This window comes from Chiroxiphia lanceolata, chromosome 12, assembly GCF_009829145.1.
Source record: "Chiroxiphia lanceolata isolate bChiLan1 chromosome 12, bChiLan1.pri, whole genome shotgun sequence".
Classification (NCBI taxonomy): Eukaryota; Metazoa; Chordata; class Aves; order Passeriformes; family Pipridae; genus Chiroxiphia; species Chiroxiphia lanceolata.
In genome coordinates, this window is record NC_045648.1 from 14,449,534 (window position 1) to 14,940,116 (window position 490,583).

Sequence of the window (490,583 nt, forward strand, 5' to 3'; positions counted from 1 at the left end):
AGGTGATAAAATCTCTGTTTTCACAATTAAGTATTTCAGATGCTTTCTTTTCTGATACAATTGGAATGTACAGATCATGCCTAATTGCAAATCATATTCTTTCCCGGTTGGAATTCTCATTGGAAGGAGTTGCCAAAATCCAACCTTTTTTCACAAACCAGTCATTATCAGATCATCTTCAAATACTTGCACCCTCATTTTTATGACTGTTGAAATGTTTACTCTGTGATTAATTAGGACCTCCATACTGACAATCATGGTACGTTGGGTAGCATTTTATTCTATAAAGGATGCATTGTTGAGAAATCATGACTCACAAGTGAAAACAAATATTTTTCACATTCTGTTACTAATTTCTAAGGGTATTGCTCTCATATGTTCTACCAGCACCCTTTGCCTTTTCTTAAATATGGAAGTCAGAACACAGGGTGGGTTGCCAAAAATTCCCCTTACCTTTTCCCTCTTGTAAAGCTGTCAGAACTCTGACTGTTATGGAGGCATTAGCTGTTTTGTTCCCAGAACTGCTACTGCCTATCGGACTGCGGCTTCTCATGGAAAAGTTACTTTTGTTCTTTCTGCTCTCTTTGTTGTCTCTCTCGGACCAAAAGTACAGAGCTGTTATTTGTATTTCCCTAAACAGAAGAGTGCCTGAACTGAAGGAAAGGGGCATTCACTAACAAGAAGAAAAGGATTTGAGGAGACAGCCAGAGTCACAAGGCCAACAGACCTCATCATATGCAGTTTCACAACACTTGTTTCTCTTACCTGTTGCTTCTCTCGAGATTTTTCTTCAAATAACCCACAAATGAACTTCCATCTGTTCACCTCTCCTAGAAGGGGTTGTGTTAAAGGGTTGCTAAGACCTGCTGTTGTCTAGATCTGTTCTCTTCTGTTTAGTTTTGATGGCGGGACAACAGCCTTCAATTGGATCTCTGATGTGAGTGGTTTTTGCAGCCCTTGCTCTGCCACAGGCTGCTGGCTAAATTAATTCTTCAGACAGGCTTATGGCAATTTAATGACATATGAGAGCATGGAAAGGTCAAAATTTGGCTCCCAAACTCTACAGTAATAATTAATTCTTACATGGTGCACTGTAGCTATATAAGTACTTTACAGTATTACTGTTCCTGTGTGACAGACAGCAAATCAGATGGAGCATGACCATGGCCAAGCCAGGAAGAGAACCCAGAGCTCAGGCTGAGTGCTCTCTCTATGCTGCATTTTAGTATTAGTTAAGGCAGCAGTTAAAGCAAAACACTGCCCAGCAAATTACTGGTGTAGAAGTATTTATAGACCACAATTCAGTGTAAGCCAGTGCATTGCCACTGACTTTATTAGAGTTCACTTGCCTATACCACAGGCACTGTGAGCCCTCAATTCCTGGAAAACAGGGTCCATACTTCAGCAGCGCTTGGGTGCAACACAGCAAACAGCACAAGGCAGGAAGAAGAGGTGACTCTGAGAGCCAGACAATCCTGTCTTTTTAAGAGAGGAAAACAGCCTGCAACCCTACATACAGCCACAACTGGCTGGGTACAATGGGCTCCAGTCAGATCTTGTCAGACATTGCTGTGGCTGAGGGGGAGCACAAAACTGCCCCATGATGGCACTGCTACCATGAACAGTTGCCTCCTGCCAGTCTCATGGAATTTCCTTTACACTTCCAAACAGTTCAGAGCTATGAAAGGACACATGTTAGAGACAAAACTCTTCTAGGGATCAGTGAAACACATTCAGCACATTCTATAGTTAGGGGGAGTTTTAACTTCATTAATTGGTGACTCAGGTGTAGGACTACTGTCTGAGAGGAAGTGGCAAAATTCCACTACCCCCAAAGCCTTCACCTCTCTGCTTCAGAAGTCTGATAGTGCTAATTGTGCCATTTAGTTGGAGACACTGTTTTTTGTTATATGACCGCCCATCTCCTATGACCGGGTCTGAAACCACCAACTCATTTCACAAAAGCCACCCAACAGCAACCAGGAGGCATAAACCCTGAGGCTGAAACAGGGTAAGAAACCAGGATTTAGATCATAGTAAGGCTGGCTCTTAGAGCACAGGGGTTAAGAACCAGTGTTTTATTCAAACAACAGATTCTAATCAGCACTGTGAGATTTTATCCCAGAACAGTAGGATTTGTTAAAACATCCTGAATTAAGCACCCAAATAAGGTCCAAATTATAATATGATTGGCCTCACACTACTCCAAAACCCCAAGTGTAATTTTTTTGTGCTTCTAGCAGAGTTTTTATGCTGGAACTAAGACCACATGAGGGCAGTGTAGGGGGGGGAGTAAAATCCAGGGATACAAACTAAACTATAAACCTGATTTCCCTGCCTCTTCATGAAATCTGGAGAGGTAGAGCTGTGTCTACTGACTGCATTGGCCTGCAATCATCCCACAAACTACAGATGAAAGTTTAACACTTCTGTTCAGCCTCTTCTTATCTCTTGTCTTTTCTCCCTCCTTTATTTCCTTCATACTTGATGTGAATGTTCTCTTAACTAGAGTTGTAGCTCTAAAGTGTCTCAGAGATTGAGATTTCCATGTACTTCGCTCTGCAAGCATACAATGATTGTGCTCCTGACAGAAGGGAAACTGTAAGAGAGCTGGAAAGTGATATGTCAGGCCTGCAGTTGGGTGAGGTGAACATTTTGCACTGGAGTAGAGTCTCCAAAACTTGAGTAAACACCCATGGATTCCCTCATCTAACCCAAAAGGCAAATGCCCCTGGGAAAGCAAACAAGACCAATGTCCTTGTCTTTTGCCAAGTATAATTTTCATATTATTTTGCTAGGCAATATATTCTTCAGAAACTCTTAGCTAAGCCCCTCTTCCCCTCAAACCCTCTGCAAAGTTCAGTTCTCTAACTCACTGGGACAGCTGTTCAAGTGGTTTTTTTCAAGATGAAAGTAGCCAGAATTCTTAAAATCCTCTAACTCAGTTTTACTGTGAATATGCTCTTAACACATGAAATATATACTTATGTAAACTTGATTCTATTGTCTGCATTGTACTTCACTGATCACTGAGCTCCTCTAGAATCTTAAATAGATAAGTCTTCTAGGACGTAGTTGTATTATTCTGCAATTTCTTTACCTTCAGTTTTGGTTTCATAAGCAATTGATTATTTGAAAATTTATATTCCATTATTTTAAAATTAATATTGCAATCCCGTGTAGTTAGATACAGTGATAAACAAGAGCTCTCTCTCTCAGATCCTTAAGGAAACAAACCATTTTTTAATAATCACAGTCAGTATCCTGTGCCAAGGTGGATTTTTATCCATTAAGTGGAATTGCTGTGCAATTCTCACTAAAGCATAGTATCATCATCTTCTGTTTGCCCAGGCACTACATCACACCCCCTGTGTCACCCGCACCAGCCCCAGCTGTGACACTGGGTCCTTGAAGAAAGCAAGGAAATTAATGAGGTAGAACCTTTCTGTTTGAAACCCAGGTTTATTGCCTTCCAGAAAATCCTGCTTTTCAGGATATTCCTCCATGAAATCCTGCAAAATAAACTTACAATATTCTCAGTCACAACTAATGGTAAGAAAACAAGCCCACTGCCTGCTTCTGGATATCACATAAACCTTTGTCTTGAACAGTGGTTTTGTATTTTTCCCTGTATCGGATCAATTAAATCCCATGTTAGGGCTTCATTTTGACTTCTATTTCCTTCAAAATTCATATTTTATTGCAAGGACCTGTTTTCTAGCATGAGATCCAGCATGCAGAAAACCGCTGTGCACATTTTTATTTACATACCAGCTTATGCATCTTTGGTCATAACAGGAAATCTGATCTCCCTCATACACAGTTCCTGGCCATAAAGCCACCTCAAAGTAACTGGTCATTATAGGCAAAATACTGGTCTCTTTTAGGGAATGACAGATCAGTCTTTGATTTAAAATGCCCAGGATCTAGGCCTAAATCTTCTCTGTTTTTCTCTTCTGTCTCTAGTTTGCTATAATTTCAGAGGCCTTTCTGCTGGGTTTGGGTGAATAAATGTTATAGTTGTCTGGCAGAGAGAATAGCATTTAGCCCGTAATAGAGGCTTGCTATTTACAGTTTAAAAAAGCCTATTCTGAGGTCCTGTCCTGGATGCCTAAATGCATATGTGGCTTATATAGTGCATTTTGTGTATTTTGGCACAAGAATGGGGTACACAATGATCTTATTTAGCAATATTTTGAAGAACATGCCAATTTTGAAAAAACAGCCATTCAAATATGTGACAGAGCTGTACCTTCTGTGGAAGAGGATATAAAATTGAGAATTGTTGGCTTACCTACCCACTGTTTCTAAGGAAGGAATCTTCATTAACATCTTTTTTCAATTTTGATTTTATAAAACAGTTCATGCCAAACTGGAACATATCATCAAGTAAGGCCAAGTTGGGTAAGCACATGTTTTTTGTATACGATGAGAAGTACATTGTGGTCTGAATTCTGTTCAGACTGAAGTCTTACTAAGCTGCTTTTGTACAGAGAAGTTAGAATGAAGGCTTAAAATTACCTTAAGATCTCTTGTTGCTTATGAATATTAGTAAAAAGACTAATTAATTTGTATGAGAAGTTTAGAAATCTACTGTTATTCTTAATATCCAGTGATGGTCCTTCAAGTCAAAAAGAACTGACTCATCTTGGGACTCAAACATTGCAGTTCTGAGTCTCCATTATTTATCACATCAAAATGAGAATTACTGACACGTAAACTTTACTTGGGTTTTAATAGGTTTTCCAATATAATTTAACATCAGTGAATTGAACTATTATTGCAGGGCAGGAAAAAGCTGTGGATTGTTTCTGTTTCAATTACAAAAATACTGATTTTCCTAAGTGCTCTAGATGTCTATATTCTACTGAAATCCAAACCAGAATCTATAATTCTGCTGAAACTGTTAATGATGTCCTCACTGTGTTTCCCTTTCTCTTTTATTAACAGATTTCTGTGTTTTTTCTTAAAGTCCTGTAAATAATAGACAAAGTTCCAAAATCCAAAATAAGACAACTAAATGATGTTCAGGCACCATCCTAAAGCCGTTTTGTAATTTTGAATATTTAACATCATATTATAACATCAGTGAATAGATACTTGGCAAGATAGACTAAAACAGATGTAGAAAGAGGAAACTAGTAACCATTTAACTGTGAAAAGGGCTCTAACACAATTCAGAGCCTGTGAGAAATGCGATATGAGTGGTTAATGTTGTGTCTGCCAATTAAATAAAGCTCATCAAATTATTCATAGCAAATAAAGGCTGTTGAAAAATTAACCAATTTTACTCATAGCAGACTGTTCAAAGATGCTTCAGCTTCTCTAAAAGCACTTTTTCTGTCTGGGAGGGGTTAGGAGACCATCCACAATGGTCAGCAGTCCTGGTGATGTGCATGATATGTTTTTGTTGTTGTTATTCTTTTCCTTGATGACAAACATTGACATTTTTGGAGGGAATTGACACTTTCCTATCTGTAAAGACACTGTACTTTCAGTACAGTTTATAAGAGAGAAAATAAAAAAGAAAGCACTAATACATCCTAACAGCACTAAGAATAGATCCTAGCAATGTATAGAAGCATGACCACAATAATTTCAGATAACTAATGAACTGAAAACTTCTAAAAATGCTTCACTGTTAGGAAAGAATAAGTGTAGGGATTTAGACTTCTGGTACCAGTCACACAACAACTAACAGATACTGAATAGTCATATCTAAGTTTACCATGAACCCCTAAATATAGCACACAAAATATAGCACCTTTATTCCAAAGCAAACAACACTTTAAAATCCATGTATACTTGTGTTGTTTTCTCAATGCTGCACTTCCCTGCAGGTTTGTGCTGTGCTTTACAAACCCGCAGCCAAAAGGGCAGTGCTCAGACTATTGGCTCCAGTTTGGAGATGGCAGCTGCATTCACTGGGATAGAAAAAAGCTGGGGAGCTCAAACCACCACAGTATTAGTGCTGACAAACCTCTGTACCCCGTCTCTCACCCAGGTCCTGAACAAAGCAGAGGTAATGCTCAGCACAGCCGTGAGCAGCCACTGGCTCAGAGATGGTGGGGAGCTGGGCAGCAGCTTGGGCTCTGTGCCACTGCACCCATTACTGGGTCAAGAGCTCGCCAGCTCTCTGTGGAAGGTTATGTCTCCTCTGTTTTGCTAAGTACTGCTCTGAATTCTAAGATAGTGAAAATATGTTTTAGTAATAGCTTTGGTGCTGGAAATAAGTTTGTGATTTTTCCTGACTACAAATCTGCCAAGCAGTGAAAGAGCAGGAAGCTGCTTGTACTTGGGAGAATGGGAGCACAGTTCTGCTTTGTACTTTCTAAACTCATCTACAGAGAGAAAATTGCCCAGCTCTACAGCATAGTCCACTTTCAGGCTACAAGAAAGGATCAGACAGTGCTTCTGCTCACAACGCAGAGACAAAGGTTAATGAAAGCCAAGACCTTTGGGTTGAAATCTGTTCCTGCCACCGTAACCGCTCTGTGGATTAGAGTGCTTTCCTGCCAAGTGGCTCTCCCACAACTGGAACAGTTTCACACAAACAACATTTTCAGTTAGCTGTTTGTGTTTAGACTACTCTAGGTCTTTTTAGGAACAGCTGTGCAGTTAAGCATCTAAGTTTAAAAACACTCTAGGCAAGTAATTCAGGTGCTAAACAAGGACAAGAGCACTGGAACACAAGGATGATGCTGTAGTGAAGCAGCCCAGTAGAAAGATAAAGACTATAAAAGCCTCTTGCTCACATCTTACAGTATTTCAGGCTTACCCTCACCTTTCAGGCAAGTATGGACCTTTTTAAAAGAAGATATAACATAATAAGAACATTAACAACGTTAAGAAACCATGCATAGAATTTCTGGAATATTTTATCAGACTTCTCAATAATTTGATCTCTTCTCCTCACTCGCCCTTTGCTTCACATTTTGCTCTGTAATTTTGCAATGCTTCTCAGTGAAACTACCTTTTTCATGATAATCAGTAGCCACAAACTTTCCACCCCAAGAGCAAACACCCTCTGTCCCCAGATAGTCTCTTCCTTTCATCCAGCTACACCACGGAATGCCAACAGTTTCCCATGTTCGATGAACACACTTGGACACCTGCAAGTTCTAGGCCTAAAATTATGTCTATGGTGGTATTTATACATACAGCACCTTTTGTCCCTAAGCTTTTCAAATGAACTAAAGATATACATGTTTTGTTCAGAGGTCATTTAATCTACCATGGAAATGCAGCCAGCCTTGGTTGGAAATGCAGCAACAGTTAATAGTGCATAGCAATATAAGAGCAGTTTAGGTCAGCAAACTATGAATGCATTTGTTCCTAATGAAGCTGCTGCTGTCATTTAGGAAAGGAGTAAGCACAATAATTATTCAATTTGGAGTTTGGCCAGGAGACCAAAATTAACAGCATTCAGGCTTCAGTAAAAATGTTCAAGTGTTCAAAATGAGCACAAATAATGTGGATCTAAGTTTTAAACTTCATTTGAAAGACGGATGAGCAGGTCATTTTGCTGCCAATGGGTCCCTGATTGGTTTGCCGCAGAAATTTTCTTTGATCAATACTTTCTACTTTTTTGTGTAACAAAGATTCTGTATTCATCATCTCTCACTCCTTCTACATTCAATGCCTTGCAACCCCTTAGTTACAAATGCCTTGCTTTAGTAAGGCAAAAGCGAAGAAACTGGAGTGACTTTATTACAGTGTGCATACTAAAAAGCCTTAATTTTTTAAAACTAATAGTTTTGTCTCATATCTATGAGGAAAATCAAGAACTTTCCATCCAATGGTTTTAGAACAAATTAGGTTTCTGCTAGAAGCTGAGTTTTCTGCTTTTTTTGCTTCCTCACCAAAATAAAGATTGGAAAGAAAAGTGTCCTTTGTAATTTTAACTGGATGGCTGACTAGGAATTTGGATAATTTGCAATTGTCCCAGGTGAATATTGTTCCTATCCCTGTCCCATGTCACACAGAAGATTTTACGGTTGCCCAATCCCTTCACCAGGGCACAGGGCAAGGGTTTGTCTTAGCCCTCTTAGTTCATTTGCTGAAGGCCAGGCTTCTGTGAACACAAATCAGAGCTGTGAATACTCCAGATATGAACATGGACAAAACTGACACGTGACTATTTGCATTAACAAAAGCTGTAGTGCAGAGAGACAGTTATATGCACTAAATTATTTTTCAAGGGAGCATCTTTAACTCACAGCAATCTGGAATATGCTGCATCCACACCAGTAACATGCTCTTTGCTAGGGTTGCACATCAAGATTGCTATACCAGCAAAGCTGTAGCACTGCAGACTTAGCCAGGCCTATAATCTACTTTTGATCTTGGCAGTAACTTCCCACTGACATAATTGATAGGTCTGGTTTCAGTCATGGAGTTCACAAAGCCTAACATTTACACTCTGACCCATAATCATATTTAGAATATACACACACCTCTTCCCGCACAGAGAATAAAAAGCTGCACAGTACATCTTTACAGGAAGACTGTAAAGATTCCACTCATCCATCCCTAAAGACAGAAGTCCTTTTCAAGGTTTTTCATCATGCTGTGCAATAGCTGTTAATGATGTCAATCTCCTGTAGGTATCATGCAAAGAAGACCAGGGAAATAACTAGGATACAATTTCGTTATCCACATAAAAAATGTCCTTTCTTACAGCAATCCAGTTATTGAGGAAGTACTGCATGTTATGAGATATGACCAAGATATTTCTTTCATCAAACATAATGAAGCTGGAACAAACAATGTGAGACTTAACATACCTGTGACTTTTTACCTCAGGAGACCAACACAAAGCAGAAGGTTTTATCAAGTTATTTCATTATAAAAGTGACTGATATGCATGTTAAAACACACACTGAGGGAATGAGAGGCTGCAAAATATTAAAGTAACCCTAGACCACATTAGCATAGCCTTGATCTGCAAGAACAGTACTGGCAATAAACTTTAGCTCAGTACTGATTTTTTTGAACTTCACCACAGTTTCTTGTAATATCCTTTGTTATGTCAAATCTTAACTTCAAATGCAGTGAGCAAATTGCCCCATGTGTTTAAGTCTGGTCCTGATTTGTACAAAAGGCACATTCTGTTTCTTCAAAGGTTGACTGAACAAAGTCCAACAACTGCAAACAAAGGATGCTGGTTTTGTTTCAAGTTTGCAGCTAAAGCTAAAAGATGTGATGCTTATGTTGCCTTTACTTAAAATTGTTATACCATAGTAATCTATAAAGTGCACCATAAAAATTCCCTGGTAGATCTGCAATAAAAATATTACTTAAGAATATTTTTAAAGGGCTGTCACCAAAGCTGGGGGATCAGTATTCTTTCAGGTGACCAGAGTGCCTGTCCAGGGAAAATGTTCCATTTTCTATAGATCTGAGCTTCTATCACTCAAAACAGTACAACAAATCTTGAAAGAAATGGAAAAATGAAACCTATTTCCCAGAAGGCACCATACCAACCACTGCAGTTTTTAATAGATTTATGGCTCATATGTATTGTAATTCCCCTTTTGGCATCCCATATTTTTAGGGAGTTTTATTCACTTTCTTCTGGAACGGAAAGTTTTTCTTCTCATAAACCAGTCTGTTCCAGAAAACAATCATAATGGCATTTTGCTGCTGCTTGGAAAGAAGGTGAACAGAGCTCTGCAGTGCTGAGGTGCAGTCAGGGACCAGCTGTGCCATGAGCTGCCTCCCCAGGGCCTGTCCAGGGCACTGCTGCACCTATTCCCCAGACACATATTGGGTACATTCCTTGGGATACAAGGTCAACTATTTTTAAAAGTCAGGTTTTCAGGGGGCTTCCTTCCCTGAACCCACTAGTCTCTGTGCACCAGATTTGCCTGGACAAAATCCCAAAGCAACTTCCTTAACAGAAGAGTATCACTCCTATTCAAAAGCCACAGTGAAAATAGACAGCCTTGTAGGGAAGCACTTCCTTTCAGAAATTATGGTACATATGGATATTTTACACATTAGGATACTGCCAACATTCTACAATGTCAGCTGTTACCACACCTGTAGTAACTGGGCCATGCAGTTCTAGCAGCTATCACTGCAAAGCCAAGTGTTCAACACAACATTGCTTCCATGGCTTTGATTTACCAAATCACATGCACTAAATGAATGAGGAAATATTGTCTAAATCCTCATTTCAAAGTTATTATCTAAATTATTTGTTTTCCTATTCTGTTGCATTCGTTTTGATAAGCATTTAATTTCACATCAAGTGATTTTTTTCTTCTAAGTAATGAGATCATCTTCTGCCAAAAGCTTTTCTTTTTGCTCGCTTTTTTTGTTTTGTTTCATAAAATGAAATCATTGCCATGTAATCCAGACTAATAGTTTCCCTGACAATCTATCAGCAAAATACAGGGATACATGGCTCAAAATACAATACAAGCAAAATATAATAAGTCCACCTGCCTTCTTTAGGCTGTCATAACTCCTGATGAACACTGGCTATATGTGATACGCTCCACATCAACACTAATGGCTCTCCAAGGACTATGTCTGTAATGATTTGCCAGTGATACAGCCTGGATATCCTTTGCTATGAAACCTAAAATACGATACACACATCCTGTAATTCCAATTAAGAACTTGATTTCGTTATGTATTTCATTCTTCTCAGAGGGAACAGGTATGAATTAAACAGGCAATGCATGAAACAAAGCCTTGAAAAAGGGGGAAAGAATATCAAAGATCTATAGCTAAATCAAAAATAATCTGGAAAATACACTGGTTCTTTAATTTAGATCAACTCTGCCTAAGTAAAACTTAGGAAAAGTAAAACTGGAGGGAAGGGATGTCATCCCGAGGGACCCTGACAACTGGGAGAGGTGAGCTGGTGCAAACCTCACAAAGGTCAGCAAGGCCAAGTGCAAGGTCCTGCACCTGAGCCAGGGCAATCCCAAGAACAAATACAGGCTGAATGGAGAACGGAGTGAGAGCAGTCCTGGGGAGAAGGACCTGAGGGGTGTTGGTGGATGAGAGGCTGGATATGAGCCAATTGCAGTGTGTTTGCAGCCCAGAAAGTCAATTGTGTACTGGGCTGTGTCACAAGAAGTGTGACCAGTGGGTCGAGGGAGGGGTTCTACCCCTCCACCCCACTCTTGTGAGAGACCTGCAGTGCTGTGCCCAGCTCAGGGACCCCCAGCATAACAAGGGCAGGGACCTGCTGGAGTGAGAGCAGAGGATGGTCACAAATATGATCAGAGGCTGGAGCACCTCTCCTGTGACAACAGGCTGAGAGAGCCAGGGCTGTTCTATCTGGAGAAGAAAAGGCTCCAAGGAGAACTTAGAGCACCTTCCAGTATCCAAAGAGGGCTACAAAGAGAGGTGGAGAGGAACTTTGCATGGACAAGGGCATGGAGTGATGGTAAAATGGAGAATGGCTTTAAACTGAGAGAGGGAAGATTTAAATTAGACATTAGGGAGAAATTCTTGGCTGTGAGGGGGGTGAGGCCCTGGCACAGGGTGGCTGCCCCATCCCTGGAAGTGTTCAAGGCCAGGCTGGAGGGGGCTCTGAGCAACCTGGGCTAGTGGAGGTGCCACTCCCATGGCAGGGCAGTGGAACAAGATGGTCTTTAAGGGCCCTTCCAACTCACACCATTCCGTGATTTTATGGTATTTGTTTATGCACGACCTTAAACCCTCTCTTAGTAAGTGATTCTTGTAAAAACTACCTATTGCAAAACCTCCACTTATTTTGAAATAGATTATTTTCAGAGGAGAGGAATTAGAAAACAAAATCAGGAATATACAGTTTCTTCGAAAGTTGGACCTTAGGTTATGCTAGTTGAAATACCTCAGAACTGTTCCTAAAGTTGCATTATTTCTTTAAATGTTCGTGATTTTTGCTACTGTAAAATTTTCTAAGATTAATTTATAACAAAAATTATCACCACCTCACTGGGATCCCTAGGGACAGCTGTAAAAGCTTTCATGCAGGCTTTTTTTTTTCACTAAAAAGAATTATGGCAAACTTCTTCACACATTTCAAAATTTACATTATACATGACCTATAAAAATATAATCACATTCTTATTTCTTTATTTGAATTTCTTATTTCTGAAGCAAAAATGAATGGAAAATGTGACATTAAATGTTCTACTCAGCCTTTAAGTATGAGTAAATCACTTATTTGAAATTTTTGTGTTAACTTATCACCTGCCAAATACTATACAGAATGGACAGGCAGGGGTAACATTTTGAGGAATTTGTTTGGTACCATTTGGAGACTGTCATTTCAGAGCAAATGGAATTCAGTTTTATCTCTTTCGCATTAACAAAAACCTGATGTATTTAAATTGTAATAACTTTTGTAGAATTTCACATAGTAATTTCACTAATCTGGAACAAAGAGACTGGAACACATATTTTTTCAATACAGAATGTGGTTGTCAGAAACACAATAACTTTTTCTAAAATAATTAAGAGGATTAAAATGGCGCTGTAGTTATATAAAGAAAAAAAAACCAAATTTTAATTAGAAGTTGCTCTCCAAATATGCTTCTGACCTAAGATTCAAGGTCCTGAGCAAAGGTGCATCTTTATTAGACCTTCTGTATCAAAGTGAAATTACTGCATTTATAATAAATTGTGCCTTTCTGTAATTTGGCAGTAACACAAAGAACCCCACAACATATTTTGCATTCTTATTCTGTTTTTCATTATGAGATTCCCAGAGCCCATTACAAGAACCATTTACATGTAATTCAGTAAGATTTTAGAAATAGTATATTGGACAAAATGGTTTAATCAGATAGAGTGCAGAATTAGACCTAACAAATATATAGTATAAAGCACTTATTCGATCCTTTGCCAAAGTTCTGAAAATGTATTTTTTTAGCGCAACATGTTTTGACTTACCTCTCTTTTTTTTTTTTTCTAGAGGAGGTGAAAGTCCATGAGTAATAAATTCAGACCTACCATGAATGGGCTTGATTTTCTCAGTCACCTTTAGGAAATTGCCCTAAGCCAGGGGTGTAAGTTGGAAAACACCATCAGTGTACTGCAACCACGCAAACATTTCTAGCTACATCCAGATTTTAGAGAGTTATCTTCCACAATATACCTTGTAGCTGACAAACACTATAATTGACATTTTTAAGGAGGGCAGGGACCGAATTCTTCAATTTTAGGGTACAAACAAAGTCGAGGTGCTTACCTGAGGCTGATTCCAGAGCCTGCATGTTTAGATGTGTGTTCCTGCACTGCCAGATGAACCGGCTGTCAGGCACGGACCGCAGAGCAGATTGGACCAGCTGTGAGGGAACATGACAAGAAAGGTTTCTACCCCATAGTCTGAATTCTTCCTCTGCAGGAAATTCCAGTACAAGATGCCAAATGGAATTTGGAAATTAAGAACAAATAATAATTTTGAAGTTATAATTAGAACACAGAAGAGCAAGGAGTACACAGCAGGAGACTGAGCTATTAAATCTCCAGGGAAAAGGCAGCTGCTGCTTTTGTGCTGTTCCTAAGGGTGGTGGGAAGGCACTACAAGCCAGCAGTGGCTGCCCTGGGTTTCATGGTTTTGTGCCTCAGCACAGAGTGAAGAAACACATGCAGATAAAGAACAGGTCCATGGTGCCACAGCAAGTATGGACTTAGAAAGGTTTGCATCCCACGGATGAGGCTTTCGCAGTGGTGATGCTCTTCTCCATAGTAAATGTGGTTTAGTCTGCTGACCTATTCTCCAACCACCACAAACCTCTTAGTCACCTTGAAAATTCACAAGACTGACACCTGTGCTTTGCCCTGCAAGTTATTCAACAAATAAGACATCACATGATAAGGTTTTGGAAAAGACAAGAATCACGTTCCCAAGTCAGAAGTCCTGTTTGCTTCCCTGCTCTTAAAATCTGCCCTGTATGGCCTAAACATAATATATTTGAGTTAAAGTCTTGATATGGGAACATAACCCTGTGTGTGAAAATGTATTCTGTTAACATTTATGTTCATCGAAGAGGTATTCATTTCAAAATTACTTCTGAGACATAAAAATAGCAGAAATATGCAAGGGGGGGAAAAATGTTCAACATTTTTCTTAAGCTTTGCTCCCATCTGTTAGATTGAAGGATTCAATTAGATACAACATTATTACTTTGACTTACGTAACACCATCAGAAAATACAGTGTCATTTACAGAGCCTCACCACACTCTGGAAAAATAAGTACTATTCAGCTGCCTTTATCTAATGGGACACCTGAACCAGCAGAAAGCAGAGTGACTTACTTATGAGTTAACAACAGGAAATTAGAGCCATAGAAAGAAACTAGATCCAAACACCTGGTTCCTAAACTCACATTTTAAACACTAGATATGATGTTACTGCTTACAGGCTGATTGATTGTGGAATTGCGTGAAGTCGTTTCTTAACAGGCACCAAAACTGTTCAGAAAAAACAGCTTGAGAAAAAAAAAGGCTACTTCTCTCTGCTTTGTTTGCTTTCCAATCTGTAAACTACACTAATGCTGCCATTAAATACACCTGCCTTGGGGGGGGGGTGTTTACAAAAAACCCCTGACGTTCCACAATATGTGTACATTGTTTTCTAAGGGAACTTCTTTAAACAGTAAACAGTACTGCAGTAAGCAGGAGACACATACAGTTTGCTTGAAAGCCCCACGGTCAGGTGAGTCCAACCATGGCTTACCAGTGTCAGGGAGGAAGTAAAGAATAAGGGAGGGAATTATCAACTGATAAAGATGCAAAAAGAAACACAGAATTGAATCCCAGCAGCACCCTTGCTGAGGCTGCACTTGATCTCACTGTCTATGTAATTCATAACGATATCCTGGGATTCCCTTCATCGTAAAAATGTGCAATTGTAGCATCAAAAATATACTTCTTATCTTGGTACTTGTAATTCTTGACCAGGGCTTTAAAAATCTTTTAAATAACTAAGTAGGCCAAGCTTTTAAATATCTCTCTTACATTCAAGAAGGTTCCTGAGCACTCAAGTCACTTTATAGGACACTGTACCCCTTTAATATTGTACTGGATAGTGTTGCTCTGTCTCAAAAGGCATTATGGACTTTTCTGGTGAAAATTTACAGTGAAATACAGAAGAAAACAGAACAAAAGTGAAAATGTGAGTAATCCCCAAATTGCAGGTCTTTGATGTCATAAATCTGACACCTGTACGTATGTGACTGAGAAATGAAGGCTGGCATTCAACCCTGAACAAACATGCATGAAAGAAACTTGAGAAGTAGGTTCACACAGTAAATTTTGTATGTGTTTGCAAAGTGTGTTATGGTCAGAGACACTGCTCTGCTTGTTTCCTTCTCCTCCTTTATATCCCAAGCAAATTACTAAAAGAGGAGTTTTGCCATCATTTTGTTTGAGTTGTGTCTGTGGCAGCTCTCTTGGTTATTGACCTTGTTACTCCCACAGTGCTCATCCAGTCCCTCAGCACCGCTGGCTTTCAGCCCTTTGCTCAGCTTCCTCTTCAAAGTAAAGGCACTTCTCAAGCACTTTGGTGAACCACAGCTACTTAAAAGCCACAAGCACAAACTGGTCATTTGGCAAAGAATATATTATTCTTACTCAACTGACGTAATCAGACTTTCTCAATTAGCACTTATGGATGCAGCATATGCTCAAGGGCTTGTTTGCAGTGCACTTGTCTGCAGTAAGTGTGACTCCCAGATGGAGAACTAGCTTTGTCTTACCCATGTTGCCACCCATAAAATGTTTCCACACACAAATGAAGGAACACAGGAAAAAAAAAAGAAAGTGGAGCTAGAGAAAACACCCTGATGGGGTTTCTTTTTAATTATATGCCTGCTTTTTTGGCCTATTCCACAATGCTGAAAATGAATACCACAGATGGAGGGTGGGTGTTAAAAGCCCATTGAATACTGAAATTTTACTAATCTGTTATAACAGGAAACATCTGTGCTAAATGCAGTATTTAAAAGCTCTTCCCATTTCAGTTGTGGAACATCAGTATTTACAGGACAATACCAAGAAATTGTTTGAATTCGTGGTCATGGTCACTTCAAATCTAATACTGACTGATTTCTTTCTGTGAATCATTTCAACAACTATGGAATACCAATGTACATAATCAATTATTCTATGGTTTATCCAGACATCAAAGATTTGCAGTTCTAGAACTAACAGAGACACAGGCATTTAAATTCTTTCTAGTAGGCTACATTCATTTCTATTTGTGTGAACAAAGTCAACAATATTTTCACCAATTTGGAACATTTTTCAGGCAGTTTTTCAGACCAGATTTTCAGAAAGTTCAGAGAAGATTTTAAATGCATGTTTATCCTAACTGATGCTTAAAGTATTAAGGCTTCTTCATTCCTTAAGTAAGCTAATTTTCTATCCTATAATCTTGTCTAATCTTGTAGAAATGTAGGAACTGCCACAATATATCAGATCCAAGAGTCTACCCAATCCAATATCCAAGTTGTGCTAGGATGAGCAAGAGCTGTGTCAGGCCCTAGAACAAGCAAAATGTTTGGAGTCGAGAATTAAGCACCTGAAACACTCTGCTCTTCCCAAATCTACTGTGTACACATTAATCCTATTCTTCCTCTTTCAGCTTCCTTGTCTGTTTGTTCTTCCTTTTTCATAAAGGCTCAATTTCAGTGACAGCAGCTCCACAGGGATGCAGGGTTTGCTCCTGTGAGCATGCTAAGCTTTAAGAGTCATCATCAATCAGCTCTTGAATATTTATTGTCTTTCAAGTTCCTTTACTCGGCACAATTCTCTGCCTTTGTTTAAGTGCTTTCGTGTGTATCCTCTTCAAATATGTTACCTGTAAGAAGCCCTACTTGTCTTGTCCTTGCTGCCTTCTTTATCAAGAACCATCAATCAATATCTGAAACAAGTCTGCTTTCTAGTTGTTGTTACAAATTCTCTCTCTTAAATACAGAGGCTAGAAAGGGAAGGGAGAGAACACTGTTGGTTTTACTATGGATTCACCTGTTTCAGATATGCTTCTCTTTGATGTGAGGGAGGTGAGCAAGCAAGGCAGCTTCAAAAAGCATTGCTCTTGTGTTGGTTTTGCTTAAAACCATCAAGCTCAGTCCTCAGCGGGGAGGGAGGAGGTTGGGCTGGGTCTCAGTCTGCCAATGAGCTTTATTGCAGGTGTGGAGCTGTTTCTTACACAGACCAATGAGGGAAAAGTCCTCAGCAGGCAGGCTGGGCTTTCCGAAAGCACATCTGTTCTTCACAATTACATCTATTGACAGCACAGTGCTGATTGATGGAAGCTTTCCTACATGCCACAGCTCTATGAGAAAGCTGCTTTAACAATGATCAATTCAATGCAAAATTTTACAGGCTGTATAGTCATCCCTGAAACAGGGCACTGACAACAGCAAAAATCCAAAACAGAACTAAGAAAACAGGTGGATAAAAAGTCTGCAGCTGCACTACTCTTTCTGGTAGTGCATAACCATGCAGAAGTTCAGCCCTGTCTGCTGAAGAATAGAACTAGTTGTAATGAAAGGCAGGGAGTAGGCCAGCTCCTCACCTATTTCAAGGCTGGGGTAACAGCAAGCACACAATATTCTACACATAACTGGAGAGCATGGCCAGTCCAGATGTGTTGGGATTTGTTCTCCCCTTTTATTTGGTTCATCTAATCTGTCCTTTTCTGATTTGTCAAGCTTTCAGAGACATACCCCAAGAGAACACAGTGTACCCATGAGAAAGACAACAACACAAGCCAAGAAGCAGCATTCCTCTAAGGCAACTAAACAAGTAATGCATTGTTGCAAAAAGCACTCAGCTAACATTGAAGTAAACAAACTAGAAAACGCCTTTTTTTAAAGTTGGAAGCAGGAGCAGATGACCCACTTATTGTACAACTATATTTATGCTTGGCAGTTGTATTTGGGTTCTCTCCTTTGTTTACAGCTGTTTATAATAGGAACTACTCAGTGTAGCATATTTCAAAAATTATTAGAAGGTACAAATATACAAAATGTGCTAAACTTGAAACAAAACATAAAATTGCAAGAATGCATTGGCTAGTCCCAAATGTGCATCCAAGAAAAGTGAGCTAATATTCTGGGTGATGAGTCATGGAAGAAGACTACCTTAATCAGGAGCTATGGAGCATGAAATGCATCTTGCAGGAGAAACTCCTATTTCACAAAACTATACTCATGCAAATGAGTGGTTTTCTTTCATATCAGAAAACAAAGTCTGCTGATCAATTATTTACTTGTGAATTTAATACTGAAAAGTCTGATGGCTCAATAGCTGTCGCTGTAAAGGAAGTTTCAGACTCACGTGCAGCTGCTGTATGTTTGACATAGGCCATGAATCCACACACAAAACTCCATCTAAAACTGTCTCTTCGGAGTTATTTGATATTTAAAAATCCTAGGAAAGAGAAAACGGGCAGAATAAATTCTGGATTTAAAAACTGCATTAAAAATTCAACCACATAAAAATTTTCTTGCTCTATAACCTCAGATGTATTAGCATCACCATCACATGAATCTTTTTTCAGATGCTAGGGGCTTATTATAGGAACACAGGGTGGATCCTCAGCTGGTGAAAATCATTAGAGCTGCACAGAAGCCAATTTATGCTAGCTGAAGTTCTGGCCCATAAAGTATCTTCTAAACCTGAAAGAACATCTTGTACTACAGTATTATTGGTCTTCAGGTGATTGAAAACCATCTTGATGAACGGTGTGGTCTCAGGGAAAAAGCAGGACTGTACGCCTGACAAATTTCTGCCCTGTGTTCCTTTATTTAACTTGATTAGAAAGAAACATTTAAGCAAAAACTTGCATGGTACAATGCATCATTAGTCACATGCTGCTTCTCAATAGTGAAACCATCAATTTTATTTCAGATGTGAATATGTGCAAGAGGTCTAACTATAATTGGAACATTAGCCAAGAAGCAGATGGGGATTGTGATTGAGGGTTTACCTCCTGGGTATATATTGTACAAGCAGCATCTCAGCAGAAGAGAGAAGGTTATCAAGCTCTCTTACAGGACATGCAAACTAGATATAAACACACCAGCATAAGCTAGAAATCGGCCTTAGGATGCTGTGTGTTTAAGAAAAGATAGCATTTCATGTAAAGCAGGCAAAGCATTGGCCTCCATGCAATACTAAACAGGCATTTTATCTGTTTCACAGAAGAGCAGTTTGGATTCTGTATTTCTAAATTTAGAATGCAGATCACTACAGTTGGTATGAGTGATTTCAATGCGGGCAATGAAGTAATGTGCAAATGCTGGTTGTTCTGGGAAAGAGAGTTCGTATCTACAGAATAGCTCCTTTTTTTAAATGGATCCTTTACATTTTAAGGCTAACTTATTTAACCATAACCATAACCATATTAAACTTTACATTTAAGAATTTGATTTCAGATATTTTTTTAAGAATCAAGGTTTTTGCAAATACCAAATTATCCACTTGCCTTATCCAGAGCATGAGTAACAAACATATTCAATTCTAAAGAATAAACCTTACACTCACTCTTGACAGTAACATCAGGACACAGTGTAGCTTGCATATTCCAGGTGTCATTTTCCTCCATCAACCACACAGCTTTCTTTATAGTCCCTGAGATTTCTGTTCCCTGATTTTCTAGTGCCTGTGTTTATTCAGCTGCTGTAAATTTTGTCACTGCCAGTGACTGCAGCAGAGCAGTCTTACAGTTCATATGGCCCCAGCAGACCAGCAGACAACTATTAGTGTCTCAGATACTTCCAGTTTCACTCAGCATCCTCCGTGATTGACTAATAAGAAGACCCAGAGCAATCTCTTCTTTCCAGAGGGTTCTCTCTTTTCTGCAGTGATTTCCGCCCAGAATACTGCGGCTCCCATTCACTGCACCTCATGCAGATCCAAATGTGGCTGGAAAAAAGCCATTTGGGTATGTGATGCAACGTGCTGCCAGTAACTCTGAGTAGCTACTGCACAGTCCCTTCTGATAAATACCTGTCTCCGCTCTTTCTATTCTCATAATGTACCAAAGCCCCTTTCTTGTTATACTTTTTACATCAAGAACTAATTCCTAAAACAATTTAGGTTATATATTCGTAGAATTTTATATATGCAATAACAATACAAACAGCAATTAACCCATCTGAGAGAACAGATCAAGCAAAGTAGTTGTCAAGTGACCAGATAAACAAGTTGAAAACAGCAAAGGTTCTAATTTCAATATTTGGATTCACAGGAAAATTATTTGTCGGGAGTTTCCTACCTCTAATGTTCATTACATTGCAGGAGACCCATTCTTTTCTTTATGAGTAGATAATAAAGGCAATTGGATTTACTCATGTAAATCAAATGGAGAAGAAAAGAAAACCCAACCCCACATTCCAAAAACACATTGTGTGACAATGCTGTAGAGGCCATTGGGAGCAGCTCCTTCCTCTGGAACACCATCACATCTGCTCTCTGCGGACTAATGTGCCATAACATGCAATTTTGTGCTACATAAACTCATCCTGAATATGCTCTGTGAAACCTCTCGTTCAAATGCTGTACAATTATTCCCACAACACTGCTTAGGGCCGTCACCATTATCGGAGATACTCTGTGAACACTGAAAAGACAAATAAATATTGGCAATGGCTGATGCAGAATTGCCAAATGAAGTGAAAACCTGCCAAAAGAAGGCAGGTTCCTCCTCCTTCTTTTCCCAGTTTTCCACTTACCACTTTAAGCAATCCTTCATAAGATGCTTGTAATGTCATTCTGGTTTCCTACACAGGTGGAAAGTAAATCCAAAGACTGATTCCTACAGTCTTTATTTTCAGGCACTTTCTTCACAAAGATCCAACAGCCTGTTCTGTCCCTAACAGATCTACCACCTGGTTTCAGAACAATTCCTGTCTGCAGAAAATAGAGCTTGCAATCTTTCTCCCCCAAATAATCTTGATTACTGTGGCTATATCACCACTCAACCTGTCACTCAGATCTGTCATCTTCACATCATCTTCAGCTAGCATTTTTCTAAGTTCACTGCAAGGCTGTGCTAAATCACACCAGTAATTTCCACTAGTGTTAACTTTGCTAAAATACAGCATTTCCTGTCCATCATCACAGCCTAAATTCTTGTCTTGTTCTTTCTTCTTGTCCAAGTTCTATCTGCTGTCTTCTTTTCTCACTCACTGAAAATGCTGCTGCAAAGAGTATTTATCATTTATCAAGAGTAATTTTGATCCTATCACCTCATTTTCTGTATTTCTTCTTTTTTTAATGTACTTTCAGACACATACACTGATCAATCAGTCTCAACAATGCTTCAGGTGTTTGTGTGCCAAGAACACTGCCAGCTCTGGTGACTGGTGTGACCTTAGAGATTGTTTGTAGGGTTTTGTAGCTGTCTGCTGAATCCTAGACTCAAAGCTCCTTGGAGTGAGCAAGGAAAGGGAGTGATCTGCACTCTTCTCCCTTATTCATAATTAGTAGAAATGCAGGTTGATTTGCAGCCTATCCTAAGGCCTGTGCTGCCATGGCTACATCATAATTGGCACTTCATTCCTTTAAAATGTGCTAAAGTATGTCTCAAAAACTGATGGGGGAAAACTAGGATGCTTCAGACTGATGCTAAGGTGACCCAGAGGACACCACTGTGTCCTGCTCATGTGTGAGACCCAACTTAGAGTAATAGTTGCTGCCTATTCAAGAGTAATTTTGGTCCTCTCACACTTTGCACTACACCTCTATTCCTCATGTCATATACATACAATGCTGCAATTAAAATTCTGCTTTGATTTCCAGTACAAACCACACCGTATTAGTGGACACCTTTTCTCTGAACTGACTCCTACATTCACTACATGCCTTTTCTTATGATTCTTTTAGTGGAAGTGGAGAGAGACATTGGTTAATTGTGCTTTATTAGTAAATTTTGTATGTGTTAAAGTATGTTCACTTAATTTGAAACACTGTTGAGTGTTAATTGACAATTATCAATTATCAAAATAACAATTAACAATTTTGGATAATTAACAATTATCCAAAATCTGATACCAATTTTACTAATGAAATAAGAAAAGTGTTTCATGTATATAAAATTTTGATGCTTCCCTTGCTGGGATTTGTCTATGTTAATGAAATATTTAGATTAACCTTCAGCTCTTACCCTTATTTTACAATCTGTTCAGACTGAGCTGTTGACCAACTGAATTTGAGCTGGCTACCCATGGCCTTTACCAGTAGTTCACAGAACTCACGCCCTCAAGTCCCCTGTACTCAGAGCTGAGCGAGGCAGGAGGATCCAGTTCCAAATTCTTTCTGCCACAGGTGGCATAACATGAAAATGAAGAGACTGAAAACAGGCAAATTCCATTTTCACTTCCATAAAAGGAAAATCCGGGGGAGGGGACAGGAGAGTTCAGGGTTAATGATTAATGGGCAAAGAATTTCTTGCAAAGCACTGCTAATTTTTTCCTTTTCCCATCTCTTGGCAGAATTTGGCAGAACTCTCATTCAGAGAAAGAAAAAATGAAAAGTTTGCAACTTCTTTCATTTTTGTTGCTTTCTTGTGTCATCGTCTCAGGAAATACATATGGAGGAAAGAAAAAAGGTAATATACTATCAAATATAAATAATGATCATGAACCTCTTTTTAAATGTTTATGCTATAAAAATGTAGTAGTATTGACTGACTGATCATCAGCATGCTGTGTTTGGGTGCTATGTTCCCTTAAACTATGGCATTTATAACTGTCTGTGTTTATTGGAAAATGCAGTTGTTTGTAATTACAACAAACATTTCTCAGTAGAAATCCATACATTTGAGACTATAGACTTATGGTACTGTGACCCTTAACAAGCTTCTGATGAAGCTAATTTTAAAATGTATTAGTTTGAAAATATACACTGGAGTGATATTGTCATAATCCTCTTGGGCTGGAAGTATTCTCTACAACAGATTCAGTCTCCTACTATGAATCAACATTTCTAGCTATCTGAGAGTGTTTAAGCTTTTATTTTCTGAGTCGCCTTTCATCTCAAGTGGGAGGAACATCTTGGAGTGAAAGAGGTACATCTGCAGTATGTTCTGTAGAGCAGCACTGGGAAGGATCTTTGTCACTGGTTGTACACCCATTTCCTATGCATTTGTGTTACTGCACATTGTGGCAGTATCTGGGGACTGTTGAGAAAGTGCATCACAAAACTGCATTTCTTAAAACCTCTCAGATGTGATTGACAAAGACAATTCCATGTTTGGCTTCATCATTGAGCCATACAGAGTAAGAATGAGCTTTCCTTCTTATTTAACTACATTTCTAATAGTCTAAGTCTGAAGGGGATAAATGTAGTTTTCTCTTTAGCTGGAAATAAAGCAAGATATGCACATTCACAGAAGTATGGCCTCTTTCAGTAGCTGTGTTTTGTATTTATGTTAATTTGTATTAACAGTTTTAGAAACCATTTGCTATAAAAATGCTTTATATGCAATAAGCACAGTGATTTCAATCTACAGGAGGCAGGACCACCTTTCTTTGATTCTGCACATTAAAATTCCCCTTGGGTTTCATTTTGAACAATATAAAATCCTTGAATTAAAACACTATGAGAACTTAAACTGCAATTAATGCCATAACTTGGCCTGGTTTACCAGACAGCAAGATCTGCATATCCTTAACAGTTGCTGAACCTTAGAAAGCTGTTAGAAACCATGATCAAATTCTGTATTTTTGAGAGAACCAAAAATTAGAGCACTAACTTTAATTTGAGGCACCTCACATAATCTTTGCCCAGATCTATCCAGATTCCACTGTGTGGTTAAAGTTTAGTTCACCATAAATACAAACACCAGGCAGAGAGAGGAAATCATTGCACCCCTGTTCTTTTACAACCACAGGTCTTGCCTTATGCAGCTCCATTCCCCTACCCCACTATCTGAGGCACTGTTTATAGCAAGACCAGTTGCTTCACTCTCTCCATCTCCCTTTCCCCTCATGACCTAGGACTCCTATATTGATGGACTTCACTTGTTTGCTTATTGCTTCTGCAGTTTAAAACCTCACTTGTGACAAAACACAAGTGACATGTCATACTGACACTAGCAGATACGCCCAGTTCATAGTATGCTGAGGCAAGAGACTGATTTCAGAAGTAGGACAGGTTCTCTTCTAAAAATGCAAGAAAACTCGACTGTATTTTCTTCTAGAGGCTATTCACAGCCCAACTAGATACGCTACAGAGGGTAGTCACAAGGTTAAATGACCTGGTTTTCTATTATGCTGAACCTGGACCCTCATCTATCAATTTTAAATCGGTCCAGCTCTAATTCCAACTATCCATTTGCATTAATGTATATTTCTGCAGCTTTCACTCCCTTCTTATCCTTCTCCAATCCAACCTCAGCCACACCAACCCTGTCCAGAAGATAATGGAACTCCCAGTTCTCAAACTTGCCTTATTTCTATGGCCATTTGATTTGCCAGCACAGCTCTGCTGGTACTGTCTGTCCTCAGTCAGCTCTGGTGTTTTGGCCACACTTGGTAACCTCAGGGAGTCTTTTTCTTCATTTCAATTCCCAAGGAGGCAAATTTTCTTCCCACAATGGCTTATGCAAATGACAATAAGGCATTATCTCTCACTATGGAAGGGTAGCAAAGATTTTAGTTCTACATAAGAGCCCTTTAAATGCTGTCAAGTGGAAACAACTTTCAATGAGCATTGGATTTATTTTACCTGGATACCCTCACACCTTGGAGCTCCCTTGTTCTTGCTCTAGCAGGAACTGCAGCAATGAACAGCATAACTAAAAGGATCTGCAAGGTCTTCTCAAAGATGAATGTCTGGTATCTCATTCTATCACAAACAATTGCCTGTAAGGGAACCATCCTCTAAAAGAACAATTACTGTGTAAGTAAAAGTCCTACTCATTCATTTGTACCCAGAAAACAAATGAATCTATCATTTTATCCACCTGCACGGTAAAAGAAATTACATTACAAAATCAGAATTTATAGGAATTAGACTGCAGGGGGTAAATCAATTTAGATAGATGTATGTAAATAATTTTTATCAAGTTATATAAAGTATACATACTATAGGTTCTTATTTTATACTTAATTATGTAGAACAAGATTTACATTACCAAGCAAAAACAACATCCCATTTAAAACACACACAGAGTTATTCTTAAAAAACACAGATTGTTTCTGAAATATCATGGTTTTCTTGTACAATTATATAGCAGGAAATAAGTTTGTAATTTTTGGCAAATGTTCATTATCTAAAAGCAGCATCCCGGAACCAGAAATAAACACCTAAAAATAACATCCCTGAAGTTAAGCCAAGATGATTCTTTCTAAAAACATGCGAAAAATGCTTCAACATAAGCTCCTATTTATTTTGATTCTTCTTCTGTAAACATAAAACTAGGTGGGAATATATTCCATTATTCCACTTGGTTGTGCAGAGCAGAGGTCTGCAGTGCTGACATGAGAACTCCTGCTGTTGAGCCAGCACTTCTTACTTGACAGTCTCACAGCTGGCAGCTGAGCTGGACTTTTTTTTGCTCAAAAGAGAAAGGTAACATCTTAATTGTCATCCAGGTCTGCTATGTTTTAAGTATTACAGTGCTAACATCTTAGTAATATAGCATAGACCACAGGAATGGATTATAGAGAAACCTGAATTGCTGTTACATTTTCTTTATTCCCTAAGAGTATTACAGAGACATAAAAGGTGTGTTTGGTATATCAAATCCTCCAAAGCCTAGATAAAACTCTTTAATAAAATGCAGTGTATGGAGTATACACTATCAGATCTGAAAAGCAACCAAAATAACAATTTGTACATGATGCTGAAAAACTCTGAGAAAGGCAATAAACACAGAAGATTCAAATGCCATTTAAACTGCAGAGAAAGAGAGCTAAAGTCTGCTGAGATGATGACATAGTTACCTTTGACATGGAAGGTGAACATCACTTTTACTGTCTAACAGTTCTTTAAATCTATCCTAAATGTAAAAATGTAGAGAAGACTTTCCTTTCAATTCCTTGAAGCATATTCAGTGTAATAATAATCTGTGCCTTAAGTTTTCATTAATTCTGTGTGGTTCAGGTTTCTATTAAATGACAGAAGAACACAGACTAAAGCCAACAAGGCCACAGGATATTAGCAATCCCAGCCCACTTCCAGTTTGAGAGAAAGTGCTATGAAATTAAATTGGCTCCAAAAATTACTGAAAAAAAATATTCTTTTTTCTCTCCCTCTTCTTCATATGCAGAAATATACCATGATTACAACACACAGAAACAAGACTAAAACCAGTTAATATTTCTCATTTACTGTACTGGAGTTTGCCCATCACCTCTGAAGCTGAAATTCATGTCACTTCTAGTTAGGTCATTTAAACAGGGATTCAGGAGCTAAATTTTGTGATGTACCAAAATATTGGTCCAAGAAGTCTTGGAATTTGGAAGTTCAGGGTACTAACCAGTTACACTAATGATCTAGGTTATGATATTAATAGAAGTTCTACAAAAGTATTTGCTGCCATTTTCTGAGTGGCTGTGTTTCAGATTCACTGTATCCATACACAGCTTTTGCAATGCTCTCAGGAGTCGTAGAATTCTACCAAAATTTCTATCATCTAAACCAATTATTGTTCCTTTTGGCACCTGGAAAATTCTACAAATATAATTTCAGCCATCGATTTTCATTACAGAGTCCAAAATACAACTGTAGTCTAACTAACAGAAGGCCCTTTGCTTTTCCCATGGCAAGAGACAATAAGGGAATTTGATTGACAAAGGAACTATCCATGCACGAAACAAGTTTCAATCTTTCTACTAATGCAAGTGACTGAACATCTTAATGAGGACCTTAAATTCACCAGAGGATTGTAATTCATATGACTTAAGCATTACACTCTTCTGACCACTGCTGTATGAACAGTGGTTGAACTCATGTGACACTTGAAAAACTTGCCCGTACAGAACAGTTCTCGATAAGGTGGCACTGCAGTCTAAGTGCTTAACTTATTTTCTTCCCTTTTCTCTCAAACTAGAGAGGGTTATAGTTAATTTTAAACATATATATATATATATAGTTCTAATGGAAAATAAGTATCAATAAAAACATTCATTATTAAAGAGAACATTTTTCTTTTCTGCCTATTTTGTGTTTCACTCTAGGTCCATATTACACATCTCATTTTGGAAAACACAGTTAAGCCCAATCCATGTGGAGCTGCAGGGTTATTAATAGAGTTGCATCGACAGCAGTACAATAGTGATGTGTAGCTCATAACACCATATGGTCCCCTTGGGTGGCCTTAGCACAGTGACCTTTTTTCCTATATGTTATCTAGAGCTTAGAGACTCTTTGCTGAAGATAAGTCAGAGTCCTTATACAGTGGAATAGCTTGGCAGCAGGTGGATGGGCCAGCAGCCACTTCCAAGCAGCATGATTAATATTTCCTGGCAACATAAGCAATAACTGGCAAAAGAGACAGAAGGGGCCATCTATCTGCACATGCCAGGACTGGGTGATGAAGTTCACTGCTTTGGCAACAGGCCAAATGTGAAATATAATTCTTGCAAAAAAAATTGTTTCATGTCTATATTCCAAGCTAAAAAAAATTACCAATTTCACACTTTGTCGTCTTTCTTCTAGAAAAATATGCTGGTTTTAAAGTTATATTACTATATTACTTGCTTGTTCCTTTTAAATTTAAAAAAAAATTGTTAGAGCTGCTAATATCCTCAGAAAGCATTAACTGCCCAGGATTGCACACCCTTACACATAACCAGTGTGATCAGCCAACGAAAGCCTTTGCTGGTGCTGAAATGCTTCTAACACAAGATGGTTGTAGAAAGAGGAGCTGTTACCTAAAGCTACAGAAATTCTCCTTTTTGCTTAGCCAGTCCAGTAAAATCTATCTGAATCTTTTACCAATAATATTTGATTATTAATAACAATACCAATAATACTTGGTTTATATTTGGGCTTCTACTTTGCCTCCAGACTTGGTGGTGTTGCTCCAGCTGCAATAAATGACAAAAAAGAAATCTAGAATATTGGATATGAGTAGACAAGGTGTTTGAACACATACTGCTCTCTGGAATGAAACCAGCATGTCCAATCTGAAAAACCAATTTTTAGGAGAGAAATCCTCAAAACTTCTTGCTATTTTGAAATATTTGATCCAAAAAGCATTTTCTGATTTTGCATAGTGCTTTACTCAGTAAGGGAAACTGATGGAGACTACTGCCAGAGGAAGGCACTGAACCAGGGAGGAGATGATGACAGAGCGGGTCCAAGGACAAAAATAAAAACATACACATAGGTTTGGTTTGTGTCTGGAGCTGACAAATGCCCCTAAAACTCTGCTACACTGGCATGTTCTCCCAGATCTTAATGCTAACTTTGACAACAATTATATAGAAACACTGCTGAGATTAAATTTTTCATTCTAAAATCCTCTGATGTTAAATCACTTCTGGTTCTACTTTATGCTTCTCAGGCTGAAAATAATCTGTAGTGTCAGACTGAAGGATTTTATCTACTCTTTCAAGCACCATCCTTCTCCCTTTCAGCAGCAGTGGGCCATAAGGGATAATGGAGGACATCAATTAAGGTTTATCTCCATGTTTGCCAATCTGCATTTCCAAAAGCCCTTCAAATTAGAGATTCTGTCAAATTGGGGTGGAAGTGGTATATATGGCTGTTCCTTAGTTGTGCTAATAAAAGATACATATACTGAAAAGCTACCAAATTACATTCTGATTTATTTACCAGGCAAATAATTGTCTAATAAATATACTGTCCAGGTAGTTGTCATGACTTCAGACTAAAACTTGTCCAGAACTTATCTTTGATTAGAATTCTACAAGTTGTTATAAAAATACAAATAATTAAATTTTATGGACTTTCAGACAAAAAATATGTTAAGAAATTATATTTATGATTTAAGAGGGTAATATTTTGATTTGTTATATTCCCATTTGATTTTTTTTTTGTGTTGTGGTGAAATAGAACTGCTAGTTTTCATATTTATGTTGCTTGTACTTTTAACTGAAGCTGACAGTGCCAATGCCCTCAAGGTTTCCTTTTTAGGGGCTGACAAGAGGAAGGGAAGGGACATGGGAGATATTTATCTTCTTTTTTAAGGCAGAAATCTTTGGGCAACTTTTATTCACGAAAACAAAATATTTTGAATGGTATTATTCAGGCCATGCTTTCACCTGAGAGCTTACAATCTTCCAAGAATTTTTTTAAAAAATTTAATCATTTGTAAGAATAATGAATACTATCTAAACCCCTTATTTTTTTCAGAAAGCTACTGCATTTCTGAAACTGATTATTATTACTGTAACAGAATATTACTTTTAGGGCCTGAACTGTGAGGAAGAAATAATATTAATTAGCAGTGCTTTTAGGACACGTGGAAAAGGTTTAACCTCCAGTTTATTATGCCAAATAGATGGTCTGTAAACTCTTCATCCCCAAAACCTTCAAAAGCTATTGAATCAAGTCCTTAACTTGACTTAAACACTTTTTTCAATGTCTCAAGCAGTGCCTATTAATGCTGCCATATCACTCTTCAGTGATTCACTAGAGTCAGCACCTTCCAGACCTTTCAAACACCTGAACAATTTCATAACTGATCTTGACTAAAATAGCTTGTCTATGACAACATATAAATTGCCACCTACACAACAGTGCCTGGCTAAACTACAAGGAAAGCTGACAGCCCTAATTGCATTTAATGTCTTTATGCAAATGAGGGTAAGCTGGATGAAGCACATCCCAGAGCAGAGGTTTACCAGCAGGAACAAGACTTTCACAGATTGTATCTGTGTGGGATTCCCCAAATCTGCTTTTCAGGTTAAGGACCAACTGCAACCAGGAGACAAACAGAATCTTCTCTGATGTTTGAAAGTAACCCCAAAGCAGTTTTTGCATAGTTTTCAAGAAATATGGAGGTGTTACATGGAGGATGCATTCCTCCCTCCAGAGTACAGTGTAAATGGAGGGAACTGTGAATAGATTACAGTTGATTCTCTGGCCTGTTCTGCCAGTGTAGAAATGAGCAGAGCATACTGAAGAAGTAGCCTAGACCTAAACAAAAGAAAGAAGGGAACTTAGAATATTCAAAGATAAAGAACTCAGCTACCAGTGTAAAGCATTAGTACTGGATCTCTGCAGCACTAGAGACTGCACAGAAAGCCAGCTGGCACATCATCTGAAAATCCACTGTGCTCTCTATCCATCATGCTTGCCTTCTGCTTACCTGGGAATAGAAATCAAAGCTTGTTCTTTTAATTGGGAACAGTTTTTTTGTAAGGAACATCATAAATCATTCTTTACCTAGTAGATGAAATCAGAGAATCATGAAATCTAAGATACTAATGAGCTGGTTTTATCAGTCATCTTTGTCTATAGCTTACCCAATAAAGCTCTAAAGAAGTTTCCAACACAAAGCATTCCAATGTGCAGTGCTGAAGTTACTCTTCTGTTTTCCATTGACCACTATGATGCAATTCAGCCACCTCTACTCAAACTGGGCAGTGGGTACTTTGTGATCCCCAGGCTTGCTGGGCTCTGCAGTCCTCTGCAGTGAGAGTAACTGGGCACTGCCTTACCCAGAAAGTATTGCATCTGACCTGCTGACCTGCACTTATTGCTCTCTAGGGCACACCAAGGTCAGGACAGAAAAAAGGAACACTGAAACCTTTCTTGCAGCCACTAAGCTGACAGCATTTCAAATACCACCAAACATACACAGAGTGTGTGCTAAGCATGAGATTTTGCTTACTACAAATGAATTGGTGACCTTCAGCCTGCGTTCCACACCAGTACAAGCTGTGTGTCCCACAGAGCTTTGGGATTTTCACATTTCTCTTAGGGCACAGATACCTTTAGGATTTGCTGTTTTCAAAAGCTTCATGTGCCTTTCCTCTCTGCCAGAATGTTCCTCCATCCCAACAGCAATATCTGCGCTGTTTCCTGGGCAGAGGAGTTCAGCAGGATCCTGATGGATTCCATTTCACAGTCTTAGTCTCTTCTCACATACTCTGTGACCATAATGTGATCTTTAATAAGTTAACTTAAAGGAACTGTAACTTTTCCAAGAAACTTCAGCCAAGGAACACTTCTCTTGGCACACTCTGGTTTGGTAGTGCCAGTGTCACCTCAAAGAAATGCAATGGAGATTCAGATCTGACAAAATGGACAAAACTCAGAGTCTTTGATCCAGCACACAGAACAGACAGTTGTGCTGCTTACTATTTTAATCTCCCTAAATCACAGCTCACAGTAAATGGCAATGGGAAGGGCTGCTGAATACATTGTGTTCTTCTAGTTGGAATTTTAAGCAGCAGGAATTAACACAATTATCACAGAGATCCTTAGAAAATAGAAACAGAAGCAGGAGTATGACATACTATTCCAAGAGGAATCTTTGCATCCCCCTTCTTCCAAACCCATTTCTGGAATTTCAGTTCCTGAGTAAGCTTAATTGATCATAATAAGGCAATCAAATGTGAATATTTTTTGCTCTTTGATTTCTACAATGCCATTTAACAGTATAACCAAAATGAGACTAAAGACATGAGTTATGCCAAAGTAGAAATCTATCAGAAAATCAAACATTAATATTAATGAAAGAGAAGGGGTGACATTCTGCATCTGCCCAGCTCAGGGGAAAAACAAGGCCTCAAATACTTGATTTTTTGTGCTTTGTATTTAGCCAGTGCCCAGTGATGGCAGACATTTTAAAGTCCAAGGAAAGGCTGTGGTTCATTACCCACTTGGTGACACCAACAACTTCAGCAGCCCTTGCCTCAGGCCACTGGTGCAGGTACTTCCTGAGCCTCTCCACTGTGCCAGGACAGCTGCTGAGTCAGAGAATGATTCTACAACTTTTCTTGCAGCCAATCAGCCTGGAAACTGGTCCAGTCGAAAAATAATCCTATTTCTTTCTTGTGATCCTACTTTTTAGCTGGATAAGCTCCCTGATCCTGTACACTCTGCAACTAAGTGACCAGCTGTGCTGGGACAACGACGGGGACTACAGGAGGTCAGGAGTGAGGGGGTGGAAGCAGGACAGGGAAGAATTCTGCTTAGAGTTGCTTGGGCAGCACTGAAACCAAATGTCCAGTTAGGAACTAAGCACCCTAACCATTGAGTAATATTTTTTAAAATTTTTTTTAAGTTTTTAATCTCAATTTTAAAAAATAAATAAATCTCCCTTACCAGGCTTTCTATCATCAAATTTAGGCTCTATTAGAAGTTTAAAGATCCTTTCCTCTCTTCTAATTTGATTGCTTTTCAAAAATCACTTTAGCAAAAGAAAGGGAACTCAGAAAAAACCCTAATTTATCATTCCAGCTCATAAAACAATGTAACTCGTTGTTCTGGCTGGTGTTAATAATATTTATATTGGAAAGGTCTAGGGCAATATCCTTGAAAACAATTGTTTTCTGCACCATCAGCAACCTATTAGCCAGAAAAAATAAAAATTTTGTACTTTGGAGCTTTTTAGGTACTTGCTTAAATCAAAGCTTTCATTTCCCTCATACCCTCCATACATTTTTCAGCAAATTAACCATGGAAAAAGTTTCAAAATTAGAGAGACAAGGTTTAATTTTTAACAATCCAATTCCTAATCTAATGTTTTCCTATTATTACTTCTGGATTTAACAAGGCTATTTAGCCTACAGGAGAAATCCTTTTAATAATGGAATTCTGGTGTAGTATTTTTGGGAAATCTCTGCCTTTTTTCCTCTTGATTCTCCAACACCACCCACTTCTTTTTCCTCCACACACATGCACCCACTTAGTTAATTGTGTGTGATCACTAAACACAGACACATGTGGGCATGAGAGTCCCTAATCAGACAGGCACAGAAACAAAATCTCTATCCTTCAAGGACAGGGTAATTTCTGTCAGGCATTTTAAAGCCAAGGCAGGTCATTGAAGTTATTATTAGCACTAATTAGCACTCCCACAAGCTGTTGAATTCTTTACCTGCAGCCAAAGGCCACTCAATATGGTGCAAAATTTGCTCACATCTTCGAGAGAATCAGAGAATTGGCTCCTCTTTAGAAACAGGGGGTTGGTCCATTGCATATGAATAGGCTTTTGGTAAAAATATGTCTGATCCATGCACCAAAGGATCTACAGAAGCAGAGATATGATGAAACTGTTCCAAAACAAAGGAATTCTACAAATGTCTAAACAGATTTTGTGAGAAAAAGAAGACATCTGGCCTTCCTTATTATAATGGTGCTGTATTTTAAACTTTCTAGCAGGTTTCAGACAATTCATACCCCATCTCAGCTACACTGCTGTTCTTTTAAGTTAGTGTTTTATGTGGGAATTTGAAGACAAGTCTGTATGAAAATTGATTTTTTTTCCTTGTGAGCAGCCTTCCCTCGAGAATGAGAGAGATCTGAACTGAATCACTGAGCTCCAAATAAAACACTGATCCTAATTCTGACAGTGGCTAAGAACTGATGAAAGCCCAGTGAGCCACCTCTTTTGTATCTTAAGCACATTTCTAACAAAGTGCCATAACAGGGAAGCCTGGCAATAGCTCTCATTAGTAAAAAGCACTGCTACAGGGCAGTACAAGGATTTATTTGAAATAAGGGAGAAAGAAATGTGTTATAATCAGCTATTTTGGGTCTAAGATGATCCACACTATGACCTTTAGTCTAGAGATGAATTTTCTACAAAAGTAAGCAAAATTGTACCAGGAGTCAAAAAGTAACATATTATCAAAAATAAAATTAGCAAATATTTACTGTAGAACCTGCTATGCAGGAGCCTGGCACCTAAAGGATTCTCCTCCAAGAACAAGTCACTATCCTGTGTGGTAAGAAGTTGGAAACAATGGGGAGTCTTGAAAGGTAACAGGCAAGATGTCTCTCCAACTATCATTCCTTGCAAAAGTGAAAAGCAGAGTGAGAAACACAGAATAAACACTGCTTTAAAAAAATCCAGGCCCAGCTCAGTGCAGATTGACAAGCTGCAGCTCTTCATTAGCTGGACATGCAACCCAGCATCCAAATGCCATCCAAACTGGGGGCTTCCTATGTCACTCTGAGCTGTATTTGAGTTTGTGTCTGTCACAGAGGCTGCAGCTTCACTACAAGCTCCACTTGGCCATGCACTGTCACACTGAACACATTTTCATCCAGCCAAAAGTCAAATCACAGAGCTGGAAACAAGGCCCTCAGGATCTTCATCGGTCCCTTCCACAGGACACAACACATCACACTTTGTGGTTGCAGAGGTCAGCCAGCCCCTTTTGACTTTATGCCATCCTTAAGGCACCACTCAATATTTTAAAGAACTCTGCAGGTCTGAAGCACCAGTAATATTAATGGTCACAATTTTAGCATGATCAGTATTATTACCTCTGCTTTAAATTAGGCACCGAAAAACACTGAGCTTCCAGTTACTATGAGACAGCATTCAATGCCAGGACTGGAATCCTTATTTTTAGCCTCCTGGTCCCATTCTTGAAGCATTTGCTTTGTCACACTGCAGCCAGGAATGCATTTCCTCTAAAACTAATATACAAACAGCATCAAAATTCTGGCCTTCACTCCCTGAGTGATAGTACCATTCTGAAGATCAATCAAGGTCACTGCTTTTTTATTTGTGTTATCCATTTTTTGAAAAGGAAGCCCCACAAACCGAGATGTGACACTGGCTGCTGATGGAATCTCTGTCATTTTCTGCAATTTGCAACAATTTGTAGCATTTTTATTATTTAGAGACTTGATTTCCTGACACCAGGGCACAGCTACAAGGTAAATTTCTGGGAACACACAAATGACATAATCTATTTCCTTTAGGATGATGCCAGCAGCTGAAGGGTGAAATAATTGCCTGGAAGTGCATTGAGTTGCTTCATTCTGCTAAACCAATTAGGATAATGGGAATTCTGGAACTAAATCCCTAGACACCTAACTAAAATTAAGCCTTTTAAACACTGTGACAGAAATTAATGTCAAATGCTTCAGGAACACTTTCCCTCATGGAGACAAACCTCTCTACAAAAACCAGCATTGCTAACTCATAATTAACTCTCAGAAAGGAAAAGAGCAAAATTTTCTCACTGTGATGATTCTCACACAGTTGGTTCATTGACAAGCCTTTTCTAAGGTTACAAAGTTAAGTAAAGGTTGCCAAGCACTGGTAGTATAATAGGACCATGGGATGCCTTGGATGTGCATTTAGAGGTTCCATTTACCAAATAAACGGGAGGTGGACAGATCCAAAGAATGAGGATGGTGCTTATTTTAGGAGACATTACAGATGGTTTCCAGTTTGTGTTTCAACAAAAAAATTGTGCAAAATTAGAGAACTGAAAACAAAAATCTCTCTTTTTGTTATCATGATGTGAGGGATCATGATTCTGGTGTTTCAGGGCTAGAAGGCATGTATACTACCCTGGCCAGTGAACAACTTTAAAATGAAAATAAGCAAACATTAAATGCATATTTATAAGCAAACAAAACTCAGAAGAGTGTGAGCATTAAAAAGTGTTTCACTCACAATTTCACTTAGTAAGGATTATTCACATTATCTCTAAATCACTTTCACTAAATTAAGAGTCACGTGTTGCTGTTGTATCTTTGAACTTTAGCCTGGATCAATTCAAATGTTTAAGGCATTAAATATACTTTGAACAACAGCTGTTAGCTCAGAGGAGGAATCTGACCCTATAAGAAACTGTTTTGTCATACTCTGGTATTCACCTGACATTTCCAGGCAGCCAGTACATCTGTGGGTGAATTCAGAGGGTCAGCACAGTAAAGGCAACAGGAAAAACCAGGGGATTGTTAAATACACAGAAAACAAACAACTAAAGAATTTCAGACTTTGTTTATCACACCTAATCTCCAGTGTCAAGCTATCTAACCAGCTTGTCTTCTGTATCACCTATGCAAAATTGAGGAAAGCAATGCTGAGATAGCTGTGCTTTAAAGAGTGCTTTAAATTCTCTGTCTTTACCAAAATTATTCTGTTTCAGAAGAACATAATCTTTACTGCTCTAAGTGAATTTTTCTGTCAGGAAAATAACTTTTCCCTTTTCATCAGTGTTGACACATCCTGTAATCTACCCTGCATCAGTTCCATATGAGCCACCACACAAAGAGGTTACACTGACCATTATCCACTCATCATGGAATAAGATGATAAGCAGGATTCTAAAGGGCAAGACTTGTTTGTAGTTTCCACTATGACCAAACCTGAATGTTCCAATCCTTTGCTTTTCAAACAAAAATGATGGTTCTCTCTGTTCACTTTCATTTTACCTATTAGGGGTCATAGAAACATGATCAAATATGATGATCTTTTCTTAACAAGGTATCTTTCCATAGTCAGAAGGAAAGTGTTCAAGAGCAGCAGATGAAATGTTACATGAAAGCCTAAATTCATCATTCTTATGTGACCACTCTGGTTTCCTGAACCTGCTTAAGCCCAGGGATTTTTGTCAGTTTGCTCCATTACATAAAAATCCAAACTTAGGCGACTTCACCATTTCTATCTAGCTTGCTCCTGGAAAAGAAATAATCCAATCAGAGGAAGGAGATAAAAAGAGATCTGATCAACAGGTTTAGAGTTCTTTATAATACAGGGCATCTCCCACAGTCTCCAGTCCTGACCACTAAGTCAGAAAACAGAGAGACAATTCCTGAACACAGTAGTACATGAAGATTAAGCTCCTGGAATTGGGCTATGCTCTTGACACCCTGACCAAGTTCTTAAATAACAGAAATGATACAACCCTCTGAGAAGTTTCTTGCATTGTGAAGTAGTCAGATAAAATATTCATGTTCTTAAATAGAACTGCTAATAAAAAAATAAGTAAAGGCTGGCTGTCAGCGCTGCTTGCAATATGGCAGTGAAATGGGAACGAAAGCAATAGAAAATAGCACGCCAACAAGGGAATTTGAAAGCAGTAAAGCAAATTTATATTTGTTTTATATTTTGCTTTATTCTTCCCTGGTTTTAAAACTAATTTTTATTAACTATATCACCTGAGACTGAGAATACATACCTCAAATACGATAAGCAAGAAAAAGGCCCCAACATTCAATTAATAAAAAGACATTTTCTTTCTGCTTTGGTTTTAGTTTTGGGTACACACTCCAATGCAATATTGTGACTGAATATAAAAACAGAACAAGGAATTTCGTACTTAATCCATAGCCTCCCTCAGCTTCCACAAGAGTATGAATTTATATACTAAAAGGATACGGTGTATAAGAAAGGCATTACAAGTGCATTTTATTTAATCTATTATTTCTCCTTTGAAAATATATTTTATTTGCTCTAAATGCTGTTTCTTCTCCATTACCAGCTAGTCATTTTGTTATAGGGTCTCATAACTACATCATTCATCAAATTAAGATTATGTTTACTGCAAGAGGCCCCACAGTGCAATAACAGCATATTTGAGCAGTGAGACATTGGGTGTAAAAGACCAAAGTGAGCCCACTCCAGGCCCCTGTGGGAGGGGAGAGCTTGGGAATAACTCTGGACTGGTTCTAGTCTGGTTCTGGGGATGAGCACCCATCAGAAGCTGGAGCACATCAGGTACACTCCCAGGGCACAGGGTTTGGGGTGGATTACTCTGCAAGGAGTCTGCTTTGAGTGCTCCCAGCTCACTCCTCAATGCAAACACAAGCATGGAAAGATGGGCAGATTTGTTGTAAAAGTGATCTCCTGTGGGAGAACCACAAATCCAGCCAATGGATTCCCGTGACCCATCCCCACTTAAGTCTGCACTTTTTCTAGGAAGGCTACTTTTGACACTCCTGATTTTGAAAAAGACAACACCATCAATGAAACAACAATGACAAAAATAAGGAGATGGGGGGAGACAAAATGTCAGATGAATTAGACCACTTGATTGCTGCTGGCAGACTTTCTATGCTTGCTTTCTACCACACATATTTTTTCATATCATTCCCTTTCATTGTGGGGCTGGAGAATACCCAGTACCACAGAAAGAGTGAGACAAAGCCTCCACAGTGAGGATTTAGGCTCATTTAAAATAGCTTTGAAACATGGTCATATCCCTAAAAATCCATTTTTTGTTTATTTTATAATGGGCTCAATACTTCCTAAACCTATTTATAAATTCCTTCATCTTACGCACGCTGTATCTTGCTAACAACATCTTATTTTTAGAAAATTCCCTTGCCTGACAATTTTGCAGACTCGACTCAACCAGTCTCCTGATAAATTCAAATTAAAAACTTGATAATTAAATACGGAGAAGTATTTCATCCTGTCATAATCTTTGGCTGTCTGAAACATCAGAAGCTGTTATAAGGAAACTGATTTGTCTCCATAGAAAAAACAAAAAACAAAAACCACAAAAAAATCTAGAAGCTTGTCTGCTTTAATTAATCTGTTGCAAGACAGCTTTTAGAGGAAGGCCCAGCCACTCAGGCAAATTTTAGGTAATCTCCATAAGGCTTGAAGAGATGTTTATTCTCTCATTTTGGCACTGCCACTGGCTCAGATTCCAACTCTCTTGCTCCTTTGGCCAGGGTGCTGTTTTCCCCTCCACTGCAGAGATGATGGGCCTCAGCTACCAGTTCCTGTGGTGCATGTCAAATTGCCGTGTGTACTAATATGTTTTATTCACAATTTTTAGAGTTTGAAGTTAGATTAAATGACAAACAGAATAATACAGATAGTGAATCACCAAAGGAACTCCTTATTTGCTGAGCTATACTTTTATCAGAGACCCTGCAAGTTACCTGAAGCTTGTCCGTGTCTCCGCTCTTCATATTTCTTCCTCCAAGATACTCTGCCTTCCCTTTCAGTAAATACAGTCTGCACAGTCCTACTGAAAGTTAACTTTCTATTCAAGTTGGCAAACAGGCCAGCTATTGTATCCTCTCTGAATACTGCTTTTATCTGACAGGTCTGTGAGTCAGCAACATCTCCCTTAAATACCCACTCCCAGTATCACATGCACAGCCACCACAGCATCGTGTTCAAGCGAATGATGCTCAGCGAATATGCCCTGGGCACGTCTAGTCCCAGACTAGTACAGCACCAACAGGATCTAAACTCGTGAAGGCTCATGCATATCTCAGAGCTACAGACTTAATTTATGCCTCCAGATGGAGTTATCTTTCCAAGCAAAGCACAACACCAGTTAAGTCACAAGCCTTGTAGGTGTGGGAAGAAAGGAGGCAGCCCAGGAGTGCTGCTGTAATGGAATACTGTGTTTTCACACCTACACCACCTATATTGGATAAGCAGCTGTGCAGGATTGTCCGGGCATGTTCCCTGCACGCTGGCCAAGCTCTTTATTTGCTGACACATTCACGTCCTACAGAGCCAAGGACAGGATTAAGAAAGCTGACTCAACTGTGCTTTGCTGCCTGTGAGGTTTAGGGCGCTTCAGTGCCACTGAGCAGCTCTGGACCCCGGGCTGAAATGCTACAGTAAACTTCTTTAAATGTTTTACTGCCCAGCTACATTGAAGAGAACAGAACAGCTATCTCACTGGAGGAATAAAGGGAACAGTAGAAGCTCTTTTGGGCTGTGGCTGCTGCTGCCCCACACCAAGCCCTGGGCAATCTCTGCCCTTTGGGATCACTTTGTACTGCAGAAACACTATGGAACATGATTTGTGTCCAAAGGAATATATGGTCCAAACACAACTACTGCAAGATTATGAATGAGTTTTTTACTAATAACTTATTGGAGAAAAAGAATGGGGAACTTATGAAAATTTTTTTCATTGTTTTCCCCATTTTACTTCCATTCCAGACCCAACAGACTGGCCTGGCTGCTCTTCTTCATTACAGTAGATAATAATATCCCTTTAAATGGTTATGAACCAACTATGGACTACACTGGTTCCATCTGGACTTCAGGATAGCAGAAACACCAGTGGGTTGTGAGCCCACAGCTGAGAACTTCTTACCTCAGTTCTTTCAGCTCCATGTCAGGGACAAAAGAGACAAACAAATGTGGACTAAAATTTCATTTTCTAATGGCATGTTTATTGTCCTTATAGTCTCCACTTCTCCTCTAATAAGAGAGAATATTTCATTCTATCTAGAATTTGGAGAGAAATATTTAAATTATATTTTTTCCTCACAAATATTTCAGGCACATATTTCAGATAAATAACATTTCATTATTTGAATTTGTCATTGAAAGCTGAGCTCAGAGAACCCTATTAGGGACATAGGAATTATTCTCCATAAATGAAGGAAACATGTCAGTTCCATCAAGCCCATCCAGCCGACCACAGAATAGAATCTAACAGATAAAAAGCAATTAAAATTTAATTTATTTCCACTCGATTCTAGTTGGAACTGCAAACATACTGATGCACTGTGAGAAATGCTGCCCTGTCCTTGTGATCTCTCTTGGGATTTCTGGGATGCTTCCAGTGTGTTCTGAAGTTCTCAGTCTGATATACCAGGAAATACACACAACAACACGTTGATGTGAAAATTCCGTGTCAGTTAAATGTGGCAGACTAGGAAAGGTTTTGGCAAGGGTGGGTGAGCATCTCCCAGGACAGTTTTATAAAATGAACCATTATGACAGAGGTTGTATAAACAACTGCAAACCTCTTATGTCAACCAATTATTCCACGTGTCCTGAAAAGGTCTGTCCGGCTACGGTGGCAGCTACAAAATGCCTGTGGAGCAGAGCCTGCCCATGTAAATAAACTCATACTTGTGTAAGACTAAGGGCATTAGGTTTGTCAATAAAAACCAAAATAATCCCTACCTCCATTCCCAAAAAGCCTTTGTTTAGGATTAAATAAATTGCAAAGCTGCTAATAAAAGAAGCAATAAAGCTGGAAGACTGAGAAAGAATTATGCTTATGACAAAATGAACATTCATTTTAAGGAATAATTATCCCTATATTTCAACAAATGCACACCAAAAGTTGGCCACAGCACAGCTACTATGTCAGGTCTAAGCAGCACCAGAGAAACAAGAATAAAATTCAGAATACTTAGAATATCAACACTATAATTACACAGCAGCATAATTACAGCTAATTACCTTAAAGGTTAGGAATGAACCTGTGTAAAATAAAGGAAATTCTTCTTTTAGTTAATGGAAGGTTTGGCTTATAGATTTGTCAGGCCCAGGTAGGAGAAAATGTATTTCTCTTTTAAAAACTAACATGCCCTTTATGTGAATCTATAGCAGAAAATTATGGGAGTTATTAAACTCACTTTAGAGGGGTAATAGATGGTTCTAATTCAAAATAAACTGAGTAGAGTGTGACTTTTGCTGCTTGCAGTGGCAGTTGTTTAGCTGAGGCAGTCTCCCATAAATCTGAACAAAATCCATGATGCTGCTGCAAAACAAAATGAAAAACAAAGGCAACAAATAGCTTCACTTCCATTTATAACAACTGACCCAGGCCCCATGGAAAACATGTGTTATATCTCCAGCTGAGAGCTACAGGGGCCTGGGAAGCGATTATATACACCAGCACTCAGCACAGTTGCACATGGACTGTCTATTATCAGATGTAAACTTAAAAATAAAAATAAAGAAGAGCATCACCAAACAAAACAAAACCCCCCATGACAAACAGCCAAGCCTGAAATGTCAATTTAATCATTAAATGCAATCACAACAATGTACCATCAGCAATATTAGACACTGTACAGAAAATGGATCAATAGGAAAAGCCTGTAAAGTGCAGAGCAGAGGGAGTTGCCCATCGCTGTCAGTGACAGCAGCCAATGTGTTCCCCACAATCAATTGGATTATAAATTCTCAGATTGTCTGTGTTGTCCAGATTGCACCAGGAACACTCAAAGTAGGCAGGACAACAATCACAGCACTGAACTAAAACTGGAGTGGGAGGGGATGTTTTAGGGTTTTTTTTCTTTAAAGTTCTCTTTGGATTTTGTTTCTTCAATTAGCTCAGTATAAGTTGGGTTTTGGGGTTTTTTACTGTAATTAAATTATCATAAGCCCTCTTCTGCCACTTTCCACTGGCTTATCACACTCTCGATGGTTGATGGAAGTTGTGTATTTTTCTTTCTTTCCTTAGGTTAAGTCACTTAAATTATTAAGACTTTACAGAATAAATAATTAAAGAAATAACTAATTTAGTACCTCCCTAACATTTTGGCAGAAATACAGCAGCATTTCCATTCACAGGAAAATACATATAATTTCTCAATTCCTTTTGAGAAATACTTACATTAACGCTCCTAGAAAACCAATAATTCTAAAACCAGAAGAAAATAATGGAACCTCTACAATGACTTCACTCACTGCATACTTTCTCTTAAAATTTACATTTCTTAAACATGCCAGGTCAAATCAATTCATAGCTTTTTATTAGCCTGACCTTCTTGCTGAGAAGTAACAGCTCTCAATACCAAATGTCATCACCAACAGCGAGAGTTATTATCTACATGTCTGCCTAGCTGCTTGTGTGTCTGCACTTTTACCTCGTTTTCTCCTCTTATTTATTCTATCAAAATCAATATGGTCATGAGTAACCAATGACACTCAGCTTCTGCTAATGCTCACTGGAGTTGTAGCTATCAGAATACTTTAGTACCACAAAGTTGTTTGGTTTTTTGTTTGGGTTTTTTTTTTCCAAAACAGAGGCAAGTTAGTACTTGGAAAAGAGAACACAGCAGTAACCTGCACAAGTAAGATCTCATGTCTGCTGTGAACCACGGCCAAACTCACCTGCTCATTTATTACAAAATGACTCATTAACCAAGATTTCCCCCTAGGATCCCCCAAATCTATTGCCCTGTAGTTTCAGTCTAGTAACAACTAATTCTGTGTTGAATTAGGTTCAAATATATCCTCTATTTTTTCTGCTAGAAATAAATTTTTCAAGTGTCTGGTCACACAGTAAAAAAGTTATTGCTAGCAACATTCTTTTTTTTTTTATGATTTTATCATTCTTGAACAACATTTTTTTTCTTTTTAATTAAAGCTGCTATGTTAGTTTTTAAAGAAAACGAAACAACACCCACAATTCCCTGGCTAAAAATCATCCTGTGTTCATTTCTTCTGTCATTAAAGAATAGAAAGAAAATAGTTCTTACAATCAAAATCCATGATGTGCACTATAGAGAGGAAAAAAATTCCAGCAGCACAGACAAGAGTCTGATGAGCTGGTCTAGGGAATGTGGATGCTTAGACTTTTGCTCCTCTGTCACTACACCATTAATTCCCACATTGTCCTAGATATCAGTATGAACGCACTTTGTATTTATTTCTCTCCTCATGGCAATCTGAGGAGCACTAGAACAGTGAATCAGTGACACAGAATGTTTCTGCTGTCATTATTCTCTGTCAGTGAAGGGCAGAATGCTGTCATTGCACACTTCCTTAACCAAAAATTCTGTGTCCAACTGTCCGTGCTGGTTCCATTACACTGATGAGCCTTTGATAAACCCAAGAAAACTGTTGCCTCAATGGAGTAAACTGGGCTTTTCCTATAGATCTTTTTCTGTGTTTCTCAATACAGGTCTCCAAGGAGAACCTGAGAACTGGATGGTGTGACTGTGGTCTCAGTATGTGCCCCCTTGTCACAGGGCTGTGGGGTTCCTTCAGCAGAATTCACTGGGCTACCAGCAGCTAGGAGGAAATTTGGGGTTCATTAGTATGCTGGTGATGCTGAGCTCATTTCTCATTTTTTACCAGATCAGAAATGCCATTCTACAGCCAAGATGTACACGTGAATGAGAACAAACTTGGCTGAAGCTGACTCTGCAGTCAACAAAGGCACTGCTGGCAGCTGGCATTGAAATATTCCCATTATTCCAGCCTAAAAAGCGGTCTCCACTCTGAGACAATTTCTTTTATCATGCAGAATTATACTGACCAATTAGCAGAGGTGATGGTGAATTTGGTTTGGTTTTTGACTGTCAAAACATGAAGAGATTCAGAGAGACTGGAGAGTCCTCAGCTCTAGAACTTGCTCTGAGGACAGGATGAATGTTCCATGTGCAGCACTACAAACAGCATCTTTTTTGAGAAGCCACACGTCACTGTGCTATATTTGGTTGCTCTGCTGTATGACAGGGAAGATTTGAATTGCATATGGGCATGTGGATTTACTCAGGCCACATAAAACAGCACAATGCAACAAGAGGCTATATTTCCTAAAGCAAATATTAAACACAATGTGGGGGTTTTTTTAAATGAGGATCTGATATGAATGTTTACTGGATAATATCATAGCTCAGAAGAGAGGGACCAGAGAGAAAAGGAAATTATGCAATGAATTAGAAAGAGGAGACAGGGAAAACAAAATGGTCTGGTAGTGTGTAAGACATTATCACCTTCTGTGACTTAGCCACATAAACTGTGGTTACTATAACTTTTTATGTAAAAACTTAGCTCTAAGAATTCTAGGCTGAACTCAAATGTAGTGCCAAATAACAAAGCTGATAAATTCACCTACTTGGTGTTCCAGGCATGACACACAGAGGTAAATAATTCTGTTTATCTTTTGACTGTGCCCAGGTTGGTCACTAAAGATGAACCAAATGATGGCTTAGAGATAAAAGGCAGCCTTGGGATCATTATAGAGTTTTCTGTAGTTTAATAAAAGGGAACAATTAGATATTATTTCTGGCCACAGATATTTGATTAATTGATATTACTGCTCGCTGTAAGATGACAATAAAACGCGCAGGTTCTGTCTATTTATAGCTAATTTCTGTACATTTGTGCTACAGTGAAAAGATGATAATGTCCAGAGTAGAACTGAACATTGCACACAAGCCAGTACACCTGACCTCCATTTTAAAAGTGAAAGGAATTAAGAGTTAAAATCAGTAAGGTGAATCTCCAGGAGTTACTGAATCCTTACATTGGACGTGTCTCAGGCCATGAACAAACACCCTGCTCGGTCAAGGAGCACTGCCTGTAGCACTCTTCCCACTTCCATCATTTCCTGACACTTTTTACTTACCCCTTTTATCCAACTCATGCAGTAAGTCAGTTCACATAAGCATGCTCTAATTTCTTTCAAGTAATATAAATTAGAATAGTTTAAACAGTTAAAATAGGTGATGTGAGGTAACCTAGCTGTTTTTCCTTGCAGCAATCAGGCAATGGTCCAACCTTGGAGCACTGGCAAGAGAACAGTAAGGGTGGTGATTTCTGACTGGTGGGAGGTGACAAAAAGGTGGAGGTGGTAACCTCTTTGGTGGTACAGATGGATGCAGACAAGGATGCCAGTCCACTGCTGTAATATGCACTGAATATACTCAGAGGTACATTCAGGTTCTTACATAAAAAGGAAACTCTGCATCCAAATAATTTTGTTTCTATTGTTACAGAAGTTTATTTAAAAAAAAAAAAAGAAAAAAGAAAAAAGTGGGTTTTAACCTGCAAAGTGAATTTAAATATAGTGAAAAGAAAGATGCCTTCTGGAATAACCTTTAACTACTGTTCTGTACAAGATTTCCTCCCATTTTGTGTCTTTAATTCTTTGCATATGAATAGCAGTTCCACTTTCTTTGCCCTACAAAATATGACAGATTCTAGACAAAACATGCCAACTAAAGTCAGAACCATGAGTTGTAGTGTTATGTGCACCACCTATGCACAATATGGTAAAGCAGCTTTTGACCATCTTGAGTAGTGAAGAGGATAATGCAGGAAGGTAATCTCCACATTTACACACTCAGGTTTCCGTTTCTCCAGTTCCTGCTGTGTCCCCACATTCCAGAGAACTGTAGTTAGGAGATTTTGATCTGCAGTGGCAGCCAGCTGTTGCTGTATCCCATGGAGTGCCCCTGCCCAGAATATTACAGGACTGAGCCCACAGTTCAGCCTTGCCCCCTTCTGTGCCCTCACACAGCTACTTGATGCCTTTCTGTGTCACATCTCCACTTTGCACAGAAGGGCTGGGACAATCTGCCACTCTGACGTGGTTCTAGTGCTTTTTGTAGGCTTGCCATGTTCAGCAAGGGCAGCTGTTCACCAAGAAGCAGAACTGGCTCTCTGGCTGTTCAGCTGAGCCACTGATCTCTTTTCTGGGTTGGTGAATGTGAGATGGCCATTTCTGGATTGATAACAAGCTGTTCCTTCCCCCCACACTGCATTCATGAAACTTTTTGGCTGTGCTGTGCTCTCAAGCATCAGAGAGGAATGTACTTCCAGCTGTCTTTCAAGAATCTCATTAGGTTTTCCCAGTCAATTCTATGAAGTTTCACATTGGTGCCCAAATACAATTGGTTTGTAACTATTTGGAGAATTTTTAACTTCTGAGCCTACATAACTCTGTGCTAGTCAAATGAACACAGAGATTATAAAATCAGTTTTCCAGGCACTTTCAAAGATGCTTTTTCTTATGCTAATAGAAAAATAAGAAAAGGTTTAAGTGGGCTGTGTTATTTTTCACAGAACAATCTTGAGCAAATTAAAATGTAAATTTTTATACAATCACTGCTTTTGGGTGACAAATCTTTTGCTTAAGTCTTTAGATGCATCCTGCCTCTGTTTGATTTTCACATTTGAAGGCTTCAGAAGAACTTGCCTGATCAGTTCTGTGATCTCTTTTCATATTTCTTATGCTGACTTATCCAATTTCTGCAAGAGTTTTTAGCTTGCTAAGCCAACAGTGAACTGATCCAGTAGAAAGAAAAAATAATTCTCACATGTTGGGTGAGTGAACTGAATCAAAGGAGGGCAAAAGCCATGGCTGGACTGCTCAGGGATGGGGAATTAGGTCCTCTGAATTCTCCATTATCACCTCCAGGGATGCACAGCTCTCAGGACCAGGCCTGGGCCCTGCTTTGGGAGCAGGGGTTCCACCCTCACCAACACTGCCCACACCTCAGTAAAACCTTCATAACCTCAGGGGGACACATACCTAAAGACCCCAGAAGTGAGGCCTAAGGACATGGAAAGGACAAAATATGGAAAACAACCTCAACTCTTCAGTTTGCTTCATGTCACTCTACAACTGCTAAACAAAAACCATGTAAATAAAAAATAAACCAACTGAAAGTGAATGTTAAAATTTTCTTCAATCTGACATACTGTTCTCAGAATTCAAACACCCACGACTACAGGAACTGAAACAACACATCTGACCAGAGACACTCTAAATATCTGGTCAGAGATACATCAATACTGAGTAACCTAGAAAAAAAATTAACATTCATCCAGGAAATTAGTGGTTGACTTACGTCCTGGAGCATTTTGAAGGTTATCCAAACTACTGCAGCTGTTCTGTTAGCATGTCCTTCATCTGCATTAAGAACCATGCTCTGGACCTGGAAAAAGTGTTCAGCAATGCATGGATGCACAGCAAAGATTTAAAATTGGATCTTTTATGTATATTGTCTCTGAATATTAAACACTTGAACCTTCTAAGACAAATGCCCAAAGTAACATTTCATTCATATTAAATGCTGTAATAATGAGGGAAATGTCATATGATTTATCAAGTACATAAAGCATTGTAGTATTTATAAATAGTATTTAACAACGATGAATAGATTTTTTTATAAATATATAGATGTTTCTCTGTGTGTATGCACTTTAGACAACACTATGTAAGATAATTATATAAATTACATAGCTATAATGGACAATTAGGAACCCAATTATACTCCAACATATCATTATACTATTATATAGTACTAATTTACTGCCCTCTAATACATATGTACTGCTACTGGTTTCCAGACTTTTGGTCTTGGAATACCTTAAAAATCTGCAATTTTTTAAGTTACCAGGAAAAAACCCAAGTATTTCTTTCTCTCCCCGACCCAAATTTGGAATTTTGCACCCAAACCTCAAATACTGCCAGAGGCCCAGAAACTAAATTCTCACTGTCACTGCAGTAACAGGTTAAAATTGCAGCACTGTGTGCCCTTGCAGGGCTGCCAAGAAGCAGCTTTGTCTCGCTTGAAATTGAGATTTAAGGCTTTGAGTGAGACACAAATCACCTGCCCAGCCATCTAACTCACTGGACCTCAGCATCATGACTTTTAAAATGCAGCTTTGATCATTTTATACATATTTTCTCTAGGATTGGAATCACAGTGTGCAAAGGTGTCTGGTCTTACCAGTTAAAAGGATAAAACTCCTGAAAAAAGTTTTCTATGCTGTTAATATTTCTAATACCATTTTGCATTGTTTCATCCATAAAATATTAAGTATTCCAGAAAACATCTTCCAAAATAGTTGTCTCAGGACTCCTGGAAAAGCCTGAAGAGCTCAGCAACATCTTAGACAATTTTGATAATGGTTCACCCCAAACTTAGACTATCAAATCTCTGTAGGACACCATTGCATGGCCCTTTTTACTAAAAGAGAGTGTTGTACTGGAGTATTAGACAAATGTGCTGAAAAATGTTTTGTGAACTATGGCTCAAGTGATGGTAGCTGCTATAATCTGCACTCAGTTCACCTCTACAAGGAAAATTACAACAAAAATTGCATGACAGCATTAATAAAAATTCCAAGATTGGTTCTATATGCAGAATCTACCTTAAAATATGTCCACAGTGAATGTTCCTTCCTCTTATAGTCTAATATGAGGATCAAATTCCTTCAATGTTCAATGAGAAGTCCAATTTCTAGACAGAGTTGCATGGAAATAACTTCTGTAAACAGTGGGCACTGCAAAGGTTTTAGAAGAAATACCTACAGGCATCCACTATGAAAGATGAGTTTGGAGAAATTCAGGATACACGTAAAATGATCAAAGCCTTTTAATACCATATCAGTGAAACCATCAAACTCTTGCTTAGATGAACACACCTAGTGATTGTCAAAGCAAAAAGTCCTTATGTGCCACAAAAACAGGATTTCCCCTCAGTTATTTTGGCTTAACTAAGGCTTTCAGATAAAAACAGTAAAAGAAAACAATTCTATAATTTAAAAAAAAAAAAAAATCAAAGGACACAATGGAAAAAACCAGCAACATTTTGGAGAGGCAAGAGAAAAGGAAACAAGAAGAATGAGAGGAGAGGGTGATTAAAGCAAAATATAGCTCCCAAGAACATATGCTTAAAAATTCTCCCAATATTTCCTCTAAAATGCAGGTTCCTTGGAGGTACAAAAATTTTAAGGGACCAGATGCTGATTCACTACTCAGACTGAGAACTCTGGATGCTTAGTCCTATTCCCTGAATTGAACAAAAGCAATTTGGGTAGGCTGAGATTTAATTATTCCCAGGGTAGGCAGATTCCCCCGCTTCTCAAGGGCCTGCCTGGTGCTGGAGAGCTGTCTCATCTCACTGTAATTGTTACTACAGCCCTAAAGCTCAAACTCATCCACATTCCTTTTTTTCTTTTCCCACTGCAACACTCAATCATCTCACATGTCCTATTCACCCCTGCCTTCCAGGAAATAGAGCAGCAGTCTGGCCTGGAGGGCTGTCCCATGGCCCAACCAGTGAGTTCAACTCAGCAACACCTCCCTGTGTAATATTCTAAAGGTTCTGATGTTTTTATCTTCTCATTCTTGTAATTTTTTGTTATTTTTTTTCCTGAGCTTCAAACACACATTCTTGCTGCATATATTTCTGCTCATATTACAGAATGCTGTGATCCAGAAGTCACGCTGAATTTCTGACACAGCAAGTTGGCACCAGACAAGTGATTTCACTGCAGGATCACTCAGCAAAAAAAGCAAGGCCACAGGAATAAAATGAACTCCCACTTCCAGTATAACTACCCTAAAATATGAATCCAAAAATGTCTTACATTTTGCAAGACTGTATATTTTTTAATCAAAATTTACACCTGTCATGATGATATCAGCATATGTGAAATGGTTCCAAGGGACGTGCACATAAGTAATAGAGATTTTCTCCTGGTCCCTTTGAAATAAAATTGAGAAAAACAGTGCTCTGAATCACGATGTTATAAGCAAGTACATGCAGAATTTTGAATCCTTTGATCTAGGTTTCCTGTTTAGCTCTTGTCCACCTCTCCCAGGGTAAGAGCTGACTCAACTTTTTAAGAGCTGAACAGGAAAATATTTTCATATACCAAGAACATTTTCTAGCCCAAACTAGGTAAAAAGTCCAAACTTCAGCAGCAACAAAATTGCAAACTAAAGCTTCAAAGATTTCAACATAAACTAGCCTAAATATGTTGTCGATCAATTCTGATTTCAGTATTACTTTTTTAGTTACTAAAAATTAAAAAATATTTCCAGGCAATTAATAATTCTGAACAACAGCAAATACTAACACCGATAATTTGGATGTAAATAGGGAATGAAAAATTTTCAACTGAAATATTTTCCAAAAGCTGTTATTTTTCACAGGTTGTTTCTGTTTTAAAAAACAGCCGAAATCTAAGTCAAAGGTAATGCCGGGGAGCTCCACATCAAATGAGAGTGGCTGTAGTGGATGAACCCAAGGCCCTTCTAGTTCAACCCCCAGCAGTGGTGGCCAAAAGCAGGGGCATGTTCAGCATAAAGCATTTCTTCCCCCACGTCATCAACCATTTGCAGTTCACAGATCTCCTGAGCAAGCAGTGCTGTCTCTGTGTTCACTGATCCTCACTGGATTCCTCTCAGACACTTCCATTTTCCAACTAACCTGATATAAAAATGCTTCGTTCCCACAACACACCCAGTGAGGAATTCCACAGGTTAGCTACATGTCTTGAGGAGAACCATTTAATTATCTTTTCTTATCAACATATTTTGTTATCAAATAATAATCCTTATATGTTTCTCCCAGTACCAGATGTGGTACTCCCCTCGCGCCCTGTTTTCTCCACACCATTCATGATTTTAGACCTCTACACCATATCACTCTTAGTTGTCTTGTCTCCTGGCTGAAGTAAACTAATCTTCTTAGCTTCACCTTTGTAATTATTCATTTGCCCCTTCCTCTTTGTGATAACATCATACAAACAAATGTATTTCACCCAGGCAGTTTGTGACTATTTCTTCTTTTTGCTTTTTATATTACGGAAATGGAAACGTAGGCTCCAGATTAAGCATCTGAATACCTCGGCAGAAACCCTGGCCAAAAAAATTTAGTCATGCATTTATTTGAAAGGAAGCATTTTCATGGAGGGTGAAAGTATCGTTTCCAAGATTTACCTAGTTTTAAATTTTACTTGAAACTACGAAAATTTTTGTTAGGTAACAGATGAAGGAGAGATAATTATTTGTTAACATTAATTTATAGTAACAATTTAGCATCTATGTTATTCTACTTCAAAGCCTTCCTGGAAAGACACGTTGTAATTATTTTTCCAGCATTTTGCTAAAAAAAAAATTCAGATTAGGTCAGATTAAACCACCGGGGCACTAATTTCAATTTAGCGGCTCTACATTACACAAATGGGATTTAAACAATCATATTTAGAAGGATTTTACTTTAGATGAGAGAATTAAGAGGCTGGTATATGTTACCCACAAACAACATGAGCTGTTCCTCAGTTGTGTGGCTCCTCCTGCACGCCAAGATGGCGAAGGGCTCTGAGGGGAAGCCGAGTGAGGGGCGGCTGAGGGCGCTTGGTGTGTTCAGTTGGTGAAGAGGAGACTGAGGGGAGACCTCACTGCGGTTACAACTTCCTCGGGAGGGGAAGAGCAGGGGCAGGCACTGATCTCTGCTCTGTGGGGACCAGGGGCAGGACCCCAGGGAATGGCCTGAAGTTGTGTCAGGGCAGGTTTAGGTTGGATCTCAGGAAAAGGTTCTTCCCCCAGAGGGTGGTCGGGCACTGAACAGGCTCCCCAGGGCCGTGGGCACAGCACCAAGGCTGAGAGAGCTCAAGGAGCATTGGGATGATCCTGTGGGGCACAGGGTGTGACTCTTGGAGATGGTCCTGTGCAGGGCTGAGGGTTGGACTCCATAATCCTTGTGGGTCCCTTCCAACTCAGCATATCCCGTGGTTCTGTAGTCAGACAACAAAATAGCAAGTTTTGAGAATCAGCATTCTTCCAGTTTTCACCTGATATAAAAAGACAAAAGGAACAGTCAACAGTTTGGAGGGTGGGTGTTATTTCTTTGCCTTCTGTTCTAACCATCACTCCAATACTTGGTTCTAAATAAAGGAGATGAGAAAAAGAAGTTTTGAAATTTCACATTGTAAAGGAGGGTTTTATGTGGAATAGAAAGATTAAAAGAGTATGGCATAAGAATAAAAAAAGGTGATTCTTCTGAGAATTTTGAAGCAACGCAGTGTTCAAAATCAATGACAGTAAAACAAACTTAGGAAGAGAAGGAATAAAAATACATACTCCAATACATATAAATAATAAATACATAAATCAGAGGAAAGCAAAAGGATAACCTACTATTTTTTCTCTTAAAGAACACATTACACTACCTTTTACTTCTCCTTCTTTTGAAGCCACTAAATAGAAATCCCTTATTTGATTCATAAGTTACTTGAGATATATCTCTGAATATTTGAGACACACAACAGCAAGTAGAAACCAAAACATGGTATTTAATCTGTTTTACCACCTTTTTCAAGGTTTTCTAGCAAGAGTTACTGAAACAGTTTTGATGTCTCCATCACCTGACCAAGTGCATTCAAGAGAGGAAATTTCAAATAAACAGCAGCACAAGATACATAAGTAGAGAACTCAAAATTAGTTGACATCTTCTATCAAATTCTTTGATATAAGCAACTTCTGAGAGTAGGGTGCACGCCTTTATGCTTTACACCACCAAGCAAATTGTACCAAACAATGATCTGTATCAAATCCTTTGAATATATTTTACAGGTCTTGCATATGCTACGAATTCAATACTGGTTTGTTTTTTTTTTCAAATGACTTTGGGAAGCATTCTAATTTTATAAAGGAGAGGGAGAAATATCAGCTAGGTCTAAACCCCTTATTAACATGTTAACAACTCTTTTTAAATCATGATTCTGCTATTATTGAACAAGACAGCACATTCTCGTTCTCCAATTTCCTGCACCCAGAAATTAATTCTGAATAGTAGTAACCAGAAAATGATAGGGATCTGGGTCTCTGCTGACAGTACTAACAAGGTAGCTGATAATCACATCTGCAAACAAATTTCCCCATTCCTCAATCCTTCCACAAATAGCCAAGGTAAACAAAGAACACAGATCTGGAATAGCAGAGCAAACAATCTTCCCCTTATTCAGCTGTGGGATTAGTTTTTACAGATTTTCTCAGATCACTGTGCATCAAAACATGAGAGCAGTGCCTGATTTTAAGGAATTCATGAAAGATCAGCAGCACTCAGACACCAGAAAACAGAGATTTACCAGTATTAATCATGTTTCAATAAAGAATTAGATATTTGACTTTTGGTAGACATTGAATGGGTCTGATTTTCAAAGAAAACAAAAAAGTATCCTCTGCACTTTAATGGTAAAGAACCACAGGCAGACAGAATGACCCCTGATAACTGTAGAGCTGATTTTTGACCAGGCACACACACACACACACACCCTTTCCACTGACCATCTCACTGCCTCCCTGATGAAACCAGGGCACCAGCCCCAGTGAATTCTTAAATTGGCCTCTTTCTAAACACATGTCTCTTCCCATTTCAAGACTCACTAATGCCACCTGTTAGTAGATTATCTGGATGGTTTGAAAGCCATGCAACACACAGAGAAGTCAGTCAGTATGAGTGGTGTAATTTTATATGCTCTCCTCTTGGATTTTTCAGCAGACTGGAAGTATGTTATCAGAGGGCCTAACAATGGTTGGGTAATCACCCTTTGTGGATGTTTGGGTACAAACTACATTTGTGGTGAGTTTGTTGACTTACCTTTGGCATGTCTGCATGCATATTTGACAAGAGAAACAAGAAATGACAACTCAGAAAACTATGATACTTTTCAGACAGAGAATCTAACGCTGAGAAAAATAGCACCTACTCAATGTTCATTTAAGCTTAAACCAAAAGGGAAGCTATTTTTCAAAATGTCTCTTTCTGAACAGACCTAATAATGTTTAATCCAATTGTCAGTTTTTTCTTGCTTGCTATCTTTTAATTCATTCTTTGGGAGTGATCCCTACTTTTCAATGGCAAGGTGAGCAAGTTAAGGTGAGCAAGTTAAGGAAAATACAAAGAAACTTTTAGAAGTAGGATGGGCACTGCCTAAAGAAATAAACACTAATAATGTGAACAATAACGAAATGCTAATAGTGAGAAACAATAACTGAACTATCTTACACCCTTCAATGTACATTGAATTCCAATGGCTACTAGACCTACTACCAGGTATGTAGGTGTGTCTCCTTATTTTATTTATTGTTTTTAAATCCCAAATAAAAATATTTTTATTTTGTTCAACTGGGAATCTCTCTTCTTTTTCCTTTTCAGTAAGGAAACATGATTATGTCAGGTCAAATCTAAAAGTGCTTTGGTTTGTCTGCCAAAACTAACCCTAAAACATTTTTGGAAGAAACTGCTCTATGGCAGTGAAGTGGTTTTACAAACCCAGCCGTCAGTCTTTACTGCACCTCACAGAAGCATCCTCAACATGAAGTAAGGAAAGGTAAAGGGCTGAATCTCCTCCAGGGTGTCAAGAATTCACAATAACATTTCTTGCTCGTGGTTACTGTGCTGCTCTGGGTGAAGGTAATTTATGGGAGCATGTGGATCAGTGTGGCCACATTGCACTGCCTTTGCTGAAAGAATTCATCAAAGGAGGATCTTCAGAGAAAAAGGAAATTAAGTAAGCCCTGGGTAAGGGCTAATTTTCCAAAGAGAAACTCTTTGGAGTTTCAGATAGATTTCAGCACACTTTGCTGCAATTACCATGAAAAAATTCTTTGGCAGTTTAATTTTTGTAGACTGACCTATGAAACTTTGCAGTTTTCTTCGGTCGGGTCACTGAGTCACTGGTATGACATTTTCAGCAAGAGTCTGTTGTAAAGCCAAGCTTTTCCAACGCTGTTTTCTTCTTCATGTCATTACAATCCTTAACGGACTGAAGCCGTTCCTTGTCAATTGACACGACAGGTTCTGTTGGAACTTTTGACAGCCAGGAAGTAGTTTGAGCAGTATTTTTGATACCCTCTCTCAGATTCACCAGCAAGCCCACAGCTCAGCCATTAAAGCACTTTCCCAGTCAGTGTATAAAGAAAACAGCTGTTTATTAGACTTGCTTTCTGTAGTGTGTACAAACAGTACGGAGAGCAACAAAGCGCCTTTGCAGTGCACAAACACTGAGAGAGCAAAAAGAAAACGAACACAAGGCATTAAACAAAGAAAGGATGTGTACAATGGAACAGGCATAAGCTATGTATTTTTTGTTTGTTTTTCTTTTTATGTTAAAAATAGAACACAATGCTTATCTTTGTGTAGAGACTACTCACCAAAGCCTGAATAAACCGGAGGTCAAGAATATCAACATCATTAAAACTCTTTCCAATTTTCAATTCTTTATCTAGATTCACTTTTTCCTGATATTACTTACTTCAGAAACTAAGCCCTCTCCCAAGGAAAAGAAAAAAAAAATCCATCAGAAATTCTCTTAAGTGGACATTTTAAGAGAGAAATGATCAGACTTAGTCCTGGCCATCTATCACAGTTAAAAGTGTCCTGAAAGAAAAATGTGAGACACTGAAGCTAAGAATTTGGTCAATAACTTTGAAGCTTTTTAAATTCCAGCTCTTGTAAAAGGCTGAACAAATTTCTACAGTAATGTTTCCTAGCTATGAAACATCACATTGTCTGGAGTTACTTGGAAGGCACAACAATTAGCAACAAATAGAAAATAGTGCACATCCAGTGCAGGTCAGTTCAGGAGTTTTCTTTCTAGAACTGCCATTCACTTCAACAAATTAAATGTGCTGTTCTATCATGCCTTATCATTACACTGAAATTAAACCTTGAACGAAGTTTGTAACAAGACTGACACGTGGTAAAAATAATCTGACCTTAACCCAGCGTGGTTTCACATTAGGGTTCTTTGTGCTGCGCATCACAAGATGCTACTACTGCAAAAATATGAACAGGGGAGTTTTCCATCATGAAATATGTTTGCAGGGTAAAGGCTCCTCTGTGAATGTATCACAAGTTCTTTGTGAATTACCAAAATCTTATCAAGACAACATATTATAGAACTTCAGGATAGATTTGCAGATACAACAAAGAAATGAGTGTGCTAACCTAAGGCTTTAGGTATGTTCTAAAAACATCTATAGACTAAGAGTTGTGATGTACCAAAAAAATAGGAACTGTGCTGACTTAGAAGACAAAATACAATATTTCTAACATTACTGTTATATTGAAGAACTTTTATTCAAGAAAAATAGGAACTAAAATTTAACTAATTTGAGTTCTGTCCCAGCCCAGATAATTTTAACTTCTCTGTGAATAAAATATTTCATTTTTACCCCCAAGAATATTTTGTTGGGCCTAATTACAACAAAAGCCTCCTGCCTTACCATTTTAGTGGTGCTGGTGAGCAGCTGTTGCCTCTGGAATTGGTGGCACCTGAACTTGGCAGTACCTGAACTTGGTAACAAGAGCTCTGTTCACTGTTCTGGATGGGATTAGCAATTGCCTTCACTAACTAGCACTGACATCCTCTCTTCCAATCAAAACCATCTCCTTTAATGCACACTGGAATTATATTTTTCAAGTCCCAGTGACTCATGGTCAGTTTTGTTATTGATTACTACAGCCAAGTTGTTTTACCCTTGTGTCACTTCCAATTTATGAGCCCCATTTAAAGAGAAATTCCAATCAACTGTATGACCTTGTATTTCATAGGAGATTTCTACCTGTTTCCCTTGCTGTATTTTCAAGGTGTCATCCAGCTCCTCATGTTTAATGGTTTGGTCTCCTCGGCATCAGTACTATGACCATGTTTTGTCAATCTTGTACCTTTCCTGTCTGCTTCTTTAATGAAAATATTACAGGAATATTAGCCAAAATACTCTCCCCAAGGAACCCCATTAGTAAATTCTCTTCAATCCGAGTGTTTCCTTTCCAACACTAGGAACTGTAACCTCTCTTTTATCTAGATCATCACACCTTACCTTCTCTTCTACTAATCCCCATTTTTTCTAGCTTTAGTAATAATTTATTATATGGATTTTTTTTCAGCTAAATCAATAATCTGAATTCTCATTAGAAAGGTTTGTATGTCACAAGGTGTTTTCTGTAAGTTTCTGCTTAATTTTACTCAATTTTTCAGCAATTGCTCTATATTCATGTTTTTCCATCTAAGCTCACAAGGTTCATAAGAACACAGTTCACCCTGCCCCCACTTTCTTACTTGATAGACATTTCTGAAAATGCCACCCTATATGTACCAAGCTACTTTACCTAGAAACAAACCCAAAAAATAAGTATAACTACAACAAGAACACTTCATCTTGCCTTTTCAGAGAAAAAGAATGATTTATGATGTGATCTAACAGTTTTAAACAGTCACCTAAGTCTCTAAGCAGAGTTATAACCCCGAATTAAATGGTTATTTTAGTGTAATGATGCTTGCTCAGCAATTAGTAGCAAATGCAGATTAGTAGAAATGCTCTGCAGAGCATTAAGAGCCCATGGATGTGCTTGTCTGTGCACACACTGACATGGTGAAGCCTCAGGTTTTACAATCCTTATCCATTCTATAAAGGTCTGTAGCAATCAGATCAATATTTCCTGTGTAATTGCTATTGTTCAAATAGAGGGGCTCATAGGCACATATAGGCACATAGGCACCTATAGATCTCTCAAAAAAGAGATCACTTTTTTGACCCAAAATGTACAGTTTAGTCTACCTGGAGCAGGCAACAAGTATACACAGTTAGAGTTCTAATCTTATACACAGCTAGAGTTCTAATCTTACTACTTTACTCTGTCTTACAAACTGTGTTGTACTGGTAACTTCTTCAGGTTTTAGATACCTTCCTATTATGACTGTTGTTACAAATTTCATTTCAGAGGCACTGGAATCACAGAGTGAAGACACCAGAACGAAGAAACATCAGAAAAACTCAGAAACCAGATTTCGACTCTACACTGATACAACTGAACGCGACTGTCAGATTTTTTTAAATCAGCTGGAGACTCTTGAGAAATGCAGTTTCAATTCCTCTCTTCCTCTGGTGATGATAGTCCACGGCTGGTCGGTATGAACTCACATTTTGATTTAATTCAAACTACATTTGATTTGATACACTTTCCTTCTCATTACACTACTGCCAAAAGTATCTTCAGGTATCCTGTTGGGATGACAAAGATGGTAGATTTCCCTGGTAGCAATCATGGCTAGAAATAATACATCCCCCACAGATTCTGAAGGAACAGCCTACAAGCAATTTTTCCCACAGGACTCCCATGTCAAGGATTAGACTCAGCCCCAGTTTAAAGCCAGCAGAGCTTGAACAAGTACCTGAATTAATGTGCTGTGCTCCTGGAAGACTGAATACCAGTTTCATTTCCCTGATATGTTCACTGCCAGATATTTACAGACTTCTTGAAAAGTGCACACCATCTCCCCACATCTTTCTCACAGATACACCCTCAAAAAGAACTTCTCGTAGCCCCTTAAGCTAAAAGCAAAGCCTTCAACATCAGTGAATTATAACTGAACTGCTTCCAGTTAAACTGTAAAAAAGCAACCAACCAGGAAAAACCTTTCTCAAAACCACAGCAATATCAAGAGTGACTTTTCATCAGCTTCTCAGTTGAAAAAGAAACAAAAGGCAGGATAAGAAATTACATCATTTTAACTGGTCTTTGATTCTCACAGAGCCACTGTCCTTACCTAAGGTGGCAAAATGGATCTCCCTTGCACATCTTCAAATACTCAGAGAAACTCTGAACACCTCCCTTGATGCAGATAACTCTCTTAACAAATAAGGGCAGGGCTGACTTTGGATGAAATATTGCCTTAGACTACTTTAGCCAAGCCTCACAAACAAGAATCTGTTCAAAAACTACACCCTCCTCAAAGACAAACCACAGGCCTGAAGTTCATAATTCATATTAACTTCATTTGCAGAGGTGTTGGGGGTCTTGGAGGAATATGCATGGAAACCCAGACCTGAGACTCCCAAATTCTGTTACACTAGAAGAGATAAGGGTATTTTATCAGTTAAGGAAATACATGCAACTAGAACAATTTAACCTGATAGATTAAATAATAATTCTAGTCCATCAGATCAGAAAAGCACTTTGATACAGAAAATTGTAATCAGGTGTTTAAAAAAAGAATTACTCAAAAAAAGCAGCTCTCAAAATGGAACAGCTATAGAAGATAGATGGTTGCTGGTCTGCAACCCTCCAGTTTCCCCTCCCTCTCCAACTCTTAGCTCACAGGAACAGCTGCTCTTGAATGAAACCAGAAATTTTCTGGGCATTTCTGTCTTTCCTTTTAATGAGTAATAGCACTTATCACCACATGAGTTCAAATATTTTGGGACATCATTTTCATTGATAAGAGTTCATATTACAAAACATACATTATTATACAGCTCTTATATTGGTTTTTAATTTTTTTGTCTACCAAACTCCAAAGATTCTCAGCATTAATCAGGCTGAAGCCCCTAAAATCCAGTTATCAGCATTAAATCCCTCCTTGTTCATACTAAGGTTTTTGTTTCTTTGAGCTTTTCACAAGAAATATTTGCCAGACACTATTTGGCATTGTTTTCCAATAACAATGGTCTTTTTATTGTTTTGTTGTGTGTTTGTTTTGTTTTTTGTGGTTTTTTTTTTAATATAACAGGTGGATGGGATATTAGAAGGTTGGATTTGGAAAATGGCAGCAGCTCTGAAGGCTCATCATAAACCACTGAATGTGATCATTGCAGACTGGCTCACACTGGCTCGCCAGCACTACCCCATTGCTGTACAGAACACACGCCATGTGGGACAGGAGATAGCAGAGTTCCTGGAATGGTTGGAGGTAAGAGCCTCCAGATCTGGAAAATGTTTCTCTGGAAAAGATTCATTTCCTTGTTCTTATGCTTCTACAATCATTCTGAAGTACTGTGCTGGCTAATGCTGTTCATTTCAGTCACTCACATTTCTTTATTAAAGTCCAAATTTTTCTTCCATATAAACTTTGATAGGACTTCATAAACTTTCACTATGCAATAGAAAAAAGCAAGTGGTCTTGGTTATTAAAATATTTTATGTATCTTTAGAGGTAAGATAATTTCCTGCTCCTTTAGCTTTTCCACTGGCACGTGTGTAGACAGCTACCACAGTCCCACCCTTTGAAAGCAGGCAGACATCATTTGCAAGCTGTTAGTTCAGCAAAATGGGTTTATGTTACCTGTGCTTAACTCCTGCTTTTAATTCAGGATTCAATCATGTCTGATTTTTGCCACAGTTTCCCAAAGATTATGCTAAAATAATGTAAAAGGAGACCTTTCCAGAGGACAGACATGCTTCACAAAGCAGATGACATGGAGGCAGCAGTGAGTGCAGAGACACACTAATACAGTGACTACTTATCAAAACTCCTGCTACTTGGGGAGCAGTGGCCATGGCTGGATTGAAAAGGCAGAAAGCAAACACCAGAATGAGAATCACTCGTACCAATCAGGAAGCCTAAGCAACTCATATTGCATCAACCTCTAATACTAATTTAAGCTACCTAATTTGAAATGAAATTATACTTCTGTACTTGACAGTGAATTTTTGAATATATTAATTTAAATAAGGTGAGGCCTAAGGTGGAAGCTGAAAGATCTGTAGCAAATACCATCGAAGGTCTAAGCTGCTTCCAACTGGAATGGCAGAGCAAGAAGCTGTCAGATACCATGCCCAGTTAGGGACAAGAGGCACAAAAGAATGGCAAAAGAGCCAGAGTCACTATTTTTCATTGAGACATTACAAGCATCTTTAGCTCTTGGTCAAATGCAGTTTAAGTTGGTGGGGCCTAAAGTGATTTTTTGAAGCTGTTAATTATTGAATGAATCAAATGGTGGACTTTGTTCATTTGCCAGGACACACCACATTGTCAACAGTAAAGACTGTCTGTGATTTCTCTAGTGTCAACAAACAAATCCAGGCTTCAACAAATGACTCCTCGCCCCAGCACTGTAGGTAGCTTCTCTTGTACCATGATATGTTCCAGAATTTAAATATACCACAAATTTTCACACCATTAAATAGCTTGTGTTCAACCAGAAAACGTTAAACTCAGAAGGGGAGCTCAGGTTAAAAACCCCTTCATTCCAACTCCCCTAACTATCTCTTTGCTCTGCTTACAGGCAGTCAATTATTTGAAATATTCTCAATAGATATAATAAAAGCTGCAGTGCTGCCCAACATTTTAATTAAGAACAAACAATAAGTAAATATTAGTGCTCTTAGTCCAAGAATTAATAGGGCATGATCAGTAACAATCTCAATAGCATCCATCTCAACACCACCAGAGAAGAAAACTGGTCAGATTCTGTGATTCTTAAGAGCTGCCTCTCTCAAAAGAAACTTGCCAAGTTTCACCTCATCTTCAGAAGAGATGGGTATCGGGACTGTACAACTCCACTGGGACAGGTAATATCCACAAAGAAATTAAAAAGAGAGGTTTGCCTTTCCTGCAAGAAAAATATGCCATGTTCTTCTTTACAAGTCAGAAAAACTTTGAGCCTTGCAGCTCAGGTGAAATGCTTAAGATGTACATCTTAATTTCTTAAATTAAAGGTAGAAAGAAGGGCCCGAGGCCAGTTCTGCTTCAATAGGTTTGTTTCAGATCAGATACTCAGCTTTGTACAAATCAGTCCAAGAAATATCACTGCCATATCACATAACATGTCTGATCAATCTTTCAATACCTTGTCTTCCCATTTAGCTTGTGCTTGTATCTCAGGCCAAAAAAGCAAGGCACTTCCTATAGAGGATTGTTTTACCCTGAAGTTAAAGGACAGATAATCATTTTACAGTCACAGGAAAGTCAGATGCTGCAGACAAAAGGCAATGCACGTTTGCATCACTTGCTACAAACAACAGCAAAAATCTTACTATCTGTGTTGGTGGTTTTCCTGTAGTTAGGAGGAGGTTTTCTAAGTAGCAGTGCCTAAATATGTGGCATTTTCCTGCTGCGTGAAAAGGAAGCAAAGGATAATACTCAGCCAGTGAAGAAATTTAGTGAATGATTCACACACTTCACTTGACCACCACCATCAACATACAAACTTCTTGTGTTATAATTCATGGTATTTCTAGCTTGTAATAAGTATTTCATTCTTTTCACATTTCCTGCATCTAAATCAAGTTGCCACTATCTTCCAGGAATCCATTCAATTTTCCAGAAGCAATGCTCATCTAATTGGGTACAGCCTAGGAGCTCATGTTTCAGGATTTGCTGGAAGTTTTATCAGTGGTACAAAAAAGATTGGAAGAATTACAGGTAAAAGACTTATAACTTTAAGAAATATAATAGTCAACTGAATTAAATTATGCAGACATTTGACATATCAATGTCATATTGACAATTAGCTGTTGAATAAGCAATATTCACCACAGTTCAGAAGTTTCATCCCATTGGTTTGGAAATTAGATTTAGAAAATTTAATGAAAACATTTTTCAAAATTAAGTCTCATAGTGTTTCTATCTTTGATCTCTCTTACCTCAGTCCAAACTATGACATACAGAATATACAAACATGAGAACTACAAACCCAAAGACTCAAGCTGCATGTTGCTTGAATTTATCTTGTATCTGTTCCCAGTGATTGGTTAAACTAAACGTCAGCCACTGACCTTGGATCTTTGGTCACTGTCTCGACCCAAAGTCATTCAAATACACTGTTCATTGTTAGCAAGTCATTTAAAAAAATACATTAAGGAAATTGTCTAACTGTGCTTGAGCTTTTAATTATGGTACAGTGCTCACACAGTGAATTCAAGCCAGTTCTCCTGTGGCAAAAATGATAGTTCTGGATTACATTTTACAAGAGGCATACCATTAGAATATCCCTGATAGATCCTCAAAATAAACAAAGTTAACCCCTAACACTTGACTATTTTGACTAGTGGCATTCTGAACTTTCTGTAAAGTTTTGTAACTGTACTAATTATGAGTGTAATGAAAAGACATTTATAATGTCATTGGTACACTGCACACAGTACCTGAACTAATGCCCAGTGACAGCCTAAAAAAGGCAAAACCAAAACCAAAACAGAAGTGCATTTTACACAAGGCCCACATCAGCTACATTTAATCCATCAGAGAAAAGATTTTACTTTAATCAGCTTTAGAAGTGAGGCAAATATACATGATACATGTATATATATATGAATATACATGAATATACTTTGAAGTCACAACTCTAATCTTGGATTCATTGCCACATACCACAGTCTCTTACACAATCAGCTCTTGTGGCACTGCCTGCATGACAAGAAGCTGATTTTACAAAATGCATCATGATACTACACCTCTGCATACACTGAAGGACTTCAGGTCCCCAGCACTGCTTGTTCAAACCTTATTAGTACATAAAACCTTGAAAATGGATAAGTAAAAAATATAAGGACACGTTATTTTTTGTAACGGCTTATGCATTCTTCAGCAGAAGTTGTTCAGACTTGTAACAATAAGCTCCAAAACTTGACAGTGATAAAAACTAAAAGGAAATGTATGCCTTCAAGGTGACTTCCCTACTTGTAGCCTATGTTATTAGTCTTGTCTGGTTACATCTGTGCTATGTTATTCCATAGTACCAACTGAAGAATATCAAATTTAGAAGCTTCTCCTCAAAACTGAATGCAGCTTTCAACTAAGCAGAAAATTCTCTTCCATAAATCAGTTCCAAACCAAGAAGAGCACCATACAAAAAGATCTAGCAAACAAAAATCAGCGAGACTTGCTAAGTGGAATATTATTTTTCTGAATACTGTAATGATCTGCCTTGAAGACTTTTCAAGTTGAAAAATCATTATAAAGAAAATCTACCATACAGCCCTTTCCAGCAATAAGTGAAGCTTTATAAAGCTTCAGGTCCCAAATGTGGGCTAAAAGTCAACCTTGTTGTGGGACTGGTGTCTCCAAAAGGGCCTCTGAAACACTCGACCTCTAGAGTTTAAAAGAATAAAATTATGTAAACATCCCTGCAGTGACAGGGCAGCAGTGAGTGGGTTTGTCCATGACAAACACATCTATCTCTGGGCCTGTGGCCTTGTGCAGGCAGCACTTACTGTTTGCTACAGCACCTGTGTTTGCTTTACTTTCTGCTGTAACCACGTACCCTCTGCAGGACAAGTGTTCTTAGCATTGTTTCCATCAGAGAAAGACCTTGGAAAGTAGCAGTGCTGCCTGCTTTTAAATAGTTATCATAGACTTTTCTTACAGCAGTAGAAAAGTCCTTCTGCACTAAATGACAAAGGGATGATTTGCTTTTCTGGCAGGCCTTGACCCCGCCGGCCCCCTGTTTGAAGGAATGTCACCAACAGACCGTTTATCTCCAGATGATGCAGATTTTGTAGATGCAATCCATACCTTCACTAAACAGCACATGGGTCTCAGCGTGGGCATCAAGCAGCCTGTGGCTCATTTTGACTTCTATCCCAACGGAGGCACCTTCCAGCCTGGCTGTCACATCCTGCACGTGTACAACCACATCGCACAGTTCGGGATCACCGGTAAGAACCGAGGGCACAAAGCACTGGCAGGACCTCTGGGAAACTACATAGCTCTGTGACCTCAAACAGCTTCTAATGGGAGTGTTATCACCCCTTATATGCAAGGAAATTCCTTGTCTAGAAATCAGCTATCTGATTTTTACATGTATTGAGTTCAAACTGGTTTTCCCGGCTCCAGTGAGGAACTGGGCTGTCCTGAAAATGAAAACATCCTGCAGCGACAGGGCAGCAGTGAGTGGGTTTGTCCATGACAAACACATCTATCTGTCAAGCACCTCTGAGTAATTTCAAAGGTATGTTTTAGCAGTAGGGGAAATGAGAAAACTTATTCTAATTAAGCCAGATTCATCTAGTGTGCCATTAATTATTTCAAATCAAATAAAACACAGGTCTGTACTACTCACCTCCTTAGTTCACCTTTTCCTAACTCCCTGTCCTTCAGCTGTGTAGATGATGCTCCCTCTAGGACCTGGCTGACAGTGTTCCAGGATGGGTTTTATTTATAGAAGCTTATTTCCAATGTACCTAAACACAAACGAACAGAGAAACTGATGCAACATACTGAAAAAAGATAAGGTACTGATGCACGGTGACAACCAGAACTGCTCACTGAAAAACCCCAAAAGAGCGCTGCTCACCCAGGGCATGACATTGTGAAAGTATTTCTCAACTATCATCACATGCTGCCTAAACATAGGCCTGACTTTTAGCAGATAAAACACGACAAACGAGCAACCAAGCACAAGCTCAAAAGCTTATCAATGGACATATATAAAAACAGTTCACCCAATTGCACAAAATAAATTTTGTAATTTGATGGCTATTAAGGAACAAAAAGATACTTACTTCTCATAAAAGCATCTCTATGTATATAATAATTTTTTAATCTGTTTAATACATTTTTTGCTCCTTTTTCCCCAGGAGTGGTTTGCAAGCAAAATTCAACATGAACATTTTTTCACTCTAATAGGGACAAAATATTATATTACTGCATAAGCATCCAAAAGACAACCACTCAGAATGAAACTGCTGTCTTTAATCTGGCATGATCTGAAAGACTGCACATCATCTCATAATGTATTTTGTATTGACCAAAACAGCCAGGATAATGTAATTAAGGTTCATATTTACAGTCTGATACAGTCAGGCTAGAGAAGTTTAAGCAGCAAATTATTCAATTTTATTAGCTATTTTTGAATTATCCTAAAAGTTAAATTGCTACAATGCATAATTTCTGAGGCAAAATCATGATGTAAAGGGTAGTAAGGGGATGGGGGGAAAAATAGTAACATATTTGTAGTTGGTTACAGTACTCCTCTGCAGCTGAAATGGTAAAAAGGAGGAATGGCATGTAAAATTTTGTTTGCATTTTTTCAGGCATCACTCAAGCTGTGAAATGTTCCCATGAGAGGTCAGTTCATCTGTTCATTGACTCTCTTCTGCACAAGAACAAGCAAATCACAGCTTACTGGTGCAACGACATCAACACTTTCAACAAAGGATTGTGCCTCAGCTGTAGGAAGAACCGGTGCAACACCCTGGGCTACAACATCAGGGAGGAAAGGCTCCCAAAAAGCAGACAACTCTTTCTGAAAACAAGAGCACATATGCCCTTCAAAGGTTTGTGGGAATACTTGTTACAGTACCCAGATTATCACAAAGCGAGAGAATGAGCCTAAGTTTTGTGATCCTATTTACTTATTCATTAAAGCTTATAAAATCTGTGGGAATAATCAATTTGCTAAGACAACTGAGAATCTCACCTTGATGCCTTTTCATCAAGATCCTGGTTCTTAATATTTCTGTGGGAAAAACCCTGCTGCACACTTGCCCCAGGCTAACCATGGATCCAAGGCCCCGGAGATGCTTGGGGTCCTGAGCTGCAGGATTTTCCTACAGCTGGCCTGTGCGGGTTGGTTGTAAAAGATGCAGGCATAGAGCCAAGCTGAAAAAAAGCAGCATAATTGCTCTAGAAGGCCTGTAAAACACCCTGTTCCAAGTTTGCCCAAATTTTATCTGCAATTAGTCTATGAGATGACATACAAATTACTACTTTTCAAACAATGGACAGACAACAGAATAGTGTGGACTTCTACAGGGCTGAACTGCAGCACAAAAATAAAGACTGGCACTGTAGCTTCAGTTCTACTAAATTACTTTATCAAGAGCGCAAACTAACAATTTTCTAAGCTCAGGGAGACAGTCAGCATGGTTTCTTGGCCATACAACCAGACAGAGAGGACACAGCCTGACGGGAGCAAGGCCTTTCTGCCAGTCTCCAATACATACGCTCGGCTGCCAGAGCCCACAAGATGGCTGTTGTTGAGCAGACATTCCCTTGCCAGTGGCAAGGCTTTCAGGGCAGGGACTCCTGGCACACAGCATTCCTCCTCACCACCTCCTTCCCCAGCACACGAGGCATGTGGGGAGCAGCAGTGTGGGGCAGCCTGGGCAGGGCTCCCGCCCAGAGCCACAGGTCACACACATGGAGGAAACATTCCCCTCGGGCTGAGGTGCTGCTCCCCGGGCCCCCAGCACAGCCCTGGCACAGCCCTGGTCACAGGGGTCCCACAGCCCCTCTCCTGCTGCCAGGGCTGTGCCAGGCCAGAGCCTCCCTTCTGATGGAGGGCTCAGCCCTCTTGCCCCTCTCCCTGGACTCTGCAGTTGGGAGGCACTTTGGATGTCCACAGTGCACCCCTGGCATGGACAGTGAAGGGCCTTGCAGTCCTGAGGAGAAATGCCTTAAAATGCTGCTTGTATTATACAGCTTGCTTCTCCACAGAGTCCACTTGCTCAACTGCAATATCACAGATACAAATTTTAAAACATACAAAAAACTAATGTACTTGTAAAACAATTTTTTAAGTCTTTCACTAGCACAGCTATGAAATATTCAGTGATGATTCCAGAGGGGTCTGCTCAGCCCTGATTGCTACTCAGAGCAGCTGAATCTCCTGAATTGCTTCTTAATACTGTTTAAAAGGGTTCAGGAAGCTAATTGAGGTAGATTTAAAAATTCCAGAGGCTGCTGCAGTACAGTCAGGTCCTTGTCAGATCAGGGAAGTGACTGGTTCTGGGGCCACAGCATCCACTGTCACCACACCTGGGCACAACAATGCAACCCCTGTGTTGCATTCTTCTCTGGACATGGAGCTGGTTTCAGCTTGTGGTAAAATATCTGCTTCCTTTTGGCTTTGATTTCAATTTAAACACATTGCATTTTTATGCTTGGAACTGGTTTTGCATCAAAAAAACATCCTTGGCACATATGCAGATAACAGTGCCCCAGACAATGGTCTCCTTTCACAAAAGTTCCCGAACAAAGCGGCAACTGTGGGAGGGTGCTCACAAAGTCATCTTTGTAATGCTTTAAAAAAAATGTTTGAAGATCATGTGAGAAGCCCAAACAGAAGAAATTTGAGAAACTCAGCATTACACTTCAGAATCCTCTGCGCCTTCGTAAAATCTGACATTTCATTTTCAAGTTAATGGCATTATATTCTGGAGAGTACAATAATCCAGTTCAAACAAAAACCCCGTTGTTACAAACAAGTTAACACTTATAACAAGGCTGTGATGGGACCCCAAGTTGGAGATTTTACATGAACATGCTTACCTTTTTCCTTAAAGTGAGCCCCACAACCACAGCAAAAGCTTAGGCTGTACCTGAACAGACACTGAACAATCAATTTTTACATGGAGAGAAAATTCAAAGACAGATTATTAATAAAAGTGATCTGAAGACAAGCCTCTCTGCCTTCATCTTCATCAGGTTTGCAGCAAAGGATCAGCCATTTTGTCTGATCTACTGAATGACACGTTTTCAGAAAAAAATACATTGTTCACTAACATATAACAACTATAAAACAACAAGAAGATAACAGCTTTTCTAGCAAGTACCTTCCATTGTGAACACCCTGAGCTGCAAAAAAAAAAAAAAAAAAAAAATCTGTCTGTGCATACACAGAAAAACATAATTCCCTTGGCAGTACGGTGGAGCCATTCTCAGATGTAATGAGGACTGAAGTGGGTGAAGAGACTCTACTCAAAAACTAGTGTGCAGTAATGTTCCTTCACACCTAAATCTATCAGTTTTGTCTAGAAGGTGGCAGGTAGAATGACCAGATGGAAGAGTTTTGGACCTTCAAACTGTGTGCACAAGCTCTAACTGTATGTTGTTGGTTTGGGGGTTTTTTCATAATTCACAAAATATCAAACTACTCACAATCAGAACAGTGATGACTTCTTAGGCATTCTTCCTTCTGGCAATGTTCAGTTCAGACTTTCCTAAACACTGTTCTTCTAGAAACCCACCAAATGTTGAAGCATTAATGACATCTTTCCCACAGTAATGTGCTTGAACAAAGCCATATTGTTAACAGAGGCACGTGAAGCACAATGTATCATTATGCAGGCAAGGAAAGTTTGTGAGCCATCTGTTTTGCAGGGCAATTTTCTAATTGATCAGAGAAAGAGCCTGACCACACTGCATAAGGTCTTCGATCCACATCATACATCTCTGGTCATGCCCAGTCACAAGGATTCATCTGGTCACTAGATAGAGGGCTTGCCAGAAATTCTAACTTTTAAACTTTAGAAAAACTGCAATATTTCCCATGGAAGAATGTTTTATCCTAATGGGAAGCTCACCCCAGATTACCTTTTTTCTCTGTCCTTTTAAATAGAGCAACAGGGTCACAAACCCTAAAGGATTACACAGCACAGCCCAGAAAAAAATGATTAAGTTTTAATTTCAGCAAATTAATTTGAAAAATAACATGGGAAAAAAAAAATCAAGCTTCTGCTTTGAAAGGCAAACTTTTTTTACCTAAGAAATCTATTTCTTCTTTGACCATTAATTTTGTCACTTTGCAAATTCTTCCCTTCTCCAGTGTACCATTATCAGTTCAGGATCCACATCATCAATGAAATCCAAGGCAAGCCAATAGACCCAGCTTTTACCATGTCTCTGATAGGGACTAAGGAGGATGCTAAAAACCTGCACATCCCACTGTGAGTATTGGTATCCCCTGTCATTGTGCATGTGAGAAAAGGTGCCAGTCAGCAATACTATTAATTGATAGTCATGCTGTGAGTGAAATGGTTCGGTACAGATAAGTGAAGATGAACTGGAAATTGCCCTTTTTCAACATTCATACAGATTTTGCAGAAAAAATATCTATAAAACAAACAGCAGATTTGGAAGTTTCCTGTCCACTTATGTTTTGTCCATCCCATGGCTATGACAGGGAGATTTAATCAATTAAAACACAAATAAAAAATCAGCTGTAATTAAGATAAAGAATTTTGGACATTTATCAGGATGGACACCGTTTGTATTAACAAAAGCAAAGGTAACAGCATGGGTCAGCATTTGTTGTAGCAGACAAAAGATGTAACATAGATGCTATTATAGAACACCTTTTACTGTCAGAAAACACTCCTGCTTCACCAGCTGTTCAAGCTTCTCCCACTTCTGCTTCTTTCCTACCATATTTCACCACTTTATGCATCAGAAGGAAGAGTATTCTAGAGACTGTAATGTTTTGTCCTAGAGAAGAAGGAGGAAACATAGTTTTTTCTTTGGTCTTAGAGAGAAAAAAACCTTTTTTTTTTTTTTTTTTACTTTATTCCATAATAATTAAGACAGCATTATTCTGGTTTTATTTTCTGTAGAGTTGAAGGTATTACTGGGAACAAAACCTACTCTTTTCTCATCACCCTGGATACTGATATTGGTGACATAATAATGATCAAGTTCAAATGGGAAGGAACTCCAGTTTGGGAAAACATCTGGGACACAGTGCAAACCATAATACCATGGACAAAAGGCACCCGACGACCAGGACTTATAGTGAAGGCAGTAAGAGTGAAAGCAGGGGAAACACAGCAAAAGTAAGTGTAATGAAAACAATAATAACACCGCAGATGTTTGGCACACAGGTTATCCCAGACAAAATACAAGCATATGAATCCCCAGCAGTCACACCAATAGTGAATTTATCCGTGTTCAACTTCTGGCTTCCCCTCCCCTGTCCCTCAGATCAGACTACATGATTTTTAGGTGATTTCAAGAATTTCTTCGTTCTCAGATCAGAAATGAGTAATGGGAAATGCTCTGGCTCACCAGTGCCACCAATGTGAGTGTAAGGCACACAGGTCCTGGGTGCCAGTTTTGTTGATACTTGGGAATAAGGAATAGAGAAACCAGCACACACATCTAAGCAAGAATTTTAACAAGTTTTGCAAAGCAATGACTCTATACAATTAATTACAATTTCTGACATTTTTAGAATGGGATCACCTCACTCCATAAGTACCACATGAAATGTCAATGAAACAAGATGCTCTGTAAGATAAATGTTGATTCCAACATTAAGGTCATGAAGTATTTAGATTCCTACGTACAAAAATATTAATTGACCTTCAATACCTACTTCATAGAGAAACTCAGCATCACTATTTTTGAAAATATTCATTAGAAGGATCCCATGCAGAACTAGAGAGTCCTGTGATTCCTTCTGGTGCTTTTTCTCCTGCTTGTTGCTTTGAAACTGGATCACCAAGTCTAAGGGGCCTTGTTTTCTATGTACAGCAACGTGCACAACACTTTTGAAACTGCTTATTCATACAGAGACATTTCAGCCAGAAGAGAGAACTTGTAATGATTCCCACTGCTTTAATCTTTTGAGAAATTTTAACTGAGCAGTTTAATTAAGGTTAATGAGAAAAGCACACCTTACCTTGTAATTGTGGCTCAGTCTTAGAAGGCAATTCTTCCTTGGTACATTCTCTTTCTTACCACCACCAGTTATAAGTAGTGTAGACTTCCTGTGGAACAATATTTATTGGCAGAGCTGCATCTCCTCACAAAAGACAAATCAGACAACTTAAAGAGACATTTCATAAGATGATTTGTGTGTGCTGGAGGGCAGAGGAGCGGTCATATTTTCTTAGGTTTAGCCCTCCTGAAAATGTATTTTGAAAGTATTTTCCTAACCTGGCACTTGGCACATGCTCCTACCGTTAAGAAAAAAAAAGTTTCTATAACATCTCCTGCTGTTTTAAAAGCCATGATCCCAAATCAGTACTGGCCTAGCTGCCAAAGCAAATTAAAGTGTAGCATACACCACAAATTAGAGAGCTCCGTTTAAATGCAGATTTTTGTACCTTGAGAAAATAAGAATGAAGCTGTGAAAGGCTCAGGTCAGGTACAGTCGTTTTGCTAACCAGAAAGCTCCTGTCCAATGCACCTGTGTCAATAACCTGGCACAAGACAATTACTACTGATGTGCTTCTTAAGAAATCCTAGGAAATGGGTAACTGAGGTGGGTACTTATACTAATAAAAAGTTAAGCTGGTATCTTCAGGTACCTAACACTCTTCAGAAGTTTTTTTGTTGCAAATAGAAGTGAGAGTTTGTGTCAAGCTTTAGTGGATACTGATCATGTGCTGGGTTTTGTTCTGTGCAATCTGGGCAGTGACACATTACTGCTGAAATTACTGCACTGATGCTTGGGGGGGAGGAAAGATTATTATGTGATTCTAAAAGGAGGAACAAAGGACACTCAAGGACAAGTATTGTCTTCAAAGAAAAGAGGTGTGCAGATTCCTGTCTTCCTCAACAGACCAAACACTGTGTATCACAGAATTAGCAATCTTGGAAATTCAGTATTTAAAAAAAGATGGTAAGCACATGATGTGTTTTGAGTTGTCCTGTGCTTTCTCAGATTTGAACAAGTTAACAATATTTTATCTCCATGTACCTTTACCTCTCAGTATTTGTGATCTTTATATACATGATGAATTTTCCTTTGTTAGACTATCTAATGACAAACACTTAAGATACAACAACATACATTTAAAAAGCAGGTAAAAGACCGTTATGAGGAATAAAATACCAGATTCTAACGTTTGGTTTCAAATATTTCTACAGCACATTTAGTTGCTGATGTTGTTAGCATCCTACATAGCTGATATTTAGCAAACTCCCAGCTAAATACCAGTATTCCAGCTATTACTGGTATCCCAGCAGCCCAAATAGGGCAATCCTGGTGGTAATAATAGGAGCTGAAACAATGACAATGCCCTGCTGACAACACAAAGCCCAAATCACAGTGAGGGTGTGCTGTGGAGAGCAGCACGTGGGGTACAACACACTCAGTACAGGGGAGCTGCCTCCTCCTTTATTCTCTGTACCTACGGTCTGGCAGTCAGATAAATCCATTTCCTCACAAGCCTATAAAAACAATACCTTCCTGTAAAAGACAGGATAAAGAACATGAGCTTCTAACTAACATTGTGCTTACAGGCTGTGTTTCCTTTCTAGAATGACATTTTGTTCCCAAAGCATCGACAACGTTCACCTTCATCCATCCCAAGAGAAGACATTTGTGAGGTGTGAAGATCGTTATCAGAGAGAAAACTGAGGCTGAGCAGGAACACAAAGAGAAAACTACTCACCAAAATATTCAAAGTGCTGTACACGTGGCAAAATGATTTTAAAACACACAGTTACATTAAATATCCTGGGAGGTTCAGAGTAGCGAAGAAAATACATTAAAATATTTAGATTTTGTGATGTAACTGTGCTTTGTTCATCTGCGAGCCTACTCTGGAAATGATTGAGCAACTTCATCAAGGCAACAGTTAATTTTAAACTGTTTAAAGTCTGAAAAAAACATCTGCTCATCAGAAACAAAAGTATTCCTACTTGAAAGAATCATTGCCATAAGCCTTTGAGAAATTTCATTTTGTTGGATTTAAGGGGGAAAAAAGAGTCTCAAAAGGAGCATTTCCCATTAAATACTTTGAAACATTAATAGAGTTACTATCAGTTAAAACTTTCCCAAATTATTTCCTAATGCAGGAGGAGTTAATTAGTTCATAAAAGAAAATACTCCCAAATAGGTAACAAAATGCATCTCAACCTACAGAATGCTTGAGCTGCCATAACTGTATGACAAGCCCAATAACTGTATCACCTAAAAATTCTATACTAAACTCTGCTCTATTTGAAAGTGCTTTGCTGTTTAACTATTTTAATTAAAGAACTGATTTAAATTACTGTAATAATTTCAACGATGCTTACTATACTACACACAATTCTAGCACAGCTAATTTCAGTTAATTTCTGCATTTAAATCAAACTCACCTGTTCAGGTAAGGCCTGAGATTTTTAGATTCTAAATCACTGTATACCAGATTTTAGCATAACTTGAAACTACCACAATAAATGAAAATGCTAAAATCCTCAAACAGCTTCAGAGCATATAAACAAACTTTACAAACACATACAATTCCCTCATTTCCTATGTCAGAATACAAACTACAAAAAGAAACATTATTGCCTCAGATTGGTTTTATTCCCAGGTTAGTACAAACTGAAATAGAAATCAATATGTATGTATTTCATTTGTCCCTTTGTAATGCTAAGCACAAGATTCATTAAAATGATGTTTCTACAACTCTGCATTTTGAATGCAATTTGTGTTAAATGTTCTCTAAATGGTAAAAAAAAAAAATGCAAGAAACTGCTGAGCCATGGAGCAAAGCTTATTTTTCGTACCGAGATATTGCAGGGAATTTTGAACCAAAATATACCAAGATGTTATCAGGAGGAAAGCGAGATTTATTTAGAAAGCATGACAAATGAACAAGTTTTAGAGAAAGCATGACAAAAACAAGTTGAGCAGAGTGAGCAATCCTGCAAGCAGTGAACACTGATCAAATGTTGAATGCAGGCATCTCTGCCAACCATTCACAGTGTTAACTTCTAACTTTTACAAGCTGCTGTCCCTTCCTGAGGTGTAAATTTCAGAAGCTGTTTCAATATTTAAAATGGCCACTGGGAGTTGCATCTTGATTAGGATAAATATTTAAAGATTTAGATACAAATTCCATACTAAAGAATCTTTAGATCCTCGCTGAAAACAAATGTTTGTGCTTTGAAAGATTTTGTTCAATGAAGTAAACTGTTTTTTTAAACACAAAAGCATTTAAACACAAAAGCATTTCCACATCTATGTCAAAAATTACAATTTGAGTGATTAATTCCATGCTTCAGGTTGCTATCCCAAATATTTAAATTTTGTAACAATTATTTTATTAAAGCTCTCTAGTATGTAATCTAGCCTATGACTGTGTAAAAATCACTTGTTTAAACACAATAGCAAAGTCAAATTAGGAGCATACACAGAAGAAGGAAATTTCAGCCATAAGTATTTCAGGTGGAAAAAGGGTCAGGTTGTCTATAGTGTTCTGAAGCTCAAGTAACAGGGATACTGCAGGTTTTTTGGGAAAAACCATTCTCCAGTTCAACTGAGACAAGCTGGTATATCCTCAGATAAGATAATTTGAAAACTTTTAAAAAGCCAAATAGGAAAATTAAAATAACATTCAGTATTTGAACTCTTGCATATAAGAAAACAATTATTCTGGAGCCTTTTTTCACAAACAACTGTCTAAATTAAAAACTCTGTCCATTTGTAATGACAAATTAGGCATTACACTAATTTCTGATCTAAAAATAAAATAAAGCACAATTTGCAACATACTCAGTTTCACACAATGCCTGAATGTAACACTGAAATCATCCCTAGAATTTCAAGTGCCTTACTTTGTGCTCATTGGAATCATCCCTGACTCACTCCAAACAACTGACTGGAGACCATGGAAGCCACCAGGTGCCTCCTCCTGCAGCTCAGAATGACAGAATGACTGCTGGCCTTTTAATCACCTCTCTGTGATAATGAACCTCCAATATTCAGAAGTAAAAACCTCTTCCCTTTTGTGTTCTTCCTAAAAGAAATATTGGAACGTTAATCGAAAGGCAATTAAAATAAATCAATGATTTATAGTCTGTATGGTATAAATAAAGTTTCACAGTTTAAGAGGAATTTGATGCTCTTCTCACACTCACACCATTCTCACTATGCTGTATATGCTTCTACACCCGAGGTGAATGCATACATTTAATGACTAAAACATTAAGAAATGCAAGATGAATAAATTAATAGGTACAATTAAGGATTATTAGAAAAATTACAGCTGGCTATGTATTAATTTGTTTCACTTATACTTTAAAATACATTTAAAATACATATGAAATTTGTATTTTAGATGCTTAGGCATTATTTCCACCTTTCTGGTTTCTATTCCTAGGGAGATTTAAACACAACCACCACCAAATCTATGCACCTATGATATGGATTTGCAGAAGGGCTCTGTTATTAAGTGATTTTCTTTTAATGCCTTTTGCAAAGCTATTTAGCTACAAGAGAAGTACTTTTATTAAAAAAAAAAAAAACCAACAGTCATGTGGGGTGGTGGTAGGGAAGCACTGTGAGGAAGGAACTCTGAATATGCTTTGATAACATCAAAGTGTGCACTGCTCAGTCAGGGAAACAGATGTCTTAGCAGGTCACTCTCAACAAACAGCCCAAAGAATGAAAGCCTCACTGGCAGGACCTGGCTGTTCAAAGCAGTCTTATCACTTAAAATCAACCAAGCAACACACACAAAAGCACAGAGACCCAGCTTAGCAGTTTTAAAACACCTTGCAAAAGCATATTTGCTCCTTCTGTAAGTCTTATCCATCGGTTGTACATTCAGAGCACTGCCTGGGAATTCCAGTATTCCTCTCCAAATACAGATTTATTTCCAAAGGTATCATTCAGGAGCTGTGCTGCCAGGCCTGAATACCCCACCAGCAATTAAGTTTCATTTTGAAGGTAAGAACAGAGAAAGTTTTATGCCTGTGATCATTTAAGTAATTTAAAGTTAACTTTAGGGTTTTTCCTTAAACAGGTTAACACAAACACATCTCCTCTTATCATGTAGTTACATGTGCTAAAATTGAGAGGGGCACTTTGATAGAGCAGAGATAGTACAAGTACTTTTTGGCATGACAGCCCCTTTCCAGCAAAAGCCAAAAATTAAGTAGAAGCAGAATCTGTGTATCCTTTTTGCTTTCAGGGCTCAACAAGTAAATGGATCTTCAGAAGATGATTTCATCAAGTCTATTTATTAATGCATTTCAAGTTTCAAAAAACCTTACATATCTTTGCACAATACTTTATTTTTTGCATTTTTTAGTAAAAATTTCCAAAGTGAACAAAAAAAGATACTGTATAAAACACAGTGGACATGAATTGACAGTAGTATTTCCTTTTCATTGTCTTGAACTTGCTTTCAGTTTTACCACATCTTGACTTGCAGTGGAGAGTTCAGTGCACATTTCTGTTTTCAGAAAACATTTAACTTAGACTCAAAATAAAATAGGGCAGCATTTGTCTGCCAAAATCCTACCACAGGATAACATTACAGGCAAAAAATTTACATGTTCCAAAGTCTACCACACTCAAGAAGTTACTAAGAACTCTTGCTGAATAAAAGTCACCATTTTAGAAATGCAAACCCACTTCCAATCTTTGCACAGTCTTAAAACAAATGTATTTAAAATGACTTAAAAGCAACTACATACACTTCTAACTAGTTAAGATCATTTAGAATTATTTATATAGTCTATTGGACTTGGGGTTTCATGTACAAAATTTGTCTCTAAACCATGTACAAAAAGCTGTATTTTGAAAAAGTTACCACATACTGTACAAGTTTACAAGGAAGAGATTCCATTATATTCTGTAACATTTTTGGCCTTGCTGGCTTGCGTCACATTATGAGAATGATTGTGTAAACCTTATACTCTTAAAAAACAAAACCAAAACAAAAAAACCCCAAAATAAAACGACAACAACAAAAAAAAAAAACCAAACAAAGGAAGCCTGTCCAACCCTTAGTAAATTTTCTCCTAAGCAAAGCCAGGAAAATTATAGCCATTTGCATCTCTAATTAGCTTGGTGCTTTTGGAAAACAAGCAATAAATACATCACAAGCTTAAACGTTTTGTAATGCCCCCTTTCATCTCCTGCATAGCAGTAAGCACCTTAAGACATCTTTTGTTTCATCTTCAAAAATGCCAATTATTTACATTCGTAAGAAAAACTCTGGAATGGGACATTGTGCTGTTGAACTTCACAACTGGTATAAAATGTGGGAAAATTGGTAGTCCTAACTACAATTTTAACTCTGCCACAGTAGCCAGGCAAATCACTCTATTTTAGTGGTTATGAATCAACAGTATCATGCTGAAAAGTTATCCAAATACCTGATAAATTAAAAAAGAAAATAAAAAAAAAATACAGCTTTTCTTTCTTTCCACATCCCTTAGAACATAATTACCATACTGTAAGAATATCTGAACAGCCCAAATAAACTGGTTGCAATTTTTAAAACAAGTTGAATAACAGGCAGAATTTTCTAATGAAGCATGGAAATATTTCATCTAACTATTCATCATTTAACTGAATAATCAGACAAATTAAAAATATTTATGCTGAGCTACACGAAAGACACTTACATATAACATTTTTGAAACATTCTGACACTTGCAAAGTTTGCAGAACACCTGTTATATCTCTACAAGACCATCCAATCTTGTTTGCTGTGTCTTAGCAGCTGTTGGATAAAGACGAAATGAGCTTGAAACAACTTTGACAATGATAAAAAAAAAAAGTGTGATTGGATTCAAAACTGCTGTGTAAAGCATCACAGGATCCTTGACCACTACACACCATCATCCTCTGTTATCCTGAGTATGTCAATTAAACAGTAATTTCTTCATTAATAGCGGAAAAGTTTTATAATACAAAGAAACATCCATATTGCAATTCTCTTGTTTACAATTGCACACAAGTACGGGTGTACGTTAGAAATACATGTCTGCATATAACAATGTATATACATTGACAAGTAATGTCTCCAATGCTGAGGTGGTCTAGCTTCCTAGCCTTGTCTGGCAGTTGAAAAATAGATATTTTCCTCAATTCTTGAGTAAAAGTTTTACTACAGCCATATTTGCCTGCAAGTGAAGAAAAAATGCAGCACTGAAGAGCATAGAAGGGGGAAAGAACCATGATATGCTAGGCCTTTGTGCCACTGAACCAAAAATACGCAAGAAAAAAACCCCACTTTTCTTCTTTGTGAGCTGGAAGATTCGCTCATCAAAAATTAACCACTTCCACTTGTTTTGAGGGCATATCATGCTTTTTTTTTTTTTCCTCTTCGATTTTTGAGAGTTAAGACTGGGGACAATGACTTATTAGGTTTTCTTTGGAGCGAGTTTTCCCATTGTAGGCACTAGGAAGATCCAAGGCAAAAAGCTGCAGTCAACGTCTCATATGTCCCATCTGATAACTCTCTCGGGGCCTTTGCCGCTGTGGGGGCTGAGTGGTTTGGGGTGGTCTCCTCCTTTTTAAAGTGCCTGTTGCAAAGAAAGGCACCCATTATTAAAAATTAGTTTAAAAAAACAAACAAACAAACAAACCCAAGTTATTTTCCAGAAGAGTTGCCCAGGTCATGTGAATCAGACATAACTATTTTTTTCTGGAAGGCTTCAGATTCAGACCAGCGAAGTTTTAAACAGATGATTAACTGCAAGGAGTACTTACAGAATACATTTCAGTGTCTCAACAGTAGTTCCTTAAACAGGCCAATTCTTACAGAATGTAGCATGGAATAGGAAATAAAAGGAACTCTGACTCAGAAAAAGTCTTCAAAGCTTTCTTTTGATATGCATATTATGTTATAGGAAAATGAGGTAAGAATTAGATTTTTATGAATTGTTTCACTGGTATCAATTCCATTTGTAGTTTCACAGCTCCAGACTAAGAACTGTAGGTTGGGACACCTACAATTTTCCTTTAGAACAAAATAGCTGAGGATAAAACATTTCTCTATAAATTTAATTATCTGGTATACTCACCTGGAAGTGGTTTATGAGGAGGCAACTTTGGATTACTGCTCGGAGTATGAACACTGCATATCTTAATGAAACCAGCCATTAACATGATCAATGCAATTCCCATAAGCAACACTGCCCACCAATAAGCCTAAAAAAAAAAAAACAACAAAAAGAAAAGACTTTGTGGGCTGGCACACATGCACAAGAGACAGAAGACATTGCATGTGGCTTTCTTCTGTGTTCTAAAAATCATCAAAAAGCTTTTCTGAAACATCACCAAGAACATGTGACCACAACACTTGAAAGAAATATGCCCCCAGAGTTCTCACAAAGAAGCCCAAACGTTTCAGATCCATTCTAATATCAGAAGAGTATTTCACAGAAGATACACTACAACAGCCTAAAACAACCAACAGCTTGCACAAAATCGACTATGCAGCTCTACAGTGGTGTCTCGTTGTAGCTTTCCTTCCAGTTTATTATTAGGATAGTGTCATCCAGCACAATGAAAATAATGAATGCTAAAGATCAAAATAATTAGTTACTTAAAAGAAATCACAGCTTTCAAATATTGTTAAAACAAGAAAAACCGGTAAATTAAAAATGTGAACATTAACACACCAAAACAGACACTGGAATGAATAGAGGTATTAAAACAAAATATTTACTTGATTATTTGTTTGTTTCCATTTCCTTCAATCTGTCAAAATTATTTGCTGCACTGAGGGTGCTTACAGCAAAACTAGTCAAACAAGGACTAATTATACTTTGAAGAATGCTGAAGCACTGTATATATACAGCAACACTTATCAGCTGTGATTCTTGAGTAACAAGAACATTTTGCATTAGACTTGTAATATAAAAAAGAAAAAAATATACTTACCACAATCCACTCTGCAATATTTTCATATAGTTCTGGATTAAAAATTGCTTTCTTTAATCTTGCTAGAGGGCCATCAGCATCTACCAGCCGACACCTCATAAACACATCACAGTAGCCTTTGAAATCATTACAGGGAGATCCAGGTTGCAAAGTAATAGTTTCAAGATGAAAGTAATTCTCCCACTGGCTGGAGCCTGTGCTTGCACACGTAGCTGGGTCCACTGAAAAGTGAATACAACTTAATCAAACCATTATTGTGTTAAGACATCGGTGCGTGAACCACCATTTGTTCAAAATGCTTTTCTATTTACCTGTAAAAATGCAAAATATATTGTGTATTTCCTACCAAAGACAATGCAATCTCTATCTAAAATCAAGCATGAACGAGATCAGTGTGCTCTCAAGTTAACAAAAACTCAGTCCCCGAGAAGCTTCCTCAGACACCCAGTGCATTATTTGAGTTTACAGTTCAGACAAATCTTACTTTTCCTCATGCAGCAGACATGACACAGTTCTCTGTCATCCTTGCCATCTGAACTAGCACATGTACATTCCTCCAAGCCATGCTTCTCACAGATAGAGCCAGCACATTGCTGTGGGAGACAAAAGCACAAGAACACCAAAATCAATATCACTTTTAAGCACACTGACATTAGAAAAGGTATTAATTTTTAATATCTGAAAGCCTTACTGTAGGTCTAAGGATGCTTATCAATAAAACCAATTGCTTGAGTTTCAATGTTTTGGCATATTTAATAACTTATTAAAAGGTGATTTACCCTATTTTATTTTTTAACACAGTATCTTTTTTTATGGCCATAGAGTACCCTGAAAAACACTCACAATTCACACTGAAACATGACCACTCGAAACCATGGTTGGAAAAATAAACCAAACACGTCTTCACAAATATTTGCTCCCAGAAAATAATAAAAATTAATGGCAGAAAAGACTGTGTATTTAATTTCCCTGTGGGAGGATCCTCCAAACTCAAATAAAAACCTCAGTGTATTTATAATCTTGTTTCAAAATCAGTAACTATATAAAGACAATTCCTCTATCCTTAATGACTATACATTAGCTGAAAAAATATTACAAGCAGCATTTGATTAAAAACCTGGACTGTGGAAAACAGACTTACAGCAACACAAGTTACAGCTCTTTTAGAGGATGATTTTTGCTTGTTTCTGCTTCCAAATAAACACAAATTAACTCAATAAGAGAATTCCCATCAATATTTCATAGTAACTGCCATGGTCTCTCTAACCCAGGAAACTAATGGCAGTTCAGAATAATTCTATATGTTTGCACACCAGTGCTACATGTACATGTCTGGAGCAACTGTGTATTTTCAATAAAACAAATTCAAGCTGTATTGACAGCATATCTAATTTTCTGAGGCACCAAAATTACTTGACCAAGACCAAAGAAAAATGAAAGGGTGGAACTAGAAAATAAAACACTTCCATAATCCTGATTTTTACAAAAAACTTTAAATGGAACTTTTCAAATAGTACAGCTACATTGCTACTAGTTACCTATGTCCTAATAATTGGTGTACTTTCAAAGTTATTTTGCCTGAAATAAATAAATCAAACATTTATACTGAAAAACAGACTGAGCTCGCACTGTTCTCCAGCAAGCACTGAAATCATACCTATTCAAAACAAACAACATGAGCAGTAAAAACCATACCCCATTTATGCAAACTTGGGTGTTCCTGTTGCACTCTGTGAAGTTTTTTTTGGGGTCAGATGCTGGACAGAGAGCACTGAAACCATTACACATTCCTTCTTTTGCACAGTCAGAATCGTTCCGACACTTTTCCGTCCTGTCTTTGAAACGACACTGGGGAGTGCAACAGGGGCCTTGGCTGGGGCTGCAAACAGAGAATGTGCATGTCAAGAAAAAAACATGAACAACTGCAAAAGAACCCTGAAACCTACTCAAACACTCAACATATTTCTGATTTGTGCAAATCAAACTGCGAATTGAAAATTATTTTTCTCATGGCATAATTATGCTTGGGGACTTCTCACTCGTTGTATAAGGCATTTGAAACAAAGTCATTACTTTTAGAAAAAAAGCAGGTAAACGGATTCAGATTCTGAAATACCAGTTAAAGTTCCTGATAAATGCCCAAAATTAAAGTGTACTGTAACACACATGCACAATACCTGCACATTTTGCCTGGTTTTAACTTGCATTTTTTATCTTCTGCTTGGTTTGCATCAAAACAGCAATCATCTTTACACTGGTCACTGTATCCACAATCACACTGTTCTCCTTGTTCAACCAGTCCATTACCACAGATGGGCTGCCCAGACTCTGAAAAATGCCAGTATATTTATGTACAAAGCACTACAAAGAACATGCAAACAGACTTATAAACCTTAACAAGCATCCAGCCAATCACGACTGAAAAAGCCTGGTCAAGATGGACTTCAGACCAGGGCTCAAGTCAACTTGCAGTACTGCTGCCACCCAGCTTAGTCATTCCTACAGTTCACAGAACTTTAAGCTCTGAGTGAAAGGTTTTGGTTGGTAACAGTGGGAGTGCTAAGAACGAGCTTTCTGCTGAGTCTCCAAGGGAGCCACGTCCTTTCCTGCACTCCTTTAACAGTCAGAGCACCTTAAGGCAAAGGCTGATGTCACTGGGGTGAACTACTATTACTCCAAAATCCAAACCTACTCACTGCACAATCTCTCAAAATTTGTGGGAGCTCACACATCACAGAAAGAAAAAATCCTGCAAAACCTTGGGGTTTTTTTATGTCTAAATAGGACTCCCTGAAGTTTAATATGTGCTCCTTCCCTTCTAGTCCTTTCACTGGGCATGACTGAGAACACTCTGGCCCTGTTCTGTTTACTCCCTCTCACTAGGCATTTATAAAGATTAAGAAGAGCCTCCCTCAGTCTTCTCTGCTCCAGACTTAACAGGCTCTCTTGGCCTCTCCTCATATGTCAGATGCTCCAACCCCTTAATAATCCCTGTGGCCCTTTGCTGGACTCACTCCAGTATATGCCTTTTCTGTACTGGGCAGCTCAGAACTTGAAACAGTACTTGAGATCTCAGAGTTAATTCTTTACTAACAGAATCTTTCAGTAAATGAAACCAAAATTAATGATTAAGATAAAAAAGTAAAATAAAAATTAATAAAATAAATGTATAAATAAGCATAATAGTAATAGCTCAACCATTCTGCTTTCAGGGTGATTAAATACATACCAACAAAACAATTATTTCTCTTTTTCTCAAGAACTTGGCTGATATTTCGAATGCTACAGATAGAGAACTTGTTGTTGTTAAGTTTGTCCCCAGATGTAGCTCTTGCATACATGATATAATTGCCATTCTCTTTCTGTCCCAAGTTCTTGGACTCTCCTGGAGTGCACTCCATTCCAGAATCGTGCTGCAAAACAAACATTTTACAACTATCTCTATCACAACAGGTGCAAAAGTAACTTGGATTTGGTGGTGCTAACACAGTGAGAATAAAAAGAATAAAAATAAAGCACTATCCTACACTCTAAGATTTCTTGCAATACAAGAAGTATATATATGTAAAACTAAGGTTTGCTTTTGTGTTCTGTTTATTTTGTTAATTTTTTTCCCAAGACAACAGCAGCAAGTATCTAACTTCTTAAGTTTTAGCTTATTTGCATTCTTGGCAATGTACACCCCCAATAGCATGTCCCAGAACGAACAGTGACTCAGCAGAGGTGCCAGTGGCTTTATGATCTCAAGAGGGTAATAAGTATTCTGTTGAATAAAAGCAGGAGGAGTTAAGAGAACCTGCAATCCATTCTTTCTGTTTGTTTTCAGGGAGGTACAAAGAGAACTCCAAAACAGAGCAGGAGTCTGTCTCTGTTGGCTGTGACTGCATCTCTACAACCCCCAGTGTGAGGGATGAAAGGCATCCCAGGCTGGCAGATTGTCCAACCATCAGCAGACTGACGACACACTCAGTTGTTCAGTGCTAGAGGAACTCCAATGCTGTTCTGATGCATCCAACTTCCCAGAAATACAACCTACATCTCCAAAAGAAATACCTAGGTTTTAAAATTTTCAACATGAACTACGTAATTTATTGTAACTCGGTAGAACCAAACATGTGTTCCTGTATTTGCCAGGATCAAATGCAACTCAAAGAGTATAATTAGTGGACCCATCTTTCAGGCTGATCCAAGATGTTTCACTCAGTGGGACTGGTTTTTCAGCTTCATGTGCCCATATTTTCAATTCTACTTGGAAGGCTTGTCCTAATCAGAGCAGTGGTACTAGGGATTTTTCAAGGCATATTAAGAAAGCATTCATATGTGAGTAACCGTTTTGGAAAAACAGTAAATTCCTGTCATATCTGGATTTCATTTTACTTCCAAGAGTAGAAAGTCTTAAAAGTTTAAAAATAAATTTAAAAAGCCCCAAACCAGAAGACTTTATTCTCATTTTCAACAAAACTAAAAGCCTCATGCTTTCATCTTGTCACAAAAAAAAAGATCACATCCCTAAATGATGGTGAAGCAATTCTACTCTAAAACATTCTCCTTGGTATCTTAATTCTCTCTACAATTTTCTTAGCTAAACTTGTAAGTATGAAATAATTGAACATAGAAGTAAGTCAGTTCTATCTTCATTTGTTGAATAGATTATCATCTTAATTTTTCATTGATTCTTCTCCTCTCCAGGATAAACTGAAATAGATTTAGAAGATGTGCATGACCCTAGTCTTCATAAAAAACAAGGAAGTTTATAGGGAATAATAACAAAGTCTCTTTGTAAGGAATTGAACTAAAATAAATAAACACTTCTCAAAATCCACTGTTGCACCAGTGTTGTCAAATATTCACAAAAGAGCACAGTTTGGCCATCCATTTGTGTTTGTATACATTGTGTGTGCACAAATGCACACAGGAGTCAGGATTCTACTTTCCTTGTTTATAATAAGTAAAAACTCCATTTGTAACTCATGCCCTTTGAAATGGTTGAAAGGGAGTTAACAGATCAACAGTAATACTCACAGGTGAACCAAAGTTATGCCCAACCTCGTGAGCAAAAGTAATGTGAGAAACCTTGGGAGGGACATGAGAGCCATAATTCTGGACAGTGATGATTCCAGTGTTCAGAGACTTCTTCTTCCCATCAGAATACAATTTGCTTTTCTCACATATTCCTCCAGAGCTCCCTGCATTTACACAAAAGTACACCAGTTAGGGATTTAAGGAAAGAAGTACTGTGTTACTTTTCTGGTGACATCCAGAGCAACAAACAGTCTTTCTCCTCAGTGGAGGTTTACAGACTAACAGTTCTGCTGTATAATTAATAATAGCACAACCCTGAAAGTAGATTAGATTTATTCACACTAATGCTCTCAACACTGACTGGATACACTTACACAAGAAGTTAGCTGGTTTAGAATAGCTATTAAGAGCTATTTTGGGCTTTCACTGCATGGACAAGCCCTTATTTCATCATACCTGTAGTACAAGACTAGCAGGGTGCAAGGGCCAATACAGGCTCACCACAATCTACATCCCATTTGGATTTCACTGAATAAAAAAATCCACAGTAGATTTGCTGGAGATCCTCTCTCATAGAAAGAGTATTTACAAAAAGTGCCTCCTAAGATTATCTATGTATCATTGTCAGAAAAAGTGACTCATTTTTTCACTCCAAACTAAAGCTGAAAATGCTTTTGATGTGCCACTTAATGAGACTCATGTTTAAAAGGTCAACAGTCAAGTGCACTGCACTTACTATTTGGAAAACTCTAAACATTTTTACCTTAATTTCACCAAATTTTGCCACAACTTGGGTTTGTACTGAAGCATTATCAATGTTCTAAAATTCAGCTATTTTATTGCTAATGTAAATGGTGTCTAAAAATGGTGTCTAAAAAAAGGTTTCCCTTCTGAAATAGTTTCATTTTAGCGACACATCCCACTTGACCTATGTCAGTGTGTGTGTTAAGGATGAAAATCTCTCAAAGCAACTTAATTTTTCTCAATTAAATTTAGTTATGGAAGCAGTGTTTATGGAATGCACAATCCAATTCATCCTGTGCCTGCTCAGTCTGTACATTAGGCTGGTCAACACAGACTCAGTTTCTCATTTCCACAGGCCACCTGTGCATTATTTTTCCTATGGTTCTTCCACAGTCACTAAGGTTAGTCCACACAGGTCCCTCTAACATACTTACTTCAATCATGGGTCCACTGATCTCTTTTCTCTCTGAATACCCTAATAGTAATTATTTGAGCTTTTTAGTCTTCTAAAATAAAAGTCTGAGACTGTCATCCCACAACAGTTTTCTATATAGCTCCAGTACTCTACAAAGAGCAAAGTACAGCTGTAAACAAAGTGAGGTTATAATGTATAGCTACATCTCATGAATGGTTTCATGTTTCTTCCACAATTACTCAAATTCTGTTAAAGCTCTTGATAATTTTCTCATGAAAGTATCCAGTCTCTTGCAAAATCCCACAAATTGCTCTCTTTAGCCTAATTTGTTATTATATATAAATCACTTAAGGGAAGAAACAAGGAAAGATTGTTCCTTCTCAATTTCTGATTTTGATTTATGTGAAAGCTTCTACAATTTGGAACCTGTGATGAGCTATAATGAATGAATTTGTATTTATTCGAATTTAAAGCATAACAACTTTCAAATATATCATTTATAAAACTAATATACCTTATAAAACCAATACACAGAGGACAAATATCTTGAGATGCTGCACACAGGAAAACCATTATTTGATCTTTTTACATCAAGGGACATACTTTAGACCAAAAATACACAGCTAGACTGAAACTAATGAGAATCAGTTCAAAAAGTCACACAATATTTATTCTGTTATCTCCCAGAACAAGACCTCAAAGATTTAAAAAAAAAAAAGTAAATACTTTCAGTACTACCTAGAAAACCTAAGGGTTCTGCAGTGTAGTTCTACTATAAAACTCAAACTGCATAGTTCTAAGTTCTGCTTATATAGAGCAGAAATACTTGTTTCATCTGTCACTTTACTGATCACTAATACTTATCATAAATAAAAAGCAATCCAAGTAATATCACCTTTACATAAAAAAATTATTTTCCTTTATTGTTCACATCTTGCTCATCAGAAATACAGAAATATCAGCTGAAGTGACACAGGATAGATTGAAAAAAAAAAAATAAACAAGCCATACTTAATCAAAATGGGAAAAGTTGGTCAGGAGATTTTTTGTGTATTTGCTGTCAATTTAAAGGACATGGTTTCTACCTTTCTTCTAGTACCTACCTACCTTATTTCATAGCACTGAAGGTTTGTAAACAATTACCTGAAGGGGCTCCAACCCAAGCCAGACCAAGGACTCCATCATCAAAGTCCCGGTCTGTAAACACATAGGCCAAGCAATAATCATCATGGTTCTGCTCCGAGTTCAGCTCCAGAAACTTTTCCACACCAATGTTCGGAAATCTAAAGGGATTGGAAGAGTCCTTCTCATCTACAGTTGTGTTAATCTGAAAGTAAATTGAAACAAACTGTAAGACATGATTCATTTTCACTTGCACGTGCCAGCTAAGAGGATTACTGCTGTCAATACCTTGGTATGTTACATAGTTTAAGATGTTGCTTAAGATTTGTAAGCCTGGACAAATTACCACCCCAATATTTGGAAAACAAAGTTCTTCAATAAATGAAGAATTGCATTTGTGTAGTAAATCCCCACTCTCTTACTTCCTTCTTCTTCTTTTCCCCATCAGTACCTAAAAGTTTATATTTGTCCTCTTAAATCATCACTTTTTACAAGGAACTTTCAACTTGGATAGTCATTATGTGTTTTAACGTTCTTGGGGAGTAGCAATACAGTCCATTCACCACACAACAACACTGCTGAAACACAAGCAAATTGATTCCTAGGAAAAAAACTGACTACAGCTTAATAAAGAAGCAGTGGGCTTTTGACAACAAACACTAAAATAAAACCAAATAAATGGTTTAGGGCACCTTTACTACAGAGACCCTTGTGTTAAAGAACTATTATAAAACAATAAATAAGTACAAGTGAACAGGACATTTGAAAAATACAGCCCCTAAGGATTATCAGGGAAGCTGAAAGGATTTCCAGTACAACTTACTCTTATTCGTTTCACCATGAAGCTGATGTTACGGATTCCTGAAAAATCTGTGGACTGGTAAATGGTGTCAATGGCTTTCACGTGGCTGGATATCTGTCAAAACCAAAAATATCCACAGTTCAAAGATCCATGCATTACACTATAGCTTATCTTGAACAGCCACAGCTGCAAGGCCTAGACTTCTACAATAAGGTCCAGTGCTGTAGGAACTCTAACAGGCCTTTTTAATCAAATGCAGATGGCAAATAATGAAAATAAATCACTACATAACCAGGAGTTACTACTACAGTACCTGCATTCCCACCATGCCAGATAACACCAAAGGATTTTGCCATTTCTCTTTTTACTTTTTAAACACAATTCTATCAACTATTCTGATACCTCTTTGTGACACTCCTTCATTCATTGCTATGGCAAGACAGTACTGTAGTTGAAATTGTATTCAAAGCACTGCATTTCTTTTTTGGAGAAAAAAACCTTACTTGTTACAGCATTATTCTCTCATTTCTGGTAGAACACAAATGTGAAAAAACTAATCGTTTATCTTTTCTAAGAGCACATAGAAATGCTACCTCATTAAAAACCTGACTTTGAAGGCAACTTCAGAGCTTTGAAAAATGTTACTTGATTTGTGTATGTACAGTCTAATGAATAAATAGTAGAAGTCAGATTTGCAAGTGGCAGTGAAACTTTAGACTTCAAGAAGTATGTTAACATGCTAGTTACATTTTCAGCAAATTATCAGCAAAAACATCAAATCAAACCAACCCTTTTTCCAGTTAATAGTGTATTGACAAATGAAAAGCATCTGCTTTTAGCTGCCACTGTTTTTTTAACCATTCACTACATCAGATGCTGCAGGAACAGATCTCAGCACCATCAGTTTACAGTGGTTTGAGCTAAAGTTTCAAAGGGAAGGCTGTGCAAGTGTTAAAACAGAGGTCTGGTAGGCTGTCAAACAGAACAGAACTCTTCAGGAAGTATTATTTTCCTGAGTATGAATTGAGAATAGTCAGGCTGCAAGTGCTGCTCAGAGGTGCTAAACACCACAGCTGCCACTAAAAACCAAAGGAAGCACAAGTGCCCAGGACTTTTGTCACAGAAACAGCATCTTTTTAGTGAAATAAAAAAGCCACTTCAATAACGTCAAGATCACTTTAACAAATGAAATAAGACATCTGAAGTAAATAAGCAAAAATACACACAAATAAGTTACATGACCTTCATCAGAACTAAACAAAGGAAAAGCAGATAATTTAAACCAAAGGGACTGGAAATACCTGTGAGATTACAGCTTCCCTGGTTCCATAATGTTTGTAGAACAAATGATCAGTCTGAATATACAGCTGACATGTATTTTTTTCAGCCTGAGTGGCACGTTTTTTCCTTAAAAGCTGTGGCCCATCGTTCTTAGGCTCTTCAAAAGGCTTCTACACATACACAGGAAAGGAACACATGAATTTGGTAAATCTACATGCTGCACTAGATCACCTAAAAACAGCAATGGATTTTGCTAAACATCCTCTGCTAATACAAAGGGACTTCCATTCTTTTTCTTGAACTTGGAAAGTTGCATGAATCTTGAATTAAGTACATTTTCAAGTATTTGTACTGAAATCTTAGCTAAACACTTCTGTGCATTTCATTTTATATTACAAAAGGCAGTCAACGTTAAACAGATTTTTTTTTTCATTCGTGTGATCTTTGGAACTTTTCTTTTTCCTAATCTTTTTCTAAGATATACAAACTGTGTTAGATTAGTAAAAAACCAGCACTGGTGGGATTTAAAATGCACCTTCCCTAACACCAGTTATTTCAAATTGTAATTACCTTAGTTGGCTACCTCAGCAAACAGAAATGTTTAAGCACTTCAGCACGGAACAAATGGGACACTAAACATGAAGTTAAGGGGATGCTGGCTAGTCAGAGTGGTACCTGGTAACACAAGGGCCTTGCAGCACTAACTGCTTGATGGCCCACTCTCTCCATGAAGTCTAACAAGTAAATTTTTGTGAAAGCATGTTATTGTTACCAGTGTTGAACTGTGTATTAATATTGATAATATCTGGAGTTACAGCTTAAATAAACTTTAAGTTGCTGATGCTGTTTAACAATCCACATCGCATAGTTTTGTTGGTATGTATTTAACTGACACCACAAAATTATGCTAAAACTTGGAACAGTTCAGAAGATAACTGACTCTAAGAGAATTTCAGTAACTTACTGTTGGAAATTGTTGGGAAAAAAAATATTTCATGACATGTGGTGCAAACCTGAAGGTAAAACCACTGCGGGACTCTTAATAGGTACACAAGTTCCTCCCACAGGACACTCACCTCTCACAGCAGGTAATCTGCAGCTGTAACCCCTTCACTCTTAGAATATTGTTACTAAGACCCTCCCACTCATATCACTTAATTTTCCACTGAAAGCACTCAGATATCCCAAGTGTGTTACATTAACATAACTTGAAAATCTAAGAGTTACTACTCTTTAGAACGAATATATTTCTTGGAGATCAATCTTCCTTCTCAACTGCAATAAAGTATATTCCTCATCTTAAGCTTGATTTCCACAGCCATCCAAAAATCCTAACTGTTGAAAAATTTGAGATCATGTAGGATTCATTAAGGCTATAAGCTGACACATCTTTGCTACAGAAGCAATGAGAAAAAGAATTTACAAAAATTATGTTAATAAGAAACCTCCAGCAATAATTTAAGTATCTCACAACGTGGAAGGATGATGACTGACCAAAAGTAAAAGAGACAACATACAAGAAATAGGAAGTTATCACACTAACTACTAATCAACATAATCCATTAGCCTGTATTGTACCTCTGTTGTTGGTTCTTCTATACCAGTCATCTGGTACTTCTGCATTCTTTCAAATACTGAATGATCTGCACAACCTCCTTGTGGTCCATATTTATGTGGATATTCTAAAAAGAGGAAGGCCAGGTTGAGTTGTCAAATTCCAAGCAGAAGTCCAAAATATGGCTGTATCACTGCAGTTTATTCAGTTTGTGTCCACTATTGTACATGTGGATTGAGGGAAGCATTCTTAGATTCAAGCTTTATGGAGCTTTTTTTCATTAAACATTTCTAATAAGATACATTCTTACTTTTACAAACAAAACAAAATTCCAATTGCTTTTTAACATTGTTTTCTTACAGACACAAGAAAATATGATGAGCAGTGTCTTAACATAGGAACAAGAACCATCACTTACACATCTGTACCCATGAGCTTGAACTAACAGCAGCCTTCAAAAAATGAAATCACAATGGAAAATTATCAGAGATCAAGTATGCTAAAGACTGCTTGGATAGAGAAAGGGGTTTTTCTTTTACTCAGTAAACAAACTAAGAAACCTTGTTAACATTCTTAGAGGGTTTTACTATTTTATTCATCTTCCACAGAATTGTTGACAATTTTTTTACATAATGCCACTTAACTACCAACACATGAGAACCAAAATGCTAGTGATCCTTGGTTTTCAACTCAAATCTACAATTCAGAATTATTAGTTTGCTAGCAATGTTCTTGACAAGGTGAAATGCATGATTTCCATTCTGGAACGTAAACAGTGCAATTAAGGATGAGATCAGTGTGTGCATGTACATATGCATGTGTGCAGATTTGAAATTCAGAGTTACACATTACAAAATTACGGGTAGATTTGAAAATTTCACCTGCAAAGTAAAAAAGGACTGAAAAGAAATATTTTCAACTCCCCCTTCCTGCAGCCAACTGTTTAAATTTCAAAAACAAAGCTGCCATACTATGTGGGTACACATCAGTTAAACATGGTGGAGATCCAAACTAGCTGAGGGAGAATATCATACAAATGCCTCTTTAACAAGGGCAATTCTTTCAACGCTTGCCAGTGAGGATCTTATTGCACAAGTGAATGTGCTTCAGACACACAGAGTTAGGTTTTGGTTAGGTTGGGATCTATTAGAGATTTGTAAGCAACCTGTACTTGCAGAAGCTTCCTCTGGAGATGAGAAACACTGAGGAGGTCTTGTCCCTTCAGAGTCTTTGCATGTTGGATCCCATTATAAACTGGTGCCCAAGTAAGAGAGAATGGAATATAGATTATGGGAGCCACAGATTTAAACAATTAATAATTCCATTTCTGTAGGGCAAACCACAGTTTTAGCATCATCTCAACAGAGTGGAGGTTTTGTCAGAAATGTGTACACTTTACTGAGGTTTGTTTTCAGGAATTGTTAGCAGGTTCATTTTTTATTTTTCTTTGGTGTTTTTTGTTTGCTTTTAAAAAAGAGTGGAGATCCAGATTCAGAGAGTAAACAGAAGACTCATAAGAATGGATTTATAAAGCTTAAGACCTGTCACCAAGGACCTGCTGTCCACCTAATAAGCATTTCATGTGATTTTACACCCTGGACTTCCTCTGGTTCTGTGGAGATGCCCCCTTGGAGTATGGACTCTGATATGGTGTCATCTGACAGCTGCCTTTAATTATCTTTAATTCTCATTCCTGCTCCCTGCAATCATATTGTATGATGCTGCTAAACTATTTCAATATACAACTTACCTTGTAATTTTATTTAATTACTTTCTGCATATTAGTTTCAACTTTTCCCACCACACAAATGCCATTTTTGAACTGCTGTCTCATCACATTCCTCCAGGCACAGTTAGACACAGCACAGTGCCAGGAGAGTGAAGAGAGAAAAAGAGAAAAAAAATGCTCTTACTGTAAGTCACCTCGACCAATTTGCTCAAGCAAGGTAGTGGGACACTGACTTGGCTACAACCAATATGAAACAAAAAGCACCATGCTCTCTTGAGGTCACTTTGTAATTTTGGGGATCCTGTTTAATATCAACAGATTGGAGTTACAAGCAACGGATTACAAATATGATCTTTCCCTTCTCCATCTCCACCACTCTTTTTTCCACCCACAACAGTATTAAAAAAAAAAAATCTACTGTTTTTATTCTAATGAAAATACTCATTACCTACTTCCCAGTTTCACACCCCTGACTATTTATCTCTGCAGCAAGAGCAGGTTATCCAGAGGTAGGAGCAATGGACAGTCCTGCCTTTTCACCAGCACATTTCACCTACAGAAAACCATCCTACCTTTAAAGCAACTCCTGCAGGAACCCCACCCTGTAGCATTATGACAATTGTCAGAACAGTACTAGAAATAAATACTCTCAATGCATTACACAAAATAATCTGTGTTTTCTGTCTTTTTCCCAAAGAGGTTAGGAAATCCCTTAACTACCTTTTTATTGTTGACTGCCTGCAATTCAAATAAATATTTCTCCCTTCAAAAGCAATAATCTACTAAGAAACACTTCAAAGGTATGACAGTAAAAACTATAAAACATTACATTGAACATGAAACAGTCTGCAACAGCAACTGCCAAGGTTTTGCATGTGCTGGAAAACCCCACATGGACACATTTGAAACCACCTTGCTAAACACAGGAGGCAGGAAATGGGATAGTTCACTTTGGACCATGTCTGACTCACAGGGAAAGTTGCACACCAAGTTTTCTTTTGCTAAATGCTGCATTACCCCCACACTGTGAAGGCACCATTCCCTCTTCATCTTTTGAGAATTCCTATTTCCATCATCCCCTGCAGCAGCTCCATTTTTAAATTTCTGAAGCTAAGCAAGAACTACATGCTGTCAGATGACTTGGACAGTTTTGACTCACATGACAGAAGTCTGATCCATGCTCTTGTGAAGCTTTTAAATGCTCTGAGATGTTCCAGCTCTTTGGGATCAAGAGTTTCATAGCCTATTTTCTACCACAACCCCGTGAAGTGAGAAGGGGAAAACACCTGCCTTCACCATGAAATGACTGCTTACAGTGAATGCAGAGCTGAGAAAAAACAAGAAGACTATTTTCCAACAGAGCTACAGCAGAAAGAGTTAATAACAGATTTGATTTTCTAACTAGAGAAAATCATTAGGCAAAACAAATACCTTATTTTTATTTTCCAGTACTGTCCACTTTCAACTTTTGTACATCCTGACAGAATGTCAAAAAGAGTAAAACGTAGAACATAACAATAAATCTAAAACCCACCCCCAAAATCTTGTCATTTCATACTTTCTGACAAAGATGTCTTATTCTAATTAGATGGCAGGTAATTATTGATTTTTACAACTCCAGATGCTCAAAATAACATTTTTTTTTTCCTTTTAGGAAAATGTGCTACCTTCCACTAAGACATTCCTGAACATATGAATTTTTTCTTCTGTACGATCTGTTAAGCTTTTATGTTAACTACTTAATGATTACTGGATTTAGGCATCTGGGACAAGGATATGCCATCAAACTTTCATCAAAAATGATGAAAACTCAATTCTTCAACAGCCACAGATTTGCCCAATACTAGCAAAAGCAAGAGTGTCAGAACAAAATTTTAATGTAAGTAGAAACAAAAAAAAAAAATCCTTATTACAGATTTCATTCAAAGCAGTCTCTGACACTCTGCTCCCATGAAAACTGTCAAGTAGACCTTCATTATTAAATTGACAACCACAATGTGATGAAAAAGAAACCAAGTTCTCATTAATAAAATGCAGTTTGCAATGGTCTGTACATCCAGCAGATAGGGTTTTGCAAAATTAAGAAACACTTCACTTTTAGTTCTCAGTTATATGGTTCTTTCATGTTAATTTTCCTGAAGGTCTGAACAGGATCTTCCTGTGTATTGTTGATCTGAGAAAATACAGATTTTGTATTTCACAGCATGAACTCAGGGGTACACTTGAAGCAAACAGTATTTAAATAAAGTAAATATAGTTCAAATGAACTTAAAGAAATGCTTCCAGAATGTTTTAATGCAAACAGCAATCTGCATCTTTCTAGCCCTAAATTATAAAACAGTTTGATCAAAGAGTGGTTTAGAAACTAAAATCATTCAACTTGTGTTTCAAGTCGTGAATAGAAGGCTGGCTTCCCCTGGTCACCAGATCCACTGTAACACACAAAAGCTGCCTTATAAAGTTGACAATATAATCCCCATTTACAAAACAACTTTTGTTTAACTACTGAATAAGAACTCATTGAGATGCTAATCATATGTTGCATTGTGATTTCTGAAAAGCACTAAAAAGCATATTGTTTCAAAAGACTGAAACATGGGTGACCAAAAAATACCCAAATTAAAGCAAAGATGACTTTTTACCTCAGTCTCTCCCTAGTTAGAAATGTGAACTTTTTTATTGCTGTTGTCCTATGTAACAAACCAGTGGTTTGACTCTATTTCACCAGAGTTAGCTTTAGATTAAAAACAACAAATTAGCACACTTGCTCTGATTTTTAAAGCTGCTGTAAAGCTTTGCTTTTTGGAGTTGTTGGGAGTTTTTCTGGAGCTGCAGTTCAATGCAAAAATAGCTCTCACGAAAGGCAAAAATAATTTAGCTTCAAAAGCACTGTTCAGAGAGAGACAGAAGTAGTTGTACACTTGAGATATTTCAGACCACAGAAATCCTGGAGGCATCTAGATACCATGGAAAAAAGTGAACCCATACAATCAGAACACAGGCACATCAGACTGCACTGGCAGCAACCCACAGGAGTGGAGTGTTTTTAAATAGTGCTGCTTAGACTTCTCTCCAGGAGGGGCTATTTTCAACCACGCTGAGCAAGCAGCAGCGCTCACTCACTTGGTGACTTGGAAGCCACGCTGTACTGTTGCTTTTATGTGGGATAGATTTAGACAATCCCCTCTGATAATCTGATTTTGTTTCTAACTGATGGTTTTGATGCATTAGATTCAGGAGGAAAAACAGTGAAGGCCAAAGCACCAGCACCTGAATAATTAAAAACACCCCAACATATCCTGCTCCCGTTCACTTTACTAAGACATTACTAAGAACCAATTTCATCATTAGCTTTCTCCACTTCCCAAGTGATCCATTTACTCCTTCAACGGAGATCACTTCTACAAAACAGCAATAGTAACTTTCATAAAATCAATTTATCCGCTTCTTTAAGGTACAGTTCTATTTCTGTCAGCAGTTGATAACAGTGAAGAGTATTTTTAGTCACTCACTATTTACAGCATAAGGAACTGGGACATGAGACAATCTTCTTGCTTGTCTCACCCTTTGAAAGCTGGGCACATCACTGCCTTATGTCTCTTACTTTCCTCCTCCCCCTCTTTTCAACAACAGGGTTAATAAAACCCTTTATAAACCTGATGGTGATTTATTTACACAAAGTCCTATATAAGTGGTAGTCCACCATTCCCACTATCAAGCAGTGAACTGAACTGTTCAGTGAGACCTATAAGACATAAAAAACTTACAAGTACGTACAAATCATTCACAGAAACGTTAGGAAAAATGTATCTTATGGTTTCACAATAGGTTCTTGTAGTTTTTTTAATTACTTTTCCTCACTACTCTCCTGTTACAGCAGCAATCCCAGTAATATCCAATTGCACCCAGCAAGGCAAGCTGCCTCCTCACTTTCTGATTTTCACCAGCAAGGCTTTGCAGCATGTGCTGCAGCTTCTCTTTGAGAATCAAAAGTATGGAATGCTACCCTGTAAAGTTTATTGTCAAGTATGGGTCTTGTAAGCACAAGGAAAACATACACTGAGTCACTTAGAAAACAAGTACAGCCCACAATGTACACAAAACTCAGTAACTGCACTCGTTCACAAGCTCTTTAAAATGATGGAAATTCTATTTGATTTGGGGTTAGAAATCATGTTTACAGAATGAGACAACAGGAAGGACTCACAGCAATTTTAACATACTCAGAGACAGCACACATACTGCCACTGAATGTGAAATACAAAAAAGTCCACCCAAACTTGCTAAATTTTTAGCAGAGAAAGATCATTTCTCTTCACTGCATTTATACAAGAGAAGCAATCAAGGAGAGCAATATGCAATAACCCTGTGCTTCTCACTGGCTTACAGCACAGAGAAAATGATAATACATAAAGCCAAATCACAATCAGAAATTTTCCTCATCCAGCTTCCTACTCTTTGACATTTCTTTTCTCAACGCAGTCTCATTATGATGTACTTTGAAGATGATTTATTAAGTATATCATCATCAGAATTGTTCAAGTGACTTCTAATGATCTAACACAAGTCTCCTCATCCAATTCCAAATGAGATTTCAAACTCAAACCTTCTAGAGTTTGTGCAATGGCCCAATAGGATACATTTTTAAACAAAGTTGTGGTTTAAATTGATTTTTAAGCAAGACTGGAGTCATACATAAAGTTAGCTTGCAAGACAGTTTGTTAGCTTCAATAACCTAAAGATAATCTTAAACTGACTCTCTGCCAACACCTACTTGGAAGGATTCAAACTTGGAATCCACAACTTTATTGCAGTATTTTTGAGGTTCAGCATGAAGTTACTTAAGCATCAAATAAAACTGATTTGTTTTATACCTGGAGACTGATCACACACAAACAGGCAGGGGGAGTGCAGAACTCTGATGCAGCAGTTCTGAAGATGTAGGAGCATTTCATGGTAGTTTTTCATCCTTCTGGGCATTTACAACTAAAGTTAGATTTCTGGGTCTATACTCATCAAATTTAAGCACTGTGCACTTCCATCAGCTGCTGTGTAAAATGGGACATACTGGGTGCCACCACCTCTGCAAACGAGCCCTCTGAAGACATGTGACCAATGCACATGGGGGAAGCTTTTATTTCACACAAGTGCCACCTTCACAAGATACAGGTAATTATTCAGTGGCTTAAACCTTTATTATCTTTTATTTTTCAGACCACAGGGAAGAACAATCAGTATAGATCATTTTAAAAATGCATTTTTCAAAAGAAACATGTACCCACTGGGTACAAAATGTACTGCTTACACATTTAACCCTGACTGCTCAGGACTTCTTAAAATGGCAGAATAAAGAAGACTCACTTTGGTTTGCCAGAAATCTCTCTCACCATAATTGCACATGAATCACTTCAGGACAGCACAATTCACAGTGTCATACACAAGAAAAAGTCTCATTTGATGCTTACAAATGGCTTACAGGTTTTGACATCTAATAAAAAAAATATTTCATGTGTAGTACAAAATGGAAGTACTCACTGATATCATCCTCATGATAAATGACAGAGTGGAACGGGAGGTTTCTGTCCTTTATGTATCTCTCTGCTGGCTCAATATAAAAGGTCCCACTGTGAGTTTGGATGAATCCTTCAAATTTTCCATCAATAACAGACCCATGAGTAAAACTTCCCTGCTCACCTGTTAAGGGACAAAGTGCATTAGTTTTTATTATACTTTTAAAAGCTTTCAGTCCTGTGCAAACTTCAAGCATCACACTACCCAGGGTGTTCAGCAGAGTGCTAACACATGACACATGCACAATTATCCTGATCCTGCACCAGTTCCCAACTGCTAAAAACCTGCATGAATTCCAGGGTAATAAGATTCTGGACAACAGCAGAAAGACATTCTGGCAGAAAGTTTGTGTCTGATTTTTTAAGACTGAGATTATTCAGCAGTAAGACACACAGTTATAGCAAAATCATAGTCACTAAGCTCAACACCTTCCTAATCAGGTACATAAATGACATGTTTTAAAAGCATATAATGAAGAATTCAATTATATATTTTAAAGTTGTTACATATACAGCATATAATCCTGCAGCCAAATCCTGTCCTTATACATCCCTTCATACAATTATAAATTTTAAAAAAAAAAAATCATAGAATCAGAGCACACACTGAACTTTGAAAGCTTTCAAAGAAAGATGTACCTGTATTCAAGACATCAATTTTTCTCTGCAAGCATAAGCCTCTTAAAACTGTAGCTAGGTTTAAATGTGGCACAGAGTGAATCTGTATTTGAAACACTCATAATCTGGAAAAATGCAACTGTCAAAGTTTAATCACTGACAGCTACAACATGCAGCATCTCAACAAGCCTTTTCCATACAAAGGATGAAAAATTACTCAAAGGCTGTTTACAGATTCCTCAATTAAAGAAAGTTCAGAATCACACTATCAAATTATCAGAACTTTACTCATCATTAACCAGTATTAATTCCTAATTAACAATTACCAAGAATTATATAAAGCTTATACACCATACTGAAATTTGGAAAAATGTCTTGAAGATGTGTCAAACAACTCTGGAGAGAACACCAAAAAGTAAAAGTAGGCTTTGTAGAACATTCATTTTCGGATATTTGTAAGTGATCTGCAAGTGATCACAAATTTGCTTCAGACTATGTTCTAGTAGAATGTACATTAATAGAATAAACTTATAAGCCACAGATCTTTGGAAATTTCAGAGTACTTGGAAAGAAATCTCTTGATCTGAATGGAAATCAAGAATCAAGTGCAAAACAGGTTATTTACTGAACTCTAACTTTGTTCATGATCTTTATTACAAGTATCAAGTTAGTTTGAATAACATAATAAAGAGGATTAAAAGAAAATGTAGAGTAAGCCCAGGGAGTAGGTTCATGTGGATCCTTTAATCTGATCCATTAGCAATAAGGAAAGCACCCAAAAGCTTCCCTGAAATAATTTCACAAAATAAGAAAAAAAGGCAACAAAAGTCCCCACACACCCTAAAAGCCCTGTGACCTACTCAGAACACCTGGACTGGTCTGCTAGATGCATAAGAAGCCCTAAGTGTATATACAACTTTTCACAGTCAAAACTGCAGGACATCACTAAGAAAGATCTCCAGCAAAACCAAACAGACAGAAGACCAGAGTAAGTCTTAATCCATCTCTTCTTTTCATCTGCTTTTAATTCCTTAATTCTTCCTTTTTAACCAATTTTATCTTTGCTATTTACTGAAATCAGGTATATTCCCCTTAATGATGGTAGCTCTATATTCCTTCTATTCCTTTAAACTAAGAATGTACCTGATTTTTTTTCTTTAATGCATACAGCTTTTTCCTCTTTTTTTTAGATGCATCAGGCATCTGTGAAGAGTATGCTCCTAAGCAGAGTTAAACTTCAAGTTTTATGGATATGAAAATCATTAGATAAAATACTCACTTGTTACATGTGAACTCTTACATGAGGATAAAAGCAGATGGAGTTCAAATGCACTAGATACATTAATAAAGTTTAACAATAATTTAATCATACAGATACTCATTTTCTGCATGTATTATTAAAAAAACCCTCCTGTTTAAAATTACTGCACTTTCATGCATTTTAAAGTGTTGTACTACTTACCATAAATGTGTCCAGTGTAAATATGGGAGGTATCATAATCAATCACTTGGTTTGATATTTCTACTTTAAAGTCATCACTAAAAAGAGATGTATCTCTCTTCATTCGAAGGTTGAATTGTCTAAAGTGAATAAAACAAGATGGTAAATTGGCTTTGAGCTTCAATTACAAAAGCACTAAACAAAGCACTTCTAACCAACATTTTTGTGCAAACAATTTGCAGACTCTGTAAAATTTATCTGTAGAAAATGTTTATACTGCACAAGATTTAGACTGGAAGGATTTCCTTAAGCAAGATTATTTAGATGCTTTTGATACAGGCAGCTAAATTTACAAGATTTAAGCCAGAAAACTGGGTTAAACACATACATCTAAAATGCTGACATGGACTATATGCCTGCTCCCATTCCTTCAGAAGACACACATGTAGCTTAAGGAAAAAAGCAACTATTTTACTTCACAGTACTTTGAAGCAGAAGAAATAAGAACAAGTATCACTTATTTTACTTTCACTGCTGACATTTAAGTAATGTAAATGAACTGTAGGTGAGCTAATTAGTGTTTCAACTGAAACTCAAAAAAATAAGGTGGGCAACAGCATCTAATAAAAAATACCCAAACTGGTAGAGTTACATGCACAACTATGTAAACAGCTCTACTCACTGAATGATCTTGTTCAAATTATAGCACCACATTCTTTGATGCAAATCCTACTGCTGATCTTTATATGAAACATAATACATTTTGTTTGTATGAAAACAGAAGTTTCATTCATTGAGGTCGAGCAACATAACTGCAGTGTTTTAAAATGCCTGACATTATATGAGTTCATACCTTGACAACTGTTAGCTTGCTTCAGAATTTCATTTGGTATTCTCTTAAATTTTGTATAAACATATTGTGCAAGTACAGATCAGTGAAGCTGTTGAAACTTCAGCCCATTCCAATTTTAGTGTTGATTTTCTTCCCATATTTTTCTCTTTCTGCACAACCATGAAACTGAAGGAATATTATAGCTATGTCACCAATTTGTGACAGAAAAAGTAAGTTGACTACATCTGTGTCAGTCTTCATCTAAAAAAATGTGAGCAGTATACCAATCATAGAGCTGACCTTCACACTGAAAGCTAGTATCCATCTGTGCTAACAGCAAAATAGCCCAGACAAATAAGCACCACAGTGTAAAGTTGATTAAATCTAATTACTTTTTAGCAATTAGCTGAAGCATACACAAAATATAGGTTCAGTCTTCACTTGTATGCTAAATATGACACCACAGTTATAAGTGTTTTGAAACAACTGTACATTACAATGCAAACTTCAAGATCAAAAAAAAAAGCCATGACTACACTCAGATTCTGGGAGGGGTTGTAGTGACTCATGTTGACTACTCTAACACAAACAGCATTTCACAATCACACCGTATTTATTATTGCTGCTGCAGCACCAACAAAGCTTCAAAGCAAGTACTCTCCTCTGGCAATGTGTGTTAGAGGTATCTACTACAAGGTTATGAAATGCTGAGATGTGGCTGGTGGATGGGGAAGGTTAAACCTCAGCAATTCCCTGGCACTTGGGCTTTGTGCCAAGCCAAGCAGTGCTCCTATCACAGTTTCAGTATAGATGTATTTTCCTGTTACAAAGGAAGAAACAGTTCACTACAGATGCACCTGAGTACTGGAGTCACTGAGACACAACAAGAAACAAGAATTCCTCTTCTTCAAGTCGCCTTTTTACTACCTGTGCCACAACAGCCTTTGGTAACATAGAGGTTCAGGAGGAAGAGGAGATAACATGAACAAGCAACCTAGAGAAACATCCTAGGACAGAATGCTACAAGATTGCACAGCACATAGTTTGAGAGGGGGGTGGTGTGCAGACTTGAAGCCCCTTTACATGGCTCTCATGGGGCAGAAGTTAAAAACAAACAGGTAGAAAGAATTAAGACCAGCACTGATACAAAATCCGAAGAACTTCATTCAAGTACTTCCAAAAGCTGTACTCACTTTGGATGTAATACACTGCTCAGGTCAGGGTGTTATACAGATTTGAACTCCACTTTAGTTTGATGTTTCCCTGTGACTGAGTTCTCCAGAGTTACTCCAGGATGGATCAGACTCTAACTGCATCTGAACTCAGGTTAAATGGCAAGAGGTCCCGGACCCTCTAGAATCTCTCCTCCCGTCTATACTATTTGATAGAAGACTTCTTACCCTAAGAAGTCTGTAATTCTGTCTGTGATGAACTGAAATATCTACTAATCCCAGCAAGAGCCCCTTTTATGGCTAAAACTATTTTTTTCCTATGAAAGAAAGGAGGTATTCTGAAAAAACCTCAGTCTATATAGCACTTTTCTTTCAGAAGTGCAAAAAACATTTCTTCAAAATTAGATTTTTCTGGTTGTATTCATGTTAGTTTTAAATAAAACAGAGGAGCAGTTGTTTCTAACACTCAACTGCATCAGCAATTTTCTATGGCTTCTTTGAAGTGCACTGTGTAAGAGAATGCAGGGCTTCTCATGTACTTACTCCTGCCTGTGCCAGCAGGGTGGGGGAAAAAGCCAGGACTCAGAATCAAAGGTAGGGATAGACCAAATTTAGCTTAATATAACACCAAGTACAGAGATGAGGGAGCTCCAGGTCTCAGCTGAGAAGCCATCCAGCGTATCCTCAATTTCCAAGTCATCTCTGTCCTCATCCTCACAGCTGAGCAGGACATTCAGCACATGGTGCTGCTGGGCTGCCACCAGTGACTCTCATCTAACCACGCCTTAGGGTCAGTCTTGAGCTTTGCCTACATGGTCAACACTGCAGGACGTGCTCTGGGGGAGCAAGGGAAGCTCAGTGGAGCCTACTGAAGTTGGGAATGGTTCTTCGTTCTGTGTGGGATACCCTTCCATCAAAATTACCCTGTCACTTCAAAATGTTAGAAGATTGGTGTATCAAATCAAAAGTTTCACTAGTTTAAAGATTAGGAAGTCTCCATTTTTTCTCCTTTAATTTTCAGCCTCTTCCTACTTTCCACATTGGTACGTAAACACTACAAATTCTAACCCATGTTGCTAATTATCTACTTATTAATAAAATTGGCTCTATTTGCAGGATTAGAGAACTACTTAGAGAACTGTTTCAAATACAAAACAACTCAGCTGTGCTTCACACTAACAATTCTCTATTTGATTTCTTAACTTAGTTAAACTATTAGATAACCTGATCATCTTACAGTTATTTTTAGACAGGTCTTTTCTCAGTCATTCAACATACTTGATAGGAACAGGATTATCTGTCTGGACTGTTCACCTTCTTAATAATGAAAAATTGACAAATACTCCTTTAGTTCTCCCACACTAAAAGAGGGAGTGGGAAACAGAGACAACTTGGGGCTGCAGGGGGGGAAAAGAGTGGGAGGTGGAGGAGGAAACAAGCATCTATTCATCTCTACTTCAAATAATTAACAACTTTTTATGACTATGCAGAGACATCTTAATGTACTACTGAGAAGTGCCAATGAAATAAATTGCACTGAAAAGATGCCACTTTACAGGTGGGGAGACTCCAAACTGTAATAATTGATTCAAACAAATGGATAATTGGCAGGAACCCCTAAAAAAATCCAGTTTAACACCCTAATTTCTCAGTAAGAAACTTCCAAAGACACTACAAAATCCATTTCAGCATCTCACCCAATATAGAGGTCTTCCTAACATTCACTCTAAACTTGTTCAAAGTTAGTATTTCTTCCTCTTTTTTGTAAGGAACATAAGCTAATCCCAATCCTTTTCAAAATGATGCAAAAGAAATGCACCTCAGTTTTCTTTCCTGGCTTAAATCCAGTAACTTCATGAATTCTTCCAAGGACAGGAGACTCCAGAGAAGTTAGACAAATTTGTCTATATCATTCCTGAAAATGGTTTCTAAAGTAGCCACAGTGGAAGAAATAAAAAGCTTCAAATAAGCCTTTTAGTAATTACTATTTCTACAGCGCGTACTGAGTTCTCAGTGTAAACTAAGCAATTCCCTGGCCTGGCTACACACCAGGCAGGAGATTAACTAATTTCAGAAAAATAATGCCTCTTTTATTTACACACTTACTCCCTTGCAGATCACATTTCCCAGCAGCAGTGATTCTATACAACAGAATTAAATCAATTCAGACAAAGTTTTGACCTTGCTTATTTGTTATTGCTTTTATCTTACAGGTATCTGAAACTGATACAGTAACAAGCTGTTACTTAGTTACTAAATGGTTGCTCATTTGGTTGAGGATAGAATTTTGTTAAAACTGTTATATATAGAGTTATATAATCTGCTTTGATAATAAACTACATCTTATTCATTAATGACAGTACCCTGAAGACTATCAAGAGGTGGATTTTTATTTCTTTCTAGCTTACCTCAGGGAGACTATCTCAGACTTAAAAAGTATGTAACATACCAACTCAAGTCATAATTAAAGAAAAAATTTAGTTGAGAGTACCACACTGAGCTAAACCCCTGTGCTTGAGTTATGACAATCCTACGCTCTAATCAGAAAAAGCATTTTAAAAGAAAAAAAAAAAAAGCTGTTTACATACTGACAGCATTTGGTAAAACACACATTAAGGTTTAACGTGCCTAATCTACTATTCCATTTCTTTTTAGTGAGAGTTACCTTCTAAGATTAGTGATTTCACCACAATGGAATGTCGAACTGATAACAAGTCTGCAGACCTTCCCAAAACTGGCAGAAAAAGCCACTATCAGTGATGCACAAAAGGGCACTTGGTGTTTGCCTTTTCTTGGTCAAATTGCTGTAACCAGTGTCAGGCTGAGAGGCAGAATCACTCAGCGACCAGAGGAGGTTGTGGAAAAAAGAAAAAGGAAAAAAAAAGAAAAAAGCAAAGAAGGAGATGGAGGAGTTACTCCACAGCTGGAAGAAGGGGCTGGGAAAAGGAAACAGAAGGTGATGATGGTGTGGCAGCAGCATGGTATGGGACTGGGGTACAAGGAGAGTCCATTTAGGTTCACACTCTATTCTTCTCAGTAGGAATCAGAAAAATCCTTGCAGCTGTGCTTCCACGAGCCTCCTCACAGGTCAGGATCTAGAAGATACTGTTCTGCTTGAGGTGCAAGTCTTTTATCCTTACTTTTTTGTGTAAGAACTCAAAAGACTCTCTTCTCTGAAAAATGGGAGGGGGTCTATAAATGGAAGGGGATAATAACTTGAGCTGCTCTTTCTAACTGCTTCCACATCAGGCATCCCACAATCTAAACTCAGTTCCCACAAGACTCTCAGACTCATTCCAACTCTGAATTATATTAAGTAGAAAGCAGCTTAACAACCTAATAATGGGTTTATACTACCCACAAGTCTACAGAATCATCACACATGGATATTTTTTTACACTGTTTTAACCTACTATTAAACCCACACAACATACTCCATCACTTAACTGATAATTCCCATGGTCCTGCTACCTACAGTAAAGACCTATCTCTGAAACAGCACATGATAGGGTCTCCAGGTGTATCATTCTTTCTTTTACCTGCCTAGATGCAGGTAAAATGTAGAATCATCCTCTAGTAAGTCTTTATCTAAAACCCAACCTCTGCAGCATTTTAACACTCAGCAATCCCAGCTGGAACACTGGCAGCTTACGTTTTTTTACCACTGACACCTCTAGGATGACACTTGTGGTTATTCAGAGATTTCTTTCCTGACCTTCAGAAGTCAGACTTGCTAAGCTTGGTATTCCAGAACACTACAACTGAAGTTACAGCCTTCATCCCAAGCCATTTGCCACTCATTATTCTTGATATACACAGCTGCAAACACATCAGCTAGCTGAGATAACACAAACCACCCAAGGAGGATCACAAGTAGCTACACGTTGGCTAATTTACACCCTGACAAAGTCAGTCAAGTATCTCTCTGTCCTGAAGAGGATGTTGTACAGATTTTAAAGGCAGAATAGTCTTTAGTCAAGGTTAAGGGTTTTTTTCCCCTTTCAGTAAAACTTCTTTGGGAAGTTCAGTGCAGATTCTATCACTCGGTTTCCTGTTTACTGAAGAGAATCTTTGCATTTGTATTTACATAAAGTTGACCGTTTACATGCAGTGCCATGTTCTAACAAAAACAAGAAATCAAAAAAATAAACAGGTAAAGATGTACTAGAATAAAAGCACAAGCGAAGTTACCACATGAATTTAAACTACAAAAGTAGTTTAGAAAGAAGCTTTCTTAGTGAAACAAGAAAAGACATCGAAGAGAAACTTGCTAGCTGATAATACACCACACTCCATTTTAAGAATATGGCTTTTTGAGAGTAAGGCTACGTCTACTAAAGTTTGCTGGCCAAGGAGTAAAGCTGTAAACCATTAATACCAATTTTGGCAGTACAGCTGGAAACCCTGCACCTCAGCTGGGCTGTCTCACCAGTCCAACACCACCATACCAGGTGTTTCCTACACATACCCAGGTAAAACACCAAACACCTTTTCTCCTGAGGGCTACACATAATCCAGCTGACTGTATTTCAACTCATAAAACGCAAAACATCTCACCTACAGATCCAGCCTCTAAAATTTTTTAGCTTCATTTCGTTTAAAAAACATGTAGAGAACTCAGATCCCTGTTTCCCAGTTCTCTGCAAGATAAAACTACTTTACCTACAAGCACCAACATAGGGTGGGTTTAGTTTTGGTGAGATTTTGTTTGGGTTTGTTTTTTTTTTTTTGACAAAACAAGTGTAGAAAGTGAGACCTAATTCACAGGTCTCTTGCCTGGCAAGTTATTTGTCAAGGTATATAACTTAAGAGGTACAATAAATACGTAACAATTGAAGAATTGTCACAGAGCAGTTAATAACTCTGAAAACACTATAGCAAGAACTAAAGAGATCTATTTTTCTCTTTTTAAATTCAGGACAGCCTAAAATGAATTGCAGTAAGTGAACCCTGCAAAAAATCCACTAGGTAAAATTCATGAAAATAAATCTCCTAAGTTCACAAAAGCCAACCAGTCAGTCTTATTTGATGACCACTAAACCAACCTATTTAAGGAGTTAGTCTGTTTAGGAGTGTGTTAAAGTGCACATGGAACTGGAAGAGACACAACACATACTTTCAGATTAGTCCAGTAATACTGAATTTGCTTTATGTTCAGACAGGCTCATGGAACATAGAAGACAGAGCCAGTTTAGGAATTGAGCACTATGCTGTATGCACAATTTTAAAAGTACTTTAATTAAATACCATCAAAAGAGCAACTAGTGTTTAACAAAACCTTAAACTTGACAATATAAAGTCCTCTTCAACCCAAGAGTAACCAGCTCAGTTACTTCAGTCCATCTGAGCATGGCAGCATGCTCAGAACGTCACCTTTAAAATCCAACTTATGAAATACTATTTCTGTGCCAGTATCTTCCTTTGCTTTCATAACCTACTCAAACACAGCCTACAACTATCTTATTTAAACACAAACATTTAACATCTCTGAATTATGAAGGCAATAGAAGCATTACAGATTACTACAGAACCGAGAATAAACAAAACCCCTCAGACTCAATTAAAAACTCTGAAATTTAGTGGTCCACAGTTTTCCTATTATATATGGATCACGTATAGATCATATATTCCCACACACATGTCTGAACTTAACAATGTACAGTATTTTTTAAAAAATAAAATTTTAGGTAAAATAGGACGGAAAAATGCAGCTAAACTGCAAGATATCTGAAAGAAGTTCTCAGTATATCTTTAATTTAGTAATAAGCAGTGTTATCATGTGTTCAAGTACCACTTGAAAATTCAACTGTGTACTCAAGTTGTGTGGGCAACTTTCCCAAGCAAGAGTCATCAACTAATCCACAAGGAGCACAAGTGGGTGTGGATGGACAATTAACAGGGCAAATCAGGCAAAAAATTAGAAAGCATAAGCTATTAGGAATGCCTTAAATAAAAAGCTGACTGAAAATAGAGTTAAACACTGCATAGATACACTTTTTTCCCCTGTTTCTGAATGCATCAGGGTCTCAGGAATTCACCATTTCGTCATTAGGTAAAAAAATAAAGTTAGAACATCAGATGTCATCCAAGTTTTTCAAGCCCTGCCCTCAGAACGAAATCACTGAAGTATTTGGCATTTTTCTGACTTACTACAGTTCAGAAGAATACAGTTTAAGACATTCTACAATTAATATATTGCAAATGCTTATTGTAGCTTCTCTGCCTGGGAAGGGTCATCTCCAGTAAGTGACCAAGTCCAAGCACACATTTTGCGATTAGGTCATAAATGAGAATAAAATACAAGGTCAGTTTTAGTGATGTCCCAACTTCCTTTTCGAAACACTGACATTACCCTGACATGCAAAAGGGAGTTACTCCGTATTAAATTGCTTCACTGTATCTCAAGCTGGTGCCAAAGGCATTGCTCTTCTATGAATCAACACATGTATTTTTGGGGGGGTGTCTGTGCTGTGTTTTGCTTTTGGGGTAGTTGTTTTTTGGGTTTTTTATGGGGTGTGTGAGGTGGGTTCAAAAACTACTTTATATTAATCGAGTTCCTGGTATTAGCACTGTGCATTCATTAACTTTGTGTGAGCCTCCCCTGGACTCAAAGGGCACCTTAAATTAACTCACACTAAAACACTCAGTATAAACTGGCAGGTGGAAGAGCTATGACACACAACCAGGATGGTTTTAAATTTTCATATTCCTTTCATTTTAGAAATGAGCACATTTTACACCACTGGTGAAACAGTAATGCCAACTAATCTAAACTACATGGTTTATTATTCAAAAGAACTGTAAGTATCTACAGCTTAGTTTCAGCACAGGACATTGGTGTTTTAGCATTGAATAGTGTGGCTGGTTCAGTGTAGTCCATTACATCTGCATAACAAGTTGCATTTTATATTACCAAACAACAACAATTTTGAAAAATATCTGTTCTTAGCAGTAAATTGTGTGACACCTGACTTTTAGATGAAGGTTAAATAAAGCAGCGTTTCTTAGTGATGACAAATTATACATCCATTTGTAGAATTACCAGGTCTAGTGTGAAAAAAAGGTAGCTTTGAGTTTAATTCCATCATTTCAGAATCTATTTCATTATTACACTATAATGATTAAATGGTCACTTTAACTTGGTATAAATATATAATATTTTAAATTGTGATCTATTTCTTCCTTTTTCAACAAAAAGGGCACTATGAGATAGAGTTCTTAAATCTAAACAGTCTACTGCAAAGGACAGATGCTACTTACACAATCCTAAAACACTTGTAGCTGCCAGCCTTTTCCTGGACAATGAAGCTAAGTTTGATGGATGCTAATCTGGATATGCCAGCACTGCCACTGAAAAGGCTGGTGTTGCATCCTCCCTCTCACCTCTGCTGCTTAGTTCTGCCCTCTTTCTTCTTACAGCACGTTTGCCTATATACTGAATGGAAGGATGAATTCATCTGGCTGAAAAATAAGCAGTCAAATCACTTTCCCACCTTGACTGGCCCCATGACCAGCCAGTGCATCCTCTGGCACATATGGAAAGATTAAGTTTTGAGGGTTCCAACTGGTCCCAGAGACACAGTGTAAGATCTGCTGCAGCCCAGCCAGCTCCACGTGCTGCTGGCAGGAAATATTGGGACAGCTTCTCCATTGCCCTCCTGGCTACAAAAGGCAGCCATTTCATCAGAACCCAAATCAAAACACAAGACTATAATTTCAGTACCTGTAAGTAGCAGCTGCTTAGCACCTTTATTAAGTTAAGGAGATGAAAGTTGGACAGCTGGGTGCCAGTAAACCAGCTTAAAGTTTTGGTGTAAGGCCATTCAAAAAAAATCAGGTGTAAGTTTTCAGAATCTCAAACCTCATGTTGACAGTGCCTTCAAGTTTCATCACCTGTATTTAAATAACACAGTACAGAGTCCATGGCCTGTACCTAAATGGTTAAAATATTTTGCAAAAGCTTTATTTCCTACCTTCACACAAAGTAATTAGAGTACTTGATAGCAAGGTTTTAATTTTGCCACAAGTGATGACATAAATCAGTTATTCACAATAAACTAGCTGCAACTGCAGAAAGCCAACCCTATTTATACACTGCTACACACCTTCAAAGCTAACAAACAGGCTCTATGAAGTAAAACACAATTCACTTGATCCTTCCTAATTCATATTTAAAGCAAAACGAAAATATTTTGTAAGAAGACACCCAAACTGATTAACAGGGACTTTTGGACTAAATTTACAGCCTGCCCTACCCTCTCTTTGGCAGAAAACATTAGATGTGTCGCAGGAAACTACCAAAATCCTAAATTATGGAGTTAATGATGGATTTGTGCCTCAGAGTACAGGGATTTAGAATCAATTCCACATAAATATCAACGCTTCATGAGTAATAGTAGCTGTTACCAAAATATAAACCTGATTGTCTAAGCTCTGGTGTCACTGAGATCTGTGAAGGAAGAGGGGAAATTTTTTAGACCTCATTATCATGGGTGCAGCACCATTTTTATGTAATAAGGATTTTCACCCCACCTTAACACCACAGATAGAACACAGTGGTTAAACTAAGAGCTCTGTTTTACAGAAGATTATCATGGGATCTTTACCAATGACAAGATGAACCCTCTCAAGTGGACTGAAATGTGGACTGCTCCCAGAAAGAATGGCCTCATCCTCCTTGTATCACCCTTTCAAGTCATACTGATTTTTTTTTTTTTCCAAATAATTTTCAACTGGATTAGTTCTCAGTCCCTGTTCCTTGCATGGCTTTAAGACTACAGTGCTAGCACAAGGCTGATGCTGGGAATGCAGTCAGGCCTGTTCCTCTCTGCAGTAGTGCACACTTTGGTAAGCCTGAATTAACCACCTGCCTGCAGCTTAAAAGTGGCAGCATTAGACTGAAACTTAACTTCACTGTCTTGCAACCTTGCTGGAGATCTAAAAGTGGAGAGGTTTACACTGTGAGGAGCCTCTGAAGCATTTTCACTCTGCAGTCTTGTTTATTAGAACAATTTAATAGGGTAGAGTACAGACTGTGAAGTTACAGCAGAGACAGCAGCAATATGACTCTTCTTTATACAATAAAATTCTCTGGACTAAAAATCACACACAAAAACATGGTTTTAAGGACAGGGCTTCAAATTTATGATTTGGGTTGCAGTCTTACAGCAGCTAGAAATACCACCCTAATGCCAACCTTCTGGGAGGAGGTACTGAAATTCAGTCATTACATCATAAACCTCCAGTAACAACACTTCATTCCCTGAAGAAATTACAAGCTGGCACAGAAGCAAAACACTTAATCATAAAACAATATTCCAAGCACATTCAGGAGACCTGGTTTTACATTTGCTCTGTCAAACTGCCTATGTTTCTACATATGGCTAACAACTATTTATGAAGTTCTAAATACTTAAATTGTAACTGAAATAACTAGAAAACCAAGGGCATTGCACAGTCCTAAAATATATTAAGACAGTGGTGCTGCAAAGGAGGGAGTCAATGAAACGAAGATACAGACAAAAATACTTTAACATTCTTCCTATTTCTCCTCAGTTATACAAAAAGCAGGCAATTCTAAATTACAAAGGGATCTTCCTAAGTGAAACCTACAAAATATACACAATTGGTCACACTGAATATCTGACTTTTGTACTGGATCTTATATGTTTAATTGAAGGCAAAGAAAGTCTTCTAACAACAACTGTCTTTCCCCATGTCAAATAATCACTAAAGTCAACAATAGCACAAAAAAAGTCAGATAACACCAGTACACATAGAACAGGGGTTTTGGCCTATTTTGTAGTTTCAAATACAATTTGAAGTTCTACTTTTTCTCAATTAAATCTCCTCAGGCTGTTTGGTATAATTTTTGAAAAAAAAAAATAAAATAAAAATACCAAAGCTGCATTATAAACTCAGAATTAACTACCATTCTGTTCCCAGTATGATTCCATTGTTTAGGCTTCAAAGTGCTTTAACAGTTACCATCAGAAGTCCAAATGAGCAATTATAAACAATTTCATACTTATACTGGACACGAGAGCAAATACTCCATAGAAACTGTACACTGCAATTCAGTGTATTCTAGCTAATGTTACTTTAATGACTATTTCACCCTTTACATTTCACTATAATTAAAACACATATGAATAAAATATTTAAAACAAACAGCTTTTGAAATCTCACTAACCTTCCATGAGCATGAAAATCCAGGCGCAAGAACTGCTCTTCGTGGGTTACTGCTCTTTTGGCACGCTGGTGTTTTTGGTGTAACAAATCCACATCATAGGACAAGCCTTCATAATGTCTAATGTACTTATTTAGAGGATTTCCATACTGGCCTGAAAGAGAGACACAAGTAAGGTTGAGCATATCTGAAAAATTACTAAGGTTATAACCACACTACTGTGGCAACACAGTGGGTGATGAGGACCCAAGTTCCACGTTATATCCATTTTAGCTTTTTTTCTCCTTTGTACACTTCAGATTCATTCTACTCCAGTCCTACAGACTGGATGCACATCTGCAGTTACAAGTACATCAGGTGGACCTTGGAAGGCATCTTCCACTTGAATTTCAATCAAAACAAGTGTAGTTCATTTACTCCAAAACTACCCCACAATGCAAACTACATCACTCTAGACCGGAATGCTTGAGAAATGTTACAGAAATAAACTCCTGATTCAAAATGAGAAGTAAAACAGCTGAATATCTTTCTTCTGGTCCCCCAGAATTCTGCTTACTTCACTCTACAGTCATGACACCACAATATCTGCTCAGAATGTTTATATTCTCCATTTGAAATATCCAGGAAAATTAAGAGCAAGCCATGCCACGTAGCAATACATTTTCTATCACATGGAATGTTCTGCCACACAGAAAAGTCTTATTAAAATGTATCTGCAGAGATGTAGATTCACTTCAGTATGTTTTGGACATTTCCTTCTAGGATAATATTTAAAACTCACATTAAGAGTTCATAACAGGAAACGGGGAAGATTTTGACCCATCTATCCTGATGGAGGAAGAGACATGCAGAACTGTCCAGAGGCACTGACTAACCCTCAAAAACCCAAAATACAACTTGTGGAGAAAACCACAAGAACTCTGAATTCTCCAAGAAAAAAAAGGCTATATCATAATCAGTTTAACCTCAGACCACCCTATATGTGAAAGTTCTCAGAGACTATACGCGATATTTTTCTTCAGATATTTAAAAAACAACTAAGTAAATTAATACTTCTAAATGCAATGCTTGCATTTAGCAGCAATGTGCACAAGATGATACTGCCATATCTTTTTAAAATTCAAGTAATGCTATACTGCAGATAAATCACACTCAAATTTCCCCACAGTACCGCAGGCTTCTGCAAATGTTGACTCTTCATCGTTAACTGCAAATACAGTCCACCAACAAAACTTAATCCTAATTTTCTCTCACTCTTAGTCTCAAAATACAAGTCCATTCTCATCCAGCTTTCCAGAAAAGAAAGTGTGTCTTAGGTGTCTTAAACATCTAAAATGTGTTATTCAAGCAAGTTATATGAATTCTAACCCAAATAAGACACAGGACCATCGCAAAGTCTCAATAACCAGAAGGAGCTTTGAGGATGCAAGACATTGTCCCCGCCTGATGGTTCTCTAATTACTTCCAACATAATTCCACAAAATGAAGCATAAACACCTCCTGTAGCCCAAGAACTTCTATAAACCAAACCAGATAAGCCTGAGACCATGCACAAGATATGTGAGCCTGACTACAGATACATGCTTTCCAATTCCAGATGTACGACCCGAAAGTGTCAACATTAAAGCAAACAAGCTTCAAAATTAACTGGTATAAGCTAAGACTCAAATTTTTAACTGTTAAATGAACCTAAATCTAGAATACAACATTATTAACTTGTTTGAAGAACTTGATCAAATCTAAGGAGTTAGTATGCTGCAGAACATGTAAACTTCTGTGCTCCAGAATTAACTTTTAACTTTCTGTGCTCCAGAATTAAATTTTAACTTTTCTGTGGTAGGAAGCTCTTAATAATGCACTCCTTAAACTGTTACAGACCATTTTTCTTCTCAGTATTGCAAGATACACTTTAAACAACTTTAGGCACCTAAAAAAAAGTTTTGAAGCGTGACAACTTACTGAAAATCCAATAACACTTGGGACCTGATCCAAGTCTCATGACCATGTGGAAAGATGAGAGACTGCATTTAACTGAGGCACAAAGAATAGTTTTTAAGTGCTAACTACTGTGACAGGACAGCAAAAGACTACTGACATTAGAAAGTCTTATAACTGTTCTCTCTGTCAAGCAAAAGCAGAGATGGTTTTAAGCAAAACCCTTTATTTCCTTAACAAAAAATGTATACGCTTTCTGTGATCACACAGGGAAACAATGCTACTTCTTTTCCCTTTCTCCAAAATTTAAAGAACTCCTCATGTTTTAAGTACTCTCCTAGCAAACACTTAACACAAACACTCTTGCTGCTCTCTTCTTGCTTCACCAGAACAGGCTCTTAACACCTACAGTATCGTGGCTTTTCCAAAAAGGGACTTCAGACAGGATTGGAATCAAGGCTTCAACTTATTCCACTTCCAGAAGTAGCTATAACATTAACGTTGATACAGTGTTCAAAGTCTGCAACTGATACATAATCTCCTTTTAATAAAGCCAGCTACTTATCAAAAAGGATTATCTTCCTCACAAAGGAAGCTTAATAAGTAGCTCAACCTCGGTAACACAGGAGTCTACAGAATCCTGTGGTAAAAGTTTATTACACTGCAAAGAAGACTTCACTGAGCTGCACGAGGTAGGTACAACTCTTGCTCCAGTTCCTGTGATTAGAAGATTCTGTATGAAAAAGTCTTCTAAAGAGTTGCTAAACTAGATGTGGCATTTCCTATGACAAATTCCCTTCAGGAATGAAGCTTTATTCTCATGGGCTGAGAACTAAACACGAGGAATGACTCTAAACAGAATCAGACAGAGCATTTGGGCAAACATCTCAATGTGACAGTCCCTGCGAAAGACTTTTGTGTATGAGGATATACAACTCCTCAGTATCCCTAGAGAGCTGTGAAGAAAGGTATCTACAGTTGTTGTTCTGAACAAACACAAATCCCACTGGACAGGCAGAGTCTGAGGCACATTCTAACCTTCTGACTGAGTTTATGCAGAGGGTCAAATCTGTCATCCATGTCATTTTAGCTATAAGCTTCCTGGCACACCCTGAGCACCTACATGCAACAGTTGTTTTGAAATGTTATTGTGATGGAGGGGAGTTCCTGATAACCAGAAGACAAATGTCATCCTCATCTTCAAGGGGGAGCGCCTGGAGATCTACAGGTCAGAATAATCTCAGTATCTGGGAAGATTATGGAGGAAATCCTCATAGAAGCCAATCCATGCCCCAAAAGATGACTATTAATAAACAGTACTGAAAGCTTACCACTGTAAACATAAATATCTAATAATTTTATATATATATGTATGTGTGTGTGTAAAAGATTACAACATTTAACTTCTCATATAAGGATAAATTGAGCATACACTTCTAAAAGGTGAAGTTTACATTAAATCACTCAGATTTAGACTCGTATGACAAATGCAAGCAGTTCAAACACAACTCAAGTTTCTTAGTGGGGGAAAAAAGCACAGAATATGGCTTGATAGAGTATCAGACATTGTTCAGCAGCCAACTCACCAGACAAGTCTTTTAACTGCAAGCATCATCACTGATTTGCAGATTTGAAATGCCAGCATATGATAAATATCTTGTAGAGAATTATTATTATAATTTTAATTAAGATAATCAAAGCAAGATTTACATCAAGTTGTTTTCAATGTAGAGGTTACGTATCTTAAAAAATACTTCCTTTACATGGGACATTAAAGAGTGCACAATGCATTCAGACTTAGCACTCCTGTGCTTAAGTGTACAGCAAGCCAGAAATCCAACCATAAACCTCCTGACTTGAACTTCATTGAAGAATTTCTCCAGACTGTAGTTCCATAACTGCAGTAGAAGGGCAAGGCCCGCTGCCCTTTCACCTCTACGCCGTTTCTATTCTTCCCTTGCATTGGCACTAAAACTGATTCAGCTGAAAAATGTTCTCTCTCTTCTGGTCAAGTTAATTTTTGGTGAAAGAAAAACATGTAACCAAGAAGTCAAGCCAGGATCATTTCCCTTCTCTGAAAGCTCACACTTAGGGCATGGTTTGACAGTACAGCACCAGCAGTGTAAGCAGACGTCCGCTGCTTTTTTTACCTTCTTCCTCTCCACCCTGTTCAAGTCCCAGCTCTTCTTCCCCACCAGGCTGGGCCTGCACAATAAACCAGCAGAAGTCTCACATCTGGTGGAAAACGATAATTTCTTGTCTTTGAATTGGCTCCTCATGCCAGGAGGAGAGGTGGGAAAGCACGGCCAGGGCAGGACCACCAGCCAGCAGTAACTCAGTACAGTGGCTCTGCCACACTGCACGACTGAACCTTTGGATCTTTTAAAAGTATAAATGAACTGCAGCCTGAGGCTCTTGGGCAACAGTATTTCGAAGTTACTATCTAAACACCTGATTTTATTTACTTTTAATTACCAGAGGCATTTCTGAAACAACCATCTGACAGCTGTCTTTCCTAGACACTGTCTCCCCCAGACATATAAAATTCATAATGTTTTTATTTTAAACTCCAAATAAATGCTGGAGGCTGAGTGCTGCCATGTTAATGAAGCCTTGTGTTCTTCTCAATTTATAGTAAGGATGCAAACTACATCACTCAGATGCTGATAGCTCATAAATGCCTTCCCACAACTCCCCCATGTGTCCAGAATAAAACAGAATTTCTCTCGTCCTCACTGGGAAATACATAGTTCAATATCCAGCAGCATCAGACACTAAGACACAACTCAGAAGTCCTAGTAACACAGATGAGTGTGTTGTACCAGTGAAAACAAGCTATTTATCATAAATTTGCAATGATGGGTTTTTTTTAGCTCTCAGTAGTTCCCTTTTGTGTTTTCTATTTCCCTTTCCCTTTTTTTAATGACCCTCGGGTAGAAGGAGAGGTTTTATTAGTTATTTCCATTCTTTTAAGAACATAATTATATATGGATAATTAAGTAATGGTTAATAAACCTGCATGCATCTCCATCACATGCAACAAAGCATGCTACTGAAAGTTGCCAATAACGTTGCCCAAATTAAGTACCACTTTATACACATCAAAATTATTAAAAGATCCCTTAAGCCAAGCAATTCCAAGGATATTGGGGAAAACACTCATATTCAACTTTTACAAAACAATTCTTAAAATTCAAGGTACATATATCTTATCTCGAGTAGACACCATATACTAGAAGCTAAATTCTACCTTTCCCCTATTACTAACAAAACCAAAGCAAAGTAAATGCTGGGGCTTTTCCTTCTTATACTGTTCAACTGCATTCAAACTGACCTACTGGACCACTGGTTTTATAAAGGTAATTTTTATGCAGTGGAAGCAAAGAAAAAGACTTCTAAGAGAGCCCTAAAAATGATCTAATGCCAAACCCGGGTTAATCGTGTTTCTGGGCCCATTAGGCCAAGTTTCTGACAACTTCTCTGTTTTAACCATACATACATAACATTCAAAAAGCTACAAAGCAGCCTAAGACAGACATTGCAGCACATTTCATTTGTGATTGCTTTTAATTACATTCCCTTCACATAATTTTAAGAACAAAATAAACTACAACAGAAAATAGTTTTCAAACAAAACCAAGAGATTTCGCTAACCTTTCTCCCCAAATAAACTATCCAAGTTATGCTGCACCTTATTTTAAATGTTGATTTTGTGATTCATACCTAACTGTATGAATCACTGAAGCTGAAGTTACAGCTGGTTCTGTTAATCTATACCTTTATATCTAAAGACTATTACAATAAAGTATGTACTGTGCCTGCATGGTATACAGGCACAAAGCCTTTTGTAATTCTGAAAGAGTTCAAACTCAGGTATCCCGTAAAAATACTCCAATCTTAGACTCGACACACTAAAAAGCAATTTTTTAAAGAGTGCAGACTAATGCAATTTTCAAAATTAGTACTGTTTAATACCTATGTGGTTTAAAATTAGACAACTTTAAAGACAAGCATAACTTAGCTTCAAGATGCACCACACACAAACAAAACAGGTAAATTGTTGAGGTTTTTTCAATTCTTTCCAGTTTGTGCTGCTCTCACAGTAATTTGGTTACGAATCGTGAACTTGCCCTTTCTAAACAGATATTAATGCCTGCCTAGAAGAAAGGTATGCAAATGAAGAACTTTATTTTCCAGTGAGTAAAAACATTTACAGTATTAAGAAACTCTGGAAATGTGAACACAGATAAAATAGACCATTCTAATCTTAAAAAGCCATTTTAATTTAATATAGAATTATGTTAAACCTTTCAAAATTACGTTCAGACTTTTACCAAAAAAGTTCCCTATGACATTTTGGAGATGTGTATTGGCCATTATGTCTAGATTTCTACCCAGCATTATTAATCTTTCTTTAAAGATTTACCTGCATTACTAACACCAGAAGGCATGTACTTCTGTTACCTGCTAGTGAAGTGTGCTTCCTAACACCCAGAAATGTTGAAGGTGCCCATTCTTCCCTCAGAGAAAAAAATTAACAGGAATTTCTAAAGTAAAATACCCCTCATGAACTTTCTTCTATATATCCAGAAGACTGTACTTTACATGTTAACTATGATTTTAAGGTATAACTGCCTGCCTAGAATTGAACAGCAGAAACAACCCTCACAACTGGTTAATGAATCATTTCAAATCAATTCTGTGCCAGCACCGTTTAGTTCAGAAAACAAAGAGGCCTTGAAAGCATGCCAATAATTAAGACTGAAATATTTCAATAGTTTACAAGAATTTATGAAGGAAAACTCAGCCTTTTGTGTAACCACCCCTAATACAAATAACGGGATGGCTTCTGACCATGTACATCTCCTTGCTTTTTATCCCACACCTTAGCCACAAGTACAACTTACTAGAGTTTCCTTTTACTTTAATGCTACTTTTTGAGAACTTGGAAAAGACCAGGATGCAGGGTTAGTTTCTTTGTTAAGCGTACTCTCGATGTGCACAGATGCAGAGCCCAGATAAACCGGAGAGGTGCCAAACGAAACAGAGGAAGTCGATCTTTACCAGCTGTTCCACCCATACTTCTCTAGAAACACCCTCGCAAGTCCACCCTTTCCAATGTCTGTTCTTTGTACAAAACCGAAACTATTTCCCTGCCATGACTGGACCAATTAAACATTACCAGGCGCGGTGGAGAAACCACCCTCGCGGCTCCCTAAAGCTGGAAAACAACTCACAACGGGATAACGGGATAACGAGACAGTTACACGTCCCCCACAAACACAGCCGTGCTTCCCTCCGGCCTGGGAGAGGGGGAGCCCTCGCCGAAGGCATGACCACACTTAAGGAAATAAAAGACGAGTCGGGGTTTTTCCCGAAGGCGAACTTTCCTCCCGCCCGAGCTTCCTGGTGTCGGGGACAGGGAAGCGGCCGCCGGGAAGGGACCGGGTAGCGGCCACCGGGACCGTGAGGAGAGTCCCGGGGGAGGGAAGCACAGCCGGGCAGGGAAAGCACCGCCGAGGGCCGTAGGGAGAAGGGCCCGGGGGAGAGAGGAGAAGAGAGCAGAGAGGAAAGGGAGCGGTGCCCCGGTGCCCGGCGGGGAAGGTCCCGGGGCAGGGCCGGGGGGCGCCGGGCGGGCCCCGCGGCGCGGCCCGGGCGGGATGAGCGGCGGGCGGAGCGGGGACAGCCCGGCCCAGCCGCGGCCCTGCCGCCGGGACGCCCCGGACAGCGGGGCCCGCCGCCCCCAGCCCCGGAGAGCGGGGCGAGGAAGGGAGCGAAGGAATAAAGGAGGGAGGGAGGAAGGGAGACGGCCCCGAGCCAGGGCCCCGCGAGGCCGGGCGGTTCCTCACCTCCGGCGCCCGCCGCGCAGGAGCACAGCAGGATTATCGTCCCCGCCAGATCCATCTCCGCCGGCCGCAGGCCCCGCCGCCGCCGCCTACCCACGGCACATCCGCCCCAGCCGGCGCCGGGATGGGGAGGGGCGAGCCGGGCACCTCCCTCCGCTTTGTCCCCCGCCGCTCCGGAGGACTGTTCCCGCCCACGGGTCGGCCGCGGGTCGGCCGGGCTGGGCTGTGCTGTGCTGGGCCGGGCCGGGCCGGGCCGGGCTGCGCTGGGCGGCTCTCCCCGGCTCTCCCGGCGGCGCTGTCCCCGCTCGTTCCGCTCCGCTCCCCGCGCTCCCGCCCCGCTCCCTCCGCCCGCGCGCGCTCCCGACGCGGCCGGCGGGGCGGGGCCGCGGGACACGCCCAGAGCGCGCGGCTCGCCCCGCCCCCCGCGCGCGCAGGGAGGGGCCGGGGCCCGGAAAGGGGCGGGGCTACGGGGACACGCCCATCCCGTCCGAAAGGACACGCCTCTTGGAGGGGCGGGGCCTCCACGGCCGCTTCCGCCGCGCCCCGGGCCGGGAATTTGGGTCCTTTTAAAGTGTAAACACATCGCACGGGTCGGTTTGCTTTATCCCCCTGACCACGTTCACGTGGGTTTCCTTGCAGAAACCAATTTGATTTTAGCGTTTTATTTTGGTTTCCTTTACGCCCTTACCACATACACGTTTTTTCTTGCAGAAATTAATTTAGCGTTTTATTCTGGTTTCCTTAACCTGCTTACCAGGTACACTTTTTTCCCTCGCAGAAACTATTTTACTTACTTTTAGAGTTTTATTTTAGCTCCCTGACTTCTCTCGATGTGATGTCAGGTGTTGCAGTGTCCCCACTGAACAAGGACTTGTCATTTTGAGACTGTCCTGAACAGTCTTCATGAACTCAGCTGTGCAGGAGAACCCTCCCATGGAAATACAGATGTGACCCATCCGGACAAAATGTTTCATCTCTTGTTTGTCCACGTGATAATTCTTACATCAACTGTGCCATCTCAAAATTTTATTTTTTACATTAGGGTTTGTGACAAGTTTCTTAGTTTACTGTCAGCCCCTTCTGTTTGTGCTTTTCCACACCTATTGCCACATCAGAATAAAAAAACTTTCCCCTCTAACGCTGTTAGAGTGAGAAAAGCTGTTATATAAACGTACATAGAAAATAAAATTACAGTGAATGCACTTCAGGTAAGGCTGCAGAAGTGTTTACAAAGCCCAAATTAGAACATAAAAAAAAGGGAAGATAAATCCTTATCATCCCAAGGCTGTATTTAGAATTTGTGATTAAAAGCTGAAGGTTTCTACACAGGGAGAGGAGTCATAGAATCATTAAATGCCAAGGAGTTGGAATGGACCTTAAAGATCATCCAGCCCCAAGCCCCTGCCATGGGAAGGGACACCTCCCACCGGACCAGGCTGCTCAAGGCCTTATCCCACCCGGCTGTGAGCACTGCCAGGGACGGGGCAGCCACAACTTCTCCGGGCAACCAGTGCCAGGGCCTCACCACCCTCACAGGAAAAAAACCTCTTCCTAATACGTACCCTAATCTTCCCCCCTTTCAAGCCGTCTGTTCAATCTCCCAACTTACCTATCACACTCACCACAACCGTATTTTTTACGGTACAGCGGGAAGCCCCGAACACCCCCGGCAGGGCCGCACTCACCTGCTCCCCGCCCTGCCCTCCGCGTTCCCCGCGCGGGCCCCGCCGTGACCCGCGGCCGCTCCCCCCGTCCCTCCCTCACGTCCCGGCGGGGCGGGGCCGGCGCTGCCGCTGTGATGGCGTCGCGGGCGCTGCGCGCGGAGGCGCAGCCGCTGCGGTGCCGATAGAGAGCGGAGCGGCCGGGCCGGGCATGGAGAGCCTGGCGCAGCCCCCGCCGCCCCCGGGCTCGCTGCAGACGGGCGGCGGGGGCGCTGCCGGCCGGCTCCGCCTGGGAGAGGCGGCGGCGGGCGGCGAGGGCGGCTGCGGGGAGGCCGAGGAGGGCGGCGGGCGGCGCAGCCCTTCCCCTCCGCCGGCCCCCGCTCCCGCCGCGGCCGCTCACACCGCGTCCCCCGCCCGGGCCGCGGAGGGCGGCGCGGGGCTGGCGGTGCCCGAGAGCCCCGGGACTGCGCCCGGCTCGGAGAGCGGTCCCGCGGGAGCCGGCTCCGGGAGCAGCGGCGCTCCCAGCCCGCCGGGGGAGGAGTCCCGCAGCCTGGACTCGCTGGAGTCCTTCTCCAACCTGCACTCCTGCTGCCCGAGCAGCTCCGAGCTCAACAGCGACGCCGACGAGGCGGTGGTGGCCGGGGCCTCCTCGGGGGGCCCGGCGGCGGAGCCCGAAGGGGACAGGCCGGCGGCGGGCTCGCAGCTCCTGTCCGCCTCCAAGGAGCGCTTCCCGGGGCAGTCGGTCTATCACATCAAGTGGGTGCGCTGGAAGGAGGAGAACACGCCCGTCATCACCCAGAATGAGAACGGCCCCTGCCCGTTGCTGGCCATCATGAACGTGCTGCTCCTGGCCTGGAAGGTACCGGCGGGCGGGCGGGTGCCGTGGCGGGGCCGGGCCGGGCGGGAGCGCTCGGGGCAGCGGAGCCAGCGCGGCGGGAGCGCTCCCGGGACACTTGGTGTTGTTTGGGACAACGACGTCATCGAGAAGGCTGGAGAGGGACTTCTGGCAAGGGCGTGTGGCGATAGGACAAGGGGGAATGGCTTCAGACTGAAGTAGGGCAGCGTTAGAATAAATGTTAAGAAGAAATTGTTTACTGTGAGGGTGGTGAGGCCCTGGCACAGGTTGCCCAGAGAAGCTGTGGCTGCCCCATCCCTGGAAGTGTTCAAGGCCGTGTTGGACGGGGCTCTGAGCAACCTGGTCTGGTGGAGGCTGTCCCTGTCCATGACTACAGGTGTTGGAACTAGGTGATCTTTAGGGTCTCTTCCAACCCAAACCATCCCATGATTCTTTCAAGAACATGCAGCTTTATTTTGGCTGTTAAGTACGTGTCTCACATGTAGAACTTGGAAAATAAATACTAGCTTGCAGTCTATTGCTTTTACTACTTAGATGCTGCTGTCATATATAGACTTACTTTGTTGCTGTCTTAAAACAGAAATAAAAATTCAGATGATGCTTCCTAAACTGAGCAGTATATGGTTTGCAGATATGTGCAGGTTCCTAGTAAGTACACGTTACTATTTAGAGCTCTGAAAACATAGGTGATATTTTTAGAAAATAGGTTAGTTTCATATAATGAAGCGTATGCAGAGTTGTACGAAATGCAGAATTGCACCAAAGACAGATTTGTACAAGTAACTGCCTGAATAAAAGGGATACATTTGTACGGTTGTGCAGCATAGATTGTATTTAAATTAATGAGTAAATCAGGTAGTGATCAAGTACAGCTTTGAGACTTGGAAGTTTTTGTGGTCAGTAGCCATTGTGGATGTGGACTTCCTGTAGTCTTAAGGTAATTTTTTTTTATCTTTTAAGCCATTAAAATGTAAGATATAGTGTAGTTAGTAACATGTAGATGTGAAAAGAATATCTGTTGGAGAAGAGCTATGAGGTTGTGTGCCCTGCAAAACCAGGATGAGGGGCGGTTTTCAGGAAATGCTGGCAATTCAGCCTGAGGAGACTGGGGGGCTGATGAAGTGGAGTCACAGAATAGGAAAGCTTTATGGGAATAGCTATTAGGTTGTAGTAGCCAGGGGAAGAAATTTGGTATTGGAGGAGTAGAAGGTTGTTCACCTGTATAACAGGTGTCTTAGGAAAAGGTCAAAACGGAAATAACCTTACAAGGAGAAATGTGTTTAGAGGCAGGTAACTTTCCAAAAGATTAATGCTCTTGATTGAGTTACTTTCTGCACATTTTCCTGAGCAGAATAGCTCATACAGCAGGAGGAAAACTGGGGGTACAGTGACATTAATATTTAAGCATCAGTAAGGGCACTACAGGGAAGTTGTGTGTGACTTTCTGTAGGTTCTGCCATCCTCAGGAGGGTGTGAAGGTTGTCGTGACTTCGGTATTGAACACTCAACTTTCTATGCTCCCTCTTTAATTTCTAGGGGTGACTGGAGGGCCTTGAAGAACTTACCATTTCTTACCATTTTGTGTGGTGGCATTGTGAGAGCAACTGCTTGTTACGGGATTTTCCTTTTTATTCTTTGATTTAATTAAAGCGTGTAAATGGGACAGCACTGGTCCTGTTGCTTGAATTTAAGTTTTTGGAGGTTTTGTTCCTTAGCATTCTTCCTTTGCCTCCTTGAATGCTCCTTCTGCTGCCCTCCATCCAGTATTTTAACTCACATCCTGCTTTGATCAAATACTACCTTAGCGAGAATTAAGGCAATATCCAGTTTTATAAATAAGTGAAAAACAAAATGCCTCTTGGGAGTGCCCTACTGCTTCTTATTGGTAGGATTACAGGAAAGGTTTTCTATAGTTCTGTCTGTTTGTGTAAAACCTCAGCAGAATTTACATGAGTCGCAGACAGGCAGCTAAACTGGTGAAACTGTCATCACGTGACTTATTATTTATAGGCTTGAGGGGTTTCCTGATAGTTGGTCATGTATTGTCCTTGCTCCTAATCGATTTTTCCTAGTCAGTACCTCTCGAAATTAGCCTTTTTTGCCCCATTTATAGTCAAGAACCCTGTTGACAGGATGTCAGGCTTATTGGCAGCTCATCTGTAGTCACTGACAGTAGCTCACTCCATACAAAGGCTGAGGATGGGCATCCACCTTCTTCTTGCTCCTCCTGAACCAAAATGAACACTAGATCGGGTCAAGTAATTATAATTTGGGAACAAGGAAGCAGACAAAAGATGGAAGTAGGCAAAAGCAGAGTGAGAATATCACAGGATAGGTTAGGTGAAAAGAAGCTATGTGTAAGGGGAGAAAATGCAATAAGGAAGAGATGAGGAGGGGAAATGGAATCACAACAGGGAGTAACAAGTTAAACAGTTATGCTTTGGGCTCTCTTCCCTATATCAGCCATCATCTTTCCTTCTCAGAACTCTGTCCTGACAAGGTTGAGAGTTCTGGTCATCCTGTGGGTAGGTGTGGTCTCAGATAATATCAGTGTAGTACTGGTTTGGCAGTGGGGTTTTTGGAAATTCTGAAATAGCAGCACCCACTGGGACTGTTCAAATTCCTTTTTGATAACACCAGGTTTTGGAACTAAACTTGTGATAAAACTGCTACCTCTCTTTTATCCACTGCTTTCAAAGGGTACATAAAACTTGGAGGTGGCAGATTGCAGAAGCTATACTTTTAAATATTAAAATTGTGAAATTGCTTTTCTTTTGAAGTGTTTTTGTAACCTGCCTGTGTAAGTGTAACTTGTTCAGCCTGTAGGAGATAGAAGGACATTTCTGTAACACTTCCGTAGCAGAACTCCTCTGCTCTAAGTAAGAAGAAAACAAAAGCAGTATGATACCAACTTAGCAGAGTAGGTGTTGTGCAAAACAGTGTGGTAACCTTTTAGACTGGTGTGATGGAAATGAAAGCAGAAGTAGAGTATTGAAACAAACATTTTAAAATGTATATACAAGCATGAGTTGTCTCCTCTGATGCAGAGGAGCGTAGCACGCTGGTTTTTAGCTGATTTAAATATGAAGACTGCTCAGTTTTTGCTCAGGCCTGTGGTGTGCTATGTAGTTGGGCTTAGCAATGCAAAGCCTGCTTTTCTAAGTGCTTTTTGTGATCTTTGTTTGGTGTAGTTCATGCAACACTTCCTGGTAACTTCTGGCACTGCTTTAAGCTGTAAGTTTGTGTGGGGGTAGCCCTACTCAGGATGTACTCCATGGCAATCATCAGATGCTAAAAGCTTAATAAGGGTGCTGTGTGATTCCGCTCCGTGCTTCGTAAGTAGAATGTGATGTCACGTAGCTGAGGAGCTCTGTGAAACTTAACACGTTGCACAGGAATTACATCTCTGAAATGTCTGGGGAAGAGAGAAGCAAATCATTTTGAAACATAAAATAAGCCAAAGGGAAAACGCAATGCAATTCAAATATAAATAATGTTAATACTGTCTTGAGAAGTGAGTGCATATGGACTGTCTTGTCCTTATGTAGGAGAATAACACCAGTAGCATATTTGACAGTGTGTTTGAACGTTTTTTCCTATCACAGTCCTCTAAACAAATGGGAGGAGCTGTGCTCCCTACATGCCAAGTTCTACTACAATTTTGGTAACTTTTAGAACTGTATGAATTACGTATTTAGGCGAGTGTAACAATTATGTAAGTAAATGTTATATAACATTTACTCGCGCTTCAGTGTATCCAAACCGGGGTGCAGTAAAAAATTCTGGTTGGAAATCTGTAGTTTCAGGTTCTCATAAAAATGGCCTCTTTTCAGAGGAGCTGAGTACAGCGTGCTCCTGCTGACATCCACTTCATGTGTCGGAGCCTGGAGTGGTGGTGCCTGCTCTGAGGTCTGGCACCGGCCCTTCACACGTGATCTGCTCTCTCTGGTTCCTGGGCTGCAGCTCCGGATGGCCTCAGTTTGCACAGATTGCTCGCACGGGCTGGCCCAGGCTCCGGAGGAGCTGCCGGTGAGCTGCTGATGGATGCTCAGAAGGGGCCTTGGCAGCCTCCTCCCGGCATCTGTGGGATGAGCTGAGCCCACAAATCAGTAGGACTGGAGCTGTGCCTTCTCCAGAACAGGAAACCTGCTCTGAGGGGCTGGAGGAAACCTGGCGGAGTGGAGTGTTCAGGATGTCAGCCGCAGCACACGCTGTCAGGCTGTGTGTGACAAGTTTATGAAGCTGTTCCTGCAAGGCAGGGGGTGCATATTTGCAGAGAGAATTAATTGGTTTTTTTGCCAAGGCTGCTTGAAGCCACCCCTACCTCTCCTGGAACACTGAATTCAGAGGAGTTGCATGTTTTAGATAAACGTGTTTTGAGACTATAATATAAGTCTCATATAAGGCTTATTATATAAGCTGTTAGAAGTTTGCTTGGTCCCTTTCTACATCCGTAGTATTTTTGGAAGTGTTATCTTCTGTGCAGGAACATATCACTTAAATTTTTTTTTAAGCCCTTCTGAAATTTGGGAGAATATAGTGGAAAATCAGTATTACATAGATTTTGGGTTTGTAGTCTAGTTCCTAGAAACTGTACAAGTTGTATTAGACAATCTGTTCCAAATGAAAATTTGTTTACCAGTCTTGTCTTTTGATTAAAAAGGTGTCTCAGCTGTATGTCACATGGTAGGTGGGTGAGGGGGATTAAGATTCCCACTCCTGAGTGTAGGAAGTGAAGAATAACTAGAGTTAGGAAGAGACATCAGGGCAAAAGACCAGGAAATTGCAGCAGAGGGGTACAGGAAATGGGTGGGAATTGAGGAAATGCATTTTTCCTACAATGTGAAATTAATGTAAAGTCTAGCATTTGTAAAGTCTATTTGTAAAGTCTAACATTGAAACCCACTGAGAAAATGTGCCCCTCAAAATAATAGATTATGGACAACAGCAGCTTTCACTACTGTTGCTTACATTGTTTTTTTTCTGTTGTCTGGAGAATTATTGTGGTTCTCTATGATTTTTCACTCTCTCTTGAGTTTTAAGGTGTTTTTCTTTCCCATTTCCTCTTCACCGTACACTTCCTGTAGTCTAAGTGCTCCCAATGAAGCTCTGAACAGTTGGGAAATGTCATGTTCTCTCTATATCCTTAAGTCAGCTCTGTTCAGAAGTACTTACAACTGTGTGGAAACCCCATTAACCCACTTTAAAGGTGTGATCAAGGTCCCATGACACATGCCAGCCCTAAAATTATGCCATGAAATAAGCAATTAACTTTGTTTAGCATTTAATCAAGCAGTTAATTTTGAGACTGGCTTGTTAAAATATCCAACTTCGAGAGAGGTCCTGCAGATACGAGTGAAACCACTTCACTTTGCTTCTGCAGGAAAAAAATTAATTCTTAGCATGACAGTTGTGAGGCAGCATTCCAATCGTTAGCCAGTTTTCCTTCCTGCTCATTTTCCTTCCTGTTATCCTGGCACATCTGTGCTGTTTGTGGTCCCAGCACCACTGCAGGCACGGCTGGTGTGGGTGATGCTGTTCTGTGCTGTGACAGGGCTGTGCCTTCGGAGCTGAACTGAGCCAGGCCCAGCTCAGGGCTGTGCCCAGCTTAGTGTTTGCTAAGAATGCTGCCAATCCAAACTGGAAGTTTAAGAAGCAGCTTTTTAAACCTACTATAGTCCTGTTGTTTACATGGCTCAATAGATTATATTTATGTGAATACTCAGTGTGAATATTATGAACAGGATCAAAGATCATGAAAATCTTTTGCCTATTGAGTATTAGTTTTGGGAAGAGGTTAAGAAGTTTTGTAAATTACAATCAGTTGTCACTCATTTAATACATGTTTTTTAAAAAAACACGTGCCTATGTATGCATGACTGATTTTTCTGCTTGTTTAACTCATGTAATTTTAAAATTGGGGGGTTTTTATAGGTAGAACTAATTAAACCTTCTTATGAATTTATGCTTCACTGTTTTTCTGCTTTACAAATAATTACTTTCTTTCCCTTCCTTTCCCATATCTCAATACTATCAGCTTCTTTCTGTGCTCACGATGTATGGGTTGATCAATGTGTGGCTTATGCTATTCTGCCCCAAGTATGGACATATTTCTTAGCCAGAGTATAAGTAACAAGGCTATATTAACTTGGGTCTCTTTCTTCCTCCAAATTTAATGAAACTTCATCTGTTTAACACATTTGCCTTTTGTCAAATATGATTAAAATTGGTAAGACAGATTTAGCCCAATCAGACCTCATTTTCCCTCTCAAGTTATTAAAATAGCTTAGTTTTCAGACTGAAAACCCTCTTCATCACAGCATGGACAGTGCAGTGTGTTGCTGTACTGTATTTCTGAGTTTGGGATGCTGCATCAAAGGCTTTATGTGTATTGGTCTTCCATCTCATGGTTCTCTACTTCCTCTCCACAACCAACAAAGTAGTTGGAGCCTATTAAATCTTAAACATCAGTTAACAGTCTCACCTCATGTCTTTCTATTTCAAGATGTCATGTATTTCTATGTGTCAAGGTGAGTGGTGACCAGTGTTGAGGAACTTAATAAAAAATTCCCAATAAAATAAATACTAGACTTCCTAGACTTTCAGTGGTAAGATGTTGGAGAGTGATAGGATGAGAAGGTTAAAAATGGAAGAGAGAGATTAAAAATTAACCCCCACAAAAAACCAACCCCAAACCTTAGAAAAATAAAATTAATATTTATGCAGATAAAAATTGAGTGCACTGTGGTTAAAGACAATATCCTTCCTTCAGGTTGCCAGAAATATGTCTTTGTATGTGTTGGTGCTTTGGCTGTTACTGCAGTGAGATCTGTAAATGGAAGTGTGCAACCAAAACATGTACCCAGAGTGATGGGTGGAGGAGTTTTAAGAACCTTTTAGCTTTAGCTCTGCTGCCAGGGTGTTTGGTTTTAGGTGATGATGGTGGGAATAGGTGAGGCAAGGGGGGAATGGAAGCTTCACCACCAAGTTCATGTGTCTGCTGTGCTCTGTGTGGAGTTAAACCAAACCCTGGAAATGTGAGCGCAGGATGAGGGGCTGGGAGGTCATTTCCTTGTACCTGAACGAGTCTTTGGGTTCCGTGGCTCAGCAGCTCCTGCCACCAGATCCTTTACAAACTTTGTGTGCAGGAAGCTTTTGAGTTAGTACTCAGTTAAGAATTATAATGCAGGAGAGAGTCAAAGACTTTCCTGAGGAAAGTGAAATTTTCTTAACTACGTGTGGCCACAGTTCCCGGTCTGTTAATTCTGGGTGCTTGCAGTTAAACCACTGCAGTGAGTGGTGTGAGCTCCTGGGAAGTGGAGGGGGAGGCTGGAGAAATGTTTTGGTGGGAGCACGGAGCGCTGTGCAGAGAGCTGTAGGTGGGACAAAGTGCTGTGTGCATGTGGTTTTTCTGAAAACCAAAGTGCCTTTTTTTAATCTGTTCTCGTAGCTGTTATTTAGTAGAGGTCTTGGGAATGTTCTCAGTCCCAGTACACTGATGGCCTTATAAATTGGTGAGGCAAATGTAATCACAACTCTTCCATCTAGAAATGCCATGTTGATGCTTTCTAAATTGCAGTGTTTTGGCATTTTAAAGAAAATATACTTTTACTTTCACAGATTAAGCTGCCACCAATGATGGAAATCATAACGGCTGAACAGCTGATGGAATACTTAGGTTAGTAATTACAATAAATTGTATTCACTTGTATATTATACTTTATAGTGAGTAAAAATGTAGAAATGTTTTATTTACTGTTTCATTCAGCTTTGCTTGAACTCCTGATCCAAGAAAACTACTTAGAGTAACCACAGTTATTCCAGAAAACTTCTGGAATAACTGAATATTGCAAGTGGTTACTCTAGTGATGCAGTTGCTATGGCTTAGTACACCAACACATTGGTAGATTTAAACTTACTTATGTCTCTTATATTGTTGTTTTGTTATAGTTGACAGAATGTAGTTAGTCAACTGTGTCTTTAATTGTCTGCAGTAACTCTAATCCTTGGAAATGTGACCCAATTAAAATAACAGGGGAAATTAATGTGGTCAATGATTGGGGTCTCATTTGCAGGCACTACTCTGTTATCACAGTCAGTGTTCAGCAAAATTGCAGCTCTTTCTATCTGACAGGGCTGTAACTTCAATACTCCCCATGACCCAGCTGTTAAAAGTGCAGCTGTGATAGTACTTAAGCTGTAGGTACCTCAGTTCTTTCCCTTTGTAGCCTAAAAAATATAAAATGTTTGAACTTAATAGACTAGGTTTGATTTTTTTTTTTTAAGCGTGAGAAAAAACCTTACTATATTTTCCTTTTTTTCCTTTTGTTTGTAAAGAATGTAGCTTGTTCTTTTCAGAAGTAAATCACTGAAACTTCTGGTGGAAGAAAAAAGTTAACTACATAATTAAAAAAAAAATCCTAAGAAATCTTTTGGCCTGTGTCTAAACATTTCTTGTAATTGTGTTGATAGAATAGCACTGTCTGAAGTCATTGCATAATTCCAGTGTGTATTCTTTCTTGAAGGCATATATTAGCTTCTGGAATTATCTTATTAAATTGAATAACAAAATTATGTGCTCAAATTACTTAGGTTCCTATTCAGTCAACAGGATTAGCAGTTGCCTCACGGTTCTTCTTCAGCTGAAAAAAAAAAAAGCAAACCAAACAAAACAGACTTCAACCACTTTTAACTTAAAAGATTATAAATTAGGAAACCTATAATGATATTTGTCTTTGAGTAGAAACATTTTTTTAGTAGTGGAGCAACAGAGTAAATACTAAAAACACTGTAATAAAATCTGGAAGATGTGGTAAATCTTGAAGCCCAGCGTGTTGATTCTCATTTGTGTTGTAGACAAAGATGGAAGGCGGGTGTTCTGGTTCAGCCCCGGGCAGCAGCCAGGCCCCAGCAGCCACTCACCCACTCCCCCACCAGCAGGATCAGGGAGAGAACTGGAAGCCAGACAACTTGTGGGTTGAGATGAAGTTTAATAGGGAAAGCAAAGCAAAAGCAGGAATTAATTCACTGCTTCCCGTGGGCAGGTGTTCAGCCTCTCCAGGAGAACAGGGCCCCCTCACGTGTAACGGTGACTTGGGAACACAAACACCATCACCCCAAATGTCCTCCCCCTGCCTCCTTCTTCCCCCCCTTTATATACTGAGTGTGATTCCATATGCTCTGGAATATCCCTTTGGTCAGTTGGGGTCACCTGTCCCAGCTGTGTCTCCTCCCAACCTCCCATGAATCCCCAATTTCCTTGCCAGTGTGGCAGGAGAAAAAGCAGCAAAGCCCTTGGCTCTGTGTAAGCCCTGCTCAGCAATAACAGAAACATCTCTATTATCATCCCTGTGTTCAGCACAAATCCAAAACAGCCCCATTCCAGCCACTGGGAAGACAGTTAATTCTACACCAGGCAAAACCAGCACAACAAGTTTTGTAGAATTATTGGTGTCTGAAACATATGCCAAAACATTGCTAGTATCACTCAGCAGAAGTGGTTGCCTTTTTAAATTGTGTTATGGAATTACATGTTTTACCATGAACAGTTTGACCTTTTTGTGTTTTTAAGTTAAGATACAGAGGGAGGTAAATTTCTGAACAATTAAGGGATTATGAAATGCTACTTTGGTAACCATGTTGGCCATTTGAATTAATTTCTTGATATGGTTTTAATATGGTTTTTATACTGATATTTTACTCCATAATTATGATTCAGATTATGAAACAATGCTATCTCATTACATTGGTTGGAAATTTCAGTGATGGTGGTTGTTATCAGTCAGCTTCATTCAGAAGTGTTCATAGAACTGTTGAAGCTTTGAGTATGGAATAAATTTAATTTTTTTTTTTTTTCTTTAGGAGACTATATTCTTGACGCAAAACCTAAAGAGATATCTGAAATTCAGAGACTTAACTATGAGCAGGTAAGGAACTGCTCCTAAAATACACTTGCTTATGTCTGAGGAAACTAAAACTTTTTCTCACCTAGGGTTTATCACCTTGTTAAAAACCAGAAGCATATAAACCATTGTTTGTAGTTTCTTGTTTTATATATATTTTATTTATATATACTTCTATTAGTGCTTAGTATCTGTTAACACAAGAAATTATTTTTTTTTTTGCCTGTTATGAATGTAAGAATTTGGAGTTTATTGAGGAACTGTAACACAGAGGTACAAATAAAAGTATATAACAGGGTGGTTGCTTTTTGAAGTCTTCTCTTACAAGTCTTCAGTGTGATCTGCTCTGTGGTGCCTGCTAGAGTTTCTCTGAGGGTGTAAACTGAGCAAGAGAAAGGTCTTGTTCTTAATAGTGATAGACAAAAAGAGATTAATTCCACGTTATGAAAGGCAATATTATTTGAACTGACCACTGTTTATCATCAGAGAAGTCTTTCTATGCTAAAGATAATGCTGTTAGTTTAAAAAAATATTGATGCTGGGCATACTATCTTGGAGCAAGTTTTTGAAGCTCTGTCTGTAGTCATGGCTGGTTTTTTGGTTACTCATGGAAAAGTGATTTGAGTTTTTTATAGGTTTCAAGCTAGTTCTGTTTACTATTCGGTCCTTTTCTTCTTACTCTTATTCAGGGTTGAAAAACCAAATCAAGTAACTTGGGATTGATTTGTGTCAAATTATAGGAATCACTTTTGTAATAACAAAATTGGCTGGTTTTTTGCACACAGTTCTGGGCTGTAGAAGGTTTATAGCTATAATCAACCTACAGGAGGGTGATGAAAACTATATGCCTGGTGAAAGTACAACCCCTATAGCTTTCTTATGCTCAAAGATATGGGTTTACTACATATATGTCACATACCTTAAATATTTCATTGTAATTTTAAAGAAGCCTTCTGTTCTGGGAATCTTCTAAGTTGTTTTGAAGGTACAGAAATAGCTGAAGTAGAAATGATACTGTTTAAAATGTAGGGAGAAACTTCTGTGGTTTTCTGGTCAGTTTGATGTAATCCTGCTTCATTTGCAAAGTAAACATTACAGAATAAATGCAACTATTGTCTGTAGATGTATGATCTGAATTTGTGATGACTAGTGCTGACTTACTATAGACTTCCTATTCTTTTAGCAGAGTAAGAGTGTAAAAAAATTTCTTTCAAAATCCCTCTGATGGTTGGTTTTTTTCATGCTTGATATCTGGTCCCTACTAATGACATGCACTTGTTCAGTTGGTTTGCTTTGCTATTATAATGATAAAAACTTTTTTTAAGAAAGTCTGAGCTAGTCTTGAGAATTACTTATAAATCTTGCTAAATTCTAAATCTTGTGACAGCAAAATTGTCAGTAGGATGAAGCAACATGTATTGAAGTACAGGGAGCTTTTACCTTCCTGGTAACAGAAGGTTGACAGAACAATGCAGTTAAAGGGTTGCAAGCATTAAAACTCTCTCATTCATTGTAACCATGCTCAAGTGCAGGTACTGGATCAGAAGACAACAGAGGCAACTGTCTCTAACCATCTTAATGGTTATTAGAGACCAATTAACTTGGTCTGTGAATCTTTTGTGTCTCCATCTCCTGTCCAAACTGTATTTCTGGGTTTTGTCGTGGTTTTTGTTCTCATTGTTGCAAGCCTGAATTCCTCTTAAGCAACAGAATGTTGCAAAACCCAACAAAACCCCAAACAAACAACAAACAAAAAGTGCCTCAGTTTCCCTGCATTTTTTGCACATATTTTCTAATCATACTCTTTGTGGAATCTTCTCAATTGGTGGAAAATTCTTTTTCCTGCATGTCAGGAAATTTTCTTGTCTGTTGGTTCAATAGAACTGTCTCACAAAGCACTTTTTCTTTGGCTCATCTTTGCTTTGTGTAATTGGCTCTTCATAACTTGATAATTCTCCTTAGGATTCCATTGGGATCAATGCTACAATAAGTGCTACTTTCATGACTTGTTTCCACAGTAGAATCTGCAGGCCATTTAAAGGTCTGCCCAAAATAAGATAGCAGACTTTTCTTATGAAACAGAAAAAAATCAGTCTTAATTGTTCATCACTTTAAGTACTGAACCCTGAAATTAGAATTGGCAGGTAGATCTGTGTAGGTCTTTGTTTTGTTCATTTATTATGTAGTGGCAAGTACTTCAGCTTGACTTACAAGGCAGGACTTAAAGGAGAGAGGAAACCTCAAGAAAAGTCCCTTGGAGCTTCCCTTGTAATTCAGTTTTCTTGCCAACATCTGGCTTGTGCCCATGGGAAATAGAACTAAAAGCAATAGGAGCTGCCTAAAAGCAGCTTATGGGTGTAGAAGAAACAGTCAGATACAGTTGATTGGGGGGGAGAATTCTTATTTTTCAGATATCTTCCGGCACAATGAGAATGAATTATGTAAATAAGCATTGAAACAACTGTTTAGGTGATTTCCCCATCTGTACAATTTTTTTGAAGCGTTGAATCGATGAATACTACGTGATTACGAGTTGCAAGAGTAACCATCAAGTGTCCAAAGCTCTGTTTGGTCATCTGTTTTTTCTCTTTCTGCTGTCAGAACATGAGTGATGCCATGGCAATTCTCCATAAGCTGCAGACGGGTCTGGATGTCAATGTGAAGTTTACAGGTGTTCGAGTGTTCGAATACACACCTGAATGCATCGTGTTTGATCTTCTTGATATCCCCTTGTACCACGGGTGGTTAGTGGATCCTCAGGTAACTCCTTTTTTTCTTTTTTTTAAATAACTCAGAGTATAAGTTATTGGGAGCGTTACTCGTGGGAGGGGAACGTTTTAGATTTTTAACAAGTCAATAATGATTATGGTAATGGATTTTTTAAATCTTGTGAGAAAAACTGAGGAGGGAATACAGACTGTGTGTGTTTTTTAGTGCAGGAACTTTGCAGAGCCCAGGTCTACAGTCAAAACTACTTGAAAAGCCTTCTGTGACTGTAAATGAGAATTGTTTTTCTGAGGTAGATAAGTCACCAGACACAGCATCCCAGTCGTAGTTTTTGGAGGCTTATTAGAGAACACTTGGGAGGAATGCAAGGTCACTTTCCTCCTTCTTTAATTCTGATTTACTAGGCACTGCTTTTGAGAAATGAGGATGGTGGAATTGATTGGAGAGAACTGCATGTTTAACAAACATATAATTTATTTTTAATTATATTATTTAATAAACAGGGCAGTGGTACCGTTTAATTAGGGGAATACTGGTGAGTTTGGCTGGAATAATCTGCCTCAGATTTTTTTTCATGCCTTGTTGGTGAGAGTTGCTGTTCTCTTACCCCTTGGAGTCCCCCTTGGCCCCACTGATCCAAATGATGCCCTATTCTCTCCTCCATCTGCTTTAGCAACAGCTTTGATCCTAAGGGTTAACTTAAAGATTTAAAATGGGATCTGAGACAGCAAAATATGTAACACTCTGGGCTAAAACTTTTTTGTCTAGACCAAAGGGGGATAACATCCTCTCTTTGAACTCTTATTTTCTTATGAGTAATTGCCATAGGCTTGCAGTTGTACTCTGTCCTTCACAGAGGTAAGTTCTCTGTTCTGTTCCTTCTTCCTGCTCCAGGTTGCTGACATAGTAAAAGCAGTTGGTAACTGCAGTTACAATCAGCTGGTGGAGAAGATCATTTCTTGTAAACAGTCAGACAACAGTGAACTGGTTAGTGAAGGTGGGTAACATTTTTTATGCTTTATTAAAGTAGCCTAACAAATCCAAGTTACATATTTTTCATGTGGGTCTTGCTATGTAGAGATACAAGTGTGAAGAGCTGCATTCTGCCTGCTGAGCTTCTTTCCCTGGGCTGGCAGACAGCACTGTGCTTGTCCTCTAAACTTCTCTGATGCAGTTTCTGAAACAGGAATCAGCTGCATTCCCTTGATCTATTCAGTGTACTTCTTCAAAAGTGTGAGAGAACTTCCCTTTATGAAAAGGTGGTATGGGCAGCATTCAGGTTGCAGCTCAGCTCTGCATTATCTCCTATAGTTAGAATATGAATTATATAGTATGTGACAACAGGTAAAAAAATCAGTAGTATTAGAAGTGGATACAGCACTTCTGAACATGAGAGGATTCTCTACAATGCTCTGGTTTTAGAACTTTCAACTTGTTTTCTCCTCCCTGAACGTGTTCACTTAGATTTGTGGCAATATTGGGGGCATCTTAGTGGTGGGGGGGAGATAGGAAAAATACTACTGTTGTAACCAGCTTTTATATTAGCAAGTGTGGAACAGGCACACGTAACATTGTGTATTGCTTTTGTAGGGTTTGTTGCTGAGCAATTCCTAAATAACACAGCTACACAACTGACATACCATGGACTGTGTGAGTTGACTTCAGCTGTCCAGGAGGGAGAGCTTTGTGTGTTCTTCAGGAACAACCATTTTAGCACCATGACCAAATACAAGGTATATTCAACATTCTTGTCTTTACTGTTGTGTTTTGTGTTCTTGTTTCAAAGCAAATCTTGATTTTTCCCCTGTCCTGAGGTAGAAATAAATTCCAGTTTGTTACATGTAAATATGGGTTATGGTGAATGTAAGGTCTGTGGCAAACGTTATTTGTGAATTATTGATTACAGTGTTTTAGGTATCAGGATCCATTATTGCTTTAAATCTTCTTGTAGCTCTTCCCTTTATGTTCAGTTTGCTGCCTGTGTTAACTCTTTGTGCTTATGTGTAATGACATACACTTCTTCCATGGCTTAAATTTACTTACAGTTTGTGATTGGCAATGATAAGGTTAATTTACTGAATTTCTTGTTTCTGAGGATCTAAAACCTTGCTTTACATTTGGGCCAGTAGATGAATAGTTCCATCACAGTGTTCAAAATACCAGATGTTTGGAGAAGTTGAGATGAACTACAGTATCTGTTCCCTTTGTTAGGGAAGAGATTATTTTTTAATCAGAATCTGGAGAAGTAAAATGGTGGGAACTGTGAAAGGAGTATTCCTGGATACAAAAAGCAGGTTTCAACTTGGTTAGTGCTTCAGGAACTCCTTCTTCCATGGAATGGATGCCACTGGCTTGGCAAGTTTACAGTTCTCTACTGAGCATCTTTGTTCTAAAACAACTTTATCTTTACTAAGATCATAGTATATGAATTTTTACCTTTGTATAGAATTCTTGAAATTATATTTTGATTATGTTATTAAATAAGAATTTAATTTCATGTATGCTTGTATTTGTGAAAAAAGAGACGTATGTGACATGCAAAAAGGTAAAGGGCCCACTGGTTTTGCCATCTGTTGTGTGTAATGTCATGTATCTCATGTGAATGGCACTTGTTCTTTTGTCACTACTGGTCCTTTTTTCTCCCTCTGTTGATCTTGACTGTCAATGCTTATCTTTGGCATTTTGAATAACTCCTTACAAGCTGAGTTAAAGGTCTGAATAGTCCTGATAAATAATGATTAACTCTACAGGCAGGTAACAAATCTGGTTCTCTGGTTGCTTCTTAGAGCACATCTGAGATCTGTTTTAAATCTTTGTACAATGCCACTCTCCTAAAGCAGCAGGGCAGGTAAAAGGAGCTTTCTCCTCCCTTCCTCCATTTAAAAACCAAAAAGCTATGAAATGTGTCTGTTTATGGTCAAACATTATACTTCCTGAGGCAGCTCATTTAAGTCACAATTTTAAGTATAGTTTTGCTTCTCTCTATTCTTCTAAATTTAGTTCTTGCAGTAACTGGTAGTAGCTTGTGAATCAAGCCTGTACATTCTTTTATGCTTGCTTTTGTGATGGGGGATGAGGGCAGGGGGAACAACCCCAACCTCAAAGCCGTTTGGTTTTAGAAAGGAAAATACTAAATCAAAGTACAGCTGTACTTTCTGGATACAAATGGTACCTAGAGGTGCAGGATACCCCCTTTACTTCATCTAAAGGATATTCCAGGTAAAATATTAAAGGAAATCGTGCCTTTTTGTGCTATTATTAAAACTTCTAAAATACTTATATTAAGTACAGTCAGTGAGTATCACTTTGACCTTGTGGATTATAAATAGAGACTGTTTTTGTAAGATGTAGACTGTTTGTAGTCTTCTGCAGCTCAGTATTTAGATTAAAGGCCCAAAACTGGTGTGTTTGTCTGTGCTTTATCAGCTGCATAGTTGTAAGCACGTACTTCTCAGTTGAGGTCCTTTTTCCTTTAAGAAATAAAATGCAACACTTCAATGAGTTAATATCAATAATATAGAACAGGTTAAAGCAGTGAGTAAAAATCTGTGTCTGAATTTTACCTGTAAGAACTAAATCCAAATCCTAAGAAATACTGAGTTAAAATATTTGAAGAACAGTATTATTTGTTTGTGTATTTAAGGTTTACTGCTGCTAAGTCACAAGGATTTTAATCTTGTCCTTTTTGAGAAGTCTTAGAATTCTGAAATGCTAAGTTTTGAAATATAGGCCATTATTCTTGGGTTTTGTGGTCAGTATAGTGACCTCACTTGCAGCTAGTATTTAATTTCTGTGTTATCTTCAGGCTTCTAGTTCCTGAGGTTGTTGCTTTTAAACAGTGTCCATTTTGCTTTGGGTTTCTGGTGAGTAGTACATTACAGAATTTGAGGTATCAAGAAACTCTTTCTTTTAATGAACACAACATAATTTTTAGTTTATATTTAAAGGCCAGCAGCAACTCTTCTGGCTGCTTCTAACCTGCCCAGCTGTTTGCAGTAGCTGTGACTAGGTGGTCTTTCACATCAAGAAAGTCAGAAATAGCCAAGATCAGCTCTCCAGAAATTGTGGAGCTCCAGCATACTCATGTGAGTGCCAAATGCATTGTTGCCACAGAGTTGAGGTTTTTCAACTGCTTTATTCTTTCCATTTACTGGTTTTAATGCTCATTCTGCAGATGGAGTTTGAGCACTAGTCAGCAGTAGCTGGACTATGAAGACGTCCGGAAGTCCATCAGTTAGGAAAAATGAAGACACAACCTATATCAGAGAAAATGAAATGTAGAACTTTTAGGACAAGAACTATGCCATTATTTTGTCTTTCTCTAATACTGCTTTTCCCTCTTCTCCCTTCAAACCAATATATGGAAAAGTATAAACAAAGCAGTTACCAAGTTAATGAAAAGGGAATTATACATTTAATAAATTATGTTCATGTAATAAAATTCATGTATTTTTAGAAATACACTTTGAGTAATTAGCAATTATTATTCTAATGAAACTAATGCTTCAACTTTGGGCAGCTTTCATGTACAGCTGAGACAGTGACTTGTACACTGGGGAATTTTTTTTAAGTTCAGTGTGGGGTTTTTTAAGGCTGATTTTTAGTGAAAGGACTTGGATTTTGATATGTTGTCCATTTGCCCAAGTATTTATTTTTCTGCTTCCTGTCCCTTTAATTGCATATTAATAGTCTTGGCTCATGTGATTATGCAGTAATAATTTTCAGCAGTTAAAAATGTGATTTTATTTTTTTGCCTTTGCTTTTCATTATGCAGATAATAAATACATCAAATGGTAATTCCCTAGATCAAGGAAAAACAGGACTGTAAAGAGGGGATCAGTTTGGTAAGAAGATCTTAGTTCAGTTGGAATGTTTTTCCCACTGACTTGTTTGTACTAGAGCCTGTTTTCTTTACTGAAAAAATATCGAGACACCTGTTTGGATTTTTAAGTATGTGTGTTTTCTAGTTTATAAATGTTGGGTTTCTGCCTCAGAACTCAGCAGAGACTTTTTTTCCAATACAAAGTATATTTCATAGCAATAATTGTACTTTTTTGTTGGGCATTTAAGATTGGCACAGTAGAGGCAGTGGATATAACTGCTTAGAAATATGGTTAAAATATTTTTTCGTTTCTTAGTAAGTGTAGAGTTTTTATTTTGAGGGTTATTCTGTTGAATCAAATGGAGTATGCTTTTAAAAAAGCCTTAATTTTCTCTACCAGTTAAAGCATTCATATAGACTAATATTAGAAAACCAGGACTCATTCATGTCAACTTAAAACACCTTCACAAAAACCAAGGGATCTGACCCAGAAGTCCAAGAGAATATTTACATAGAATTTAAGAGATAAGGCTTAAATTATTTCTCTTTACTGTATGAAACTACTGGAGAGGTGTTTGGTTTTCTTTTTCAGTTTTCTAAACTGCTGGTAACTTGGTAATTGGCATTAGAACAAGTAGTTTAAAAGCATTAGTTTTAATGATTTAATCTGGTCATGAAATTAGCCCAGGAGACAATTGACCAGGAGACAATTGCTCAGCAGAATAATCTTGCTTTTATCCTTAGCTTTATTTCAAGGTTTTTATATGTGAAACTATAAAAGCTGGGCATTGGTCTACAATATCTAAACATTGATTCTTAGGATAAATAATTATTCATAACTTTGTTGTAGGTACAGTTTATTGTAATAGTTATGCACTTGAGACTTTGTTTTACTCCCTAATGACAACAGTTAGTAGTAGATATTATTGCTGTATATTATGTGCTAATATTTGGGGGGGGGGGCAGTGTTAACCCATGAGACTGGATATTTATTAAAAACCCACACATTCAAAAATAAATCTAAAAGATAAGCTGGTAATAAGTTTAGAAACGGTCAGTTAAGATTTTATGAGGGTAGAAGCATTTTGTCAAATATGGTACTGTCCCTGGCAAGGTGTATTTGAAAAACATATCTCTGTACATTGTTTACCTTCATTGCATGACCTTAGTGTGCTGATCATCCTGTTTGAGCTTTGACTCGGGCTAGAAAGCAGATGTAGAATCAGAACAATGATCTGTTAAGTAGTAAACATGTTCTGTTCTTTACAGTTTTTAAAGCCTCCTTCCTAGGTTTTTAGTTCAGTGTAAATAAGTGTTTCTACACTCAATAATTCTCCCTGATTCTGGCACTGTGTGCCCTCTTTCCCTTTTTCTTCTCGTGTGTGGCCCTGAGTGGAGCTGGATGCAGGAGCTCTGGTAGGGTACAGGTGTGGTGTGCGACTGCTGGACCCGTGGAGCTGGGAATACTGTGGGTGTAGGTGGTGTGTCCCTGTCTCCCAGCAGCCAGGCTGATCCCATGATCTGGCAAGTGCTGGGGAAAGGGTGGTTGGTTCCTGGCACCAGGCAGGTCTTTATTTAGTGCAGCTCAAATTTAGAGGCAGCGTGAAGGTCATATGATAAAAGGTTTTTCTCGAATCACAGGATCCCCTCAGTGGAATTTGGCTGTGCCAGTGGAGGTAGCCTGGGAGCCTTTGGGAAGAGAACATGCATGGCATGAACAGTGTGCCTGCAAAACCAGCCTGTGGATGTGGCCTCTGTTTTCTTGTTGCAACTAGAAGGAATAAAACCATGGAAGTTCCTGGAAGATTGATGTCTGTACAGATGAGTAGCTACAATATACCTTAGAGAAAAAGAGCTGACTCCTCTTCCTTTGTGTATGAAAGTTGTCCAGTTATTGCGAAAAGTTACACGACTGTTACAATATTGTGAGGGTCCCGTTTGGTATTTTGAGAAATTCATTTGAATTATACTGAGACGAAGTAGAGATCAGAGCACTTGATAAAAAACAAGGGGAGGATGACTTTGGATCTCTGACCTGTGCTTTCCCATTGTTCTTTCATTCCAATAACTGAACAGGAACTCTGTCTCTTGCCAAGGACTGGGGAGCCTGTGTTTGTTGGTTTGCTGGGTTTTGTTCAAGGGAAGCAGCACATTTTAAACTGAGCTATTGGTGTTGGAAATAGAGCGGTGGTGTGTAGGTGTTGGGGGTAGTAATGCAGTTTATTGCCTTTCATTAGGGAGCTGTATTAAATTTACTATTTAATGTGACATTTTTTCAATCAGTGTTCGGGTACAGTTCAACTGAGGAAGCCTTAAAAGCAAAGGAAGAATATTAATTTTATTTGATTGAAATAGTTCTCTATGTCAAACAATTGTTAGCTTTAAACTGTCTTTGGATGACAGATACTAGATTCTAATCCCATCAAGGCAATGATACACCTTAATATTTGTGTTTAGAAAACCTCATTTTTTAATAGTTTGGAGATTGTGAAAGCAGTAACATTTTCCTATTTCAGTATTAGTACTAAACTACACAGCTTATGGGCTGTTTACGAAGTAATTAAAAATATGTGGCATAATAGAGGAAAACTTGACACTCACCCCCTTTTTTAGGTTTTGTTTGAATCAATATATTGGTCAAAATAAAATTTAAAAGGTCCAAATACACTTACCTTAAACACTCTGGGATTTTATTATATTTTCTTTTACAACTTTTTAAAGTCATCTTATGTATGAGATGCTGTGAAATAGGTATTCTGTGCAAACTGGAAATGTTCTGAAATTACTTCCTTTTATTTTCTTGGGTGATTTTTAAGCATCAGGAGTCACAATCAGTTTTTAAGCAGGTTTCCAAGGGAAAGATGATTCCTTAGGTCATGTTATATGGTCAGACTTGTTGCTGACAATTGTAGTTATGTCTGTAAGGGTAACTTCCATTCCAAAGCTTGAACATGTAGTAGTGTTGTCTGTGTTTGGTTATGTTTGGAGTTATTTATCTGTTCTATTTGGCTCTTTGTACAAGTGCATCTTATGATATTAGGTAATATTAGAATAACAGCTGCATGTGAGTCTTCAAATATTATTTTTTATGTTATGACCTCCCAGTGGCAGGAGGGATGGCTGTGAACATGGTGGGATTGGAGAGATCTGATGGTAATTTCAGCATCTCTTTTGGACAGTCGTTTAATGGCTTAAGAGAAATCAGTGAGCTCATCCTATATGTGTTGAATATGGATGATGTTTCCATTTCTGGCCTGTTAAATCTGTGAAATCATTAGGACAGGATCTGCCTCTTGCTGTGGTACATCTTTAGCCCAGTGATCTTTGAGAACCCTTTTGTGTGCTGCTGTAATACAAATAGTAAGTTTTTGTGGATGTCACAATAAACTGCTTTGATTTTTTACAGCTAAACCACTGCAACAAGTGTTTGCATTGTCTCCTTCACTCCCAGACCAGCCCAGTTTATAATTTCAGAGTTGGAAATCAAGAAATTTGGCCTTATGGAACTGTAAAACCATTAAAATTACAACAAAAGCAGTTTTTGGTGACAAGTCATAGCAGGAATCTTAAATTTACATTTTTCAGTTGAAATAGACCTCAAATTCTATCAAAAGCCATTCTAACCCATGAAGTCTGAGATGTGGTCATTTTGAGGTAATGCCTCTTGGATTATGTGGAAAGATCACCTTTGTCTCCCTGTCTTACCCTTGGAATTTAATGTGATTTGTCCTGGGACTGAAAGTTTTCATTGCCAGGTGTGTTTCCAAGGAGCTATCAAGGTATATAGCTTGATATGGATCAGTATATTCATTCTTATATATATTCACGTTTATATTAATTTCTAGTCAATATGAACTTTCATTAAGAAGGAAAAATTACAAGATGGAATACAGAAATTGTGTGGCTGTTAATTTAGCAATGCATACTAGTATCTGGTGGTTTAATCAGCTTAATCAGTTAATTTTTAAACTTGCTCAAAACTCTCAATGAACGTTTTATTGGGATGCAACATTTGTGTTACCTGATCATTTCTCCTACTTAGATTGTAAAAGGTAATTTTTTTTTAGTTTTACACATTTTCCTTCTTGTTCTGCACAGGGTCAGCTTTACCTGCTGGTGACAGACCAGGGCTTTCTTACAGAAGAGAAGGTTGTCTGGGAGAGCTTACACAACGTGGATGGGGACGGGAATTTCTGTGACTCCGAATTCCACCTACGGCCTCCATCAGACCCTGAGACAGTCTACAGAGGGCAGCAGGATCAAATAGATCAGGTACTGCCTTTCTGTTGTATTTTTCTGTTTGCTTGTGGCTATATATAACATTTAGTACTTATTTTTAGTTGTGTGTGTGTAATTACACAGGTGGGTACTCATGCATGTATGGGACTATAAAAAAATCCTTTAGATAATAAGGTTGGGGTTCTCCAAAGTGCTGCTTTTTGAAAGTATTAATATGCTTTTGAGGGAGGAAAAGTGAGACCAACTGAATAGTTTGGAAAACGATTTTAATCTCTTGGAATCCACTTGTGCAAAAAACTTGGAAATGTCACATCTGCCTTGTATATGGGAACAGAACCAGGCTGTGGAACTTGTCCTCCATGACAAACACATTTCAGCTCATTAATATTCTCATAACTGAACTTTGCCTATGTTGCCCACTGGCTGAATGTAGGACAAAACCCTCAGCAGACTGTGTGTCGTGGTGGGTGTTTGTTACTCTTCATGAGATCCAGAGCTGACAGAAGTTGTGTCCAGGGTGGGGCTGAGTTGTACCAGTTAATGCACAAGTGCATGGCAAGACCAAACTCCTTGGGATTCTTACATTCTGAACAAGCATCAGTTTATAATTATCAGCATTAATGTTTTTTAAATACTGGGGGGAATATTAATAAGATGCTTATTAATAAATTCAAGCGCTGCATCTCTCTTGCAGAATAAAAATCTGGGAGAGATAACAGGGCTGGTAATATTTTGAGTTGCTGTTTGGTTCTATGCAAAACTACACTTGATTTTCTCATCTGCTGAGGAGTTGGTGTTCCTAATGTATTCCCAGCATTGTTCAGTGGAGTGGGGACAGATACTCCATCAAGCATAATCAGAGTCTTAATTAGAGAAAATTACAAAGTGACAGCTTCAAAATGTTCTTCCTAGAACTGGTATGAGCTGACACACTGTCTTCTACTGCTGTTCAGGTAATGGAATATAAACCTGAAAGCACAGTTTTTTAATTAGCTTTTGTGTTTTGTGTGATGGGATGTAGGCACTGTGAGAGGAGATACTAAAGCAGCTGTTCTGCAGTTGAGGTTATGGACAGGTTCTGAAACAAATTCCTGTTTTCCATTTGAAGATAAGGCTGGCAGAAGAGGGAGGGATGGATGGTGCTGTGTAGCAGCACATGCTGAAAATTTCACTTGATGTGACTTGACTCTTTTCTGTGTGAAAGAGCATTAATAACCAAGTTTCCTGTTTAGGATTATCTGATGGCATTGTCTCTACAACAAGAGCAGCAAAGTCAAGAGATTAACTGGGAACAGATCCCAGAAGGAATCAGTGACCTAGAGCTAGCCAAGAAGCTCCAGGAAGAGGAGGACAGGAGAGCTTCTCAGTACTATCAGGAGCAAGAACAAGCAGCTGCTCAGGTCCAGGTAAGAAAGCAGCATTACAGAATATGATCATGAATTTTAGAGAGTATTACCTTAATTGCACAGGCACAACCTGTGTGTGTCCATGTTTCAGCCTGGTGAGACTGTTTACATCCTGTACAGCAAATGCCAAGGGGAATACAGGAGTCTTTAGGAATGTGCTGGTTGTTGCAGTGTGCCTGGAGATGTAGCAGCTGCTGACACTTCAGTACTTTAAAGCTGGCCTGACCTTCTAAACTGGGGTTTCATTTGTTTCATTCAAATTGGAACGATGGGATGAGTTCATATGTAAGGTTACAGAGGTGGTGTTAGCTGGTATTTTAAATTACTTGCAAAAGAGCATTCAAATAAGAATTTGTTGATAGCAGTTGAAGCTTTGTCTTGCAGAAGTTTGTTGCTGTACATTTTTAGGTGATTCTGTCTATGATATCGTGTGAATCTATTCAGTCATTTCAAATTGGACAGGTAACAGTTTCTCCCAGTGCACCTTTCTGTCCCATACCCACCATAAGCAGCTGATTCAAAATGCTTTGAAAATGGGATTCATGCACATGTATCTACAAAAATGCAATTTAACTGAATCTTCTGTGCAAGAGGCAATGTTTAAGTTGGTGTTCTGGATTCAGGGAGTTCTTAACAACTGAAGGCTTTTAGAACTGCTTATATTTAGAAATATGTAAGAAATTATGTGTGTGAAGGCTGAATCTTCGGCCTGGAGCAATTCCGAACCATTATCTGATGTTTGATAAGCATGAAACAAGAAGTTTGACAGTTAAAAGTTGTGTTATTTCCACTGCTTGTTGCTTTAATAGAACCACAAGTAGCTGCTTCTAAGACACAGATTCACCCCTGCTGGCTGAAAAAAGGTAGAAAGAACTGAAGAACCTGCTTAACAGGTTGCTGCTCATTTGCAGCTATGAACAAGCTGCAAATAGATGGAATAGATGATGAATTAACAAAACTTATGTTGCCTTTGTATGCAAACCCCCTTGCCAAGTTCTTAATGAGTTCCTAGTCACAAAAAGCTGCTGTTTTGCCATATCTCACTGTCAAAGCCACCACTTTGACTCTGTAAATTCTGAAATGTGGATTATGTTCTTATAAAAGAAATCAGGAAAAAATTCCAGTACAGTAACACAGAAGTGCCAGAAAATGCTTGAAGCTATATTTTATTATTGAAACAACATCTGAATACGTGGACACAACAGAAGGGACACACAGGCCTTGAAATGTGTTTCCAGCTGACTTAATTTTTTAGAAATCAGCAGGTTTTGTGGAGGTTCTGGAGTATTTATACAAAAAGCCCTTACCTGAATTCTGCTGGTTTGCCTAACATTTAAACTTCTGTTTGTGAACTTGGACACACAGTAACACTTCAGGTTGCATCTACAATAATGGGTTTATTCACAGTTTTATTTTTCTCCACAGCAGCAGGTGCAAGGTGCTGCTTCTCCAGCCAGCGCGAGACAATCCGGGAGTAACGAACGCAAACGGAAAGAGCCTCGGGAGAAGGAGAAGGAAAAAGAGAAGAATAGCTGTGTTCTCTTGTAACAGAACATGGATTCACTCTGGAGCCAAGTGCATGTCCTCAGAAGCAAAAACAAGGAGTACAAAGGAAGACAAACCTGTTACACGCCGCCTGTGCCTGATTACCCCATGGATTTTGTTCCTGTTCCAAGAGGATGGATGACTTTGTTACAATCACACAGACTTCCTTCAAAGTCAGAGTGCGAGCTGCCCACGAGGGAATTCCAAACCACAGTTGGACGCGGCTGTGCTTTGAGTTAGTCACAAAAATACTGCACCTTGTAGCTGAACACACAAATCATGGCAAGTCCTGTGTCCCAGTGACATCCATTACCTGTCCATCAGTCAGTAAGCTATCTTCTCTTCTACTCTAAACAAGGGAGGTCATTCATTTTGGGCAAGGCTTTTCCCTGAAGTCTGTACCCGAGCACAACAGAGTTCTGTGTTACTTACCTGCTATGAAGCTATATCTTAGGCTGGGTATAGTCTTCATGACACAAGAGCCCAAGTGACAGCTGGGCACTGCCTTCTCAGTGTGTCCAGATTTCTTTGCTTCTGGATCTGGTATGTTCTTTTTCTGAACCCAGATTTATACTGTGTTACTGCTCTCACTGCATCTCCTGGCCAGCTTTCTTGCCCCGAGAGTATGTGACTTGATAGGCATCACACAAAAATTGTCATACAAAAATGGGGCATTTAGTAATAAGCAAGATGAATATTGTTTGCTTTTCTTGCAATTACAAACTGGGTATGGCAACTCAGATGTTATCAGGGTTAAACAAGTAATTTTATAGGTAACTTCTTTTTCTTATTATTTTTTCTCTTGTAGGTAAACTGGACCAGATAAGCTTTTATTTATTGACCTCTCCGTATGATAGATGAATGATGAGAGGAAACTAAGGTCTATAATAATCCTTATATTCTATATAAGAATGCAGAGTTAAAATAACTAACTATCTGCCTTTTTTCCAGAAGTACCTTGAACTTTAACATGACGTTAACGTGTCCACTTGTGTATTTAAGCAAGTGTACTGTAGTTAAAAACACACTTTATTTGTTTGTTTTATAAATCGTGTATTCTTAAAATAAGCACACTTCTGAAGGGTGAGAGAGCAGTGAAGCTGCTCTCTAAGATGGGTTGGAAGCTGGTCAGGTGTAATATTTTGTTTTTTAAATCACTAATTTAGAATTTTTGGAAACCAGATTTTTTCTAATTTATGGGAACCAAATAAACATGTTGTGTCTTGTAGTATTTATAGAATGCAGAAACCGAACACTTGATGAATTTTGAGGGAACCACAAATCTTCCTCCACTTCCATGAAATCAGTAACAATTACCTTCTTGCTGAACCTTTTGATAAAAATTTCTATTTAGCAATATGTAGATACTTTTGAAAAAGGCTGCTTCTCCTGGGCTCTCAGCCTTAGCACTCATACACAGTAACCTGGGACAGCTAAGGCAGCCAGGTGGAATGTGACATTCCTGGTTTCAGGAGTTTGGAGGGTGTCTGTTGGAAGAGGGTGTCTAATGCAAGTCCATCAGTAAAAAGCTGTTTTAAATTATTTCGAGCAGACTTTGCTGCAGTGATGGCAACCAGTCATCACACAAATCTGTCATCTACCTAGAATGAAAATTAGATAAAGGAAGAATGTCTTACTAACTAAAGGGCCAATTTTTATCACTTTTCTTCCATGCCTTTTCCTCTTTTGTTTGTTTTGGGGGTTTTTTTCACTTTTGTTACAATTTCCCTTTTATAATGATGAAGTAATGAACAGTAGGAGGTCTCTAATGCAAACTGTACATTTTAAAATGTCTCTTCTCTAGAAAAGTCACACCCAGAAAAGTAATTTTAATACTTAATGTGTGCAGTTCAGACCATTTTCTATGTCAAAGCAAAGGTGGATGTCTTTTTTCCTTTGCAGCAGCCTAACTTCTTCAAACAAATTAATGTGATGGAGGATCACCAACATAATGACTTAGCTATTTTAAGCAGTTCAGAAACTATTCCAATAGTGTCAATAACAGAGACTTTAAAGCCAGAATGTTGTTTAAAAACATTCTGTTACTAAGATTTTTCCCAATTTGTGTATTTACATTTATTTATTGACCTTGAGAAATAAATATGTCAAGCTAAGTGTTTGTTATTATTTTCAGTGACAGTATTGCCAGGTTAAACTCCTTTTGGAACAAATCTAGCTGTTGTGGTTATGGAATATATCTCTTTGCCTAAGATACTTGCTCATATTAGAAGAATTCATGTAACATTTCCACTCTCAGACAGATGTGCCTGAAACCCAATATACTGCAGTTACAGGAATTATTGCCATTTGGTCACAGAGGAGGAACAGTTAAATGCAATGCTCATCATGAAGCTGGGACTCCCAGATAATTCAATTTCTCTTTCAATAAAGGAGAAAAGGGTTTCAGGGTATCTGAGATGGCAGGCATGCTATGGAAACAGTCCTCTGTTAATATCCTTTTCCTTTACAGGTCTTGAAGCTTTGGAAAAAAAGAATTCCTGAAATCTAGGGCATTGTTCTGCACAAGTTGAACATTTTAGTAGCAAAACTTACAAGCAGATGAGCTTCCTAATATCCAAAATGAAAGACAGCTGGAAGCTTAATTTATGCCCTGCTGAGACTAACCATTCCAAAAGCAAATGTCACACAGTATCTGAGGATCAACAAAACTGAACAGAATTGCTTTTACTTGTATAACAGTGAGCTTGGAAAACAATATTGCACAATAATAGTCATGGAGTACCAGAAAAACAGTATCTACTTCTGACTGTTTACTTAATTTGCCTTTTTTTTCAAGCTCATGTTCTGGCAAAAGGGTACAGATTTAGACCTTAAATCTGTCTATACACTTTAGCATGCACATGCTCCAAATACCTACATAATATATATGGAAGTGTCCAGAAAAGTAGAGTAGAACTTGTTTTCCACTAGGTAGCAGTTAGCACAGAAAACAGAATCACAGAATTTTTGTTTGTTGCATTATAGTTGTGACATATTAAAAAAAAGCTACATACAAGTATTCTTAAAATTAGCAAAAACCTGAGCACTGCCGTAGCGATAAATGTTTTTTCTAAGGCACTTTGTAAATGCTCCACCACAACCACTTTTCTTGTGACACTCATGGAATTGGCCACCCAACAAAGCAGGTCCAAGGGAAGGTTGTAACACCAGAGGATGAAATCAGCATTCCTGGAAATTCACTTAAACACAGTGCAAAAGCTGTGTTCTGGAGCTGTCCATGAATGTAACAACTGATGTGCTCAGAGTGTCTCTGCAGAGCTGCCCCGGTGGGTCCCAGGCAGGGGAGCTCCCAGGGGAGCCCAGGCTCTGTGTGAGCAGGGGTTGCCAGGCAGTCTCTTACTCAGCTGGTATTTCACATTATTGTCGTGTTCCTTCAAACTTGTACACACAAGCTCTTGAAAAAAATCTTTCCAGTACGTAATAAAAGGCAGTTTGAGTTCTTGAAATGCCATTTTTCTGTGCACTCAGCAGGAAATACTCGACTAAAAGGTGGAGCTGACGTACTTTTAACTGAACCTTTCTTCTTTCCTGCTGTGCTAGTTCTGTAACCCAAAGTTAGCTCATTGCTTGGATCAGCTCTTGGCATTAGGATGCTTATTAGAGAATCTATACAAACTACATCCTTAAATACAGCATACTTAATTAAGACCTTCTTTATTTTATATAAAAGTAGACTTCTTAAAAAAAGTCATAACCTTAAACAGCAGGTGCCTCAGGAAATGCTCGTTAATAAGTGCAGTATCCTCATTAGAAAGCATATTAGGGAAGAGCAAAATGAACAAGCTGTAGTTTGGCTGCAGTATAGTGCTCACATTCCTTCCATCTGTTCTGTGACGAACAAGACCTCGGTCACAAGAAAAATCCAGCACTGAAAAGTCCAGCACTATCCTGTAGTCCAGTGATAGCAAATGTCCAGTGCAAGGGCTGACAGTGGCAGTTCATGTTGTGAGGAGTTCAGGTCCTTCTGGTATTAAGCATGACTGCAATAGACTGTTAGTGCTGAGTGGGAACATTGAGTGAGTGACACTTTCTCACACAAAATCATGTGCACAGAACTCTGTCTGGTGTTCACTCCAGAGTGTTTCCATGTAGCTCCTTGTTCACAGCTCGTTCTTATCGTTGTGCAGTGGAAGAGCAATGGATTTAATCTCAGCTGTCACCTGCTTTGATGGGGAAGTGCCACAGGGAAATGCTGAGCAGAAAAGAGAGGCTGGAACATAAAAATCTCTATGCTACCTCTTGAGACTGTTGAGGGATTTGTCCTTAATTTTGCTGTTATTTTGGACACAAATAGCTGTGGCACAGCTTGCAGGGCCAGATTTTCTCACCTAGGTAATGCCCAGCACGCTCATTTCCGAGGGGGTTGGCACTGTGTGCACTGCTCTTCACTCTATCACACTTCACAGTCAAGATGAGCTGTTCTGACCCTCGGATAACTCAAAATATTTTTATTAAATGTCAGTTGCCTACTGTTCAGTGTCGGTCAGTGTCAGCTCCTCTCACTCTGAGCTCTCTTTTCTTGGCTCTAGAGAACTTGCCTTCATCATTCCTTCTCTGGTTTGTAGGATTACTTGTGTTCATGGAGAAGCTTCATGTGCTGAAAGGGGCAATTCCTTGTTTTTCAGGGTTAAAACCTTTAATTCTCTAGTTAATTATCATTAGAAACTCAAGATCCCATGCTTGCCTCTTGTATGCACAGCATACAAAAATTTCCAGCAGACTAGTGCTAGGTTTGGGAAGGCTGTAGGGAATGATTCACATGAAGTTCCAGCACTCAAAAGTAACTGAAAAGTTTGCCAGCTTAGTATGAACAGCACACTTCCAAATAATGTATTGCAACAACATGCTAAAAACAAAGGCAGCTGCTGCTCTCGGTGTGATCTGCTGATGAAACACGAGCTCAGGCACTGCAAATGCTCCCCTCACAGCCCAGCTGTGCATTCAGGGGAGCAGGGGCTGCTGGTGTGTCTGGAGTTTGCTGGGGCCAAAAGTGAAGGAAATGGGATTGTTTGAAATAGTCAAACACTAAGCCAAATGTACATAGATCTTGGGGGGTGGGCAGGGACACAAACTCAGCCAAGTTTTATTATTTTTTTTAATTGCTCCTTTGAACTGTCCTTCAGTGCTGACCCAAGTTCAGTTTAGGTCCCATCCAGCATAAGTGAAACAAACAGGGGGAGTGATCCACCAGTGTCTCACGAGCCCAAGCTTTTAGCTCAGATAAACTGAGGTTCTCCATCACAGAGCTGGATGGAATAATGTGACGCTTAGTTTCTCTCAAAGTTCATGCTCTCCTTTCTCGTTGAAGCCATTAGTAAAACCTGCACAGGCTTTTTGAGTTAAAACTGCAGCTGTAGCTTTTCAAAGGTAATAATATTATGCCAAGCAGTTTGGAAAATTTCACCTCACTTAGTTTAGCATTTTTTTATTTCTCCTACATGTGTTTCCAAAAGAGCTGGGACAACTGGGGTTTTTTGTCAGAAACGTTGTTTTTTTGTTCTGGCTCACTGGAAATGCCAAGGAAAGGGTCAAAACTGCAATTATAAGAAACACCAGTGTCAGTAAACTAAACTCATCTGAGTAACGGGCACACCCTTGGGTTTGGTCATCTCTTGTTTTGGGGAACTCCAAAATAACAATATAGAACAAAAAGAAGCCAATTTTCTCTCTAGTATTTTGGTGTCAGGGCATCAATGAGTCTCTTAATTTTAGGGGGTTTGTTATTGCAGATTATCCAGAGCCAGAAGGAGCTGGTTTATATTAATTACTGTTTTGTTTACAATTTTTAGTGAATTCCTTCACACTGAAAGTTTGAAAACTCTGTGAGTAAGTAACAGTATGGGGGGGGAGGGTTGGCCAATTGCAGCCCTGATAGACATTAAAACTGGGTTGTATTTACTGTAGGAAAAGAGATTGCTGTGGAAATAAAATCCTTCTTCTGTTAGGAAAAGTATAGTAGGTGGTGCCCTCAAGACACTGAAGATGGATACAGTGACCCAATGAACCTGCTTGTGGATTTTTAAACGACTTATAATTTGGCTTTTGCATTTTTTTATCATGAATAGTTGCAATAATCACACGTTTGCATTCCATACACTCAGGTTACAGCAGTGTGTTTGTATTTCTGGATTTCTTACAAGCCTTCTCTTAGGGGCTGGCAAGCAAAAATAACTTTGGAGAACCCATTAAAAAAGTGACCACAGGTACAAGGATTACAAATCTGTTGTAGCAAGGCTTTCTGTACCTGTATGTTAACTCTTGAGATCTCCAGTGCTGTTACATTATGTTAAGAAGTGCAACTGGTCAGGGAATTACAGAACAGACATTCATGAAATGAGCAGGATTCTGGTTTGGAGACAGTTTGTACTTGCCAAAAAAATTAAGAAAAAAAGCCCAGTTAATACAGGTTGCTGTCAGCTTGTAGTGGACAGATTGTGTCACTCTGAATGTCTTCTCCCTGTGTTTCTGCAATGTATTATCAGTGTTTGCAGGTCAAGCCTCACAAATTTGACAAGTGGTACTTTGAACTATAGGAAGTATCAAGTACTTGTCCTATCCCACAGGATTATATTCTAAATCTGTTGCTACTTGCTCAGTATTAGTTCTTACCTAAAACATCACAGAATATTAATACCTTACAGTAATTTATCAGGGAGTGAGAAATACTGGCAGCAATTTCCCCACAATAACCCAATACAGCTTTAATGTTAAATGACAGTTTGAGTTTATCTTTCATATTAAAGCTTTCAGCAAAAGAAGTTCTTATCAAAGTTTTCCTAAATAATTTTTGATTATCCTTTTATCTGCTCAACAGATGCATAGCTATTATTTGTACAACTTCTGATTATCACTTTTTACACATACACGTGAGCTTCCTAAAGAAGCCACTGGTGGAACACACAAAAATGAATCCTACAGAAGCTGCCCCAAGTTCTGCAGTGTTAAGTCAAGTATTTGTTGTCTTAACTGCCTTCACTGGGTCTTTTTACAATGAAATGTTTAAAAACAACCCCACACACGCCAAACCCCGATGTATTTTAGGAACGTTCCAAAGACTTCCAGATTGGTAATGTCTTCAAGATGCCACCAGAATTGTGCAATTCCTGTGTTAAATTTAGTTTAGTTGTGAGCCTGTTAGTCACCCAATGTTTACCTGGTCTCCAAATCTAGTTTGAAAAGGAAATGCAAAATAAAGCTAATGCAAGTCACTGTGGATTTACCAAGAGAGGGGAGAAGTTACATTTTTAAAGATGGTATTTTAGGGGTACATGACGTGATTAAATCTGGTCATGCAGCATCATTTGTACCAATGTATGTGATTAAAATCCTTTTCATCATGTTACACATTATCCAGCACTGTAATGGCATCAAGTTCAACTACTGAATGTTTTGCATTTTAAAAGCCTTAATTGTTTATATTGTATTAATGTGTTTTTAAAAACTATAAGGAAACAACATTTTCCTTGTAAATTGTTAAAATAATTTTGAACACAAATAATTTTCAGAGAAATCCAGTTCTGTATCTTAATACCCCTTTTTGTTTGTGTACCACAAAGCTGTTAAATTCTGTTACCTTTTAGAAATGTCTCTCGTTATCAGCCTCTCTATAGTTCAAGGTCTTTACCCAACTGAGATTTATTTTGGTTAACAGTCTTCTGAAACTCATTGTATGTAAATAAAGTGAGCAAACTTAAATAAATATTTCATTTAGATATTTAAGTTATTTCCTAATAATAAGAGGTTGGATGATATGCTAAAAAGCCACCAAACAACCCAACAAAAACTCACTCTGGAAAAGGACAGACTTCTGGTGCTCTTCTGTATTTTATAAATTCAGTTCTTGGCAATTTGTTTTCAATTATTTTCCCCCCCATCATCTTACTTTAATATTATAAGTGAAATATCTACATATACACAATCACATTTTTCATTTAATTAAGCTTTAACTGTGGGAATGCACATCTAGATGTGTAATGGAAGAAACAAAGTCACATCTCGAGTTCTGGTTTTGTACCTCTCTAGAGCTTTGCCTTTTAAGATTATAAACTTCCATATTTCCCATTTGATCCATTAGCCACAAGAAACTCATCTTGGAGCAAATCCTGTTTTTGCATGTGTTGTCACACCTGGTGAAGCACAGCCAAATCCATGCACTTTTTAAAATGCACTGTGAACTTGGGACTTTCTCTTGCAAACTCCTGCAACAAAACTCAGTAAATTGAACTTCTCACATTTCCCTTCTAAGAACTGGACAACAGAGATGTATTAAATATATGTAAGTAAGTGATGTGCTTGCTGAGACAGAGCATTTCTTTTGTTTAAACCTAAGTATTTGTCAGCTGTGAATATTCACGGATTAATTACAGACTGTGCTGTTAGATCAGGTCTCTCTCCTCCCATCATTCCTGAAAGGCTACTTACTCAAAACCAGTTTAGTTTAACTCATTTCCTGCTACTTAATTCCTCTGTGGGTCCTCAGCAGTTCTTCCACACAGTGAACACACTGTGACAGGGGGACAAAGGTACTTGTGCAAAATCAGCATCTTCCTCCTGTCTCAGGCCTCAAAATATGGAGCTTAAAACCTTCTTTAAAAGGCAATCTGGAGCAGGAAGCACTTGCAGCTCTTTTTCAAGGACTACTTTATAAGCTCTCATGTTCTGCTAGCCAGGTCCCCTGGTCACTGGGGTAACCCCCCTCCCCCAGCTCTACCAAACTGGATTAGGTTTGGAGCTGTCCCCTCACCCTGGGAGGTCAGTGAGTCCTGGCCTGTCTGCCTGACACTTCTGCCTGGGGCTGGGCCACAAAGGTTTGACACCAGTCAAACCAGTCCATGTTACACAAACTAAAAGTTTAACCAGATGCATCCCTTTTGCCTCAGGCCACATCAGTGAGCAGGGGTGGGTGTCCCTGAACAAGGCTACACCTACAGGATTCCAAAGTTTGGGGTAGTCTGGTGAAAAAACCAGCTGTATCAAAGTTCCACAAGACCTTTGCTAAACACAAAGAGCAAATTAAAATTATTTCTTTAGGCCTCCCCTGAACATTCCACTATTTTTTTTAACTGATCTGTCTTCTGTGAATAAATGTGCTTCCAAGTTTTCAACTCAGTAATAGTGAAGGAGGCAAGTTTTAGAGTTAAAAACTAAGGGCACCCATGTTTTGATTTGCTGTACCAACACATCCATTTGATTCTGCCATACTTCCCAAAGACTCTTTCAAAGACTTACCAGAAGCTATACAGAATATGAAGGTTTATTTCAAAAGAATACATTTGCAAGAATACACATAAATGCACTCAATGTAACAGTACCTTCTGCAAAAATAGGTTACATAATACCCAGTAATGAAAGAACAATCTTATTTCTCTACAAATTAGAAAGCAGAGATAATAGCCTGGACAACCTTCAAAATGGAGGTCATAGTTGTGTATGTTGTGAGAAGTAGCTAACTTTAAAGCATGACACCACAGAGCTAATGTTGGCAAATCAAACTACTAGCACACAGCTGCAAACTATTCTTTTATACAGGATTAACAAATATTTTGGTTCCAATTCTTTTTTTATACAGCTCTAGTGCCTCAGGGAAAATGCTTATCAAAGATACACAAAAACTATCCAAAATTACAACGTAACTATTAAAATGCCTCCAAAATTGAGAGGAAAATAATCATGTTAAATTAAAAAAATTTAACCAGGACTTCCAGACAAGATTTCCTGTTTTTAATCAGAGAAAGTTTACAAGAGATTTCAATAAGTTATCTTGAAACCAAGCAGCTGTAGGTCTTAGAATCTTCGTGGAGGTCCACCTTTAAATGGCTTAAATCCTGAGCCACTTCCCCTCTGCATGGAATTGCCTGTGATCTGTACAACTCTATTAATTGGTGATGAGTTACTGGAAACAAAGGTTTTAAAAAAATGTTAAGTTATGGTAAGTATCTAAACTCTTGCTGTACAGGTAATAACATTCTTACATCTCATATCGCTCAAGTGTTAAACTGTTAAGTCTCACAGGAAAAGAGACTTTGCAGAAGTCACTCATTCCTGTGCTGCCACCAGCAACCCTGGGGAGCCCTGTGCTGGCAGGGAAGGTGGGTTTGGATGTTGGGCAGCAGCCACAGCAAGTCACGCTGCTGGCACTGGCACTACTGCACTTCCTAAGGAAACCAAAGCTTGGAGAGCTCAGTAGGGAATTGAGAGGGAGGAGCAGTTTCTGTACCTTGTATGTGGGGACATCATGCCCCCTCCTCCACGGCCATCTCCCATTCTCCTCGTGTCATGGTACCCACTGCCCTGGGAACCAGGGCCGTGCCACTCTTTCCTTGGTCCAGTTTCACGACTGTGGCGTTCGACAACGTGTCTGTCCTCGTAGTGCTGGTAAGAGAGCCACAGTCAGCCACTCCCAGAAGGAAAGGGGTGCTTTATCCACAGGAAACAAGCTTTTCAAGATAGCTAATCCTACAGCCTCCATAATGCACATCAGTCCAGCACCTTTTAAGAGTTCAGTCCATAGGCAGCTAACACAGGTTTACAACATTCCTGTGAAAAATAATTCTAGGTAACAGGAACTTAGTTCCAATGACAAGTGTGTGGGTATGCAGGGGGTGAAGCTCCGTGAACTCATACTTTACTCCAAATTCTGCCCTGACCTCCTTATCACTAACAGAAAACTAACACTTTTTTAATACTTCAGGACCTACTAGCAGGAAAATTTAGTCTGTAGTCTTTAAAGACAAGCCATGCAGAAGGTTTTTCTCTCTGTAGCATGTTACAGATCACAATGACAAACTGCACTGGAAGTAGCAGGCAGTGTGAGGTTAAGACCCTGAAAACAGGATGACAATGAAATCTTAAAAGCTTTATCATCCACTCACTCAGGCACTGTATTATTGCATTGTTCTGATCTACCATAAAGATTCTAAACATAAAAAGAATTGGGTGTAAGTTTTCTGCAATTTCTTGGGTTATTAAAAAACCTGACAAAAAAGAGCCTTTAACATAAAGCCAACTAAGCTGAGAACAGCCTTAACAGTTGCTAATCATTTTATGATGCCGTATGGTCACTTTTCCAGCGTGAATTTGCATTTTCCAGCCTCTCACTCATGCAGACAAACACACAAGATGACTCACTTGTCCTCCACCTCTTTCTCCCATCACGCCTCGTTCTCCTTCCCTGCCTCCGTACCCGGAGGCGCTGCTGCGGCTCCCGGGAGGGGCCCCTCTCACGTGGCCGGACACTTCCCTTCCCGACCGGTCCGGCCGATCGCTTCTGTAAAAATTGCTTCCATCAAAATTTGGGTTTCAGTGTGATTGAATTGGTACCAAATCGCAGCACATGCAGACAGCAAAGATTCCTTTGGTTTGCAGGTTCCTACCGACTGGCAGCTGACTTCTTAGAAATGTTCCTTCAGGTCTGTGTGGCTCTCTAATAACTAAAGCTCACGTGGTACTTGTTTGCATCTGTATTCTGCACAACAGCCTCCTTACTCTGTGTTGCTACACACAATTAACAGACTGCTGGGAGTCAGCACCCAGTTCACAGATGAGATATAGCACTTGACAACCTACACAATATTTTTTCCAATGCTTTTTGGAAAGCAACTTTGCCATTCCTCAGGCAGAGCGGGGTCTATTCTTTCTTTGTTCATCAGTTCTTGAGGAACTGCTACTGTGGATAAATTCTACAAGAATCAGTACTTTCACTGGTTAACCAGCAAACTTACCTGCCATCCCGTTTGTCTGTGCTTATGCTTCCCTCACTCTTCCAATTTGTTTGCCTAGGTGGGTTGGAACCAGTCTCTCTGGGATGTCTCCCGTGTGGAATTTCGGGTCTGTCGTGAATTATCACTGTTCTCCTTTCATCTCTGTCTCCCCGCACTTCCCGTCTGTCCGTGTCCCGAAGTTCACTTCGTGGCTGAGGGGGTTCATTTCTTCTGGACTCACTGAAGCTCTTGGGATACCTCTCAAACCCTGGCTCTTCTCTTCGTGCTGTTGGGCGAGTCTTTTTTGCCTCCCCTTGATTTACAAAACGATCTCTCCTAAGTTGTTGAAGCAGGAAAGAGTCATTTGCTTGTCTCCCATTTCCCTGCACATGCAGGCTCATGCATGACTATATAAAATATCACCCATCTTTATATTCCATGTCTATTACTACATATGTGGTATAGATCTCAAAGATCCTTCCTACCCCAAATTATATTATTTCTACAGTTCTAATTTTGAGCCCGAGTTCTAACAGCCAGTTTAACATTTCTTTATGCATTTATTTGTTCCCAAATTGGTCAGTGTAATTTAAGCAGCTACAGGGCCTCCTTTTTGGCTGGTATGAAACAGAGGGAATGCTGGATTTCCTGAGTCAGCCAGAAAATATAATTCTAGTTCACTGCAGCGTAAAAGTAGAAGTCCAGAAGCTACAATTATGTGGTCTTAGCTTTTTAAGTGGTTATTGGAGATTTTTAATGGAACCCTGAAGTTGGATCTGGAACCAGCATTTACTCCACAATTACACAGATTCTGATGAATGCTCTCAACTCTCCTTAAATCAGCTGCTTTTAGCCTTGCTTCTTAAGGAGGTGATTTACCAAGTAGGGCACACCTAATCCACTGGAACCTACTTATGAATAGATGTGAAATAATTGCAAAAATTCTTTCAAAATGCCTAACTAAAAAGACCACCAGGCAGCTAATTTAAAGTCCTCAGAGAAAAGCAGATTAGATTCCATGATATAAATGGCCAGTCCTGAAGACACAAGAAATGTCAGGACACTACTGAAATTCTACTGAGTAAGAACTGTACAAAGGCCTTAGCAACATTTTCAATTCTGAACAGTTAAGAGTGAAAGCCACAGAGATGCTGGCAGGCAAATACCTGCCCTATTATCTCAACCTACCTATCAAAAGAAGATGATGGAACGGAAGAACCTTCTGGATATCGTCCTCGTTCTCTGTGATCAAAGTCATTAAACCTGTTCTGCTGCCGACTGTAATCTGAGCCATGGCCAAAACGTGCATCTGTATCCAGAGCCATCTTCTTACTCTCAGTCCAGTAAGGATCATCTCTCCTTTAAGTAAAACAAAGGAACACTCCCCAGTTACATGTAGCAAAATCAAGGCCTAATATGCAGAAAACTGAGTCAGTTGTTTGGTTTCAAAGATGCTCGTCTGACCTTTGGAAAGCTGCTAACAAAGGTAGACTCTTTAAATAGCAGTGAACAAAATAATTTAAGGAAATCCCCAAAACTGACCGCCCCCTTTTGAAGTGCAAATTGAAGAGACAAAATCTCAGTAGAATATGTAATAAAATCTAAGCAATTGCATATCGTGGCCAGCAGTTTTAAAACAAAAAAAATAAACTGGCAAAAACATCACTGTAGCAAAATTTTTCCTTGAAAATAGCCTTCTAGAAAAAAAGTGCCCTCTAAGAAACAAGCAAACCAACCCACCCAAACAAACCCACACCCATAAGTCTGAACAGCTTTCTCAAGAAGAACAGCGTAGGAGACAACACAGCCTTGCTTCCTAAAAACATTTGGGTACAGAGTCCCTAAGCTCAGAATGTGAGACTAAGTGTATAATCAGCAGCCTTAAAAAAATGAAGCCATTTTTATTCCTCTGGTGAAGAAATACTGGTGTTCTGTCCTACTGTTTCTACCATGATGACTTACATTTACTTTCCATATGGCAATTTTATGGCTAAGGTCTCTCTCCTGTTCTTATAATCAAATAAAGATCAAAGTCAGTTCAATTCATGTGGCTCCAACAGTAAATGATAGATGTCATCAGCTTCAGTAAAAATTAAAAGCCTAAATTCCTGTTTAGCATCTGTTTAGCAGAAATATGAATTCTTAACAAAGTAGAAGCTAGAAGCTTTAACCATTAAGGCAGAACAGCTTTTCTCAGCAAATGCACTGAATTGTGTTATGCTTTTTTTCATACAATCAGAATTAATTCATGCAATGCTCCTCTAATTTCAGAACTCCTTCCTACGGACAAGGCGTGTTTCATCTTTGGCATAAATGGATGTCAAAACCAAACAAACGCCAGAAACCCGGTTCTTCTGTGAATTTTGTTTCAGGCACAAATGCATTTTCAAGTCTGACACAAGGCTGGGAGCTGTTTCTTTTTACTGAGCACTGCAAGAAAACGGTTTGAGAATTACCTGTGATCTACATCACGTGGCCTTTTCAAAGAATTCCTCTTTTCCTGCTCGTAGCGGAGCTGCTGCTGCTGCCGCCGCAGCTCCTCCCTCTCGCGGGCAATCCGTTCTGCTTCCTTCCGGCGTTCCTGCCGTGAGAGCAACAACAAACCAACCACTTCTTTATTGGAGATACCTACAGAACAGCTACAGGTATACCAAGTTAACCCTTGACAGCTTTCTGCTAAAGGCTCTCTGCTGTAATTCATCCTTAGGGAGCATTAAGATTAAAGAGCACTGGGAACGCTTCTCTAAAAAGGCGGACAACAGGTCTGGGGATGCTATTGACTGTTAGATAGAAATATCTCCGGGTCATTTCTTGTATTACTACTGTATTTATTGCCCAGAAACACATTACCTGTGTTTGGCTGGTTCTTTTATGAAAGAAAAAGGGCTGGGTGGAAGGGTGAAGAGAAAAATTCACCACCAGTGCAAACCGGGCAGTATTCCAAAATGACACGGCACCAAATCCAGAATACAAACATGCCCACCTGTTCAATCCGAACACGCTCCCTTTCCAAGCGCTCCCGTTCCATCCTCTCCCTCTCCAGTTTTTGCCTCTCAATTTCCAGCCGTTCCCTCTCCCTCTGCAAGCATTCCTCTCGCTCGTGCATGATCCGGATCCGCTCCCGCTCCCGACGCTCGCGCTCCGCGATTTCTCTTCGCCTAAAGAAAAAAAAAAGTTAGAAGAAATTAATCTGACGAATTTTCTCATCCAAAACTAACACCCCCTTAGGCACAGACATAACAAAAAAAAACTATTTCAGAGTAAGCTCTTCACTTAAGTCCTTGCACCACAAGTCTACTCCTTTTAGCCCCAAGTAGCCAAACTGGTTTTAGCTTATCTACAGAACCATTAGCAGACAACAGATGGGAAAAGTTACTTCAAGAATCATCATTCTTGATGTATTTTATGCTGCATTCAGATTTCTCAGTTGTCATCTAGCACACAGTAACAACTTAGCAAAGAATATGACTTGGATGTAAAATCTTGCCCTCTGCAAGCTAACAAAAAATTTACTTATTGTTTTCTGTTCAAAAGTAAGAGAGAGAAACAGGACCACTCCGACTTACACAGGTTAGCAGACTCATGAACAGCTCTATTTTGCTTTTTAATTCCTACCTCCCATGGTACAGATTAGAAGAAGCACAAAAGGCATTCTCTCCTTTAAACTTTATGCTTGCTGAGAACTGCTCTGTTTAGCAATTGTTTCCCTTTGTTTAGGGAAATCCAGCTAACAACACTACTCATTTAAATGTCCTTTGCCAACTTTTGGCCACATGAAAACAGCAGAACAGAACAATTTGGTCCTTTTATTTAAGATTGTATTACATTTGATTTGTCATTTAGATACACAACATTCTCTCTTTCAAAACAAATACTAAATGCTATTTTTGGCCCCATCTCCTAGCCTAGTTCTCACCTTTTCAAAAACAACCCTGGCATGCGGTAACACTTATGAGATCCCCCCCAAAACAAACTCTAAGCTCTGTGTGTACATATATGGCTACTAGAAGATTACCCGAAAACTTTGGAGTTTGTTAATTCACATAAAGATACCGTTAGGTAGAGCCCCAGACTTTAACATCTGAGTAGAAGGCTTGACAGAATGCATTCTGATTAGATTTCTAAGTATAGTATCTGATCAATTAATGTATAAAATAGCCTTTAGCAAAAAGTTGAATTACTACCTTCGGAGTTCAACAGCTCGTCGTATTCTTTCCAATCGAACCATGTGTTCTCGCAATCTCTGTTCCTTCATCTTTTCAAAAGGCAAGATATCCTTTCTACCCCTGTATTCCCTGAATTTCACTTTATCTTGAATAATACGCTCTTTGTTCCTCAATATCTGTGGCTATAGATAGAGATTACAAGGGTTATTTCAGAAGTCTCATTCATTTAGGGAGATTTCTGGTTGCTATGTTTAAGTTATCATTAATGACTTAGCTATCCCAAAGCATACAAAACTTCTAACTAAGCTTAACAGTTTGTGAGAGTTTATTGACTCTTCAGTGAAAAAATCAACTGCCAGGTAGTATCAAATCAGGTAAGGATTGCATCAAAGCTATAGATACTTACTTTATCAAACCTTCCCCTTCTAACTGTCCTAGTGTGGCCTTGGTCTCCTTTTGCTTGGTCTAAAACTACAACTTGACCTGGGCTTTTACCACCTAGTGAAGAGGTAGAAAAAAAAAAACAAACAAAAGAAGAAAGGTTTAAAAACACACACATATATCACTATTTGTCTATTACAAATTTTCCTTAGTGAAATTTCTACATCTCTAAATTGGACTGGTACTGGTAGGAGAAGCATACCAGCACATCTGGAATTAGGTATTATTATAAAATATAAAGTTATACATGTGTTACTGAAGCCTATAAAAGAACAGATGCCTGGTTTCCAGTAAGAGTAAGAACATGCCCCCAAGACAAGTCAGACACACAAATTCAACAGGAAGAAACATAGCTAGATGGCATACTTATTCTTTTCTTTTCTTCAGTTTTTTTAGTGGATTCTTGATTAGGGCCACTTGTTCCATTATCACTCTTCTCATCTTTACCTTCTGTTTTCTTGGCTTCTTTACTTTCTTTTTTTTCGGATTTCTCTGATTTCTTCTCTTCTTTTTTGGTTGATGGAGTTCTTATTAGGAAAAAGAGCACACAAATCCAATGAGAGGAAAATTCACCTTAGAGGATTCTCACAACCTCTGAAGACATGTGAAATTTCTTACTTGCTGGCTTTATCACTTGACACTGTCTTCTTATCTCCCGTGCTCCTCCCCGAACTGGACTTCTCATCGCTTTCTTTCTTCAGCTCCTTTTTGGAGGGATCACCTTTCACCTACAATTTTATTTTTTTTTTTTTTTTTTTTTTTTTTTTGCAAAACCAAACAGGTTAATACGGATTCTGGTAAAAGTTGGGAGTCTATTTTGGAGGGGAAAAAAAAAAAAAAAAGTCTTCATCTTATCAAACCTACTTTCTCCACAGAGATCTGCTGGCCGTGCAGCTCTGTTCGGTGCAGGTGTGCGATACATCGCGCCACTTCTGTGCTAGAGGACATTGTTACTATGCCGTAGCATTTTGCCCCCGGGCTTCGTGCGTTTGTGACCACCTTTGCACCAAGTACCTAAATAAACAGGCAAAATTTAGGTTTTGAGGGAGGCATTTCTAGTAAGGAAATGACTCTAATAGTATTTTTACCCTAGTATATAAAAAAAACCAAAAAAATTCACCCCAACAGCAACGTAACCCCCACCCCACTAGAAGGGCTGACACTCCAAGTTTTCAAAAGCATGTAATTCCACAGGAAGCTGCAGCTTTAGGAACTTTGTCCCAACTTTCATATCAAGGCATATTAATGCTAGCATCCTATTTTGACCAGTCACCACCTCATGCCCGTTAGCTAAATGCTTCTTTTCACAGCTACTGCCAAAATTCAGTCACAGAAGCACCACTGACCTGAATTTGATGGTTCATCTCCAACAGATGAACCCCCACAAAAAAGTCAGCAGCTGCCAACTAATGGCAGCAGTATTATGTATTAACTGTAAGCAGTATTATGTATTAACTCAAAAAGGGAGCCAATTCTTCAAGGTCATCTAGCAAATGTGTCAATTAAGCAATTTTAACAATCAGCTCTGACATCTGGTTCTTGAGAAAGCATTAAGCTTTGTGATCCTACTCCTTGCTGGAATTTCCATAGCTACTGGAGCTGGTCCTCTTCACACAGTCATGCTCTAAGGCAACAACTCTATCTTTCTAGCAGCCTGTAATGGGACAGTCATTTAGACATTAAATATTTCCCAATTTATTCAAAACTGGGAAGCTAAGGAAAGATAGGAACCAACCACCTTTACACCGAAAACAGCCGAAGAACTGGAAGTTTCAACAAAATATACTGTCAGGTTTCCACACCTGTGAATGCATTAAATACAATCACCTACTAAATTCACTAAATTATATGCAATAATCAATGCACATACTTGATATTCACAGTGCTCAGGTTCTAACTAGTTCCCAAGATGCAACAATGCCATAACTGCACAGACTTACACAAACACTACAAATTCACATATTTATTAGCAACTCCTGTGGGAAAATGAGAACAACTGAAAAAAACCCCTGTTTTTGAAAGACTGCTTAGCTTATAAGGATTCTGCATTGTTCTACAGAATTTGTATGTTAAATTAACCAATATCAGGAAAACAGACTTAGTTTAAGCAGCCTGTAAAAAGAAAAAAAATCTTTAAGTCATTAACAGAGTCCCTAAAGGATCAGACATTAACTGTCACATCTTTTCACCTATTTTTCCCATTCATAAGCCCTCAAAAAACATTTTAAAAACAGTCTCCCAAAGCAAAATGTTCTATAAAGACTGTTTATGTTATAATTTTATCAGTTAGCACATTAGCTTGCACTCATGGTTAAATACAGTTGCTACAAAGGAACACAGGCATCATTATTTCAAAAGCCAGTCCTGACCAGAACATTCAAATATTTGTGAAATTTCTTTTGCACTTATCTTACCTCAACAGAAAGAAAAATCTCTTATAAAATGAACATCTAGTTCTTCCTGTGTGCATGCACTTACTGCTCCAAAAAGTAGGGGTTTTAGATTGAGATTAAATGTTTAACCAGCGCAAATTTTATTTAAAACAAGTATTATTCAACTTCCGTAACTGAAAAGAGGAGGAGGAAGAGACACACACACCACACACATGGTTTAATGCCCCATAAAATACCTTTCCATATTTGCCAAAGAGATTTTTCAAGTCAGCAGCTTTTGTGTTGGAAGACAGTCCACTGACCCACAGGTTTCTAGTTGAACTTCCACTGCTACCACTAACACTGCTCGCGCTTCCTGAAACAAGTTTTACAAGACAGCCAAAACATTAAGGAGACAAAGGTACCATGAGTATTCAACTAAACTGTTGCTGAAAAGAGAAACTTAGCCTGTTACCTCTAAGTAACTGTTTATCTGGTTACCTTTCTTGAAAAGACTTCTATAGAAAAAGAAAATATATATCATAAGATTTCATTCATTTAACCATGCATGGAGACTTGGCTAACTTGTACCCAACTGGAAGAGCTAGAAAAAGAATACAATTCTGTGTTAAAGGCATGTACATTTAGTTTCAACACCTGGTTCTTATCAATAATTTCCATTTAAGAAAATGGTTCTTTTTTTGCACCCAACATTTGCTCTTCACCAGGATGACTGTAGGCTGCTCTCTTTACCAGAGACAGCATAAAGGTAAATAGAGGAGACCCAGATAATCTCAGCCTCCAGAATCATGTGGTCAGGTTTCACAACTTCCTTGAAATATCTGACCTCCACCCAGAGCAGCTTTTTAAAAATACTACTGGATGTAGAACTGGATACAACCCATCCAAATGATTTCCACATACTAAGGAAAATACTATATAAAAGCTGGAAAAACACTATGTGGTTAAACACTCCCCCTGCCCCATATATTAGCTATTTTTGTAACATAGCACTAAGAACTCAGGAGATTCATGTAATCTTATTCTCATCATCTCTTAGTCTTATATTATTTAGTTCATCTTGTTGTTTGCTGCTAAATGTACGAGCCACTTTTGGGTATGTTAAAACGTAGCCAGTCACACAGGCAAGACCAGAATGGGATCTCCAGCTCAACAGCTGGAAAATCTGGTGATATGCATAGTTTTAAAAGGTGATTTAACCACCTCGAGGAAAAAAAAAGGGTAGTTTTAGTTTCTTCAATGCATCAAACTAAGAACAAAAGGCAACAAATCCCAGTTATGGTCATACTGGAGTTATTAGATCAGATATATAAGGAAGAAATTCTTCCCTGTGAGGGTGATGAGGCCCTGGCACAGGTTGCCCAGAGAAGCTGTGGCTGCCCCATCCCTGGAAGTGTTCAAGGCCAGGTTGGACAAGGCTTGGAGCAACCTGGTCTAAGGCAAGGTGTCCCTGCCCATGGCAGGGGTTGGAATGAGATGGTCTTTAAGGTCCCTTCCAACCCATAACATCCTACCAGTTCTGTGATCTTGATAAACAGTGATACACCTAGAGTATCATTAAATATCATTAAACAGCTTTGGCTGTGTATTTTAAGAACACCTTACAATAATTATTATTAGTTATCATAAATGCTACATAAACGGAGATACAGCAAACCTGCTTCCACAGTTTCATTGTAAGCATGTAACTATTCATGAAAAAACACATCTACAAATGACCAAATTATGTCTGTCACAAAAATTTCCTCTCAGAAACTCATTTATCAGGTAAAGTTTCATTTGTCTGTTAGTGTTATGCCAGAGATTCTGTTACAAAGGTTTTGACAGAGGTAGCAGGTAAAATAAGGAGACACACGAGCTTATACAAGTGCATTTGTTCAACTACGAAGCGTCAGTGCAACTGGTGATGTTAATGTGCTCTTGAGCTCCATAATACAGGGGTTTATGGAAACAGAGACTCCAAGGCAGACAAATAGGTCCAAATTTAATGCACTAAACAGCCACAAGTGCAATTTTGCGAGCCTGCATCTCAACTATGTTGAGAGTTCAGTTCCTTTAAAAATGAGTCAGAATTACAAGCAAGATGAAAAATTTCCCTGGCATTTTGTTTAAATACTTGCAATTATTTTTTGCTTGTTCTGCTGTAAGTTACAGCAGGCTTATCTGAAAATTACAGCTTTTCATCAAAACAAAGACTTGGGAAATGTTAAGTGGAATTTGCTCCCAGAAGTATTTTGAAGCAGGGGAATATATTTCTATTGAGTCTTCAGAATAAGTATTTTTGATTTCATGAGTAATCTGGCATAAGGAGAAACAAAATATACGGACACATACATACAGCTAATGATTACTGTACCTCCAGCATCATTTACTACAGATGGCTGAGTACAATCACATAAGCCAATTTATTTTGAGGAAAGCAATTTCTCAATCAGGAAGGTGTTCAGTTCAAGACAATACCACCCTAATTTGTAATAGTTACCTTTATCATCCTTTGTTGTTGTCTTGCTTTCTTTAGATTCCTTAGTAGAGCTAGAGAAGCAAATTAAAAAAATCAGAAGACAGTTGAAACTACAGAATTTGGTAAGTGTTGCATTTTATACTACTAATACTAACAGACAAGTTAACATTTCAAAAAATAAAAATGAAAAAGGGCCAGACTGTATATTTGAACAAATGATTCCCTTATGGATTCTTGCACTGATTTTCCCCAAGATGCCTGAAGATCTAGATTTTCTGACAACTCTATTCAGTGGATATATGGCAATCTTCTCCAGATTTCAGGACGGGGACTTGACTTCATTTTGTGTTCTTAGAACTGACAGCTGTTCATTACCATCATCACAAGGACATTTAAAAAAATCGTCAATTGGAAAAAAATAAATAAATGCTGACAATTCGCCAATGCAATCAGTAGGACATAGTGTCTATACGAAGATCTTGAATTTTAAAAAGTAACTTATGGCGGTCAAAAAACCCATAGGCAGGAGCATAGGACACTAATTACAAGATTCTTGCTGCTACCCCCTTAATGTAGAGTGATCTTATTGAATGCTGGTACTCAGTATCGTAAAGAACTGACATAGAAAAACAAACCTCTTTGCTTGACCAGAGGCCCCAGTAGACGAGGGACCTTTCTTCAAAGTATCCTTTTCTTTGTCTCCAGATTCTGCTTTCTTTGAACCTTCTCTGGCTTCCTCCTTGACGGGATCACCCTTCACGCAGTCTTCCTTCTTACCATCTTTATGGTTCTCAGTCATCTCATAGTCCTTGCTTTCCTTCTCCAGGCTCTGTGAAATGGTATCCTGCACATCCTTTGGCTTACTTGCTTCAGAATCTGTAATTTTCACATTTTTACCTGTTTCTAGGAGGTCATCACCATCAAAATCCAGAGTGATGGCATCTTCGGCCTGGATTGTAACCGATATGTTATCATCCTCAGCTTCTTTCACAGAGGTGTTAGCTTCCATCTCTTCGTGAGCCGTGTGATCAGCCTCAGCTAGGCTTTCTTCTGAAGGAAGAGGTTTAGATACTTCTTGTGTACCATCACCAGAACCTGCTTTATCTAAGAGGATTTAACAGGAATAAATATGGCAAAACAAGAAGTTTAAACAATTTCATATGCATAAGCTAGAATAGGACCTAGAAAATACAAAGCCAGTTATTAGCACTGATGGAAGGTTAGAGAAAAACACAAGGTGTATTAACACAAATATAAATCCTTTACCCAGGATCACTTATTCTTCATGGCAAAACACATTTTTCTAGAGACAAATACCAAAACATTAGGAGGGAGAACACGGTTCCATCCTGGAGATACCCGTTCTTCAGGAGAAGTATCCATTTTCCAGTTTAGGATTTAGCGTTCCAGAAGAAAATAGTTGCCTTGGACGTTCACAGTTTGATTTAATCTGTCTTTGAATCTTCCCCGTTCCAGGACTTCCAAGCTTCCCAAATCCGACAGAATTACAGTCTTGGAGAATTTCAGCCAGTCTTCCATGTAGGTGTCCTCCTTCCTTTTCCTTCCAAGTAGTAGTTTGGCAGTCAAGTGAGCTGTACAAGGCTGCTGCAGAACGTGGAGGGGTGAGCTTTAATCCAGAGTTCGTAGACAAATGCTCCTCAGTCTTCATCCACTGGGCAGATTTTCCATCTCAGTCCCACAGAGGCATCTCCAACCGTATTCTTTAATTTGTGCAGATGAGACACTTCAGCCATAGGGTCCCTCGTAAATATGGAGTCTGTAGGTTTATCCCGTAACTTCAGTAATGTGTTTATTCCATCCTGTGCAAAGTGATGGTGGTTCCATGTCCTTTCCAGTCCGCAATATGTAGAATCCTTAAGACTTCTGTCCGGGAAGTCTGTTTGCCCAAATGCGTTACATTCCTTCCACAGTTTCACTAATGAGCACAGCTTAAAAAATGGTGGCCACTCCACAGGTTTCCAAACACTTGTTTTACCATCCCATATACAACTGGCATTTCTAAGTGACAGGAAGCCAAGCACACGATAGTCCATACGTTTGTTGGGTGCTCGGCTTCAGTGGGAGAGTGATCACTTCACTCAACTAAACATCAGTTACTGCAGTGCAAGTTGGAAGCTTTGGCACCAAGACTTACCGTGTACTAAAATCAGAGCCCTTGAATACTATGTTTTTTCATTAAGAATCATAGTATTTCAACTCTATGATACATCCACCACAGTAACTGATAAGTACTGTAATCAACTCTTAAGAGTAAAGTAACTCTTAGGAGTGAAATAAACTGACTGCAATGATTCCAGGTGCTGAGCTTAATGAGGAGACATCTGATACTTAGTGCTGGAGACAAGCCTAGTATTAGTAGAGATTGAATGTTACAAGAGAAAGTTGCCTGCTCTACCAGACTAAGACCTCTGAACTCTATTAAACTTTAAACATACCTTTCTCATTTTCTTCATCTTCACCATCCTGCAAGAAAAGGAAGTCAAGACTAAATGTCTTCTATTTTGAAACTTTAAGCAGAACAGTTCATATTTTCCACAGAACTTCTATTGTACGAAGGCAAATAAAAACTGTTTCTAATAAAAAGATTATCTAGAAACCAAACCTGTGCAACTCCCTTATCAAATCACTGAAAAATTTTTTTTAAATCTTCACTGGCATCCATCTGCAACACTTGCAGTTTGCAGTTGGTTGGAACATGCAGATATTGTCTTCCCCCCTTTAACTCAACAGGACATTTCTAAAGTGTTCCATGTCTTGCTAAAGCCTTCAGACTGGATGTCACACTGCTGGTTGCTACTTTCAGAGAAATGCAAGCAATCCATCAGTAGCTTTAAAAGCTTAAGACAGGAGTCAGAAGCTAGGTAGCCTCCCTCCAGCAAATACTCAAAAGTAAAACTGATTTTTAATAGGTATTTATTTCTCAATAGTCTCTCTGAGCGAGAGATCTATATATGTCCCTTTTCAGACATCTTGAGTTCCATGTAACTCAGAACAAATTTCTGAACTTAGAGATGTTACAGATGTTGGTATTAACAACAAAAAACCAGCCTCAACCAACCATACCCAGTTCTGTCCTCCCCCCATTCTCTAAAAACAAACTTCTAAACTCTTGTATAGGCTGTATATACTACAACAGCATTTGAAATAAACCTTTGATATAATTTTAAGGGAGTCTGAAACATATTCTTTGCTAAGTCTATGCACTGAATACTCCCAATTTGCAGACAGGAATTTGCATTTAAATAGGACGAGTTATTTGAAATCACAATTATCTGCATTATTAAACATTTGAATGAAAGCTTCCCATACTGTTTACCTTTACTGTATTACATCATCTGACTCTAAGATGCATGCTGGAACAAAAAAGCCAGTCCAAAGTGATCTTTTCCAACTAAACAGACACAAAAATCAGCTTAACAGAACAGATTCAGAACTCACATGGACAGTAGGAAAAGTGTAATCTTCTACGTCTTGACCTTCATTTTCCTACAGGAAGGTAAAAGGGATTTGCTTAGCAAACTTTTCTAAGACACTCAAACATTCAGAGGGTTAAGAGATTTAGGTAAACCAGAAAACATTTCAGTGAAGTGGATACACATTCAGTAAGGTGAACACCAACGAGCCATCCTCATGATTACACAACCTGAATGCTGAACTGAGAGACATGTCACTACTTAGTACAGGGGAAATGGAACCACCTCTGTGTGGACTCTGGTAGAATTTTATCAATCAATGCCACATTTGTTTCAGGACTATTCAAACACAAATCAAGGCAAACAGAGAGAAAATAATACCTTTTAGAGTTAAAAAAAAAAAAAGGCATCTTTTAGAGATAAACAAGACAAACTGAAAAACTAGTTCTGACTTCCTAGTAACAAACACTACAAAAAACGTACATTCATGTAAGATATAACAAAGTACCTGACTTTCAGAATCCTTTTCTGCATCTTCTGCTGGCTCCAGGTTATGGTATCTTTTCTTTTCTGCAGATGGTTGTTCTTTAGAATTCAAGTTCTCATCTTCAACAGGTTCTTTGAAGTCCTTCAATTCGTCATTTCCATCTTGATCACTTGTATCTTGAGTCTCCAGCTCACTTTCCTTTTGGTGTAAACCCAAATATTTGGCATAAGTAATGGTATCAGCTTTACTCCGAAAAATCCACTGCTAGGATCAATATTTCCCCGGTAGATCAGTGTCTCACATCCATAATTAAATTCAGAGCATGTTTTAAAAACCCCACACCTTCACCCCCCTTAGGCATCCCACTGTGAACACAGTGAAAACAATGCCCCAAATTTTCACAAAATGGAAAGGAAAAAAAGAAAATGGAAGCTCTGTCATTAACTAAAGTCCAACATTAAACTTAATAACAAAATGAGAAAAAAATCTTACATACTTTTATTACCTTGACAAAGGAATCCTCTTCAACTGAAGCATCACCAGTTAATTCATCAGCTTCCTGCTTTTTACCTGAAATGATGGGATATGCTGTGACTAGAGCTGCTGTGCAGAGCAGACTTTCAATACTGGTTATGTGTTTGGCCTTAGTTTATTATTCTCTGTATGCTCTAGTCTAGCTGAATTGTTCACTATAATATAACCCTCCCAAAACTGAGGAATTTCTAAGGTAAGGAGATCAAATGTCAGCTGAGTGAGCATAAACAATCAATGCTGTTGGATAAACAAGCAGTTACATCCAAATCTGTGATTTTAATACCAATCCTTTCATTTTGAGTGATAATAGAATTCAGGAGAACACTGAATTAGAAACTAAACATTTCTAGAGTTACTGAAGTTAACTACACATTATAACTTGAGGCTTTGGAAAGGCCTTGCTTTAAAGGATAATTAACATCACTGAGAAACTGGGTTAGAAGGGACCTCTGAAGGTCACCTAGTCCACCCAACCTCCTGCTGAAAACCAGTTAAGTCCCAAGGATGATGGGAAGGCTTGGAGTTTTATCTGGCTGCATCTTTGAGGATCCACAAACAAGGCAACTGCAAGCTTCTCCTTTTTCAGTGCTTTTCATCACCAGAGGGAACAATCAGCAGAAGAACTGAGTAAGGTGAAGCATGCCTGCTTTCTACACATGCTTTACTGTACTAAGGCCCTGCTCCATTGAGGAATTCTGTTCTTTCAGCACAGGCACACTCTTCTCTAATAAAGATGCCTCTGTGGGGATGATGACTAGACACGGTTCCCTTTGGAACCCACTGCATTTCCTTAATCTTCTGCAAAAAGAAGACCAAAGAACACCAGACAGAAGTACCTCCACACAAACACATCCTTTGAAGAGCGTTCTGTCTCTTTGATTCAGTCTATCAAAGATCAGCCTATGTAACAGTTCTCAGTAGCAGGAGGTACAAAAGCAGTTCTGTTAGGAAGTGGCTTTACTGTATCTCCTACTAAAACTCAGCGCCAGTTCAAATGCAAATGAGATGGTAGTCATAATCAGCACTTAATGCTTTATTTTTTGACATTGCATCTTCCCTCATGCCTTCATCCTCTAATAAATGGCCAAATCAATTCTACAGATATTCAAAAGGAATGTAAAAGAAAAACATAAGCCAAAGTTTGACACAGTGTGGACATCTCTGCTGGCTGGAATAGTCAATTTTTGCCAGCCATTAATTTCTATGGTCTTTCATACACATTTCAAAGTTGGAAAACACTCAACTACAGGGCAAAAAGAGAGACTACTGTTTTGGTTCTTGTATTCCAGTTAATTTTACTCATTTCCCTGAAAGGCAGCACTCTGACTGTACTCCTGGAAAAAGCACTTTGTTGTTGTCAGTGCAGACACACACAAGTCTCCAGGAAAAGACACATGGCAGAAGCTATTTCTATGACTGCAAAACAGGAGATTTTAACATTCAGATCTAAAATCATTGACTTCATCTGAAACAAAAAACCAACCAACCAAACAACCAAAAATTCCTGTTTTATACTTGTAATGCAATAGATTTGTGAGATTTTGGTGCAAAAAGTCAACTGCACAGGTATACTAAGGGAAGGCAGGTCTCCTCAACAAGAGGAGTGCACAAACACTGGAAAGACAGTTTTTGATGTGCATCACAGCTGATGCCTGAAACCAAGGCTAACCTAAATTCTGTGCAACCATTTTAACATGCTGTGATAGAATCTATAGCCTCAGGTGTCTTCAACATAATAAAAAGCATTGAGAAACAGGAAGGATTTCTGCACACATTCAGCTGTTTTCTGCTTTACCCTCTCACATCTCAGTTCGTTTCTTAAACCTGAAAGACCAAGTTTTTCCTGCATCCCACATCCAGCTAAATATTCACAGAGACAGGCAAGCACACACAGCAGATGCCAGACATATTTAGCAACTATCTAGCATATACTATCATGAAAGCTATTTAAATTCACTCATTTTGCCTGAGGAAATATGGCAGGTGAACTAGAACAGAGACTCCATAGGGAATTGAAAAAAAAAAAAAAAAAAAAAGACAAACCTACCTCAAGTTAGTCCCATCATTCTGCAATACCAGCTAGAAAACTGTATTTTACTGACAGGTCCTCATCAAGAGGAAGTTACAGCATTCACTAATGAAGCTGTTAGGAGCTTTTGTTTGCTGCTACTTAAAGTCAGACAGGAATATATGATTTCATTAGTCCTTCTTTATTCTGCCTGTCTTTGCAGTAAGTCTCATTTACTCTTGAGTACCAAAGGTATTCCAAGGCATAACCAGAGCAATGACCTTCATTTTTCAGCTTCAAACCAGAAAGTGGCAGAAGTTTGCTCTCCCTCTCAGTTCTGTGTTTCAGGTTACTTTGCTCTGGTAAGAGTCACTTTGCTCAGAGAAGTGGTTCTTCACGGTTCTGATACAGATCATTTGCAGGTGTTGGCACAGTAAACTGCCAAAAATGTCCACAAAAGTTCAACATTTGTCCACACTGATACTCATCCACAATGGGCTACTAAAAGACACACTTGGCTTTAACTTCACATAACTAAAATCAGATTGCAACAAACACCTTGCAGAAACCAACTGTTTCTGTGAACTCACTCCAGACCGCTGTCGACCGGAGTAAAGGGTATGTTAAAAATCACAGCCAGAACAGCTGGACCTTCTGCAAACAGGCACAGTTGGCCTCAAGTCACACAAGATGTCAACACATGATAAAATTTCTGTGCAGGTTTACCCAAGCAGTGGCTGTTGAAAATGTCAGTGGTGTACACAGCACTCCCCACAGATCTGGGTGCCTCACAACACACTCATTTACCCTGCAATGATGGCAACTCCTTCATGAGCCACGCTCAGTCCCTGTTCTGGCAATGGCAATTGCTACACACCATAAAATTGCAACAGACTATTTCCACAGAGAATGAATATATTCCTTATAAGTAGAAAAATTAGAACATCTTTAAAATGCTGGTTTAACATTACACACTTGTAGTTTTCATCTCATTTACAAATCTTACTACAGTAGCATAAGCTTATTCTACCTATTCATGGTCCTCTACATGAGAATTTCAGGCTACCTGAGTGTTTGGAGCATTATAGAAGAGTGTATTTTGGACAACTCTTGAACTAGACATCTGCATTTCAGGCAGAAGTAGTGACACCCTCATCGTAAAATTCTGGAAGAATTATTGTTTGTTTTCCTTCTGGCATTCCTACTGAAACCCCCAAGGGGGTTCTGTCACACCCAATGCTAAAGATTCACCAAAAACATGGGACAGGAGGTAAAAAGGAGGAAGGGGGAAGAAAATCTCTACAATGCTCTTTACAGCACTAAGAGATCTGCTGCAATCTGAACAGTATCATTTGCCACAAAATTAACAAAAGCACATTATCCTGTTCTATTTCTGTATTCTGAAATGGTACCATAGGGAACAAGAATATTTAAGCCTTTTACACTGTCTGCAGGATACTGTTCCTAGTCATTCACAGTTTTTAGAAAGAAAGGCCTTTGAAGACCAACAGTGTACAACTTAGTTTAGCTTGGTTTGTTGTGTTTGGGGTTTTGTGGGGTTTTTAAAGTAACTAAACAGTTTTAATAAAGAAGTCAGAACCATCTGGGCAATAGTGTAAGCCAGCCCCTGTCAGTTGTCTGTGTTTGATCTAAGAAACAGTATTGTCAAATTGGAAATTCAGTTAGAAACCGGAGTGGTACTTAAATCACAAACTAGTGGGTGTCTAACTGGCCTTTGAAACTTGTAGAGCAACAAAGAAACATCTTTGCTCACATTAATCCTCTGAGGTTAACAATGATTAGCCTAAAATCAGTTCAACCACACTAATTCCAAAACTTGCCAGGAAAGTAACTTTTCACCAAATTATAATACACCAGTATTCAACAACATTTTTGACTGCAGGTCCTCCAAATGAATATTTACATAAGAAACGTTTAAAAATATTTCACATCAGTAGTACTGGAAGCTAAATAAAAAACAGTTGAAAAATATTTCACATTCTAAGCAACAGAATAGGCAGCAGAATGTTCAGGCTTGAAAAGGGATGCTTTTTCCAAAAACTGACATCTTTTTGTAAAAAGAGAAATTTGGCCATAGCTGCTAAATTCTAGGGTGGAGAAGCACAGCTGGGACACAAAGATTCAGCACTTGGCATTTGTTCCATCTTAAAACTGGCAAACTTTAACTGGCAAAACCAACTGATCTTACCTGAAAGCTCTTCTGATGAGCTGTTGTGCAGTTCTTTACCCCAAATATTTAAAGTAGCTTCCCAAAAAAGCGTTTAGATCTTGACTAACTTTGCATATAGGATTGATCAAGGATTCTTGCTGGATTACAGAATCCTTCTGCAAGTATTTTTTTAACTTGTATGAAATCCCACTCTTACTCTTGTTCCTATTTCTCTCCCTTTTTGTACACATACACACCAAAAAAAAGCAATGAGAGAGAAAAATGTATCACTCCCCACACACACACCCCATTCCCACTCTAATTCAGCCTGGATCAATATTCCAGATCAGGTTTTTCTAACAGACAGTGCAAGGGAATCAGACATCACACATTTTCCACAGACCTTAAGAGCTGCAGTAAAACTGGCTACAGAAGACATTCAGTTCTAAGCCCTACAGCCATCTGACACACTTTGTGACTTCTCAGAAGGAAAGCCCCTTCCTCCCTCCCACTGGCCTCTCTCTCTGGCTGCTATGAGGAGATTTATCCATCACTTCAACTCCCTGGCCTTTTCTGAAGATGTATTTTCTTCGTAAATCAATATCTAACATTCCTACCCCCCTTTGTACAGCAGTAATAGCATGGGAAAAAAATACTATAAAACTAGTAAGGTTGTTAATTCTACTACTGTCCAGCAGTAAAATAATTATAGAGGAATCAGTATTAGTCTGAAGCTGTGGGTGGAAACAAGCATTACCAAAAGGCCTGGAGCAATCTGTCAGCAAAACCAGTAAGGAGGCAACACGTCTCCCAGTGAAAAGCATGTACAAGCACAAGGAGAGTGAAGATGGTTAATTTTAAATGAAAATTTGGTCCTTCAGAATTCAGTTGACGTGCACGCATCTCCCTTTGAAAGTTCCCTAGTGACACATGAGGGAATGGACTGTTGAAGTGTTAAATTTCCAAGTTTTGAGGAATACTTCCTGGTTGCTAGTAACATATTTCAGCTGAAGGCACCAGAGAGGGAGATAAATAACATTTGAATCAGCAGGTTAACACATACAAGGAACAGTAAAAAATCGAACAATACATTACTTCACAAAGTTAGAAATAACCCAATAAAAAAGATTTTCCATGGACTAATCAGTGAATTTTTCTTGTCCACACTTGACGATTAATACAGCACAAACCTCTGTAAATTTGGCACAAAATTTGCTCGTAAGACTTTCGTAATCTAAAAAGTAATGAGGTGATACTCCTGAGCTTGCAAAGTGAGCTGATAAGGACTTCACAAACTCTGTATTTTACTTTGAAGTTCACCAAGAAGGCACATGTCAAATGCATCATGATTCAGTTCCACAGCAGAGGTGGCAGGGAACAGCTACTGAGGCCCTGCCCCAGGCAGCAGCAGCACTACTTGGCAAACTACCTTTGCAGAAGCAGAACAGTGTAACTACACAAGAAGCCAGTTCAAGAACATTATGCATATCATGAAATTAGTCTGAAGAACAGGAGGAGAAGTAGCAGCAGATAAGAGAAGTGTTTGTCACGGCAGAACATGGAGCCATTCAGATCTCTACGTGAAAAATTGTGGAAAAGTTTTTCTTATTTAGCTTCCAAGTAGTTTTCTTAAGCATTAGTTACCTTGTCAAAGCAGAGAATAAAGTAATGCCACAGAAGAAAAGGAAACCACATGATGAAAGTTTGTTTCCTTTCACTTCTGTAATGTCAAAAGTACAGATAAGTTATTCAAATTTTCTAAGCAGACTGATTTTCTTATTACTTCACCCTTCACAGCACCAGACAAAAACATGAATAACCATTTCCACTGTAAAATTCGGCCTAAGACAAGTGACAGTGGTGTAAGATTGCTCATTTCCAAAACAGGCCCCTATAGCATATGGAGGAATATTCTCAGTGTAAATGTTCAATGATGAACGCTGTGCATAAAACAGACATGTCCTTTCCCAGAATTACTTGATTATGGATGCTCCCAGAAAAACTGAAAACAAAAACCCAAACAAAAATCCCCTAGAGCCCCAACTCACAAAACAACACTTAAATTCTCAGGCAAAAGAAAACAGACACAACAAAATCACTGCTAAACAGACCGGTATAGAACCTAAGGAATTATTTTTCACAGCAGAGAAACTGAAATCTCTTAATTAGACATTTCACAGCGAGCCTTCAGCTCCCATTCAGGAAATTCATGTTTTTAATTCTGTCTTCAGTAAAAAGCATGGTAATAAATCCACACAACACAGTCCTCTTTAGGGAGGGCTCCTCTACCACGTACTACTGCACACCCGTCACCAGCCTCGGCCCAGCACTTTCTCATGGCTGAACAACCCCTCGGCTCTCCCTCTGCTGTTACACAGATCCTTTCAGACACTACACACACTCATCCCCAGCACCAGAGCCCCGCAGCAGCTCCTGTACCCACCCTGCACCTGTAACACCCCACACTCAGGATCTCTGTTAACACAGCACACTCCAAAACCCTCACAGCTCATCTACTCATCTCCGGGATCTGCAGGCAGTACAGCCACTACTCACACCTCACATCTCCTAACCCACTCATTTTCCATGTGTATATATATCTCCAGCATCCCTCTACACAGCCTATATACAGTGACTGAAAACAGATGAGTGAGGCAAAAAACGTCTTGCATGATGTAAGTCATAAACAGTAAAATCTCAGCTGTATCCAAACTACAGACCACAGTCCCATGGGCCTTCTTTAAGGTGATACACGCAAGAAAAACTACCTAAGAATATAAGGTATATGAAGAGATCCTAACCTTTGCCTTTAGTTGGTTTCTTGGTGGGTGTGTCAGCCGAAACACTTATTTCAATATTATCTGGATCACCTCCTTCCTCTTCAATAGCCTAAATGAGACAAAAAATACAATTTTTAATGGCTTTCAGGGGGAAGAAGTACAGCTTGACTTCAGCAGAAGTCTGTGGGGGCAAACTATCCTTGCTGCATCTCAAAAATATTTTACAAAACATTCTGAATTACGCTTTTAGCTGAAAGCTCGAGGAGAGGAAGGGAACGCTAATAGCAATAGCCGGGGGTTTCAGCTGTTAAAATGACACTTGGGAAGCAAAGCTTATCAAGGACCCGCACGTTTCCCTGTGGAAAGGTAACACTTGAAGGCCACAACGACATCCGTGATGACACTGACGGCAGCGTGAAAACAGGAGGACGGGGAGCACAGACACCCCGGAGCAACAACCTGCCGCGGGGCTCTCCCGGCGGGAGGGGCCGCAGGGCCGGGGACAGCGAGCGAGCCCCGCCGGCCGGGACAGCGCGTCCGGCCCGGCCCTCAGGGGCCGCAGACAGCGGGGGGTGGGCACGGCGGACCCTCGCCCGGGCCACGGCGGCACCACGGGGGCACGTCCCGCCCCCCACCCCGGGGCAGCGGCGGGGCCCCGCCCCCGGAGCCGAACGGCGGCGGCGGCCGGGGCGGGCCGGGCAGGGCCTTGCGCCCGCCGCTCACCTGCTTGAGCCGGGCGATGAGCACCGTCTTCACGCCGGTGATGTCCAGGTTGCGCCGCTTCAGCTCCGATTTGAGGTCGATGACCCGCAGGTCGCTGATCCTCTTGCTCTCGGCAGGCGGCGCGGCGGGAGCCGCGGGACCTCCCGCGGCGGCGGAGGCGGCGGCGGGAGCGGAGGCGGCGGCGGCCATTTTAGAGCGGGCGGGCGAGCGCGGCGGCCGCGCGCACAATGAGCGCGGTGCCCGGATGGAGCGCGGCCGGCCCGCGTCGCTGCGCACGCGCCGAGCGGCGCACCTGGCCCCGCGCGCCCGCCCCGCCCCAGGGCGGAGGGAGAGGCCGAGCCGGGGGGGATCGTGAGGGGGAGCGGGGCCCGCGCGGGGTTCCGGGCAGCCCCTGAGGAGGGGACGTTCCCCTGCTGCTTCTGCGGCCCCTGCGGGACAGATCCCGAGTCCTGGGAAGGGCAGCGGAGCTGGTGCAGGTGTGGAGCGCAAGTCCTTTTGGGGAGCGGCTGAGGGGGCTGGGGGTGTTTAGTGGGGAAAGGAGGCTCAGGGGTGACCTTCTCGCTCTCAGCGAGTCCCTCACAGGAGGGTGTAGCCAGCTGGGGTCGGGCTCTGCTCCCAGGCAGCCAGAGACAGGGCGAGAGGAGAATCTCCAGCTCCACCAGGGGAGGTTCAGGTTGGACGTCGAGGGGAATTCTTCACAGGAAGGGTGATTAGCCACTGGAATGGGCTGCCCAGGGAGGTGGTGGAGTCACCGTCCCTGGAGGTGTTTAAAGAACGACTGGACGAGGCACTGAGTGCCATGGTCTCGTTGACACGGCGGTGTCGGTCACGGGTTGGACTCGATGATTTCAGAGGTGTTTTCCAGCCTAAATTGATTGTGCGATTCTTGCGTGCTCTTGCTAACGACTTGGGAGTTTAGGAAATGCCCTTAAACAGTTGATCTGTTTGCATAACAGTCTTTTACTGTAAGTATTCAAGAAGTACACTATTAATGTTTTAAATAGTTAGCAAAGTACCTGTTCGTATGATTTATTAGGCTGTATTTGTACCAGGTAATGGAAGGTGTTACCTCTTAGTTACCATTTCATTCGTTTTCTGCAGGGAACACTTCAGTGTCAATAGTAGATCTACAGCTGCTATTAAATCTTGAAATGGGGCAAAATCTGTGAATTAAAGTACATGTAAACCAGTTTAAGTCACAACAGTCCTCTTGTCCGGTCTTTTCATTCAGAAATTACATACAGATAAAAATAAAGAAATGAACGAGGGTTCATTTTATTTAAGAAATCTTTGTTAAACAGCCTTTTGTGCAAATTAAGTCCTGAATCCTAAAAGATGTTACATTATCGTTTTTTTCATTTCAAAATGCATTTGAAGTATTTAAGTAATACTTTTGACTAGCTAGTTATCAGTTAACAAAGAGTAAAATCTATGTATTTAAAAGTTAAACATGCACAGAAGTCTTAAACCAGACTTTGGTCTGGTAATTGCATGTATGTTTTAGCTATATAATGCTGCTGTTGCACTTGGTACCAAGATTTTTATAAGGAAAGAACAGCCTTACATAAGAAATTAATATATATTCTTCATTATGCTATTGTCTGAAAAATTTGTATTAACTTCAAATACAGGAGAATTGACTTTGAGGCTAATAAATGAACTCTTTAGCTTAACTTTATAGAAACGTTTTTGTGAGTGTATAACATCTAAACAGTGCATGAAAAAGACCTGAATGTACTTTATTTTCCTGTTATTTTAAAATCAGCAGTGCAGGAAAGCTTTGACTGGGTCTGTCAGCTTTACTATGGCAAACTGTTGTACGAATACACACAAAACCCTCTGGTTGAGTTGCACTATTAGTGAAGGCAAGTTTACTGTGTCTGGTTTCTGGAAAGAGGATAAGAGGATAATACAGCACTTGCGCTGGTTTTTAGGGGCTGCTCGACAGAGCTAAACCTCAGTGCTTGTTGGTTGCTAAGATGTTGTCACGGGAGAGTGGGAGGCTTAGACAAAGTTATTAAAAAGCAAAGGTTTGTCGGTGAGTCCCGAGGCACAGAAAGGACACCCTTTCTAAACCCCTTCTCACAGAAGGGTTTGGGTGCAGCTGAATCCTTTCTGAGCCTCAGACTGTGTTAATGGTTTAAATTTAAAGGAATTATAGAGGTGTGATTAAACCACTTTGTCCCGCAGGTTTTAATGATTGGCAAAATGAGAATAGTTATATCAAATGAATAACTTATTTTATACAAATGATCAGACAAAATATCTTAATCAGAATTATTTACTACACAATGTAACCACTAAAAATCTACTAGTAGAGTATAATATAGCAAAAAGTAGTATCGTGCACTGCAACAAAGCAATTATTGAAGCAGTTATATTAAAACTAACAAAAAGAAATAATTATTAAGTAGAGATCTGATGTAGAGACCAATGCTCGTGGGGAGATCTCTTTCTCTCAGCCTCAAGGAGTGACCTTAGTGGGCATCCCCAGCCAAGGGGGGAATGTCCACACATACACCCCAGAAAGGGTTATGTCAGAAGAACCTGACTGCACGAGAGGGGACTGGACTTTTTCCAGTATAAAGTGTGTCACACCTTTACAGGCCAGCTATCAGCTCATCTGTTAAATCAGACTCCAAAAAGCAGGGTGTGTATTCAAATTCTGGTGGACCAGGAATGGTTTGAGCATAATTAACACCAAGACAACATCCCGGCTCCAGCACTTGGTCTTGCATGATAGCTTGATTGGATTTTAGGTCTTATCAGGGTGGATCTGTCCTGCCACACAGTAGATGTCAAAGCTTTATAGCTGACACTTCCCCCCCAAATACAAAGCAACCAACAGAGCCAAAAGTGACTTACCATGGATTCTCAGTCATCCTCCTGCCTCGAGGCACAGTAAACTATTATGAAAATACCTCGATGGATGTTTGCTTAACCTGTTCTTAAAGCGTTGAACGCAGATTCCACTCATTCCTCAGGCAGTCTGGTCTAGTCCTTTTTTGAGTGTCTGGATTAAATACCTTTTGCTGCAGTTTAGCCCATTTATTCCAAGTGAATGTGGACACTGTTCCCTTTCTTTTTGCAGAAAAGCATGGATTATTTTTTTAACCAGTTCTGAAACACATGATCTTTTGTTGTTGCACACCTGTAGCTCCCATCCAGTCTTTTCACAGCTCCCCAAAGTTCCCCTGGTGACAACTCTTCTGATCTCAGTAGGATGTGTTCCTTTTTCAGCCTCATAAACTTGTTGACAGGTTCTGCTTGTGATCTGCTCTGCCTGTTGGTTTCTCTTCTGCAAGTTTATTAAAACAATTACTCTTTTCTCTGCAGCTGATTTCTTTGTCGTGGTGTTTATAGAAGCGTCATCCCCCCCTTGCAATGATTTCACACTCTAGTCCTGACTTCCACTCTTTGCAGTCCCTCCCTGGCATCAGCTGCAGGTTAGTGAGCACAGTCTCTAAGCCTTTACTCAAAACTACTTCAATTTAGAAGTGTATGAGGAATTTTGTTTGATGTAAACATGCAGTTTGATAGTCAATTGCTAATAGTGATCCTGTAAATACAACCACTTTGCACCAGATTTATGGAGTTTCTGATCAGAAAAATTTCCATGTCTTTCTTATGAAAATGTGAATGAAATAGAGAAGCTTCTCTGAAGATCTGCAGTTTATTTTTTTCTGTGCAACCATAAATGGAAATAAGTTTGGTTTGATAGACTGTTATGAACAAATTATGTCATGAACAAATCATGTTATTTGTCACTTTGTTATTTTCCAGGTATCTACAAATATTTCTAATTTGTCCAGGAATTTTAAACAAGTTGACTGGTTTCTAATTTTCTGTTTCTTTGATTGTTGTGTTTTGTCTGTTTTTAAGGAAAAAGGCTCAATCCTTTAGTAGTTTCTTGAAACATCTACTAGTTTTTAAAATAAAGATTGTTTTATACCATAACGTTCTGAAATTTGTGAAAGAGTTTGATAAGGAAAAGGTAGTAGACTTTCAAAGAGAATAAATGTTTGGCCCAGATATTAATATTTCATCAAGTACAAACCTGTGCTCCTGTAAATTCTTTTTTGCTTGTCTTGTATGTGAAACACCTAAAAATTGTGAAATAAGGTTTTTCATGTTTTTCATTAGTTTTTTCATGTTTTTCCCTGGGCTGTGTACCTGTGTGGGTTTGGGGGATTTTTTTCTGTGTAGAAGATTATCCCAGTTTCAGCTTTGCTGACCAGTCTGTTCCCGGCCTCACTTTGAAGCACAGTGGACCAAACACTACTTTTTTATCTTTTTAGTGGCTTCATGCAGTTGGTACCTGCATTTTTAATTAATTAAAACCGCAGCTTTAACGTGTTTGGGCTCTGTAAAAATGCAGAGATGTTCAGTAGCAGAAGAAATAATTCTTGCCTCTTGTTTTGTAAGGAAGCCTGGCTAGAGCATTCAGCTGGAATCAACAGGCTGTCCCAGTTTTCTCCTCTTCAAACAGCCACCCATTTATCCATATCCCCTCCTAAAAAAAAGAGATGTTGGTTTAAGGAAAGGGGAAGGGTTGGTGCTGCAAGGTCACCTCTGAATAACGTCCCTACAAATAAACAGGATCCTGTCTCACTTGAGACATGTTGCTCTGCCCTGTCTTTTTATCAGCAAATCTCTCTGTAGTTCTCAGCTTCACATACTGTTAGTTTAAAATCTGACTTTTGCAGTCTGTGTTTTCACTCTTAACTTTAGTTAACAACTCCAACAAACTTTTGTTTGCTTCTGAAATTCAAGTTTCTAGTACAGCATTTTGGATTCTACTTTGGGCACTGAGTCCATGAAAGCTTGTTATTACAGCAGTAGATGAGCCAATGACTCAGTTCCTTATTGAATCTGACCCTTTTTTAAAAAGAGTGAGGCTGGGCACATGCTGGATTAACTGAAATAGCAGGAAGAGTCCCTTTTACTTTGAAAGACACTGAGTCTTGTCCCAGTTCTCATGTTTCATTGCCTGCTTACTATGACTTTGCTTTTATTAGTTCTTGATATCAATTTGACTGCATTCAAACCTCTGACCATACTTACATTTAAAAATTATTACCTGGTATGTTTGCTGCACTATTTCTCTCCTCTGCAGTCAAAGCAAGAGTAAAAACCATTTGGGATGTTTTCAGTGAATACCTGACAATAGATACACTTTAAGTCACTGGTAATCCAATACACATCACTGCTATAAAAAAAGCTTTTTCCACTCTGAGTGTGTAGCTTTCTTTTTGATGTATTATTGATATACTGCATGATGAGCAGTCAGAAGAAGGTTGTAGAAATTAATTTCTGATCTCTAAATAGCTCTTGTTACAATTCTTCTACAGAACAGCAAGGAAAAGAACATAAATCTCATGGTAAATCAAACACAGATATTTTCCTTTATTTTACCACTGAAAGTATATATACATGCTAGGAAATGGCTATTGAATGTCTTAGTGTAAAATCAGATCATTAAATGCAGGATGCTTTTGTTTGTTTCAAACCTAATTGCTCTAAAAATAGCTGCTGATGCATCATTAAAACACAAAAATGTATTTGGCCTCTTTGTTGTACAAGCACTGAAAGAATAAAAAAGGAATATCTCGTGATCTTTCTGTTATGCGGTTGGTGGGGTATTTGGTTTTTTGTTAGAAAAAGACCCATTAAAAATACTGTCAACAAAGTAGTTATTTCCAAGTAATTACACACCACACCTCCTTAATTATATGGCAACTTAAATACTCAAGGAGTCAGATAATCTCAGATATTTTGAGACCTTAGTAAGATGATTTCTGCAGTGGTGTGTTGTGAAAGTGCTGTTTCCAACCATACAAAGCCTTATCAGGCTGCACAGCATGAAATCAAATGAGTGACTGCTGGGTCATTCCTGCATCTTTGTTATACTGTGATGTAGGGTATTTTGTTCTTCCATATATCTTAAAAATATTAGTTACCTGAGTGCTGCATGTTATTTTCCAGAGCTTTTGAAAGCTCTTAGATCAATTCCATTAGAAAATGTCCTGTATTTATCATTATGGAATGTGTAGCACTGTCCAGTTTGATTTTTGACTCTGTAAATGCATCAGTGTTTTGTTGTTTCCTACTAGCAGTTTTTCATAATACCAATCTTCCAGCATTTTTTCCTCTCTTCCCTGTTTCTCCCATTTTCACTGGCAACATCTTCATCTGGGCTGACTGGAGCTGTGACTGTTTATGATCTGAGTATCAATCCCACAGTTTTTGTGTTCTGTTTTTCTGTAGTATCCTCAAGTCATACCGCCATGAGAGGGTTTGCAGTTTATTAATGTCACTAGTAATTGTAAAGTGACTTAACACCTGCAAACGTTGAAATATCTGCTGCAGTGTGGTCCATTTTCAGTCTACACAACTCCAGATGATGGAAACATTAACGATGGCCTGGTGAAGAAATACCCTGGTGCCAGTGACTGAGCTCCTGCAGCATCCTGTGGGACAGGAGATCCACACTCCTGCAGGAGTTTGGAGGTGTGTACTTCCCATATTGTCCTGGGCACTGCCAGGCTTGCACTGAGCAGAACTCAGAGCAGAGACACCTCTTTGTCAATGCACAGTTTGCACCTTGGACCCGTGCCCAGTGGGACTGTGTTCCAGAAGCTGGTGTTTGCATCTGGAAAAAGCTGTGCCTGGCTTTCCTTGGTGACAAGCAAAGGGATCCAGCCCTCTGGCACAGAGCTGTGCCCCTGGAGATACCCTGGGATGAGGGCTTGCTTTGATTTTTGTCTTTGTGCCAAAAATGTGAAGTGCAATCTCCTGCCGGCTGGGGTGTTTTGATCTTAGATAAGATAGTTTCTTCTCATGTCTTTAGTTCTGCCAGGCCCTGGGGTGCACACATAAATGGTTTTGTTCAGTTCCAGTTAGAAGTAATTGAAGAGTTCAGTGTGAACTGATGGTACCGTGGCCTGAAAGCCATTCTGAGATTTGCATTCCTGATTTAGGATGATTCCATTTAACCTTTTGGTTTTCTGTAGCTAAGGAGTGAGAGAAGGAGAATCTTTTTTTTTCCAAAGAATCGATAAAATATTTTCTGTCTGTCACTGCCAGATACTAAAATAATGACAGAAATAACTTTATATCAAAGGGCATAGATAGAAGTTGCGGGTTTTTTCCTAATTATGAATAATTCTGGTCATTGAAGTGTTTTTTACATCACTTTTCTTTAAAAATTTTGTTAATAACCAGTCAATAAGGGACAAACTAATTTTTATCAAGTGTTAATTTAGGGGTGAGCTTAGGGGTGAGCTGGCCCACAGGTTACTACATACCTGTTAGCTGGTAGCCCATGGTGAAATAGGAAATGGCCCATAGGAAATCTTAACTAATAAAGATATTAGGAATTCTGCCTTTATTTGATTTTTACCCAGTGAGAAAAGGTCTACAAAATCATACACAATTAGAACATTGACAGGTCATCTGGCCAGGCCACTCTGGGAGAAAATCAGGACTATCTATACTTACCCTGCTTTGCTTTTTAATTTGTGAACTGAAAATTCAAACCACTCTGTAGCCCCTTGTTTTTTGTTTTTGAAACAGTCTTTTGTGTGCCTTTCCGTTGGTGAGCACAGAGTGACTCTCTACATTTTCTCTGCCAAGAACCACCTTTCTGTCACCTTTGGCACAAGTGTTCAAACCAATTATTACGTCAGGAGGTAAATGCATGACTAGTTGGTGTGGGGTTTTATTGGAATTAGTCTCTGATCAGCTTATTTCTGAAATAAGTCAGTCAGTCAGAAATTATCAGTCTCATTTCTGAAAGTAACCCAGCCAAATTTCATTAGCTTCCCCTCATATTATCTATGCTGTTTTCCTAAATGTCCTATTAAGATTAGAGTTCACCTTCCCTGGATATGTTCTCAAAAAAAGTAGTTTTTAGGCTGCATCAAGAATGTTTTTTACAACAGCATTGAAACCTTTCTCTCTGAAAATTATTAGACTAAAATACTGTACAGACATGTTTGTTTCTTCATGTCTTCATCATGTTGTTGGTCATTTACTTAATTACATAGCTTATTAAAGTTCTCATCCTATTGCCTTTTACCTGACAAATAACCCCAAATTTTTAGTTATTAATATTCAACTGCACATTCCTTATATTTTACTTTACATTTTTTCACTTTGCTCCCATTACTTCTCAGGGTCAACCAGTTCTCCCCATATATTGTCTTGATTTTTTTTTCCCCCAGCTGATTTTTATTAAAGTATTTCAACTTTGGTTCCAGTGCTTAATAGGAAGTATTAAAATTGCTTACACAATCAAGCCACTAGTGACCTCCATTGAATATGATATAACCTTTTTCCCACTGTTGCTATCTCCTCATTCTCTCCAGAAACAACCAGTTTCATTGGTTATTTCACCCGTGGCCCAGTGTCAGTGTTTACTGAAACTGGCTGGATGTGACACGACTTAAAAATAAATAAATAAACTAAATCTACCAAACATACAAAAAATATGTAGAAAAGAGTAGCAGGTTAATGCTGGATAACCTGTGGTTTTGTCTTTATTGCAAACTGAAAGGAAACCACATAAAATCACCTGTGATCCTTTATTCCCCCTTTGTTGTGTGTGGGTCTCGCTTTTTCCTGTGTTCTTACTTCACACGTAAAGCTGAGTTTGTCTTTATTTTCATGTCATTTATGTGGTGTAGCACCTTTTGTGCTTTGTACCCTCTTGGACATATTTGGAAATGCCTTCGCTTAGTAATATGTTTTCCTGCCTCTAGAAATACATCTTTCGAGGGTGGCATTTACTGGAATCTTTCCTTAGAGCCTTTTTTTCCTTGTTTGAGAAATAATTTCCACATTGTTTTATCCACTTTTGCTTTAAGGAAATTCCATTCAGAAACTCCTTCAATTAATAGTCTCACCGTGCATTTTTTGCCAATGACCATTTCTTTTGTAATGATGCGTAAAGGTTGTTTAGCTCCTCCAGAAACACGTAAGAACTCCTGTGTGCTGATGACTCTCTGGTGGCAGTGCAGCTCAGGAAGATCTTTACTGGTAGATCAGGCTCGACTTTTCTGCTCCAGTGTCATGTGTTTTTGTAGCTGTTTTTCACTGAGAACACACAACCCTTGTCTGTCCAGTGTTTTGAGCTGGAAGTGTTCCGGGTGTATACACTGACATTGATGAAAGGTCATCTCTGGCAGGGAGGTATCGTGGCCTTTGGCAGCTGCAAAGTCAGCGAACACAGGGTTTGTGCTGAATGAGAGCCTTCCCAAAGCCGTGCTGCTTCCTGTGCTGCCGGGACGTGTGACACCAGGGCACTGTGAGGAGCAGCTCCTTAAAGTGTGTGTGGACATGGATGGAGGCACATGGGAGGGGCAGGCTCACCCACGTCTGGGTCGGTGAGGGCATTGCTGCATTAAGGGCAAATTAAATTCCTGTTTCTGAAGAGCAGAGATGCCACTTGTCGGCATTTCCTGCAGCTGCCGCTGGCTCGGGACAGGCAGCGGGACACCGTGAGACACCGCGGGCCGAGGGAGAGACAGCGCTGGGTGAGAAAACAACGCTTTTGGACAAGGGGAGAGCACGGTCACAGAATGGGTCAGGCTGGGAGGGACCACAGTGGGTCGTCTGGTCTCACCTCCCTGCTCAGGCAGGGTCATCCCTGCACGTGGCACAGGATTGTGTCCACACGGCTCTGGAATATCTCTAGTGAGGGAGACTCCACAGCCTCTCTGGTCTCTGTTCCAGTGCTCGGTCACTGCACAGGAAAGAAGTTCTTCCTCATGTTCAGGTGGAATTTCAGCTCCTGCCCGTTCCCTCTTGTCCCATTGCTGGGCACCCCCGAGCAGAGCCTGCTCCGTCCTACACCCCCGTTTGGATATTTATACAGAGTAGCACAGATGCAGCAGCGGGGCTGGAGCAGGGCTGCTGGCCGCTGATCCCGTCCCGATCCGATGCCGTCCCGTCCCAGATCCCATCCCATCCGATCCCGTCCCGTATCCCGTCCCTGTCCCCTCCCTCCCTCTCCCCGCTCCGTCCCCTCCGCCCGGCAGGGGGCGCTTTGCGGGGGGCGTGGCTCGCGCGGCGCGGCTGCGCTTTGCGTGCGGCTGTAAAGCAGCGCCGGGTGTCGCGCGGGGCCGCGCTGCGCTGGGAGCGGCGGGGGCTGCGCCAGCACCGCGCGGGGCCCGCCCGGGGCAACGCCGGACCGGGAGCGCGCCGGGCTCCGCGGGGACACCGCGGGGGCGCGGGGCAGCGCCGGGCAGCGCCGCGGGGGCCGCTCCACCCGCTCGGCCCTGCGCAGCGCGCCGGCGGCACCCGCCCCTTCCCCCGCGGCCTCGCTGTCTCAGGTACGGGGGGCGGCGGGGCCGGGCGGGCGGAGGTCCCTGATCCCCCCTGATTCTCTCGGCCGCTCCCTGAGGGCGGCGGGGCCCTGCGGAGGGGGGCACTGCGCGCAGAACGTGTTTTTCCCTTTTTTTGCAGCGCCTCGCTGACGCACAAAGCGGTGCCTTCACCGCGGGCGGCCGCGGCTCTCGGGGGGTTGTCACGGAGCTGTCACGGATTTTCCCCGCGCGGAAATGGGTTTTTATTGCTGTGCGGAGCAGGGGTGGTTATGACGTCATTTGTTTTGTTGGCGAAGTTGATGTTCCTTTAACCCGTGTTAAAAAATCCCTCGTCGTCAGGTGTTTAGTGCCTGGCGAACAAGGGAGCCGCGTCCATTCGGAGGTGTGGGCCGGAATTCCAGAGGTACGTGGGCTGGGAACTGCTGGAATGGGCTGGGGACTTCTTTAAGTGTCAGTGGTTTGGTGGTTAGGGCTGAACATTCGTGGATTTTCATGCTGTTTGAGCTCTTCCATGGCTTGAAATGGTTTTAAATCATAAGCAAGGCCCGGTTGCTTTAGCTGATTAAAGGAGATCCTCAATTCCTGAGAGCCAAGTGCTCTTCCAAAAGAGGACATAATGCAGAAGGGAAGAATTTGCTGTAATAGCCCGATTTCATTTGATTCTAATGCAGTTACTTCAGAAACAAATATTTGACCAGAAAGATGAGAATTGACTGCTCATGGTGGAGACCTGGATAGCAAATGACATTTGTCATTTTGGAATATCTCTCAGTTATAAACTCTTAAAGGGAAACTAGATTTTCAGGTGCAGAGTAAGACCTTACATTGTATTTGTTGTAACCAGTAAAAATTTCCAAAGATAAATTAATTTTGGATACTTAGTAGAAACATTTTGGAGGAAAATTGATATTTAAATAATTAGAATGCTTTGTCACTATTACAAACAAAAGTTAAAGCTTTTTATAGGTGACATATCTGTAGCCTTTGCTATCAAAGGGATTTCCCAACAATTTAAATGTTTCTGTTCTTACCTTTGTTGGATAAGGGGGGTGGGGGGACACAGAAAAACCCTGTTAGCCAAGATTCTTGCAGATGTGTAGGGATTGATAAGGAAAGATGTGATGTTGGTTCATTTGATAAAGTGAACATCTGCTTGTCTCATGCAGTATGGAATCACCTCTGGAATTCATCAGATGGGAAAGGCTGGGAGTATACCTTTTGCATTTCACCTTAGTTAAATAAAAGTGTGTAAGACACCAAGCTTCCTGTTTTAAAACTCTTGAAGTCCTGTATATTTACAAAGCTGTTTATTTTTGTTGGTGGTTGAAGCCCTGGCAGCTCCAGCTGTGGTTGTGTGTGGTACTGGGAGCCTGGGGGTGAACAACAGCTCATAGTGTTCATGCATATTTTGCATGTCCTTTTAGAGTCTGGATGGGAACATTCTGACCTTTCAGAACTGTGCCTTTTATGAAGCAGTGGATTTTGTACAAGTGTATTAAGAGTGTGTCTTAACATGTCTGTGACTCGCACTTTATCTTTAAATTAATAACTTTGCTGACCTACATAACCAGATCAGTCAGAGCAGTTGACTTTCAGTGGAGGTGGTTGTACTGCAGTAACATTGAGCTGGCAGCAGTTACTGCCTTTTTTTTTCAAGATGGAGAATCTTTCGTTTCAGTTGCTTGTATTTCCTGTAATGGTGAGAACATTCTTTTGAGAAAATATGGGTGACAGTGTCCTCCTCCCTGGCTGGTGAACTATGGAGGCTTGGATGTTAAGCAGTTGAAAAAATGGGGAAAGAATGAAGGGGGAGTGAGGATAGGATGAGGAACAGAAAGACTTAATTCACATATAAACAATGGGGATTACAGAGAGATGGATTTGCCGTGGGCAGGTGTTGTATAAAGATGTCCCCACAGCTTTACTTGTGTGCAGCCTCCTTTCAGTGAGTTTTATCACTAGATCTGTAGTGGTTTGATTGTTTGCATGTCAGTAAGGTTGGGAACCGATTTATGGATGTGTATATGTAGTAATATTGTATGGGATACATGTACGTCATAGGCCCAGGAGAATTGCTCCCAGCCAGTCTCCCAAGTTTTGTCAGTGTAGGTGACAGTAATCAGCTGCTTCCAAAGTCTGTAGTGCTCTTACAGAAAACACAAACTGTATCTGCAGCTGAAGTCTTTGACTTCCTTCAGGCTTAAGGATTAATTAGTGTTTTTCTTGGTGGGCTCCTGTCAGGCCTAACAGAGAACCCTGATAGAGCAGAGAGGAAAGAAGAAAGGAAAACGCTTCTTTCACTAACCCGTAATTTTGCTGACAAGATTATTTTGCTGTTTTATGTAGTTCATGCTATTTGGAAAAGTAATTGCTATAAATTAAAAAGATGTCTTCCTTATTAAGTGTTTACCACGTGAAATCTGAGAGGGCTGGTTGGTGACTTTGCTAGCAAGAGGCAGTAAAGGCTGTTTGCTTCTGTAATTTATTTTTTGTCAATAAAGTGCAGTCCTAATAGTTGACTGCTGTTGGGTAAAATGTTTACTTTTACGCTCTGCCTCTTGGCTCCACTGGTGAAGAGTGGAGAAGTTTGCTGCACTGTCCTTCCCTCAGAAACTGCTAGATCTACTTAGTTTAGTATCAAAAAAAATCCCTTCCTTGTCACAGGTTTCCTCACAAATAGCATAAAACTGTCCTAATGGTTCCTTTCGTAATTCTCACTTGAAAGGTTCTTGTTAACAGTTGTGGCAAAGGTTATCTTTTACTTTGCTCCTCAAAGCTTTATCAAGAAGTGTTTGCAAAATGACACTGCATCAAGAACGGTTATACACACCTCAAAGGTCAAAAAGCCAGGGGGAATAAGAAATATTTTTTAAAATAATTTTTGGTGGCCATGTAACTTCCCTAGCTGTCTCTGGAAGCAGAAATCCTAGTTAAGATCTTAACCTCCAATAAAAAATTGCATTTTGTCATTCTCTTATAAAGCTACAACTTTTTGTTCCCAAGTTCATTGCTGTTATGTTTGTCTTGGAGTTCATTGAAGCCAAAACATTCCTGATTGCCAAATCATAATACTTGTGTCTTAGGTAGTGTTAATGTAGGTAACTGAGTCTGAGCCTGGGACAGAGCAGAGAAGTGTCGAGGCTGAAGAATGTCCTTGTGAACACCGTGTTTGTCCAATGCACCTGCTTGTGTCCATCGAGCAAAGCCAGAGTCCCTGCCCAGGTGGGATGTGCTGATGCTGGAGCAGTGCTGGGATTTCTGTGGGTGCTTTATGGCCTTGGGATGACTCAGTTACTGTGGGACAGTCACCTGCTGCTCTTGGCCCCCCAGCTCATGTACCTGAGGCACTTCCAGCTGCACACACTCTGTGCATTCTCTCTTTTCCAACTGGAGCCAGGCCATAGATCCTGTCCTGTGGAAGAGCTCTTCTGTTTGTAGCTGTCCTAGGCTGGATTCTGTTAAAACAAGTGAGAGAGACACTTTCAATAGTCTCTCCACAAGAATACAGTGGTGGGAGATCTCGGAGCTGAATGGCAGTGTGGCATAACAGGGGTATTCTGTAGCTGTCCTATAGGTGGCCTGACATTTCTAGTGCAAGGTGTGAATTGACTTATGCATGAGAAAACAAACCTTGAAGGTCTGAGGAGTTTTTTTCAGGGATAAAATTAAGGAGACTTTGCTGGTGCAGAGGATGGATATCGCTCGTTACAGTCCTTGACAGCACAGTTGCTGTGGGCTGACTTCGAGGTGGCTTTGCAGAGGTTAGTAAGAGTAGTACTGTACTTGAAATAATATTGTTTCACTTCAAGAGTAGACTTTCCAAGCAGTGATGGTTCCTAGAATTGGCTGCAAGGAGTGGATAAGCCTCCCTGCACTGCTGTGGCTCATGTAGTGGTAGCAGCTCCCTGCAGAGCACAGTCAAACCCTTCTGTCTGGGTGGATGTGATGGACTGTCTTTGGGAGTCTGTAAAAAAGAACCTGTTTCCAGAATATTATCATACAGTTAGTAATTAATACTGTGCATGTTGTTCTGCAATACTGCACATTTCTGTAGGGCAAAAGAGAAGGATTCTGCTTGGAGAATTGTCAAGTAATTCTGTCATCCAAAAATCGGGGTCATCACTGTGGCTGCATTAAAGCATAGAAAGGAAATTGAGAATGGTCTGCAATGGTATTTCATACTGTCCTGTGAATAAAGATGTGTTTGCTACATAATATCAAAGCAAACATAATGGAGTTTCTGATTGTTTTATATGTTTATATGGTGCTATTTTATAAAATGCATAGATTTTTAACTTATCCATTGCTTTATTTTCTGGCAAAGATTAGAAGACCAGTATATAGTATGCTAAAATTAAGTTGTTAAAACAAGCTTTAAAAGAGCACTGTTTGTCTCATGAAGAGGTAAAAATGAAGAACAACCAAAATGCAATGCAGTAAAAGTTTCAAAATCTGATTGCAGTTCTTTTCCTGACAGTGGAACTGAATATTGGATATTTTTCTTCTTGCTACTTACCCTGCATTGTGCAGGTTGTCCCTGCTTGATAGAAATGGAATGAATAGGGCATGACTGGCTCTTTTAGGCTAATGAGTGTTGTGTCTGTGAACTGCTCAGTGAGTTCTTTATTTTTGTTGGAGCAGGGCATGACAGCACTGAGATTGGATCTCCACTGGATTGAGTTGGGGGTGCAGCTCCTGAAATGGCTCCCAAATCCTGTGTCAGGGCTGGACACAAATGGGTCTTGTCTGGCTCCCTGCTGTGAAGAAGGGGAAGAAGCAGTACTTGGGTTGTCTCACTTTTGCTGAAGGCCTTGTATGAATTTTATAAGCTTTTTCATTTTCCTGTTTCTCGATGTATCTAATGGAAAAGCCTTGCTGAAAGCATAAGAATACATGTTTTTAATGGGAGGAAAGAAATAACTGTTGGTGTTCTAAAACAATCTAAAACAAGGCTTGTGTGATGCTTTTGTTGCTGGTCCTTTCTTTGAAGGCCATGTTTGCAGGTTAAAAAAAGTCCTGTGGTAGGAAGAGGATACACAGTGTAATTTCTGTGCATACCAGACCTTAGCAGTGAGATTTGTCATGAATTTAACAGCACCAGTATTGCCTTGTCAGAGTCAAAATCATGTGAAAAGTAAAATCTGATCCAAACCAGATATTAGGGAAGGGAATTAATTTTAAAAGTTATTTGTGAGTTCAGTGACCATATGCAAAGAAAACAAGAATTAGGACTGAATAAAGGAACTACAAATGCAAGGACATTGCTTCTTGATGGTGGAGTTGACTATGTTTTAAAATGTAGCTGAAGATACATTTTCAGAGTAATTCTATGTTAGATCACATGTATTCACCAAGTCTATGCCAAAAAATTTAGTTATATGTTGTATAATTAAGCATTTCACTGTTTTATAGTGCTTTAATGCTGCATACATTTTGATTGCTAATAAAGGAATTAATTATTAATGACAAAGTACTTTGCTCCATCTTATAACTCAAATGTGTTTTGCTTTAACATGGGATCATAAACTTGCCTACTGTAAAGATCTCAAACTTTGAGCTTGCTTTTTGACTTACAATTTCAAGGGACTTCCCCATTTGCATCAGTTTTCTTGCATTGCTGTGTTTTGGCCTGATTAATAACAATGGCTTTAATTTGTGACATGAGTGGATAAGTCATATGCACTTCATGATTCTAAATAGTCATATACCTTAGAGGGGAACTTAAAATAACTATTTATAGCTTCCACATACCTCTCTTAACAGCTCTTCATTGAGTTGTTATGGCTTAAAAGAAGATACTTCCCCATTTTTCCTCTCAAAGTTTTGATTCACTAATTCCATAGGTAAATGTGTTCATTAGGAAGGAGGAGCACTAATGCTGACTGAGTTTACTGCATCTTGCTGCTTTTTGCAAAAGTTTCTGAGGACTACTTTTAATTAGAGGTAGATATTGTAGGATCTTCTAAAGGTCTAACAGCAGATGACCTCATTCTAATGACTATTTGCATAGTATTTTTGTAAATCCCTTTTAAACTTTGTCTTCTGTGTAAAAGAACATACTGTGGGTATTTCATATGTATAACCACTGAAGATACTTAAAATGCATTGAAATCTAGTTAAATGGTGAGCTCTTCTTCCAGCTTTTGTCTCCTTTGGTCAAATTTTTTGTTTGAAAGTTTGTAATAGCATTTCTGAGTAGTGAAGGAATGGATTATTTGTCGTTGTTGATTGCTGTCATTCACTTGCAGAATGTATTCCTGTTTAAGCTGTTGTGTAGTGTTGTAGTTGGGAGTCAGCAGCTCTCCCCTGAGCAAGCAGTGCTTCAGGCTCTGTGCTGGTTAGCAAAAATGGAGAGTTCTTCATTACTTAGTTGAGTTACTGCAGACTTTTCCATGGTTGTAAGAGTGAAAATATACAAAATGCTTGAATCTGTGTTAACTAGTGTATCTAGGCTGCCTGTTGGAATAAAACTAAGCCAGTAAATAGTGGTTTAGATGCACTACTTTTCACTGTGTGGTAATTTCATTTTTTTTTTTTGTCATCTTACAGTAGTTTGAGGTTTCTCAAAGTGTAAATGTCGTTGCTTTAATTTTTTGGCTGTAACTTACATAACTATATCTGTATTTCAAGCCAGTGCCCTCTGTGCTACAGTAAACAGAGCTTATACCAAGTTAATCACATTCAGAATGCAGAATTTTCATACTGATGGAGATTTCTCCAGTAGAGTTTAAAAATAAAGTGGGGGGGAACACTCCAATGAGTAGAACAGAGTCCTTTGTAAACCAGCCCCTGATTGTGGGAAAACGTTCAGATTTTTGTTGCTTAAAAAAACTTCAGAATCAAATAGCATTTTCCCCTTAATTTATCCTGTTAAAAGGACAGGAAACTGTGTGTAAAGCTGGACATGGAATACAACATGGCAAGTTATGGCTGTGTTCAAAGACAGTAAGCTTCCTGAATAAATTAATATTTTTGCCCCAAATTGAAATATTTTGTGGATTTTCTGAAAAAACCACTTGTGATGAAATACAGGGTTACTGTGGGAGAGTCTGGTTTGCTTTTGGGCTGTTGTGAAGGTTGACTAGACTGGGTGTTACATTTCTGTAAAACAGTGGTGCATAAATAACAGCAAAAATCCTGCCTTAAAGGTGACCTTGTGAGGATGAGAGAAAGGACTGTGTACTGCTTGTTCTCTGTGTGCTTGTGACAGGTTTGAATGCAGAATTCCTGTCCTTGTTAGAAATTTTATAAAATGGATGTCTTGATCTTAATTTTTGCAGAGAAAGATGGTCCATGTGTGAGGGTACAGGCAAGCACAGGGCGTGTGAGAGCTGGTGTTTCCTTCAGGAGCTGTCAGGAGCAGAGAAGGGTAGACAGCAGAATTCTACAGCTCTAATAGTCATCTTTGTTTGCTGTGTAGACTTCTTACACTCTTTAATGTTTATTCAAAGGTTTTTTCCAATTTTTGAACCTCTTTTTTTAGTCCTAAGAAGGAAGGCAGCCTTATATACTGCATTCCACAACAACTTATTGCTGAAAAAAACCCCGTTGTGCTTTAATGAATTGAAATTAAGACCCTGTCCTGTTGTCTAGACTGACAAGAAGTTTAGTCCAGCTTACATACAGTTAGCTTTTGACTTTGATGGAAGATATACCTACCTGCTGTAATTCCAAAGAGAACAGCAACACTTTCCTACTTATCACAGGATATAGACCTCGCATTTAACAATTGTTAGAGATGCTTGTAGGACCTCCAGTGAGAACATTCAAATGAGTCTTTTCAGCTGGGGTTCTAGGATCCAAAAGATTCTTGATCTCCAGAAAGATTCTGTGATCTTATGGCTTCTTTAGATTATAGTACTGCAGCATATATGCCTTTTGCAAAATTTTTATTTCAAATTACATCCCGTGAAGTAGTAGATTAGTTGCTTATGGCTGTGAAGAGAACGCAGGCTGCCTGGGATGATGCATCAGCTTACACCCCTTGCAAACTGAAATAAGTAATTCTTTGGGGTCTGTTAGGAACAGCCAGCTCACAGCTGCTCCTGGAAGCATCAGTTAGTGGAACAGTGTAGAAAACTTTGATTCGAATCTGTTCTGTAATCTCAATCTTGTAGTGATTTGTTCTGTGATAAAGTAAATGAGAGCTATAAATATTAGCACTGGATGTAAGAATGCATTGGCATTTTGAAGAATTTGGAGATTCAGGCAGAAGATCATGGACCTGAATTAGGCAGTGCTACTTAACCTGCCGTAGATCAGAGAATCATCATGGGATGGTTTGGGTTGGAAGGAACCTTAAAGGGCACCTAGTTCCAACCCCCTTGCCATGGGCAGGGACACCTTCCACTAGATCAGGTGCTAAAGCTCCGTTCAGCTTGGCTTTGAACACTTCCAGGGGCAGCCACAGCTTCTCTGAGCAACCTCTGCCAGGGCCTCCCCACCCTCACAGGGAAGAATTTCTTCCCTTTAACTAATCTAAACCTACCTTCTTTTGGTTTGAAGCCATTCCCCCTTGCCTGCCACTCCATGCTCATGTCCAAAGTCCCTCTCCAGCTCTCTTGGCCCCTTTGTAGGCACTGGAAGGTGCTGTAAGGTCTTTCTAGAGTCTTTTCTCCAGGCTGAACAACCCCAGCTCTCTCAGCCTGTCTCTGTATCAGAGATGCTCCAGCCCTCAGAGCATCTTCATGGCCTTCCTCTGGACTCACTGCAGCAGCTCCACATCCTTCTTGTGCCGGGGCCCCAGAGCTGGACACAGCACTCCAGGTGTGGCAGAGAGGGAGAATCCCCTCCCCTGACGTGCTGGCTGTGCTTCTTGTGATGGTGCTCAGGACACAGTTGACTTTCTGGGCTGCAGACACATATTGCCAAGTCATGCTGTGTTTCTCATCCACCAACACCCCCTCAAGTTCTTTTCCCTAGGTCTGCTCTCGCTCAGTTCTCTGCCCAGCCTGGATTTGTGCTTGGGATTGCCCTGGCCCGGCTGCAGGACCTTGCACTTGAACTTGGTGAACTTGGTCAGGTTTGCACAGACTCACCTGTCAGGGTCCCTCTGAGTGGCTGTTCTTGCTGATATCTCAGACTTTTGACTCAATGCAGATTCCTGCTGTGCTGCTCAAGGAGCCCCATTTTCCCTTAGGGTATAACTGCACCTTTTCTTAAGCAGCCTTTTGGTAGTTCAGCACAACTTGCTGTGAGCTGGGTGTAGCTGTTGGTGTGCTTATGTGATGAACTGAATTGCTGTCTGATCTGGTTGGAAAACTTATTTTTCAGATTGGTGAGCTCTTCATTCTGGTTCAGTGAATAAACATTCCTTCTAGAAGAGCACAGGAGGTGTTTCTTCAAACAAGTGGTGAGGGGGGGAGAAAAGAGGGAGCAATTAACTGCTTAATTAGTACAGCTGTCAAATATCTGCTATAGCCTTATTCAGTTGAGGCATAAAAAACTGATATTAGCTACAGTAACAAATATTTCAGTGGTTATCACAGTGGGAACCAAATGCTTTCATTTTACTTCCTTTTGGGAATTTAAACAGAAGGCAGAGATGCCAGATTAAGCAGGTTGAAGGTGGATATATTACTGGGGTTACTGTTGTCTGTATCTCAGTAGCTTTCTAATGCAAAAGTTGTTCTTTTAAACAGTCTTTGAGGGTAATGTTGTATTGTTGTATGTTGGCAGGTTTATATTTTGGCAGGGAGGGAAACCTACCTGGTGCTGACTCTTAAGGGAACATGATAGGATATACTCAGTTTGTGTCACAGGGTGGAGTGAAAAGCACATGGACTGAAAATAGCTTGGTACACTGTACTTCTAATGTCTGGTGTTCCTTAAAGACACTCTAGGTAATAAATGGGTTTCTGTTACTTTGCCCCAAAATAATAAAGATTCAAAATCTCTACTGTTTCCTTCATATCAGAAAAGAGCCATGAATTATGAGTAACTGATTTTTATAGCTCAGTTGTCACCATACAACACCATGTATTGTGTTGAAGTATTTGCTGTCTGTATGTACTGCTGTAGGGGAAGATGTAGGCCTTATTTAAGCCTGCAGTTTAGTTGATGGCTGTTGGAGCTATTTAGCCAAAGCTTAGGTCACTTCTGTAAGCAGTGGCCTGTAAAGCACCCATGCTTAAGCATTGGGAAAGCAGATACCATACATTTTGCAGGAGACATACGTCAACATTTTCACTGACTATAAGAACTTCCCTTCAATGCAAGTTCTAAGAATTTTGTCTTCATGAAAAATGACCATGTCAAGCAGTATTCTTAATATTTTGAAACAGTTGTATTTTGGTTACTGCTGTTTTGCTATTCCCACTGGGGGGGTTGTCTTAGCAGTAAATGGGTTTTCTCTGATTTCAGTTTTGCTCTTGAAAAATCTCATGCTTGTTTTCTTGATGCTTATCTGTTTTATTTTCTAGGCCTTCCTTAAATCTTTCCATGTCTGAATGGACTCCTGAATGTAATATAGTTTATACTCCAGAAGCGGATATGAAGAGTGAAGTTCCTTCTGATGCACCAAAGAGACAGGAGAGTCTGAAGGGGATCCTCTTGAACCCTGAGCCTATTGGGGCGGCCAAAAGCTTCACTGCAGAAGTTGAGATGATTGCCAGTAAAGTAGGGAATGAGTTCTCCCACTTATGTGGTGACTCTCAAAAGCAGAAGGACATGAATGGCAACCACACAGACCAAGAAAAAAGTATCGTGGTGCGAAAAAAACGCAAGAGCCAGCAGGCTGGTCCTTCGTACACTCAGAACTGTCCTGATAAGGAAAACAAAGGAATCTTGGGATTGAGACAGCATCTAGAAACACAGAGTGAGGACAATGACTCTTCTTTCAGTGACTGTATCTCTTCACCTTCCTCTAGCTTACACTTTGGAGACTCTGACACGGTAACATCTGATGAAGAGAAGGATGCTCCTGTCAGACACCCTCAGGCAGTGCTGAATCCTGCGAGCAGAACTCACAGTGCCAGGTCGCACAAGTGGCCTCGCACTGAGGCAGACTCTGTACCCGGGTTGCTAATGAAAAGGCCCTGCTTTCACAACAGCTCTTTAAGAAGGCTCCCATATAGGAAAAGAGTTGTGAAAACAGGTTCGTCCCAGCGGACACAGAACCAAAAAGAGCGGATTTTAATGCAGAGGAAGAAGCGGGAGGTGCTGGCTCGCAGGAAGTACGCGCTGCTGCCCAGCTCCAGCAGCTCCAGCGAGAACGATCTCAGCAGTGAATCTTCCTCCAGTTCATCTACTGAAGGGGAGGAAGACTTATTTGTGTCACCTGGTGAAAACCACCAGAACAGTACAGCTGTTCCTTCAGGTAAAGCTAAACCCTGAGTTATTTTTTATTAATTTTTCTTTCGTCATGCACAATAGTCTTTTATAAGTTATTTGGAGCTGTATTTGTGTTTTTGTAGAAGTTAGTGCTACAAATTACTGCAAGTAATGTGAACAGTACAAAATAAATTCTTGATGGGAAAAGTACATGCAGAGCTTACAGTAGAATTACAACAAATCCAAAATCTTTAATGTAAAAGCTAATGGTTTCTGAACAATGTACTGGAAGGTTGCTCAGTCTGATTAGTCACGTACTGCTGAGTTCATCCGTTTTTATTTTTTTTTAGCTGCTGAACTGTATTAAAAATTTTAGCTGTTACAGCTTTGGTAACTGACTGTGGTAATAACAATTCTATAGAACTATCTGCTAGTACTTAACTGCATTTGAAAATGTAGAAAACTATGAAGAGAACAAAAGTTGATTGTGATAAGAACTTGAAATAGGAGGCAGTTGAAGGAGCTTTAGGGATAATAAGAGAAAAGTATTATATATATATAAAATGTTTTACCTAGATAAACTCAGTGCAATGAACTTGCAGTTGGTTTACATGATTGCTTCTCTAGTATATCTTGACAAGGTATCTGAATGTTTGGAGGAGGACTTTTGGGTGGATGTTTTTGTTTGGTTTGGTTTTGTTTTCTGGGTTTATTTTTGTGTTTGATTTTGTTTGTTTTTTTGTTCATTGATGTGTTTTCTTGGCCTTCCTTTCATCTTAAATTTGCCAAGTGAAAGTAGTTGTGCATTTTGTTCATTAGTTTAGCTTTTTATAGAGCATAGGGAAGTAGATAGAACACAGCATGGTGTTAATTTGTGCAACCATGTGTTTTATATAGTGACAAATATGTTTTAAAAAATGAAACCGTTTCTCAGACTGTGCTGATCATTCCTCTGAGAAAAAATGACTGAAAGGACAAGGACAGGCTTAAAAAAAGGTGTGAATGTTCATGTTAATGCAGGATTTGTTCTTGAACAGAACCAGAGTCCTAAATATAGATTATTGCTTGTTATTCATTGTAGCAAGAAATAACTTGTGTGTTGGTCTTTAATGTGCTGTTTAAATATAAGAAGTAAAATCTGTAATGTCAAATTCTTACTTATGCAGTACTAGGCCTGCATATAGAACTCTGAAGCAGAAGAATTATTGCACAGCCTTAATTACCTTGATGCATATTTGTGGGGATAGAAATTAATTTTTTAAGCCTAAAAAAGTTACATTTGACTTGCATGTTTAAACACATTAAAGTATATGATTTGTAAATAATAAATGTGTGGGGATATGCATACATTTATATTAAAAAACAATTTGGGAAACTCATGGTAACACCTCTGTTTCCAAGTTAATAGTTTTTTATCATTTTCAGAGAGGGTGGAGTTTCATGTAGCTGTAAAATGATGTTAGGACATTAACAACTCTTTCCACACAGAAGTGGAAAAGTCCAGTGGCTTTTTCTACTACTTTAAAAGCACACTGAATATATTAAATTGTTTCTTTTCCTGTAATGAATTAATTTTAGATTAAAATACTGACATCAGTTGTAACTGAAAGAAGATATGCTTTAAAAAATGTGTTCTGTGGTGACTGTACTTCAGCACTAACGCTTGCAGTGAGCTGAAAAGCAGTTCTGGCTTAGAGTGTGTGAATACTGTGGGTTTTTTCCTAGTGGAAATATGTATTGATGGAAAGTTTTGAGCATTTTATTTACATTGCAGATAGAATGGGAAGTTGAGCAGACATCCTGTGTGAAAGTGCCCTATTTTTAGCAAGATAAAAATGTGATTAACATTTTCTGTAGCTTTTCTGCTGTTACATAAGGCATTTCTAGTTATTGAGTTAATTAGGACAGAAATGGGGCCAGCTGGAAAAATAGCTGTGCAGCCTCTCTGTATAGTGAGCAAGCAGGATGGGGTTTCTATAAGAGGAAAGAGTTGTACTGATAGTAGTGCTACACTGGCTTGTTAATGATAGGGAAAATATTTTTGCTCTGCATTGGCACATATGCATCTGCTGAAATGACAGAATATACTGAAGGACAAATAACTTCTACTGAGAATATGAGGCCTGTGGCATATATGTAAAAGTACTAGAGGACAGGCTTAGGAAAGGAGGAGAGTGATAATAATAATCAGAAAAAATGCAATTAAAAAAGGTGCAGTAATAACTGAATTTTTAATGAGCAGGCATCAAAATGATGTGATTTCTCTTGTAGCCAACTGAATGGCAATTTTTATTGAGAATATGTCAGAAAATATTTCTTAGCTTTGTATGGTGGTGTTTGTCTAAAGATACGGTGCATTTAAAGAACAAGTAAATTTAATTAGTGATATTGTTTTGGAAAACATTGCTGATTGTTGCAAGAAATTAAAGTAACAGATCTTTTTAATTAAGGAAGTATTTAGTAGGTTGGTTCTTGTTAATAAAACTAGCTTGTCTGATTTCAGAAAATCATATGGGTGGAGCTGTGAAGGGGGAGGATTGTTTGTTTATCAAAACCTTTACCAAAAAAACCTCCAAACAGCACTATGTAGGATTTTTCCTCCTTTTCCATCAGGGTTTTAGCTATTCTTCTGGTACAACTTTGTGCTTTGGCAGTGTGAGAGTATTGAACCAGTATGTCCTGACACCTGGGAATGGGTTATATTGTTTTACCAACTGTTTGCCACAAAAGGCAGTGCCCTCATTAAATCTGGGATGAGCAGCTGAAGCTCCTTCAGGAAGCAGAGGGGAGTTGGGGGCAAAAGGACAATGTAAAACCCCTTGTGTGTCATTTAATGATGCAGCTGAAGGTGCAGGTGCTTTGAGGGGTGTATATTCTAACTGGAATGTTAATCAGTGGATTTTAATTGCAATACTGAGCTCACAGTTAAAATGACAGCAAGCAGCAGGATTTTTGCTGTAAAACAAATTTGGGTTCTGTGTTTTGTTTAGGTAGGGCAGAAGCTTTTCTCTAACCCTGTGTACACACCTATAGGATAATCCTCTTTTGACTTTGCTTATGAAAGATGGCAAAATTTCAGCTTTTAGTGTAGTTGGATCTCTGTAATGTTGTAATGCTTCTGCCAGTATTTGATTTTCATCTTGGATCTGAAGGGTTGGGGGTGCTATTTGGGGACAGTCTGCAGGGAAATCTAGCAGAAGCTAAAATTGGAACAAGTTTTTAGCCTCTACTCTGATTTGTCAATAAAGCAAAACTCTGGAAAATGGGAAGGTGGTGTTGAAAAATCTGGGTAGCATTTTGCACTTTGCACTGTCATAAATTGTTCACCTAATAGCACTTATAATTCCTTCAGGGTCTGACATGTTGTTTTATATTTTTGAGCAACTAGTGCTAGACAGGCTTTCCTCTTCCCTTAGAATGTAATGCTGATGAGAAGCTGCTCCAGATTTTGTTCAAAGCTGCTTAGAATGATAAGACTGAGTTTATTCACAACTGTCCTCTTGATCCTCTAATGTATTTGTTGTCTGTCTCCCCAGAAATGTTGAATATAGACATTTGATATTTCACAAGCCAGAGGCTGGTGAAAATGTTAAGCACATACCACTTTATGTTCAGATTACTTTAACAGGTTTAAGATAAACAGGTATTAAGTGGAAACGAGCTTCCTGTTGTTAGAGTTGATTATTTTTCAGTTCCTTAATCCCTCCTAAAAACTACAGCATGCAGTCCTTTTCTCACAGTAACTGATGCAGCTCATAATTCCAAGCTGTTATCCCAATAGCATTAGTGGGTAAGGAGAGGAATAAGTATCCTGTTTACTGTGCCACTTAACTGGAGAAGGGTCAGGGAAGAGCTGGGAAGTGATGAGGGAATAAGCACCTGGCTCTGTGAGCAGTGGACATCAATCAGTGCTGCTCCTTCCATCTGCTGTGAGTTGGAGCTTTAAATAGCTCCAGTAATAAACGTTAGTGTGGAATTCACTTCAGCACTTCCCCCTTGCTGCTGCAGCTCTCTGTGCTGAGAAGATGCTGCTCCTGGAACTGGGTTGCTGTGGCATTGCCCTCTGGACTGAGGTTTATGTGCTTGGTTAAGAACGGTCGGTAGAGGTCTGAATTAGCACAGCTCAGAGTTGGACAGAATCCCCAGAATTCTGGTTGCTCACGGTCTCTTCCACCAGGGTGCAGCCTCCTAAGCAATTTGTGTGTCTTGGAAAATTTCTCCCATCATGCACAGCTATTGGAAAGTATATTCCAAGTAAGTCTGAGGTACAGAAAAACTGTCATCATCCAACACTAAGGGAAAGGCAGGTTCTAGGAATCCTTGGCAGAATGTTGGCAGAACTAAATTGTAATAACAATTAAAGCTTTGCTTTCTTAGCAGGATATTATGATTTTATGAGAAGAATGGCACAGGATTTCTACAAGCAGAATTCAGTTGTGCAGTCTGTAAACAGCACAACACAAACTTTATACTACCGCTACAGTTATAATTTCCAATCACCTGGACTCTCTGCAGATCAGGTCAAATCTTAATGTGCAGTTTGCTTTATCAGTACACCAATCATAATCTAGACTCAAACGATATAAAAGAAGACAAATCACTCACTCAGTCCTCAGAGGAAGCAGATGATGATGATGGAGGTGTCCCTTGCCACCAGTGAGGGGTGAGGGTCACAGTTCTGTTCCAGGTTCCCACTTAGAACTTGGAGCTGCTTGATTTTCCAGCCAGTGCTCCGTGTTACTCCGTGTAAGCTTCCCTGGGGCGGGAAACCAACAACACCTGCTTGGCCTTGGAGGTCCCAGGCACTCAGCCAGCAGGCAAGGGAGGAATCTTCTGGTGCCCAGGAATCTTGAGGATAATAGAGAGGGGAGGTACAAATCTGTTTGGTTTGTCTACTTGGGTCACAGGACCTTCAGTGCCTGAGAACGAGGGAAAGCGAACAAATAATGTGACTGGCTCAGGCAGAGTGTGGCACTCGTAAAATGGTGCCATTTATGCTAAATGTGCTAACAGGGTTGAGGGCAGGGAGTACCAGTCATACCTAGTTCAAGAAGTCTGAGAGTTAAATGGGGTACTCATTAACACTGGTAGGATATTATTATTTTATCCATTTCACGCTGAAATGTTATCCAGGTAATTATCTTTAATTCACGAGCAAGAGGGGCTGCAGAGGCACATGGTGCCAGCAAGTTCAAAAAGGGATTCCACACACTTAGTGACAGCTGTCCATGAGCATTGACTGGACAACAAAGTGCACTCTGACATTGTTGTGGGTGCTGTGTGGTTTGATGGATTTTAGTTAAAATTTGTACCCTGAATTTCCTGCTCTGACTGCAGAGTTTTGCAGCTGGCAGAGAATGTGGGCCTGAGCAGACTCTTGGTCTGATCCAGGGAAAGCCTGGAACTCAAAATAAGCCATCCCTGTCACTGGAACTTGACTGCTTATTTTAAAGCTCTTCTAGTTTCACTTGTGGCATGATCGGACTGTCTAACTTGAAATTATGTATTGTAAAACACTTTCATTATCTTACATGTAATATTTAAACTGGTAAAACTCAATGTTAATTGCAAAACAGATATAAAAATGCCTTCCATGAGCGACAACAATCAGTCAAACATAAATTTGGGTATTACACTGGTGGTGTTTATGTCCTTGGTGGGGTCTTTGTGTTGATGATCATTGATTAATCTCAAGAGTTAAGTAATAATAGAATAATATATATTATACATGTTATACTGTCCAAAGCTCAGTCTCTTGCTTACAACTTCTGGGTTACTAAGGTGTTTGATTCTAAACTTGGCTTCCCAGCAAGTTGGTCTGTCAGTGGCACCTGGCAGCTGCTGTTCTGAAGTAATCTTACAACTTTCTGGGGAAAAATATACTCATTTACTGATCTAAATGTTGGACTACAGAGTATTATATTATTATAAAAGTTATATTCTACTTAATAAAGTACTTTAATCTTTCAGATTTACTGTCTTTGTGATGGGAGGCCTGGAGGAGGGTGTGTTTTTATTTTTAAGGGAGGATTATAATTTGGCATATGTTCAGATTTGGATTCAAGCATGTGTAGTTTAACCCTTATCCCAGCCTAGCTGAGCACTAGGTTTTCCATCTTTTAAAAGAGAGGGAAAAAGCTTCTGTAAAGAAGTTACTGATTATTTCTGATTAATAGTCACATACAAAACTTAGTTACCAACTGCTGTTCAAAGGTCCAAATTCTTGGGATATGCAAAACTTGCAAATTGAAATATGGTGGTTTGCATGCACTATAAAATGTTATTTGTGGATGTGAGCAGGGGAAAAACACCCCAAATTCTATGGAAACTGAAAAAAATCCTAGCTGTAATTTTCAGGAGAAGTTTTGTTTTTAACTAGCTCATTTAAAATGTAGAATGAGTCTGTCAGTGGTAGCCCAAAGGCTAATTTAGTCACAAACAACCAGGGTATAATTTGCTTGCTATGATTTGTGATTCAGAAGATGACAGAGAGAAGTAGTGTGTACCTGCGGGAGGATAATTTTCTGTTTGTTTTATAGCCATGGGTATTATTCTGAAAGTAGTACAAAATACCTCACATCTGCATAACTGTTCTGCTGTCAACAATCCAGTGACTCTTCTCCTTGAAGGGAGATTACCTTCAAGGACTTTAGGATTAGTGTAGTTAACACTCATTATACAGATTTAACTGCTCTCTTATGGGTTCAGTCATTTAGATGATACACTGACGAGTAAGGTATTCATACTTTAAGATCAGTTTTCCTTGAAGTTCTTTACAGACAGAAGATGGCTGGTCAGTGGCTGGATTGTGCTAAAAGCAGAAAGTGAGTCCACCTTGTCATGATGGACTATGGAAAACAATTGAACAAATATTTGCCTAGTTTAGAGTTTTTTCTGTTTAATTTTGCAGAAAGTTCCTTGTATAGGAAAGTACTCCATGGGATGAAAACCTCATCAGTTTGTGCTTTTGACTTGGGAAGGTGTTACTAGAAGCATGAACAGTAGGAAACAGCATATGCTTGAACTATGTCTATGCTGTATCCTACTTGGAGAGACTTTGACTGTTTCCCTAAAGATTTCCTTTGTTATTTTGGAAATCATAAAACCTGTTCATTCAGTACCAGTCCTGGTGGTTTCTACAGTCTGACTCGTGTAGTCTATAAAATCACATCTTGACTAAAGATTTGCTTAAAAAAAAAGATGAGGTAAAATGAACTTTCAAACCTTGACAAAGGTGAGTATCTAAACTGTGTAGATGCTCAGCTTAGAACTCTGGTTTTTGTGAGCTAAGCTTGTGTAGGAATTTCAGCAGAGCTGCACACTGGGTGAATTTTCCTATAGGTGCACAAGGCATATGATTTTGTCCTCAAGGAGGACTTGTTTATTTTCTGAAGTGACAAAATCATATTTAAGCCTAAATCTTCCCACTTTTGCACCTGTCATAAATTTCAATAAATATTGAGCCTGAGGACATGTGGACTCTGAGGAGTGCTCTCAAACCTGCCGTAATTCAGAGAGGTGGATGTTTGGAAGGTGGGAGAAGGACAGTTATGTTTTTCTAACTGCCTTTCCCAGCTGCTGGGCTGGCTGGTTTTGTCTGAGGAGCTTCTGAGATAGTTTTGTGTAAGGAAGCCGTTGCTTATTTGCCTGTGATAACAGTGATATTTACATTCTTCTGAATGGGATGGTGACTTGAGCTGCTGCCTTTAACTTTTGAGTAATTGACCTTTCAATATTTTCAGTTTTGGAATGTGACTTTGTTATTTTAGACATTGCATATTTTCAGTTTTCCCCAAAATTTTCATACGAGTTCCGAGAATTAAATTTTATTACATACAACTGCAAAAGTTTGAGTACCAGTATTTAGAAGCATCACTCTTTCCATCTTCAGCCACCAGTCTTTCTGGGGTAAGTGTGACCAGAAACAAAAGCCATTGGAAAATAAGTAATGCAGTTTGGTTTTTTCCAAAATATAAAAATGTTGATATGAGGGAAAATGGATAATCTGCCCCACCTTGTCACTGGGTAGAGCAGCTGAGAACAGTCAGCCCATACAGGATGTTAGTGTTGACTTGAATGAGACCAAATTCTTCAAACACTTTTCTTGAAGCAATTTGCAAATAACAGAATTCATGATTTCTAAGGTATATAGCTCATCTGTTTAGGAAGTTCTTTTGTGCTCAGTGAACTATCCATAGTTCAATTTGAGTATCCTAGATAGCTCAAACTTGTCACTGTCAGTGTTATAGCAGCAGAAAAGTGTTTCATATGTCTGCATGTTAGGCTGGAACTTTGATAACTATAAAAACATGTTAAAAAAAGCTATTAGTGATAACAAACCACTTTATTCTGTTTTTATATTAAAAAAGTGAATTTTGTTGGTAATAAAATCCACTAATTTATTTCAATACAATGTAATTCAACTTTGCATACCTACCCCACACCCAGTCCTCTGTCTCCTGCCTTTTTTTACTTCAATGTTTACAGCAGAATTGCTCCCTTTCATAATTAGGTCACATATTTGACAGTTGCATCTAAAGCTTTGACATGGATTTCTCTGTCTACATGTATTTTTAGTCTAGGAAAAACAGTCTCTTATAATGACAGCTCCTGAGATAGATAAAGTGTGCAAACTTTCTCCTTCCTTCTTCCTCCTTAGGAAGTATTGATGAAGATGTTGTGGTGATTGAAGCATCCTCCACTCCCCAGGTCACTGCTAACGAAGAAATAAATGTTACCTCAACAGACAGTGAAGTGGAGATTGTCACAGTTGGTGAAAACTACAGGTGAGATTTGCATCTCTCTGTATTAATAGTTTTGCTTGTCTGCAGGTCTGTCACAATACTCTCTGTGGCTTAACATCACTGAAATTCTGACCAGGATGCATAGTAAGCATTTTTTGTTAAAAAAATACAAACCAAGCCCAACAAAACAAGTCCCAAATAACAACAAAAACCCCCCATGAACAAAAAAAACCAAAGCACAGCTTTGCCAAAGCTTGACAATTCCAACTACTCTGAAGTTGCTGAGGTGGTTGTAGTTGGTGTGACTGATGGGCAGAATTTTGGCAAAGCAAAGCACAGTGAGATCCTGGAGAGAACAAGTGTAGGCTTTGACTGTCTAGGGATTACCCAGGCATTTCTCAGGTAATCTCATTTCTCATCCTGCTTTTTTGAAGCACCTGCTGTGTATGCTCTCCTGTTTCTTCCATGCCTGTCTGGAAGTTTAGTTCCACATTTGTCAGGTTTTACAGAATCTATTAAAGTGGAGTTCCTTGAAGAAGAAAACTTCAAACCTGACTGAAGCCAGATAAGATACATTAAAAAATAGCTTTGTATCTTCCCCAGCATCAATAAGAAATGTTTTCTGTGGTAGCCTTAAAGGACTTGAAAAAATTAGTTCTTTCTTCCCTTATCTTCTGCAACACTACAGCCAAAACAGTGGTAGCTCCATGGTGATTTGTGCAATGGAGTTTGTTTGTTTTTAGTGAAGTCATTCCTTTTTCTTCACATTTTCCTTTTCTGAAATCTGAGTACATTGTTTTTCCAAATTGGAAACTAAGAGCCACTTGATTTATGTAAATACTGAAGAGTCAAAGTTTTTTGAGAGTGAAGTGGTAAATACAATACTGTAAAAATATTGTTCCCTTAATCAAAGACTGTATGCTGCAAGGAGGATACAGACTCATTGTTTTGAGTGTTTGGGTTTCTATGGCTAAATTAAACAGGCTGGGTGCTGAGTGTTATAAGAGAGAGATAAAACCATCCCTTTCCTTAGGTATGGTTACAGGCTTATGATTTCCTCTTCTCAAGCCACATTTCATTTTAGTTTAAGTATTACACAGAGCTATATTTGTTCTTCAAGAAGGGGGAACAAAATAATATTAGAGAGAGAAGTCCAGAGATTTTGCACTTCTTGGGCTTTTTTGAAATTTGAAGTATAGAAATTGTCCTCTGAAAACACAATCTGTCACAAGTTAACAGGCAAAAGTACTTTAGGTTCACAAATTGTTATTGTCTGCAGCTTTGTTGTCGTTTATAGACCTGCTGTTCCAGACTGCATAGGAACAGTGTAGGATTTGGAGAGTCTTCATCTACTGATAAAGTTAAAACAACATCAGATGTAATTGCTGCCTGACCATGTTTGTAGGGTTTCACAGTGAATTTTTTGCAAGTTACCTGTATGTACATGGAACAAGGTATAAAGACCTTTAAACTCTGTGTTGGGTATTTGCTGTTCTGTTATGTGGCAAAGGCTGAAGCAGTGCTTGTGAGGACTCGTCGAGTGAATGTGGAGTCGGGGACTATTTCGATGTGACAGTGCTTTTCTGATGACAGGAAAAAAAAATACTGGCAAAATGTAGGTCAATACTTAAAGTGTTAACCTTTTCAAAGGTCTCGTTCTGCACTTGGACACACAAGATCCCACTGGGGACAGAGCTCTGGCTCTCACGCTCCACGAGCTCCGGAGCAGCGGAACCGCAGCAGGATCTCCACGGTCATCCAGCCCCTGAGGCAGAACGCGGCCGAGGTCGTGGACCTCACGGTGGATGAGGATGGTAAGTGATGTGGTCAGGAAATCCTCCTGTGGCCTTCCTTTTAAAATTTAAAATTTAGCCATTTCCAGTCTGTCTGTTACATCTAATTTTTCTTCCAAAGCTGCCTTGGGTGTGTGTCTGAGGGCTGACTCACCAGGCAGAAATTACAGAGCAGGTTGGAACTACTTCTTGAAAAATATGCACTTACTTCAATACAACACTATAAAAGGAAAACATGTCTTTGCCCATGCTTTGCAATAGTTGCTGTTCTTTCTGGCCTTGGAGTAAAAATTAAAAAAAAAAAAAAAAAAACCAAACACAACAAAAAAAACCCCCAACCTGAAACTAGTAAAGTGTGTTATGTTTCTGAAGCTGTAACCTTCTGTTGTTCCCTAACATTAAAACCTGCTGGCACTACTAAGTCTATTCCTGCTGAAAATCATAAGAGCAACTTCCAGGTATATTCAGAAAGTTGAGAGAAGGAAAAACTAAAGCTCGTGTAGATTTTTGCATGTTTATTTTTTTGTGGATGGTGGTGGGTTTGGAGATTTCTTGGGTGCTTATTACTTTTAATGTTTTAACAGCAGTTTTGTCCTGTTGTGGTTCTGTCCCTGAGTTCATCACAAGAGCTAGTATTTTGCAGTGTCTTATTCTTCAAGTTGACTTGATTTTTGGGGTGGGTTGGAGAGTTGGAAAGGCTTGGGAATAGTTTTGATTGGTTGATGGTTTTCAAGGGAGAGGCTGAGTTGGTTTACAGATTCTTTATGGATTTACTGTGAAATATGCCAGCTAAAAGGGCGTAGGCTTCTATTGCTTTACTCCTAAAACTCAAATTATAGAATTTAGTCTTAAATTCAGAAACCAAATTATTTTGAAAAATATTCTTTCTGAATGAACTTTTACTTTTGCAGTGATATATTTAAGACTAGCTGTTTCTCCCGCCTCCTGGAGGAAATTACTTTCTACGATGAGTCTTCCAGGATTTCAGGAATATTATTTTTGGGTTTAGGTGTCAAACTTCACACATGAACTAGTGTAAAATGATAGAACTTCTGCATTAACACTGTTATAAGGAAGCTGTGCAGTTTATCACAACTTTGCTGTCTTCTTCAAAGGTACAGGACTTAAAACTTTGCTTTCATGAGCATAAGGGTCGTATCCCCATCTGTCTTCCTGGATTAACGTCTGTGAAGTGTGTTAAGAAATTGTTTCTCTTAGCTAATAGTTTGAGGTTGACCAAGCCCCCTGTTTTTTACTGGTTTTGTGGGGGAGAAGCAGAACTGTCTATGTGGCTGATGGTGAGCCAGGCCCAGGCTGGCAGGGTGGCTGAGGCTGGTGGGAGCTGGGCTTGGCTGACTGCAGGAGGGCACTCAGCAGCTGTTGGCATTCAGACCAGAGCACTGTGTGATCACTGCTCCTTGGGGGCTATACATAGCCTATGTACTTGCTGATTTTTTTTTTCTGATTTTAAACATCAATACATTTCTCCACAAATGTTCTCCTGTAAATAAAATTAGTATGTTGAAATGCCACATTAAAAACCAAAGGAATTTAGATGTAGGTATCAGGTCATGGTTTTTTAATGTGATGAGTTGGAAGACTTGCAAGAGTGAAGATATATTTATTCTTTGCTCACTGAGTTGCTGATACTCCTACTAGATATAGATAGAAATCTTTAAAAGTAGTTATATTTTATTTTGAGACTTGGTGTAAGAAAAGTATTTGAAGTTTTTTGATGCTTTTTTTCCTCTGATATCCATGCAGACATTTTTACTAAAAAAACCTGAGCTGTTTCTGATAATCTTCCCTTTCATGTTATCTTGTATTCCTAGTCATGTCATTGCCTTGTCATGAACTGGAGAGAAATTTCAAACTTACAGACAAAGATTTTTTTCAGAACTAAATTAGAATTATGCCACCAAGTATAATTTTAAATTTTAACCTGGTTACAATTACCTAGTAAAGGACAAGATTTATCAAGGCCAGAATTGAGAATTTCTTGTAAAATAATTCAAAAGCAGCAACAACAGTGAAAAAAACCCAGTAGCTTTTACAGGTTAAGGAACATGAAAGGTTTTTTTATTTCACTAGAGCCGACAGTTGTGCCAACCACATCAGCTCGAGTGGAGCCGCAGGTCGTGAGTTCTGCTTCCAGTACCAGTACCAGTACCTCTACCTCAGAGCAGGCCTCCGATGCAGCTCCCACCATCTCCACCAGCCAGCCCTCTGCAGCTCCAGAGACGACTCCCAGTCTTCCCAGTGGCAGCACTGCTGGTACTTCAGCTGGAGGTACGGAAAAAGAGCTTTCTGAGCTGTTGTGTTGCTTCCGAGTGCAAAGGAGGTAGAGGAAGTTCATGAAATCCTCTGGGTCAAATGGCATTACTGCAACATGACAGTAGTAGGTTGAGAGGACAGGAATCTGAAGAAGATCATTGGTTTCTCTGCAAAGATAAAGGAAATTGTGCTGGAGCTTTCTGCTTTTGCCTGTTGGAACGATTTGGTTATACATAATGAATCACCTCCTTCCTTTCTGAGGAGATGGAATGTAGTTCACTGGGAATTCTCCCACTGCACTGTGTTACAGAGATGGGAGGTTTTTAATGTGTTGTAAGGAAGTAAAGGATTCCTTGAACCTCCTGCTGTAGATCACTTCCTTGGGAACACATTTATACAGACCTGTACTAGAGCTGGACATACAGGTAGCACTCAGGGCAGCCTTGTTCCAGTGCTGTCATATCTGCAGGTGAGGGACAGAAAACCTGGGCAGACCTCAGGAATTTGAGGTCTCTGCACACTAACTACAGGGAAAATCTTTTCTCCTTTCCCTGTTGATAACATGCCTTAAATTAGTAGAATAAGGCAAGTGTCAGTTCACATCCTCCAGTGGTTCCCATGAGTACATTCCCTGAACCATTCAGTTTTGGTTCATTTGTCAGGCATAGCTACATGTTATTTTTTTGTATCCAGTGTGTTTTGTTTTAGTCTAGATCTATTTTTCAGTTGGTTAATTATTTAATCGTGAAGTACAGAGGGTTTTTTTCTATATTAAGGCACTGCTTTACAGTGACCAGCTTTACTAATTTCTTTCACTTGAATATGAATTTTCTTTGTCTTCAAGATGACATAAGAAGAACTGCATCTAATACAACACTGGAAACCGGCCCTCCGGCCATGCCGAGGTTACCATCCTGCTGCCCTCAGCATTCTCCTTGTGGAGGACCTTCACAGACTCACCATGCCTTGGGGCACCCACATACAAGCTGCTTTCAGCAGCATGGCCACCACTTCCAGCATCACCACCACCACCACCACAACCCCCACCCAGCTGTCCCGCTCTCTCCTTCCTTCAGTGACTCCAGCTGCCCTGTGGAAAGGCCTCCCCCCGTGCCTGCCCCGTGTGGAGCAAGCAGCAGTTCTGGCACCACGTACCATGACCAGGCACGTTTCATTCTTGTGGCTCTCTCACAGTCACACCTTGTGACTTGGGGTTTCAAGCTGTTACAGATGTGAGAGGATAGAATAGGCTGCTGAATTATAAATTATTCTCTTGCTCTGCATTGGGCGTTATAGAAGGGAACCTAAAAGGAGGATTTGAGGTATAATATAGGAATGCAAAAACCTGAAATTTTATAGAAAGTTACAATCTGACAAGTAATCGTTGACAGTAGACCTCTTGATGACTATGATAGTGACTATTTAAGCAAACCAAACATAAGTACTTTGAAATGACTCTGCCCATCACAGCAGTTTTGCAATGCAAATAATTGAGCTGCTTTGAGAGAAGAAAAACATGAAGTCTAATGTTCTGTATATAAAAGGTATAAAAGAGTTGTGTCTCTAAAAGCATTGTTTTTTAAGGCTTTTTCAGTAACTAAATCACAGCTTTAAAACAATACAGTTATAAGAAAGAACAGAACTCTGCAATCTTAGTTTACAACATGCAGAACTATCAGTCTGGTTACTGTTTTGAGTGTAATACGGTACATTAGGCACAACTGAAATGCTAAAAGCGGGTTTTGCATCCAAATATTTCAATGCACGTAGCTCCCATATACTTACTGATTTATCCATCAGGGGTTTGGTTGGTGTTTTAATGGTTTTGGTTGGGTTGGTTTGGTTGGTTGGTTTTTGTGAGGTTTTTTGTGGGTTTTTTGTTTGGTTGGTTTTTTTTACAGAATCTACTGTAATGAATTTAGTCTCTCACCAGATGCAAGAACTTAGGAATAAGAAATGTTAACCACATTTAAGGAGTGTTCCAGAGTCGAGCCTTAAAACTTAAAACAGTTGCTTGTGATAGTAGTAATTTTTATTTTTTATAACGTCACGTTTGAACGTGGCTTTGTTTTCAATGTCTGAAGAATTGCTTGAAAAAAGCTGGTTTGTTTGCGCAGCAGGCACTGCCAGTGGACTTAAGCAGCAGTGGTATAAGAAGTCATGGGAGTGGTGCTTTCCATGGAACGTCTGCTTTTGATCCCTGCTGTCCTGGTTCTTCATCCCGAACGACAATCTACGGGCACCAGGCTGGGGCTGGGCCGAGCCAGTCCCTGACCATAGACGGATATGGATCGAGCATCGTTGCTCAGCCACAGCCCCAACCTCCTCCTCAGGCATCGCTCTCCTCCTGTCGCCATTACATGCACTCTCCTTGTAAGTACTGATGGAACAGCTGCCCTGACAACGTGGGAAAACCTCCTGCTGTCTGCTTGCACTCCCCTTAGAACTGGCCTAGCAAAACTCATATTAAGAAATGTATTTGTGTAGGGGATTTGAGCAGGATCAAGGGTAAAGTTAAAATATCTTCTTCTGAGCGACCATAATAACACTGAGAATTTAAAACTGTCTCTACTGTGAAAATATTTTTCATCTCCTTTGTATTCTAACAGTGGCTTTTTATTTAATTTTCCTTAGTTGGTCCCTTGTCCCATAGCCCCAGTGAGTTTTGCTTTAACAAGCTCAGAGCGAAAACTCACTTGTTTGTGATTTGGTTTTTTGGGTTTTGTCTCTACAGAATAGTGAACTTGGAAAGGGGCAGGGATTGAATTTTAAAGTTAAACAACAAACATGAAGTAAAATTGGGAGGGGATTCTCCCCATTTACTCTATTCTCATGAGACCCCACTTGGAGAACTGCATCCAGGTTTGGGCTCCTCAGCACAAGGACACAGACCTGTTGGAGCAAGTCTGGAGGAGGGCCATGAGGTTGCTCAGAGGTCTGGAGCACCTCTGCTATGAGGACAGGCTGAGAGAGTTGGAGTTTTTCAGCCTGGAGAAGAGAAGGCTCCAGGCTGATCTTATTGCAGCCTTCCAGTGCCTAAAGGGGCTCCAAGAGAGCTGGAGATGGACTTTTGACAAGGGCATGTAGTGGCAGGACAAGGGGGAATGGCTTCCAACTGAAAGAGTAGCATTATATTGAATGTAAGGAAGAAATTGTTCCCTGGGAGAGTGGTGAGGCCCTGGCACAGGTTGCCCAGAGAAGCTGTGGTCGCCCCATCCCTGGCAGTGTCCAAAGACAAATTGGATGTGGCTTTGACCAGCCTTGTCTAGTGGAAGGTGTTCCTGCCCATGGGATGTAAGTTGGAACGAGATGATCTTTAAGGTCCCTTCCAACCCAAACCATTCTATGTACGTTTATCAGTGTGTATCACACTTTTTTTTTTTTTTTTGCCAACACTGGTAAACAGAATACTTTTGGCTGCAGAAAATGTAGGGGGTTTTGTAGGGTATATTGCTAGAATCACTTTATTTAAAAATTACATAAACACATGTTGCCACTGTTTACACTAGTGTAATAATACTGAAGCACCTGTGTGAAGATACTTTTTAAAATAAATTTACGTCAAAACCTGCTACTGACCAAATAAAAAGCACCTGATGTTTTCATTGCAGATGCTTCCTTGACCAGACCTCTTCACCATCAAGCTTCTGCATGTCCTCACTCTCATGGAAATCCTCCTCCACAGCCACAACCTCCACCTCAAGTAGATTATGTTATCCCTCATCCAGTGCATCCCTTCCATCCTTCAATCTCCTCTCATGCATCTTCTCATCCTGTTCCACCTCCACCACCAACTCATCCTTTAGCCAATGCAGCTGCTCCAATCCCACAGCATCTCCCTGCAACACACCAGCCTATATCCCATCACATCCCTGCAACAGCACCTCCAGCACAGAGGCTACATCCTCACGAAGTGATCCAGAGGATGGAGGTCCAGAGAAGAAGGATGATGCAACACCCAACGTATGTCACAAATGTACTCAGAACAGTATCTAAACATATAATTCATTCCCCTCAGGTTTGTAAAATGTTGCATGTGACTCTCAGACTGTTAATTGCATGGTTAGGAACTGTTAGTGTTAGACCATGGTGAGGAGTGTCTTTACGTGCCGTCACAGTCACATGAGCGTTAGGAGTGAACCTGCTCCGTTGCATCTCCCAGTAGCGTCTCCAGGTAAGGCACCAGTGGGGCATGGAAGACAAGGGGACCTTGTGTTTCTTTTGCCTACTGCTCATCCTCTGAATAACAGGCAGGAATTCCTTTTCAAACTTAACAGCCTAAAAGTACATCATAAGCTCTGTTCAAACGTGTTCCTTGACAGCGTGTTTTGCCTTGAGATTCTTTTTATCTAACTAATGCTTTAAAATTAAATGAACAATTTATCAAAGGGACTGTTTAACAAGTTTAATTCAGATTAGATACCTGCATGTCTTTCCTATGGCTTTATGTGTTTAGAAGAGGAGGAGGAGATTGATCACATTCACATACAGATATTACACAATGCTGAGATGTAGCTTTGGTGATATTAAGACATGCTCCTGTTGTTGCTTAACTAGAGTCATTACACTAGTGTCAACACATACCAGGTCAGTAGTAGCTTACTATTCAATCACATAGTAACTGAAGTTACTTTGATTCTGGAGATAACATGTTTAAATATCCAAGGGATTTTCAGGAATGAGCTCTCTAGTTGTTGCTCCTAATTTTGTTATACAAATTTGCTCATAAGCAACTTAAAACGCATTTAATGCTTGAAGAGAATTTTGCTTTAACTGCAACTTTTGAGGCAGTTTCCAAGTTATTTATAAAAATATCTATAGGCAGTAACTGCTCACAAATGGCACATGACAGACTAGGCAGTGACTGTGAGACAGCAGGATATTTAAGGAAAAATAATAGCAGTAGCTATCTTGTCAGATCTGGAAATTTCCCAGTTTGAGGATTGGAATTGTGGTTATTGATATTTCTTAGCATTTCTATGTACAGAAATCGTAGTCAAATGTTGATAGTTTTTTTCTTGACATTCTCTCTGAAGTCACCAGTCCTGGGTCAGACGGTGCTGGTTTGCTCAGTGACATTTCTTCTCTGTAGTTCTGATTTGTAATCGGGTGGAATTGTTTTGCCCTTGGTCTTTCTATTCCCCTCTAATCCTCATACAAATTCCATGCAAAAATCAGTCTTGTAGGTGTCTTGGCCCAACCTCATATAAATCAGATTGTACCCTGACAACCAGAAACTTGTGCCTATTTGCTCTGTTATTGAGTACAGACTTAAGACTGCCAGCAGGCTTGTGCTTCCTTCAGTTCCATGGCCTGGAATTTCAAAGTGTTCTTAACCTGTTCTTTCACCCTTAGTTTCTACAAATAACATAAGGGATAGTTTAGCTGGTATTCCTTCTGTCTGACAATGTAGGAGCTTTTCAGGATTGGAGGTAGAGAATGGTTTGAATCCCCTTCTCAGTCATGGATCAAGTGTGGATACAACAGCTGGAACTTCTTAGGGTCTTGGAATCGGCCATAAAATGTGCAGGAGGCAGTGGATCAGGGTGCACTGCATTTGTCTGACATATGGGCTTTCTGTTTACTTTAAATCTGGTTACCTGCTTAATATAAAGACTGGGGGATGAACAACCAAAGAGTGTTACATTTACAAGTTATTTCTATAATTCAGATATGGGGTTTTTTATTAAAATGTGTTCTTCCAGATTTTCCCTCCATAGTTACTTGATAAACTGAAGGGAGGTGAGACTAGAAGTAGGTTCTGCTGATAGTCCTGTTGCCATGTCGATCTGTGCCATTGCAGAAAATGAACACTTCTCACATAATTTACACAGATTTCTCTGGAGAAGTGTCTCTCTGCAGTGATTACAATAGTGTGCTGTTAAGGGAATTTTTACCTCTCTAGACAGGTAAATTTACAAAATGTCTGGTCTGCTTTGATGGGTAGTTTAAGGTGGTACCAAACCTCAAGAACATGCACTGCTTTTGGCAAAATCCAAGTTTCTAGGCTGAATAAAAACCCATCCTTTTCGCACAGAAAGCAGTCTAAAGAAAATTAATAATCCATTTGTTCCTGTGACTGAGAAGTGATAAAGTAACAAAAATCAGCCAGCAGGGTTTTTTTGAAGGGGTTTTTTTTTTTTTCCCCAAATCTATAGTTGTTCTGTACCAGCTGGCATGGAAGAAAGCTGTGTGCTCTTATTACCTGAGCTATGACATGTTTGAAGGAAAATGTCCTCTTATTAGTGTATTAAGTTTCCCCTAATTACTTTTGCTGGTATAGTTTTACTAGAAATAAACTGCAGCAGAGCTGTAAATGACTCTAAATCTGAATGTGGCTGTCATGTGGCCTTCTCTTTCCTACCTGCTGTTTGAGGTCAGGATTAAGCACTTTGTCAGCCTTTCTGTGGTTGTGTCTGCTGAGTGAAGGACAGATCACTGCAACTGAAGCTGGCTTTGGTTTTGAATATAAAATCTATGTTATAATTAGTTTCTAACTTATACCTAAAGCTGAAATTAAAATACTGCATGGGGAGTTTCTTATTTTAAAGGCATTGCAGTATCTCAGTGTGTAACATTTTGGTTATAGATGTTGCTTTCTTGATATTAACGAATATGTGAAAATAACTGGTGCTGGTTTCTGTTGTTTAGACGTGCTCATGAGCGGCCTCCTCCACATCCTCACAGAATGCATCCCAATTATGGGCATGGGCATCACATTCATGTGCCTCAGACTATGTCTTCCCATCCTCGACAAGCTCCAGAGAGATCTGCCTGGTTAGTAATCAGACACTATTTGAGCTCTTTGGGACTGGGGACAGAAGGGCAGGATGTGCTGATCAGCACTGATAATGCTGGCTGGGATTTTAACACGTGCTGCATGCACCCGTAGCTTAAAATTTGTAGATGCTGATATGGCTTTGAAATACTGCTTTGAGTACTCAGTGTCTTAAATATATCTTTCTGGTGTTTTTAGAGGCTTGGATTTGAGGTATGAACTAGTGTATTCTCTCTCCTCTTTGTTTGAACTTACTCAAAATTGCATCAGGCTCACTTATGAAGCATGTACTTAACTTCCACAGTATATTTATTATTTAAAAAAAAATATTTTGGACCGTTAGGGAAGAACTGCATGCTTAGCAGCTGCTGTTCCCACAGCATGTGCTGCAGAGAAGGCTCCACAAGGATGATATTCCTGGGCACTACAAATGTGGAGTCATCTCAACTGATTTCTCATAATAAATCTTCACAACTGTTTTAAAAAGAACTTTCACTTAGGGTAGGATGTCTTTAGTGACGTTTAAACAAGGTTAGAAAAAAAAGATTCGTATGTAAACCTGTTATTGTAGCTGTACTGGGTTGTAGGTTTTCCAAAGCAGTGGAATTGTACCTAGGAGGCAAGATGTACCTTTCCTGTAATGCCACTTTCATTCATGTGACAGGGAACTAGGAATTGAAGCTGGTGTGACTGCAGCTACTTACCCTCCAGGGCCTTTGCATCCTCACTTGGCCCACTACCACGCACCTCCTCGACTGCATCACTTGCAAATAGGGGCACTCCCTCTAATGGTAAGGACGTAGCTTATGAAAAATTATGGTCATTGCTCATTGTAATTTTGTGTGTCAGGAAAACTGGACATGTATACATAGTATACATAGCTGCAAAGTGCTTCAGCTGAAGAAAAGAATACCTCACTGTGTCTGTCTGTGTGTTACTCCCAGCTAGGGAGCTTGAACAGGCTCATTGTGTGATAAAACAGTACAGGACATTAATATTTCTAACTTCAGCTCCTGTAAAATGAAACATACTTGAATTAAATTGTCACTTGCATTGCAATGCATTGACCCTCTGCATCTGATTTTTAAAGTTTAGGTTCCTCTTTATTGAGTTTTGGATTGTTAAGGGTACCAACTTTCCAACCAGTGCATGAGAATTAGTCTGATGGGTTTTTTTTAAGCACAATTAGAATTCCATCTAGAGATTTGATTGTTTTCAAATAATATTTGTTATTCATCAACCTAATTCTTTGTGATAAAGAATATAATTTTGTAGCATTAAGTGTTACTGAGCTGGTTTAAAAGTAAACTGGTGGGAGAAATGAACCCAACTCAAGAGAGGTTATAATTTACTAAAAAGATTACAGTAAATACATTGATACAGAGAAAACTGGTTTTAACCTCCAAAGACAGATGTATAATCCATCACCCTGGGACAAGAACAGAACAGTGTTTGTTGGCCTCTGTGCTGAGCACCACATGGCCCCCTGGGTGCAAAATAAAAAGAAAAGAAACCTGTTGGTCTGGATGATGGTCACAGTCCTGTTGAGGTGACAATCACAGTCCTGTCCAGAGTGGCAGTCGCAGTCCTGTTGGAGTTCTGGTCCTCCTCTGGATCCAGCGAGTGGTACCAGAAGTCCCAGGGCTAATAAGTCAACTATGGGATTTACTTCCATTATTGCTGTGAAGTTTCTAGAAACTTCAGAGTTCAGAGGATTCTTATATTACAGTATGATGAGAAACTAGTTGTATTTTAACTTCAATTGGGGTATTCCTACAACTAAAATGTTACATGAGCAAGTAGTTGGGACCCCACTGTTGATTGTCGTCTTAGTAGTAGAACAGGAGAAAGCTCTGATAGGAAACTTCTGAACTTTGTGTGATGAAATATTTTAGGGACTCCTGCCTTTCTGCTCAGTAACTGCTGTTTCTAATTGGTAAAAGAGGCAGATGAAATAAGGTTCTTTAACTCTACGGAAATTTGTGCATATGTTTGTGTAGGGATATTCTAATACTTATAATGGTAATTCCTGAGTGTCTGAGTGGAGCTGAAGCTGTTGGTATCTTGAGGCCTTGTACACACTGTACTGACAGCATGTTTTATCATGAATAGACTGCTGTAAGCAGCACTTCCTCGAGTGTTTGGGATCTGGCTTGAACCTTGCTGAGATCAGATCGAGTGTTAGGACTTTGAAGTTGTGTTGAACCTGTGACTAATTTTAGGTGTATTCAGATTACATGCACTAGGTGAAGACAAAGGCAGGTTAGAGCACTGCTAGAAGTTATATGTGCAGTGAGTTCAAAGCATTACAAATGCCTTTTGATGATTCTCCCTCTTCTATGGCAAATAAAAGTCAGTTTTCATTTGCATGTACGTGAGAGTACAGTGGATATGTCAGCAAAATTGATTTTTAACAGAGAGCAAGTAGTCAGTGGAGTTTTTCATCTAACAAACTTAAAAGTTCAACAGAAGTGCCATAAAAGGCAACAGATGAAGTGCAGCTGCCACCTTTTTGGTTTTTTCTGTGTAACTTCAGGAATAGGGACAGGGGAGGAGAGGCTGAACTGTGGGTAGAGTCCCTCTGCTAAGTGGTTAATGTTCTGAGGAGGGCTTTCTTCTCTCTGTAAGTACAGAGAGTACTAAGTAGAAATTTCCAATTTCCAGTCATTAGTGATGTTTTTGATGCAGATGTCATAAACTGCTGCTGTTCTTTTAGTTCATTTGTTTGTTTTGAGAGGGGGTTGTCTTTTAAAGTAATTGATGCAGTCACTCAAAAATTTGCTTAGTGTTGAGTCCACTTTCTGAAATGCCATGCAGCCCTGTTGGCAGTGTGCATTTCTCCTGTGGAGTACTAAAACCCCTTCAAACTACTGCCAGACTGTAAAGGGCATAATGGATTATTTGGGCTTTAATGACATTAGGATCCTGATATATCAGTTTCTGATTTTAGTTGGATGCAGATAACCTGATCTTCATCTAGTCAGTGCTGGAATGTAGACTGCAGTTGTAATCCTCAGGGGGACAAAGTGATAAAGATATGTGGGGGAAGATAATCAGTATTCAGCAGCTTTGACAGACCAAATAGAGGGTCAGGGAAACAAAATCTCCTTTCCTACTAGCTTGGGTGAAGAAACTTTTACCTGTTTAAGTGTTGCTTCTGGAGGAGTCCTAGATTAAAAGCAGTTAGGAAGAGCTTGCTTCATATCTATGTAGACAAGGGCCAGGCTGTTCCCTTCCTGGATTTAACACAATTACTTTGAGTGTGTGACCCTGGCTTAGAGTAGTTTGTGTTCCACTTGTTACTGTTTTAATGTTGTGTGTGTGCTGAGGAAAGATCTGTCAGATGAATTCCATTGTGGGCAAATATCCCTTCTGCTAAACTGATCACTTTTAGGAAGACTCAAGTGAGGATCAGTGCATGGCATAACTAATGAAACATCAGAGTAGAAGGACACAGGAGACCAAAGCTTTTTATCTGTTCCCTCTGTTCTTCCCTGATTCCAGTGTTTGTTGTTAGAAGCCACTTCAATGTCTGTTTAGTCTGAATGCCTTCAGCTGCTTTTTTGGCACTGTTGATGAAAGACTTTTTGCCCTGCACCACTGGGGGGACAGGATGGCAGTTTCTGTAATTTAATAAGCTGACATAGGTGTTAGTGTTAGAAGGAACATGACTTTTTCATAGTGAACTACATACCAGCCTTAATTCTGATTACCACAGATACAATCTACAATTTTCAGATCATATTATGGTTAGTAGTGGGAGGTGGTGATGGGTGGCGTTTTGTGGGTTTTTTTTAGTTTTGTTTCTATTTTATTAAATATATCTTAAATATGGAAGCTATCTACATGATTCTGAAATTGTTTCAACTACCTGTTAAGCAAAGAATTAGCATACAGGGTATGCTGTTCCAGCCTCTTGATTCCAGCTTCTTCTGCCTTTTTGAATAGTATTCTGTTGAATGGGAATTTTAGAGGTGGGGAGTGTGGAAGGGGAATTATTTGGACTTTGTAGTTTGCTAGTATGGTGTAATAAATCTCTCTAGAACCTGGTGCAAGCCTTGAGAAGACTCCTTAATTTATCTGTGAACCCCGACTACAGCTTGTCGGTCAGAGGGAGTTTGAATCATAATTTAAAAAACAAACAAACAAAAAAACAAAACAACAACAAAAAAAACCCAAACAAACAAACAAACAAAAAAACACAAAACTCCCCTCCTCCCCAAAAACTGAATGAAAACAAAAAAAAAAACCCAAATAAAAAAACAACAAAACCTCCCCCCCCAACAAACCTAAAATTTAACCTCTCTCAGGTGTTACACATCCAGCTTTCAATATGCTGTGCCCCTTTTTTCTTCTGTTGCAGAGCCTGACTGTTCTGTTCCTTTACCTGCTGAATGATTCAGAGTGGTTGAGGCCATGATGAACTTTAGATTAGCCTTGATTAGCTGCATCAAATACAATTGCATTTTTTGAGAAAATGTACTTTGGTCATGCAGCTTCTATTTCTTTTCTTAATATAAACATGAATTCCTGTTCTTTGGAGTTTTTTTAGAATATAGGCTTTTGAAGAGGCTCATTTTATGTTCCCCTCAGACATGGGTACAGCTGGGTTTTATCTATGCAACAGGTGTTACTTGTTCCTTCATACAGTGTCTCTCTATGAAAACTGCAGCTTTTCCTTGTTCAAATTTGACTTAAGACATTAATTGATTGGCTTTACTTCTTTTTGAGTGTTGATAGTAGCTGAGCAGTGAACTGAATAAGCTCACTGTTGGAAGTTGTTTTAATATATCTGAAGATGACACTTAATATGAACCACGGAATAGAAGGTTGGGATGGACGAGATAAATAGTACCAGACAGTGGAAGAATCTCTCCACTGTGTGTGGCAAGTGAAAAGCAGAAAGATCCTGCAAAGATAGAGGGTAGCAGGGAAGAAAACCTCCCCTGCAGTTTAGCTGTTTCAAACTACCTCAGAATGTTTGCATCGTAAACGGCTCAGACTTGGCCTTGGATTTTTTTTAGTTGCTGCAGATTTTTGCGATCATGGGAAGTGTCAGTAGAAAGTGCAAAACCAGAAACAGATGATACTTGTTCTACAGGAAAAAACTCGTGCTGAAATTTGTAGGTCCAGAGTACATTGCTTTAAAATACATATATATTATTTTGACTGTATCCAGAAGAGTATATATAAGCACTTTATGCAGACTGGCATTGCCTTTAACTACTTACATTCTTCCTTAGCTTTAAACTTTTCCTTTTTTCTTATGTTCAATACGAAAACTTACTGAAAATAAACTTAATTTGTGTGTGAAATTGTTTCAAGAGAGCTGAAATATTTTTGCATTTGAAGCTTGATGGTAATTGTGAAAAAGACTTCAGTAAGTCTGTTCTTAGTTGGGCATTATTGATAGTTCTCTCTTGCCCATCTCTTCTCCATCGTGTATCACAAATGTACTCAGTTAAAATCTCGCTGTATTAGCAGAGTGCTTATTCTGCAGGTGTAAAAGAGCTGGGCTTTTTCTTACAGAGATGTTTTTTCAAAGTAGTGTTTTACTTGGCCAGAAGTACAACCTGTACTCTCAGGATATTTTATAAAAAAGCCTGTACACAATGTATGTTCAGATTATTTTGCAGAGTTGTTATGCCATCCCCATCAGCATGAAAATACATCATCCCACATGATGTTTCTGTTGTCTGAGTTCAGTAGTTTGTTGTGGTATGTGCTCAGAGAAATTCCTGGGTTTGTAGTGTTAAAATTAAATTTAGTAGGTTTCTTAAGTAGTCTCTGGTAGCAGAATTTGTTCCAAATAGGAGACCTGTCCAGGTGCATGTCACTGCAGTTGGCAAACTGTGACTGGTGAGGCAATTGGAACTGTAATTACTGTAATTGGAACAGAATTACACAATACACCCAGGACTTTGCAGCTCCTGTAATGGTGCAGTATCTGCACTCTCACATGCATTGCTTTCCAAAGGATTGTTTTCAAATCCTGGTCAATACAAAAAGCAGGCAGTGAAAATCACTTCTGAGACTTGGGTTAATTTTTGTCAGGACCTTCCCTTCCTCTGAGTGGTGGCAATCGATTCACAATGTAATAACAGGCAATAGAAACTTCTAAATGATGCCAGACAGGTCTATGCCCAGCAGAAACCTGGGACAGTAAATATGTTCATAGTGTGAATGAGTGACCCAGTTATTTAAATGTGTTTTCTGTAATTGGAAGCCGAAGTAGAATTACACACTTAAATACAGCATGAATCGTAAATCACTGATTATCTGAGACAGATTTCTCACAGTGTAGTTTTTACAAATTAGAATATTTTTCATTCACTACCCCAGACTTCCTTTGTTACAGCCACAGTTTGTACTGTCAAACAGTAAGATCTATGACACCAACAGATACTACTTACAGGAAATGTTTAGATATGTGCACAAATATGCATCCTCAGTTTCTGTACCTCTGATTTGTTGTAACTTAATACTGGTGTTGTGGCTCTCTATTTGTAGCTCATGATTGGCACTATGAGGTGGTCATTTAACAAGCACCATGTAAACTGCTTTAAAATAATCAGATTCTATGTTTCTTTTGTGGAAAAAAATATTTAGGGCAGAGAAATCTTTTCTATCCCTGTTGGCTTTTAGTTGCAGTACTGGATTTGAAAACTGCAGAAAGGTAGCTTACTGGTCTGTTCTGTGCTGTGAGTAGCTTTGTGTAGGCCTGTGCTTTTTCATGATGCATTCATTCAGTTTTACACCTTCATATATGTTAAGCTTCAGAGTGTCTGCTGGAAAGAAGAAAAACCACATGTGAATACCAGACTTCATGAATAATATCTGGGATATCTGACTTGCTGGCAGCCTCATAAGATGAATTTTGAGCTGTCATAAACAGCAGCAGAGACATTATCAGCTGATAGCACAGAAAGGAAGATAGTTCTCAAGTACTTCATGTTATTTCCACATGAAGTGCTGCTTACTGTGCTCACAGTGCTCATATTGATGTGCTCTGTGGGATTAAGTAAGGTGAATCTGCTGATCATTTGGGTTTGGGGTTTTTTTCAGCTGTTGATTAAAAATTGCTACTGGTATGTTTCTGGCAAAAAGTCAATCCCATTATTCACTCATCCTGCTGGGGTGCAAATGGAGTGCAGAAGCCCTGCTGTGAAGGGGTCCCTGATATATTAACTACCTTTCAGGTTTCCTGTATGAAAGTGCTGGTGGGATATAGCACTGGACACTGGTATTGTGTTCACTGCTTATATCTCTGAATATGCAAGGAAGTCAGTGGATGCTTGAATGTGGAGTGTATTCAGAGTTACCTATGACTTTAGATGAGAGTTTTGAGTGTTAATTATCTGCCTCTAATTTTGAAGTGTGTCTGAAGATGTTCTGTTGTTTTGGGTAAGATAAGAATTTTGGCTGTTTTTTTCAGTCTCAGTATTAGCCTTGTTTCTTCTGTGGTACTAAAAACTTAAATTTGTGAATCTGTAGCAAGTCCTTTTCATAACTTCATGTGTAGCTGCTAGGTGTTCTGTTTACAGAAACAGGTAGATATTTTTGGTGGTTTATACAATGTAGTTTGAGGTTTTGAGACTTGGGAATTGAGTCCAAGCAATATGTAATGCAGATGGGGAGAGATGATAATAGAGGATCTGGTCTCACTTCTGTTTTGTTCCTGGTTATGTTTAGAGGGCTCAGAGTGGTGTTTGTGTTGTGCTTTCAGTTGGAATTGTTTGCTCAGGCTGAGGAGTATCAATAATAAGCAAGTGAATGAAAGCAAAAGGAACTTAAATTTTGTGAAGTGAACAGTAAAATACTGAGGCTGTTCTGAATAGGTTTAACTGAACATCTGCTGTTTGAATAGGTACCAGACATGGCGGGCTACCCTCACATCCGTTACATTTCATCGGGATTGGATGGAACATCATTCAGAGGCCCTTTCAGGGGCAATTTTGAGGTTTGTAATAGAAAAAACTAGATAAATGTCAAAATGTGTCATGAGGGAATATGGGGAGGGTGTATGGTAGAGCTAGTTCTATATATAGATATAAAAGAATCCTAAAGAAAATACCCTTTATTTCGGGAATGCCCTCACCACAGTGAACTGGAACAAAAGCACCTTGAACAGTGGGTCAGTCAGAGGAGCCCTGGACAATGCAGGGTTAGGTGGTTATTAACTGACAGGGCATCTTGCTCTGCCCTCCACCCAGTAGCAGGATGGAGAATTCACATGATATACTGGTAGAAGGTAGTGCTGTCTCTGAACAACTGTGCCAGGATCCTCCTAGCAGGGCTGAAACTTGGCCACTGTAACAGTGCTGTCCTGTTATGTAGTGCAGGAGCTGAAACGGAGTGAAGAAAATAAAACAGGAGAAAACAAAAGGTATCAGATGCAGAGAGTTAATGACCTAGTCCACTGAAAACCTCTTCAGTGACATCTCATGCTTCCAATAAACTCATTGCTGGAGAAAAATAAATCAGTCATTATATTTCAACTTAAGCAACTTTTTTTATTCTTCTAAGCCTTAATGACTGTTAGTAACTAAATATTTACATAGTGTATTTTAATTGCATTTTCCTCATTAGACACAAAAGTACACGTGAACATACTGATAACCATTCCTAGCTGACAAAAAAAATTCTGATTTTTTAGTAGTAAAATAGCGTTTCCCTATAACTTGAAATACCAGGCAGTGTTGTGGGGGTTTTTCTACAGAAGCCCATCACTTTTCCCACACAACATGCTTTTTTTGGCTTTGCCTGTATTTGAGTAAGTTGGGAAATAAGAGTTTGTCATTCTAAAATTGGAAATGGGTTAAAATAAAATTTAGTATTTACTCAAGGTAGTTGAAATAGTAGTTTTTACACTGTTTATTCCTTCATGATTTTTAGGAGCTGATTCACTTGGAGGAACGATTAGGCAACGTTAATCGTGGAGCAACACAGGGAACTATAGAAAGATGCACATATCCACATAAATACAAAAAGGTGAGGATTTCTCAAACTGTGGCCTGTCTCTAATAGTTCTTTGAGCATGTAATAATGGTTATGGTTAGCTTAAACCTACAGAAGTGTCAGCTTCAGGGAGTGCATGCTTTTCTCTATCTTAAAGTTTCAAGGATTGTAAGCAAAGCTTGCAATGCCACTTCTTTCCCAAGGAAAATTTAAAATTTGTTCCTTAGATAAAGAGCTGCTGTAATGTGATAAACAAAAGTGGTTTGATATGATTAACTTGTCCAGCAGTTATGAGAACCCTTGTGAGCAACGAAATAACTACTGGTAATAGCAAAATTGTCAACAGACTTCAATGAGAACACATAAAATACGTTAAGACTTTATTTTTTGCAATAAATTGTTCCTGTACCTGCTTGGTATGTATCAATTTAACCCTTGCTCTGATTACATTACTGGGACAGTGGGAAGGTTTGAATCTGGTACACAATTTTGAGAACTGAGATTGTCTCTCAATTGGAGTTTAGTATATGATAATATAGAATCCCATTCACATTGACATAGGTCTTTCACACTTGATAAAATAGTGACTTAAGATACTGGGCTTGAAAGGATTTTGTTTTTCTCTACATGAATGAAATTAAGATATTTATACATAGACAGTAAATAAAAGAACTGGTTGCAGCCATATGAAATGAATATATTCACAGTCCTGCAGACTTCTATAATTAACAATAGTTAAGTCTAAAATGTCTAAGTTTTGCTCCAAATGCTGGTTCTTGATTCATTTTGGTTCAAATACATGTGAATAAATATTTCAAAATGTTTTCAAAGAAAAATGTGTTGAATATGTATCAAAAACAGATTTTACTCAGTTTGTCAATAATGTCATCTCTACTAATAAGGTAACAACTGATTGGTTCTCACAGAGGAAACTGCACTGCAAACAAGATGCAGAGGAAGGAACAGAAGAAGACACAGAGGAAAAGTGTACCATCTGTTTGTCTATATTGGAGGAAGGTGAAGATGTCAGGTAAATAACACTGAATATCAGAATGTGATGTTAAATGTTCTGGCTTTGACACCACAGTCAAATATGGCACACTTGCAGGACTGCCTGGGTGAACAGTTACCATTAAATAATGTCTGTTGTTGAACTAATGAAATAAAACAAGTTGCAACTGAAAACACACATTATTAAGTCTGCCTTGTCTTTAGGTAGAATGTAGGTTATTTTATTACAGTCTTTCATAAGTTGACTGCCTGTGTTATGAGCCCAAGCTGATACCCTGAATTAATCACAGCTGTCACTTCTAGTTTTTCTGGAGTTATGCTACTTAAGCTGTAACAGATTTCAATCAGTCTAATACAGTGGAATCCAGTTGATGCTTGACTTCATTGCCCATATCCATTTCTTCTTGGAACTAGACAGAGTGAAGGTTCAACTGGAAAGGCTGTGAAACTTTTGGGAAAGCATGGACCTGCAGAAAGAACAGCCCTGGGTAGCAAAAGCCAGGTTGTGTTTTTCCCGTGTGTGTGGATGTGGAAATGCTGCACTAACACCATGTTTCTCTGTTCTGCTGACAGGCGCCTTCCGTGTATGCACCTTTTCCACCAAGTCTGTGTAGATCAGTGGTTGATTACTAACAAGAAGTGCCCCATTTGCAGAGTGGACATTGAGGCTCAGCTGCCTAGTGAAAGTTGACACTGCTTTCCAGAACTCTTGTCCTCCCGCTCGCTCCCTCTCGTCCCTCCTGGTACTGCAGTCAACCAAAGATGGCATGACTTACCTGCAGATTTGGAACATTGAACCCTAGAGTGCTGGCTCTGCTACATGGTACAACTAATGCTAGACCTACAGTTTATCCTAGAAGACAGTTGAGTTTCAGTGTATTTATAATTTTTTTTAAATTTATTATTTTTTTTTTTTTTAGGTTTTACATTTTTTTTTTCTTTCAATTCATTACTGTATTTTTGCATGGTTCCTTGTATTGCATTTGTTTGCACATATTATGGGCTTTGTGACCCCAAACTTGCAGGCAAGATTAGCTGCTTTAGTAAGTAGAATTGTGTGGTCTCTTTCTTTTGGTTTGTTTTATGTAGTATCAAGCTTTGAAAGTATGATTTCACTCATTACTAACCTCGAATTCCTTAATTTAATCAATCATATATTTTAGTTTAAATGTATAAAGATCATCTAGAAAAGGATAATATTATGTATTGAGACATTCCTTAATTAGGAAAAAATGGCTGCTGTATATTTACAATATCAGTTCTGAGTCAAATAACATCCTTAATACTGGGAACAGAATATGGACTATATTCAGTTTGACTGATACATATAGCATACTCATCACCAGAGTTTTTGTCTGATCAGATTTTTGTGTTTGTTTTTAAAATTTCAGCACAATGCAGATATATTTGAATGTCAATATTAAACATTTAGACTGCTGTTCAGATTGTATTTATCATTTTCTTCTATGTCTAGAAATTTGAATCCCTAACTTAAATATATGCTGCTGTGAAACAGCTCTAGTGAACACTAAATGTTGATTTCAGTTAGCTGGATTGTAGATACTTGCAGATTGAAAGACTTATTAGGGAAATGGAAAAGGAGCTTAGAATCTGTTTGGTCTTCTGCTAACTTAAGTTGAAGTATCTGCGCACATTGAGGGTTTTTTTTTTTTCCTTTTGTTTTGGTTTTTTTCCCATTTTTTTTTTTGTGGGTTTTTGGGTTTTGTTGTTGGTTTGTGGTTTGTTTTTTTTTTTTTAATATAAAACCATTCAGTAAGGACTTAAAGCTGCAGGGTTTTTGTTTGGGTTTATATACACGCATTCATAGAATTTCTAAGGATTCCAGGCGTGTCTTGGGATTTTTATTAGATTTAAAGTTAATAAAGTTAGCTAAATCCACTTGTCTCTTGTTTTTATTTTTCATTAGTAAATTGAAAGCCTGTAAATTTCTGTAGAAACTGAGACACAAATTATGTGGTTACCTAGTTTTTGCCTTGATCATAGATTCCCTCTTTATAAATTACCAACAGTCCATCACTGATTGAAGTATTTTCTATAGTTAAGATTTGCTGCATAATATAGTATATAGAATTAAGTTATAATGTACTAACGTTTTGCCTTTGGAGGAGGTTTTAATCCACTTCGGGATCCAAGTTGCTTATCAACATTCTTTCACATATAATAGATTATAGTTTATTTAAATGTGCTCGACATTGCAAAATGCAAATGTGCAAAAACATTGGGACAGTATTACTGTCACTTTGGAAAAGATGTTCCTCGGGGATCATAGATAAACATGTCAATTAGCTTGCATTAAGCCACCTGCTTTGTAAGTGGATTGAATAATAAATACCTTCAGTTTCTCTTGTCTTTGTCTTTCATAATCAGCTGATGTGTACAATGGTTTACAGTAAATCTAGAAGACGAACTGTTATGTTTACACTAAAAAACATTTATAAATATTACCGTATCTAATTTGATGCCTGTTTCTGTGTGGTTCAAGCAGCTTCCTTTTTTTTTTATTTTTTTTTTTTATTTTTTTTTTTTTTTGGCTGGCAACAAACTTAACACCTCTGGCACTGAGGCTTTAAGTGTGTGATAAATGGACCTTCTCAAGCTTCATTGTGTTGCTAGAACTGAACTTAAAACCACTTTGCGCTTGTAAATGGGGGATGAGGGAGAGAGGCAGCCCAGGATCTGACTGCTGCAAACCCTCCCGTGGGTTTCTGCTACAGCTTTTGAACATGGTGGCTGTAGGAAATTCAGAGTGACTGGAGTTGGAGCTGCCTTGCTAAATATGAATAAAAGTAGCTGGAAGGACTGAACAGACACTTTTCTGTTTTCCAGTGACTGAAAAGAAGGGAAGTTAGTTGACCACTAATGTTTGAAGACTGATGATATTTACTTCTAAAAGTTTCCAAGAAGGTACTTGAGAGACATTGGACAAAAAACCCAGGGCCTCTAAAATAATAGACGCCGGGTATCTGATAGAATCTATTTTGGCTTTGTTACAGGACAAAGAAGCACAGGTTTGGGGGATTTTTTTCTTTTTTTCATTTTCTTTATTTTTTTTTTTTTAGGAAATATTTTATGGATCTGATTTGAGTACCTGGTACTAGAGGTATTTTAGTGGTCCATGATTTGATTTGTTTTATAACAGCTACTGATACTGTCTTGCTTTTAAATGTATGCATAACATTGTAATGTGATGTTGAACACTTTTGTCAGGAATCACAGTATTCTGATCTTAATGCTATTGCAGGGGCTAAAAAGCTGCAGCTTACTTCTGTTCCAGAAGGTTGTGACTTAACCGTAATTTAAGAGAAGGAGAAAGATTAGGCTTTTCATTTTGAAAATTTCCACCACTTACTGTGCTTTATATGCTTAGATGCATTGCCTTAAGTTTTCTGCAGCATCTTTGACTTTGAAGATAAGATTCTCAACAGTATGCATCAAATTACTTTTCATATAAAACTCCATTGTCAAAAGAAATCCTTTTGTATGCAATAAATAAAATGTTAGACTGGTATCATTCAAAATCTGTTTCTTATGCAAGTTTTTTTTTCCTTTGTCTCCTCTTGGTCCATAAACATTCCTTTGGGTACATGTATTAAGTGTTATGGGTACTAACTGAGGAAGAAGTTACCTCAGTGAAGGATCGACGTTTAGCTGCAATTAATTATGTGGATAAGCAGTCATCTGGAACTTTGGAATTCAAAGCCAATTTGGGGGGATTGCCAAAGAATTGTAATTAGACTTTTCAGTCAGTTTAAGCAACTGTTGTAGTGTTCAAGTCTCTGAATCTCGGGACTCGTTATTAAATTAACTTAGTGAAATTTAAAGTAAAAACTGTAACATGCAGCTGTTTGGATTGGTTTCCTGCAGGGCATTGTGTGAAGCTGCTCCTTTGAACGAGGTCGGTCTGCTCTGGGTGGTCCCGCTGGTCCTGCAGTGCTGCCACCCATAATAACCTCGATGCGAAGCGCAGGTGCCTCCATTGCTTCGGGGGCCTCTCCCCAGCTGTACACGGCTGTTACCAGGCCGTTCCCCGCAGTGCCGCTGCTTTTGGGGTTAAAACGTCCTGTTTTGGGACCGTGGGCTGGGCCGATCCCCGAGGGCGGGGCCGCCCTCCCCTTCAGGGCCTGGAACCGGAAACGGCTCGGACCGTTTCCTGCTGGGGCGGAGCCTGGGCAGGCGGGCCAATGGTATGCGTGCATTGTACGAAGTTAGCCAATGGGAGAGCGGGCCTGGGTTTAAAGGGAGTCGCGGGAGCGTGCGGCTCCGGCTACCGTTTGTGCTGCGGAGCGGAGCGGGTCCCTCACGCTACTGCCCGTGACCATGGCGCTGCCCGCGGCGCGACGCGTCCCCGTAAGTACCGCGGCGAGGGGCCGCCGATCCGCCCGTGGGCCTCTTTACCCTCAGGCGGCGCGGGGGCCGCGGGCTGGGAGGGCGGGGGCTCTACCCTGCGAGAGTGGGGGGTAGCTCTGGGCGCTGTGTCCGGCCGGGACCCTACGGTGCTGGGGCGGATGCGGCAGCGGTCGGGCCGGGCCGTGGCGAGGGGCTGTGGGAGGTGTGAGGGGCCCTGGCCGGGCTGTGTGAGGGGTGTGAGCGGCCTGCCCCGTGCCCCTCAGAGCGGGCCCTGCCCCCGGATCGCTCCCGGCCTTGGCCGCCCGCGCCTCCCCCGCGGAACGGGAGCGATAAAACTAAAGCTATGGAATGGGGGAGGTGTGGGAAGGGACTACAGAACCTTTCTCTGGTGATCGTCTAAAGGTTTAAATTGAACTCCACGAGAAGCTTGAACCCTGGTGGTTTCTTCGCTGTGCATAACAAAGGGTATCGATTTTTGCGTATATAGCCTGGTTTTTAATTTATATGGTATATATCTAACAAAGAACTTGCTTTTTGCGTCTTCTTGGGAGTGCCGTTATAGTTACAAAATGTGTAAATATAATAAAGGGTGAAATAGGAGATGAGCACTCTTAACCTTACCAAGAATGAGATCGGGTGCATTGCTCTAATTTTACAGCTCAGTTCAGAGAGTACAGTGCTCTGAAACCTGTACAGAGGAGACTTTCCTCTGAATGAATGTAGGGAATAGAAGCTGGTTGAGCAATGGATAGCAGGCACAGGGGCACACGGGTACAGTGGTGGTAAGTGTGTAATGGAGTTGGGCACTGGCAAATCGTTAGTCTCTGACTTTTGGAATTTACCGTTTTAGGTCACTAGAGGGATGGAGAATGCTGTGTCTGACCTTAGAAGTAAAGCAAAAACTCACCTTCCTGGCAGAAGGGCTGCCTTGGAAGAAATCGGAAATAAAGTTGCAACAAGAGGAACACGCCTAGCTAAGGTAAAGGAACATTTGAAATCTCTGTCTAGGGAAGAGTTGGCCCCACTGTACTAATAATAGTTGTTTCCACTACAGAGAACAGAATGCCCCAAAGCATCCATAAAACCTGTGAAAGGACCTAGCAAGACCACAAATGGAACTGTACTGCGTAAAGCTCCAGCTGCTGTGAATCAAGTAATTAAGGAAACTGATGTTCCAAAGGTAGGAAGTGATGATTTCTGTTTTGATTTTTAATTTTGATTTGCAGCTTGGAGCTCTGACTTCAGAATAGTTTGTCTGCTGAAAAAGCAAAGCCTCTGTACTGAGGTTTTGGTTTAATGCATGTTGTACTTACAGGCTGATGTTCCAAGTGGCAGAACAAGCTGTTGAAGTACTGGATGAAGTTTCTGCTTTAGCTGGCAGTTACTAGAAGGTCTTTGGATTCTGTTCGTGTGACATCTCAGTGAAAACTTGCTGCACTACAGTGCAAGCTTGGTTTCAACCTATGTCTAAAGGAATTACAGTAGTAATGGGAGAAACATGGAAACAAAGGAACAGTGAAACTTAAGCAGTAGAGACATAAGATGTGTTAACAGGTATGGTGTGTTCCCTAGGCTTTGTCTCCTGTCCCTATGGATGTATCCATGCAAGAGGAGGATTTGTGCCAAGCCTTCTCTGACGTGTTGCTCAACAATGTGGAAGACATTGATGCTGAGGACTCAGAGAATCCCCAGCTGTGCAGTGACTATGTCAAGGACATCTACCTGTATCTGAGAGAGCTTGAGGTACGATGTGTCACATCTGCACCGCTGCCTGCAGCGTGGGGTGACCTCCCTGCTCACGCAGCTCTCTCCCCCCCACAGCTGCAGCAGTCTGTCCGCCCCCAGTACCTGGACGGGAGGACCATCAACGGGCGCATGAGAGCAATCCTGGTGGACTGGCTGGTCCAGGTCCACTCGAGGTTCCACCTCCTGCAGGAGACGCTGTACATGTGTGTTGCGCTCATAGATCGCTTCTTACAAGTAAGATACCTTTCAGATTGGAAGACTTATTCAGTTGCTGTGTTTTTAAATGAGTTTGGGATTTATCCTTTCTTTATAAATCTAAGAACCTGCAAAATCTGCTCTCTGTGTAAGAGCTATTGTAGTGTAGCATCTTAACTCTGAGGCTGCCACCCTTTTTGAACCTGTCAGTACAGACACTTCTGACTCAGAGTTTATGTTATAAGAATGAGCACTGCCATACTGTTGTAGTAAACTGATAAATTTGAATCTGTTTATTTAGAGTTTGACATTTTGGGTCCTGCTTTTTAAATCCCTGTGTTGCAGAGTCATCCAGTACCTCGCAAGAGGCTTCAGCTGGTGGGTGTAACAGCGATGCTTGTAGCTTCAAAATACGAAGAGATATTGTGTCCTGATGTAGCAGACTTTGTTTACATTACTGACAATGCCTACACCAGCAGTGAAATAAGAGAAATGGAGATGATTATTCTTAAAGAATTGAACTTTGATTTGGGACGACCTCTTCCAATCCACTTCTTAAGAAGAGCATCAAAAGCTGGGGAGGTGGGTGCTTGTCCTTGTTATTTGGCACTTTCCTATATTTATAAAGTCTGTCAGGATTGCTCCTGGCATTTTCATCATGTGATCTTACTTACCTTCTGCTTAAATGCTGGATCAGGAAATACTCAGCTCTGAAACTCCACCGTGTGGAGTAACACGGCAGTGTCACTGTGGCAGCCAGTAGCAGTTCACGTTTGTATTTACTCTGGGGCCTGTGTTCAGTCTTAGTGGCACTAAACATTAAACTAAACATACCTTAGAGCAGAACCCTCGCTTTTAATCTTTTTAATCCTGTTGATCAGGGTATTTACTCCTAAAACACTAGCAGTGTTGCAGTTATTTGTAACTTCTGTTTGCAAATACTGTTATTTAAGAATCAAAACATAAGCTTTCTCATTGATCCAACCCTTTTTTCCCCACCTCAGTAGTTACTCAGGTGAACTGTCCACACTTGAAGTGGGCTTCCAGTTACCTCAACACACCACTGGGTAACTCGATGTAATAGGTTCTCCTTAAGTCATTTTACCCTTCCCCTGCCTTGGTGTGTGTTACAGAGGAGCACATGTATCCCCAGTTGGGCACTGCAGTACCTGATGCTGCAGTTTTCTGTTAAAATCCCTCACTTGGCTTCGTGTGTAAATTCCAAATGGCTGCTAGTCTAGACTGACTGGGACCCTGGTCTGGATGTGGAGATCAATGCCTGTTAGAGAGGATGGCCCCTAGACTGCAGTGAAGATTTTGCTGACTATTTTTGTTTTGTTATTGAATACAATAATCAATTCTGAATGATTTTGATCAAGTGAAGTGAAACCTTGTGTATTAACAAGCTCTCAATCTGGTAGGCTGATGCTAAGCAACACACTCTGGCAAAATACCTGATGGAGCTGACACTGATAGACTATGACATGGTCCACCATCGTCCTTCAGAGGTTGCAGCTGCTGCATTATGCTTGTCACAAAAGATCCTGGGACATGACAAATGGGTAAGTATTTTAATCAAACTTGTTGGGAGGAGTTTTTTCTTCAGTCGATGGAAATGAACCACTAAAACAAGTACTTCAGAAAATTGTGTTGAAGTTGGTAATGATGGTAATAAATGCTGGTGCTCAAATGACAGTGAGATTGTAGTGGTATATTTCTTTTTCTACCTGCCACTATACATTAGGCTGTTCAGCTGTCTTTTTCAATATGAACACTGTGGTATGAAAGGATTTTTCTCTTGAAAGCACAGAAGGTCACACTGTAAATAAAGGTAGATGTTCATAATTCTTGCAATATATGTAGCATAATGAAATCCTGGACCATGCATAGTGAATTGTAATTCAGCTAGTGGTTACTCTTGCAAAGGTGCTGCTTTTAAAATCCTCTGCAGTGCAGAAATACGGTCCTTGAAACTGATACGTCCACACTTCTGCACATCAGAAGTTACTCTGGATCTGTCATTTAAACTGACAGCTACAGTTTCCAGCTTGAGGCTTAGCTTCAAGCTAAGGGTGTTTGCTGCCTGAAGTGCCTGTGCCTTGAGCAGCACTTCCCCCTTCACCAATCTTGAGTTTCCTACTGTTCTGCTGCAGGGCACAAAGCAACAATACTACACTGGGTATGCAGAAGACAGTCTTCTGATGACTATGAAACATATGGCCAAGAACGTGGTCAAAGTAAATGAGAAGTTAACAAAATACACTGTGAGTATAATGACTTAAGTCTTCTCTTTAATGTTTTTAAAATGTCTTTGCTGCATATTGTGGCTCCTTAAGTAAATATTCTGTATGTTATCTGAAAGCATATGCTGGTCTGACAAGCCTGTGAGAGGCTGTTGCATTAGTTTTAACACCAAAACATTTCAGACTAACTGTGCTCTAGCTACTTTGGACTGGTTCACTTCCAGTTTTGTTTGCTTGTTTTCCAGGCAGTCAGGCTAATTGACCCAAAATCATCTGCCTGAACATAGGTATTGTATGTGCAATACCTATGTATTTTGTAACTGTCCCTCTGCCTCTGCAGGCTGTAAAGAACAAGTATGCAAGCAGCAAACTCATGATGATCAGCACCATCCCTCAGCTGAGCAGTGAGATAATCAAGGACCTGGCTGCATCACTCCTATGAAAACCCTGGGCAGAGCCAAGGCCTGATGGGGTGTGTGTGCACTTTGTCTTGTCTGCTGAGGCAAAACCACTGCTCTTTGTACATAGAATTCTCCAGCCCTCCCACAGACTCTGCAGACTCGCCCGGAAGGTGACGTTTTAAACTTGCTCTGTAACACAACTTTCTACCTACCAATAAAGCTCCTCTCTTTTCAACACTGAGTCTGACTCTGTAAGGTACTCCCTAGGCATGTCTGCAGTCTGCTGGCCAAGCAGGACATTTGACTAAAGAGGTGATTGATATAACTTGCAGGTAAATGGGGATGACTATTCTCCACAGTTGTTTCCAGTGAGAATCTCCAGGCTTTATATAATGCATTATATTTATTAACTTACTTTCACTCTTCAGGTTAGAATGAGCAGGCAGACAGTTCATCTTTTTTTGGTGTACCTTAAAGAATACTAAATATGTTTTATATTTCAGTGCCTTGTCCCAAGGAAGTATACAGGAATTGATTTTTTTGTAGGTGGTGGTTGTTTGGGTTTTTTGTTTGGGTTTTTTTTTGGTGGTTTGTTGCCTTCAAGTTAGGGGAAAGAAGTAGGCTGGCTTTAACAGGTATTAACCTTGTAAATCTTTGTGTTTAGGTCAGCATAAGGCAATGTGTTCTCTGTGTGCCTAAACAAAGGGAGCTTAAGTAGGAAAATTCTGCATCTCCTGTGATGCTAAGGACTGTGCAGGGGATGTAGGTGTGGAACTGTAGGGATGAGGCCTTTTGAAACCAGCTCAGCTCTTAAAACCCCACCCTACTTCTTGAAAAGAACAACCTCCTTAGCTTTTCATACCTGTTCACTTGCCCACCCTCACTTCTTTTCTCTTCCAGCCCCCACTTCTCTAGTAAATCTCTGTGCCTGGGATAAGAGTCAACCTCCCCATAAATTGATTCTTCCTTGTCTTTGAACATTTTACTTTTCCTTTGTTTCTAATCTAAATGTATCTGTATGCTCACAAGGAATACAAGCATTTAAGTACTGCCACTTTTCTACCTCAATACCTTATTTATTTGTTAAATTAGTAACAGTAAATTACAGAGCTTTTGATATTCTCCAAGTTACACTAAACTCAGTGCCTCCCTTCCAGCCCCAACCATTCTATGGTTCTTCCAGCTTCTCTTCATGAGTCTGCTGGCTCTGATGAAGAAGGCAAGAACCCAGTGCTGCAGCAATTACCTAAACCTCAGTGCTTCCCTGTGGGAAGGATGTTGAAGCTACTGGTTTTTATCTTCTCAAGCAGGAGACTTCTCTCCCATAGGATAAGTAAGCCTAGCATTTACTGCACATGCTCTTTTGAAAGCTTGATCCCCTGTGTGTATATAATTCCCCCCTGGGCTGAAGTCCTAGTTTCTGTCTCTCAGAAACAGCTTCTATAGTCAGTCATCTCCTAAAGAAGATGGAGTCTGTGTGCCTAAATTAGATTTAGGCAATGGTTTAGGAGGGACAGCATTCAAGACTTTTAGCTGTATCTTAAAGCTCATACAACTCATAATTACCAACATACACAGGGTTTTTTTTTTTAACTGCTCTTAACAAGAACAAAATGCAATGCACAGCACTGCAGGAAAATGATTTGGTTTGGAGTGAAGGAAGGGTGCTTTGTCTTTAGAACTCAGTGCAGTAAAATCCGAAAGCCACTGTTGTCAAGGGCTCATTTTGTACATGGAACTGAGAACAAAGTGCACAGAGAACAGACCTGTTGAGCAAACTGCTTCCTGTGTTTTATTTCATGGAGGTTCAGAAGGCAAAGCATGAATTCTGGTAATTGCAGGGCAAGCAACAGCCACTCTGCTGTGGGAGGCAATCAGACTTAAGCATAACACTTGTGCTTTTACCATTTAAAAGGAGTAGTGCAGATCTGTAAGTACCTGGCATAAAAATTCTAGCAGTACTACTAAGAACAGTGGACTACTACATAATACATTCATACATGTTTCTGTTATACTCAGTTTTTATATACAGAATACAATTTCTTTCTATGCAGAACTGTACATTTATAGACACACTTCTTTTAACAGGTAAAACAATAAACATAAAACCAACATGGGCCAGCCATATTATAATATAAATCTTGAAGAAGGCAACATTGTATAGCATACAGTACTATGTGGTTTTCTTTTTTAACTTCTTACAGTGCCTGTTGGAGTCCCTAAACACATCAGCAAACACAAACCAGTTCCATTACATCTCTGTACAGAATTACTTAAATAGACCATCACAGTAGTTTTTTAGATGGTGGTAATATCCCAAATGAGCCTAAATCTTTTTGACGTAGCAGCATACTTAACATGTTCCCCAGAATGATCTGCATTAGAGGAAATGTGCATTTAACATTATCTTCAGTAGATATTTAAAAAGGTTACTGATATTCAGCTGAAGGCACTTATTAAATACACCCCTTTCTCAGTCCCTGGTCCCAGGCTGTAAAGCACCTGTTTCAGGAAGATGGTTGGTAGGTTTGAGTATTCTTCACTTATCAGGTGTTTAAACCAGGTTTTAAATATAATAAATAATTGATCAGTATGTCCATTGCTGTATGCTTCTGAGACAAAAGATCACAGTCTGTGCTGTGGGTAACTCTTCCTGCTCATGTACAACTTTACTGGGGAAAACACTGCTGAGAACAGCAAATCTTGGAAGAACAATGTCCTGAAGGCAAGGGAAAAGGCCTTCAACCACTGGTAACTTCATGCCAATTTTTCTCTGACAGTCTTTTATATCTTGGTGACATAATTGTTGGGAAACAGACCTTGTTTCCCTCGTAGTCTTCCCGTCCACCAGCCAGAAGGATCTGTAACAAAGACAGCAAGGTAAGTAGTCAGGTTCTTTAAGGCTTTCTGTTACATTTCTTGGTGCAGCCTTGCAAAGCTGTGCCACAGTGAGAGGTTTCTTGGGGAGGAATGGGGGGACATGGTTTGCAGAACCTGAGCTTGCTCATCTTTTGGCCACATGACTTTGCCTTAGGATGTTGCTTTTGAGACCCAGAGCTGGAACTGCTTGATTACTTTTTAGTTCTTGTTCTACAGCTGTGGCTTAGGTTGATTTTAATCTAGATGGGAGTCATCTGTGGTAGAATTACTCTCTGACTAAACTTACAGCTCTGCAGTACCCTGTGATTCATGTCACGGATCTGTCTCGGACACGCTGTGGAGTGAACTGGTTTGATTGGTGTGGGTCTGGAGGCTCCTCTGCTCCCTGAGCTATCAGAGAAACTTGCAGGGTAACTGTGAGGTGGCCTGGAAAGACCTGTCCTTCCTTCAAGGCCGTGTGCCTTCAAGTGCTGAAGTAACAAACCCTTTCTCCCCCGTACCTTCTTTGATGATCTCAATCACGTCGTTGGCGTTGAAGCTGAGCTCGTCCGTGTCCTGAGCATCGTATGCATACAGTGCCCTGCACTGAGGTACCTGAGGCTTAGGCTTGGGCTGGGGTTTAGGCCTTCCTCCAGCTGGGGGGGGGCGGTTTGTGGTCTGCCTGCGAACACTGAGGGGAGAAAAAATGTTAATGTGTTTCAAAGCCTAGGACCCGAACCTAAGCTTTATCAAACCCCTCTGTCTTACTGAATTCATTTTAAAGAATTTCACAGAACAAGAGAAAAAGGGTTTTCTTATGTCACAACAATTAAAAACACCAGTATGAGACTTCCCTGTGACAGGAAAAGAGTTGCCATTTGTTTCCTACAGAAATAGATGGTAAGTACTTCCAAACAGCAGTTCAAATGCAGAGAAGTTTTTAGTGCTCAGGCTGAAATGGAAGCAACTGTGCACATGCAGTTCATGCAGATCTTGGTATTTACACAGCTTAGGCTGTCTCTCCCCTTGCCCCAACATCACCAAGGATTTAGTTTTCAGTATTAAAAACAAAGTTCTAGCTCACAGGCTTGCTACTTTACCATTCTTGTGACTAAGCTGTAACAAAGATTGCATCTCTTTTAAGTTGCCTCAGACTCCAGGGCCATCTATGGACTTGTTCTGTTACAGCCAACTCTGAAGCAGCAGGGGAGATGCTGCACAAACTGTCACAGCTCTGACCACTCCAAAGATTAGGAAGGGGAAAGAGGGAAGAAATGCATTTTGCCAGCTCATCAGCTAATAAAGGCTGGAAGAGAGAACAGGTATTAGACTCAATATGTCAGTTTAAAATTAATAATAGATGTGCTGAAGGACTGAAAATGGTGTAATGATGTGGAGGAGAATGAACTATGATCATGTCATGTAAATGCCATGATAACATTACACAGCTTTTGCAGAAAAGGTTTGTTGTTACACAAAGTCCTAGGCCCAACTTTTGTCAATACACCTCTGTCTAGTTAGTTCTTTGTGTTGTGAACTGCAACAGAAAATAATCTTTAAAGTACAGGTTATAAATTGAGAACTGAAATGCTCCTATCTAATGTGGTGGAGATCTCCTGCTCTGTAGCACTGTATTGACTTTTCCTGAAATAGAGTATGTTGTGAAACCTGGACCTATGTATGGAAAATAAGGAATTCAGCACAAGTCTTGGGAAAGTACCTCAGCTTCTGTTCAACCACAGTAGAACAAGAACACCTTAACTGAGCTGTTCTGCTGGTGGGAACATGCTGGTTTTAACCTTGGTGTTGGACTGGGTTGTTGGTACCAGTGCCTCCTTCTTGGCAGCTTTGCTAAAAATAAACCGAATTCTAACTCTCAAACACCATATCTGCTTATAGATGGCTGTGGTTTTGAAATACTAAATTCACATGATCTGCTACCTTGGCTGGATTACTGGTTGGGATTAGGGACCCAAGTGGCCAAGGGTGACAACAGTCTGCAGGAAGTGAGAAGTAGGAAATGCAGTTCAGTGCATTCAGTACCCAACAGGCAGCAACTCCTCTGTTGGAATGTTAAGGTCTAAGACATGACTCTGCCAGGCCCTTTTTAGATGTTCCTTTACCTGACACAGTAACATCCATGCTGGTTGCCTACAGCTGTGGCTCACTTTGAAAGAAAAAACCCACAACAAAACTGAAAGAACAAAACAAAGAACCCTCACTCCCCAACTTCCTCTTCCCTCCTTCCTCAGAATTGTAAAGTATTACTAAGAGCTCTTTTATCTTACTTATCACTTCCTCTAGAGAAGCTTGGCTTCCATGAAATCCAGTGGGAGGGGGAGCAATGGGTGCCTGTTCCCTACTTGTTCTGGTTGCAGTTACTGCTGTGGCTCTTTGCTGGGGGGTTTTCTACCACTCTGAGTATACACAGTTACTGGTGAAAACTGGGGCAGACAGTCAGGATGTTCTAACACTGTGGTTTATTGTTGGCTGTTTTCCTTCCCTTGGACTACACTGACCAAAGTTGAAGTGTTAATGCAGTGACAGAAGCTTTAATGCTTCCTAATCATCCTTGTTAACTCCTGAGACTGAAGGAGGGGGTCGTTGGTGCACACCCACAGCATCAGGGACCGTGGTATGTGATGTAAATGATCTTTTGACTCCAACCTGATGGTTCCTATCATCATGTACTTGGTGGCTGCTGCGTTTTACAGCAATGCATGTGTCAGTCACAGCTGCTGACAGAAATCACAAGGGCTTTATCCTACAGCTTATGAGTTTTTCTGTAGTCTCCAGACAAGGTAGAGTCTATTATTAGTAAAACAGCTTTAACAAAAAAAGGTGACATGCACTGAGAAAATTTCACCACTTAAAGGCATGGAAGTTATTGCAAGATGGAGGTGTCTGAAGGTGTTAGCATGTGCTGACAGTTTGGAAATTGTTAAAATAACTAGCAGTGGCCACTTGTTTCTGATTTCTTTCTTATTTGAAGATTGATCTTAAACAGAAAAATGCTCTAAATATGCTTGAATGGCTAACACTTGATGCACAGTGGGGGGAAATGACTGCCATGAGTACAACTGAAAAGGCCTCTTTATGTGCCTAATTCTGCTCAAGGGCTCTTTGTGTTTAGGAACTAGAAAGACTCTACTTAGGAACCCTGTGCACTTTTGATACTCCAAATATATCAATTGTGCACACTTATGTATTATTTGATTTCTGTGAGGTGTCCAATGCTCACTAGAAGCAACACTGTAAGTAATATGCTAAATCAGCCAGCTGGATCACACAGGAAAAATGCTTAGGCCAACAGGAGAATTTAGTGCAAGGAGCTTTTCTGTTGCCTGACAGCTGAGAGGGGTCTGTTTGTACAAGAAGTTGCTCTTGATATCATTAAAAATAAGTTGGATTTTTTTTTTTTCTACCTCTTAAGAACCTCCATTTAAGTGGATCACTGGAGAAGGGGACTGAGCTGTTCCACATAATCTCAAGAGTATTTCAGGGCTGAGAGCAAAAGTGTTAAAGGGCTGCAGAAAGTCAGGTGGAAGCCTGGTGAAAGTTTGACTGAACCTTGATTTCTCCCAGATTACCCAGGTGCTAGCTCTTGCACATTTAGCAAAATGATTTGCTGTTAGGCCTGGGAGTTTGGGTCCCAACTGACAGCTCTGAGGAGAAGTACCATGACTGCTAAAGTGTCAGTAAGGAGCAAGAAACATCCTGGGACGAGGCATGTCACTGCTGTGTTCCTGCAGTTCACAATGTATAGGAGGGGAAGAGAATGTGTGTCAGGATGGGATTCGTGGGAGGCTTTTAAATCCTTGGGCAGTTCCTCAGGCAAAATTCATACTACAGCAGTGTCTCAGGTTTTACTTCAAACTTCTCCAGCACCTCCAGGGGGTACCTGGTGCTCCAGCTGTAAGCTGTAAGCAAGGACTGCCCTGAGTCAGTCAGGGCAGTGGTGCCAGGTAAAGCCAACTGCTGCCAGGAGTGTCTGCCTGGAGGGGCTCTCACTGCAGCAGGGAAAGAGCTGCTGGAAGGGAGGGAAAGAGAGGGACTGTTTGGAGGAAGAGAAGCTGAGGAGGACACTGAACTCTAATTTACAAGCAGAGTTCTTCACAGGAAAAAATCTAAATTCCCTTTGGTTTTTCCCCTCAATGTTATTTGGACAAAGATGAAAGAATGATGGCTTGTTCAACACACATGGGGTTTTCCTACATAACAAGGAGATATTTATCAGGTGTTTACTTGAAGAGATGTGGAGTATAGACTTGTGTCTGCATGAACCATTACTCTGCAAAGTTACTACATTACACCTTATCACAATGGATTTTTATTCTTATCTGCTAATGTAACTTCCCTTGATTTAATATACCCGGGGACAACCAGCTGTTACTAACTGTAATTTATCTGAGACTTGGTTATATCAGAATTAAATCACACAAATAGGAAGTCATCAGCAAACTGCTTCCTCTAAACCACCTTCTTTTTTCTTTTTTTTTATGGAACTGCTGAATAGGCAGCAGTCTTGGACAAGTAAGTGACCCTCAGATTCCCACTGTAGTCAAGCTCCACTGATGTTCATTGGAGACTGGAATAAGGGCTGAGTTAAAGGAGAAACAGGTAGGTCACTGAAAAACTCGAAGGCCTTAAAAATTTTAACATTCAATTTTAAGATATCAAACTAGAGCTGCTTCACCTTTATGATGGAATATGTGTTTGGAATCCCATGGAAGATGATGATACCTTTGAGTACAGCTCAACAGCACAGTCTAGTCACCCATGTACACAGTGTCATCAGTCACCAACAATTTGTGTGTGAAGCAATTAATAAAAAATTGACATCTTTTTATCAGATTTGATGTAAAATCTTACCCAGCTGCTCCTTGGTCAGGTACTTTCAAGAAATCCAAGCTTTCTGGCTGCTGTGAGATCCTGCCTGACCCTCCTGACGTTTGCCGTGGCAAAGCCGGTCGTGTCATACTCGTGTACAGGTTTTTCTGAGCAGCCCATTGATTTCCTGGGACATGAGGATGGGCCGTGGACTGTGGGGGATTTATTACTCCATTTTGCTGCTGACCTGGAAGTAAATAAAGTGTGAACACATCCAGTCCCAACTCCAGTTCAATAAAGGTAACGTTTCCCTCGTGTTGATGGCTCAGCCCTCAGGTTCAACTGTCAGAGCCTCACCTACCAAGGAGCCTGAAAACAAATTCATGTCCAAATGGTGATGTACACCCAGTTTCTGGTCTGCTGACGACCTGTTTTGGGTTCACAACTTCATGGGTTTGTGCTCAAGTTTAAGACATGGGCTTTGAATGTTACAAGCAAACAAGAGGATTGGCTCTCAGCCAAATTCAGCTGTTAGTGAATGTGGTGCCGCTCTTTAAAACACTGCATAACTTTTTATCCAGATAAGGGTTAATCCCCAACTAGCCAGAATGCTGGGAGTCTTTTCTTCTTTTTCTTGTGAAGTTCAAACTCAGTCTACCCCATATTCAGGGAATTTGACTGTTTTTATTAAGTTGCTATAACTACTTGTCTATTTTAATAAGCCAAGAGGGGGAATTTGGGATTTTTAAATTAGCTTTGTTTAAAAAACCCACCTTGCTGCTACTTTGATAGTTGAAAAGGAGTTTGAATTTTCTAGGTGATGACATGGGTAAATGCTTTTAAATAACTAATTATGCCTCTAAATTGAATTTAAAGCAAACCTACCCATGTCTCAGCTACTTGCAGGATCAGGGCCTAAGAAGCTCCTCTCCGTGCTTTACATTCCTAAAGCCTCTTCTGAATAAAATGGGAGCTAGGCTTATATTCAAAATCAGTTTGTTTAGTGATGTGGGTGGACCTGTCCTTTTTCCATTTTGATTATGCCTGTTAAAAATCAGCAGAATGAACATCTGTGCAGAGAGGAGAATTCATAATCATGACACTGGGAAAAACTTTACTGCCCTCAACAGCTGCTATCTGCTTCTGATTTTCTCTTGATACTGCAGCAGAGCTTAAGTAGCCACAAATAAACCTCACTTTGCAATGTATGGCACTGACATTATGGTTACATAAATAAAGGTTTGGGTTCTTCTGAACACAGACATAACAGTCTGTTCAGCTACTGGATCACTGATTTCAAAACAGGTCTGAAACAGCAGAATCCATTTCAAATGCTCAGGGACAATGGCCCACAGTGTTACTGTTCACTGTCTCTTTTTGCTGACAGGTCAGCTCTTTCCAGTAATTTCCCACTTCAAGCAGTTCTTGCAGATCACACAGTCCTTAGTTTGACTCACACAGCTGTGAGGATTTGGAATTTTCTAGTTAATCTGGTGACCAAGACTGGTCACACCCCCAAACTTCCACCACTAGCATTGTTCTCCATAAACAGCAACTGACTGAAAGAGAACCCTTTGTTAAAAAAAAGTACTCTGGCAGTGTAAGTAAAAAAAAAAAACAACCTCTTGGGAAACGTTGGGTCAATGGAATATTGTTCTGCCCTCTGAGTTCACAGGCAAAATTAATCGTATCTCCCGAGGGCAGAAGTGAAACACCCTAAAATGACATCAGTGCCATGCAGAAAAAGCCAGGCTGTTTACTGGCACAGCTGATCTGCCCCAGCACACACCAGAGCTGGTTACATGTTTAACAGGGCAGGACAATGAGACATAAATTGCATTCTGTGGTTTATTGGCACTGAAAGCAGTTTCACTGCAAAGCATTGTCTGTGGCTTGACAAGCACACAGCTTTTACCCTTGACAGTGAAGAAGGCTACAGGGTTAGTGTTAGTGGCTGAACAAGTCAGCATCCACAACAACAAGGACACCTCTGGGGGAATACCAGTTCAATTGTCTGCAGACTCCAACAGTACACTTCATAAAATGCCTACAAATATATGTTTTCCAGTCAGGATCTTTTAAATAGCAATTTAAACCTTTACTGTAATTTTTTTTTAATGGGTAAAAATTATCAGATGACAAGAGTAAAGCAAAAGTTTCAATCTCGAATTTTGCTTTGCCTGAGGCTAAGAGGACTTACCAGGGGGAGGTGGTGCAGCTCTCATAGGATAAGTCTGACCTTGAGACCTGTTGGAATACCCTCTACTTTGGGTAAGGTTCCGTCTAGTAGGACCTAAAAGAAACCAGCAATATTCTGTTATCCTTTCAGTTCCATTAATTAAGTCCTTGTGGCTGCCAGAGCCCCTACTCTGTGATTCAACAGAGCTGATCTTCAGGAATAAGGAATCTGATTGTTGGCCAGGCTGTTCCAAAGCCTTAGGTGCAACAAGGATGACTTTGGCATCTTCTCCCTTTTGTGATCCAGTTCAACCACAGGATATAAAGCAAAGCTGTCTCACAACTACAGTAAAGAAGGCCCAGAACACCTGAGCTTTATGAACTTGTTCATAACCATGGATAACTGGCAGAGCAGTACTTCTGACTATGCTGCTTCTCAACAGCAATTAGCATGAGAGAAAGGCAAAATTCAAGAGGCTGATATATTTGCAGCTCGATCTTTGGTGATGTACAGACATTACATTTCTTCATGTCACCACCTGTCCTGATGCAGACCTTTCATCAGCAGGTGTGTAGGAACTGCAGAAGCTCAGAGCAGGGTGAAACTCTGCCCCAAAATGCTTGGCTAACTGTGCCTTTTGTACTACTCACATGGTTAAATGCCCTCATTTCTTCTGCTGCAGGGGAAAGAATTTCAGGCATTTCAGAAACCATTGGTACATAGTGAAAGGAACAAAATTCCAGCACAACTGTAAAGCAGCAAGGAATTTTGCTCTATCATTAGGGTCATCTTTTAAGTGTTACAGAGAAATAATTAAGAACATGGTGAGGCTAAAGAGTAACCATTTTGTATTCTCGAGGAAATTCCTACTTACGGGAATTCTTTGGCAGCCCTGGCCCGATGCTGATCTGCAGCACTTTGTTACTTGGCTTGAGAAGGGCCACGTCTCCCTGGCCCTGCATGAACTGCACTTGTCGAGAGCCACCACTGCTCCAGGGCCCCCAGCTCTCCTTCTTCAGCTTCACTTCAAGTCTAACAGAAGCAGGTGAACACATGAATTAAACCCAGCATTTCAGTGTCAAATCAAGACAATATCACTTGGCAGCAGATAAGAGAATTATAAAAATGCGAAGCTTAGACTGAGAACCTGCATTCCCTGAGTGCCATAAACCACCTAATTAAATCTTATATTCATGCCCTTTTTTTTAAAATGTTCTGCTTAATTGATGTTTTAACTTTCCCGGTAGAGCTACTGAAAGGAGGTTTAAGATGCCCAAGAGAGGACAGAGACCTTTGAAGAAAAATGTGCCAAGGTCCGAGTAAGAGCTGTGTCTGCCCTCAGACATCACTGCCTCTGCAGCAGACTCTGCTGGAGCAACTGGAATGCTCCACTTCTGAACATTCTTCTGCATATACTTAGATGTAGATATACATCAGATGTAGAGATGGATATACTTTGGGGCAGGCCTTGTGCATGTTCTGGGACTGAATGTTTTGGATACATACACTTCAATCTTTTCAATTTACATTTTTTTCCATGTAAGCGCGCACACACACACACTATATATTACATATATATGTATTCTTTCCACACTATCCATCTCCTCTAAACTGTACTCAAGATATGAGATAAAAAAAAGTCATGTTTTGGTTTTGGGCAAGACCCCAGAAGTACAATACATGACATCTTACACGAATAAAAAAGTGCGCTCCTGGTCCTGGCTTTGGATTCCCAGTGTACAGCAGTGTATGCTACAATAATGCTCCACACTTCAATTGTCCCTCTACACCCTTTCCAAATGAAAATAATGATCTCCAGTAGCCTTGTATTTCTTCCAGTTTTTTGAAGGCAATAAAATAAACACACAAATCCAAGGCCTGCTGCTGCTCATCTGTTTAATGGGTAGAAGTATCAACAAAAGCACATGTTTGCTGGGATAGTTTCCAGGATGTCCTTACAGCTCAAATACACATCAGACACTCTGTAGTTTTCCAAGCTTGTTTCTAAAAAAACTGTTCCCAATATCATTTAATTAATGGAGTTTTTTTAAGAATTATTCTTTCACCCTGCAATGCTTTGCACCCACAACCAACTTCAGAATTTCAGATTGTTATAATCCTAACCTGTTCCTCTGACAAGGCAACCACAAAGTCTGGTCTCCCTGCACATACATATTTTTACACTGTGCTACCTCCTATTATTTTAAAATAAAGCATGGTGTCAGGGGCTCCACAACTAGCACTCATTTGCCTTGGCAGCAAGAACAAAGAATCTTTATCCTTAATAAAGGCCCATTGAAAAAAGCCGTAACTCACGTATTGCTAAATTTCAGAGGTAGTTTTCTTTGTGTTTTCTCTTCATATCGTTTTGATAAGAGGCTTAAAAACTCAGTTTTGAAGACTGATTCGAGCAAACTGTCATATTCCTGTTCATGTAGAATGAAAATGTCATCCTGCATGGTGCTGCAAGGAAATCAGAGCATATACCAGTCAGTTCAAAATTTCATCAGCAAATACAGACAGCACTATAACGACATTCACAGAGCACTCATGGGTTATTTTTAAAAACATAACAAAGTCCAAGCAGCATTAATTATGGAGCCTTGCTTTCTGAGAACAGGGGTTTTTTTCAGGAATCGATAATGGAATATCTGAAACGATCTCTTTTGAGAGACAGGAATACTACTTAGTTATTTTACAATAATTGCTGCTAGCAAAAAACAATGTGCTCTTAAAGCTGCATCCCTGCTCAGCCACATCAATACTGATTTAAGAGATCCCTTGAGCAAGACCCATTTTTACCTCAGGCCATAGAGGGAAAAGCCCTTTTGCCTCCATAGGTTCTTTAAGGTTTGGGTTTGGAGGAACCTGGGCAGTTTGATATATATATATACAAACATATATATACAAACATCAATGTTTTTTACAACAAAGTAAAATCTAGAAGCTAAATCCAAAACATTATTAGACATTAAGGAACATACATTATTTCCTCTGAACTGAAGCACATCTGGTTCTGCTTCAGGAGGTTCTGTGGAGCTGTTATTTACATGTGAGAAGAGTGTAACAGCTTTCACCAGCTTGGCCAGCAGCTCTGCTCTGCCTGCCTCGGTGTGACACTGCCTTTGGAATGTCACAGGCCAGGCACAGCACACAGTCCAAACCTGGAGCACTGCAGACAGGTTCCACTCCCATCTTTCACTTAGATCTACCAGAGTTATTTTACTGCAACCAGCATTAAAAATCTGTATGTTAAACAAACTACAGATTTTGAAAGTGGTACCGTGAGCAGACGTATCTTGCAGACCTTTCCCTAATCTTGCAATATCTGTGAAGAGTTCTGCAAAAATGTGAAATCTGCTGGTTTTGAGTACTGGAAAATGCCTGTGAGAAGGTTTCTCTGCCCATATATTTAAGGTACTGACCTTAAAGAAACAGAGAGGATTCTTTCCATTTCCATCCTTCGCTTTAGGACTTCCTTCACTTGGCCTTTCTCTGGGCCCTGCTTTACCTTCTCCCGCCCGATCAGGTAAATGCACTTGGGGGTGAGGACAAGGTCCCTCTTCACACTCTGAAACACAACATAGTTTGAAAATGCACAGCTGTGCAGAGATCACTGCACTGATGTGATGCTGTTCCACAGATATATGAAGTGCTATGATTTGGGGCAACACTGTTAGTCTTTGGTTCAAGTGAAAAAAGTACTGCTGGGGTTAATCACATCAGATTGCACAGGACAGGAAAGTTAGCTTTGTTCCCCCTTTCCTAAGTAGTGCAGCTTTTCTGCCCAGCAAGTCCCATAAAGCCTTCATCCTGGGACAACAGGCTTGGTAACAGCAGAGTTCTGATCACAGGGCTGTAACTGCTTCCCGATGAGTCTTTAAATCAAAGACACTTTATTCAAGCTGGTGGCCTGGATGGTGTGACACCAACCTGGTGGAGTTTCTGTTACAGGATGGAGAAGACAACTCTAAATCCCAGTATCACTAGTGGATGCGGCTCTTAAACCCACCTTAAACCTTCTGTCATACTTAGTCACAGTGTCTGCAAAATCGATCTTCTCCCGTTTGCCCACGAACTGGCGCAGCTCTGGGTGGTCCTCCATGCCTATGTAATCTCCCACAAAATTCCTGTTAAGGCTGTTCCGTCTTCTCTCCTTCTTGTTCAGCAACAGATCTGATGCTTAAATACCAAAAATAAACACTGATTAATAGCATTTACTAAATTTCCTGAACTCATGATCTGAAAGAGCTGTTTCACACAGAACTTCTTGGCAAGAAGCGATAAACAAATTGTTTATAATATGGAAAAAACAGTGAAGCACTGCTACTAATCCTTATGTAAGGATGTATGCAATCATTACATTCATTCCTAATGAAATACACTGCTGGCAAGCTCAGCAGTTCTGGTGAATCGGGAGCACTTCTGGAACTAAGGAATTCCTCACTCATTTCTGGAAATTTAAGATTAACTCTTCCAAACCCAGAATGTTCCTTCACACAACCCAGGTCACACACTCAACTAAGCAGTGGAGTCCTTGCACTGGACTGTATCATCTACAGAACATCCAGGTCCTGCATAACTGTGGGAAGGATTTTCTTTTTCGATTCCCCTGGAGCATCTCTGATGTCTGTCCTACTCAGCCTGGCTTTGATTTGAGAGCAAAACACTGGTCAGCCCAAGCAATCCATGTGTGCAGAGCAGTCAACCTCACCAGTGCGACCTCAGGCATCCAACAGCTTGCAGTCATTCCCAGACAGTCACCTGCACTGCACTGTTTGCCTATAGAGAGGGACAGATCTCCTTCATCCCTTGTGGGCCTCTCCCTGTTCCTGGAGCCACGTGTGCAATACCTGCCAGCAGCAGTTCTGACCCACCTTCTTCTCTCATCTGGACGTATCTTTTCCTGGCCGCGTATTTCCTCCAGGCCTTCTGGATGGCCCTGGCATACCCATCGTACTTCCTCTCCCTCATCTCTTCTAGCAAAAATAGCTGTACAGAGAGACAGAAAAGTGTGTCAAACATTTTACATGCAAAGTTCAAGCACAGCTCCCCAGTGCTTTTCCCTCTGGATCCAAGCTGGTGCCTCTACCACGGCTGTGGGAGCTGAGTTTGGAATGTTAACGTTGCCTTTTCCAGAAGAAATCTCTGATGCTTGAGTGGTTGTGGCTCCTACCAGTCTACCCATTAAGCTCCAAACCCCATGAGGAAGGAAGAGGAGCATGGATTCTCCCTGGCCATTCATCCAGCCTCCATCTCCACATTCTCCAAAATTTCCACTTCCCTTGTCAGAATGTCACCATGTCTGTGGGGATCTGTGCAATGTGTAACACAATACACTGTGTTCACAGCCAACTTTCTTCCCTGACTGAATTTCACACTCTCGTGTCCATTGGCTCCATCCTCTCTCACCAGTGAAGTTTGTCAGATGGCTGCAGGATTTACAACTACGACCTTATATTTCAGAAGCATGACATAGTAAGATTTTTAGATCTAAAATGTCAGAAATCAAGAGACCATACTGTTGTATCAAAACAGAAATGGAAGGCGCATCCCCTTTTCTGAGAATTTCCCAGGTTCTACTAAAATATATGTAAATTTAATGCATTAGAACAACTTCAAAATTATTGCAGGATATAGCATATTTCACTATAGCCTTTTACATGCTTAAATTTTTTTTTTGTCTCACCAGAAGCACAAGCATTTGGCTAAATTACAGCACTCAATCAGTCCACTGACATGACTGTTGCTAATTATTTCTCTCCATTGTGTGTTAAACATCTATAAGAATTTTCCTTCTGTCTTTCAAAAGAGATAAAATTAGTAAAAACAGGTATAAGAAGCAGCAAACCTGGGCTTTACAATTCTTTTTTCTTTTGCTACTCTAAACCCTGCAAATCTAGAAAAATACTGTTCTTCATATTGATCTTAAAAAGGAAACTTGATCTAGTGCAAACCATTTCCTCAGAACTCGCTTGCTCTGTACAGAGTTATTTATTCAGGTGTGTGATGGAAATGTAAATAATGAAGCCTCCTTTCTGCCACCCATAAAACCTTATTTCACCGTTGGCAATTCTCCATCTACAGCAAAGTTATTAAAAAGAAGAAATCTCCTCAGGAGCACAAGCACTGGGTAGGGTTTCACACACAGTCAGGAGTGCTCCTGAGGCAAAAACACCCTCAGCCTCAGCAGGGCTGTAACCAACCCTCGTGTAATTCAGGTTACAGGAACAATATTGATGTTGTCTCTCATGAACACTCACCATTTCCTTCTCTACCAACAATGCTAATTGTAAAATCTCAGCACAAAATAATCTATCACCTGCAGCTGAAGGTCACCGTTAAGGAAGTTCCACTCAATCACTGAGCTAAAATCCAGTTCTTAAGCTATAAAAATGAAAATACTACACAAACTCTTCCCTAAAATACGTATTATAAAGCCTCCTCTTGCACTCCTGAGAAAATCAAGTATTTTTCATCTGATTAACCACAACAGGTGCTCTTTTTGGTGGTAGAAAGAAAAAATTTCATTTACCATCTAAAAGATTATTTTTCTCAAGAGCAATATAACCCTAGCCAATACTTTAGTAATATAAGATGAAAGATGACTGTCTCTCTTAATAAAAGATACAAATCAAACTTCAGAATATTCAGCTCACAAAAAACATTTTCAACTTAAAACAAAAAAGTACTTTTAGCACTTGTTTAAAAACAGATTTCATGGCATTTAAAAAAAATTTAAGAAAACATACAGTAATTGAAAGCATTAATTTAAATTAAATTTGAAACACAACCCAAAAAATAATACTATTTCCAGTCAACATCATGTTTTCCTAACCTACAGAACTGCCCTTCAGGAAAACTCACAGATCCACCATTAAATGGCATATACATGGAACCAGGGCTTAGTATTAACAACATGCATTAGGATGAGAAGAGACATCCACTGGATAAAAACTTCTTCCTCTAGAGAACAACCTGGCAGCATATGATGCTGGGGTACAGAATATAAACTTTTTGGCCACTTCAGAGCAAAGGGGAACTAGATCCATCAATCCCAAGGGAGCACGTGCCACTATTAAACAGAAGACAGAAACCAGGAAATTATTTCATTTCTTTCTTTGAAAAAAACAAGGATAAGACTGCAGCTGCTAAAAATCTGTGCTCTTATAAGGGGCATTTCAGGAAAGACAGAGAGTGCCTTGTATGATTTGTTACATAAAACTGCAAACAATGCTACTTTAAAATTTTGTATTTGCTTATCCATGAAGCAGCACAGTTCAAGGATGCAGCCACCACACAAAAATTGTTTTGGTTTCTCCCCTTAATTGTTTATATTATTTATATCAACATGCAGCTCAGTATTCTAATAACTTACACCTCGAGCACTATATGCTGTAGTGTATAAATGTCTCTCAGATGGTAGGAATGTAAAGTCCCATTATTCCTGAACAATATCTTACCCTACTTATGGTAGAAAGAACACAATGTCTATTATGACTTGGAGAAGCATTATCTTTTTTTTTTTAAAAGATTTCTTCCTGTCTGATTGGGCACAGTAAGTGTCATGGCCTGAATTACTATTGCTCTGCAGAGCAAAAAATATACTCCTGGAACAGAAGATGATAAATGATAGAAGTGGTCTGCTTTTATTTTAAAATGTAACTTCAGTTAAAGCACAAACTAAGCCCTATGGCTTCTGATGCACAAGGAATAAATGATGGTGAGTAGAGCACAGATTTTCCTTAACAACTTTCTAGAATAGCAATGTAAGAAAACTTTTTTCCAACAGATTTTGTGCAGTTTAGTAGCCACAGGATCAATACAGCCCCATGATGCCTCCCTGATGTTCTCTTAGAACAGGATTTCAAGTTGCAGTCATTCTGGAACATGGATTTACTCAATGCTGCACAACATATCCTTACTAATTGGGGACCGTTCTACCTTCATCAGTAGTTCTTGCACTGAGAAAAGGACCAATTTTCTTGGGTAATGGTCACAGATGTTTTCATGTCATAATACTTCTTCATGTGACAGACTGGATGTCACTTTGTGCAACCTGCCACCAAAGCATCTTCATATCCTACCTCCTCTTCTTGATGCATTTAATGCTGTTTGTATTTGTGTCAGTCATGCAGTGGCCACACTTACGGACTCTGGAGCTTTGATGAAGACTTTGGATTTCCCAAGCTGGTACTGGTCAGGATCCATGTTGACTGACTGAAGCAGGTGGAGGACTCCTTGTTTCTCTTCTCCTCTCCAAGAAGGCCAGGTTGCTTTGGTCAGAATGGCGTACCTGAACCATCAAGGAGGAGAGATTAACACCTGGCATCCAACAGCAGCAGGATACCATTGACTCTGGGTCAGAGTTAACTCTGGGGGAGAGTTAACAACTGGAGCAGGACTCAGAGCTTGGTGTGTGCCAAGATGCAGAGTATTAAGATGTTTCTTGTTTAGTGAGACCAAACAACTGCAATGAGAAGGACAATAGTGCCCTGGAGTCTCCCATTTCCAGTTGCTGTGTTGCTGTTTGGTAACTGCAGCAGTCAGTTGCAGGAAGTTCTGCTGTGATCTGCTGAAGCCCAGGGTGAGGTTTTTCATGTATGGTCCAGATTTGAGTACCTACATCCTTGGCATTCTAGATCCATTCCCAAGTACGTGGCTAATTTCTCACTCAAGCCCTCTGAGTCTCTTATTGGTTGCAAAGGTCTTTTCTGTTTCTAAGCAAGAGAGCAGCTCGTGCTCCTGACCACCTGTCCAGGAGCTGGGCTGCATTCAGCAAGGAGCCACTCTTGGCTCTATCTCAGGTAGCCTTTGGCTTGGCCTCTGGGGCAAGAGGGAGGCAACAGTGATGTTGGAGCTATCTGGAGGGAACACTGGGAACTGCCCACACAAAGGGCTAGGGAAGGAGCAGGAAGTGCTATAACAACATGGATTTGAGAGAAAGAAGCAGTAGCCTTGTCTCTCATGGTATTCTCTATAATCCCTGAGGATGAAGCAGATGCCAGGTTTCAGCCCCTTTTAAACTGTCCACTTCTTCAGGCTTAACTTGGGCTTTTGGAACTGCCAGGCTGGAGTTACAAAGCTGCCTTGTTCCACTGCCCACCAAAGGAGCACTTGATGGGCTTTAGCTGCCTCAGTGTGTCAATGGGTAAATAACTTCTTTAGCAGCAGCTATTTAGACTCCTGTGACAAGAAGACTGGAGAACAGCTAAATATGTTGTGACAAATCTCTCCCTGAAATATTTTTTGTTCTTTACTCTTGACAATTTCTTTTTAATGCTTTAAGTGTACTTAAGTTATATAAACTAAATCATGCTTATTAGTAAAACTATTCAACAAATGACAAAAAGTGATAAGGTATGGAGTTTGCTTTGTTATAATTTCCAAGTTCTTAAGATAATTTAGACAGCTCCTAATAAAATGTTTTCAAAAAGCACACAAGGAATTGCTGGAAAATACATTGAAGGAATGTTGATTACTCATAATATCTAAAATGTTATCCGGCCAGGAACCAGAGACAGTGTCATGCAACTTAAGTAACAATACCACAAAAAGAAAAATAGCAAACAGTTAAAAAGAAATGTATCACAAAACCCAAATACCTCTGAATAGAGGGCACATGAGAAGAGAATGATAAGTGATGAATAATTCAGTAGGACTGAAAACACTGATGTTCTCATATTCAAATCCATCAGTTAACAAATGCTCAGGTACTATGCTTGATGGTATAATGAATTAGCTCTTACACCACCTTACATATAGCAAATATAGGATTTCATTTAATACACTGCTATATTTATACTGTATATTATATAAACATGTTTACAGACAACGTGTACACTTACATATTTATGTAATTTATCAGTATTATGGGATAAACAGATGCAACCCAGTAAGGAGCTGTAATTTAAAGTAAGTCTCAGCTCATTTATTTAACCTCTTTTGCAGGTTCATCATGTACCACCAGCAGTATAGGTGGATCTAATGAAGTCTGAAGATAAAGGAGTGAGGTTAATAAAGGTGTTTGAAACTGCTACCTTCCACACAAGACAGTGTGACATGACATTTCAGCATGTTACAAATTCTCTCCTACACCTCCTGAACTCTTAAGACCTTTTAATGTAAGTGAAGATCTTGGGTACAAATGAATAGATTTGAAATTCTCCTTTTTTATCAAATTAACTTCATACATTTTACTGGTGTGGCAAGTCTGCAGGGCAGAAGAAACAGATTATTCTGTAACATGCACCAGTGAAGCATTTCACAGTTTGCCAAGGTGACAATTCTATCACTGTTTGCTGCTGTTTAGCAATGCCACTGCAATCTCCCTGTGCTTCCCATCAAACAGGTCATGCCACTATCCAGGCATCTCAGTTTTTCAAGCTTGTGTAATTTACCTTACGCTTTATTTCAGCACAAATGTGTTCTTAAATGCTCCTGAAACAATTTCAAATCATGACTGCCCTCCAAAACTCTCTCTTATAAACTCACAGTAAGCAGTTGGGTCTCATGTCTAAATCCGGGAGCAGGGAGCTCAGCTTTCAGATGGGTTATGCCTTGGAACACACAGGCCTTTTCAGAGGCTGTGGCTTTTTGCATGCAAATGTAAATTTTGTACATAAAAGTCTATTCAGCCCAGAAATCTCCACTTATCTGGAGCTGCCAAGGAACGCCCAAGGAAAACAAGTGTCCAAGCATGCACTTCCTGGCCATCCCATGCTCTGCCCGCTGTTACTCACACTGACTCAGGGGGTCAGAACAGAGCTTGTTCTGCATCCTAGGGAACTGTGGATGGAAAAGGAGCAGGAATTTTACTCCTAACACAATGTCAAATTTAACACAGCTAATTAGTTTGAAGCAAATGGATGAATTCCACAAAGAATGGTTTCAGTGGATCCAGAAGTACCATGTAGCTTTCCTTTGTGCAGATTGCTAGACCAGCACAGCCCTCACAGTCAGTGTTCAACAACTAGGGAGGCTGGATTTTAATACTCATTATAAATCTGCTGCTCTGTCTCAGCAACAGTCTGTGTTAAGTAACACAGCCTGAAGCATAATCATGTTTATACATCTGGGCTTGAAGATCGTGACGAAAAAGGAATTTCAAATTGTTCCATAATGAAAATTGAGTCCATACTTGAAGAGATTTTAGGCCTGACTATTATTACATTATTTGGTATTATCCTGAAGTATTATTCGTGGCTTTGTTCTGTGCTGTCTAATTATACTCCATCCCTTGCAAATACTGTTTGGGGTTTTGTTTTATATTCTCAAATGCAATTCAAAGACTTTCAACAAGAGCTGTTTTGTCACATAATGTCTGTTTGGGCATTTATTAGCTGTATGTCTCAAGTTTCTAAAAACCAGTAGCTGAATGTTGTATAAATCTTGAAACTGCTTTTATTTAAGAGGATTTCATTAGCTAGTGGAGGTAGTTAATCATCTTAACAGCTGGTCCTAAGACACTGAAAAAAGGACTGGTCTTACAGAGCTCTGACTTGCTTTCATTCATTCAGAGAGCAGCCGCAGTGGTTTGAGTTGTACCCATTCCCAGCTGTTGGAACACCACTGGAAGGATAATGAGCAATTTAAACTGAAGTTACTCTTTACACTGCAATGGTTGAATGGCAGGCATGTATTTCTTTACTATCTTCTGTCTGTCATTGGGAGAAAAGTTGGGAGAGCTAGAGCAGTAACATTTGAAACAAAGGCTAGCAGATCTCAGGCACTGCAGCAGTTCCCTTAACTCTTTTTAACTCTGAGGTATCCTCTCATAGCACTACAAAAAGAACTGGGGCCTTAGGCAAGTTTACAGAAAAAATGAAAATACTTTCACAAACACAAAGCCAGGCTTTAAAACAGCTTCAAATCTCTGTGTAATCCAGATCACTGGGCAAGGCAAATGGGGAGAAAAGGGTAAGTGGGAAATGAGCTTTCAAAACTTGGAGCCTCTTGGGTCCCTTCTCATCATATAAACAAGTGTGCAGCAGTACTTCTAAATGAATGTTACCCTACCTCTGCAGGAACTTCTTGAAAACCCTCCTGTAGGCATAACCAGCTCTTCTTACTCGAATATTTTCTTTCAGACCCAAGTATTCCACTTGATGTTTTACCCTGTGGACAAAAACAACACAAGGTTTACCATCCATTTTAATTCAGCCCACTTGTGGATGGAGGCTGCAGATTCTTAACAGTCTGAATGATGCTTAAAGACTACTGATTGCTAAAATTCATGCACAGGTATATGAATCTATTCTCCCACATTACCATGCACACTGTATGGTGGGAAAAATATTCAAGGCAGGTAGACTACAGTGCTGAAATAAATACAGGTAGCAGGTTTACCTTAGCATTTTTTCCTAGTTTAGCATCCCATTTCCAAGGTAATTAATGTCCAAATCCCTTAGCTAATACTATTACCCATGAAAGGCCAAGTAACTACTACCTATACAATTCCCAAGGGACTGGGAAACTCTTTTGTGTTCTTTTATTGTAGGTTTTACCGATGCTTTACACAGGTCAAACAGCAACAGTAGCACAGAGCAGCATTTTTTTTGGTTGTTCTGGAGACAGGACCAAGTGTGACGGCTGGAAAAAAGCCCCAGATGCCAAACTTTCACTTCACAAAGAATCAGAAAGCAAGCCAGGTCGGTATATATTGGTGAAAAGCTGGAATTCCTCCTAATTTTATCATGCTGCAACGGAAGGATTTGAGGACAGGTACAAGGCTGGCTGAAGCTTGGCTGGTCAACAAACAGTATACAAAAGAACATTTCTTTACATATAATTAAAAAAGTGAGACTGTAAGAAGCCAGTTAATTTTGGTTTGCTTACTATTTCTCTGATTTTACAAAAAATTTTTCAAATCTTGAAACACTCTCAGTTAATTCAATATTTTTTCTCTAGCTATTTTGAAATATTAAATTTCAATATAAAATGTACTGCCCATTGATATTTTTTTTTGTTGGGACATTTTTTTCACATGACTCATAGTATGAAGGGAAAAATCTTTTGAAATCCCTTGCTACACAAATGACAAAATCCCTTCTGTTATTTCTTCTTTTTGAAGAACACTTTTGAGAGGTGTTTTACTAAATGATGAGTGATACTGCTCTTTTAGCTTACAATAAAGAATACTAAACATTTTAATCTTGCTGTGTTCAAGGAATAAAGCATATTTGTACCCACTCCAAGAATTCTGGTACAGTAGAAAGTTGGTGGACAAAAATATATTTTCCTGTTTATAGCTTTCCCTCCTGCTCACATCTGGAATAATGCACTGGAGCAACAGTACTACTCCTATTTTCTTACTGTCCTGCCAGTATTAGTGTCCAGCACCAGAGAATTTGAGACATTTTTCTGTTTTTCCCTTCCTTTCTGAGAAAAGGCACACTGAAAATCTCCCTCCAGGCAGCAACCTCAAGCAGGTCAGGGTCTGGGAATTCAGCTAATGCAGCAGTTTTGAATACAAGTCCAAGTGGCTGTGCCAGGACCTGAACAAAAACACATTTCAAGAACACCCCAATTTCTGGAATAACTAAGGTATTATACAAGGTTTAGATATTACACAAGGCCTATGTTTCAGTGCTAAATATTTTAAAGTTATTCAACAGCAGCAGAAAGCTGCAGTTACATGGCTTCTGGGAGCATGAAGTAAGACAGGCTTTGTGAGAGGGTTTTTTCCTTTTTCAGTAACGTTTTCACGGTCTAGTAACCTGCCACTAATAAGCAAATTACTATTCCCATCACATCAGCTATGGGGTATGATGCAGCATTATGTGATCACAGCAGAAAACGAAGAAAAAAAACTTTAATCAACCATTCAGCAAGATATCACGTAAACTCAGTTATGGTTTGTATTTCCCTCTCACAGTAAGATCGAGAAACAACAAAATTAAGCTGAACTTTGAATTGTCTTATGCATCTAAATTTCTTTTCCCCAGACCTGTCCCTAACTGCCACAGTGAAGTCCTACTACAGTAGGTGGGCAATCATAGATTGAAATGAGAGGGAATGTTAGGAGTTTTAAACAGGGATAAAGCATTACCATTATAAGCAGCACTTCCATTTTTGTCTCAGTTTGATAGTGCACAATCCTTTGTATTTCACTTGGCAAATACAGCAGCTACTGATAACACACCATCCTCATTATGGGAAAACAAGAAGAAATCTTGCCCATTTTTGCTCCAAAAGGGGTTTCCTGAAAGCTGCCCTTTTCTCAGGACTAGGATTTTATTTGTTTGTTTCCTTGGTTTCCCAGAAACACCTTCCACAATAACAGGCCTGTTTCCAAATACCTAAATAATTGATTTTAAAAGCCCCTCAACTTACAGTTAAAAGTTTTATAAACACTTTTCCCAGGATCACTTTATTTCCCCTTCTTTAGTCGCCAGTGTCAGTGGAAAACTAAGCCCTGCACAGTAGGATTTTTCAGGGGTGGAAAAGCTACAGAAAAAGGGTCTCCATTTCCTGCCAAGCCCTCAGTGACATTTTGAAGGGCAGACCCAATTGCTTCTGTAAGTGCTCTCCATCTGCATGTGACTGTGCCAGTCTGCATGCCAAAGGGCAGGAAGGGAATTCTGCTGGGGGGTTCTCAAAAATGCTTTTTATCAGGCCTTGCAACCTGTTTCACTGTAACAGAAATAACCACTTGCTTCATCAGCAATTGTACCACTACCAAAAGTACTTGGTATATAGTAATAAATGTTATCTCCATTAGGTCCTCACATAGAAAACACCCTACTGAGCACCTACCTCAGTGCAAAAGAGAACAGCATCTTTTTTCAGATAAGATGTGATAAACCAAACTGATGATTTAGACACCCATTTAATATCTATATAATCACCTGATACAATATTCCAGTGAATTCTCTTTATAGAGTTGGCCAATTAAACTTAAAAGTCAAGAAGTAAAACAGGAACCTTCTACATTGTTGATTACAGGCACTTTCTGGTAAGATTGATACATAAAAGCAGATATAGAAATCCTACTGGCTTTTTAGCTTCTTAACAGAAGTTGTTTTTAAATTTAAAAAGAAGCAAAAGTTAGAAGATATATATAATGCATTTGGTGTGCAAATTCTACATAGAAAACTGAGTCTTTAATATACTAATATACTGGTACTCATGCAAATGTTGATTATTCATAACTGACAGGAGAAAATCTAAGAACTGCATACACTAACTGCTGATTTAGACCAAGTGACCATCCCTTATCTTCAAACTTTAGGAGGAGTCATGTCAGATTTAGAGAATCTAGTTGTGTTTGTAGGCTGTGTGATCAGAAATTATGAATTTCTGTGGCTCTTTTGGACTACCAGCACTGGTTCCCATCACAAACTCTGCTTATCCATACCTGCTCTCCTCCCAGTCTCGAGACTTCTTTGTTTCATTTGGTTTGATGCAGCGGATGTAATGGGGTGTGCACTTCATCAGGGTGCCTACAAGGTCGTTGGCTTGTTTCTGTAAAAGAGAAGAAAAACAATAGGATCTGAGCTGAACAGGCTATAAATCCTGAGAGAATTCTAAAATTATCAACCATCTGCTGATGATTCCATTGACTAGATCCAGCTGACTTTGGTCTTTCTCCAGAACAACCAAAGTGTCTTGAAATAATATGCACCTCATGAAAAGCTTAGTAAAGAGAAGGCATCATTATCTCCAGCTATGTAATGTATTTAAACTACTATATAAAAATAAGGAGTGACAAGGAATGCATCAAGTGAACCTGACTGTCAGGGTGAAATATGAGGAAAGAGGTTGATAAAATATTGATCTCCAAAGCAATGTGTAATCTAAGTGTGTATTTTACAATCAGTCTCCAAAGAGACTTCTAAGACAAAGCCTTCTAACACTTGCTGCCTTATTCAAGGCACACTGTGGTCAGTAGAAAGACTTGTATTGACTTCAGTGGGCTGCATTTCTGCACTGTAAAGAGACCAGTTATCCGTAGTTAATTGTGGGACATCAAGTGGCTGAGTGAAGCGGCTCATTCATTATGCACATGCAAGTACCATCAATTGCTCCTTTGGAAAACCCACTGCTGTGGATTGCAGCTGAACACAACATTTAATGGACACTGGATGCTGGGCAACACACAAGTCTAACAGCTGAACCTATGCATCACTTTGCATCCAGATCCTCCTGATGCCTATCTTCAAAAATGTCTGGACAGCAAAAAACAGAGAAGACTTATTTTAAAATTTATTTAGATATTCATACACAAACACAAAACCACGAGCACCCACACTTTCACTGCAAAACTAGACATACTTTGATCTTGCTGCCCGCGGTGGTAGGACGGCCCTTCTTGTCCACTTGGAGATTTTCAGGAAACAGAGCCTTTATAAAAGGCCTAGGAAAGAATTTATAAAATAGAGTTGGCATGGAAAGACAATGCAATGCAGGCATGTCAAGGAATGTGCTGTAAAAGTGGGTAGTTGAGCAGAATATAAATAGCTATTTCTATTAATCTAGAGTTATGTCAAATCTATTTTAAGATAAGTATTTTCCACGAGCCTCATTCCTCACAGAGATCCCTTGCTATTTTAGTGAGCATTGGCAGACATGATACCAGACCTCTAGAAGACTTGAAGAAATGCACACTTCTTAAAGAGTAATCATCAATTAATAAAATACATAACAAAAAAATGTTACTTTTTTTGTCAAAGCAGTGCCTGTTTGAGAGGATGCCAAAGCACTGATGGCCTTGTTTGAGGCCAAAACAAATGGCTGCCATTACAGCATTGGATTCAGACACTGCAGTGCCTCACTCCAATTTGTAGAAAATAAAGGTCAATATAATGCAAGTTGTGATTTATATCCACTTTTATACAAATGAGTTCACAAGTCGCAAAGCAGAGAAGCCAGGCCCTCTGCATCCATCTGAACTAAGAGTCATTCCTAGCTTTAAGCAAGTTTTGCTTACGTACAAATCACTGCTCTGCATGAGTTCAATCAAGTCCATGAAAAGAACATCCCGATTTCTCTCGCAGAATCCATCCATATCATAAGATACCTGGGCCAAGGTGGAAATTGATTGTTTGTGGTAAGTTGAGAACCCAATAATTAAAGAAAATTTAAATTCTGTCCTCATCAGTAGCTGTTCTGAACTTTTTGGTTAGTCTGGTCAAACCTAGATACTACAATGAGCACCAAATCCCTGCATGTATTATTAAACTCTTTCACAGCAAACATAAAGGAGCTTCATCCTTATATTTAAATTCAGTTTAAATTCAAATTTAAAAAGACTTATGGAGCTAGTGAATGGAATATGACACGAGTGAATTTAATACTGAATTTTACTGAAGAAAAGTTTTTGCTCAGTAAGGATTTACTGTTATTAACTATAACTGCAGGAAACCATGACTAGTCTGAGAAACAAACCCAAAGAAGACAGAACTGTATGTTATACTCCCAGTTTGATTGGTATATCATCCACATAGAGTCATTTTTATATCTGAATTCTTTAAATTTACTGCTATTATAACAAGCAATTAAGATTGCAATTAATAAAAGTCTGAAGGCACTTATTTGTTACATTTAATATTAAGTTCTGGTTAGTAAGTTTGATAGCAGCAAGGCCCAGACTCATCTCTCCTCAGCAAGGGACACACACTGGGGCATATTTGTCCTAAGCTCCCTACACTGTGAAAGGACACTGTCTCCTGAGATAATCTGGTTATTTTATACCAAACCAGCCCTTTATAGGGCTTCCCCCTTCCTTTCATTACTGCTCTTTTTCTTCATAAATACATCACAGAGAATTCAGTGATGATTTTCCACGTTACCTTTCCAGCATAATGATGAATGATAAATCCCTGGTTCCAGCTGTTGAAATGTTCATGAGTCCCAATCTGCATCTGGAGTTTCTGGAGCAGTGTCTGGTCAGCCCCTTCTCCCACCGCGTGCATCGTGGCACACACGTCATCCAAAATGCTCATAATCCCTGGGGGGTTCTAAAAGATTGCAGAACAAGAACAGCAGCAGAAGTGAGGAGGGCAAAAAATTATGTTGCCAGTTTTTACCCCCTTGAACACAAAACTATCTTTGCTACAAAACCACCAGAGCAGAGTCAGAAGGAATTTCCCTCCAACCAGTAGAGATTAATTTTTACATAAACAGTTTAAGGAGAGATGCCACTTCATGTAATGATAGTGACAGTGGGAAATAATGGGGGAAACAGTGATTACTGTTGAAAAAAACAAAACAAAACAAAACCATCAATATTTGTTTTAAGCTTTTTTTTCATTCCACCAAAAAATAAAAAAATGTCTGAGGAAAGTATTTAAGTTCACATGCTGTAGTTTGACAAACTTAAGAGCTCAATATCTGATATTGTGACAGAAATCTTATCTTCTTCCTAGTTATCCTGATACAGAGAGGAAATGGGCAAAATCTGATGTGCATTTAAGCACAACTCACTACAGTATTTGAACTACTGTTCTGGCCTACATGAGGATAAAGAACTGGCTGAAAAACAACCTACTTCTGTCCTAAAGGACAACTCAATATTTGTTGTCACCCCAAATTAGAGCATAAAGACTTGAAACTGCAGAACATTCTGTGAAGCAAAGACACAAAACTTCCTTTATCCACAATACTTTCTCTTCACTTGTTTCTGATTAATTTGCAACAGTACCTCAAAGGAAGGTGGTGTTGTAGCTTCCCCAAACTGAAATACATCTCCCAGGCACACAAAAAAGCATCATCTGATGTACAGTATGTCAATAAGTTCATGATAAATTCAGGTGGATAAAATTTTATTTTCCATCATTGTATTTTTTAGTCACACATCAATCATGTAGTTCTCTTTTTGGATGGTATCTTAGATGACATGTATCTTAGAGCTCTTATAAGACATGTTATGTAAGATTTATATATAGACATAGTATGACTCAGTAACTGAACAACAGTATTTGCATTTTTCCTATGAACCTTCCTTTGCAACAGCAAAGCAGTTGCCCAAATATTTTAGTGAAAAAATCTTGTTTTTTCCACCTGTTTGCTCTAAATACTTACCACTTTGTTCTCTATAAGGTCACACACTATTTTGTTGTTAAAGTATTCTATTGGTGTCCATCTAATTCCTTCTTGCACATATTCTTCCTGTTAAGTAGAAAGAAAGATGCAAATATTCCTTTGCACTGCAGATGTAGCACTAGATTTACAACACACTCCACAGACACAAACTCTGCACTACTCATGTTCAGGGAGACTTGCCAAATGTATGATTGGGTGGAGGTGGGAGAAATGACCCTAATGATGGTTAAATCCAGCTCTCTGCTGCCTAAAAGATGAATCGGAATCCCACTCCTCTCCCCACACATTCCTTTGTCATTCATAGCCCTTCACTGACAAGATCAGGAATACTTCTACAGTGCATTTATTGTCAAAGCACTTTGCAAATAGTAACAAAGCTACTTTAACAGTATCTTGACAGTGTACCTAAGCCTCCACATCCTGATCGATTCTAAAAATTCCCACTGTGACAGGCACGTTGAGGATCAGACCCCCAAAACAACACATTTAGAAACGCACGTGGAACGGAGACACAGCTCAACTTGTTATTTCTGTATGCAATTACCATAACCACAAACACATCTAGAGAGTTACTGGGCAAGAACTCACACTGAAATCGGATTAAATTGACCTGTCAGCTGCATATACACGAGTTCAGCTGCACCCTTTGCAGGTCACTGCAATGGCTGGGTAATTCCATACAAGGGCAATTGTGTGTGTGCATTCCTGAAAACCCTGGCCCAGAGCTGGTGCCAGCCCTGAGCTCACCACAGTGGCCCTGTCTCAGCTGTGTTCTGCCTGCCCTCCCAGGCAGGAGCTCACCCTCATGTAAAGTGAGATTTTGCAGTAAGATCATGAGCAGAGAACTGCAAATACTTTCACAAGTATTTTTGCATTTGTTTGCAATCTATTTCATTCATATATATACATTTAAAAAAATAGAAAAGGTGTGGAGTTAATTTAGAAAAGTATTCCCAGTTAACTGTGTGTCACGTTCAAGGAAAGCACAGGGATGGAGCCAAGCTGCAGTTTTCCATCTCTGTCAGTGAGTCAGACTCTGCAGCAAGCCTGGGCAGTCATATGACTGCATGAGCACACCGTGAGGTGGACTCACTTCTGTACCACTCTGTCACACAACAAATGTCTGCAGCTGATGTGGTTCATACTTTTAGGGTCAGCCAACAACAAAGGTTGTTTTTTGTTCCTTTGTCTTGCTTAACAGGGCAGATTTTACTGTTAACAGATGATGAAACCTCAATTTTTCCAACAATTGAAAAAGTAATAGCTCATTTATGAATTCAAAAATAGTAAATGTCTGGTTACCTGCTCTGCCTTCAGCGTCAGTTCAATAAAAATCTGCTGCAGTTTTTCATTAACAAAGTTGATGCAGAACTGTTCAAAACCATTTTTCTGTAGAAAAGGAAACAATTTAAAAATTAGTCAATATACAATAATTTTTAGTTCTTATGCTGGCAATAAGCTTCAAAGAAACACTGTCAGTGATAGATGGGTTGCTGACTTTATAGACATTTTGTGGAATCTCAGATCTTTCTTTTAAGATCAATGACCCAGTTTCTTTGAAGTTCCTTCAATACTTTATGTTTATTAAGTGAGACATTACCAGTGAGATCGCAATGTCCAGGAAGCTCAGTTGGGATTTTTTTTGCTTTTATTCTGGCCACAGGATGTGTTTGGGGTTTTTTTCTGGTTTGGATTTTTTCCCCCTCTAATTTACAAAAAACCTCAGCTCAGTCAGATCTGCTCAAACACCAAGTATTGCATTGCCTTACCTGGAATATTTCAAAGCCATAAATATCAAGGACACCAATGTTATATTCTTCATGGTCCTTCTCCATAGCCTTATTAATAGACTAATAAAACAGAAACAAAATGTAAACCAAAGTGTAGTTATATATTTATATATATTTATATTCTTAAACACTTCCATAAAAATACTGGGTTTCTTAAAAGATAACATATTTTAATTGAATACCAATATATGTAATAGGTTATTTTGCTTTCACTTTTTAATAAAGTGTTACTAACAGCTAGGAAATGAACAGTATGCTATCCTGTTTTCCAGGTCAGTGAGTCTTTGGATCTACTATTTGTAAAAATCTTTCCCTTTCAGTGTAACCAGCTCAGTTGAAGAAAAGGAGCCAACAAAAAAAAGAACAGCTTTCAGTCTGGTATTTGATGCATTTTGCAGATGGTACCCTGAATCTCTTCATCTTATTCTGTGTTTTTGACTGACTCTTTGCAGTGCCAGTGCTGGTACAGGCACATAGTGGGAATTTCAGGGCTGCCATGATGAGGGAAACCTCTGAGACACTGGCAGTGCCACCAGGGAGGACATCTCTGCTTCATCCATCTGTGGTCAAAGGTACAGTCCTGGCCCTCCAGTCCAGCCCCGGGGCTCGTTCCAAACAAGGGAGTACTTTAGCATGAAGAATGGAATTTGGCCATTGGCTCAACTGCCACATCTGGATGCTGAAGGAGCTCTTTGCAGGAGAGTGGGATGAGAGAGCAGGGGACCATAATCCACTAATTCTGCTCAACTATGTAGGAAAAAGTAAGATTCTGAGCAGTATGGATGCTGACAGGGAGATGTCAGAGTATCCCAGGGGACACTCATGGCAGGAGACTGAAAGCACAGCTCGTGGCTTCACAGAACGTGTCGTGTTTGCCATACCATCAGTGCCCCAGGCCTGATACATGAGGTGGGGCTCCCACTGCCCTGGGCAGGTTTAGGCAAAGAAACACACCAGGCCAAAGAAATGACAGACAAGAAAAGCACTGTAAGGAACAGTCCTGCTGCACTTGTACTGGTTTTGATACTTGGGTAGAATCAAGGAAAGCCAACTTACATCCACCAAGTAATCAAACACCCGGGAGTGAAGGGCCTTGGCCAGGGCATCCCTGGTGTAGCAGGCTTGTTCCACATTCAGGGTCACGTGGATGGACTCAGATTTGCCTCCCCACTTGCTGTCCATCTGTCTGCTGGTCAGTTTTTCCTTCAGGCGGTCCTGGTTAATTCCCAGGAGAAAAGCAGGGAAAGCCAAAACTGCAAGAAAGATCAGGGTTGCTGGATTATGACTTACAGGCTAAATACAGAACAAAGGAAAAAAATTAACCGTATCTCTAATAACAACAAAACTCATGGGGCATGCGGCTTAAAAAGAAAAAGAAGAGGAATTTAGGTTGTCAAAATTTCCCCTATGCTCCTCAAGGACATTTTCAGCCCTTTACTTGCATGGATTTCAATTAAGATAAAGCACCTTGAAGTAAAATAGCCAGCTATTTCTGTACCTTCAGTCCTTCAAACATGTAAGCTGCCTTAGGTCATAGTTTTGAACTATGTGGTTCAAACAAATCACTCAGGGAGAAGATGGAAAGAAAACATGGAGAGCTCACACATTAAATAAAATTGACAAGTTGAAAGTTCTTTGTAAAAACATGAAATGTTTAAAGAATAAGAAAAAATAGGTTATCTGCTTCCTAATATTCTTTCCCTTTCTTCCTGTAAGTTAGGACATTGCAAAAAGTTTTCAATTGCCTTGCCATTTACTTGGTTTTATTTTTTTAATCCCTCATTCTGGAAGTACTTTGCAAATTCTGTTTTCCCTTGTTTAAAAGTAAAGCACAAAAATGCATCTGTGCAACAAGCAGCCACAAGTCCAGTACTCTCTGCATTCTTAGTATGTGGTGCAGATGTGAGCTGCAGGTGTCACACACCTTCAGGAATGGAAAAAGAGAAACATCTTGAAAGCATATGGAAATAGCTCCCAAGGGTAACTCCTGGAGTTGGTATTGCACCTCCACTAAACCACATAATCCTCTAACAGTGTTTCCTGCATGTTCCATTGGTTTCAGATCTACTTTACTGGTGTGAGGAGGGTGTAAAATAATCACTAAGGCAGTGCTTTACATATCTGCATGTCACAGCATGAACTCGCTAAACACTTCAGCACGTTAATCCAAAATTATTTTTAAAATTGAAAATAACCACCAGCTCTCTGAAATCTGATTTATTACCATCAGCAAAGTAACTAAATTTACTCTAGGGTACTAGGAACCACACACCTAACCAGAGTTGAGTCACTGGCAACATCTCTGGTAATTCACTGAGAACTCAGATGGAAGAGCACATGAAAAGGTCAATCATCATATGTTTTAAAATGGAAAAGAATGTAGGCAATTATAGACCAAATATGCTCACATATACTGTAAAGATGCCAGGAAAAGTACTTAGCCAATACTACTGGTAAGAATTTATGCAGACAGGGTAATGGTAAGAACCACCATGCATAACTCAAAGACTTCCTCCATAGTGCTAATGATTTACTGTAAGGGAAGAGTAGCTGGCCAGAACTCGATAGAACTTCACATTCTTAAGATGCCTGATTATTTTCCCTAGTTAGGGACCATAAAATTACAGTCTGGAAATTATTATAAAGCAGGATATGCATGTAATTTAAAAAAATGATCCTCAAACAGTAATCAGTAGCATTCAGTGGAAGAGTTTTAAACATATGCTGTGTAAAAAAGCCTCGGTTCACTTCATGGAGTTTTCAGGAAGTGTAAAACAACTCTTTCAATACAATGTAAGTGTGAAGAGGGATGGTTTAAATTCTTTTCTGCATCCAGGAGAGCAGTAGTAGTATTTGCTGTGATTTGCAACATGGAAGATTTAGAATAAATAAGAAGAACTTTTTTCAGCTATTAATATAATCAAGAACTGTAACAGGAATCACTGCCAGTTTTAAAGACTTACTTGTCTAAATGTCTGTCAAGAACAGTCTGTATAGATTTGATTTTGACTCAGACTAAGAGATTAGAGTTTTCAGTGGCCTTTGCATGTTTTTCTGCAATTGGCTGTATAGCAACAAGAACACAATTGAGTAAATTCCTAAACTTTTTATTATTTCAGACTTGCACAAAGCATAAATGATCAGTGGTCTTTCATTGTGTTCTATCTTTTGTGGCTACCCAGGCTATAAATGCTGTACAATTTAGTTGGCTAGGACAAACAGTAAACTAGGGGGAGGATTAATGGATAAGAGAAAAGAGCCCAACTTTTATCTTTCTAATGCAGAAACTTTACTAGACATTGCTATTTCTTCTCTGGCTTCTTTAAAATCATTATGTTTATGTATAAGTTCTATATTCATTCTACTTCTAATTTTTTTCTATGTATTATTCATACACAACTTCTGTATTTATATCCCAGTGAGCAGCAGAAACATGGTGGACATGGCTCATCACAGAAATACATTCAGCTTTAATGATTTATTTTCAATCCATGTCTTTGCTGTTTGTTATTTTGATGCAACACACTGTCTCTATCTCGTCTGGCTATTAAATGCCTTGATTTCACTTAAACATTAAATACTGTGATTTAAATGGAAGCACAGTAGTTCATTTGGAATCATAAAGCATATAAAAAATCCTATACTTTTCTCTGGATGCACAGAATGTCACAAAATGTTTTTCTTTGGGTTCACTTAATTTCTTAATTTGAGAGGATAGTAAGGTTAAAAATTAATAATTTTTATTTCCCAATTTCCTAAAACAAATAGTAGGAGAGTACTAATACAGCTAGTTGGGTGTGAAGTTGACTGCACAAGATACTTTATTCATAACTAACCTACCAAAATCTAAACAAATGCAATTTTCCTAAACACAATCCCATTCTGACCTAAGAGTTAAGAGAACAGGCAGGTATGTATTGGGTACTGTATATGTTGTGCTTATCCATTCTGTCCTAAAACTATCAAGGTAGCATAAATCAACATTAGATGCAAGGTATAAATCATGATAAAAATGTTTAAAATGTTTAAAACCGTTAATCTTCCAACATCTTGCTCCTGTGGGCTGTGCTGATATAGAACAGCATCATGGGGGGAGGGATGCAAGGACAGGGCACTGTGGAAAATGAAACTTAAAGAAATAGTAGCTGTGTCTAATAGAGAGGTATTGGTTGAGAATTTTGAGACAGGAAACATAACTGCAGTATGCAAATTCTGCATTTCAGTTCAGTTCTGGATTTCTGTTCTCAAGGCACACATACACATATGTTTGTATGCCTGGGCACCAAGTACATCCTGAGAGCAGGGATACCCTGGTACAAGCTGGTACCTGCCTTCACAGGACACTGAGTTCACACAAACCACAGAAGGGATCAGTGTTTTATCAATGTGTGCTGATGCACTGAAAGGAGCAGAGTTCAAGCCTGACTGAAAGCATTTCTTGTAATGTCTGTTATTTCATGCTCTAAGGTTGGAACAGGAGTTCTTAAATTCAAAATGCAAAATCTTACTCCCCCTAAGTCAGTGGCATTTTACAAGACAAAAGAAGGGCCTCAGCACCGTTGGTTTTGGAAGAGACCCTAAACTGGCAGCCTTTACTCTAAGAAACGACCCACTGTGTTTGGATAAGCAGCTCTGAATGGCTGTTGTGCCATCTGGGCTTCAGCCCATTGCTGCTCCTGTAACAGTTTCCAGAGCTACTTACACTCCTCACTCTCCACTGCTGCATAGTTGCCAACTTCTTTGAAGCTGATGTTTCCCAAATGCAGAATTCCTGCCACTATCTGCAGTACCAAATTCTGTTCCTCTCCAAAGATCCCAATCACACTCATTGCATGCTGGGAAGAAAAACAAACAAACAAAAAATGGAATCAAATACTCCTGTCTCAGAAATTTTTTAAAAATTTTGATGATAAAAACTAGAGCTTTTCAAAGCAGTCCAAATTCCTAAGGCAATCAAATTTCATTGCAGCCTGCCCTGAAGTTCCAGAAGATACCAGATGTCCTACTTCAGCATTTTTGTATTTTTTTTTAATTAAATACAGAAGCATCTACAGTGCTTAGAAGATGTATTAAAAAAATAAATTCTGGAAAAAATAAAATTATTAAAAAACACCTGCTCTTAAGTGTCACACTAAAAACAGCTTCACTGCAAAATGGAAACAATGAATCTAAAAGACAATGACATTATTCCTTCTACACAGACAGTTTATCCTCTGAGACACTAGAACTGTTAAATTGTGCTGAATGATTCTAAAAAGCAGCACAGTGTCTGTCTTGGGCTGTGAATTTCAGCCACTTAGCAGAAAATAATCCAGAACAACACTGGGGGTTTGGAGTTCAGAGTATAACCTAGAGAATGTCTTCTCAGCTGCCTGTTTTTCTAAAATACCAGATGAGCTAGAATACAATAGTAACAATTATTTTTTTAGGCCTTTAAATTACATATATAACACCTGTATAAATGTGTTACCACCCTTATTTTAAAAAGTAAATTACTAATAACAGGAGATCAACAAGTTGACAGGTCACACAATGAACTGGCAACAGCACTGGATAAAGATCCCTGATCTGTGCTTTCACAGTCCCTGTCTCCAGCTTTTCAGCCACACTGTTGTAAATAAACATGGAAGGTCAGTCAGTACTAAGAATTCAGGTAAAACAGAGCATGCTTTTATATTTTCTTCTAATGGAAGTCCCTCACTGTGTTTGCACTCCCACATTTTTCATACTGCAGATTATCTGCACCAAATTAAATTTCATTAACTTTGCACCCTTGTGAAATAGAACAAACTGAAACACAAAACGCCTTTCTATAAAAGCTGTCTGTCTTCAAGGTAAACATACCTCTCCCTCAGGACAAAATACAATTACAATGAGTTGTACCTACATTAATTTCTCATTCCCACATTAATACATCAATGTCTTTGCTACAGATGGACAGAGAAATGAACATACATCCATCACTATGCAAATCATACAGCAAAGAACCCACCAGTGTTTCCTGGAAGTCTGATTTGTCATTGATGTCATCGACTTTGTAGGACCCAGAGAGATTCAGATAGTAATAGTAGTCCATGCTGGTAATGCCAAGAACGCTTTTTTGTTCTGAGGAGGCCCCTTCAATCAGCTGCAGAATAAAAATCTCCAAATTAGGTATCATACAACGATCTTCAGCAGAGCTGAGGCAGGTCAGAAACAGGTGACTGAGCCTGAAATTACTGGGAGAGGTATGGCTAGTGTTGTGCCAGGTATGCATCCTTCCTGTGTTTTCGTAATTGTTTAATCCAAAAGATCAGATTTTCAATCCTATTCCCAGGAATGGTTTAATTCTAACTTCCACATCTAATAAAAAGCAAAAAATATGACTGACTTGAATGCCTTCCATTATCTCTACCTCAAAAAGAACAGGCAAAGTGGGTTTTCCAATCTACAATCCCAACCTAAATCCTTGGCAGCAATGAGTTTTCCAGGCCTACTGCAAGGCAGGCAGAGTTGAAAGTATCCTAAGGAAGCACTGTCTGTGACTCCCATTGTGAGGACAAGCACCCTTTGTGCTCCTCAGAACTTTGTAAAGTCCACCCAGTTGTGCACTGGAAGTGTTGCACTGCAACAGGAAGGAATGACCTAACCTCAAAACAGAACTGTCAAAACCTCATGGTCTTTTAACTCCTGTGTCAAAAAGCCTCTCCAAGCCACAGGAAAGTCAGCAGGACAGAGCAAATTGTTCATCCTCCTCGGAAGAGGAGAACACAACTCCTGGAGCAATTCCAGTTCCAACTCAGCCTTCCACCCTGGCAATGGCACTTCAGCTTTCTGTGAAGCTGCTCCCAGACCCTTCCAATGCACTGGCTTTGCCTCCAGATCTGCAGAGCTTGATCAACAGCACTTGAGCAGGTAAGGACTGTGCACATCCAGGACCAGTGAAGGCCAGCAAAGCCTTTTGAAACACAAGAAACAGGGATACTTGGTGGGTTCAACAAATAGTATTGTCCCAAATGTCCCAGAAATCTTAACTGAGAATCAAATATCTGTATATATATATATATATATATATATATATATATATATATATATATATATATAAATAAACTGGTCTCTCTATATATACATATAGGCCAGTTTAAAAAGAAATCTACTGAAAAGTTCCCATTTTCTATTATATTCTGCTAGACTTCTCCATATGGGAGCTCACAACGAATTTCCAAGCAAGGTCTTTGAAATGATGAAGTACTTTTGTTCTGGAGCTGAAAGGCAGCCAGGAAGGTCTGTGTCAAGTGGTGTCCTAACATGCCATGGAGCTTCCCAGCAGTGCCAGGTTACCTCTGGGAGTGTGTACTCAGTAACATCACTGCTCCGAGAATGACTTTTCAATCAAAAGGAAAAACGGGTCCTGGATACTTTAAATAACTCAAAAAGGATCTATACCCTTCTGACCTGGTAAAAAATGTGAAAACTCCTCTCTCCAGGATTCCTCATTACAACTCGAGATTTTTCCAGGAGGAAGTTGGAGATTTTCCCTCCGTCTGGTTCTCCACCTGGGCTAAACTGTATTTCAAAGTATTTCCCCTGCAATAAATAATTAAAGCTGTTAAAGGATTAGTAAAAGCAAATTTGAAATCCTGCATTTCTACTGTATCCCAAGCAAGGTAACTGGAATATTTCTCTTTTATGGATGCTGTGGCACAGCTGCCTCAAGGTACAAGCCAAGTTTAGATTCATGAACCATCATATATCTTTCATTCTGCATTTAACACAGCTCCAGACTGGGGACAATTCATCATGTGTTAATGCAAATGTAGAGAGGAGGTCAGTGGCTTCTTTTCACTGTTGAGAATCTTGCTTAGTATAAAGGAAACCATAAGGCTCATCTATACAGCAAGTCAATTTAACAGATTTACAACCAGCAGCAAACTGTGCTCTGCTTGGCAGCAAGGTGAAGCCACGATCTCCTGCTTTCAGGGACACATTAACTGCATTAACACTCACCTTAACAGAGATCTCAGATTTTTAAAGCCTGTGTGTAACTTTCCCAAACAGAACCCACAGTATGTCATCTACTGAACAGTCAGTGCACAATATTATCTTGACTGTTTTACAATGACAGACTGAAGGTAATTCCTGCCTACAGCCCCCATGTATTAGTAAAGGCTGCAGACTTGGTATTTTATAAACTGTGACCAGTACATACTGTAAGAGAAAAAAGTATGCAACTATACAGCATGAAACAAGCCTCTTGACATCTACTTTGCTTTATATTTTACTTAGATTTACCTCACCTGTAGTCAATTTACATTATGCTCCTGAACACTGTCTCTGTAACAGCACAGAGGTTGGAAGAATAAAGTAACCTCTAGGGGTGAGGGACTTACGAATCTGCTGGAGTTGTTGTTCCGTACAGTTTTGGCATTCCCAAAAGCCTCCAGTAAAGGGTTGGACTGTAGAATAATATCTTTAACATGCTAAAATTTTAGGAAACAAGAGAAATACAAATTCAAAAATAGACATTTTTAAAGTTCTTACAGATTTTCTAAAAACAAACCCCATGGCATCTAAATTATATATTAAAAAGGCAAGAAATCCTCCATCTGTAAAAATCCTCTTGATCAGATAAGGAGTAGAATCTAACCATTTTTTTCAGAGTTTCTAGTTTCTACTTTTTGAGGAAAATCCTACAAAACTGAACAAAATGCTTGAGGCTAAAACTTGGTTCTTCTGTTCGTTGTTCTGCCAAGCAACACAGCCAATAAGCTGATCTGTTTTTTCCATCTTCTTCATTTTAAACCATTTCCTTCTTACACAGGAGATTTTAAATCTTTTTGAGGGTCTGGATCCACAACTAAAGAAGTCACAGTAGCATGACATTTAGGAATCTGCAAGTGCTTCAGCAATCTGTTTTGGGATCAATGATGCTGCTATCTAGCTGCCCTAGAAAGCAATATAATGTGTTACTATTGTCTCTGTATCTGATCCTAGGAGCTGGAAATATGGAGAAAACATCAGCTTTGGAAAAACCCCAATGCATGCTGGGTTGTGAAAAGAAGATGGAATTTTATTTCAAAAGAAATGCTCAAGGCAACTTACCAACTGCATCAACTCTTACTCTGTCATGACTAAGAGTATTTTTAAATTTTGTACAAAAAGCTGGAATCTTTTAAATAAAACAAAATATTTACTTCTAAACTATGATTATATTTATTCCAAAAATAACACAGTGCATACTTTCTCTGGATCATTCTCTTGGTTACTGAATTTCTCTCTGCAATGTTCCCAGCATCACTGCTGCACAAAACTAAGCAGAAAGAACACATTCAACATCAGAGACTGCAAATAAAGCAAAAGTCACAGAAAGCACTCGAGAACAGTGGACTGGTAAAAGCAGTCATTACCTACCTACCACTGCCTGCCAGTCCAGGAGTAACATCATAATGTCATTAAGGGAATTTTTATGGCTAATTCACTCAATTAGCTTTAGCTCCTGGGTTTTGATAGGTAGAGCAGACATCAGTAGCATAGTTACTAATAAAAGCACTATTTTTTGTTTCAGATAGCTTTCAGACACTCCAAGTTTGCCTAGATAACCTCATAAAAAAAGATTATGTTCTTGCTGTGGCTCTTTGATGTACACACACCAGTGAGAGATGCAAAGGAAGTAATAAAAACTCAAAAAGCCAGTTCAGTTTTCAATAAAATGCCAACACAGGAGGAAAAAAGCCACACATCTATTAAAAGAAGATAGGTTGTTGTTCTTAATCTGGTTAAGAACAATAATTAAATTACCTTTTACCACTTAACTGGAAAAAAAAATAAAGCTTGTAGGTGTAATTCAGCATGAGAGCTACACCACTTCTAGCAGAGCTGGCTCTGGGTCTGGGGTTCTCACTCCCAGGGCTCCCACCCCAGGCATCCAAGGGAGCAGCACTGGCCACTTCAGGTGTCTCTGCTTTGGGTGCTGGGATGTATTTCCAGCCACTCACCCACAATTTCCCAGGATCATGTGCCCCTTATCTGCCAGAGTTTGCCAAGACATCCCTTGTCATTCCCCCTCTGAGGCCAATCTTTAGACTATGCTTATGCTTCAGTATTACTCTGTCTCAACTCACCTGTACTTTAGGGCCACCTCCTGAAATTTTGGAGATATAACTCATGATATATTTAGCAGCTACAGTCTTTCCAGCACCACTTTCCCCACTACAGAAAAAGAAACACAAAAATATACGTTAGCTTTTAAGTAACTCTAGAATGGAGAAATTTGAGGTTCAGCTTGTCCAATCAAGGCCAGGTACCTTAACAACAGAAACCATATTTACACTGGGTAAACTGGTAATATACAGACTGTCATACAGTGTTGCAGAAGGGTACTTGGATATGTTTGTGAATACAAAATTCTGAAGACATCATCTTGTACATCAGAATCTCTGGGGGACTCCAGAGTCAGAAAACTGTAAATTGAGAAACATCTACTTAAACCAAGATGCTCGAAAGAGAATGTGTGTGCTAAGAACTCAATTCCCAGCTAAATTTAGTGGGATTTCAGATCTTAACACAAAAACTAATTTGAAAATCCAAGCTGTGAATGCCATGCCAGATACCTACTTCATTTTAGGGGTCTTTTGTTTTAGGTGTTCCTGAATGAAATAATGAGGCATTATTAATCACATCCTGAATGACGGAAGAACTGCCTTCCTGTTCCTATGCCTCTTGACACAGGGTACAAGAAATCTTAATAGTCCATACTAGGTTTCACAATTCCTTCCTTCCTTTATAATATTTCACTTCGATGGTGAATAATGTTTACAACATGAGCAGCTTTGCCTTCTTGCAATCAGTAAGCTTCTCAAAAGGGAAAGAAGACTGGCATGGCAGACAATCCAACCTCACACTTTACTTCATCCCTTAAAGGTTCATTTCAACAAAATTCCTCCAGACTTATATAAATCTTGGTCCAAGTCAGCTTTGACCTTAATGAATTTACCACGACCTGGATAACTATACCAACAAAACCACCCCAGTGCATGGGCGTTGTTTCAGTGTCAGCTTCAATGCTGTTTCAAAGACAGCTGAAAGAGTTTTTTCTTGTGTGAAAATCTGTGCTGTCTTTAAGTCCTTGAATAATTTCAGTGAAAGTTGTTGACTCTTCCCTCCTGTGCCTACTTGTTCCTGGATATGGATCAAATGCACATCTTTAGCTGTGTCTGCCAGAGAAACATCGCATGTCCTGCCCAGGAAAAGGACTCGCTGAGAACGAACAACTCAGAGCTCCTTATCAACATGAGTAATAGAGACATTTCCAAAGGTTTCATTCTGGAAAAACTCCCCAAACTGCCAAGCTGCAAATATCATTTCACATCTTTAAAGCTTCCAAACGGTACAGAAATACTGAAAGGTTTTTTAAAATTATTTTCCCAGAAATGTTTTCCTGCTTTTGTCTTCTCCCGATGGGAGTTTTACAGCGCAAACTGAACACTTGAAAAGATGAAAAAGTACTTCTTCATCATCCATCTGTGAAGTGCAGACCATGAATATTATTATTCTTCCAAGTCACCTTTTCCCAGACACAAAGAAGAAAGTCTGTATCCACTACATTCACAAGGGTAGAGTTGGTTGAATGGCAAACTGGTTTTAGAAGTTCTAAACAGCAATATTTCAACAATTAAAACTACATTTCTTGAAAATTTGCTCGTAGTAAATTTGCTCATCCTGTTGTAAAACCAAACAACCCATTTGAGACCCAATCATACTCTGAGCTTACATGTGCAGTTTCCAAATGTATACAGAGGGAGATCTGAGGCCAAACACTGAATGAATTTGATCAGGTGTTATTTAGCACACACTAAAAACATTACACTTTTCTGTAAGATCTTCTTTGATGTATCAATTATCCTTCTTCTCCTTGTTCAAATTAAGTGTGGCTTGTATTTCTCATTCCACAGTGTGTGCCACAGAACTGACCTGCAGGAATATAACTCCATTTTATTGTCTCTGCTTCGAGGTAAGTGGGCCCTTCTATTAAATTAACTAGGCTGAAAGGATTGCCTTCCAGAGTTTGCTTTAGATTTATGCATGTAGATTTATGCACTGTTTTTCAGTTTTATGTCTTTATTGATCAAAGACCAGCAAATTGCTCCAATTAAAGTAGAATAAAACAAGATGATGCATTATTTATGAACCAAAGTAGCTTTATCTGATGGGATGGTATCCTGCCCCTAGTAAAGCTCAGTTATTAATTTTTCGTATACATCTTACTGCTCTGTTGCTATTAACACTATTTTAAGTGTGTTGAAGTACAGAGGTTTTTAAAGGTTGAAAAAATTCTTATAATGGCTTAAAGTGGATTGTGATATTGACAATTTTCTCAGAGACTTTTCTTGCTAAAAGTAAAAACATCACCTAGTTTCAATCACTAACAAAAACTATGTTTTGAAAGACACAATGTTTCTTCTAGCATTATTTGCCACTTCAGAAAAACAACAATTTGTTCCACAAAGTCAATTAACGCTTAGCTGAAATCAGAGTAAGGCTACAAATGCAGAGGGAAAATTTTTTGCTCCTCGCTTCCTTCCCAGAGGAAATACAATCAGTGATTAGAGAAGCAAAATCTGATATGTAGCATCATTCTTCTCTCTAAAATTAATTTTCTGAGTGATATTTAATACAGTATCCCTGGCTGCAGAACAATACAAGTGATGCTTATCTACACTGCCAGGACAATGCAGAAATTCTAAGAACAAATATTTATAAAGACCTCCTGGATCTGCCAGTTAAGAACACTGTATATGTAAAATACTCTGATGTGTCTGGATAAGCTTTTTAGTTTGTTTACATAGAAAATTTACTTTCTTTATGTTCAGAGAAAGCACAGCAGCATAACTACAGTGAAATATTTTTCCCTTCTGAATCAGAGCTTTTACCTAACTTTTCTTGTTGGGTTAGGCTTCTATCACTTCCTCATTAAAACTGAACCATAGTTCCAGTTAAGATTCTCTACAGATGTTTTAGAATGATCAGTCATTTGAGTCTTCTGGAAAGCTCAGATACAGAAGCTGACTAGAAATCTCATATGAAATTTTGAACTTCATAGACTGAAGCTAGACATGAGCTGTTCACTAAAAACAGCCAGGGTGGTAAATGATCTTTTTATTAATGTACATTTGTATTACCTAAGATGTATTGTCTTTTCAGGTGTACAGTCACCATACATTGCTTTCCTGTACTCAAAGGCTGCCACACAAATGTAAAATGTAAACTAAAATTACAAATAAGAAAAACTGCTTTAAAGCAATGGCAACATCTCCTGGCAGAGGTCAGAGAGTCAAAGTGCAAATAAAGTCCTCAGCTTTATAGAAAGGTAAAACCTTAAGAACATTCTGAAGAAACACATTTTTTGCTACATAATAGAAAAATACTAATCATAACCTCCACTCTCTTAATTAAAGGACAGTGACAGTCCAGAAGGAATTAAAAGCCACAAGAGACAACCCTTCATAATTAAAATCTTGACCGGACAACTCCTTGTGGATAGTCTGGAAGGGCTGTCCTGTCACATGGGGAAGAAATGCCAACAGTCTGCTGTAGAAGACACCTATGAGTTCAGTTCAAGAAAAGCTTAAATTAAATATCTCAGTAAAACATAAACTCAATGAGAAATCAAAGTCCAGTGTAACTGCTATGAGTGAACTTCTCTGTAATTCTGCCCAGTGCAAACAAAACTAGGGAAGAGTTATGGGCCCTGCTGCCTCCTCCCACCTGAGCACACCCTGCACCTGCACTGAGCCAGGACCCAGCCCATGAATAACCTCACTGTTTACTCTGAACAGCCATGCAAAACAGGTCCCAGCTCCTCAGCTCTAATTACACATGTGACATGGAATTACCTTAACACATATGCATATGTGCTGAAATTACTCAGCTAATGAAAAAGGCTTCCCTGGCCCTAGAAAGGTTGTTTGGTAACAGGTTTTCTTTTTGACTTAGTATTGTCATATGAAAAGAGATTATTTTTGGTTGCTACCAATTCAGCCTTTCAGAGAACCATATGTCCTTTTGGAGATGCCTTCCCAGTTCATTCACTGACTTTCTGAAGAGGATGAGTTTTTTTCTATCAGTGTCTAAATGCATTATTTGGAATTAATGTCCTGGCAAAATTCCTGACTACAGCAGGGACCTTCCTTCATCTGCCTGGAAACACATGTCTGGTGTGTAGGAAGGTATGTCCCCTCTCAGGTCTGGAGGTTGATGCCCCAAACCACAAGGCAGGGAGAGACAGGAGTGTCCCAACCCCTTCCCCACCATCCTGGTGTCTCCATTCCTGAGGATCCATGGGCACCATAAGCCAGATGGAGTCTTTTCTATCTGACTGTGAATAGGTCCAGTCTACATCTTATTTCTTACCTTCTCTCTTTGCAAACCTTTCTTTGGGGGGAAATCTGCCATCTTGAGAGGGAAAAAGAAGGAAAAACCTGAGTGCTAGATTGCTCTGTTCCTCCTGTTCCACCAAGGACTTTCAGTGAAGTCACTCCAAAATTCAGTCTAGTTATAAAGTAGAGAAGCAAACAGCACCTCCTAATAACCATATTGTTATCATCACTCATCTTCCACAGGAGAAATTTTTACAGCAAAACCGACATTTCAGTGAAGTGCCAAGGTTCACTTGGAACTGGCTCAGGCTCAGCAGGCTGCTGTGGAACAGACAACAGACAGAACTGAATCTCAATTTTTTGAGATTCACCAGTGTAGGGGAAGAAGCAGTAAAGTCCCTGGCAGCTATTAAGTGAAACCAATGGAGTGGTAGACAAAAAGCCAACTAGAACATCCATTTCACTCAAGAGCTGCAGCAACGTGGGAGCTCCTGCTCTGTCAGCAATTTCAGTGCCTTCTGATCTACACAGTAAAACAACGTAGCAAACAAATAACAAACTTCAACAAACTTCATTCTTAAGTCAGTTCTAGTCGACAAAAGTAGTGATGACATTAAATCAGAAAATGTAGGATGCATCTAAACAGTTTAAATCAAACGTGGTCCAAATTATTAAAATATCAACCAAGCAAAATCAATTTTGTGAGCAGCCAAGTTACTTGATTCCATAAAAATAATTTCTAAGTGTCCTGAAAGATCAAATACCATTACGAAAACTACCTATAAGTCTAGTCTTCAGTTTTTACAGTGTTTGTAGTAAGAATAATCAAAGGAAAAATAAATATGTATAAAGGAAAACAACCTCTCTGAAATGTCCCTGGCCAACATGATTTTTCTTGGTTCAGTTTCCCCGTAGGTTTCAGTTAACTCCTGTAGATTTTGAATAGGCTGTGCACACACTGAGAGAGATTTCACTCTGCACACACAAAATGCACATTCCAAAGAGCACATCACCCATCATTAAAGCACAAGAATTCTCATGTGAAATTAAAACTGTGAGTCTGTATCTCAGAGTTGCATCTCAGCTCTCTGAAAATGTGACTGCGTTCATGGCACTTTGGGCTGCTAATAGCACAGGATCAAAAAATAGGGTTTTTAATCACAATTTACTACAGTTCAAAGGCTTTCTTTAAAAGTTTATCTTCTTGTGAAACATCTCAGTCTCTGGGATTGTTGCTTTGTACAAAAGGCAAAGTAAATTCCAATTTTACCCATTCCTAACAGGTCTCAATTTGACTACATGTGACCAGTAAACTTCAGCACAGGAACAGTTTTCCAAAGACAAGGACTTAGCTCAGGGAACAATTCAGTGACAAGAATGAGAGCTCTGGGCTTTTTGTTTCACGTGGCACCGTGCTGCAGGCAGGGGCCCTCAGAGGAACAGAGCTCAGTGCTGCAAAGGGTTCACACCCAATTTACACCACGTGTAAAATCACTGCACAGCCCCTGGGACACATCACCTGCCTTGGGAGCAAAGCTGCAGGTGAAGAGCATCCCCAGGGGTTCCCCAGGGAACCTGGGAACCTCCCGTGCAGGAAGGGAAGTCAGGAGAGGCACCCTGTACCAGCTCCAGCATCCTGCAGTTCTTGCTCTCCACACATTTTCTTTTATCATACACCATCCATAAAACCCACAGATGAGAACAAAGCGTAACTCTGGTCCCAAAAATTCACTTTGATTGTCACTTAAATAATGCCTGTCATTGACAAAAGTTGAGTAATAATTCTGCAGTGAATTCCCTCAGCCTAATAATTAAAATAGATTAACAGTGAAGACAAAATTAATTTTCCAGTATCTCTCTCCTCCTTTTGTCTCTGACTGAACACAAGCAAAATTCCAAAAGGAACAAAAGCCCATGGTAAATGCAGTCCATGTGGGATTGCTGGATTTAACAGTATCTGTGGCTGCTGCAGTTGTTAATCCATCTCTCTCATGCAGTCATTCAAGCTATTGCAGTTTTGGCATTGGACTATGTGAGTAAGAGATTTCTTGTGGTTAAACTATCATCAGGGTTTTACTGGAAAACAAAAAAGAGAGTCAGAAAGTACTTGGCTACCCTAGAAAATCCCAAAATATGGACACAGACACAGAAGATTTTTAATGATATAATAAAACTTTTCTGCTTCTTGACATCAAAACACCAAAAGAAAACGATAAAATGTTTTTTACAGATCTTTTTCTTACCTAATAATGACACACTGATTTTCTCTGTCAATAATCATGTTTCTGTACATGCTGTCTGCAAGAGCATAAATATGTGGTGGGTTTTCATACTGTGCCTAGGAGGGAAAATAGGGAATAATTTTTCAACACAGTATTAAACAATGCAGAAAAGGCAAAACAAATTTCTATTTAAATTGGAAGAATTATTTTCCTGGAAAAACAATTCTGAATCCCACTCTGTACTGAATTTTCTCCAGGAATTTTTTGTACATTTAATAAAAGCAAACCAAAGTCTCTGGGCTTTGTTAGTGATCTTTCTCTCATCCATAATTTTCTCCTAAACTATTGTAAACATCCTGTTCTAAAAATGGCCTGTGCTGGAAATATATTACTTGTCCAAGAGAAACTCCCATAATTTAAGCCTATTCCACCAGTGGTCATGTGCTGACAATATTCTGCCTAGAGCAGAACCCAGAGCCTGGTGCTGGGTGTCCCATTTTCAGCCCATTCAAACCAGTTTCCCCCATCTATGGACATGCCCAACTCTAGCAGGGCAGGCAACTCAATTTTAAGTTCCCTGATGTTCTTGTGCTGACTCGCTCTTCAAACTGTATTTTCAAAAGTGGCATCTAATTTTAGCATCTCAAGCTCTTTATTGTTCCTGAGAGTTGTCAAGCCATGGTCTCCAAATCCACTAATGGCCATTTTGCATCCTGCACCACACTTTAGGCTTATGAGGGCTTAAAAACTGCCTTTGCAAGAGCAGGGACATGTGAAGGAGAGATACCTGATATGGATTAGAGCTGATCAATACAAGGATTTTCTTGAAATACTAATCTTACGTGCCAGGGAGTTCACTTTGAAAACTCAGGATATGGTAATGGATATCTGCCAAGTTCTGCCAGGCCAGTAAAATGTTACCAAACCCCAGAAACAAATGCTTCCAAGTGTTAAACTGTGTGGAACAGCATTTCCAAGCCCCTGAATACTGCACTACATTTTATACTCCTTTACTTACTGCTCCTTGGTACATTTCAATTTCCTTTTCCCCAAAGTATGGCATTTGCTTGAAAGGATTCACAGAGATTAAAACAGAGCCAATATATGTCTGCATTCAGAAGAAGTTAAGGTTAACTGGTTTCATAAAGTATTATCTCACTAGTAGTGACAAAATAAGTTTACCACCTATTAAATAATACAGCACAGCTTCAAATAATAGTAAAAAACTCCACAGCTTACAACAATTGTTAATAAAAACCAAATTAGTAGGCTTACAAGAACAAAAACATATAATTCAATGGCATATTTTTATATCATCAAAATATTTATTTTAGGACAAGCTAAGCACAGAAACATGTATTGAAGACCCAAACAGGACTTGAATAAAAATACAGAAAGGAAATGGCATATTTAAACTGAGTAACTAAAACTTTGTAACTGAGAAGGTTGCATTGTAAGTAGTAGAAAATATTAGTTTGACCTTTGCAGAATTTAGTGCAGTGACACTGTGATCTCACAGACACAGTGCTGAGCAAGCACAGTCGGGGGGAAACGGCCACTGCTGAGCTAAATCAGACAATTACTCAGCTGCCTGTGCTGTGGGGGAGCTCAGGGAATGAGGTAATTCAGTGTGTGGTGTTATTTTATGAGGGTAACTATGACAAGTCCTCAGCAGTTCTCTCCTGCAGGCTGCCCCATTCACAGACACTTAAGTTTCAAATTATTATTAGCTTTTCCGCAACATTTTCAATATAGTATTTCACTATTCTGCATTCAGTTACAGGTCTCTGCATTTACAAAATATTTTAGAAACCTCTGGAACTTTAGAAACTTTAGATACTTTAGAAACCTCTGCAACCTCTGGAGTTGTAGTGCACGTAGAGGAAGCAACTGATGGTACTTCCCAGGCACGTACAGTAGTTTCAGGATCATTTTCACTGAGCTGGGAGTTAGCAGTGTCCCCACACCAGTGAGCCCAAAATGTTGTAGTGCAGGTTGCATTTAACAATCTGGAATTGCTCATAGGCAAACTTGCTATCTAAGCTTTACAAAAGTAGGGAAAATTAACACATTTATCCTGCTGAATTGTCCTGTCTAAGAATCTATTATCGTGGTGCCACAGCACAAAAGGTGATGTGCTAGAGAAGAAGCATAAACTCAATGAACATCATTTCTGTAATACTACATTGAAATGCTTTCTTCATACATTCAAAAGGAGTGACAACATCTGGGCCTCGAATAAAACAAATCAATCCCTCATTGTGTCAGTATAAACACTCAAAGTGACAGTTTTCTGTTGGTAAACAATGCCAGCATTTTCTGGGGTGATTCGGTCATCTCTGTGCAATGTAGCACTGAGAAGTGTTCATTCATGGTGGACACACAAACAACTGAAATATTCAGGAGATGATCTTCATTTTAGAATGAAAAGCTTTCGCAGAACTGCAAAAGGAGTCTTTCTCCCCACACGAGGGACAAGTCTGATCCCTCTGTGTGACCACAAGGCCCCTTGGAAAACATACTTATTCCTGCTTCAGTGAAAGATCACCTTCGTGTCAATCTATTTTCATAAGAAAAAAACACAAACCCATTTCTTCAGCACAGAGAATGGAAGCCTTTGTGAATGCACTGCATGGAAGATGCAGCATTCCATGAGGACAAAAGCACCCGTGTTGCTAATAGGAAGAATTCTATAGCTTGTCCCAGTACTACAGTTTGGCAAACACTGTGCAACCTCATCATGTTTCTATAAGGCAAATTTAATAATAGTGTGGTACTTCATTGACCAGAGGATCCAAACCCATGTCCAGACACATTTTAGAAACCTCTGCAGTTCGGGATGGAAATGGCAACACAACTGCAACACAAATTTTCCTTTATCAGTCCTTGCTAAATTGTGCTGCTGGGTAGCTCCTGACCATCTGAACATATGAAAGAAGCCAGGAGATGCTAAGATGCTACATTTCCTTCCCTTTCTGCTAAAAAATGTTAAACTCATCAAGGAAACTATTCCCCGGATACAACTAGTAAGTATGAAAACCAGATTACAGCAAGATAAGTAACAGTATAACTTTCTAGTCCATAATCATTGACTAGTGTTTACCAAATTCATTACTGCAGCTCATGTTACACTGTGAAAGCTGAAAAGGAAACGGTGACTATTCTTATCTCAAGGAATTGGTTTCATATGAATTTTTTTTTTAAAAGGTAAACCTTGGGTGCTGAAGTCTGTTTTCCTTGTTAGGTTATATGGTCAGGTATTTAAATCTTTCACATTTTCCTTAATCACAGAAAAAAAAATTAAGGTGAGAACACTGAAGATTTACAGATATTGACATGTTCACCTGTTTCCATCAGCAATAATAACAGTACTCACAGATTCACAGTATTAACAATTCCAGATTAAGTTGTAAATGGGGTTATGTCATAGAAGAAATGCTATTTTGAAAGCATTAGAATTTTGGAGCTATAGAAGATAACATGATATCAAGAAATGTATATACACCTTAAACCTATTAATTCTTGCTCTAAGAAGAAGCATTACTAGAGTAGGCTTCAGGGGTCATGTACATATATAAATATATATTTTATATATATTTATAAAAAAATATATGAAGGTACAGGCCTATCTTCAACGTTGACGAGAACAAAATTCAAATATCAAAAAGAATACCTTAAAATAATTTTTGTGATCTTATTTTCAACCGTCATAATTAGCTCAGTTGAGAAAGCATTTTGTGTTATCTCAGGTGAACTGCCACATAAAATGTTCAGCATCTTCGAGTAATCTGCTTAAGCAGAATACATACACATCATTAGTGTCACATTGACTCAGCAAGTGCAGGAGGCCCCAGCAAAACCAACAAAGGATACAAAAATATAATCATCCATGTAGCGTTTCTTTAGGTTCTCCACTATGGAATCCTCTGTGATTTTGGAAAGCAGGACCATATCATCCACTCCACTCTGCTTGACATTGTGGCTCTGCCAGTGGTACCTGTAGTGTCCTTTGCTGCCCTGCAGGGAAGCACAACAAGCATCACAAAGGTTACTACATTTCTCATCAGCATTCGGTAACTGAAAGAAAACATTATTCAAATTACAAATTCCCAAATATTTTTCTTTCATTGAATTCTATTCCTTGATCCAGGTAATCCATAAAAGCATACACAAATGATGTCAACTGACTTGCCTCTGAACTGTTGAAGAACTGCAGTGCCCTCCAAAACTAGAAAGTAATTCCGTGGGGTTTTGTGACTGTCTGCACACAGAATGGGTTTCAGATGGCAGACTTTTTTTAAATCCAGCGGAAAAAAACCCCCAATTATTCCAACTGAGATGCAGTTATTTGAAGCTAAGGATGCAAAAAATTACACTCCTACAGTGCAACTATTAGCAGCGAGGATAATTACCACCACCACCACAGTGATTTCTTCTCCCTTTACAGTCTTTTAAGTCAAACCTGCACGCATGCTGTTACTCAGAGGGAATTTGGGAGCCTGCTGCACTAAGTGTTCAGGGATGTTCTGCAAATTACGTACCACAGCCTGTCGGCTGCATGCCTTACCAGCCTCTTTTGGTCTGTTAGTCACCAGGCTTAACTGACATCTAAATAGATATTCTCTCCCCACACACAGGGACTACTATTTCAGGATGCTGCTGAAAACTTGTGACATTTCTTGCTGTACCACTTGAAATGAAAATCTGGTTTTTTCCAGCTGATTTGAACAGTAGTTTGGTTCTATGGATACACCCACAAACAAATTTAAATCCAGTCGACATGAAGGCTGTTAATTCAGCTGTAAATCTCCTCTCCAAACCCAAACCTGCTTCCTGGAGCCTGGTAGACAATGCTAATGGAGTTCTGATCTCTTGCCTTTTTCTACTTCAATTTTTGTTTACACAATACTGAAATTAGTGATGCTGGAATTAGCACATCTTACACTGAGAAGCTATCGAGTGTGTTGTCAAGGAATATGTGGCCAACAAAATGCCAATTCCGTGAACTCCCCTCATTCTTAAATACCACAATTTCTAACAATGTGATTTAGCTACACTACTCTGATGTACATTATATGGGATCAAGTCATACTCACCAGGAAACAAGCAATTAATTATTATAATGTATTTTGCAGAATAAAAGAATGCATGATTTTACAGATTAAATAAGTCAAGCCTACAGACTGGCTTCATCTCAACCTGAGATGAAAAACAAGGACATAAAAACCAAGGACCAACTAGATTTTTATCACAAATTAACTTGCACTAAATCCATGCCCATTCTAATACCGCAGACAGCACAGAACCTGTAAGCTTTATGTGTTTTCTATTAAGTCTCCAGCTGCAGCTCCATCACTGCTCACACCAGTGAAGAACAGTTTCAAACTTGAAACAAAAGAATGCTTTCAAATATAGTTTGTAAGGAAGGTAAGCATGTCTGAAAATACACAATCTCAGCAATTTTCTTGAATGTCCACAACCTTACAGGAGCTTCAGTAAAATAATAATCTTAAACTAGCTTAGTTTGTGCAAACTTTGTCAATTTTATACCTGTACAATGGAAGCAGTGATCTGGAAGCACTGAGAAAATGAAGGAGTCAATTAGTTTTTTGGAAATTGTTATAAAACATGTGATTGAAAATATTAGTTGAAGGTCTGGTTATTGGTGAAAACAGAAGTCCAACAGAGAAGCATAATTTCCTTCAGTGCACTCATCAGCTACTTGTGATACTGCACTTGGAAAAAGGAACTGGCAGGAGGGACAAAAAGGTCCAGTATCAAAATTAATATGGATAATTACATAGTTCACAAACCTATACAGAATGTGTTTTAGTACCAGGTAATAGAGTAAGCTACAGAAAATGTGTAAGAAATGAGACTAGAAAAACAATCAAGCTTCCCACTGGAAGCTGTGGCATCAGACCCAGTGAGCTCAATGAGGAGAGGACAAAGGTTGCAAAGCCATGGGATATATGGAAAATGTGCACACTGTCTGCAGAACAGTAGCTTTATACAACTCAGAGACTGTTGTGATTAATCCACACACACGACCAGGCCAAAGGGCTCTTTCCCAAAAGCACTGTGAGTCAGCACAGAAGCAGGAGGGGCAGTGCCAGGGCAGCCCAGTTCCCCTGACAGCAGCTCTGCCCTGCTCTGATGGGCAGCAGCGATCAAATCTGAGTGCTACAGGATCACAGGCCCATGGCACACAGTGCAGACATTTAATAAAGAGGCAGTAGCCTAAATATCCAAGAAAGCAACAGCAGGGAAGACAGCTGAAAGTGGTGGTACCAAGTAGTTCACATTAATACTGTAACACAATCTAAATGGCAGCTTCTATCAGTAGTTTGGAATTACCCTTTTACTCTCAAAACATGGCCTAACATGCAAATATGCAGAGAATCATCAAATCATCACCAGATTATTGTCAGACCTCTCTAGGATCTAGAAACTAGCTCAAGCTTTAGTAGTGCCTAACCAGCCGTGGTTAGGTTTTGCTCTCACCCTCCCTCCTCCAGGAAGCCAACCCCAGCAGGATGGGCAGCTGCAATGACCATCATCACCTCCTTGGTCTGGGCAACCAAACAGGGAGAGCTCTTTCTACAGGACACCTTCTGAGCATGAGCAATGACTATAGAGTCTAACCTGAATTTATCAACTTCAGTCACTTCCAACTGGTACTATAACATGTCCAGCTAACAACTAACTGTTTTTTATATAGTTTGGGAATAAAAATAATATCTTCCTGACAGCAATTATCTGAAAAAACTCCACATCGTAGCAGTTGTAAAAGCAACTTTTCATCTTTCTCCAGGCTGCATATCTGCTGAAGGTCAAGGATATATACTTAAAAATTACCATGCTTTTCAATTGTCCACATTGCAAACACTAATGATTTGTTCTTATTTCATATTTCTTGAGAATTTATTTTAACAAGAGCTTTCTACCATCCAGATAAAAATGCAGATAAAAATCTCTCTAATCTGGAGACAATTTACACCTAAGCTAATCACCCGGTGTCCACCTTAACATGAACCTGCTTTGCAGGGAGCACTCAGACTAATTCACTCAGATAATTGCCCCCTGCTGCCCATCACACAACACACTCTTCCCTCCACTCCTCTTCAGAGAGATCCTCCAGAGACAGGCCAGATCTCCCGGACTCCTCAGATCCTTCCTTCCAAAATCCCAGATCTCAGCAGGCACTTCAGAGCCAGCAGAAGGGTTGGCAGCGATGTCCCACAGCCAATGTCCCCAGAGAGGACCTTGTGACTCAAACAGAGCTCCCCTGGGGCTTGGTCAGACCTGGGCAAACAGACCCCAGGGTCCAGCCCTGGCCAAGCTCTGCAGGTCAGATGTCAGCAAACACCAACTTGGCTTCCCTCAGGTTTTCTCAGTGAAAGATGTGATCTCACTGTACAATAAATAAGCAAATAAAAGTCTTTGTGTCAGCACTAACACAATGCCTAAGCAGCTGGAAAAAGATGAGCTTGGCAGATTAGGAAAAACACACACACAAAAAAAAAACCAACCCCAAAACAAAAACACATCTCAACAGGCTGCTAAAAGCCACAGAAGTGGAAACACGAGTGCTGAACAACCTGGCTGCCAGGCCTCCCTCAGGCTCTTCCTGAGCTTCCAGCCCAGCACCTGATGCTGCCCAGGGAGTGGAGGCTGGACTGGCAAAGCTGGAATTAAAGGCGTGTACCACATTGCTGTCAGCTGTTGTTATTCATTTGGTTGCTGTTTTAGGCTCAAAATCAGATCTGCTTTGCACTGACAAGAATAATATTTATGAGTCACAAGACGACCCTGTGAGCTCGGAGCCTACTGTTCCAGAGCCTTGTGCTCCAGGAGCACAGACACCATTCCCACCGGGCTGCAGATCAGGCAGCACTGCCCTCAACACCTCAGCATCAAAACAATCCCCAGTATCTTCAGCATCAAAACTAGGCTCTAAGGAACCAAAAAAACTGACTCTACTCTCACTTCATACATCTCCCTTAACACACACTTGTTACGAGATTAAGACAATTGCTACATTAACACCGAGAGGGGGAATGCAAAATAAATTCTATGTACTAAATACTGTCTATACTTTCTGTACTACTTTTGGTACTGGCAGTATAATATGGTTAAAGCATATAATTGTTTTGTTTGGAATAACAAATATTAATAAGACATTTATTTACAGAATTTCTTTTTGCTGTCCTCTACCTTGTGTTACCGTAGCAATTGCTGGTTTCTCATTTTTGCCTTTATTATTGTTTTTATATTTTTACATTATCCTAAGCAACATGTATTTGATATGGCTATAAAAAGATTGAGTCATGCTGTGTCACGACGGGGTTTTCTTTTAACTGGAAAAAAAAGCAAATATTTTTGTATTTCAAGCTGTTTAAAAATAGTACGTCTAAAAATAAAGCACTAAAAACAAGGGATCGGAAGAGACTGTATATTCTGCCCCTGAGAAAGAGAAATGAGGTTCTTTCTCCATCAGAACTCTGGCTACAACCTACACACCATCAATAACCACTCTCCATTCCCATGAAGGGAAGAACTGCCACTCTGAACTTCTGACAGCTTTTTTTCAGCAGCAAACATCAATCTCCCATCACAGTGCAGGAGGGATTCTCAGCCTCCACGGGGGAGTAAGAGTGTCAAATGATCACAAGCACGACCCTTTCTTTCCCTTTTTAGCAAAGGCAGTACTATTGCACAGAATCTATCTACTCACATCAGTATTATGAACACAATACTAAATGAGACACACACGTTATCTTAACTAGAGATGTCACAAACTGAAATACTGCACACCATTTACTTCGGACATCAATGCTTCTACCAGTGGAGGCCCATCACCAGTGCCACACATACATAATTTGTATCAGTTTTTCCAGCTGACAAGAAAACAAACCCACAACTTTTTGCAGAGATATCATCCATCAAAATTAGCAAACTTTTATAATCCACTTAGAGGAATCTTTCACATGTTTCCATAAAGTGAAAGGGTCTGCTGTTCTCAGTAGAGACTATAGCAAAAATACTTATTTTGGTCCTCGAGTGGGTTAATCAAAACAGAGGAGCCACAGTGGACAAAAATTCTCTGAAATAGCTCTTGTATATCTTATGTTGGAAAAAATAGAGATATTGGCTGCAATGATGTGAGCATATTTCAGAAAGGAAATTAAAGGAAGACAGCAGAAGCAGCGAGATGGACAAAGATAAAAGGCCATATATTTAAATTTAACATGAGGGAAACATTAAGGGAGGCAAAAATCAGTGCTTGAAGATCTGAGGGAACAGCAAAGCAAAAATACTGAGCACCTAGCAGCAGGATAGACATCTTATACAGACAACTAAAAATACCAAAACTGCATTAGGGAATGGAAACTACTAGAAGGTTAACATCCCAAAAAACACAGCTAGGGAAATAAAACACTGAGAAAAAGATTTCTGGAGGGAAAGGCCACCAGTTCTCACTTTTTGCTCTCATATAGGGGTGGATTCAGCCCATGTGACTTGAAGAACTGACTCCAGAGCTGGTCACAGGCTGTGGGAGATCCCAGCTCTCCTGCTCTGCCCAGTTCCCGTGCAGGTGCTCCTGTGCAGGTGCTCCTGCTCCAGCAGGGCCCCAGGGCAGCTCCTCACCATCACCTCCTGCACCAGCACAGCCAGGGCAGGGATGAGCAGATGAGACAGAAACCAGAGCCTGCTCACCTGAACAGCAAATGCAGGCTTGTAGCACAACACAAGTTATGGAAAAGGGAGAGGTGTGCAGGGTGTGGACACTCTCAGGAGTCAGAAATGACACTGGCATTCTTGGAAGACAAATACCAGAACATTACCAAAATAAGAGTTACTGCAGTGTTTGACTGTGAGGCTCATGTAGTGCATCAGTATTAACCTTCACTAAAAGTTTTGAATGATTCTTCCTAAAAAAGCATCGCTACTTGAGAGACTGAAATAAGGACAGGAATGAGCTCAAGAGCAGATCACGGTAACGTGCCTAAGATTCTGACACAACTTACAGAGCCTGTGGGCAGACAGCAGGAAGTAGTTAATGAACTGTAAACTCAGATCTGCTTACCCCACAGCTTTTTGGGTGACTGTCTCCTGATGTTCCAAGAAATAATTTTCCTAAGGAAATGCAATACTGTTAACTCCTTAATATGGTTGATTTGCTCTTAGACAGTAACTGTCTTACTTGAATTATTGAGCTGTTCTAAGTTTGACTTGTTCCTTGTGCCATGAGCAGCAAGATTTCCTGTGACTGGTGGATTATGGACAGGCCTTTCAATAGCAACATTTAGTCAATGTACGTGTGTGCACACATCACACACCCCTCCCATTCCAACCCTTGCACTGAGCAGCATTCATGCACATCAACTCTTGATCTGTAAATTCTATAGGCAGTTTGTATGTGTACATACTTACTGTGCAATTTAAGGAAATGCAAGAGAAAAATTACAACAATTTCACCTTGGCTGTAGCAGTCCTTAATTTGTAATAAAGATTTTGTATCTGTCACTCTTCTCCATTAAAAACAGGTTTCAGAGGGGTTTAAGCAATCATACATGTAGTAGTGTTATGGTCTTTAAAAATGTAGTTCGAAAACTCAGTTGATAAGTTCAGACAAAATGCCACTGCCTCTCCTACAGCATCGGACTGGAAATAATTTTCTTTGATCATCCTGAAACTAAATAAGAAACTGAAGTCAACTGGGAGCTGGCCATCTGCTTTCCAGAGGGAGGAATCTGAGAGCAGCGTGACTCAGAAGCTCTGTGCCTGGACCAGGCTCTCGCACACTGGCAGTGTTTTGGTGCTGTGCTATGTGCTCACACTGGTGCCAGTGGAAATTCTGGGAGGAAGTAAAACCAATGGCATATCACAAAAATGCCATCCCAGCCGTGTCCCGTTCTAGCTGATGGCAGTACTCACTTCCCTGCTCCATCTCCCAGCTTTTGGAACCTCGGGCACCAAACCATGTTCACAGGCCACAATCACCCCAGTGAATTCCTTTCTGCTCAGTCACTGCCCTCTTTGTAAGGCTGCAGCTGTTCCTTTCCCCCCTTCTACTGACCCTTTTGTTTCATGGTAAAATGCAGATATTTGTCTCCTGATCAGACTGATATTCCCGAGACATGAAACTGAGAGCTGAAGGCCAAAGTCTGCCCCCAGCAGTACACCTGGCTGACAACTCTGTGACAGAGTTGTATTGGAAAATGCCTTTTCTGTGCCACCTGAGACTCTTGGAGCCTCCAAGGACAATTCAGGGATGGCTGCTCCCATCAGCAGGCTACAGGCACATTGATTCTGCAGCTCAAGTTAGCTGGCAAACACAGCTTAATGGCTGGTTAGCCCAGGCTCTCCATGTATGCCTCCCTGCATCACACCACTCGTTTCCAAAAAATAGAGCAGAAAAACAATTATTTTAGCCCTATCCTTAGCTGCAGATTTTGCTTCCTTTTATCTATGCAGAATGCAAAATTAAGAGCATGGCAGTATTTCTGAACTACTTAGTATTTAAATTGGTAAGGGCTGAAGGATGAAAGGATAAATCAACACATTTTTGCAAGTATTAAAAGGTGTAGAAATCATTACAGAATTTGTAGAATTTCCAGGGAATAAAACAGCTCCTGTTAAAATAACATTTAGGGAGTACTCCATTGTAGCTGAAGAGTATCAGCTACAGCAAATACACTGTGTCTGCATCTACCAAATCAATCTCTAATGATGTCACCAGCACTTTCCAATGACTGAAAAGATCTCGTTCCCAACAACAAATGTTTACATAATCAATTCGATGTTTAATTATAAGCAGCAAGATACTATACTCTAAAAAAAATACTTACAGCTGGTATTTTTAGTTACACTTCTCAATAAATTACTGAACAACTGCACTTTGGTGAGTGTGTTTGCCCTCAGCAATTGCTAATGGGCTGTAAGAATACAACAGGCTGGGCAGATTATAGAACTTGTTTTAATACTGTTTTTAACCAAGAATATCAAACAAGATGTTTTTATGCTAAAAGCTTTATCTAGCTGAGTAAAAGTACACAATAATTCCACAGAAATTGAAAGACTGATTTCTAAAATAAGCAAATTCTCGTGAATTACATAGAAATTTAAAATAATTTGGAAAAACTACAGCTGAGTGACTTCTTGGTTTGTTTTTTATTTTTTTCCTTTTAGGTATAAAGACAGTCATTTTCTGAACTTATTTACAAACCAGAGGGACTATAAATCTCAGGTTTTTTAAGTGAAGAGTGTCATGTCGTCACATGCCTGTGGCAGTTCAGGCAAGAGAAAAACACTCTTTATTGCAACAGGCATGATGAAACTGCAAAAGCTGCAACACAGCAGATAACTGTGGCCAAGACTGGGTTTTCAACAGCATGTACTAAAAAGCACCTTTGTGCTGACACCACAAAACTTTATTAGTGCAACGAACTGCTCAGTTATAACATTTAACTGTTCTGATACCAAAAGTAAGACATGCAGTCAACTGCTCATTTCTTAGCCCAGGCACCAGAGTGGTCACCGGTTTAAAGTTCACCAATTTTTGAGATATTTGCTTTGATCTTCCCAACTGGGTCCTGCCCTCCTGTATGCATAGTTTCAACTGGGATAAGTGGGGCAATCAATACAAGACAATCACTGCTCTGTGTACCAGGGTGGTGCCTGTGATAAACAGCTTATTTGCCAAAGACCTGCCTGCAGAATTCCAAGATACACTCTTAGGTTCACACAGGATTTTCCCAATCAGATGGCTTTAAGAATATCTACTTTCACGTTGGATTAAAGAGCTGCATAATCTTGTTGGTCTGTGATCAGATGTAGAGCTCTGGAGACTCTTTTTCTCTGTAGGTCACTGTACTCAGGGGGGAACACCTGAACAAGGGGAGCTCCAGGTACCCAGTCCCGTGGCACTGGACAGCTGTGGCACTGGGACGTGGGATGTGCAGGGAAGAGCTTTTATTGCTCACTCAGGAGTGCTCCCTACACACCAATATCCCCATTGCACACGTGAGCTGCCAACTCCTCTCACTGGGGACAGCGGCTGGAGAAGCTTGTTTGGGGCGTCAGGAGGAACTCCACAGTGGGGGAGGTTCTGATGTAAAAATTGCTTTCGATGTTTATTTTAATTTCACAGAGTGCTGAGTAAAGAGCAAAAGCTCCAGGCCTCCAGGAGGACTCCTGTTTACTGCAGCAGCACTGACTCAGAGCAGCAGGGAAAGGCTCAGGGAGTGGTGCTCACTCACCTACAGCAGAGCCGGCACCTGGGTGGCAACAGGCGGGTGGCTCAACCCCAGTCCTTTTTATTGGCTTTCATGTTTTGATATTCATGCAAAAATCAGATTTTAATTCAGACAGTGTGGGAGACAGGGCAATTGATATGTTGATTAAACCTTTAATTTAATTCTTTAAAAGAATCCAACCTTAATACTATTTCAGCATACGAAGATATAAACATTTCCTTGATTAATTATTACATAAATACAAACAAGAGTTTCCTCGAGCATTCCGCCTCAGGAATTAGTTACACATCTTTGCAATGGACCAAATATGCAAGTTCACATCAACTCCCAAAAAGCTGCTGTTAATCAAAAAACGACAGGAAGCAAAACCTCGGGAGAAGCATCAGGCCCAACAAATCTCACACCCTGTGCAGAAGACTCAAGCAGAAACTAACCCAGTTTCTCAGCTGTACATTCATCTCTGTCAGGAGACAACTTTCACAGCTTCATTTTTTGTCAAGGCTTTATTTTCACTTTAACCAATAATTACACTATGCCAGGGCAAGCAGGTCCCATTGACTGTCCATAAGAGATATACTCCCATAACCAGATTATCTTCCACATGCACATTATTCATAAAGTTAATATTTGCCATTTCATTACCTTTTTAAAGCAGCTTTGATTATTCAGTCTAGGACAGCTTTGAGAAGAAATTACATCAAAAACCAGCATGCCACACTTTGGTTGTATAGAATAACTAGGCTACTGTCATTCAATGAATATGCCAGTTTTACTTCACTCACTTTTATTACAATATCTTCCAAGTCAATAGGAGAAGAATGCTATTCTTTGAACATATTTCTGAATAACCCAGCCTTCTTAAGATTTCATACAGTTGTCATATCTTCTTCCTGTCAGATCCCATGCTTCAAATTATTTATTCTAATTTGTATTAAGCTTTTATCCTGGCTCTGTAGACTTTCATATTTTCATAATAATTCATAAGTCACCCAGCAAAATAAAACTACAAATTAACATACATGTTCTCCCCTAACTAGCTCACTGCATTCTGCCAATGCAGCTGAAATCCCAAAAAGATGGAAACACAGAAATGCATTGGAAGTACAAAGACTTCATTTCACTCTAGTGGAACACCACGGTTATTAACTGAAATATGTAAGAAAAGTGTCTGGCCCAACATTTTTAATGTAACCATCAACAGCCATCAGACTGGGCCTCCATGGGTGTTACCTGGGCTGTACCAGTGCAGGTATATGATCCCCACACCTCCAGCATCTTTCTTTTATTAACTGTGGGCAGAAATTCACTTAATAGGCAAAGTGATAGCTCCTATTAGTCTATAAAAAACAGATTTTAGCACAGAAGCAGCTATTTCCCCTCAATTTTTTTTAGTATGTTAGACTGTTTAAAGTTAATATCTAGCATTCAAATTATTACTGAAGAAAGAAAGGTAAATGAAAACTAATTTGGACATCCAGCTATATTCATAGCTATAAGTTTTACCAGAACAAGCACATTATTTGCAAACTACCACCCTTCACACATTTGCTATGAGAAGCTGATACAATCAGGACATGTATTAGATTCAGTCTCACAGATCTTGCATTGGCATAATTATGCTTTGAGCAGAGCTGCCAAAGAAGCTGTGTTTCACAAAACCTGCAACTTTACCACTGACTTGGAAATCTGGTCTTTTGCATAATTCTGCAATGCCTGTTAGACTTTGTAATTCAGCATCAGCATCATAAATATACATAGGTTTCAAACTATTTCTGTTGAAGGGGAAACCAAGTGAAAAGCTAAGTGTCAGCTTTCAGGAAAAACTACTGCAGACAAGTGCAGATAAATACCCTAATTTTATTTGAAAGAATATCTGTAGTGGTGCAGTGTGATGCTGCATTTTCTTTCCCCTCTAATTTTCCATTTCTATATCTTAAGTAAAATGCTGAAAATCCAGAATAGGTGAAATTCAGGCTGAATCACAAGGTTTCAAAATTAGGGGAATTGAGAAAAACAACTTAAGTCTTAGATACTGAACTGTGGCTGAAGACTTTGGCTTGCAGGACTTTGACATGAGGACACATTAAACTTAAATGCTCGTGATGCTTTCAACTTCTGGGCTCATTTGAATTCTGACCTCTGAGTCAAACCCACATAAACTGAAAAAACCAATAAAGTATAAAATAAAACCAGCTGAATCACTTTTCATCTGATTCAGACAAGACAGCTCTTCAGTGAGTACTGTTTTGTTCCTTCTACCCCTGAAAAACCTGGACACGACCAGATGCTCAGACTATCAAAATCCTTTCACTTGTGGCTGCTGCAATTCATTACACTGAAGTTCATAGAGGCAAGCTTTACCTTTTTTTACACTCCATATTACAGACAAGACTTGTGTTTCTTTAAAAATAAAATTCTGGCTCAAAAACCAACTTGTACTCAAGTATGTTTCTTCTAAGCTTATGTGTCAGCTTGCTAAACAACACACTCCTTATGACCCCGTCAGGACCACAGGAGCAGCTCAAAGTCTTTCAGCTGTGCCATAAATGCTGCCTTTGACTCCATCTTGATGAAAAGAAATACAATTTGAAGTAGTGTGCTAAAAATGTGACCCAAAGGCAATGCCTGTAGCTGTACCAGCTGTACTTTAGGCCGTACCGGGGTGTCAGGAGGAATGTTGCCCTCAGCTGTGCTCCACCACCGTGGGTGAGGCACACAGATGGGCAGAGATATTCCCTGAACAGGTACCCACCAGAGCCCAACTTCACCTCATTTCCTATTCCTCTGCACAGGATTGTCAGGAACTTTGACAAATCCTTCCAATAGAGTTTCCTTCCATGCTAGTTCCTTTGCCTTCCTCACACCTGACCTAGAAACACTGAAGGACCCACAAGTTAAAGTAAGAGCCAGAAGGAAAACAGAAGTGTTGGGAGCATTCCAGGAATGATACCAAAAACCAACTGCTTAAGAAACATTGACACTTTCTACAGGCTTCCCCAGGGCTAAGGGCTCAACACGCTGTATCAGCATCTGGGTAATCCTAAACCCACAGGTACATTTTCAGGGCTTTCACTGTAGTTGCTGGGATTGTCAAAGAGCTTTATTCCTCTTTCAAGTTGTCCAAGATCAATTGCTTATTCTCCTACTCCCCAGCTGCCTGGTTTTGCCCCTTTTAACTGTGAGCAATACTCATTCCTGCCTCAGCTGACCTTTGGTTTCCGAAGTAGTGAGTAAACCAGAGCTCAGGGGTCCTCGAGAATGGCTCAGAACAGGCAGCTCCCAGTCCTGACTTAGACTTGGGCAGCCCTAAGAACACAATACTGAGCTCAGCAGTGGCTGAGTCTTTACATAAGCACTGCTCAGATTTTGCCAAGATCATTGTGTCTAAATGTTGTTATTAACCAGAGAATAATTCGAATAAAGGAATGTGGTAAAGTCTTTTTCTAATAAATTGCCTGAGGCTCTTTGGGGCCATAAACAGTGTGTAAACAAAGTTTAGCATGAATTATTCAACACCTAAAATATTGAAACTCATTGAGGCTTTCAAAACCAAAATTCTTCTAATTATGAACAATACAATTAAAGAACAAAGAATCATGAAACATCCAGGTATCTGTAATAACCTGCCAGTTTTATTTACGCCTAGTTAAGCTTTGTTGAAAAGAAAACCATTCTCCCCTTGCTTCTGCAGAAAGTATCTAGGCCACCTAAGAGTGTTTGTCTCTGCAGGACTGCATGGAAAGACAATCTGGAGGTAGCCTATCCATTTTTAAAGATAGTGTCCTTTTTATAAAAAAAAAAAAAAAAAAGGACACAATTCACATATGATAAGTTTTTTTCCTTGTCTGCACATTTCAGATGATTTATAGAAACCTTATATTACAGATTCCATCTAATAAGTCACACTGAAGTGAAGGACAGTTTGTTTTGTTCCTTATAGAGATGGATCTTCAAATATCCTCCAAGGTAACTTTTCGCAAACATAAACAAAAGAGTATCAACAAAACTAAGTCCAATAAGACCAAATCCAATAAGACCAAAGTAACTCTTTACATAAACAGATTTTTCTTTGTCTTTTTTTTTTAAACAAGCAAGGTATAAAGGCTGCCAGCAACTGAACCAATCTGCAAGTCTTTGCTATGTTGCTATTGGGAATACAATTTCCAGTATTTCAAACTCACTCCATAGTTAATACACCCAGTTAACAAAAGCTATTAGAATCACCTATGTTAATTAAGGAAAACTTCAGGGCTTTTTCTTTAGATTTTTTCAAAATAAAAAAGAACTCACCAGTAGGAACTATTATTTAGTAAAATTTGCACCTTGTTTGCAAGCAACACAAAATGCCCCCCCCCCCCCCCCGTATGTTCTGTTGCATTTAAATGCAGAAACATGTAACCCAAAGCCTGTATGCACTGGAATGCTTCATCGAGTTAGGCTTTTTAATAGCTGGGTGAATAATCCAGCTTTATAGTTTTCCAATAAATTTTTATATACACTACACCATTTTAACATTTCAGATGTGTATTGATTTCACTTCAATTTAATTTAGTGAAAGACTGTTTGGTTTTAAAACATAACATTTCCTCTCACCAGTGAAGCATTTAGAAGTAGCTGCAGACCAGGAGTTAAGTCAGGGGAAAGCACAGAGTTCACAGCCACGTCCCCTCCTGGGTGACAATGCTCCTGGGGGCAGCACTGGTGCTCATAAGGGGTGGGTGGGTCACTCACCTCACCGAGGTCACCTGAGGGCACATGCTACCCTGCCTGCAGGGCTTACAGCATATGCTGGAAAAGGGAATAAAGGCACAAGGCATGGAATGCTTTAGCCCTTCCAGCAAACAAGGTGGGATTTGAAGCCCTAAGGTTGGTCATATACCAACACGGGTTTGGAGTTCACACTCCCACTCTCAAAAATCCCGGCTGATGCCACAGAATCATAGAATATCCTGACTTGGAAGAGATCCACAAAAGTCCAACTCCCAGCCCTGCGACAGACAGCCCCAAGAGTCCCACTATGTTCCTGAGAGTGTTGTCAAACACTTCTGGAACCCTGGCAGGCTGGTGCAGTGACCACTTTCCTGGGGAGCCTGTCCCAGTACCCAATCACCCTCTGGGTGAAGAATCTTTTTCTAATATCCAACCTAAACATTCCCCTGACACAACTTCAGGCCATTCCCTGGGGTCCTGTCCCTGGTCCCCACAGAGCAGAGATCAGTGCCTGCCCCTGCTCTTCCCCTCACAAGGAAGTTGTAACTGCAGTGAGGTCTCTCCTCAGCCTCCTTATCACCAGGCTAAACAGACCAAGTGCCCTCAGCTGCCCCTCCAGGCCCTTCACCATTTTTGTTGCCCTCCTTTGGACACTCTCTAATAGCTCAATATCTTTCTACATTGTGGAGCCCAAAACTGCCCCAATATTCCAAGTGAGGCCACTCCAGGTCAGAGCAGAGCCGGACAATCCCCTCCCTCGCGCAGGTGGGGATGCTGGGCCTGATGCCCCCAGGACACGGTTGGCCCTCCTGACTCATATCCAACTGGCCATCAACCAGGACCCCTCAAGGTCCCTTTCCTAGCACTCCTTTCCAGCATTTCATTCCCCAGACTGTCCATACATCCAGAGTTAATTACTAGCTTTCAAAAAAACCTGAGGATGTAACTGAGAAAAGCTTGTTTTCTACAGGGTTCCCCGTGAACATGCACAGCTCTATGTGTAGCAATAGTGAAAAAATACATCACACATCAGGCATGTGATCTTCTTCCATCCCAGCTCTGCCTGAGCCTTTTTCTTTCTCCTACAAGACATTATGAAAACGTTTCTCCTACAACTGTATAAAAAACTGTGTGGTGCAGCTAAGCATGTCTCATCCAGTTAATGAAAGCATCTCTTAAAATCTGTGCATTAAAGAATCAAACCATTAGATATGCAGGTGTGCTTCTGCATACTCCTTGTGCAATGTCTGACAGCCAGAATCATTTTGTTTCCACTGAAACACAGTAAGAAAGAGCCTGCAGCTATCTTGCTTTGCAGTTTGCTCCTGTCAAATCTCAATGTTTAGCAAGGGTTGATTTACATAGCTCTTGCATGGGAGAGCATCAGGTAATGCCCAAATTCTAAAGAGAGAAGAGTAGTAATTTAGTCATGGATGAGTCAGTAATTGCCCACCGGTTCAGCAGAAGGGCTATCAAAAGGGATAACACCTTGTAAATTAGATGTCAGAGAGATTTTCTCTATTTGTAGGGAATAAAGGTGCCACGGAACATTTTTCAAGTAAGGCTTGAGTCCAGTTCTAAAGTAGCTGTAGTATTGCTTCTAGGTAGTGTTGACAGCAGGTTCAAAAAATGCTCTGCATTTTTAACCATCCAGTAACAGCCAGCATCACAGAAAGGCTTTCTTATGTCTTCTAAAACACACTTGTGGTCTCTGGTATACAGGCAATTTTTTAACACCAGCTATTCCATGAATTTCTAACAGGGATCTATCCTCAGTGGTGTTTTGCCAATTTAGGGCTAAAGCACCAATTGTGTACATGTTTTTATTGCACTTCTAAAAATTCTCCGACACTCCACAGCAGTAACTGTTAGGACTCCCAGGAAGATAAAAACTAAGTTTTAATCTAAAATCACGTCATATACAGGCATTTAAACAATAACATGACTTATTCACATAAGCAGGTTCATGAATTACAAATGTACAAATAACATCTGTACATCCACTTTGATCTCCATGACCTTATTGCAAAGTACAAAATAGAGCTTCTCTGCCTTTGTACAACATGCTTCATTGCAGGTTTCCCTTCAGTGTGTAATGCCATGGAAATCTGCACTTTAAAAAGGACCAGAAAAATGATCCAGTGTACACACACTGTTGCCTGAGCAAGGTTAAGCCTGTTTAGAACTACTACTAAAAGCATAACTTAGACATCACATTACACGCTATTTAACATGTAAGAGACTAAGTCCCAGAATCACCCTAGAAGCCTGCAACAAAGTGCAGCATGTCCTTTGGGATTTGCAGTTGAAGACAGAAGACCTCTGTGAAGGCTTACTGAAAGGTAAAGATGTAGAAGGACAGGAAGACAACGGCAGAAGATGAGAGGTAAGACCAGAGTCAGGCCTATTATTTCGAAGTCACATGGCGGATCAGCAGGAAGGAGGACAAGCACAGGTTTCCTATACAAGGTTAGACTCAGAGAAGGTGTTAGGCTGAACCAATTCCATCAGCAATATTGAAGACTTATAAAACAGGCAGAAAGAGTACTACCAAGGTAGAGCAGAACTTCACATTGCAAACAGAAGCAGCTTGCCTGGATCAGATAAAACTCCCACCATCTTGCCAGCTCAGACCATTCCACCATTCCTGCTTAGATATATTTCCCTTATTCTTGTTCCCATTTGAGAAAGTAGGATCTGTCACTCAGCCTACTGTGGACCATGGCATACTTTCATCACAGGGGGCACAATGTAGTTTGCACATATCATCTGTCAAAACCAGCAGAGGATTCCAGGCCCCTCACACACTGTAGATAATTTAAGTTCCACAACAAAGTCTGTGGCAGGTGTTAGGAACATGCCCCTTAGATATATACCCCAGTATGTCCTTATTAAAATAGCACAAGAACAAAACATCATCCATGGTGATCACAAAGGCTCTGCACAGCTTTGGTACTTCAGTGAGGTTCTCAACAGTCACACTAGAGACTGGAAGACAGGAATAGGAAAAAAGGGGAAAACTGTATGTCTTATTACAGCTACAGTAGCAAATGGATGGAATAAAAAAAGTACTCCTCCCATCTGACTATTCTGATATTTGCAATGTCCTGACTTAAAACACCACCTTTAAAAAAAACTAGGTAGTGTTAGTTCTTGAATATATTCTCAAGTCTTCAAAAATACCAAGTGACTAAGCATCTCACTGAGGTATCATGCAAAAAGAAAAAAATTAAGTGGGTTCATTTAAATGAGGTAGATTTCTACTCCCCTCAAGAGTTTCAATTGGTCAAGTATAATTGCAAAACAAGCCCTAAAAGGACACAATTAGCTATAGAATGTAGCTTCATTGTTCACTGTATCCTGTTACCAGCTTGAACATAATTTTAGCTACTAAATTGGTGCTTCTTTGTTTTGGCAATCAGATAATATTAACTTCCCCTTTGTTTTTTCTTTTCCTGTTTGTACACCTGCAGTCTCAATGAGCAAACAGCAACAGGATTAGTATTTTATAGTTAATCTACTACTCCACACCTGTAAAGAGCAGAATGACAAAATACTTGCAGAGCCCTGAGGAAAAAAACAACAAACAAAACCCAACAAATAAATTTAAAAACCGCCACAGCAATCCTGACTTCTAACTTCAAGATCTGATTGTAAAATAATCAGACACAGCTAAAATAACATCAGGTAAAATAATCTGAAATAAAAATGGATAGTCTTCCAATAATACACTGTCTGCTTCAGCTGCAAAATTTGTGAGCAGAGCTGCCTCCCAACAGGTAGTTAACATCACAATCACTGACTCTCCACCTACACATTTGAAGTGCAGACTAGGAAGAACTCCCCAGAGCCTTCAGTGCTTCTAGAACAGTAGAAAGTTACTACTCGTATTTGTGATTGAAGTCTCTTTCCCCCCGTACTAAGTCATGAGCTATTTAACCATTCTCGAGTATCAGAGGCCCAGTACAAACCGCAGTGGGTGGGTTACAATCAAACTGCCGGGAGCGATTCCGTTCGCTTTGTCCCTCCCAGTCCCAGGCTGGACTCCAGCCACACTCAGCCACAAAGAAACCCCCCCCCATACAGTGGCAGGGTAAGCCTGCTGAGTGCTTAATTGTAAATGTATTCTGGTCTGAGAACAGCCCCATGTATGGGACAAGTCAAGTGAAAAAGTTACCTAATGGCCTCAGCCTGCTGTATCATTAGGAAATTATCTCAACAAAAGAAAACCTGATTTCAGTAGGTGAACACTCTCGAGGTGTGTCACACTGAACAGCTCCTCATGACTAATTCATTAATTGTGGTAACGACATGCTTCTCCATAACATTCAAACTACTACCTTCAGAAAACCCTCAGTGACGGCAAAAGGTTTATGAAGTACCTGCCTATACATTAAGGGTACAGGTTGTACTGCCAGTACAGCCCAAATATACTTGCTTCAGCACTTGTCATCTTTCACACCACTAACACTGTTTTCAGAATAAACAGCTCTCAAATTCCTTTCCCAAAAGAAACACTCAGGACTAGAAAAAAAAAGCTAAGTCTATAAATCTATCCTATGGCACTGAAAGAGGGATTTAAAGTTGTGCATTGTGTTCTGCTCTTCTGGGTGGATTTCAGACATTCCTTTCTTATCCAGAACTGGAAGTTTTTAGTTCTGTCAAGACTGTATCCACAATAGCTTAATTTGAGGCAGTCTGACATGCAGCTGCATTTATTTAGTCTAAGTACCCATTGCAATACTTAAAACAAAAATGTCAAGCTCAGGACTTCTAAACTAAAGATCAAAATCTGCCATCATTAGTTTATCTTTTTACTGCCGAGTTGCAAGGAATCAGGTAAGGCAGCTACTCCAGCAGGAAGTAGGGACTACATTTCTAGTGATTACAATGCTTTTCTGAAATACATTGTATTTACTACTGTATACATTAGCTTTATTAGTGACCATTTAACAAAACAGATTTAAGGCTTATGGTTCCCTCCTCACCCCCAAATCTGTACTGAAGTACAGAAGACACGAACCTTTACAAGTACAGGTCTCAGGAAAAAAATCAGGGAGCAAGTCAGGAGGTGCAACTGAGTTGATGTTCTAAATATTCTTTCCTTTTCCACTAAAGACTGAGTGTTCATTTCACCACATGTACTTAGTAACCTCCACTAATTCCAGCTCTTTTTATCACTTAAAATACACCACTACTAATGTGTAGACCAATGGAAGCTCCACCTGAGAACAAGGATTTGTAACTGTAAAGACAGGCTTTTAGTATTGTGAAGATTCAGTCCCACCTATCTTAATGCACCCCTTTGGTGCTGCTGAACTGCTCAGCAACACTGTCACTCCATGCAGAAAACTGCACAGCTGAAAAGAAAACAGACCCAGTGTGACTCTGCCATGATTAAGCCATGGCTGGAGGTAGGTCAGATTGTCCAGAAACACTGTATTACCCCTCTCCTTTAGTGAAGGATGTTCATTTTGTCTAGAACAATACCAAATATGGGAATAAGTAGCCACTGCTCTCCTGTTTCCTCTTAAGTGTTCCTAGAACGAACCAAGAATAAAAACAAAATAAACGACAGGAAGAAACCACTGTTGGTCATGAACTTATTTCTGCATATTGAGATCAGGTCTCTGTGGACTGGGTGTGCTGGTATTTCAGGCATTAAGAGCCCTGGAACCAGAATTCCTATTTACCACTAGACAAGCTTTAGCAAACAGTACTCATGGGAACAGTGTTAAGGTTTCTGGAGCAGTCAGCTGGGTACTAAGAACTGGGAAACTAAGTACTCCTTTCAATATTAAAACTTTCAGTTAACATTAATACTATCTAAGTGAAATAACCCATTCTCTATGTGCTACTGAAGTTCAACCACTCTGTAGCCCCTCAAGAGGCTCACACACTTCATTACATACTCCTGACACTGAGGTCAAGGTCCATGGAGACTGTAGTAAGTCCTGTAGAGAACAGATATTCTGTGTGTTTGTAGGCAGCTTCAAGCTAGAAGATTAATCTCCATTACTGTATACACTTTCTTAAAACCACAACAGAACCCATTTCAGCTGTATTAAAATGTAAGTTTTGTTAACCACATATGATTTGTTATTTAAAGCAGGTATCAAACTGGGCAAAGTCTTATTTTCTCCAATACAGTGAATCTAGTCCTTTATTGCCATACAGGAACATATTACATAGTGCTGTGAGACGAGAGTGACAGTTACAGATATTTAAGTTGCTTAAGAAACCAGGCTTAGCTGCCAGAAACAGGTACTCAACTTTATCTCGAGTTTCACATACTGGATACTCAGGCACTGTCAAGTCCTCTTTCACTTGTAGGTACACTTCTGATCTGACTTGCTCTGCTCAAGACCTATTCCTGTCTTCTTTCTCATCTGAAAATTGCTTCTGCCTCCAATTCTGTGGTTGCAACTCAATGCTGAGACAAAAAACAAGTAAAACAGCAAAAGCAGTGGCCTCTCCTACAATGAAGTCATTCTCCCCACTCCCAACTCTGCTTTAAATTGCACTCAAGTTTTTGATTTTTTAAGGTCAAACCTCAAATCAGACCTCCACAGACATACACAGTGCCATAACAGGATCTCCATCTGTAACAAAACATCCCAGTTCACTTTTTCCCCCCGCGTCAAGCCTAATTCTTCTTAAAAAACCACAACAAAAGAGCATAATCTGTAGAAATTACTCCAATTTCAAGGGCAAAGTCTATTTGCTGGCAATCTATTCCTATAACACACAATCATCCAACATCATGGGCCTTGGAACACTGTTCCTGCAGGGACTTTGCCCTCAACCATCAGTAAGCACAGAACATTGAACACACAACCCGAGGAGCTGCTGAGTCCCATCACTCAGCTGGAAGGAAAATGTCCCTCCCCACACAAGCCCTGTGTGCCAATGCCACCCCTCACTAGTGCAACCAACAAATGTGGCCTTCAGACACCTGCCATTAGGAATTCCCAGCTACTCGAGGAAAAAGCAGGAAGAGATGCTTTGCAGAGCAAACAGTCACAGCAGAGCAAGGAATGGCTGACAGGTTGGGTACAGTTCGGGATGGATTGATGCATTTTTAGCTGCTTTGCAATAGATTTCCCAGCAGGTTTATGCTGTTCCCTGTCACAGCAAGCCTATGCTTCCCTCTCTGCCAGGGTAAACCAATCCCAAAAAGGCACCTTACTCCAGTCTACTCAAGTCTTGCAGGTTACACAAAACCCAGCCAGGATCCCCTCAAAAACTGAAAACATCCAAATTGCCCTACTCTGAGAAGCTATTTTTGCTTTTCCACTGCAAAGCCCAGAATGCTTTTTGTAGGAATCTTTGGTTTGCTGAATGTAGCAATTACTAACCAACATAGCAGTTCCCAGGGTATACTTAAATTTGAGGGGAAGCACTGAAAAAGGCTTTGGAGGCTACCAACAACACAGCGTCAAGTTGTGGAAACATGACTGCACATAAGGCACAGCTTTTAGGTGGACAAAAAAAACTAGCTGAAGTAATTCTGTTATTAGAGGAACTACCATATTTTTATTGGCGCAGTAAAATATTTGTTTCCATTGATTAAGGCAATTCAGAAACTAATCAAGTTTGCATGTGGTACAGAAGCCATGTGTAAGAAAATCATGCTTTGTAATACACCGGTTTTCATCGGATCCAAATTTTTAAATCAAATTGTGGTAGGAAAGATATCAAAAGTTTCCTGACAGGAACAGTGTGTCAGTTTAACTGACTTTCATAAAAACCGTACTATCAAGAATCAACAAAAAAATAGAGAACTAATTATGATCCAAGGGTCTAATGTAACAATGGATTCCTGTGACTAATTATTTTTTCATAGATGTTTGCATCCTATCATTAATTCCTTAAAAAACATGATCTATATTTAGATAGCAGAAATAATTACGCAAAATCCATGTTTCATAGGCCTTACCAGAAGATACTACAGAATTTATTACTGATTCAGACTACATAGACAGCTAATACCTCTGCACTCTGAAAGCAAGAATGGGTGGTTATGTAGCTTTATATCCCTTCTGAAATGAATCTCAACAAATTTTAAATTCCCCATTTAATTTAAGTATATCTGTGGCATAAGTATGACTTTTCAACTACTGTTATAAATATTTTTGCACATTTCCCTCTCTTTAGGTATGTACTGGATACAGTTGGGGACCAACCAGTACAGGAAAATAAATTCTTTTGTGACTGAGAAACAAGCAAATCAAACACTTCTTAAACACTGAAAGAAAAAAAAAAAATCCTCAAAAGCATGCACTTGCTTTTGAGTCCCGTGAAATGGCCTTTAAGATTAGGTTTAGTAAAAGTATTCTTCAATACACCTTAAGAGCACTGCTTCCACTTAGCAAATGAAGTATTTTCCAGTTCTTATACCAAAACATCTGCAATAAGATAGTCCAAACCCCAGGTGATCAGGAGGTGTAATTGCCAGAAGAACCACAATTTAAAATATCTAGGTAAACTTTTGTCCTTGGAATTTTCCTACTAACCCCTCAAATCAGTAGCTCACACCAAATGAGCTATCAGTGTGTCACAACCCCAAGGATTGGCAGCATTTGTTAAAAGAAATTCCAATACACTTTGAATCCGTGCACTTCTTCACGAAGTTGGGAATAACACAGGGTTAAAAGTTATTGCAAAAGCAAATTTGGAAGCTCTCAGGCGTTTGTGCAGACTTGTATCTTTCAAGGCAGTAAAAAAAAAAACCCAAACCAAAACAAGATGAGACAAGCTCTTGACTACCGCTTGGCACTGCAAACACATTACTGACAAGAGGTCCCAGCTTCCATCTTTTTGTATTTCTGCTATTAGCAACATCCAACTCAAAGCACAGGAAAAGACATCAATCACTGCAAAAGATAACAGCCCTGGTAAGCTGCCTAGAATTCAAAGCCCCACAAATACCGTGGAATGTCAGACTGAAAGCAGAAGACTGTCCTAGGTGCAAGATCAAACATCAGACAGCACATTTCGTAAGACACAAGCAAGAAAGACTTTAAACCTTTCTGTGCGTTGAAAACATTTCCTTTGTTTTATAAAGGGTATCAGGCGGCACTGTTCAGACTTGAGTATGACTTCAACACTTAAATTAGACAAGGCTGACCGAGAAGTGGTTACAAACTCAGGCTCAGCTGATGACAGTGATTCAGTGAGTGGTTCTGAGCTGGCAAGGAAAAAAAGCCCCACATTTCCTGTTACAAGGACAAGTGCAGCGACTCACTGTGAGATTGCCAGTCCAGTTTGAAGGATGCCAACAAAAACCTCTCATTTAGACTTCAGATTGCTGAAGAAAGCATGAAAATAGCTTCTAGAAGCATGTGCTTTTGCATAAACAATTTATGTCCCCTTTTTCTGACGAAGGAGGCTAAAGAAAGACATGTCTCATCACTCCATCCCAAGGCCACTGTACTGTTCCCCTGAGAGCTAGAAGTGGTTTTCACCAGACATTTCTGGCAGCTGAAAAAAATCACCCAGATGACAGGAGAGCAGAGCATCAGACCTACTTTTTAGTCCTTTTGACCCTTCCAGAACTGTGTTGATCACAAAGGATGTTCAAGATCTGCTAATGTCTGGCCTTAGCTCTCAAGTTCACATTTAGTTGCTGAATTTAGCAAGTAATGTTAGTAGGTAATTCTTTGCACTTTGCACCTTGTAAGTAGGCTTCCCATTAGCATCACTTCTGATAATTCTGACTCATGCTCCAATTGCCAACAATGCTTTCCTTGTTGGCTCTCACATATTTAAAAAAGCATTTTCAATTTAAAGTAAAAAAACTTCAATTCAGAATTTTTTTTAGAGATACGATTTACAGTTTATGAATCCAATTCACAAGTGGTTTTAATATCCATTAAATGCCACTATGTCTTTGGAAAAAGAGCCTTGACCACATCCTTCTTCCTGGGCTACCTACATCAAATAATCTCGGGGTTAGATGTACCTGTTGCTGTACATGATGCCATCAAACCCCAAAGCCTTCACTTACATGAAGCATATTTAATAGATTAGAACCTGTAAGGTTCAATGTATGGGAAAGCTTTAGACTAAAGACACCTTTTCCTAGCACAGTAATGACTTAGTCAAGCAGAGAAATCGGATGCCATGCACTGCCAGGACTTGACTGCACACCTGGGCTCCCCAGAGGGTATTCACATTTTCAAGAGGTGAGGGAGGAAAGCAGAAGGGGGAAGATCAGAAAGCCAGAAAATGACGATGAGTCAGGAAAGGAGCGACAGCCGTACTTCCTGGGCAGGACAGTAATTGGCATCTCAGGAACGTGAGGGAAGGGAGTAGGAGATGGGAAAGACTGAACTGAGCCCAGGAAGGTCTGACTAAAATACAGCTCCTCACACCCAAGCTCCCCCAGGAGGCTGAGGCTGCACAAGAGCCCTAACAACGGTGACGTGAACATCAGGACAACTCCCCAGAGTCAGAGATCCGATCTGACGGGAGAAAATTCTTGTTTACTTTCTGCTGTATTTCTCCGATATTTACAGATACTATTTCTACTGCATGGGTGTAGAAGTAAAAGCCAAACAACACACCATAGCTAAGAGTCCTTTGGCTACAGTATTTTCAAGTTAGCGGGCACTCCATACACCTGCAATACTTCTCCATCCATAGGCAGGAAAAAACCACTTCCATCAGTTAACAGGAATTCCAATCATGTGCCAGTGACCAGCTTCGACCAGAAAAGCTCCTTGACAGACAACAGGTAGTGAGGAGGTGAATGACCTCCTACAGATGAGAAAATGGGCAAGAGAATCTTTATATAATTTTCCCTGAGAGGTTTAGCCTATTATGCTGAGGTAAACCTTTGTTGCTCATATTCAAGGTGAGAGTATAAATAAAGTGGCTTCATTCAACGAGTTAACAACAGTGCAAGCCAGCCCTGTCTTACCAAAGCCTACGCCTGGTGATTTCTGTGCTTGCAGAGGAACTGAACTATTTTCCAAATCCTTATTTCTGTAACACACACATATACACACAGACTCCTCCCAGTTCCAAAAACTGCTTCAATTTTACTGCTTCTAGTCCTGCACTGTTAACTCCCAGAACAACCCCTCTTTCAATTAGGTGCAAAATCCCTTTCTAACACAGCTCTTAGTGCTTTCCAGTAGCCACACACCTTCTAGATCCAGAATGCAGCTTCCTAAAAAAGCAGACCAAAGTATTGCATTACAAGAGTACTTTAAGAAACTGAAAAGGAAAGCAGATGAATTTGTCATTTATAAGCATTTATTGTGGCAACACCCAGAACCAAAGGGTAAGCAAAAGTAGGACAACTTGCACAGACCAACCCCAGACTGGTCTCCATTAGCAGAACTACAATGACCTGTGTCACAACTCTTCAGAACTTCAGAAAGCTCACTGCCAGGGTCCTTGGTATAATAAGTGTAAGAGCTAGGACATCTGGAGGAAAGATCACCTCTTATCTTTTTGCTCCCTTCTTCATCAGATGCAGCAACTAAGTTAGGTTTTACCAATATAAAGCATTCTCCTGTAGCTCTGAAGATGTTTATTTACATGTTATCTAGCTATACATTAGTATTATCAATATAAACATGCATACTACATTAGAAGACAAATCCAAACACAGGCATTTCAAATTCCTTATGCTGAAATTAGGAACAGAAAAACTTTTATTCTTTAATATAACTTGGATAGAGCAGTGCATGACCACTTAGATTGATGTCACTTTTAGACTAACTCCTACAACTGAGAATATATTGGCATTTATGAAATAAAATTAATTTAAATTATTACAAAAGGAGCTAATAAGACTTCTCAAAAGAGATGTGCAACTTTTTAATGCTTCAAGCAAGGTAACATACTTTCAATGTCCAGAAGAGGACATTACTCAGACTTTACTGAGAACTCAGAAAAAGCTTGACATTCCATGTGCTCACTATCACAAAGGATCTAAAAAGCTTGTTTTAACGATCTCCATTCTGCATATGCAGCAATGCTTAAGAACAAGGCAGTGAGACAGGCACAAGTTATCCCTTCAAGATAAGGAAAAGTGGCTGCAAATAGTTTAGTTAAACCACTAACAGCAATGTCACCCCATTTCCTTCACAACTAGTTTTGTACAGAGGGCGGGGGAAAAAAAAACATTTCTGGAAGGCAAGAGATTATGAGAAAAATGCTTAAGATGTACAGACATACACAATCACCTGTTCAGCTGCACTTGAGTAACATTCTGCATACATTAGTGTCTTCTGAAAAAGTATTCTAACTTACACAATATACCCATAAATCATTCTAAGGTCTAAACTAGAAAGAAACAAAGACAAGCTCGCACACAAACACAAGCCTAAACAAAACACATCAAGTAGGAATCACCACCTTTACTACTGAACATGCTACTGTGTTTTGTTGTATTTCATATATCAGACACAGAGAAACACCATATAACTGGGAGATTTTTCCATTAATGCATCTCTAGACATAATGCAAAGCACATGCTCTTACCCTCCCTAATACTCCACATTTGGCAGAGAGCAAGGTTTGAGCTTAGGCTGCTGTTTGCAGCACCAGACAGGAAAGGACCCTTCCAACAGAGAAGCATCTCTGTCTTCCTTGTGACTTTCTTGCACAAAAAAAGACTTAAGACAGTACAAGGTCCCAGTTCACATCACACCTTAGCTATTTTAGGACCAAATTCTAAAGGCCAGCACAAGGCCTCTCAGGTTAATCCAGTCTTTTATTTCTGCAGACTTTCAGAGGCACTACATGTAATCCAGACATCCCCAACATCTGGCTGGACTGGGCTATAAATATCTGCCCTCTACTGATGTCAAGCTATGCTGAACTGCTACGGAAAGGTTCCTTTTTGAAAATCAACTTTCCATCTTTGTTGAAGAGGTGGAAACAGGAAGACACCATGTATGCCCAGACAAAATGCTCATACTGACTGCAGCAGAAAATCGCTTAGCATTGAAATGCTGCTTAAAGGCAACATAGAAACACTTAGGTTTTTCAACAGAAGTAAATTAGATAACCCTGTCTTGCCCAACAACTTGTGAGTTAATCCAGATATTGCTGATTCTGCTTTCTTTTGGAGCCTTCCCTTCTCACTCTGCCCAACAAATTGGTACAAAACTGCAGAATTACTCTAAAACAGAGATCATGCAAAAGCCAGGACAGTCGATCACTGGTGGCTTGTTGTTGCATTTAGCTGGTTTGGTAGTTGGCTTTTTTTTATATAAATATAGTAGCAGTTTATGCCTTAGAAAATATTGTATTTGCAGATTGACATTCAGTGTTTTATCCTTCAGAGGGCCAAAACCAGCTGACAGGACTCAGGAGAGCAATCTTTCCCTGAAGACTACAGAGCTATTCTAAGTGAATCAAGACCACACTGTCACATCAATGTGACAAGATCATTTTTGTGACAGATTCTCTATCCAACTCAGGATCCTCCAATGTATCTCCATAAAGTATCCCAGAATGTGATGAAAGTTCAAGCCAACATTATAATGTAAAAATTGCATAAAGTTCAGCTGACCTTACGTTTCACTTTGAGCAAGTTTCAGCTTCTGCCAAGAGGTTTCCCAAGTATAATGGATAGAGTCCTTCAATGGATGGGACTACTTGACACATAATAACCATTTCTGAAGTCTTACAAGCTGCAGCTAAGCTGTTAGAGGCTGGTAGGGGGTTTTAAATTATTATTTTGAATTTAAAGCATTGAAACACACAGTTAACAAAACAGATGCACTTTAAGAGAAAAATTTCAACAGTTGCCAGATGTTCCTTAGAACTGTCAGCTTTAATGCACTTTTGCCCCACTGTTGCCCATTCCCATCTTGTATTGCCATGTACAGCCATGAAATTCCATGTCTGCAGATCTCCTCCTGAAACCACGCTGGGAGCTCAATATAGATATTCATCTGGATTAAAAATAAACCAGCAAAAAAGAGCACACGTATTGCTAAGTCATACAGAGGTTCAGTCTTGGCAGCTGACCTGGGTGGGGCACTGCACCACGGCAGAGAGACCAGAAGAGGCACATTTAGGCCAGAGACACCTTTATACACTCTGCTCTACAAAGTGGGGACAGCACTGATGTCAGTGGTAACCCAGCACCCTGCACTGGGAACCCTGTCAGAGGAGGGAAAGGTCACTCTAAGGTCAACAGAGAAGACTTAATTTAGAGAACACAAAGCAGTCATAACATTCTGCTTCTTTTTCCCTCCAGACATCAAAACTGTTAAGACAAAGTAAGGGGAATAATGTGAGTTTTTTAATACAGCACAGAGAATGAGTATAAAGTTTCAGGATATTAGTGGCATGATTCATGTTCATCAGCAGTCATCATAAGTCCTGCCAGGCAACTCTTCTGCCAGCTAAGTTACAAAATACTACCTTCGAAACAATTGTTTCGGCATAATTATTTGTGAAAGTATCACTTTTAAAAACAATCTTTTCTGGTTTTATTGTACTCATTACTTACCAGCAATCTAAAAATGCAGTTCCTATTAGCCTGAGATCTCACAGTGAAGGACTACTTCAGTATCAAATTAAAAGCTGGAGCATAACTGTCTCAACACTTCCCTGAAAAGGGTATCTCGTGGAAGAAACTAGTTCTCTTATTTTGATAAAGTAAAACAGACTGTATTAGCATTGACAAGAACTGTACTTTGATTGAAACCTTTCAATAAAAAGCAATTAATGGCGCAGATCAACTGGCTGATCTTAAGGTATTAATAGTAACAGGTGGACACCCCTGAATCACCTGCACCAAGGCCTTCCAAGCCCATTTAACATGTCAGCAGTCTGGGCAATGACACAACCTCTACCAGGGAGTCCATAAGTGCCACAGGTGTCTGTGACCCAGCAAGTACTGAGAAGCAAAGGTTATGGCTAAAGCGTTGATCTGAATCACCTGGCGAAACAACCAATTCCAGGGAACACACGGACCTTACTCAAAGCTCCTCACCAAAAGCAGGTTTGTAAGAGCTGGTGGTATCATTGAGACTTAAACAGACATTTTAGCTTCCTAACTTCTGTGATGCTTTATTTAAAGCAAAGACTTGTGCCTGGTTACACCTGTGTGAAGCACAACTGTACTTGCCTCAGGAAGTCAAAGCACAGGCAATTGCAAGTAAGAGAGGTATCCTTGAAAAGGTACTGGAGGGGAAGCTCTGAATACACAAGGACTAGGCTGGTCAGTTTTCAAATCTTAGTTAAGCTTTAGTAGACATATTGCAACAGTTTTCTAAGTACCTTAACTCTCAGATCTTTAGTATTCTGATTTAGAACAGTTTTAAATAAATTATTTATTTTAAAGTTGCGGATTTTAGCCTAGTTTATTACCACATCGGATTTTTCACTACTTACTGTAGGTTCTTGTGTAACAGGTAGACATAATCGTTACTTGAATTACTTCAGGATGAAAGCCATTATCAATCACCAGGAGGCAATTACTAAGGACAAACCAGGTTTACCTGCCGAACCTCAGTTTTCCCTCAGCCTGGCACTGATGTGTTTTAGTGATACCGCATCCCCTTATCCCCCCGGCCGCGCACAGCCCCGGCGGTGCCGGAATCCCCGGGATAGTCCGGGAGCCGCATCTGCCGCACACGTGTGTGTTCCCCCCGGGGCCCAGGTGACACCGGCACCCGAGCACAGGGAGGAGGACGCGGTGGCTCGGGCGGGGGGCGCGGGTGTCCCCGCACAGCCCCCTCCGGGAGCGACCTCTCACCCGGAGAGGCGTCACCTGTTGTTCCACCACGCCGCATTCCCGTCCCACGGGATTCCCCCCTGCTTCACGACACAAACATCCGAAACCTCGCAACATCCCGAGCGGCGGGAGAGGGCTGGAGACGCGGCTGGTGCTCCGCAGGCGGCGCCGGCCCTGCCCGCGCCCCGCGGCGGGACGGGCGGGCTCGGGACGCGGCTGAGGCACCGACCCGGCTCCGAGGGCAGTGCCCGGCTCGGCCCCGCTCCCCACAGGCCGGCGCGGTTACACAACCCCCCGGCCGGGAGCGGGACACGGGGCGCTGTCGCGGCCCCTTCCCGGCACCGCGGGGGGAATGAACCGGCCGCGCTCCCAGCGCCGCCCCGGCCCCGCCGAGCCCCGCGCTCACCATCGCGGCTCCTCCGGCGCTGCTGCCCGCGGCTCTGCCCAGACACGCCGGCGCCCCGGGACGGACGGACGGACGGGCGAGAGGGAGAAGGGGAGGGAGCGGGAAGCGGCTCCGCCCTCCCCGCGCGCGCAGCTCCCAGCCAGGGCGGGGCGGGAGCGGGATCGGATCGGGATCGGGCCGGCGGGAGGCGGCGTGGGATCGGGGTGGCAGCGTGTCCAATTATGTGTCCATACATGGAGAACTCGCCGCGGCGCAGCCGGGACGTCATTCCCGGAGGGAATCCCGGCGCGCGCGGCCCACGACCCCCGGCCCGGCGCCCTGGAGCGGCTGCTGCTCCTGGAGCGCTCCCGGTGTGCGCCCCGAGCCGGGACGGGCAGCCGGGGCGGGCACTGCTGGGTGGGACGTGTTGGAGTCGATGGTCCTTGATGATCAGTGATTCTAAGAGTGGGACTCCACGATCCTGGTGGGTCCCTTCCAGTGCCAACATTCCGCGTGTGACATCCCGTGTTATGCTTTGAGCGAACAGTATCGGCCGCGCCCCCGGCGCGTGTGCTGCGGGCTCTGCCCTCCGCCCACGGCCCCACAGAGCTCAGGTGCTGCTAATCCCTGGAAACAATGGAAAGTACGAAGCGTCTCGTCACCGGGTGGATGCTGAGGCAAGTCCTACGGGCACCTCACGGGCGCAAAACAGCCCAGGTGCCCGCAGGCAGCCGGCGTCTGCTCCGCGCTGATCTGGTCGTTCTGACTGGGACACAACCAGTACAACTTGCAGGGACTGCGCTCTTCTAAGGGATCAAACCAGTGAACCCACGCACAGCCGAGGACTGGAATCCTGTTAAACGCTTCTCCTCAGGATTGAAGCCCCGCTGTTGGCTCTAAATGGATTTCTAACCCCACTTCTAAGCCAGAATAGAAATAAAATGGAAACAACATAATGTAACAATCATAACAACAGCCAGACCACGAGTCATATGCTGATACTGCTTCCAAACCACCTTGAAAAGCGCTCCCAATAAGTACAGTTTCTGGTTTTCATCAATGCATAGTACTGGGATTTAGTGTATTTCTGATTAAAAAGAAGTGCAGTTGTTGGAAAAAATAGGGAATAGTTTATACAGCATATATGTTTTCAATTTTCATTGTTTGTTTTTATATACAAAATAAAGACTTGCTTCCACACTGATTTAGAGATCAGACATAAATGGATTCACTCCTGACTTTTTGGAGGAAAGCCCTGCTCCAGCTGCTCCAAGGCAGGTGCTGGTTCTGCAGCCAGATCTGCCAGCACAGATGAAGGACAGTGCCACTCACACAGGTACATGGCTTTGTCCTCACAGATCTGGCTGCAGGATAACTCTTATGGTTTGCAGACATCAAACATGCCTCAAACCACCCTGGTGCACACAGTCTGGAAATGGGACTAAACTTCAACTATTTATCTGGCCTCCTCTGACGTCCCACAGACTTTGATGGTTTGGATGAAACACAACAGCCCTTTGGGCATGTTTCATCCTTGGGTTTGAAGAATAAACAAAACATTTCCTCAGCTCAGCTGGGTTTAGACTGTATGATTACTGATCATGTGAAGCTTGGGATTTCCATAGTGGATTGCTTGGATGTTAGCTGACATTGGTATGAGAGGTAGGAAATACTTTCATTGAGAAAATAGCTGGGTGGTAAATATGAGCTGCAATAGCTATTAAGCAAAAATATATCTGATAATGCTGAAAGTGCACAGAACTTCACAGGAGATGAGTTTCACACTTTTATTCTCAACAGAAGGTAACAGCAGTTTCATGGAAATAGGACAAAAATAATTTTCCTATTATTTCTTTTGAACATGGAAATGTTACATAAAATTATGAGACTGTGATAAAAAGCAGTGAAAAAACCCTGCAAGAATCCAGAGAGCATATGGATATTGGGCTGACAAAAGAGAGAATGGATACAGATTTTGTAGGTTTTTCTATTTGCTTTGGATGTCGGTCTTTTTTAATGTATAGGTTAATTTTCTTAAGACATATATTTGTAAGTATGTGTGTTTACATACATACAAACATCTTTATAAAGAGTTATGAAAAAAGAAGAGAAACAAGGTTGTGGATGAATAGTTAAACAGTGCATTCCCACTGGCAGGCTAATGGAGAAAGTGTCCTGAGTTCACTGCAGTTGATGTGTGCTACTGGGTCCATCTACTCTAGATGGACTAGAAGATGACTTTCCACAAAAACCCTAGAGCTGAAGGACTCAGTGCTCTGCATCTGCATGAACCTTTGCTAAGCACTGCGTGTACCTAGCACAATTCACAATGAACTCTTTTCATGCTTTTAAACATTCTGCTTATTTTAATGATAAACATCTAAGTCCCAAGCTGACTGTATGAAGTGAATGACACTTATTCAACATCCATGCTCGAAGCAGGGGAAGGCATTTCCCTTTGAATATCAGTGGTGGAGTGCCTGGTGTGCAGCCTGGGTCCTCCAGCCAAGAATGTACAAGGCATCTCTGAGAAAGGCAGAACCTTTTCAGGCTGAGTCAAGAGGACCCTCTGTACTTTTAAATGAGGCACAAAACTTAGAAATGGTGACGTTCCTGTCATAATGTTCACATGGACAGGTTACCTTTCAAAGGCCTCACTTGAAAAGATTTAAGAAGAATTTCCTGCACTGAGAACTTCCATCAGTTTTTTCAGCTTGTCTATTGTCTGACAGTATGTTTGGTTAGTAACACCTACTGGCTCATGCACTGGAGTGCTAAGAATCAAGAATTATTTTGAGGATATTTTTTAGCTGCAAGCAGGTGCAGCACTTGATCCTCCTGATACTGATCGCTGGTGCTAAGTTTCAGGAAAATACTTAAGGACAAGCTTCGATTAAGTGCCTGAGGAGGTTTATTGGCTTAGCATTTGTGACTTTCAGAGGCTCAGCACTCACAGGGTGACTGCAGCCTCTTTGCCATCCCCTGTTTTGGAGCCCACTCTGCACTGGGCAGTACCACAAAAGAGAAGTTGTTGGCTCCACAGTGCAGCTGGTGACTCACACGTGCCTTCCCACCTCCCCACTGCCTGCGTGACACTGTGTGCCAGCACCAAACAGGAACCAGGCTCGTGATAAAGTGTAAAAGCACTAAACTGTCTGAAAAAGCCACAGAATATAACTTCCCCTTGCCCTCCATTCTAAAATCATAACTGTGCCTTCAGAAAGAAACGACTCTTACAAGAAGTCAGTGAATCTGGAAAAGATTAGAAATTTTAATGAAGTGCTCTGACTGCTTCCTAATTGGTTAAAACTGACAGCAAAGAAAAAAAATACATTAGTGCTTTTCTCTCACTTAGAAACTATAATTAGAATAGGTTTTATAAGCCATATATTTGCCTTCTGTTGACTAGAATAATTTAATTAATAATTTAATTAATGCTTGAAAGCCATTAAAACAAGGCTTAAGACCCTTAACAAGACATCCTACTTTTAGTTAAAAATCCACACAGTCTGGTACTTAGAAAGATGAAGGATTTGTATCATAGAAAAGCAAATTATATTAGATTAAGGACTCTTTAAAAATTCAATGTATTTTTTCCTTGTATCTGCCTTACAAAGAATAAACAGATACTTTTTAATCATAACATTTTCTTCTAAAATGCAGATGGTTACACTCTGCCTTCAGTTACACTTGAAACATGTAGAATTCTACTTCCAGGAAATAAATGCATTCAACAATTTCTTCTTGTGAAATGTAGGGAGAAGCAAAATGGCATGTGTAAGACAAAGGCAGAATTTTATGACTTAAAATGTGATGAAATCACTTCAGTGATTAGGACAGGTTTCCACACTGAAAAACAGTATAATTGTTGTAGCTTTCTCTCACTCCCTTTCTCTGTGCCCAACACAATTTCTTCTTTCCTCTCTTTGGTTGGCCCCAAATGAGAGAAGCAAACCTGTTCAGAAAACGTGCCCTTAACATGTTCAGTGTGTCCATCTAAAATAGCACTGGAGTAAAATTACAGTAGCAAAGTCAACAGCCCTTTTTCATCCGCTGCTGGGTTTGGATCTTTTTGAGGAAAAGTAGCATGTGACTCTTTCACTCTGGATCTGATTAAGAGACGCCTCAGATGCAAGAGACACTTAGAATTCATGGAGTTGAATTTTTTCTCCAACTGCAAACCAAAACGTATGAATAATGCTGTTATTTGCAAGGCTGGTGTAAATCTGGAAGAAGTCCACGAGGACTTGGTAACCGAGGAGTTCTGCCTCCTGTGTTCCTGTGACTGAATTCAGTTAAGCTATGTAGATTCACAACAACAAAATTGCAAGAATTGGTTTTTTTTTTCCTCAAAGGGAGGGTTTTTTAAAACACTACACAAGCTTTTAAGATCAAAACTTTATGTTATGATGGGCAACCTGATCTAACATCAACATTAGCCTTGCTTTGAGCAGGGAGTTGGTCCATATTCCCTCTGAGGTCCCTTCCAGCCTAAATTACTCTATTTCTGTAATTCTGTGATTATTCGAAATGGGGCTGCATTCATGAGTGAGACAGTTGAAGACTCCAGAATAAATTAATGTTATTCTTGTTGTTGTGCCCTGATGAAAAAAGTGATCATGATATGAATTTGCCTTTAAGAAAATAAATGTACATTTTCACTGTGAATGACACTGAAGATGTAATGATATAAAATACAACAGTTTAGTACTGCTTTCGTTAGAAACATCAAGAGTGTGATGTAAGTACAAAAAATAATGATCTCTGATAACACAACATGAAAAGAGCATCTGTGTGGGTCAAACCAAAGACCATTCATGTCAAATACTGTGTTGGACAGTGGTGGTAGGGATGCCTTGGGAAGAGTGTAAGAACAAACAAAAATTTACATATCTTGGCCACATGTCCTGGCCCACTCTAGCCAGAGAAGGGCTAGAGGGAGAAAGCAACATGGGAGGACCTTTTAACATTATTTTCAAGACTGAAGTAGGAGGTACAAATGTTCTGTTTTTAAATTAAAATAACTTCAATCAATTTGCTTTAACTAAAAATTTGCTTTCAAGCCCTACTCTGCAGACATACACACTCAAGAAAACACTGAGTATCTGAGCAGTCCTTTAGCAAGAAAAATCCCTACACAGGTACAAAATACCTACACAAGAGCATGAAGTCAGTCCAGTTTGGCCAGGTCAGGGAATACAGCTGTGTACATCAGCAAGTTCAGCAGAGGCCCGTGAGATGATTGGGGGCTGGATCCCTGAGGAAAGGCTGGGAGTGCAGAGATTGCTCAGCCTGATGAAAGGAGACTTTGGGGGACCTAACAAGAGCCCCCAGCATCTGTGAGGAAGTCATCGAGATGGCGAAGTTCAACTCTTCACCATGGCACATGGTGGGAAAACAACATAGATGCAAACAAGAGGGGTTCTGGACTAGGTATAAGGAAAATGTTCTTCCCCCAGCAGCCAAACAAGCATGGGTGATAACAGGCTGTCCAGAAAAGTTGGAGGGCCTCCATCCTTGAAGGTTTTCAAGAGCAGGTTGGGTAAAACCCTGAGCAACTGCATTTGGCCTCATCAATGGCCTCGCCTGGAGCAGGAGGTTGGCCAAGTGCTCTCCTGGGTCCATTGTAAGCTGAATTATCCCACAATCCTATGACTCTCAGTTCATAATTTTGAAAGCACTTATGGCATGTTTTCTTTCTGGCCCGATCTTTTGATGATAAAATAATCATCGAATTTTTAAATAAACAGGTCAATCAGAGTGAGGATTCAGACCCTGTCCTGTTTTCCACTATAGCATGTGCACAGTATAACCCTTTTATCCTTCACATGACTGATTCCCAGTCCTGCAATGGTTTGCCTATACAACAATATTGGATGTGGCATGGATTTTAACTAAAAACAGAGACAATCTGCTATTTCAGAGTGAAGTGGTGCAGTTTGCCTCAGATTTCATTTACCTTTGTTTACTCAAGGTGATGGTAACTAAGGAAATCCAAGGAACGACACAAGCAGGAACAAAAGTGAAGGCAGACACACCCTCTGTGGATTTGTTTATCTAGTAATACTTTCTCTCAGCTCGCACGCCTCTGCTGTACAAGCAGACAGCTCTCATTTGCTGTGATATGTGAAGTTTCACTGAAGCTGCACGTTAGGTCTCGTTTGAAAATGTAACCTGGAAATCTCTCACAAATAAGATTAGTATTTGCCATTGATTTCAACAATCTTGTATTCCGACACGGTTTGATATGAGCCCTGGAAACCCCCATGCCTTTAGTCATACTCTCGGCTCGAAACTCGGAGTCACCGCTGTTTGCCACCGCCGAACTTTCCGTCTGGGGGCCGGTGCTTGCGGGCGCGGGAGGCGCGGGCACTGCCCCCGCTCCGTGCCCACCGCTCGACCCCGACCCTCGAGTGTGTGCAGGGCCCTTCCCCTCCCTCCTTCCCGAGGGTCGGGCGCTGCCGGGAAATAGCTGCGGGGAGGGGGCGATGCCAAGGGCTCCCTCCCGCCCGCCCCGGGCTCCAGCGCGTTCCCATGGCGACGGCGTCCTGGCAACCGCTCCCGCTCCCGCAGCCCGGCCTGCGGCGGCCGCCCCGCTCCCTTCCAGCGCTCCCATCCAGCGCTCCCCTGCGCTCCCAGCCCAGCCGCTCCGCTCCGCGCAGCCGGCCGGGAAGGCAGACGGACAGACGGACGGACGGACGGACGGGCCCCCGGCGGCGCAGCGGCGGTCACGGCGCTCGGGAGCGGAGCGGGGCTCGGACCGGGGATGCGCGGGAGCGGCGGGCAGCCCTGCCCTGCCCCGAGCCAGCAGCGGTGAGTGAGCGCAGAGCCCGTCCCGGCTCTGTCCCTCCGTGTTGCATGGCCGTGAGTGGTGTGTGACCCGTGGTGTCCTGTCGCCTGTCGCACGCCCCGTGTTCCCCGCAGCCATCGCTGCGCCCACCCGTGACCCCGCGCCACGGGGCCGAGCCGCGGGCAGGGCAGGGCAGGGCAGGGCAGGGCAGGGCAGGGCAGGGCAGGGCAGGGCTCCGGCGCCATCCCCCCGCTCAGAGCCCTCGGCACGGGCACGACCGTCGCACCTGTTTCCCCAGAGGGCCCTTGGCCTGGCCCGGAGCCGCGGGCGCGGCGCTGCCGGGGGGTCCCTCCCGCACCCCTCGCACCCCAGTTCAGAGGGGGCCGGCGGGGACTGGTTCTCCCCGACACCGCCGCCTTTTGACCCGTCTTTTTGCTGAGGTGCAACACAAGGACTTTTTCTCTTACTCCAAAGCGTCGCCCCAGAGCACTTCAGAGTAACACTGGGAAGCTGCCGGGGTGGTGTCACACGTTCCCTGCGCAGCAACCAAAGCGGTTGCTATTTTAAGAAGAAAAGAGTGATTAAAGTGTTTGCCTAGGCAGGTATTTCAGTCTGCTTTGATTCCCGTGTGACTTGTGGCAAGTCACATAGCCCACCCCGTGCTTCACTTCCCTAGCAGCAACAGAAGGAAATTATGTTTTCAGGGATAATAATGCTTTCCTACCCCGCAGGCATATTGTGAGAATGAATGTGAAAAACACTCCGAGGTGCAGAGACATTACAGCAAGTATTAGACGTAGGTTATCATGGAAGATGAGGAACTGAACACTACAGATGAGATTATCCTTCATAACAGGAGAAATGGAGAATCCACAGAAAATAAACATGCAAGGCAGTCTGAGAAGTGGGGAAGGGAAGCCACAGCACAAATAGCAAGGAGTGAACTGTACATTGCTAAAAGTGTTTTTTCATCGGGTTCCATGGGTGATTTTTACACATCTGATATCAATGACTTAAAGAAACAATATGGAAGTAGTCCATGTTTTTATGGAAAAGCTGCCCTGTGTGTCAGGTGAACTGCTATTTTTGGCAATCAGGCATACAGTTCACAGCTGGGGAAAATCTTTTACCTTGTCCATGTGACAAGTATATTTGGAATATTCAGTAACCTAAATTAATCGACCCAATATTTACTGGGTTAATATATCATGACTTAAATTGCTATAGCAGTATTAAGTAGGAGACAACATCATTAAAATAAAATTAAGCACCTGTAGATAGTATTTAAACTGATATTTAACTTGGTCCCAGTTTACTGCCATTAGAATTGCAGCCATGTGAAATTACACTTCTCTGAATCCAGGCGTCAGAACATCTTATGTTTTCTTTTATATTTACTAGTCTAAGTTGGTATTACATACACTCATAGACAAGGAATTTGTCATTAGTTCTGACATCTGTTTGTTACTGTTTATTGCAAATATCTCCAAACTGCAGGAAAGTTTTGCACAACCCCCGAACAAGATCTTAAACACATCCTTTCTGGCTATTGGATCAGATCAAGAAATCCGATAACTGCTGATATTTCACTGTGTACTGAGGGAAGTGCTTAAGTTAGCAACAACAAATGACTGAGACGTTCATCTGAGTGACTTTTGTTCCATGTGCACAATTTCTCAAGATACTTGCATTTAGCTGCATGTCTAATGGTAGTCTGGCAGAAAAAGTTAAAGCTTCAAGCAAACCTATGCTTCCTCTGCTGCAAACATTTTTTTCCAATTGATAATAAATAGATACCGAAGGGCGTAAGATTAAAACACTGTTTGGCTGTCTTTTATAAGTTTATTTCACTAAGAGACTGCTACTGTGCCAACTTTAATATTTGTTCTTTGTTCTTCTAGGTAGCATCCAGTGCTTTGCTGCTGTAGCACACATAGCTCTTCTTAAATCAGTGGGATAAGCCCTGTGTTTACAGTTAAACTGCATTCAAATGCTTCACTGCATCAAGATCATTAAAATGTGTTAAGGCCCAGAGGTCTAAGAGTACATGATCTCAGGTGGTGTAACCTGGGGATACAGCCAGGAGGGACATCTGGAGAGTGGTGGCATTGCTTAAAAACCAACAACTGGGAAACGACGGTGTGAGGAACAGACTGCAGAACTGGACCTTCAGTGTCAGTGCAGGATTTTGAATGCAGAAGTCATCACAATGATTCCCAGCTCTTACACCCTGCTTTTTACTTATAGCCATGTAAGAACTTAAACAGGGAGGTAGGTACTGTTATCTCTCTTCCATATGGGGAAACTGAGTCATTAGGCATGGAAGTAACTTGTCTGAAGTTCAGTGGGTCAGAGATTGAGCAAGGAGTTAAACTCCGACCTTCTGAATTCCTGTCTATTGTCACTGCTGCTCAGCAATCCACCTTTCTTAAAACTATTCTTTTCCCTAATTTGTAGTTTCTGAAGCACCATGCTATAAATAGAACACACACACTGTGACAATGTTTGCTCTCTGCTCTCAGGCACTGCTTTCATACATTTCTAAAGCACAAACATGCTTTGCATTCTGAGATCTCGGAGGGCAGCCTTATTGCTTCTTCACAAACACTCTTTGGCTATTTTATTTCCATAACCCATTTTTCTCTTTCTACTGGTAGAGCATAATGCACAGGATTTCATCAGCAATTGCAAAATTCTTTTCATACATCAGCCTTTAGTTTTCAGTGAGGATTTTAGGTTCCCAGGGAGTTCAGGCTTAGGCCGTGCTCATTCTCTTGATACTTAAAAATGTTGATTTGTTTTATATAGGGTAGAATGGTTGGATTTGATTGAGGCTAACATCTTTGTCATTAATTTAATTTCTGTCAGCAGACAAAGCTTCTGAGCCAGGTACTGGTATCACAGTAAGATATTAAAATATCTTTCTGAAGCTATTGAATAGACCTACTCTGCTGCAATGTCTGTCACAGTCTGGCTGGCACTGTCTAAAAATTAAAGCCATAATCTATATTCTTACCACAGAAGAATTTACTTACAACATGAAGTGTGATCATTTAGATTTCAAGACAAATTAGCAAAAGACTCAATTTTGCTAAACTACGTTGATGTCACACATTTTATTTAGGTTTCTGACTGCCAATGCTTTTACCTGAAAAGCGCCTTATCCCTAATAATCTGCTGTAATGAAACATTTGTATTTGACTCTCCAGTCAATATTTTCCTAAGTTTTATGATAATCCTATAGATCTTACTTTATTATTCATTAATTATGTCTGAAACAGATTGGGGACAAGAAGTTTGTTTACCTTTGTCCTGCCAAACCGGTTCTGTAGGTCAACAACAGATTTCAGTTTCAAGGCTGTCACTCTTGCCTTTTCAAGAGTATAATTTTCACTATAAAAAGCTTTTTAGGAGTTTTTAGTCTCCGTTCTTTTGTATCTATTTTTAATCTTAAACTTTACTTAAAGGTGCGCTTAAAGCAGAAGAATTTAGTCATTTCAGTGCCAATATAAACTACTCAATAATTCGATGTGTACTTTTTCAACAGACATAAATTATTGACCAGAAAATGGCCCACCGAAGCCCAATCTTCCCAACTCTTGCCCCTTCTGAAAGGTACAGTTTGGAATATAAAAATTAAAATCTTCGTATTGCAGAGTATTATGTGTCTCTTGGTTCCCTATATATAGTAATGCTGTGACTTGGGACTTTGGCATTAGTATGCAAAGCAAAGTGAAATACTGTAAACATTCAAATCATGGCCCAAATCACAATTCCTTGCTCAGCTTTTACTTAACCATTTCCCAAATAAATTAAATAACTTAAACTGTAACTGAGTAGAAGTCCAACAATACTTTACTTTAGCCAGTCTTCTAATAGCATGGAACAAATGTGAAAACCCAGAGCCAAACGTGACCTGTATTAAGAGTCCTCATGCATCTGTTACAGTATCATCATGGTGAAACTGAACTGCTCATTTGGCTTATTAATAGGAATGAAAATGAGAATGCACAGTAAATAATGCAGTTCTAAGAAAAGATCTCCTCTTTCAAAGTGGGGTTGAACTTGTATCTTCCACTTATGCTTCTGAAAATTTTCATTATTCTTTAGAGAATATAGTGGCAGGAAAAGATTGCATGCATTAGCAGCCTAATTGTTTTACTTTCAGCACCCATGAGCTCCATTGCATTCCATGGAAGCTATGCAAGTGCACTGCACCCTTGAAAAATATAGACAAATATTCAAGGTACCCAAATGTAAGCTATTTTGGGGGGAAAATTTGTGTTCTAAGACTATGAGAAGTTTGGAATAATTTTGATCTTTCTGTACCCACATATACTCCTGTCCAGTTCATGGGGGAACAAGCTTCTGTGTGTATTACAGGATAGCTCTAGAGACTGAAAAAAGGAATTGACACAAGCTACTGCTTTTTAATCTCAGTCTGTTTGCATTTGTTTTACAATACCTACCTTCTACAGTTAAGGCTTGGATTAAGCCTGGGAACTGCAGAGGCAAATAACATTACTTTTGAAACTCAATAAAGGGGCTTGAATTTGGATTCTTAATCAAATTCTAGTTCTGAATTGTAACTCCTTTTATTATGCTAATGTCCTTTTCTTAAGATCCTATGCTTTTGTAAGCTCCCTTAAGGGGAATGAAAGGGAGCCTGACCTGCCTTTGTACAAGACACACGCAGTAGCCAACACAGCACTCCTTATTTGTAGGAGTGGGCCCTCTGTGAGGATTTTGGGGCTTCTCCCAGTACTCAGATAGCATTGCACTGTCTCCCGTGGAAAGCCATTGCAGAGTTTTATGTGGGACCTTAACAATATCTCGGATATTCTTCTGCACTAGACGGGTTCGGAACATCCCGCTGCACAGCCAGGCGCTGACAGCGGTGCCGCTGGCATCTGCCAGCCTGGTGGATCAGCTGGAAGACAGGATCCTAAGCCATGAGAAAACAACGGCGGCCCTTGTGGAACACGCTTTTCGCATTAAGGAGGACATTGTTCACACTCTGCACAGAATGCAGAACAAAGGGGGGGGAGACCGGCTGGCCCGGCAGCTCCTGGAGGAGCACATCCGAAACATAACGGCCATAGTGAGGCAGCTCAACCGGGACATTGAGGTATGTCGGGAATGCTCCACGGCACGAACGCCGTCCCAGCTACTTATTCCTGCTAATTTCCTAAGAAAGTTTATACCACAGGATAAGCAGAGGTCAGACGAGGTCTGAAGATCCTGTAAGTTTATAAACTGTTTTTACAACTTGAAAAAGTGTTTGCAAATTACATAATTCTTTCAGGGGCTATGAAAATAGCACAGGATATTAGCATATAAACACAGAAGCCTTTGTGGTTCTAATAAGCTTGCTTTCAAAAGCTGCACTGGAAAATCTTGAAAAAATGAATTAATGCGACACTAATACCCAGCTCAAGTTCAGTCCAAAGGCTGTGCTGTGTAAACACTAGGAAATGCCTGAGCTCTGTAATAAACTTTCTTTCCCTTCTGACTCACTGATGACACCAAGTAACCAAACCCAACTGCTCATTTTTATGACCTAATCCTATGCAGATCCATGACTTCACATGTGACCTCTGCTGCAGTGAGCAACAGGGGCGTGGTGGGGAAAATAAAAGGATAAAAACCAATATCTTTTATCCTTTCATTTTTATTGTCAAGTTATACTTTATGCATATTATGGTATTTATGTGCAGATTGGACACTAATAACAAGAAATAATCAAATGCCTAAAAGATATCTGGTTTAGTACATTGCAAGACGAAGTTTTAATAAAGTAATAATAAAATGCTATCTGAGGGTACTGAACGACTGAAAAATAGTGAGTGACATTTTAAGTGTACATGAAATGTGACATACTGAGCTTTTATTTGCATATGAATGCTTTGTAGATGCTGCAGGAACAGATACGTGTCAGAGACAATCTCAGCTACGGAACAAATTCTACCCTGAAGAGTCTGGAAATGCGGCAGCTTTCTGGCTTAGGGGATCTTCGGGGAAGAGTTGCAAGGTAAAAGTCAACATGGAACTGTATTTTGGGGGCTAGTTAATCTTGCTTTAATCTTGAAGTATTAACGTGAATGATAATGGGCTGAATTCAACTTTGGCAAAATTCCCAGGATAATTTTGCTCTGTGTTGAATGAATAATAATCCTTTGCATTCCAGTATTACGTATTAAACTTAATAATATCACACTTAATTCCTAAAATTCCTGAAATTAGTTTTAAATAAATGACTTCAAATTCCTCTGGCAAATTTGGATTTGGTTCAGCTTTAAAAAGTACTGTGGTTAGACTCATGTATCTTTGAAACACATTAATTAGCACAATTAGAAAGACAGCACAGAACAATCTGCACTTGTGAAGAACAAAATAGTTGCACATTTTTGCATATGTTTTAGAAATAAAAATCTGCACATTCAGTTGTTGGTTAGCCATATTAAAAACCACAGGCTACGTGACACATAAGGAACAGAAAGCTATACAATAATAGAGGTTTTACAGGCTGCCTGATACTCCAGCTTACAATTGTGCAGCTACACAGACTTCACTGTGCCATCAATGACATGTTTAGAAACCCCAGTACGGCAACATGGGCTTAAGTGTCCCTAAAGTTGAACACAAAAGACAGAGGATATGTACAGCTACAGAGAAAGGACCTAATCTGGCCTAAAGCAGCTTGGCTGATAACTCTGATGGAGCTATACTTATCCTGAATTTGACCTATTGTCTATATTGCACAGGTAATTTTTCTTTCTTCTTTGTATGTCAGCTGATTTAGTGATAACCTTCAAAAGGCTACAGAAAAAATCAGGGAGGAATTTTCTTGAACTGAAGTTTTCTCATAAATTATTCAGTTGCCTGAAGCTTCCACTGTAACTTTCATAGCCCATTTTGTAAATAATATTTCAGAGAGGTTTTAAAAAGAATTAAAAATTTAGTAAGTTATGCACTATGCTTTAGCAAAAATGAATGAACTAGTTTATTTTGTCAAATCAGAAAACTGATTGAAAGAGAAAGAGAGAGACACACACACATATATGTATCTCACTGAAAAATCCCCTTAAATACATGCCTAGATCTTCCTGCTTCTTTATATAAAAAGTCCACTTTGAGATCATACTACGTCCTGAGAGGGGTCCACATTTGGAGCAACACCATTATTGACACCTTGGGAAGCAAAATGTCTTTGCCTTCAATAACAGAACTCAAGAGAAGAAACAGGTGCTGGCCTGGACGTCAAAGCAGAGCCCTTGCCTGCCCTGAGTGCTCAGAAGGGGAGTGGTGGGGACTGGCACGCTCTGTGCCAGCATTTCCTCCTTTATTTACTAAGGGCACCGCCCTGGTACTGTGCTTGGGTTGCAATTTATCTGATAATTGTATGAGATTAAACCCATCTGCCTTATGTCAGGCTGTGCAACAACTGCAGGCTATTTGTAGTCATTACCCTAAGAGAATCAGTTTATTGTCTTTTAACTGTTATCTTCTCTTATGCCCTCTGTGCTTCCATTCAGCATGCTCTCTACAGACAAAAATTCCCTGAATGAGGAAGAAAAAAAATCTTCCCTTTATCAGAAATCAAGTTAAAGCAGTGTTCCGTGAGGGAAAACTGTTTGCCTTTATTTACAGACATATTCTACTTTGAAAATTAGTGTTGCTGTGAATAATGATTACAGCACCAGCTGGAGAATATGGTCAAGACAGTGGTTTGTTGTGCTGTTGGCACAATACAGAATTTTCCCTGGGATAAACATTTTCTAATTACTCTAGCCAATGTTCCTTACATAAAATAAACTTTACTCACCTAATGCAATTTTACTTTCACATCTAGCCGTGCTAGCTTTCAGAAGAGTTCAGAGTGAAACATTAGAAACATGATCAAGTTCCTGTGGGTCACCAGCTTACTGTGCATCAGCTTTCAGCCCCAGTGAAGGTGTGGCTCGGGCTGCAGTGACAGGCTCACTGAGTCCAGCCCGTGTGCTCTGGCTGGTGGTGTGCAGACACACACTCAGTGTGGCTCAATTCATACACTCTGCACTACAGTAAATCCCAAAATCTGAGCCCGCTGGTCATGTAATAGTTTTAGTGTCAGTCTTAGGATTCTGGCCAAATTTCAGTTCCAGTAATTACATGCACATTAAACATCCTATTCAACTTCAGTATTGGAGAGAGTGGTGTTTATTTCCTAACACCAGCTGTTCTGTAACATGTCAATATATCATCAAACAGCTGTCTTGTTATTTCTTGAGGGTTGCTGCTTCTGATGATGAGAACAGGGATCCCTACATGTACATGCAGTTCTGAAGCACAGCTCCAAACCACACTCCCCTGGTTTGGAGGAATGAGGTTTGGACACACCTCACTCAATCATAAAATCAACTACTATTACTATCAGGAAATGACTGAATACACATTGCTGCTCATGTCTCTGGACCATTTCTCACTAAGCACAATTTATGGATGAATTTGTAAAGCACTATCACAATGTTCACCATGAAGGATTCCCAAGAATCAGCATTATTATTAACTTTAAGAAAAAAATATTACCTCTGTTAAATACAGTGACACATTCAGCAGAGAATTAAATAGATGCCAGTAGATCCATTTCTCCAGCCTCCTGTCCCTGATGTTATCAATTTTATATAACATAGATTTAACAATACTAAGTCATAAAATTCAGTAGTAGTGCCTTATCATTTATTTAGAGAATTACTTGTGTACTATGAACATTTGTCTGGAAAGTTTAAATGCAGCAGCCTCCTTGTAAAGATATCAATAGCTGTTTCTAGAAGCTTCCTGATGGCTAAAACATCCAGAGAAACAGCAACTCTGCGTGTTCTAACTCGGCCTACTTTGCATGTATAGATGATTTTTTTATATACATTATAGAACTGATTCATTTCAGACAACCTGGACTCATTAGATGTGGGCAGATTTTCCTGCACTGCACAGAAAATGAGTCTGATGCGTCTGGGACGCGCTGAATTTATGAACTTCTTGGGTACAATAAATCTGCTGTGCTCTGGCTCTTGCTGTGTAGGAGGTGAGCAGGGGGGGCTGCTCTGGGCTCCTGGGCCACACCAGCACCATCCAGCAGCTCTGCTGGTCCTTCCTGCTGCCTGCCCTGCACGTGTCAACTTGCCTTTCACTGCTTGTTTTTCACTGAAACACTGGCATTTTAATTGAAACCTCTCCTGTTATAATAAAATAGGAACATTAACATCTCTCTGGGTACCATTACAGCACAGGTATAGAGTACCCAGGTGCAGAGTACTGGCATAGCTCTCAGCCTTATCTAGGCTCTAGTGATACACTGACTGGAGCAACCTCTGTCTTTGGATTTTTAGAGGTTGAAGACAACAAAAATGCTCTTCAGTGTGCCAGAAAAATAACTACTGCTTTTGCTTACTACAGCTTGGAAGGCAGTTGTTTGATAATTTAACTGTTTATAATAAACTTTACTGGTTTCTAGAATTCTACTGCATTCTGAAATTGAGGATAATACTTAGCAGTATGAAAACTCTCCATTTATTCTTCGTTTACCAATCTCCCCTAAGTACACAGCTTGCAATCAGAACTTTCAGAAACTGTCCCCCCAAAGGAAACAGTAGCAAAACAAACACATTCTAGTGCACCTTTGGTCCAAATTTCAACAGTGCACTTGTGCAACTGAATATGAAAAACTGCCCTGGGTTGTTTTTATGGACAGCTTCAGTATTTCAGAGAATTATTTATTGTGCACTTTTTTGTACAAAACTGTTTTATATTCAGCTCTTATATTTTTAAACCAGGATCCATCCTAGAAATCTTAATCTATTTCTCCTGTCTTTCCTTGTGCTTTTAGGATGACCAAACCTTGAAACTTGTTTCCACCTTCTGTCTTTATACCCATAGCCCACTGGCTACATCTATAGAGACAGTCTGATTAAATCAAATACAGCCTTCAGAAACATGTATTTCTATTTTTAAGAAGACTTCTATTGTCATTTTAATATGAATCCGTAAAGAAGATTCAAAGAAGAACTTCCAGAGGTGTGGGGAATTCAGTGGGGATTGTGGTGTGCCATTTTTTTTCTCCCCTCTCTCTTTTTTTTTTTTTAACAGGGAAAAATTCCAAGCTATAATGTTCCCTTGTGTTTAGATTGTTGATTATCTTCCAACCCATCATACAGTAGAAACCTGAATCAAAAGTGTTAGAAAGCCCATGCTTTTCCATATGTTCATCTCATTACTGCCTCCCTTTCTGTTTGAAAGCCAGTGGAAGCAGGGAGCGAAGTTATTTAACTGTCCTAACTTTTTAACTGAAAATGTGTATCACATAGCTAATATCAGAACCTCATTCTTTGATACCGAACACTAATATTTTCTTCCAGGTCAAAACTGATCAGGTGTTTGTGAGTGTGTACAACAGATATAGCGGAAAAACCAAAATAATCTGATCAATACACACCAGGCTGGCACTAAATTAACACAGTCAGAATTTTAGTGTTTCAGTTACCATGGAACTACATAAACCCTTTGACCAGGTAACTGAGTTCCATGAAGAAAAGAAATGCTCTGTGATTAAAGCCAGAACATTTATTTGCTTTAAAAAGAATTACAGATGCTCGCTGTTTACATTTGCTTCAGTAGTTTCAAAGCTGTTGCTTTTTATATTTTCAGTCATGCCTCAGAGAAACAAAACTAACCATTTTTGGAGCCCACAGCATTTTGGTGATTAGATGTGAGATGATTTCACTGCTCTGATTCTCTCTGATCATAACAACGGGGAGAGATTTGGTTTTCCTCATCTTTCTAAAAGAAGTGCCTGATTGTGAGACCCAAAAGTAAAGTTCAGTGCTGTGTAAACCTCAGCTGGTCTTCCTACAGATATTACTCACTGCTCTCACTGTGCTCAACCGCTACACCAGAAATTGATTTCCAAAACTTTTGTAATGTCTATGTGCTATTTTGCATGACTGATTATTCTCTTATTGAAATCGTACCATAATAATAAGCAAATGCTCCATTTGCCATCTTAGTTGGGACTTTCCCCTCATGTTTAATCATAATGGCAGTTACTGTAACCGAGGTGATGAAAATGCACGTTGAAATGAAAGCCTGCAAACTGAAGTGTGACTAAAAAGGGCATAAAGTGTGTCACTGGTTTAGGTAATGACTTAACGTGCCTCAGCTTGTTCCATTTTATTGCCTTTTTCTCCCTCAGATTGTAACTGCTGTCTGTTCCCCAGCAGTTTTCTAGATCGAATTTGGTAACATTGCTGGTTACATATTTCCCTTAGCAAAAAACTGTCCATGAGTCATACTTCACAGAGGTCTTACTCCTGAAATCACAGTATGTACATTTTTACAGCTCAGTTAATGCCTTTATTGTATTACTGTAGATGAAATCCACCTGGTCAAATTCTTTTTGAAGTCTGGTAGAAAATGCACATATTCTAGAGCACATTTAGACTGAAAATGTTACAGCATCAAATGTTCCAATATGAAGAAAAGAAACAATAATTATTGTGTTCCAGGACTTCATTTCATAATCTTTTCTGAGACAAAATTGCCACTGCTTTCAGTGACAATTTATTTATTTACCTAAATAAAGACTAAGAACCCTAAAATTTGCCCTGTGTTGTTTACTACATAATTGTATACTACTGTTTCACAAATAAAAATACAAAGCTACAATAATTAAAAAATGGTCCTTAATCATTAAGGCTTCTCATCATGTAGGCGAAATCATACACACCCAATCAGATGTATTCTGGAGTATGACAAAAACACAAGGTAATGGAATTGTGCACCTTTGCCTTTCTGATGTGATTTCCCTGACTGATAACACAGCCTGCCCATATTGTGGCAGTGTCAAGATGACTGAAATGTGTGTCAGACTATTGGACCTCGAGCCCATTTGGGAGCAGTTTGCTGAATACTATGAGATATACATGACAATTCTTATAGTCTCATAAGACATGGTTTCCCTAGACAGCCAGCAATTTCACAGAAATGGCCAGTATAAACTGGAAAATTTAAAAAGCCTGGACCTCCTATTCTATGTAGCTGTTGCTTTTTTCTTTTATCTATTCAAACAGGTGTGATGCTGGGTTAGCCAGACTGTCTGCAGAGCATAAAATTACATATGAAAGACTTCAGAGCCTAAGTAAAGACCAACACACCTCCAAGCTGATCTTAGAATCTAAAATCAAAGAGGCAGAAATACAGGTATGGTATTTAGACCAAAGCAATCCACGTACAGGTAAGCGTTACAGTCTAATTCCCACAGATGCCAGTACTGTTAATTATTATCCTGGGAGGTCACAGATTTACAAATGGAGAGGTGTAGCTGCTCTCAGTCGTTATTACATTGAATATTGGTACCTACCTGCGTTAGTGTACTGGTCTAACTGAAAAAAGGTCCTTAATTTCTGCCTTCAGCATGCTGTGTAGAAGGGACTAGTGTGTAAAGGCATCTGAAAGGACTCCAGGAACGAACAAAAGTCAGTGATTTCTGGCCTGAATGGCTTCCTGAGGTTGGAATGTGAACGTGGCATGGATGCTCCACAAAACTACAACAGTGCAAGCATCAGTGTCTCTCCCTGTATGTTTTGGCCTTCCCAGGATGATTCTTTATCTGTTTGAACACGATTTTTGAAGGTCTGCAAAACAAAACTGGCTCTGGGTTCTGTGAATCCATTAATCTGTCCGTCAGGTTTCTCTTCCATTGGGTTTGAGAATGGAAGTGAGCACTAGATACAAGCAGAGACTTGTGACATTAAGGAAAAGGATTCTTCATATCTCCATCTCAAGGCCTTCCCATTTTCTTGGTCAACAAAAGTATTTTACATCTTCATTTTGCGGTAGGTAAATGGTTAAAATCCACTTTACCTTTCTCAGAAGGCTCAGTGTAGTACCTTAGCATGTCAGGAGGATGTTGTCATGCATCTTGTAAGCCAGAACTGTTTTGTGAAAGTGGGATGGTTGTTTTGGTGAGAAATATTTTCTTCTAGTAATGACCTATCCCCAGTTAAACCCAGCCCTTCTGTCCCTGCAGTAGCCATTATACACAGAGTGATGGAGCACACCCCTCACTGCTGGTGGAGTGCTTTGCTATTTATTTACTGTGCTTATGTGGCAACGTGGAGATGTTTGGATTCTGCAAATCCAGCTGTCTCAAGGGGGGAGCAGGCAGATGGTTTCAAGGCAAAACTATTTCAATTATTTAAGGCAAAAAAAAAAATTACAGTTTTCAAAATGTTGATACTTTCATGTTAAGAGATATTGTATTTTTCAAGATAAAGTAAAATATGCCAATTCAATAATTTTAGAAACATTAGCAGAATTGATCTCTCTAAGACCTTCCCTGCTGTTATGAAAATGTCACAAATGAAACTGTGATGAAATGCTGCTGAAAAATAGTAAATTCTAAATTTTGTTTCAGATTTCTCACCTGCTGAGCAGAGTAGAGCAATCGATAATGCAGCAAGAAGCAAAGCTCAAGGTTGCCTACAAAGAGAGCAACCAACAGCTACAACTCCTGGACACCAAGTAAGTGCTGCTGCCCTGCATCCTGGGAGGCAGGGCCTCAGTTTTCCAAGTCTGACTGTTGCAATCTTCAGGTCTACAAAAGCACGAACCTCTCTGAATACGTATTTGCTCCACAGATATTATGAAAGCACAATGGTCTGTCAAGTGGGACTTGCTTTCACCAGGAATCCTGCCCCTGATGTGCTTAGGCAATTTTGAAAAGTTCATTAAGTCCCTAGTTAAATATTTGGGCAGAACTCATATTAAATGACACAACTAAGGATTTTTGTAAGAGTGGCCTGGTGCCTTCCTTGCTCTTCTGCAAGAACTGTGCCAAACAGTGAAAGCTGGAGGTGGCTGTCCAGAGCAGGGCAAGATGTTCCACTCAAGCAGGAAGCAAAGCACAGCATTCACAAAGTGTAACTGCTTTAAATTGGCTTCAAACACGAATATAACTGAAATACCTAAATTATTAATGATAAGGTACTGTGCTACTACCAGACATTATATGGGGACATTATATTCAATTCAGATATTAACTCCTCTCCAGGCAGTTCTGGTATAAGCCATCCACATCCTTAGTCCTTACTGCTTATTGCCATCCTCCTGCAATCCCACCAGTGACATCAGTAGAACTGCTGGCAAACCAGATGAGAGAATAGACCCAGAGTTCAAATACTCACTGGAGAAAAGAAACAGTTTCATTGGCACATTTGGTTGGTGTGAAGCTGAGGTGGGTACAGGCAATGTAAGTGGGGCCACTTGAACCAGCATTGCCACCAAAATAAATGGTTACCAAATCTTTGTTCTGATTTAAGACCTCTGGGCACAAAGATTATAATCTGAATGGATGATCATATTCTATTTTCAATACCACAATAAATTTTCATCTGCTAGGCTTCAAAATTTGTGATGAGTTCTGTATAAATAACTGCTGTTTTGTTGTGCTCTTTCACCTTTATTTTCTAAAACAATGTTACTTTATCCAGTTTAGTAGCCTTACAATTCAAAGACTCACCTTAATATGGTGAGAAGAATGTATCAAATTGCCATTATGTTATTTTATGAACACGTTCATAAAAAAAGTCACTGCTGAAGGACCAGTTCTGCCCTTTTGTACCTGCTAACTTCTGTTGTGCTCTTAGATTAAAAAATGCCATTGAGGAACTCAGCAGTCAGATTTTGTCTGCACGTAGCTGGTTGGAACAGGAACATGAAAAGATTGAAAAAGAGCTTGTGCAAAAAGTTGAACAACTCTCACTGACTTTTAAGGAAAACACGGTAAGTTTCTCTAAAATGTCCTATAGTACTACTCAGGAAGTAATTCAAAATGCTTTATTAATAACTAAGATGATATAATTGAGCTACTATTTGAGTGAGATTTTCAAACTGCATCTGTATTTGCCTAAATGTCTTCACTGATGTAAAGTATAACATTCCCACAACCTGAGCATTTTTAAATAAATCTGATCACTGCTAAATAGATCAGTATTTTAGCCTACAGTAATCAAGTCAGTTAAAATCATTTTATAAAAAAGTATAATTCCTTACACCTTTGAATTCCAGATCAAAGACAGTCAGTATCTATTTAATATTTTTGAAAGACTACTGTTATTTCATATGCAGAGTAAATCATTAAAATTCTTTTTCTGGGCTCCAGGAAATGAGTGAGAGAGCTTTTGAGATGAAATTCAACCAAATGGCAGAGAAAATTGAGAAAACAGAAGAAATGCAGAAGATAACCATGGAAGCACATGAAGCAAAACAGACTGAAGAAAGGATAAATATTCGCATTGGCAAACTCCAAAACGAGATAAATGAAGATATAAAAGAAATGAAAGCTGAAGTCAATGCTGGTAGGACCATAGTCATCAAGTCCTTTACTCTGAATTGTGGTAACCATGATCAACTTATAAGAATATACAAAATGTCCTTGTTTGTATCACAGTAATTTAAATACTTTTGGGGCGGATGTAATGGCTACACCTGTGGCATTAATCAGGATTTTCACTGGGTGTGACATTCCCAGCAATGAGGGGTATTATTGTTATCCTGCCAGCTTGGCAGTGCCCTCCCCAGAGCACACACAGCCATAGCTCGGCTGTGACCAGGGGCATTTTTGCCACCAACACAGTTACATCCTATTTTCCTTCAGAACTTTTGCTGTTCCTAGTGCAAAGCAGGGTGTTACAGTGGGAAGCACATTCTGACAGTGGTTATGGGATGCTCTTGCTCTTGGGTATGGACTAATGGCATTCTCACCTGCAATTAGGATTTGCAGCCATCTATGAGAGCATTGGGTCTCTGCGGCAAGTTCTAGAAGCAAAAATGAAGCTGGACAGAGACGAACTACAGAAGCAGATCCACCAAATGAAGCAGGAGGTTCCAAGATGGGGAGAGGCTGGACCATGACTGCAAGATTTTGTCTGAGAGATTCATGTTTACCTGGCTCAGTAGGCAGACTCTAGTCTTGTTCCAGTCTGTGACCCAAATTACCTGCATGTACCAGTGACATGCTGCTGTCACCCAGGTCTGTGTGTTGGCTCAAAGCAGTAAATGCAGGCTCTTCATGGATAACCAACAACCAGCCCTCGGGGCTGAGGTGCTCATTTGCCACTGCACTACTCTAGTTGCTGTCAGGAAATTAAGCACTGTGTAAAACTGGAGTAATATATTGGTGAAGCTGGCACCTAATTTGCTAAAGGCATTCCAGTATTGCAGGCTTGGGCAGTATATATATATATATGTATACACACATACTTTTATATATAAGCACCTGCACCCACCCCATTACACCCCATCCCTCTTTTTAAAAAAAAATAAAGACAACTTGATATAATTTGCTTAATATGAATTTGGCAAGGTTCTCCATCTTGATGCAAATTACTTAGTTGAAATCAGTGGACATTTTTACAGTGACTTTCTCTACTATTGACTTCCTGGGGAGGTAGAATTGGCACTAAAAAAAACAAAGTTCAAAATCTAGATGCCATCAGAAAATGTTTGTTTAGTTTTGCAAATATCCTCTGTGTGTGAAAACTAAATAGTGTTATATAATGTAGTTGTAGACTAAGATGATTCATGAACAACGTAAGAAACTTTAATCACATGGTCTTAAGTATTGTAACCTTTTAGAATTAACAACCAGGTGGAGTTGAGACAAGGTAAAACATGTATATAAAATATTTTTTAAGTGGGCATGTGTTCCTGTGACTTGCTTCATTGTATTGATAAAAACTTAGAAAGGTTTGAAAACAAAAGAGAAGGTGATAATCTGACCTGTCTGGAGAATGTAATGCAAAATAAAATGCAGTTTATGTTCTCCTTAGAAATATTCATTGAAGTAAAAGAACTGATTCATCATATTTAAGTAGACTAATAGTTTAGCAGATTCAAATTGCTAATTGCATTCACAGTATTTCCAGATAATAATTTCCATTCACAGAAGGGATTACATAATCAAAGTCAGCACCCATGGGGCATATTAATCTAGATAGGAAAAAATATATATGTTAATTTGACTTCCTCATTAAGAGCATGATATATTGCTTCTCATGTTTGCAAGTCATGCAGGATTAAACACTCGAGAAGAATAAAAGACCTCATCCAGTATCCTATTAATTTATACTATTAACAGTAATTCATATACAAAAGTACTACTAATTCACACAATTCACATTAGTGTTAACATAAATAAATAAATAGGATGTCTCTACACTATTCTTAATGGATTTTTCTTTCAGCTAGTATTGCAAAAACTATTCTTAGCTGGAAAATCAGTGGCAAATTTCTCATCCCTTCCATGAAAGATGGTTTGGCCCACAGAGTCACCATATTTAAAACAAACAAAGAATAAAAAACCTGCTCTGAAATCTTACGCTATTAACTTCAGTAAGACAGTGCAGTGTGTAAAAATCAAGGAAATGCACTCATCTTTACAGGTCTAACACCTCATTTTATATTCACTTCCTATATAGTTGAAAGCAATTCAAAGTCTCAAAGATACATGAAGCTTTTGCAGCTCTGGCTTCCAATGCTGACACAAACCAGGAATGACAGAGGCAGCTTTGTTACCATCCATGTGCTCTGAAATGTATTTACAAGGGCAGCTAAGGGGAAAGCCCAGTTCCCTAAAGAGACACAATGAAATGCTTGCAAATATTTCTTAAGAATTGCCTTAAAAATTGATTCTTGCTCCACATATGTATTCTTATCTATTCTTAAATATTTAGCCATGTGCAGTGGAAAAGCTATTACAGATGTTTCACTAAAAAAAAAAAAAAAAAAAGAAAATAACAAAGAAAGAAACAAAAAGAGACAGAACAAACACCAAATAATTTTTTTGTTCTGTAATTGGAAGTCTGTACCTGAGGGAATCTGGTATGATATAAAGAGCATACAAGGAATCAGAGAAACAATTTATTCAGGATTTTAATAAAAAGTTTCTCTTGTAAAAATCTCGTGTGATTGATCCATATAAAAAACAACACATGAAGCCCTATCCAGTTTTACTTTTGCTGGTTTAAAAATGTTTTTCCCTAAATTTCAGCTAAAGCAAATAACTAAGAGCCCAAATAAACTAATATTGAGGTAAAACCTAATGTCAAGCCATGTCTTCAAGCTCTGAAGTGCTCCCTGGAGGGAGACACAGGTCAACAATGTCTTGTCTGCACAGGCTGTCAGGGAGTGCTCATATGGGATAAGTGAGTTCTTCAAGGGACAGTGAGGATCCCTGTGTCTTCATCTTAACCTCGTATGGCAGAATGCTCCCCTCAGGAACAGCAAGGAGGAACAACCAGGGAGCCAGGAGGGCAGTGCACAGACACTGGGGCTACCAGAGCTTCATTCTGAGCCCTGACCTGCAGACATCCTGTAAAGCCAAATAGAAGGAAACAGCTGGGCCTGAAAGTGGAGCTGCCCCTTTATTTTCCCTTCCACGCTGGTCTCCAGTGGGATTGCTGTGTGCCAGTCCTTCAGGGCTTTGGATAGTGGGAGCAATGTGCTTGCTTTGTTCAACACAAGCACTCGTGCTGTGGGTCACTCTCTGTGGGCACCAAACACGGGGCTGTAGAGCCCACCAAAGGGAAGAGGTACTGAGAGGGGCACTGTTTTTCTGGATGGAACCCGAGCAAACAGAACGAGACTTGGGAAAGTAGATGTGCACAAAATACTATTTAAAACACAAAGTTCCCTGACACAACCATAAACTCACTAAAGGAAGGACTGGGAGGAGCCTTGGGAAGTCATCTGCTCCCTCTCTCTTCTTTGAAACAGATCTAACTCTACCTAAAATATTTGCCATAGGCACTTGTGGAACTTGCTTAGAACAATCTTTGAAAAATAAGCCATTGACTAATGCAGTCTATTCCACTGCTTAAAGAACTGTCCTGCCACCCAAACACCTAAACTGAATGGACTCTTGATAGGACAAGACATAATGGGCTTAATTTCAAGCACACAGGACACAAAATCTAATTTATGACATTCTTCCCTGCATGTCCATTAATTTTTTAAGGCAATCTGTGTATAACAGAAGATTCATATGAAGTTTCACAGGGGTATTTGTCCAATATTTTTTAACTTTTTTCTTCTTCCTACACCCATAAAAAACCCACCAAACCAACAACACCCAACTCAAAAAACCCACGACCATAAAACTCCCAAAATGGCCAAAAGCAGACCAATTCCTCTCATGAAGTTTTAAAATCTTTCTTTTGTCAGCTCTTTTGCATGCATGAGGCTTAAACCATTTGCAGTGTGCAGACCGTAGTATTCAGCCAGCTATGTTGCCTGAAAGGCATAATTGAGTGTCAAAGGTTAAACTCATTGAAAAATATTTAACTGGGGTACATGCCTTTTATATCAGCATGAGATAACACAGTAGAACTATAGTACTGTGCAGTGAGGGACTTAACTGGGAATCAGAATTATGACAGTAATTACAGAGCAATTGTGCTATTTAGGTTCATTAAGCAAACCAAAGGAATGATGCAAGTAAGTTAAAAGGAGGATCCTAACTTCAACATGTATTTGTTTATGTAGTACAGTTTTGTATTGTGGATACCTTTATATTGTGGATATCTTTGTCATTACATTCTGATACAGTTCAGTAGACAGTTTCCATGTCAGAGAAAAACAGTATGAAAGTCAATGAACAGCAGTATATTCCTGTGAAGTCAATTTAAACTGAAATGTAATATTTTCTTCTTTTCTCAATTTGTGTTTCCTGCTCCACCTTCTCAAGCATCTGGCCATCTGGGGCACAGAGTGTTCTCTGTATCTTAGAATTAAAGTGCTCATTAGACATGTATTCCAGTAATGGAAACGTATAACGAGAGACAAATGACAAACTGATGAACCCCTGATGAACTGATGTGCAGAGGAGGGATCCTCCTGTGATACTCCCCACGGTGTAAGAAATTCGGAGGCAAATTTGAAAGAAAACCAGGAAATTCAGCGCAAGGCCTCTACTGAATTTGCCACAGGGTGTCACTGTTACTCTTGGCGAGTGAAGGACGATGCTAAATGTACCTGTGTGATCCATAGGTGCCGCAATAGCACTGAGGCGGGGCTGGAAGTATTTAACAACGCTATTACAATAATAGTTAAATACTAAAAAGCATTTAATAGTACTCTGACAAAAGCAAAAAAATATTCTAAAAGCATCACTCTGTAAAATCTCAATAAAGGCAGATGATTAATTAAGTAAAATACTCTGAGGGTGATTGTGATGCTCCTTTGGACAATGCACAGGGAATGCTGCTTGGGACCAAAGCTCTCTGCTACCTTTTCTGCCAGCAGAACTTCGGTCAACACAAAGCATGAAAAACTCCCAAACCAGCTCCCAAATCCAGAAAAAAAAATCGGGGGCAGTACTTCTAAAGCATTAGATCTTAAATCAAGTAAAGCTCAAAGAGCAACATGCAGCATTTCACACTGCTCATCCCAGGAGCTGCTGCAGACTTGCAGAAGAGGCTCCTCACCCAGCATTTCCTCCCCCTCCGAGGCTGACTTTGGCTGACAGACCACAGGACAACCTGAACAGTTACCACCAGATGAAGCTCTGGACCTAACACAAAAAGCTGCTCTCAATCCATGCAAGGATTATCTCAATAAATAGCCTCAACATTACAAAATATGTGGGAGAGCCATGACTTTTGCTGGCATAGATCAGTGAAAAATGCTCTTAGCTCAGCAGAGCATTAGTGATGTATAAGTAACCAGGATCAAGTTTAGGGAGAAAACCGAAGCAGTAATTGTCATGGAACAAAAAGCCCAAACTGAATGAGAGGATGAGTAGGAATTGCTGGTGAGAAAGGAGAAAGGAAAATTGCTTCTTGTAGAGTGACAGGAATTAAACACATCATGCACTGCTGCACATACTCCAAACAGTTAATGTCATTAAACCTGACTTCAGCTTCTGCTAAGGCTCATTTTCTAACACCACTGCACTAAACAGGCTCCCCTTCTACGTGATTGAAGTTGAATTAGACTATAAATGAAGACAAATTTCGCTGACTGTGCTGTCTCACTCTTGTGCTACATTTCCTGATGGTATCAGGACTGGGAGGTAGGGCATCCACTCTGCTAGGGGGGCTTCGTGATCTTGCTATCTCCATTAAGAATAACTTAAAAAGGTGCAATAATTGCATATTAGAATATATATGCCTTCATATTATAACACTGAATTTCCATGCTGTGCCACGCTCTTTTATTCTTCACTGGCTTTGAGAATTGTCATTTCAGTACATGCAAGTATCTTATTATATAAATCATGAAACTCAAGAAAGGTATAACGACTCAAAGTAGAGCTTTTAAAATGCAAATAACTGAAAACAACAAAAGTTAAAACATATTTTATGCTACTGCCATGCTTTGAAAAGATAAATGCCAGCCTGTTTACTACTATAAATAATAAACCTTGTTCACTTTACAAAGATCTTATGGGGATTGATCACTTTGTATCTTACACAAGCTTGAACATGTGAAGTGCTGTGACCCAGTTCCACATATGCTTTCCTTTGTGAGATTAATCTCCCTAAAATGAACGTGGCAGCTCGCAGCAGAAACTGCTTGCTTTCCCCTTTGCATGTATAATGTTTTATATTGCAAAGCAAAAGGGACTGCTGGTCTCTGGTATGGTCTCCTGGTATCTTAGAATCATACAATTGTTTAGGTTGGGAAAGACCTTTCAGTAATGGCAAAATCTCAACCATTACTTAAAATTTTGGATTTCCAGTTATCATGGACTAACAAGACAAGAAATGAATAGTATAATATTATCACTGTTTATTTTAGTAATGTATCTCCATTATCCAGAGTGAGGGGAGATGAAGAAAATCCAACACTGACACCATGAGACAGCACAAGGGTGGAATCCTGAATCTCCAGATAGATTTTGGGCTAGTTTGGGCCGATTATCTTTATCTATTTGGACCCATTCCCTTTATTTCTGTAAACTCCCTAGTGGTAAATTAATTTTTTACCCTTATTAGGTTGTCCACGCTGTGGTAACTCCCACACAATGTCAAATTAAAAAAAAATCATGAGGAAAAAGGGTGAAGGGAATTGAGTATTATTCTGTCCCTGAGGCCCCACTGCCACTTGATGTCACTATTCCTGTCAGGCAAAGGCAGGCAGGAGCATGTCTGCAAGAACTGGATTTCAGCAGGTAGGAAGCACCAAGGAAAGTCATACAGATTATTTCAATAAATCACAGGATTATGCATTACGGGCAGCACTTGTTAAAACAAATTTATTACAAAGGCAAAGCCAGAGATTCAGTTCAGGGTGAGTCTCCTTGTGGTCTACTAGGGATAGGCTGGGACTGTCTGACACAAATGGGCAGGAACTTCACATGGCAAACACCACACCAGGGTAAAAAAGCCCTTCTCCCCCTGTATTACTACAGCTTAGCTCCCAATAAAGCAAACTAAAGGAGGAAAAACTCCACAAATAAGACAGAAAAGGTCTAAGCCCAAGCAGAGACCAAAGAACCTCATACATTTCATGTTGACTGTGAAGCTCTTCCTGCTTGTCTTTGGCCCTGGAAACAGTGCTCACAGAGGTGAGAGGGGAACAACTGAGGATTCCAGGCAAGATTTAAACAACAAGGACAGGAATGGGGTCATCTGTGCTACAACAAGACAATCATCTGTGTTTGCATCTGCCAAGGGCAATGGAATATTATGGTATTAAGAATAGAACAACAAGATTTTCACTAAGAAGGTATTTTAATAGTCATTCAGAAGTAGAAGGACAAATAAATAAAATGCCCAGTGATGCTCATTTGAGAGCTTTTTGCTTCACGGGCGGTCAGAGAAACAAGGAAAGGCCTGGAGGAACAGCAGCAGAGGGTCTGGCTCTCAGGGTCTTTCTAGCCCAAGGCCATGTGTCATGACTAATTGAAAATGATAAACAACCTCAGGTGTTATTTATACTCCTGCTCACAGAAGCCTGTAGTAGTTAATACTGAAATGTCTATACATATTCATATGAGGCATTTACAGTACATCTTATATTTTGCAATTAAACAAATTTGCAGTTTCACCCATGATGAACCTGGTTTGCACATGAGTACAAGACGTATTTTAAATGCTTTGCTCGTGTGGGGTGTGTCAGATTGACCCTGATTAGCTCAGTGCTAAAACTGCCAAGGTCAGGGGTTTGATCCCTGTACAGGCCATTCACTCAAGACATGAACTCAATGATCCTTGTGAGTCCCTTCCAGCTCAGAACATTCTGTGACTCTGTGAATGTATTAATCAAATACATAGATACCTTTCTGTGACTGTGGTTTCAATTCTACTGTTAGCCAACACCCCACAGAGCAGTTTCTGCTCACACTAAGGTTTCTTGTGACAATCTACTACCACCTAAATCCCAAATTTTCCCTCATCTGTGCACAAGTTAAAAAAAAAAGTTATGAGAGACTTGAATGGAATTCGTGCAAGAAAGAAAAAGAGAAGTGTAAACAACAGCAAGTAATGCAATGCTCTGGTTCTCACAAACTGTGACCAATTTTAACTCCCAGTTTGCTATTGACAGAAAACCATTGCAAAACAATGTTCCAGACAAGTAATGGTCTTTCTTTCTATGTTTTTTTCCTTCACTCAAGGCAATTAAAGTACTATATTAATGAGTTTTTGTTACCCATCATCTTTAATTCACCCACTACTGAACCTGATGGTTTCAAGTTCCCAGAAGGTGAAGGACTCTTTGTAAACATGTTTTTACTGCACTCTAGTGATGTGTACCCACGCCAGTACAACTTTGTTGTATGATAAAATAATTATCAGGTTTACAATATCTCTGTTGGATAGGGATTATAACAATTCAAGTCAGAGGAAATGGCACACCATTAATTTTAGTCATCTCTCAAGTCTACACAGCAAAGCTATGACACAGCAAGTAGTAGCAGTCATTACTAGTTCCCACTTCCCCGTATCAACCATCCTCAAACACCAAGCTTTCAATTAAACCGTGGCAGTAAGTAAATGTTATTTATACAAAGCTTGCAGCTTGACTGTTTTATAAATGGGTATGTGGGAAGCAATGTGAAATATCAACTGATAGTTAATATTTAAATTGCTGCTCATTTACACCTAAGGCAAGTTTCATTGTTGCTATTTGCGGAGAGATTCAAAGTTCAGAATTCAGTGATTCACTTCAAGAACTTTTATAAATAACACTGTATTATAAATCAAAAAACAAAATCAACTTATCATGTCGGAATCTTCCTTCTCCCAGGGGACAAGAATTGGTTTTGAAGACAGTAATGAGTTTTTAATCTATTGTAAGAACAGGTTCTTTGATCTGTCTTACAAACAGCATTCAGGAAGGGGAATACTCTGTCCTGGATGTCTAAACCTTACAGGAGTCACTCAGAAAAGTCAGGAAAAAAACTGTATTTGGGATAATCTGCAGTTTGAAATAACACTGCCTTAGCAATGCCATCCTTCACACAGAGGATGCTTGGGCACTGAACAGGTTCCCCAGGGAAGTGGTCACAGCACCAGCCTGACAGAATTCCAGGAGTGTTTGAACAATACTCTCAGGCACATGGTGTGACCCCTGGGGTTGTTCTGTGCAGGGCCAGGAGCTGGACTCAGTGGTTGTTGTGGAACCCTCCAGCTCAGGATATTCCATGATTCCATGATCATTTCCTTTAACTGTGATAGCTCATGTCATACACAGAAACATGCTTTGTCACTAGGCCTCAGTTCCACCAGCAATACAAGCATTAATTTAAACAATCATACTCGTTTTTCCTAATGAATTTTGAATCCATTCCTATAAGGTACTCAGCACAAATGGAGAGAGAAGAACACATTTAAGTCCTGCATGTATTCCCAGTATCTCTGCACCACTCTGCCTCCTAAAAGAAGACTCTCCAGATTCATGTGGCTCTAGCAAGGTGTTCAAAGAGAGAAATTCAAAAACTTACCTGGCTGCCATCTTCTTCTAACTTGCTTTGTGTCTCAGCCCCATCAATTTGACAAGGATATTCTCATTTTCTTCATGCTCTATGTAGTCCCTGTGGAAGAAATAGGATGCATTGAAAATATCTCAATAATCCTCAGTGGATGATGAATTACAGGAATAAATTTCTTAAATAATTAACCTGAATGTGTGCTAACACCATCTCTAAGATGCTCTCCGAATCCCCAGACACCATTAATAAATGAGAAAAAAAAACCCCAAATCAGCAGTTCTGCAATTAGTTACTTTCATAAGAAAACAAACATGATATTAAGATTTAATAAAAAATTCAGATAATCCTCCCACTAAAGGGAAGCCACACTGGCTAAGCAGACACCAGTTCAATACAAAAAGAGGAAAAAAAATTAAAAGAGAGCTACCACTCTCATAAAGCCAATACTCTCAAGAGAGCACTTTTCTCTCTCCTGTTCCTGTCCTTAATCCTAAAACCCAGTCAATCTTCCTCAGGTGGGAAACCCATCAGCATCCTGCTCTTTATCACCTGGGCGCTTCCACAGAACAACACTATTTCCTCCTTCTCCTCAAAGGAATGCTGCCTAAAAACTCCTCCTAGAAACCAGCAAAATGATACAATAAAACTGGAATTTGGGGCTGAATCTGGCAGTGTAATGCACAAACCAAACAAACTGCTACACGGGGGTGCAAAAAAAGGCAGGAAAAAACCTGCTCCGAACCTGTTAATGAACAAGAACAATTTACTGGAGAGAATCAACTCCAAAGCAGGTCAGCAGTGAGGGAGGAGGTGTGACAGCCAAGCTGCTGGGCAGTGAATTCCCAGGATCCCACTGGGATCAGGGAGCAGTCCCGTGTCACAAAACACCCCCGAGCAAGCAGAGCCACCTGTGCCTGGCTTATGTCCAGCAGGTTCAGCTGATCTCCATTCTGCCAGAGAAATGTGGGGAAACTGTCTCCTTTTAACACCTTTAACTGGGGATTTCTGGACTAAGATGTTCACAGCTTTGAAAATCAACAGTTTAAATGAGCTTGTTACACAATATTTAAACTTTTAAAATTTACATCAATGTGAATGGTAGGGTAAAAATTTCAAATACATTCTGGCAATTTATTATTTATTCCTACGAATAAAATGCTGCTGCCTGCTCAGAAAACCCACTCTTAGGCATATCAACTCATTTGGTTCCCATAAGATTCAAGCTCCCAGGTGATCAGAATCTCTTTAAAAAGTATTATATAGGCTCTAAATCACTGCAGTGCTTTTGAAAACTGTACAATTATTAATATTTTCCATCTTCTGATCATCATTATGAAAACATTGAAATGTTTGGGTTATAAAAATCAGTACCACAGACAATCCATCACCAAACTGATAAATTAAATTATTACTTAAAACATTCAAGCCATCTCAGCCACTTACAAGCCATCCTTGCAGCTTGGCATGAGCAATGTCACTGTTGTCTCTGACCTGCCACATTGCATTATCTTCATAATTAAGTGGGAATCCAGAATAATTTTGACCATGATAAAAAGATAGCCTTGAATTACAGCCTATAAGGAGACCCACGGCATTTTGTTTTAGGCATCCCAGAGGATTTAATAGGAGTAATAAGTTCGATTAAAAATTAAGTTCATTTATGTAAATTAGAAAAAGCAGGAACACTGTTTTAGTTAGTTGCATGTTCTATGTATAGAGCAAAAATAAACAACTCTCAGAAAATTTAGTTTCATTAAAAGGAGTCTGGGTATCCAAACAGTTCTGATTAAACATGAGCTTGAAATGGGAAAATAGAAAGTTTCCAATAAGCTGCTGTCAGTTTATTTATTTGCCTGGCTCAGGTAACCATAATAATTTTTTCATGCTCTAATAACCTACCAAATGGTTCAAACTCCAGACCACCAGAGCTATGAAATGAAGGATTTGGCTTCTTATACCTGCACTAGCAAAACATGCAGAAGAACAAAGTCCTAGAGCTGTGTGAAGAAAGTTTATCTCTGAACGTAAGAAGACAAGAAGGCAAATTATAAGTCAGGTCTTTATTTTTATCATATCTTTTAACTTATAATTAGTTATTAAAACAATCAGCAGTCTAAAATTCCTCCTGCAAAACAGATGCTTAAGTAAATACCTGAAAGCTTATCCAAGCTTGAAAAATCCTGCTACCTAATTAAAATCTCTGAAAAAACCAGACAGTTCCTTCCTCTCTCTATGCCCCCATTCTCCCTTTTTTCATCCTCTCTGTCATAATAAGAAGAAGCTTTAGAAAAAATTGTCCATAATAAATTTATGAACTATCTGTTGTCTTTTAAATCTATTTCAAGAAAAATACACTGAAAGCAATTGGCATTCACTCATGACTAGCAAAAAGCTTTTTGATGTTACTGGAAAACAAGGAAGTTTTATTTTAAGAGCTAACTATCCCTAAAATTAAAGGCAGGTTTTTACTGGAAAAGTCTTTCCTCTGTGCATGTGTTTATTGTGATTGCCCCCACCCAGCTCGCTCATAAAATGGTTACTCCAGATACCTGGGCTGGGACCATTAGTCAGTCATTTACTCTGTCAGGTTCTTCAGTGCTGGGATGAGTCACATATGGCTGAGGGCTATATTTGCTATATCTACTATATCTACTTAAAGATGTGATTACAAGACATTCGTTCCCAGGAATGCACCATCCCCACCCTGGGGACCAGTCCAGCTCTGGGGCTGCTCCATGAGGGCTGTGTTAGTCACGGGTGGGCAGTGGAGCTGATGCCCAGGGCTTTGTCACTGCACTGACAAGGGCCAGAGTGCAACTCTGCTCCCTGAGGGCTGCTGCTCACACTCAGCACTCCCACCACAGCTCTGGCTTTGCAGCTGATGGAACAAGTACACAGGATGGGCTTGGAAACCAGGAATGAGGAGGGAAAAGTCCCACTCACTTTGTCACAAACAATAACGTCAGATGTCCAGCTGGAAGAGGGATCCAGTCCTCCCACACACTTGGCCATTTCTGCAAGCCCAGGAGCCAGCAGGAGCTGTCTGCTGCTCACATTTGCCATGTTTGGGAAGCAGAGCACGGGCTGCTCCATGCTGTGCTTCCCATGCGGAAAAACGTGGCCTGCATTCCTGAACGTGGCAAAACCATAACCCATCTCCTTCAGTGCTCCAGACAAACAGTTCTGAAGCCTGCATTTCTCTATCTAAGGGATCCAGATAAAACAGATTACATCTAGAGTTTTGAATTATTTGTAGTGAATTTTCCAATAAAACCTATAATTAAAATAGTTTCAGTTCCTCCTCTGGGAGGTCCACAGCTCTTCATCAGTGAAACAACCTTGTAGCTGCCTTGAGAGTTCCTCTGAGTCCACTTAAGGAACCTCATTTTGAAAAATCTCCCAGTCTCTGAAGGATTCACAGCCTCCAAACATGCTGTATTCTGACAATAAAAATCATTCATTTTTGTTTCCATTCTCTGGATGCTCCCATTTGCAACACTTTCCGTGAAGGACTGTCACCAGCTGGCTGGAGACAAACAGCATTTCTCACTGAGCCATGACAGGCTGCCAATCTACAGTGCCCAGAGCAATGAATTCCTCTCCCATTTCCAGTGAGTCACTGGCATTTGCCCCTTTGTAGCCTTCTGCTGCTGCTATCAGTGCACTGTGCTAGAGAAAGGACCAGATCTCATTTAAAACAGAAGATGATACATGATGTTTGTTGCTGCACATGCTTGAAAACCATCAACTTCACCTTCAGCAGTGCCTAGTTAAAATAAATCATACAAGAACTGGACTGATTTGCTTTAGGAGTGATACCGAGACTTTGCAGGAGGAGCTGGGAAGGAATATTAGGGAATGCTGGTTTTATGCAAGGTAAGACATGCAGTTGCAAATGTGCAATCCATGCATTCCAAGACAAAATGCAGAGACCTGAAAAAAAATGAAAAGTTCTTTCTCCCCGTAGCCGTATTAAAAATGTATGTATATGAACTGAAACTTAACCATTAGGATTCTAAAGGCCAAAATTTAGCATTCCCTAGCAGACAAGTGCACCCTGGCTACTTTTCCTTTTAGAAATCTTGTCAGTGGAAATCTGGCTTTGGGAGACTGACCTGTCCCCTATCTCCTGTCTCAACTATGAGCCCAAAATTTAAATGCATTTGCCTCAGCTTTGATACAACATTCTGTCTTTGACAGGGTTTAAACGAGGCTTTATGGTCAGTGGCCTTATTGGAAAGGTCCTCACAGACCAAAGGACCATTTTTTGTGGAATTCATGTTAGTTATTTAAATTGCAGCAGATGGTAATTTTTTCAGCAAAGAAAAATTTCTAGTTTGTTGCTTTAGGACAAGATAAATAAGGTTGATCTTCAGATGCTTATAGATGAGAATCTGTTAAAGCTGTAGGCCTTAAATGCAGATTTCCTGTCAACTTTAATTAGTTTCTGTGAACCCTAAATTATGTAGTTATTTAAAACTAACCAGGGTGAAGAAAAGCTGTTTTGTCAACTTTGTGTTGTTCACACTCATCCAAAAAGATGACAAAGTGACACTGTAATGTGAATTGTATGAGTGAGAAACGAATTCCAAGCCCTGGAATTACAAAATGATTCAGAAGGACCTGACAGAGGCTAAAATGAGAGGAATATTAATTCCTTATACAGAAATCAAAGTGTAAACGTGCTAAGCATGATGACAATGAAAACCTGTGATATTTCTTTGGACAGAGAAAAGCACCTGTGGGGTAGATATGCTGAGAAATCTCTGTAGTTATTCCATTTGAGCCTTTTCATTCACAGTAACACAATGGTGTTGCCACTGTAGTTTAATATGCTCACACTATGTTTGCAAATGGTAGTAGAAGAAAAGAATGAACTTTGAAAGATGTTTGCATTATACAAATGACCACAGGCCCTATTCATTAGTTACACAGTTACACAGTCATTAGGTAAATTTTACAAATCTTCATTCTTCACATCTGAGCACTGTTCAGAGACATTCTCTCTGTAATTACTTTTTACAAACTGAGAGGGCAGCAGCTTTATTATTTTTCAACAGCAGAATAGTCTGTGCTCTTCTTTATCCTTCTCAACAGAAGACCATTTGGGGAATGGACCATTTTCTGGAAATCACAGACTGGTGTAGGAATTAAGAATTTGGGAAGAGCTTGTCTTTGTGAACACTTTGTTCAAGTGTGGGTGTATAGAATATAAAGTTTAGTCACAAAATTAACCAGATTTCAGATCACTAACTCATTCTTCAATAGAAAACTCAACATCAAAACTACCTGCTACCTCTTGCAAGGAAGAAAGAATATATTGTTTCAGGACATTTTGCAGAAAAACATCAAGCTCATCACGTATGCACTCTGCATTACTGAGGCTACTTGTTGTGCAAAATAAACAACAGAAAATAATGAATAACACGAGATGTAATTACTGGGGCTACCTGCAAGTAACAAAAAGCTAACAAATAAAGAGGTAATTTAATTTGAATAACATTCAAATAAATGTGGGCTTATAACATATGCTCGAAGTCACCATTTAAAATCCTAGCCTATTCTACCTTCTTCTCTAAGAAGAAAGAGAAGCAGATTTTCTTCTGCTGTGGGAGGTCATGGCAGTGGCACAGTAATTAGAACAAAGTCAGCAAGTGTGCAGTCACTGTAGATGCACATAACACATAGTATAAGATGGTCACTTCTTCACTATCAGCTGAATCTCGGGGCTATTTTATCATCTTCTTCATTAGGAAGATGCAAGATTTTACTCTTCTGTAAATCTGTGCAAAGAGAAAAAGAGGATATTCCTCACAATTGCAGGATATTATAACCCCTGGACAACTGCAGCATCTTGTAATGACTGCACGAGTCATTCTGGAGTCTCTTCAGTCCTTGGCTCTTTTTACTGATCAATGTATGGAATTAACCTTATAAATAACTAGGAGGATAATAACTAGGAAGATAAATAACTAGGAAGATAATATTTTGGTATAAACAAACATGGTTTTTATGATGAGGGTCTTTTCTACAGACACATTAATTCAGAATCCTATAGCTGTTTCTCTAATAGCTCTGTGCCTCAGACTCAAAACAGACCCGAAATAGTACTTGAGTGAAGACTTTTGCCTTTTGTAAAAGGATGTATTTTTAGAGGACTTCAGTATAGTTTTTGTTAATCTTTCTTTGCTAGTGTCTACACAAGCAACCCTCATAAATATTTGCGAAATTCACTTTTATTAGCCAGGATGATGCTGAAAGCAGATATGATCACTCCCTGCCATTTGTGTGCATTCACACCAAAATCTCTGACTAGAAAGGGTAAAACCTGTAGTAGGAATGCACCTGATTGAACACAGTTCAATCAAGGAGCAAGGGTGCTGATTGCTATTAAAAGACAAGAATTTCTGAATTGCCTATAAAAGTCAATTTGCTAACAACAAAAGCAAACGAGACTGCCAGAACCAAAAAGAAATCAAAATTTATCAAGGAAATAGTTACAAATTATTTTTTCCACGCTTATACTACTGGAATTTGGTGTTTCAGCACCATCCCCTGAAGGGCCTGCCTTTTGAGTCCCGTAAGAGAGCCCGAAGACCTCGGGCTGTGCCCACCTCTGCCGTGCCTTCATCACTGGGGTGAGGCAGTTGTCAACAAAGCAACGTGCAAAGCAGAAAGAAGAGCCAACAGTAGAGGTCAGCCATGAACTGTAGATTTCGTCTCCAGATTTCTTGCCTGAACAATTCCTGCTGTTTACTGTACACCCAAAAATATCTGGGGCACCTGTGCCAAAACAGCAGTGGGTAGCAGGAGTAGGAGGAAAGAAAGTGAGTTTCCTTTCCAAAATGAAATGAGGCAAAAATCCAGGTACTGAGAGCACTGCCATGGGAAGGTTGAAGTACAAATGAGTAATAACTCTTTTTTTCTGCAAATAATACAGAGCTCCCCTAGCAACTCGTCCTTGTCTACGAGCTGGTCCAAAAAGGTCAAGATCTCACTGAAAAAAATACCCACCACAAATCAAAAAACATCAGCTATGACTTGGCTTTTGGAGAGTTACCTTTGCCATTTCCTGGCTTCCACTACCCCTTGGTAAAGTTGTTTGGTATGTTGGCTCATTGGAAAAGGGGAATGTTTCAGTCCTCCTGTGTGTTACACCAGGAACACATGATGCACCAATGTGCTGGGCTACTCAGGTTGACCCCAGTTTCATCTGGTTTTTTGCTAAACATTTAAAAATGCTTAAACAATAGCTACATAAATTAGGTCACTGCTTGAACCAAAACAGACAACCTGGATTTTTAAAGTTGAGAATTAGCATGGACTAATAAACTGCTGTCTAATTGTTATTTGAAAAACAAGCATTTAGTTACCCCTTGCAAGTGAGGACACACTTCAAAACCATTCTTCCTGAAGTGCAGCTGCCTTGGACATTCATTTAATGCACCAACTGGATTTGAAGGACAGGGATTTTGACTGAAAGAACCCATGCGTGGTCTCAAAAATGTGTTTAGAGTTGCAAATGGGAACCAGACAATCAACAAAATGCATTGCATTTTCTAGGCCAGCTTTCCAACTGTGCTGCATTATACCCACACCAGGCAAAAGCTCAGGCATTATTTTTTCTGTCATGTGTTTGTCAAGCACTAAACACGATGCCCCATGGCCATGGCTGTTTTCCCCTTATCTAGACAAAAGATCCGGCACCTGAGCCCACAGCCCTGCATCTGCTGGGGATTTAACAGCTGTGTGTGCAACATAATTTTGGCCGTCACCCTCCTGCCCCAAATGTGACCTAAGCCAAGCTGCTGGCTGAGGCCAGCAGGGACTGCCCTGGGTGCCCACCTTGGCTGCCTTCCCCTCGCCCCCGGCAGTGGATATCCTACCCGAGGCACTCACTCTGCTGCCCTTTGGGCTCATCCACGCCTTCCACAGCAGCAGCCGCTGCCGGTGGCGAAGGAGAATGACCGAGCACCTGTGCCGGGGAGGGCAGGGGAGCTGAGGGGCAGCTCCGTGGCCCTGGGGGCCCTGATGCCCTGTGGCTTTTGGGCCAGCACGGGCAGGGTGTGCTCCTGTGCCGGCTCCCCTTCCCTTCCCCTCTCGCCTCCCAGCCTTGGCTCCCCGCGGTGCCGCTGCGGGCGCCCGTCCCCGGCGGGGCTCGGGGAGGGCGGCGGGCGCGGCTGCCCAGCAGGGAAGGGGCGGCCCCCTCTCTCGCCTCTATAATGCCGGGGCCCCCTCGCCCACCGCTCCGCATCGTTCCTGCTGCCGTAGCCGCCTGCGAGCGGCTCCGCTCCCCTCCCTCCGGCGCGGGGTCGCTCGAGGATTAGGGGCGGGAGGGAGCTCCACCGGCGGGAGGCAGGCGCGGAGGCGGGTCCGTCAGCATCCCTGCGCTCCGCTCCGCTCCGCCCGGCCCGGCGGCGCCGTAGGGCGAGCAACGCTGCGGGCTCAGGAAGGGGCCGAGTTGCCGGAGGTGCCCGGGGCGCCGGCGGCTCCCGGCGGCTCCCAGAGGGCCGGATCCGCGGCGGGAGAAGCCGCGGCTGCTGTTGCCGTGTCCGTCCGTCCCCCGCGGCGCCGGCGCTCCCGGGATGGGCCTCCCGGCGCTGGGGCTGTGGCTGCTGGCGGCGGCGGGGATCGTGCGCGGTGAGTGAGAGGCGCCGGCCCCGCGGGCAGCACCGGGAGCAGCGGCGGGGCGGGCGGGACAGCGGGCACGGCAGGGACAGCGGGCACGGCAGGGACAGCGGGCACGGCAGGGACAGCGGGCACGGCAGGGACAGCGGGCACGGCAGGGACAGCGGGCACGGCGGGGACAGCTCCCCGGTCCTCCCCGGCACGGCAGGTCTCCGGCCGCGGCCGTCCCCTTCAGCCTCTATGCGCTGCGTCCCCATCCCCGGCCGCACTGGGGGCTTGCGAGGGATGGGACCGGCCGGGAAGGGACTCGGGAGACGGGCAGAGCGATGGGGATGGGGGAGCGAACTCCGTCAGGGAACTTAAATGGTGGCTGCTCCAGGGCAGAGGCTGCGGCTCTAGGCTCAGGACTAGAAAATTGGGAAGAGAGAAGTCCGTCTGGAGTGGGACAAGGAGGGCTCGCATCTAGAGGACCTGTTCCTATCCTGCATCAGAGTTCATTTCATTCGAAAATGCCTCTGTCCCTGGTCTACTGTGCTCCATTCATGTGGACCTGCTCCCTCTCCCTTCACAAAAGAACGGCAGAATTGGATTTGAAGCGTAAAACGGACAGAAATCCCTGAATATTATCACGTGAATTAACGTAGCACCTCTCATCTCTGTCAGGAACCCCGTACCCCGCTTCATTCATAGCTGCATGAACAGAGAACAAAGTGAAGAATACTTGCCCCAAAGGGTTCTCGGTCTGGAGCAGCCTGAGAGCAGGGTTGGGTCTAACCTGTGGCCATTTTTCTCCCATTGTCTTGCTGATGCCCTCTGCTGTATCCCCGGTCTGCTGTTCTGGTAGAGCTGTGCCAGGACAGGTGTCAGATCACAGGTAGTGTGTTTCCTCCTCCTCACTTCTTGCTGCTGGACCGAAGGGTGTGTATGTTGAGGAGGCATCACTAGCATATAGAATTTATCACTCCTGGCCAATCAAGAAATTATCAGAGGCAATGCACCTTACAGGCTGGGATGAACGGAGTGATGAGCTTGTGATTTGGATTTTATAGTAGTAGCTAACGAACTATGTGAAATACAGTGGCATTTTCCTGGGAACGCAGCAGGTGTAATAACTGCTGTGTAATAACAGATACATAATATCTGATAGCAGTAAAAAAAGCATATGTCTCAACTTTTTCTGATATAGAATCCTAATTATTTATCTATTTACTTCTGTGCCCAAAGAGTCCCTGCAAGGAGAGTTCCAAAGGAAGCTTTACAAGGAGCTGCTGAAAAATTACAACCCTCTGGAGCGACCAGTTGCAAATGATTCCCAGCCACTCACTGTCTACTTCACTCTCAGCCTCATGCAGATCATGGATGTGGTAAGTGTGTAACCTTCTAGGAAACTATCTCTTTCAAAGGGTGGATTTTTCCTTCCTGGAATGGAGATGTGTCATAGTGAAGGAAGATTACAAGATATTGGAAAGCACGAATAATTCAAGACACAATGCCAAATTTTGACTTCCTTTTTAAAGAACTAAACTGAAAAGCAAAGTTTATGTCTTTCTTAGATCTCTTGTCAGAAATTCCCGGTGTTCTTAGAAGTACAAAATACTTCAAGGGAGGCTCAAAATGCGTACTTTGCCTTTCAAATCCTTAACTGTACTTAGAATTAACAAGCAGTGTAGTCTGGGAGGGATATGCAAAACCAAAGCTCTGGGGGTCACTTAAGAGCTTCTTATAGTTGGAGATGGAGGGGGGAGGAAATCCTGGCCAAAATCCAAATCATATTATTTCTTGTGGTATTTAGACAAGATTGCCACATTTTATATGCTTAAATAGCTGCTCTATTTGCAACCACAGTTGCTTGGTATATCAATAGATATTTCTGTGCTGTGCTTGTAAGATGCACTGTAGGATCTGTTGGGTTCAAATATGAGTAATTTGAGCTTCATGCTGTCACAGCTGCACAGAGATGAAACTCAACATATGAGTGAGTTTACAGTATTTGTTTTTAGTGAATTCAATTAGCTATGATAACTAACGAAGAAGCGAAATACTTTAAAGTATAGTTAATCTCAAAATGCCATTATCTTCCCATAAGATGTTAAAAGTTCAAGACACAAAAAAAGGATAAAAGAAAAAAAAGAAAGATAAGATTATTCATGACAAGTGGCTTGCTATCTGTTCCCTTGCATGCTACCAGTTGCCAAAATCCAGATACTGTTTATTTAGTATCTGAAAGTCAGCAGACACAGAGAACTCTGCCAGTGCTTATAGTTTCTACGCCCATTTTTGAAAGTTTTAGATTTATTAGACCTAAGGTGAAAACTAGGATGTGTATTTTGGGTGTGATATTTCCTGTCTGCCAAAGGGAGAGCAGGCAGTCACAGGCAGTGAGCTGTTTCCCTGATGGGGCCACTAAAGCCAACAGGCAAACTACGTCAGTTCCATCCTTGTTACAGCAGCTGAGTTTTAATGTGTGTGATACCAGCGAGCAGAACAGGAGCTGTGTGGAGTCACATATTCTCTGAGTGATGGGGGGTGAAGAACATGTGTTATGCAGAGTGCAACAGTTTTAAAGAGTGCTGGCAGACTGAACTCCAAACGGGCTGTGGCTGGACTGCACAGGCATCTGAGAGCCAGGGGAGGACAGCCAGGTGTTAGACCCAAACTTTGATGTGAGATGAAAGCCTGTACTGGTGGGATGATATAAGGGATGACACCAACAGCCTACTGAGTGTATGTGGGCCTGCTTTTGTTGTTAATGGTGTCTCTTGTGGGTGGGTTTAGAGGCTTGGAAAAAAGATCTCCTCATGCTGGATGCTCTCCTAACACAGTTAGCCTAATTAGACAAGTAAGCAAGAATGCTTTTTGACAATGACAGATGACAGAGAAAGTGTAAAAGCAAGGAACAACACAAGATGAATAAATGATACTGTGTTAATGAGGGATGCATTAATTTTATCTGTCATCTTCTAATTGGATTTGTTTAGAATGTGTCTAGGTAACACAAAGAATGAGGTATTTGAAGGGCAGTGTGAGTCATGAGGACAGGACAGTCAGAGGAAAGTAAGAGAAGGAAGCTGAAGTGCAGTGTGGAACAGACAGTGCTTCAATGCCTGAAGGCCCCCAACCAGGTTACTGCTCTAGCTTCTCACTGGCCCCAGCCTTCATGGGTCTCTTGCCATGTATGCAGGGAATGTGGAGGACAGGGCAGGAATAATCACTCAGTTCTCTTAGCCCCTCATCTGTGTGATGGAGCTTTGGTCTTGCTCCTCTTTCCTGTGCATGAGGCCTCTTAGTGGCTTCTGCAGCAGCTCCTGCTGGCTGGAGTCTTCAGTTGCATAGCTCTGGATTTAGTTAGATTTTTATCTTTGTGTTCAAGAAGGCTTAGCCAGTCTGTTCAAGGCCTGTTCAAACTGGGTACCTGAATAAAACTCCCCATTTTAATGTATCTCTGCAGAACTCAGCACAGTACATGGTGCTTCCACTGAATCTTAAACCAGGCTTCAAAAAACACCCTTCTCAACCATGGCCTTTGTTTACAGGGCCTTCTTCTGTAGCTCCCTGAAGGGAAATGCCCTCATGCTGCAGTATGTGCCTTCTCACAGCTACTGGAGGAACTTTTGCTTTGGTACAGGAAAGCACAGTTGCCATCAAAGGATTTTTGTACTACTCAAATTTTTTCCCCAGCTTTCAGAAACTGCACTTCTGGTGTCATTCTGTACAGACAGATGTAGCCTGACTATGTTAAGGTAACATGGTTTTGAATGTTAACCACCTCAGGAAAGGTTTGTTGTATGGCCAAACCCTCCTAGTGATGACACAGCTTACAGAAGCCTTCTTTAGGTCAGCAGAAATGTTTCCTGAACAGAATAACCTGAATGCCAACAAGATGTTTTTTCTACATAAATTGCATCTGTACTATAAAGGTTTCATTTGCATTTCCATGAGGTAATAATGGATCTCTCTCTTCCATACACTCCCGATGTGGTTATAACCATGTTCTTGACTGGTAGTATGAACAGTTGGCTGTTGGAGACACAAATGGCTAAAGGCCAGCAGATAGTCAACTTTGCAGAGTTAATTTCTTCTGGAGTGGTCAAATTTAATTAAAAACCATACAAAACAAAGGGATTGCTACGTACAAAACACAGATCACTAGCCAATCTGGGTGAAGTCAGTGACTGGCAGTCTTGGCTAATATGATTCAAAATGGAGTTTTTGATCCTATGTTCCTTTCAAAAACCCCTTCATCAGTAAGAAACAATAGTTTTTGTACTGGCTGTTTAGTTACAGCTCTTTCTGCTTCTCATAATACTCACTGCAGTTCTTTCTCAGAGGTCTGGGATTGACAGGCAGAGAAGGAAACCAACCATGAAGTAAATTAAGCTTCACACTATAAAACAAATGAGTTTTCTTCATTGTCAACAAGAAGCCAATGCTGTGGGAATGACAGCTACTTGCAATAACAATTACTGGTTTAACAAGCTAGAAACAAAACATGTCACCATCATACTTAGCTGCAGTTTATATATTCCCTTTAATGGCTTCTCAGCTGTTAGCAGCTGAGTTTAAATGGGAGTTAGACCTATCCAGAGCTGATCCATCAAATCCCTGCCAGAACAGATTGAGTCAGGCTGGATCCTGGCTGCTGCTATTCCTTACTTAAGGTCTCTTCCATTCCACTCTGACTTCGCTGACAGGAAAGAGGAGGCACTAGATGAAATCTTTTCTAAATACAGTGGATGTTTCCTACTTTACATTTTTAGCTTAACCCTTCCTTTTAAAACTAGACATTATTTCTATTCAACGTTTGCAGATATGTTTTTATTGGTATTGTACATTAATATGCATGCTAGTGTCAGGGCTACATAATGATGGATCCATAAGTGCCAATTACCCCAACTTAGTGTAGTTCACTAGAAAATAGAGTTAATGAATTGTCTGATGAGAATGCAAACTGGCACTGTAAATTATACAAAATGTTTCTAAATCTGGCAGTGGCAGCATGAGAAAAATGCAGTTTGGGGACACACGGGTGAAGCTGAGAGCTGGGAAATTAAAGGAGTGCTTAGAGGGGGAGATGGAATGCCTAAGATACAGCAAAGGAATTTGGGTGGAAGAGGATGGGAGGCAAAATGGAAAGACAGAGATTTGAAAGAGTGAACTTAAAAAAAGCTTCTGTGTCAAGTTAATGGGAACTTTCAAGACAGAGATCCTGAGTGGCTTTCAGTTTGTTTTTTTCCTGTAGTCCTGTCCTGGTCTTAGCTGTGATAGATTTAATTTTCTTAGTAGCTGGTACAGTGCTGTATTTTGGATTTAGGATGAGAATAATGTGGGTAACACACTGATATTTTGGTTGGTGCTAAGCAGGGTTTACAAGTCAAGGACTTCTCAGCTTCCCACACCACCCTGCCAGCGAGGAGGCTGAGGAAGCTGTGAGGGAACACAGCTGGGACAGCTGACCCCAGCTGACCCAAGGGATATTCCAGACCGTGTGGGACCATCCTGAGTGGATAAACTGCAGGGAAAGCTGGCCAGGGGGCTGCTGCTTGGGAACTGGCCTGGCATCAGTTGGGGGGTGGTGAACAATTGCATTGTGCATCACTTGTTTTGTGTATTCTAATTCTTTTATCATTATTCCTTTTCTGTCCTGTTAAACTGTCTTTATCTCAACCCACGAATTCTACAGCAATCAGATGTGTGTTCTTTAGCTGCCTGCTGGGTTAAACCATGACAATTCCTTAACAGAAAAATCAAGTCCTCTTGAACCTTCACAAACAATCCTGCAACTAAATCACCCTGAAGTGAAAACAAAATGGAGACAGCCAACTGGCAGAAGTGTTCTTTAAGGGTATTTCAGTTCTTATAATATCAGAAGATGGATTAAGAGGTTTCTTTTGCTTTTCATAGTTATTTGTTTCAATTTTCTTGAAGTGAGAAATGCCAAGCAAGTTGATGAAATAAGTGAAAAATAACCTACTTCCTCTCTGATTTACTGAAATCTTGTTTCAAGACTCCTTGTAGGAATGAATATTGAATGTATATTGAACTGATAGCCTGATAATAAACATCTCTCAGGATCTGAATGAGAAAATATTCGGAAACGTCTGACTTAAGAAGACTAAACCAAATTGAAGAATAAGTGTGGAAGGAAAATCTTAAGAGACCAATACTGAGGCAGACAGTGGAAGGAGAGGAAGAGGGTTAATGGGTGGTCATGGCTGCTCAAGGTCATACCTTCAGTAGAATGTCAATAAAAATAAGGAATAGGATGTGGAGAAGCTATTTATTTTCCTCTACATCTCACCTCATGGAAACCCCTCAACCTGCACAAAAAGCTGTTCTTTGGCCTCTGCCTGTCTGGTATTTCAGTGCTGGCCTGGAGTATCAACCTAACTCATGTTTAGGAAAAACTTCCAGCATACTCATTTTTGAGAGACAGATTCTTGAAATACACTGATATTATGTAATTTCCACACTGAAAGAAATTACAGCCACCAGATGTTTAAACACTATATTCAGGTAAATACCTTCTAATACTCTTATTTGCTCCTGTAACATCCATCCCAATAACAGCATCAGAGGAGCATAATCAGCCCTTGCCCATTGGTTTAGAGGGAATGTTGGGAATAGACAGAGCAGTGTTGTTCCTACTGTGCTACACCTCACACAGAATAGCAAATGGCAGAGAAAAACAAATGCAGTGATCATGAGGGTATGAATTTTGTGCCTAGCCTGACATTTTTATAAGAGACATATCTGCATCTACTGTAAGTTAATACAGTTAAGAGAAACATATCTGAGGGTATTCCAGCCCCAAAAGTCAGAAGATGAAACCTCAGAAATTAATTACATTTGTACTGCAAATGACTGCTTAGAGACACAAACATGAAGAACAGGAATATATTGAGATATACAGTGACACTTCAAATTCAATTTTTACTGCTATCTAAACGAGTAGAAGAATCTTATTTTAGTTTGTAAAGGGCCTGCAGAGGTCATCTAGTCCACCCCCCTACTTCAAATATGTCTGAAATAGTTACTCAGGACTGTGTCCAGTCAGGTACTGACCACTTCCACAGCGAGAGTTTCCGCAGCCTCCCTGGGCAGCCTGTTTCAGTATTCACTATCAGCATGGTAGATTTGTTTTCCTAACAAATAAGCATAACTGCCCTTCTTCCAACTTGGGAACAGCACTAAAAAACACTTCTAGAGAAATGATACACCTTTCCTTCTTCAATAAAATTGGGTACACAACAAACAGATACTTTTGGTGAAGTATTCCAGATTTCTTGACTATTTTCAGCAAGATTTTGACTTCAATAACACTTTTTTGAATAACATTCTTAGCAGAAAGCTAAAGAATAAGTTCTTGGTAAACTCACATGGCAGAACTTGTTCTTAGAGTAGTTGTCAGTGGTCCACTCTCAAAACATAAGATTTAGTTGTGTGCTGAGATTCCCCAGGAAACTGCACTGAGTCACTGTTTTCCTTTCATTTCATCTGGAAGGTAGAATAGATAATATGTTTATTAAATTTGCAGATGACATAAGTTTGGGAGGCTTTCATAGAATACAGGGGGCAAAACCAGAATTTAAGACTGTCTTATAAAAGTAGAGTTAAAGGACTGGTTTGACCCAATTTTTGCCTTTTTTTTTTTTTCCCAAAGCCTAAATTATGTGAAATTTAGAGTATTATAGCTTAAGAAATATTTGGATGCACTGGAAATAATCCATCTGCTGGAGGCTTTGGTTTTATTTAAGGAGTTTAATTTGATGCCTAAGAGCTTTCTTAACTGGAATCAAAGGCAGGTCAGTACTGCCTCTGTATGAGGAGAGAGATTTGTATTATTTTTATAGTTCCATCAACTGTAATTATAGTCACAGTCCAGACTCTCCCTGTACTAGATGATATGTAAACACAGCTGAAAAGATCATCTTTGTTCCAAAACATTTACAAACTAACTATATTTTGATAGTCTAGAGTTTTTTAACATCAGAGTCATTCATGTCATAACTATTGACACTTAAAAAGCAGTGTTAAATAAAACTTTAGCATAAAGAATTATTGCAGTGGGTTCAGACCAATGGCTTTTTGATATTAATTTTCATTAATACATCTCTTAGATTTTTCTAAGGAATTTTAGCAACTTTACTCTGCAACTGTTTGAAGTGTTACTGTTTTCTGGGGCTTTCTGGTTTGAATCTAGAATTTTTACCAGCTTTCTATGTGGAACTCGGGGCACCATTTTGGGGGTGTCCTAAAGCTGATGGGGGCACTCAGCTACTGAGAGTCACTCAGATGATCTCCCTGACTTCTGGGCTCATGCTCCCACCCCTCTGGCTCGTGCCAGTGCCTCTCTGACTGAGCAGTTACCTGTACCCACTCTTGGAGTGTTCATTTTTCTAGATGACCTGCACTTGCTTTGGATTTAGATTGGGTTAAACTGCTCACAAAGTACCCGTGGTGGTTCTTCACTTAAAATTTTATATATTTGGCAAAAACCCAAGTGAGTTCTCTCTCTGTTTGAGTCACATTGCAAAACTTGGGAGAATGCTGGCTTAATATTATATTACCTTGTGACTTCTTCAGCAAGACAAACATTTTGGTGGATATGAATGTGATCATTTTGGTCTACTCTGATCAGAAATTACTTAATTCTTTTTTTTTACTAGCTGAAGAATCAACATTTAATAACTTATTTAAGAAAGTTGAATTTAGCTACTTATCTTCATGAATATTGAAGTTCTTACTTAGATTGCATAACACCATTTAGTCAGGAAGCTTTCATGGTTCCTCCAGACATTTGCTTCTAATTAAATCATTTACCACACAACAGTTTTTGCTTATTTTCCGGTTTCTCCTGTTTCTTTTTCTTTAAATTTCTAGTTAGGGGAAAGAAGAGTGCTGAATAGGTGTTTGTATGTAGTGAGCAGCAGCAGAATCTCAAGAGAAATCCTGTTCCTTTAGGCTGTTCAACTCACTTGTGCAGACCAAAGGAAAAATGAAAGCATGCAAACTTTTGTTACGTTCATCTGAAGTTAAGTCAAAGTTTGCTTATCCTACATTGCCCTTGGTTACTTGTGTGACTTAGTTTTAGATATTCAAGGGCTTTTGTCCTTGTTTCATTTTACACAGTGAAGAGATTACAGCTGATTTCAATGGCTTACATACAATGCTCAGCAAAGCCTCTGCATAAGGGTCTGTTGGCAACCCAATACCCCAGACCCACTGGGCAAGACAGTCATGGGAAGTATCCTGACATTCAGAAAAGAAAATTATGCTGTCTTTCAAAGAAGCAGAACAGCTTCTGTAAAGAAACAGACTGTAAAACAAACATCTTCCCCGCCAAAAAAAAGAAAAGAAAAGAAAAAAAAAGTAAAAAAGAAATTTAAATCTGGAAAAAACAAACAAAACAACCAAATCAGGAGGCTCATTGAGAATGGTGCTAACCAAGTTCCTAAGCTGTTTATCAAACCTCAGCAGCCTCTTTGCAAACAATGGCTGTGGCAGAAGCTCATCAAATCTGCATTATTCTTGTAATTTTAGCATTCATTTGTGTACATTAGAAAACATTTCTCCAAGCTTTATTTTGTTCTCAATTTGCTGCTTGGTTTCTATTCCCACCATGCTAAAGGGAGAAACTGTTCACACTCTCATCTTGTAGCCATTTCCATTCTACCACAATTTATTCCTGAGAGTTTAGGAAACTGGAAAGGTGCTGGGATATGCTTTCTGATAATTTTAGTTAGTAATACCATGAAAGTTACTGGATTAGAGCAGAAAACAGAGTATTCTACTTTTCCATGAAATATGAAGAACAGATCTTTTCAAACAACAGTCTAAAATATTCTGATAATTGATTTACTTAAACAAGCAGACACCACCACTCCCTGCCATACTGTGGTGAGATACTGATATACTAAGAGAAACTGCAACCTTATTTCTGTGATGTTTGTCCATTTTTTCTGTGCTTCTAAATATCTTCTGGCCTTTTTGACTATTCTTTCAGCATCTCTCTTTTACCTAGTCTGCTCAAACAGTGTCAGATCTGGAAAGATATTTTAAACACAGGAGGATGTGTAGGATGGAATGGGAAGCAATGAGTGTACACTAATTAAAGGCAGTTTGCAGGAAGGAGAAAAGCACTGACTAAGGCTATAAAAAAACCCTCCTGATAACAGTTAGCTGGAGGACATTAGAGATGTTCATTGTATGTGAAAATCAGAACTTCTGTTCTGCTTTCTGGTTCAACAGGAGAGATCTTTGGAACTTTTTTGTAATACAAGTCATTTGGGGTTTTTCTGTTTGGTTGGGGTTTTTTATAATATAAGTAAAACCAAGCAGTTTGTGAAACCTTTTTCTCATTCTTTGTGATACAAATAATCAGCACAAATCATAAAAGCTCAGTTTTCTAACTACATTGCTATGGATGCCCCACTAACTTAAAAGGACAATAGGCATCTACTGGTATGTCACTTGTGATGAGAAAGGCTTTCAACCTCACTGTGAAAAGCAGGGTTAAGGTCCTAGGAAACAGATTCCATTGTGACTGGTGGTTGTAGAGCACTGGGACCACAAATACTTCACATTTTACACTGGACTTCTTACTAGAACAACAGAATTTGCAAAGTTGCTTCATCTAGTAATTATTGGTAGTCCTCAGTAATCAGCTAATAAAACAAAATTACCACATAGACATAATTTCTGTGAGTCATGTCTGATTAGTTAATGCACAAAGCTTTTAATTCACAGAAGTTTGGGCCTGAAATGAATGTATTGCCTGTAATACTCAGAACTGCTCCTTTCTTTTAAAAAGTCTGTCATATTGAAGTCCAAGACAATACATGATGTCACTACTTAATATACAAATTCATATCCTTTGTTTTGACCAATATGGATCAGCTTGTGGCAATTTGTATGAGATGTTTGAAAGCCCCATATTTTTCTTCATAAATGTTATTGTCCTCTGACAGTGAAGCTACACTGCATTGGCTGAGCATCTTGCTCCATGAAGTATTCCATCAGCATTTCCAGACCTCTTTTCCTGGTACATTATTTCCCTGTCCTCAGGCTCCTGGGGGACCTGCAGGTCCAGTGCCAGCCCCGAGGAGCTCTGTGTGTGCAGCCTGGTCCCTGCTGTCTGCGGGTTTTTGTGCTCACACAGACCAATTACATGCTCCATAAACCTGGTGCTCCTTGGCAAAGCCTGTTCTGTGCAGGGACACCTGGGACTTGACTTGGTTCTGTTTGTTTGCTTTGCCTCTGACTGCAGTGTCCGTGTGCACGAGAAGGGAGTTCAAAAGCAGGTGGCTGCCCCTGCTGAACCCATTTCTTTTCAGGGAAGGCTTCTAGAGATGCTGTGGGATGGGAAAAGCAACCTCCAGCTCACCATCACAGGCTCTGCCCTGCTCCTGCCCTGGGGTCTGTGTGGGGCTGCAGGCTGGCAGATGTGCTGCAGCAGGGGCAGGGGTGGTGGCAAGGGGAGGCAGGAAGAGCCACTAAAGCAAGGTGGTGTTTCTGTTTCTGCTCTCTGTTCCTATCCAGGGCTCTGAGCTCAGAGCCATGTGGATGCACTGCCCACTTTTCTCTCAGAACAGCACACACTGTCAAAAGTTTGCAGTGATTTACAAAAATTTGCAAAAAAAATTTACCAAAAAGAATAATTTACAAAACTGCTGACAGCAGTTGAACAAAGTATTGTCAGTGGATTGGAAGCAAACAATTCTCTATCTATGAACAGCATATTAACATAAAAACATTCAAATGTTAATTACTTCAAATTTGGATGATACAGATGTGAATTCTTCAGTTTCTCCTGAACTCTTCACCATATTTGCCTGAATAGACCACTAAACAAACCAACTGTTCCCAATCTAAATATATCTCTGAGATACAAAAAAAGAAAAGAAAGAAAAAAAAAGATCTCACAATGGGTTGGCAGCAGGGAGCCCATTTGTACATGAGCTTACATAGAAAAAGAAATCTTTCAAAGCTCACTTAGAATTTTAATTACTTGAATAATTTATTTTAAGTGTGTTAACCAATTTATTTTTAATTTATTCAAAATTAAAAGAATTATTCTCCAAAAATAACCAGAAGCAGCCTGAAGTAAATATCTATTCAGAGTTACCCTTCGGTTATGCTTGCATTTTCACGCCTGTTTTCTGAAATTGGGATTTACTTTGCCAAAAGGAAAGGCTGGTAGCCCTGGCTTCAACAACAGCTAACTGGGAAGCACTAAGAGCGTGGCATGAAGCCACACTGCTGCTCATTGGCAGCAAGATAAGAATGTGATATTCATCCAGTTTATCTCTCCAGTATCATCTGGTAGTGCTGAGAAGCCACATTTGCATGGTTTATAATCCTGGCTCTGCATTACTTACAAGGTCCTCATAATGGAGGAGCCTGAGGGGAAGAGGAGCAATCACCATGTGCAGAGCTGGTGGGCCCACGCACATATTTAATTATACAGCACTTAGAACTTTTGTTGGCTTGTTTTTCTGTGCTCAGTCCCGAGTGTGAGCATATTTCTGGGCTTGACATCCCCTTAATTACTCTCAGTAACTACACAGTTATGTCAGTTTGGTGTTGGAGAGGAATGAAGGAGGCCTTTTACCCACCCTCACCAAAGTACTAGATGCAAGGATGAAGTCAGAAAAAGTAATGAGCACGGGTGAGTCTGGCTGAGCTCAAGCAATTTGAATGAGTATTTTAATGGATTTTGGAGTGCTCACTCCATCTCTGTCCCCACCAGACAGAAATGTTCTTTTCAGAGAGAGTTTGCTCTTTTGTGTTGCAGAAAACAGCAGCCTGAAGGACTGTGTAGGTGTTCTGACATTTCAGTCATGACGCTTCTTGCAGTTGTGAAGAAACAGATACACAGTTGGTTTTCATCAATGTGTTCCTCCAGCTATGCTTCATTTGTCAGTACCTGTAAATGACTCTTCACAGGCATTAAAGAGAAGAGGGGACTGTATAGATTTTTAGGGGAAATGGAAAATTAAGACCCTGTATAAGAGGACTGGAATTTCCATAATGCTGATTCATCTTCTCTTCTTGAATTATTGAAGTGTCTTATCAATACTTCTGTCAAGAGTTGCAGAGACCTTCAGCAGGATAAGCAGTGTTCTCTATCCTTTTCCAGGCAATTTTTTAATTGCCATGGTGATGTCTGTGCTGTATCCTACAGTGAGCAGAGACCTCAAGATATGTAACATAATCCATCATTCTTGATATCATGTTAATTTTGGAGCAACTTCTTGCTTAATTTGCCTACACATGGAGATAGGATATAGTATGGTTAGAGGGAACTCTCTGGAGTGAACAATGGCTCTTTGTCCTCTGACAGTGCCTTTAACTATTCCCTGTGGTTGTGTCCCAGTAAGGTGCCTCTATCTCTGCAGCTTTGGTGTTCCCCAAAGGTTTCAGTGTGTGAGCTGATGAACAGCGTGGTCAGCTGTGGAAATTTGTTGCTGTTATTCATAAAAATAGGATAGATGAATGCCAGCAGCAGAGTGCTCTGATCACACACAGGGAGAGGAAGAGACAGCTTTGTTCAGCTCCTTGCCCTCCCATAACTTTCTCTTCTTTCCTTGAAGAAGTCCCCACTTTCCTTCCACTTCAGTTTGCTAAACATATATGCTGTAACAGGATTATCATATGACTTTTAAACCTTCTGAGAAGAAAGGCTTAATAAAAAGTCAAATTAAAGTTGATTAGCAAGAATAAAACTAGTCACATCCTTTGATATCGTGCTGCCCTGGCATTACTGCTACATTTGAGTGTAACAACCTCTTCTTTCAACTTCTGTGTTTCTCAGCTACCTCTAGGAAAATAAATCAAGTTCAAAGGCTTTGATTCCCTCTGGTGGGAATCCCACAGTGGGGCTGTGGGTGCTCTATCATTCACTCTTAGCCTGTGGAATGGTTGGTAGTTCCCAGATCCCAGCACGTGTTCAGAGCTGGGACGCCTGTCTGTGTCAGACTGGCAATGCTAATCAGCACCTAGAGCCAGTATTTAACACTAATTCAGGGTTCAGTCCCTGTAGAATACAAGGGAGTGAAGAATTATTTGTAAATAAAGCAGCTGAACACAGTAATTACTTTGCATGCTTGTGATAAGTGTAACTGCACTTGAAGCTTTATACTATATTTAACAATTGAACTGAGTTAAACCTACAGCGAATCGTGGGAATTCACGAGGTAACTTGAAAAATGCAACCTCCCCATCTTGCTCTTCAACAAATATTTTTTCACACAAGATGTGCTGAAGTATGTTATTGGTTATGCTCTGCTCTGCTCATTTCATACACCTCATCCCTGCTTGTCTTTGCAAAGATGAATGTTTTCATATCTAAATACGATCTCTTGTTAACAATGATGTACTGGGGGGAAAAAAAACAAACAAGAAAAAAGGCTGCTGTTACAATTATGTCCCCATGGTAACAGGGATGGTACCTCATGTGGCTCTTACACATATTTATAATCTCCACTTCTTTTCTATGAAACTTGGTGAAAACACATCTCCAGCCCCTGCCAGGACAAAGCCCTGGTGCAGTCAGTGGCCAGCACAGTCATCAAACTTATCAGAGAGTGTCTGGAACACAAAGACTTTCCCACATTCTAAGGCTCCTCACCCAGGAGCTCTGCTCAGAGCTCAGCTGGCTCTTTATGCTCTTTCTGCAACAGCTTTTCTGCTGTATAAGATTTACCTCTGTCTGGGGAGACCTGGGTATGTTTTGAGCAAACTCTGCCTTTCTTTTAAAGCAAGATAAAGTAACTGAGGAGAAAGCAAATGCTTCTTGTAAGGGTATGTAAGATTAGTTAGTGTGGAGAAACTGCTGCCCTTTTTCAGACTTACAAAATAGAGCACACATGGCACAAGTGAGAACAAAATAAAAGGCAAAATAAACAACCTCCCTCAGAATTTCACCTGAATTAAGTCAAGCAAAACAATCAGACTCCTCATCTCATACTCCAAACCCAACCTTAACTCAGGTAAAATTCAAATTATAATTTTCTAATTTTTATTTTAAGAAAAAACCTGAGATATTCAAAATGAGCATCTACTCCTATCCCAGCAGCACAGGATGCTCTAGTAGCATTTTGGCATTTTAGCTCTAGAAACCTTTCAACTTTCACAGAACTTTCAACTTTCACAGAACTTTCAACTTTCACAGAACTTTCAACTTTCACAGAACTTTCAACTTTCACAGAACTTTCAACTTTCACAGAACTTTCAACTTTCACAGAACTTTCAACTTTCACAGAACTTTAGCTATAAGCAGAAGCGTAATTGTCTGTTGTACTCAGGTTTACTTTACTCTTGTTTCTCTCCTTTTTGTGGAACTGAACAGTGCATGGGACAGAGGAACTCCAGGCCTCAATACCCAGGCACAACACATTCCTGAAAATCCACATTTTTTTTAGACTTGCACATAGGTCCAACTCTACGGTCACTAAGTCTGAATTGTAGCTATGTAAACTCACAGCATACCTTGTATTATATATGTGCTGGCTCAAGTGTTAAAAGCAGACCAGAACTATAGCCAGTTTAGTTTAATTTGCTGAAAACAATGTGCTTGTAGGTTAGAAGAAAGATTTACAAAGTAATTTTACCAAAAAAACGCCCAAACCATTTGTTGATTTTCTACTCGTATATTCACATTTATAATAATTTAATTTAAAAAAACCCAAAGTCTGAAAAATTTCACATGTTCCTGATGGAAGGGACATGTTTGCAAACTGTCAAGACAGGAAACTGTTCAACAAGCACTAAGAATCATATGCCATAAAGTAACAAACAAAATGGCATTACATGTGTATATGTAGGCCAGCCTGGATGGGTGCATTTGAAAGGGAAATGGTTTAAGTAGATATTGCTTTGAAATAAAGCTTCCATAGAATGAACTTTAAATATTAACATGCTGATTAAGGAAACATTTATGAAGATAGGTCATATTTTGAAGGTGAGAAGCTGCATAGAATTGAAGTGACAGCAAGAAGAGCACTCTGCTAAGGGGAGGTTACTTGAGCTGGAATGTTTGGTTGATCCAGCATTATTTCTAGTAAGTGTAGCCCACTCCTTAATTTATACAAGAGGTAGTTCTAGTAAATATGGCCAGGCAGAGGAGCTACTGAATGTAAGACATGGCTCTAAAACAAAATAATAAATAAATAGAATGAGAGTTCAGAGTCAGATCTTAATCCTGCCCTGGAGGAAACTTCACTGGATTAACAATGACCCTCTCCTACAAGTATTTTAAATTTTTTTATAAAATTGAGCCAACACATCCAACAGTCCTTAACCCTAACACTTTGGCTTCAACTCTTTCACAAATACTCTTCAGCTACTCTTCCCCTGGTGGAGAGGAGAACTGGAAAGAAAAGGTAAACCTTGTGGGTTGAAATAAGAACAACTGAATAAGTGAAACCAGCCCAAACCAGGAAAATGCTAAAGATTTAGAGGACTTTAACTTTACTCACTGCATCACAAATGAAAGCAGGGACTGGGGGAGAGTGAGGAGGGGATGTTCCTACAGGGAAACTTTGTTTCCCACCTATAAGTCTAAATGTCTCAGTTAGTCCCAGAATAGCCATTTACTGCCTTGCTCCTCATTGAATTTACAGTCCAAAGTCAGCTTTCTTAAAAAATTAAAGTGGATAAAGGTAGCAATCTGAGCAATTCTCTAATTCAGGGACCTTCAAGCATGCAGAGTATCAAGAGCCATTCCCATGCCATCCATCACAAATCTAATAAACCTAAGAGCTCAACAGAAAAGAAGTTTTCAAATTTCACTTTAATTAACTACTCACGTTTTGGTTGGCCTTTAGAGTTTAATTCTTTGATTAAAAAAAAAAAAAGCTAGAAGAAATTAAAGATTAAGAAGCACACAAAGTAAGGAGGACGTTTTCCGGCTGGATTTTAGAGATTTAACTGCAAAACTCAGCTTAATGCTACAGGAGATATTTAACTAAATCCCGAGCACAGCTGCAATGCCTCATCCCTAAAGATCTGAAGGAGCCAGAGTCTGAGTTAGCAGGTGGGAAGAGTCAGGCAGGTATCATCCAAGCTGTGAAGGTGCCTCGAGGCTGAATTTGGCTTTGAAGAGGAATGTGGAAAAGAAAGTGATGTCCTACACACCTTCAGCTTTCACTGACATCACTGGATCGTAGCTGAGTATAAAATAACGAAGAGCAACTTTCAGGAGCTGCTCAGCACCAACAGAATCAGGGCAAATTAGCAGCTGATGTAAAGCTGGTCTAAATCAAGGCCAGGTCATGCAGGATTGGTGCACCATTGGTTGGGCAGTGAAGTGGCATGTCATCTTAAACTCCCTTTGAACAACAGATTGCAACAGCTGCTGTAATTTTGAAGGAGTGTTGTTTCCCAGTAGTGGGCTGTACCACTACAAGATTAAGTCATAGATGCCAGAGCTCTCCTTTCATACAAAAATGTCACCAATATGGCAAAATTTAGATCACCAAATAGAAATGTGTGCTCAAGTTTGAAGTGGTCTCAAAAATGCAGTGAAACAGTGAAAAATTTTATTTTCCACTTCTGACATTTTATTGAATCATTTTCTGGTTTTTGCACCTATTTTCAAGAAGTCAGAAACATTCCATGGTCTGTTCCTGCTGTTGAATCTCACATGCTGGATCACGGAATATTATTAATATTATTTATACACTGGTAATGCCTGTTTAAACAGCATTTTCTGCATAATTGGAAATGTGTGCTGTAAGCTGAGTCAAAACCATTTTCCTGTGATAAAAGGTCTCTTGCTGACTACCGCAGAAGTGAGAGGAAATTGCAGTAACCTATTCCTTTCATGGTGAAAGGGAAGTCAGGTGGGGAAGAGATATCAGGAGTTCAAATTTCTTTCATTTCACTAATCCTGTACAATTCATCCTGACGTTGCTTGAGAAACCTGTTTCACATTGACAACCAGTGGTGTAGCTTTTCTGCGCAGCCTCCCCCAAAATACTTGACTCCATTCGAATTTGTATTTTAATTTATCTTGCCTTTTAGCAATGTAGGTGATGCTTAGGCTTTGGGAGTAATGACTGCAAACCCACGGTGGGGCAGCCTGACTCTGAACCCTCTACTGCGTTCCTCAAAATCAAGACTTGCTGCTGCTACAGCTCCCACCTATGGATGACCAGAGTGGTCCTCAGCAAGCAGCTGCATCTTCATGTCAGTGTCCTTGCAGAAGCTCCAGGCTGGTTTTTTTTAAGTAACTGATTTTTATCCTCACCCCAAGACAGCAAAATTCAATGTTGCCTGCAGTACTAAGAAGCCTTGAGCCACCTTTAACAGAAAGGTTTAGCTTTGACCTTGGCACGTGAGGAGGGGAGAAGTGCGATAGACCCCGTGTAGCCTTAGTGTTATGAAGATTAGGAGGCCACTGTGGGGCTTTCAGACAGGATGCAGGTGGGTGAAGCTGGACCACAGGCTGCTCTGGCCTCCTGGAGGTTGGCCACAGGGTGCTGGTGTGCACTTGGGCAGGAATGCACAAGTCCAGCCCTTTCTCTGCTCTCCATAAGGTTTGAGGATCTCACATTCATCTTGCCATTATGGCTGCCTGAAGTGTGGACACAGCATCAATCTTTTGTCACCTGGCCATTTTATGAGTGCTTAATCCACCCTCCTGCCCATCCTCTCAGCACTAATCCTATAAAAATTCAGGCTTTTTTGCTTGATACAGTTTAGTGAGCTCAGTAAATGACCCTAAAAATGAACAGGAAGAAAACCCCAAGCTACGTGAAGCAGAAACTAAACGTAACAGGGTTTTAAATGATGGGGGAGAAAATGTCATTAGGCACAGGTAATTTGGCTTTGTGAACCAAATGATGCTGGGAATGTTTAATGAGCAAGTGCTGAGACAATAAGAGCTAATGAACTGACTAACCTGCTGCTTTCAATAGGATGACATTCAAGCAAATAAAAGTGAAAATCTGTAATGGGAGTGTCTTACATGTCTCTCACTGGCTGCCAGGCTATTTTTAACTTCAGACTGCAATTATGAGCTTCAGGAACTCAGCATTATGCTGTAACAGGTGATATCTTAAAATGTTTTTACAAAGCCTTTTATTAAGGTTCGAAGTAATTGAAGCCGAGTTCAAAGAGCTGTTACTTTTTCTGCAATTTAGGTGAGATTCAGCCGTGTTAAAATAAAGAATCTGGATTTGAAGTACAAGAATTACAGCTAATAGACTTCAGTCACCTCATGCAAGTTTTCTGGGAAGCACATCACTGCCTGCCAGTCTGTTGGCATGCAGGCTTATTTTACTTCTTTCTCCCCTTGCTTTTTGCTGCATAACTTTTCTAGTGTGGATACTACATGTGCTGACATCCTTTTGAAAGCCAACAGTTAATATTCCTTACTTAGGGCTCGTGTTCACTACACAAGTTCTGTTTGAGTCAGTGCTCTCAGGATGGCTTCTCCTGGGTAGGTTTGAGGGAAAGATCACACTTCAGAGTAACTCCTGGCTTTCAGAAGGTGTCTGCAGGGTCTCCTGCAGGCAAACCCGAGATAACTCTGCCGGTGTCCAGCTGCCTGGCAGTGGCAGCTGAATCATTCTGCCAGCAGCACAGCTGGTTTAAAAGTCTGCTGTCGCCCTCAGCTGTGCTGGTTTGACTGCTCAGTGATGGCTCTGGTTCTGTGATGTGCACTGGCTGATAGTGGAGCTCCATCCTGGTACTCCTAAAATAGCCCCTGTGCTGTGCTGTGGGCTCAGGGCTGACAGATCTCCCCATGGCCTATCAGTACTTGAAGCATCAGAAACACTCCTGCTTTAGTACAATTTTGTCCTGCTACTGAAAAGAGACTTTCTGAAACATCACTAATTTAAAGCTGGGGCCATTCGTGTGTAGAAAGAGTTCACACTGGGAATAAAATGTGAGTTTAACTCAGAGTTTAACCATGCAGGAGGATGTGCCATCAGCTAATAACCCTGAAACAAGCTTCCCACAACATAATGGGTTCTGAATCGCTCTGCACTCCTGAGTAGCCAGTTATGCAAAGCAACACAACTGCTGTCTGCTGAGCAGAGAAGCCACCCAGCAGTGCTGCTCTTGGCTTTGCTCAGATGCAATACCTGAGATATTGCATTATAGGAACTTGTCAGGTTCATCTGGGACAGCACACAGAGCTTTGAGAAAATGCTGTCAAACTTTGGATGTTAAGTAACCATTGGTGGTATTTACCTCTGATTAAAATTGGCTATGATGAATAGAAACATGTTTTACATGTCCTTAATATGCAACACTTCTCAATAGACTTTAATTCACGGTGATATGAATGATCTCTTAAGGATTGCTCTATAGTCATGAATCAAAAACCCCATGCAAACTAGTTTTGCCATAAGCAGGTTGTTGCTGAGAGAGGCTCCAAATGAATGTTTATATGGTAGAGAATAACAGCTACTATTGCAAATTAATTACTGCTTTGCCTGACATCTTCAGCAATGCCTTCAGCATGAAAATTCAATGCAGTTTAATAATGGATTTCTGAAACTAAATTGTTAGACCTGTATCCCTAGGATGCCATTTAAATGAGATGTTCACTTGAGGTTTGTGGAGGTGATGAAGCAGAAAATATAGAGGAAAGGTGCTAAACCACTAGCTATGGTCTGTACTTATTTATGTTTTTTATTTTACTTTTCATTTTAAAGCAAGATAAGAGTGTGCATTTGAGGGCAGACTTTATTCATGCACATTACTGCTCTTTATCTAAAATATTTCCATTTGTTTGTATATTGTATATTTAGTTGTGATTATACACAACCTAGCAACACTGCCATACATTTACTGATGCTGTTCCTCAAAAGGCTTCCTTTTCTTTAAAAATGCCATTATCCCTTGCAGAGTACTTGATTTTACATGCTGTGTAACTTTCTACTATTGTGCTGATCTAAAATGGCTTCAATTAAAGGCCTCTCAGGATCTCTCTTCAGTTATAAATTTACAAAAGCAACAGCGAAAGAGTAAAACATATTGACTGCTAGTAAATTGTATTTAAAAAAAAAGCTTTTTTTACGGTACAAAATGCAATTAAATATTTTTTAGCCATCTTTGGGCATTTAGGAACAACATTTAAGCTCAAGAGTGATAGATTTAAGTTCAGAGGTCTAGACATATGAACAACTCTGACAGTTCCTGCTGCACATGTGACTGAACTTCCTAAGACACTTTCTTAGAGTGTAAATGGAGCTTTGACTGGTGTTACAGGGACTGTGTGTTCAGACTGGAGAATGTGTAATACTGACTGTATATAGGATATTCCATCAGCTTCACACAACCCAGGTGGATATTGAGACGGTGCCTCCACAGGAAAAGGTCACCAATGTTTTCCTGTGTCTGAGAAGTGAATAATTAAACTCTTTAATTACCTTCAGTATTAAGATGCCAATTGTGTCACCTGAGCTTACATCAAATAGTCACAAGAGGCAAGGGGAAAGGCCTTCAAATTGGAACTGTTCCAGGCAGAAGAATAATATTCTGCCCTGACAAGAGTTTTCTGTAAAGCTGATACAACACTTTTTGTACAGTTCCACTGGGATCAGTGGTGCTACTGGCCTGCTAAGAACCTGCTCAGTGTGGCCCCAACACATCATCTGAGCTTAGTCACACTTTGTTTGTTCGTTCCTTTTTCTGCTACCTGCAGATGTCTGGTGTATGAGGTTGATTAGTGAGAGGGCTGCTCCTCTCACAGGGGTGAAACAGGCACCCCCCACTGTGATCTGCCTTGCATCTGGAGATTCCTTATGGAAGAGGGAGCCCCAGGGAAGAGTCTGGCAGAAGGACACCCTCAGGAAACAGTTTGACTGACAGTGCTAATATGAAATAACATTAAAACATCATTACCTGTGAAATAACATTAAAACATCATTGGCTGTGAAAACTTCTGTTGCATTAAGTGAGAGGCAGTGATTCTCTTTGCTTTGAAAGGTACCTTAGCTCAACTGGCTATTTTGTAATAGCCAAATATATTTACTGGTATTGTTTTATCTGTATGGTACTAAGCTGTGGTTGGTTTTATTTTTCTTCTTCTTCTCCTTCTTCTTCCACCCAGGATGAAAAGAATCAAGTATTAACAACAAATATCTGGCTACAAATGGTAAGTTCTGAAACAAGTTTTTTCCCCCTTGATATTTGAGTTTAATCTGGTAAGAGGTTTGAATTTTAGAAAACTCTCAGGCTTTTGTTCTGTATCTTGCTGCACAGTGGACAAAGCTAAACTGAATGGCAAACTCTAAGGCTGAGCTTTAGGTCTAGATGTTTCAGGTGTTTCTAAGAACTTTAAAGAAAAAGAATTTGAGTCACTACATCTAAATAAGTTATGAACTCATTGTAGTTGATTTAGTCACACTAAAGTCTTCCTTGTCATAGAGTAATGGTGACCTGAGAGTCCCAGGCTGAGCAACTGCAGGTGCAAGTGCCTTTCACTCACTTCAACAAAGCCATTATGTTGTGGTAAATCACCTGATCATGGCAGAGAACACGCAAGAAATGCATTTCATCTGCAGTAGCTGTTCTGGCCAGCACTTTGAAAATTGTCAGCTGACTCTTCTGATACGGGGAAAAATGGTTCCAAAGAGGTTCATCATCCCTGAGAGCTGCTGCCACTGTCCTAAGGAGTGTCCCTGCCATCCCACTTGCTCTGTTGACTGTCTCCTTGAGAAACTGCCAGAGGAACTGGAACATCAGTTTCTTAATGTCCAGCTGGGAATAGTATAATTTTTCCTGGTTTCCCAGCTTGTTTTGCCCACATAGGGTGGTCATTTTTTGAACAGTAGCTTTATTTTACATTTTGTTCCAATTCTTAGTTGCCATAAATTGTCACAGAATTTGATATGCTCTCTTACTACTTACCCCTATCTATTGCTACTACTGGATGCCACAGCTGAGAACTTTGTCCACATTAACTTATGGCATTGCTGGACAGGAGTTAATTTTCACTCACTTGTTAATAAATGGAACAAATAATAGGCTATTCAAGAATTTTGTGAGGGCATTTTGAAATTCTTTTCTCTGAAAGGTTAAATTATCCCTTAGACATAACAAGGTGCTTCTTAACTTTCTGACTCCATTTCTACCATGACTTTGTGCTCTACAGAGACAGGGTGATATGGGGAGCTTTCTCCACCTATAGCAGCCAAGATGAGAATTTGCCATTAGTTAAATCCCTGACACTGTTTGGGTGAAGTAAAGGTTTACAGAAGGTTTTTATTACTCCAGGCAACCTCACTGCTTCTGCAAAAACTTTACACCTTTCAGTTTCTTTAACCAGCTCAATCAGTTTAAGTGTATTATTTTTTCTTTTATTGTAACATTTTATATAGGGCACCTGTCTTGCACTGTGCTAGGCCTTAGGAAACAAATGAGTGATATATATGTGTATCACTGGTGACCCTATAAAGGGTAGCATGGCTATTCCATTTATTCACACAGAAAATCTGACATGGAAGAAGCATTCAACTCGTGTTTTTTTTACAGGCCTGTTGTACAGTAAGATTAAAACTGTCAAATATAATATGTTTTTGGCTTTGAGCTACAATGACTATAGTTGCTATGATTTCTTACCAGGAAAACAGACAACAATTCATACTCAAAAAGCTATCATTTATTTTCCTTCTCTTTTATCCCATAGCATCCTTATCCTTTCTGAGATTGGTTTTTTCCCCCCAAGGAAATTCTTGATTATTTTATACATTCTCCATTTCTTTTGATTTATTCACCTTAGCACATACTGGATATGGAACGTGTTAAGACTGCAATGAGCAGACCATTTGGTTACTGCAAAAAATGTAGCCACTGCTCTTGGCCTGTGCACACATAAAAAAAAAAGTGTTTGCTTATGAACTGTCTATTAATGGTGTACTAGACAGATTCAAAGCATGCTTAAGGTAAATGTATGTCATTTTACTGTTCTCTGAAATAAGTAAAAATGTAAAAGTGCGTGTAAAATTTATGAAAAAAAATGAGAAGTAGTTACTGTGTGAATTAGAAAATTCAATCCCAAACTGGCACCTGAGACAGCATGAACAGTAAAACACAAGCACCCCAAATCTTGTATAGGCTGTTTTGTGCTCTGCAGTGGGAATTGAAAATGAGGTTTTTACGTGTTCCATTGAGCTGTTCATGGCCTAATTCACCCTTTGAAAACATTTCACTGCCTGAAGCTAAACAGAACCAAGAGAACACCTATTGTTTTAGTCTATCCAGTCCCTAGAGAACTACAGTGAACCAGTGGATGAGATGACTTAACCCACTTTTTTGTATCTGGCTTAGTACTGGACAGATCATTATCTACAGTGGAATGTGTCTGAGTACCCGGGAGTGAAGAACGTCCGTTTCCCGGATGGACTGATTTGGAAGCCTGATATTCTTCTCTATAACAGGTAGACACACTTTTTTTTACATTTTTTTTTATATGGGGAAGGAGAGATGATCATAGAATCATAGCATCACAGAATAGCCCAAGTTGGAAGGGACCTTGAAAGCTCAACTGCTCCAACCTTTCATGGAAAAGAGAGTCTAGGTGAGGTTATTTAGCACCCTGTCCAGTCACAGAGATAAGGCAAGGTAAATGACATAATCATCCCAGCAAAATGTCTAAGTTTTTACATACTTTTCCAAAACTTGCCAGGAAAATTACCAGTCTCCTGTTTACATAACAGAAGGTCATATTTGCAAATACTTCATAAATAATAACATCATCCCTACCACCAACTATAGTTGGTTGGCTTTTGTGAGATGATAAGAAAAGCAGATTTTCTGGCTGTGTTTAACAGTACAAGTAGTGATAATTTTCTCTGAAACTGTTTGGTCTAAAAGTTTACTGGTGAATTCAAATCTGACATTTGCATGCTTGTCTAGTTGTAGTTTGGGTTTCACTATAGACAGGACAGGTAAAGCCAATAAGGGTCTTTGCATTTTTCCATGTCCAGTTGGGGTGTCACTCTTTCTTCCTGCTATAAAAATAGCTACGAGATTTGCTGCTGTCCTCTTCAAACTGTTCTGAGTTGGGCCTATTTCAGGGACACACAGATTGCCATCAATCCACTGCAGAACCTTTGGCTGACATTGAGAGGTTCTTTGGCTGCACCATTACATGGCAGTTCCCATTGTGGAATTTATTTAGTTTAAAGATGAAGCACTGAGAGCTGCCTGCTTGTCAATAACGTGCCTTTTTCTGCAGTGGTTGGGGCCCATGTGCTGTTCCCCAGGAACTGGGAAGAACTTCCATCTGCTCTGTACATGTTGCACTGGCTCTGCTGTGGCAGCCAGGGCACGTTGGGGGGTTTTTGCCTATGCAGGTGACATGAACCTTTTGTCTTCCTGATGGCTTTTTTCCCCCTGTCTCTCTGCCATGTGTCCACTAAGAACACCCTGTGCTGTGTGGTATCAACGTGACTCCCCCTTCCCACCTCAGGAGCTGCTTTTTGTTGCAACAAGACTTAGAGAACAGCTGCCCCCAGTGTGTCAGCTGCACTTGTGCTCCCTTTTGGTGACCACCTTTGTGAGCAATGGCACCGTCACAGGTGTTGTTGAGTTGTAAGAATGGGATAACAGCTCCCAGTGGCAGCATTTGTCATTCCCTTGGGGACTTCTTTCCAGGGCCTGCATTCCTGCTGTGCTCCTGGCAGTGCTTCTCCTGGAGGTACAACCGACACTAAAGGATTTGGGGTGATCTCCAGTAGAGTTCACCATCCTTAGGGTAACTGCCTGGCTGATTTACTCCTTGGTTCTGGTTTAAGCATGGCAATGAGTGCTTCAGTTGTCCATAAACCAGCCTAAAAAAACTTTTCAAACGTTCTGTGTACAAAATGGAGCAGCCTGATACCCAGGACAGGTGGTTTTTTTGAAACATTAATCTTGTTTAACGTATCTTTCAATGCAAATTTGTTTTCTTGAGCAGTTTTCCCTAGCTAACTTGATTCCATCAATGGCAGTGTTCCTGGGAGAATCTGACAAATCACACCTGCATTTCCATTCTCCTGCTGAATAACACACTGTGTATGCCATAAAATTGGTACTCTACAACAGCAGTTTAGAGGTTCCCAAAAGACTGAGTATGACAATATTCTTCCTCACATAAATCACAAACCTGAGGGAGACATTCACTGTGTCTAAGAATTTAGGCTACAATATTTAAGTATATCCAAAATGAAAGGGTAGTATTTTAGAAATTAGTAATATTGATATATACATACTACCTGTAGCTGAAGTGCTTTATAGAATGAGAAGGGTGACAATAACCTGAAAAACTGAAACCACAATTTTTCTGTTAATATAGGTTTTCAAATCCTGGGATTGTTAACTATGGCACAGTCATGAATTAGTTATTCTACAGTGTTTCTATTTCAAACTCATATTTAATCCAAAATTCTTATTCAGAGTTTAGCCAGAGAGCAAAGCTATTTAAAACAAATTCTTATTCCTGTATGAAATTACATTGGGAATATTACAATGCTCTCATATAGTGACATGCCATTTTGAGATAGATGCTTTCAATTGCTATATGCTTCACTAGGGACATGCATCTGCAGTTACAAAGAAATTAATGAACTATAAATTCACTTTCCATCTTAATGAATGCATGTTTCACTATGTCTTGAATCCTTACACATCTTGCTGCAGCCCAGTAAAGAGAAATTGTGGCAGCTGTATTAAATTTTGCAACTAATCTATTGTGAAGAGAGCAGGGCCAGTTCATCTGTAATTTTTCTGAGGGAAGAAAATCTTGGCCTGTGTACAAATTCCAGGATTGACTATGTTAATGTCATGTATGGCTTTCTTCCACTTTTTACTAGGCTTATTAAAAGTGCTCATTTCTGGTAGAATTATTTTCCAAATGGCCACATAGTGTTTGGTACTTCATGGAATAACAAGAATTGTGGTAGTTACATCTTGTTTTAACAGTTTCATTTTTCCAGTTTTATAAACCTGAGATTCTCCAGATAGGTCCCAGTGGGATTCTATCTGCTAGGTACAGCTTTGCCATCTCACTGTGCTGCAATCAATATCTGCTTTCAAGTCATTATACCCTGAACAAGAAGTGTAGCAGAAATAGTTTTCTGTCATCACATTTCAGTCCACAGTCTCATCAAGCACAGGCTCAGCCACTTGGTGCATTCCCAGTTGAAGCAGTGCACTTCATAAAACAATCAGAAACATGACTTAGAAAAACACATATCCTCCTTTTTCAGAAAAAAGAATTTCATGTTTGAATCTGAGTACCACTGGATATTCTTTTAAGAATGTGTCTTATGAAAGGCAAAGTCATGTGGCAATGAAAATTGAGTTGCTTCATCACTTGTGTTCCTTCAAAAATGATATTTTTGCCAGTTACCAGAAACAGCAGCAAGGTCTTAGAAGCAACTCCCTGATGCTTAACTGCCTTCTGCTCCAGAGGAACAGGAGAGAATCTAGTCTAGGAGTCATTACCTTCCGCTTTACAAGTAATCTGTATAGCATGGAGGTTTTTACATCCTGAATTTGGCTCTTTGAGTTCCATCATGTAGCCCATATTAATTTCAAATCAAAGCAATTACTTGTCTAATATAGAACCTTGCTGGAGGACTTACAGTCTGGTTTCCTGAGGAAATGAGTCTTCAGCACGTGTGTGGGTGCACACCTCTGCCAGTGGAGGTGTTTGTGTATGATCTTGCTGCCCCCTTCCCCAGTATCCCCTGACTCCATTTCTACCAGATTTGGCAGTGCCATGAGTAGAGATCTTTGCAGTACCAGTTTCTTACAAATATCACGAAAGCAAGCAGCCAAGATGTGGAGGGAAAACAATTAGAGCTCCAACTGGAAGAGAAACTACAACATTAAGCCAGAGAGTGCAGCCACGAGCTGTGGAGCTGAAGGAGTGGCTCCCGCTGGTTCAGCTGCCTCAGAGCTGAACTGCCTTTGCCCCTCGAAGTGCTAGAATCCAGTCATGATACAGTCACAATATTTACACTTTTCTGCTTGCCTTTAAAGTTCAAATTAAACAGTTGCAAATATTTTCAGCACTTGCGAGCCTTCTGCTCACCACAGGAAAAAGTGCAACTCCATATAGGCGATTATGGATTTAGCTTTTTCTTGTCTGCGTATTTCACAGACCAGTCCAGATATTTTTTTTAAATCTAATTTCTTCAAATACATGAAGGAAAATAAAATGCAAATTAAAAATCTCTAAAATAACAATTGCTTTATTTTAGCTCCTGAGATATAAAATTTGCATCAGACTAGATTAAATATTAAAGTCCTCTTTTTAAAAAAGAACATTTCAATAAAGGTCTTCCCTTCCTGGGAAAAACCCCCAGATTTTAATATACTTTATTTTCTGCTAGAATGACGAATATTACCTTAAAAGGTAATTAGAAAATTATGAGGTACTGAACCACTAATAGGCAAAGAGACATCAACTTATCATGTTCCAGTCAACCTAGAGAGACACAGGATTTTAGACCAAGGAAAGCCCAGACTGCTGCAGGAACCAGGCCCTGAGTGTTGTGTGCCCTCCTGTGCCCTGCCCAGCACGGCTGGCACTGCATTTGCCTTGTGTGCCAACCCACCCCCCAAGGTGGCTGTTTGGAACCTACAAACAGCACAACAAAGTACAGGAGCCTGGGTGTCTCATTTTGCTTATTCTCTGCTCAAATAAAAGCCTGAGAAAGGAGCCTTTGTCCATAATGAGGGCCAGCAGCCATGAGAGGTGGATTCAACACAGCAGTTCCTGAAACAATTCCGAGATGCCCTTCACTGCCAGTGCTGTTCCTGACACCATTCCCTGCTGGTCCCTTCCCAACACATTGTGTGCAGTTTAATCCAGGCACCTATTTCAGTCACTCTGACAATCTCTTGAATACCCAGACCCTGAGATTTAAGGAATGTACAGATCAGAATCTCTAATCCCTTACTGCAAAAAACCCCAGTAGTAAATGGGAACTGAAATAAGGCACAATACTATAATGGGTATATGTCCATTGCAATGCTAAGTAATCTAAATATCTCTACCAAAGGTTTCTGGGGTTAAGTCAGCAAACTTACTTTCTTTTCCTAAGAAAGAGTCATTATTTCGTCATCTAAATATTTGAAAGTAGTTTGTTTCCCGTATAGAAATTCTTAAAATGTTAATGCTTAGTAAATTCCCAGGACATTGTGCCAGATGTAGTTGAGATATTCCTTGGCAGTAGCTGCCAATTCATAATTTGGAGCATTCTCCAAGTAACATTATGACTCTTTTCTAGAGACTTGTAAGACCAGCACACCAGGGTGGTCCTGGCCAGCACCACTGCACTGACACCTCTAATAGGAGCTCTTTTTCCTTTTTTTCTGAACCCAGTTTCTGGATTCTGAGGTGGATAAAGAAGGCTGGAGCTGCATTAAGGAGTCTTGTGTATGACAGGTAGTAATGATGTTCACCCAGGCAAAAAAGGTAGGAAGACACAGACACTGGAGGATCCATCTCCCCAGTATTCATCAGCTGCTGGTAACGTAGACAGCAAGAGAACAGAGTTACCTGTACAGGTGCTTGAGAGGTTTTTAAAAAGAGCTTACTTTCCAAATGGAAATCAATGGAGCCAAGGCACTGTAGGGAGTCTGCTGGGACAGGTGAGCAGCAGGAATGGGACGGCTCCACCTTCACTAACGGCTGATAATCAGGAACAAACCCAACAGTATCAGGGCAGTTACACTGAGGCCACAGAAAACTGGTGACAGGAGAAAAGCTGTCAAGCTTTTGGGGTGAAATAATCCTTTTATGAAGCACAGATTCATCTCAGATATTCTTCAGCCAGTCAAGGAGCATATAACCCCTTTTGTTTCTTCCCTGTTCTAGTGCTGATGAAAGATTTGATGCGACTTTTCACACCAACGTTTTAGTCAACTCTTCAGGACACTGCCAATACCTGCCCCCAGGTAGGCTGTTTGCATGCCACAGATGTTGATAACTCAGACCATTTATGCATGGTGTGGTTTCAAATTTGACATCAATTCTCTGATATTTTATTTATCTGGCCAGCATCGTCTGATAGATTTAAGGTGCATTATGAGTTACATCGTTACATCTTTGCAGGAAAACCACCACAAAGATACATGTTTTGTTACAATTATATAAATAATTTTGTCATAATGCACAATTTCAGAAGTTTGGAAGTATTAAAAGAAGATAAAAAATAAAATTCCTTACTATAAAAAGCTATGGTAATGCCTCTTAATAAAAATTTATTTAATTAATGTAGTGTTTCTTTTACTAATATGTTGATTTTACAGTAAGATACTTAGTAATACCTTGGATGTATTTCTATTTGAAATGATTCACTGGATGTTTCATCAACACAATTTTTATTCTGAGAGGAAAGTAGCCATTTATTTGATATATGACTGACTTTGGATATATATCAGTGGAGTACTGCTTCTGTTCCCCAACTCAATTAGCATAATCATTAGATTTAACTCTTCTCAGAATCTGAATTTTGGAAACTACAGCAGTAGAGCCAAGTGCTTTCCAGACAAATTAGTTTTTCCACCTAAGATCCCAAGAGGATTTCAGGGATTTGCCTGTTATTCTTTTGATTTAAGATATTCCATTTGGTGGAGGCTTTTCAATTCAATTCTGAAAGCTGCTAAAGGACAGGGCCTGACTCAACAAGTGAAAAATAAGAAGCTAGCTTTCCTGAGTACATCAAGATCCTAGAAATCTAATAGTACAGCAAATAATATTTCAGGATTTCTTATATTTCAGGATTTCTTACTTTAGTCAGTAAAAGAAATAGAAACAGGTTACATATTCTGCTTCGTTTCTTTCTGAAATACAGGATCTAGAAATCCGAGCTCTTCTATAAATATTCTCCCACTATGTGCCAAAATGGAAAAATTGATTAAGAAATAGTTTGTAACATCAATACATTAATGGTACAGTTCTTTCCCTTTTCCATGACTGACTTTTGCTCTTTACATGTCAAGACATGACTGAGGTTAAATACGCTTTACAAATGAAAAAGAGAAGGCGTGATGTAGAACAAGTTCTGGTTGAAAAATGTACATGAAATTCTGTGGAAGAAGCATTTAAATTCAGAGTTCTTGTTTCAAATCCCATCTAGGCATATTCAAAAGCTCCTGCTACATAGATGTGCGCTGGTTTCCATTTGATGTGCAGAAATGTAACCTGAAGTTTGGATCCTGGACTTACGGAGGCTGGTCCCTGGACTTACAGATGCAGGAAGCAGATATATCTGGCTACATTTCAAATGGGGAGTGGGATTTAGTAGGTAAGCTCTTGATTTCTTATTTACACTGCGAACTTGCAGCCTTGTCCCCACTGCTGAAATGGATGGAATAACAATTGTGAAATGAAGACAGAAATTAAATTAATAAATGCCCTGGCTGGTGGCATTTGAAACTGTGAGATGGAAATCAACATAAAGAAATAGTTGGCAAATTTGCTGCTTGAGTTCTGTAAGTATCTTTTATCTGATTTTCCTTCATGCTCTGAGAAAAAATTACTTAATTGGGAATTAAGCTTAAAGAAGTAGTTTTATCTGTGGTAAAACTTCGAAAGCTACATTTATCCTTTTAGAAAATAATTGCTACATAATATACAGTTTACTCACATTAATTTCTGGTTTTCTTCCTCTTTCCTCCTACACAGGAGTTCCTGGGAAGAGGACTGAGAGCTTTTACGAGTGTTGTAAAGAACCCTACCCAGATGTAACATTCACAGTAACCATGAGACGTAGGACTCTCTATTATGGACTCAATCTCCTTATTCCTTGTGTACTGATATCAGCACTTGCTTTGTTAGTTTTCCTGCTTCCAGCAGACTCAGGAGAAAAGATCTCACTAGGTAAGTTATTAATAGGATATTGTAAATATGACTAAACCAAAAGAAGTTGTTCTTTTAAAAATTTCTTTCAACAGTCTTAGTAAGCAGGAGGAGTAGCCTGTGGGTCCTGTTCTGGCTCATGAGCTATATTTTTACTGTTTGATGGTGAACCAACAGAAGCACAAACAATTCCTGGCTACCTTCCTTAAGAAGCAGGGGCTTATTTTTTGACATTTATTTGCTTAACAAAAATCTCAGATTCATTAAATAAAGCTTAAGTTTACAAATATGCATTTGAACACTTTAACATGGAATTCTTCTCAATATTTCCTTTTAATACTGAGTTGTAGTAAGAGCCTACGGTGCCTGCTCAGAAAGATTGATTCTGACTGCTCCTATTTTACTTTTTACAGCAAATTTTAACTGAAGTATTGGTTTGTGAAACAAATCTGATTTTGAGTGTTTGATCTTTAAGATAGAGGTTAAATATGTAAAGAAACCTTTAGTCCCATACAAAAATTCAGATGCACTGGCTTCTACTAAGTAGACAAAGCTGTTTAAAGGTAGAAACAAAACTGATATTTCTCCAGAATGAGTACTGGCCTCCCTCATCAAGTTGTAGCCTCCCTCATCAGGTAATAGCCTCCTTAAACAAGTAGTCCCTCCCAATATTTTAAGATGAATTCTTTGTTCCTAAATCTTTCCCAGCTGGCAATGACTCCTGATTGTGTAAGACTAGTCCTGAGAAAACAATTAAGCCTTGTTCTAGAAAGATGGGAACTCATCACTGAGCAACAGAAGTTAAACTCTAAAAATCAACAGTCAAGAGTGCTTGGGCCCAGCTCCCTGCAGAACCCAACAGGTGATATCAGATAATATCAAAGTCTATCCAAGAGAGCAAATCTGCTTTTCAGGAAATTTATGCATTACACCACCTGTAGCTTCCATGACAATTAAGTGTCACATGCTCAAACGCTCAAAATCACACCATGTTTCTAAAGCAAACACGGTACAAGAATTGCTTTGATTTACCTCAGCTAATTAGCAAAGGGTCAGAAAAGTTGAACAGTTACAAGGATCTAAAAATATCCATGTCTGTGCAAGCTTTGGTGCTACTTTGGCAGCTCTGCTCCCTTGAGCTGGAGGTAGAAGAACAGGAGCACCACTAACATGCTGGCGCAGGGGCACAGTGGGATAGATCTTGCAAAGAGCACTCCTTCAGATTCATTTTGTTTCTCTCTCTGCTGTAGTTCCAAGCTACTGATCTAATTTCATACCTCGTGTTTATCTTTCAGGTATCACAGTTTTATTGTCTCTCACTGTGTTCATGCTGCTTGTGGCTGAAATTATGCCAGCGACCTCTGACTCCGTGCCCTTAATCGGTGAGCTTGGATTCGCTCGGGGTTTTGGTCACACAGGGTGCAGTGACGGGCCCAAAGGGCAGCAGGGAGGCAAATCCCCACCTGTACAGTGCCCCACTGCAGCTGGATTAGGAAAAATGCTGCCAATTGAGGAGAGGCTCTGGTGGTGCTCTCTGCTCTGAATGAAGCAGAGAACCTATGTGTATTTGGGAAAAGCACAAGGGGGTCAATTTTCCATGGAAGATTTGTTGCAATTTTGACAGAATTCACCAGATTATGCTCTGTATTCCTAACCTCAATTAGAGCTAAACATAATGGAATCTGCCCCTTGTAATTGTTCAAACAAAAAGAGAAACTTTTCAAAAGAAGTACTAGCCAGTCTCTATAATACAGGTGAAAGAAAATTAGAAGACAATTTTTTTCAAGGTTGTTTAGCAGAGGCAGGTGCTCAGTTCCACAAAAACAATTGCTAAACATTGGCTCTAAATAATGACTGATCCTTCTGCTGTCGAGAAGTCTTTCAAAAGTACCTAAAGTAACATGTGTATCACTACACTGGGAAAAGAGCTAAACACTATGTATGCGTGTACAGAAACAGGCCTTACAAAAGCTATATCAGCCAAAGTATGTTGTTGTAATTATCTGTTTATTTTGCAGCTCAGTATTTTGCCAGCACTATGATTATTGTTGGTCTTTCTGTGGTTGTCACTGTTATTGTTCTACAATACCACCACCACGATCCAGATGGAGGAAAAATGCCTAAATGGGTAAGGTTTGATTTTCCTACACTGTCCATTTCATAAATGTCCAGGTCAGGGATGTGACATAGAGCTGAGGGCCTGTGATCGCTTCTTACTGTTAAAAACATATAAATCCTTCCTAAACATTTTGTTTGGAAAAGTGGTTTCACCAGAAATGAGATGTTTTGTGTGGTTGGTTTCTTATAGAATGTGTGTGCAAGAGAGAGAATGAATATACCTCCACTTGCTTCTAATATCCCTCAAAACAGCTATAAGCAACTCAGGATTTTGCTAAAACTATGTATATAAATGAAGGGGATTTTCAAATAAGCTCCAGACATCTGAAGTGAAACAGATAAAAGAAAAGAGTAAGGTGCTGCTGGAGATGATCAATGCATGAACTACACTACCCTCAAGGTGCAACTGCTACATATGTAGCTGCTGTCCATACAGAAACATCCATATCCTAAAAAGCATTTGTTAAAGATGGCTGTTAAAGGGGAAGTGAAACTTGCTCTGAAAATCCTGATCTTTGAATCTCAGTTCAAGAACATCTATGAAGTGCAAAGAAGAATTAAAGCATATTTATAAGCACATAAGACTTTCTTTACAATGTACTTTTATGAGGGGTTGTTTTTACAGAGAACATTATGCTCATATTGGTTTACTACACACTGCTGAGAATCATCAGCCAATTGTCCCCTCTTCTGACTTCCCCCAGCTCACAGCAGCATCAGGCATTTCTGCAGATGGAGAGACCTTTCTCCTTTTTTCTCTCTAGAACAATGAGTTGTTATTATCCTTACTAGCCAGAAAGAATGTGCATACAGCAGTGCCCTGAGGATAAGAGATAATGAGATATTCCCTGGCCTATTTTGGAGTAGTGACTTTAAAATAAATTTCAGTGAAGAGAATAAAAGATGTATCTCTTTAGACTCATGTTTGATGGCTGAAAGGGAAGAAATATTTAGAACTGAGCCAAATGTCCTCAGAAAACAGAGTACTTGAGGTTGAACAGTGAGCTGTCGTGTTGAGAAGCTGGAGACCAACAAACTGGATTTTGGATCAGGCTCACAGTTAACGAATATTATCCTTCTTGGTGAACCTTGATAGTGTAAAGAGAGTAACAAGGAAAGATCTGTCTCTGGTTAGGATGCTTGTCTGGATATAAAATCTACTCTGAGTGGCAATCCACAGTCAGAATAAATGGACCAAATATAATTATAGTGTAAAATTTGCATGTTATACAAGACAATAATATTTCATTAGTGCTCTGGAAAAGAAATGCTGGAATGAGCCCTTAAAATCTGATTGAAATAAATTATAGAAGCTTTCATCAGAACTGGAACAGTCTCTGGCTTGCCTGCACTTTTGGTAAGGCTGGATTAAGGCAATGTGGAAAACAATAGAATAACACGCACTGATTAAGTCTGAAAAGTATTTTTTAAATCAAAGTAATTTTTCTATCTTTTCTCCATATTATATCAAGATCTGTTTTCTAAAATCTGCAATCAACTGTCATGAACGCAATGTGGAAACAGAGCCAAACCATTGTGAAGCTGGGTGGTCCAGTCCAGTATAGAATCTGTTTTAGCAGCCCCTTCCAAGCAGTAATGGCCTGAGAATTTAATATTAGAGCACAAACACAAGTAAAAGAATTGTAAACTTACTAACTACAATTCAAAGTAGTGCTATTAAGACTATTACAAAGTAATCCTTCTTCAGTAAGTGTTTTGTTTGGTTGAACCCATGGTTTCTAGTGAAGGTGGAAAAGATTCCTGTACCACTGTTCAAATGCCAGGAAAAATTAACACTATTTGGAGACTATGGAGACTCCCATCAGAGGAAGGGGAAGTCCTAGTGCTCCTAGTCAGTGTGAGGCAATCAACAGCACTGCAAGCTGGCAATCAAGCAACCTCAGTGATTGGCAAATTAATCAGCAGGAAAACTGTCCCCATTTTCTAGAACTCCTGTTCAGAATAAGCAGAGACCATAGACCAGACAGTCCCCCGGGCTGCACCAACACCAACAGCACCCAAAGACAGTGGCTGTGTGAAGAGATGTTTATTCTCAAACTTTTCTTTCAGACGAGGATCATCCTTCTGAACTGGTGTGCTTGGTTTCTGAGGATGAAAAGACCAGGGGAGGAGAAGGTGCGTCCTGCCTGCCAGCACAAACAGCGGCGCTGCAGCCTGTCCAGCGTGGAGATGAACACTGTGAGCGGGCAGCAAGCCAGCAATGGCAACATGCTCTACATTGGCTTCAGGGGGCTGGAGGGGGTTCACTGCACACCTACCACCGATTCAGGTGTGATCTGTGGGAGGATGACCTGCTCACCAACAGATGAAGAAAACCTGCTGCACAGTGGCCACCCCTCTGAAGGTGACCCAGATCTGGCTAAGATTTTGGAAGAGGTGAGGTACATTGCAAACCGGTTCAGAGACCAGGATGAAGAGGAAGCCATTTGCAATGAGTGGAAGTTTGCAGCCTCTGTAGTGGATCGGCTCTGCTTGATGGCCTTTTCAGTCTTCACCATCATTTGTACAATTGGTATTTTAATGTCAGCACCAAACTTTGTAGAGGCTGTGTCTAAAGATTTTGCTTAACTCCTAACTAGAACTTGCTTCTCTGAATGGTATGTAGCAAATAAGAACGTGGGGTTTCTGATTGCTTGTTTCTAATGAGTGTACTGCTTCTCATTGTCTGCTTTCTTTTGCCCCCCTCTCTGGTCCTGAGTTCCTTTTGGAAGAGTAGCACCATTTTGGAAGGGAAGCTAAGGATTTCTCTCTAGGCTGCCTGGGCACAGCTCCTTTGAGCACTCTTTTGTGGAAAATGCAGTGGCTGCGAGTCCCTTCAGAATGACAGAGTGTTGCACCACAGTCTCTCACACACGTTTGAACTGGCCATTACAAAATAAGAGATAGACAATGCCAGAAATGTCACTTCTTCCAAATTTTGTTATAAAGGATAACATGGTCCATCTGAACTATTAGAATGAGTGATTGTAAACACTGATGTTTAGGAGGGGATTAAATCCACATGGATGCTCAAACAGCAGAGAGAAAAGGGAGAAATAGTTGGCTTTTTGGTTACTGCTTCTTACTGAGCTGTCATGTGTAGCTCTCCAGCTCACTCACAGCCAGTCAGCCTGTACCTCCCTCCATGCACTTTGAATAGAGCAGAAATGACTTTCAGAATTCTGAATCAAGAACCTGAAAGTTGAGGGGACACACCATATAACATGTCCTTCCATATCTTTCTGGATCTGACCTAGAAATATGGCCTGAATTCTTAAACAGGCTTCACAGTAATTTGTGCAGTGTTTGCTACTTCTTCCTTCTCCCCAGAAAGGCATTCTTCCAACTGATGACCTTTTCAACTACCAAAAAGAAAATGATTGATTGAGGATGCCTGTATCATCACTTGTTTAAAAAAACCCAACAACCCCCACACTTGTCTCTTTACTGCTAACCAGACTTCAGTGTGGGAAAACCAACTCAGTGTCTTGTACAGGCTTAAGCATAAGTGAGGACTCAAAAGCAAAGAAGCCATTAAATCCTGAGATCAATGTTTTCATTTAAAAATTGAATGTTTGATCTGCTGTGTGCTTAGCCTTCTATAGAACTCCTTCTGTTGAGTCACCATAACATTGTCTTTACAAGAAAACTGCACCTTTTCTGCTCAGTTTATCATCAGATGAGTACTAATGAATAATAAAGTTTTTCAGGTCTGATACAAACTATGAAATGTATAAATATACATTTATATATACATAGCATATACATCCACAGAAAGGTTAAGACTTAAATACAAATTCTCCTGAGCCTGGACAGGCTTTTGCAAAGGCAAAACTAACAGTTCATGTGACTTTGATGTCTTAATGAAAAGGACTGAGCTGAGAATACCAGGACTTGAAACTTTGTGTGTACAAAATAGCTGAGAATTAATCCTTTGCTGGCACACCAGTATTCCCAACCAGTGATGTAAGTGGTAAAAGATGTGGGGGAGGATTACTTTAGCACTGGCTGCTTGTTTTATCCTGCAAAATCCCCATTTTTTGGCTGAGGTCTTCAGAGACACGAACAGAGGCCTGTTGTACCATGTTTTTACTGTGAAATAAACTCAAGGCCTCACTTTACCTTCTAAGATGGATTAAAATAAAGTGACTGAAATGCTTATTCTCCCTAGGTAATGATTTCCTTTTCAGAGTCTGCTCCCCTGAAAGCAGGAGAATCAAATTTCATGTAAACCAAGCCTAAAGTCACCACAGGTACCATCCATCACCTGAGTGAACACCTTGTGCCAGCACCTTCCTGTCTGAGATAGGGCAGGAGAAGTGAAAGGAAGGCAGGATATCTCTCACAGTTTGTGAATTCTGTCCTCCTGAAGGTGCATTAGAATCTTACACTGCAAAGACACGAGCAAAACATTCAACACCTTCTTGAAAGCTCATCCTGAAACCATGTCTCAGAATGACCTATAAAGGAGTTATGTTTTCAGGAACAAGGATTAAGAATAAACCATGTAATAATTCCTGCAAGTAGTTTCTAGTTTGTAGATTGCATAGGAATGAGTCCTATGAAACTTTGAGTCCAAAATCTGAAATGTGAGTTTTGTTCACTTGTGAATAACTACACATATCATGTGGCACGTGCTGCTCCCCTGAGTAATGTTCCTAGGCTGGGATTCCTGGTGGGAATGTTGATTTGCATTGGCAGTTTTCCTCTCTGCAAGTATCCCTAAGTAGCTACGTAGAGTGTTCCATTTAGTCTTTGTAAAGTTTTGGGGTCCTCTTGGAGAATAATTTTCTAGGAAGAAATGAAGACTTTTGAGGACTGTCTTGCACAATGGGACACAATTAATGCAATCATGATACATGTAATGTAGGAAGCATGAGAGTCCCTCTCTTTGCACTCAAATCCACCTACAGTATCTGTAGAAGTCTTCTTGCTAAATACAGGAGGATGGAGAAAGCAAGTTACAATTTGACAGTAAACTCCATTATCAGTGACACACACACCTGGGCTTAAAAACTGAAGCCTGGTGCTCGGCCTTCAGTGAAGTCCTGCCAAAGTCTGTAACACGGAGTTTGTGGCACGGTCAGAGAACCCCAGAGGTGTGAGACAGGAGCTGAGACACCAGCACTCTGCCTCCTCCACTGCCTTCATGGCTGGCAGGATTCATGGAAATGCACCAAGGGAACAAGGGGATCCTCATTTTCCTGCTGTTAACACAACCTGTAAACATTTGGTAGTAAGTTTATTACACATTTTGAATACAACAGTGACAACTCCTCCATTATGTTCTTTTGCACCTGTGAGTCCCATTCCCCCGTAACTGAGCTGAGCAAAATGGGTATGTTTCTTGTCAAACTGTGTGTGTCAAATATATTTGTGTATGCGAAACAATATTTTGATCTAAACGCTGTGAAAAAATATTTATTTACAATTCGGGCATAGAGATGGAAATTAAATTCTGTATACAGTATGTGTATATAATATTAAAGACTACATATTGATGGGAAGGATCTGTTATAATCTTAAGAGTCCAGAGGGTAAGCAAGTGGTTCACCACAACTAAGCTGTGGCTTGCCTGACAAATTCAAAAGCTCACTCTAGAGCTCAGCTATCATGTACAATACTGTGTGTGAACAATGTATATTGCTTTTTCTGTTTTTATATTGAATTGTATTGAATATTTAAAAGAATTTTTAATATTTTAAAAATTTTATTTAAGTGTTAATGCCAAAAAAGTTCCAAACATAAAATTTAAAAAGTTAGTTTTAAATACAGATAAATTATTTAAACAGTACTTAAAATATTAAATTATTTTATATAGGAATTGATAATACTATGTAAGACTTTTTTTAAAAGGTTTCTTTAAATTCTCTTTACAGTATCTAGCTGCAAGATGTAGTCTCAGTTCACCTGTGACATTTCATCTCCTCACCTTCTTTAACAAGAAAAGAAGGTAAACCAAAGCCCCAGATTTTCTTTCCTTTTGTTATACTACTTTTTACATTAAGAAACATTGCACAAAGGGCATTAGAAAGAGATGTTACATCTGTCAGGTACTGATTGTCATATAAGCAACTCAATACCTTTTCAGTCCAGTACGAATAAAAGATTTAGATCAAGAGACTTTTGATTCTTTCTCATTTTGCTAAGATGGAAACAAACTCAAGTGGTAGAAAACACGAATAGCCATAAAAGAAAGAAAAATGTCTTTGGCTATTTCAATCTGAGACGACAAAGTTCTTTGGTAATTAAAACCACATTCATATCCTCCCAGCAAACCAGTCCCACACCAAACATGTATTACTGCAGTCTTACATAAGCGATCAAAGTTAACTGGGTAGGTCTGTAATACCATGGAAATTTTGGACTGGCCTCAATGCCAGTATTAATTTACTTTTTGAAGTTTAATACAGAGGAGAGAAACAAGAGAGAAAAAACAAATTCATAGCAGCTGAATAAATTGTTGGTTTTGCCAGCTGCAAAGTTTGTTGGTTGGCTACTGATGAAAAAAATATCTAATGAGCAGAATACCCCTCAGATGAAAAAAAAACCATGTCAGTGCAGTTTTTTGCAGACAGATGAGTTTTACTGCCCCCATGCTGAGACAGCTTCCCAGCTCTAGCACATGAGCATCTGCCAGAAGTAAAGAATCAAGGTTGTTGAACCCAAGACTTTTTTCTCCTCATGCTTCCCTAAGGTTGTAAGGAACAGCTGATGAAGAGCAGTTTGGTCAAGGCCAGCACACCAAGTCCTACACTCATGAAGCTGTTACTGAAGTTCTTACAGAGAGAGTGACTGGGCACTGGAATGGGCTGCCCAGGGAGGAGGTAGAGTCACTGTCCCTGGAGGTATTTAAGAAGAGACTGGATGTGGCACTTACTGCCATGGCCTAGTAGACAAGGTGCTGTTCGGTCAGGGGGGACTCAATGATCTCAGAGGTCTTTTCCAACCTAATTCATTCTGTGATTCTGAAATCCAGCCTGTCTTTGGATCGGAGCTGCCATGGGTCACAATGTCAGCTATTCAAGAGGCTCGTGCTGCTCACTCTGCCAACAAGCCCTGCCTTCTCTCCTCAAGTGCTGAGAAGCAGGACAAGTGTCAGACTTAGTGTTAGACTTCAACATGGTCAAACAGGCTTAGCTTAACAAACCCCAGGCAGTTTCCTGGCACTGTCTGTAGCCCTGCCATCACACACACTGCATCTTGGAAGCCCTTGTTACTGGGGATCACTGTCTGCCACTGCTCTGGGGCATCTGCATGGTTCATATGCAGACTGAAGGCTGCTATGCTTTAGGAGCATCCTCACGAGCAGATCCAATGCCCTGAGGGTGGTAAAGTCCATCAAAGCACTGGGTCTTGTAGAGATTAACACTATCAGCCATCCAGTTTTAATCCAGCAAGAACAATCATAGTCATTTCTTAGCCTAACCTCATATTGAAATATCAGCAAATGTTACAGGGCTTGAACAGAATCTGCACATTGCAGATAATCAAACAGGAACTCAACAGGACAACAACCACAAATTAAAGCCTTCCACTATTATTTTTTGCTTTTGCTTCTTAAAAAAACCCTTTAAGATTTATGTAACATTTATTTATACTATTAAGCAATTTGCAGATGATGGCATAGAGACAGAATAAACAACAATCTCTCACACCCCAGTGAACACATTCAAAACTGCAATTTATTCACAGAACATGAATTTATTCAAGTCTGAACTTCAAATCAGTGTCTTATCTATACCCTCACTGCACAGATATTGTAAAGGTATCACTAATAAATCATGGGGCTTTCAGAGCTGCAGTGACTTGTCCCTGTAACGAGGCTATACAGGAACAGTACTTTAAACTTCAAAATAATTTGAACTATCTACGTATTTTCACCTTAAAAAAAACACCAACAAATGCAAAACACAGCAGAAATGTAACAGCTGTGATATAATATAATGCTACTTTAGAATATGAGTACATGAGAATAACACCCAAAGAGGCAACTGAACAATTCTGGATATAACCGAATGTCTCAGTGCCTGTGTAAGGCAGAGAAATCTTTCTACTGAGTCCAGAATTCTGGGATCAGGACCATATTCAGTCCAACAAACCTCACAGTTATCATTTATGTATTAGTCTGGTTCATGGTAGGCATGCAAATGAATAAGAATAAGCCAGATATTAAGTATTTATGTTCATTTGGCTTTAGGCTTAAGAAAAGAAATCTGCATTCCAGTGCAAGATATATGCACAACATCCCTCAGACAACAGGACTGCACACAGCTGTGAAACATTTCCGTAAGAACTTTTCTTCCCATAAAAGAATTCCGGTTTGAGGCTGCTTTTTCTGACACAGCACATTCATTGCTCCCTGTCCTTCTTCCAAATTCTGGCCAAGTGAAACCTAATTAGCCCCCTGTTTTGATCAGAAGAGATGGTACAGACCTGACATTCAGAAATCCCACGTGAGTTTAACCCCTGACTCAGGAGGGACTGTCGTCAGAAAGCTTGACGTTGTTGTGCCACGCTGTGCCCCAGAAGGAAGGTGCTTCACAGGACTGCTCACACCCCCCCTGCAGTGCACATAAACCTGTCAGAGTGCAGGGAGCCCTCACAGATGGCAGCAGTGCAATGGAGGCAAAGCAGGCTCACCACTCCCACGGTGGGGCACGGCAAGGGAGTTTTCCCGGTGCTCCGTATGTGGATATCAGTATATGCTGGTTTAACCAGTTAGTGCTTAGCTCAGCTGGTAAGATATTTATTTCTTTTGGCAAGGTAGTAATGTAAGAGACTTGGGAGTTATGGGTTGCAATACCCAGCCCACCTAGTCTTTTCTTAAGACTATCAGTCACTGTCTTAAACTGGACTAAGCTGCAACCAGGTTAATGATAAGGACAGCAGTTGTAGTTTTCTTCACTAACCACTTTTAAAACCTACTGAAGTTAAACTGCTGCACCTTTCTCTGCAGTCAAGGTTAACATTCATTATCCTGCCTGCAGTTAACAGAGTGGTAACATTGCTTAATGATGCACACTATCCATGTTGTTTATAATTGAGAGTATCTGGCAGTGAAGAGACCAGAAAAAAGGACAAGAGGCCAAAGTATTGTACCTTTTAAAATAAACTGTAAGAGATAAAAAGGGCATATGAGGGATTGGCAGAGAATGAGGGGAGGCAGATTTGATATCACCATCAACAGAGAGCTGTGTCATGTGGCATCAGTACCACACCTGCCCCCCAAAGCCCAGAAAGCCACCAGAGAGCCTCTGTGACCACCAGCAGCTGAGCAACAGTCTGTGCTGTTTGTGCCAGGCGGGGGCTGAGAGGGGGCAGGTCCACCCTGACTGGGGACAGAGCAGGCACAAATGGCCTCACTTCAGTCCTAGCACACCCATGCCAAGCCTCATTTGTGACACCTGCTCTGCCCTCCACTCCATGTGTGCCCACACATGGGCACAGGTCTAGAGCCAGTCACAGCCTGAAGTACCCTCATTCCCTTTATCTAACTCAGAGAACTGCTCACTGCCCTATTTCTACATATACGTATAAAATCTGCTTCTTCAGGGAGACAGGGTTGAAAGAAAGATGTAAATAAACATTTGCAAAATATCCTGAAAAATCTACGCAGAAGATATGTATCTGTTAGCTCAAAACCAGCATGGTTTCTGTTGCTAAAAACATACTGGAATTCATAATTTTCCAGTAGGTTTCAGCTGCAGTCCTATGCCAGGCTTTCAGTGTGCCAGCTGATAATGGAGTGGGGTTGCGACTCCCTTCTTGCTGAAATTTTGCAGCAATCTGTGTGGGTCGAATGAGGGATAAGTGAAAACTCCTGCAGCCAGCACAGCTTTTACCCTGAGCACACTAAAGTCTGCCTTTTAAACACCTCAGTGTTCATTTGCAATCATTTAATGGAGTGCTCCCTGCACCCAACAGAAGCCAGCCTGTAATGAATGGCACTGCAGCCATCTGAAGTGTCCAACTTCAATTCTGATAGACTGGATTCATGCCTCTTAACTACAATAATAAAAGCCCATTTATTCTCTCATGCACTTTCCCTAGTGGACTGGAAAATATCCTGTCTACCTGGAGCAATAAAACCTGCACAGTACAAATTCTGAGATTTGAGTCTCCAGGCATTGGCTTTATGATTTTACCCTATATCAGAGTAAATGACAGATTTAGCCCAACTTTATATAAATTACACACCTCCGTTTTGCAACTTCTGCAAGTTCAAACTCTTCTGTCTCTTGCTGCAAAGGCCCCAAGAATAGTGGTATCATGTCTTTGCACAGCAGGCATAGTAATAACAGCAACAGAAAGATGGTTTCTCCAAGATAAACAATGTCAGAACTTTTTGCATAAAACTGGTATTTGTCTATTTTCATACAGACACCTAATTTAGGCCATTTAGGCTCAGACATTTATTCACCATTTCTTTGGGATATCAGACATGGTATTTTTCATGTCCCGATTTTCCAGTAACAATTCAGTGTGTTGAGTCCAAGAGCTTTCATTACTGACAATTTTTGTACCTGTCCTTCTCCTCCAGTGAGGGTGGTGAATGTTTTCTCTTGAACAGAGTTAATATAGAAACTTCAACAGTCTCTCCATAATGCCATGAACTGCATAATTGATTTGGAAAAATGATCTGTGTTAGGGAGAATCATGAGGTTACAGGTACTCCTGTGCTTTTCTCCAGTCAGCAGCATTGATTTTCCCATTCACTTGACAAAAAATAAAACACTTCAACAAAATCACTCCTCTTTCATTTACCTGACACATACCTGTGCTCTAAGATTTGCTTAACTTTGGTAGCATGAGCGAATGCAATAGATTGTAGCCCAAAGCATAATTATTATTCTGGGACTTTTTTAGTTTTAAACTATCCTTTAGTCTAAATGATGAAATCACAGAATAGCTGGAACCCAAGACACGTGAGAGCAGACCAAAGCTAGAAAAATACATGTACTCAAAGGAGCTCGTGAAGCAAGATGTATTTTTCAACACAAAAGCAGTTCAAAGGAAACTGTGAGGCAGTAAATTTTCAATTCCCACACTGCAGAGGACTCAGTCTGCTGTTCTGTGACAGAGCAGAGCACGAGCTCTTGCTGAGTCAGAAGCTGCCGAGGATGTGTGAGTGTGGAGATGCTGGTCTGCAGGCACTGTGAGTCACTCTGCCATTTGTTACAAGCCAATAGTCTGCAAGGAGCATGAAAAAACCAGGCAGAACTTCAGTAAAAGCAAAACTCTACAGGGAAGAAAACCTCAGAAATAAGAAGTATGAGAAGAACTGACTGCAGTGGGCAGCTTGCCCTTAGAGAGAGAGCAGGAGCAGTGCCCTGTACAATGTCTGCAGTTTTTAAGTACTACATCCATGTAAGTTTTAAATGGTTTCCATCAAAAGTTCAGAATACTGTGAAGACCACAAGTTTAACAAAACTGGTGTCCAATATGGGTCAAATTTTCAAGAGCACATGATGGATTTTTAGATCTCAATAGGTTTCCACGAGTTTGTCTCAGTAGGAAGGAGAATGGGAGAAAGACAATGGAATACAATAAAGATCTGAAAATTAGTTTCCAGAAACAGATATGCAACCTCCTAAGGAATTGTATCTGCAAAAATGTTCAGCCAACAACCCTAAAGATCACAAATTGCTGAATAGTTACAACTGAGCTTGTGGGATGACAGGATTGCCCCATGAAAACCAGAACAACATTTTCGGGGGAAAAAAAAATCCCTGGAACTACCCGGAAGTCTTTTTGGGTTTTATTTGCATTATTTGTTTCAATGATTGCCCACACGACTGTGCTTAATACTCATTAAATAATCTATTCTTTCTTATTTTACTGAAAATAAGTCTAACTTACAAGGTGAACTGACAAACCTCTGGTGCTGCAGGGACAGTGAGTCAGTGCCAAGGAAGGTGTGGATGTGCTTAGGGGCTAAAAGCACCACAAGCCTGAGCAATACTTGCTGTTAGTTTGTAATCAATTATTTTCAGTGCTTGTGTTTGGGGAAGAAACACATCCTGTCCCTCTTTGCAGCCCTGCAGTGAGCACAGACAAGCTCTTTTTGTAGGTGACAGCGATTCATCCTCCACCCTGGTGTACCTGCTCTTCCTCCTGTGGCTTCACAGCAATTGATAACCCTGTGTGGCATAACAGGGCTTGTACTTACACATGGCTTTGTGAGGAACCTACCAATGGTTCCTGGTGGGATTCATTAGCTCCTCGTATTTCCTGGGTGAGTCACTGGCATCTATATTTGAAAGGGCAGCTGCTGGGCTATCAAACCTCCTGCTTTCTCTCTGGGAAAACACTTTTAATCTCTGATGAGAACAGCCCAATAAAATATACTAGTGTACTGATAAAAACAGAGTGTCTATACCATCATGAAATAGAGAGGGATGGGGTTTGACTTTATATAAAAGGCTCTTGTAACTCTCAGCACATTGTTTACAGGCAGAGCGAGTAGGAGTGCTCCTGCTACCAGAGAAGAGATACAGTGTAATACTTGATTACTGACTGGGTGCCAGAAATCTACTCAGTTATAAAAATATTGGGGAAACCAGCTGTTTTAATCGGGAAAGGAAGCAAACTGGAGGTATTTGGAGATACCTCAGAGTAAAAATACAGACTGTGAATTAAAAAATGTCGGGATTGTATCATTTTCATGTGGAAAGCACTCCCTTCGTGCAAAGGAAATATCACAAGGGTGGAACAATATGGCACAAGTACAGTGTTATTAGCCAGAAAATGTCTGTGACCTGTGCATGTGAAATATTAGCATCAGGAAAACGCTTAAAACATATAGAATAGATGGGGGTTTTGTCAATATATGAATTATCTGTAGTACAGAAAAAGTTGTTATTATACGCATACAAATTTTATTTGGACATTAACTATTACTTTACTACTCTGCTTAAAATGCAGCTGCATTATCCATTTTTATGAATAACAGCTGCCAGCAGTCCCTGTTGGAGGGACACATCTGTGAAGCACTCCTAGTGCAGAAGCTTCTGAAACAGCATAGTCAGCTTTCAGCTCAGAAAAGAACTGCACAACCAAACAGTGAGCACATAACGAGACATGCCTGGAGCCAGTGGTATTAAGGAAATTAAAAGACAGGCTGGGAAGTTACATGGATTTCAAATTAAAGGACAGACTGAACAGTACAGTATGACCCAATCTGCTTCCAGAGTCGTCCTATTCCTTATTTTATTGTTGCAGGAATTTTCTTACGGCTTATCTGAGTCCTGTCATTACACTGAGCCTTGTGCTTGCCAAGGAAGCATCAGGGTCCTCTACTAAAAATAATGGTGAAACCTGAGCTGTAAAAGAGCTGTGGAGCAGGATCAAGATGCTTTATAGATCCTTGATAAAAACTGAACCACAGGATCTCAAACATTAAGACTGAGTGATACCAGCAGATAAGAGAAACAATCTTCCTGGGGGGGTGGCTTATTATGAAAATCCTTGTCCCCATCCAGCCCTCCCTGCCACTCCAATAATCATCGCAAATCACCAAGACAGTGAATTTAGCTTGTGAGGTTGACAGGTCTTAAAAAAAGCCACTATTACCCTGTCTACAGCCCTGTTTGCTTCACTGCTGTCTTAGTGACAGTTGTCTGTTCTGGCTATTATAGGCTTGGTTGAATGGTATCTATGTGACCTGGAAAAGTAAAATCTACCATTGTTACTATTTTGCTTATGTAAGAAAAATAAAATTAACATTTCTGAGACACAAATCTCTTCCCATAATTCTGCAGTTTAGAAAAGCTGTTTACATGATCCTGAACAAGCTTTGTATGTTCTACAAACTTCTACCATATTCCTTGTGTATCCATGCCTGCAGTGTTTACTGCACAGTAATATCTGGATTTTATAACCAGTAGAAATGTGAAATTCATCACATGCAAAACTCTCCCCCTTCCAAAATTTATGTCTTTTCAAGTTCAAATTTATCAGATTGTAAGCACTCAATGCTTGCAGTTTATCACCAATTCCCATCCTTAGGGTTCATTAAATAATTCAGAATTTATTCCAAAACTCAGTGAAAACATGGTATCTATCTATGGACTTCAACTCATTTAGGTTTTCTGAAAAGTTCTGCTTCTGAAGCTTTCCAGGCAATTGCAAAAGAAGGGTATAGGGTATGTATAGGACATATCAAATATGCCAGTTTAAAAGTACCTTGACAGGAAATGTCTTAAGCCTGGAAGTGGCCTGCACTTAGGAACAGAAGAAGTGGGGTGAAGATTCAGGTTTTTAGTTTATTTAAAACCATTATTATTCTGGGCACGAGGAAATAAATTAGAACATGTGTTCATTTCCTTGAAGAACCAGTATTAGTTACTGCTCTGTAAATTTGTAAATACAATTCTAAAAATGCATTCATTTTATAGCTTATATATTGACTGAGCATAGCTCTATACATATGCATTTGTCCATTAAAAACCATCATTTTTTCATATTTGCAGTATCACAGTATCATCACAGGAACTTTCAAGACAAAATAATTACCTTCTTTCAAACCCCTGATTAGTACTGCAAGAAGCATAAAAGTAGTATTATCTTGAGACTTTTTGAAATTTATTTTTTAGAAAATGTTCCCTAAACCCACTATGAAGCTTGTGCTGCCAACCTCATTCTGTCTTCCAAAAGGGTATTTCCCTGGAAAATTGCATAATCCTAAATAACAGATAAAAATAAAAAGCAAGGCAAGGGAAAATCTTTGGAGGGATTCAGTTCTTAAACTATTCTAATTAAAAATTTTGCAAGCAGCTTAAACAAAATGTACAGTGACTCAACTGACAGACCCACTTTGGAGAGGGAGGATAATTCAAAGGTGAGGAATGGTAAAAGGATTAGAGGGCAAAAGGCAGAACTTAAACTGCAGTAGGGTTATAAAATTGATTATGGGCTCGAGATTAAATTTCCTAAAGCCACTAATGCTGAAGAATCCCACTGAGTCCAATGGAGTTTGGATCCACCTCTTTGTATAAAAAGGCAACTCCCTGTCCAACTTGGTTCTGAGTACGTGCAAAGATTAAAACTACTGGAGCCACCTGGAAAAAGGCAAAAGTTGGCTCATAATGTCTGTTCATGCTCATTCTGTGGAGAATAGGAAGAAGAAAGTATGTGGCCTGATCAGAATTTTATATTTGCTGGGCAGAAACGAAATGAATTCACTTGCAGGTCTCCTGGGGAGATCCTGCGAATGACTGAAGGGGCTGAACGGCTTCTGCTGCCTCCTCCTGCTGCACGCACGGCACACCTCGGCTGAGCTCCTCCCTTTCCCCGCTCCTTCTCTTCCTGTCTCTCTTTCACGCAGGGTTGATGATCCTAAAGCATTCCTGAAAGGAGGTCTCATCAAGGAGCACGATACTTAAAACTGATTTCTACACTAAGGGAGTGGAAGGAGAAAATATGAGCAAAAGAGAGAATAGCAAAGGGGATGTCCCACACAAGGGAGTGACATCCTGCTGAAACCCTGGGGTCTGAGTTCTGCAGATCTACAGAATCACAACAAGGCTGAATGGATCCTACTGAATGAAGGAAAAGGCCGGATTCATGTATTAACTTCACTGAAATATCTGTACCTATCACACCTGCAGGGAAACAACCTTTGAAAATGTTTTCAGGAATACATTTGATAGTGTATTTAAAAAAGACAAAACCACCAGCAAGGCTCTAATGAATCAGGAGAAAGATTACAAAACCATCAGTCTACGTGGTTACATGCTATTCTTAACTAATCTAAATTTCATACAATGTTTATCAGATATAATAAACTAATCACCATCTGCAGCTACAGACTTTCATCATTAGGAAAATGGAAATTAATGATGATGTAACAGCACCTTCATTTTATAGTTATTCCATGACTCCTGGAAGCCTGGGGAGATTAATTATTTATGGAAGAATTATATGAAGGAGTACATCCATGTATGGAACCTGGTTTTTTGGCTTCGTCAGACAGTTTCATATGAAGATATTTCCTCAGGCAGAAATGGATAAGAAGCCTACCTGTGCCTGCTGCTTTCCTCTTCCTGTGTTCACTGGCTTGCTAATCTAAATAAATGGAGTGTGGGAAAACAGCCAACAGTTATCACTGGAGACTTGGTATCACAGTGTATTTACTGGGTCATAGTGGTTTTCACCATCTCATACCAGCAATGTGGGCAGTTTGTGAAGAGCCACACAAGTTGAAGAAAAGACCTTTTCTTTTTTAGATCTCAAACACAGAAGAATGTGTTATGGAGACCCATCATTAAGTACATTTAATAAAGATATTCACAAATACTAAGGAAAAAAGTACTACAGAATAACCATATGCTTTAAATTGCAACATCCTTTTGTTTGAATCAACAAAACAATATCAGGGATCACAAAAAAGACACAGGCTCTGCTCCCATCTTTGTGTGCCTGTTGACCAGGCAAAGCACCTCACAGCTCCCAGGTTTGAAATCCAGGCTGTATCTATCTATTCAAATCCAGTCTGTATCTATCCCAAGCAGAAGAAAAATAAGACAATGCTTCCAAGTTCCTGCTCATCCATGGATGATGGAGTCCTACCAGGAAGTCTGCTTTGAGAACCCCGAGGGTGAGGTGAAGGCAGGCTGTGTTCTGTAGATACACTGATGTGCAATCTCCTAAGTGCAGATCTGCTGTGCTGCAGATTTTAAACAGAAATTTTAAACCAGAAAACACAACTTCACACACAGTCTGTTAACCTTTTTTCCACTGCAAGTGCTTCTTTCCTGAAGGACCACTGTATGAGCACCACAGAAGCAACCAGGCATCACAAGTGATTCAAGAGTTAACTGGTACTGAACTCTGCATCTCTGCACCTCACTACAACGGGATTTTCTTTTTCACAGACCACTGCTGTAGAGCTGAGTTACTGATAACTTTTAATCTACTGTTTTAATCTACTTTTTTAAAATCTCAAGTGCCTGCAGTAAAAAATGAGAGGAATCTGTTGCACAACTACTTCTTACTATGGAAAATTAAAACTGATGTGTTTTATAGCCATGGAACAACTTTCAGGAAAGGATTCTTTCTGGGTACTTAAATATTTAACAGACTGTAGCTCCACTCTGCAGCAGTTGCTTAGTAAGCTGCAATTTTCTGGTAATTGAGAAGCTAAAGGTATGGCTTAAATGTATGGATATTCAGTATTACACACCAGTTTGCTTGCATTTTCCTTTTCAAGATAGAGAAAGGAATTGTATTTAGAATGACTCTTGTGTTTGGGGATTTTTTAATTTCATTTTTTAAAAATACACATGATTCATATCAAGTGTGCTAAAAACACAGCTCAGGACTATACCAGCAGTATCAGTGACAGGCTCCAAGTTATGGAGTTTAAGGCCATAAAGGTCATCCAGTCATGCAGCTTTACCTTCTGTGTGTCACAGTCCATTAACACTTTTGTTACTGGGTTTTTCTCCTCTTTTCCCCCAGTGGAATTCCATCCCTGATATTCTAAGGCTGAAATTTTGGGTTTAGCTGCTCAGGTTAGAAATGGGTTTCATTTTTGCAATTGCTTGTTGTAAACCAATTTTTCTGTCTGCTTAAAAGAGTTATGTCCTTCTCAGCTACTGAAAGTCAGAGAATTTTTGGTGTCTCGCTTTCTTAATAATTTTTTAAAAATGCTGCCTAGATACACTACTCACAGCACAAAATAATAAAGACACTGTTCTTGTTTGGATCATGTCAGGGGTGGGTAACACTAATCAAGTCCAAGTCCAAGTTTCCTTGCAGTGAGATCTGTCAGGACACAGCACCTCTGAGTTCACAGCCATCCCAAATGATATCTGGATTGTCAGCCTATTTACTCTGAGTCTATCAACAGTCACTACAGTAAACACTCCTCCCCCACTGCTTTGGGCAGAAGAATATACAAGAAATAATCTCCTTCAAGAACAAATTGAGCTCAATAAAACATAATGATGACTGTAATTAATTTCTTATTTCTGCCTCAAAACCCCACACCGCACTTTTCCAGACAAAGATCCCTGTACAATAACCAGAAATATGTCCACAGCTGAAACAGTTACACTGACCTTCAGGATTAGTTTTTGGGAAACTCAGCAAGGAATGAGAAATGGATTTAAATCAAGACTAGTTTATTGCAACAGAGGGCAAAGACCAAACTTTTGGTATTTTTGCCCTCCTGATATCCCTTGTGAGAAAGAGAGAGAGAGAGGAAAAAACCCATCAGACCTCCCTTCCTTGTAATGAACCACCTGTTTTTGATCAGCAGAGTAAGATTTCATCTGCTGTAGGGGTGAACGTGGAAAAAACAGAAAAATGAAATTTGACAAATTAGATCTCACGGTTCAAGAAGTAAAAAATCATAGAACAAATCAACAAAAGGATGCACCTACAGTGCAACTGCTACTCACAACAGCAAACTGTCTTTTTTTTTTCATTTGGGTAATACTGGAAGTGGCTGGAACTGAGTGCAGGATGCACTCATGAGAATAATATATTTGTAAACAAAAGATTTTTATTTCATTACAGAGCTGTTAGACCTGGAACACTGGACAGATTCCAATCTGTGTAATTACATTCCATCTACCTAAATTCTCTCTGCAGCTTTAATTGGAAATGATGTTTTTCTTCATTTCCTCTCCTGCATTATGGTTCCACCACAGAAGTGTCTGCACTTGAATGAAATGGCTTTTTATGGTCAGCATAAAGGACAACTTGGAATGCAAAGACAGAAAAAAGTTGTTACAAATGTAAAAGCGACAGAAAACTTTCCTTATAGGGACCCTTTAGACTCTTCTCTGATAAAGAAAAACAGGGAAAAATATGCTTCTCTCTGCATGTCTCAAACCAGTTAATATTCCTCCTCCATTTTCTAAATAAATCATCAAGTATCTCCAAAAATCTTGTTGAGTGCTAAGGCAATGACTGTAGCCACCCATACTAGTATTGAGGAATTCACATTTACTTTGTTCTTAATGATCCCTATATTGTGTGTGATCACTAATTGTGTTAAAGTTGCAAACTGCATACAAAAACTAACTAATCTCATTCTTAATAAGAAAAGTACTTGCTAAAGATTTATATTTAGCTAAAACGAGAAATAAAATAATCTTACATTGAATTAGCTAAGTGTCTTTCCCTTCTCACTGCCTTCAACCTGAAGGAGGTGGCCAAAGCACTGGTTTAATCAGAAGTTACACCGGGAGAGTGCAGAGTGTTGTCACTCACCAGCAATACAGATTTTCAGCAACTTTCTTTCACTAGTTGAAAACAAAGAATGGGAAAGTGAGGTGTTCCCATTTCCTGGGGAGAAGTTGCAGGAGAATATTCAGATGTGCACTCCCTGAGGTCCCAGACTCCCTGTAAGACTAAAGCTCAGAAGGACAGATTGCTAGAGGAGTTGCTGTAACATAACACATTTCTCTGAACACTTTACAGCACACAGTGATGTCTGTTATAAACAATCCACTCATTTATTACAAAGCTGCCCACAAAAAGCAACAGATTTTCCACAAATCATAAAGCTGAATGTTTTAACTGCCTCATGTTATTGATCTATCTGTGCATGTGCAGATATATAAAATGATATGTGAATATATAAAAACTTACCATCATTGAATAGTCATAAACCAAGGATATATGTAACTGAAATGTTGAGCATAAGCACAGGGGGTTTAAAATTTGTCTGATTTAACCTCCATGCTACATTGTAATTAAAAAGCAAAAAGATTGAATCTTTCCTCACTCAGCATTCAAGTTTGATGATACAGTATGATACAGTTTCTTCCTTTAGGTATGTTAAAGAGCTGATCTGTGAGCAAGGTCTGGCATTTCATCTTGCAAAAGCACTTAAATCTTACATGATTCTCACTGAGATTATACAGACAACATAAGCACAAGGACTTTTCTGTTTACAGATGGAAAGAACTTGATCTGACTACAGGCTGCTACAAAATCTGCCACTGGTTACACTAATCAATGGAAGAAAGAAAAAGACCTTTAAAAAAAACAAAATAGAATGAAACAGAAAAAATAAAAAACATTACCCTTTAGCTTCACACTGATTTGTTGCCTTTAAAAAACAAAAAAATTCATATGCAAGAGGTTCAGCAATTGCAGAAGTTCAATAATGACTTAAACAAATATCAAACACATCAAAATTCAACATTTTCTTGACTTATTTATGACCATATATATTTTGATATATCCTCAATTCTCTGTAAACATATCAGAATAAAAAGACTAAAAATGAAACTATAAATAACATTGTTTAATATGGCTCAGCACCACAGGATGGTAATGCCTCACAGACAAGAATGCATTCATATTCAAAACCTCCCTAAAATGTTCTCACACCTCATAATCACATCACTACACTGCTGGGAATTTTGCCATATCATCAAAACACCATTAAAGGCAACCAACCTGTGAATGATTCCTTACTCAAAATGCCTGCCATCAGCCATTACCACAAAGGGGGCAGAAGTAAGGTAGATGATCCTTCTTTTTTTCCCCAGAATTTATGAAGATGAAGCTGGCCTTAATCAAGAGGATTAACACTCCCCTTTGAATTGGTGGGAAAAGGCAACAAACATGCCACAAGGTTCTCTTCAGTGTTTTTGGCCAGAAAGAATGTGATTAGGACACAGGAACCCAAGGAACAAATTTGTTGGCAGTTAATGCAGGGGGGAAAGAAAAGCCCAAGGATATCCAGGATGCAGTCAAAGCAGGAAACAGCAGGGCACAGATGTCCTAATCTAACAGGACTGATGAGCCAGATGGCAACTGTAAATAGGGTATCAAGAACTTCTGAGAGAGAATAAAATTCCATTGCAGCTGGGAGCAAGTATACAGAAAAGCAGCATGAAGAGCAAAGGGACAGTGCAAGGTAATGCCCTTTGTTGCAGTGAGCTCTTCACACCTCAACCCAGTTTAGTTCCATTTGCAGCCTCCTCCAAAACTTGGACTCCTTGGCACTCCTCCCGTGTATGGGGTGGCCTCCTACTCACCCTACTAAATTTAAAAAGCTGATAAAGAATAAATAACACAAAGCACCAGAAGATATATGCTACATTTTAAAATGACACTGAGGCGTATAAATATCAAACTTAAATTATGCAGTACAGTGAACAAACCCAGATCAGTGTTGACTTCATTAGTAACAATACTAACCTAGGGCTACTTTAGACATGGGCACTGTAAGTGCATTAAGAGTCTCCATGTCTGCTGTCACAGTGATCTGCTCAGAATGACTGCGTTTCACAAAATATAAACCCAGCACATCCCAAGAGGAGAGTACTAATCCTAGGGTGGAATCCCACAGCAGAAGAGAGAACATTGATATGAGGGAGCTCCTTTGCTTTCAAATATCAGGTGGCCACTACAGTCTTTAAAGGATGCCAGAAGTCAGCGATATTATGGAGACCTCCAAATAACTCTGAATTATGTTAAGTCTTGTAACTATCATGTAACCACAGCACCAGTCCTTTCACTCAAAGTCTCTGCTCCTCAAAGGGAGCTGAAGATTCAGCTCACCCTAATTTTCATATTTTCCTGTCTTACCTTTAATCTGTCACTATCTAAAGAACAGTATAACAATCCAATCCTGCATTTATCAGCTTCATCAGAATAAGCAGCTGAAGTTCAACTAGAAATTGCAGTTATGTAATCTGTACTTACTATTTCTGCCCTTAATCAGAAGTATTGTTCTGAGATTACTAAAACTAGGTGGGATTATAACATCCAAGAGAGTTAACTCTGATTTCAGATGTGTGAGCCCACACCTGGAAGGTGTCCTGGCTCTCAGCTGTGTCTCTGTCAGCCTTGCAGCCCCAGCTCAGATGCAGCAGATCAGGGTGTGAAGGGCTCTCTGTGGGGTGTGTGGCACTTAGTGCTGAACCAGTGCAAACTTGCCACCTGCTCTATCAATAAGAGACTGTAACAACTTTTTAAACAGTTCCACCTCTACACACCCCAAAAGAAGTTCAAAAAGCTCAATAAGCCCTAACCATGATTTAAAAAAAAAACCCATATGGCACTCCAGCAGGACACAGACCTCTAAAACGTGTTCTCCAGTGCTGCCAGTGGCTTGGATGGAAACCACTGATACTGGAACACAACACCTGGGGTGCTGGAAACACAGAGGAGCTGCAGCAATCCATCCAAAACCACTGTGCTTCCAGCACTCTAGATGTTGTGTTCCAGTGTTAGTTTGCTCAGACACTGTTTGATGGGTGCAGTCACAGCCAGCTGGGTGCTCCCATGACACAACTACCTGAAGTCAGTAAGAACACACTGAAGTTGTCTTTACCAGGGCTTTGAAGATGTTTCTTCCTAAGGTGCCACTAAGCCAACTGAGTGAGCTGACACTGAATCCATTCTGCCCCTGGTTCAGTAACTCTTAGGGATGCAAAGATTATTTTAAGGAAATGGTTAATTCACACCATCAATACTCAGAACATTTGAGTCATAGAGCTCTCTTTGATCTTACATTCTGTTTGCTATTGAAAAAGCAACATCTCACCCTATGCAAGAGAAAAATGAAACAGAATTTGACATCATGTTAGGAAGGATTCAATTCATTAGTAAAAATTGGTATCAGAACTGCAAGCCACGATCTACAAAACTGCAAATGGAAAAATTCACTTTAAGGGATCTTCATTTGCAACAGATTTCAAGCTGCCAAGCTCTTCAAGACAAAGTCCTTCTTACTAGAAGCTAAACTGAAGTTATGGATCCAAGGTTATCATGTGCTTTTAATGACCCAAACTCACCAAATATTAAACATTACACAGTGAACACAAGCCACTGCTGTAATACGTAACCAGACTATTCCACTTTGATCAGCATGGAGTCCCACACAATTATCAAGGAGCTTAAACTTGTTTACCAGATTACATTAATGTAATACACAACTGTGCAGTCACATTGTCCCTGAAACACTGCAGTGTCACATTTGTGTCCCCCCAGAATGAATTTATCAATTCCCAAGGGCTGTATTTAGAAGACAGAAGGATAATTAAAGCTGCTGCTTACGTGGCCTCTCAAGTCTCTGTGTCATTTTTTCTCTCTGTGCTGGAATCAAACCAGAGCCTCTCCCTTGGTGACCAGGCTACAGAAGGGCCAATTCCTTCCTGACCCTCACAGGACACGGTCAGAAGGACAGCATGAACCTCTGAGCCATGCTGGTGTTGGCTGGCTCCTGATTTCAAACCCTCACTGCTGCCTGTGAGGCTGTGAAAGGCAGAGAGGACTTTGTGTTCAGCTCTCACAGCCTCCCCTACTCTAAACAATTTTACTTCAAACACTGCAAATTTGTTCTGGCCTTTAATGAAATGCAATGGAATTCAGATATCTCATTTTAATAAATAAAAGCATACATGTGTTTAGAGATTTGATAGAAAACATTCTAATTCTGAATTTACAGTTCCCTGATTGTTGAATAATTATGTGTCATTAATAAGACAAATAAACTACTTTGATCCTGATTTGATTTAAACCATGTAAACTGAAGTTCCTCTCATGTGAAGAGCATCTCTATGCCATCAATCTCTGAGTAACACAGTTGATGGCCTCAGACTAATCAACACAACCAAGTCACTAGGAAGTAAAAATCTTCAAAACTAAGTGTATAATTACAGTAAGACTGGATTTTTGTTGATGAGTTTGGGAACTGAGCTTGCAAGAATTAACTCAATATTCTTACAGATAAATTCTTTCGTGGCCTTGAATGAAGTGGAAGGTTATCACTTGTCCTAATCAGAATTTTTCCCAGTTTGTGCACTACTAAACCCAGAAAAATGCTTCAAGCTTTTTTGTTAATGCTGTATTACAAAATCTGTGTTTGGTAATTCTCACCTGAAAAGGCAGTTCTACACTACAGAGGCTGCTGAGGCAGCAGAAGCCCTGGTGTAGGAACATACAGGTGTCCTGTTCCAGCAAGGCTCTGCTTGACTCCACGTTCAAGAGTCAAATACCGAGGGAAGAATTCTACTTGGAGATTAGAAAAAACAACCAGCCCTTGCCCCTGCAGTACTCTGTCCTCCTAACTTGTTGCTTTCAAGACACCAGGCATCCCACATCCCTCACACAGTGTCTAAAGTCAGGCATAAAACTCTCACAGCCACATTTTTGAGAGCTGCTTTCACAAATGCCCACACATTTTATTTAAATTCCCTCTTTAATCATGAAAAGTTGACAGAATGACAAAACCATGTCCTATCTTTTAAAAGGTATCCTGAAATTGTTTACAAATTGTACTGATTTGGAACAGATTTTTTTCCATATTCTACAAATTTTTAGTGAGAGAATCAAATCAATGGGTCTTCAAATCCAAAGGACAATACTAACATGAACCAGGAGGCAACAAGAAGATTTCACTCTGTAATGAGTGTGGCCAATCAAAGCTGCAAATAGTGTCTGAACCTCCAGAGTTCAGTGATGGAAATCAGGGAAAAGGATCTACTCACAAATTGAAAATATATCCATGATATATGTGGGTGTGTTCACACTTTTTTAATGATTTACTAAGAATTTTATACACTAGAAAGGCCATAAGTTCACAAAATGCTTGGCAATTTCCAACTTTGTTCCTAAATGAGTTCAAATTTAGCAATTACTACTACATAAAAATATATATATTTATATATATATATATATTTTATACTTAGATATGTTTAGTTTGTTTCTACAGTGTTATCATGCAATAAGTGATAATACTTCAAAAAGCATTTATTTACCACCTCCAAATTCATAAAGCTAGGTCAGATTATTCTTTCTGAATTAAAGTTCAGATCCTTTTTCACCATCACAGAATGAGTACATTTATCTACCATTTAATATACAATTTGACTCTGTCCCAGCTGAAGCCAGGACTGACTCCCATAATGTTTCAAAATGCCAGCAGGGAAGACATTCCTCACTAGTACTCTGGAAAGCAAGTACCTAATCTGAATTTCTGCCAGATAATTCTAAAATTGGCTGTTTGTAAACAGCAGATAATTCTTAATTGACTCCCAGTACTATATGAAGCTGAACTCTTCACTATTTGTGGATTTCTAAATAGGTCTGCATTACAGCCTCAAAAACAAGAATTGTGATCAGAAATCTGATATCAGCTCCTTAAAGAGCAGAACAAGCCACTTAATACTCCAGTGCTCCTGCAGTTTGATCTAATACTCAGTGAACTGTAGGAATTACAAAATATTAATTATGGACGTATTTTGCTTCATTATTTATGCTTCATTCAAAAGGCAATGTTTAAGAAACAAACCCCTCACGTTTAATTCTCTGTCAACTTTTTGCTAATTATCACAGCAGGGGGGATGCACATTTAAACCAACTCAGCTGACTCCTACTGTTTGCAGCCTCTCAAACATGTGTTCTGCCTGTGAGCTGTACTTAAAGCAGGTATAAAGGCCACATTTGCATGAACTCAGACTTCTAACACCAAAATATTTTATTAATTTGAATTTCAATGACACACTCTCTCTTATCTGGATTTAGCTTCACGAGAAAGGAAGTCTGCAATTCCTCTCCCTGGAAGAATCTTTCTGACATCCTTCCCTGCCAAAGTAACCCGAGTATCCTGTTCTGTATGGAAAGGGTGAGTCCACACACACACCTCAGGGAGACACCTGTTGGTCACCAGCTACTGCAGGTGCTCAAAGCTGCACCAGAAGGGTGACCTTCTCCAGGGACAGCTCAGTACAGAGGGCTGACTCATCAAGCTGCTTGGGATTGTCCCTTGGAGGAGTCTCTCTCCCTCCTGTTTCTGTAGGATGCTGTGGAGAACAGCTTCACAACACAGACAAGAAAGCATCCTCAGTCTACTCCTGGTTTTACATATTTCTCCATCCATAAACTGCTCACACCTGAGGACAAGGACTGTGCACTGATGGAACCATCCATCACATGAATGTAGCTATTGATTTAGACCCCAAGGGTATTAAATCTGGCTGGAAATAGAGACAGATATTCTTATAGACACCAATGACACCGATATAATGCTTTTCCTAGCAATTGTCTTGGAGTCTTGGAGCTACTTGTACCAAACTTTCCCCCCATCTATTTTGAGGGCCACAATTTTAGAGATGCAAGGGCACACACACTACAGCATAATTCATCCCATATTATGACTCCTTTCTTTAGGGAACAAGAAAGCATCAAAAGCAATGAACCAGCAATATGCCAGAAAGATGAGCAGCATCACATCATTTTAACACAACTGCAAGACTTCTTAACTAGTCGCTAAGTCACAGTCAAAACATTAATGGTTTTGTTCCCCCACTGCTGTAAAATGTAATAAACCAGGATTTTGTTTCTTTTCTTCCATCTTGTAAATATTCTCTCTACTTCTGGAATCAAAAAATTGATCTAATGATATCTTTGCAGGGACATTTCATGTAAAAAAGCCTGTTTCATTCACAGCTATCTGAAAAGACAAATAAGGAACAAAGGTTTAATCTTTTTTCCCTTTGGTCAAGTTAAGACAACCATTGCTATAACTTTGAACAGTGCAGTAACTGCTTTAGGTTAAACTACTTGCAAATGGTTGTCAGAGACCTGTCCAAATAATGCATTTGGTTACTTTATAATGTTTGACAGCAATAACTACACACAAAACAAAGACAGTTAGTTGCACAAGTGGCTCTCCTGCCTCTGCACCCTTTCCAAGGAAGTGGTAGAGAAAATTCTTGTCTAATGTTTTCAAGTAATTTACCAGCTACAATGGGCTGTGTCAGAGCCCAAGACAAAGTTTAGGAAGTCTTTTCCCAAAGTTCAGCAAGCAGCAGAGTTAAACAAACAGAAAACCCCACACCACTTTTTTCCAGAGAGCATCCAGCTGTGAAGACAGAGATGAAGATGAAAACAAATTCCTTCTGGACAATTAAGCACAAAGAAACCCCATGACACAGTCAGCACTGCTGGCTGGCAGATTTACAGATCATCAGTGTTTTGCAGCTATTCCCGCTGATGACCATGAACTCCATCTTTAGCTGATGTTGGTGCACACAGGAGCAGCATTTACAAATTTCTCCTGAAAACCTCAGGGAATTCCATTAGCTGTTCAAGAAACATACCCTGGAGCTTTAAACTTTACACTTTGACAAATTTGTATGTCCACACGTATATGTGAGCATATATATTTATGCATGCATGTATATATATATTCTATATATACACACATATAAAATAAGGCACACACAAACACACACTAGACATTACCTTTAACGGTCCTTTTTTGTTTGCACTTAAATAAAATTTTTCTGATGCTTGTATCCAAGCCTCTTACTGTGAGTACTCATGTCATGAGAGGAACTTCAGCCTTGCAGAGGTATATTAATATTGATAAGCCCCTCAAGCTGCAGTTTTTGTAAGCAACCAGCACAAACAAGCACACACAGAACATTTTATCTTCTGCTACAGATGTGCATTAAGGGAACACAAGAAAAGTCAAAAGCAGCATTTTCTTTTCCTACCACGTAAATTATCAGTGTCTCCCAATATTTTGGAAATTCATACTAACCCCAGGAAACACCAAATAATCTTCATCTGCCCTAGTTAATCATTTGGAGCTCTGCAAACATCAGCACCATGACTAGCAGCATTATTATAACTGTGTATAGAGAAAAAATGATTACAGTGCGTTTATTCTAATTCAGTCCTTTTGTTTATATTCAAATCTTTCCATTTGAGCACAGGACAGCCACTTTCTCAGCCCTGTGCCTGGCTAAGGTGCATCAAACAATCAGAGAGAGCACCTGAGTGAGAACCACCTTCTCTCCTAATATACACACAGACAAAATGTTACGTATTTTTGCCCTATTCTTCCTAGTAGAATATTCCTAATAATATGCTATGTGCACACAAAATCAGGCAAATTTCCCTTTTGGAGTTACAGCTGTTCAGTGTTGCCCTGTGCATGTCTTGTGTTTGGTTTGGAGACAAACTGAACTCTGTCCTGCCTGGCTTGGAAAGCAGTGAAAGGTAGAAGTGCATACTGGGGTTTGCTCTGGTTGGTTGCCACAGAGACAAGATTCACAACAGCATTTAGTGACTGTACAAAGTGCTTATTGCTGCTGAAGCATAGGACAGGATCCACACCTCCACATATTTCTGTTGTCACAACAGCTACTACCTAGAAATGATGCTGCAGGTGGGACAGCTTTGCTGCACTCTCCTAGGTCAGTCACAGGAATTCCACTGTGGTTTAAAACCATCCAGTGTTTGAGCACGGAACTTATGGAAACAAGGATTTTAGCCCCAACAGCCTCACCATCAGTAGACTACATAAGCCATGCCACGAGATCTTAATCTCTCTTGGTGAGATGTTGAGAACTGTGCTGCTGGCTCAGGATTACATGGGACAAACACTCCCTTTGGAGGGCAGGGCTCCGTGCTCTAGGGTCTGAAAAGGGGAAAACCAAAGGAAATTGCTACCTCACAAATAAAGTCTGGTATCAAAGGGTGGCTCTCACTCCAGGGCTACCCTTGTGAAATTGGGATGTCTCGTCACCCCACTCATGCCATCTATGCCTGCTCCATCCTGAGCCTTGGAGAAGGCCTGGCCCTGCTTTATTTCCTTCTCAGCCTGAGCAGAAACAGGAGGAAAAGCTCTGGAGACAATTTCCTTCATTTATAAGACATGAGCACCCTACATGATTTAGCAACACTTTCACTTATGATATCATTCACTCTTCCTAGGGATTTTCACTGAGTAAAATCAGCTTTCAAACATTCTATAGATATTTGCTGTAAAAAGCTCCCAGTTACCCAAATTTATTCCTCTTCTCTGCTGTTACTGTGGATGCATAATCCTAAAGCACAGACCCACAATGTATGTTCCATTTCATCCTCTGCAGAACATGGTTATAGGGGTTATATAAACATGGTTATATGTGGTTAAATACAGTTACATAAATACGTTATAATCACCCATTATAAATCAACAGACAGTACTGCACAGTGGAAAAACATATTTAACTATCACAGGGGGGCAATACTTATTTTACACTTGAATAATTACTACCATTTAAACCATGAATAACAAAGAAAAGTTGCTAAGTGAAAGCTGGAAAGCAAATTTTACAGCTCAGTGGGAAACATAATAGCATTTTAGGCAAATGGAAGAGGATCATCATGTCTTGTAGCCAAGAAAAAAAATTAAGGAAACACTACACTGGTAACACTACACTATGTAATTGCCATACTCTGATGCATCTAAAAATGATACCATGTCTAAGCTGGGAAAAAAAAAGAAAAACTGAAAAAGTAGCAGAAGTGTTGCATTGCCAAAGTGGTGATGATTCCATCAGCATCATCACTCAAAGCCTCATTTATCGTCAGCGAGGAACAAAGTAAGTCAAAGAAAGCAGTGAGCTATGAGATATTTATTAAGACTGCATCATAACAGTGACAGAAGCTATAAACTAAAGCAAGCTTTAAATTTTTTTCCAGCTATATTAATAATTGTTTCAAGCTATTTCTTTGTTTGGAATGAACAGTCAACAAAGGAAGTTGCAGATATTGGCAAAGTGAACTGGGAAACAAAGATTCTTGTTTGTTTATCAAGAGAAAACATAAATCAGCTTCAATTACTATCAAAATGGAATTAGCAATAAAAAATGCATACTTGCAAGAGCACGGTCATGTTAATTATTAATCCAATAAACACTATCTGATCACTACTTTGGAAAAGCTAAAGCTCCCTCGGATCCTCTTAGAGCTGGAGCAGGTCAGACAGGGCTCATTTAAGCAGCTGAGCTGACAGATCTGACAGGGTGCAAGTATCTGGGAGAGACAGAAGTGGGGAAAGACTGCAGTCAAAAGTGAATCTATGAACAAATTATGAATTAAAGGAAACAGAGAAAATAGAGTATTTTAACCATTTTATGGTAAAATTTAGCAGGGCAAAAAGGGCACTGATTTTTAATGGTGCTTTCTGCTGCATTGACATCCATGGACAGAGGGGTCATTAAAAAGAAAACCCTAATTGTTTAGGACCAGGTAACACTGGTATGGGGAATCAGATCTCTCTACCAGGGTGGCCAGTGTCTGTCTGGAAGGTAGTGGGAGCCTCTGTCCTTGCAGTGTCCTCCACATCTGGATTGTGAGAGACCATCCAGACCATTCTTCTGCTCAAATCTCCCAGCCCAGCTGCCCATGGGCCCACACAACCACTCCAGCACGTGCATTTTATCTTGGGTGCTTCAGTTGCTTTGATCTTAACTATATATGACCATTTTCACACCTACAGGAACAGTTTCTATAGACTATATCTATAGACTACATACAAATATCATGCCTAAATTCCATTTGCCCTCTTTTGCAGCAGGAAATCTCTAGGACACTTCACCCAGGGCCATAATTTAAGCACACAGATTGGACTGGACAGAGCAGGAGCTGCCAGGGGAGTCGAGAACCAACCAAAACTCCACCTGGAAAGATCCTGAAGCCATCAGTCAAATTCCTGACTGTGAAGGTGGCTGAGAGTGCTGCCAATCACCCAGGTGCAAACTGCTCCATTAGCTCCTCTATACAGACCAACAGCCAGGGAATTCCTGCATCCCCTGGATAAGCAGTTAATGACCTCCATGCACTGAGTAAACGTCCAGGCACAGTCCTGACAACCATGTGCACTGTCAGAACTGCAGAACAAACTTGCTGTCTCCACTCCCTACTGATTTCTGTCAGAGCTCTGGTGGTATCAAACTGTCTGAAGCCTCAGAGAGATCATTCAGTACATTCTGCTTTGAAAAACTACTGTGAGAAGTAACAATCTTTTAAGCTACATGATAACATAATAAGATGCATATGCTTGCTATATTGTGATTATTAGATATTGATTCTTTACTATAGTCCAAAATAAACAGTTTTAGAGAAATAATTAGTGTTCCATTGGAATAAATACAAGTCACTAACGAAAAGGAGATTATTTTGTTTTTGTTCAGATCAAATTAGCATATTAAATTTAATTTTTACCAGAAAGAGGCTAACATGAGTGAGGGTGATATTTCACAAAAGAAAGTCTTTCTCCCAAACAGAATAAGAGAGGAAAAGTAATGCCCTGAAGAAAAAAAGTTATAGCTTCTCAAAAGATCAAGAGTCCATACATTGTATCTAGAGAGCACAATCTGGTTCTTTCCAATGCTTTTTATTTCTCCAAACAGAGAAAGGGAAAAAAAAAAGTCACCTTCTTTGCATTTAATGGCATAGGTATGTACTACAAAATGTGACCCAGACTCACTGGATCACTGATGATAAAATCATGCAAAGCTCAATTTTTCCTCTCTAACAGGGCAAACATATAGTCTGGATATATTTCAATTCCTGACCAATAAAACTTAAGCTATTTATCCACCCACCTGCTTTTCCTCAAGGGTTGCAGGCCAACACACGAGATATTGAACAGAAATGTTTGCAACCACACCCAAATAGATTCAAACCACTGAAATTATAACTGTCCTTTCTTCAGGCTCTCAGGCATTGTTAGAAGGCAAAATGGTGCTGACTGCAAAGGAAGGGCCTGATATTGATCTCCTTTATCTGTCAGAACTATAAACTCCTTGACAGAAACAGAATTACTATGATTTATTTTAATATACAGAAGAAAAAAACCAGTCCCTACAAGTTCCTGAGTGTACACAGAGTGCAAAGTACATCCATAGTAGCTGGATGCAAAGGACATTACCCTCAAGGGGTCCTTGATACAAACTAAGCCTTAAATTTGCATTTCCTTGTGTGTATTGGATGATATTACCAGCAGAATATAGCCTAATTGCAGTATACTGGATTTTAATTAAAGATATACAAATGCAAATTTTAAATGAAATTAATAATTATGGAATAATTACTATTCTACAAGAATATTTACTATTCTATTTTACTTGTTATCTGAGAACTATTAAAAATGAAAAGCTATGAAGCCTTGCAGGGCAGAAATACCACAACTGCATTTTTAACTAATTCAGAGTTCTCATTCCTTAACTCACTCAAAGAACTTCAAACACTGTTTTTATAGCTTAATAAACAATGTATTTTTTTTAATTAAGAGGGTTTAATACCAATTTATTACTCGGATTCCAAGTTCATTTGTAACATACTGAATCCTAAATGAAGGACCTCCACAGAGTGCAGGACCATCGTGGGAATGTTTCCATTGCACCATCAACAAAGGACAGTCACCAGTGAGCAGAGGCCACATCCCAAACTGGAATATACTGAGTTCTCTGCAGCTTTTATCACTAAGAAAAAAGTGGAATTCAAATATATATTGAAAGGGATATTTCTTAAAAAAAACCAAAACAGAAAATGACTCATTTTAAGTATGAGGAAGAAGCATGTGTTCTGCACTGACTCTGCAGTCTGTACCAACTCTGTGGACAGATCCCTTCCTGAGTGAGAAAGCACACCTGCTTATATTTTCAGTATTTTCAAGAGGATGTAGCACCCTAAATTAAATTGGAAGATGCTGTGTAATCAGTCAATGAACATGTAAGACTAATTATTACAGAGGATACACGTGAAGGGGATAATTATCAATGTCAGTGATTCCCAGCACAGCTAAACCACTTGTTTATTCAAAGTTTTTTAAATGGTATGCTAAGTACTGAATATTTAAAAAGAAACCACTGCTTTATTTGTATTGTCCCTGGATTCCAGTGAGGAGACACTGTGTGTGAAGACAAAATGTGGCCTTTACTGTACATACTGACAGCAACAAAATCCCATGATGATGAAACAGATGGTTCCCTCTTGCACCTCTGCACTTTCTCAATGTTTTTAGTGAACAGTTAATGAATTTTGTTCACACTTGAGGAAGAAAATATGTGGCAAAAGAAAAAGTGAAAAAATCAGCATGCACTTTTAAGCTTTCCTGTCTTTCCTCTAATTCACTTAAAAGCCAGGAGCACGTCAGCCAGGCCAGCAGTGCAGCAGACACAGGCACAGGGCTGACAGCTTCTGATCCTGCTCTGGGAGTTATAGCAACAGTTTTGTCATCAGGAAGTTCTCTTTGCTTTTTCATTTGCATTAATCCTCTTCTATGCTTGATTTAGTGCTCCAGTGATACTTATAATATGTCCCTTCCCTTGTGTTTGATGCTGTTGTTGGATCTACAGTGCATCCTCAACAGTTCACAGCTCAATATTGGTAGAGTGCCTGAAGATGGTCCTGCCTTTGTGCTGCTCCTCTCCCTGCTCCCAGTCACTCCAGGGAAGGCACTTGCATCAGGCTCTGTTCTGCTTTCTGATGCTTAAAGCAGCCCACACCTACTCCCTACAGCAATCTGCTTACAGGCTTTTCAAAAATGAACTTACTGAATATATTCTTATAAGTCTAATTTACATACAATTTGTACTACACTAGATTTCTCTCCCATTCTTATCTCCCATTTCCCTGGATAATTGAGAGATGACTAAGTAGTTCTATTGACAAGTGTATTAAATGTTTTGGACTCTTGCTATAAATAGGGTTCTTTCCCACTGTGAAAACAAAAAGACTGAAATGCCTTTTGTAAGGCTTTTGGTTTGATGAGTAGCACTTTTCTTGAGCGTGAAACTCCATACTTTGAAACAAAGCCTGACCAAGCAAATTTAGCACAGAATTGTCCAAAGCTGTCTTCCTTCCCAACCACAGTGCCAGGAGCAATTGGACTCTCTAGTTGTGCAGGTCTCCATTAGGAGAAAATGGTTGGTGGATCCACATTGCCTAATATCCTCAATTCTTCACCATTAGGCTTAATATATATTAAAATATCCAAAATGCTGTGGTATCTATTATAAAACTTCTTCCTCCTTTGGCTGCTTCCATTTGTCTTGTAAATTCTGTTTCCTCTGCTAAGGCAGATACAGCTAGACGGTGCTTTAATCCCAAAATCAAAATTCAACCCTTGACTTACAAATGCTTTTTTTTTTTCTTTTTTTTTCTTTTGGCATTAATTCAGTTAATACATAACTGCAGAGACATTAAGTATGATCTGCCAGGAATATATCACTGCATTCAACATTATTTTAGATATATTTGTATCTAAAACAGAAGAGAATTCATGTCTGGTGAATTATCAGTTTACTAAGCCTAGATCTGATAGAGTATGAAATCTTTTTATAATCAAAATAATCATCCTGTATATCAAACCCACTTTCCAAAATTATTTTTGAAATAAAGTAGTTAGAGATGTCTTCCAAGATAAAGGGCCTTGAGTGAAAAAGTCAATAAGTATAATCACAGAATGACAGAGCAGGTCAGGTTGGAAGGGACCACAGTGGGTCATTTGGTCCAACCTCGCTGCCCAGGCAGGGTCATCCCAGAGCACGTGGCACAGATTGTGTCCAGATTGTTCTGGAGTATCTGCAGTGAGGGAGGCTCCACAGCCTCTCTGGGCAGCCTGTTCCAGTGCTTGGCCACTGCACAGTAAAGAAATTCTGCCTCATGTTCAGGTGGAATTTCCTGGGCATCAGTTCCTGCTCGTTCCTCTTGTCCCATTCCTGGGCCCTCCCTGGTCCATCCTCTGCCCCCTCCCTGCAGACACTGACAGACATGGATGGGGTCCCCTCTCAGTGTCTCTTCTCAAGACTGAACAGCCCCAGCTCCCTCAGCCTTTCCTCATAAGAGAGATGCTCCAGTCCCTTCATCATCCTTGCTGTGCTCACTGGACCTGCTCCAGGATCTCCATATCCCTCCTGTCCTGAGGAGCCCAGAACTGGACACAGCACTCCAGGTGTTCCTCACTAGGGCTGAGCAGAGGGGCAGGATCACCTCTCTCAACCTGCTGGCAATGCTCCTCCTAATGCACTCTGGGACACCATTTGCCTTCTGGGCCCCCAGGGCAGCAGGGGTTCACCAGGACCCCCAGGTCCCTCTCCACAGAGCTGCTCTCCAGCAGGTCACCTGTGCTGGTGCCTGGGGTTATTCCTCCCCAGGTGCAGGACCCTGCACTTGCCTTTGCTGAACTTCAGACAGTTCCTCTGTGCCCATCTCCAGCCTGCCAAGGTCCTTCTGAAGAGCTGCACAGTGTGTGGGGGGCATTGGAACCCACTGGAGAGAACTCATCTGCTCACAGCAGGTCAGCTGCCGATGCTTTGGAATGTTACCCATGAGTACATTACTTTCTAATTACATATCCAAAACACCAGTTCAGGGATGACATGAATATAAGTCTTTTGTGAATTGTATGGAAGATTAATCGTTATATTAAGTAGCACAGACAGTAATCCCTGCTAAGTAAGAATTCTATCACAAGCAAAAAAGGGAATAAACTCTAATATTTGGAACATGATTAACCATCACCCTGTAAATCAGCATATACTAGTCCCCCAGCTCCTTATATAATCCTCCATCTTCCCCTTTCAGCTGATTTTCTGCTATACTTACAAGCACAGAAAAGATCTCACCCTTTCATTTAGGTTTTCACGCAGCCTGTAGAGCTGTGTAGCTTCCATACTTATAGCTGTGATCAGCACACACCATTAGAATTATCAGAATTGCATGAGGCAGTTCACAAAAAAGGAACTTAAGAGGTTCAGAAAAAAGGCAAAGACATACAGTATGTGATGTGTTATGTTACTGCCTTGATCCCCTGAAGGTCACAGCAAGAGAACACAGCTCTGCTGGTGTGTGGGGGATGGTTATATTGTTGCAAAATTTAATTTTGTGAGACTTGGGGTCACTCCTGAACTCCAGTACATTTTATAGTTAACTATATTTTAATTCCATTACTTTAACTTTGGAGCAAATAAACTCTCTTGTTATATTCTAATCAGGTCATCCATAAAAGAGCCAAAAGCAAGACCTTGCTGAAAACCAGAAGCATCTGAAAGCGCACAAATAGCATAAAAACATCTTATACAGAGCGGAATATTAGATTAGCATTTTATTTTGGAAATGGGCACTGTAACGTGAAAAAAGGACTTTGTTTTTCCTACTTGTCATTTCTAATTGCATCAACCTGCAAAGATTTCATTGTATCATGAGACACTGAGATACATTATGGTTCTAGTTTCAATTACAGCCTCCTCACAATCTTCCAAATACTCTCCTGAAAGTTGGACAAACCCTCCCCAACTACGATCCCCAACTAACAGGCAAGTCACAAAAAATCTGCTATTTGGATTTCACACACCTTTCCTAATAATCCACTAAATATTATGGCTATAGTTTACAAAGAAGCATATCATTATTCAGCAGGGAAATGTGTTGTCCTGTGGATATATGGAAAATTCCAAATAGCAAGGATTAGCTTGATGGTGTGAGCTAAGGCATGATGCCTCAGATATCATACTCCACAGCATACACACTGTCTTGTCAAGGAGAGAAGAAACTTATGCTCCTTTTACAATTTATGCCAAGTTATCATCATTAAAGAGTGAAAGAGAAATAATTAGATGCTCATACAGCCCTAGAAGTTTCTATATACTTTGGGCACAAATTGCATGAGAGCCATAGCTGCCATCTGTCATTAACTAAGGTGTTCTGGACACATGCAAAGGAGGGAAGTGAAACCCAAATTCAATGGGTGTCATTCACTGGCAAGTCTGCAGTCCAGGCTGTTTGTTCCTGTTGCTGCTGCCTTTACTAAAGTTGTAAAGCATTTGAGGTTATAAAACAGAAATATGAAGTTGAAGTTACTATTAAAGCAATGTTGATGAACAGATTTTTAGAAAGTTAAATCATAACACCTAGTCTTAAGTAAAGTGTACTTGAGAGAGCAAATGGGTAAAGGTTTTGTCTGTGCTGGTTATTTTAAGCAGAAATAGCACAAAGATATATAGAAAATCTCCCTGTCTTCAGGAAGCAAGTTGGATATCAAAAGACAGTACTTACTCTAAATAAAAATAACGCTGGTCCATCCAAGAGTCCTAAAAAAGCTACTTCTGAGTTATTGCTCATCTCACAGCATAATGAGCCACACAGAACCAGAGTATGGGACAGATGTAACAACCAAACCTCTTCCTACCCTTTGTGCAGAGTCAATACCACCATGTTTCTACAGTTCAGATTAATCAGGCATTTCTTGTTTTATCCAAAAACAAAGCTTGCCCTTACACTCACACTTGTAACTCTTCATAATGCATATTCTGGGTTACACACTTCTACTGAAAGTTCTGATCCTATTTTGAAAATGAAACCCATGCAAATTAAAGTGCAAGCAAGTTCTTCAAGTTCAGTGGCAATCCACTATCACTGATGCTCTTGGTCATACTGACTTGCACCCAGAGCAGACAACACCCAGCTCACCACCTGATAATCAAGGGCAACACTATCAATCAGAATAAATTTGTCATACCCATTTCAATTTAATTAAGAAGTTGAACTGGCGAGACTGTTGTGACAGCAAATGAGAACAGCAACAGTTATATGCCAGGAGAACAGGCATAAGAACAATCATACACCTGCAGTTACAGGGTATTAAATACATCTTCCCAAATTACAGAGAGTGTGGTGATGGTGGACACAAAACAGAAAAAAAGGCCTTACACCTACCTCTGTCTTTGCTGGGTCATGGATTCTCATGCTGCCAATGAGCTGGTCCATGTCACTGCATCCTGAGAAGAGATCGTGCTCTCCTGACCCCGGGTGATCTGCAACAACATACACAACAGTTCAAGGTTAGATTTGTGTGTGCCAAATTTCAAACTGCTGAAGTGTTCTTTGCATGTAGCATCCAGCTGTGGAGATAAACGTATTTTAGTCAGTGCCTCTTTAAATTTACATGTTTTTAAAGTAAAAAAAACTGGTTTTGTCAATAATACCACACCACATGTTTGTTGGTTTTGTTTTTTAAATCTGTGAAATATTGGAATAATTGTATACTTCTGAAATAACCGGTGGGTTCTGGAGTATTCAAACAGCTTTTTCTGCAGCTTAGTTACATTAACATTTTCAAAGAAAACTTAATAATACAGGCTGGATGTTTTTCAGTATCAAAAGGAATCAATTCTCTGTTTAAATACAAATGACTAGTCTACCTGTATATAATTTACACAGCTATAAGTTAATAAATATTATACTCAGTGTGACTTTGGTCGTTTATGGGCAGTAAGTGTTCCCAGGAAAGGTATTTTGAGACTGGGAATCCACATAAGCACCACAAGGAATGAATAATGCATTTGAAATAGATGTATTTGACACAAAAGAATGAGCTGGTTCTTGACTGTCAAAGCTGAGAGGAACATGGACATTTGAATTTTTATCTTCATTACTTATCTTTTGTTTTATTGAAATCACAATCAGCGTATCACATCTCAAAAATCCTTCACTCTTTCTCAGCTATGAAGTATAGTTTAAGCACAAACTTAAAACCATGTCAGAAATAGCAGACTACTAAAATGATCATGTTATGTATAATAAATATACCTTCAGAGAGACCTTACTATTGAGAACATAAACACAGTACAAAGATCATGGGGCTTGTAGAGCTCATTCTAAGTAAACCAAATGACAACAGATGATCCAGGAAGGCATCTCCAGGTTTCTCCTTGTGAGTTAGATTTACTGAAATAATCCCTGACAACACTGACATTACATCAGGGGGTCGAGTGTATTTGCTTTGCACACTCAAGTCTGGTGACTAATCTCAGACACTAACTTTTATTCACATTACTGGGCTCAATTGGACACCAGCACTTAACTCTGCAGCTGGATTTTAGATCACACCACTGAAATCAGAAGGGGGGCATTCACAAGTATTATTACATCAACACTGAAATTTATGACAGCAAAGATACACTAGATTTTCTCTACCAACCACACAATATTGACTGTACAGACTGCAGTTTCAAAGGTAATGGAACCATTTATTCCACCTTTTTGCAGCCAGTAACAATGCAGAAACTTTCCTTCTCCTTGATTTTCTGGGGTTTTTTTAGGAAGTGTTAAAAGGAATTTTTAAGTGCAAAACCAATTGCAACTGCTTAGGCTAACACATGGGAGAAGCAAAAGCTTCAGCTGGCACCCAACCCAATAAAATCTATAATCACAGATTCTAGGAAGCACAGCTCAGTGTGTTTTATTACAGAAAGGATATACCAAGTCCTCGGAAGTTTATTTCCTTTTTAAAATAAATAAACCTAACAGAATTCTAGTGGGCTGAGCAGTGCAAAGCACTGAACATTGACAGGAAACCAGACAACCTGTAAACAAACAAGCCCACGCTCTCAGCATAGCCTGACGAGACTGTCCAACCTGCATGAACCAGAAAGCCACTGTTACTGAAATCCCATTAGTTTCTTTTCCACTACAAATAAGACACAGTGAAACTGCTTTATACTGAAAAATTAATTAAAGCATCAGCATAATTGACATAATTCCTGTAGAAGGGACACTTTTGATTGATTTTAACAACAGATCACATCTTTTGAGAGGAAACCTACCTAAAGACATGGACAAGATTTCAAATCCATTTTAAAAAATCTTTTAAACAATTATGTTAATGTCTTACTTTACTCTCTCAGCAATATTAACAATGTAATGAATTGGAAAAGTAACTTCAACTTTATAGCTCTATTTCAAGGTGAAAGGCAGGCGTTGTGCAAACATTAGGCAGTTTTAAGTAAGCCCTGTATCTGTGTTAATGAGATTACATCATTAAATACTCCACCCACACAGTCTTCTGCTGGTACATCAGGAAGCTGACAGTGTGAGAGACCTTGGAAAGCACTGACAGTCACCAGAACAGCATTGCAGAAACCCCTGCTGCAAAACTACTTTGGAAGTATAACCAAGTCAGTAAAAAAGACTTTGTGTTTGTAGAAAGAAGGGAATTTGGGAGTTAAAATTCTGGGTTCCCTCTGCAGTGAAACCCTTCAGCATGTTGCCAGGGATGTCTGCACAGAGACAAAGCACTGATTAATGCTGTTACTCGGCTGGTAGTACTTGTGATTTGCATCTGTTCTTAGCTGAGGGGAAAGAACATAGGGCAGAAAGGTAATCTGTTATCAGCAGCCAATTCTGCTCATCTAAAAAGCTTACATAACACTGCAGCAAGTGCCTGGGAAGCCCTGGAGAAACACTGATAAATGATATCGTGATAAACCCAAAAGAACAAAGGACTGACATGATTCCTGCTGAAAGAGAGACTGATTGCCCAGAATGCAATTCAATAAATATGAGCAAGAGGTGAAGGAGATAAAATTAGGAACTAACGATATAGAATAAACTCCTATGAAAATGGGAATAGCTGGAGGTTCACTATAATTGATTCTGGAGCTGAGACACAAAGTCAAATGCCAGGGAGGTGGCTTTTCTTTTCCAAGGAGTAACTTGAAGGTTGTGTGAGTCCTCTTTCAGTAGCATCACAGTCCAGGTAGTGCTACCCTTATTAGGAACCCCGTGAACTCCAATAAACATTTTGCTATAGGAAAGGCAACACAAATGAGAGACCTTAGCCCAGTGAAAAGGCTCAGCTTAAACTGATAACTACTACAGCAAGAATCAGGGAGCTGAAATTTAAGTTCTCTTGACATATCAAATAACTCTGATTTCAATTTTAGAACTTTTATCAGAAACTAATATTCAATAGGATTTTTGCTAGAACAAGGCCTATAAGGCCATGTGCTATTTGTCAAATACCATAGCAAGTGTGTTAATAAACATTATTTACTTTAAAGAATTTTATAAAGCAATGCATTATCCAAACAACTCACAGACAGAGAGAAGGCAGAGAACATGAAAGGATCTGAATAGCAAAGTCAACATAAATTTATACAGTAATAAAATGAAAATGGTGAAACAGTGCCTTAATGTGATAGAAAGATGAAAAGAAATCTTGTCATCTCAAACATCTCTCTGAAGAATGCAAAACATTCTGCCTTTTTCAGAGCAGATATAAGTTTCTATGAGTTTCCAGAGCAATTTATGAATTGTGCCATAAATTGTACATGAAGTGTGAGCTGGTTACAAGATTTACAAGAGCAAAATGCTAATAGAAAATATAACTCATTTGTTTCACTCACCATATGACAAATTAGTGTATTTATTAGGTCTCCCATCATAAGCACATAGAGCACTGAGCATGTGGAGCTTTATTAAGAGAACTCTGGGTGGTTTGACAGGGTGTATGAATTAGTTTGCAGTTTATACTTCACCTTCTCATGGCCTTTTCTGTGTCCAGAATAATTTTGTTTTATTTGTGAGTTAATCTCATCCATACTTTATACTGGACTGATACTTAAGAATAATTGTTTTACTGACTCTTATGGTGCTACTTCAATAACTGCTCTGTTCTGTTGGTGATCTCACACTTCACATTCATTCTACCCTCACACAGATTTCACACCAACAGATAAAATATATGTGCTTTCCATAGATCATTTGAAAGAGTACTTTCATAACATAAATTTCAAAATAATGTTACCCCATTCTTAATTATATTTGCTCCATTATTTAATTTCCAGATTAGCTGATGAAAAAAAAAATCATCTGGTTCAATTACAAGCTTTTGGACAATAATAACTAAAACTAAAATTCCAGTTGAGTCAAAGACAGAGGGAAAGAAATTACGAAGAGCTGTGTGTTACAGGGTGACAGAATGGTGTAGATCCAGTTGGTCCCAGAACTGATTCCTTGCAGGTTGCACAGTGTCAGAGAGAACACCTTGTGCTCCCTAATAAGCACCTGAACCTTACTCCAAACCTTCAAGCAAAACCTGGACACGGTATCCTGCCTTATCACATCTGAATCCTTTGTGTTCATACTAATTTAAATACATAACTCTAAAAAGGAGCAGCAATCAATACTCGGGGGGGGGGTATTTGAAAGTAAAAAGGTATTACTGCATTTATTAGATTAACTAATGATTTCTAGCTCTGTAAGAAGTTTTACTTTTCTTAATCTTAAAATCCAAAATGTCAGTGTTTCTCATCTTAATATTTAGTTCATTATTTTGCAAGATATAAGAAAACAGGAAATGCATGTGGTTTGAAAGAAATGTGGAAGAGGTTGCTCATTTGTGCTGCTGAATTGGACCTTAGTTAATCTTCCTCCCAGTCTACTGTTGCTACTTCACTTCCCAAGTTTTTAAAATGAGACTGAGATGCTGAAGTTTATTATGGATATGATCTACTATTCCAAATAATGTAAAATCTAAACTGCAGCTCTGGGATGAAAAATGAAATTGTTCTATGCTTTCTGTGATTGTTCTTAGTTAATGTACAAATGTTCAATTTGATGTGAGTTCATGTCAGGATTTTGACATTAATTTCAAGTCCCATCTCACAGGGGCATTATGTCCCTGTGAGAAGGGACTAAACTATTTTGGATAATAATTTCATTGTCTTCATTATGTAGAAACATCTTTCTCCACAATACATTTGAAATTATTTTAAAAATTACATTTGTTCTGCATCTTCATCAGTCATATTTCACTTCTTCTTTTTAACATGTTTATTATTTAATAGGATGCATGAATTTTACTTTAGTAATTCATACGGTTTTTCCCACCAATCTAACTTACTTGGTTTGGGCTTTTTTTCCCCACTATGCTTTCATATCACCAAACTGACTTGCTGTCAAAGAGTCAAGGAGGCAAGAATATTCAACATCCACTCCCATCTTGACCATCACAGATAGAACCTGTAGCATCAGCAGTTGAGCAGTAAATTACTGTTACACAGGGACAACACACCTGTCACCTCCAGGAAGCAAATTCAACTCCTTGTTGCTGCTTTAAGCTCTAAACTTGACAGTTAAGTACTGAAGGTTCTGAGGAGGAAGGAGGTCAAGGAACAAGAATGAGCACAGACTCATTAAATTATGGCTGCTCTTCATATTTGTGATTCAGAGTCAATAACTCAAATGTTTATGTGCAGAAAAATAAAGCATACTAAGGTAGAAGTATATTTCAAAATATTCACCTTCTGAGCAACTTCCATGTGGTGATAAAAACAAATAAGCAGATAATCTTAAATTGCCTCTTAAAGTCTTTGTATTATCAGGTACAAGAAATGACCAGCAAATTACAATTTAAAGCCTCAATAAGATTTACAGGGGAAAATGTGGTTTTTAAAATTAGAGAAGTACTTCTCTGTTTTTATAGCTGTGCCTCAGAGACAGTTTGCAATCCTTGAGTCCAATGTGCTTGTGCTTGCATCAATAAATAGATCCAAGGCTGGGAGACCCAGTGCAGCCCGGAGTGCTCAGAGCCTTTGGGATAATGTGGTAGGATTTATTAAATGATATAAAGACAGGACTGCCCCAGGTGATGAATTGGAAAGAACAAGAGAAGATAATGAGCAAGTTTTGCTTGTTTCAGCAAAGCCATATTGATGTGTCCAAGCAAAGTCAATGACAGAGTGGCTGGATGTTCTGGTCAGCAAAAGACAAGTACTTACCTGTTGGGGTAAAATTATTTAAATTAAATAATGCATCAAAACCCCACTTAATTTGACATACTTTCTCTTGTCAATCATCAGTGTTAATCAACAGTGATTTTCAGAAAAAATTAGTCTTTCCTCCACTGCTGCCACATTACAACATAATCCACATTTCATTTATTTATTATTAACTGAAATATTAACGTATCAATTGCACATATAATTATTATGACAATATATTAATTAATATGGTAATATATTAATTAATATAGAGTTCTATCATATATTAATAACTATATTAATATATTATTATATTAACATATTAATTCATCATTTCAGTGTCGACTTGTGGACTAAATCAGGGGAATTCCTTCTGGCAGCTCCCTCCCAGCACACGGTCCTGTTGCCTTCAAACAATAGGCACTCACAGTCATGACAGATTTTTTTCCTTTTTAAATGAAATCCTAGCTTTTGCACTGCAGTTCACCAGGTGTGTTGCTATGAAAGATGTCTCTGAACAGGCAGTTGTACCAAGAGGCAGCAAAACCAAACAAAAAGGAAAAAAACCCCAGGCCTCTGGAAAAGGTGAAGTCACTCACTCTTAAGACCCCAACTTCCATTCATGAAGGCTGGCTCCTGCATTTCTTAGAGATGCAACATTTCCAACGCACTCTTCCTAATGAATCATTCCCAATGATTCCTAATCCATCTGAATTTTCCTTGTGGCAAGCTGAGAAAACAGATTCAGCACATGAAAAGCTGCTCATACTTCAATCAAAACACATGCCCCAATTCCATAAGAATTTTTTACTCATTCATAACTCCGCCCTTCAAGCTTTATTGTGAATGAGTCACTGCTCACTCTTACACAGAGGTGTCTCAAACCTCTTCATGCCTTCCAGACTACACAGGCACCTTCTGCTGTCCTTAGTAAACGCTCTGTGCCTGCATTCCAGCCTTTTGAAAACCTCCAGCTCAATCTCAGAGTGACTGGGACTGGTTCTCTTGCACAGCTGCACAACCCAGCATAGCAGAAACTTTGCTAGTCCTGTATTTCTCTATTCCCAGGGGCAAGTCTGCAGGTAAAGGACCAAGTGCAGGGATCCCACAAATCCCTCTCTCATGCATGAGTGCTAACTTTGCAAACACTGGCACAAACACCTTTGCTAATGATGGAGGAAGACAGGCAACATTTAATCCATCTTTTATATCCCTTCTTCAACGAGGTGACACATAAAACTCATTAATTAGTCAGAAATGTTCCAATTCATTCAGCCAAAGTTTTGCTTTAAGACATGAAAGGGCAAAATCACCTTTTGAATGGTGAATTTAAACATTCTGAAGCTGGTTAATGCTCAGCATTGCATGGTTTGCATACAGATGAAATTAAAACCAGTTGCTGCTAGAGGACACCGTGGAACACAAATCTCAACACTTTTTACCACAGTGGAGGTACAGTGTCATGCAATGTCACAGATCAGCCCATTAAAATTCATTTGCTCCCAGTGAAAAGGAGGGCACACAGCAGTTGGAAAACAACAGGGCCTATCAGCACAGGATAATTAAGTCTTTCTACTTCTGTTTTATCAGACAATGATCATCTTATATAACAAGAGATTATGTCAACAAAAGATTTGATCAATGTAAAATGCTACTGTAATTGCTGATGCTTGGAAACATTTTAGATGATTGTTTCATACTTAAACTTCAAAGCAGTGAATGTAGAGCCAGATAAAAGGAAAGACTTCTTTCTTTCCATCAGCTTTTACGAAGAAGAGTCTAATCTAGATTGAATTTGAAGGCCCCTGTGTTTTCACAGCATAAAAATTGTATTAAATTTTGATAGTGCAATTTTGTAGGATGTAAGGACTGTAAGACAGTAACTCATAGATGAATATTACGAGAAATCTCTGCTTGACAACAGAGGCTTATTTTGGTACAAACCTGCAAAGTAATATATTAATGTTTTCAACCCACACTGAAATTGCACCATTTGAATTCAAAATCCTTTGGTACCCAAATGCTTCAGCAGTGGCAGTTATGGAACTGTGTACTGTAACAGGTATCACCATGGAATAGATTTGCTGTCCAGGCATTTCTTCTCCCTCACTCTCCCCTCCCAAACTTAGTATGACTCTTTAGGCAGGAAATTTTCACCTTGTGATGGGAAAGCAGTTAAACTTATTTCCCATGGAGAGTTGCATTATTTTTTACCTGAAACACTGAACGAGAGAAGCTTCTTTTCTTTGCTTGCTTGAAGCTGCAGTGAATACTATTGTAATGGACCTGCTGAGGGATCATCTTGGGCAGTGTAGTGAGTGCTAAGGATCAATCTACTGATGCATTTCTGGCTTGGGAATGTTTCTGCTGTTCACCTGGCAATGAAGTGAACATTCCTATGGGAGCAGGAAGGAAGTGTACTGGGAAAGAACATATCAAAGGAGCAGTGATGAGTATGTTGAAGGCTTATGATTTGGCTGAATGCAGCCAAGTCTATTTTAATTTAGGAATAACATGAACTACTGCACATCAGAAGAACAAACATATCAGACCATAACATTCCATGGCATGAGTTTCCTAAAAATAATGAAAATTGATATGTCTTATATCTCAAGAATGCCTGTTTAGGGGCATCACTACTATGATTTTATTGTACTTACTCTTCAGGCTGCAAACTGGATAAATCTGACTAGGAGATGTTCTGTTCAGTCATATTTGTGAACAACAGAGTCAGATCACTACCTACATTCTTCAGCTGCACTAGAGGCTTCTCAAGCTGACAAGGATGTTTCTATATATTGCTGTTATTACAGGTTTGCAAAGGCAAGGTGACACCTTGAGATTCAAATCAGAAGATGCAAGCATACTGATAGACAATATATCAAGCAGCATCAGAATTGAATAATGAAAAGGATGTGGAAATAAATCATCTCAAACAACAAGATGTGCTGCTGCTGCTCAGCAGCCCCTGAACTGAGATGTCTGAAGTATTGTGGGATTTTTTCTCTGTCAGCTCCCTGCAGTGTGGATGGAGGCACAATTTCACGTCAGAGCAAAGCAAAACATCACGGTCAGTGGAGTTCTGTCTTAACTTGTGACACCAAAGTCAATACTGTGTGTTCTTCAAGTTGGCCTTCTAAGGGAAAATAAGAAAGAAATATATTAAGCTTATTAGGTGCACAGTGTGCCTGTATTTGTGATGAATGAGACACAAAATTCTCTCTTGCACAAGGCAGAAATCAGTGAGAACTTGGTATCCATATCCACACACACAGATCACATGAGGACACGTGGCCTGAATCTGGGCTGTTCTTTTATAGGTTTGCCAAAGCTATTATGTGATATTCCAAGGAGCTCCTACTATTCCAGTGATTAAAAACTCACGTATCTATTAACAAGCCACTGAATATGGCATAACCTTAAATATGTTTACTCTCACACCATATTCTACTCCTCCCCTTTTCCAAATGGAAAGCTGTGGTACACAGTAAGTCTGCAGTGGAGATCTGGTCCTCATTCTAAAAGGTTCAATGTAAGCATTGCTACATACATTTTGTCTGTTAAGAAACTTTAAATATTTAGGATACGCAGAAAACTTGAATCCATTTGAACACAGGCAACCCAAAACACTCAGTTTTTGCAGTCTGAATACCAGATGTATTCAGGCATATTTTTGTTGCATTTGAGTCTTTATACTTAACGGTGATGAAACACTGAATCCCAAAGTAGGCTCTAACTACTGAAATAATTTTATTTAATTGTATCAAAATCAGCTTCATTTATTTCTCTTCATAAACACACACACTCAAAAGGAGCACATGTGAATCCACGAACTCTGGAAAGCCTCAAGATGTAGTCACATAAATGTTCAATGAAGTTTCTGTCCTTGCCTTTGTCAATTCTCAGCCCCCTTGCCCCGGGTGAGCATCAGGCCAAGTGCATTTTGGATTTGGTTGATAAAGGAAGTTAAGCCCTACAGAAGAACTCCCTAAAATTCTCTTGGCCGGGCTTTCTGCAGGAGACACCTCTAATAAGGGCAAACAGTTTCCTGGAGTGCATCAGTACTCCAGGATTACAGCTGAGTAGGAAGGTGAGTGTGCCCCAGGCTCTGCCATCGCTCATTAGCTGCTGCAGGAGCCTGTAATGAGGGCACGAGGCATCAGCTGCTCAGCTGCACTTCAACCGTGAAAACGGCAACCAAAAATCAGTAACACCAGAACATACTGTGTTAGCAAAATTACACTGCTAAATTAGGAATGACTGATTAGTCAGACTGTGCTCTGCTTGGGGAGGTATGTTTCACAGAGCCACACAGAAAGCATTTCTACAAATGTCTCATAACAGCTTTTACTCTGAAATGCAACAAGCTACAATTAAAAAAAAAACTTGTTTGTACATTCTTGGCACAGCAACATCGCAACCTGTCTTTGCTGAAGACAGGCTGCCAGTAATGATTTTATAAAACTTCCATACATGCCACCTGTCAATAACTCTCCAGAGACTCATTTCCAAAACTTCCAGCTATATCTGACTCATTAATTAAAATGAGGTATTAAAGAAAACTATCAAAGAAACATTGGCCTTTAACATCACCTGACTGGAAACCAACTGATGAACCTCAGTGTTTCCAAGATTTATTACATTTTCCCATATTGCAGCTTCAGGCAGAGTTTTAAGCCATAACTATGAAAATATGCAAGGTCTAATTTCCTATTTGTTTATTTTACCTGCCTGTGTAAAAAAACCTTCCAAAGGAAGAATGACAGAAGACAAGTTGTAGGGGTAGTGCTTTAACAATCCCTGAGTGAAACAACATAATTACAGGCAGATGCAATGAAACAAGAAGAGAGTTAATGAGGGAGGCAGACATACAGCTTTAGAAATTTTCTACTTCAGCCTCCAAAAGGATTAGCAAGATATTGAACAGAAGGATTGTAATTCCCTTCACAAAACAAATTAGTATCACTTGAAATTGAGGGTAAGGTCTCCAGCAACTTTTACTCCCTCTAATATCTGGAGAGACAGAAAGAAGGAGAGTGAGTGTTACAAATTAGTGGGTTTTAACCTCTTCCAAAACTATGATCAACAAGCAGAGAGCATTTATCTCTTTGAAAGTTTAAATTCACTGGCTGTATCTCTGCATCTCAAGGAATTGTTTGCAAAAATAATTTATGTGCAAGTGTTTGACCCAGATTAATTACCTTGCCAAGTAGTATGTCAACTGTTTGAGACATCTAATTTACAGCCTCACAATAGATACTTTACTAAATTTTGCATTCATCTGTCACAGCTGTGTTCAATGATTTGACCCTGATTAAAATTCCCTTTCCATGGCAATTCTTTCTGATATGTCATTCATCTTCACAATTTTAATAAAACTTGGAATAAAAGAGGAACATTCTGGCCTGTATTTACTGTATATATTACCAGTTATCTGCAGACCCTTACTGCAACAGAACAGCACAAGGAGTTGACTTCATTAGATCCTCCCCTTCTGAATCTTTCAGGCTCAGAGATACAAAGAAATCAGCAATATCCCCCTCTTCCACTTGCAGGACCACAGGGAGCGTTACAGACAAAAGAAATCAAAAGCTTTAAAGCCCCATCACGTGGAAAGTAAACTTCTGACCATCCTGTGAGCCAAGAGTGCAGAATAATGACTCACAAAGTAGTCTAGAATAACTAGAAAGTTGTTCCCACAACCTGTGTAAGCTGTGATGTTCTTATTGAATTTCAGGGAAGAAAATGGCAATGTGGGGCTGTACAGTGTTCTTGTTTAACCACACATGCTGTGCTTGCCTGACTGGCACCTGCATCAGCATCTTTGGTTTGTTTGCTCAGGAAAGCAGTGACTGTTCTGATTCCAACCACCCAAGACATTTGAGCAGGAAGAAGATTGAACCAACCTTTTCTCTCCCATGAGAGCTTACAGCATGTGTTGAATTGCTACAACAGCTTATTTCAGTCACTTGACTGTATCTGGGAGAAATGGAGAGAAACAGGAGGAAAGCCTTTGGCAACTGTCAGACTGCACAGGAACCTACTGGCTGAAGCGCCAGCTGAAAGACAAAAAATGATCTGTAAATCAACGGGTGAGTAGGGGAAATAAATAAATAAACAAACCAGCTGTGAGTAAGAAACAGAGCAACTGGAAACTGCCTTGAGAGAGAGGATTAGATTGACTCCTACTGCCAAAGCTCAAAGTCGTTAGGCACAGAGGCTTCCTAACATCAGAAACAAAGCCAGCGTGGGTTCTTCAGTAAGACAGCACATACAGATGGGATGTCAAATAAAAAAGGGTTTCAGACCTCCAGCACTGGCCTCCGTCTGCCTCCTTGTCTGTAGGTCTATTTTGGGGCTAGAACAGACAAATTTAGAGAAATTTCCAGACTTGGAAAAAACTCAGATGTTAGTCTAAAAATGTATGCAGAAGAGTGAAGCAGGAATTCTTGTCAAATGCAAGCACAGCATCTGAGCCCAGAGCAATTCCCTCTAGGTATCAGCAGGGGCATTCCCCCCAGACTTTTTTAAAATTCCAAATATTTTTTCCAGTCGCAGCCAATAAAAGAAGTCTCTGCATGAAGAGAGGGAATTGTAAGAAGGAATCCACAGTGTCCATTTCTGGAGTTAACCTTTCAGATTTCCTTTAATTTGCTTCCTTGAAGAGCAGAGTTACTCAGCAGTAATGAAATGGCATTTAACATGATACACTCAGGACTAAGAATTCTGTAGAATTCCTTCTCCCTTTCTGTCCTTAAAGAAGAGAAACAATTCAGTATTGCCTTTCAAAATTTCTCAGGCTGTCCATATGTTACTCTATATCATAGGGAACACAACACCAGAAAGTCTGGCTGCACTTTGCAGAACTCCAAGTCACTTCCCCATCACAGCAAAACAACAGATAAAACCCAAGTAATTCCTCATTTCATGTTCAAATGCACAAGTATGAGTCAGAAATGAGATGCCAACAGCGTTGTGACACCAGCCAATTTAATGTAGTACAACACGTGACAGTCAAAACAGAAAAGAAATCTTGATTTCCTAGAACTGAGTTTCTTTCTTAGTAAAATAATAATAATACAGTCCCTACTATAAATGAAGTGTAGAACCTGAGGAGTTTAACTTTCTTTTGGGCAAGTTATATACGCTCATCATTAATCAAGATTTGTTTGTCTTCCAGTTTATTACTCTGCATAACAAGCTTTCACTCCATCACTTCAGTACTCATTTTCAATAAATAAAACAACAACAACAAAATATATTGTCTATAACAGGCAAATAATTCAAAGAAATTAAAAGACAATTTGAAAAATTAGTTTCCCTTTTCCTTTCATGTAATTACCTAGAACTGTATGCTGATATTTCACCTCCTTGAGAATGGCTATGAATTTCCTAGCAAAGTCAACTACACTGTAAACAACAAATTCATACATCTTAAAAGCTCCATTAAAAACAGAGAGCAGTGCCAAGAGCCCAAATGTAACACTGCACTGACAGAATGACTATCAAAAGAAAACAGAATTGCAGTAAAGACCATGAGATCACTTTGCTCTTCTGAATTTGTTCCAGTACCAGGATTCAGATCCAATTAGCTCCAATCAACTACTGAAGAACAGAACCGAAGTTACAGAAGGCAACTGGAGTGATAAAAGAGTAAACTAAAATGAAATTCAGCACTAGAACAGATGTTAAGAACAAGAGTAAATAATAAAGGTAAGTTGCTTCAGTCCAAGAGTACCCCAGGATAAATATCCCAAAATAACCTGGCCGTGCACCTTCTGACAGGATTCCATCAAGGCCACAGAGCAGTGAGATGTCAGGCTGTGCTAAACAACCCAAGCACTGCTCTGCACAGCTTTGTAGCCCCAGGAAAGCTGCTCTGACAGAAACTTAGGAGGCCAAAGGAAGGTTCTTCCTGCAATACATCCTTAGTTTCCCTGGCTTCTGGGTCTCTATCAGCCTTAAAGCTATTGAAGTTGTCCAGTCTCCCTGTTCTACCATGTTTGCAGTGATTTTATCCAGAGACGTTGGAATCAGTACAGGCAGGTTCAAAAGACCATGCTTAGGTTGGTTCAACATCACGGGTACCTTTTGTCTGATGTGGGTTGGTTTATGCTTCACAGCTCCCTTGATTTGCTCCAAGTTATTCCTCCTTAGCAATATTAAAACCAGTACTGCAGTGTTTTAAGTTGACTGATATTCAGGCACTAAAACAACTTTCAGAAAAACCTTTGTCATTTTCTGTGAGTTCATAGTTTGGAAATGCCTCAACCCATTCTCTAGAATAAGCACAGTATTTTCAAGACCCTTTCAAGTTATTTCCTGTTTGTACAAGACTGTAGTATAACAATTCAATTATAGCCTCTTTATTTATGGCTGTATACTACAGCAACATCTATGGAAAGGCCAAAATTAAACATAATTTCCAAATCCATTCGAGCTGAGGATCGAAACATTTCCAGCTCCTGTTGTTTTCCCTTTCCTAAGCTGGTATTCCAAACCATGGAAACTGCTGGTCTTAGCAGCAATTCCAGAACACAGAGGATATTTGCAGGGAAGGGCTACAAATTATAGACTTGTTACAGCACTGGAAGAAGGATTTGATCATTTGGGTATTTCTATTCTTTTCAGCTTACACAATTTTCACTTTTGAGCCCCTTACACCCTACCTTGTTGTAAATTAAGTATATAACATTTAATATGCGGTTTTACTCATGAGATTTGAATATACAAAGTGCAAGATGCATTTCCATAAAAATTGAAATAACAGCACCAACTGTAGAGCACAGAGCCCTAACAGCAGCTTTGAGATGAGATGTCACTGACCATTCCAGAGAAGAGGAGAGGTGTGATGTGTGGATAGAAGGTGAACCTGTACTGGCAGTAACTCAAAGCATTACAAGCAGAAACTCCTCTGCTCTAAAAGCCAAGAGCTGGTTTCCAAAGCATCATCATGAACCCACTGATACAAGCCTAATTTGACTTGATTAATAAGCTAATAAGTTACCACTGCTCGGTTTTGCCTTTTGCACTTCCCAGTGAGAGCCTATCATTGTCATACCCTGCTGCTCAGTGTGGGTTCAGCAACATTAATCTCAAAGGCAGCTGCCAAAAGCATCCACTAGGTGTGAGTTTGACACACACTCTGCTGGTGAAGAGAGCAATCTGCCTTCCTCATTAATAACTGTAGTGGGTGACAGGCAAAGGAAGGGTGGGATAATCTAAAAGATAAGCACCTTTACTGAGAGGTTTAATAAAGTTTAGTGATCTTAGTATCACAATCAGTGCTCTTAGAATTCCTTTCTATATAAAAACATCCAGCAGCATGTGAATTGGTTTTTAAACACAAGGGGAACTGTTCCATTACAATGCTGCCTAAAGGTTTAAAATCTGCACAATATCTATAAGAATTTAAAAAAAAAAAAAAAAGAGAAAAAGAAAATAATAGAGTTAAAAAAAAATTAAGCCTTCATCTTGTGAACAATCTGTAGGGGAAAACTGCACCTAATTAAACTGCAAATTTGAAACACAAAACCTCTTATTTTTAAGTAGGAGATAAACTTGGAAATAGTCTGCAGGGGAAAAAAAGAATTTTTGGCTGCATCCCTTAGTTACTCATAATTCTTGCTGACATTTGCAAACTTAATTCTGCAGCTACTTTTTAACAAAAACGTAGGCAGAGGTAACTCATGGAGTAATTTGTAGAAAAGGACACCTCTGACACCTGTAATTTCTTTTGTGTTCCTTCTTCTAAACAGGTAAAAGTCAGGTAAAGAACCTCACTGCCACCCTCAAAAGCTGTTTCTGAAGCAAAGCTCTTCATCACCCCAGGAAGCTCAGCTCAGAATCTCTGCAGAGTAATCGAGTTTCCACCAGAATTTCAGCCAGGAAAATAAATTTCTCCTTCAAATTCCAATTACAGCATTTCTCTGACCCAGCTGAGAAGGACCACTGCTTAAAGGACTTGATATCCTTTCTCACTGGAATGTAATAGAAAGATAAACCATCTCAAAGCAAATGTTATAGTGCCTTGGCCAAGAACAAAGGTACTCTGGAATAAAAAAACTGAGCAGAGAATGCAAGTCACAGCAAAACAAAGAAGGACATGGTTCCCTACTAAAGACATTAAGAAATAACCAACTTCTTCAGGCAATACTTGCAAATACGTCAGGGAAGCAAATTTTAAAAGACAAAAATGTCATCTTGACATGTAATTCACTGTGATGAAGTCCAGATCTAAAAGCAGACACAAAATCATTGAGTTAGGTGGCTAAGGAGCACTTGAGCACACAGGTCTCTTTCTGGGGCAGGCTCCAGCTTTTCACTTACTCCTAATGGAAATAAAGAGTCAAGAGACCCCTGGGCTTTCAAGCACCTCTCCCTTATATTTAGTCTGCCATATGTGGGCTAGAGCAAGGCAAGTACCCTGCTAACTATTTCTCTTCAAAGGGTAAGTGACCCATAACAGGGTCCCAAATAGACTTTTAAGACTATAAGATCTTTTGTCAAATTATAAGGTACTCTTGAAACAGGAAGATTTGTAGAGGAGAATAAAGCAAGCTTATCCCTTCCTTCTTGGATCAGAGGCAGTCCTGACATACCATTTGCTTTTGCTATTTAGGAATTACTTATATGAACCACTGAGGACTAAACAAGATTACATCATTTGTTAATTCCGTTGACTCATCCAGAATGGGAAGGCCATTACATTAATTTGGATTTACTTCAACTAATACCAGTTTACCCCAGCCCACTGGCATCACTATACCAAATGATAATGACTGGTTTTAAGCAATCATGAACATAAATACGCTCTATTTTCAGTTTAATTCTATTATACAGAAACTAATGGCAGTAGTAGGTCTAAACTCACTCTTGATGCAGGTTTTCTATGGTTTGTCAAATTCTGATTACATTTTGGAGAAAGGCAGAACATCAACACGCTCCACACAATGCATTTATTCTTATTTGCCTCCCTACTCCCACAATGAACGCTAAAACCTAATTGCCCTCAGAATTTCATTCACAAAGAGATGTAAAAATCACTTCCACAGCAACAGTTCTGTTGGGTGCACTTGGGCAAACAGGGCTGAGCAGCAGTGAAGTCACAGGGTTCTGTTATTAAAGGAAGACATCACTCCCAGGGAGCATCTCTGTGGGCCCAGCATTGTGCCACAGACACTTGCCCACAGCTCAGCACAGTGAGCAGGCACAAGGCTCGTGCAGCAGTACTTTCCCCCCCTTTTTGCATATTAGCTTTCATTTCCAGAGATGTAGGAATTAATGACCCTTCAAAAAGCAGGGAATGTTTTGCAGCCCCGTGTCTATCACTCAGACAACATCTCTGAACGTGCAGCTGTGAGGTTCCATAATGACCACTTCTGAGCACTCACGGTTCCGCTTGTTCAATCGACAGCAATACTTTTTCCTTCAGCTGTCAGGAGAACTCCTAAAGCCAAGGCACAGAGCTCCTTCCTCGTGCACTATCAAAAGTAATAAAGATTTACAGATCAAATGATGACCTCAGTAACATCTCAGCAGTTCATGATTGATGACGAACCCGCACCAGTGGAGCAGAGCAGGAGTATAAAAACTGTCTTGCAGGTAAAGGCACAGGGAAAGATCTGAATTTCACTGACACTCAGCTGTGCTGGTTCTCCACTGACTGACCAAAAGAACATGAAGATATATGAGAAAAAAATAAAACAATCTTTGAAGTGCCCAAGGAATAATCCTTGCACTCTCAGCATGACAAAAAGGCTCATGGATGGATTACACAGAACTGGACACAAAGGATGCCCCTGTAATTTCAGTTTAGGATGCAGATTTGCTGTTGGCTTCTTGTGTGGTGTTCACTCACACCTCTGGATGCGTTAGGAGGAGGCATTAAGTCATCTCTTCATGTGACAGATGTGCACCTTGACATTTCCAAACACTCCCAAACCCCCACCAGGAAAAGCATCTTAATACAATTCAAACCCAACTTTATAAAGCTGATGACATTCCACCCATACAGTACTTGCAAACTGGTAGAGTTGATCTGGGAGTTTCTGAGGACCCCTTGAAATAGTTACCTTAATTCAAAGGCTGTTTATCTCATTTATTCTTAATTATGTTTTATTTACACACAATTAAGCACACAGCATCTATGGCTGGAAATTGAATTTTATTTATCATAACAAATTCTATAAATGCTAGGAACTGGGATTGATTAAAATGCAACTGCTGAAGCCAACTTATTGATCCCAGCAGTACCAAGGTGTTTAATTGGTTTTCTTTACAGATGCTGTTCAATCTGTGCAACTGCTTAGCAATGTTAAATAACAGCAATTGGCTTGTGTGGAAACGACAATTTAAAAAGGTCCCAAGAAAGACAAGTTTTTCTTCACATAGAAAAACTCAAATTTAAAAAGTGCCTCAAAATAGCTCAGAGAGATTATTTTAGTGATATCTAGTCAGAACATGCCTCTGATTCTATTTATGCCACTGCACTTCTACTGGTGTGACATTCTGGTTTTACTTATTCAAACAACAAAAAATGAAAAGCAAATCTATTGCATCAGAAACGTATCATTATAGAGAATGTGTCCAGAGCTCTGCTTGGGAAAATGAATTTTATCAGAATTATTCCTATATAATTGATGCAAAATAAGCAGAAAATGTATTATCTAGAGGAATATCAATTTACATGAAGGAAATTTAACAGGACCACATCTCAAATTTTGAGCTTCAATGAGAACATAAGGCTTTTTGGCTTGGTTTCACTGCTCCCCTTGGGACAAACTGATATGGCAACATTTAGATGTGCCTAATGTTAAATTGATGGCACTGTTACACATTACTTTTGCAAGATTCAGTGTGTTAATTGAAAACCAACTTTACTTTTATACTAGATGAATGCAAACAATTCTTATTTATCCGTCCAAGGTACGACAGAGGTGCAAAGTCTCCATGCTGTGTATGCACAGATGTGGCTGACAGATCCTTATGACCCTCTTTCCTGGCAGGGCATGAATTGCATATTTGCAAAAAAACCCAAAAACCCCAAAACCAACCCCCCCAAAAAAACCAAACCAGAACAAACAAAAACCCAAACAAACAAACAAAACCCAACAAAACAAAAGCAAAAATCCAAATCCCTCATAAATGTACAGTTCAATCTTTTCATAATATTAAAGAGACTTCACCAGTAGTAATGTTACATAAAATTTCCTGTGTTTAATTCTTCTCTCCAGTCAATCCAGCTCACACTAACTTTGTTGTGAGCCTCATCCATCATCTGAGCAAAGGACAACTGACCAGGAAAATGCCTTCCCAGCAAATCAGGATCTGAGTTATAGCACCATCTAGGGGCATCAGTTTCTGAAGTGACATTTGACCATAAATTATTTGTACACAGCTATTTTTAAAAGCTTTATCTTCATTACATTATCATGAAGCAGTCTGAGGAACTTGGATTTCTTTCTCAAAGCTTGCCTTGCTATCCTGTTCAGTGTGGGAGGGTTGGAGTCTAAGTTTTCATTACTGTCTTGTAATATAAATCCCATAAGATAATTGATCAGCAAATCAAACTGATAGAATTTGAAACCACAACTGAGCAATTACACTTGACACTTGTTATTGCAGTATTACATGATCATGCTAATAATTTTAAAGTTAATTATTTCTGAAGTTTAAATGGTGCAACAAAGAGAATCAGAGTACAAGTCTGAGGGGTTTCTAGTCAAAGTACTGAACCTCCTCCCTTTAATTATGGTAACACAGTATTCCTCATCAAAGACATTGTTTCAATGTAGAAAAGTAGCTTAATCTTCCTCTTAAAATGTTCAAGCTTGGAAAATCAGGCAAAGTATGAACCTGTAATAAGAAGCAAGTTGGACAATTTGCATTGAGAAATGAAAATGGATGCAGACAATGACAATCAAACCCCATCTCCTCCATGGAACAAGAGGGCATTTAGAAAAAACAGCTTTGGGAAAGAAATCCTCAGCAGTTATCACACAACCTGTAGTGAATTTATTTCCCTACAGGTGTCAAAATTTGAGCACTGACGGACCCTGAATCCAAGTGAGGTTGTCACTGAAAAAGGTCATTCTGTTTAATTTCCAGCTGGTGGGCTCCTGTTCACTGTGCTGCTGAGGAGCCCTCCCTCCTGGCCTTGAGAGGGGAGCAGTGAACGGACAGTGCTGACAACCCCTCTGGCCACAGCCCAGGCAAAGCAGCAAACTGCACTTACAACAGTTTTCATAACAGTTTCCAAACCCTGCCTGATGCTCTGCGTGGTGCTAAGAAAAGAAGCAGGAAAGAGCAGTTTGGTTAGGTTATCCCTCATACAAGTTTAAAACTACTCTCACTTTCAGGTTCATTGGAAAAGGGCAGAGTGCATCTCAAGGTTTTAAAGTTTTAAAGCTTCAAAGTTCGTTGTAGCGCTGCAGTGAAATAGAAAATGGTAACTAAAGGGGCAGAAAAGAACACAACAGCACTTGCTTTCTCAATCTGTAAGTTTATAATAAAAAAACCCAAAAGAGACCACCACACAGGCTTAAATTCCTATTAAACCTCTTACCACTAGAGACAGCAACTTGGAAATTAGTGGATTCACCCCAGATTTGGCAGAGCAGAGGTGAAGCTTACAACTTGCCACATTAAAGCTCTGTTCCAATAGGAGTTCATTGAGTGCTTGTCTTCCCTGTGCTACAAATACTGTTTTGCATAAATTTTAGCAGTAAGTGAGCCAAGTAATATGGGCAACACATCAGCCCTTAGAATTACTTTCAACTTTTCAGCAATCAAGACTCATTCTGAAACCTAAAAGTAAATAGATGGATTCTGTAAATACTTATCCTCTATACGAGTCACATTTATGAGCCATTTCCTGATGACTGCCATGACTGTGTGTTCCATCAGAAACACACCTATATATATAAATTGTATATAGAACTATTTTGCACAGGGAAATCCATGCAGGCAAATCCTTAATTTTAGTACATTTGATAAAGTGGCTATATTCTCACATGTCAGCACTAGCAAAATAAATTATTGACCTTAACTTGGGATCATTTAAAAAATCAGCTCAGCCACCTCTACTCAACCAACATAAATAGATTCAGTAATAATTATGAGTAATTTCTCTCTAGTGCCAGCAGAAATCACACCAACAATCTAACTAGACCAATTTATATATTATAGTTTTCTTGCCATAAACACATGCACACGCATCAAGATCCTGCCCTGTTTTATTTTTCCATGGCTCATCCCCCCAGAAAGGCTTGGAAAGTTATGAGCAACCAGAAAACCTCATCAGGAATGCAAATGCTGAGACACACAAGGGAATCCTCAGCACACTTTGCTTAGGATCCCAAAACTGAACAGAATAACTGCTGCTGTGTATCTAAAGGCAATACAAGCCTAAGTCAAATAAATTGGTTTTATCTTCATAACTCTACTGGAATTTTCTTTAGAGGTTCTTCTAAGAAGCACACATTTTCTGCACACATGACAAGCATTGCTTTCACATACAGTGTAGTCTTCATGGAAAATGCAGTAGCTAACTTATTATTTGCATTTTATAAAAATGCAGTAGCATTCATGTAAAATGCAGCAGCTGATTTCTTTAGTCATAAAATATAGCCCATATATAATAATGCCCTCACTGAGAAATTTTCCTATTTCAAACCTCAGGAAAAAACCTAAAACAATTTTATTACACTACAAATTTCTGTAGCAACATATATTTAGTTACCTAAAGCATTATTATCTTTCTCAATATGGGAAAGTCACAGCTCTCCATCATTGGACATCTTCAGCAATTTATTCTTCCATTTCAGGTTCTAGCTGCAGCAGTGAGGCAAAAACTCATCTCACACCTGTACAACCTCTGTTACAAAGAAAATGAGCCATTAATCTGCTCTGCTGCCATCAAACGTTGTGCATAAACCCAGTGGATTGGTGGACGGAGCTTTAGTGGATACAGGATATTGAAATCCTAAATTCTGAATTTACTGTGTCTTGCACACAGTTTTTAAGGAGTTCCATTCTGCCACTGCCCCAAGTGCAGCTGATACTTTTTTCTACAGTTCTTGAGGAGGAAGATCAGTAAGTTTATTAATAGAGTTCACCATGTTCATTCACAGCACAAAGTCAGCCTTGGTCTGAACCAAAAGAAGTTGGCCACTGGAAAGCAATTCATGATTAGAGGCCCCAGTGAAGACCAACTCATGGTCAATCTTGATAAAACCAGAACCTGGGTTACCTCTGTGCCCAGGCCAAGCCCACAGAGCTGAAGCCTCAGGCCACAGTTGGAAGGGTCCTCTACAGCCAGCTGTCAGTGTGCAGTTCTGACACGTCAGGACACAGTGTATGGACACAAGACTCAATTAAAGTCCCTTGCAGTTACTTTTACAGCCTTTGACGTTTGCACAGTGATTTCTTATCTGGCTGATGGTGTGTGACCTTTTCTAGTGGTATGCTTGAGGCAGAGGGGCAATATACAATGAAAGACTATTAAAGTCTTTACTTTGTCATTTGACCACTGTTAAATATCATTAAATGACAGTGTTTTGAGCTACAAGCAACATTTGTTTTTTTAACTTCTGTTCTATTCTATTCTATTCAACAATTTTTAGTGTTGTTGCAGAAAGAGAGCAACATCTTACTTAAGAACTTGCACCAAAAATCCAGAGCTTCTGCAAACACACACACACATACAAGGCTGTCAACTTTTGAAACATCAGACCAGAGCTGTGTAAATCCAGAAACAAAAAATGTACCAGTGACAAGACAGAAACAACCAGAAAATGTGTACTGCTACCATCACAAGTGAGAAACCCCACACTATGACTTGGGTCTGTAAGTCTAACAGGCTGTTAAGTTTAGTCTGCATGAACAGGAAATATGGACAGATAAGATTGCTTCAAGTAATAGGTATATTAAGTATTTTTTAATTAATTAATTCCCTAGGAGCATTCCTTTTTACTAAGGGAGGAAATCCATTATTACTGCAGTGATTAGTCCTAGCTGTACTGATTTTTAGAATATTACTAACAGCTGTTTGTAATTGCAAAAGAAAACAACTCCCCTCTCATTTATATTTTTAGTAAAGGAGACTATTGTTTTATGCATGGGGATTTTTCTTGCTTTCAACATCTCCCGCAGTCTTCATCTATTTTACACTTTCCTTGGACCTGCCCTCATCTTTTGGAAACCAAACCACTGCCTGTGTAACTCAAAGACAAAACTTACAGGTATCCTTCAGAGCACGATGTCAACCTTCTCTGTTCATTCCCCACTTCTAATGAGGTTATTATATAGAAAACAAACCCCAGTACCTCAGTCGTCATCTGCTTGCTACAGAGGAAATAAGAAAAGTATCAATAGTCCCCAGTTTCTCTGGCCATAACAAACATGGATCCATATCCTGTGGCAGTCACCATACACTGAATCTTTTTATACACATTAGATAGGTACCTAAACACAAACAACCACATGGAAACAGAGAGGTACCATCTTTACATGGAATATGTCAAATTAATTCTGTACCACTAAAGATCTCCTATATCTGAAGCTAGAGTAGTACACTCTGTAGATTTGTACTGGGTATTAAACTTTAAAATCTCCTATAGGTAGATCTGTACTGGGTATTAAAATGGACAATCCATAGTGCAGCCTCTTCTAATCTCCCCTTTTGTTATTAATAATTTGCAATAGCTTTCCAATTTCAGCTCTGCCAAAAGTATCCTGAAATAGTGCAAGACAAGCTTGTAAATAAGCATATGCAGTTAACAAACCAGAGATCCCAAAAACTCCTTGTATGATACCAAAACATCAGCTACAGTCTTTTACTCATTCAGCACTCATTTCAGAGCCCTGAAAATGATAATATGTTCTGAAGATACTGTCAATACTTCCAGACCTTCAGAATATTAGTGCATTGTTTTCTTGAAAGTGCACTACAGTTTGTTATTAAAAGTTTCTTTTCCATTGTGATTCTAGTAATTAAAATCTAATTTAGTGATAATATTCTGCATTGACAAGTTATTAACATCTTGGTAAAAAAAGCTCAGACCTACTAAGGCTTACACATAAACTAAAGATGAGAAAGTTCATGTGACAGGTCACACAGAGGAAGACAGGGTGTCACCTGTTCTTTCCCTTGCAACAATAAAAAAGATTTCATCAAGATCCGCCACTAGAATTACAGGATCTCTGGTTTATGGTCAGAAAAGCATTTAGGTGAAGAAAACACCATGTTGTCTAAGCTGATCCATTCTCAAGCACTGCTGCAGCTCATCTTGCAGGTGTCCAGCACAAAGTCAGCTCTCTGAGAATTGCATTTGCTGGGCAGTGGAACAACAATTTTGGAATCCTGTAATGTTTGGAGAGCTCCGTCTCACCCCATATGCTCCTTTCACTAGAGGGACAAATTCACTTGATTCATATAAAGCCCATGTTATTGGAATCCAGACAGACAAATTGGAAAGACATTTTATGAAGATAAAGCCATTTATATAATTGGAAAGACCAAGGAAAATGAATTCTTCCACATTGTGACAAAGACTCCTGATGTCCAAAACAGACCAGATGGCACTTGACTTTGCAAGGTCTCAGCCAATACATCTGTCACAACAAACTGCAACCCCCCCTTAATTTGGCAGCCAAGAGATAGAGGTTTGAATCATCCCTTCTGGGACTTCAATCTGAAGCTCCAGAAAGACTTCATATTTCCAATTCAGTGTTCAGACCTCAAAGGTTTCAGTTCTTACTATCGCTGTCATTGAAATAAATAATTTTGCAAGTGTCAACAACATTTTTGTAGTAGCAAAATAATTCTGTCTTTAGTAAAGAAAGCAGGTCTGTAATACCAAAACTTACACAGCATTTATATTCTCTTACAGTATTTGAGAAATTCACTAAAATGAGCTTTGCTTCTAAAAAGTAAATGAAAAATGAAGCCCTGTATAAGAATGTGTATATTTATATGAGAAAGGACCACCTTCTCTAGTGTTACTGAGTCATAAATGCCAATCAGTCTCTATCCTGGAACACTAAAATCTCCTATGGGTGACTGTTAACACAGATGCACAGCGTGGACTGAAGACATTCAATCACACATACATCACTGTACTTCCTCAAAATGGTAAGAGCATTATAAATTCTACCACATTCCCCTACTGAAGTGCTGTAAAGCTTCTGCTAAACTCAATAAATATTGCTAATACACCGTGTTCCTCATTAAATTAACAGCAGTTTATTGATTGAAGCATACAACTGCAAGCTGTTTTTCTCCCGGAAGGGGGTAGACATTCAAACATAACATTGGGTAGGTAAACAAAGTAATGTCCTATTCTCTTCTGATGTAACTTAATCTCACTTTGCTAGAGGAAAAAAATGACATGCTTTTATTAAAAAAAAAAATAATAAAAGAAAAGGAGGTAACTGATCTTGTCAGAGTTAACTGTAATAAAAGCAATGAAGGAAAATTAATGCAAAAACCTGCAGGGTAATAAGTTCAGTTAAACAACTCAGTAACTAAAGAAATTACGTAGCATAAACCTTGATTCATCAGTGCCTACAGGATGTGAGCAGCTTCATTATCATGTTAAGTGAGGAGGGCTGCCAGAAGGAAGCTCTCTGAAAATAAAAATTACTTGCAAGTTACCACCAGAGGCCCAGCCAAGAATTACTTATGCAGACCAATGTTTGCTACCAGTGCATATTTGGGATTCTTTATTTCCCCTCCCAGTACTTTAGACAAGTGCATCCTCATTATATATGTACAAATTAAAGTACTTGAGGCAAGGGAGACTGGCACAGGGCAGCCCCCGAGCTCCTCCCACAGAGCAGCACCCCCTGCTACTGTTGCCATTTTCCCCCAATACATCAGCTTTGACCTCTAAACCGACCCAGATTCCCTTGGACTGTACCTGCCTCTTCACTCCTTGCTATTTTGCCTGTCCCATGTTGCCAAGGAAGGACACTTTGGAATTAGGGCCCCTCCCAGGGCCCCTCCAGCTCACAGAGCTCCTGTCAAAGCAATGCAAGGCCTTGAAATATCATAAAAGCATTTCACCCTTCTGGAGACAAAACCAGCTTCACTGTAACACCCATTTGCAAACCAAACCTCCCTCTCTTTGCTCCAAGTGTTTGAAGATGGCCCGATCAACACTTCTTGAGCATAACAATGCTGTAAATCACTCCTACCCTTTCCCCCACTATCAGGTCACCCAGAACAACCTAAAAAACTCCTTTGGGTTTGCCACAAATGCCCTGTGAAAGAGATAAACGTCTAAAAGCCAAGTGTGTTATTGAGTATCATATATACCAGTGCAATATATTGAATAACTGGGAAGTTATGCCCTCCTCTTTTTATATTACTCTACTCAATCACTCTGTGAAACTCATTAATTACAAAATATCTTAAGCTGGGAAAGGGATTTGCCTGATTAATGTTATAATCACTATTGAGAAAGAAAAGCATATTCTGCTAAACTCACCTGTACTGACAGACATGACTGAGTCAAACATCATTGAAAAGGAACAAGGAAGGGGACTGGATTTGCCATTGAAAAACACGTTGTTTGCATCAAAAATTTGCCCTGCTTGCTTGCATTTTTGTTTTGTGTATTTTAATAACTTTGGTTTCCGTTGGAAATCAAGTGAATCTGTCTTTAATATATTGATAACTTATCAAAAAATAGAAACAATTCTAATAATTCTATAAGAAAATGGGCCCATCTTTTGCTATTTTCTACAAATGAGATCTGGACCTCATACTGATAAAGTCTTTAAATCAAAAAACCTCCAGAATGCCCAATATGCTTTTCCCTGTTCTGTTACCTCAGCACTGAAACCTTCAGTCAGCCCTCTACCCCCTGCTCACCACCCTCTCCCTGTCAGGTTTTAACTGGGATTTGTGTAAAGACCATCAATCACAAGAGGAAAAAAACAACAGCAACAACAGGAGGAAAATAATAATATTTTCACTACTAAAAGAGACGAACACGGTACTCAGGTCCTTTAAAAGTTATGTTTCCTCTGTGTTACCAAATTCATAGAAATGTGGAAGTGAATTGGGCACAAGTGGCTCACTGCAGCAGTATCATCACACAGCCAGGGATTGGGAGACTGGGCTAAACAGTCTGCTCCTGAGGGTTTATTCACTGGGTTTGTTCAGAGTGCTCAGATACTCCAGGAACTTGGCTACCAGTCCTGGAAAGTCTGTAGCCACATGGTTGTTTCTGTTAGTGTTCAATGAGGACCTTCTAATTTTCTGGTGTCTGTAGTGCCCAAGCACTCAGCTGCTGGGGAGTAAATTCCTCATTCCTCTCCTTTGACAGACACTTTCCCTGATAATCCTTAAAATGAGCACCGTAAGGGCACAGTTCTGTTGCACCCCTTTACACTACTTTATACCATTGATTTTGTGTTTCATTGGATCACATTCCCCAAGTATTTATATTAATAGTAAGAGTTAATAAGTGCTTTCAACAGAAACTAATTAATTTCAATTTCAAACCATATCACTGCTCCTCAGGTTCTTAATGAGAAAATAATTCTACGTTGCAGCCAATATGAAATATTTTCCTTTTTATGTTCATGGCTGATTCAACAAGGGCAAAAGATGATTATGCTGAAGCTATTTTTTTTTTTTAAGTTTCTAATACATCTGGATAAATACTCCGATAGAAAACAGACTGCTCAAGGAAAGCTGATGATTCAGCCTGATGCTAAGTTGATACACTCTGATGCTGAGTATCTGCCTTCAGAATGAAAAAGGAATTCTTTCCTATGTGGCACTGAAGGTGCTGAATAAGGCAGAAACCAGTTTAAAAAGATGCATCACAAGCAGAAAAATAATGTTCACTTAAGGAAGCTCACCCATATTTTTCCATTACAATTTATATTTGCTAGTAAGAAGGGCATTTATTATTTCTGAAACACATGAAACATCAATCTTGTATAACTTCTATTTTCTGAATGTGAAAGATCTTTCTGTTTTAGATACATTCTGCAGAGCCATTACATGGCATCCATCATTACGTGCTCACCGAGGTGTTATACACAGGAGAGAGGAACATTTAAAATTATTTAAACCAAACCTGAAAAGACCCTTGATGGGTTTTAACATCTTTTAACTTGCAATAGAAAAACTGCTTGTAGAAAAATGTAAGAAAAAATAAAGGAAGTCACCTGGCTAAAGCAGTCTTGCACATTATTTAGATAACTGCCTTCCAGACAGCAATTTTTAAGTCACAGTGGAGAGCTGGAATAAGGGAAAAGTCTCCCTTTAACCTCTGCACACGCTTTTGCCATAGTTGTAATATTTAGCTTGCTGTTTGAGAACAAACTGCACAATTCCCAACATGTCATAACTACAACAGAACTTTTCCCACCTGTTAAACTCCTGTTCCATTAACAGTCATTCACCTTCAGAATTTTCCCTCAAACTGAAGAACCCTTTGTGACTGACCCAGTGCCATCCACAGGAACAGATGAGCTGTTCCACATTCAAGCCCTCAATTGTCCTGAGACAGGAACAGGTGCTTGCGTGGTTTTCATGACAATACAGAGGTACAAACAATCACAAAGATGACAATATGAGGAAACTTATGAAGTGACTTTAAAAGGTTTTAGTGCTTTATAAATTATTTGGGTTTACATATACAGTGAGCACAACATGTGCCTTGCAAGGAACTTCAGACATAAGTCAGGATCCTGATGTGCAAGGAATCAGAAAACACATGGAGCAAATATCTCTGTACAATTGATTCTGTGAACTACAAGAAAAACAAGCAGCAAAAGACTGAGGGCAAATCAGAAGAGCAAGTATATTGCCCTAAAGTTCTCACACAGCAAAGCAACAGTGCCTGTTGATGAGAGTAAAGCTGAGAATTCAAAAGAACAAAGAAATCTAAGGTTTAATTATTAAAACAAAAGGATCTTTTTACACATACTGTGTAAGTACAGTGGTGCAACAAGAGAAGAGTCACTTTAATCGAATTTTTACACATCAGTGGAAAGTAATAACATATATTTTACCTACTGCCAGAAAAATTCTTTAGTTTGTTAAAATTTAGGTTCTAGGGAACATTTTTTTTATGGAACACAGCAAGTCAAATGAACTGGGGGAAGAATGCTGCTTTTGAAGCTTTTGAGACACATGAGACTTCTTCCCTGTATTTTCCATTTAGTGTGTGTCCCATTACAGTGTTTGAACTCTCCAAATGAAGCAACACTTTGGCACAATTATGTGGTGCAGAAACTAAGCTGACTTACAGTCATTAGTTCCTTTCATAGACATCATGTTTAAAAAAAATTAAAGAAACCAATGACAACATTAATATTCAGCATACAAAATTCTAGAATGGGGGGGAAAAAAAGCTAAGCCCCTACAAGGGAAATCAAATATCTCTGTCCAACATTTAAACACTCCATGTGTACAAACACAATTTTCTCAGCAGTGCCCAAGTTCTGAAAGCACAACCTAGTAACGTGGATGTAGGGTAACAGACACATAATAAATATTGCAAATATACCCTGTAACAGCAAAACCATCTGCAGGACCCTTAATGATATCAAGATTTATTTAATAAAGATGGAGTTACCAGAGTTCAGAAGCAGGCATCTTGGCACAAGAAATCTAATTTAATGTCAGGCTCCTTTAAAACTTCCCACTACATCATTAGTTTAATTTAAATGGTTTGCAAATAATGTGGAACTCCAAATGAAGGCTGCAAACACAGAGATGAACCCACGTATTCCCCTGGAAAGGAACTTACTGCTGTAATGTTGGGTTTTTGATTGATTTCTATGAAAGGGTGAAACGTGGCTCTCCAGTGTTCACATTACTGAGCACATCTAATTACCTACTTAGGCTGGGTTTTTTCCTTTTCCTTCTTGAAGATTCACATCTACTCTAATCTTTCCCAGACAGTTCACTGACACCTTTCCAGTGGCTTCACTTATAACTGGTTCATCAACTGTAAACAATCACAGGTTTCAAAGCATCTTCACAAAACTGCCTTTTATCAAATTCAGAGCTCCACTGTTTCTCAGACAAAACCAACAAATAAATATTAATTTTAACATGAATTTATCCTTTTCTGCCTTAGAAAACACAAAAATCTCCCATTGTTATCCCTTACATATCAGTCTTTCTTCACTTTAAAATCCTAAAAAGAAATTGAAATCTTCCATGCTTCCTTTTAACAAAATTCCCCATTGGGTAGCAGGAAGCTTCAGTGCTTGCTCCCATATTAACTCACAGCCAGTCAAAATCTCTGTGGCAGGTCAGGAGCAATGTGGAGATATCTGAGAGAACACTGTCCCATTATTCCATTCTCCCACACTATCCTGCTCTTTAATTAACACCACATCATTTTAAAGAGTAAATGAAACTTCATTTCAATTCTGAAAGTGTCTTTTTGATTGAAGGCCCAGAAGGTTGATATTCTTCAGCAAACTTGAATGCTGCTGAAACTCGAAAACAGAATCATGGCTCAACTGCTGTTTAGGACTTGTGCCATTCCCTGCTAGAACCTGTTTAGTTTCAAAACATTTCTGTCACTGTTTGGGACTTCACCTACACTTAAGAAAGGCACTGTCAGTCTCTGCCCTTTAACAGCTAAAGACTATGAAAAGGAGAGGGAAGATGGGGTTATTTCCCCTCCACCATCTCCACCACTGCAATTTCTAAAACAAGAACGGAAATAGTACCCAGAAATTATGTAATGCAAGAAGAGTGAAATCTCCCCAGTTTCACTGTAGTATCTCATTCAGAAAGAATCCTTTCCTCCTCTTCTAGTCCACACAGAAATACTGGCCTAAACAAGTCCTAAACCATTGTCTTCTAGAGGTCTGAAGGCTGCACTAGATAAAGGACTGCCTGGCCATTTGCTTTCCTCTGTTTTAAGAACTCATTACTCAAGACAGGTGAATTTGACTTTCAACACAGTATGATTCCTACATCTAACAAACATTTTAAATCAGCTGCTGTAATTAGAATTGGGTTGATTTATTCTAGTTGAGAAAACTGGGTTATTGCTCTTGCTGACAAAATTCAGATGTTATTCTCTGTTCAAGGATTAAGCTTGAAGCTAATTACTGGTATAGGCCTGCTCACAAGTCCAGACAGAATTAAAAAAAAAACAACAGCATATTTTTCTTTTGGACTAATATAAAGGACTTACCTCAATTTGCATCATTAATCTCTACAAATGAAAGGACAGGATTTTTCAGCCACTGGGGTAGACTCCTGACAAAGGAAATCACCTACAGCACCTCCAGAAACGCTTCCTCCGGAGCTTTGAGCAGCTTTGGTGCTGTGTCTGCACAAACGTGGCTTAAAGGCAGCATGTGATTCAAGATTTATGTAAATGTTCATTTAATTTAGGACAGAATATTCAATGTAAGGTTTTCCAATCACCACAGACTTCAGAAGATGGTACAGAGTCACCTAATTTACTCTTCCAGCCCTGGAGACTCAGTGCTTAGTGTTCCAGTCTTATACTTCCCAAATGCAAGGCTGCTACTCACTTTGGTATGCAAATCTTAGGAGTCAGGAGACAAAACTATCCGAATAACAAAAATGAAGTGACTAATTATGTTTCTTATTTACACATTTCAGACAAAAAAAAAAAAAAGAAATTTCCAACTGTGTGTTTCTGTAATTGCTAAACCAAGAAAGTTTATTTTCCAGATTCAGTTTGCTTGTAAAGCTGACTCCTGCCTCCACATACACTTTCCGAGATGCTATTTCGAATTCTAAGCCCTGCTTTATCATTTAAAAGGAAAACAGGTTCTCAGATGGGTTCCTTTCAGATAGCTTAAGCCCCCATTGTATGCAGATTAACACATTATTGTTCTTGGAAGACTTAGGTAGTGTGATAAAAAAGTAGGTCATCCTTTCACACTCAAGCTCTTCACTCTTAGGACTCAATTTTCATTGTTTATTCACCTGAGGCTGGAATTAAAACCGCTGCAAGAGACTTTTAGGCAATAAGGAGAAAGGAAAAAAGCCACTAAATTTGCAGGGAAAGATTTGCAACAGCCGATGCTCAGATTCAGTCCAACTACGTGTCCTGCAGTGTAGCCAGTCCTGGCAGACAGGCTGTGCTGGGAGTGTGGTCTGGAACAGGGTAAAGAACCCCCGTGCAGCACATTAAAACCCACCCGGCTCGGCTGCTGTGTCACCACCCAACACTCAGTGTCACAGCCGGCCTGCTGTGTCACCACCCAACACTCAGGGGTGTCACAGCCGGCCTGCTGTGTCACCACCCAACACTCAGGGGTGTCACAGCCGGCCTGTTGTGTCACCACCCAACACTCAGGGGTGTCACAGCCGGCCTGTTGTGTCACCACCCAACACTCAGTGTCACAGCCGGCCTGCTGTGTCACCACCCAACACCCCCAGGGCCTGCCCTGTCACCGAGGCCTGCCCACAACATCCACCCAACACTCTGCTACCTGTACTAGGAAAGTTTGGGCCAGGATTTTTCAAAATTGAGAATTTTAATCAGTACAGAAGTATATAAATGTAAATGGCTAGTTGCATCTACATCAAGTATGCAATTAAAATCTTATACTGCTTCAGCATTTGGATTATTTGGTTTTCCCTTCAGGATAGCCATTCTTGGAAATTTTGCATTCATATAGGACATCTGCTGCTTTCCCTTAGTTTCTTATGAAGAGATTATAACAAGATTTATTTTCATACTGTTTGTTTTGCGTGTCACAAGGACTTCTAAGTAAATAAGGTTGACATTATAAATGCATTTTTTGACCTGTCAAGCCTTTGTTTATTTTCTTAAATCATAACAGATTTTCTTCAAACAGGATTTCATGGCAAAACACAAGGAAATAAAGTATAGCAAATAAAGTAAAACTTTGCAAATACAATTCCTGTCATCTATCATGCAATAAAAATACAATACATAGCAAGAAAAATATATTTATCTCTTGCACACTGCAGACAACCTGACGACAGAAAAAAGGTAAAATTATCAAAGGAATATACAGAATTCCAGCTTCTTTAGATCCTTGCAATATGGTCTGACCAATTCCCTAAGACCCATATGGCACATAAAACTGTTTTACTACAGAAGCTCAGACTGCTGGATGAACACACGTCATCCTGCAGAGGAGTGAACCCAGCTGACATGCATGGTAGGACAAGGTGCCATGTGGGACCACTGGGAGCATTTGCAAACTATACCTTCTCCTCTTAAAAAGCCATTTAAGGTTCTCACTGGCACACCACCTTTGCTGAATCCCTGCCACACACAGCTCACAGCCACGAGGCAGTTCCAGAAACTGCCTGTGCTCAGCAGTTCTGAACACAGAAATGTGTTCTGCCTCTCAGATGACATTCTTATGTGCCCACACATGAGTCCAGCAGCTTTCATCAGCTGTTGATAGCTTCCTGAGACAGTTCAGCCTAAAAGACTTCAAACTGTGAACCTTCTCAAGCAGTGCTTGCAATTTACTCTGAAGTGTGTATGTACTATTGGATCTGCTGTCAAACCAGTCTGCACCAAATTTTGATTTCTTCTAATATTTCTAAAGTCTTCTAACCCAATCAAAATAAAAGTAATGTCTTTCACACCAGAGTATTTTTCAGACTCAGAGGAAAACAGTATGTTTCTCTCCCTAAAAACCATCCTCCTGTAAGTGCAGTCAGCTGTGTGAGGGCTGGGGACAGTACAAGGACCTTATATAATCACATCTCCATGTTTGATTGCTCCAGACAACGTGGAGAAGCACAGCAGGACAGCAAACCACAAAGCAGCCCAGAGCTTCTGTGTATACTCAGGCTGAGCACCAGCAGAGCTAATGCAGAGTGGAAATCACTTCCCCAAACTGCAATAACAGCTTAGTCCTCAAGTTACTAAGAGAAGACACACAAAGACTGCAAATACCAAGAACTTTATTAGGCCATATATCTGATCCACTATGAGATAGTTGTACCAACCAGAACAGGTGTAACAAACCATTCCATTCAGCAGCACTGCCCCTAAAAACTGTGTTTTTTCAACTGAAGATAGGAACATGAGCGGTTACTACTGTATCCTATAAAGGGAAACCAGTTAAACTCCCAAGTCCCTGAAGATGAATAAGATTCGTTTTAAATCATAGTAAAACATAATAATCAGCTTAGAGAGACTGTGGATTCTTCCATGGTACAGGATCTATGCATTGTTCAGCACTTTCAATACCATTACAACAGAAAGTAAAATTAACCTACGACTCTGTACACAAGTAACTCCCACAGTACTCTGAGTAGGAAGCCTCAAAAAGGCTGGAATATTTTTATTTCTTTATGATTCTGCTCAGTGCAGTCTGAACAGGGTGTTTCATCTTCTACATTTAAAACTGGTCAAAAGTAACAGACAAAGCCCAAAAGGTCATTAATAATTGCAGCTCCAGATCTGAAAAAAGAGAGGATCTGCTCTGCCCTTCCAAAGCTTCCCAACATGACCTCTGAAGGCCTCTTGCTCTGGAACCAATGACAATGGTAATCAAATTTAGACTGACTCAAAACCAAGCCCAACTGCTGAAGAGATACCAGCACTTGTCTTTGACAGAAGACCTATTTTATTATAATCCAGTTTAAGGATCAAGAAATAAAGGCTACATTCTTACCTACACTCCTGTGAATGGCATATTTAATGGTGCCAGAAGTGAGCTAAAATTTTGCTTAAAAGGTGAAAAAAGATTAACTAATTTAAATTCTTCCTGGAGAAAAACTTACATATAACTTGATGCCATCTCAAAACATGCACAGGATTTATAGATTATTTCACATTAAAAAAAGGTGGGAGAAAATGAAAAAGAATCACAAATTTTTAAGACCTTTCTGTTTGTTTGTTATCTAGCCAGGAGTGGCACTTGGAAAGGAGTATCTGCTCAGCAGGGATTTGCCTGTCAGGCAAGGCCACTGACTCATCCAAAAAAGAATAAAAATTACTTATCTGAAAAAGAATGAAAGACACAGGAGCCTTTAAAAAATAAACTTTCCGAAGACTGATCGATTTTTACAAAAATACATACTTTTTTTTTTTTAAGCTGCTGAAAGAAAACAAACTTTCAAAGAAAAAACAGGTCAGTTAACTCCCTAAACAGTGACCTCAAAACTGCACAGCACAGCTTTATCACCAACAGACCAAGGGTGGGGCTTCCCTATAATCAAATAATACCCAGGCTTTTAAACTAAAAGTCATAACACACTTCTAAATCTTGTCCAAGTGCAGAAAAACAAGTCATATTTAAAATATCTGGATTCTGTTAAAATATTCACCCTGCTGACAAAATACAAAGGGTACAACATAAGGCAGGTGATAATTCTTTCTGCATGAGGTTTTGTTTACCTTAGAAAAGGTTATTTTTTGGTCTCTTTGGTACATAAGACACGATGCTGTTCCTTCAGTAATGACAGCTCATGCTGTGATCACACAGATAAAACTGTCAGTAATCAGAATACATTTACCCTTGAAAAATTGGAAAACTAGTCTTTAGAACTTTTAGAATCCCATAATGTCCAAACATAGATCTGTTTTCTTACAAGAGCTGAGGACAGTTAAGTTTCAGTACACAGAAGGAATGAAGCTGGAAAAGCACCGATCTTGAGTTGTCATCACACATCCAGACTTGGATCATGACAGTTAAAGAAGAGGGAAAAAGGCTTGTCTTCACTCCAGCTTGTAACTAATTATATATCTGCCCAAATCAACTGATGCTACACTGGTACAAGAGGCAAATCAAACATCATAACCTAGTCCATTGTTAAAAATACCTGCCTTCCACTGCCCAGGGTTACACACCCCAGTACTCCCAGCCCAGATAATCAGTTCCAGGGGAGCATTCCTCATGTTCATAGAGTGGCATTACCTGCCACTGACAATAATGAAATTCTTTTTCTCCTTGCAAAACTGCCAGATGCAAAGATGTGAGCCAATCTCCATCTCAAGCGTTCATCTGCACTAACTGCCTTCCGCTGTGACTTCATCCTTCCTTTAGCTGGAATTTCTGGAACAGTCAATTGAAAGAAATTTCCATCATCTACTCACACATCTAATCCTCAGAAAAGGGCATTCTGACTTCTTGTTTTTAAGGTGTTTTTGCTATAGAAGGATCACTTTGTATTTTACTCTCAGAAAGCAGGTACATGTACCTGCTGTACAAACTGACTGCAGATTCATTCTCTACATATTGATGTAACCTCAGGTTTCAGGAGTGTGATAATTTCAAATACATAACAGCCTGAATAGTTAAAAGCTACCTCCAACAAAAAGGAGAGGATTATTTTACAAGGCTGTTTAGCCACCTGCAATTGGAGTCTGTCACTGAGTGTACCTGCTATCACCATCACCTGTTCCAAATTCCTGAGGAAGTTTGGGGTAACAAGGCTTAAGAATGCAAAGATCTGTTATTGGGATTGCCACTGTACTGTTGTTTCTTACCAAGAGCTCTAAGAAGACTAATTAGAACTCCTACTTCAAAGCAATATGCTTATTAGCATAAATGAGTAGGTCTGTCATTAGAAAGTAAGAGATACATCAGACTGTGTTCCATAATTCATATTATCAGCCCGCAATTTTAAATATATATCTTTTAAGAGAAAGACACACAATGAATTCACAAATTTTAAAAGGAACACACAAAAATGGGATGGCTTGGCCCCAGCCAGCAGCCAAGCACACACACAGCCACTTGCTCACACTCATGTGCTACCAGGGCAGGGGAGAAAACAGAAAGAACAAAAAGGAGAGAATTCAAAGGTCAAAGAGACAGGAAAAACCACTGTTGCAAATAAAATGGACTTAATGTGTGAAATTAATGTCAGTTAGCATTTTAATTACTGATTCAGGTATTCAGAAAGAAAGATGACAAACCATTAAACACCTAGAGAAAACACTTTTCCTCCTCTTTCCCAGGCTCAACTTCACTCCAGACACATCTACATCCCCTCACCCCTTCCCCCATCTCCAGCTTCCACTCCCTTGTCAACCCTCCAGGGGCAGGACCTGCCCTGCTGCGGGTTATCCACGTGCCACAGACCCCCCAGGCATGTCACCAGCTCTACCATGGGGCTCCTCTGGCCTTACTGCTCCTCTTTCTGGGCACTTTCTGCCCTTTCTTAAATGTGTTGTCACAGAGGCTCAAGCAGCTTTACCAGTGGGCTCACACATGTCCTGCAGCAGGTCCATTGTGGAGCCAACTGCCCCCAGCACAGGGCAGCCTCTGGCCTCTCCTCACAGAGGTCACCCCTGCAGATCCCTCCCCTCGCCCCTCCCCAATTCTGCCATTGAGACATTAATGAGATTAAATAAAAAGGGTTTTTAACTCTTCCCTCCTGCCCTTGCAATAGTTAATCTGAATGATTATTGGTTGGAATCTTGAAAGAGGAATTTGCATCTAGAGCCAGGCCCATTTGTTTTCTTGGCTCTCCCTGCCTACACATAGGAGTCCTTCACTGATATGAGCCACATTCTCTGACTTGGTTCCAGCTCATCTGCCCTGCCAAGGACAGCAATGCCTCAAATCCTACTGAGAACAGAATGAAGCCTGTATGTACAAGATTTCCCCATTTCTTAATTCCAAATAGCCCCTAATCATTTACCACCTTACTGCAACAGGAATGTTCCTCATAAACACTCACAAAGTCTTCCTTCACTGATCAGCTCCTGCACACATTTTATACCCATTCACTCTTCCCTATCATATCTCCTACAGCAGCCTGTAGGAGAGAAGAGCCTTTTCAAGAGCTATGGAGTAAAGGTAAAAAGGCTTCTTGTGGCTGTTAGTGCTTGTGAGTGCTAGGGAGAAACACTGCAAAGAGCATCTGTATCATGCTCTGTACCCAGGGAACATCCCCAAACCCTCACAAACCGAAGCTCATTTCCTGACCCACTCACTTGACTCTGCACATCACCTCTACTCACCCCACAATCTGCATTGTAAAGGGCAAACTTGTACCACTCCTAATGAGTTCCCTGCGGGTGTAAAAGAGGTGTTTCCTTTATGCAGTGGTTTGGATTTTGTTACATGTTCACTGCACCGGGTGCTTCTGCCTGGCTGACCACAGAAGATATTCCTATATGCATGGGAAATTAATTAGTTTTATATTAATCCACAATTCCACACTGCAAGAAAAGAAAGCAGAAATAAAATATGGTATACACAGCACTCACTTTGAACATGATGCTTTTCAACTTTCCTTTCCAGGGAAACTACCACAAAGCTTACTAATCACACAGTCATTCCCTGACTCACTGCCCTGCTTTTGTGGTGCTCCAGCAATAATCAGATAATTAGATTTTCTAGCACATACATTACAAAGTTGATTGATGCCTTTCCCTGTCTCCTCTCATCCACCCTTGTGCTGCTGGCAAGTCTGAGCAGAATCCGGTCACGGATAAGCAACTACATTTCAGATCCTCTCAAAGAAAAAAAGATAGCTGCTGAAGATTTCTTTTCTTCTTTTAAGTTTACTCTTACTAGAAAAATAAAACACGTTGAAAACTAAATAAGGGAAACATTTGTTTTGAAGTGACATGTAAGACTTTTTAAAAAGAATTTTTATATACCTTCTGATTTAAGCACAGTGGCAAAGCGTAGTTTGCTGGACTTCCTTGACAAGTAGAACACACACATTGCTCCTTTCAGACCTCATCTCACACTCTTCCCACAGGAGCACAGTAGCCACACCAAAAGGGAGCTGCAGCCCAGCATAATTTTTACAAACCCTGCCTTGCTCCCTGACCCAACCCCCCTTCAAACCCCCATCAGAACAGAAAAGAACACGCTGAAGGTAAAACAGAATGAGAAGCCCTGGAAAGCAGCTTAAGAAGAAAAGGCCTGATACCGAGTCTTTCTGAGCCAGGGTCTGATTCCAACTGTTTGGGAGTCAGAGACTTTCTGTACTTAAAATAACTGAAGACATTTATTTTTCATGAATTTACTTCACCTTTTTTAGCTTAGCTTTTTTTAGCATTTTCATTTTTACGATTTGGAGAAGGAGTTTCACAGCAGTATTCCTGGGTAAAAATTTCATTAAGGTTCATAACAAAAACTGATAGACCACTGACTGCATCTGGATTTATCTTCTCTTACCTTTTGGGACATCACTCAGTGCTATCTGGGAGTTCTTTGTCCTAGTTGAGAAGAACAAATGGGTACCTCTCCTGAAGAAAAATTGTTTCAAAAAATTTTAAAATATGCCAGAGAAGGAAGGTTGCTACTGTCATCCTTCTCTCCCCATCAGCTCATTCTTCACAGAGTCTGAAGAGGTTCAGTTTCCTCTTACACCTTAATTTATAGCACCTGTTCCCTGAAGGCTGAGTCCCACCCAGGCCATTGCCTGTTGTAAAATTCACCTGTTGTAGTGATTGTGTTTTACATACAAAATTTTAAGAGTCAAGAAAAAAGAGCAGGGGCAAGGTCTCTGACCTGGAGAAGAGAGAGGAGGAGACATGATTTTAAGCAGCCATAAATGATGACATGATTTAAAATCATGTAGGAGACATGATTTTAAACAGCTATAAATGATGACATGATTTAAAATCACGTAGGAGACATGATTTTAAACAGCCTCTGAAAAACTAAACAACAGCACCTGCAGCAAGGCTGAGTTACTCCAGCTGAGGATCATAACCACGAGATGAAGGTGGTTCACCTTCAAGGGTTTGCTCTATATGAGAACAGATTCCTTAAAAGGAAGAGAAAGCATCTGTACCCAAAGCACCAGGTCAAACAAAGCAAAGGGAACAAAGTTCAAGCTTCCAATGCATGCAGAAGTAAAACTTCCCAAACAAAGGGCAAACTTTTTTTGGAGGGTGAGGAGTGGAGAGGGGTGTGTGTGTGGGTAAACCTATGCCTTAGACCAGGTAACAGCTGAACAGTTTTTAAACATTACAGTTTTGCTTTTAGACTGTTCTCAATCTTTTTGTGTTTAGTCTAGACTTGACCAACCAGCAGTTCTGTCTTTTATGGACCACAAATGCTCTGCCATCCCCAGTTCTGGCTGCCACATTTAGGAGCCACGGTCTGCCTGTGAGAACAGTACTCATGACACCAGGTGTGTTTTCTGGTGAACAGCCTTCTAACCATACATGAAAAGGGAAGGGTGTTAACACCTAACACAATGGGAAGTGTAAATACATTACTGTGACCAGATTAAATGGATGTACACTGAGGAATCAAAATCTACTGATAAACTGCTGTAAGAATCGGGATAGGAGATTCTTAAAAACTTGTGAACTTGCCAGAGGTACATCTGCACCATCCATCCCCATAAAGCAACCTCAAATGAATATCCCCTAAAGTGATGAATAAGCTCTTATTTCAGTTAATTGAGGCATCTTGAAAAGCATATGAAACACGTTTAATCAGCATTCCCAAATTTGTGGGCAGCTTAATCTCTCAAAACTGTAACTTTAGGAGAGTCACTACCAGCAAAATGACTGCAATTTTTTCAATGCAACTAAGAATTAATGAACTTACATTAACATTTAGCCATTTTATGCAGATGGCATGCAGCAAATGTCTGTTTTGCTCAGATCAAATTTAAGGTAAATACACATTTAGATACCTGTGAACAGCTCTGGCTTTCTTAAAATTGACATTTGTAAGACTGCATTACCTTCCAGATCCACGCTGGTAGTGAATTCTGAACATCTATAAACAGTAGGTAATTGCATTTCAGTTTGTGATGTTTCATGGTTTTTTACACTACTTAGCCAAATATCAAGCATAGTATTTCCAAATAATTCATTTCAGTTACTTCAACACTCCCCATCCTAATAATCTTTTAACATGATGCAGTGTACAGAGATCAAAGCCAAGCCTTTTATGAAAGTCCAGAACTCCAGAATGCCATTTACAGCCTCATACTCCAACTGATGTATCCAGAGAGCTTCTAGAGCAGAACCTAGACCAAAGTGGGTTTGGGGATAACATGCTGATTTAAAGGATTTCTCACTTTTCCAAGTATCCCACAAAGCAACAGTATTTTTGACAAAATATCCATGTTTTGGTGAAGGAATCAGAGGTCTGAATGGTTAACATAGACACAAAAGCTAAAGGAGAGAGCAGAGAATCTGCCCTCTTGCTGCTCCCCTGACAGACACCAGCACGCTTCCATTTTCTCATCCTCCTCTCACAAGATACTTTTCTTCTTCCTTGTTCCCTTCTCCCAGGACTGTGTTGTTCCCATAGTCATTACTGTGATATTTAGCTACTGAAGCAAGTCCATGTCAGATGCCTTTCACTGCTGTAAAAGTAGCTCTGCTTTTAGCCAAGCTCAGTTATAGTTTCTTCTCTTGAACCAAGGGACTCGAACAGGATGGTTTTGCTGGCAAGTTTCTGCCCTGGTTCTATCCAGTGAAAACTCCAGTGGAATGTTTATGCCTGAATGGCTGTAGACTGATGCAAGAAAAAATCCACCAAAGTGATTTACAGTTAAATTTCAGAAGAAATAAAGACTCTCCATCTCAACTGGGTTCAGTTGGGTTGGGCTGCAATGGAACCAAAGGGCTCCAAAATGGAAGCTGTCCTGTCCACAGCTGGCATTTAATGCTCAGTTAATTGAGCTTAACCACAACTATCAATCCATCAGTTGTTTAACTGCAACTACCATTGCTTTCTGCTTTCCATGGCACCTGAGGGATTAGATTTTATTATGAATGACTTACAGATGCTAAACCCTCTGCATAAAATCTGCAAGCCTTTAATGGCAAGGTATACTATGGACAATATGTGTTTTACTAGTTTAGAATCCTAAAGGTATTACTCTGGCTTTCCTTTTCTCTTTTCCCCTAAATTAAGACAATAATGGTAAGGTTTATTATCATTATTGCTACTCATTTTCAAAGAAAAAAAGACAACTCTACACTTTTGACTCTCTAGACAGTAACACAGCTGCAACTCATACCAGTTGCTGTAGACATTGTGTTGGTGGTAAACTCATCACCAGTAGGTAGAATGTTGGAATGAAGACATAATGAGTTTGAGATAATACTTTAGGAGTACCATTGTGAGCTCATTCAGATACTTGCCAGCAACTGCAGCTGCTTCTTAAAATTTAATAAAAACATCAGGAAACCCCCCCCTTTTTTTTTTTTAAATAAATCTCTGAACTAGGAATTCTCCAGAACAACCTAGAGAAAGAAATCCTTTTAATTCCTTGAAATGCTGGTGTGCAGCATCTGCTGTACCTCACTGTAGCTGACATATGTCATGAATCACATTCCCAAACTGTGGTGTTGGTCTCAGTGTCAGAATACCCACTGTAACAGAAAGAAGGAAATAATTGTCTTGCTGGACACCCTCCAGGGCCCAGTACTTTCTCCTGCCATTGTACCACAGCCATCCTGTGATGCAGAAAGCCCTTGCACTAACAAGCTCTAAGCTCCCTCAAGAGTAGTTTCTATGCAAAGTTCTCCTCAAAATTACAAAAATGCTGTGCATTCCAAAGCCTGCACTTAGAACTCTAATTTCAAGTTCTCTTTGTAGAAGCCTGCTGAATTTAGTGGTATGATCACAGTATTAAGTGATTTTTGCAAAATTGAAATAATATATTTAGTTAAGAAATAACCAGAAAATACCTATGAAAAAAGGGAACATTGAAACACCCCAACTTGCATTTATATTCTCCAAAAGTGCAAAGATGCTGTAGCAACACTGACATATTTGCCAGGATCAAGTACTTGATTAAACTTGATTTGTCATAAACCAGATGTATCTTTTAATCCCTTACTTTTAAATAAATATTTCTACTACTTAATACTTGAAAATTGTCAAAGCACAGTTGTTCTGTTAAAGACAAACCTTTAAATAGAACTTTGCCTACTTCTGATTTATGACCATTAACTATACTTCAGTTTCAACACCATCTGATAGAAAGAGAAATTAGCATTTTCTCAGTACAGTTTCTTCAGACACCAGAAGCAACAAAACTTGCTTTGGGAAATCTGCAAATAAATGTATATCCCCTTTCTTTCAAAGAGTTTTGTTGAGCCATTGTCCTTTGTGCTCCAAGGTAAAAAAGACACTTTAAAGAAGTGCTGCATAGCAATGCAATACTCTTGGTACAAATATTACAGCAGATATCAGCCACAGCCTTGTTTTACTGCGTTGTTATAACACTGGAAAAGAGCAAGCAACACCAAGAGGCAATGTTTCTCCACAAATGTTCCTAAAATAATCCGACAGTTTAAAAGTTCAAACTAAAGCCAACAAAAATCTAATCCAGCTCTCAAAGGGCTGTTTAAGTGCGTGCTGGCTACAGAACCATCTCTATTTCAGGACTGGGAAAACGCCTGGCAAGGAATCCACGGGAAAGGACGAGAAACCTCTGCAGTTGGAAAATGTGGTATTTATAGAAGTCGCTCTTTGGATCATTTGCTGTGGGGAAAGACACTTGCATGCAAAGCCCAGTCCTCAGTCTTCTTCAGAGGCTTCCCCCCTGTCTGTGCCTGCAGGACACAGGGCTGGGGGTTTTCTAGCCTGGAAACTGAGCTAAGCTCTCATGAAACAATGTATAACACAGCAAGTTCTTGTCCCTGAACTGCTTCAAAGATGACTTTTTCATTTAGTTTTCAAACAACATTCTCACCACTTGTAACACAATAGCTGGGAGGCAGGTTCAGTGAGAGACAGAACAGCTAAATATTCCTATGGAAACCTCATGAACGGAAGAGCACCTTCGAGATTTCTTCTTTGGGGGTGGTGGTGATATTGCAGTGCTACAAATCTAACTCAGATTAATCAATTTATGCTCACTGGGCAAACATTCTATACTTTAGATTTGTATGAAGAAGAGTTATGTTCTCTACATTATTACTACACTGGGAGAAAACAGAAATCAGTTGCCCGATCCATAACTCTGATTAGACCTTCCTGCAGCAAAAATGATCTGGATTAGTGGCAAAGAGGGTGTTCTTGGGAGACTCAGTACCCACACAACCTTTTGACAACACTGTTACTGGCTCTTCACTAGTTCAATAGAACTCTCTGTGAAATCTGTTCAGTATGAAATGGGCAAGGTGCTGTTAAAGCTTTTCTGCTTCCAATTTTCAGAAAGTACAGTGCAATGTTCTAAAAATGAAAGGCACCATACAGTGAAAACTCACGCTACTTCTCCAGCACAGATAAATACTGAACTTCTGTTGAAAAATAAAACAAAAACAAAGAAGAGAGTTACAAAAAAGCACAGCAAAACACCCCCCCAAAGTAGTGCTCACACTGATATCAGCTGTAGTCATTTGACTGTCTCTGTAGTGAGGCACCTTCAGTCTCAATTGCAGCCAATATTTTCTAACTGGAAAGCTACAAAATACATGCCAAGAGAAATCTGAAACAGAAAGTTGCAGAGGAAACATAATTCCTAGCTAGAAACACAACTTCCATTCCTCCTGCTGTGTAATAATCATAATTCCAGTTGTGGAAAAGATTGTTTTTCTTAATGGCATTCTAAGCTTTAGAATTAAATTCCTATCCAACTTTTTGGTTGTTGGTGATAACTGCAGAAAAAGAAAGGGTTGCACCCAGAGAGCAGGCAGAGCTTGGGATGTATTCAGCTCACAGCATATTCAAATGTTAACTGTGCAGATTATTAAAGCACACTGAGCCACAAAAGGTGGGTATGTAACTGCAATACATGTGTTTAAATACAAGGTCCCACGATACTAAATTTACCCAGATGAAAATACTGACAACACTTACCAAGATTCTTTAAGTAATTTTTGGAGTGACAGATTTTAGTTTCTAATAAGTATTAATAAGCTTAAACTGAAAAAATAAAACTGTTCTCCTTTAGTAAAAAGTGACTTTGCATCTCCTGCAGAATACTAAGAAGCTGTAGAGCCAGACTGAAAGAACCAAACTGGCTGATAAGTACTTCCAGGTATTTTCTTACATTCTTACTGTGAGTGATAAAAAGAAAGATGTAAATGCTGTAGCACATGTAGCTATGCTGGCATTATTATCAGTTAATCCAAGAAGACCCACACTGTACAATGATTTCCCAACACAGGACAGAAAACATGGCAAAGGTACTGATATTGTGTTAGTGGGGAGAAACTACAACTTTTCATCTGGAAGCAGAGGGAGGGGAAGAGAGTCCTTCCCTCTGCACTTCTAAAAGAAGAATCACCAGTTTTCAGCAGCAGAAAAGAAATGGCAGAAGTGGTGACTGAGTTTTACAGCACTCTTGGTCTGATCAATCCTTGCTCATGTGGACAAAGTGCTGCAGCCTTTTTGCTCAAAACATTCATCATCACAGTGGATTTATTGTTCTATTTCAGCATTATTGCAGCAATTCTAGGAAAAGTGACAAGCTGGGAATCATAGGACTATGTTAAAGTGTTCAAGGTTCAGATATTGCAAAAATCTTACAACACAAAAGAAATCTGTATCTTCACATAAGCACTGCAGAAATTCACACTGAAAGGCAAATCCCAGGAGTTTGTGAAGGCATATTATTCAAGTGGAATAGCTTTGAATTATGTTTCTCTTGCTGTTCAAGAAGAAGTGTCTATGGACTGAAAACTCAGCCTGCAAAGGATAGAAAAAGGCATGCAAGGAATTGGGAATCAGGAATGCAAGCAAGATTACAGAATAATGAATTCACCCAAAGGAAACTTCAGCCTGTCTCCCAGGCCAGACATCCAAGTTCAACTCTAGCATGGCAAGGGCTTACACCTAAGAAGGAACACAGGTCTCCAGAAAATATAGAACTGGAGGATTGACTTTTCATAACTAGGGAATGCATAAAAGAATGCACTTCCTACAAGGGTGTATCTTAAAATATATATTCTTTTTTAAAAAATCCACAAACAAAAACCCCAACCAGACAAAAACATATCCTTGATGTGGGTTACGAATCTACCTGAATGACAGTCAAACTATTGATACGTAGCAAGAAATAAATACTCAATTCAGAGCTCACTGGATGGCCTCAGCAAGGGGAGGTTGTATACAAATTTAATCTACTTACCCACTCCTGCCAGATCCCCAAATCAAAACAAGAGTCTTTTCTGACAGCATCTCCCCCACTTGGAATATGCCTCTTTCCCAAAATTAAGCACAGTTTATTCCCTATTTACAGGATACAGGACACCCAAGACAAACAGAATGACTTTATTATTCTTATCATTATTGCTGTACTGCACATTCAGGAACAGAAGATGTTTCACAGCACTGCTTAGTCCATCTTCCTGTCCTGAAGCAAGATTCAAAAATAGATGTCTGTCCAAACTATCCTTATCCTACATCAACTCCACCATATCCCCCCTGGTCAGAAAATAATTCTGTTATTTACACATGGTAAATGCCATCTTTCTTCTTGAAAATTGAATTGCTTTTTCCCCCCTTATCCTTGAAAGACTCTTATTGATCACTAGCCTCCTAATGACCAAAATAATTAAATCCAAAAACCTAACATGCTGTGGACTGTTAAATCCATGTCCAGGCTTCATCTTCTAGAACAAACAAACATAAGTGATTTAAAAATTGTTCACAGTGTATAGAGGCAAATATATTTATTTTCACTTCCCTTTTCCAGTCTCCTTTCAAATCCCCAACAATACTTTCCATGCAACACATGATTCAAGTATAGAACTTGTCAGTGCTACTGAGAGAGAAATCACTGCTCTTGCATGAAGAAAGGTAGGAAAAAAATCACTGCTGAAGTGTTACCTATAATTAATCATTTGGTTTGATTTTTTTTGTAATGCAATTATTCTCCAGTTTGCATTTGATCATTTAATTTTGCGTTCCAAATGCAGTATTTTATAATTTAACCTTTCTCTATTTTATTTCACTTTATTGATTTCAGATTACAGTTGCAGTTCACAATTTGGCTTTGTAATCTTGCCCTTAAAGTGCTTGCCTAAAACATGGAGACAGAATATGTCTTCATATAACCACACATCAGCAAGAATTAACAAGTTAAGAAGCTGATCCATTGTCTGCATGTCTTCCACACACATATTATCTGTTCCACTCATTCTTTATTTATACTAATGACATCAGAAGTATTTTGTGCTCTGCATCCGAGTCCCACAGGTTGTACTTACTGACCTGCTACAACAGCATAATTTACCAATTTACATCATGAAAAGACAGGGTAAGTTGGGCATTGTTTTGTATGCTAAGGAAGACTATCCCCAATGTAAAAAAAAAAAAAAAACCCACAAAAAATCGGGGGTGGAGAGGTAGCCAATTATTACTGTTTAGTGCAAAAACCATGGTGTTTTAGAGAAAAATAGTAGCTAATGCACCGGAGATGTTTTAAATATTTTAAAAGAATTATGTGTCAAATTTCTACAGCAAGAACATGATCAAAAATGGACAATGTGTTCTAAATGTTAGAATGTGAAGTATGCACAGAGTTTCTCTCTCCTTTTTTTGGAAGCAACCTTTCAAATAAACACCTTTTCCCAAGGTTATGGACTAACAACTATAAAAAAAGTTGGTAGAACATTTGCACATATTTTTCCTTGTTCTCTCCTTGGCTATTTCTCTGTTAAAATGGTATAAAGGTTAGAAGGGTTTACTGCTGCTGTAGGCTCCCAGTTCTTCACATTTTTGAGCCAAAATATATCCCAAAAGTCCAACTGGATACTTATGTGTTTATATGGCCGAGGGCACCACTTGACAATCTCTAGGATGAAACCAGGAAGTGGGACCACATTTTATCCTCCAGTCTTAGCTAAGTAAGGTGGTTCAGTTACAAACAAAAATAATTTTTCATACAGGTGCTGCCTTGTAATTAAGCTGGACTGGATTTACAAATTCTCATTTCCCATCATTCTGTGGCAGCCAGACAACATTCACTCATATTTGAAAGCCCATCCTGACCTAGGCGACAGTCTTTTTGAGCAAGCCATATTCCAGCTACTTCTTCATTCTGCATCCATCACATACTCTCTAGGGCAATAGTAACCATTTCCAAGGAAAGTTAGCCCTTAACTGTAAAAAACCAGGAAGCATTCTTTCCACAAAACAAATAAAAACGCCAAGAGACTTTTCAAGACAGCAGGAAGTCTGGTTCAAAGAGAACATCCTGGTGTTGGAAATACAGTGTGTGTTGATGGTGCAAAAATTAATTAGCACATAGTAGGAGGAGCACGTTAAATGCATCTTGGAGAATAGTAACATGTTGCTTCTTTTTTGTATTACCTGTTATTTTATTTTAACTACGTAGGCCTCCTGTCCTATTTGAAGTACCTTCTGCAGTCTCACAGCACCTGACTGTGAATTAGAACCAGCAGCAGCAATTTCAACGGGTTGCTGAGACCAGCAGCAGTAATTATGTCACAAACTGTAGGCAAAGAGCTGCAAGAGCAGTGGAGAAGTCTGGACCTTACAAAACTTTAAAGTTCTGGAGATACAATAAAGTGAGCAATCCTTAACTAAAAACAACACAGGATACCTTAGAGCTGCCCCAAAGCAGCGCCTTCAGCTCCAGAAACATTTCCTTCCACTGGCATGTTTCTTCCTATTTTGCTCTGAAGTCAGAAGCTCCCTTCCTTTCCAAGGCCTATGCAAAGCTGGAGAACAGCTAGTCATGTTCTAAGGGAGAGAAAACACAGTTTAGTGTATTTCCCAGGGCAACATACTTTTAATTCAGTTTTTAAATTCTCTTGCAGGTAAAAATAGATCCATTCATATAATGGAAAAGTTATTTTTACCAGAGATTGCCTGGTTTTGCAGTCTGGTGTAGCTCCCTCGGTTTCAGTGGAATTTTGTGGTTTACTCTCCAACCATCAGATTCTTGGTTCTGTTTTCCAGAGTAAGGAAGGACACTTTCCCAAAACTCAACAACAACACAATTCCAAATTGGTTGTTTCTCCTTGGCAAATCTTATGCTTTCCTTCAGCCTCACACCACAGGGACACGTGACAGCACAAAAGCCAGCTGGTGACTCGGATTGGGAAGCAGGGCCTGTGTGCATGTGTCACCATTGCCAGAGTCTGGGCAATACAGACAAGAGCTGCCACCTCCTCCTCACAACGGCTGACTGTTGGTCACGCATCATAATAGAAAGCAAAACTAATTACCTGATGCAGACAGTTCTCAATTCCAAAAGGATTTAACTTCCACTGGATTAATATAACACTGCTATCCACTGCCATTTCAGTCATCTGACTTAAGATTTGGGAACTGGAACTATCATAACTGGTAGTTATAATCCATCCACACAATTGCACAGGATCATTCACTAAAGACTGCGGGGGGATTTTTTTTTTTAACATATTTAGCAATAAAACCAAATTGGAACACTGGGAAAATATAATAATTACATTTATTTATCAAAAGAATTTGCAAAGCTACAGTTCCTTGACAGAATTTTCAGGTTGCATCTTACCTGCCACAGAGGAGAAAGGTTGCCCATGTTGCAGACAGCAGTTTGTGCTGGGTTGGGCTAGGGGTGATTTCCTCAGTGGTAGCTAGGATGGGGATATGTTGTGCATTGATGACACAGGGATGTTTCCATCACTGCTGAGCAGGGCTTACACAGAATCAAGGCCTTTTCTGCCCCTCACAGCACCCCCAGTGAGGAGGTGGGGGGCACAAGAAACTGGGAGGGGATGCTGCTGGGTCATCCCTGGGGATGGCTGAACACCCGCCTGCCTTGCCTGTGGGAAGTGGTGAATGAATTCCTTGTTTTGCTTTACTTGCACACGTGGCTTTTGCTTGACTTATCTCAACCCATGGGTTTTCTTACTTTTACTCCTCTGACTCTCTCCCCCATCCCACCAGCAGGCTGTGAGTGAGTGGCTGGGCAGGGCTCAGTTTCCAGCCAGGGTTAAACCACAATACAGTTGGTCTGGCACAAACTGACTGATGGTTTTACAGTTGCTGGACACCAATTAAATTAAAAGTACTCAATGCAATTTTCTTCATCATTACTGATTCATTTGCATGCATATGTCCAAATAATTCCAATTTCAGTACAGGTGCGTTATGTTCATTTCATATTATGTGCACTTTAAATATTTACTTTCCTATGCCTTCCTCAAAATTACACAATGAATAAGCAGGAATGAAGAAGTTATTTTAATATTAGAGCAAATTTACTTTTGGTTCCTGATGTATCCTACTGGAATGTACCTCTTCTGAAAGTTGGAGTTTTTCTTCTTCAAATATTCCCTTTTATTTCAATATATCCCAACCAAAAATGAGCAACAGAGAACAAACAAAATATGACCACCCAGTGCAACAAAGGAAATTCAACAGAAATTATTTACAGTGCCCGCAGTGGTGCAGACATTTATATGCATTTATTTCATCTCCTCCACTCAGTAATTGCTTCACCTCTATGCTAAACTCTCTGCTTTGGATCCCAAGATTGCAGTTAAAATCCTCTCAGGCATTTCAACCGTGGAAGTCACATGGCTGAAGACAACACAACAACACAATGTTCCAGTATCAACAGCCTTCAGAGCTCAGAGAAAGAAACTATGGAGAACTTCCCTTCAGCTTTCTGAAGGTCATCAACAGCACCTCTTGGTGCACATTCTGCAGAGGAAGCCACTGACTGGAAGCATGGGTGACAATTTATCTCTACTCACTGCATATCTGTTTTAATTTACAGTTGTTCCATATCCTTAATTAAGTTTTTAGAAATCCATACACACCTAAAATATACACAGATCTCTAGCAAAACAGATGAGTAATAATAATAAAGTTTGTAGTACAGCATGTCCCACCCTCTTTCGTAAGTTACATATGGAAAAAACCCTGAGAGGAAAAGCTCTACTGAACAGTAATTTGATTTTGGTGAGAAATATTACCACCATCCCATCACTGGTAAGGAAAAAAAAAATCCTTTCTTTTTAGAACCACTGGAGTTAAATGACCTGTTTTTCTCCCGACAGTTGAAACAGAATTAACGGTCTAAATACAACTTGGATCTTACTTTCCTTAGCACCACGATCTGCACTCCGCTCCAGCCCACCCACACTGCGTGGGGTGCGGGCAGGTTGGTCCCCTCACACTCTGGCTGGTCCCCTCACACGCTGGCCAGTCCCCTCACACCCAGGCTGGTCCCCTCACACCCAGGCTGGTCCCCTCACGCCCTGGCTGATCCCCTCACACTCTGGCCAGTCCCCTCAGCACCCGGGCCGGTCCCCTCACGCCCAGGCTGGTCTCCTCACGCCTGGGCTGGTCCCCTCAGCACCCGGACTGATCCCCTCACACCTTGGCCGGTCCCCTCACACCTTGGCCGGTCCCCTCACATCTTGGCCAGTCCCCTCATGCCCGAGTCGGTCCCCTCAGCACCTGGACTGGTCTCCTCACGCCCTGGCCAGTCCCCTCAGGTCCGGGCCGGTCTCCCCTCACGCCCGGTGGGCAGGAAGGCGCCGCGCCTCAGGCAGTGCCTGTGTATAACCCCCTCACAGTGCCCTGTCAGTGTGAATTGAGAACACCTGGAACTCCCGCTTCTGGTGAACTGGGCAGAACTGCTCCTAACAGCAAAGATGGAGGGTCAGATAACATCAGGTCACCTCCAGAAAGGTTCTGGTGTGGGTTTTCTCCCTCAGGACCTTCAAGGACTGGATGCCGTGCTTGATGCCGTGGTCTGGTTTTGCTCAAAGGTGTTGGTGTTTGGTCAAAGGTTGGACTTGATGATCTCAGAGGTCTTTTCAAACCTTAACAATTCTGTGCTTCTATGACTTCACTTATTTCCAGTGAAATTACCATGAAATCTGCAAAGAACTGTCTGTAGGGCTGCTCTGGTTGTGTCAGAGCAGAGAGGAACCGGTGTGACCCTTCTTCAGCTCCAGCAGAGGATCCAGCTCGGACGGGCACATTCCCGCAACATCCAGGACATGGCTCTCACTTGTGCAATACACACACATCTTGGGGCAGTCAGGGTGTTGCTGTCACTTCTCAAGGGCTGTCACACAGGTTATACAATTTTCTGCAACTCGGTTATATTGTGCCCACTCCTACATTTGTGTAAGGATTCCCTTACTGTACTGTACCCTTGCCGATGCTTGCACTTTACTGCCAAGAAACTCAAGTACAGATCAACCAGATAAGAAATAAAACATGTCACATAAATTCATCTTGAGTTACTTTATTTTTCACAATAATAAAAAATAAATTAGTCATAAACAAAAATAGTTAACATTTTTTCATCAAAGAGAAAAAGTATACAATATGAAAAGGATACTGTACAGTTCTGGTTCAGGTACATTGCCACAGATACATATTCCTGAACGAGTCAGAAAGCAATTTGCCTATACTCTCCCCTTTAATTCACTCAAGGAACTGGCTAATCAGAAAGTTTAGAAAATTGTATTATGGATTTACAGTATGACATATATACAAAAAATATATATGTAATACCTGTGCTATAAAATTCCCTAAAAAGCTGGGTTAGTATAATGAAAAAGCTGGACAAAATTTGAATGGTATATGTAAATAAATACATATTAGGTCCCTTTTAATAAAAAAATCTGCCTATTCTAAATATTTGAAATATTTTGGTGCAGTGGCTTGTTCCATAGACACAGCTCAGAATTACATATTTCCCATAGACATCTTGTATTTACAAATAACAACAAAATAAGTTATAATAAAGTATATCCTTCTGCCCAAAATCAATTATGAGGGTCAAGTAGACAATTTTATACATATAAAAAAAAGTTAGGGTTTCTTTTGTCTCCCGTCCTTCCTGATCTTCTATGTAGATCCTGAGTGACTACTGTGGGACTTCACAACTCGTATGTACCCAACCCCTGCCAAGGCCACTGGTCTCAAGAGACCCAAAGGGAGCATAGAAAAACAGGTCAGGGCAAGCAGCAATGACTGTTGCTGGAAGGTCAATGATTTATCACAATTAAGCTTCCCTCCTCTCCAGGGATGATGGTAGTTTTCTGTATCCCATTATAGTACATGGGGATATAGAAAACTGGGAGCTCTCATTCTTAAGAACTTCTGGCTGTTTAAAGCTGAGAAGCAAAGAGCTGAGTTCAGGTCTGCTGTGAGTTCTCTCACATGGAATTTTCTCCCTTTCACCAGGTCTGAATTTTGCCCACACTACTGAGATATTATAAAGATCAAAAGTTTAATTTAAAATATATTGAAAATGCTTAGTGGATGATTTTTCATTTCTGGTGTGGAAATAATTATTTTACTCCATTTTCTAAGCAATGCCTAGTTTATCTCCCACAAACATTCTGTAAGTTTAGACATAAAGGAAGTTTACATTCATGTTTAAAATGTCATGTTTTGTGTTCGAATTTCAGGCGTGCACATAAATTATCTGCCCAACACACAGAACAGCTCTGAAGAAGTCAAAACCACTAAGTCTAAGTGTCAAGAAGACCAAGTAAACACACAGCTTTTCCTTTGTGAAGAGGATAATCCTTTTTTTTATGTGATAAACGTTACATATGAGAATAAATGGCCACTACATACTTCAAAAGCTGTGCAGTCACAGGTTCATTGCACGGGGGTTAATTCAGTATGTACTTTACTACTATGCATTAAAAACTAGCCAACGTGGATACACACAGACACAAAAATCCCTGGGCTGGCAGGAACATAGCTCTCTTAACAGCTGGGCTAATTTCTAAAACTGATTCTTACAAACCAAAAGGCCAGCTCAGGGTTTTCAGTAATTCTGGTAAAATTTAATATTGTAACGCAGAGGACAAAGGGATGAAAGTGAGATAAGAGGAAGAGGAGAAAAGCTGGGGGTCTGGGTGTAAAACAGAGACAGGTCAGGATGAGAATGGGGAAAAGCAAAGCTCTTTAAAGCATATTTTACTACTTACAGTGGTATAGATTATAAAGAGAGAAAACAAAGTGTTTCCTTCAGGAAGACATAACCTCCCCTATACCAGCCATAAGCTGTTTGAGCCCCTACCTTCTTCCTCCCTCAGTGGTGACTGGCACTCTCTAGGACTCAGACACAAGCAGAGGAAGTAGCAAGGTCCTCAAAAAGCTGCTGCCTCATGAGGTCTTCTGTTCAAGTAGTTTAATGTACTCCTTTGAGTCTGGGCTATAATGACATATATATATATATGACTGATATATAACCGCAATATATTGTCATAAAACTGGGATCTAACCAATAACATTAATGTTAAACACTGCTTAATTCATACAGAAAGTTCTCCTTTTGCTGAAATACTGGGGAAAAAAAAGGAAAAAGATTATGAGTGTAATGAAAAAGAAGCCAGTTCCCTGTGCAGGGGTGCTGAAGCATCCATGGCCATACATTACAGCTGGGCTTCAAGGCTGGCAGGCCTGCAGGATCCCCCATGTCTCCTGCACTGCACTCCCCAGCTCTTCATGGCCTCCCAGCAAGCCCTTCCCTGATTCAGAGCCCTGGGGACTGAGGGTCAGAGTCATCAAAGCAAACACTAACTCTGTCTCATTGCTGGCCATTCCCACAGGAGCAACCCTCATGCTTCCACACCATCTGGGAGAGGAAGGGAGAACTCCCTGAATTCAGTGCTCTCAAACTTGGCATGTAACTGCAGTACACAAGGAATTCTACCTACCTATGCTTGAAGGTGACATTGCACAGGAGCTGGCAAACCCTGATGGGCCCTGGATAACCTGACAAACAACTGCACCAGGAGTCCTCAGTTCCAAAGGGAAAGTGCTTGGAGACACACAGCCTGCTCTGGATGGGGCTGATTTTGGCCAGCTGCACGTCTGTAAACCATGAAAGCTTTATGCAGCTGGACTGCTTAGACTCTTAAAATAAGCCATCTAACTCACCCTGGTCTTCCTTCACTGTGTAAGGTGAAAAGCTGCAAGGTAAGGAAGCATATTTTTTTACACCATTCTGCAAGATTTTGACTGATGTTAAAATGCCAGAAAAAGAAACTGAAGCATTTAAAATCAGAAGTCTGCATTATTTCTTACTTCTATTGGGTTTATATCTGCTCTAAGTCTACTACATTCATTAAAGCCACCTTTGACTTAGAGCAAAAGTAAAATCAGGTCCTTCTGCAGGCATCACCCTAAGTGCCTAATGGCACTGCTCCATTAAAACAAACACTTGCTACAGGCACAATTCCAAAGTGTGCTTTGCAAGATGGAGAAATCTTAGCCCAGCACTTACTCTGTGCAGACAATATTAGTACATCAAAGTGCTGATAAAAACGACTTATTAGTTATTTTGCAGGAACAACTATTTTGATAATGCTGACACATGAGATGATAAATTATTAAGTTCAGCAGCATTCTGGCAGTTTTCTTACCATTAGATGTTTAATTAGGTGAAATGGTATTTTTTGTTGCATCTGGTACATCTGAAAACTGTCTCTTTACTTAAAAAACCAAAAAATGTACAATTTGTATAATCATAGCTCACTGCATTTAATTCACAAAGCTGTACATATTAGGTGTGTCACAGGGTTACACTGCTATGTGTAAGTATATATTCTTTGATATTTAGCTGCCAAGAACTCTGTTTACTTTAGTGGCAGCTTAATAGAGCCTACAAGATGATCATCTTTGTCAAATAACCTCATGGCCATATATTCCAGCGCAAAATAACATCTCTTATAAAATAGGAGGATCTCATGTCTGTGTGCTGAGTCACACACAGCCAGAAGCGTGTGTAAGATCATTTTCCATGGACTGACTGCAAACCTGATTAGCTCTCTGCATCTCCTCTGCCTTGGGGTTTCCAGGAAGCCTTTTTATGGAACAGGTATTTCCCTCAAGCTGACAGGATACACTTCCTTGGGACAAAAGAGATAACAACAAAAATTATACAATGTATGTCAAAATTTGCTGCAATGAGATACACAGATGAAAATCTGTATTTAGAAATACTGGATTCCAGAGTTGTTTACACTGCACTGTCTCCATAACATTCTTTGGTCGAGAATCTAAGGAATATAATATCATCACAAATCTATAAGTTATCTTCATGGGTAAATCTTCATAATACAAGGGAACAGGACTGTAAAAGATTCATGAACTCGGAAGTTTTCTAATTAGCATTTCTGTTTCTAACAATTTTATATAAATTATTTACAGTAAAAAAGCCTAAGCTAAGGTGTACAGAACAGCCAAAGACATGATTGGTTTATAGTCACAAAGACTAACTTCAAATTCTAGGGGAAACACTTTTTCCTTTAATTTCCTTTAGCCAAACAGTGGTAGTTCATCATGTCTAAAATATATTTTTCACGAGTGACCGAATCAAAAAATTCAAAGGTTTGTCTCAATTCAAGGCAGCTTTTAGACTACAGGAATTCCACCTTCCTGTGGCTTCCAGCACAAACTCTGACGTGACCAGTACCACACCCAGCAACCTTTACCTCCCAGAGCTCCATTCCCTTTCCACGTCCTCTCCACCAAAGCAGTAAGAAGAAAAGAACACGCTGTGAGGCTCAAACATGGTTCTGCATCAGTAGCAGGACACCTTAACCACTGTTATATCACATCTCTGGGAGTGACTGAACATGATTGTCACAGCTGTTTTTCAACTCAGACATCAGGTACCTCAGAAAGAGATGCATAGTTAAGCATCACTAATTTACAAAAAATATGCTGTAATAAACAGCTGAATAAGCAGTGGTG

General features: G+C 39.7%; 9 protein-coding genes and 1 long non-coding RNA gene across 29 annotated transcripts; 6 read left to right on the plus strand and 4 right to left on the minus strand.

Annotated features, from left to right (window-relative positions):
• Window positions 1-12,900: 12,900 nt before the first annotated feature.
• Window positions 12,901-18,385, minus strand: LOC116792721. The gene is made up of 3 exons (XR_004359245.1): window positions 18,299-18,385; window positions 13,199-13,295; window positions 12,901-13,003 (listed from the first exon to the last, which is right to left on the minus strand). It is a non-coding gene; the product is annotated as an uncharacterized LOC116792721 (long non-coding RNA).
• Window positions 18,386-43,422: 25,037 nt separating this feature from the next.
• LIPC (lipase C, hepatic type) lies at window positions 43,423-73,981 on the plus strand (the record flags this gene model as incomplete). The annotated part of the gene is made up of 9 exons (XM_032700461.1): window positions 43,423-43,540; window positions 57,851-58,038; window positions 59,640-59,819; window positions 62,156-62,273; window positions 64,274-64,507; window positions 65,885-66,127; window positions 69,400-69,520; window positions 70,184-70,402; window positions 72,837-73,981. Coding segments are annotated over 9 exons (1,521 nt in total), but the record flags the coding sequence as incomplete, so codon positions are not given.
• A 2,531-nt stretch (window positions 73,982-76,512) lies between these two features.
• Window positions 76,513-120,677, minus strand: ADAM10 (ADAM metallopeptidase domain 10). Its single transcript, XM_032699919.1, has 16 exons — window positions 120,470-120,677; window positions 112,689-112,839; window positions 100,514-100,632; window positions 98,399-98,557; window positions 91,158-91,261; window positions 89,600-89,749; window positions 88,320-88,412; window positions 87,518-87,701; window positions 85,216-85,379; window positions 83,423-83,606; window positions 82,371-82,521; window positions 81,889-82,072; window positions 80,678-80,786; window positions 80,194-80,414; window positions 79,332-79,458; window positions 76,513-78,830 (listed from the first exon to the last, which is right to left on the minus strand). The coding sequence occupies exons 1-16, from the start codon at window positions 120,522-120,524 to the stop codon at window positions 78,736-78,738; spliced, it is 2,250 nt and encodes a 749-aa protein (XP_032555810.1). The 5' UTR covers window positions 120,525-120,677; the 3' UTR covers window positions 76,513-78,735.
• Window positions 120,678-122,338: 1,661 nt separating this feature from the next.
• On the plus strand, window positions 122,339-150,369 carry MINDY2 (MINDY lysine 48 deubiquitinase 2). 3 transcript variants are annotated; one of them, XR_004359244.1, is made up of 10 exons: window positions 122,339-122,986; window positions 130,604-130,661; window positions 132,845-132,909; window positions 135,487-135,645; window positions 136,507-136,609; window positions 137,203-137,345; window positions 144,533-144,706; window positions 145,906-146,079; window positions 147,508-148,167; window positions 150,095-150,369. XR_004359244.1 is itself a non-coding variant. In XM_032699920.1 (9 exons), the coding sequence occupies exons 1-9, from the start codon at window positions 122,339-122,341 to the stop codon at window positions 147,625-147,627; spliced, it is 1,644 nt and encodes a 547-aa protein (XP_032555811.1). In that variant the 3' UTR covers window positions 147,628-150,369. The 3 variants fall into 3 exon arrangements, 2 of the variants coding, with proteins under 2 accessions (XP_032555811.1, XP_032555812.1); XM_032699920.1 differs by having other exon boundaries at window positions 147,508-150,369; XM_032699921.1 differs by having other exon boundaries at window positions 122,571-122,986; window positions 147,505-150,369.
• A 6,505-nt stretch (window positions 150,370-156,874) lies between these two features.
• Window positions 156,875-181,130, minus strand: SLTM (SAFB like transcription modulator). 4 transcript variants are annotated; one of them, XM_032699917.1, is made up of 21 exons: window positions 180,942-181,130; window positions 180,240-180,327; window positions 173,232-173,296; window positions 172,748-172,924; window positions 172,265-172,312; window positions 171,262-171,289; window positions 169,441-169,909; window positions 168,827-168,876; window positions 166,581-166,699; window positions 164,816-164,965; window positions 164,570-164,679; window positions 164,318-164,478; window positions 163,917-164,008; window positions 163,529-163,692; window positions 162,328-162,502; window positions 161,801-161,925; window positions 160,533-160,703; window positions 159,366-159,680; window positions 158,773-158,911; window positions 157,862-158,016; window positions 156,875-157,537 (listed from the first exon to the last, which is right to left on the minus strand). In XM_032699917.1, the coding sequence occupies exons 1-21, from the start codon at window positions 181,128-181,130 to the stop codon at window positions 157,429-157,431; spliced, it is 3,099 nt and encodes a 1,032-aa protein (XP_032555808.1). In that variant the 3' UTR covers window positions 156,875-157,428. The 4 variants fall into 4 exon arrangements, with proteins under 4 accessions (XP_032555808.1, XP_032555809.1, XP_032555807.1 ...); XM_032699918.1 differs by having other exon boundaries at window positions 158,773-158,923; window positions 164,399-164,478; window positions 173,223-173,296; XM_032699916.1 differs by having other exon boundaries at window positions 173,223-173,296.
• A 123-nt stretch (window positions 181,131-181,253) lies between these two features.
• RNF111 (ring finger protein 111) lies at window positions 181,254-235,637 on the plus strand. 9 transcript variants are annotated; one of them, XM_032700009.1, is made up of 15 exons: window positions 181,254-181,417; window positions 184,278-184,387; window positions 201,691-202,586; window positions 211,200-211,326; window positions 212,935-213,098; window positions 215,169-215,366; window positions 216,196-216,515; window positions 217,469-217,724; window positions 218,963-219,314; window positions 222,003-222,128; window positions 222,794-222,920; window positions 229,997-230,089; window positions 231,025-231,120; window positions 231,990-232,117; window positions 232,672-235,637. In XM_032700009.1, the coding sequence occupies exons 2-15, from the start codon at window positions 184,326-184,328 to the stop codon at window positions 232,787-232,789; spliced, it is 3,063 nt and encodes a 1,020-aa protein (XP_032555900.1). In that variant the 5' UTR covers window positions 181,254-181,417; window positions 184,278-184,325; the 3' UTR covers window positions 232,790-235,637. The 9 variants fall into 9 exon arrangements, with proteins under 9 accessions (XP_032555900.1, XP_032555903.1, XP_032555902.1 ...); XM_032700012.1 differs by having other exon boundaries at window positions 232,014-232,117; XM_032700011.1 differs by having other exon boundaries at window positions 217,472-217,724.
• Window positions 235,638-236,345: 708 nt separating this feature from the next.
• On the plus strand, window positions 236,346-241,286 carry CCNB2 (cyclin B2). Its single transcript, XM_032700705.1, has 9 exons — window positions 236,346-236,466; window positions 237,317-237,445; window positions 237,521-237,646; window positions 238,039-238,209; window positions 238,288-238,446; window positions 238,753-238,989; window positions 239,829-239,969; window positions 240,561-240,671; window positions 240,991-241,286. Exons 1-9 carry the CDS (start codon window positions 236,437-236,439, stop codon window positions 241,090-241,092), a joined length of 1,206 nt encoding a protein of 401 aa, XP_032556596.1. The 5' UTR covers window positions 236,346-236,436; the 3' UTR covers window positions 241,093-241,286.
• A 1,534-nt stretch (window positions 241,287-242,820) lies between these two features.
• On the minus strand, window positions 242,821-485,658 carry MYO1E (myosin IE). Of its 6 annotated transcripts, none has more exons than XM_032700486.1 (32): window positions 485,531-485,658; window positions 482,455-482,594; window positions 434,197-434,294; window positions 370,163-370,280; window positions 354,171-354,260; window positions 292,203-292,346; window positions 289,348-289,437; window positions 288,351-288,445; window positions 281,854-281,941; window positions 280,123-280,212; window positions 279,188-279,319; window positions 277,746-277,880; window positions 276,456-276,588; window positions 272,810-273,006; window positions 271,733-271,813; window positions 271,266-271,352; window positions 269,943-270,029; window positions 268,712-268,879; window positions 267,854-267,939; window positions 267,195-267,276; window positions 266,278-266,384; window positions 262,938-263,036; window positions 259,071-259,215; window positions 255,797-255,911; window positions 254,932-255,101; window positions 254,345-254,490; window positions 253,236-253,382; window positions 251,794-251,951; window positions 250,941-251,033; window positions 248,783-248,987; window positions 244,432-244,601; window positions 242,821-243,912 (listed from the first exon to the last, which is right to left on the minus strand). In XM_032700486.1, the coding sequence occupies exons 6-32, from the start codon at window positions 292,278-292,280 to the stop codon at window positions 243,836-243,838; spliced, it is 3,261 nt and encodes a 1,086-aa protein (XP_032556377.1). In that variant the 5' UTR covers window positions 292,281-292,346; window positions 354,171-354,260; window positions 370,163-370,280; window positions 434,197-434,294; window positions 482,455-482,594; window positions 485,531-485,658; the 3' UTR covers window positions 242,821-243,835. The 6 variants fall into 6 exon arrangements, 5 of the variants coding, with proteins under 5 accessions (XP_032556377.1, XP_032556378.1, XP_032556379.1 ...); XM_032700487.1 differs by lacking the exon at window positions 485,531-485,658 and adding an exon at window positions 485,307-485,396; XM_032700488.1 differs by lacking the exon at window positions 485,531-485,658 and adding an exon at window positions 484,945-485,016.
• FAM81A (family with sequence similarity 81 member A) lies at window positions 328,967-350,663 on the plus strand. 2 transcript variants are annotated; one of them, XM_032700493.1, is made up of 11 exons: window positions 328,967-329,211; window positions 331,090-331,459; window positions 332,736-332,803; window positions 333,357-333,434; window positions 334,043-334,316; window positions 335,101-335,219; window positions 341,293-341,422; window positions 342,639-342,745; window positions 343,870-344,005; window positions 344,385-344,580; window positions 344,997-350,663. In XM_032700493.1, exons 3-11 carry the CDS (start codon window positions 332,757-332,759, stop codon window positions 345,134-345,136), a joined length of 1,227 nt encoding a protein of 408 aa, XP_032556384.1. In that variant the 5' UTR covers window positions 328,967-329,211; window positions 331,090-331,459; window positions 332,736-332,756; the 3' UTR covers window positions 345,137-350,663. The 2 variants fall into 2 exon arrangements, with proteins under 2 accessions (XP_032556384.1, XP_032556385.1); XM_032700494.1 differs by lacking the exon at window positions 333,357-333,434 and having other exon boundaries at window positions 328,969-329,211.
• On the plus strand, window positions 362,419-402,839 carry CHRNA7 (cholinergic receptor nicotinic alpha 7 subunit). Its single transcript, XM_032700492.1, has 10 exons — window positions 362,419-362,798; window positions 364,011-364,150; window positions 384,856-384,900; window positions 387,075-387,184; window positions 392,617-392,696; window positions 393,881-394,048; window positions 394,429-394,623; window positions 395,898-395,984; window positions 396,621-396,730; window positions 398,791-402,839. Exons 1-10 carry the CDS (start codon window positions 362,744-362,746, stop codon window positions 399,307-399,309), a joined length of 1,509 nt encoding a protein of 502 aa, XP_032556383.1. The 5' UTR covers window positions 362,419-362,743; the 3' UTR covers window positions 399,310-402,839.
• Window positions 485,659-490,583: the final 4,925 nt, after the last annotated feature.

Coding starts and splice junctions, on each gene's coding strand:
- CHRNA7 (XM_032700492.1), top strand. CDS start 362,744: ATGGGCCTCCCGGCGCTGGGGCTGTGGCTGCTGGCGGCGGCGGGGATC. Junction 362,799..364,010: donor GGCGGCGGGGATCGTGCGCG/GTGAGTGAGAGG, acceptor CTGTGCCCAAAG/AGTCCCTGCAAGGAGAGTTC. Junction 387,185..392,616: donor GATATTCTTCTCTATAACAG/GTAGACACACTT, acceptor TCCCTGTTCTAG/TGCTGATGAAAGATTTGATG.
- MINDY2 (XM_032699920.1), top strand. CDS start 122,339: ATGGAGAGCCTGGCGCAGCCCCCGCCGCCCCCGGGCTCGCTGCAGACG. Junction 135,646..136,506: donor GGTGGTTAGTGGATCCTCAG/GTAACTCCTTTT, acceptor TTCCTGCTCCAG/GTTGCTGACATAGTAAAAGC. Junction 146,080..147,507: donor AAGCAGCTGCTCAGGTCCAG/GTAAGAAAGCAG, acceptor TCTCCACAGCAG/CAGGTGCAAGGTGCTGCTTC.
- SLTM (XM_032699914.1), bottom strand. CDS start 181,130: ATGGCCGCCGCCGCCTCCGCTCCCGCCGCCGCCTCCGCCGCCGCGGGA. Junction 180,328..180,941: donor TCATCGCCCGGCTCAAGCAG/GTGAGCGGCGGG, acceptor TGTCTCATTTAG/GCTATTGAAGAGGAAGGAGG. Junction 164,966..166,580: donor TCTTTGGCAAATATGGAAAG/GTATTTTATGGG, acceptor CTGTTTATTTAG/GTACTTGGTGCAAAGGTGGT.
- MYO1E (XM_032700485.1), bottom strand. Junction 271,814..272,809: donor TGTTTGATTACTTGGTGGAT/GTAAGTTGGCTT, acceptor CTGTTTTATTAG/TCTATTAATAAGGCTATGGA. Junction 255,102..255,796: donor CGTCCAGATGAGAGAAGAAG/GTGGGTCAGAAC, acceptor TTGGTATTTAAG/CATCAGATCTGTTGCTGAAC.
- RNF111 (XM_032700009.1), top strand. CDS start 184,326: ATGATTTCACACTCTAGTCCTGACTTCCACTCTTTGCAGTCCCTCCCT. Junction 222,921..229,996: donor TAGGGGCACTCCCTCTAATG/GTAAGGACGTAG, acceptor CTGTTTGAATAG/GTACCAGACATGGCGGGCTA. Junction 231,121..231,989: donor ATCCACATAAATACAAAAAG/GTGAGGATTTCT, acceptor TCTACTAATAAG/GTAACAACTGATTGGTTCTC.
- CCNB2 (XM_032700705.1), top strand. CDS start 236,437: ATGGCGCTGCCCGCGGCGCGACGCGTCCCC. Junction 238,990..239,828: donor GAGCATCAAAAGCTGGGGAG/GTGGGTGCTTGT, acceptor TCAATCTGGTAG/GCTGATGCTAAGCAACACAC. Junction 240,672..240,990: donor AGAAGTTAACAAAATACACT/GTGAGTATAATG, acceptor CTGCCTCTGCAG/GCTGTAAAGAACAAGTATGC.
- ADAM10 (XM_032699919.1), bottom strand. CDS start 120,524: ATGGATCTGGCGGGGACGATAATCCTGCTGTGCTCCTGCGCGGCGGGC. Junction 88,413..89,599: donor GGGAAGCTGTAATCTCACAG/GTATTTCCAGTC, acceptor TGGTTTTGACAG/ATATCCAGCCACGTGAAAGC. Junction 85,380..87,517: donor TTGGGTTGGAGCCCCTTCAG/GTAATTGTTTAC, acceptor GTGTAAATGCAG/GGAGCTCTGGAGGAATATGT.
- FAM81A (XM_032700493.1), top strand. CDS start 332,757: ATGGCCCACCGAAGCCCAATCTTCCCAACTCTTGCCCCTTCTGAAAG. Junction 335,220..341,292: donor CTTCGGGGAAGAGTTGCAAG/GTAAAAGTCAAC, acceptor CTATTCAAACAG/GTGTGATGCTGGGTTAGCCA. Junction 344,006..344,384: donor TGACTTTTAAGGAAAACACG/GTAAGTTTCTCT, acceptor TCTGGGCTCCAG/GAAATGAGTGAGAGAGCTTT.